Here is a 480,067-nt window from a genome sequence, read left to right on the forward strand (position 1 = left end):
GCATGAAAACATTTACAAAGCTCATTTGACCTAGGACAGCCATGTAAAAACTTTGCTAATATCTACAACATATCAGCTTTCCAACAGCATAGATATTACTTTTGAATACCCTTTGAAATATGAATATTTCATCTAAGCCTATGATGTAGAAATTAACAACATAAACCAGGAACATTAACGTTAGTACTATGGCACTGTTTGAACAGGAATCGCAGTCCCATCTATGGTGTCTATTTTCACCAAACTGTCATCTTGTAGAATGGAGACCATACAGAGGAGCCTTGAGTGGGCTAGGGGAGGCTGACCAATGCTAGGTGTGGTTGGGTTTACTGCAGGGGGAGGCTGATAAATGTTGGGTGTGGTTGGGTTTACTGTAGGAGGAGGCTGACCAATGTTGGGTGTGGTTGGGTTTACTGTAGGAGGAGGCTGATAAATGTTGGGTGTGGTTGGGTTTACTGTAGGGGGAGGCTGACCAATGTTGGGTGTGGTTGGGTTTACTGTTGTTTTTTTCACTCTTCCTTCTCCTGCTGCCCATTCTATTCGTTCTTGGTCAACATTTCTATTTATGTCTTGGCTTTAAATTCCAATATTATAAAAACATTACTTGGCCACAATTTGTGACAGTTACCCTAATTTAAAAGTGTTTTTGGAATGAGGGGGGTGGGCTGTGTCACAATACATTAAGTAGCCTAAACGCAGTGTATTATTGTTACAGCCAGTTCCGGTTACCGGGCTCCTCGGACTTGGAGAGGAGCTAGAGGTGCACCTTGTTATGCCATCACTCAAGAGCAACTGAAGTTTCTGATGTCCTGTGCTTTCAGTGTGTCTCAGATGGCAGATATTCTACGTGTCCCGATCGACAGTCAAACGCTGTCTAAGGTCAGTTGTTCTTGGGAGTAATGCTATAAACTACAGACTTTAGATGCATGGTTTCCAGTTGTTCTGGGGAGTAATGCTATAAACTACAGACTTTAGATGCATGGTTTCCAGTTGTTCTTGGGAGTAATGCTATAAACTACAGACTTTAGATGCATGGTTTCCAGTTGTTCTTGGGAGTAATGCTATAAACTACAGACTTTAGATGCATGGTTTCCAGTTGTTCTTGGGAGTAATGCTATAAACTACAGACTTTAGATGCATGGTTTCCAGTTGTTCTTGGAGTAATGCTATAAACTGCAGACTTTAGATGCATGGTTTCCAGTTGTTCTTGGGAGTAATGCTATAAACTACAGACTTTAGATGCATGGTTTCCAGTTGTTCTTGGGAGTAATGCTATAAACTACAGACTTTAGATGCATGGTTTCCAGTTGTTCTGGGGAGTAATGCTATAAACTACAGACTTTAGATGCATGGTTTCCAGTTGTTCTTGGGAGTAATGCTATAAACTACATACTTTAGATGCATGGTTTCCAGTTGTTCTTGGGAGTAATGCTATAAACTACAGACTTTAGATGCATGGTTTCCAGTTGTTCTTGGGAGTGATGCTATAAACTACAGACTTTAGATGCATGGTTTCCAGTTGTTCTTGGGAGTAATGCTATAAACTACAGACTTTAGATGCATGGTTTCCAGTTGTTCTTGGAGTAATGCTATAAACTACAGACTTTAGATGCATGGTTTCCAGTTGTTCTTGGGAGTAATGCTATAAACTACAGACTTTAGATGCATGGTTTCCAGTTGTTCTTGGGAGTAATGCTATAAACTACAGACTTTAGATGCATGGTTTCCAGTTGTTCTTGGGAGTAATGCTATAAACTACAGACTTTAGATGCATGGTTTCCAGTTGTTCTTGGGAGTAATGCTATAAACTACAGACTTTAGATGCATGGTTTCCAGTTGTTCTTGGGAGTAATGCTATAAACTACAGACTTTAGATGCATGGTTTCCAGTTGTTCTTGGGAGTAATGCTATAAACTACAGACCTTAGATGCATGGTTTCCAGTTGTTCTTGGGAGTAATGCTATAAACTACAGACTTTAGATGCATGGTTTCCAGTTGTTCTTGGGAGTAATGCTATAAACTACAGACTTTAGATGCATGGTTTCCAGTTGTTCTTGGGAGTAATGCTATAAACTACAGACTTTAGATGCATGGTTTCCAGTTGTTCTTGAGAGTAATGCTATAAACTATAGACCTTAGATGCATGGTTTCCAGTTGTGCTTGGGAGTAATGCTATAAACTACAAACTTTAGATGCATGGTTTCCAGTTGTTCTTGGGAGAAATGCTATAAACTACAGACTTTAGATGCATGGTTTCCAGTTGTTCTGGGGAGTAATGCTATAAACTACAGACTTCAGATGCATGGTTTCCAGTTGTTCTTGGGAGTAATGATATAAACTACAGACTTTAGATGCATGGTTTCCAGTTGTGCTTGGGAGTAATTCTATAAACTACAGACTTTAGATGCATGGTTTCCAGTTTCTTACTAATCAAACAATTTAGAATGACTACAATCAAGACATGACTTTAAAATGATTATGATGATATGCATTACCTCATCCCTGTCCATTGTTACTTTTTTTCCCCAGCCACTTCAATCTGTCACATGACCCGTTATATTCTGACATGTCAGACTTGGTTCTGGAGGAAAAGATTAAGGACTTGGTGGCTGGGAACGACAAACGTGGACCGGAGGCTGTTCGATCACAATTAAGGGCTCTGGGTGCAGAGACACAGAGTGAGGGACAGCATGTTTCGTGTTAACCCGAGGGTGGCTTCCCGCAGAGCCATGTCGCAGAGGCTGCATAGAAGGTCATGCCATGTTGCTGGACCAAACTCGTTATGGCACCTTGATGGAAACCACAAACTGATAAGGTAGATGTATCTTTGTGATAGACACAATTGTCTACATCACTGGTGAGAAGTTGTACATTGTAACATCTCAAATTGTTCATCAACAACTTGTTCATCAACAACTAACAGTTCAGTATGCAATGGCCCTTGATACCATATGTCACTCATGTGGATAATAATTGGTTTATTGTGTTTCTGCTACTTCTGTGATTGATAGAATATGTGCTTCGTGAAATTAACAAACATGCTTATATTGAGGACACACGGAGGCAAAAACAGTTGGGGCAAAGTATTTGTGCCTAAGTGGGAACAACAGGAGAGTCTGTCCTCTTGACCCATCAAGATAAACGTGGTTATTTTTCCAATTGAAGTAGATATTGTAATCGCACATCTTCCGCTGCAGGAAACAGTCTGGACCAAACCCTTGTTGTAGCCTTTAGAGGGCTAACGGAAGTACTTATAGTTGTGATCTGCGGTAGACTGTTCATTAACATTGTTCCACATTTAGGATGTTAATTTGTGCCACCACTCCCGGGTGGAGCAGTGGTCTAGGACACTGCATCGCAGTGCTAGCTGCGCCACCAGAGTCTCTGGGTTCGCGCCCAGGCTGGGCTGGGTTCGCGCCCATGGTTTTGTCGCAGCCGGCCGCAACCGGGAGGTCCGTGGGGCGACGCACAATTGGCATAGCGTCGTCCGGGTTAGGGAGGGTTTGGCCGGTAGGGATATCCTTGTCTCAGTATGTAAAATGTAATAAAATGTATGCACTCTACTGTAAGTCGCTCTGGATGAGAGCGTCTGCTAAATGACTAAAATGTAAATGTAATTTAATCTTTGGTCTGCTGCTTTGTTATATACTGCAGGAACCTGATGCAGCATTTAAGTGGTAAAGGAGGATGGTGATGTTTGTATATTTAATGTGTCTTCAGCTTTTGTATCAACCAGTGCTGTATTTTCTGATTGAAGTGGAGGACAGTCATACATGGTGGCATTGATGGGTACAGCCGTCTCGTTGTTTCTCCGTGCTTCCAGCAACAATCGCAGCAGTACTGTAATGGATTGCTTCGTGAATGCTCTCTCCAGATATGGCGTTCCCTCCAGTTAGGACGGACCACGTAGGAGAAAACAGCACTGTCTGCTTGTTGGATGTAATACATATTGAAAATATGATTTAAAAAATAGAGCTACATGCATCCTTAAAATGTCTTCTTGACCCACACATTGATTACATTCTATAGTGAGTGATGCATGAGGCTACATTTGTTTTCTGTAAATCATTTTCAGAACGCAATCACATTGTATGACAGCTTTATTGCTTTCTCCATGTTTTTGAAATGTATAAGCCTTTAAATGACCTTTTACAGACTACTTCTGTAAACGAGGCTACACTTGTGGCAGCACCTATTCCTGTGGCACCCCATCTTCTGCACCACTTCTTGTGGTCCCCCTCCACCTATACAACTTCCTGTACTCCTCTCCACCATTCCGAGGCTTATCGTCCACCTTCACCACACTCTTATGTTGATGTTGGTGATGACAATGAGTAAGTCATCCCTGTAAATAGTTGTTGTTTTTACAGATGAATTGTGGGAAGTATCTGAGCTTTGTTATTCTGAATGTCTCTTTTAGTGTTGACGTTCAAACACTGCTGAAGTTAATGAGATGCCAACCAAATTAACGTGATGAGGGACAACGTTTATGATTGTGCAATGAGAGGCTTTAAGAGAGCCCGCTTTAATCCGGAGGCAAAAATAGACATGGTTTTTAGGGATGCTGACGGAAAAGGGGCAGCTGGTGAGGGTGGTCCCTCAAGAGAATTTCTCCGGCTGCTAATGAGTGCCATCCATTCCTCTGCAATATTTGAGGGACCTGATTGGCAAAAATGCCTTTCTTGCAACTCTCAAGGTGAGTTACACTTTTACACCAACAAAGACACATTTGTTTATGGCAACATACATGACTATATAAGACAATTGATTTTTGTATGTAATGTGTCCTTTTTTTACTGTTTGTCTTCTGTGTGACAGCACTCTATGATGGCGTATACAAACAAGCAGGTGTGTCACATGATTGCTGTCTGTCTGGTACATGGGGGTGTAGAGACAATTTTTTTCAGAGAGGCTATACAGGCAAGTGTGTGGCCTACAACCTCCTGTGCCAGAACTGAAAGAAATTGCGGAATATGACTTCAGAGAGAAGTTGGAGAAGGTAACTAACTTTATACTGTGATGGATGTTATGTTACTGTTAGTTTGCACTAAGTTTGCAAAAAAATTGGGTTGTAGTTCATGAGAACTTTTCCACATGGATTTGGTTTATTTTTGTTGGCAGTCAATCTTTTTTAAGGGTAGTGATAATCCGTTTATTGTTTTGCTAATTTGTCCCAAAACATATTTCAATAAACAATCTAAGATCCAGTTAGCACAAACTGTTGACGAGGCACAGGAAGTGGTCATGTTGGGTCCAGTGCGATACATTCGCACATTGGAGAGGGATGCCCTGGTGGAGTCAGCCACAAAGTTCTACTTAGAAAGCAGGATACGGGATGCTCTTGAGTAGTGAGTTTCCATATATCTAAGGAATCTCAAGTTTAGTTCAATTCTTCAGGGCAAATTCATAGACTTCTTTTGACTTTATAGATTCAAAGAGGTCTCCTGCCTTACATGAATAGACACTCAAGCCTCTTCAGAGAGGTTTTCATCTACGCTGAGAAACCTCTTTTGGCCAAAGACATAGCTTCTCTCCTCAAAGCAGAGCGTTCCCCACCTGGTACCAATCAAAGAGCAATAGAGAGAAGAGTCATATGTTTCTGGAGGGACTGACTTCTGGAGGTGGAAGGTTAGATGCAAAACCATGATCATTGAAGTAACACAGCCCACGTCAGTAAAACTGTGGGACAGCATTTTATAGCCTTATTCTTCCATGGGCCCCCTAAGAATGTAATATATAAATTAAATCCCAAACTACTTTCACTTAGAGTATTGTGTTCTCCAACAAGTGTTATTTATGGACTTTAATGTCCCCCCTTTCCTTTTTTTCAGGGGGGAACACATACCCTTTAACCATGGAGAAGGTTTCATTTTCATTTTGGGGGGCTTGAGCATTCCGAGGCTGGGATTGCCAGCGGAGCAACAGCTACAGTTCTCTCTGCTACCGCACGGCAAGCACTACCGGAGCACCAAGTCTAGGTCCAAGAGGCTTCCAAACAGATTCTACCCCCAAGCCATAAAACTACTGAACATCTAATCAAATGGATACCCAGACTATTTGCTGCTACTCTATCTATGCATAGTCACTTTAATATCTCTACCTACGTGTATATATTAACTTGACTAACCGGTGCCCCCGCACATTCTCTGTACCAGTATCCCCTGTATATAGCCTCGCTATTGTTATTTTACTGATGCTCTTTAATTATTTACTTTTTTTTTTTTTTAAACTGCATTGTTGGTTAAGGGCTTGTAAGTAAGCATTTCACTGTTGTATTTGGCGCATGTGACAAATACGATTTGATTTAAATAATAATTTAAGGGGAATTATCCAAAATGTTTACTGCATGACCACCTAGTGAGTTCGGAATACTGCAGCCAATGTTAATTGATGTGTACCAAAATAATTGATATTATGAATGTTTCCGACAGGATTGTCCATCAGCAAAATAAAGTTGTGCAGTGAAAGTTTTCAAAAACCTTACAACCAACCAGAATCAATTGGACACAGTAATACATAACGCAGCTTTAATATTTAAATAAATGTATGATTTCTTAGAGTGGGTAAACTGAGCATTATGCAAAGTAGTTATGTCAAGTTAAAATATGTGCAATGTTACCATAAATAAATCTTACAGTAAATATGGACATTTCTTTTACATGTGTTATGGCAGTAAAAACAGACACCGTAGCTGGTACATTGGTCGTGGTGCAGCAAGTTTGAGGGTAGTGGAGAAGCACAAGTGGGACTTTGAGTGAAGTAACTGAGGGCAGAAAAGGATATCAGGGTGCCCAGGAACTTGAAGCTGCTGATCATCTCCATGTCAACTAGATGGGAGAATGGTCAAGTATCACCATCTACTTTGTTTTGTTTACGCTGAGACTGTTGTCCTATCACCATTATGTCAGGTCCCACAGCTCTTTCATGTACTCATGTGTACCATGGTAGTGTCTGGTCCATTCTGGGGATACACATTCTTATTATAATGTAAAAAAATCGAATTTGTTATTACAGGATTTCCACCCAGAGCCCTGAGTCTGCTAACCAGTTTGTGGGTCAGGATGGTGTTGAAAGCAGAGCTATAAAATAAAATGCACTCTGACGTATGTAAAAATGTATAATTGACATTTGTTGGGACAATAGGCAAACTGGAGTTGTACATTGTGCTACACTATCTGTTCCAGTTTTTTTATCGATATCGACTGGGCTGCAGTGGAGATGATAAGAAGCTTCGATATCATGGGGACCTAACTTCTAACGTCCTTTCCTGGTACACCTACAGACACTGCAGTCAAATGCCAACCAGCGGCTCTCCGTCCTACAGTGGCTGAATACATTTTGCCTGACGTCAAACATGAGTGACAGATTGAAGTGTCTGAAAAAATGTAAACAGAACCATAAGAGCAGATTCCTTTGTCATCTTTACTGGCACAGTTTAAACATTTCTAATTGTAGTCACTTTCAATTGATTCATTGACTCCAAGAACCATACTGTCACGCCCTGACCTGAGAGATCCTTTTTATTCTCTATGTTGGTTAGGTCAAGGTGTGACTAGGGTGGGCAATCTATGTGTTCTATTTCTTTGTTGGCCGGGTATGGTTCCCAATCAGAGACAGCTGTCTATCGTTGTCTCTGATTGGGGATCATACTTAGGCAGCCTGTTGTCCACCTTAGTTTGTGGGATCAACATTTTTTGGGGGGGGGGGGCACACGGGTTGGTCGGTGAAGCCGAGGGGCGAGTAAGAGAGCGAAGAGGAGTATTGGGATAGACTGAGCGAGGAGTATTGTGAGATAGTTGAGGGGGGTGATGAGGTAGAGTGGATGGTTTGGTGTCTGGAGCAAGAAAGTCACGGTGAGGAGCGTGGGACCAGTCAGGCACCATGTTTTGCGGAGATACGCAATGTGTCCCGCACTTGCCGGGCTAAAGTGAGCATCCAGCCAGAACGCGTTGTGCCAGCTCTACGCTCCAGACCTCCAGTGCGTCTCCACGGTCCAGTATATCCTGCGCCGGCTCTACGCACTGTGTCCCCAGCACTCCTTCACAGTCCAGTATGTCCTGTGCCTCCTCCCCGCACTCGCCCTGAGGTGCTTGTCATCAGCCTGGTGCCACCTGTACTGGCCCCACGCATTCGGCCTCCAGTGCGCCTCCCCAGTCCAGAGCTTCTGGCGACAGTATCATACTTAGGCAGGCTGTTTTCCACCTTAGTTTTTGGGATCTTGATTTTCTTAGTTGCTGTATAGCCTGCAGAACTTTATGTTCGTCTTGTATTTTGTTGGGTTTTGGTGTTCATTTTATATAAAAGTAAGATGTTCGGCTATCACGCTGCACCTTGGTCTCATTCCAACAACGGACGTAACACATAGATTGTTTGTAGTTCATAACATTGACACAACTGACAGGTGTTGCTTGACTGTAAATTGGGATACATGTTTTAATAACATTGGATATTTGATTGGGCTTAATGTTGCATACCTTGTCGTGTTGTGCATGCATGCCAACCAGGTGAGAATCACCTTAATGAATTGATACTTGATGTATCAGGTCTTCTCTGCTGCTTTATCAGCCTCCCCCTTGCTCACTCCAAGCTCCTCTTCATGGTTCCCTTCTGCAAGACACAATTGTGTGAAAATAAAGTGGAACGAATGGGAACCCTATTCATTTGAAGCAGTTCTGGGTATATGCCTGAAGGTATTTTAACATAAGCTTCGATGGAATATATTCAAAAAGTGAACGTGCACATTAAAGTCTACTCTGTTCGAAAGCTGACATGTAACGTTAGATGTTAGCAAAGGTATTACAAGGTTGTCACTTGCTTTGTGAGCTTTTCTGTGTCTTCATGCTAATCGCGAGCTAGCGTGGCTAACGCTATCATTTAAATGAAAGCCAGTCAGGCTGAAGAAGTTGCCTACCTTAAGTTGTTTTGCATAAATACAAGGCTTTGGGCTAAAAACGTAACTCAAAAACATGTCCTGCTTCAGTACTATCCGATAAGTCACATTTAGGTAGCTTGTCTTCCTTAAGTCAATGATACCGCAAAATAAAGACAATAGTCCAAAAATCAAGAACTACCAGGGTTTTGAGCATCTCCTTTGTCTAGTCTATGTATGCCTGGCCCTGCATGCAAGCAACAATCTTGCTAGTATGTAAGTTAATTTACCTTGATAGTATTAACACAGTCCAATGTGTTTCCGTGGCTGTTATAGTTTACATGTTTTTCAGCAGGGCTTTTAGTAAAACAGAAGACGGTGCCATTCACTGCATCTAGCAGTATGACCGGGCAAAGTTTGAGGCTAACTATATGATATAATATGGCCGGGGTTCGAGGCTACCGACGTTAGCTAAATTAGCTAGCAAAATATCTGACTTAGCTTATGCTAAGCACTGCTGATCCTGGTGCTAGATTAATGTTTGCTGAATTTTATAGCCAGTGACTGAGTAAATGGTCTGAATACTTATGTACATATTTCAGTTGTTTATTTTGGTATTGTGTGTATAAAAAATACAATTTATTCCATTTTAGGCTGTAATGTAACGATGTGGAAAAAGTCAAGGGGTCTGAATACTTTCCAAATATACCATATAACCACGGTGGCATTGTGCATTATTTATTGTGAGCTGCACAGTGAGGATATCTCTTAAATGTTGCGGTATGTAGAGCACCAAGCAAATTGACTTTTCACAACTCATATCCCGTCAACATTTCTGTCACGTATACTCCCTCTCCGGCCTCTAGGTCATCAGGCTGCTGATTATCCCACACACCTGTCACCATCGGCAAGCGCACCAGCGCCTCATGACACTCACCTGGACTCCATCACCTCCTTGATTATCTTCCCTATATCTGTCACTCCCCTTGGTTCTTTCCTCAGGTGTTATTGACTCTGTTTCCTGTCGGTGTGTTGTTTGTGTTTCGTGTTCATTGTTTTGTTGATTTAAACACTCACTCCCTGTACCTGTACTTGACTCTCAGCGCACTCGTTAGCATTTCACTGAATGACAATATGGTGATGACATATAGGAATAAACCAAAATCACTCCTGTTAAATAAATAACCTGCTTTTATATAGACCTTTGCATACCTTTCGTCAGTTAATATCACAAGTCAAGTCTTTGTTTCCAAAGGACCCATAGTTGAATCGGTTCAAACTTCTCCAGCTGCACAAACCTTCCTCGTGTGTAAAGTCATCACTCACAAGATGTTTCAAAGGGAGAAATAATAATACATACACATACATACATACATACTGTCAGGTGTATGTGTTGTTTTACTCCAAAGGTATTGCTAAAGAGCAATTCGAACAACACATCATTCATATCACACCACCGCATTGCAATGTGCCAATTCACTACTTTTTCACTTTGTATTCCGCCAATGCTGAGTGCAGTCAGTCTACAAAGAAACACACTCATAAAAAACTGACATTGGAGCAAAGAGAGACCAGCTACAAAAGGGGCTATGAAAATGTATTCCCTGAGTTGACTGCTTGTTAATGCCTATGTACTTTCTGGGGTGTTTGTGTTGAAATATTTGTGGGACAAGGAGTGCTGTCAAAAGAAAACTGGTGGTGGAGAGAACATGATTCTTCATGTGATTTGGAAAAAGTTCTCAGCCTAAATAGATGTTCCTCGTTTGGCTACAGACATTCCTGCTGACAGTGTAGGTCACTGTAGTATCTTTCTTATGGTGGGCTGTAGTTTTCCCTTTTTTTAAACATATAAAACATACATATACAGATGCACACAAACATCCACAACATCACTGCTGCCTAGACCCACCTGCTCACATCTCCAGGGCCCGCATCTCTCTACGCCACCTAGCCTCAAACTGCACCATCTTGTTTCTCTCTTTCAACATTTAGATAATAAAGCATTTGACCTTTCCATTGTGTTAACAATGGTTGATTTTCAGCTTAAGTAGACGTTTTTTCAAGATGATTGACGAGAAAAGTATTGTCCAACCCATCGGGTATCTCACCTCATATGCCATATCTTGAAATATACAGACAGATGGATTAAAAGTACATTTACATTGTAATACTTCTGACAGCCAAGTTTCTAACTCTGCCCATAACATTTGGACATTAGTTTCCCCATTGTGCTGTAAGTGTTAGAAAACGTATAAGGGCAAAAGGTTTTCCTAACCATGTGACCTGACCAGGAAAAACCCTGGCTGTAGCTATAACTATCAGAGACTTTTTCCAGAGGTTATTCAGGAACATTGTCCTCTGCTGTCTACCTTCTATTTTGCAGATGTGAAAATAAAAAAAGCACTATAAAGATGACAACATTCATTGAATTCCATATTACATTTTAGTTATCTTTTCATCAATCAATGTGCAGGCTGCCCCGTGTTGGCATACAGTTGTACTTTTTGATCATAGGTGTGCAATTCAGGTCACACGCATGGCTGCAGCTGGTGATAATTACCTGTGCTCAGTTCTTCATCTATCAGATACGATCAGCGTTGCCAATTTAGTGACTTTGTCGCTATATTTAGCGAGTATTCAGACCCCTCTAGCGACACATTTTTAAAAAAAATGCGACAAATCTAGCGACTTTTTCTGGTGTTATTGGAGACTCTGACGTGAAAGCACGTATCGTTCAATTGAAAAGTAGCCTTATCTAGCTGCAAAAGGAGTCACTTTACCAACATGAGAACGAACTAAAAGGGAGTTCTTGGTTTTATCCATTGAGTTACATCAAAGTAAATTGTGTGCAAAATTGGGATGTGGCCATTGGCATATATATTTAATTAAATAAAACAGCAAACACTGCTTGCACTCACTTTTCAGAATGCGTCCTTGGATTGGGATGGATAATAGGCATTCAGAAAAAGCCAGCAACGGGTAGGCCCAAGGGTTTATTAAGGTGCTAAATTAGTAGTCCTAGTGCAAAATTGTGTTTTGTTATGGCAAAGAAGGGTACAATCAAACTATAGGCCTATCATGCTGCGTTCTGTTCGTTCCTGATGTTGACATTTTAATTGTGAATAGGCTTACTTTCAAGATTTACACAAAACGGGGAAGGGCAGCAGAAATACGAGGTAAACAATGAACAAATCTCTACAAATATTCTATTTTCGAGAGCGCATCGTAAACCTGACATTTTCCTCGTATAGATTGACGGGTAGGCTATTTAAAATGACAATTTGTGAAGCGTGGAAATGTACGCAGTGACCCATTCCTAACAAAAGGGACATAATGGTAGCATTTACAGATGTTGATCATGGGAAATCTTTAAAAAGATCCATAATATGATTGCTTAGGAAAGGTCTACTTTATTGCCAGTTCTGGACTGTTTCTAAATGTTTATTTTACTATTTGTTTAGATTAGGCTATGGCTATAACTAAACAATATAGGCATAGACTACTTCATTGTCACAGTGCAATTCCTTTTTGGTGCTACACTTGTTCTATTGGACGCGTCATTTCTCCGAAGGGTGGCGTTTTACACCACTTTTGGCAGCTTTCCTGAAAACGAAGGTCCCCTTCACCAGTCGTATCAGCAATTCAGACTGCATGCAAATCAGAAGGGTGATTGTGAAAGAATCGAGAGAATCCTTTTCTCTCCCAGCCGGCAGCTTGGCTCGCACACGCAGTAGATGCATGAGTTCTGGCTGAAATTGGGCGCTTCGTGGTCAATAGGGAAATTAGAAGCATTATTGTAACCGAAATAGCGAGTAGGCTATTGTTGCAACATCAATTTGTAGGCTACTTTGCGTCGCAGAGATTTAATTTCGTCCGCAACTTTTTGTTATCCGTTTTCGTGACCATGGGTTCACAACAAACTCACTTGTACGGGTGGGCATTGATGATAGTCGCGGTTTTCTGTCAACGGGGTCATGAAAGTTGCCCGGAGAACGATTTGGAGAAAAGGGAAGAGGAGGCCAACGTGGTTTTGACTGGCACCGTTGAAGAAATCATGAACATGGACCCAGTGCACAATACATACTCTTGCAAGGTAAGTCTGACTGTACTGGCGTGAGTTGATAGATTTCTGTTGAATGAGGTTGCTGCTGTAACCGTTGGTTACAAAGTAACATAGTCGTGTTGAAAACGTTACAACGTATCACATGTTTGTTTAAGTATGGTAGGCTTACATGTAACTCCAAAGGGCACCTGTCAAATCAGAGCCAATACCAGCCCACTTTTCTTCCAATGTCATTTTGAATATTTTGTTCATTTGTGGTCATTCGAATCAATGCATCGGTTTTAGTAGGCCTACTCGTACATTCGCAACGCTTAAAATAAAGGCAATAGTTGAACAAATAAGTAACAAAATCGCCCCTTTTAATAAACGAGTTTTATTACGTATTTTAGGATAATAAACCCTTTTATACATACATAGGGAACACAAAGATTTGTATTCAAAGGGAAGGTCAATTGAGCTCTAATGATTGAAATACTTGAATTAGCTATACGGCGTTACATTTGCGGTTCTTCAGAAGACTTTCTTTATTTATAGGCATGAGGTAGTATTTGACAATTACCTTGTCACAGAGCACAACACTAAAGAACCATATCTTACGTGTTCCTTAAAGTTTTTACCATCTAACCATCAATTATACCGCTACTGGACGTACTGCCACCTAATAATCTCAAACATGCTGTGAACCACCTGCCAGTGCCCTTGACCGACCTCCTGCAAACTGCACCCATTTGTATAGTCAGTGGTTCATTTTGTGGTATGTTGAAAACGGTATGCATCTCTCTGGAAGCAATAAACACACTTTTTTTTGCAAACATAAAGATAAAAATACACAATGAATATTTTGCGATCTTGTGTTATCCCTAACTCCGCAGACACCACAGACACCACAGACGAGAGGCTGGAAGCAGCATGGGGTCAGCCACAAAGATATGCCCCTGCAGCAGGTTATGGGTTAAATGCCTTTGCTCTAGGGCACAATGGCAGTAGGTTGCACCTGAGATTCTGATGCCTTGGTTGCAAAATCATGTAGTAATGTGTACTGTTAACTGATAGATAAATACATATTCAAATGGGCGCGGGAAGAGCGTGATATGCTGCATAAGATTAAAAGGGCTGCAAACAAGATATTCCAATGTAGCCTAATTTTTAGCGATATACAGTAGCATATTCATACACCTGTGAAATCCATGACCGTAGTGCTCACAGAAGCCAATCCTGCAATTAACAATCTGCCACAAACCCCTCCGCATTGTCTATCGTTGAGAAATTCCTTTGGTCATTCATTGTAAAAGAAAAAAATGTTTTAAAGCAGTGGCAGTCGGCGCTCTGCAACCTGCTGTTAGGTCTATGGTTCCTTGGCTCATGATTTGGGATGTAGATAAGTTGTCCCATTTTGGGATCTGGACCACCAAATGAGAGAAGCCCATAAAGTGAAATGAGAACCTACCAATGCATATGCAAAATCTTCTGTTGGAAAATAAGGTTATGGTTTAGGAGATGTAGTCCAGGAAAGTAAGTCATTATTCAACCCTGTTACTCTCTGATGTATACAATTTGGCCCTTTTTTAAATTTGTATTACAGGAAGTGCTTTGGAGAATAAGTCCCTGCAATACCTTAGATTAGTCCTAGAGTCCAGGCTGAAATCTATTTGTTTGACTAAAATGATTGCAAAATACTTTTGCTATTAAATGTTTGCTTAAAGTTAGACTGCAAAATGACATCACAAACCATATGACAACGTTCCACTTGCAGACATCATATCCTGTTTATGATGCCATCTTGTTCAGTCTACCGTTAAAGTTACAGCCTCAATGAAGAGCTAAACCCCCACTGTCTTTCTCCATGGCCTTGGTAAAGGTGAGGGTATGGCGGTACCTGAAAGGAAAGACCATGGTCAATGGCGAGGTTCTTTTGGACGGTGGCAACAAGGTGATGATTGGTGGCTTTGGGGACCCTGAGGTCTGCGACAACCAGGTTGCCACTGGCGACACGCGCATTTTCTTTGTCAACCTGGCTCCGGAGTTCATGTGGCCAACGCACAAGAATGAGCTGATGCTCAACTCCAGCCTGATGAGGATTACCCTGCGTAACCTGGAGGAGGTGGAGCACTGTGTGGACGGTAAGCCGCCATTTTGTTGTCTCCTCTCTGTCTCAACAGGACTGTATGGAATAGACACCCCATCTCTAAGTGTCCCATCTAATATGGCTGCAAGTGCCAGCCAGATGAACTGAATGTGTTGTTGCTAAACCTCCACACATTAGCCCGAGAAGAGTCAATTTCCTGGAAATTGAAATACAGGTGTTTCTGGAGTGATTATTTTAAGGTTATTCTGACAGTTGTATTGGGCAGTCACATTGTAAAGCCAGGGATCACAATCCCTGCTCTCATGCATCACAAGTAGGTGGTGTCTGAAATGTCATAGCTGTAGGGTTACACCCATAACTCTGTTTCCCAGTACTCAGACAAATTGGGACACCTGAGTCATCTGAGCATGTTGGTTGTCATGGTGAATGTGGTGCGGCCTTTCACTGGTCTGTCAGCCCTCAAGGAGGTAGACAGTGTCCCCTTTGATGAACACCTTCAGAGACAGTAAATGACCTCCCTGAGGCTTGACCCCTGACCTTTGACCCTTGTCAGTGGGACGTTTTATGTAGTCAGGGGAGCTCCATAAGTCTTTTTACATAAAACCCGACGCTTTGAGTTATTTACTCTGGATGACATTTCTCACACTCTTTTAGCAGTTGACCGTTATGTTCACACCACTGTTAGTGGAAAAGCCTTGGTGCCATAAAGAGACAGCCTTTCTCATTTTATCTAAGCAGAGGCAGAGTCGGGAGCAGGTGGAAACTGAAGTGGAGAACGAATGAATAGATCAGATTGTCTGCACTAGAGAACATAGTTTGAGGAGCTTCCTGAGTTTGGGAGAAAAAAAGGACGCAAATAATCAATTTTAGCAAGCCGCAGCTGTAGATACCGGAAACGGCCCCACTGCAATAAGAGTTAATTGAAAAGGTTTGCCTCTTCTTGGTATTTTTTGTAGAGAACCCATTTGTCAGCCACTGTAAGAAGACCCATACCTGTGACTAATGAGTCCGTGACTATGCCCTTCTCTGACCTCTGTGCCATCAAGCTTGTTGCTGGTCAGCTGGTCAGCTGGTGCTTGACAATGCTGGTCAAAGTAAGACTCCACGGCCTTCATAAGAAGGCCTCAAATACCAGGGAAAACAGTCGGTGCATGACTCATTCGTGGTAGCAGGTGATTCCGATGGTCACAGCTTGCTTATAGTGTTTGGTTGTTTGGCACACACAAATTAATTTGCTTGTCTGTCTAAGCAAGAAACACTGTACTGCTAACCTTTTATTTTATTTTTTTACGTTTCATTTGACATTTTACCTTGTTTGCGAAGAGGGGAGTTTCTTCGCTCTAGCAACTACTATATCGATCTAGAATGTGTCCTTTTTTGTTGTGGGTGCCTTGTGTTTGAAGAGGTCCTTAGCATGGCCAGAGGAGCCCAATATGTCACATAACCGGCTAGAGGGCCTAGTGTTATGTATGCTACTGCAAAAAAATAAGAAATGTGTGGACTAGTGAAGAGGGAACATATGCTTTCGTGTCCTGTTTCAATGAAACATTATGAAACTTTTCAAGCGTTATTCAAGTTAACTTGCAATGTATTTGAAATTGTAATATATTGCATTGCTGTACACTTATTGCAGTGCACTGACTTGCTTGTGGGGCATAGTACTTATCCTGGCCTCTCGTGGTTAGATACAAATCCACATTAGTTTTTTTTTCGGGACCCATTTCAGCCAGGTGATTGGTTGGCATTCCTCTGAAGAATGAGCTCTGAGGCTTCAACGTTTTTAATTAAGATAGTCAATTTGGATCCCATCCTCTGTGAGCAGCCGACCACCCATCGAGAAGACTGGGGACGTTAGTACAGTCGGACAAGGCTCTACCTGCCGCTGCACTCAGTGTATCCTCTTTCTTCCCATTCTTGACATTTCCACAGCTAGGAGAGACCCAGGAATGCCTGGCGGAGCTAGGTGGGGAGGAAAGAGTCTTTGTGTAAGGGGAGAGAGGATGAGTGGAAAGAGCGAGGAAGAGACGGTGAGGAAGTTCTTTGTTCTAGTGTTGACTTGGAAAGCTGAGGATGTATGTTTTGCTTGGCATCTCATGGTCGGGAAGTGCTACTAAAGCTCCATGGTGTAGCTAGATGCCTGGAAGCATCATGTTTCGCACTCGCTCCGCAGCGCTTTAGTGCCGCAGCACGGGCCACTCCAAAACCTTACACAGGCTCATTCAAGAAATGCTTTTATCTCGCTAACAGCAGCCCCGCCCCCCAAAGGAGTGTTTACAAGACCTCTGTAAACACCCGGCGCTATTACAAACACAGCTCCATATTTGACCCGCTATCTCTGTTTACTGGGCCCTCAAAGGCAATTTAGAGACTGAATGAAGAAAATAGGGCAGAATGTACGCTACCGTTCAAAAGTTTGGGGTCACTTAGAAATGTTCTTGATTTTGAAAGAAAAGCACTTTTTTAGCATTAAAATAACAGCAAAATGATCAAAAATACAGTGTAGACATTGTTAATGTTGTAAATGACTATTGTAGCTTGAAACGGCAGAATTTGAATGGAATATCTACATAGGCGTACAGAGGCCCATTATCAGCAACCATCACTCCTGTGTTCCAATGGCATGTTGTGTTAGCTAATCCAAGTTTATCATTTTTAAAGGCTAACTGATTATTAGAAAACCCTTTTTCAATTATGTTAGCACAGCTGAAAACTGTTGTGCTGGTTAAAGAAGCAATACAACTGGTCTTCTTTAGACTAGTTGAGTATCTGGAGCATCAGCATTTGTGGGTTAGATTACAGAATCAAAATGGCCAGAAACAAAGAACTTTCTTCTGAAACTCATCAGTCTATTCTTGTTCTGAGAAATTAAGGCTATTCCATGGGAGAAATTGCCAAGAAACTGAAGATCTCATACAGGCTGTGTACTACTCCCTTCACAGAACAGAGCAAACTGGCTCTAACCAGAATAGAAAGAGGAGTGGGAGGCCCCGGTGCACAACTGAGCAAGAGGACAAGTACATTAGTGTGTCTAGTTTGAGAAACAGACGCCTCACAAGTCCTCAACTGGCCGCTTCATTAAATAGTACCGGTAAAACACCAGTCTCAACATCAACAGTGAAGAGGAGACTCCGGGATGCTGGCCTTCTAGGCAGAGTTGCAAAGAAAAAGCCATATCTCAGACTGGCCAATAAAAAGAAAAGATGAAGATGGGCAAAAGAAGACAGACACTGGACAGAGGAAGATTAGAAAAAGGTGTTATGGATAGACAAATCTAAGTTTTGAGGTGGTCGGATCACAAAAAAGAATGTGAGACGCAGAAAAAATGTGAAGATGCTGGAGGAGTGCTTGATGCCATCTGTCAAGCATGGTGGAGGCAATGTGATGGTCTGGGGGTGTGTTGATGGTGGTAAAGTGAGAGATTTGTACAGGGTAAAAGGGATCTTGAAGAAGGACGGCTATCACTCCATTTTGCAACGCCATGCCATACCCTGTGGACGGCACTTAATTGGAGCCAATTTTCTTCCTATAACAGGACAGTGACCCAAAGCACAGCTCCAAACTATGAAATAACTATTTAGGGAAGAAGCAGTCAGCTGGTATTCTGTCTGTGCTGGCCACTCCATTATAGTCACCGGATCTCAACCCAATTGAACTGTTGTGGGAACAGCTTGACCGTATGGTAAGTAAGAAGTGCCCATCAAGCCAATCCAACTTGTGGGAGTTACTTCAGGAAGCATGGGGTGAAATCTCTTCAGATTACCTCAACAAATTGACAACTAGAATGCCAAAGGTCTGCAAGGTTGTAATTGCTGCAAATGGAGGATTCTTTGACGAAAGCAAAGTTTGAAGGACACAATTATTATTTCAATTAAAAATCATTATTTTTAACCATGTCAACATCTTGACTATATTTCCTATTCATTTTTCAACTAATTTCATGTACGTTTTCATGGAAAACAAGAATTTCTCAGTGACCTCAAACTGTTGAACAGTCGTGTATGTATGTACAGTTGAAGTCGGATGTTTACATGCACCTTAGCCAAATACATTTAAACTCAGTTTTTCACAATTCCTGACATTTAATCCTTGTAAAAAAATCCCTGTCTTAGGTCAGTTAGGATCACCACTTTATTTTAAGAATGTGAAATGACAGAATAATAGTAGTGATTTATTTCAGCTTTTATTTCTTTCATCACATTCCCAGTGGGTCAGAAGTTTACATACACTCAATTAGTATTTGGTAGCATTGCCTTTAAATTGTTTGTTTAACTTGGGTCAAATGTTTCAGGTAGCCTTCCACAAGCTTCCCACAATACTTTGGGAGAATTTTGGCCCATTTTTCCTGACAGCTGGTGTAACTGAGTCAGGTTTGTAGGCCTCCTTGCTCACACACGCTTTTTCAGTTCTGCCCACAAATGTTCTGTAGGATTGAGGTCAGGGCTTTGTGATGGCCACTCCAATACCTTGACTTTGTTGTCCTTAAGCCATTTTGACACAACTTTGGAAGTATGCTTGGGGTCATTGTCCATTTGGAAGACCAATTTGCGACCAAGCTTTAACTTCCTGACTGATGTCTTGAGATGTTGCTTCAATGTATCCACATAATTGTCCTTCCACAATTGTCCTTCCTCATGATGCCATCTATTTTGTGAAGTGCACCAGTCCCTCCTGCAGCAAAGCATCCCCACAACATGATGCTGCCACCCCCGTTCTTCACGGTTGGGATGGTGTTCTTCGGCTTGCAGGCATCCCCCTTTATCCTCCAAACATAACAATGGTCATTATGGCCAAACAGTTCTACTTTTGTTTCATCAGATCAGAGGACATTTCTCCAAAAAGTATAATCTTTGTCCCCATGTGTAGTTGCAAACCGTAGTCTGGCTTTTTTATGGCGGTTTTGGAGCAGTGGCTTCTTCCTTGCTGAGCGGCCTTTCAGGTTACGTCGATATAGGACTCGTTTTACTGTGGATAAAGATAGTTTTGCACCTGTTTCCTCCAGCATCTTCACAAGGTCCTTTGCTGTTGTTCTGGGATTGATTTGCACATTTCGCACCAAAGTACGTTCATCTCTAGGAGACAGAACGTGTCTCCTTCCTGAGCGGTATGACGGCTGCGTGGTCCCATGGAGTTTATACTTGCCTACTATTGTTTGTACAGATGAACGTGGTACCTTCAGGCGTTTGGAAATTGCTCCCAAGGATGAACCAAACTTGTGGAGGTATACCATTTTTTTCTGAGGTCTTGGCTGATTTCTTTAGATTTGCCCCTGATGTCAAGCAAAGAGGCACTGAGTTTGAAGGTAGGCCTTGAAATAGATCCACAGGTACACCTCCAATTGACTCAAATGATGTCAATTAGCCTATCAGAAGCTTCTAAAGCCATGACATAATTTTTCTGGAATTTACCAAGCTGTTTATTAAATGCACAGTCAACTTAGTGTATGTAAACTTCTGACCCACTGGAATTGTGATACAGTGGAATATTCTGTCTGTAAACAATTGTTGGAAAAATTCCTTGTGTCATGCACAAAGTAGATGTCCTAACCGACTTGCCAAAACTATAGTTTGTAAAACAAGAATTTTGTGGAGTGGTTGAAAAATGAGTTTTCATGACTCCAACCTAAGTTTATGTACACTTCCGGCTTCAACTGTCTGTATGTATGCGCACCCATCTCATAATCCATTGCGGTGGCCAAGCATAAATATGCATTTAGTCTAGATCTGAAAATGTGGTCGGAGGGTGTGACACAATTTGCGGAGCCTCCAGAGGCATGAAGAGGCCAATAAAAGCTCCATTCTGCATCCCAAATTTTTTGCAACATTGAAGGTCCCCAATAACACAGTGGCCTTCATTTTTAAATGGAATAAGTTTGGAACCATCAAGACTCTTCCGCTTCCAGCCAAACTGAGCATTCGGTGAAGGGCCTTGGTCAGGGAAGTGACCAAGAACCCGATGGTCACTCTGACAGAGCTCCAGAGTTCCTCTGTGGAGATGGGAGAACTTTCCAGAAGGACAACCATCTTTGCCGCACTCCACCAATCAGGCCATTACAAAAGCACATGACAGCCTGCTTGGAGTTTGCCAAAAGGCACCTAAAGACTCAAATCATGAGAAACAAGATTTTCTGGTCTATTGAAACCAAGATTGAACTCTTTGGCCTGAGTGCCAAGCGTCACGTCTTGAGGAAACATGGCACCATCCCTATGGTGACGCTTGTTGGTGGTAGCAAAGTACAGAGACATCCTTGATGAAAACCTGCTCCAGAGCATCCGTATACAGCCAAGACAACGCAGGAGTGGCTTCGGGACAAGTCTCTGAATGTCCTTAAGTGGCCCAGCCAATGCCCGGACTTGAACATCCCTAGGGAAACCTGAAAATAGCTGTGCAGCGACGCTCCCCATGCAACCTGACAGCGTTTGAGAAGATCTGCAGAGAAGGATGAGAGAAACTCCCCAAATACAGGTGTGCCAAGCTTGTAGCATAATTTGTTTTCGCTTTGTCTTTATGGGGATTTGTGTGTAGATTGTTGAGGGGATTTTTTTTTAACAGATTTTAGAATAAGGCTGTTACGTAACAAAACGTGTTAAAGTCAAGGGTTCTGAATACTTTCTGAAGGCTGTGTATGTGTGTGCACACTGGACAAAAATATAAACGCAACATGGAAAAAGATGCAAGCAACATCGGCGAGTCTGGGCACTGATGGGTGAATTTATTTTGCAATGCAGCAGGCAACGACATGCAGAATTGATCCAATCCTCATCAGTTTGGGCAAGTCCAAGGATCTGGAAGTGTAAACCCCACCCACCGGGTGCAAATTAGTCATCCTCTCTTTTCCCAAGCGTGTCCGAAATTGCACAATCCTGTCCGACATCGCTCTACCACATCCACCTCCTGATGAGGACGTAACACCTTTGGCTGTATATAAAATAAGTGATTTTTTCTTTTCTCAGAATTGAAGGCTCCATCATACCGGATTAAATGTCTGTTATGTTTACCAAAAGTTCAGGAAACACTAGCGTTCAAGAACTCATGGTCGACCCGAAAAGAACACCATTGAGGTAAGCTTACTGTTAGAGTAAAATTAACTAACCTAGCTAGCCCACATTTGCTAACGTAACAAGCGGTGTTAGTTGATGCTAGCTAATCCTATACCTTGTGTTAGTTGATAAAGTTGTTCTTACCTAGCTAGCTAGCTTACTGTAGACTTAAGTTATTTATGTAACCCACTAGCTAGATCAATTAACATGGTAGTTTTTTCTCATTGTAATATTAAATGGTGGTCACAAACTCAAGTTGTTTATATCTTTAACATTAGGATCCTATACCTTAAGTATTTGGTGACGGTAGTTATCTAGCTAAGTAACTGTCTTTCTCTTTTCTTATTTCAGAGAAAGCATGTACACCATCTTAAGAAGTATGGAGAACTGACGGCAATCACACTGAAGAGAACATCCCCCAACGACTCCCTCCACCATCAAGCAGAACACATTAGCGAAGACAGTCTCAAAAATGTATCGAAGCGGTGGTGAAGTATGTGGGCTCCAACCATTCGCTGTTGTAGAACAAGAACTGTTAAGAGAGTTTGTCCAGGATCTGCAGCCTAACTCGAAGATCTTCAAGGCCCACACTACGCTCCAGGATTGATGAAGCTACCAAGGAAATGAAGGTGACTGAGGCCATGAGAGGAGTTGACCACACCACCACCACCAACTGATGGTCTGCAAGAAGACTGAGCTTCATTGGTGTTACAGCCCATTGGATAGACCCTGACAGTCTCAACAGATGCTCAGCAGCCCTGGCCTGTAAAAGGTTCAGAGGATTACACACCTTTGATGTGTTGGCAGGCGCCCTAAATCCATTCTGAGTTTGAAATCCGGGTTAAGATTGTGAGAACAGACAACGGCTATAATTTCTTAAACTTTCCGAGTTTTTGTAGAAGATGAAAACAACGAGACAGTAGAAGCAGTGGGTGGTGAAGCAGCAGCTCAGCCAGGACAGGAAGGGGAACAAGAGGAGAGTGAAGAAGTCGAATTTGTTGAGGTGGCAACGATCCTGAATGACGATGGTTTTGAGTACCAGCTGCCGAAGCACCAGCGCTGTGCTTGCCACCTACTCAACTTAGGATCTACAGTCGATGCCCTGAAAGCAACATCTGGTGAGGCTTACAAAAAAGTGTCCCGTTAAACATTTGGCAAGTGCCAAGCACTTTGGAACATGCGGAAGATCCACGCTTGCAGCCGAAACAGTTGAAGCGACCTCCAAGTGCCATGCCCGAATGCTACAAGGTGGAACTCCTGGTTCATGGCTGTAGAAATACTCCTGAGGATCTTCAAAGACAAAGGATAGGTGGCCGTCAGAGTTCTCTGCACAATGTAAGTAATGATTATGTATTTTGTCATAAGGTCTTGAATATTGTTTAAATCTGTTGCAGTGTTTCCTGACCCTTTGCTTGGGGACTAATGACTGTTTCACATGTTGTATTCATACACAATCATTAATCCATTTAGTCAACTACTCATCCAGCCATTGATTACTATAGTTAAATCAGGTTAGTGGTCCCATTTTTATAGGGTTAGGAAACAGTATTTTTTTTCAGATAAACTCAGCAAAAAAAGAAACGTCCCTTTTTCAGGACCCTGTCTTTCAAAGATAATTCTTAAAAATCCAAAATAACTTCACAGATCTTCATTGTAAAGGGTTTAAACACTTTTTCCCATGCTTGTTCAATGAAGCATGAGCAATTAGCTGAGCATCCACCTGTGGAACGGTCCTTCAGACACTAACCGCTTACAAACGGTAGGAAATTAAGGTCACAGTTATGAAAACTTAGGACACTAGGACAGCTCTACAGGGAGACAGGGTGGACAGCTGATCGTCCTCGCAGTGGCAGACCATGTGTAACAACACCTGCACAGGATCGGTACATCTGAACATCACACTTGCGGGACAGGTACAGGATGGCAACCACAACTGCCCGAGTTACACCAGGAACGCGCAATCCCTCCATCAGTGCTCAGACTGTCCGCAATAGGCTGAGAGAGGCTGGACTGAGGGCTTGTAGGCCTGTTGGTGAGGACCTGCCTTACAGACATCACCGGCAACAACGTCGCCTACAAACCCACCGTCGCTGGACCAGACAGGACTAGCAAAAAGTGCTCTTCACTGACGAGTCGCGGTTTTGTCTTACCAGGGTGATGGTCTGATTCGCGTTTATCGTCGAAGGAATGAACATTACACCGAGGCCCGTACTCTGGAGGGGATCGATTTGGAGGTGGAGGGTCTGTCATGGTCTGGGGCGGTGTGTCACAGCATCATCGGACTGAGCTTGTCATTGCAGGCAATCTCAACGCTGTGCGTTACAGGAAAGACATCCTCCTCCCTCATGTGGTACCCTTCCTGCAGGCTCATCCTGACATGACCCTCCAGCATGACAATGCCACCAGCAATGCTACTCGTTTTGTGTGTGATTTCCTGCAAGACAGGAATGTCAGTGTTCTGCCATGGCCAGCGAGAGCCCGGATCTCAATCCCATTGAGCACGTCTGGGACCTGTGGGATCGGAGGGGGAGGGCTAGGGCCATTCCCCCCAGAAATGTCCGGGAACTTGCAGGTGCCTTGGTGGAAGAGTGGAGTAACATCTCACAGCAAGAACTGACTGGCCAATCTGGTGCAGTCCATGAGGAGGAGATGCACTGCAGTACTTAATGCAGCTGGTGGCCACACCAGATACTGACTGTTACTTTTGATTTTGACCCCTGCCCCCCCCTCCCTTTGTTCAGGGACACATTATTCCATTTCTATTAGTCACATGTCTGTTGAACTTGTTCAATTTATGTCTCAATTGTTGAATGTTGTTATGTTCATACAAATATTTACACATGTTACCTTTGCTGAAAATAAACGCAGTTGACAGCGAGAGGACGTTTCTTTTCATGCCGAGTGTGTTTAATAAATATATATATATATTTATTTATTTATTATTATTATTCGTTTTTTTTCATAGGTTCAAACCAGCTGAACTCGCCTTCCTCACAGAGTTTGCTGCCACCATGAGCCCAGTCGCAAAGGCCATCAACATCCTGCAGGCTGAAACCAATGTCCAGATGGGGTGGCTACTTCCAGCTGATCACAAAACTGGACTGAATCAAGTTGTCCCTGAAGTATTGTAAGTCTCTGGTGGATGCGCTACAACTGGGACTGAAGAAGCACTTCAGCCACATGTTTCACAACCCTGAGCTGATAGCAGCTGCAATCCTTCTCCCCAAATTCAACAACGTGGACAAAGGATGACACCACCATCAGAATGGGTAAGACAACATGTGGTTAATGAACAGTATTTTATTCATAAACTGTGTATAGTGTACATTTTGACACCTCATAGATTTGAGAACTACCCATCTAACTGCAATCCTGACTTCGTGGTTCAGTCCAATGGGTAGCCTACTTAGCCCTGTTGCTTGGTTTATGTAGCTGGGGGATGGATTCATGTACGCTCATAACTGCATGATTTCTATTGTCGTCTTCCTTGTATTTCAGGAAAGGACTACATCAAGGACCTGGAAGAACCCTTGCTGCAGCTAGGTGATGGCACCAGTTAATCAGATGAGGACTTCTTCTTTGCCATGAAGACTTCTCAATCACAAGAAAGCTCCAAACAGCTGGACGGGTACCTGGCCTGTTCAGCTGATCATATGGAGTTGCTCAAGTCCTTCTTGGCAGTCTGTAAGCTGTCTCTGTGGCTGAACACACCCTTAGCTGCATAAGCTGCCTGTGAAAGGCTGTTCAGCATCGCAGGACTGGTTTTCAGCCCCAAGAAAGCAAGGCTGGATTCTAGAAACTTTGAAAACCAGCTGCTATAAATTCTTCAACTTCATGTAATGACATCTTAACACTAGCACGCCCAAGGACACGGGTGCCTTATTCGTTTTGTTAATTTATGTTTAAAATTCACACGTTCTAGGTGTCCTTGTTACAAAGGCATGACCTGACACACTGATTTCTAATACAGTTCCATCAGTGGTGATGTCCTCATATTCCTACAGTGAGATTGTGTTCGGTTCTGTACTTTTTATTTTTATGTTTAAGGTTCTATTATAGGATGTTTTTTCTAAAGTGACTGTGATTGTAAGTGCTTAAGTTTACTGGCTATATTACTTCATTATTAAGGCATAATTCCATTTTGTCTGTAAGAGATGTATTTTGAAGTGTTGTCTATTTGAGAATCAACATTCTTTAAAAAAAATCTAAACTTCCTGCATCCGTTAGAATGTTAACTTTAAGAAAAGCGCAAACCAAATAAAAGGGCAGGCTGTTTTGCTTTTTGGATTTACGGCTCTGACGTTTCATACTTTTACTTTTTGATACTTAAGTACATTTACCTTGCGGTTATTTAATATCAGGTACTTTAAAACTTTTATTCAAGTAGTATTCTATTGGGTGCATTTTACTTGAGTAATTATCCAGTAGGGTGTCTTTACTTTTACTCAAGTGTGGCATATGAAGAAGCTGATTAAACAGCATGGTCATTACACAGATGCACCTTGTGCTAGGGACAATAAAAGGCCACTAAAATGTGCAGTTTTTTCACAACACAATGCCACAGCTGTCTCAAGTTTTGAGAGAGCGTGCAATTGGCATGCTGACTGCAGGAACGTCAACTAGAGCTGTTGCCAGAGAATTTAATGTTAAATTCTCTACCAACATAGTTTTAGAGAATTTGGCAGTACGTCCAACCGGCCTCACAACCGCAGACCATGTGTAACCACGCCAGCCCAGTACCTCCACATCCGTCTTCACTTGCGGGATCGTCTGAGACAGTCACCCTGACAGCTGCCGAAACGGAGGAGTATATCTGTCTGTAATAAAGCCCTTTTGTGGGGAAAAACTAATTCTGATATGATACTTTGTTAGTTACGGACAATTTTATTTTTATATAAATATGGGCAAAAACAATAGTAGGCTGTCATTTTGCGAGCTGTAGTAGGGTATATTTTGCGAACGATATGATGGCCAGTTGGGCAGGCTGAGTGTAGGCCGACAAATTAGGCTCTGAGGATGAAAGGATAGCATTCTGTTAAGCTAATCGCCTTTACAACTGACCCTGTGTGCTTCTTATCAACGTTAAACAATAGGCTTTTGGTAAAAGTGGCTCTGGATTTGTAGCCTAAACCTATGCATCGACAATATGACAAGTCAGAACTGACACCTGAAGTATCCTAGGTTATTTGTTTCGGGCAAGAATAGGCATGTTCAAAGGATAAGTAAGAAAATTGACTTTTGCATATTGAATAACACTGAATAGAAGCAATTGGTGATTGTGGCCAAATGCGTGACCAGGGTTGCTCCTATGGGAGCAAGTGGAGCACTTCCTAGGCTTACCCGTCATCCAGCTAGGCTTCTTCATTTGTTCACGGAAGTGTATTATATAGGCTGCTAGACAATAATGCCCAAAGAAGCTGTATAGGGACCGTTCGTAATATGCCTATAGATGCTACGGAGGAATTTGGTAGAGACTCATTTCTACTTCAGTCTATAAATGTTATTTTTGCCCCTCGATCATCTCTGATAAACTGCAGCAGAGCCCGATTCTCGCCTGGGCTCTCAAGATCAAGTGCATCTATAATTTGTCTCAATCAAATGATCAGGCCTGGGCTATATGCTAGAAAGTGCAAGCTCGAGAAGCACGGGGCAAAGTAATAATTCCAGTATAGGCCTAGTTATAATTCCAATATTTTCCAATTAAGGTATCCTATAGATTTGAGGAGAAATCCTGCCACCTGTGTCCGTTCAGATAGCCTCTGTATCAGGCTTTTGTCCTATTTCTTTTGGGATGAAGCCTCTATATTGTTTTTACTTGTATATTGTGTATGATATTGTGCTTCCACCATTAGATCACCGAGTCCAAGAGACTGTAAAACAGAACACTGCTCATTTAAACACTAAGCACCAAATTAATTAGAAATTCTGATATTTGATCAGCCTTTGAGGCAATCTTTGACCATATTCACAAAGGTAGCCCACTTGCAGCCCATTAAAACAATGGTAGATGCCCGTTTGCGACCCATGTGTTTATCCATGCATGTGTGACTACAGGTGGTATGCCCAACTGGTTCCCAGAAAGTCCCTGACCAGAGAGCCCACTTACAGCCCATTTAAAAATGATTCAGGGCCCATTTAGGACCTATTTTGTAGCCCACATACCCATGCGTGACTGCAGGTGCGCCCAAATGGGTCCCGGAGATAGTCCATGACCATATTCACAACTGATACCCAATTTAGTTTATTAAAAAAAAATAGTAAAGGGCCCATTTGGGACCCATGTTGTTGCCCACATGGGTTTGTCTGTGTGTGACCCAAGTGGTTAATATGACTGGGTCACGATCATAATTCCTGAAAGAATAACACCAGATAGCCACTTACAGCCCATAAAAAAATTATCCAGGGCCCATGTGGGACCCATGATGTAGCCCAAGTGTGTGTTCCAATGTGTGACCCAGTTGGTATGCCCATATGAAACCAGATGTGGCCCACCTGGACATGTTGGCTGGGAATCTTGCAGAATGTGTAACGGATGTGTGGAGCGATGGGTAACGTTGCTTTGTGGGTGACTGTTGTTGATTTGTGCAGAGGGTCCCTGGTTCGCGCCCGGGTCGGGGCGAGGGGACGGACTAAAGTTAAACTGTTACAAATGCACAGACAGGCACTCGTTATACAGGCAGCATGCATGTTTGGTTTGAAAAAGTCACTGCAAAATATCAGAACATTCTGACCACACCTCTACAGAAATGTGATCACAGTTATGTAAACTACTGTGGCGAAATTCCAATAGTTGCACATTTTACATTAAATAAAGGGCGTTATTGTCACCTTAAATGGTGAATAGGTGTTTTCCAGGCAGGTTTTACAATGCTTGTTCACACGCGCACAGTTTTATGACAGGTCTGATTTATAAAGGGAAACATGCATATGTGTATTGTGTGTGCCAAGTTTATAAATCTCAATATTTTTGTACATGCGCAGTAGAGGTGTAACGGTTCACCAAAACCACCATTCGGTACGTATTGCAGTTTTGGGGTCACTTTTCGGTACAGCGGGAAAATTAAATCCCATTCACAATGTAGAACATTCACAATTTTCCTGGCATTGTCTATTGTGACAGGATTGTTATGTTGGGACTCAAGTTGCCACTCTGATGCTGTGTTTTGTAACCATGTGGGACGTGGGAATTTACCAGTTGTGAAGTTGTAAATACCAGTTTGGCTAATGGCCAATGAGCTGGATCAACCATAAACAAAAAATATAACTATCATGCTTGTAAACATAAACCACATTAAAACATTGCTTTTTATAAATGTTTTGTTGCATTTAACTTCTAATGGCTGCGGGGCAGTATTGAGTAGCTTGGATGAAAAGGTGCCCAGAGTAAACTGCCTGCTCCTCAATCCCAGTTGCTAATATATGCATATTATTTGTATATTTGGATGGAAAACACTCTGAAGTTTCTAAAACTCTTTGAATGATGTCTGTGAATATAACAGAACTCATATGGCAGGCAAAAACCTGAGAAAAAATCCAACCAGGAAGTGGGAAATCTGAGGTTTGTAGTTTTTCAACTCAACGCCTATCGAATACACAGTGGGATATGGGTAATTTTGCACTTCCTAAGGCTTCCACCAGATGTCAACAGTCTTTAGAGCCTTGTCTGATGCTTCTACTGTGAAGTGGGGCCGAATGAGAGGGGATTGAGCAAGGTCTACCATGACCTGACCATGCGCTGACCATGCGCTGCTCTGTTCTATCGCATTTCTGAAGACAAAGGAATTCTCCGGTTGGAACATTATTGAAGATTTATGTTAAAAACATCCTAAAGATTGATTCAATACATTGTTTGACATGTTTCTACGGACTGTAACAGAACTTTTTGACATTTCGTCTGCTTAAAGTGAATGCACTTCGTGACTTTGGATTTGTTCACCAAACGCGCTAACAAAGTAGCTATTTGGACATAAATGATGGACATTACCGAACAAATAAAACATTTATTGTCGAACTGGGATTCCTCGGAGTGCATTCTGATGAAGATCATCAAAGGTAAGTGAATATTTATGATGACTTCTGACTTCTGTTGACTGCACAATATGGCGGATATATTTTTGTCTTGATTGGGCTCTGAGCGCCGACCTCAGATTATTGCATGGTTTGCTTTTTCCGTAAAGCTTTTTTGAAATCTGACACAGCGGTTGCATTAAGGAGAAGTGGATCTAAAATTCCATGTATAACACTTGATCTTTGATCAATGTTTATTATGAGTATTTCTTGAAATTGATGTGGCTCTCTGCAAAATCACTGGATGTTTTTGGAACTACTGAACATAACGCGCCAATGTATACTGAGATTTTTTTATATAAATATTAACTTTACCAAACAAAACATACATATATTGTGTAACATGAAGTCCTATGAGTGTCATCTGATGAAGATCATCAAAGGTTAGTGATTCATTTTATCTCTTTCTGCTTTTTGTGACTCCTGTCTTTGGCTGGAAAATGGCTGTGTTTATCTGTGATTTGACGGTGACATAACATAATCATTTGTGGTGCTTTCGCTGTAAAGCCTTTTTGAAATCGGACACGGTGGGATTAACAACAAGATTACCTTTGAAATGGTATAAAATACTTGTATGTTTGAGGAATTTTAATTATGAAATTTCTGTTTAAATTTGGCGCCCTGCACTTTCACTGGCTGTTGTCATATCGATCCCGTTATCGGGATTGTAGCCATAAGAAGTTTTAACTGCCGTAAATGCTGTTATAAAGGCGATTTCCTTAGTAGGTGACGTCAGAGGTCACCATGTGGGAGAAGTGAGTGGTCAGGATGATAGAGGAGTTAGTAATTACCAGTTGGCGGGCCGTTCAAGTGGATTTTTCCCAGTCGTACACTGGCTGCGGTTCAAACTCCTAAAAGACACACCCTCGTCCACTTACCCTCGCCTTATGCCCTTGGGAAAATCCCTGTCACCATCTTGGAGGGCGGTCCGAATGATTAGCCAAGCAAGGGAAGTTTGCAACGTAAGCCCCTCAGCCCACGTTTTTAGTTGAGTTTGCGAATGTACAAATTATGTTCACCCCGGGGCCTGAAACTCCCCATCATTACATTCACAACGATTGTACATCCGCTAAGAAAAGTCTGACAAAACTTAACACCTCAACGTCAGTATATGGAGTCAACATACAAGTGTAAGTAAAAACGAATGTAAATAAGTTGTGCTGCTAATGCACATGACTGCACAAACACTTCTTGTAAAACTAATGATGTTTTTGTTTGGTTAGCTTCTGAAAATTATAGAAATAAAAAATGTTCCTTCAGAAGATCCAGCTATGCACGGTATTTAGTTAATTAATTTGCTAGCTATCATACAATATTAATAATTATATATTTAATGTACACTGCCGTTCAAAAGTTTGGGGTCACTTAGAAATGTCCTTGTTTTAGATTTTTTTGTTGTATATTAAAGTAACATCAAATTGATCAGAAATACAGTGTAGACATTGTTAATGTTGTAAATGACTATTGTAGCTGGAAACAGCTGATTTTTAATGGAATATCTACATAGGCATATAGAGGCCCATTATCAGCAGCCATCACTCCTGTGTTCTAATGGCACGTTGTGTTAGCTAATCCAAGTTTATCATTTTAAAATGCTAATTGATCATTAGAAAACCCTTTTGCAATTATGTTAGCACAGCTGAAAACTGTTGTTCAGATTAAAGAAGCAATAAAACTGTCCTTCTTTAGACTAGTTGAGTATCTGGAGCATCAGCATCTGTGGGTTCGATTACAGGCTCAAAATGGCCAGAAACAAAGAACTTTCTTCTCAAACTCGTCAGTCTATTCTTGTTCTGAGAAATGAATGCTATTCCATGTGAGGAATTGGCAAGAAACTGAAGATCTCGTACAAGGCTGTGTACTACTCCCTTCACAGAACAGCGTAAACTGGCTCATATCCACAGCTATAAACCAGACTGTAACATAGCCTACCTATCACTACCTATCACTCTTTCTTTGACCCGGTGCTTGAATGCAGAGGGGAGACAATGTGATGTTTCTTTGCATTTCCTTCTTGCTACTGGGTTTATGTCGTTGTAAATGTATCAACATATTTGAGGTGTTGACAGCTGCGTAGGCTATTTTCGTCGAGCGACATACTGTTAATGTTTTATCCACAACTCTGTCGATCGCCATTGTAATCTATGTGGAAGCCAAATGTTCCCAAGCTGGATATTTAAACGATGGAGGATCCTCTAGTTCTAATTCTGGTTTATCATCCCCACCACTCACCATCGTAAGTAACTAGTTCCCAGCTACGTCTCACAAAAGGACCGTTTGAAATGCGGCAATTAAGATATTAATTTTTATTACAATGTGTGCATAGGTTCTAGTTGTTTTAATGGAATAGCCTGAAATATTTTTTCAGGTCAGATTTATTCAAGAGGCATGGGCCTACAATGCAGCGTAGGCATAGCCTATAGGTCGAGTGTTTTTATGTTGTGCATATACTGTATATTTGTATTCATTTGGGTGTGCAGACTGAACCGAGGTCCCATTACCGAGCCGGGTACATGTACGTTTACACCCCGAGTTCGCAGACTTTTTTCCAGAAGTTACTCATGCTGAAAATTTGTGTGAAATTTACCCAACGATTATAAATGAGGCCCCAGGACCCGCTGTCTGATATCAGGTCTTTGGGGCTCCTGCTTTGTGGGAAGGAAGGCTCTTCCCTAGCTATCCCCCTGTCATCACCCCTCTTTCTGTCAAACTCATTGCCTGCATGTCTGCCTGTCTGTCACATAATACTGTATTTCTGTGTGTATCTCTTCTTGCCTGTCCATGTGTCTATCCACCTCGCAGCCCATCCGTCTGTCTGTTCTCCAGGCTTTCTTTAGAGCTCTAGCATCTACCCATCTACCCTCATCTCCATCCCATCTGTTCCTGGAGATCTGGGAGTAGAAGGGGACGCTTGCTTTTTCCCACACTCCGACTCCTCTGTATCAGAGCCCATAAAGAGGCCTTGCTTTGTCCACCTGTAATTAGGCTGGAGTCTGGGCCGTAAAGCTACCAGCCTACTAACCAGGTGCAACCTCCAGACCCAAGCCGTGCATGCTCAAAAACAAATGGGTTTGGCCTACTTTTATATCTCCCTATTTCTGATGTATCACAAGGAGATGTGTGTGTGACTTTGTTCAACTTTGTAGCTAACAATTGTTAAAAGGTAGGTAGTATAAACTTAACCACTAACATATGGATTTTATTTGGTATACCCATCAGAAGTCCCAATGCAAAGTTGCACCTAACTTTTCTATTTTTCTAGTTATTGCATTAAACCGATCAGAATTCCATGTCGGAAAATATTTTTCCGGGTTGTGCTGTAATATGGAGGACAAGGCTGGCCAGCCTATTGCCTATAATGTAAACTTAAACATTTTGTTATCTTACGAAGTGGGATTAAAATTGATTTAATTGTCTTTTTTGTGTCAAGTTGAATGTCTCCCAGTGTCTGTTGGAAAGCAGACTGAACCAGGTTTTCCTCTAGGATTTTGCCTGTGCTTAGCTCGAAAAAGAAAGTACCTAGTGCTTGCTAATGACAAGCATACCCATAACAGGATGCAGCCACCACCATGCTTGAAAATATGAAGTGGTACTCAGTGATGTGTTGGATTTGCCCCAAACATAACACTTTGTATTCAGGACATAAAGTACATTTCTATGCCACATTTTTTGCAGTTTTCCTTTTGTTCATTTATTGCTGTAAGGGAGTGCGTAACTGGTGGCAGGGAAGTCCGGCGCAAGAGAGCAAAACTGGGTAATCAACGGAGCAGTTTTATTCATAAAACCACCGGAAACCAGAACAACAAACAAATGGGTACAAAACCCGTCGCGCACCTGAGAAAACGTGCACATGCACTTACAATAAACAATTCCGCACAAAGACATGGGGGGAACAGAGGGTTAAATACACAACATGTAATGAGGGAATTGAGACCAGGTGTGTGCGAAGACAAGACAAAACAAAAGGAAAATGAAAAGTGGATCGATGATGGCTAGAAGACCGGTGACGCCGAGCGCCGCCCCAACAAGGAGAGGAACCGACTTCGGCGGAAGTCGTGACAATTGCAAACCGGATGCATGTTTTGGAATGTTTTATTCTGTACAGGCTTCCTTTTCACCCTGTCATTTAGGTTAGTATTATGGAGTAACTACAATGTTGTTGTTCCCTCCTCAGTTTTGTCCTATCACAGACATTAAACTCTGTAACCGTTTTCCTTCCTCTCCGGCAACTGAGTTAGGAAGGACGCCTGTATCTTTGTTGTGACTGGGTGTATTGATACACCATCCAAACCATTATTGAAGGAATGCTCAAAGGAATATTTTATAGTATGCTTTTTCCCCCCCACCCATCTACCAATAGGTGCCCTTCTTTGTGAGGCATTAGAAAACCTCCCTGGTCTTTATGGTTGAATCTGTGTTTAAAATTCACTGAGGAACCTTACAATTATCTGTATGTGTGTGTGGTACATAGATGGTGTAATCATTCAAATATCATGTTAACCACTATTATTCCACACAGAGTCCATGCAACCTTTTATGTCCATGCAACTTTGTATGTGTCAGGACCCGGTGCGAGAAACAGTCACTAATAATCGTCAGAACCCAGAAGATGAGGCAGACACAGCAGTACTAGAGATGGTGGTTTAATTAAAGAACAAAATCTTCAGGCAAAGAATCTAAATCCACAATGTCCAAACATAAAGCCAAGAAGCACAAAATGGATATCCTCCAAAATACAAAGAAACTCCAAAGTGGTAAAAACAGCAGGGAAAAACAAACCTCAAAAGACTACTCAAAAATACACAAGAACTAAACCAGAGAACCTCTGGAAAATCCAATAAGAGAATCATATGTTCAGAACAAGGCTTGGGCTGGGGCTGGGTGCTAACATACAAACACTGAGCAAGGAACTGAGGAACACACAGGGTTTAAATACTAACAAGGGAACGACACACAGGTGCAAACAATAATTAGAGCAAGGAAAAACAAAAGGTACAAAAAAGGTGCAATGGGGACATCTAGTGACCAAAACCTGAACAGTCCTGGCCAAAACCTGACAGTATGTCCATGCAAGTTATTGTGAAGCAAATACTCCTGTACTTATTTTACTCCTGCACTTATTTAGGCTTGCCATAACAAATGGTTTGAATACTTATTGATTGAAGACATTTCATCTTTTCATTCTTTATTAATTTGTATAAAAAAAATTGAATAACAAAATTCCACTTTGACATTATGGGGTGTTTGTGTGTAGCCAACTAGCTATTAGCCTAGCCAACCACCACGGTTATGGTCTGCAAGCTAGAGCCCAACTCCTGGACACCAGCTAGAACACAACTAACACAACACAACTTAAACCACAGATCAAAAGCAAAGAGAGAGATGAGACTTAGATTTATGGCTGGGTCCCATCCGATTGTAACTTTTTAAGAGTGCAGGCTGAGTTAGCTACCAAAGCGAGGCAGACGCTTCACCAGGCCGAGGGAGATTCGTGGAAATCCAGTAGCTATATAGGGAGAAAAAAATCCAAAATGGATCGATTCCAGATGTCAGTTAACTAGCACACTAGCACTAAGCCAAGGTGGAAAAAGTTGCAAAACTCCCGTAGCCTACTTTACAGAGAACATGCATAAAAGTTGAGATAACAAAAACTGACGAGGTACTATACAATTGGAGCAAGCAGGTATGATTTTCTCTTTCGTTTTGAGCCCACGGCAAGAAGGCACCTGAGCCTGCAGTGCTAATGAATTCTCACGAGATAACAGACACAAGTGCACCGTGGGAAGTTTCTAAGATATCCAGAAATAGATATGTAATAACCCCAAAACATAACTGTTTGTACTTATAGGTAACCAGACCGGGACTACAACAAAGTTACTAAGTGTTTGACCACACTGTGTTAATTGGTGAGTAAAAACTCATGCTTCCTATCCTTTAAAGTCCTCCCGTTGACGAGATGACTCATGACGTGTATAGGTCACACCCCATCGAGCAAGACTTCGATCGTAAATTGCGATGGAGCTGCACTCGAGAGTGTGTTGGCCAAGCACACATGTGCATGTGTGTATGTCTAGCACAGTATGTGCACACTGTGCAGCGGTATCATTTCTTAATAGGGGGAGTGTGATGACTAGGCCCTGAGATGGCACCCATCTATGGCGTTACAACAGCTTTCTCTGAGGCCTCAGGAATGTTCCTCCCTACATATTTTTCTCTCTCTCGCTTTCTCTCTCCCTCTTTATCCAGTTTGAGTGTGTGCCCACCCACTGGCCCCCCTGAGCCAAGAGATTTGGTTTGCTGCAGTAGTTGCCGATCCTGTTGTTTTTAGCCAATAATGCCAAGGAAGTGATGGCTTTCAGAGGAAAACAGATATCCGACTCAGGGCGTCTCAGTGACAAACACACACACTGGTTCTCTTTTAACAAATTACATTTTCATCTCTAAAATATGTCATAGCATAGGCTGTAGTTCTTAGGAAGTAAAGCACAGCTCATTGAAGATGAATGAGAACATAGCCACTTGTAGCACACAGTGCATTGATCACTTGAAGATGGAGCAACAGGCTTCTGTTTGCAGTCAACATGGTTCCATCAGTCACACAGACGGTCCACTGATGCACAGCACTTGACAGAGAGAAGAGGGAGTGAGGGTATGTGCGACAGAGGGAGGGAGAGAGTGTGACATAAAAAATGAGAGGGGGAGTAGAAAGTACAGAGGAGTGTGGGGGAAAGAACGAGAAACAGAGGGTTATATGGAAATAAGAGTGGGGAAAACATGAGGCGGTTAGAAAATTAGAGGGAACAAGAGTGAGCGAGGGGTGCAGCGGGGAGAAATTTGAAAGAAATGGAGAGAAAGAGAGGGGTGCAATTAGAAACGAGAGAGGGAAATGGCAGTGTAAATGCAGGGGGAATTGAGCAAGAGAAAAACAGGTGCAGCAGCGAGAATTGAGAAAGGGAAAGGGAGAGCGAGTGAGAAACTGAGGGCTGCAGTAGGGAGAATTTGAGAGTGAATCGGGCCAGCAACTCCCCTGCTTCGTGTTGGGCCCTTTATTATCCACGCTGAAATGAAGTCTTTTCAAGACCAGCCAGCAAGACGCTCCACTGCTCCTCCCGGGGTTACTAACTCTCCTCTCGAGTGGCTCTCTCCCAGTGTCCCCCTGTGTAGTGTGTTTCTGTAAAAAATCGAGTGTTATCTGATCTCTGCTGCTGTGTGTGCGTGTATGAGATACCTGCGTGTGCCTGTCTGCTTGTGTGCGTCACGTTTAGTCTCGGTTTCCAAAAAGTGATAAAAAAGCAGACAGAAGACCTCATCTTAATGTGGTGCGTGATCGTGTTGAACTGTAGCCCTCGTTCTCATTTTGTTGCTTTAGTTTCACTCCAGGAGTGTGGGAAGCCCAGCAAAACAACGACTGATTGAGTTCCACACCTGCAACAAGGCTCCTGGCATTTCTGCGGGGAAGTAGAATCTCTGAAAATGTTCGCCCGAAGGAAGAACTCATCAGACTAGCCTACTGCCGGCGGTGTACCCAAACCCACCCTTCATATCGATGCGTTCCTCCTCACTCATCATTCGCTAACTCCAAACCTGTCTCACTCTGGAGAACCTCGCCATAGACATTACTATATACCAATGTCAGCCATTTGGGGGTTGACACCATTTGACAGTTTCTATGGCACATTGAACTTCTCTACCCGCTTCCTGCATGCTCTGTGAAACTGCATGCTCTTTTTTACCCCTTGGACTAAGTGGATAAAAGCCTATTCTTGGAAAGCACTTGAAATAAGACAGATTGGATCGCTCTTCCCAAAAATACGAAGATCGAGTTTGGGATGTAGAGGGGGAATTTGGCTCCTCCATCAAATATTTAAACTATGTTTAATTTCAGTATTGAAAAAACTGAAGAACTAGAAGGCCCCATAGTTGAGTACGTAAAGGTTAGTACGTAAAAGTCCGAACGTGTGCCGCTCTGATGTCTTTGATTAAGGAAGAAAATGAAAATGTAATTAGTCTTTCATTGGCTGCCTGCAAATATTAGCAATTTGTTTTCCTGTCTGATGAACAAGGCCTGTCAAGCTGCATACCAGAAGGTCAAATAAACTGCACTACAATTCTAAACAACGTGGCCATATGTAAGAACATTACAAACAGTTCAAATGTGAACAATTTCCGCCGTCTCAAAATGCACATAAAAGCTAATTAAAGTCATCAATTTACTTGCACGTGATATAACGCCAAATTGTAGCTGGTCCCGTTAGATAACCTGGCACATGTTAACCTCATCAGATAAGTGACTGTTTCCCGGAACAAGTTCTGCATCAGCCAATTACAAATGTGAACAAACACTTTTCCATAAGAGCATCCTTAACAAAGTCGAGCACTCGTTATCATCCTACAGATGGCAGTATTGCAGTAATAGTGTCAGTTATTTTAAAGACGTTTATTGTGAGTCCGGACTCAGACCCACGTTGGCGAGCATCCACACTAGAGGAACGTCTATCGTTTATCAATCTACAGTACACCTGTCAATCAACTGTTCAATGCATCCTACTGCTGGAATACTATTTTAATAAGGCGGTAACACAAGACCATTCAGTGTGTTCATTGTCATAGTGACGACTAGTGTTGCAAGGTATAAAAACATGAAAAACAATGTGGTTTTCGAATTTTTGTTACTTTCAGTACTTCTGTCAAATGTGTCTCAAGGATCAACTCTTATCAGTGCAGCCAATGTCCCACTTGTTGCGCAAAAGCACCATACCTGCTCAACTTAGCCTGTACTGGGAGTCTGGGCAGCATCATGTTAGCTCCCCACTCATGCTGCACTGGAAGTCTGGGCAGCATCATGTTAGATCTCCACTCATGCTGCACTGGAAGTCTGGGCAGCATCATGTTAGCTCTCCACTTAGCCTGCACTGGAAGTCTGGGAAGCTTCATGTTAGCTCCCCACTTAGCCTGCACTGGAAGTCTGGGCAGCATCATGTTAGCTCTCCACTTAGCCTGCACTGGAAGTCTGGGCAGAATCATGTTAGCTCCCCACTTAGCCTGCACTGGAAGTCTGGGCAGCATCATGTTAGCTCTCCACTTAGCCTGCACTGGAAGTCTGGGAAGCTTCATGTTAGCTCCCCACTTAGCCTGCACTGGAAGTCTGGGCAGCATCATGTTAGCTCTCCACTTAGCCTGCACTGGAAGTCTGGGCAGAATCATGTTAGCTCCCCACTTAGCCTGCACTGGAAGTCTGGGCTGCATCATGTTAGCTCTCCACTTAGCCTGCACTGGAAGTCTGGGCAGCCTCATGTTCGCTCCCCACTTAGCCTGCACTGGAAGTCTGGGAAGCTTCATGTTCGCTCCCCACTTAGCCTGCACTGGAAGTCTGGGCAGCATCATGTTAGCTCTCCACTTAGCCTGCACTGGAAGTCTGGGCAGAATCATGTTAGCTCCCCACTTAGCCTGCACTGGAAGTCTGGGCAGCATCATGTTAGCTCTCCACTTAGCCTGCACTGGAAGTCTGGGAAGCTTCATGTTAGCTCCCCACTTAGCCTGCACTGGAAGTCTGGGCAGCATCATGTTAGCTCTCCACTTAGCCTGCACTGGAAGTCTGGGCAGAATCATGTTAGCTCCCCACTTAGCCTGCACTGGAAGTCTGGGCTGCATCATGTTAGCTCTCCACTTAGCCTGCACTGGAAGTCTGGGCAGCCTCATGTTCGCTCTCCACTTAGCCTGCACTGGAAGTCTGGGCAGCCTCATGTTCGCTCCCCACTTAGCCTGCACTGGAAGTCTGGGCAGCCTCATGTTCGCTCCCCACTCATGCTGCACAGAGGTTAACACACTTGAATAATGCGACATGGAATGTAGAAAGTTTGAAACAGTTAATTACTGCTTGCAAAACAATGTCCATACAGGCATAGAACACAGTATAATGCAAGAAGATACCGGTAGTTTCCAGCTTTGTAGGCACATTTTTCTTGCTAGCTTACAGCAATTCACTACCCTGGTACTTTGTCTGTGATAATATGCAAACCACAAAGCAAAATATGCTGATTTCAAAGCTGATTGCCACCACAACTTTGTTAACTTAAATCGGTTTCTATCAATTGCCTCAGCAAATTGACTCCGGTACACAGCAGGCGGGATGCAGGGGCGACACCGTGTGCTAACGACATCGTGTGCGAACTAGCTTTCTAGTTAGCTAGCAAGCGGTGTCACCCCCGCCTCCCACCTGCTGCTGTGTACCAGAGTCGTCCTTAGGACTAGCTGGCTAAGCTAGCACACAGTATTCTTTTCTCCCACCTGATGAACACCTGTCCTCGTCATCATTAACAGAACTGTGGGAAAATAGTGCCCGACAGGCTGGGGCGAAGAACACTACTGGTGTGTACTAGCTATAGCTAGCTACCGTTGTTCAGTGGGGTTTATCTGCGGGTTGGCATCCAACGTTATGGTGCATTACCGCCATCTACTGTACTGGAGCGCCCCTGCCTCCCACCTATGTACTGGATTTATAGATAACAAATGGACCAATAATATCAATGTAATATGTAAGTGTTGGTCCCATGTTTCATGAGCTGGAAAACAAACATCCCAGAAATGTTCCCTATGCACAAAAAAACGTATTTCTCTCAAATGTTTTGCACAAATGTGTTACATCCCTGTTAGTGAGCATTTGTTCTTTGGCAAGATAATCCATTCGTCTGCCAGGTGTGGCATATCAAGAAGCGGATTGAACAGCATGCTCATTACACAGGTGCACCTTGTGCTGGGGACAATAAAAGGCCACTCTAAAATGTGTAGTTCTGTCATACAACAAATTGACTGTTCAGTTCTCTACCATAAGCCGCCTCCTTTTTAGAGAATTTGGCAGTATGTCCAATCGGCTTCACAACCACAGACCATGTGTAACCACGCCAGCCCAGGACGACCACATATGGCTTCTTCACTTGCGGGATCGTCTGAGACCAGCCACCCGGACAGCTGATGAAACTGTGGGTTTGCACAACCAAAGAATTTCTGCACAAACTGTCAAACCACCTCGGGGAAGCTCATCTGTTTGCTCGTCGTCCTCACCAGGGTCTTGACCTGACTGCAGTTCAGCGTCGTAACCAACTTCAGTGGGCAAATGCTCACCTTCGATGGCCACTGGCACGCTGGAGAAGTGTCTATTCACGGATTAACCCAGGCAGATGGCAGTTTGCTGATGTCAACGTTGTGAACAGAGTGTGTTATGGTGGGGGTATACCAGTTCATCCATTGCCTGCATACTCACCAGACATGTCACCCATTGAGCATGTTTGGGATAGTCTGGATCGACTTGTACTTCAGCCTGTTCCAGTTCCCGCCAATATCCAGCAACTTCACACAGCCATTGAAGAGGAGTGGGACAACATTCCACAGGTCACAATCAACAGCCTGATCAACTCTATGCGAATGAGTTGTCGTGCTGCATGAGGCAAATGGTGGTCACACCAGATACTGACTGGTCTTCTGATCCACGCTCCTACCTTTTTTGAAGGTTATCTGTGACCAACAGATGCATATCTGTATTCCCAGAAATCCATAGATTATGGCCTAATTAATTAATTTAAATTGACTGATTTTCTTCTATGAACTGTAACTCAGAGATTGTTGCATGTTGCGCTTATATTTTTTTTCAGTGTATAAAGAGGGGTTCCTGCAGATTCAGGAACGCCCTGAATTCTGGGCTGCAGCTGCACCCTTCTCACTTTTATGCAAGTATGGTTGATCAGTGTTACGTTCCCCAGCAAGAACCGAAAATGTCGCTCAAACAGAAGGGGGAACTAACAGAGTCACTGACAACAAAATGAAACAGGTGGGGTTTTAGGAGGGGTTCTGAAAGACACTCATGGGGGTGTCCACTGAAAGTTTACTAGCAAAAACTGGGACCTAAGACACCTACAATGAGCCGACACTCAATTTGCCCAAAGAAGAGGCAAATGAATGATAAACGCACACCAAACTTAGACAGGAAGCAAACCAAAAAGTTGAGCAAAACGAAAATGGGGAAGATCAGACAAAGGAATGTTCTCTGAAGACAACTGTAGCCAGCACAGGTGAAAAACCTTCGGACTAACAAGATGGACAAGCCAGCACAGGTGTAACACATACTGAATAATGAGGTGACAACAATTGGTGCGCCCTACGTGCTAACGTGCTATACGTGCTAAAAATCCAACTTCAAAACATGAATGGAAAAACCTTAAACATCTTCCTTCTTAAGACAACAAATACACTATATATACAAAAGCATGTGGACAGCCCTTCAAATGAGTGGATTCGGCTATTTCAGCCACACCCGTTGCTGACTGGTGTATAAAATTGAGCACACAGCCATGCAATCTCCATAGACAAACATTGGCAGTAGAATGGCCTGTTGCAAGGCTTATGTGGAGGCAGCAGCTAGCCTCTTTGACCCTCTGTTTGAATGAAACTGAAGGGCCTGTGTGTTGTCATTTGGATGTGTGTGTACTTCTTTAAGACCTCATAGTGTCCATTCCCTACCTCTGTCTTCCCTGTGTCCCTCCCTCCCTCCCTCTCTGCATAGCCACGTCTTTTCAGATTGAACTGGCTGCCAGGATGCTCGCGGAATCTTGATCAGGGCAGATTTACATGGAGACAATGGATGAAGTTAAAGTGATTTCTCCTTGCTTTCTCTCCCTCTCCCAAGACTATTTGTCCCCCTCTGCCCCTCTTTCCCTCCCCTCCACCTTAGTCTTTTTGCCAGGATTCTCCCTCTTCTCTGCGCAATGGTGTCTATCGGAAAGGAACGATGAACAATTGGAGGCAGGATGGAGGAGAGCAGCTCCTCTACAGTGGAGTAGACTTCATCAGTACTCAAGAGGACAGGCCCCTTTTCTATACTCTGATATTAATGAACTCAACACACATAAATACACGCGCAAGGTTGTGAATACACACGCACACACACACAGAGCCATACACACACACACCAGCGTTACTTAAACAGGCTGTTAGGAGCAGGACCTGCCTTCTGCCACTCAGTTTGCCTGAGTATAGATAATCAGCCTATTTATGCATGGCATCACACCGGACATGATCATATGCATATGCAGGAGTTTAAATGCTGATACTCAATATCATAGTGCACTTGGCGTATACAGTGGGGAGAACAAGTATTTGATACACTGCCGATTTTGCAGGTTTTCCTACTTACAAAGCATGTAGAGGTCTGTAATTTTTATCATAGGTACACTTCAACTGTGAGAGACGGAATCTGAAACAAAAATCCAGAAAGTCACATTGTATGATTTTTAAGTAATTCATTTGCATTTTATGTCTCTATTACCAAATAGAGACATAAAAACGCTCTCTAAGGTCAGGGCGTGACAACCATCTCTTCCTGGTACGGTATAGAGCAGAAACATGAACTCATGTTCTCTGGAATGCTCTTTAGGTTTTATCACCCAAAGACATGGTAAATCTCCTTTGTCAGTGTTATCTCATAGAGGCCCATCCTCAGTAGAACACACACACAATAGTTAACAGAATATTCTATTCTGTCAAATAAAACAACCATTATAATGCAATACAAGCATTATAACAATCTTGCAATTTCCCTGACAGCACTCCTTAGCCGCAATATTATTAGAGTATGAACTTTATTTACTTTGTGTCAAGGAGTCATTTCCCTTGGTTTAGTAATAATAATAACCCAAACCTGTCACTTTGAGTACCGGAGATTGTATACCTAGCTATATCTCTTCACAGTTGTATAATTTCCTTGCTTGTGGTAGGCAGCCGGTATATTATTCCCCCCTACCTGTATGATGTGACAGTTAACACAGTAGACTAAGTTGTAAATCAATGGCCCACAGCCATCCGGTCCTTTCATATCAGCGCTCACAAAGGAAAGGAGACAAGGATATGAAGCCCATTATTGTGACACAGCCTTAGTTGACGCCCGGCCCTTTAATGTTAGCCCCGAGCCACCTGTCCTCCATCACTGCTGACAGTGTCACAAAGCCTTTGAGGGTCCAGTTCCGTGCTTTTCAGTGCACACCTAAGGTCCCAAACATAAGTTATTTTCTCCCCTTTTTCACTGGTGTGATCCAGGACACTGAACTGGGGGTGGTAGGGGGCTTAAAGAATAGTGCGATTTGGACTCTCCCATTTACCCTCGGGCCACCCTGGAGCAGAAACCTCAAGTTCAGGAAAGGAGAAAGAGAGGGGTGGGTAGCGTATAGCAGATTAAGGAGAGGGACCATGATGGCTCAGAAGAATCAGAGTATTGTTGCGTTCTGCTCATCAAAGCGTAAAATGGTACATGTATTCGTCTCCAAATACTTAAGTATATTTACAAAATAAAACACTCGACCTATAGGCTATGCCAACAGTGCGTTGTACGCCTATGCCTCTTGAGTAAAGCTGAGCTGAAAACAGAGCCTATAGAGCCTATGCCTATAGAGCCTATGCGCAGGTTGTAATCAATATAAAAATCTTAATTGGCACATTTCAAACTGTCCTTTGTGAGGCACAGCCAGGAACTTGTTCTGTATGATGGCGAGTGGTGGAGTCAAATGGGAGGATCCTCCATCATTGTTTAAATCTCCAGTTTGGGAACATTTCATTTTCCCACTAGATGCCAATGGATAGTGTGAATAAAACATTAACAGTATGTCACCACGCTCAATGAGAATATGTTGACACATTTACACCAATATCTCCCCAGTGAGCAAGAGGGAAACGCAAAGAAACAACACAACACTGTCTACCCTCTGCATTCAAGCAGCCATTGGCAGCTGATTCTGATCGGGCCAAAGAAATTCAAGAGTGATAGGTAGGCTATGTTTATATTTGTTTACAGTCTTTGGTTTATTATAGCTGTGGATATGCACCCATTGTCGTTCTTAAGAACAGGGGGTTTCAGTACCTTGTGAAAGTGCTCGAGCCACATTACGAATTTCGCTCTTGAAAGAATTTCAGAAAACAGTTAGTACTCACTCTATACAAGCAAGCCAAAGCCAAAGTTTTCAATGAATTGGCCAATGCACCCTGTGTTGCGTTTACTTAACAGTGACAGCCCCTCATCAGGCTAACCTACGTTGCCGGTAATAGGCTAGATGAGGAGTCGGCAACCTTTCTCATGTGGAATGCCAATTTATCTTACAATTTTGACGTATCTATGTGCCAGTTATGGTTTTCATATGCAAATATTTTTGGAACCGTCTGATTTTATTTATAATAATGTCTTCATGTCCCAATCATTGCCATGTGGTAAATCAAAATTCTATCCAAATAAATGATAAAAAGTTACTTCTATTGCCGACTATATAAAAATAGCCTACATAAAGCCAACAAATAAAAACATTGTAGCCTACAGGTAGCACATATGATAACAATAAATATCCAATAAATCACATTGGCTACGCATGGCCTGTCTGCAAAGAACAAAACATATCAACATGGGTCTGGCCTGACACTTGCACTAGCAAACTTGCAACATTATATAAAATATTCTGGTCTCTCAGTTTCCTGTGCCATTGAGCTCGACACAAAAAAATGTGGAATAAGTCAATGGGTATAAATAATTTCTGAGGGCAATATAGCTGACAAGGGCACTTGATTGAGCTGAGACTGGGCGAGATAAAAAGAAGAGAAAGAGGAACGACTGGGAGAGAGAGAGAACTGAGGAGGTGTCAAAGTGAACATACCAGGCAGACAGGAGGAGAATCTCTAATGGATGTAGCCATATTGGCAGGAGGCCATCACCTCAGGATGGGTCTGCACTCTGCTGGGAAGAGGGAACGTTGTTAATTATTCTGAAACCCAGGCCCGTCTAGAATGCCGAGAGGTTTGTCAAGGTCTTCCAGTTAGGCCTCAGATCATTGAGCCTTTGAAAGCACACCTATCTGCAATGAAATGTATGAATTTAATATTTCTGAATTCGAAAGCGCGTTGAACTTGGCTACTTTTGTGGATTTGTATCCGCACAGTATCAAGCATGCTACAAAGAGGCGGTGACAGCCAGTCGTACCACTTGTTCAACCTTGCCAGAATTGGCATTATGGTTGTTTGTGTTTTTTATTAACTTTGCACTGACAGAGTTTTTGTCTCCTTACTTTACTGAAGCTCGCCAGATGCCCTAGAGATTTCAAAGAACGGTTGTTATTTTCTGTTATTTTGCTGCAATGCTCAAGTTAACAATGAAACCTAACTAAGGCCATTTAGTAGAGTATTTGTGGCTGTGTTGACTTTTGGAGAAAAAAATAATTATTTCCCATTTCATGTTTTGTGTGTATGCCATCCCGTGTCAATGCACAGCTGGTCATGCTCTGGTGCTAATCTTGACATGAACGTATATCCCACAATCATATAATCTATCGTCCAGTGAGTTCTCTAACAACCTCCCTGTCGGAGGATACTTAGAGATAAGGTTTCTGGAGCCTCCCTAGGCCTAATAAATTTGAGCAGCGCCCTCACCCTTCACCGTTCGAAAGCATCTCTCGCTGTACCCGAATCAGAACTATAACATTTTATAAATTATCCAACCCAAATTCAGAATGACAGTCCTTAGTGCTTACTTTGAGCTTCTCAACTTAGCACACATCGTCCCGGGTAGAATGTTCATTTATAAACAGAACCTTTTGTTGCCGGTAATAACTCTTCTCATTACAGCCCCCCTTTGTCCCTGTTTTCCTGTCGCAAGTGGCCTGGTAATGAAGGATCAGTATCTCAATGAATACTTAGTCTAAACTGACTGCAGTGTGTAGACCAAACCCCCCCCCCCTCTCCCGGCACTTATCATTCTAGCGTGTCTTTTTCATATAGCGTTTACAGTTCGTCTTCCCAACGGCACGTGTAACTCTTGCTGTCCCATTTGATGTCCCTAGATAATGTCCCAATATCAATATCCTAATAGATTCATCCGTTTCTCCCACGTACTCGAGTCTCTCACCTGAGCCGTTATCTCTCTCCACGCTCAATTATTTTGAGGGGACAGCAAATTTACACTGTTATACAAGCTGTACACTCACTACTTTACATTGTAACAAAATGTCATTTCTTCAGTGTTGTCACATGAAAAGATATACTCAAATATTTACAAAATTGTGAGGGGTGTACTCACTTTTGTGATATACTGTACAAAGATGAACAAAACATGACGCTAATGATATTCTAAATGAACAGTAATCTGTTTGTTTCAGATGCTCGCCTGATAGCGTTTGGCTCCAATACAATTGTTTTTTGTTCTCTGCATGAATTTTGGGCTCAGGTTTAATTAGCGAAGGATACGGGAGGGAAGGATATGTAGGAAAAGTTCCCCATTACGTAGCCTTACCTTGCAACACAAAACAGACTTTTCTGCTTTAAGTCAGAATGAAACCACAGCTTGTTCCAAAACACAGGAGGTTCAGTTCGCTTCTCCCTAGAAAGCAATGTCCTTGACGTCTCTCATTTGAAAGATGTCAGACGGTACCAACTATGCAGACATGCACAGTTGGAGAAAGTGTATTTTCACATCCAATTCCTTTTTTTCATTTCCTTTTTTATTTTTTATAACTCAAACTGGCAAACCAATCAGAAGTTACGTGATGAAGGCAAATGTCTGTTTCATTGTGTCTGACATGAAGATTAGAGGCTTGGCGACACCGAGCACTTTCGGTATCCATCCCGACCTCATTTAATCGTTTAATGTGATGTGAAAGCTGTCAGGATTCTCACGCATGAAACCTGTCAGCGCCTTCATAATTGACACTGCCAACTTGGTTATTGTACCTGAGATTCCATTAGCGTAAAGCAGTTTTGATAGCAGCTATCGGATGATTTTCCCCTCTGTAATTTCTCACCTGCCCAAACCGAGTTGTCAGTGAGTGGATGAGAGTACCATAGTAGGATATCCTCTTAAACCTCACGTCCCCACAAACCAGCTCGTTTGCCCTAAAAACATCTAAGACGAAGGGCTGCTATTATCAGTAAAGAAAACAGGCCACACAGGGCCTATTCATTAGCCTTTAGACAGTGGTGGCCATCTACTGCCTCCTCTCCTGCTATTCCATCAGCACCTTAGCAACCGCATGAACAAAAAGCAGTGTGGTAGTCACTGCCAGTGAGTGTGTGTGGTACTGGTCGTAAAAGAAAGAAGAAAACAAACCACTCTGCAGCACGCTGGCTCGAGCAGGTTAAGGGTTTCTTCAGCGCCGGACCAGCCACTGGAATGCACTTGCAGTGGTTGTATGATGTGGATGTTGCATGCGTATTGGCAGGGTTTGTATACAGTAAGCCTTCTTACCATCTCACTGACGTATGAGGCTTGTTTGACCTTTGACTCAGTCTGTCAGTATGGTGTGTTTCCCGGGTGTGCTCTGCTCTGGAAGATGTCCGTAGCCTATCTTGGGAAAGCTCAATAGCATGAGTTGGTCTGGAGAATGGTGTGGTTAGTCAAGGACACACTCTGAAGAAGTTCCTAATAGGGGAATATTTGTTTCTCTTGCAGGTGACTTCTAGCGTGAATCAAAGAGAATGCAGCTGAGATAATTGACTTGCGATCCCTTTCTCTTCTGGCGACGGAGGGAATCAATGGAGCCTTATGCTTCAGGGCTCTCGACACAGTCGATGGCCTCCCACTACCTATGTACTCTAGAATAAGAGTTTAAAGCCTAGCGATTGGAAGTCCAGGAAGAGATGCTGCGATGGCTTGACTTGAGCCATGGGCTTCTCTTCTGTTCCCCAGATGAATAGGGCCTGTCACGCACGCAAATGGAGAGGACTTCCCCCGGCTGTAATTAGATCACAGCGGCTACTCACTGAGTAGAGAGAGAAAAGCCCATTGGGCTACTCACCGCAGAGGCCCCACAATGAATACATCAATGCCACTGTATCTCAGTGTGAGGAGAGGCGAGAAGAATGGAATGCTTTATTGGAAATGCTGTGGAGACCTGGGGAGGGGGGGAATAGAGGGGGACGAGGCTGGGTCAAATGGTTCCTTGGGGAGTCCTTAGCCACAGACATGCCATTGCAAGCGGCCTCGTCTCGGTAGGTGGTAGGTGTTTTTTTACTTAGTTTGGTTCATTTCTGTGGAATACAGACTCAGGAAACAGCCAGGCTCCCCCGGGGAGCATAAGAAGGAAAGTCCCCTCTGTCCTCTCTCGAACCTGTCCACCCGAACACCCCCACACTTTCAATTTGCCTGTTGTCTTTTTTGGGGGGGGTTTTGGCTTACGCAGTCTAGACAGTTCAGTGCATTTTCGAGTTGAAGAACGCCAACTACAGATACACATGCTTCTTAGAGCATCTCGAAGTCTAAATTAGATATAAAATCAGTTTGACAAGGTGAAAAAAAACTATTATTTGACTATTGATGAGAATTCTATTGTCCTCGTCAGGAGCTTTCGTCTCTGTACCACACATCTTAAGAATGCAATCCGCTAAGGCAATTCTCTCTACATCGGTTGGCTACATTGGTGACCAGGGTGGGATCCTTTTGATCCTTTTTTTTACTTTCCTTTTGCTCCTTTGCACCCCATTATTTCTATCTCTACTTTGCACATTCTTCCACTGCAAATCTACCATTCCAGTGTTTTACTTGCTATATTGTATTTACCTCACCACCATGGCCTTTTTTTGCCTTTACCTCCCTTATCTCACCTCATTTGCTCACATTGTATATAGACTTATTTTTTTCTACTGTATTATTGACTGTATGTTTGTTTTACTCCATGTGTAACTCTGTGTTGTTTTATGTGTCAAACTGCTTTGCTTTATCTTGGCCAGGTCGCAATTGTAAATGAGAACTTGTTCTCAACTTGCCTACCTGGTTAAATTCATTTTTTTTTTTTTTTTTAATACACCTATGGGGCCTGGGCACATGAATGCTCCTAGAGAGGGAGAGGCAGATGCTAAAGCATGCGCTGATGACAGTTCTACTGTCTCCATCAGAGGCTCAGGCTTTTGGCATAGATGGTAAAGCACTCATTTCAGGATGGCGACATTGTACGATTCTGCCCTCCAAGGCACTTCTATCTCTGTTTACTGTACATTGATTGGTAGGTTACACTACTGTACATTTTGATACTTCAAATGATGTACTTTGTTTGAGTGTATGCTGAATATAAAATATAAATGTAACATGTAAAGTGTTTGTCCCATGTTTCATGAGCTGCACTAAAAGATCCCAGAAATGTTCCATTCGCACAAAAAGCGTATTTCTCTGAAATGTTGTGTACACATTTGTTTACATCCCTGTTAGAGAGAATGTATCATTTGACAAAATAATCCATCCACCTGACAGGTGTGGCATTAAACAGCATGATCATTACAAAGGTGTACCTTGTGTTGGGGACAATAAAAGGCCACTCTAAAATGTGCAATCTTGTCACACAATGCCACAGAGCATGCAATTGGCATGCTGACTGCAGGAATGTCCACCAGAGCTGTTGCCAGATAATTTAATGTTCATGTAATTTACCATAAGCCACCTCCAACATCGTTTTAGAGAATTTGGCATTACGTCCAACCGGCCACACAACCACAGACCAAGTGTAACCACGCCAGCCTAGGACCTCCACATCCAGCTTCTTCACCTGCCGGATTCTCTGAGACCAGCCACCCGGACAGCTGATGAAACTGTGGGTTTGACCAACCGAAGAATATCTGCTCACACTGTTAAAAACCATCTCAGGGAAGCTAATCTGCGTGCTTGTTGTCCTCAACAGGGTCTTGAGCTGACTGCAGTTTGGCGCTGTAACCGACCTCAGTAGGCAAATGCTCACTTTCGATGGCCACTGGCAGGCTGAAAAAGTGTCTCTTCACGGATGAATCACAGTTTCAACTGTACCAGACAGATGGTGTCATGTTGGTAAGCAGTTTGCTGATGTCAACGTTGTGAACAGAGTGCCCAATGGTGGCGGTGGGGTTATGTTATGGGCAGGCATAAGCTATAGACAATGAACACAATTGCATTTCATCGATGGCAAATTGAATGCACAGAGATACCGTGATGAGATCCTGTTGTGCCATTCATCCACTGCTATCACCATGTTTCATGTTAATGCACGGCCCCATGTCGCAAAGATCTGTGCACAATCCTGAAAGCTGAAAATGTCCCAGGTCTTCCATGTTCTGCATACTCACCAGACATGTCACCCATTGAGCATGTTTGGGATGCTCTGGATCGTCGTGTACGACAGCGTGTTCCAGTTCCCGGCAATATCCAGCAACTTCACACAGCCATTGAAGAGGAGTGGGACAACATTTAACAGCCTGATCACCTCTATGCGAAGGAGATGTCAGGCTGATTGAGGCAAATGGTGGTCACACCAGATACACCAGATGCTTTTTTAAAAAGCTATTTGTGACCATTCGTGAAATTCATAGATTAGGGCCTAATGAATTTATTTCAATTGACTGATTTCCTTATTTGAACTATAACTCAGTCAAATATTTTAAATTGTTGTGTGTTGCGTGTTTATATTTTTGTTAATTTTTTGCAGGAATCGTACATTATGGAAAACATGCCTCATACTGTCATAGTTAGTAATAGAATAATGGATTGACAAGAATTTGGCACTGTCAAATTTTTGAGAGTTATGGACGGTGTCCCTAATTATGGTGGAATGAAGGTGGAACTCTAGATTTTGGAAACGTTTTGTCTGAGACAATTTAATCATTTCCATAAGTCAAGTGTAATTAGTGCTCTAACTGTAGATTTGAAATAGTGTTTTATTTACAGATAAAGGATTTGCTTTGATGATGCAGAACTGGAGAAGTGTCATCCCTCACAGGAGGATGAGAGAGGAATATTTATATAAAACCTGTTTTAGTTTCTGCATGATTCAGTTGAGTTTTTTCAAAAATTCTGTGGTTTTTCCAGTTTTCTGTTTTCCCCCCTAAAAATGTCAGGTTTTCACTCTCATAGTCACACTTTTAATAGAAAAACAACTAAATTGGATGTTGTAAGTCCACAACAATGCTTAAACCACATTAGGAGACCACTTGAGGTCTGTGAAAAATCTAAGACATTTAGATTTTTGGGTGTAGTTATTCCCCTTTTATTTCAAGTGTGCACCAGCCAGAGATCGTTGTTTGGTTCGCGATGTTTCAATAGCACTCGGGATTGCAGAGTTTGCTAAACAAATAGCCACTTGATGTAAATGATCATATAATTCTGCCAGGTAGGCATAAGCTACTTTGTAGTTAACGTTTAATTGTGAAGTCTTTTGGGAAAACCTTTCCATCTCCACCAGAGGAAGGTTATCATTAGCATCATCGTGCACCACACACACACACACACACACACACACACACACACACACACACAATTCAGGAGTTAAAATACTTAGCAAGTTGCATGGATTCACTCTGTGTGCAATAATAGTGTTTAAGATCATCATTTTTATGACTGCCTCATCTCTGTACCCCACACATACAATTATCTGTAAGTTCCCCCAGTCGAGCAGTGATTTTCAGACATAGATTCAACCACAAAGACCAGGTAGGTGTTCCAATGCAAAGAAGGGCACCTATTGGTAGATGGGTAAAAATGCCCTTTGAGCATGGTGAAGTTATTCATTATAGTTTGGATGGTGATAGGAGAAATACTAAGGATGGATCAACAGCATTGTAATTACTCGACAAAACAGAATCGAAATATTCCAAATAATCCACCCTGTTTGCAATAAGGCACTAAAGTAAAACGGAGGGTTTTTTAATAAAAAGAAACGGTGTAGCGCTAAGCACAGGCATAATCCTAGAGGAAAACCTGGCTCAGTCTGCTTTCCAACAGACACTGGGAGAATAATATAAAATGGTGGGGTGACAGGTTTGTTATCGTTGGAACTTCTGATTGCCGCTTAACAGCAGCTTTTTCAAAATAATTTCTCATAACCTTCAACACAAGTCCAAATATACACCTGAGTTGCTTACCAAGACGACATTGAATGTTCCTGAGTGGAATAGTTACAGTTTGACATAAATCGGCTTGAAAATCTATGGCCAGACTTGAAAATGGCTGTTTAGCAAACAAACTTGACAGATCTTGGAAGAATTTTTGAAAGAATGTGGAAATATTGTGCAAAGCTCTTAAACTTACCCAGAAAGACTCACAGCTGTAATCACTGCCAAAGGTGATTCTAATATGTGTTGAATCACGTGTTAGAATACTTATGTAAATTATATATTTCTGAATTAAATTTAAAATACATTTGCAAAAATGTGTAAAAACAAGTTTTCACTTTGTCTTTATGGTGTATTGTGTGTAGATGTGTAGGGCGCTGTCTTTCAGATGGGACGTTAAACGGCTGCCCTGACTCTCTGTGGTCGCTAAAGATCCCATGGCACGTATCGTAAGAGTAGGGGTGTTACCCCGGTGTCCTGGCTAAATTCCCAAGCTGTCCCTCATACCATCATGGCAACCTAATCATCCCCAGCTTACAATTGGCTCATTCATCCCGCCCCCCTCTCCCCTGTAACTATTCCCCAGGTCGTTACTGTAAATGAGGACGTGTTCTCAGTCAACTTACCTGATAAAATAACGGTAAAATAAACTCAAATAAAAGATGGGTGAGAGAAATGAATGTAATCCGTCTTGAAATCAGGCTGTAACACAACAAGTGGAAGGGGTATGAATACTTTCTGAAGTCACTTACTTCCTGAAGTCACAAACTGTTTCGACTGGAAAGCATATGGTAAGCTTTAGTTTGTGCTGAAAAACATATTGATTTCACTGACATTCGAACATACCCTCTTTCCGTTGTCAAGGATATCTAGCTTTTTCTCTTCCCGATTGGACAAATCTACTTTTATTGCTCAAATCCCCTTGGTTGTAGACTATGCTTTATCATCTTATTGTTATGGGTCACTGGCTAGGCTATTTGTTCGTTTCAATATTCCCCCTATCTAAACGTTTTAGGACAACCTTACGATTACTGCAGGTTAGTCTGATTCAACCTCAGTCGAGCTGTGGGAAAGTTTGTCCCTCGGCCGCCCCCCTCTCTGCCACTGCACCTTGCACTCATTTCCTAAACCTCCCGCTGATAAAGCCAGGGCTTGTTTGGCCCAGCTGGCAGTAAGATATGATGCTCATTAAGTAAGAGGGAGGGAGAGCGAAAAGGGAGGGAGTGAGACAGAGAGAGAGAGACTGGAAAGGGAGGAAACAGTAGGGTAGAGAGAAATGGAGAGGGTGAAGGGAGGAAGAGAGAGAGAGGAAAAAAAGGTGAGATAACAAAACCCTCATGGTGGAATCAGAGGGGATCTCACTCAGACCCATTACATTTACATTTACATTTAAGTCATTTAGCAGACGCTCTTATCCAGAGCGACTTACAAATTGGTGCATTCACCTTATGATATCCAGTGGAACAACCACTTTACAATAGTGCATCTAACTCTTTTAAGGGGGGGGAGGGGGGGGTTAGAAGGATTACTTTATCCTATCCTAGGTATTCCTTAAAGAGGTGGGGTTTCAGGTGTCTCCGGAAGGTGGTGATTGACTCCGCTGACCTGGCGTCGTGAGGGAGTTTGTTCCACCATTGGGGTGCCAGAGCAGCGAACAGTTTTGACTGGGCTGAGCGGGAACTGTACTTCCTCAGAGGTAGGGAGGCGAGCAGGCCAGAGGTGGATGAACGCAGTGCCCTTGTTTGGGTGTAGGGCCTGATCAGAGCCTGAAGGTACGGAGGTGCCGTTCCCCTCACAGCTCCGTAGGCAAGCACCATGGTCTTGTAGCGGATGCGAGCTTCAACTGGAAGCCAGTGGAGAGAGCGGAGGAGCGGGGTGACGTGAGAGAACTTGGGAAAGTTGAACACCAGACGGGCTGCGGCGTTCTGGATGAGTTGTAGGGGTTTAATGGCACAGGCAGGGAGCCCAGCCAACAGCGAGTTGCAGTAATCCAGACGGGAGATGACAAGTGCCTGGATTAGGACCTGCGCCGCTTCCTGCGTGAGGCAGGGTCGTACTCTGCGAATGTTGTAGAGCATGAACCTACAGGAACGGGTCACCGCCTTGATGTTAGTTGAGAACGACAGGGTGTTGTCCAGGATCACGCCAAGGTTCTTAGCACTCTGGGAGGAGGACACAATGGAGTTGTCAACCGTGATGGCGAGATCATGGAACGGGCAGTCCTTCCCCGGGAGGAAGAGCAGCTCCGTCTTGCCGAGGTTCAGCTTGAGGTGGTGATCCGTCATCCACACTGATATGTCTGCCAGACATGCAGAGATGCGATTCACCACCTGGTTATCAGAGGGGGGAAAGGAGAAGATTAATTGTGTGTCGTCTGCATAGCAATGATAGGAGAGACCATGTGAGGATATGACAGAGCCAAGTGACTTGGTGTATAGCGAGAATAGGAGAGGGCCTAGAACAGAGCCCTGGGGGACACCAGTGGTGAGAGCACGTGGTGCGGAGACAGATTCTCGCCACGCCACCTGGTAGGAGCGACCTGTCAGGTAGGACGCAATCCAAGCGTGGACCTTGCCGGAGATGCCCAGCTCGGAGAGGGTGGAGAGGAGGATCTGATGGTTCACAGTATCAAAGGCAGCCGATAGGTCTAGAAGGATGAGAGCAGAGGAGAGAGAGTTAGCTTTAGCAGTGCGGAGCGCCTCCGTGACACAGAGAAGAGCAGTCTCAGTTGAATGACTAGTCTTGAAACCTGACTGATTTGGATCAAGAAGGTCATTCTGAGAGAGATAGCAGGAGAGCTGGCCAAGGACGGCACGTTCAAGAGTTTTGGAGAGAAAAGAAAGAAGGGATACTGGTCTGTAGTTATTGACATCAGAGGGATCGAGTGTAGGTTTTTTCAGAAGGGGTGCAACTCTCGCTCTCTTGAAGACGGAAGGGACGTAGCCAGCGGTCAAGGATGAGTTGATGAGCGAGGTGAGGTAAGGGAGAAGGTCTCCGGAAATGGTCTGGAGAAGAGAGGAGGGGATAGGGTCAAGCGGGCAGGTTGTTGGGCGGCCGGCCGTCACAAGACGCGAGATTTCATCTGGAGAGAGAGGGGAGAAAGAGGTCAAAGCACAGGGTAGGGCAGTGTGAGCAGAACCAGCGGTGTCGTTTGACTTAGCAAACGAGGATCGGATGTCGTCGACCTTCTTTTCAAAATGGTTGACGAAGTCATCCGCAGAGAGGGAGGAGGGGGGAGGAGGGGGAGGAGGATTCAGGAGGGAGGAGAAGGTGGCAAAGAGCTTCCTAGGGTTAGAGGCAGATGCTTGGAATTTAGAGTGGTAGAAATTGGCTTTAGCAGCAGAGACAGAAGAGGAGAATGTAGAGAGGAGGGAGTGAAAGGATGCCAGGTCCGCAGGGAGGCGAGTTTTCCTCCATTTCCGCTCGGCTGCCCGGAGCCCTGTTCTGTGAGCTCGCAATGAGTCGTCGAGCCACGGAGCAGGAGGGGAGGACCGAGCCGGCCTGGAGGATAGGGGACATAGAGAGTCAAAGGATGCAGAAAGGGAGGAGAGGAGGGTTGAGGAGGCAGAATCAGGAGATAGGTTGGAGAAGGTTTGAGCAGAGGGAAGAGATGATAGGATGGAAGAGGAGAGAGTAGCGGGGGAGAGAGAGCGAAGGTTGGGACGGCGCGATACCATCCGAGTAGGGGCAGTGTGGGAAGTGTTGGATGAGAGCGAGAGGGAAAAGGATACAAGGTAGTGGTCGGAGACTTGGAGGGGAGTTGCAATGAGATTAGTGGAAGAACAGCATCTAGTAAAGATGAGGTCAAGCGTATTGCCTGCCTTGTGAGTAGGGGGGGAAGGTGAGAGGGTGAGGTCAAAAGAGGAGAGGAGTGGAAAGAAGGAGGCAGAGAGGAATGAGTCAAAGGTAGACGTGGGGAGATTAAAGTCACCCAGAACTGTGAGAGGTGAGCCATCCTCAGGAAAGGAACTTATCAGGGCGTCAAGCTCATTGATGAACTCTCCAAGGGAACCTGGAGGGCGATAAATGATAAGGATGTTAAGCTTGAAAGGGCTGGTAACTGTGACAGCATGGAATTCAAAGGAGGCGATAGACAGATGGGTCAGGGGAGAAAGAGAAAATGTCCACTTGGGAGAGATGAGGATCCCAGTGCCACCACCCCGCTGACCAGAAGCTCTCGGGGTGTGCGAGAACACGTGGGCAGACGAGGAGAGAGCAGTAGGAGTAGCAGTGTTATCATTGGTAATCCATGTTTCCGTCAGTGCCAAGAAGTCGAGGGACTGGAGGGAAGCATAGGCTGAGATGAACTCTGCCTTGTTGGCCGCAGATCGGCAGTTCCAGAGGCTGCCTGAGACCTGGAACTCCACGTGGGTCGTGCGCGCTGGTACCACCAGGTTAGAGTAGCAGCGGCCACGCGGTGTGAAGCGTTTGTATGGTCTATGCAGAGAGGAGAGAACAGGGATAGACAGACACATAGTTGACAGGCTACAGAAGAGGCTACGCTAATGCAAAGGAGATTGGAATGACAAGTGGACTACACGTCTCGAATGTTCAGAAAGTTTAAGCTTACGTTGCAAAAAATCTTATTGACTAAAATGATATAGTACTGCTGGCTGGTGAAATAGGCTAGCTAGCAGTGGCTGCGTTGTTGACTTTGTTTGAAAGTGTAGCTGGCTAGGTAACCTCGACAATTACTCTAGACTACACAATTATCTTGGATACAAAGACGGCTATGTAGCCAGCTAAGATCAAACAAATCAAACTGTTGTACTGTAATGAAATGAAATGTAATACTACCTGTGGAGCGAAGCGGAATGCAACTACTCGCTCCAACCCGGAAGTGCGTATCATAGAGGGAGAGGCAATAGAAGTGTTGTTTCTTGTATTATTGTCTTTTGTGTCTTTAGAGGACTGCTTCACCTTAATGTCCCCTTTCCCTTTTCTTCTGTCCTTATTTTGTCCCACTTTGTCCCTTCTTTGTCCCTTCTTCTCTTCTGCCAACTAGACACTCCTTGTTAGCTAGCTAGCTTCTTCCAGGAATGTCCCTAGCAACTGCCTAGCAACAGGTAAACAACTTAGCTAGCTAAGAAAACGGTAAATTTTATGAAAAATTGTTACTTTTTCAAAAGCCTTTCTTCTTTGTTAGCTGCTTGTTTGGTCTCCTATTCAGTTTGCAGTTTTCTTTTGATTTTTTTCGATGTACTTTACTCTAAAAAAACATTTAAATTTCAATATTTGTAGGAGCTCATCTTTTCAGCTGCTGCTGCTTAATTTGGAACTCCGGAACATTGAAACAGACCCCTGACCTGTTGACCTGTCAGTCACATTAGCTCCAGGAGATGTTGTAGTTGGCCAGCCAAATGAGAGGGTAAGGAGTTGTTTTTACATGGACTGTGCCACAAGTGTATGAGATTGAGATTCCAAGGTTTATGTTTATGATGAGAGTTGTGTGTGTCGTCTCTCTGAGGCAGCACACACGCACGTTTGTTTTACTATCATTGCGTGGACCAAACAACTGATTCCCATTCAAAGTCCTATTTTCCCTAAACCTTTAACCTAACCTTAACTTTTACCTCAAACCTAACCCCCAAAGTCTAAAAATAGCTTTTTTCCTTGTAGCGACCGAAGAAATGTAAAATGAAAAACACACACGTTAATAGGTAGGACACAATACACAGCTGGACACAGATACTGTACATTCAACACACCCGATGCAAATCACCATGCACTGAGGAGGATCACACGTCACAGTCAGGCCTGATGCATTCATAGTGGTGAGACTTAGTCTGGGACTCTTTAAAAGGCTGTCGGCTGTGGAAGGAAGCCTGTGCATCAGAGAGAGTGTCTTTATTAGTCAAGGATGAATACAAAGATGAAGTCTTTGAAGCCGGTTGGGTGTGTTGTAATGTGCTCGGTCAGTCTAACGTTCAGTTCAGGCCTGAACAAGTGTCCTTTTTCCTCGGCCGTAGTGCATTTAGTCATATCTGGGAGGACAAAATCTGGATTTAGATTTTTAGTCGACCCTACTAATAGTATTTAATTTGATTGGACGGGAGTAAACTCCCGAGTTCCTTCGCAATTACTCAATTGAAATAAATTGACTCCATCCATCAATTTAGTGATCACTCTCGCCCAGGGCTCCGAAGTGTGACCAATTTAGTCCCATATGTGACAATATATATATTGCTGTGCGAACTGCAGTTTTAATTTGGGAGCACCAATGCAATTGAATATATATATATATATATATATATATATATATATATATATATATATATATATATATATATATATATATATATATATATATGTGTGTATATACACACACACACACACACACACAGAGTATACAAAACATTAAGAACACCTGAGTTGTGTTCGAATACCCAAACTAACATACTGTATACTACATACTTAATGAGTATATACTATATATACTACATACTATTAGTTCATTTTAGTATCCTTTCAGTTGAGCGTACTAGCGCTACGCTTGTCTACCGGAAGTTGATGCTGTTGCTATTTTTTAATGTATTATTTAAGGTGGGGGATCAGCTCTAATATTGCAGATATATTGTACAGTTGAAGTCGGAAGTTTACATACACCTTAGCCAAATACATTTAAACTCAGTTTTTCACAATTCCTGACATTTAATCCAAGTAAATATTCCCTGTCTTAGGTCAGTTAGGGCAAAAACCAAAACGTGCCCCCCACGGGGTCCCCAGGAACGAGTTTTTTAAACGCTGATCTACAGGAACATTGTGTAGCAACATCACTGCCAAATGCTTTGGTAAGAGGAAGGCAATGTCGGTGTCTGTTATTTTCCCTGTATCGTCCCAGCTCTACTCGGCATTTTGAAAGCTGTAGTGTGTCGCTGTTTGCTCAACACACAAATGTTGAGGTAATGTTGAAATGATAACATATCTCGTTTTGAGAAGAGAGTCTCAGAAAGATCAAGGGCTTTTCACCCTTAGTGTGATAAGTGTAGCGTACTCTGACGCAATACAAACTACAGTATATGCCTACTGATAACGTTTATGAACTGCTAATTCAACCGCATGCGTGTTCAAACCATAGATTGCCAGATGAAACATGCATTGAGAACAGGGAACTAAATGCTGGCACGTGCACAGATGGGGATCTTCCTGTGCAGAGCACATGCCCCTTTGCCCTTCCTGTCTCAAGTGCCCTTTTCGGTAGAGGTATAAATTCCCAATTATGTTTATTTTTTTTGGTATTGGTATATACATTTTTTGTTATTGTTCTGAACCCACAACAAGTCGTCATTACATGTAACCGACCGCCTTGGTTTGGTCTTCTGTAGCAACATTTTTAATTGTGTTTTTTACATTGAATGAAAATAGAGACTCAGAGCTACAAAATGATACAGTTGAAGTCGGAAGTTTACATACACCTTAGCCAAATACATTTAAACTCAGTTTGTCACAGTTCCTGATATTTAACCCTAGTACAAATTCCCTGTCTTAGGTCAGTTAGGATCACCAATTTATTTTAAGAATGTGAATGTGAAATGTAAATAATAGTAGAGAGAATTATTTATTTCAGCTTTTATTTCACATTCCCAGTGGGTCAGAAGTTTACATAGACTCAATTAGTATTTGGTAGCATTGCCTTTAAATTGTTTAATTTATGTCAAAGGTTTCGGGAAGCCTTCCACAAGCTTACCTCAATAAATTGGATGAATTTTGGCCCATTCCTCCTGACAGAGCTGGTGTAACTGAGTCAGGTTTGTAGGCCTCCTTGCTCGCACACGCATTTTCTGTTCTGCCCCAAATTTTCTATAGGATTGAGGTCAGGGCTTTGTGATGACCACTCCAATACCTTGACTTTGTTGTCCTTAAGCCATTTTGCCACAACTTTGGAAGTATGCTTGGGGTCATTGTCCATTTGGAAGACCCATTTGCGACCAAGCTTTAACTTCCTGACTGATGTCTTGAGATGTTGCTTCAATATATCCACATAATTTTCCTACCTCATGATGCCATCTATTTTGTGAAGTGCACCAGCCCCTTCTGCAGCAAAGCACCCCCACAACATGATGCTGCCACCCCCGTGCTTCACAGTTGGGATGGTGTTCTTCGGCCTGCAAGCATCCTCCTTTTTCCTCCAAACATAACGATGGTCATTATGGCCAAACAGTTCTATTTTTGTTTCATCAGATCAGAGGACATTTCTCCAAAAAGTATGATCTTTGTCCCCATGTGCAGTTGCAAACCGTAGTCTGGCTGTTTTATGGCGGTTTTGGAGCCTGCGTGGTCCCATGGTGTTTATACTTGCGTACTATTGTTTGTACAGATGAACGTGGTACCTTCAGGCGTTTGGAAATTGCTCCCAAGGATGAACCAGACTTGTGGAGGTCTAAAATTTTTTGCTGAGGTCTTGGCTGATTTCTTTTGATTTTCCCACAATGTCAAGCAAAGAGGCACAGAGTTTGAAGGTAGGCCTTGAAATACATCCACGGGTACACCTCCAATTGACTCAACTGATGTCAATTAGCCTATCAGAAGCTTCTAAAGCCATGACATAATTTTCTGGATTTTTCCAAGCTTTTTAAAGGCACAGTCAACTTAGTGTATGTAAACTTCTGACAGAATGGAATTGTGATACAGTGAATGTCACGTTCTGACCTTAGTTCCTTTTTTATGTCTTTATTTTAGTTTGGTTAGAGAGTGAGTTGGGGTGGGCATTCTATGTTGTTTTTCTATGTTTTGTTCTATGGTTATATTTCTATGTGTTTGGCCTAGTATGGTTCCCAATCAGAGGCAGGTGTCAGTCGTTGTCTCTGATTGGGAGCCATATTTAGGTAGCCTGTTTTCCTTTGTGTTTTTTGGGTGGTTGTTTCCTGTGTCTGTGTTTTCACCATACGGGACTGTTTCGTTTTCGTTTTGTATCATTCACGTTGTTATTTTTGTATTCTTAGTGTTCAGTTATTAAATTGTATATGGACACTTACCACGCTGCGCTTTGGTCCTCACCTCATTCCAACGACAAGCGTTACAGTGAATGATAAGTGAAATAATCTGTTTGTAAACAGTTGTTGGAAAAATTCTTTCCTCTACAAAGTAGGTGTCTTAACCTACTTGCCAAAACTAAGACATTTGTGGAGTGGTTGAAAAATGAGTTTTAATGACTCCATCCTAAGTGTATTGTGGTGGCATATTTCTGCTTTACCAAATGAGGAGAGTTACAAACTTCACACACCAGTCAGAGTTATACTTAAACTGCATATTTTTTAATAAGAGCTTTTGCAGTAGCCTTTTTGACTTTCAATGATGTGTTATCTCTAATGAACCATTGAAAAAAGTACCAACAGAAAAGTACAAAGATCTTTTATAGCCAAGATACACCCCTCTCAACTTACACTGACGAACCACAGATCTTAGGAACAGTTCACAAAGGTTAAGATTTGTATGAAAGATATCTATAAAACATAGCAGACAGTTACTGCTGTGTCAACAGTTTTCATTGTAAAGACCAGTGTCTGGCCCTCCTACTCCAAACAGAAACCGTCTCTCCCTGGTACGGCATAGAACAGAACCATTAGCTCATGTTCTATGGAATGCTCTTTAGGTTTTATCACCCAAAGACATCGTAAATCTCCTCTGTCAGTGCTATCTCATAGAGGCCCATCCTCAGTGGAACACACACACAATACTCAATTCTGTCTAATAAAACAAACATTATAATGCAATACAAGCATTATAACATAATCTTGCAATTTTCCACGACAGTATGTAAACTTCCAACTTCAACTGTATATCATACACTGCATTTGAGGAATAATGGGAAAGTAATTCTGCTTTGAAAGGTGATAAACTTGTAATTCTACTTTTTGAGAAAATGAGAATGATCCTTGAGCTCTTTTGTCTATACCCATTCAGCATTGCTCACCCTCTTAAGCCAGTCCCACCCATCTCTTTGAGGATTCACATGTGAGGTCATGTGCTAACGGTCATGTAGTGTAGTAAAGATTAAGACTAAAAGTGGTAAAAGTAATAGCCTACAATAAGGAAAAACTCAAGGTAAACAAAGTTTCCACAAAAAAATATTTTTCTAAAATTAGATGACGTTTACCCAGACACACTTGTCTAAATTGATGGGTCATGTGAATGAAATGCTATAGCCACATCTTGCCAAGTGGAGGGTCTCTACAGAAGATGTAAATGGTACAGCCAAATGGTTACTTGCATAGTAGCAATATCAAAAATAGACTGTGTCAATGTAAAGAAAATAAGAATAAGTGTCAATGCCATTAGAGAAAGAACAAAATAATATACAGTATGTAGAAGAACAATACCAATAACCATATCATTGATACTGGTGATAGATGAGGTAGTTATCTGCATACAGTCAGTGGTAAAGTGTCTGAGCAGCAGGATTGAAAAATGTTTCATAGCAGCAACGTATGGCGTGTGTGTTAGGAGAGAGTCATGTGAATGTCCATAGAGGCACTGCAGATGGTGCTGATGACTGTGGGGAAAAATGGTGCTGGTGACTGGGAACTCTCCCCCAGTGATTAACTGGTCAGTCTGAACCACGCATGAACAAGGGAATATGTATTCGGAGAGCCTGTTTCTGTCCTGCCCTTGACTTTGGTGCAGGGCATGTGATGTCTATAGCCTCTTCGTCGCAAAACTCCCTGATTTTATCAAAAAGATAAGTTTGTCTAATTGTGTCCAGTCCAGGTGGTGCTTGTACAGGCAGATCATCTATGGGAGGAAATGCTGTCAGTGTTAGTAGCAGCTGAAACCTGATGATGCGGTTCAGACAACAATGCTTTCCATCCAACCCTGCTACAAGTAGGCCATATGATTCTGCTCGCTCTGGACTCCAGAGAAGTGACATGATATATCCCTAGTTGATATTGGCTGCTCGCATGACTGACTTCAGCTCCAAATGCAGGTGTCAAAAACAGTTTATTTCGGCCTTTCTTGCGTTTTGAAAATGCATACTTTTTTATGGCTGTATTGACAGGCTACATTTGCGCAGTGATTGTGTATAGCATGTTCGAGGGTCACATGTTTTGTACTACTTTGTGGTGGTTGTGGGCAAAAAGTTTGAAAACCACTGGGATACATGATAGTGGCAACAAATGGAGTTGGGTTGGATATACTGCAGTAATGGTAGGCTACAGTACTTCTTACAATCTTCTATTTTGACTGGAATTGTGTTGGTCATTGTTACTAAGTGCAGCATTTATTCCAGATCCAAATAGTTTGGCAAAATACTTTAATCATCAGATTGTGCTGTTTTCCCCCCTTCTTGTAGTAATTGCTCAGCGAGTCTGACCACTGTGGCAGGAATTTATTTTGGGTGGGGTGCCATTTTTTTTGTTTAAGTACAAAAGGTCTGTGCATGACCCTGACTAAATGTGTGTGCCTATCCAATAGAAGTGATCCATCTTAGTACAAACCAATTACCATTCATTTAACTAACTAAATAAGTATTGAGCTGTCAAATACAGGTGAACATGCCCTCAGTCAGTGGCACAGGCAGGCTTAGTGAATAAGGAAACCGTTTAGATCAAAACTACCATCTAGCCGACAGTATATGAAGACCCTAAGCTGAGACCAGAATCCAAACCAGTTCTGCTCCCTTGTCCATGCTTGTATATGCTGCCTTACCAGTTTTTGATAGAGCTGATCCAAAGTCAGTCTTCAACAACAGAACTGAATGTGGTGATCTCCTGTCTGAAACCCATCAGACACCTATTCCTCATGTGGCCGAGTCGACATGTCACCTCGGATTGATTTATGACCCCACTGATGGAGTCCCACTGTGAGCTAAGCAAATAACTTGGCCTTGTCACAGCAAACACTTACCCCGGGTTCCCACTGCCACCAACCCTGTATCATCCCTCTCTGCAGATGAAATGGGCAATCCGCAGTTGAAACAATAACAAAGCGGCCTCCCACCACTGTTACGTTAAAAGGCTAAGGGATGGGGCTGGGGAAATGTAACCACTCTAGTTTGAACCATGTTTTGAGGCTACAGTGTATGTTTTCATTTACTTTGTTTACAAGTCAATTTGCGATTCTGTTGGGGTACGACAGTTGAACTAAGTTAATGAGGCATTTCTAAGTTAAATTCTTCAATAATCAATGGGTACATATCATTAATTTCTAAGTCCAAAATGGATGTATAAGTCCAAATGTTCCAGGGAGATTCTGTTGACATGGCCATCCAGAAGATGCCAAGTGACGTCTGGGAGTTCCCGTGTTTTTCTAATTTGATTAGCCCAGCTGTTAAAAAAAAACGTCTTTCAATCAATATTTTATTAAGGACTTCCTGAGTTTGCAAATTTAAATTTAAATGTATGTTTAAATTTAAACATACATCCCCGTTCCGCTAGCGGAACCCCTCGCCAACAGCCAATGAAATTGCAGGGCGCCTGTCACAGTTCCAAAAGTGGTGATGAAGGAGTCAGGCGCAGAGAGCAGGGTAGTTCAGAAGCAAGTGGATTTAATATTCCAAAAATAACAGCGAGACGGCTACGCCACACACACAAGGGCGCGTCAAGTCACAGTCCAAAACAAACAGGACTAAATCTACTCGGAACAGACACCACAAGAAATAACGAAACACCACAAACAGAAAAACAAGCCCGCACAAAAGTCGGCGGGCCAACTGGGTTTAAATAGCTCACAATAAACCTAAACACAAAACAGGTGCAACAAATCAGACAAAGCTAAATGAAACAGAAAAGGGGATCGGTGGCAGCTAGTAGGCCGGAGACGACGAACGCCGAGCGCCGCCCGAACGGGAAGAGGCACCATCTTCGGCGGGATTCGTGACAGCGCCAAATACAATTCAACAGAAATCTCATAAATCAAATTTCTCAAACCTACAAGTATTAGGCACCATTTTAAAGATACAATTCTCGTTAATCCAGCCACAGTGTCCGATTTCAAAAAGGCTTTACAGCGAAAGCTCCACAAACGATTGTGTTAAGTCACCACCAAGTAACAGAAAAACCCAGCCATTTTCCCCGCCAAAGAGAGGAGTCACAAAAAGCACAAATAGAGATAAAATGAATCACTAACCTTTTGATGATCTTCATCAGGGTGACACTCATAGGACTTCATGTTACACAATACATGTATGTTTTGTTCGGTAAAGTTCATATTTATATCCAAAAATCTAATTTTACATTGGCGTGTTACGTTCAGTAGTTCCAAAACATGCAGTGAAACATGTAGAGAGCCACATGAATTTACAGAAATACTCATTATAAATGTTGATGAAAATACATGTGTTATACATGAAATATAGATAAACTTCTCCTTAATGCAACCGCTGTGTCAGATTTTTTTTTTAATTATGGAAAAAGCATAGTCTGAGTACGGCGCTCAGAGCCCAAACCAGCCAAAAGAAATATCCGCCTTGTTGCGCAGTCAACATTAGTCAAAAATAGCATTATAAATATTCACTTACCTTTGATGATCTTCATCAGGAATCGCAGTTCCACAATAAATGTTTCTTTTGTTCGATAATGTCCATCATTTATGTCCAAATAGCTGCTTTTGTTAGGGCGTTTGGTAAACAAATCCAAACGCCGTTCAGGTCCAGTCGGACGAAAAGTTCAAAAACTTATATTACAGGTCGAAGAAACTTGTCAAACTAAGTATAGAATCAATCTTTAGGATGTTTTTATCATAAATGTTCAATAGTGTTCCAACCGGGGAATTCCATTGTCTGTAGAAAAGCAATGGAACGAGAGCTACCTCTCATGTGAACGCGCCTGACTGAGAACGAGGCTGCTGCCAGACCCCTTACTCAAACATCTCTCATCCGGCCCCCCTTCACGGTAGAAGCCTGAAACAACGTTCTAAAGACGGTTGACATCTAGTGGAAGCCGTAGGAAGTCAAAATAACTGCAAAATAACCCATATCCCACTGTATTCGATAGGGGCTGAGTTCAAAAACTACAAACCTCAGATTTCCCACTTCCTGTTTGGATTCTTTTTCAGGTTTTTGCCTACCATATGAGTTCTGTTATACTCACAGACATCATTCAAACAGTTTTAGAAACTTCAGAGTGTTTTCTATCCAATACTAATAATATGCATATATTAGCATCTGGGACTGAGTATGAGGCAGTTTACTCTGGGCACGCTATTCATCCAAAAGTGAAAATGCTGCCCCCATCCCAAAGAAGTTAATACTTTGGTTCCCTTGTAGCTCTCTCTGTCTTTTAGCCCTTTTGAATCACCGTACGTGAAAGAAAACTTCCTAAATACTGTATTATTCTGTTTAGAAAGACATTGTTTGTGCTTTTCTTCAGTCTTTTTTCACAGGTGTGAGGTAGTGAATTAAAGTAAACACGCCTCCTGAGACCAACACTCAGTATTTATTGCACTGACCTAATAAGTGAAGGGTCACTTGTGTGTGCAGAGGGGAGGCATGTCGGGGGAGTGGTGTCGTGGTTAGGGGGCGACAGGTAGCCTAGCGCTTAGTGTGGGGCCAGGAACTTAAGGTTGCTGGTTCAAATACCCAACAAGGTGAAAAATATTTGTGCCCTTGAGCAAGACACTTAATCCAAATTGCTCCAGGGGCACCGTACTACTATGGCTGTAAAACAACACATTTCACTGCACCTATCCGGTGTATGTGACAATAAATCATATTCCATTTTTTTACTGTCAGTTTGGGTCATCTAGCTGCCTGCTGCTGGGTGTTGTAAAGAAGCCAAACAGTTGGAACACATGCCTCTCTGTTGGACGTAACTATGGCCGAAGACACCGGCAGACGTTTCTATTCTTCTCCAACGTCCCTTTAATTTAGTTCTACTTTCTTTTTTGATCTTTCTGAATGGGAAAGGCAGCTGGCGACGAGGGGACGATGAAGAGGGCGTTTGAAAAGGGGGTCAAATTTGAATGTGAAAAGGAATGCAAATGCCAGCTCAAACACAGATGGGGCTTGTATGACTGTGTGGTTGTCTGTTAAGTACCAAAATGTTCCCCCTTTCATTTGAGCCAGGCCCTCTGCACTCCATGGTTATAGGAAAACACTTCACCCTCTCAACGCCACCATTCATCAGCCAATCTCCTCCACAATCCAACGACTTGAAAACCACTCAGGACTGCATGGCTGATGGGGATTCAGTTGTCGTTTCATTCTGCGTTTGATCCATGATTGTGTACGAACGCTAATAAGAGCAAGGGGTGTTATCATGTCAATAGAGTTACGGGACAATCGAACTGATCTGTAGCATCTGAAAGGACTGCAGTCTGCCGAGTGCTGACTCTGCATTACATATACTGAAGGAGGCATGTTCTAGTCACTAAAATCGAGTGCGCCGTAACCCTCATCCCTTACCACTGTATCATGCTGGATCTTTTCTCAACCTAGCAACCCTACAGTTGAGCATTTCCACAATATGTTTAGCTACAATAACCCATGGTGATATTAATCAGTCAAAGTGCATTAAAGCTGATTGTGTTGAGTCTTAAAACGAAGAATGTCTCAGCCAATGGGGTCTGAGCAAAGTGAGAGGCCTATTCAGAAGTTGTGTGCGTGCGTGCTCTTGGCTTGTCCGGTCATCCTCCATTACAGATTCACCCGCAGCAGCTCCCAAGCCTCCGTCCTCGGCCGACATCCATAGAGCACCACCCTTAAAGCGAACCGAATGAAATTGTTGCACTGAATTGCCACATGCTTATTGCATTAAGTGTAATCGATAAATCCCTTTTGTGTGGTGGCACAACTCCCCGCTCCCTGAATCTCAATAAAGTAGAGTGCTCTCCTCGTAATGAAGACTGCTCGGGAACTTGATTACCTTTGGTGTGTTCGGAGCGAGGGGGCCATGCTCGGTAATCTCCCAGCACGGGCATGGGCCACGCCTTCACTTTTTAAAGGTGCGAGTCATAAAAAAAAGGCCCCCGTGTGTTTTCAGTCAAGTGACAACACAATAGCCATGACTGGCAGGTTTTATTCTTGTTATCTAATTGAGATCTATTCAAGTAGAATTTTTGAATTATTGAAAATGTCCATGTTTGAGTGCAATTGTGGTAGTCTTTGAAACTTTGAGCTGCGCAGTAAAGACAACCTTGAGATAAGGGAAAGGGGGATACCTAGTCAGTTGCACAACTGAGTGCATTCACCTGAAATGTGTCTTCCGCAATGAACCCAAGTCCTTTGAATCAGAGGAGATTTGAGCGACTGTTTAGAGGAAAAGTGATATTTTCCCAAGCAAAGCTTTGATATTTGGTGTTCACACCGAGTGTTCACATAGAGTTTCACCTTTGGGCTTCGGGACTTCTGGGCTTTGCTCTTTCACTCTATCTTTAAAGTGTCTTGGGCAGAAATTCCGCTCCTGAATCTCTACTTTACATGTTTGATTCATTGCAACTCTCTTTGCCATTAACCTTTAGACTTTTAAGGAGCTACAGAACTGCTTACCGTCATTCATTTGGATCAGCCTGTGTCAGATCGACTAGCTCAGATCCCTAGGGGATTGACCTAATAGCAAGATTACAGCAGCCGTCACTTTTATTCTGTTGCCAGCAACTGCGGAACAATTAAACCGCCGAAGAATGAAAGCATGCTTGCCCCAGTTACCCGATGAGCAGTTTCCCCCCGCAGTAGAGACTCAGGGACTCTGAGCTCACCGGCTACTCTCGTGCCCCAGACAAGATGGAGGAAGAGGGGTAAATGGAGAGGAGCAGTGTTATTATGTCTAGAAGTCTGCTGCCAATGCAGGCTTTCTCTGCATCAAGGCACCGTCTGGCTGATAGTGCAAGAGTCTCTCTCTCTCTCTCTCTCTCTCTCTCTCTCTCTCTCTCTCTCTCTCTCTCTCTCTCTCTCTCTCTCTGTTACTGGACTTTCATGTTGAACGGAATACTAATTTGTCATATTTTCATAATAAAGGTGAGCAGTCTCTCAGTCCATTATTAAATATGGCAAAAGGTGACCATTCCGACTCCTTGGTTATTAATGGTGATGGTGAAATGATAATCATGTCTCTCCACACAAAATACCTCAGTGCATGTCACTGAGCTGAAGGACGGCAGTCTAAGCAGGGCGATGTTTTCCCCACGTCCACAGTCCCTTCGTGCAGTATGAAGGAAGGTAAAGGTAGTTTCATGACACAATGCTAACTAGTGTTAGCGCAATGACTGGAAGTCTTCAGGTACAGTAGCATGTTCTTGGCTTGCGAAACTACCTCTCACTTCCTTCATACTGCACGCATAAGCATTTTCATTATTATTCTTATTTTATGGTCATTTAGCAGACGCTCTTATCCAGAGCGACTTATTTGTAAGTGCATACATTTTCATACTGGCCCCTGGTGGGAATTGAACCCACAGCCCTGGATTGCAAGTGCCATAGCTCTACCATCTACCTACTTACCCAGAATCTCGCAGTATACCTTTAGACCCTTTTCAGCTGCAAATACATATACATGAATGCAATATTCTTATACTTGGATTCTGGCTAAGGTAAAGCACATGACTTGATGTAGATGGTACCAGTACTGGAGAAAAGAGCAGGCACTATCGAAATCATTTACAACAATCTGTATGCATGTGTGCGTCTCTGCTGTGAAATGTGGAGACAGTCTTGTGCGGTGGAGCTTTTTCCACTGTGTCACGCTGACACAAAAGTGCTGTGCAATGGCAGGATGATAGGAGAACATACCCTGCCAGTGTCTTTCAGCTACTTTGGCTTGAGTCCACTGAAGACATTCTCTCACACAAAGTCTAGACACAACATTTTGCTTTGCATTATATTGTGTTGTCCTATGTAGCTCAGTTGTTAGAGCGTGGTGCTTGCAACTCCAGGATAGTCGGTTCGATTCCCGGGACCACCCGTATGTCAGTGTGTTAACGTGAAGTTTGAATGTTCCAGGTGAATTGTCCGATGTTGTCTTCTCTCTCCATCTCTTTCATCGGTGTGTCATAATGTTCCATGCTCTTTTCCCAAACCACATTTGCCGTACATCACCTCTGGGGCGCATCATCGGTAATGGATCAACTCATTTTACACTCCATCTCTCTCTCGGAGACTGGGCAGACATTTTCGATCAGCAGAAGAGACTTGTGAACGTAGCATTCACATACAGTGCATTCGGGAAAGTATTCAGACCCCTTGACCTTTTCCACATTTTGTTATGTTACAGCCTTATTATTGTTTTTTTCCTTGTCAAATGTGTTCCTCGTCAATCTACACACAATACCCCATAATGACAAAGCAAAAACAGTTTTTTTAGTGTTTTTTACAAATGTATTCAAAATAAAAAATGATCACATTTACATAAGTATTCAGACCCTTTACTCAGTACTTGTTGAAGCACCTTTAGCAGCGATTACAACCTCGAGTCTTCTTGGGTATGGTGCTACAAGCTTGGCACACCTGTATTTGGGGAGTTTCTCCCACTCTTCTTTGCAGATCCCCTCACGCTGTGTCAGGTTGGATGGGGAGCATCACTGCATAGCTATTTTCAGGTCTCTCCAGAGATGTTAGATCGGGTTCCCGAAGCCATTCCTGGGTTGTCTTGGCTGAGTGCTTGGAGTCGTTGTCCTGTTGGAAAATTAACCTTCACCACAAGTCTGAGGTCCTGAGCGCTCTGGGGCAGGTTTTCATCAAGGATCTCTCTGTACTTTGTTCCGTTCATATTTCCCTCGATCCTGACTAGTCTCCCAGTCCCTGCCGCTGAAAAACATCCCCACAGCATGATGCTGCCACCACCATGCTTCACCGTAGGATTGGTTCCAGGTTTCCTCCAGACATGACGCTTGGCATTCAGGCCAAAGAGTTCAATCAAAGTTTCATCAGACCAGAGTATCTTGTTTCTCATGGTCTGAGAGTCTTTAGGTGCTTTTTGGCAAAGTCCAAGCAGGCTGTCATGTTCCTTTTACTGAGAAGTGGCTTCTGTCTGGCCACTCTACCATAAAGGCGTGATTGGTGGAGTGCTGCAGAGATGGTTGTTCATCTGGAAGGTTCTCCCATCTACACAGAGGAACTCTGGAGCTCCTTCAGAGTGACCATCGGGTTCTTGGTCACCTCCCTGACCTAGGCCACTCTCCCCCGATTGCTCAGTTTGCCCGGGCGGCCAGCTTTAGGAAGAGTCTTGGTGGTTCCAAAATTCTTCCATTTAGGAATGATGGAGGCCACTGTGTTCTTGGGAAGCTTCAATGCTGCAGAAATGTTTTCGTGTTCTTCCCCAGATCTGTGCTTCAACCCAATCCTGTCGCTGAGCTCTACGGACAATTCCTTCGGCCTAACGGCTTGGTTTATGCTCTGTCAACTGTGGGACCTTATATAGACAGGTGTGTGCCTTTCCAAATAATGTCCAATCAATTGAATTTACCATTGGTGGTCTTCAAGTTGTAGAAACATGTCAAGGAATATCAATGGAAACCGGATGCACCTGAGCTTAATTTCGAGTCTCATAGCAAAGGGTCAGAATACTTATTTAAATAAAACATAATTTCTGTTTTTTTATTTGTAATACGTTTGCAAAAAATTCAAAAAAATTGTTTTTGCTTTGTCATTATGGGGTATTGTGTGTAGATTAAGTAAAATGTTTTATTTTAGGCTGTAACGTAACAAATACTTTCCGAATGCACTGTATACTAAAGAAAAATATAAACTCAGTGGAGGCTGCTGAGGGGAGGACGGCTCATAATAATGGCTGGAACGGAGCGAATGGAATGGCATCAAATGTATTTGATACTATTCCCGCTTCAGCCATTACCACAAGCCCATCCTCCCCAATTAAGGTGCCACCAACATCTTTTGACGCAACATGTAAGGTTTTGGTCCCATGTTTCATGAGCCGAAATAAAAGATCCCAGAAATGGTCCATACGCACAGCAAAGTTGTACAAAAATGTGTTTCGGTCCCAATTAGTGGGCATTTCTCATTTGCCAAGATAATCCATCCACCTGACAGTTGTGACGTATCAAGAAGCTGATTAAACAGCATGATTGTTACACAGGTGCACCTCGTGCTGGGGATAATGAAAGGACACTCTAAAATGTGCAGTTTTGTCACACAACACAATGCCACAGATGTCTGAAGCTTTGAGGGAGCGTATGTTTGCCATTCTGACTACAAGAATGTCCACCATATTATATGACCTAGAACTCATTAAAATTGTTGAAATTGCTGGGTTTATATTTTTGTTCAGTATTCATCTGAATATGATTCCTGGACTTTGATGGACAGTGAAGGGATTGCAGAGGAGGTGGAGCTAGTCAAGCATGGTGCACAAAGGCCACTATCTCACAGTCAATCACCAGCCACCATACACAGTGGCTAACCACATCTTTGTTTAAGTTTGACCATCCCAAGGGGCATCTTGTTTGCCATCAATGGCATATGTTCTTAAAGGGATGTTGGGATTAGAACAAGATGTCCCAGAACAATGCATGAGTCTCCCCAACATGAGAGCTCATTCTTTACATGCGAGTCTGGTTCAGGTATCACATGGGCTGGCCAACCATGGTTGGTAGCAAAATAGTAGCTACTGTTGCATCAACATGTTTTTACCATGACAGTTTACAATCCAGGGTTACTCTCTTCAATTTCCACATTATTCATTACAAGACGGTTGAGGTTTAGGGTTTAGTGAAGGATTTGTCCCCTTTTGGGTTTTTAAACATTTAGGATTTATTTCTTGCCATCCATTCTGAAACTGAGTGCAGCTCTTTAGGTGTAGCAGTGATTTCACTTGCTGTGGTAGTTGATGCATTATTATCAATTTCTTTCAGCCAATCATCAGTCATTTGTGTAAGTGCTGTACATGTTGAAAGCCCTTCCCTATGAGCGTGCTGAAAATGTGTTGTTCATTTGTTAGCTGTGAAATAGCATTGTATCTGGCGAAACACATTTTTTTCAAAAAGTTTACTACGGTTTGGTAACATTCTGATTGGTCGGCTGTTTGAGCCAGTAAAGGCTGCTTTGCTATTCTTGGGAAGCTGAATGACTTTTGCTTCCCTCCAAGCCTGAGGGTACACACTTTCCTGTAGGCTGCTATTGAAGAGATGGAAAATAGGAGTGGCAATATCGTCCACTATCATCCTCAGTCATTTTCCAACCAAGGTGTCAGACCCAGGTGGCTTGTCATTGTGGATAAACAACAATATGTTTTGCACCTCTTGCACACTCACTTTAGGGCAATTCCAGCATTATGGATGTGACGTTTGCACATAAAGGAGAAACAAAATGTCTCACAGAGATGACTTATCAAGCATAAATGAAAATGTTAATGTGTCTATTTGTAGAACCCTATAGGGAAAGTGTAGACACAAAATTACAAAGTTCTAAGTAATACCACAAAACTTGCTTTATGGATGTAACAGAAATGGACAGGCATTTTTCGGAGAATGGACACATCCGCAAAACTCTGAATTTCAAATTCTTCGGGTAAAATATTAATAGCCATTTTGAAAGCAAGGCTCGACTACACACAAAAACAACAATGATGAAAATATAAACATTTTATACACTTTAGAGAGGAAAATGTACTGTTATGGATGCGACATTTTCCGTTGTGGATGTGATGCTGTGCAAAATGAGTCTTTAGATATTAAAGATTTATTCACCAAACATCCTTAAAGAACCAAGACATCATCAGTATCTTGAATAGTTGCTGCGTAGGCTATCAAACTGCACTCATGGATCACGTATTAACCAACCATAAATGCACAAATGTGCAAAGAAAATATTTATTTTATTTGAAAATCTATATTTTCATTGTGAATTAGAGTGCTGCATACCTCAACAGTTATATAAATAATTGTACTTAAATAATAACACTAGAGAAAAATTTGGTTATGGATGTGACAGGGTCTCAAAACACACAGCAAATGTTGACACTGTACTCCATTTCAAATTTACAACATTTTTGTAGTTAAAGTCTAGATCATTAATGATGTTTCATTTAAAATATTAAATGTTACTATAAATCACTTACTGAGTAACATAATAAACATATGTTGACTCCATTGCTTCCCACAGTTGTGTCCAGTTGGCTAGATGTCCTTTGAGTGGTGAATCATTATTGATACACACGGGAAACTGTTGAGCGTGAAAAACCCAGCAGCGTTGCAGTTCTTGACACCTACTACCATGCCGCGTTCAGGGGCACTTAAATCTTTTGTCTTTTCTATTCACCCTCTGAATTGCACACAATACATGTCTCAATTGTCTTAATGCTTAAAAATCCTTCTTTAACTTGTCTCCTCCCCTTCATCTACACTGATTGAAGTGGATTTAACAGGTGACATCAATAAGGGATCATGGCTTTCACCTGGTCAGTGTATGTCATGGAAAGAGCAGGTGTTCTTAATGTTTTGTAGACTCAGTGTATACCTCAGACTCAGGGATTGATGCACACATTTCATTTCCTTGTTTATTTGAGCTAGCTGGACTCATTCCTCACTCATCCCTTATCATCTCGACTATATCTTGACATACAGTGCATTCGGAAAGTATTCAGACCCCTTCACTTTTTCCACATTTTGTTACATTACAGCCTTGTTCTAAAATGGATGAAAAAAATGTTCCCTGATCAATCTACACAAAATACCCCCATAATGACAAAGTGAAACAGCTTTTTAATTTCTGCAAATGTATAAAAAAGAAAAAACAGATACCTTATTTACATAAGTATTCAGACCCTTTGCAATGAGACTCAAAATTGAGCTCAGGTGCATCGTGTTTCCATTGATCATCCTTGAGATGTTTCTACAACTTGACTGGAGTCCACCTGTGGTAAATTCAATTTATTGGACATGATTTGGGAAGGCACACACCTGTCTATATAAGGTCACACATCTGACAGTGCATGTCAGAGCAAAAACCAAGCCATGAGGTCGAAGGAATTGTCCGTAGAGCGCCGAGACAGGATTGGGGAGAAGAGCCTTGGTCAGGGTGGTGACCAAGAACCCGATGGTCACTCTGATAGAGCTCTAAAGTTCCTCTGTGGAGATGGTTGTCCTTCTGGAAAATTCTCCCATCTGCAGCACTCCACCAATCAGGCCTTTATGGTATAGTGGGCAGACGGAAGCCACTCCTTAGTAAAAGGCACATGACAGCCCGCTTGGAGTTTGCTAAAAGGCATCTAAAAGACTCTCAGAACATGAGTAACAAGATTCTCTGGTCTGATGGTGAAGCATGGTGGTGGCAGCATCATGCTGTGGGGATGTTTTTCAGCGGCAGGGACTGGGAGACTAGTCAGGATCGAGGGAAAGATGAACGGCGCAAAGTACAGAGATCCTTGAGCGCTCAGGACCTCAGACTGGGGTGAAGGTTCACTTTCCAACAGGACAACGACCCTAAGCACAAAGCCAAGACAACGCAAGAGTGGCTTCGGGACAAGTCTCAATGTCCTTGAGGGGCCCAGCCAGAGCCCGGACTTGAACCCGATCGACAATAACCACACAACATTAAAAAACATGTGTAACTGTATGTAGATGTGTAAGGCAGGACCAAATATCACCCAATAAGAGCACAATTGACCTGCAAAGTTACCTATTAATCAGCTGCAAAAAGTTAAACTAGTACTCCCAGGAAAGGCAAGGCAGCGTTGCACCTCCACCAGCCCCACCAAATGGGCTTTTTCTTGGGCTTCGTCCTCAGAGGTAGAGGGCTTCTGTCCTGGTTATTGTCTTTGAAAGGTCGGGTATAGACTGATTCTACTCCGCCTCAGAACTGAATGTCTGCAAAAGGACCAGAATGCTAATGCTAGCTACGCAGCTCCCTTGTCCTTCTTTTTCTTATTGGTGTCATTTTTTTTTTTTATGTGCTTCATAGTACTGCAAACAGCAGATGCTTCTTGCTCATGTTTGACTTTGAACAGTTTTGAGGGGGCGAATGGAGACTTGAGGTTATTTTTTGTTGAGGCAGTTCAAGTGGATGCTAGCTAGTCTAACTCGGCATTTAAAGTGCCTCAGAGAAAGTGCTATATAGTTTCACAGCCAAGCACTGGAGGCTTTGTTCTGCTTAATAGGATATTAATGCCTCTACTTCTCTTAGTGGGCTGCAGAGCTTTTTAACTGTTTAAGACTCCAGACTGTCTTGTGTAACTGAAATGTGGCACCCGGTCGAACTGATGCATTATATGGAAATATTAACATTGATAGGTAGGCAAAAGTAAAGCAGTATTCGTTACCCCCACATAGTTCCAGATCCTGATATGTGTATCAAAGGTCAAGGGCATTGCGTTATGCTAGACTATGGCATCTCTGTATTACGAGGACCTTAAAAGCAGAAATAAATATGTTGACATGGCCCTTATATCAATCATCGAAGAGTCAATTAGAATTCTTGAAATATTACCGTGTTTTGAACAGTATGGAATATCACTACTCCTTTACCTTAGTCACGCCCATGTCACACTGCTATTACAAGCGAGACAAATACCTGCCATGTGCGGTCACGCTTCCTAAAAGAGCCATGAAAGTATGAGGTCCTCTCTCACTCAACGGAACGCTCATTTGTATGCAACTGATCGACTCTTTTTTTAGAGCAGCGGTTCATGTTCTCTTCATTTGTGAATCACCAGGTTGTGAGCCTGGGGTGCTGTGCACAATGCCACCGCTCTCTCTCCCTCCCTCCTTAATTCCAGTGGGAAAGGTGAAGGCCTTACTGGACCCCGACCTGACTGGGGGCCGCCACCTTTTGATGTGGCCCGTGTCACAAAGGGGCCCCACTTAGAGAGGGGAGGGGCGGTGGAGGGACCAGCACTGCGACCCAGAGAGAGGTGGGGCTGGGATTGGGGGGTGATTAAGCTGGAATGCCGATTTCATACTCTCCTAGATAATGAGATTAAGGACGTGCTGTCTGAGGCAGGAATTCCAGCTATCCCGTTTCCGCCCACAGGCCTCTGCTTTTCCCGACACAGAGACGAAGGGATAGGTGCAGCTCTCCCCCTCTCTCGTCTCTCTCACTCCCTCTTTTTTTTCTCCATCTGTGGAATGATAAGAGTAGGTTGGAGAGGTCTTACCTGCCCGGGCAAAATTACTGTTCATTTTTGGCTAGAGAAAGATAACTTATTAAGTTTATTTGAACAGGGTACAAAATACACATGAGAAAATATGTGTTGTACCATATTTATGTAACAGCTCATTTACTTCTGTAGTCCATACCCATGATATGCAAAACAAGCCCAAAAAATGGCACCTGCAAGTCCCTCGCAAAGGACGTTCTTTACAGAGATGTTGTTGACCTGAGTAATCCAATGTTAAGTTGGTGTGAACCAACAGGACCGCAGGACAATACATCCATGCTTGTATGACGGTCTGTGTGCATGCATTTGTGTCAAAACACTGAGTGTCTGCTTGTATAGCTGTGCAACAAACTCCAGAGGCCCCACACAACGCCATGCATCCCCCCGTGCCTCCTTCCCCAGTGCTGTTGCCTCGTGCAGGTATAACTGTTGGTGTGGTGGTATGGAGGGCAGGGGGTGGTAACTTGAGCCACAACGTGTGTCAGCCACACCAGCACCCTGCCCATTCACCCAGAATGACTGGCCTGGTTGAAACCAAACAGTCCCCATTGTCCTCGCGTCCCCTCCCCTCCCGTGGCTGCTTCCGCTGTGAACGAGGAGGCACCGGAACACACATTGTTTCCACTCCTCTTGAGGTGCATCTTACTGAGTTACTGAATGGTTGTCATTCCTCCTAAACATGGATAACTTGTGATGGAAGCCCGCGTTGCCCTTTCCCCATGCAGAGACATTAGCATGCATTTCTCTCCGCAGTTTGACAGGGACTTCAAAGCAGTGTGTGTGAGAAGCATACAGACATATACACACACACACACACACACACACACACACACACACACACACACACACACACACACACACACACACACACACAGGCAGGCAGCAAGGCAGAGATATCAGGCACGAATGGCAAAGCTTTTGGGTGGGAAAGACCTATAGAGAAGTAGAGGGGGTAAGGATGTGTAGACACATGTCCCATAGTGGTCCTGTGGTAATCTCCACTGCATTCCTCCCTCTCAGACACTCACTGCATTCCTCCCTCTCAGACACTCACTGCATTCCTCCCTCTCAGGCACTCACTGCATTCTTCCCTCTCAGACACTCACTTCATTCATCTCTCTTAGGCACTCACTGCATTCCTCCCTCTCAGGAACTCACTGCATTCCTCCCTCTCAGACAGTCACTGCATTCCTCCCTCTCAGGCACTCACTGCATTCCTCCCTCTCAGCCACTCACTGCATTCCTCCCTCTCAGACAGTCACTGCATTCCTCCCTCTCAGACAGTCACTGCATTCCTCCCTCTCAGGCACTCACTGCATTCCTCCCTCTCAGGCACTCACTGCATTCTTCCCTCTCAGGCACTCACTGCATTCTTCCCTCTCAGGCACTCACTGCATTCCTCCCTCTCAGACACTCACTTCATTCATCTCTCTCAGGCACTGACTGCATTCCTCCCTCTCAGGCACTCACTGCATTCCTCCCTCTCAGGCACTCACTGCATTCCTCCCTCTCAGGCACTCACTGCATTCCTCCCTCTCAGGCACTCACTGCATTCCTCCCTCTCAGGCACTCACTGCATTCCTCCCTCTCAGACACTCACTTCATTCATCTCTCTCAGGCACCCACTGCATTCCTCCCTCTCAGACACTCACTGCATTCCTCCCTCTCAGGCACTCACTGCATTCCTCCCTCTCAGACACTCACTGCATTCCCTCCCCTCGCAGAAAAAGGAAAGATTCTGCAGTGCAGGGGAAACAGGATGCCATCCGAAACGGATGTACTTTTTTTTTTGAGTTTTGGGACCGTGGCGCAAAAGTTATTGGCTTGTGGTGATTTTATTTTTCATCACAAACTGTTATTAATGAACATTAGTGTTGGTGTTCAGATTTGCATGAGTGCCCCATAAGAATAATTTACCCATAACAGTGGATAATCATTACATCCATATTTTTTGTCTTGTCTTACTTTCTCTCTCATTCTCTTTTCTTCTCTCCTTTCCCCCCCTTCCACTCACAGTTCCACACACTATTGTGCTCTGGTGTATCAGTCTCTATACAGAGGTAGACGGGACTGTACTACAAATCTTGCTTTGTCACTATGCAGCATGCTTAAGCTCTGTTCGCACGGGACTAGTATTACTATGGAACGTCGGTTATGTAATTATTACCCCAACATGTGCGTTTTTCCAGTGGCTGATTCGGACGGGATTAGTTTCCCAAACTGCCCCTGTAATTATATTGTAATGACCCGGCTGGGTCATAAAGGGAAAAGAGACGGACTCTAGGTGTGCAGGTCAGAACACAGGTTTATTCCTAAACTGGGCTATTGTTCAGGCCACAGCCCACGCCGCTAAATGCCGAACGTACACAATTTTACCATGTCGAGTTAAGGGTCACTCTCATAGGAACAGATCAAGGCCCCGAACAGAAAGAAAGAGAGATGAGACAGTAATCCCTATTTATGCATTTCCAAACCCCGCGGGATTACCCATCATACCCCCCCAACCTTTCCATCTGTCCTGACATATTTAACCCCTGCTAGTAGCCATGAGAACCATAACACACCCACAAACACAGAACACAATACCGGGTCGTTACATAGCCCCCCCCTTTCTAAACCCTAGCCCCTAGGGTTACACAACAAAATCCTTAAAACGACCCGGAGGTCGCATCAGTCTCTTGGGCCTCCCCGTGACTCTCACCGGTGAACCCCCAGAACACTCCTCTGCCCCAATGTCATTTCCAGCGCCCTCCGAAGAAGCAGCCTCCTCCCCAGGCTCAGGTTGCGCTAGAGTCTCCTCGTTAGACTGTTCCCGTGGGCTCATATCAGAGCCCTCACTCCCATTCCCTACCGTTTTCCTCCCTCTGTAGGGTGCCAATCGATCCCGGTGGACCACCACCTTCCTGCTCCGTGGGGGGACCTCCACCCGGTACGTCACCTCCCCCACTCTCTCTATCACCAGACACGGCCCCACCCATGCACTGTCCAGCTTTGGGCACCGCCCCTTCTTGCGCGTGGGGTTGTGAAGCCACACACATTCTCCCGCTCCAAAGTGCCTCCCCCTAGCGCGCGAGTCGTAGTGGCGCTTTTGGCGCACCCCTGCGTTCTCGAGTTGCTCTCTTGCGAAGGTGTGAGCCGCTTCTAACCGGTTCTGCAGACGACACACATAGTTCGGGCCAGGCAAAACCCCGTCGTCATTATCAGGAGGGTGGCCAAACGTCAGTTCAGCTGGGGTGCGCAACTCACGACCTAACATTAGTAGTGCTGGGGAGCACGCAGTCGATTCTTGAACAGCCGACCTACACGCCATAAGAATAAACGGTAAGTGGGTGTCCCAATCTCTCTGGTGTTTTGAGGTAACGGTGGCCAGCTGCTGTGCTAATGTTCTGTTAAATCTTTCCACCAGCCCATCACTCTGGGGGTGAAGCGGAGTAGTGCGCGTCTTCTCCGCGCCTAACCGTCTACACAACTCTGAGAACACCCGTGACTCGAAGTTTCTCCCCTGGTCGCTGTGAATAGACTGTGGCACCCCAAACCGACTGATTATTCCCCCCACCAACGCATCAGCTACTGTCTCTGCCTCCTGGTCTGGGAGAGCGTAAGCCTCCGGCCACTTGGTGAAGTAGTCCATAGCGGTTAGAATCCACCTGTTACCGCTGTCTGTGGTTGGAAACGGCCCTACTATGTCTACCCCCAGTCTCTCCATGGGCTCCCCTACTGGGAATTGTTGTAGGAGGGCGTGTGACTGACCTGGAGGTCCTTTTTTAGCAGCACACTCGTCGCACTGCCTACAAAAGTCCTCAACATCCCTCCTGTGCCTGGCCCAATAGAAGCCTTTACGCACGCGCTTTAACGTTTTGGAGACCCCAAAATGCCCTGCGCCTACTCCCCCATGAAGCTGCTGTAACACGCTCCCCTGCAGCCTTTTGGGCACCACTACCTGCCACGTAATTTCTCCAGTCGCTGGCTTTTTCCACCCCCTCTGGAGCACTCCCTCAGCCACTCTAAGGACTGTGAATTTAGCCCACAGTCCTTTGGTGACTGGTGATAGAGGGGCTACTTCCCCCCACGGCGGTCGTCTTCTCTCTTCCACCCACCGCAGCACAGGACGCAGCTCTGCGTCCTCCTCCTGGCGACGCCTCCACTCCCCAACGTCCACAGCCTCAAGCTCCCGGCACTCTGTCACACTCAGCTGACTCACCGTGGCGGTGACTCCCTCCTCCCTGCACAGTTCTCTCTCTCGCTCCACCCGTTTGGCGCAGTACCCACAGCCATCCTCAGCACACGGGCGGCGGGACAAGGCGTCTGCATTGCTGTGGCGAAGGCCGGCTCTGTGCTCCACCTGGAAGTCGTAGGGTTGCAATTACAGAGATCATATATCATCCTATAGTTCTTGACCAGGTTTGCACACACTGCAGCAGGGATTTTGGCCCACTCCTCCATACAGACCTCCCATAATGCTTTGTCATTATGGGGTATTGTGTGTAGATTTAAGCAATTTTTGAAAAAGGCTGTAACGTAACAAAATGTGGAAAAAGTCAAGTGGTCTGAATACTTTCCGAATGCACTGTAATTACATGACTTGAGCTCCCCCATTTAAAACGTATTATACACTCACCACGTAACTCGTTCCCCTTCTCACAGAATGGCTTCAGCAGATGGCCGCAACCCTTTGTTTTCAGACGGCTCTGATTTCACTCCATGCTTTATGTCTGCTCTCTACAGGCCTGTAAATATCGACCCACAGCCCGTCTGCACGCCTCTCCTGCGCCTCTTTTCCAGCTCTCCTCCACTAAAATAGAGGAAAACTGTGCTTTTTTTCCTGCCCCATTGATGTCTGCACACTCAGTCCATAAACTCATACCCTGTAAAACGTTGTTTGTTGTTGGCTTTGTTATTACAGCTCTGCCAGCAGCATACCACCCTGCATACCACTGCTGGCTTGCTTCTGAAGCTAAGCAGGGTTGGTCCTGGTCAGGCCCTGGATGGGAGACCAGATGCTGCTGGAAGTGGTGTTGGAGGGCCAGTAGGAGGCACTCTTTCCTCTGGTCTAAACAAAGATCCCAATGCCCCAGGGCAGTGATTGGGGACACTGCTCTGTGTAGGGTGCCGTCTTTCGGATGGGACGTTAAACGGGTGTCCTGACTCTCTGAGGTCATTAAAGATCCCATGGCACTTATCGTAAGAGTAGGGGTGTTAACCCCGGTGTCCTGGCTAAATTCCCAATCTGGCCCTCAACCATCACGGTCACCTAATAATCCCCAGTTTACAATTGGCTCATTCATCCCCTCCTCTCCCCTGTAACTATTCCCCAGGTCGTTGCTGCAAATGAGAAGGTGTTCTCAGTCAACTTACCTGGTAAAATAATGGATAAATAAAATAAAATCCCTGCCTGATTAGTTTGCTCATTTTGGACCAGCTTGAGTTTTACAGATGAGGAACTCCCACCTCTAACTTTTTAAATAGTGAGCCAACATGCTTTAAGCACTTTGATCTGCATGACTGATCAAAACTCATTTCGTGGCCATGTACGACTTCAACACCATCATCAAGTTTGCTGACGACAAGACGGTGGTAGGACTAATCACCGACGACGATGAGGCAGCTTATAGGGAGGAGGTCAACAACCTCTCCCTCAACGTCAGCAAGGCAAAAGAGCTGATCGTGGACTACAGGAAACAGGCTGTAGTGGTGCAGCTTGAGAGCCGCAAGTTCCTCGTGTCCACATCACTAAGGAATTAACACAGTTGTGAAGAAGGCACGACAACACCCATTCCCCATCAAGAGTATGAAATCATTTCGCATCGGCCCTCAGATCCTCAAAAACTTCTACACCATTGAGAGCATCTTGACTGGCTGCATCAATGCTTGGTACGGCAACAGCAAGGCTCCCAACCGCAAGGCGCTACAGGTGTTGAGTATGGCCCAGTAAATCCACACAGAACCTCTATACCAGGCAGTGTCAGAGGAAGGCCCAAACATTTTTCAAATACTCCAGCCACCCAAGCCATAGACTGTTTTCTCTGCTACCGCATGGCAAGAGTTGCCAGCGCCCCAAGTCTGGAACCAACAGGACCCTGAACAGCTTGTGCCCCCAAGTAATAAGACTGCTCAACAAGACTGATAATGAGCTACACTACATGACCAAAAGAATGTGGACACCTGCTCGTCGAACGTCTCATTCCAAAATGGGCAGTAATATGGAGTTGATCCCCCCTTTTCTGCTGTGACAGCCTGCACTCTTCTGGGAAGGCTTTCCACTAGATTGTGGAACATTGCTGCAGGGACTTTCTTCCATTCAGCCATGCCCATTAGTGAAGTTGCGCACTGATGTTGGGCGATTGGCCTGGCTCGCAGTCTGCATTCTAATTCATCCCAAAGGTGTTCAATGGGGTTGCGGTCAGGGCTACGTGCAGGCCAGTCAAGTTCTTCCACACCGATCTTGACAAACCATTTCTGTATGGACCTCGCTTTGTGCACGGGGGCATCATGCAGAAACAGGAAAGGGCCTTCCCCAAACTGTTGCCACAATGTTGGAAGCACAGAATAGTCTAGAATGTCATTGAATGCTGTAGCGTTAAGATTTCCCTTCACCGGAACTAAGTGGCCTAGCCTGAACCATGAAAAACAGCCCCGACCATTATTCCTCCTCCACCAAACTTTACAGTTGGCACTATGCATTCGGACAGGTAGCGTTTTCCTGGCATCTACGATTCGTGCGTCGGACTGCTAGATATTGAAGCGTGCTTCATCACTCTAGAGAACGCGTTTCCACTGCTCCAGAGTCCAATGGCGGCGCGCTTGACACCACACCAGCCTACTCTTGGCATTGCGCATGGTGATCTTAGGCTTGTGTGCGGCTGCTCGGCCATGGAAACCTTTTTCATTAAGCTCCCACCCAAACAGTTCTTGAGCTGACGTTGCTTCCACACGTTGCTTCCACACGTTGCTTGTGTGGCCTGCGAGCTGTGAGCTTGTGTGGCACTTCGTGGCTGAGCCATTTGTTCTTCTAGACTTTTCCATAATAACAGCACTTACAGTTGACCGGGGCAGCTATAGCAGGGCAGAAAATTGTGGCATCCTATGACTGTGCCATGTTGAAAGTCACTGAGATCTTCAGTAAGGCCATTTTACTGCCAATGTTTGTCTGTGTCGATTGCATGGCTGTGTTATCGATTTTATACACCTGTCAGCAACTCATTTGAAGGGGTGTCCACATACTTTTGTATATATAGTGTAGTTAAATGGCTACCTGGACTACCTACATTGACCCTTTTTTCACATTAACACTCTTGCACTGACTATGCACACACACACTGGACTCTACCCACACACTCATACGTACTAACACTGACATCCCAACACACACAACATTCACACACATGCATACTGACACCACACACAGACATTTTCACACTCAACATATAAGCTGCTGCTACTGTCTATTATCTATCCTGTTGCCTAGTCACTACCTACATATCTACCTACATTACCTTATACCCCTGCGCATCGACTCGGTGTTGGTACTCCCTGTATATACAGTTGAAGTCAGAAGTTTACATACACTTAGGTTGGAGTCAGTAAAACTTGTTTTTCAACCACTCCACAAATGTCTTGTTAACATACTATAGTTTTGGCAAGTTGGTTAGCACATCTACTTTGTGCATGACACAAGTAATGTTTCTAACAATTGTTTACAGACAGATTATTTCACTTATAATTCACTGTATCACAATTCCAGTGGGTCAGAAGTTTACATACACTAAGTTGACTGTGCTTTTAAACAGCTTGGAAAATTCCCTTCAATTATGTCTATGCTTTAGAAGCTTCTGATGGGCTAATTGACATTTGAGTCAATTTGAGGTGTACCTGTTGATGTATTTCAAGGCCTACCTTCAAACTCAGTGCCTCTTTGCTTGACATCATGGGACAATCCAAAGAAATCAGCCAAGACCTCAGAAAAAAAGATTGTAGACCTCCAAGTCTGGTTCATCCCTGGGAGCAATTTACAAACTTTAATCTGTACAAACAGTAGTATGCAAGTATAAACACCTTGGGACCACGCAGCCATCATACCGCTCAGGAAGGAGACGCGTTCTGTCTCCTAGAGATGAATGTACAATGGTGCGAAAAGTGCAAATCAATCCCAGAACAACAGCAAAGGACCTTGTGAAAATGCTGGAGGAAACAGGTACAAAAGTATCTATATCCACAGTAAAACGAGTCCTATATCGACATAATCTGAAAGGTCGCTCAGCAAGGAAGAAGCCACTGCTCCAAAACAGCCATAAAAAAAGCCAGACTACGGTTTGCAACTGCACATGGGGACAAAGATCGTACTTTTTGGAGAAATGTTCTCTGGTCTGATGAAACAAAAATAGAACTGTTTGGCCATTATGACCATCGTTATGTTTGGAGGAAAAAGGGGACACTTGCAAGCTGAAGAACACCATCCCAACCGTGAAGCATGGGGGTTGGCAGCATCATGTTGTGGGGGTGCTTTGCTGCAGGAGGGACTGGTGCACTTCACAAAATAGATGGCATCATGAGGCAAGAAAATTATGTGGATATATTGAAGCAACATCTCAAGACATCAGTCAGGAAGTTAAAGCTTGGTCGCAAATGGGTCTTCCAAATGGACAATGATCCCAAACATACTTCCAAAGTTGTGGCAAAATGGCTTAAGAACAACACAGTCAAGGTATTGGAGTGGCCATTACAAAGCCCTGAACTCAATCCTATATAAAACTCAGTTACACCAGCTCTGTCAGGAGGAATGGGCCAGAATTCACCCAACTTATTGTGGGAAGCTTGTGGAAGGCTAACCGAAACATTTGACCCAAGTTAAACAATGTAAAGGCAATGCTACCAAATACTAATTGAGTGTATGTTAACTTCTGACCAACTGGGAATGTGATGAAAGAAATAAAAGCTGAAATAAATCATTCTCTCTACTATTATTCTGACACAACGTTCTTACAAATGAAATGAAATCAAATGTATTTATAAAGCCCTTCAGCTGATATCTCAGTGCTGTACAGAAACCCAGCCTAATTCGCCAAACAGCAAGCAATGCAGGTGTAGAAGCACGGTGGCTAGGAAAAACTCCCTAGAAAGGCCAGAACCTAGGAAGAAACCTAGAGAGGAACCAGGCTATGAGGGGTGGCCAGTCCTCTTCTGGCTGTGCCGATAAAGTGGTGATCCTAACTGACCTAAGACATGGAATTCTTACTAGGATTAAATGTCAGAATGTATTTGGCTAAGGTGTATGTAAACTGTAGCCATGTTATTTTTACTCGTTATTGTTGTTTGTTATTCACTGTGTTTATTCCTTTTCGCTATTTCTAGGATTTTTTGTTGTTGTATCTTTATCTTTTCCCCCCAAAAATTGGGGACTTTTTCCTACCCAATTTCAAGATATCCAATTGGTAGTTAGTCTTGTCCCATCGCTGCTACTCCCCTATGGACTCGGGAGAGGCGAAGGTCGAGAGCCATGCGTCCTCCGAAACATGACCCTTCCAAGCCGCACTGCTTCTTGACACACTGCTCGCTTAACCCGGAAGCCAGCTGCACCAATGTGTCGGAGGAAACACCGTACACCTGGCGACCAAAGTCGGCGTGCAGGTGCCCGGCCCGCCACAAGGAGTTGCTAGAGCGCAGTGGGACAAGGACATCCCGGCCAGCCAAACCCTCCCCTATCCCGGAAGATGCTGGCCCAATTGTGCACCGCCTCATAGGTCTCCCGGTTGCGGCCGACTGTGACACAGCCTGGGATCTACGGCTGCCTTAGACCGCTGCCCCCTCGGGAGGCCGTATCTTTATCTTTGACTCGGCATTGTTGGAAAAGTTACCCGTAAGTAAGTATTTTATCTTCAGTCTTCACCTGTTGTTTACGAAGCATATGACAAATAAAATTAGATTTTGATTGATTTGATTTTTACATATAGAATCATGAGAATCGCAGTACCTACATGTAAGTATCGTGATAAATTCGCATGATTAGGCCACTGTCCATTCCCTAGTGGACACTTGGTCAAGATCTGCCATTTTGTTGTAGGAAGTTAAAATAATAGGAGAGTTGCATGTATGAAAACGTTGCTGATGCCCCCACCCCCCCATTATAATAGGTGCAAATGTATTGGACTACTGGAAATGATTATACACAAACAATAAGCAATGGCCCTGCAACCTTTGATGGCCAATATGATTTGGATGAAGGCAACTCCTCTCTAAAGTGCATACTTGGCCACTTTCTCTCTCGTCCTCCCCCTCTCTTCTCTCTCCTCTCTCTGTTTCTCTGTCTTTCTCTCTCCCACTTGCTCTTTTGCTGGCATTTCCTCTATATTTCACTCTCAGGGTGACTGTCTAGCGTGGGTTTTAAACCCAGCTGGATGTGGTGTGGGGGACAATTGCTGGCCACCCTCCTGCACATCTGCTGGTGGTTAGTGTAGCCGCCAGGAGCTAATGCATGTTAACAAGGCTGTGGTCGACAGCACCGTGCGGTCTAGTCTACTATATTTCTGCCATATTATATATAGCCTGGTCCCTGATCTGTTTGTTCTGTCTTGTCAACATTGATAGGATTAGGGTGCAGGGAATTTAGAAAAAGACTAAATGTTAAAAGAACATATAAGTGAGTTATTTCAGCTAAACTTCTGTTAGACAGCTCCATCTGGGATTGCTAGTGTTGGTTTTCTCTACAATGTGTTGGACTTTGACAGACAGGCCCTGATATAAGCCGAGTCACCATCCAACCTCTGTGTGAATGGCAAGATGCAATACGGTATTACTGTAGACGTTGGCTTTGTGCCGTTACACTAGATCACATGGTGCCGGCCTAGCCTTGCTGGCATGCCTGCTTCCACAATCACTGATCACACACACACACTGCACAATATCATTGACATAACATCCCTGTTCTCTGTACTTCAATATATGAACCAGCATGTTCGTTAGTTTAATTGCTGGTTGTAACATTTTAACATTCTGTGTGGATTTCAAAACCCTAGAGGCAATTTATTATGTGATTACACTTACATAATGATGATGAAGATGGTGATAATAATTTGTGAACTGACTTGTTAGTTCACTTAATAAAGTGGAATAAAATAATTGCCTCTATGAGCTCTGCTTTCATGATTTGAGGCTTCATGCTGATACGGCGAAAGCATACCTGTAACGTCCTGACCAGAGTTCTTATGTGTTTTGCTTGTTTAGTGTTGGTCAGGACGTGAGCTGGGTGGGAATTCTATGTTGTGTGTCTAGTTAGTCTGTTTCTGTGTCCAGCCTAATATGTTTCTCAATCAGAGACAGCTGTCAATCGTTGTCCCTGATTGAGAATCATATATAGGTGGCTTGTTTTGTGTTGGGGGATTGTGGGTGGTTGTTTCCTGTCTCTGTGTTTGTGTTCTGCAGCAGATAGGACTGTCTCGGCTTTCACGTTTGATATTATGTTATTTGTTAATGTTCATCGTTTATCGTCTTATTAAACATGTTGAACAATAACCGCGCTGCATTTTGGTCCTCTCCTTCATCCCAGGAAGAAAGCCGTTACAATACCATGCGATTATCTGAGAACAGCGCTCAGCAGACAAATCATTACAACCAGTAACTAGCCAAGTAGATGAGTTACAAAAGTCAGAAATAGTGAAAAGATTAATCACTTACCTTTGATGATCTTCATATGGTTGCACTCACAAGACTCCCATTTACTCAATAAATGTTCGTTTTGTTGGATAAAGTCCATGTTTATATACAAAAACCTCAGTTTTGTTCGCACGTTTTGTTCAGTAATCCACAGGCTCAAACGCAGTCACAACAGGCAGATGAAAAATCCAAATAGTATCCGTAAAGTTCGTAGAAACATGTCAAACGATGTTTATAATCAATCGTCATGTTGTTTTTAGTAATAATAATCAATAATATTTCAACCGGACAATGACTTTGTCAATATAAAAGGTAAACAAGAAAGGCTCGCTCTCGGTCGCGCATGAAACAGAGGAGCTCTGTCAGAGTGACCATCGGGTTCTTGGTCACCTCCCTGCCCAAGGCCTTTCTCCCCCGATTGCTCAGTTTGGCTGGGCGGCCAGCTCTAGGAAGAGTCTTGGTGGTTCCAAATATTTTTCATTTAAGAATGATGGAAGCCACTGTGTTTTTAGGGACATTCAATGCTGCAGAAATGTTTTGAAACCCATCCCCAGATCTGTGCCTCGACACAATCCTGTCTCGGATCTCTACGGACAATTACTTCTACCTCATGGCTTGGTTTTTGCTCTGACATGCGCTGTCAACTGTGGGACCTTATATAGAAAGGTTTGTGCCTTTCCAGATCGTGCCCAATCAATTGAAATTACCACAGGTGGACTCCAATCAAGTTGTAGAAACATTTCAAGGATGATCAATTGAAACAGAATGCACCTGAGCTCAATTTCGAGTCTCATAGCAAAGGATCTGAATACTTATGTAAATTTGCTAAAATGTCTAAAAAAGCTGTTTTAATTTTGTCATTATGGGATACTGTGTGTAGATTGATGAGTAAAAAATAGAATTCAATCAATTTTAGAATAAGGCTGTAATGTAACAACATGTGGAAAAAGGGAAGGGGTCTGAACATTTTTACATGAACTATATACGCTACCCTTATATTCTCAATCCTAATTATATAGGCCTACTGTATGTGTAAAACAGCCGAAGGGATAGAGCAACGACCCTTAAATAAAAACAAAAATGTCTGTGGGAGGGAAGGTTGGTTTTACAGGTTTACTCACTCTAGATTGTCAGTACTGCATGCCATCTTTGCTATCGTCAGGGTCGATTGTAAGTTGAACTTATGTATCCCTTCATGGGTAGTGTAGTGTAAGACAACGTTTTACTGGCAGTCATTATCGGCTATTAAAATGCATGCTCCTTTTTCTTCCTTTTTGCCGGAATATAATAGGATATAATAAGGACCACATTAAATATGTCTCTCTGCCTATAGGCAGCATGCATGTAATGGACATAAAGAACTGGTATTGCGATATTTACAGAAGGTATTTTTTCTTCATGTTTTCTCCTTTTTTCAAACAATTGGATCCAGTGAACTGAGCAGGCTGGGCTGACATGCGTATAGCCTTAAGTATGAGCATGAATCTGTAACATTGTGCTGTTATTATTTAGATTAATATTATCTGTTAATATTACATTTTTATGTTTTCCATGTTATTTGGTTAGTTCTCTCTTAAAAAGCATTCTCATAGACATGCAATAATAGACCAATGGGGCTTTGAATGTGTGAGTGAAGTGTGGCAATATTGAATTATGTTGTCATGAGACTGCCAATATTTCCTTCTAGCCTGCGCCTATTGGCGGCCAAAGGTTTGCCTTAGGACGCAAAGCTGCGTCAAGAGTCATGGAGATAGTTTGATGGTCTTAGTGACAACAGACCTCCTAGATAAGGGGGGGGGGGGGCTAGTGGGTGGAATATTATGACAGTTAAAGGTTTACATAGTTGCAGCTATAGTATGCTTAACAGTGCAAATAGTATGGTACAGCTACAGTTGAAGTCGAAAGTTTACATACACTTTAGCCAAATACATTTAAACTCAGTTTTTCACAATTCCTGACATTTAATCAAAGTAAAAATTCCCTGTCTTAGGTCAGTTAGGATCACCACTTTATTTTAAGAATGTGAAATGTCAGAATAATAGTAGAGAGAATGATTTATTTCAGCTTTTATTTCTTTCATCACATTCCCAGTGGGTCAGAAGTTTACATACACTCAATTAGTATTTGGTAGCATTGCCTTTAAATGGTTTAACTTGGGTCAAAAGTTTTTGGTAGCCTTCCACAAGCTTCCCCACAATAAGTTGTGTGAATTTTGGCCCATTCTTCCTGACAGAGCTGTTGTAACTGAGTCAGGTTTGTAGGCCTCCTTGCTCGCACACATTTTTTCAGTTTTGCCCACACATTTTCTATAGGATTGAGGTCAGGGCTTTGTGATGGCCACTCCAATATGTTGACTTTGTTGTCCTTAAGCCATTTTGACACAACTTTGGAAGTATGCTTGGGGTCATTGTCCATTTGGAAGACCCATTTGCGACCAAGCTTTAACTTCCTGACTGATGTCTTGAGATGTTGCTTCAATATATCCACATAAGTTTCCTGCCTCATGATGCCATCTATTTTGTGGAGTGCATCAGTCCCTCCTGCAGCAAAGCACCCCCACAACATGATGCTGCCACCCCCGTGCTTCACGGTTGGGATGGTGTTCATCGGCTTGCAAGCTTCCTCCTTTTTCTTAACGATTATGGCCAAACAGTTCTATTTTGTTTAATCAAACCAGAGGACATTTCTCCAAAAAGTACGATCTTTGTCCCCATGTGCAGTTGCAAACCGTAGTCTGGCTTTTTTTATGGCTGTTTTGGAGCAGTGGCTTCTTCCTTGCCAAGCGGCCTTTCAGGTTATGTCGATATAGGACTCGTTTTACTGTGGATATAGATACTTTTGTACCTGTTTCCTCCAGCATCTTCACAAAGTCCTTTGCTGTTGTTCTGGGATTGATTTGCAATTTTCGCACCAAAGTACGTTCATCTCTAGGAGACAGAACACGTCTCCTTCCTGAGCGGTATGATGGCTGCGTGGCCTATCAGAAGCTTTTAAAGCCATGACATAATTTTCTGGAATTTTCCAAGCTGTTTAAAGGCACAGTCAACTTAGTGTATGTAAACTTTTGACCCACTGGAATTGTGATACATTGAATTATAAGTGAAATATTCTGTCTGTAAACAATTGTTGGAAAAATTCCTTGTGTCATGCACAAAGTAGATGTCCTAACCGACTTGCCAAAACAAGTTAACAAAGAACTTGTGGAGTGGTTGAAAAATGAGTTTTAATGACTCCATCCTAAGTGTATGTAAATTTCCGACTTCAACTGTTTATGGATACTTAATCATCATGGTGATTTTTGATGGTAAGTTTGCAAACATTGGTTGTGGTAAGTGTAATTGAGTCGTGGGTATCATTATGGTAAGTGTCCCCGTCGACGTGGAAATTCCTCCTCCATGCTTCACGGTGGGAACCATACATGCGGACATCATCCGTTCACCTACTCTGCGTCTCACAAAAACACAGCGGTTGGAACCAAACATCTCAAATTTGGACTCATCAGACCAAAGGACAGATTTCCACCAGTCTAATGTCCATTGCTCATGTTTCTTGACCCAAGCAAGTCTCTTCTTCTTATGTGTCCTTCAGTAGTGGATTCTTTGCAGCAATTCGACCATGAAGGCCTGATTCACGCAGTCTCCTCTGAACAGTTTATGTTGATGTGTCTGTTACTTGAACTCTGTGAAGCATTTGTTTGGGCTGCATGTTCTGAGGCTGGTCACTCTAATGAACTTATCCTCTGCAGCAGTAACTCTGGGTCTTCCTTTCTTGTGGCGGTCCTCATGAGAGCCAGTTTCATCATAGCGCTTGATGGTTTTTGCGACTGCACTTGAAGAAACTTTCAAAGTTCTTGAAATTTTCCGAATTAACTGACCTTAATGTCTTAAAGTAATGATGGACTGTCGTTTCTCTTTGCTTTTTTGAGCTGTTCTTGCCGTAATATGGACTTGGTATTGTACCAAATAGGGCTATCTTCTGTATACCACCCCTACCTTGTCACAACACAACTGATTGGCTCAAACACATTAACTTTTAACAAGGTACACCTGTCCATTGAAATGCATTCCAGGTGACTACCTCATGAAGCTGGTTGAGAGAATGCCAATAGTGTGCAAAGCTGTCATCAAGGCAAAGGGTGGATACTTTGAAGAATCTAAAATCAAAAATATATTTTGATTTGTTTAACACTTTTTTGGTTACTACATGATTCCATGTGTTATTTCATAGTTGTGATGTCTTCACTATTAGTCTACAATGTAGAAAACAGTACAAATAAATAAAAACTGTTGAATGGAAGGTGTGTCCAAACTTTTGACTGGTACTGTATATATATACATACATACAAATTGTTGGGGGGAGGTTGATCTCGCCCGTGGGCCACCAGTTGCCCATCCCTGGTTTAGCCTATTTGAACTTTACTGGCGCCACGCGGTAAAGAACGGAGTCTCGCAATGCACATTATGGCAGCACACAAGTGACTTTCTGGGTAATTTGCCTATTCCAATTTGCTATAGCCTATTTCCATAAACATGTGATGCAGAACGCAAGAGAGGAATGTAGGCCAGACGGAACGGAGAATTCCACACCAAAGCAGAGCAAACATTTTCCAGACAGAAAATATTCTCTCATGGGATTCATAGCTTAAACCTATTAATTTTTTAATAAGGACAGTCAACTATCTTTTTTTTAGCTGTTTTTAAAAACTTTATTCCCTTCTCTCTCTATTCGATAGGCTATATAAATATGAAGCTTCGCCGTTTTATGCATGGCTTTCTCCTGATCAAATAATGAATGTATCAGAGTTCCATTTCAAAGTTATAATTGAATGCCCTAAAAACGTAAGGTAGCCAGGGGAATAATATTGAGAGAGAAAAAAACAAGATCAATATTCTACACCACATTTAGAATGACAAGTTCAATCAAGTGTAATTGTATTAAGAGAGAAAGGATCCATGCAGGCCAAGCAAATCGCTCTAAGCAAGGTAGAAAACCAAATGGCCAATAACATATCCTCGTTCCTCCTACTGGCCTATTATAAAAGCTTTAAGACAAGTTAAAGTTATGAACAGTTGCTTATTTCCCAAATATTCTAGCCTACGAAGATGTTGTTCTCAAGTTGTGGCTTTCAAATATAATAAGAATGGAAGTCTATAGCCTAGGCATAGGTTATTCTCAATCACAGCTTTATGACAGTTTGAACAAACAATGTTATTTATTTTTCTATTATTTAATAAGGCAAATAAACCAAATATTATCCACTTCTGAAGCCAGTAAACCGCTTCTATCCAGCTTCTATGTCACTAGAATAAGACATCCCGTCCCTCATCACTGCTCTCTCGCACACACACACACACACACACACACACACACACACACACACACACACAGACACAGACACAGACACAGACACACACACACACACACAGACACACACAGACACAGACACACACACAGCTCCATGCTGAAGCTCCTCCACCAGAAAGGGATATTAGAAAAGCCTTTTCCTCTGCCCAGGCTTTCAACTACGTTATCTTTCATCAAGATGTGTTGCATTCAATCTTATCACAATAAAAATTATTAAATAATTTTGGTTGGCCAATAGGGGGCAATATCTATGTATATCACAATGTTTTATGGGTACATCATCACGATAGGACAAAGGTTGACATCGCCCAACCATAGTGTCTTGGCCTTATGTGTTTTGTTTGAGAGAGTTGGTGGTGTGCCACGTGACTGTTTGTGTACTTGTGTGCGAATTAGTGTGTGTGTGGTCCTAGGCTGCATAATGAAGTCTTTTCCATCTTTGGGGAGAAGTGGATGCACTTCATTAACGTAGACGTCAATTACTTCATCACCCTCCCAGAGCAGAGCAGGAGAGAGAAAAGACACAACCTTCATTAACGCCAAGCTAAACTATAGCACATGCCACCCAGGATGAAGATTGATTGCAGCCTTTTCAGCTGTTTTATCTCGCTTAACACAAGGGAAACGGAGGGCTGAGCATTCTGTGTGTGTGTGTGTGTGTGTGTGTGTGTGTGTGTGTGTGTGTGTGTGTGTGTGTGTGTGTGTGTGTGTGTGTGTGTGTGTGTGTGTCACTTTCCTCTCCCTGGCCCAAGTGAGACAATGTAATCACTTTGTCCTGCCTGACGTTCATGGATATTTATGGGTTCTGAAGTGGTTCAGAATCAACTACTGTGACTGTGTCCCATTTTTTAAATGGCTGCAAAAGACTATTCTGGTGTTGAAAAATGCCCAGCTTGACTAATATGTTCCGCAAGAAAAAAGTAACAAATGAAATTGAGAGTTTGATGCTGAAAGTGCCGTGTCAAAGATTGAACATCATGTGCACAAAAAGTTGAAATAGTGTGCAAAATGGAATAATGCTGGGCTTGGACTTGAAGATTTAGAGTGATAGATTGGGCCGGCGCATATTAAACGCAGGGGGCCGACTGAGGACTGTTTGACGTCATTGCCGCCACCACGAAATGACTCATCACTTTATGGACGGACGGCCTGAGTGTTCTGAATGTTCCCCCAATGACTTTTTGACAAGGGCCGAATGTAACGTCTCACTTAAATGACTCAGCACATTCAAAGGCATGGTAATGCCTTTCACTCCAGGCTCATTAGTCTAGTCATGGTTTTGAACCCTGTAGAGAATGTGTCTGGGACTGGTAGGCCTATATTTTCACTAAAAAGATATCACTTATAAGGTTAGACGAGCATAGTATGTCTTGCAGAGAGAGCCATCCTCCATTAGCCTGAGCTCAAAAGTCCGAAACTTTTCAAAGGATGAAAGATGCTCAGCGTTGATAGATTTGCCGGGGGATAAAATATGCACGCGCACACACACACACACCCCTTCAGGCCACTGGGTACAGTGTGAAACCCCCTCCGACCTGCAGGCTGCCCATCTCTCAACAGTGCAGGAATCTAAGAAACGTAGGTGACTCTTATTTATTATTTAACATCAACAGTGGCTGAGCAGGGTGTGAATACACATGCGTGGGAGGGTTGGAGCCACCCGATGCACCCTTACAGCTCGTACCCTACCTTCGCCTGACCTCCATCACTCACCCAGGCAAACCCGCCAGTGGAGGCTCCTCAGGGGAAGCAAGGGACCCTATGACCCCCTCACCTCTTGTCAAAATGTGGATAATCCCACTCCCTCCCAGCACCCAAACACGGAGCTGTACTCATGCTATCTCTTCCACTATCTCTCTGCTGAGTTGTGGAATAATGACTCGTACTGGAGGGGGAGTCACAAGTTTTTAGGAGTTGTACATGCAAGACAATGTTGCTGAGTGAGAAATTGAGTGATATTTTTCAGTCATTCATTCTAGATGTAATATTCGTGTGAAGCTGCTTTTGTTTTGTTGCGTTAACTGTTATCGGAATCACCTGTAATTCCATAGAACAATCATATTTGACGAACTTGACGGAAAAGTGATTATGCCAAAATCCTCTGCGTACAATTGCGCTAATTTACTTTCATTGATTAAACTTGGGGGGTCCTTCTCAGCGCCCCTGTTTGCCATGGAACGATGAGGTATTTCATCTAGTCCCTGACACTAAATTAAACAAGGCAGTCTGGCTCGTAGAGGAAATGAGGAGTTCCACGCTATGAAATTGTGCCTATTGTTGAAAGGAGGCAGTTTGAGCGAAAGGATTCCTTTTAACATTTCCATCGTCTATTTCTATCATATAATTATGGGCCTGGGCGCCAGATATGCTAATGACGCTCAATACGAACCTCAATGGCGATCATCTTAGATTAAGCTTTAACCCCCCCACCCCTTCCCTGAAATGATAATAAATGGGACCTGCATGATATGAGGGGAAGGGGAGAGTCTTCATGGAGGCATTCAGTCTTCATGGTCCTCACTCCGTTTCTGACAACTGAACTGATGCCTCGGCGGTGAAGACAAGCAATTTTTGTTTCTCTTGGCGTCCTTTTAGCTATTGTCTTAGGAAGTTCACTGAGGACAATTTTAAAAAAGGGGGAAATAACCCTTCCTAACTGTCACGCCCTGACCGTAGAGAGCTTTTTATGTCTCTATTTTGGTTTGGTCAGAGTGTGATTTGGGTGGGCATTCTATGTTCCGTTTTCTATGATTTGTATTTCTGTGTGTTTGGCCGCGTGTGGTTCTCAATCAGAGGCAGCTGTCTATCGTTGTCTCTGATTGAGAACCATACTTAGGTTGCCTTTTCCCACCTGTATTTGTGGGTAGTTGTTTTCTGTTTTGTGTCTGCACCAGACAGAACTGTTTTCGTGTTGTTCCTATTTTTGGTTATTTTGTCTCAGTGTTCAGTTTTAATTTAAAAAAGCATGAACACTTACCACGCTGCGCTTTGGTCCACGCCTTCTTCAACAGTCGACCGTTACACTATCCAATTTCTTAGCTAGCCCCCCTATTTATTGAAGTGGCTAGAGAAAAAGGGGACAGAATGGTGTGTATACGCTTCACAGCTGGAAGCTGATGGACCCCCCCTGTCTATCACTGCTGACCTGGAGATTCCAAACAGACCCACGTATGTTTTAAACTTTTATATCCCTTTTGCTTCAGCGATACAAAAGGCCTCAGAATCGTAGGGTGGCTATTTGTTCCTGATTGAGAGGCCGTCTCTGTGTCTGTGTTTCTGAGAGGCAGAGAGTAGCAAACATTGTGGATCTTGTGGCTTCGAGTTTTTGCAAATGGGTGTGAAAAAATTGGACAGTTTTTGTTTCTTCAAACAGTGTCTGGCGCAAAATTGGGAATCGACAAGATTTAGAAATGTACATTTTGTAATTCAATTCCACCAACCAATCGCTTGCATTGGAAACACCTATCCTGCCTCAGCACGTGAAAATGGAGGCGGCAATTGAAAATTAAAAAAATTGAGAGTGGGGAGGGGTTCACATTTGTTCATCTCCTCGAAGGGGCACATTTACGGTATTGCCGGCTTAGTACACACAATGGCTAAAAAAAAACACAAAAAGCCCATCGGGCGTGTTGTACCAGACTGCTAACAAAATTAGCACAAGTAATAACGAATTTCCATGTAGGCTGCTAACTAAATATGGTAACGAGCGGAAATGAAAAAACCCCGATATCAAATCAATTTTTATTTGTCACATACACATGGTTAGCAGATGTTAATGCGAGTGTAGCGAAATGCTTGTGCTTCTAGCTCCGACCATGCAGTAATAACTAACAAGTAATCTAACAATTTCACAACAACTACCTTATACACACACAAGTGTAAAGGAATGAATAAGAATATGTACATAAAAATATGTGGATGAGCGATGGCCGAAGATGCAGTAGATGGTATAGAGTACAGTATATACATATGAGATGAGTAATGTAGTGTATGTAAACACTATATAAAGTGGCATTGTTTAAAGTGACTAGTGATAAATTTATTACATCAATTTTTAATTATTAAAGTATCTAGAAATTTGAGTCAGTATGTTGGCAGCAGCCACTCAATGTTAGTGGTGGCTGTTTAACAGTCTGATGGCCTTGAGATAGAAGCTGTTTTTCAGTCTCTCGGTCCCAGCTTTGATGCACCTGTACTGACCTCACCTTCTGGATGATAGCGGGGTGAACAGGCAGTGGCTCGGGTGGTTGTTGTCCTTGATGATCTTTATGGCCTTCCTGTGACATCAGGTGGTGTAGGTGTCCTGGAGGACAGGTAGTTTGCCCCCGGTGATGCGTTGTGCAGACCTCACTACCCTCTGGAGAGCCTTGCGGTTGTGGGCGGAGCAATTGCCAAAACCAGGCGGTGATACAGCCCAACAGGATGCTCTCGATTGTGAATATGTAGAAGTTTGTGTGTTTTTGGTGACAAGCCAAATTTCTTCAGCCTCCTGAGGTTGAAGAGGCGCTGCTGTGACCATTTCAGTTTGTCCATGATGTGTACGCCGAGGAACTTGAAACTTTCCACCTTCTCAACTGCTGTCCCGTCGATGTGGATAGGGAGGTGGTCCCTCTGCTGTTTCCTGAAGTCCACGATCATCTCCTTTGTTATGTTGACGTTGAGTGAGAGATTATTTTCCTGAAACCACACTCCGAGGGCCCTCCCCTCCTCCATATAGGCCGTCTCGTCATTGTTGGCGATCAAGCCTACTACTGTTGTGTCATCTGCAAACTTGATGATCGAGTTGGAGGTGTGCATGGCCATGCAGTCATGGGTGAACAGGGAGTAGGCTGAGCATGCACCTTTGTGGGGCCCCAGTGTTAAGGATCAGCGAAGTGGAGTTCTTGTTTCCTACTTTCACCACCTGAGGGCGGCCCGTCTGAAAGTGCAGGACCCAATCGCAGATTGCGGGGTTGAGACCCAGGGCCTCAAGCTTAATGATGAGCTTGGAGGGTACTACGGTGTTGAATGCTGAGCTATAGTCAATGAACTGCATTCTTACAGGTATTCCTCTTCTCCAGATGGGATAGGGCAGAGGGCAGTGTGATGGCGATTGCATCGTCTGTGGACCTATTGGGGCGGTAAGCAAAGTGCAGTGGGTCTAGGGTGACAGGTAAGGTGGAGGTGATATGATCCCTGACTGGTTGCCATCTTGAAGCATGTTGGGACAGCAGACTGGGATAGGGAGAGATTGAATATGTCCGTAAACACAACGTCTGGGCCGGCAGCCTTGCGAGGGTTAACACATTTAAATGTCTTACTCAGGTCAGCTACGGAGAAGAGGTGGGGGGGGGCAGTCCTTGGTCTTATCCTCAAAGCGAGCAAAGAAGGTGTTTAATTTGTCTGGAAGCAAGATGTCGGTGTTCATGATGTGGCTGGTTTTCTTTTTTTAGTCCTTGATTGCCTGTAGACCCTACCACATAAGTCTCATGTCTGAGCCGCTGAATTGCGACTCCACTTTTTCCCTGTACTTACGTTTCGCTTGTTTGATTGCCTTGCGGAGGGAATAACTACACTGTTTGTATTCGGCCATATTCCCGGTCATCTTTCCGTGGTTAAATGCGATGGTTCGCACATCCTTATAAACTCCCTCACTGAATCAGCGTATAAATCTATATTATTCTCTGAGGCTACCTGGAACATGTCCCAACCGCGTGATCAAAACAATCTTGAAGCATGGATTCCGATTGGTCAGACCAGCGTTGAATGGCCCTAGTCACGGGTTCATCCTGTTTGAGTTTCTGCCTATAGGAGGGGAGAAGCAAAATGGAGTCGTGGTCGGTTTTACCGGAAGGAGGGCGGGAGACGGCCTTGTATGCATCGTGAAAGTTAGAGTAGCAGTGATCCAGAGTTTGGCCAGCCCGGGTACTACAATCAATATGCTGATAGACTTTAGGTAGCCTTGTTTTAAAATTTGCTTTGTTAAAATCCCCAGCTACAATAAATGCAGCCTCCGGATATATGGTTTCCAGGTTGCATAGAGTCCAGTGGAGTTCCTTGAGGGTCGTTGTGGTGTCGGCCTGGGGGGGGATATACACCCCAGTGACAATAACCGACGAGAATTCTCTTGGAAGATAATACGGCTGCATTTGATTGTGTGGAATTCTAGGTCCGGTGAACGGGACTTGAGTTCCTGTATGTTGTTACAATTACACCATGAGTCGTTAATCATGAAACTTGGACCCCTACCTTTCTTCTTCCCTGAGAGATGTTTATTCCTGTCGGCGCAACGCACAAAGAATCCCGGTGGTTGTACCGACTCTGACAGCATGTCTCCAGATAACCATGTTTCCGTGAAACAGAGTATGTTCCAATCCCGGATGTCTCTCTGGAAAGCAACCCTAGCCCCAATTTTGTCTACCTTTTTATCTGGAGACTGGACATTAGCGAGTAAAATACTCGGATGCGATGGGTGGTGTGCGCACCTCCGAAGTCTGACCAGAAGGCCGCTCCGTCTACCTCTACTGTGGGGACGTTGTTTTGGGTCAGCCTCTGGAAACAATTAGAATACCTTGGGTGGTTCGAACAAAGGATCTGCTTCTGGAAAGTTGTATTGCTGGTCGTAGTGCTGGTAAGTCGCTCTGATATCCAATAGTTCTTCCCAGCTGTATGTAATAACACTTAAGATTTTCCTGCCTAACATTGTAAGAAATAATACATAAAAAACTAAATACTGCATAGTTTCCTATGGACGAGAAGCGAGGCGACCCTCTTTGTCGGCGCCATTCTTGATAACGACTTCACGGCATACACCTAGTTTCCTGACTCGGGTCTCATATTTTCTGGTAATTACAGTGCCTTCAAGTATTCATACCACTTGACTTATTCCATATTTTCGTGTGTTACAGCCTGAATTCAAAATTGATTCAATCATTTTTTTTCTCACCCATCTACACACAATACCCTATAATGACAAAGTGAAACATATATTTTTTTATTTTTTGCAAATGTATTGAAAATGAAATACAGAAATATCTCGTTTGCATACAGTACCAGTCAAAAGTTTGTACACACCTACTCATTCAAGGGATTTTCTTAACATCAAAACAATGAAATAACACATATGGTATCATGTAGTAACCAGAAAAGTGTAAAACAAATGAAAATATATTTGAGATTTGAGATTCTTCAAATAGCCACATTTTGCCTTGATGACAGCTTTGTACACTCATGGCATTCTCCCAACCATCTTCACCTGGAATGCTTTTGTAACAGTCTTGAAGGAGTTCCCACAATATGCTGAGCACTTGTTGGCTGCTTTTCCTTCACTCTGCGGTCCAACTCCTGGTGGGAACCACACATGCGGAGATTATCCATTCACCTACTCTGTGTCTCACAAAGACACGGTGATTTGAACCAAAAATCTCACATTTGGACTCATCAGACCAAAAGGACATAAACTCAGCAAAAAAAGAAACGTCCCTTTTTCAGGACACTGTCTTTCAAAGATAATTCGGAAAAATCTAATTAACTTCACAGATCTTCATTGTAAAGGGTTTAAACACTGTTTCCCATGTGTGTTCAATGAACCATAAACAATTAATGAACATGCACCTGTGGAACAGTCATTAAGACACTAACAGCTTACAGACGGTAGGCAATTAAGGTCACAGTTATGAAAACTTAGGACACTAAAGAGACCTTTCTTCTGACTCTGAAAAACACCAAAAGAAAGATTCCCAGGGACCCTGCTCATCTGCGTGAACGTGCCTTAGGCATGCTGCAAGGAGGCATGAGGACTGCAGATGTGGCCAGGGCAATAAATTGCAATGTCCGTACTGTGAGACGCCTAAGACAGCGCTACAGGGAGACAGGACGGACAGCTGATCGTCCTCGCAGTGGCAGACGACGTATAACAACACCTGCACAGGATCGGTACATCCGGACATCACACCTGCGAGATAGGTACAGGATGACAACAACTGCCCGACTTACACCAGGAATGCACAATCTCTCCATCAGTGCTCAGACTGTCCGCAATAGGCTGAGAGAGGCTGGACTCACCAGACATCACCGGCAACAACGTCGCCTATGGGCACAAACCCACAGTGGCTGGACCAGACAGGACTGGCAAAAAGTGCTCTTCACTGACAAGTCGCGGTTTTGTCTCACCAGGGGTGATGGTCAGATTTGCGTTTATCGTCGAACGAATGAGGGTTACACCGAGGCCTGAACTCTGGAGCGGGATTGATTTGGAGGTGGAGGGTCCGTCATGGTCTGGGACTGTGTGTCACAGCATCATCGGACTGAGCTTGTTGTCATTGCAGGCAATCTCAATGCTGTGCGTTACAGGGAAGATATCCTTTCCTGCAGGCTCATCCTAACATGACCCTCCAGCATGACAATGCCACCAGCCATACTACTCGTTCTGTGCGTGATTTCCTGCAAGACAGGAATGTCAGTGTTCTGCCATGGCCAGCGAAGAGCCCGGATCTCAATCCTTTTGAGCACGTCTGGGACCTGTGGGATCGGAGGGTGAGGGCTAGGGCAATTCCCCCCAGAAATGTCTGGGAACTTGCAGGTGCCTTGGTGGAAGAGTGGGGTAACATCTCACAGCAAGAACTGGCAAATCTGGTGCAGTCCATGAGGAGGAGATGCACTGCAGTACTTAATGCAGCTGGTGGCCACACCAGATACTGACTGTTACTTTTGGCTTTGCCATCTGAAGATCATAGAATGATCAATGCAGGTAAGTTATGCTCTGCTAACTTTCTTTACCAGCTACTATCCTCTTGCCTGAAAGGGGGATCGGTCACACATGAATGCCATCTTCATAATGGATTACAAGCACATGTCAGTGTTTCCGCTATATTCATTTAGCAGTGGTGGGCCGCCACTGCTAAATCGTGGCTGCCACTACAAAAAATATGATGTAAAAAACAACCAAGATCATCTTTTGAGAACTAACAACCACCAAAATAAAAACTGGTCAGGGAGAATCCAAAATGTAATGTCATGTGGCCCCCATTGATTTTGTTATGCTTGAGTCACTCAGCATAAGAACACGACATAAGCAGTGGCAAAATGTGTTCAAATGCAGGACACTAGCTTTAAAACTGTAAAAATGTACCCCCGCCCCATGACAAGATGTGTAGAATTGCAGAAAAAAAATATCTGTGGCCCTATGCTAACTTTACCTTTAAATACTTGGGGTAACACTGCATTTATTTAACCAGAATATTTTCCAGGAACAGAAAAAACAGTTTGGGTATTTTAGTTTGGCGTCATCTCGTAATAGCATAAAAAATATATATCTTAACAAGACAGTACAGTGATTTCCCAGGAAAGACATGACAAATTCTTCTGCCCTTCATTTCTCAATCATAACCCTAGCTCCATTATAGAAGAAATTGCCAGTTCCATCAAAGGTGGTCATGTGAGAGAGACTGTGTTTGAAAAGGCAGCGTAATAATTGTTCCTCTCTTTCTCCTTATAAAATGTTATCATTTTAAATGGGCCAGGGCCTAATTGAAAATTACCGTTAATGAGTGTGTGAAAGACCAATGCCTTCTCCACACACACAATCTGCCATTGAGTGCTGTGAAAAGATGGAGTGCCCCCTTCAGTCGAGCTATCGTCCCTGCTTTTTCCTAATGGGAATGAACATTTTTCAGCCTGGGAGAGTCAAGGAATGGACTAAAGGATGGAGGAAAGTCATGGGAGGGACAGGAGAAAGGGGGACCTGTGAGAGGAAAGTGTGTGTGTGTGTGTGTGTGTGCATGTGTGTAGCAATGCAATCTTAAAGGAAAACACAACCCTGTGTGTGTGTGTGTGTGTGTGTGTGTGTGTGTGTGTGTGTGTGTGTGTGTGTGTGTGTGTGTGTGTGTGTGTGTGTGTGTGTGTGTGTGTGTGTGTGTGTGTGTGTGTGTGTGTGTGTGTGTGTGTTGTTGTTCTCAAATGAGGCTCTCAGACCACGGGAACAACAGAGGTCAGGGTCGTGGAGGTGTGCTGTGTCTAACCAACCCTTCAGACCCTTCCAGAACCTCACACCTGCTGCCGCGTTTGTCCGGGGACCTCATTAGCCGTTCTCCCCAAACAACCAGATACAAAAAAACACATGGATGTTGGAATGCAACACGGGTACCTAGCAGAATGTACGTTGTCTTGGTATAGCTTTTATTCCTATTGGAGGAATGCAATTAGGATGGCAGTCAGCAATGACATAAACATTTGTGACATATAGGATGAGGATAAAGGATATATAGGGCCAGGATATCGGAATGATTCTCTATCGCACATTACTTTTGCCACTTTCTTATCTCTACATCCATGGCTGACATCATTTGTTCTTTTGAGGTATTTCCCCCCCTTTTTTGACCATTGTAGGCGTGTCTGGTCTCATAGAACACTGCTTTGTGTTCTTTTCACCTGCATGGGAAGATGGATCCCTCAAAGCCCAAGTCGAAGATTGATAAAACATTGTGGTATCAGCTGCATGGGTCTGTTGGGAAAAGGGATACCAAATCAGTTGCACAACTGAATGCATTCAACCGAATTGTGTCTTCTGCACTTAACCCAACGCCTCTGAATCAGAGAAGTGCGGGGGGCTGCCTTAATCGACGGCCATGTCATTGGCGCCTAGGGAGCAGTTGTTGTTGGGGGTTAACTAGGCCCATGTCATTTAGCTAGCCATGTCAAAGCAGTGCCATTACAAATGCACACGGGTGAAGATTGCATGCGTTTTGAAGAGTGGGAGACTGAGGGCCTACCGTGTTTCGGCCAGAGAAGCAAGATGGAAATGTAGAGAACAATGTCAAATCTCTCTTTCCTCCGCTCCAGCGATCACTCCATCTCTGGGCTGAAACTCCAATAACAGCTTTTTAATGTGACTTTCAAACACAAGAGAAAGCAATTTATTTGGCAGTATATATTTTTTTTTAATGTGAATCACTTTGCTCACTAGCCACAACACAGCTGAGCTTAGCCATTGTTCATGTATTGAGCTCTGCTTTCAGGGCAACAAGTGTCAGTCACAAGTGTTTGACCTTGATGGATTGCGAGCTTACAGAACAGGGCTGCAGGCAGCTGAGCGAAAATGAAAGAAAACTTAACATCCAGACGACCTATCATCCTTTCTCTACCTTCTCTGCCTCTGTATCTGCTGCTAAAGCTACTTCCTATCACTCTAAAATGCAAGCTTCAGCCTCTAACACTAGGAAACTATGTCCCTCCTTAATCCTCCAACCCCTCCCTTCTCCCTCTCTGCGGACGACTTTGTCAACCACTTTGAAAAGAGGTTTGATGACATCCGCTGCTCATTCACTAAGCCTATTATTGATATGATACCAGGCCAAGTATCACAAAAATCGGTGGCCTAGCATCCCCTTCGCGCTGTTTGTTCCTGGTTTCTAAGTGTTATGGACATGTGCTACACAAAAAACCTGCCACTGATATTCACACATATTGAATTTCACTTCACACTGTTCACTATATAATAAAATATTGCATCGAAGGACTAATTTGCTCATATTTGCAAAGTCCTACCTGTGATTCGGCTTTGGAAAGAATATACATGCATAATGGTCTTCATCTCATTGTGGCAGTAAGGGGAAAAGACCACATGGAACCTTCGACTATTCAGTTAACACAGACTCTCCCTCCCTTCCACACTCTCTCTGTCGCCCTCTCTCTCATAAACACACACACACACACACCACTCTCTCTCCCAAACATACACACACTACTCCCGACTTGAAAAACGTCAGACACCAAACAGAATGTAAGGAGCACCAGAAAGAGAGAGATTTCTGATATAGTTAGCTTATTTGAATCGTACCTTTGAAGCACATTTCATGAGTAACAGACCCTGTTCCTTTTTTCATGTGCCAATCAAATTTGCCTAGACCTACTGACAAGTTAGGTTGTTAGCTTGCTAGGTAACATAACAAACAACAACAAACAACAACGTAATTAGCGAACCGGGATTAGTTTAAAACGACCCACAACGTGGTTTGTGAAATTCTAAAACAATCTGTGCGGAATCCCGCAGGAAGAAATAAAGGTAGGCGCGGTTATCTTTGACCTTTTTGAGCCAGAGACAAGCCATTTTCCTTGCTGTAAAGCTGCATGCATGCCTGTAGCGAAGCTGGTTTTTCCTCTCTGACACTGCTGCGTGACAGCGAACTTGCAACGCCTATACTCAGATGGGCCTGTGCTCCTGGATGAAATTATATACAAGGTATCAACTTTGCTCGCTCTGTGCACTGCTTCAAAGTATCAAATGTAACAACAGAAGACGGATCAGGGTCTCCATCCCCGCTCGCCATCAAGGCTAAATTGTATTTACAAACTGACGGAGGAATAGATGTGCAGGAAGAGCAGACTGAGTGAAGCAGGTGAGTGATGGCTGGTAGGGAATGTGGCTGGCTGATCACACGTGATATGCGCGTGAAAGTGAAGTGGACATTATTGGACAGGTGCATACAGGAGACGAGTTGCTGTTGCTTAAACATTTTCCTGAACTTATAAACAACCGACTTTATACAATTTTTATAACCGGTGCCAGCAGTTCTTTAGATCGGTATGGCTGAAAATGTTGGTAGTGTCACAAGAAACGGTACTACGGTATTCTAAAATGTTGTTATCATAAGTATCATGATGTTTTGGTACCGTGATATTACTGTGGTGCCATGGTATGCCGTGCATTACTACAGCCTATTGAGTCCACTGATCCCACTCACACAGAACTACCCTACACCTTGACCTCTTTCTCTCCTCTCTCTCCAGATGAAATCCTGTGACTAGTGAAGTCCGGCCACCCGACAACCGACCCCATCCCCTCCTCCCTTCTCCCATTCCTCATCAGCTCATCCTTGACCACTGGCTGCCTCCCCTCTGACTTCAAAATGGCCCGAGCCGCTCCCCTCCTTAAGAAACCAATACTCGACTCCTCTGACGTCAAAAACTACATACCGGTATCCCTTCTTTCCTTTCTTTCAAAAACACTTGAGCTTGTCTCTGACCAACTCTCTCTCTATTTCTATCAGAACACTCTTGGACACTCTTGGATTGCATGCTACCTGGCAGGCCGCTCCTATCAGGTGACATGGAGAGGATCTGTGCCTGCACAACGTACTCTCACAACTGGTGTCCCTCAGGGCTCGGTTCTAGACCCTCTCCTCGTCTACCTATGCACCATGTCACTTGTCTCTGTCATATCCTCACATGGTCTCTCCAATCATTGCTATGCAGATGAGACGTGCTTCTACACCTGCATTGCTTGCTGTTTGGGATTTTAGACTGGGTTTCTGTACAGCACTTTGTGTAATCAGCTGATGTAAGAAGGGCTTTATAAATACATTTGATTGATGACACTCAACTACTTATCTCCTTCCGCCATTCTGACACCCAGGTTGTGACACGCATCTCTGCATGCTTGGCAGATATCTCACCTTGGATGTTGGCCCACCACCTCAAGCTCAATCTCGACAAGACAGAGCTGCTCTTCCTCCCGGGGAAGGCCAGCCCGCTCCAAAACCTCTCCATCAAGGTTGACAACCCCACCGTGTCCCCCTCCCAGAGTGCAAAGAACCTTAGCGTGACCTTGGACAACACCCTGACATTCTCTGCAAACATCAAAGCAGTGACTCGCTCCTTCAGGTTTATGCTCTACAACATCCATAGATTACGGCCGTCCTTCACACAGGAAGCAGTGCAGGTCCTAATCCAGGCGCTTGTCATCTCCCTTCTGGACTACTGCAACTCACTGTTGGCTGGGCTCCCTGCTTGTGCCATCAAACCCCTGCAACTTAACCAGAACACTGAAGCCTGCCCAGTGTTCAACCTTCTGAAGTTCTCTCATGTCACCCCGCTCCCCCGCGCACTCCATTGGCTTCCAGTCAAAGCTTGCATCCACTACAAGAACATGGTACTTGCCTACAGAACAGCAAGAGGAAGAGTAAATGCCCCTCCCTACTTTCAGGCAATGCTCAAACCCTACACTCCAACCCAAGCACTCCATTCTGCCACCTCTGGTCTTTTGGCCCTCCCACCCCTACTGGAGGGTACAGGAGGGTAGCTCAGCCCAGTTCCAAGCTCTTCTCTGTCCTGGCACACCAATGTAGGAACCAGCTTCCCCCTCAAGCTAGGACAGAAGAGTCCCTCCCTATCTTCTGAAAACATCTGAAACCCTCCTTCTTCAAAGAGTATCTTACTAGCTCTGACCTTGCTGATAGCTACTTTTTTGAGGAAAATATACTTAGTATGACTGTGATACGTGGCTGTCCTACCTAGCTATCTTAACTTCTCTAGGATAGGGGGCAGCATTTTCACGTTTGGATGAAAAGCATACCCAAATTCAACTACCAGCTACTCATCCCCAGAAGATAAGATATGCATATTATTAGTAGATGTGGATAGATAAACACTCTGAATTTTCTAAAACTGTTTGAATCATGTCTGTGAGTATATCAGAACTTATTTAGCAGGCGAAACCCCGAGGACAAACCATTCAGATATTATTTTTTTTTTAGGTCACTTTCTTTTCAATGGGAATCCAGATTTCTAATTGACCTTCTTGCAGTTCCTACCGCTTCCACTGGATGTCAACAGTCTTTAGAAATTGGTTGAGGTTTTTTCCTTTGTGTAATGAAGAAGTACGGCCATCTTGAACGAGGGTCACTTGAAGTGTACTGTTAGAGGCGCGTGACCAGAAAGCTAGCTACAGTTTGTTTTAATCCTGTATTGAACACAGATCATCCCGTCTTCAATTTTATCGATTATTTACGTTAAAAAAATCCTAAAGTTGTAGTATTACAAAAGTAGTTTGAAATGTTTTGGCAAAGTTTACAGGTACTTTTTGAGATATTTTGTAGTCACTTTGCACAAGTTGGAACCGGTGTTTTTCTGGATCACGCGCCAAATAAATGGACATTTTGGATATATATCGACGGAATTAATCTAACAAAAGGACCATTTGTGATGTTTATGGGACATATTGGAGTGCCAAAAACAGAAGCTCGTCAAAGGTAAGGCATGAATTATATTTTTATTTCTGCGTTTTGTGTCGCGCCTGCAGGGTTGAAATATGCTTCTCTCTCTTTGTTTACTATGGTGCTATCCTCAGATAATAGCATCGTTTGCTTTCGCCGAAAAGCCTATTTGAAATCTGACATGTTGGCTGGATTCACAACAAGTGTAGCTTTAATTTGGTGTATTGCATGTGTGATTTCATGAAAGTTCGATTTTTATAGTAATTTATTTGAATTTGGCGCTCTGCATTTTTACTGGCTTTTGGCCAAGTGGGACGTTAGTGTCCCACATATCCCAGAGAAGTTAAGATGAATACACTAACTGTAAGTCGCTCTGGATAAGAGATTTTGAAAAATGACTTAAATGTAACGGATCAATTTAGGCAATGGTCTTATCATTATTATCTAACCAGTAGGTTCCATCCAGGTTAAACTACCCTTTTCCAGGCCCAAAGAAGTAGCTTCAGTTTAATACAGTCTGAGTCATGTAATAGAACAACCCACTGCTGCAAGCAGAAGGCTAAATGTAATATGTTCTATGACCTTATAACGATTTAGTCATAACTTGGTTTTAGTTACTGTACAATGAAGGTTTTGTTCCTTAAAAAAAATGTAACCTTTATTTTACTAGGCAAGTCAGTTAAGAACAAATTCTTATTTACAGTGACGGCCTAACCCGGCCAAACACTCCCCTAACCCAGACGACGCTGGGCCCATTGTGCGCTACCCTATGGGACTCCCGATAACGTCTTGTTGTGATACAGCCCGGGATCTAACCCGGGTTTGTAGTGACACCTCTAGCACTGCGATGCAGTGCCGTAGACCGCTGCGCCACTCCCAAGGCTCTGTATCAGTCCGAGAGTATTACCAAACAATAGATGGCCTGTATACTAATCATGTAATTGCATTCATCACTACTTGTATTTGTATTGTTGAATGCACCGAGATGCCCGTTATTAATTAATAAACTACTAGCACACGGCTCAGACACCTATTCATACCCCACAAGACATGCCACCGGAGGTCTCTTCACAGTCCCCAAGTCCAGAATTCCACATCAAGTAACTCATGCAGGACTAAAATCAGATTTTTTTTTAAATGACAAAAAATACACCTTCTGGAACAGCGGGGACTGTGAAGATACACACAGGCACAGACACACGCACATGATAACATCCACACGTACACATGCATTTTGTGTTGTAGCTACTGTATGTGGTGATAGAGTAGTGGCCTGAGGGAGCACACTTAATGTGTTGTGAAATGCAACGTTTTAATTTGATATAAGTGCCTTCATTTTGCTGGACCCCAGGAAGAGAATGGGATCCATAATAAATACAAATACCATAAGAAACAACATCATTATTCTAGGACATGTTATATGGTCACAGGGAGTCAATGGCATAACATAGACACAGTGAAGGGCAATGAAGACGTGTGCCAGAACTACAATGACGACGTCCAATTTTATCACAAATGCCACTTGAAATGCCCCCAAGAATGTGTACAATAATTTTCAAAGCTTAATTTAATTTCTGATAAATCTTTCTCTGAAGTATTTCCAAGCCTTTAAAAACAGAGCCACTGTTTTATTTCCTCTACTAGTTGTGAGTACAGAGTTAAGGGTACGTAAATGGGGAGACTGGCTACTTTAGGTTTGGCAGCATGGCGTGGTTGTTCTCTCCTCTCCCCCTTGTTGTTTGACCTCCTCCTGTCAGGTCAGTGTGAGGCCCCCAGCCCTCCCATGAGCTTGGCCTTTGCAGTAGGTCAACAGGGAGCATCCATTTATCAGACCCTGGCTGCAACAGACAACATCCCAGCAGTGTGGCAAAGCTGAACCATTGTATGAACTAAGGCGCTTCCTGTGATTATCACGCTAACTCGCTAGCATCAAAAGTCAATAGCTAGCGTGCCATATACAGAGGTCTGTCTGTCCATAGGGGGGAGTGAGTTCACTGTGAGTTGAAAACCTCCACCGCTCTCTGATGTCAGTGACCTGTGTGTCTGTTTACATTCCATAGAATGGATAAGCCTGCAGTGCTGTGTAACCACCCAGGGACTATGCTGTCCGTGGAGGCTGTTCTGGGATCAGGTGTGTGTTTGAAATGCTAGGGGTCCCCTTGTAAGCGGACAGGGCTGGTGGAGATCCAATGTGTTCAATATGTGTCTTCTATGGCTTTCTTTTTATTTCTAGTCCTGGACGAACCTCATGTACAGAGGTCAGTAATGTGGCATGTGTTTTTTGAGTGTGTGTGTGTGTGTGTGTGTCAGGGTTTCCATTAGAAAAAACACTATTCCTTGTGTTTATGTTGTATATGCAAAACTTTAGAGCCTATTGTTTTACTGGTTTGAAGGCTTGAAGTTCTGGCTATCTTGTGTTAGGTTCTAATTCTCAGAGTAAAAAACTCTATTTGAAATTTCAAACTCTGATTTCTGAGAACAGTTCCATAACGCTGTGCAAACTATTGTTAGGTTCTAATTCCGAGTAAAAACTCACCGGACACTATGAAAGCTCAAACCAAGTTTATTCTTCCCAGAGGATCAATACAGCTGCATTAGACAAGGACATATTCACACAAGCACTGCTATTTAAACCTTTCTCCTAGGCTGAGTCCTCCTCCTACACATCTGAACAAACATTGTACCTTTATTGCTAGGCAGGACACTAAGTGATACGGGCCATAAACTTTTCCTTCTCCCTTAACGTGACCTGACCTGACCTCGACCCTCTTCATCGCTAATCCATGGCTCTCTCCCCTTATCAATGCCTGCCACGTGATCGCTTTCCCTACACTCAGTCCATTCCTAGCTTAATCATCACTAATCTCAGAGTAAGTTGTAAGTTAGTTGAAAAATGGCGCCGACAGAGATGGTCGCGTTCTTAGGAAACTATGCAGTATTTCATTTTTTTAATTATTTCTTACATTGTTAGCCCAGAAAATCTCAAGTGTTATTACATACAGCCGGGAATAACTATTGGATATAAGAGCAACGTCAATTTACCAACATTACGACCAGGAATACGACTTTCCCGAAGCGGATCCTCTGTTTGGACCACCACCCAGGACAATGGATCGGATCCCAGTAGGCGACCCAAAACAACAGCGCCGCAGAAGGGGCAGATGGAGCGGTCTTCTGGTCAGAAGAATTCTCTGCGATTATAATTCCAGCTGTGTACACCCCTCGAGCAGACACCTCGACGGCCCTGAAAGAACTTCATTGGACTCTATGTAAACTGGAAACCATATATCATGAGGCTGCATTTATTGTATATTCTATATCATTGCTAATCTAAATACCGCAATGCATACAAAGCCCTCCCTCGCCCTCCTTTCGGCAAATCTGACCACGACTCCATTTTGTTGCACCCAGCCTATAGACAGAAACTAAAACAGGAAACGCACGTGCTCAAGTCTGTTCAACACTGATCCAACCAATCGAATTCCACGCTTCAAGATTGCTTCATTCACGTGGACTGGGATATGTTCTGGATAGCCTCAGACAACAACATTGATGTATACGCTGATTCGGGGAGCGAGTTTATTAGCAAGTGCATCGGTGATGTTGTACACAGGGTGACTATTAAAACCTTCGCCAACCAAAAAACGTGGATTGATGGCAGCCTTCACACAAATCTGAAAGCGCAAACCACTGCTTTTAATCATGGCAAGGCGACCAGAAACATGACCGAATACAATCAGTGTAGCTATTCCCTCCACAAGACAATCAAACAAGCTAAGTGACAGTATAGAGACAAAGTAGATTCGCAATTCAACGGCTCAGACACGAGACGTATGTGGCAGTCAATCACGGATTACAAAAAGAAAACCAGCCCCGTCGCAGACATGGACATCTTGCTGCCAGACAAATTAAACAACTTCTTTGCTCACTTTGAGGACAATACAGTGCCACTGACACGGCCCGCTACCAAAACCTGCGGGCTCTCCTTCACTGCAGCCAACGTGAGTAAAACATTTAAACGCGTTAACCCTCGCAAGACTGCCGGCCCAGACGGCATCCCTAGTCGCATCCTCGGAGCATGCGCAGACCAGCTGGCTGGTGTGTTTACGGACATATTCAATCAATCCCTATCCCAGTCTGCTGTCACCACATGCTTCAAGAGGGCCACCATTGTTCCTGTTCCCAAGAAAGCTAAGGTAACTGAGCTAAATGACTATCGCCCCGTTGTGAAATTGTTAGAATACTTGTTAGATATTACTGCACGGTCGGAACTAGAAGCACAAGCATTTCGCTACACTCGCATTATCATCTGCTAACCATGTGTATGTGAGCAATAACATTTGATTTTATTTGATCCGTGGCTCTCTCCCCTTTTCAGTGCTGCCACATGCGATCGCTTCCCTTCACTCAACACATTCCAAGCTTAATTGCACCCACTATATACCTTCCTCCATACCTAACCATTCACTTCTGGTGTAGACCCTCTAAACCTAAGCACTCAATATTTCAATAGGATCCCTGATATAATGTAAATGGTATACATTACCCTCTCTCCACCAGTGACATGAATAAGTATATGTCATATTTTCAGAACCCAACACTTGTTATGACATGTATTATTTGAATTAGGCACACAGAATTATCCCCACGGAGGAGTGGCTTCTATAGAGGAACTTTGAATGTCTTTTAACTTCCCGAGAGTTGGCTCAAAGCTGCAATATGTAACTTTTTGGGTGACCCAACAAAATTCACAAAGAAATATGAGTTATAGAGCTGTCATTCTCATTGAAAGCAAGTCTAAGAAGCGGTAGATCTGTTCTATGTGTGCTATTTCTATGCTTCCTTTTCTTCAGTTTAGTTTTTGCATCTTTTACTTTCGGTCTTGTACACCAGCTTCAAACAATTGAAAATACAATATTTTTGGTTGTGGAAAATATATTTCACGGTTTATATGGTACAATGATTCTCTACACTATAGTTGCTTGTTTTGTCACATAAACTGAAATTAGGCAAACTATTAGAATTTTAGCAACCAGGAAAAGGCGGAGCAATTTCGGCATATTGCACCTTTAACTTTAGCCGGCTGACAAGCTTGTGTGTGCAGAGTGGCACCATAACTAAAAACACATCTTACCTTTTTTGTAGTTAATAAATCCAATGTGAAACATGTTAACTATAGTATCCTTTTACTAGCATTGAAAAAGTGAATCCATTCTTCTCTAATTAAAATTCCTAATTTATTTATCATGCCTACACGCGCACACACACTGGCAAAGATTTTCACCTGGCAGGCAGACACATTTCTGAGTGACAGAGTGAGGGCTATGCATAGGTGCTTTGTTGCATTTTTTTGTAGGACCATAAAAAAAAACTGTTTCTCATGCTTTTAAAATAATGTTACTAACTGGTTCCAATGCTTTAAAAAGAACAGTTCTGTTATGGAACAGTATAGATCACTTTCTTCCTGTTTTGATTTTGTTCCTCATCAAAATGATTTTCTGGTTTTCAGTTCTGTTCCCTGAACTGGTTCCAGCCCCTGGGTGTAAGTGTATATGTATTTCTGCGTGTCTGTGTGTGACTGTGTCTGTGTATGACTGTGTCTGTGTGTGCAAGATGAGAAAGCAGATGCTAACACCACCACCAACCCATATGACTAACATGGAGAGGGAGCATTGGGAGCAGCTTGAGGCTGGCTCTGGCTGTTGTTTATCAGGACGAGTCGGTACGGCACTCAGATGGACCAATCAGTCCCATCCTGTCACTCTGACTCATGTCAGCTGTCAATGTCACTCCACTTTGAAGCCGTCATAAGCATGATGCTGTTCATAAGCTTTTATGAACTGTTAAGAGAGAGCTGCATTGTAGCAAAGCAGCACCTGAAACACACAGCACAAATACAACCCTCTCATTGTCACTGCTCTGCTCTGCCCGGCTCATTTGCTTTATTGGGTCAAGTGTTTGGCTGTTTAGACTCCCTCTCAATTATAGTACCAACTCTTAACGCAAATTCTCTCTCTTAGCTCTTATTTGGAAGCCTTTGAGGTTTAATAGAGCACATCGATAGTATTTTTCTCCAGTCGATATCCAAGCCTGGCCAGTGAGCCTATGTAATCTAGGACCAAGCTATTCTGTGGGTCTATTGCCCTCTGATGGCAGCTAGCAGCACTGGTCTCCTCTGTAGCACAGCCAAACTGATCTGGGTTCAGCTTTTAGAATGGGAAAATGGTAATCCTAACCAGGTAATGTGTTTTTGATCATCTGGCATACAGACGGTAGCCAGTTCAGGTTGAGTCAGGTAGATAGTGGTCTCTAGTGACAGCCTTAACTGATTTGGTTCTGGGTACCCTGATTAGGTAGATGGATTGAACTATGCACAACAACCATGGCTTTGCTTTGTTGTTAATTAAAATTGCTTGCCTGGTTACAGACTTTGGGTAAACATGTTTGTTTTGTGTGGTGTTAGCTGGCTAAGAATGAGAAATGTGGGTTTCAACTCTGGTTGTTAACTATGTGTGTTGTACCTGGCTGCCTCTCAAGAAGTGTGGGGAAATCTTTGTGACGTGTATGCCGATGGGTACCATACATGCCACACAACCAGGTAGCCTAGTGGTTAGAGCGTTGGGCCAGTAACTGAAAGGTTGCTAGATCGAATCCCCGAGCTGACAAGTTAAAAATCTGTCGTTCTGTCCCTGAACAAGGCAGTTAACCAACTGTTCCTAGGCCATCATTGTAAATATGAATTTGTTCTTAACTGACTTGTCTGGTTAATAAAAAATACAAGGTTTTGATTAGTTGTTAATAAAAAAATGCTTGTCTGATTACACATTTTGGGTAAGCATGTTTGTTTTTGTGTGGCATTAGTTGGCTAAGAACGATGAATGTTGAGACTAGGTGTTTGGTGCTTGGCTGCGTCTCAGAAGTGGGGAGAAGCATTGTTGTGACCAGTGACATGTGGTGAGGTCTGAGGTCGTGCATGCGCTTTCTATTGTGCCCGCCCCGTTTCCCGTCTCACACACGCACGCACAAACACACACTCATAAACCAGATTTTTGCTACAGTGTTTATTGATATGACATGATCACAACGATAACCTTCAACCAACCACAACCAACCGTCAAACAGCAGCAGGTAGGGGCGCAACCATTAGGCACACATTCACAGGCCCTAATAGCTTGTGCCCCACGCAACTGCCCTGCACAAACAGGTGACTTTCAGCACCACAGACAGCGACCCAAATGCCAGTGAGTAGGTTGAACGTTACTAGACAGAGCTACACACACTATGCCTAGTAGTCAGCGCTACTGATTTGATATATATACTTAGGCAATAGACATGTAATGTATTAATAACAGACGGCGGTACTGTAAATAAACACTGGCACTTAACGTTTACTTGTGAACAAAGTCCATCCCTCTATCCTTCCGGGTTAAGTCTCTTGTTCTCGATGGGATGGAGACGATGCCAAGGGATGAGAGTAGTCCTTGATCGATCCAGTTCTGGCTGTGTATTTATCCATTTCAGCTCAGAAAATGTACTCTCAACGGATGCTGTTATGGCTGGTATAGTGAGGACCAGATGCAGTAACTTTGTCACCTTGGGGACAGTCTGTGTCAGGTCATTCTAGAACAAAAAGCTGTCCAGGTGATTTGTCTCATACCATTTGTGAACTTTACAATCCAACAAGATCAGCCTTAAGTCTAACGAAATCGAATTTTGGCATATTTTTGACAGACTTTTGTGACATTTTATTTATATTTTTTCAGTCCACTAAGCCAAGGAAATTAAGTTCACCAACGTGGTCAAACCTGGCTCTCATCTGAACATTGGTATTGTCCAATATGTTCTAGTCGATTTGTGCCCTCTCTACTCCGATCGTCAGTTTACTACGAGTTTTGCTTCCTGCCAAGCCCAGTTAATTGCATTTCTGCTCAAATCGCTCATGGAAACGATCAGTCTTGTCGCTACCGTTCCAGTGCTTTCATTGTGTCACTGATACGGGTACGGCAGAAACCCATATCCATCGCTTTGTTCTGCAGAACACGGAAGAGCGTGTCTGTGTCATTGAAAACATGAGCAAAAAGCAAACACGGTGGTGTTCTTTAAATGGGTTGATAACAGACATTTCTTTTCAGCAAATGCATTTCATAGTTCCACATAGTTGCCCCTGGGCCTGTTTGATGAGCTAAAACTCTCACCGTTGCCACGAAATGCCAACTCCTGTTTACCTAGGTAGCATGATGTACTGTAGCATTAATTAGCTAGGTCTTTCAAAATCTCACGGTTCTCTTTTACCTTCGCTTTGTGCATGCTGATGTTCAATCACCACTGTTAATTCAATGCCAGATCTCTCTGTGAACTGCCAAATATCTTAAGAGCTTTCTGGCTTTGGATGTGAGACACAGATTTCTCATGCTTGTTCGGTGCTATAGGCAAGTTGTTCACGTTGCAGTAACTGGCTCTTGTCCACACACTGTCTCTGGTGGAGAACAGCAGGCAGGGCAAGCAGTAGTCGGCTGTTAGCAGCACAGATACAGAGCCAGTCTTTCCATTGATACCACTTAGATTGAAGTGATCGTGTTATTTTCAGCCGCTTCCTTTGATTTGGGTCCCTCAACTCAGGTGTTGGTCTTCCGTCTCTTATCAGCCTCAGTTTCTCTAGAAAATACAACGTTTTAAACTGTTTGATGCAATATGTTAGCCATCCTGATCAGCTTACTTTAGCTACCAGTAAAACAAACGTAACCGCTAAAAGGCAGGAGACGACGTGTGTTGTCCATAGGCAGGAGCGAACTCTGCCTTTCCTTCTGCCTATCCCATAATTTTTTTCATGCCAATACGCATGCAAATTTATTATGATTGCAATTAAAATGAATGGGACACATTTGACACATGAAAGGCAGCGAGCTCTAGGCCTGCCTTTCGACGTCCGTTAGCTGGCAGTATACGGTAGAAACAGGCCAAGTCCTGTCAATGTCTTGCATTGAGTTTGGCTTTTGAAGGGCGGGAGAAAGGTACAAGGCTGACTTTCCCCTGGTCTCCTAGTGCATTTTGTATCAGATCACTGTACATTTGTCAAATACTAGTTCTCAAATCGATTTTCTCATGCAGAAAAAACATGAATAGGATAAAATTATTATTTATAAAATGTAAATTTGATTTATTTTTCATTACTGTTCTTTTTTCATTCATTTTCTGCCTACCCTGACCGCACGTCAATGGTCGTGACATCGGGTGTGCGTATGCGTGCAGGACCACTGCCAGGCCTTTGGATGCCCTCACCTGCCTTTGTCCTGCCCGATCTTGTTTGAATGAATCCCTTATACCCACACTGACTGTGTGTCTTGGTCTCCTTGCCTATTCCCTCTGCAGCAAGAAGCCGGCCGGCATTCTCACACCCTCCCATGACCACATGTTCATCTGCCCGTGTGAATACTACTGTGAATTGCTCACTTACTTGTCCCCGTCTATCTTGTTATTTCTTTCTCACTCATTCTCTCTGTTTGCTTGATAATCGGAGCCTCATGTCGAAGGTCTTTTCTTTCCTCAGGCGTGTGACTTAGAAGTCCATGGTCATCACGTCTGAAGGAGTTCTCTCCAATCCCTTTAAAGTGTGAAGATGTGGCAACAAAATATACACGCAACATGTAAGGTGTTGGTCGCATGTTACATGAGCTGAAGTAAAAGATCCCGGAAATGTTCCATACACACAAAAAGCTTATTTCTCTCATTGTGTGCACACATTTGTTTACATCCCTGCTAGTGAGCGTTTCTCCTTTGCCAAGATAATCAAATCACCTGACAGGTGTAGAATATCAAGAATCTGATTAAACACAATGGTCATTACACAGGTGCACCTTGTGCTGGGGCCACTCTAAAATGTACAGTATTCTCACACAACAAAATGTCACTGATATCAAACGTTTTGAGGGAGCCCACAATTGTCATTCTGACTGCAGTAATGTCCAACCGAGCTATTGCCAGAGAATGTAAGGTTAATTTCTCTACCATAAGCCGCCTCCAAATTCGTTTTTGAGAATTTGGCAGTACATCCAACCAGCCTCACAACCGCAGACCACGTGTATGGCGTTGTGTAGGCAAGCGCTTTGCTGATGTCAACGTTGTGAACAGAGTGCCCCATGGTAGAGGTGGGGTTATGGTATGATCAGGCGTAAGCTACGAACAACGAACACAATGCCATTTTATCAATGGGAATTTGAATGCACAGAGCTACTGTGACGAGTCCTGAGGCCCATTGCCCATCCTGAGGCCCATTGTCTGCCGCCGTCACCTTTCAGCTTGATAATGCACGGCCCCATGTCACAAGGATCTGTACACAATTCCTGGGAGCTGAAAATGTCCCATTACGCATGTTTGTGATGATCTGGATTGACAGGTACGACGGTGAGTTCCAGTTCTCGCCAATATCCAGCAACTCCGCACAGCCATTGAAGAGGAGTGGGACAACATTCCACAAGCCACAATCAACAGGCTGATCAACTCTATGTGAAGGAGAAGTGTCGCGCTGCATGAGGCAAATGGTGGTCACACCAGCTACTGACTGGTTTTCTGATCCACGCCCTACCTTTGTTTTAAGGTATTTGTGACTTAACAGATGCATACCTGTATTCTCATTCATGTGAAATCCATAGATTAGGGCCTAATGTATTTATTTTAATTGACTGATTTCCTTATATGAGCTGTAGTATGAGTAGTGTTTGAAATTGTTGCATTTATATTTTGTTCAGTATATTTTATTTGTTTGGTAATGTTTGTTGTTTTTGGTGAAACATGACTTGTGCACTACATAATACGTTTGCATACTAAGTAGTGTGCTTGTGTGGAACATCAGTGTCCTCCTTGTGACACTTCCATTGGAGTGGCAGCTTGCCTAAATTGCAAGGTGCTTTTCAAGACATCCACCAGAGGGAGTTGATGCATTGGCAGTGAAATGGACATGATCCTCTCCTCTACTCCTCTCCTCTAAGAGCCCCTAGTATCGATCTCTCCAATCCCTTTAAGGTGAGACCTAGAAAGCCCAAACCAAGACTAAATTTTTCCAGCGGCACGTTAAGTGGGGGGAGGGGGCATCTGGTGTGGTGTGTGTGTAGCAGCCCCCCTCTTCTCTGTCCTCCACACCCCAGATTAAGAGACCACCCCATTTTCGACCCAGAAAATACCACCCCCCTCCCCTCCGCTACCCTCCACACACACCACCCCATAGCCCTGTGGCCCTGTGCCCCCACCCCATCACCCCTTAATTGCACATATCTCCCCCATTTCCTCTCCATGACGTCTGACTGAGTCCCCTGGGAGAATAAGGTGAGGAGTCCATTTGCAGCTCTTGTCGGGGGGGGGAGGGGGGGGGGGGGGTTGAAGTCTGAAGTTTACATACACCTTAGCCAAATACATTTAAACTCAGTTTCACAATTCCTGACATTTAATCCGAGTAAAAATTCCCTGTCTTAGGTCAGTTAGGATCACCACTTTGTTTTAAGAATGTGAAATGTCAGAATAATAGTAGAGAGAATGATTTATTTCAGCTTTTATTTCTTTCATCACATTCCCAGTGGGTCAGAAGTTTACATACATTCAATTAGTAGTTGGTAGCATTGCCTTTAAATTGTTTAACTTGGGTTAAAAGTTTCGGGTAGCCTTCCACAAGCTTCCCACAATAAGTTGGGTGAATTTAGGCCCATTTCTCCAGACAGAGCTGCTGTAACTGAGTCAGGTTTGTAGGCATCCTTGCTCGCACACGCCTTTTCACTTCTGCCCACAAGTTTTCGATAGGATTGAGGTCAGGGCTTTGTGATGGCCACTTCAATACCTTGACTTTGTTGTCCTTAAGCCATTTTGCCACAACTTTGGAAGTATGCTTGGGATCATTGTCCATTTGGAAGACCCATTTGCGACCATGCTTTAACTTTCTCAAATCAAATTCAAATCAAATCAAAATGTATTTGTCACATACACATGGTTAGCAGATGTTAATGCGAGTGTAGTGAAATGCTTGTGCTTCTAGTTCCGACAATGCAGTAATAACCAACGAGTAATCTAACCTAACAATTTCACAACAGCTACCTTATACACACAAGTGTAAAGGGATGAAGAATATGTACATAGACATATGAATGAGTGATGGTACAGAACGGCATAGGCAAGATGCAGTAGTTGGTATCGAGTACAGTATGTACTTATGAGATGAGTAATGTAGGGTGTATAAACATTATATTAAGTGTCATTGTTTAAAGTGGCTAGTGATACATGTATTACATAAAGATGGCAAGATGCAGTAGGTGGTATAGAGTACAGTATATACATATGAGATGCGTAATGTAAGGTATGTCAACATTATATTAAGTGGCATTGTTTAAAGTGGCTAGTGATACATTTATTATATTTATGGCAGCAGCCACTCAATGTTAGTGGTGGCTGTTTAACAGTCTGATGGCCTTGAGATAGAAGCTGTTTTTCAGTCTCTCGGTCCCTGCTTTGATGCACCTGTACTGACCTCGCCTTCTGGATGATAGCGGGGTGAACAGGCAGTGGCTCGGGTGGTTGTTGTCCTTGATGATCTTTATGGCCTTCCTGTGACATCGGGTGGTGTAGGTGTTCTGGAGGGCAGGTAGTTTGCCCCCAGTGATGCGTTGTGCAGACCTCACTACCCTCTGGAGAGCCTTACGGTTGTGGGCGGAGCAGTTGCCTTACCAGGAGGTGATACAGCAGAATTTCTTCAGCCTCCTGAGACGCTGCTGCGCCTTCTTCACCATGCTGTCTGTGTGGGTGGACCAATTCAGTTTGTCCGTGATGTGTACGCCGAGGAACTTAAAACTTTCTACCCTCTCCACTACTGTCCCGTCGATGTGGATAGGGGGGTGCTCCCTCTGCTGTTTCCTGAAGTCCACGATCATCTCCTTTGTTTTTTTGACGTTGAGTGTGAGGTTATTTTACTGACACCACACTCCGAGGGCCCTCACCTCCTCCATGTAGGCCGTCTCGTTGTTGTTGGTAATCAAGCCTACCACTGTAGTGTCGTCTGCAAACTTGATGATTGAGTTGGAGGCGTGCATGACCACGCAGTCGTGGGTGAACAGGGAGTACAGGAGAGGGCTCAGAACGCACCCTTGTGGGGCCCCAGTGTTGAGGATCAGCGGGGTGGAGATATTGTTACCTAGCCTCAACACCTGGGGGCGGCCCGTCAGGAAGTCCAGTTGCACAGGGCGGGGTCACTATGGTGTTAAATGCTGAGCTGTAGTCGATGAACAGCATTCTCACATAGGTATTCCTCTTGTCCAGATGGGTTAGGGCAGTGTGCAGTGTGGTTGCGATTGCATCGTCAGTGGACCTATTGGGGCGGAAAGCAAATTGGAGTGGGTCTAGGGTGTCAAGTAGGGTGGAGGTGATATGGTCCTTGACTAGTCTCTCAAAGCACTTCATGATGACGGAAGTGAGTGCTACGGGGTGGTAGTCGTTAGGAAAAAGGGGGAGGCTTGCAAGCTGAAGAACACCATCCCAACCATGAAGCACGGGGGTGGCAGCATCATGTTGTGGGGGTGCTTTGCTGCAGGAGGGACGGGTGCACTTCACAAAATTAATAAGTTATATTTTTGTTTTATCAGACCAGAGGACATTTCTCCAAAAAGTACGATCTTTGTCCCCATTTGCAGTTACAAACCGTAGTCTGTTTTTTTTAATGGCGGTTTTGGAGCAGTGGCTTCTTCCTTGCTGAGTGGCCTTTCAGGTTCTGTCGATATAGGACTCGTTTTACTGGGGATATAGATACTTTTGTACCTGTTTCCTCCAGCATCTTCACAAGGTCCTTTGCTGTTGTTCTGTGATTGATTTGCACTTTTCACACTAAAGTACGTTCATCTCTAGGAGACAAAACGCGCCTCCTTCCTGAGTGGAATGACGGCTGCGTGGTCCCATGGTGTTTATACTTGCATACTATTGTTTGTACAGATGAACGTGGTACCTTAAGGTGTTTGGAAATTGCTCCCAAGGATGAACCAGACTTGTGGATGTCTACAATTTTTTTTCTGAGGTCTTGGCTGATTTCTTTTGATTTTCCTGTGATGTCAAGCAAAGAGGCACTGAGTTTAAAGGTGGGCCTTGAAATACATCCACAGGTACACCTCCAATTGACTCAAATGATGTCAATTAGCTTATCAGAAGCTTCTAAAGCCATGACATATTTTCTGGAATTTTCCAAGCTGTTTAAAGGCACAGTCAACTTAGTGTATGTAAACTTCTGAATCACTGGAATTGTGACACAGTGAACTATAAGTGAAATAATTTGTCTGTAAACAATTGTTGGAAAAATGACTTGTGTCATGCACAAAGTAATGTCCTAACCGACTTGCCAAAACTATAGTTTGTTTATAAGAAATTTGTGGAGTGGTTGAAAAACTAGTTTTAATGACTCCAACCTAAGTGTATGTAAACTTCCGACTTCAACTGTATGCGTGTCACTCAAGCCCCAGTTCGAGGTGACCCAGCTACAGTATCCCATTAGAAAATGAAGCCAGTTTGAAACCCCCTCCCTGTGTAGGCAAGGCCCTCTCAATGATTCACACACCACAAAATGCAGCTGTTCTTGCCTGCTTTTGGGCGTTATACTAATTGGAATGTAATAACAAGAGATACAGTTTTACCGCTATTTCAGAATGAAGCATCCGCCCCTAGCTACTGGAACATGAGAAGTGTCAGATGGACTTCCTTTTCAAGAACCATGTTGCATCCCACTCGATCTAGGTTCCATGGCACCAATTACCATCTTGACACATTTTTGGCTGTGGTGCCGAGTTCTTGCTAATGCCCGAGAGCGCCACGAGGCTTGTTTGTGACGACATTGCAGAGGAATAGATATGGAGCATATGGTCTTTATAACGAAGGCTTGAGCATGGACTACTTTCGCTCTAATGGAATTACGCAGCGTAACTCGAGTGGGAGGAAGCCTCTGGAAAACCATGAGAACACTGAGATCCTATGGGAAAAAGACTGTTTTGCCAACAACGTGTTGGCAGTATTTTATTGATGTCATGATGTCATAGACAATTGATTAAAGAGAAAATACACTGGCGGCACTGAGTTTCGTGCAAACACAAAACCAAACAATCAAACATAGAAGAAGTGGTGTAAAGTACTTCAGTAAAACTACTTTAAATGACTTCTTTAAGTCGTTTTTTGGGGTATTTGTACTTTACTATTTATATTTTTGACTACTTTTACTCCACTTCGTTCCTAAAGTAAAGTTTCCCTGACACCCAAACGTACTCGTTACATTTTGAATGCTTAGCAGGACAGGAAATGTATCCAAATCATACACTTCTCAAGAGAACATCCCTGGTCATCCCTACTGCCTCTGATCTGGAGGACTCACTAAACAGAGAGCATCCCTGGTCATCCCTACTGCCTCTGATCTGGAGGACTCACTAAACAGAGAACATCCCTGGTCATCCCTACTGCCTTTGATCTGGAGGACTCACTAAACAGAGAACATCCCTGGTCATCCTTACTGCCTCTGATCTGGAGGACTCACTAAACAGAGAGCATCCCTGGTCATCCCTACTGCCTCTGATCTGGAGGACTCACTAAACAGAGAGCATCCCTGGTCATCCCTACTGCCTCTGATCTGGAGGACTCACTAAACAGAGAACATCCCTGGTCATCCCTACTGCCTCTGATCTGGCGGACTCACTAAACACGAAATTGTGTTTGAGTGTTGGAGAGTGCCCCTGGCTATCCGTAAATTTAAAAAACACACGAAAATTGTGCCATCTGGTTGGCTTAATATAAGGGATAATAAATTATTTACTTTTGATACTTAAGTATATTTAAGCAATTACATTTACTTTTGATACTTAAGTATGTTTAAAACAAAATATATTTTTACTTCAACTCACATAGTATTTTACTGGGTGACTCACTTTTGCTTGAGTAATTTTCTATGAAGGTATCTTTACTTTTACTCAATTATGACAATTGGATACTTTTTCCACCACTGCGTATAAGAGGGGAAAGTATTGTTTTGTTTAAAAAAACGATTTCACTTGACTCATTAATGTCTTTGTGAGTAATTTGGAAATGGCTTGTGAAATCTTGAGTTATACATTTACATTTTCCATAAGTGTGTTCCTCCATTATTTTGCGAAATTAAGCATTAATCCATTGTAAGGCAAATTGAATAAATTGATTTGGGGATTTATTTAGCTATGTGCCTTATGAGGTAACTGTCCCCCATGGTAAGCCCATTCCAAAATAGATTATGGTGCTCTAATTATATATTTTCATACTGACTAAACCTTGAAACCAAGTGAACGTATTTTTTTTTTTACCCCCCCCCCCTTTCAATGTCATCTTCATTCTAATCCTTTTCCCTTTTCCTTTAATGGCAGTAAATGTAACAAGGAAACATTGTTATCGGGCTCTTTCTATTACTATGTATACTCTAGGCTAAACGATTGTGTACTCAAAGCAAAAATGTTCTCGCTCGCTTTCTGTTGGAATATTAAACAGGCTTCTGTTAAAAGAGACATTATTATGACTTCCTCGTCATGTAGAAGTTCGGGAAGAAGAGGAGTGAATAAAACAGAGAAGAATGGAACAAAAATCCATTTAGGGCCTATGGTGTTTAGATGGAGGGAGGCGGTTGGGTGAGAGAGATTGAGAAGGATGGAGGGAAATACTGCAAGGGGGCATGGGGATGGGGCGTAATTGGCACTTGTGTCTGTCTTGTCACATGCCTGTTTAATTGGCGTGCCGAGAGGTCAGTTTTAAAATGAGCAGGGATTTGTAGGGTGTGTGTGTGTGTGTGTGTGTGTGTGTGGTTTGTGCACATATTTGTGTGAGCTGTTTTTGGATGGTGGGTTTCACCAAGCCAAGCTTTGGTGTGTCTCTTGAGGACACCAGAGCATCAACTCATCAGCATAAAGCATTAAACATTTAGACTGACCTACAAAACATTGCAGCCGCTCACTCATCACTACAGATCTCTGCTTGCTTGCCTGACTTGCTTGAGGAGGAGTACCCCCTTTTCATAATTACCATCCACCCAAACACCCACGCCTCTTTGCAATTATCAGCTCCATTTCTCTTGTTTTCTGTGGGATAATGAAGATGGAACGATCCAACGTGGAGGGAAGGGGGTGTCATTCGCTACAATAGACAACATAATGCAATTTGGACATGTGACAAACCTTATGCTTGATGGTGTGCTTTAGCCACCTTAAATCCAACAATTTATCAATTCAAGCTCTTTGTTAACTTTTCTGTGGCAATGCTACTTGTTCAAGACTGGTACTCACACATCACAGAGTCATTGGCTTAACATTACTAGTTTATGGCCTTCAAGTTGTTGATTTTGCCAATTAATAGTTGAACAATGATTAAACACATACAAGATTCGTTTTTATTTAGGGAGTGTTGTCGATGGGGAAATGGCTACTGCTTTTAAAATACTTTATTTGTAAAATGTTCATTACAGAAAGTGCATTAGCATCATTCTCATGTCACGGTACTGCTTATATTATCTGACGCAAATGTCCTTTGTTAGAAATGAACAGCTAGCTGAGTGTGTGGCAAGGTGGTGTTGTGTCAATAGAGAGGGAGAGAGAAGGGGAGACAGACGGATGCTGTTTTTTCTCTCTTTGTCCATCATTCGGCCTGAATGTGTGACGGACGGGGTGATGAAAATTGATTTCCGAGTGAATTATTCGGGGGCCCTCAGCCTCTGAGAGACAATAACCTTTTACCAAAGTGCCACGGTCTCTTCTCTCTCCTAGGAATGCATCTTAATTTGTTCATTTCAATATGCCAGGCCCATTCTCGGGCCTCTTCCAGCTCCGCTGTCGGCAGAGCGGACCAGCTGTTACCTGTCTATTATAATTTAGCCGTCTGATCGATTAAATGGAGAATGATGAGTTGAGAGAAAGGGGAGGGGGACATAGAGCTATAATGACTAGAGTGAAGGGATTTATTTTTTTAGAAGTACCTGTCTGTTTAAATATTTTTCTCTGATTGATAGAATGGGGAATGATAAGTTAGGAGGGAAATATAGAACTACAATGACTAGAGTGAGGTGATGCATGTTTTCTCTATGTCACGCCCTGACCTTAGTTATCTTTGTTTTCTTTATTATTTTGGTTAGGTCAGTGTGTGACATGGGTGATATATGTGTTTTGTTCCTGTCTAGGGTTTTTTGTATGTCTATGGGTGTTTTCTAGTCTAGGTGTTATATACCTATGGTTGCCTAGATTGGTTCTCAATTAGAGGCAGCTGTTTATCGTTGTCTCTGATTGGGAACCATATTTAGGCAGCCATATTCCTTGGGTAGTTCGTGGGTTATTATCTATATGTAAGTTGCCTGTGTCTGCACTTGTCATTTATAGCTTCACGTTTGTTTTGTTGTTTTGTATTAGTCTGTTTAGTGTTTCTCTTCGTTTATTAAATAGAAGTATGTATTCGTATCAAGCTGCGCCTTGGTCCTCCTCTCTTCCAACATACGACGAACGTGACACTCTAGCTGTTCCTGTCTCTTACACTAACTGCCTGACCTACACCTAACTTGTTTTTTAAATGATATGAGCAAAAAATATATTATTTGGGACGGCAAGCCCGCAAAAAGAAATGGGCCTATTTATATAATGAGGGCTTAAATTATTCAATATTAAAGTAATTGAACCTCTCATGCTTCAGTCATTCAAAAAATACACTTAAATCCAAAATGGTTCTCGAGCAGATTAGGAAGAATGGCTCACCCTGTGTTCAAGAATGGCCTTTTTCCCTTTCATTCAGATTACGACCTCTCACTTTCGGATATTTGAAAATAGAAATAAACTCCAAAATATCGCTATTTTTAAAGCAAGTAATTTCAGTTTAATCCACCAGAAAAGACTGAACAAATATTATGTTTAAACTCAAATATACTAATTGATCATTTAAAAAAAATATATACAGTAAGCATCTTTGTAAATGATATAAATAGGACTGGTGGATTTATGTCATCAATGCATTTAACAAAAATATATGGAAATGTCTGCTCTGTCCAAAATTACAACCAACTGATTGCAGCATTACCGCAAAAATGGCAAGTGGAAGGGAGAGAAAGGAAGGAACTTGTCTGTCGGCCCTGTATTAAAGACCAAAATTAGTTAAAGAAAAATGTGATTCATAAAAAAGTATACCCGTTTAATTTAAGAACCCAAAAATGTACAGCTGCGCCATACTGTTTGCAAAATAGTTGGGAGGAGACTTCGATGTCCCGTTTCCATGGCACATGGTTTATGATCTGATACACAAAACGAAGCCGGATTCAAAAGTTTGAGTTTTCCGATTTAAATTATTATCCAAAATTCTTGCAACCAATAGAATATTTTAAGGGGGATAAAACCATCCCAGCTCTGCAGATTTTGCTGCGTAGAGACCGAATCATTAGGTCACTTGTTTTGGTACTGCCCATATGCAGCTTGTTTTTGGTCGCAGGTTCAGGATTGGCTGAAAAATTGCAACATTTACTTGGAACTAACTCTGCAAATAGAACTGCTGGGTGATTTGAAAAGTCATAGTCAATCGATCAATAATATACTACTCTTAGCATAGGTGTTTGTTTTTTATTTACAATCTGTAGAGACCATGAGAATAGAAAAGTTCAGGACTTTTGTCAAACATCACAGCACAGTGTAGAAATATATGACAGCTAGAAATCAGACCTGGATGGTCTTCAGAGATAGATGGGAGGGGTTGAGGGGAGCTGAAGACTGGGACTGGATGGTGTTCGGAGATAGATGGGAGGGGTTGGGGGTAGCTGAAGGATGGGACTGGATGGTCTTCAGAGATAGATGGGAGGGGTTGAGGGGAGCTGAAGGATGGGACTGGATGCTGTTCAGAGATAGATGGGAGGGTTTGGGGGGAGCTGAAGGATGGGACTGGATGGTGTTCGGAGATAGATGGGAGGGGTTGGGGGGAGCTGAAGGATGGGACTGGATGGTCTTCAGAGATAGATGGTAGGGGTTGAGGAGAGCTGAAGGCTGGGACTGGATTCTGTTCAGAGATAGATGGTAGGGGTTGAGGGGAGCTGAAGGATGGGACTGGATGGTCTTCAGAGATAGATGGTAGGGGTTGAGGAGAGCTGAAGGCTGGGACTGGATTCTGTTCAGAGATAGATGGTAGGGGTTGAGGGGAGCTGAAGGATGGGACTGGATGGTGTTCAGAGATAGATGGTAGAGGTTGAGGAGAGCTGAAGGCTGGGACTGGATTCTGTTCAGAGATAGATGGGAGGGGTTGAGGGGAGCTGAAGGATGGGACTGGATGGTGTTCAGAGATAGATGGTAGGGGTTGAGGAGAGCTGAAGGCTGGGACTGGATTCTGTTCAGAGATAGATGGGAGGGGTTGAGGAGAGCTGAAGGATGGGACTGGATGCTGTTCAGAGATAGATGGGAGGGGTTGAGGAGAGCTGAAGGATGGGACTGGATGGTCTTCAGAGATAGATGGTAGGGGTTGAGGAGAGCTGAAGGCTGGGACTGGATTCTGTTCAGAGATAGATGGGAGGGGTTGAGGGGAGCTGAAGGATGGGACTGGATGGTCTTCAGAGATAGATGGGAGGGGTTGAGGGGAGCTGAAGGATGGGACTGGATGGTCTTCAGAGATAGATGGGAGGGGTTGAGGGGAGCTGAAGGATGGGACTGGATGGTCTTCAGAGATAGATGGTAGGGGTTGAGGAGAGCTGAAGGCTGGGACTGGATGGTGTTCAGAGATAGATGGGAGGGGTTGACGAGAGCTGAAGGATGGGACTGGATGGTCTTCAGAGATAGATGGGAGGGGTTGAGGGGAGCTGAAGGATGGGACTGGATTCTGTTCAGAGATAGATGGGAGGGGTTGAGGGGAGCTGAAGGCTGGGACTGGATGGTGTTCAGAGATAGATGGGAGGGGTTGAGGGGAGCTGAAGGATGGGACTGGATGGTTTTCAGAGATAGATGGTAGGGGTTGAGGAGAGCTGAAGGCTGGGACTGGATTCTGTTCAGAGATAGATGGGAGGGGTTGAGGGGAGCTGAAGGCTGGGACTGGATTCTGTTCAGAGATAGATGGGAGGGGTTGAGGGGAGCTGAAGGCTGGGACTGGATTCTGTTCAGAGATAGATGGTAGGGGTTGAGGAGAGCTGAAGGCTGGGACTGGATTCTGTTCAGAGATAGATGGTAGGGGTTGAGGAGAGCTGAAGGCTGGGACTGGATTCTGTTCAGAGATAGATGGGAGGGGTTGAGGGGAGCTGAAGGCTGGGACTGGATGGTGTTCAGAGATAGATGGGAGGGGTTGAGGGGAGCTGAAGGCTGGGACTGGATTCTGTTCAGAGATAGATGGGAGGGGTTGAGGAGAGCTGAAGGCTGGGACTGGATTCTGTTCAGAGATAGATGGGAGGGGTTGAGGAGAGCTGAAGGCTGGGACTGGATTCTGTTCAGAGATAGATGGGAGGGGTTGAGGGGAGCTGAAGGCTGGGACTGGATTCTGTTCAGAGATAGATGGGAGGGGTTGAGGGGAGCTGAAGGCTGGGACTGGATGGTGTTCAGAGATAGATGGGAGGGGTTGAGGGGAGCTGAAGGCTGGGACTGGATGGTGTTCAGAGATAGATGGGAGGGGTTGAGGGGAGCTGAAGGCTGGGACTGGATTCTGTTCAGAGATAGATGGTAGGGGTTGAGGGGAGCTGAAGGATGGGACTGGATGGTGTTCAGAGATAGATGGGAGGGGTTGAGTGGAGCTGAAGGATGGGACTGGATGGTCTTCAGAGATAGATGGGAGGGGTTGAGGGGAGCTGAAGGATGGGACTGGATGCTGTTCAGAGATAGATGGGAGGGGTTGAGGGGAGCTGAAGGATGGGACTGGATGGTCTTCAGAGATAGATGGTAGGGGTTGAGGAGAGCTGAAGGCTGGGACTGGATTCTGTTCAGAGATAGATGGGAGGGGTTGAGGAGAGCTGAAGGCTGGGACTGGATTCTGTTCAGAGATAGATGGGAGGGGTTGAGGGGAGCTGAAGGCTCGGACTGGATTCTGTTCAGAGATAGATGGTAGGGGTTGAGGGGAGCTGAAGGATGGGACTGGATGGTGTTCAGAGATAGATGGGAGGGGTTGAGTGGAGCTGAAGGATGGGACTGGATGGTCTTCAGAGATAGATGGGAGGGGTTGAGGGGAGCTGAAGGATGGGACTGGATGCTGTTCAGAGATAGATGGGAGGGGTTGAGGGGAGCTGAAGGATGGGACTGGATGGTCTTCAGAGATAGATGGTAGGGGTTGAGGAGAGCTGAAGGCTGGGACTGGATTCTGTTCAGAGATAGATGGGAGGGGTTGAGGAGAGCTGAAGGCTGGGACTGGATGGTCTTCAGAGATAGATGGGAGGAGTTGAGGGGAGCTGAAGGATGGGACTGGATGGTCTTCAGAGATAGATGGGAGGGGTTGAGGGGAGCTGAAGGATGGGACTGGATGGTCTTCAGAGATAGATGGTAGGGGTTGAGGAAAGCTGAAGGCTGGGACTGGATGGTGTTCAGAGATAGATGGGAGGGGTTGAGGAGAGCTGAAGGCTGGGACTGGATGGTGTTCAGAGATAGATGGAAGGGGTTGAGGGGAGCTGAAGGCTGGGACTGGATTCTGTTCAGAGATAGATGGGAGGGGTTGAGGAGAGCTGAAGGCTGGGACTGGATTCTGTTCAGAGATAGATGGGAGGGGTTGAGGGGAGCTGAAGGCTGGGACTGGATGGTGTTCAGAGATAGATGGGAGGGGTTGAGGGGAGCTGAAGGCTGGGACTGGATTATGTTCAGAGATAGATGGGAGGGGTTGAGGGGAGCTGAAGGCTGGGACTGGATGGTGTTCAGAGATAGATGGGAGGGGTTGAGGGGAGCTGAAGGCTGGGACTGGATTCTGTTCAGAGATAGATGGGAGGGGTTGAGGAGAGCTGAAGGCTGGGACTGGATGGTGTTCAGAGATAGATGGTAGGGGTTGAGGGGAGCTGAAGGATGGGACTGGATGGTGTTCAGAGATAGATGGGAGGGGTTGAGGAGAGCTGAAAGGTGCGAATGAAAACAAACATAAGATAATGTAAAATATACTCTCCGTGAAATGTATGTATCAGCTGGAAGTGGAAGCGTAAGTATTGTTGTCCATTAGTTTACTCCAATTAGGGGAGGGGTGGTAGGGTTAGGGGAAAATAATAAAGAAGGAAAATCTATTTCAAAAATAGATATATTTAAAATGATATATTTACAATAAATATATATATGGGGGATTGGAAATGATGCAGACAATTACATTGATAGAAATTTAAAATAATAATAATATTAACACTGCCTGAATTAATAGAATGGAGAGTGTGAATCGCGAGAGAGTGACTAAAGAGTGAGGGGGTAAATGGTTGTTGTCCTTTCCTAGCTGTAGCCTACCTGACTGTCGGAATCTAACTGTCTAATCCAACCGATACAATGGTGAACGGTACGAAAATAGAAGGGATAAATAGTGGTTGTTCTTCTCGAGCTGTGTGATCAATCGATCGAATGGAGAAGGACGCGTGTGGTGGAAGGACGTAGAGCTAGATTGTCTAGAGAGTGGGAATAAGTGGTTGCTTTTGTTCTTCTAACATGGCATGGTGCCAAGAGCTAAAAGGATGGAGGTGCTATTTTATTGACCAAGCTGGGCAGACGGTGGATTGGCCCGACTGAGTCAACATATTGACCCAGTGGTTTGTGTGTGTACGGGCTGTACAGTGACAGACTGACTGAAATGGAGAATCAAGGTTATGTTTTGTATTGCAATGCTTTGAATCCTTCATCCTGCAATAAATTGGGATTGTCAAAGTACACTGCCTCCGTTGTTGATATGGCACATTGCAGATTGCAGTAGACACTCATAAATATTCAAGATTGATGCTCTCTACTATGTTTCTCTCCTGCAATTCCACTGTAGTCAATAGAACCCATTTTGACCATGGAACAGGCACTGACAATACAAATGCGTAGTCCCAGTGTCCTGTAATAAGATTCATTATTAACACAATAGCAGTGTCGAGTAATAAGCTAAATAGTTAGCATAACAGCAGTTTAATGCACTATTAAAACATTAGACTGTGCTTCTTGGCTCTAGCATTGCTAGCCTGCCTCACCTTTAAGAGCCAGTGAGAGCACTACTAGCTGCCTCAGCCCAGAGGACATGCAGGTTCTGGCTCTGGCCAACCTTGGTCCAGATGGGTCCAGGTGCAGAAGGTCCTGGATCATGTCCAGGGTGTAGCAGGAGGCCTGGCCAGAAGAGGGAGGACCTCTCCCCAGCATTAACAGCCCCCTCTGGCCCTGTCTCTGGAGCTAGCCCTGCCTGTCTGGCTGGCTGCTAGAGCGATGGGGATCTGACATGAACTCCCAGGCCTGCCAGCACTAGACACACAAGCACAAGATCATGCTCACACACCAAAAGGACAGACTCACAGGCTGATGCATGCACACACACGGACATGTGCACGCACACACTTGACGAAAAGACAGCTGGGGCTGATCGGTTATACTGCTCAATTTCTCTCTTTCACTCTCGTTCTCGAATTTTCTCATTCTTTCTCTTTCTGACCGGCTGGCTGTGGTACCACTTACACCAATACATTATTCACTCACTCTATCTTTGTAGGGCTCCCAAGTGGCACAGCGGTCTAAGGCACTTCATCTCAGTGCTTGAGGTGTCACTACAGACACCCTGGTTCGAATCCAGGCTGTATCACAACCGGCCGTGATTGGAAGTCCCATAGGGCGGGGCACAATTGGCCCAGCGTCGTCCGGGTCTGGCTGTCATTATAAATAATAATTTGTTCTTAACGGAATTTCCTCACCCCCACCCCTGAGTCCTTTTGTTTGGCTTTCCTCACCCCCACCCCTGAGTCCTTTTGTTTGGCTTTCCTCACCTCCACCCATGAGTCCTTTTGTTTGGCTTTCCTCAGCTCCACCCCTGAGTCCTTTTGTTTGGCTTTCCTCAGCTCCACCCCTGAGTCCTTTTGTTTGGCTTTCCTCACCTCCACCCCTGAGTCCTTTTGTTTGGCTTTCCTCACCCCCACCCCTGAGTCCTTTTGTTTGGCTTTCCTCAGCTCCACCCCTGAGTCCTTTTGTTTGGCTTTCCTCAGCTCCACCCCTGAGTCCTTTTGTTTGGCTTTCCTCAGCTCCACCCCTGAGTCCTTTTGTTTGGCTTTCCTCAGCTCCACCCCTGAGTCCTTTTGTTTGGCTTTCCTCACCCCCACCCCTGAGTCCTTTTGTTTGGCTTTCCTCACCCCCACCCCTGAGTCCTTTTGTTTGGCTTTCCTCAGCTCCACACTGCCTTCCCAGCTCCCTTATGTTTTTACATTTTTTGCTGTCTCCTTCTCATTCCCCTCTCTGTTTACCTTTTCATCTTAGTCCAGTCCCCTTCTCTCTGTCCTCTTCCTCCCTCCATCTCCACCTCTCCTCTCACCGCTCTCTGACAGAGGCAGCTAACGACCACACCAGCGCCACACACATGAAAAATTGCCTTTCTGACCTCCCACCACACTCTTTCTCTCCCTTGCTCCCTATATCGACTGCCCTGCTCTTTGCCTTCTCCATCCCTCTCTTTCTCTCTCTCTCTCTCTCTCTCTCTCTCCTGTCTCTGACTCCCCTTTCCCCCTGAGATCTGATTGCCTGCAGTTTGTTTGTGTGTGCGTCTCTGTGAACGTGTGTGCTTGCGCTTGTGTGTCTGTGTGTGTATATATGTGTTCCAAACCCCCTCCCACTCTCTCTGTTATAATAGAGAGCATTACTCAGAGACCAGACCTGTGGGAGCAAGTAACTGTAAGCCACAGGTCTACAACCCCCACCACCATCCACCTGGACCCCGCCCCACCCCCCCAAATGCCCCAGGTTGGCCACAACTGCCGGGGCGTAAAAACAGCAGTAGGTCTCCTAGCCGAGCCACCTCAGCAAGGTCATTCATCACACACTAATGAGCCCTGATGAACCTATTCCCTTCAACCGGGTCTATTTTTACCACCAGTCACTCCACTTGAAGGAGGGTGCCCCAGTTCCTCAATCACACATTACATCGCACACATCCAGACCATTTTCCAGCTGACTTGTGTACATGCCTCAGTCTGACACCATGAACGGTAATGAACAAGTAATGACAAACCCTTTTAAGGGTTCCAAGGTGGTCTACTTAAAGGGATGGTGACCAAGATCACATGAGTGAGCTTTGACACTGAAGTGAGCTGATGGGCCAGGGAACTCATGTGTTGCCTTGGAGAGGCCAGTCACATGATCAGGGTGGGTTTTCCTCCGGGGTCGTGAGGTTGGAGAGTGGTGGAGAGGGAGATTGCTAGGGTCATATAACAAAATCTGGATTTGATTGTCACCAGTGGGATTTCTAGGTGAAACTGGAGAGGAGGAATGGGGGGAGGGAAGGAACAGAGAAGCAAAGTAGGCTTTTGAGAAATGTGATTTCTCTCTACTTTGGATGCATAAGGCATTATCCACGGCCTCTGTGCCACGCCGGTGTTAAAATTGCTGCTAAGTTGTCATGCAGGAAATGTAGTGCACAAGAGAAAGAAGTGAAAGGGAATAGGTAAAGCCGACAGAATGCAAATGCCCGCAAGTGTTAGGATAGAGGGAGATGAATGACAGAGAAGAGGTGGCAGAGCTGTTTTCCTTTGTTTTGCTCGTAGAAATATGGTGACACTGACCCAGATGATCAAAAGCACCATGCAATTAATTGTGAGCCGTGCCAAGCGGCCTCCTTTGCGTTGGCTATAAATTAAATCTCACAAATTACCACATTTCTCGCCACGCCACAGTTTCTGCATGCTGTGTGTTACCGTAGCAACAGTGCAATAATTCAAACTGCTGCTACGTCGGATAGGGGCATGTGAATTTAGTAGGAGATAGAGAGGCCTGTAGGTTCTATCTGCTCTAGTTCTACGATTAGACAAGGATATGAGGTAGACAAGGATATGAGGGAGACTATCATAGTAAAGTAGTTGGACTAGTAGCATCACATTTGTTTGATATGTAGACTGTGTGCCGTGTGTGTGCACGCATGGTGACAGGTGGTGTGTGACTTCTGGTGTGTTGTGATTTTGTAGGTGTGTGTGATACATGTGCCTGGCTGAATGTGCAGCACTCTACTCTTTGCAAATGATTGATGCAGGCCTCAGTTTCAGCCTTTACCCGCTTCCCTAGCGAACCACTGGGCCCTTGTTGGCTTGTGTCACTTCTCTGGGCTGCCAGGTAGGATGTGGAATTTACATCATGACTACGACTATCCCCATTCCCCACTACAAGTCGTCTGTCTGTTTTAACTCCAGGCTTAAATACCCGCTCCAGGCTGCCACTGCCACTCGCGCTGCAGGCCTCTAACTACTCAACTGCCTCTGCCATCGTTTTGGTCGTCGTTGTTGTTCCTCATCATTTGCCTAGTTTATCGGTTTTTATATATTTTTTTTATAATGGATGAGCTCACTAGCCGTCGCCACGCCAAACTCACTGTCGAGTGTTAGCGTTTGTTTTCTTCTTCTCTCCCTCTGGGAGACAGACGAGTGAACAGCGGCGCGAAAGTGCGACGTCTCGTTCTCGCCATTGATTGAGTCGCGGCTGTCGTGGCGTGGGTGATGAAGACGGAGAGTGAGTAGTGGGGAAGATAATGTAATGACGTACAGTGCTTATTCCTCTCCCACCTCTCTCTACCCCCTACATCTCCCTTCACATGTGGTATAGGTCTTGGCGTACACCCAGGGGGAATTCTCAACAATCTGAAAGTGCCTGCATGGAGCGCCGAAGTCGATACACAGATTGTTTTTGTTATGTCTCGTCTTTTTCACATTGATGCAGTTCAGTGATGAAGCCTGGAATTGCTGTTCACAGAAAAAAAACCTCTGCAACTTGAATGTTGTTTACATCCTACAGGGAATTCTGCCAACTGTTTGAGATTTTTCATTTGCTGGTGACTGGAAGGCAAGCAGGAGCTGCTATTCAGATTCCCTGTATCTTCTATACCACAGTATAGCTGGCCAGGTTGTCAGTTATGAACCAGACCTGGGTTTAAATACATGGGTATTTGAGTATTTTCAAATACACAACCCAAAACAAGTACTTTTATTTGCCTATTTGAATGGTTATTTGTAACAACCAAACAACAAGATATTCCAATACTTATTTCAAATACTATTTTAACATACCTGGGTTAAATGCATGGAAGTGTATTTGAGTCAGTGTTTTTGAGTTTTTCAAAAATACTAGGAAGATGTGTGTAAAACCTATAAAAGCAGATGCTGAATATCCCTTTGAGCATGGTGAAGTTATTAATTAGGCTTTGGATGGTGTATCAAATCAAATCAAATTTATTCATATAGCCCTTCTTACATCAGCTGATATCTCAAAGTGCTGTATAGAAACCCAGCCTAAAACCCCAAACAGCAAGCAATGCAGGTGTAGAAGCACGGTGGCTAGGAAAAACTCCCTAGAAAGGCCAAAACCTAGGAAGAAATCTAGAGAGGAACCAGGCTATGAGGGGTGGCCAGTCCTCTTCTGGCTGTGCCGGGTGGAGACTATAACAGAACATGGCCAAGATGTTCAAATGTTCATAAATGACCAGCACGGTCAAATAATAATAACCACAGTAGTTGTCGAGGGTGCAACAAGTCAGCACCTCAGGAGTAAATGTCAGTTGGCTTTTCATAGCCGATCATTAAGAGTATCTCTACCGCTCCTGCTGTCTCTAGAGAGTTGAAAACAGCAGGTCTGGGACAAGGTAGTACGTCCGGTAAACAGGTCAGGGTTCCATAGCCGCAGGCAGAACAGTTGAAACTGGAGCAGCAGCATGGCCAGGTGGACTGGGGACAGCAAGGAGTCATCATGCCAGGTAGTCCTGAGGCATGGTCCTAGGGCTCAGGTCCTCCAAGAGAGAGAAAGAGAGAGATAATTAGAGAGAGCATACTTAAATTCACACAGGACACCAGATAAGACAGGAGAAGTACTCCAGATATAACAGACTGACCCTAGCCCCCCGACACATAAACTACTGCAGCATAAATACTGGAGGCTGAGACAGGAGGGGTCAGGAGACACTGTGGCCCCATCCGATGATACCCCCGGACAGAGCCAAACAGGCAGGATATAACCCCACCCACTCTGTCAAAGCACAGCCCCCACACCACTAGAGGGATATCTTCATATCTGGGTGTATCAATACACCCAGTCACTACAAAGATACAGGCGTCCTTCCTAACTCATTTGCCGGAGAGGAAGGAAACTGCTCAGGGATTTCACCATCAGGCCACTGGTGATTTTAAAACGGTTAGAGTTTAATGGTTGTGACATGAGAACTGAGGATGGATCAACAACATTGTAGTTCATCCACAATACTAACCTAAACGAGAGTGAAAATAAAGATGGCTGAACAGAATAAAAAAATTCCAAAACATCCTTTTTCAACAAGACACTAAAGTAATACTGCAAAGAAATGTGGCAAAGAAATTATCTTTTTGCCCTGAATAAAAAGCATTATGTTTGGGGCAAATCCAACACATTACTGAGTACCACGTAATATGTTCAAGCATGGTGAGGGCTGCATCATGTTATGGGTATGCTTGTCATCAGCAAGGACTAGTGAGTTTTTTTTAGGATAAAAAGAAACGGAATACAGCTAAACACAGGCAAAATCCTAGAGGAAAACCTGGTTGTCTTCTTTCCAGCAGACACTGGGAGACTAATTCACCTTTCAGCTGGACAATAACCTGAAACACAAGGCCAAATCTACACTGGAGTTGCTTACCAAGACAACATTAAATGTTCCTCAGTGGCCTAGTTACATCCTAGTTACATTTTTTACTTAAATCAGCTTGAAAATCTATGGCAAGACTTAAAATGTATGAAATTAAAAAATGACATAATTGACAAAAAATGTAAATTAAATCCATTTTAATACCACTTTGTAACACAACAATATGTGGAAAAAGGAGTGTGAATACTTTCTGAAGGCATTGCATTTGAAATTATATTTGAACCCAGGTCTGCTATGAACCCTAAATGAATGCCTGAGGAGTGGGTACACCCTTAGATAGGAGATCGACCAAGCACACTATCAATCGGTATGCCATTACATGTCATAATAGACTATGGAACCAGACATAACAATTATTTTTATTTTACCAGGTAAGTTGACTGAGAACACATTCTCATTTACAGCAACGACCTGGGGAATAGTTACAGGGGAGAGGAGGGGGGATGAATGAGCCAATTGGAAGCTGGGGGTGATTAGAAGGCCTTGATGGTATGAGGGCCAGATTGGGAATTTTGCCAGGACACCAGGGTTAACACCTCTATTCTTACGATAAATGCCATGGGACCTTTAGTGACCACAGAGAGTCAGGACACCCGTTTAATGTCCCATCCGAAAGAAGGCACCCTACACAGGGCAATGTCCCCAATCACTGCCCTGGGACATTGGGATTTATAATATTTTTGTATTAACCTAGAGGAAAGAGTGTCTCCTCCTGGGCTTCCAACACCACTTCCAGCAGCATCTGCTCTCCAATCCAGGGACCTACCAGGACCAAACCTGCTTAGCTTCAGTGGAAAGCCAGCAGTGAGATGCAGGGTGGTATGCTGCTGGCTTATTGAATAACCCCATGCATACATAACAATAACTGCCACATAGGCAAGTATAAAGACTCAAACATAGCTATATTATGGGGCCTTAAAAGTGGAAGAGTTCATCAAGGTTGAACACCGACCCTTGACTCTAGTAGGAAGTGTATTTTGTGTCCAAGCTTTAGAGAAATAGTGAGTCTCTTTGGTTACCGTGGCTCAATATAAGAGATGAGAGCAAAGGGGTTGTTGTGTGTCCTTAAAGGTCTTGGCTTTGATTGGATGGGGCAAGGCCTACAGCAAATATCAAGTGCTCCTCACAACAATCCCTCAGCACCTGTGCCCTGGCAGGGTGTCTCCAAGCATTAAGAAGTATATTCTTGAAACATCTGAGGCAAACAACCTCACCAGCAAGTTTTCCCGGCCCTGTCCACAAAATTTGGGCAATTTGTTTATACACCTTTTGGTATTTCAATGAAAGAGTGTGTGTGTCTGTGTGTGTGTGGTTGTCTGTAGAAGCTGCTTTGACAGACAGTTGGTGGGTTTCAAGGTTAGGAAGATATATTCCTGTCTTAGAGCTGTGTTCAGGCTGATTCACCCTCCGCCCGGCAACAGCTTGTCTCTGGGCTGATGACAGTAGCCTGTTTCCCGCTGTCTCCAGAACACCTGTGTCAATGAGACCCCGCGACCCCCTGGCTCAGTCTACTGCATTCACAACAGGATCCTTTCGCTCAATACTATTATGGCTCTTGCCAGAAGTTTCGCTTTGCCATTTCTGATTTATTCTACATTTCAAACATGACGATTATCCCAAACTCCCGTTCCACCTACAATGAAAGGCGTGGATGGAAATCTTCCCTTTCATATTGTGAACTTTGGCCATGAACAACTTTACCGGCACCTGATATCACCTTTCCTACGGGAACAGCTGAGCCGCTCGGGGAAGGTACACAGGAAACGCCGCAGCGCCGCTGAGACCGGTGTTAACTCCAACAGGCTGCTTGTTACCTTCATCCTGCTACTCTGTGGCGATGTACACCCCTGTCCTGGCCCAAACACCACAAAGCAAGCTAAACAACTCTGCCCGAACTGTGGTAAGACCGTAAGGAAGAATACAAAAGCGGTGGCTTGTGACATTTGTGATTTGTTTGTTCACATAAAGTGTGGAGCTCTCAACCCCTTGTCATATGGTGAAGCTGTAAAGTCTCAATGTAACATTTTGCTTGTTTGCAATGTATGCTGGGTAAATGCGGTGCCAAACATTGGGATGCTGGACACAAGCAGGGATGATGAGTGCAATCTAGATGAGATAGTCGATGTATCAGCAATGGGCACAGAAGATGACATGTTTGACTGTTTCAATCAGAGAGAACTTCATTTTATCCATGTGAACGCATGGAGGCTGCTGCCCGAAATTAGAGGAATTAAAACTCCTTGCTTCAAACAAACGGGCTGCAGTAGTTACTGAGACATGGGTCAATTGAGGACGATGAGGTTGAGCTACCGGGTTATAGCATTCGTAGAATTGACCGCAACCGAAACGGTGGCGGCGTATTTGTTTTTACTAGGAACGATGTGCATTTTAACCCTCGTTCAGATCTGAAAATGGATGGTCTTGAGGTTGCATGGGTGGAAATACTTCTTCCTAAATGTCGTCCTATACTTGTTGGTGTTTGCTATCGGCCTCCTAAGCACAATCATTTATATGATATACTTCAAATCAAATTGCTGTGATCACAATATATTTGCGAATAGAGAATGTATTCTGCTTGGCGATTTTAATACACATGTGCAGTTATCACCCAAGAAAAGTACACTCGTGAATGCCCTGTATAACTTTAATCAGATATTTGAACTGAAACAACTGATTGTTGAGCCAACCCGGGTGTGGACTTTGGATTTGATTATTGTATCAGATCAAGAGAACGTCTGTCAGTCAGGAGTCTTAAATATTGGTTTTAGTGATCATATGGTAACCTACTGTACCCGTAAGACATCCAAACTGCTACTAGAGACAGGAAATAAATACATGAAGGTACGGTCTATGAAACGATACTCAAAATAACTTTTTGTAGAGGTCCTTGGAATTTTGGATTAGTCTCACGTACTAAACTGTGACGATGTTGATCAAGCTTGGTATCTTTTTAAAGATCTGTTTCTGTCGGCACCCGACTCTCTGGCTCTGATGAAACAAATTTGAATCAAACAGCGGTCAGGGAAATGGATCACTTCCGAGATCTTAGACCTCATAAGGAAAAGGGATCGCTACCTGGCCAGATTCAGAAGGACAAATCTTCAACAAGATTATGACGGTTATATTAACTGTAGAAACCAGGCAAGATACAAAATGGATAAGGCCAAATACCAACATTATATAGACGCTGTTAATGACAACTTACATCAGCCTCGTAAACTGTGGAAAATGTTTAAAGACATTGGCTCAAAAACTCCTCATAAGGTAAAATCCTGTAGTATTGGCCTGGATATTGATGATGTTTTATGTTATGACCAGGCAAAGGCTGCAAATTATTTTAACCCATTTTTTACCACTATAGCCTCATCTCTGGTTAAGAAGTTACCCATCTGCTCTGGAGACTATGGCTAGCCTTTCATTTACAACTTTGACCAAAGCAAAGGTATCACACATTATCTCAAAACAGCCCGTGTGGTTCCACTCCACAAGAAGAGCAGTAAAACAAATGAAGGAAACTACAGGCCTGTGTCAATCCTCAGCACCTTATCCAAAGTTGAGAGATTAGTTTTAATCAACTTGAGGGACACCTTCTTGAGCAGAAACTCCTTTCTGAAATACATTCTGGCTTTAGAACAGCTCATTCCACTGATACTTGCCTTATCCACCTTTTTGACCACATCAAGCAGGAAAGTGAGAAGGGGAACTATACAGTTATGGTCATGTTCGACTTGCAGAAAGCTTTTGACACTGTGGACCAATGATATTATCCTGATGAAACTGAAATGCATGGGTCTAAATTATGTAGCAGTGAATTGGTTTAGGTCTTATCTGACCAACAGAACACAAGTATGTAATGTTGGTGATGTCAGAGGCCAAAGAAATATCCCGTGGAGTACCGCAGGGATCCATTTTAGGTTCTCTCTTATTTCATATATACGTTAATGATATGCCAGATACAGTAAAGTGGAAACTCCTGCTTTATACTGATGACTCAGCCATACTGGTATCAGGGAATGATACAGTTTACACAGAGGAGACCCTGAGTAAGGAATTGCAATTTGTTAGAGATTGGTTGTCTGATAAATTGTCACTACATTTGGGAAAAACTGAGTCGATTTTGTTTGGAACAAAATATAGATTGCTTAGGGCTGACAAGTTAACAGTAAACTGTGCAGGCAAGGAGATTGAATCTAAAACAAGTGTATCTTATCGTGGTGTGTCCCTAGATCAATCCCTTTCTGGAGACCTGATTGCTGCTAAAATACTTTCTAAAATGGCAAACAAATTGAAATGTTTATATCGTAACGCTAGATATTTTAACATTAAAGTTAAGAAACTGCTTGTCTCAACCTTGATTCAGTGTCATTTTGATTATGCCTGCTCTCCTTGGTATAGTGGGCTATCAAAAACGCTTAAAAAGAGAATGCAGGTCATGCAAAATAATGTTATCAGGTATATGCTGAATGTCCCCCCTAGGACCCACATACGGGTACAGGAGTTCCAGGAGGTGGGCTTGTTGCCTTTGGAGTCCAGAGTGGATCAACTTAAACTTAATCATATGTTTGACATCTTAAATTATCGTGCCCCAGCTTATATGAAAAAATACATTGATATGGTCTATAACCAACACAGTCACAATACCAGAGCTAGTGTTATGTCTTGTAAAATCCCAAGAGTAAACAGTACTGTGAGGAGCACGTTTTTCCATGCAGGCATTTGTCTATGGAATAGCGTTCCCTTGGAGATCATGCAAATAAACAGTACAAATTGCTTTAAAAAGCAGGCAAAGTTTTTCATTTGGACAAGGTTGTCTAAGTAAGAGAAATGACTCCACTGCCCCTTGCGCCCCCTACTGCTGGTCAGGTGTATTTATTTGAAGGATCGGTATGATGTGCAATTAATAGATTGTTTTAATGTGAAATGAATATGGTTGATTTTTAAGGTTAGGGAGAAGTGCAGTGAATAGTGCCACTTTTTAGGATGTCAATATAAATGAATGTATTTATGGTTGTTTGTAATTTTGTCTTGTCTTTGAATCATTACGTGTTAATTCGTTTTACCATCGAGGACCACTTTGAACATTTTGCGTTTTAATTAATACTTTCAAGCGATATCCTCTGGGTCCACATTGTGCATTTTGTTGTAAATATCTGTTGCCCGAAATAAATAAAATTCAACAGCAGACAGAGGGAGAAACGTCTCCACCGGACATGCTGTTGCTGCTGTAACACAGCACAGGGGAGACGATCTACTCTGACTTTTGTAACAAACACGTTTCTTCACAATGACGCCATATTGTCCGTCTTTACACTGTCTGCAAGGAACACGTTTCATTTCATCACCATGGTGCCATACTCTTCATCTTCTTCGTTTCAAAAATATATATTTTTTCTGCCAGCCCTGGCCTCATTTCCCAGTATCCTATTAAAAGGAATGCAATTATTTACGAAAACACGAAGCTGTCTTGCAAGAGAAGTTGAATGTGAGGCGTCTGATTAGGAATATAAATAATTTAGAGACATTTCTTCTTGGACGGCTTCTCAACTAACGGGATTACGTGCCAATTAAGATTCCCTCTCTGCCCTCTATCTAAGAGGATCTGACTTGATGGAGAATGAGCAGGGAGTAGAAGATAGAGAGAAATGGGTATTAGTTAGAGAGCCAGTTCATTACTGTAAATGCAAATGAAAGGGTCCCAGCATATGAAAGCTTGTCACTGTCAGCTTTGATAAGTAAAAAGTGGCTTGTGTGTGTGCATGCACGTGAAGAAGTGCACGTGAAGAAGTGCATGTGGAGAAGTGCACGTGAAGAAGTGCACGTGGAGAAGTGTACGTGCATGTAGACATTCCATACTGTTGTTAAAGTGCATTCAGAAAGTATTCAGACCCTTTACTCAGTACTTTGTTGAAGCACCTTTGGCAGCGATAACAGCCTCGAGTCTTCTTGGGTATGACGCTACAAGCTTGGCACACCTGTATTTGGGGAGTTTCCCCCAATCTTCTCTGCAGATCCTCTCAAGCGCTGTCAGGTTGCATGGGGAGCATTGCTGCACAGCTATTTTCAGGTCTCTCCAGAGATGTTCGATCGGGTTCAAGGACAGGCTCTGGTTGGGCCACTTTAGGACATTCAGAGACTTGTCCCGAAACCACTCCTGTGTTGTCTTGGCTGAGTGCTTAGGGTTGTTGTCCTGTTGGAAGGTGAACCTTCGCCCCAGTCTGAGGTCCTGAGCGCTCTGGAGCAGGTTTTCATCAAGGATCACTCTGTACTTTGTTCCATTCATCTTTCCCTCGATCCTGACTAGTCTCCTAGTCCCTGCCGCTGAAAAACATCTCCACAGCATGATGCTGCCACCACCATGCTTCACTGTAGGGATGGTGCCAGGTTTCCTCCAGAGGTGAAGCTTGGCATTCAGGCCAAAGAGTTCAATCTTGGTTTCATCAGCCCAGAGAATCTTGTTTCTCATGGTCTCAGAGTCCTTTAGGTGCCTTTTGGCAAACTCCAAGCGGGCTGTCAAATCAAATCATGTGCCTTTTACCTTTTACAGAGGAGTAGCTTCTGTCTGGCCACTCTACCATAAAGGCCTGATTGTTGGAGTGCTGCAGAGATGGCTGTCCTTCTCAAAGGTTCTCCCATCTCCACAGAGGAACTCTGGAGCTCTGTCAGCTCCCTGACCAAGGCCCTTCTCCCCCGATTGCTCACTCAGTTTGGCCACAATTTTTTCTGTCAAGCTTCTGTAGTCAACTCTTTTCTTTTTGTTTTGTTGACTGGCTCCTGTATGGTATGATAAATAGGTTCTGCCACATTTTTATTTAGTTCTGAGTGCACTCACAGAAATCAATTTCTCATGCTTTGGTCGGTAGGTTCCTCCTGTGTGTGGGGTTGGTAGATATCCCTCATGCCATTTGCACTGTTTGCTTTGGATGTTCACAATCTTACCAGCAGCCCTCTGACTTTTCAAGCTTTACTTTCATTTATCGTCGGGAGTGCAGCTCCTCGATGCCACTCTTCATCCCTTTGCAGTTCACAACCTCTAACCCTGACTGCTTGGTATCCATCCCATAGTAGGCTACTCTGACCTCAGGTCATTGTCAGGGGAAAAAGCTTTCAGGTGAACTACTGTGGCCATTCAGTGTCTCACACTGTCTGTTACCATGACACAACATCTGCAGTAACTACTCACCTATGTGCATCTGGTAACTTGACCAACATGCACTTCACATTAGTATCCATGGCATAGACTAGGGGTGCAAAGATCTTGCTGGTTTCGCTTGCCTTTTAGCTGGGAAACCAGGTGCATTCAGTCACCAGCCAATCAGTGGCAATCATTGATCAAGGAACAAGCAAACTAACGATAGCTAGCCGGGCAAGGGAACTGGAGGAGCCTGAATTGTGAAGTGCATCTCTGGCATAGACTGTGTAACTTCGCCCTAATGCTTCATAGTTGACAGATCGCTGCCTGGGCCAGAGACTGACACCTGAATCAACGCCCAGCTCCATCACTGTACCTCCGCATTGTCAGGGCTGTCAGAGCCAACAACAACTGCTCTCTCCGTGGATCACTGACGCCGTCTGTACCCTGACACACACCACCCCATCCTCCAGTGCCACACTTACATTCACGCTCCACATGCCCGCCACATGAAAGAGCATGAGGCTCCAACTAGCTCGGCGCTAGCTACAAAGCTCCCGCTGTTCTTTCCTATATTACCCTCCTCCCTTTTTTCTCTCTCTCTCTCTCTGTGCAAACCCATTTGGAATAATTTCTTCAAGGGCCATTAAGAGAAAAGTGCCTGGTATAAAAAAAAAAAATTATAAACAGGGCGAGGCAGCGAAGCAAACAGGGTATTAAACGCTCAGATCATTATTGTTAGCACTAATGGGGGGGGGGGGGGGGGGGGGTTGAGAAAGCACAGGGCTAATGAATGAATGGCTGCTGCTAGTTAGTTCTTCTCCATTAATGAAGTAGAGTAGCAGTGGTGGCAGGGATGCCTAGGGGGCAAGACATAGGCCCTGCTAAGCCTTCAGGGTACTGCCACAATGGGAGTTACGACCATAGGTGCCAAGAAATGCCATCTTGGAGGGGTCCGTTAAAAGAAATGTGGAGATGGGTGCTAATGGAAGAGGAGAAGGGGAGGGAGGTGATGACTGGATGCCTGTGCTGGTGGTGAGGAGTAGTAACTGAACTAGGATCAGCTACAGACAGCAGAATAGCATCCCATAGCAACAGTCCAGACAACAATACAGCTGTGCCAATAATGACCAGGGTCAGCTGTAGACAGCTGCTAAATTAGTCAAGAATGGCTATTAAAGCAGCAGAGCTTGACCTGGAACAGCTCCAGTTTCTTCTGCACCGAGTGGGCTGAGATCAGCCCTGGGCGTCACCGTCACGCTCGTTGATTGCAACTGGTGGGATGAACATGTCACTCACTCACTGTCCTGTGTGTGTCTAAGGCGTGAGTCATGGTGTAAATAAAAGACCACCCTGCTTTGGAACATTGGTACATCCCCGTTCCCACTTAGATTTCACTTTCGAACACTATCCCCAAACTCAACAATCTGTCTGTTCTGCTCGCTCTTCCTCTGTGACTCCTAAACCCAATGAAGGATAATGATGTTAGCCATGCACAGCTTCAATCCCTCCCGTATCCAAATTTGTAGACGGCAGCTTGGACACACCCTGTTGATTGGGAAGTCTGGGAATCTGCTGAACACCAGAACGCTGTAATTTATGGGGATTGGAGCTAATACTGAGGCGAGACAATTCGCTAATACTAATACTGAGGCGAGACAATTCGCTAATACTAATACTGAGGCGAGACAATTCGCTAATACTAATACTGAGGCGAGACAATTCGCTAATACTAATACTGAGGCGAGACAATTCGCTAATACTAATACTGAGGCGAGACAATTCGCTAATACTAATACTGAGGCGAGACAATTCGCTAATACTAATACTGAGGCGAGACAATTCGCTAATACTAATACTGAGGCGAGACAATTCGCTAATACTAATACTGAGGCGAGACAATTCGCTAATACTAATACTAGCGAGACAATTCGCTAATACTAATACTAGCGAGACAATTCGCACACCTGCTAGTGGAACTGGATAGGGCTTAATGTCTGGGTGCCTCCATGGGCTTGACGGAACGGCTGGATTCACAAGGCAATTTGACCATCTCAATTTAGCTCTTCCCCGCCTCCTTTTGGGTTATGGACAAAGCTAATTTCTCATCTATAATTCATGTCACATCAGACAGTGGTCTTCATGTCACAACTGCACACACAAACATTGAACACAAACAACCCTACCCTTTTTACCGTAATCGAAGTTGTTACTCGGGTCGGCGTGCAGCTGTTTCAAATGACCTTTAATCAATTCGCTCGAGACGTTGGTCGACTGGACGACCAGGACGTGCGCTCTACTGCTCTCACATGTACTCTGATCCGAATCTTTTCGTCACCAGTCACCCATGCAAATGGTGCATCTTGCCCTCCGAGAATACAGAGACATTACACAAGCTGCATGCTACATGCTAAATATTTGGCAGCGAGTCTCTAAGAGCTTTGCACTCCTGGATTGTGCAATATTTGCACATTTATTCATTTAAAAATGATTCAAGCTCTGTCAAGTGGGTTGTTGATTGATTTAAGTCAAAACTGTAACTAGGCCACTCAGGAACATTCAATGTCATCTTGGTAAGCAACCTTGTGTTTTAGGTTATTGTCCTGCTGAAAAGTGAACTTGTGTCCCAGTGTCTGTCGGAAAGCAGACTGAACCAGGTTTCCACTAGGATTTTGCCTGTCCTTAGCTCTATTTAGTTTATTTTTTATCATAAACTCCCTAGTCCTTGTCGATGACAAGCATACCCATAACATGATGCAGCCACCACCATGCTTGAAAATATGAAGTGTGGTACTGAGTGATGTGTTGTTGCATTTGCCCCAAACATAACGCTTTGTATTCAGCACATAGTTCATTTTTTTGCCATTTTTTGGCAGTTTTACTTTAGTGCCTTATTGCAAACAGGAGGCATGTTTTGGAATATTTTTTATCTGTACAGGCTTCCTGTACAATATTGTGGAGTAACTACAATGTTGTTGATCCATCCTCAGTTTTTCCTAACACAGCCATTAAACTCTGTAACTGTTTTAAAGTCACAATTGGCCTCATATTGAAATCCCTGAGAGGTTTCCTTCCTCTCCGGCAACAGAGTTAGGAAGAACGCCTTTATCATTGTAGTGAGTGGGTATATTGATACACCATCCAAAGTGTAATTAATAACTTCACCATGCTTAAAGGGATTTTCAGTGTCAGTTTTTTTTAGATTTACCCATCTACCAAAAGATAAGCTTCTTTGCAAGGCATTGAAAAACCTCCCTGGTCTTTTTCATTAAAAAAATGTAATTATAGTGAGTCCATGCAACTTATTATGTGACTTGTTGAGCACAATTTTACTCCTGAACTTATTTAGGCTGGCCATAACAAAGGGATTGAATACTTATTGACTCAAGACATTCAGCTTTTCATTTTAAATGAATTAGTCAACATTTTGAAAACATAATTCCACTTTGGCATTATGGGGTATTTATTGTGTGTAGGCCAGTGACAAAACATCTACATTTAATCCATTTTAAATTAGGGCTGTAAACACAACAAAATGTGAAGAAAGTCAAAGGGTGTCAATACTTTCTGAAGTCACTGTACCTCCTCTTGATTGGCCCATCATCATGTTAAAGATGGGGTCAGTCCAACTCCTTTGGCTCCTTAATGGAAATTGCCATTTCAAAGCACTCTGACAGCGATGTTAACCTTTCGCAATATCAGCGGCATTAAACATAGATCAGAGATGCGCTTCGATGTGAACTGAGGATTTTATTTGGGTCGTGTTGGCTCTACATTGTGTGGCTCAGAAGAGCAACAACTCAGTGGCGCCCTCTACTGAATGGATTCCACAGGGTACTGTAGATCAGTGTAGGAAGATCATTTGATTGCCACTTTCCGTACCACGTCCTAAGAGAGAGGGGGAGAGGGAGAAGAAAGAGAGAGATATAGAGGTCGTTTTTCTTTTTCCCAGTCCATCACTCAACCTTGATATGCAATGGAAGAGGGCTTAAGCAGACCTCTGGGCTGAAGTAACCTACCTGGCTGAGGTATCATGTTGGTCGTGAGGGCAGAGCTGACAGAGACCTGGGCGACCCTGTGTTCTCTGAGAGGTTACCTCCAGACTGCAGGACCAGAGCAGATCCTGTCTGTGTGTGTGAGTGTATATCAGAGAGAGACTGAAATAAATGTGTGTGTGTGTGTATATCAGAGAGAGACTGAAATAAATGCATAGTGTGTGTGTTTGAGAGAGAAATGTGAATGGTTAGTGTTTGTTTGTAGGTGTGGCACAATGAGATTGTTTGCTCATGCCTTTTTCTGTATTACTGCAGCTACTTTATGCATCAGTGTGCGTGTGTCTATGCATGTCCGCGTGTGTGTGCGCATTCATTCATGTCTATGTATTGTGTGTGTGTGTGTGTGTGTGTGTGTGTGTGTGTGTGTGTGTGTGTGCACGCGTTCATGTGTGAGGCATTGATCGGGTGAAAGAGAGTGAGTGAAAGAACATAAATATTTGATATATGCCGCCTTGCATCTGTATTGCTCGGATGATCACTTGCTATTGTGTTGGTGTAAGTAGATATTGATGTATGGTGGTGTTTCAAAACAAGACGGGACCGCCCCACGATTTTGACCTCATAAGTATCTGAACAGAAATGTAAATAGTTCTTTAAAAAAGCACATCAAATTACAGGCTATGGATTTAAGTGCAAATTTGTTCTCCTCAGATCAGTCGCCAGACCTGCGGAATATTCATTTGTCTGTTATTTATCATGGGGGAAAGGGGAACAAACACGTGGCACGTTGTCATGAAAGTGAGCGAGGCAAACAAAAATCAACAGTTTGAATATGTTTTTAATTGAATACGGGCTAATTCATGTGAAGCGTATAGGCGGGGTTCTACAAAGGCACATTGCCAGCAGATTGGAAGTGTGTTGGCCCAATTAACATTTGCAAATTGGACAATATTTGATTGACTTAAATGTATATTATTTGATTCCCCCTTGGTTTATTAATTCACGTCATTAAATGTTCGTTTTTTTATGTGTCAGAAACCTTTTAATTGATTTTGACTTTAGTGGGAGTTTCTATCTCATTCAAACGAGGGCGTTGACATCTTTGACACCAATCCCTTTTTTTTTCTTGCACTGTTGCTGCCCTCCACCCCAACAGGACTCAAGTATTCCCTGAAGCTTTTATTTCCCCTCATCTTTCCCCTTCTCCCTCCCCTCTTTGTTAGCGACAGACCCTCTTTTTCACTCCCCCTCTCATCGCCACGCTGTCTTTTCGTCAGAGCTGAGGCAGGCAGGGAGAAGCACTGCTCCGAATACTGACGGTGATCAGGAGACGACCAGACCGACTCAGCCGCTGTTGTAAAATGCACGAGGTGGACCAAGTGTCAGGCGCCACCGCTCGCCTTCTCTTCCTCTTTCGTCTCTCACTCTATCGCTCTCCTGCTCTGCTCTGGTTGTCTCTGTCTGCAGCTTGCTGGCTGGCTTCTCTCTCTCTCGCTCTTTGGCTGGGGCTTGGCTGGCCTGAGCTGCGAAGTGTATTGACACAGTAGACTACCTGCTGCCTGGGGATTGTGTGCGCTGTGAGTACTCTATGAATACGCGGAGCTCCAAGTTGTTGTTTTAGCTGCCAGTGAATGGCCTTGTCCCTCGGAGGAACAACTTGAAGGTGATCGTCAGCAGCAGGGTCCAGGACAAGCAACCGGGAGTAGCTTCTGGATGAGGAACAGACAAGAGGAATGGATGCTTGAGAAAAGACCGAGATTGAGCCAGCTTCTCCTCAATGAGCAGCTTCTCCTCAATGAAAAATGTGTGAATAAGCAACTGTTTTTCAGAAAAGTAGAAAACCAAGTGACACTCTCGGACAGAGGGAAGTAACAAGAGCCCCCCCCCCCCCTCCCCCACAATTTGTTTTTGGATGAATATGCCATTGGGTGGACACGAGGAAAGAAAGAGAAACACAGTCTTCATTGATTCTGTTCATTTCTTAAGTATTTTTCTCTCTTTTTATCTCTCTGTTTCTTTGTGCGTTTATTTTTCTTCAGTCAGTGTCGGCTGTGGCTTGTCACTTCTGTATAGCCGGTCTCTGGCGGAACAGCGCTAAGGAGAAGACGACTTGTGTAGTTTCCCTCCCAACTTCCCGCCACTCTCTACTTTTTTTCTGACCTGCTTTCTCCAGACTCCAGGGGTGGCCCCCAAATGCGAGTGGCAAGGGAGCCATATTGTTTTGAAACAAGGAAAGGGGGTATTGGGAAAAAATATCCCCTTTCACACTCCTGAGAGCATATGGTTTAGCGAGTGGTGGCCAGCTGCTTACTAGCCACCCGCTAATTACGCTAACGCAACAACAGGGGCAGCTCTGTGACAGGGGCAGCTCTGTGCTCGGAGGAGACAGTCGTGTTACTGCTGGCTTTATTTTGGTGCTGACTGGAGCTATACGGAACAATACGCTTGCGGGCACAAAGAATACAAAGAAGCAGTTGTTCTTGTTTTACTCGGAGCGTTTTGTAAGGAAAAGAAAAGGAGGCTGCTAATGAATGTCTTTACAGCTCCAGAGCTGCCGGAGCTCTAGCCCCAAGGCTCCCGGTTTATCAGCCACAGGAGACTGAAGGAAGATGCTCCCCGCCAAGTCACCAGGGGCCACTCTTGACGAATGCTGTGGCAGCGCAGTGGTGCCTGGTTCGTTTTGTCTTGAGGGCTGCCGGGAGACCAGTGGGAAGTGGAATTGTTGACCAAGGCGGTGAAGAGATCAAGGAGGCTCCTTACTGTGGAATTACTGTACTTTGAACTTTCAGGTGCACATACGTGTGGTTGGTTCACACATACACTTTCATACTGTATGTTTACTCACTCCCCACACATACAATCTGTCGTGATTCGCTTCCAGTGCTTGGATTAAAATGGAGGTAGTGTGGGCAGGTGGGGGGCTGTAGGAGCGGAGGCCCAGATCCGTCTGTCCTCTTCCCACAAATGGATGTTATTAGTTTCCAAAATTAGTTGCCTGGAAACCTCTAAAAGCTTCTGGCCGCGTCTTTCTGAAAGCAACTGCAACTCCCTCTCCATTTCGGAACACAGCTTGAGTGAGAGCTGAGTCTACCAGCCATTACCCAGCCTATCATTCTCTCCTCCTCTTCCCTCGTTTCGCGTGTCATTTTTATTCCGTGGTTCTTCTTCTCCCACCCCGTTACCCGTACCTCCCCGTTGGGGGGGGACTCTTGAAGTGGAGTATGACCAGCTGCCATTACCCCACGCCGCCCCCGGAGCGGGACAGGATGTACCAACACAAGGTGTCCCTGGTGGTGCGATACTTTATGATCCCCTGTAACATATGTCTCATCCTGCTGGCCACCTCCACGCTGGGCTTCGCCGTGCTGCTCTTCCTCAACAACTGTACGTCCATCAATAGTACTACTACTACACACACACACACACCCTGCTACAGTACAACGCACTCCCTCGGTCTCTCTGTAGCCAGCATGTGTTTGTGTGTCTTGGTCAATAGTGTGAAGGCTTTACGTGAGCGCATTTGCTTGCCAGATGTATATGTATACGTGGGGGAATGCTGAATGAGTATGCAAGCATGGGTTTTGGTACAAGAAAAGTAATGGGTCAGTAGGATGTCGCTTAATTGACATAGACTGTAAAACACCATAGAGTGTCTGAAGTCTATACCTCAAGATATGAAAGACTGGTCCACTTGACCTCTGCCGGTGCTATCTTAAAGGCTGAGGCTGAATGAAGTGTGTGTGTGGGGGGATATCTCAGTCAGCTTTCCTTCAACGCACAGCCCAAGGAGCCTTCCTTTTGAGTCCTTCCTCTCCCCCAAAGCCTTTGGCATTTACTTTGAACTGTGGGATACAGTAGCCAGATGAAATGACTTTGGACGAGAGAGAAAGCTCTTGGCATGGAGAATGTCCCCACTTGGAGTGGTTATCGGCCTAAATTGAAAATGGCCTGATGGTGAATAAGCTTCATTCTGTCCTTTTCCTGGTGGCTGGTAGATGAGCAGCAACATTACCATTAAGCAACACTAGAGTGACCTTTTGGAGAGCGAGTGCGTTCGCGGGTGACATATCGTCTGTAAGTTGTATAATGGGGACTATCTCTCTTCGAATTTACGCGTCATTGGTTTGTGTTTTGCCTGAATTACAGTTTTCAGTAAAGTCTTCAAAGCGTTATATCAATGAGTGTTAATTGGCAATGTGCAACGGGATTCGAATAGGAACACCCCAGTATCACTGGAGTCCCAATTTGTTTCCTGACACCCACATAGGTGTTCCACCACAGTACCTGATGTTTGCATCTTTCAGCACTGCTTTATTCAGCGTCATGTGCATTAGACATGCCAGGCTATTTCTGAGTACTAGAATCCTGTGTCAGTTGTGTTGTCTGAGCAAAGAGTTCAAGACTAATCAACACCCAGTCAAATACAGTTTAACGCTGGAGGCGTTTTAAACTGTCTAGAGTATAATTAAAATAGAATAATGCATTAGATCTTGATTAAAGGAGCAGTGCGGTTAAAAGTAATTTCCTGTTTTTTTGGGTTGATATTTCCATACTATGAGGTCCAAATAACACTCTGAAATTGTGAAAGAGCTGTTTGTAAAAAAAATAACTGGAGTTCCAACCTGTTCAGGTGTGATGGAGTTTTTGGCCCAGATCATGACATCACAATCTGATCAGAATTTTCTAACCAACGAACATTCATTGTTTATTTACATATGTATCCTCCTACTTTTAAACGGGTATGCGGAGTCTAGACGATCCTATACGTCAATCAATGCTGTGTATGTAAATATGTGATCATTTGTATCGACGCTCACACAATCAGACGGAGCATTTCAATGGCACAAGGAGGCTTAGGGTAAGAAATTAAAAAACAATATATTTTGAGTTATTTTCATGAAATAAATACACACAATTCAATTGCAGTTCAGAAAGTTTCTCATTGAAGAAAATTGGAATGTCAGTGTAATTCCTGAATTGACTGGAATTGAAATAGAAATGGTACTATTTGACTATAACAGTACATAACACAGGCATTATTGCAGCAGGAACATGTAGAAGACAATGAGCTAACGCACCGATTTGGAACGAAAAACCCGACATGGGGGTGGGATGGGATCCAATCTTTTTGGCTGTGTAGAGATTGACCTCTTCAATGGATATTTCATTCATCATATGCCTACTTGAGGTATTTCTTTTAAATGTATTCGTGAAAAGGGTAACTAGGATAATAATGAAACAAAACATGAATATGTTTCTTCATAAAATACCAATTATTATTGTTAATTCTGGTGAGCTCTATTGGACCTCTATTCACTCAGATACTCTATTAAAACCTGTTCGATAAACCCAAGCCAGAGGAGTATCATCTCTGCTTTTTTTTGGAGCAACTCAATTACTGTGGCTCACCCCATGGGAAAGTCCTTCAGTCTTCCCTTAACTAAAAAAACCTTTCTAACTCTCTCTCTCTCTTTTATCTCCTCCAGACAAACCTGTTCACTTCACACCAGCCCAGCCTCCTGACGGTAAGTCCTCTGGGAATTCTCTCACTAACATTACCCTACCTTCACCGGCTGATCACATCGTTTTGGCTCCCCTACCAATAATGACTTGACTTCTCTCTGGCTTTGAAGCGAGCTTCTTCGCCTCTCTGAAGGCTGATGCTTTCAGTTTGAACCACCGCCACCACCACCTTAGCATGGGAGACACGTCGCCGCTTCTGCTCTTTGATAACTTAATGTGTCTCTTACCTGCTAGACCAGAGTGTTTCCAGCCGCATGACTCAGTAATACTAGTAGTTCGTCCTTCTTCCCCATTCAGAACCTCACTCCTCTCCTCCCTTTAGCTGTTGCCAAATGTAGGCCAGGGACACACGGAGGTTCCAGTTGTTCCACTACGCCCAGTCCTGATATACGCCTCGCTTTCCGGCCTAATTCCACAGATGGGAATCTCTATGCAGGACTATTGTTTCAGTTGTTTGCTGGGCGTGCTACGAGAGCACGTAGCAAGCATTATTGGCAAATGGCGGATCTCCACACTCTTTAATTGGAGGGAAACAGCTGGTTTCTGGCTCGGTCATGAATTTAGGGTGGCAGGTAGCCTAGCAGTTAAGTGCATTGGGCCAGTAACCGAAAGGTCGCTGGTTCAAGTCCCCGAGCCGACTAGGTGATACATCTGTCTGTGCCATTGAGCAAGGCACCTAACCATAATTGCTCCTGTTAGTTGCTCTGGATAACTGATGTAAATGCAACAAACTCGTGAAACACTGTTTGGTAGTCCCTGGATTTTCTGACAGACATACAGACCAGTGGACTCCTGGTAGTGCTGAGATGTGTAGCTTTACACACAGTGTAGGGGCTACAAAGCCAACGGTTGGCTAATGATCCAAGCCTCTATCTACAGAAGCTGTGAATAAAAGCACTGCTGGGGGCTAGACAAATCTGTCCAATAATTGCTCAATCACTAACTTCATAGGCTGGCCATTGGCAAAAGCTGTTTGTGAGAAAGGGAGCTGTTGTGTTCAAATGTATCAATTTATAGCGGCTTTAGACAACAGATATGATTGTCTCGCTGAGCCGTGACAATTACTTTTGTCGATGTGAAATAGTGTCCGCGGTATACGGCTGCTGAGTAATTGAGCTTGATTGAAGCGTTTCTCAACTTTGCCTCACCTTAATACCTGGCGAGAGGAGAGAGATGTCTCCGGTTTTATTTTCCGGCTCCCTCAATCACAGCGAGATGCTCCAAAGGTCCAGTCACGCAGCATCGTGAACCGCCGCATATATTTGTTTACTTTATAATGACACACGAGATTGCTTCGACAAGTGATTTCGCTCTCGGGGAGAAGAGCTTCCGTGTCACCGAGCCAAGTTATAAGTATGTGCGGGTGAGAAACTGAGGGCAGTCAAGCGAGGCAATGCATCTTTCCCCCTCCCTCTGCATTTTCCCCTCAGAAAACGGTGGCTCTTATCGATTCGCCGCCGCGCTCATATGGAAGTTTTGGCTTGTCTGAAGGGCGCAGTTTGTTTCTGCACTAGTCAAGCTTAAAAGGCTCTGCTGCCAGCCTTAATTACATTTCCAATAGTTGTGCAGGCTCTCAGTCAGCGGCAAAGGGCTGTTTTTATGGAAACATAAAGGAGCAGCAGTAGCCGTCTGCGGTCTTCAGTTGGACACAGTGTCTGCGGGTCATTTAGTTTCTGGTGAGAATAGTGGGCCAATTAGAGATGGCCCTAATACACTAGCCACTCTCACATTACTTGCTGAATGTTGTCCCCTGGGGATATGGTGGTAGATGTTCCAGTTCCGAGGCTTGTATGTAGCTCCACCATTAGTCAAATCTGTTCTACAGAAGGGGGCCATTCCACTGAACTCAGTTCCCGAGGTCACACTCCCACATACTTAATTAACCAAAATCAGAGAGAAGATATTAAATAATTTTTTTAAATATCCTCTTCGTCTCTGAACGTGTTATTATGCAGACGATTTCTCCTAGTTAGTGAGGAGAGATGGAGAGGTGTTTTTTTTATTGGTAGATCAGAACTAGAAAGCCTATAGAAAGCCACTGAGGTTCTGCTGTCTTGGCATCGCAAGTCGAGAGCAGTTGCACAGTATTTGTGGTGCACACCACCTACAATTAGACGGCAGAACCTACCCAATAAATGAGTGCTAATCACCAGCCGAAAAGTGAGTCACAAAGCACCCTTTAATTAGTCTCTCTCTGCTGCAGCTCAAAGCGCCATTTTTTGCACTCAGTACACAATAATTACTGCCTGTCGTCTCCAGATAATAATAAGACAGTTGTGACAGAGATTTACCCAGCCACAGAGAGCAAAGTCTCAGTCCGTCGCTCGAGGTAGAACAACACGGGTTGGACTTTGGTGAATGGTCAGCTCTATTGCAGGCGCAACAAGGTCCAAAGAACAGGAAAAACAGGACTACAACAGTAGCCTCAAACCAGCTGTACAACAGAACCTAAAAACACACCCCAAAACTGAATGACATCAAACGAAACAATCCCGCACAAAACCCGGAAGAAATAGCGAGATTTAAATACCCCCCCTAATTAACCAAATAGAACACAGCTGACACACAAGACAGACATATCCAAAGAAAAGGAAAAAGGATCGGTGGCAGCTAGTAGACCGGCGACGACGACCGCCGTGCGCCGCCCGAACAGGGAGAGGAGCCACCTTCGGTGGAAGTCGTGCCAGTCCGATAGCCCAACAGGCACTGAAACGGCGACAGGTCCATGGAGGAGTGGCGAAGTGAATTCTGGGCCATCTCGGCCCATGGGACGAACCTCGCCCACTCTCCAGGCCGGTCCTGGCAATACGACCACAGAAACCTGCCCACATCCTGGTTCAGTCTCTCCACCTGCCCATTACTCTCGGGGTGAAAACCAGAGGTCAGGCTGATCGAGACCCCCAGACGCTCCATGAACGCCCTCCAAACCCGGGAAGTGAACTGGGGGCCCCGATCAGAAACTATGCCCTCAGGAACCTCGTAGTGCCGGAAGACGTGTGTAAACAGGGCCTCCGCAGTCTGTAGGGCCGTAGAGAGACCGGGCAAAGGGAGGAGACGGCAGGACTTAGAGAACCGATCCACAACGACCAGGATCGTAGGGTTCTCCTGTGACAGAGGAAGATCGGTAAGGAAGTCCACAGACAGGTGTGACCAAGGCCGCTGTGGAACGGGGAGGGGCTGTAACTTCCCTCTAGGCAGGTGTCTAGGAGCCTTACACTGGGCGCACACCGAACAGAAGGAAACATAAACCCTCACATCCTTAGCCATGGTGGGCCACCAGTACTTCCCCCTAAGAGCCCGCACCGTCCTATCGATCCCCAGATGACCAGAGGAGGGTAGCGTGTGGGCCCACCTGATCAATCTATCACGAACACCAAGCGGGACGTACCTCCGACCAGCTGGACACTGTGGTGGAGGAGGTTCTAACCGGGACGCCCGCTCAATGTCCGCGTCCACCTCCCATACCACCGGGGCCACCAGACAAGAGGCCGGAAGTATGGGGGTGGGATCGATGGACCGCTCCTCGGTATCATAGAGACGGGACAGTGCGTCGGCCTTAGCGTTACGGGAACCTGGTCTGTAAGAGATGGTGAAACGAAATCTGCTGAAAAACATCGCCCACCTTGCCTGACAAGGATTCAGTCTCCTTGCCGCCCGGATGTACTCCAGATTACGGTGGTCAGTCCAGATGAGAAAAGAGTGTTTCGCCCCCTAAAGCCAATGTCTCCACACCTTCAGAGCTTTTACCACAGCCAGCAACTCCCGGTCCCCCACATCATAGTTTTGCTCTGCCCGGACTGAGCTTCCTCGAAAAGAAAGTACAGGGGCGAAGCTTCGGGGGCGTGCCCGAGCGCTGTGATAGCACGGCTCCAACACCAGCCTCGGACGCGTCCACTTCCACTATGAATGCCAATGAGGGGTCCGGTTGCGCCAATACGGGAGCATCGGTAAACAACGCCTTCAGACGACCAAAAGCCACCTGCCCAAAGCCGCGAGTCGGCCAATTACGCACGGCCGCAATGCGGTCACACTCCATCACCACCCCAGATGTGGAAATGCGATACCCCAGGAAAGAGACGGCTTGTTTGGAGAACACACATTTCTCAGCCTTGACGTACAGGTCCTGCTCCAACAGTCGCCCAAGTACCTTGCGCACCAGAGACACATGCGCAGCGCGGCGGAATAGATCAGTATGTCATCGCTGTAAACCACCACACCCTGCCCGTGCAGGTTCCTGAGAATCTCGTCAACAAAGGATTGGAAGACGGCTGGAGCATTTTTCAACCAATATGGCATGACGAGGTACTCATAATGGCCAGATGTGGTACTAAACGCGGTCTTCCACTCATCTCCCTCCCGGATTCGCACCAAGTTATACGCGCTCCTGAGATCCAGTTTGGTGAAGAAGCGTGCTCCATGGAATGACTCCACCGCCGTGGCGATGAGAGGTAGCGGGTAACTGAACCCCACTGTAATGGAATTTAGACCTCTATAGTCAATGCACGGACACAGACCTCCCTCCTTCTTCTTCACAAAAAAAAACTCGAGGAGGCAGGTGACGTGGAGGGCCGAATGTACCCCTGTCCCAGAGATTCGGTGACATATGTCTCCATAGCCACCGTCTCCTCCTGTGACAGGGGATACACGTGACTCCTGGGAATTGCGGCGTTCACCTGGAGGTTTATCGCACAATCCCCTCGTCGATGAGGTGGTAATTGGGTCGCCCTCTTTTTACAGAAGGCGATTGCCAAATCGGCATATTCAGGGGGAATGCGCACGGTGGAGACTTGGTCTGGACTCTCCACCGTCGTCGCACCGATGGAAACTCCCAAACACCTACCTGAGCACTCCTCTGACCACCCCTTAAGAGCCCCCTGTTTCCACAAAATTTTAGGATTGTGTTAAGCCAACCAGGGAATTCCCAGCACCACTGGAAACGCAGGAGAATCAATGAGGAAGAGACTAATCCGCTCCTCATGACCCCCCAGCGTCACCATGTTCAGTGGAACCGTGGCCTCCCTGATCAGCCCTGACCCTAACGGCCGACTATCTAGGGCGTGCACGGGGAAGGGTTGATCCATCTGAACCAAGGGGATCCCTAACTTAAGCGCGAAACCGCGGTCCATAAAACTCCCCGCTGTGCATGAATCGACTAGCGCCTTATGCTGGGAATGGGGGGAAAACTCAGGAAAGGAAATCAACATATACATATGACCAACAGGGGGCTCTGGGTGAGCCGGGTGCTGACTCACCTGAGGTGTTCAAGCCATGCTCAGCCTGCCCGCTCGACTCCCAGATGAGCTCCTCCAGCACCGGTCAGCAGTGTGTCCTCTCTGACCACAACTGGTGCAGTAGGAGGCTCCTCCTCCGGTTGCCCTAGCAGCAGCACCCCCTAACTCCATGGGTGTTGGAATAGGAGCGCTGGGAGGTGGAACGAACAGGACCTGATCTGGACGCCCGCGAGCAACCAGCAAGTTGTCCAGCCTGATGGACATGGCGATTAGCTGGTCCAGAGTGAGGGTGGTGTCTCAACAGGCTAGCTCCCGGCGGACGTCCTCCCCCAGACTACACCTATAATGGTCCATCAGGGCCCTGTCATTCCACCCCGCGCCGGCGGCCAGAGTCCGGAACTCCAGCGCGAAATCCTGTGCGCTCCTCGTCTCCTGCCTTAGATGAAACAGCCGTTCCCCCGCCACTCTGCCCTCCGGTGGGTGATCGAACACAGCCCGGAAGCGGCGGGTGAACTCTGAGTAATGGTCCTTCGCCGAGTCTGGGCCCTCCCAGACCACGTTGGTCCACTCCAGGGCTTTACCCGAAAGGCAGGAGACTGTACAACAGAACCTAAAAACGCAACCCAAAACTGAATGACATCAAACGAAACAATCCCGCACAAAACCCGGAAGAAATAGCAAGATTTAAATACCCCCCTAATTAACCAAATAGAACACAGCTGACACACAAGACAGACATATCCAAAGAAAAGGGAAAAGGATCGGTGGCAGCTAGTAGACTGGTGACGATGACCGCCGAGCGCCGCCCGAACAGGGGGAGGAGCCACCTTCGGTGGAAGTCGTGACAGTCCGATTGCTATAATGGCTATTATATGGTGTTAATATGATTATGATATTACTATTATATTTGATATTATGGCTTTCAATCCAGTGACTCAAGCAAGAAGAGCACCAGGTGGTCGGGTACTGGCATTTGTCTCGCCACCTCTTGTCAGATTTAAGTAGAGTCAATGTACTCTCAAGTGAAGTGATGACCAACTGGTGACAGAGAGGTCTACTCTCCCTCAAAAAAAAATGTTTTATCTGGGCGAAATTGGGCCACAAAGACAAAAACAAGAAAACCAAATGGGAAACCTGAGCTACATACAGTCAGGATTCATCTAGCTAGCTGTCTCCCACACACCTCTCCTGGCAGTAATGAATACACCAGCTGTGAATCCTTCATTTTGGCGTTCGTCACCGAGAGTGTCCCCTGGAGGATACTCTGTACCAGCAGACATGGATGTTTGAATTGAAAAGTCATTTGATCGAGGACTGAGAGGGTTCCTGCAACGAAGGGGAAGGTGATTGTAGGCTTACTTACCCTCATCCCAGAACACTTCTGCCTCTCAAAAGATGTGACAAAACTTTCTCTGTAGCAGTTTAGAAAGATTCCCATCCCCTCCCCTCTCTCCACCAACTCCACTTCGATGAAAAACTGAGGAGAAAAAAAACGTTGAAGCTTTCCCTGTGTTCATGACAGTACGCCTCACTCAGAGAGGCATAGAGGCAGAATTCATTATTACAGTTGCCTATTTTACTTAAATCTTCTTGTGTCATAGATTTATCACAAAAGAGGCCACACATCAACCTCATCTTTTTGGGGGTGGGATACTGAGGATGGGGTCATATCAAGATATCTAAGGTAGCAGGACTATAAACGCTCCTCTATACCCCAGAGTATGATTTTGTTCAGTGAGAAACGAGATTGGCTCGTCATTCCTAGCCCTCGACGAGAAGCATCAGCGTGTTTTTTGCCTTGACGTTATCAGGACAACGTTTGTTGCCCTCCAAAAGTTAACAGACGCATCCACCCAAAACTGCACTCTGTACCTCTCTCCCCCGGAAAGTCTGTCTCTCTTCTGTACTTCTGTGGAGTCAGCAGACGCTTGCATAAGCATCTTTCCGTACACACGCAGAGCTCGACTGGAAGCGATTTTGGGCAACCAGGAGAAACAAATCAGGTGAGTTTTGACATCCCCCCCGTCATCAGCCATCAGACTCTCTGACAAGGCTCCCACTCAGCCTCACTGAGCAGAGGTGTGATGCGCCGCCGAGTATTGATTGGCGCTCTGAGAAAGGAGAGACAGAAAGATGTGGGTCAAAAGGAACATGCCTAGACTGGCAGGGTTTCACCGTTGAGCCGATTCGTTCCTGATTCCTTGGCCAACAGTAATTGTTGATACTGGCAGCCAGGGCATTTTGACATGCCCAGACATGTCGGCCCGATCAAGCTTGCCTTGCCCTCGCGAAACCACCACGAACAGCCAGTGTATGGAGGTGTTGTAGCATGTCAGAGAGTGGGTAGATCAACTCCTGACAATGATGGGGTTGAGTTTCTGGACAACAGACATCTAGCTTATCCCTGTCATACCTGAAGTCTGAAATACAGTCAGGTTCATAATTGTTGGCACCCTTGATAAAGATGAGCAAATCATACTGAGCTATATTTTCAAAGAAATGGGAAAATTGTATTATTTTATCCTGATACAGAGAAAGAGATTTTCAGTGGTATAAAGTACTACTTAAGTAGTTTTGGGGGTATCTGTACTTTACTATTTATATTTTTGGCAACTTTTACTTTTACTTAAATACATTCCTTAAGAAAATAATGTACTTTTTACTCCATACATTCTCCCTGACACCCAAAAGTACTCGTTACATTTTAACAGGGAAATGGTCCAATTCACACACTTATCGAGAGAACATTCCTGGTCATCCCTACTGCCTCTGATCTGGTGAACTCACTAAACTATGTCTGAGTGTTGGGAGTGTTCCCCTGGCTATCCGTCAATTTAAAAAATAAAATACAATTATGCTGTCTGGTTTGCTTAATATAAGGAACTTGAAATTATTTATACTTTTACTTTTGATATTAAGTGCATTTTAGCAATTCCATTTACTTTTGATACTTAAGAATATTTAAAACCAAATACTTAGTATTTTACTGGGTGACTTCACTTTTACTTGAGTCATTTTCTATGAATGTATCTTTACTTTTACTTAGTATGACAATTCAGTACTTTTTCCACCACTGGAGATTTTGTTGAACAAGTAATAAAATAATATGTGGGTCAAAATTATTAGCACCTCTATTTTCAATACTCCAGCACCATCCCCTTGCAAGGATAACAACACTGAGCCTTTTTCTTAGATCTTAGATCTTAGACCATTCCTCCATACAAAATCCTTCCAGATCCTTCATATACTTAGTCTGCTCTTGTGGACTGCCCTCTTCAGTTCAAACCACAGATATTCAATAGGGTCCAGAGACTGAGGTGACCATTGCAAAATGTGGATTCTGTGGTCAATTAGGTTGGGGTTATTGTCTTGCTGGAAGATCCACTTGCGGCCAAGTGTCAGCCTCCTGGCAGAGTCAACCAGGTTTTTGGCAAAAATGTCCTGGTATCCTACCGTAATTGCTGGACTATTAAGCGCACCTGAATATAAGCCGTACCCACTGAATTTTTTACAAATATGTATTTTGTACATAAATAAACCGCACATGTCTATAAGCCGCAAGTGCCTACCGGTATATTGAAACAAATGAACTTTACACAGCCTTTAAACGAAACACGGCTTGTAACAAAAATAAATAGGCTTCTAAACGAAACACGGCTTGTAACAAAAATAAATAGGCTTTAACGAAACACGGCTTGTAACAAAAATAAAAAATAAATAGCAGTAAACAGTAGCCTACCAAGAAAGTGAAACTTCATTGCGGTGGCGATTGTTATGGCTTTCAGTCGGATCTGCACAGTTCCAACGTCTTATCATCGACTCATTAAGGCCAAGCTCCCGTGCAGCAGCTCTATTTCCTTTTCCAACAGCCAGACCGATCGCCTTCAACTTGAAAGCTGCATCATATGCATTTCTCCGTGTCTTTGCCATGATGAGGGTGACAAAATGACTACCGTAATCAGAATGATGGCAAGTTTGAGCGCGCTCGATTTACGTCACATTATGTGACGGTGCTCAGTTTTTTGGCGGCATGAATCTTGTGAAAAAAAGAAAAAAAACATAAATTAGCCGCGTCATTGTATAAACCGCGAGGTTCATAGCGTGGGAAAAAAGTAGCGGCTTGTAGTCCGGAAATTACGGTACTTGGTAAAGTCCATGGTTCAATTAACCTCAACAAGGGCCCAAGGACCAGTGAAAGCAAAATAGCCCCATAACATCAAAGATCCACCACCGTATTTCACCATAGGTATGAATGGAGTACCTCATTTTCTGCATATGTTGTTCAATGCCAAACCCACCACTGGTGTGCATGGCTCAACAGCTCTATTTCAGGTCATCTGACCACAGCACCGGTTCCAATCCAAGCGCCAATGCCGTTTATCCCGGCGGTGCTATCTATGGTCAGATGAAATGAAAATAGAGCTCTCTGGCCAGGAGGCTGACACTTGGCAGCAATGTTCCAGCAAGACAATAACCTTGGGATGCAACGATTCACCGGTACTCATCGGTGCAGGTTCAAATGTTTAAGATATGGGTGCATCAGTCTGTGGGAGATCAAACCAATCCAAATTAAGAGTGCATCGGTCAGAAAACTGATTCAAACCTTATTAATCGGTTCACTAATGTTGTTTTACTCATTGTATTTTTTTCTGAAAATAACTCTTATCTGTTGACTGAATGAATGGGTCCTCTCCTTCAGTTCAGTAGTATATCAAACCTTTATGCATGTAACTGCCTATGACTGTCGGATAACTGTGCGCAAGACACAGATGCTCCCGCCAACCAGAGGTAGGCCTATCCCTGGTCTTGTAATATGCAGTTCATCTGGAACCTTCAGCATTCAGATGCTTGTAAAAATGGCTTTCACAATTTCAAATCATAGGATTTATTAGTTCAGTGACAACCAATGTAATTTCCTGGGTTATTGTTACTAAATGCACTGTAGAAAATTGTGTTTTTACCAGAGTTGTGTAGCCTACTAAAGTGGACCCAACTCGTATCCAAATGCTAATTGGGGTTTTCAATCATTCCGATTGGTCATTGTTACATGAACAAAGTCATTTCATAAAGGACAACAGTCATTTTGCATTCATTGCTTGGAGCAGTAGACGCTCTCTGTCAAATTCCAAATGGTCTAAACCATTTGCTTTCGAGACGGGTAAAATCCAAAACGGCATTATATTAATTGTCTAAATGCCGTGCTAATTTCTAGACATAAATATTGACATAGTACTAGCTCAAAACATTTTCAATCTGCAAAAATGAAATCAGTGGGTGATGATGAGTTCAGATAAGAAGTGGGGGGACAAAAACCATACATTTGTTCCACCCCTAATCTGATAGTGAGGTGGTAGATGCTCAGTCTGCCCAAACGCTCAGCTCAGGTGCCGAATCATTTCAAACCAAAAACATAGCGTTACTGTATCGAATCGTTAATGAAAGGAGAGATGCACATCCCTAGTTGAAGAGGGTAGTCCATAAGAGCAGACGAAGGATATCAAGGATCTGTAAAAAAGATTTATATAGGATCACTAAAATCACTCTCAACGTGTTCTCCAATCGCATAAAACATTTCAGAAAAAGGCTCAGTGTCGTATCCTCACAAGGTGAGGAGGTACTGAAAGGTATTGAAAACAGTGGTGTCAATCATTTTGAGCCCTATCTTTTTTATTACTTAAACAAAATCTCTTTCTCTGAGCAATTGTATTAGTATAAAATAATATTGAGCATACAATATATACTAAACAGAAATATAAATGCAACAAGCAACAATTTCAAAGATTTTACGGAGTTACAGTTCATTTGAGGAAATCAGTCAATTGAAATCAATTCATTAGGCCCTAATCTATGGATTTCACATGACTGGGAAAAATACAGTGCCTTCGGGAAAGTATTCAGACCTCTTGACTTTTTCCACATTTTGTTAGGCTACAGCCTTATTCTAAAATTGATTAAATTATAATTACATAAGTATTCAGACCCTTTACTCACTACTTTGTTGAAGCACCTTTGGTAGCTATTACAGCCTAGAGTCTTTCATGACGCTACAACACCTGCATTTTGAGGAGTTTCTCACATTCTTCTCTGCAGATCCTCTCAAGCTCTGTCAGGTTGGATTGAGAGTGTCGCTGCACAGCTGTTTTCAGGTCTCTCCAGTAGATGTTTGATCGGGTTCAATTCTGGGCTCTGGCTGGGCCACTCAAGGACATTCAAAGTCTTTTCCCGAAGACACTCCTGCATTGTCTTGGCTGTGTGCTTAGGGTCGTGGTCCTGTTGGAATGTGTACCTTCGCCCCAGTCTGAGGTCCTGAGAGCTCTGGAGCAGGTTTTCATCAAGGATCTCTCTGTACTTTGCTCCGTTCATCTTTGCCTCTATCCTGACTAGTATCCCAGTCCCAGAAAAACATCTCCACAGCAAGATGCTGCCACCACCATGCTTCACTGTATGGATGGTGCTAGGTTTCCTCCAGACGTGACGCTTGGCAAACAGGCCAAAGAGTTCAATCTTGGTTTCATCAGACCAGAGTATCTTGTTTCTCATGGTCTGAGAGTCTTTAGGTGCCTTTTGGCGAACTCCAAGTGGGCTGTCGTGTCCTTTTACTGAGGAGTGGCTTCCATCTGGTCACTCTACCATAAAGGCCTGATTGGTGGAGTGCTGAAGAGGTGGTTGTCCTTCTGGAAGGTTCTCTGATCTCCACAGAGGAACTCTGGAGCTCTGTCAGAGTGACCATCAGGTTCTTGGTCACCTCCTTGATCAAGGCCCTTCTCCCCTGATTGCGCAGTTTGGCTGGGCAGCCAGCTCTAGGAAGAGTCTTAGTGGTTCCAATCTTCTTCCATTTAATAATGATGGAGGCCACTGTGTTCTTGGGGACCTTCAATGCTGCAGACATTTTTGGGTACCCTTCCCCAGATCTGTGCCTCGACACCATCCTGTCTCGGAGCTCTACGGGCAATTCCTTCGACCTCATGGCTTGATTTTTGCTCTGACATGCACTGTCAACTGTGGGACCTTATATAGACAGGTGTGTGTCTTTCCAAATCATGTCCAATCATTGGACTCCAATCAAGTTGTAGACACATCTCAGGGATGATCAATGGAAACAGAATGCACCTGAGCTCAATTTCGAGTCTCATAGCAAAGGGTCTGAATAGTTATGTAAATAAGGTATTTCTGTTTTTTATTTTTATTAATTTTGCAAAACATTTAAAAAAAATCTGTTTTCACCTTGTCATTATGGGGTATTGTGTTTAGATTGCTGAGGATTTTATTTAATCAATTTCAGAATAAGGCTGCAACGTAACAAAATGTGGAAAAAGTCAAGGGGTCTGAATACTTTCCGAAGGCACTGTATGTCCATCAGGATTTCCTAGGTTTCCTTTCAGAGGATGTAGGGGCTTGCCAGATAGTGACACTAAATTGAGTCAGTGTAGCCTGCTGAATTGCTTCGGGGATAGAGACGTTTATTTGTCTCCCCAATTTGCATTTGTAGATTATCTGCAGATAAATTATGAAAACATTTGATGAAGAGGGTGAATCATCACTGCAGGAACAATAACTAGTGGAGAGTCTCATTCTGGTCCAAATGTGATAATTAGGACCCTCACAGAATCCAGGCATTACAACTGAATTTGACAATTTTCAAAAATGTATTGACCTTAGTTAGGGAATCAACTAAATGTATAAAAACATGTATTAATTAGCCAAAGTTTATCATAAGACATGAACACAATGCATCAGTGATTTGTATCTCCTGCAACTTTCCGAAGAGGCAATGAAAATGCCCCTGTCTGTGTGTGTGGTGTGCTTGTCTATCACTTTGTGTTAGCGTTAGCGATGATGCTAATGAAAACAGTCTTCTGGTAAATGGAAAGGCTTTCCCAAAAACATTCTCAATTAAATGTTATCCACAAAGTAGCCTATGCCAACCTGGAAGAATGATTATTTTCATCTATCCACTGGGTAATTGTTTTGCAAACTGTAGCATCACGTGTGCACTACAAAACCACTGTTAAACAACAGCCGCTTGCAAGGTGCACACTTGAATTAAAGAGTAACTACACCCAAAAATAAATAATTCTCCGATTTTTTTCCAGACCTCAAAAGTGGTCTCCTGATGTGGTTAAAGCGTTGTTGTGGACTTACAACATCCAAATGTGTAGTTTTTTTTTCTATTAAAAAATGAGATTTTGAGAGCAAGGACCTACAAAAACGGTGAAAAACTGTAACAAGGCAAAAGAAAACGGTGAAAACAGAATTTGGGAAAGAACAGAACGGAATCAGGCAAAAAATAAAACACATTTTATAATGATACCTACCTAATGATATTGTTTTATGAATTAAGCTCATGTAAAATCATAAAGAAATGTTGTACTTGGTTCCTTCAGAAAGTATTCACACCCCTTGACTTTGTCCATATTTTGTTGTTACAAAGTGGGATTTTTTGTCAACGATCTACACAAAATACTCTGTCAAAGTAGAAGAAAAATTCTAGCATTTGTAAAAGAAATAATATATGAAAAAGAAAACACTAATAATATAGTATCTGATTAGATAAATATTCAACCCCTGAGTCAATACGTGTCCAAATCAACTTTGGCAGCGATTACAGCTATGAGTCTTTCTGGGTAAGTCTCTAAGAGCTTTGCAGACCTGGATTGTACAATATTTGCACATTGTTCTTTTCCAAATTCTTCAAGCTCTGTCAAATTGGTTGTTGATCATTGCTAGACAGCCATTTTCAAGTCTTGCCATAGATTTTAAAGCTGATTTATGTCAAGACTGTAACTAATGACAAAACCGTACCTAGGCCACTCAGGAACTTTCAATGTCGTCTTGTCCTGCTGAAAGGTGAATTCTTCTCCCAGTGTCTGCTGGGAAGAAGACTGAAGCAGGTTTTCCTCTGTGCGTTGCTGTATTCCATTTGTTTTATTTTTTTTAAACTCCCTAGTCCTTGCCGATGACAAGCATACCCATAACATGATGCATCCACCACCATGCTTGAAAACATGAAGTGTGGTACTCAGTGATGTGTTTGCATTTGCCCCAAACATAACGCTTTGTATTCGGGACATAAGGTTAATTTATTTGCCACATTTTTGCAGTTTTACTTTAGCAAACAGGATGCATGTTTTGGAATATTTTATTATGTACAGGCTTCCTTCTTTTCACTATGTCATTTAGGTTAGTATTGTGGAGTAACTACAATGTTGTTGATCCATCCTCAGTTTTCTCCCATCACAGCCATTAAACTCTGGAACTGTTTCAAAGTCACCATTGGCCTCATGGTGAAATTCCTGTGCATTTTACTTCCTCTCCGGCAACAGGTTTAGGAAGGACGCCTTTATCTTTGTAGTTGTCACGTTCTGACCTTAGTTCCTTTGTTTTGTCTTTTGTTTTAGTATGGTCAGGGCGTGAGTTGGGTGGGTTGTCTATGTTAGTTTTTCTATGATTTTCTATTTCTGTGTTTGGCCTGATATGGTTCTCAATCAGAGGCAGCTGTCAATCGTTGTCCCTGATTGGGAACCATATTTAGGTAGCCTGTTTTCTGTTGGGTTTTGTGGGTGGTTATTTTCAGTCTTTGTGTGTCTGCACCAGATAGAACTGTTTCGGTTGTTTCTTTGTTGTTTTGTTATTCAGTGTTCAGTTTGGGTTATTATTAAATATCATGAACACTTACCACGCTGCACCTTGGTCCTCACCTTCTTCCACCGACAACAGCCGTTACAGAACCACCCACCAAAAAAGGACCAAGCAGCGTGGTATCGGAAAGCAGCGATCTCAGGACTCCTGGACATGGGAGGACGTTCTGGACGGCAAGGGAGTCTACACATGGGAGGAGATCCTGGCGGGAAGGGATCGCCTTCCATGGGAACAGGTGGAGGCAGCTAGGAGAGCAGAGGCAGCCGGAGAGAGGAACCAGCGGTATGTGGGAACACGGCTGGCGAGGAAGCCCGAGAGGCAGCCCCAAACATTTCTTGGGGGAGGCACACGGGGAGTGTGGCGAAGTCAGGTAGGAGACCTGCGCCAACTCCCCGTGCTTACCGTGGAGAGAGAGGGACCGGGCAGGCACCGTGTTACGCCGTGAGGCGCACGGTGTCCCCGGTGCGTGTGCATAGCCCGGTGCAGTACATTGCAGCGCCTCGTATCGGCCCGGGCTAGAGTGGGCATCGAGCCAGGTGCCATGAAGCCGGCTCAGCGCATCTGGTCTCCAGTGCGTCTCCTCGGGCCGGTGTACATGGTACCAGCCTTACGCATGGTGTCCCTGGTTCGCCAGCATAGCCCAGTGCGGGCTATTCCACCTCGACGCACTGGCCTGGCTACGGGGAGCATTCAACCAGGTAAGGTTGGGCAGGCTCGGTGCTCGAGACCTCCTGTGCGCCTTCACGGTCCGGTCTATCCGGTGCCACCTCCACGCACCAGCCCTCCTGTGGCAGCCCCTCGCACCAGCCCTCCGGTGCCGGCACCACGTACCAGGCCTCCAGTTCCAGCACCCCGCACTCGCCCTGAGGTGCGTGTTCCCAGCTCGGTTCCACCAGTTCCCAGCACCACGCACCTGGCCTACTGTGCGCCTCAGCAGGCCAGAGTCTCCCGTCTGTCCAGCGCCGCCCGTCTGTCCAGCGCCGCCTGAGCTGCCCGTCTGTCCAGCGCCGCCTGAGCCGCCCGTCTGTCCAGCGCAGCCTGAGCCGCCCGTCTGTCCAGCGCCGCCTGAGCCGCCCGTCTGTCCCGAGCCGCCTGAGCCGCCCGTCTGTCCCAAGCCGTCAGAGCCGCCCGTCTGTCCAGAGCCGCTAGAGCCGCCCGTCTGTCCTGAGCCGCTAGAGCCGCCCGTCTGTCCTGAGCCGCTAGAGCCGCCCGTCTGTCCTGAGCCGCTAGAGCCGCCCGTCTGTCCTGAGCCGCTAGAGCTGCCCCCCAGTCCTGAGCTGCCCCTCAGTCCGGAGCTGCCCCTCAGTCCAGATGCGTCCGTCAGTCCAGAGGCGTCCCTCAGTCCCGTGGGCCCATTTATTAGGGTTCCCAGGCCAAGGTCGCCGTTCCTAGGAGGCCACAGAAGCGGACTAAGACTATGGTGGAGTGGGGTCCACGTCCAGCGCCAGAGCCGCCACCACGGACAGGTGCCCACCCAGACCCTCCCCTATAGGTTCAGGTTTTGCGGCCGGAGTCCGCACCTTGGGGGGGGGGGGTACTGTCACGTTCTGACCTTAGTTCCTTTGTTTTGTCTTTTGTTTTAGTATGGTCAGGGCGTGAGTTGGGTGGGTTGTCTATGTTTAGTTTTTCTATGATTTTCTATTTCTGTGTTTGGCCTGATATGGTTCTCAATCAGAGGCAGCTGTCAATCGTTGTCCCTGATTGGGAACCATATTTAGGTAGCCTGTTTTCTGTTGGGTTTTGTGGGTGGTTATTTTCAGTCTTTGTGTGTCTGCACCAGATAGAACTGTTTCGGTTGTTTCTTTGTTGTTTTGTTATTCAGTGTTCAGTTTTGGTTATTATTAAATAGCATGAACACTTACCACGCTGCACCTTGGTCCTCACCTTCTTCCACCGACGACAGCCATTACAGTAGTGACTGGGTGTATTGATACACCATCCAAAGTGTAATTAATTAACTTCAACCCAGCATCTAAGGGCTATTCAATGACTTTAAAAAAAACTTTTTTACCCAGCTACCAATAGGTGCATTCTTTGCAAGGCATTGGAAAACCTCCTTTGTCTTTGTGGTTGAATCGATGTTTGAAATGAACTGCTCGACTGAGGGACCTTACAGTAATTGAATGTGTGGGGTACAGAGATCGTCTTTCAAAAAACATTTTAAACACCAAAGATTGAGTCCATGCAACTTATTATGTGACTTGTTTAAACACATTTTTCCTCCTGAACGTATTTAGGAGTACCACAACAAAGTACTTATTGACTGAAGACATTTCAGCTTTTCATTTATAATTACTTTGTCAACATTTCAAAAAATATAATTCCACTTTGACATTATGGGGTACTGTGTGTAGGCCAGTGACACAAATGTACATTTTATCAATTTAAAATTAAACCTGTAACACAACAAACTGTGGTAAAGTCAAGTGTTATGAATACTTTCTGAGGCACTGTTAGACTGCTGACATAACCCCTTTTCAAGATAATATGGGCGATTTACTTAATCTGTGTGCTGTTGGGGGTACTCGAGGATTGGAGTTGGGAACTACTGACCTCGACGATATCCAAAACAACTAGCAATACACCGAATTCATACATTTTCAGTCATTTAAAATATAAAGTCATGTCTTTCTACACAATACCACAACAAATGTTTCCAATCTGGGAGGTAAACTCTATAAAATATTCAATCATTTCACTGTGTAGTTCGGATGGAATCAAGGCAATATGATGTACCGGAGGCCAGCAAAATAGAGCTCCTCCTGCAAAATATTTCGAACCCTGGGAGGCAAAACCCCTCTGGCCTGGGGTTGCCTGGCTGGCTACTTTCTCTATTTGGGTGGCTACTTGTGTAAAACACTAGTCTGCTGGAGTAGTTATAGAGTGTGTGTACAGTATGTAGGGCCCTATAAAATCCGTGATGCATAGAACGCGGACGGATTCACAGAATCCAGACAATGAAATGGAATTCAACAATATTTAAAAAATATGCTGAACTTCGTAGGGAATCAACTAAATGTATTGAAAATGTATGAATTTGACTAAGTTTGTCATATGAATCACTGATGCATTGTTCATGGCTTATTTCCTGCAACTTTCTGAAGAGGCAAAGAGATTTCCCCTGTGCACTGGAATTTAAGGGTAACTACACTCAAAAATCAAACCCTTTTAACCTAACAACATCCTGTCAGTATTAACCGATATTACCTAGGGCCGCGACGATACCAGTATTGCAATATTTTTTCCATGCCAAAAATGGAAACACGAAGCACACCAAACTCTTTAGTCCTTTCAAAACCAGCTGTATGTAATATTGTGTGATATAGCTTGGGAAATACATAAATGTGACTCTGGATGACAACATAATGATGTTTGTTTCCAACATTTGGACTGTGTCACGGTCGTCGAAATAACATTCGGACCAAGGCGCAGCGTGATATGGGTTCCACATCTTTTTATTCGTGAAACGCACAAAAACAATAAAGAGCAAATTACACGTGAAGCTATGGAGTGCTCACAGGCAACTACACATCAACAAGATCCCACAAAAAAACAGTGGGGAAATGGCTGCCTAAATATGATTCCCAATCAGACGCTAAACAGCTGCCTCTGATTGGGAACCATACCAGGCCAACATAGAAATAAAACAACCTAGATTACCCACCCTAGTCACACCCCGGCCTAACCAAAATAGAGAATAAAAAGGCTCTCTATGGTCAGGGTGTAACAGGCTGTTTTCCTAAAGAAGTTAAATCCGCTACTTGTTTTGTTTCCTTGCCACAATACTAATGAGTATGTGATACTGGTATCGTCCCGGCCTTAATATTAGTTAGCTGTAGCCACTAGCACAAGATTTCTGGTATTAACTACATCTACAGTAACCAAGACATATTTTCAGACCACACATAGAGACAGAAACACGCATTCAGACAGACATCCGGCACACATGCAATGCTAATGTTTAAAATAAGTGTAAGTAGTGTACTTTTCCGATACTACAAAATGAAAACGGCTCGGTACTAAAATCTTGTTATTTCTGGTTCTTCTATCAAATGTGTGTTGAACTTATTAGAAAATCAATTAATTGATTTGCCCAAGTTTAGCCTAGCATAAGACATGAACAGAATGCATCAGTGATTCGCGGCTTTCTGAAAAGGCAACGGCACGGTAATGCCCCCGTCTGTGTGTACGGTGCTGCGTATCTCTATCACTAATGATAACCATCTTTGTGTAGATGGAAAGGCTTTACCAAAAACCGTCTTAATAAAAAGTTAACTATAAAGTAGCCTATGCCTACCTGGCAGAATCATGATTATTTGCATCAATCCAGTGGCCATTTTGTTTTCGCAAACTCCATCACGTGCACGACAGAAACACTGCTAAGCAAACAGTGCTAATTGCATGTCCACTTAAATTAACACTAATTTGATTTTTCCCAGACCTCAAAAGTGGTCCCCTGGTGTGGTTTAAAGATGGAATTCTCAGTAGGGGGAAAGAGCACCACTACCGCCCACCTACCGTTGTTAAGGTTTTTGTTGCCGAGCTGGGGAGCGTCACGCAGCATGGTAAACAATATTGCGGTACATATTGTGCTCATCTAATCGCGTGTGTAATGATGTTTGAGGGGAAATAAGTGTTCATTGTTTGCAGTAACTTCTTTGTTGTTGTAATATCGCAAATGAAAGATTCCAGCTTTAAGCAGTGTTGTGGAGTTATTTTTCTATTAAAAAGTGTGATTTTGAAAGCAAAAGAAAATAAACACAGACAATTCAAATCAAATCAATTTTGTCCTCCACGCTTTCTTGTATTTGCAGTTTAATTTTGGTTTCATGTAAAGTTTTGGTATTGAGCATCGCGATACTAAACCTTGTATCGGTATCAAAGTAAACATTCTGGTATCGTGACAAAACTAAACGTAAGCTCATGTTGCAATAGGCTCTACAACATACACACATAGAGAGAATGCTGAAGAACAAGGCCTCTGGTGTAAGGGGGTCTTGTTACACACATACACACCCATCCCACACATGTGCGGTGTATTATATTAACCATGAGGAATCCCTTGGTGTCTTGACAGGAGTGATCTCTTCCAGCTGTCTCTCTGAGCTCAATCTGCTCTCTCTAAGCACGTTTTAGCCTCGTCAGGACCCCGGCTTCCCTAAACCCTGCCTTGCTTGGGCGGAGCTACAACAGTGCGTGAGGACCGCCGGGAAATCAGCTATTTAAAAACGCATAAAAATATGTTCATGTATGCCATGTTTATGGTGACTTTAATTTGCAGACTGTCGGCCACACTTGATACACTAAACCTTTACCATAGCCTGTTGGTAGACAAGCCATAATGTCTCTTTTTTTAGTAGAGTGTTCAAGTGGAGGAGTTGTAATGCCTTCTTCAACTCGATTGGTCAGAAACCGTGACAAACATAACACGTGATGCAGCACCCTTTGTACGAGCTAATACTAAATTCTCCAGACCTTCAGAGGAATAACGTAATGTGGAGGTATGACTACACGAGACTAAGCACGTCTCAACAGACACACATACAGTGGGGCAAAAAATAATTTAGTCAGCCACCAATTGTGCAAGTTCTCCCACTTAAAAAGATGAGAGAGGCCTGTAATTTTCATCATAGGTACACTTCAACTATGACAGACAAAACGAGGAAAAAAAATCCAGAAAATCACATTGTAGGATTTTTAATGAATTTATTTGCAAATTATGGTGGAAAATAAGTATTTGGTCAATAACAAAAGTTTATCTCAATACTTTGTTATATACCCTTTGTTGGCAATGACAGTGTAACGGAACTCTAATTCCTCCTCCTCCTCGGACGAGGAGAGGAGAGAGGGATCGGAAGACCAATTTGCAGCGAGGTAGGATGACATAATGAATTTATTTACAAAACGAAACTAAACACACGAAGAAGACTTGAAAAAATACAAAACAACAAAACGACGTAGACTGACCTAAAACATGTGAACTTACATATAACGAAGAACGCACGAAACAGGTACAGACTACAAACCAACGCTACAGTCCCGTGTGGCACGAACATACATACAGACACAGGAGACAACCACCCACAAACAAACAGTGAGAACAACCTACCTTAATATGACTCTCAATCAGAGGAAACGTCAAACACCTGCCTCTGATTGAGAGCCATACCAGGCAACCCAAAACCAACATAGAAACAGAAAACATAGACTGCCCACCCAAAACTCACGCCCTGACCAATAAACACATACAAAACAAGAGAAAACAGGTCAGGAACGTGACATAACCCCCCCCTTAAGGTGCGAACTCCGGGCGCACCAGCACAAAGTCTAGGGGAGGGTCTGGGTGGGCATCTGACCACGGTGGTGGCTCAGGCTCCGGACGCTGTCCCCACACCACCATAGTCACTCCCAGCTTCTGTATCCCCCTCCCAATGACCACCCTCCAACTAAACCCACCTAAATGAAGGGGCAGCATCGGGATAAGGGGCAGCACCGGGATAAGGGGCAGCACCGGGATAAGGGGCAGCACCGGGCTGAGGGACGGCAGCTCCGGGCTGAGGGACGGCAGCTCCGGGCTGAGGGACGGCAGCTCCGGGCTGAGGGACGGCAGCTCCGGGCTGAGGGACTCTGGCAGGTCCTGGCTGGACGGCTCTGGCAGGTCCTGGCTGGACGGCTCTGGCAGGTCCTGGCTGGACGGCTCTGGCAGGTCCTGGCTGGACGGCTCTGGCAGGTCCTGGCTGGACGGCTCTGGCAGGTCCTGGCTGGACGGCTCTGGCAGGTCCTGGCTGGACGGCTCTGGCTGGTCCTGGCTGGACGGCTCTGGCTGGTCCTGGCTGGACGGCTCTGGCTGGTCCTGGCTGGACGGCTCTGGCAGGTCCTGGCTGGACGGCTCTGGCAGGTCCTGGCTGGACGGCTCTGGCTGGTCCTGGCTGGACGACGGCTCAGTCCAGACGAGCAGTTCATGCGGCGTTGGGCAGACGGGCAGTTCAGGCGCCGCTGGGCAGACTGGCAGACCTGTAGGGAGGAGACGGAGAGACAGCCTGGTGCGTGGTATAGGCACTGGCTTCGCTGGAGAGGAGGAAAGCTCTGACAGCGCTGGACAGGTGGGAGCAGCTGGAGAGAGAACCCGGAGAGACAGCCTGGTGCGGGGGGCTGCCACCGGTGGACTGGTACTTGGAGGTGGCACCGGGTATACCGGACCGTGAAGGAGGACACGTGCTCTTGAGCACCAAGCCTCCCCAACCTTACCCGGTTGAATGGTCCCCGTAGCCCTGCCAGTGCGGCGAGGTGGAATAACCCGCACTGGGCTATGCAGGCGAACCGGGGACACCACCTGTAAGGCTGGTGCCATGTACGCCGGCCCGAGGAGACGTACTGGAGGCCAGATACGTTGGGCCGGCTTCATGACATCCGGCTCGATGCCCAACCTAGCCCTCCCAGTGCGGCAAGGTGGAATAGCCTGCACTGGGCTAAGCACGCGTACTGGGGACACCGTGCGCTTTACCGCATAACACGGTGTCTGACCAGTACGACGCCCTCTCACTCCACGGTAAGCACGGGGAGTTGGCTCAGGTATCCTACCCGGCTTTGCCACACTCCTCGTGTGCCCCCCCCCAAGAAATTTTTGGGTCTGACTCTCGGGCTCCCAACCACGTCGCCGCGCTGCCTCCTCATACCAGCGCCTCTCTGCCTTCGCTGCCTCCAGCTCCGCCTTGGGACGGCGATATTCCCCTGGCTGAGCCCAGGGTCCTTTACCGTCCAGGATCTCCTCCCATGTCCATGAATCCTGGGATTTCTGCGGTTGCTGTCGCTGCCCTTTTCCCCGCTGCTTGGTTCTGGTAATTTGGTGGGTGGTTCTGTAACGGAACTCTAATTCCTCCTCCTCCTCGGACGAGGAGAGGAGAGAGGGATCGGAAGACCAATTTGCAGCGAGGTAGGATGACATAATGAATTTATTTACAAAACGAAACTAAACACACGAAGAAGACTTGAAAAAATACAAAACAACAAAACGACGTAGACTGACCTAAAACATGTGAACTTACATATAACGAAGAACGCACGAAACAGGTACAGACTACAAACCAACGCTACAGTCCCGTGTGGCACGAACATACATACAGACACAGGAGACAACCACCCACAAACAAACAGTGAGAACAACCTACCTTAATATGACTCTCAATCAGAGGAAACGTCAAACACCTGCCTCTGATTGAGAGCCATACCAGGCAACCCAAAACCAACATAGAAACAGAAAACATAGACTGCCCACCCAAAACTCACGCCCTGACCAATAAACACATACAAAACAAGAGAAAACAGGTCAGGAACGTGACAGACAGAGGTCAAACGTTTTCTGTAAGTCTTCACAAGGTTTTCACACACTGTTGCTGGTATTTTAGCCCATTCCTCCATGCAGATCTCCTCTAGAGCAGTGATGTTTTGGGGCTGTTGCTGGGCAACATGGACTTTCAACTCCCTCCAAAGATTTTCTATGGGGTTGAGATCTGGAGACTGGCTAGGTCACTCCAGGACCTTGAAATGCTTCTTATGAAGCCACTCCTTCGTTGCCCGGGCGGTGTGTTTGGGATCATTGTCATGCTGAAAGACCCAGCCACGTTTCATCTTCAATGCCCTTGCTGATGGAAGGAGGTTTTCACTCAAAATCTCACGATACATGGCCCCATTCATTCTGTCCTTTACACGGATCAGTCGTCCTGGTCCCTTTGCAGAAAAATATCCCCAAAGCATGATGTTTCCACCCCCATGCTTCACAGTAGGTATGGTGTTCTTTGGATGCAACTCAGCATTCTTTGTCCTCCAAACACTACGAGTTGAGTTTTTACCAAAAAGTTCTATTTTGGTTTCATCTGACCATATGACATTCTCCCAATCTTCTTCTGGATTATCCAAATGCTCTCTAGCAAACTTCAGACGGGCCTGGACATGTACTGGCTTAAGCAGGGGGACACGTCTGGCACTGCAGGATTTGAGTCCCTGGCGGCGTAGTGTGTTACTGATGGTAGGCTTTGTTACTTTGGTCCCAGCTCTCTGCAGGTCATTCACTATGTCCCCCCGTGTGGTTCTGGGATTTTTGCTCACCGTTCTTGTGATCATTTTGACCCCACGGGGTGAGATCTTGCGTGGAGCCCCAGATCGAGGGAGATTATCAGTGGTCTTGTATGTCTTCCATTTCCTAATAATTGCTCCCACAGTTGATTTCTTCAAACCAAGCTGCTTACCTATTGCAGATTCAGTCTTCCCAGCCTGGTGCATGTCTGCAATTTTGTTTCTGGTGTCCTTTGACAGCTCTTTGGTCTTGGCCATAGTGGAGTTTGGAGTGTGACTGTTTGAGGTTGTGGACAGGTGTCTTTTATACTGATAACAAGTTCAAACAGGTGCCATTAATACAGGTAACGAGTGGAGGACAGAGGAGCCTCTTAAAGAAGAAGTTACAGGTCTGTGAGAGCCAGAAATCTTGCTTGTTTGTAGGTGACCAAATACTTATTTTCCACCATAATTTGCAAATAAATTCATAAAAAATCCTACAATGTGATTTTCTGGATTTTTTTTCTCATTTTGTCTGTCATAGTTGAAGTGTACCTATGATGAAAATTACAGGCCTCTCTCATCTTTTTAAGTGAGAGAACTTGCACAATTGGTGGCTGACTAAATACTTTTTTGCCCCACTGTATATACGTATGTACACACACACACACACACACACACACACACACACACACACACACACACACACACACACACACACACACACACACACACAGCCACGGACCCTGGGGTCACTCTGACACTGACGACCCACTGAGTGTTTGTATGTATGTGAGCGTATTTGTGTGTGGAAAGTGAGGCAACCCAGGTTTAATCCCTGTCAATTAGTCATAGCTGAACTCCCTGCCCCCCTGAGGTGCACTGGGGGAGGGCGGGACAAACAGTGTGTCTGCAGGTCCTGAAATAACGAGCTGACCTGAGGGAGGCCTCCCAGCCGCTGTGTGTGTGTGCATGTTTTTCTGTTTGTGTGTGTATTTGTGTGTGCACGTTTGTCTCTGTGTGTGTGTGTTTGCGTTTGTGTGTTTTCTCGGACGCGTGTTTGCTCATATGCATGAGTGTGTGTTTGAGAGTGAAAGGGGGAGAGGGAGTGAGAGAAGCCAGATCAAAAATCGACAGTATACTATATTTACATGACTGGAGAAATAGTCAATGAGGACCGTTAACATCTTCCTTTATTTCACTGAGGAGCTCCTTCTCAAGTGGAGGGTGTCGGACATCCTCTATCATACCGGCTCTGTCAGTCAAACATTTATGACATACACTAAATATACAAAAGCATGTGGACCCCCCTTCAAATTAGTGGATTCAGTTATTTCAGCCACACCCGTTACTGACAGGGGTATAAAATCAAGCACACAGCCATGCAATCTCATAGACAAACATTGGCAGTAGAATGGCTTACTGAAGAGCTCAACTAAATGTATTGAAAATGTATGAATTTGCCGAAGTTTGTCATATGAACCACTGATGACTTTCAACGTAGGACCGTCTTAGGATGCCACCTTTCCAACAATTCAGTTCATCAGATTTCTCCCCTGCTAGAGCTGCCCTTGTCTACTGTAAGTGCTCTTATTGTGAAGTGGAAACATCTAGGAGCAAAAATGGCACAGCCGCGAAGTGGTAGGCCACACAAGCTCAAAGAATGGGACCGCCGGGTGCTGAAGTGCGTCGCGCGTAAAAATGGTCTGTCCTTGGTTGCAACACTCACTACGGAATCTGGAAGCAACATCAGCACAATAACTGTTTTCCATACCCGAGCAGCAGCACGCAAGCCTAAGATCACAGCATCGGCTTGAGCAGTGCAAAGCTCTTCGCCATTGGACTCTGGAGCAGTGGAAACGCGTCTGGCAGTCCAACGGACAAATCTGGGTTTGGCGGATACCATGAGAACGCTACCTGCCCCAATGCATAGTGCCGACTGTAAAGTTTGGTGGGGGAAGAATAATGGTCCGGGGCTGTTTTTCATGGTTCGGGCTAGGCCCGTTAGTTCCAGTGAAGGGAAATCTTAATGCAACAGCATACAATGACATTCTAGATGATTCTGTGCTTCCAACTTTGTTTGGGAAGGCCCTTTCCTGTTTCAACATGGCAATGCTTCCGTGCACAAAGCGAGGTCCATAAAGAAATGGTTTGTCGAGATTGGTGTGGAAGAACTTGGCCTGCACAGAGCCCTGACCTCAACCCCATAGAACACCTTTGAGATGAATTGGAACGCTGACTGCGAGCCAGGCCTAATCGCCCAACATCAGTGCCCGACCTCACTAATGCTCTTGTGGCTGAATGGAAGAAAGTCCCCGCAGCAATGTTCTAGTGGAAAGCTTTCCCAGAAGAGTGGAGGCTATTATATCAGCAAAGGGGGGGACCAAATCCATATTGATGTTTGACGAGCAGGTGTTCACATACTTTTGGTCATGTGGTGTACTTCCATATTCGCAGTACAATTGTGTCTATATTCACATGCCAGTGATGCAGTAATGAAATTGAAATTCCCCTCAACCCCTCGCTCGGCTGCTCCCCTTCCCTCTCACACTTCCCTTTTAATCTTCACATCTCTCCATCCTCCTCTCCTCTACCCCTCCCTTTCTCGTCATCTCCTATTCTCTACTGTGGCCCTCGGGGCTTGTCTGCCCTGGGCAGGGTTTAAAGGCCCAATGTAGCCGTTTTTATCTCAATATCAAATCATTTCTGGGTAACAATGAAGTACCTTACTGTTATTTTTAACAAATTAAATGGTGGTCAAAAATAAACAATAATAGGTTGTTAACAAAGAGCAGTTTTTCAAGAAAGAATTTAGGACTGTCTGGGAGGGATCTGAGTGAGGGATGAATTGGACGAGCTGTTATCTATTAACGTATTCCGCCTGGTGATGTCGCCAACTTCTCTTTACACATGTCTCTTAATAAAATGGCATTATCATTAAAAAAATGTCACTCTTATTCCAACCTCATAGTGTGGAAATGTATATAAAACACAGGAAAATCACTTTTTTTGACTGCACTGGGCCTTTTTTAAATTACAGTTTCACCGTAGGCAGATAGAGTTGTTGGGGGGAAATGGGCTGGATTCTAGTGCTGGTGGCTCTTCTACACTGGATAAAAGGGATCTTCCCTCACTCCTCTCATCTGTTTTCTTTCAGATCATTTTCTTTTCTTTTTATTTCCTCCTCTTGTGCCATAGATACGTGTAGATACACTTGATACAGTGCTTGCAAACTGCTTGGCAACAGTGCTCTGCAAAATGTCAATCCAACTGAGAGCAGTGAATAGTTAATCTAATCTGTGGCTATGGGAGTCAATATTACCATTGTGTTTGAATCTTGTAGACTATGGCTATGGCCTGACTGCTAATCTTTCCTAATATTTTGTTGGTTTCAACTTGTGTGACAGTTTAGGATGACAAACCCAAACATCTGAAGCAGGGACATTTTGTCGTTTCTCCTGTTCCAAGTGCTTCATGCCTTTTCAGGCATAAGTCGTTATGCAAATGTTGCACGTAGTCGTCAACTGGTTAATTGCTGTCAGCGTTGTTGTGCCGTCTCAATCATCTTCTCTTGTCGATTTACACCTGATTTACTTCCTACGCTTGTCAAAGCATATCATGATTTGACTATTTTGACAATAGCAGGCTCAAGTCTATTAAGCGTACACTAGTACTCTATTGTATTTCTAGACGATATCGTCCTCTCAAACCCATTTCAGCTCTCAAGCTGTTTCAAATGCCATGGAGGCTCCAGCACAAGCTCTGACGCAAAGCTTTGTCTTTGAAAGCCCGGAGGTCAATTGCCACAGGAAAGCAAGAGCTAAAAGCAGTGGGAAATGGCATGCTGGTAGACACACACACACACACACGCACATTTGCACCCTTACGAACGCATGCACACACCTAACCAGGATGTAGATTTGTGTGGCTTCCTGAGGCTCTGTGAGTTTTGTTACACTCATCACTTCATGCTGGTCCCCTTGCAAAAGATGATATATGATATGGAAGTGCCGCCTCGGTGAATGGCTTCTCAGCCAGCAGCACACAGACAGAAAATGAGAGCGACATGTCATAGATTAGAATCTGACCTCATTCCCTCTCCTTCCTCCAATTTCCCATTCGTCTCACAAACACCATCAAAGAGGCTAAGAATCTTTGCAACATCTAGTAACAAGCGTAGCACACCAATGTCACATGAAGAGAGCAAACGTTCATAAATGTTTACAGACCAGGGGTTATATAAGCGAACACTGCATGGGAAGCGTATGTACCGTATAAACCTCAAGCCTCCTGTGTGGTTCTGTGGTTGGAAGTGTTTCTCTACTCTCTAACCCTCTGCTATTCAAGTTTTAATGAGAGGACAAACCTATAGGCACACCACACACTCTCTCACCGCCAGCCTCCTAACCCCCATCTCACTCTTCTGCACACACTCATACACACACACACACATTCTCACGTGTAGATACATACACACACACACAGTAACTCGCTCTCACACACACACACACTTTCTCTCACATTCGCCCGACTCCCAGCATCAACCTAACGTAACACACCCACCGAAGAACAATCTGCTGTAACTCTAAACCCCCATTACAAAAGTCACACCAGCAGCACAGGGGGCACCTAAAATTGCCCCGAAGTGGCAATAATGGACCTTAAATTCCCTCCATGTTGATTTGTTAGCTGTTCATTTTTCACTGACACTAAGGCCACCGACGGAAGGACGAGCAGTGTGTAATGTAATGGACCTAGAGATGAGGTTTAGACGGGTTTAGGTGGTGGGCGTGTCAGGGGGTGTGGCCAGCCAGTCGGCTCCATGAAGCTGTGAGAAAAGGTTACAGTTGTAAACCAAATGATATAGTGCTAAATTCATTGTTTTGGGTATTTTACATTCTCCCTGACTGTCTAGCTTTTATTTTGGTGATTGTTAGTTCCCAAAGATGCATTTATTCCAAATATATATAGGTCCATTATCTTTTCTGCATACTTTATATCTGGTTTTAGTCGGCAGAAAAAAATGACAGAAATCTCTTGAGCCAGAGGGTTTGGGGTGAAGCAGTGTGAATGTAATGGTGGTGTTGATCAGAGTATTTATAGGAGAAGCAGTGAAAAATGTATCAATTATTGAAGCGTGTGTGTGTGTGTGTGTGTGTGTGTGTGTGTGTGTGTGTGCGTGTGTGTGTGTGTGTGTGTGTGTGTGTGTGTGTGTGTGTGTGTGTGTGTGTGTGTGTGTGTGTGTGTGTGTGTGTGTGTGTGCGTGCGTGCATGTGTGTATACACTAGAGGAGTTCTCGTTGAAGAGAGACGACTGGTACAAAGATTAATATAATAAAGAGATGGAAGAGGGAGAGAAGACTGGTACAAAGATGAATAATGAAGAGATGGAAGAGGGAGAGAAGACTGGTACAAAGATGAATAATAAAGAGATGGAAGAGAGAGAGGGAGAGAAGACTGGTACAAAGATGAATAATAAAGAGATGAGAGAGAGGGAGAGAAGACTGGTACAAAGATGAATAATAAAGAGATGGAAGAGAGAGAGGGAGAGAAGACTGGTACAAAGATGAATAATAAAGAGATGGAAGAGAGAGAGGGAGAGAAGACTGGTACAAAGATGAATAATAAAGAGATGGAAGAGAGAGAGGGAGAGAAGACTGGTACAAAGATGAATATAATAAAGAGATGGAAGAGGGAGAGGGAGAGAAGACTGGTACAAAGATGAATATAATAAAGAGATGGAAGAGAGAGAGGGAGAGAAGACTGGTACAAAGATGAATATAATAAAGAGATGGAAGAGAGAGAGGGAGAGAAGACTGGTACAAAGATGAATAATAAAGAGATGGAAGAGGGAGAGAAGACTGGTACAAAGATGAATAATAAAGAGATGGAAGAGAGAGAGGGAGAGAAGACTGGTACAAAGATGAATAATAAAGAGATGGAAGAGGGAGAGAAGACTGGTACAAAGATGAATAATAAAGAGATGGAAGAGAGAGAGGGAGAGAAGACTGGTACAAAGATGAATATAATAAAGAGATGGAAGAGGGAGAGAAGACTGGTGCAGTGTAGGTGTGCAGGAGATGGTCACTGACTTTTGTTTTTGTGGAGAGAAGTGCAGTGCAGGTGTGTCCCTGTACCAGTGGCTTATAATGACTGAGGCCAACATTTAATTGGAGAAAAGGTCTATCAAGGTATCTACCTATATATAGCTTAGCTGGCTTTATCCTTGTCTCAAATCTCATGAAAGAATTGAACAGGGCTTTTGACTTGAGACAGTAGCTAGGCCTAGATGGATATTCAGCCAATTTTATTAATATTATATGGGTTTTATATAGCGCTTTTCATGATGTCCATATTATTTGAAATCCTTAGTTGAAATAATAACAAAGCACACCCGCCTGTGTTTTGGTTTTAAAAAAGCTGAGGGATGGGATATAGCCACTCTAAAATGTAAGGCGAAAGCTATGTATACAATGACTGACCATCCATGATATAAAACTTCTAGTTTTAACCATTTGTTCAGGCTATACAGTGTTTGTTTACATTTACTTTTCTTTACTAACAGAGTATAAAAAAGCTTATATTTGGGGATCTGATGGGGTACAACAGTTGAACTAAGCTCGTGATGCATTTATAAGTTATATTCTTCTGGATATCATAAGGTGAATGCACCAATTTGTAAGTCGCTCTGGATAAGAGCGTCTGCTAAATGACTTAAATGTAAATGTAAATGTAAGAGTCAATGGGTATATATTATTAATTCATAAGTGTAAATATTGGATGTAGCAACTAAGGATTCTAGCTTTAAAACCTCTCTTGGGTACGTGAGACGTTAGCGTCCCACCTCTTCAACAGCCAGTGAAACTGCTGGGTGCCAAATTCAAATACAAAAATACTCATTATAAAAATTCAGAAAACAAAACATATTTTACATAGGTTTAAAGATTAACTTCTTGTGAATACAACCACGGTGTCAGATTTTTAAAATGCTTTACGGCGAAAGCATACCTTACGATTATTTGAGAACATAGCCCAGCAGACAAATCAGTCAGAAATAGAGATAAAATGAATCCCTTACCTTTGATGATCTTCATATGGTTGCACTCAGCAGACATTCATTTACTCAATAAATGTTCCTTTTGTTCGATAAAGTCTCTTTATATCCAAAAACCTCCTTTTTGTTCGCGCGTTTTCTTCAGTAATCCACAAGCTCAAACGCAGTCAAAACAGGCAGACAAAAAAATCCAAATTGTATCTGTAAAGTTCATAGAAACATGTCAAACGATGTTTATATTTAATCCCCAGGTTGTTTTTAGGCTAAATAATCAATCATATTTCAACCGGACAATAACGTCGTCAATATAAAAGGTAAACAAGAAAGGCACTCTCTCGGTCGAGGTCATGAAAAAGCTCTGTGACACTTTAGGGTCCACTCATTCAGACTGCTCTTACTTCCTAATTTTTCAGAATACAAGCCTGAAACAGTTTCTAAAGACTGTTGACATCTAGTGGAAGGCATAGGAACTGCAATTTGAGTCCTAAGTCAATAGATACTGTAATGGCATTGAATAGAAAACTACAAAACCCCCCAAAAAACTACTTCCTGAATGGATTTTTCTCAGGTTTTCGCCTGCCAAATCAGTTCTGTTATACACACAGACACTATTTTAACAGTTTTGGAAACTTTAGAGTGTTTTCTATCCAAATCTACCAGTTATATGCATATCATATCTTCTGGGCCCGAGAAGCAGGCAGTTTAATTTGGGCATGCCTTTCATCCAAAATTACGAATGCTGCCCCCTACCCTAGAGAAGTTTTAACGACATCCATGAAAACTGCATTGCGCAATATGGAAACTGTCAATAAATGTTCGCTAGTGTTAATAACATGCATTGACGTCAGTTGGCTATGTAAACATCATATAAACGCAACATGCAATAATTTCAATGATTTTACTGAGTTAAAGTTCATATAAGGAAATCAGTCAATTTAAATAAATTCAGTAGACCCTAATCTATGGATTTCACATGACTGGGCAGGGACGCCACCATGGGTGGGTCTGGGTGGGTATAGGCCCACCCACAAGGAAGCCAGGCCCAGCCAATCAGAATGAGCTTTTCCCCACAAAAGGGCATTATTACAGACAGAAATACTCCTGAGTTTCATCAGCTGTCCGGGTGGCTGGTCTCAGATAATCCCGCAGGTGAAGATGCCGGATGTGGAGGTCCTGGGCTGGTGTGGTTACACATGGTCTGCGATTGTGAGGCTGGTTGGATGTACTGCCAAATTCTCTAAAACAACATTGGAGTCGACATATGGTAGATAAATGAAAATTCAATTTTCTGAAAACTGCTCGTGGACATTCTTCCAATCAGCATGCCAATTGTATGCTCCCTTAACTTGAGACACATGTGACATTGTGTTGTATGAGAAAACAGCACATTGTAGAGTGGCCTTTTATTGTCCTCAGCACAAGGTGCACCTGTGTAATGCTCATGCTGTTTAATCAGCTTCTTGATATGCCACACCTGTCAGGTGGATTTGTGCACAACATTTGAGAAATAAGCTTTTTGTGCTTATGGAAAATTGCTGGGATCTTTCATTTCAGCTCATTAAACATGCGACAAACACTTTATATGTTGCGTTTATATTTTTGTTCAGTACAATTTAATTACCACTTATCTTCTAGCTGTCTATCTGTGTTGTAAGAATTTCTGACGCCCGTTTTCTCTTGTCACACTGCCTGTGTATTGTTTCTGGCACGGATGCGTGCACACACAGACACACACACATACGTCCAGACCATCGGGGTCCTGCCATCCCATTCATTCTAATGACAGCCTAAATGACGGTCGGATGTGGCCGCGCATAGTGCCCATGTCATTGTGCACCGTGTTAAACTTGCGGGCAGGTGGCCGCCCAGCTATTAGGTGTTACTTCACACGCTCACAAAGAACAGAGCCTGGGAACACGAGACTATTTAAAACAGTAATGACAGGTTAGAACGGTCTAATAGAACTGTTCCAATTCAATCTATTAGCGGTTAGCAAACGGGCATAAGGCTTGTTTTTCTTCGGAGACCAGAAAAGAGCTGGTAAGGTGGACATTCTTGTCTGTCTTGGACTACAGTGATGTTATTTATATGCAGATCTCAAGGAATACGCTTTAGGCACTTGATTCCGTGTGTCATGTGGCCCTTAGGTTTATTACTAACAATAAGCGTCTGACACACCACTGTGATCTCTATAGTGCTTTTATCAAGGCACAAGGCGAGACCCAGATGCAGACACCGGAGGTAGATGGTTGGAGTCTTACAATGTTTAATAATCCAAAGGGGTAGTCAAGAGAATGGTCGTGGACAGGCAAAAAGGTCAAAACCAGATCAGATTCCAGGAGGTACAGAGTGGCAGACAGGCTCGTGGTCAAGGCAGGCAGAAAGGTCAGGCAGGCGGGTACAGAATCCATAAACAGGCAAGGGTCAAAACCGGGAGGACTAGCAAAAGGAGAATAGCAAAAAGAAATACGGGGGGAAAAACACGCTGGTTGACTTGACTAAACATACAAGATGAACTGGCACAGAGAGACAGGAAACACAGGGATAAATACACTGGGGAAAATAAGCAACACCTGGAGGGGGTGGAGACAATCACAGGAACAGGTGAAACAGATCAGGGCGTGACAGCTTTGGCTGGTCTTCCTTGGCTCTACATAGGTTTAAACATTGGTATACTCTGATATACAAGGCCATTTTGGGAAACGGCCACTTTATCTCTGTCCTTCTTCGATAATGTCTGAAAATAAATACCAGTTACGATCTCATTCCTACTTACTTTTAATAGTTCCAAAAATCAGAATGGATCACCCCATAGCCTATACAGTTGTCTGTAACGCATTAGCTAAGTTAGCGCCGGCGCTAGTCCACTTCTGTAAACGCCATTGGTAGCAGTTACCGCTCGTCTATCTAATGCTCCCTGACGTTATCCCCAATGATACGTTAGCATAATATACTAGTGTAATCAGTCTTAGTTGCCTGTGATTTGGGCTAATGAGCGTAGCGTGCCGTGTGGAGAGGTGCGGGAGGTGTGATATCTGGAGAGCTTGTCAGTGAATCAGAGACAGTTTTCTGTGGCATGCCGCACCACTACAGCTCAGAGAAAGAGGGAAGAGGAGAGAGAGAGAGACGGAGAGAGGTAGTGAGAGCGAACGGGTTGGGGGAGAAGAAGAGGATGAGAAGATGGGAGGTGTAGAGATAGAGACTGAGGTAATGAAGATGGAGGTGACAGAGAAAGCAAGAGAGGAAGAGAGCGAGGGGGAGTGCGTAGGTGAGCGTGAGAGATCCGTCCAAGTAAGCAGAAGGAGGGAGACTGGCGTTTTGAAAAAATTATGTAATGCCCAGGGACTCTTCAGGGGAAGAGTTGAGAAAGATAATCAAAAGTTATTTTAAAAATAATTTTTTTTTTCTAGTGGGGGGGGGGGATGTTTTCCCACTATCTAATCTCTCGCCTCACACCTGTCTGTTGAGTTGAGACCACACAGATACACAGGAGGGAATTCTTCAGAGGGAAGACACACACACACACACAACACACATTGTCCCGGGGAGGATGTTGAATCAGCAGGTTTTTAGCTGTGTTCCAGGTTACTGCACACACCATTACACACACAGAGACCCCTGGGCGCCCTGTACTGTCTCACTACTACACCACAGACTGTTGTGCTCCCCCGCTGTGCAATGGGCCAGAGTTGCAGCTGAGCCTCTTAACACACATCAGCGGTCAGCAGCTCTGTTTGAAACGTACAACCATGTTGTCTCAACGCTGAGAAGCTAGCAGTGCTGCGTTTGGAGGTGTGCGTGTGAGCCTGTGCACGCATGCATTTGCAGTTGTGTGTCCCTGCATTTATAGACAGTAGCAGTCAAACGTTTGGACACACCTACTCATTCCAGGGTTTTTTTGTTTATTTTTACTATTTTCTACATTGTAGAATAATAGTGAAGACATCAAAAATATGAAATAACACATATGGAATCATGTAGTAACCAAAAAAGTGTTAAACAAATCAAAATATATTTAATATTTCAGAATCTTCAAAGTAGCCAACCTTTCCCTTGATGACAGCTTTGCACGCTCTTGGCATTCTCTCAACCAGCTTCACCTGGAATGCTTTTCCAACAGTCTTGAAGGAGTTCTCACATATGCTGAGCACTTGTTGGCTGCTTTTCCTTCAATCACTCTGCGGTTTAACTCATCTGAAACCATCTCAATTGAGTTGAGGTCAGGGGATTGTGGAGGCCAGGTCATCTTATGCAGCACCATCACTCTCCTTCTTGGTCAAAATAGCCCTTACACAGCCTGGAGGTGTGTTGGGTCATTGTCCTATTAAAAAACAAATGATAGTCCCACTAAGCGCAAACCAGATGGGATGACATGTCGCTGCAGGTAGCCATGCTGGTTAAGAATTCTAAATAAATCACAGACAGTGTCACCAGCAAAGCACCCCCGCAGCATCACACCTCCTCCTCCATGCTTCACGATGGGAACCACACATGCGGAGATCACCTGTTCACCTACTCTGCGTCTCACAAAGACACAGCGGTTGGAACCAAAAATCTCAATCTCAAAAAATCTCAAACACTGGTATAATGTCTGTTGCTCATGTTTCTTGGCCCAAGCAAGTCTCTTCTTATTATTGGTGTCCTTTAAAAGTGGTTTCTTTGAAGCAATTCGACCATGAAGGCCTGATTCACGCAGTCTCCTCTGAACAGTCACTGTGGAGATGTGTCTGTTATTTGGGCTGCAATTTCTGAGGCTGGTAAATCTAAAGAACTTAACCTCTACAGCAGAGGTAACTGGGTCTTCCTTTCCTGTGGCAATCCTCATGAAAGCCAGTTTCATCATAGAGCTTGATGGTTCTTTGCGACTGCACTTGAAGAAACTTTCAAAGTTCTTGAAATGTTCCTTATTGACTGACCATCATGTCTTAAAGTAATGATGGGCTGTCATTTCTCTTTGCTTATTTGAGATGTTCTTGCCATAATATGGACTTGGTCTTTTACCAAATAGGGCTATCTTCTGTATAAAACCCCTACCTTGTCACAACACAACTGATTGGCTCAAACGCATTAAGAGGGAAAGAAATTCCACAAATTAACTTTTAACAAGGCACACCTGTAATTGAAATGCATTCCATGTGACTACCTCATGAAGCTGGTTGATAGAATGCCAAGAGTGTGCAAAGCTGTCATCAAGGCAAAGTGTGGCTACTTTGAAGAATCTCAAATCTCAAATATATTTTGATTTGTTTAACACTTTTTTGGTTACTACATGACTCCATATGTGTTATTTCATAGATTTGACGTCTTCACTACTATTCTACAATGTAGAAAATAGTACAAAGTAAAGAAAAACCCTTGAATGAGTAGGTGTGTCCAAACATTTTCCTGGTACTGTATGTGTGTGTGTGTGTGTGTGTGTGTGTGTGTGTGTGTGTGTGTGTGTGTGTGTGTGTGTGTGTGTGTGTGTGTGTGTGTGTGTGTGTGTGTGTGTGTGTGTGTGTGTGTGTGTGTGTGTGTGTGTTTTTGGCACGACACTGAAAACCTCCCTCTGTGTACGCATGCACGGACACACACACACGGCCCCTTTATGCCCAAATCAGAACACACACACAGTCCTTATCATCTGTTCATTCCAAGCCATTGCAGAGCTGCTCCCTGCTTTATTTCAAATGAAGTGCTCAGTTAACGCAGAATGTAATGAGAAAGAAACAAGTCTCTCCCTCTCTTCCTCTCTCTGCCACTCAGAGGCATCGGCATGGAATGAGGGCACCTGCTAATTATGTTGTGGGCTGACTTCTCTTCCACTTGTCAAAGCGCAAGGCAAACCGTACTGTAGTGCACCTCTCCCGTGGGTGTGTGTATATGTGTCCTGTGAGGGTGTCCACGCTCCAAGTAACACCATTATCGTAATACCTCTTTGTGTTTGTGTGTTTTTTATTTTTTTTAAAGGTGATGTTTGCATGGCAGAGCACTCTGTTGTTGACAAGCCAAATGATCTCTCTCCCTCTTTCTCTCTCCTTGAAGGGGGAGGAAATTGCTTGTTTAACTGGTGTGTGTGTGGGTTTGGGGGGGGGGGGGTGGCTCCATCTGTTCCCTACACAGTGGAAAGCATGTCTGGGAGCGGGGGCGCTCCCATCCGCAGCTGCTCCAGAGCCCTCTACCACCCCACCACGGCCCTGCTAGAGCCGAGGGAGGGAGGGAGATGGAGGGACTGAGTAGACAGTGTGTGTGAAGGATAGCGAGAAAGGGAATAGAAAAGGGATAAAGAGGGATAGGGGTTTTGTGTTTGCATGAGAGAGAAAGATTGCTGGTCCCAAATCGCTCCCTACTCCTCCACTTTCCCCCTAAGCCCTTGATGTTAGCGTTTCTGAATGGTCTAGATAGGTTTCATCTTACAGATCTGCAAAACATTGAAGTGTAAGGGTCAAGGGGTGGGGTATAAATAGAATTGGGCCCAGCTGAAAGAAACTAGGCTGGGTCCCTGGGAACTAGTATGTGCTGCAAGGATAGCCTAGCTGTGCTAACTGGCAGTGTGGTAGTAATATGGTTTCAAGTGGCCGGCTGAGACAGAGAGGAACAAAGATCAGCTTTGATCAAAGCCACAGTGACGCGAAAACCTGGCCCTTTCTTCAATTATAGGCAAGGCTACAATGTTCCTTTTCTTACCTCTTACAGATATAGTAACATGTGCACACACACACATAGCACATAAATAATAACCCTCTCCCCCTACACTCACACACCCTCTACTTTAATAGTACACTTTAATGATATCATGGAAAATGGGCCATTCCACTCCCCAGTGCTACGGACCTTCAAAGGGCCCTTCATTAGTGAACAGGACACACAGAGCACAGTGAGTGTGTGGATCTAAGTAACCCCAGTGGATTGGATTAACCCAGTGGTGAACTGATGGGCAGGAGATTGGTGTCAAGGCCATTCTCACTACACTGGGCCCTGCAGATTGAAATTCCACCTCACCCCCGATCTTCTTCAGCCATTCACTCCCTTCCCCGTGGTAGGCTTGTGCTCTCCTCTCCTCTCACCGTAGCATTGGCCTCCAATGGGTTACACACATTTACTGTCTGACACACTCAGCCTCCCAGACCTCATCTTCATAGAAATGCTTGATAATATACAGTGCATTTGCTACGTTACAGCCTTATTCTAAAATTGATTAAATACTTGTTTTACTCATCAATCTACACCCAAAAAAAGCAAACACAGGTTTAGACATTTTTGCAAATTTATAAAAGATAAAACATAGAAATATCTTATTTACATAAGTATTCAGACCCTTTGCTATGAAACTCGAAATTGAGCTCAGGTGCATCCTGTTTCCATTGATCAACCTTGAGATGCATCTACAACTTGATTTGAGTCCACCTGTGATAAATTCAATTGATTGGACATGGTTTTGAAAGGTCCACAACTGTCTATATAAGGTCCCACAGTTGACAGTGCATGTCAGAGCAAAAACCAAGCCATGAGGTCGAAGGAATTGTCCGTAGAGCTCCGAGACAGGATTGTGTCGAGGCACAGATCTGGGGAACGGTACCAAAATATTTCTGCAGCATTGAAAGTCCCCAAGAACACAGTGGCCTCCATCATTCATAAATGGAAGAAGATTGCAACCACTAAGACTTTTCCTACAGCTGGCCGTTCGGCCAAACTGAGCAATCGGGGGAGAAGGGCCTTGGTAAAGGTAGGTGACCAAGAACCCGATGGTCACTCTGACAGAGCTCCAGAGTTCCTCTGTGGAGGTGGGAGAACCCCTCAGAAGGACAACCATCTCTGCAGCACTCCACCAATCACGCCTTTATGGTAGAGTGGCCAGATGGAAGCCACTCCTCAGTAAAAGGCACATGATAGCCCACTTGGAGTTTGCCAAAAGGCACCTAAAGACTCTCAGACCATGAGAAACAAGATTCTCTGGTCTGATGAAACCAAGATTGAATTATTTGGCCTGAATGCCAAGCGTCACGTCTGGAGGAAACCTGGCACTATCCATACGGTGAAGCATGGTGGTGGCAGACTAGCTAGGATTGAGGGAAAGATGAACAGAGCAAAGCACAGAGATTTCCTTCATGAAAACCTGCTCAGGACCACAGACTGGGCGAAGGTTCACCTTTACCTTCCACCTTCCAACAGGACAACAACTCTAAACACACAGCCAAGACAATGCAGGGGTGGCTCTGGGACTAGTCTCTGGATGTCCTTGAGTGGCCTAGCCAGAGCCTGGACTTGAAACCAATCGAACATCTTTAGAGAGACCTGAAAATAGTCATGTTTCGCTCCCCATCCAAGCTGACAGAGCTTGAGAGGAACATAACAGACATAACAAAATGTGGAAAAAGTCAAGGGGTCTGAATACTTTCTGAATGCACTGTAGATCTAAAGCTAAATGGATCCTCAATACTTCAATATGCACCACTATATGGATCCTCAATACTTCAATATGCACCACTATATGGATCCTCAATACTTCAATATGCACCACTATATGGATCCTCAATACTTCAATATGCACCACTAAATGGACCATCAATACTTCAATATGCACCACTATATGGATCCTCAGTACTTCAATATGCAACACTAAATGGATCCTCAATACTTCAATATGCAACACTAAATGGATCCTCAATACTTCAATATGCACCACTATATGGATCCTCAGTACTTCAATATGCAACACTAAATGGATCCTCAATACTTCAATATGCACCACTATATGGATCCTCAGTACTTCAATATGCAACACTAAATGGACCATCAATACTTCAATATGCACCACTATATGGATCCTCAGTACTTCAATATGCAACACTAAATGGATCCTCAATACTTCAATATGCACCACTATATGGATCCTCAGTACTTCAATATGCAACACTAAATGGATCCTCAATACTTCAATATGCACCACTATATGGATCCTCAATACTTCAATATGCACCACTATATGGATCCTCAGTACTTCAATATGCAACACTAAATGGATCCTCAATACTTCAATATGCAACACTATATGCATCCTCAGTACTTCAATATGCACCACTATATGGATCCTCAGTACTTCAATATGCAACACTAAATGGATCCTCAATACTTCAATATGCACCACTATATGGATCCTCAGTACTTCAATATGCAACACTAAATGGATCCTCAATACTTCAATATGCACCACTATATGGATCCTCAGTACTTCAATATGCACCACTATATGGATCCTCAGTACTTCAATATGCAACACTAAATGGATCCTCAATACTTCAATATGCACCACTATATGGATCCTCAGTACTTCAATATGCAACACTAAATGGACCATCAATACTTCAATATGCACCACTATATGGATCCTCAGTACTTCAATATGCAACACTAAATGGATCCTCAATACTTCAATATGCACCACTATATGGATCCTCAGTACTTCAATATGCAACACTAAATGGATCCTCAATACTTCAATATGCACCACTATATGGATCCTCAATACTTCAATATGCACCACTATATGGATCCTCAGTACTTCAATATGCAACACTAAATGGATCCTCAATACTTCAATATGCACCACTATATGGATCCTCAGTACTTCAATATGCAACACTAAATGGATCCTCAATACTTCAATATGCACCACTATATGGATCCTCAATACTTCAATATGCAACACTAAATGGATCCTCAATACTTCAATATGCACCACTATATGGATCCTCAATACTTCAATATGCAACACTAAATGGATCCTCAATACTTCAATATGCACCACTATATGGATCCTCAGTACTTCAATATGCAACACTAAATGGATCCTCAATACTTCAATATGCACCACTATATGGATCCTCAATACTTCAATATGCAACACTAAATGGATCCTCAATACTTCAATATGCACCACTATATGGATCCTCAATACTTCAATATGCAACACTAAATGGATCCTCAATACTTCAATATGCAACACTAAATGGATCCTCAGAAAACATGCTGTAGTTTGTTCTAGTAATCAATTAATATGTGATGAGAATGCTTTTCCTATGCAATTTTATATGCATCCTCAGAAATGGGCAGAAATGGAATGATAGGCCTTGATAGGACCATCTGGCCTGATGACTCCTTGCTGTCCCCAGTCCACCTGGTCGTGCTGCTGCTCCAGTTTCAACTGTTCTGCCTGCGGCTATGGAACCCTGACCTGTTCACCGGACGTGCTACCTGTCCCAGACCTGCTGTTTTCAACTCTCTAGAGACAGCAGGAGCGGTAAAGATACTCTGAATGATCGGCTATGAAAAGCCAACTGACATTTACTCCTGAGGTGCTGACCTGTTGCACCCTCTACAACCACTGTGATTATTATTATTTGACCCTGCTGGTCATCTATGAACATTTGAACATCTTGGCCCTGTTCTGTTATAATCTACACCCGGCACAGCCAGAAGAGGACTGGCCACCCCTCATAGCCTAGTTCCTCTCTAGGTTTCTTCCTAGGTTCCGGCCTTTCTAGGCAGTTTTTCCTAGCCACCGTGCTTCTACACCTGCATTGCTTGCTGTTTGGGGTTTTAGGCTGGGTTTCTGTACAGCACTTTGAGATATCAGCTGATGTAAGAAGGGCTTTATAAATACATTTGATTTGAAATTTGAATTTATATATAGGTCATCATAGTAATGCTATGTAAACCTTCATAGAAATTATTTCATATGAAATTCTTTCATATAAAATTCTAATTAGATACTCAGAAATGATTGAATATGCAGTTCTGCGTAGTTCCTCACAGAAATGTAACGCTCTAAGGATCATCATAGAATTGGTTTGATATGTAACGTGATCTGTGCATAGGTTGCGTGCCATGCATTCTTGTGTAGTGGTAGCAGTTCATTTTGGTTGCAGACACATGCCTCGTCATGTGGTCTGTCTCCTTATGAAGGAAATTTATGTGATGAATTTGTCTGGAATGTGCTGTATATTGATAAGTGTTTGTTCAATGTTTGTTGTCTCTGTGAATTTGCCTTTTGTCATGTATTTTTGTTGCAGTTAACCGCTGTTTGTGTGCACATGTTTGGCTGAGTGTGTGTATGGGTATGTATGTGTGTTTGCGGTTTGCAGTATTGTATTTCCCCCAATATGTGCGTCCATTCGTGGCCAACTACAGCAGCGTGCTTCATTCAGAATGGGCTAAGCGCTGCCAAAGAGGGCAAATTAAGACAAATGAAGAGAAGCACATATTTATCCACATTCCCCCAGAATCCCTGTCTCTTTTCCACTTTATCCTGGCAGGAAATATTACAAAGCCTCAACATTGAGGCGCGAGAGCATAATGAAAAGCACACAAGCGTGGAAAGCTTCGCCTACTTTTGTGTTGATGGCAATTAATTTTCTAGCGGCCGCGATCGCTAACGCTAGCCGCCGGTGCATGGGACACATCCTAGAAATGTGAATATATGTCCCCCATCCAACATCCATCCACTCTCCCACTCGCTGGCGTGTTCAACTGCGTCTTACGGCCCCATATTGCTGCTTGCTTTCCCCCCGGCTGAGAGGGAGTGAAGTTCAGAGTGATGGATAGGCAGCATGGGCTTGCTTTGATTCTTTGAAAATAACACAATCATATGCTACGTTCACCTCTCATGGTTATTAAGATACAGAGAGTGATGGAGAAGAGAAAGGGAGGGGGAAAAAGAGAGGGGGCGGCTTGACAGCCTCTAAATTGAGCTTGGCCGATCTGAAGTACCAGGCTCCTTCTGATGGGCTTTATTTGGTGCTTACTCCCTCTTCGGTGTGTGTGTGTGTGTGTGTGTGTGTGTGTGTGTGTGTGTGTGTGTGTGTGTGTGTGTGTGTGTGTGTGTGTGTGTGTGTGTGTGTGTGTGTGTGTGTGTGTGTGTGTGTGTGTGTGTGTGTGTGTGTGTCTGTCAGAGTGTGTCTCAGTATGTGTGTGTTACTCCTCTTTGGTTTTTCGGTGGCACGGGAGTGAACGAAGGAAGGGAAAGGAGGAAAGGGACGAAGGTTAGGTCGCATTTCACATTGACAGCCCTCTTTCTTTTCATCTCCCTCTCTTTTTCTCTCACCGCCTGGGAGAAGAGCCAGGGAGAGAGGGAAAGGGAGAGAGGGAAAGGGAGAGAGGGAAAGAGAAAATGAAGTGATTTGTGGAAGTATTGATCTCTGAGCCACGGTTATTGATTAGAGCGTGGAGAGAGATGGAGGGGATGGAGAGTGATGGAGAGCTCTGTCTGAAAGAGGAGCGAGGTGGGGGGCGCGCTGACTGTCTACTGGGCCCCAAGGGCTGCTTTATAGGGGACTCTTTATAGGGCACAAAATTAGGGCACTCACAGGTAGGGGGGAAGGTCAATTCTTATAGGGCAATTTTACTGACCTGCTTTTTTCTATTTCATTACCAAGAATTCATCTCTTCTTTCTGTTTGTGGTAAACTACCAGGGGAGGATAGAGGTTTGGCACTGTAAAATACCATTATCAAATCTCTCAAGTCATTTCAAATGGCAACATCTCACATCCAGCACCATTTTCACAGTCCTCTTTCTCAAACAAACTAAGTAAAAGCCAAAATGAAACAATACAAACAATACAAGGTTTAGCATCTTCCATCTTCAAACCACCTTAAAATTAGCCTTGTCTCACGATAGCTCTCATTCTGTTTCACTTCAAACAGAATGGTGAGTGTAGCAAGGCTACCTTAAAATTCCTCCTCTATCTAAAAATCATCCTTCTATCCTATTCTATCCCAATGGTGATAGGAAGAGCATGGAGAAGGTAGGACTTTTCTCCTTTTATCCAGTGAAACCATTTTTGCACTAGATAGAGCTATAGGCACACACACTCACTCACTCACTCACTCCCCCAGGTTCCTCATAGTACAGAGTAAAGCCATCTGCCACTGGCTTGGGCCTTCTCTAGGAAGGACCCCTGAAGTCCCTCACCACCCCCGTTGTAGAGCCAGCATGGAGAAGCAGTTTCCTCCTCCACCCTTGTCTTTGTTGGAAACTGAGGGGAGTTGCAGAGCCATGGTTTAGATGTTTTTGGAGATGGGAGAATGCCTTTGGTCCCCATACATTGACACACTGACTGAGAGGCAGATTCCTCCTCAGACTTTTCTCTTCAACATCCTCTCTCTCTCTCTTTTTTCATGTCACATAGAAAGCTTGATGATGAAACACTGGGGGAAGAGACGGAGAGAGAGATGGAGCGAGGGCACGAGAGCAAAATGGGAACTGTGGACCGAGAAAACGTTAAGGGATAACATTAGATTCCGCGAGGCTATGGATCTCACCGTGAAGCAAAAACCCTGAAGCAACACGGCAACGTGTGTTTGTGAAAAGACACACACCTGGGGGAGTTCTTTGGGAGGGCTTGGAAGTTACGTTCAGATGGTGAGAGGGAAAGAGAGAGCACTCCTCTCCGACAACTCGGTGGATGAGTTGAATAATTGAATCTCGCGTAGCAGTGTGAGCATGTGGAATGTGTGTGTAGCTGGCAGGCGCCGGTGATTTAGTCATGTATATTGCATCAAGTTGTCATCTTTCTAGAGCCGCGCTGCTCTCCACTTTCCTTTGTGCCGGAGATGAAGGGTGACAGGATACGGGTCACATCTCCATTATTTAAACTGGGGACCAGGGCCCGTCCATTCTGACTCTCACTCTCTCTCTCTCGCTCTCTGAGGTGTCCACGAAGAAGACGTCCTCCCAAATCCCACTCTTCCTTCCTCTCTTTCGCTCTCACTTACCTCTCTCTCTCACACATTCTCTCTTCCTCTCTCCAATTATATGCCCCTGTCTTTCTCTCCCTTATTGTTCAGTCTATCTCCCTTTTTCACTCTCGGTCTCCCTCTCTCCCACTGTTCTCTCTTTGTCTCACGGACACACAACGATGCAAAGTATCCCGGCAGCCTCATTTTGATGAAGAGTTATCACCGATGGGGTTTGATCCCTCTGATACTACACTGTACTTTGTCACCATGAGCATGACAGAACAGATGTCACCATATTTCAGGCCTGATTTACTGTACCATTTGTTTGCACCTGTTATTATCAAAAGGGATTGTAAGATTAAAGTGTAGAGTGAAAGGGTAAATACATTTAGTTAGATTTTTCTCAATTTGTATTCCCACTTGAACATAACGGGTGCAAAATTGTGTGCTGGTGCAATACGCAAGGTAAATTTGACCCCATGGAATATTGGTCATAACAGGTTTTTATGACTGCATATGACATCTTATGTCATGCTTATGACAGCCTTATGGGGGGGTTATGATTATAGAGTAGACTGTTGAAACACTGAGAGAAAACATGCCTGGGGATAATGCATGGTTCTGTTCAGGAGCAAGTTACATTTTACGCTCCTATTTATACTGAACAGAAATATAAACGCAACATGTAGTGTTGGTCCCATGTTTCATGAGATCAAATAAAGATCACAGAAATGTTCCATACACACAAAAAGCTTATTTCTCTTCAATTTTGTCCACAAATTTGTTCACATCCCTTTTAGTGAGCATTTCTCCTTTGCCAAGATAATCCATCCACCTGACAAGAAGCTGATTAAACAGCATGGTTATTACACAGGTGCACCTTGTGCTGGGGCAATAAAAGGCCATTGTAAAATGTGTTGTGTTTTGTCACACAACACAATGCCACAGTTGTTTCAAGTTTTGAGGGAGTGTGCAATTGGCATGCAGACTGCAGGAATGTCCACCAGAGCTGTTGCCAGAGAATTTAATGTTAATTTCTATACCATAAGCCACTTCCAACGTCGTTTTAGAGAATTTGGGAGTACGTCCAACCGGCCTCACAACCGCAGACCACGTGTAACCACGCCAGCCCAGTACCTCCACATCTGGCTTCTTCATCTCCGGCATCGCCTAAGACCAGCCACCCTGACAGCTGATGAAACTGAGGAGTATTTCTGTCTGCAATAAAGCCAGTAGGTTGCGTCAAATCTTTGAAATTGTAGCATGTTACGTTTATATTTTTTGTTCAGTATAGTTGTATTTTATTTATTCTGATTCTTTGCTTCATCTTTTCTCTCGCTCTTTCCCGGTCTCCCTTTAACCTCTCGCCATCTTCTCTTGCTCGCTGTCTTTATCTCGTTCGACTCTGTCCATCTGGTCTTGTGCACTCTCCGTCCTCTCTCCCTCCATCTCCCCGCCCTCTTTCTGTCTGGGTCTGGGAAACTGTGTGGGAGTGTTTGTTGTGCTGCGGTGTGTGTTTGTGTGATAAATTATAAGTTGATGCAGGTGTGAGCCAGGTCAGCAACCCCGGCACAGCTCAGGAAGCTCAATGAGCGGGAGGGGAATTGATTGACCTTTTATACTTGGAAATGAGAAAACACAAGCACACACACACACACACACACACACACACACACACACACACACACACACACACACACACACACACAATCTCAGTCCAGAAGGGGAATGAAAAAGGTAATAGACCTTGCTCGTTGAAATAATGCCGTAGAAAGGAAGGAAAGACAGTTTTTGAAAGGTATGAATGTCTGTTTCTTTCTTTTCTTCGTCGTGAGCAGATGTTTACGCACTCGCTATGCTTTTGTATGATCAATAATTGAGTGCATCAGTCCCCTGGGAGCTTGGAAGTAAAAGATCAATGGACGTTTTAGGCAGATGTATTCCACAGGCACAAAGACAATGTTGATCTGCATTTCTCCCGGATCTTCTGGTGCGTTGCTGTAAATAGTGTTATCGATGAGGCGACGGACCGACACACAACTTTGCCGTACTATGAATCAGTTGCCTACCTCTGAATGCATCGCTTTCAGCCCTTGACATAACATCTAGGCCCGGAGAAGATATTGCGTTTAACCTTAGCGTTTGTCAACAAAATTTGATTTTCAAAATGTCACGTGTGCTCCCTCTCCGGCCTCTAGGTCACCAGGCTGCTCGTTAGGGCGCACACCTGTCACCAGCGCTATGCGCATAATGACACTCACCTGGACTCCATCACCTCCTTGATTACCTGTCCTTTATATGTCACTCCCTTTGGTTCCTTCCCAGTCGTCATTGTTGCTGTTTCATGTCGGTGCGCTGATTGTGTTTCTTGTTTTGTTCATTTATTTATCAAATGTGTTCACTCCCTGAACTTGCTTCCTGACTCGCAGCGTACATCCTTACACAAAATTAGATTCTTCTAACCCAAAATTGACTCTAAGAGCGAGTGCTTAGGGGCCGCTCGGGTATTCACTGGCGGAACGGCAATAGAAAAAACAGCTTTTCCTAACTTAGTGTTTTCCTAATGACCAAAACCTGCGAGTGAGTCGTTCCCATTTTGAAACCAGATGAAGCAACCGGCGAGCAGAAATGCATTAGCGAAATTGGTCAGTTCTTTGTAAGAGCTACACCTGTTTCTCCTTTGTCATCGGTGTTAGTTTTCAAGGGGTCATTGTGCAGAGACAACCGTGCCACAATGGTCCTTGCCTGGACAAAAGCACAGAGAATGTGATTAATCGCATCGATCACACTTTGATGCATTTCGTAGCGACGTGGATCGGGCAACACTGCACCACAACTGAGGTGCGTTGGAAGGCAGCACAGTGCTCTCAGGGGACCAAAGAAGAGGGTCATCACAATGTGTCTGATAGATGTATCTACCTGACACCAAAAGATGTGTGGAACATCCGAAGCTCTCTAGCCTCTGACACCAGGCTTGATGAGAATGACAGCATCAGCGTCGACAGACTGGTCAAGTCTGACCTTCCAACAGGAGGTCATTATCTACCAACCCCTGTTCCACTCCGCCAAACAGACACAAATCATTGTACTGCAGAGGGAGCAACTTGCCAAAGATAGAAACGTAATGGTTTTCCTGGATGCAACCTACTAAATAATCACAGCTTATGGTTACACATTTTATGCATCAATCATTCAGCATCATGGGCATGGAATTCCTGTTTCTTACTTCATTGTATGCGAGGAGACTACAGATGTGCTGGAGGTGTGCTTGCAGAAGTTCAAACGGGCTATCCCAGGATTTTAAAAGAATCATGCATGTGACCAATATGAAGGAGATTGTGCATTTTAAACATTCTCAATGTAATTATGAATTGACCCCAAACCTGCTATTATTGATATAGTATGCATTTAGGCTATGCATTTAGGCTATGCACGGATGGATGGTCAAGAGAGACTGAGGCCATTTTGACAGGAATAATGTTGTCCAATCAGTGGTTGCCATGAAGAATTGGACAACAGTAAGATCACACAATATTCATAGCTTGTTTAAAGTTGTAGCATGTAGTTTTGCCCTTTGTTGCCCTCTTTGGCAAAACACTATACATTTTAACATAATACATTTTCTAATAGCGGCAAATCTGGAAACATACAAAAAGTACAAATGGTGTGTAACGGCTTTCGTCCTCTTCGTCTGAGGAGGTAGTAGGAAATATCGGACCAATGTGCAGCGTGGTACGTATCCATAATATATTTTAATAGAATGAATACAAAATATAAAAAAGAACAATAGATTCAAAATGAAAACCGAAACAGTCCCGAATGGTGAAAACACTGAAATGGAAACAACCACCCATAACACACAATGGAAAACAGGCTACCTAAATATGGCTCCCAATCAGAGACAACGATAAACAGCTGCCTCTGATTGGGAACCACACCAGGCCAAACACATAGAAAACAAACAACCTAGAAAAAAGAACATAGACTGCCCACCCCAACTCACGCACTGACCAACCTAACACAAAGACATAAAAAAGAAACTAAGGTCAGAACGTGACATGGTGCATAAAGTCCCATGCCTACTGGTCCTTTAACTCTAGAACCACTGGGCCTCGAGGGAGGGGGGCCTCGAGGGACCCCCCTTAAAGCTAATGAGCAGTCGTTCTGACTGAAACATTCTAACAGTGTAATTAATACATTTAATTTATGCTATCTCAAAAATAATCATTTGTTGTGTTTATGAAAGCCTCGGGTAACATTAGAATAAGATTTTTATTTCAAATTACACAATAGCATTTTCATTAGGTTGATACTGCTTGTTATACAGTACCAGTCAAAAGTTTGGACACACCTACTCATTCAAGGGTTTTTCTTTAGTTTTACTATTTTCTACATTGTAGAATAAGAGTTAAAACATCAAAACTATGAAATAACACATATGGAATCATGTAGTAACCAGAAAAGTGTTAAACAAATCAATAAATTAAATTAATTAAAATCTCTATATATATATAGAAAAATCCTGTAATGAGTAGTGTGTCCAAACTTTTGACTGGTACTGTTGTGTCGATATGAAAGCAGTCAAAAATAGTTAATTACTGTTTAATTGTGTGCGTTTTCACGCAATGGCATCAGATGGATTTAATTTATCCCTTGTCCTAACAGTTGACACAAATCTTCTTAATTTTCACTGCTTGACACACTTTGACATACCTTTATTTGGTTGCAGTGCTTAACAGTCTCCGGTTCTCTCCTTATTGTGTCCCCATTGTTTTGTCATTCTTCAGGGGAGGGAGGGAGCTCCCGTCCCACTTTGTTTATGCGGCCGACCAGGCTTGTTTTCTTTACAAGTAATTTGTTTGCCAATGACAGTCAAGTGACAATTGTCCATAGTGACATGTCTCCCCTTGCCAATGTAACATTCCAGAAGCCTCATCACCACATACTCTGACACTCGCTCGCCTGCTGCCCGATGTGGAGCTTTCCCCAAATATTGAAGGCCGTTTAGCATGTAAAATGTGCGCACACTCTCACTGTGTAGCCTACTCCAAGTGGGCCAGAGTGCAATAGAAGGGCCCACCCTGTTCTTCATTCACAACTGGTGATTACGTTCTCTTCGCTCATCAACTCACCCATTCACTCCCTTTCTCATACTTTACTTAATTTGTTGTACAGTATGTGTGAAATTAGTTTCTGTGTAGTGTAGGTTTAGGTTCAGTTTCGAAGTGATTACTAGCTGGGCACTGTACTTTCAACTGTTGGGAGAAGGAAGGGCAAAGAGGGAAAACCATTGAAAAATGACATGCCCTCCTAAAACTGTGTATAACTACAGTACAATTCTAACACCGACAGTATATAGACTTATTTAGGAAAATAAGCAGGAGGGCATGACTTTAATAATGGCAGAGTAATAAAAAAATACAAATAATGAGCAGTCAAAATGACCTAAATGTTTATTAGTGAACGATGATCACTGGATAAGCACTCAATAATTTATCACACTTGTAACGGCTTTCTAGCTCTTCCTCCTCCTCGGACGAGGAGAGGAGAGAGGGATCGGAAGACCAATGTGCAGCGAGGTATGATGACATAATGATTTATTTGACAAAACGACAAAACACGAAATAACACTTAGAAATACAAAATAACAAAACGAACTAAACAGACCTAAACTTACGAATTTACATGAAACGAAGAACACACGAACAGGAACAGACAAACCGAAACAGTCCCGTGTGGTAACATGTACTGACACGGAAGACAACCACCCACAACAAACAATGTGAAACAACCTACCTTAATATGACTCTCAATCAGAGGAAACGCCAAACATCTGCCTCTAATTGAGAGCCATACCAGGCAACCCATTAACCCAACATAGAAAACACATAACACCTGCCTCTAATTGAGAGCCATACCAGGCAACCCATTAACCCAACATAGAAAACACATAACATAGACTACCCACCCAAACTCAGGCCCTGACCAATTAAACACATACCAAACAACAGAAAACAGGTCAGGAACGTGACAGAACCCCCCCCTCAAGGTGCGAACTCCGGGCGCACCCCTACAACTCAAGGGGAGGGTCTGGGTGGGCATCTGTCCGCGGTGGCGGCTCCGGCGGTGGACGAGGACACCACTCCACCACTGTCTTTGTCCCTCTCCTTCGCGTCCTTTGAGTGGCGACCCTCGCCCCCGACCATGGTCCAGGAACCTTCACTAAGGCCCCTCCTACATAGAGGAGACAGCTCAGGACAGAGAGGTAGCTCAGGACAGAGAGGTAGCTCAGGACAGAGAGGTAGCTCAGGACAGAGAGGTAGCGCCGGACAGAGAGGTAGCTCCGGACAGAGAGGTAGCTCCGGACAGAGAGGTAGCTTAGGACAGAGGGACAACTCTGTACTAATGGCAGCTCCGGACTGAGTGGCAGCTCCGGACTGGGTGGCAGCTCCGGACTGGGTGGCAGCTCCGGACTGAGTGGCAGCTCCGGACTGAGTGGCAGCTCCGGACTGAGTGGCAGCTCCGGACTGAGTGGCAGCTCATGACTGGAGGGCAGCTCATGACTGGAGGGCAGCTCATGACTGGAGGGCAGCTCATGACTGGAGGGCAGCTCATGACTGGAGGGCAGCTCATAACTGGAGGGCAGCTCATGACTGGAGGGCAGCTCATGACTGGAGGGCAGCTCATGACTGAAGGGCAGCTCATGACTGAAGGGCAGCTCATGACTGTAGGGCAGCTCATGACTGTAGGGCAGCTCATGACTGTAGGGCAGCTCATGACTGTAGGGCAGCTCATGACTGGAGGGCAGCTCATGACTGAAGGGCAGCTCATGACTGGAGGGCAGCTCATGACTGTAGGGCAGCTCATGACTGTAGGGCAGCTCATGACTGTAGGGCAGCTCATGACTGAAGGGCAGCTCATGACTGTAGGGCAGCTCATGACTGTAGGGCAGCTCATGACTGTAGGGCAGCTCATGACTGTAGGGCAGCTCATGACTGGAGGGCAGCTCATGACTGAAGGGCAGCTCATGACTGGAGGGCAGCTCATGACTGTAGGGCAGCTCATGACTGAAGGGCAGCTCATGACTGTAGGGCAGCTCATGACTGTAGGGCAGCTCATGACTGTAGGGCAGCTCTTGACTGTCTGGCGGTTCTGGCAGCTCCTGACTGGCTGGCGGCTCTGGCAGCTCCTGACTGGCTGGCGGCTCTGGCAGCTCCTGACTGGCTGGCGGCTCTGGCAGCTCCTGACTGGCTGGCGGCTCTGGCAGCTCCTGACTGGCTGGCGGCTCTGGCAGCTCCTGACTGGCTGGCGGTTCTGGCAGCTCCTGACTGACGGACGGCTCTAGCGGCTCCTGACTGACGGACGGCTCTAATGGCTCGGGACAGACGGGCGGCTCTAATGGCTCGTGGCAGACGGATGGCTCAGACGGCGCTGGGCAGACGGATGGCTCAGACGGCGTTGGGCAGACGGATGGCTCAGGCGGCGTTGGGCAGACGGATGGCTCAGACGGCGTTGGGCAGACGGATGGCTCAGACGGTGCTGGGCAGACAGATGGCTCAGACGGTGCTGGGCAGACGAACAGTGCAGGCGGCGTTGGGCAGACAGCCGACTCTGACCTGCTGAGGCGCACAGTAGGCCTGGTGCGTGGTGCCGGAACTGGTGGTACCGGACTGGAGACACGCACCTCAAGGCTAGTGCGGGGAGCAGGAACAGGGCACACTGGACTCTCGATGCGCACTATAGGCCTGGTGCGTGGTACCGGAACTGGAGGTACCGGGTTGACGGCACGCACCTCAGGGCGAGTGCGGGGAGAAGGAACAGTGCGTACAGGGCTCTGGAGACGCACAGGAGGCTTGATGCGTGGTGCCGAAACTGGAGGCACTGAGCTTGAGACACGCACCACAGGGAGAGTGCGTGGAGGAGGAACAGGGCTCTGGAGACGCACTGGAAGCCTGGTGCGTGGTGTAGGCACTGGTGGTACTGAGCTGGGGCGGGAAGGTGGCGCCGGATATACCGGACCGTGCAGGCGTACTGGCTCCTTTGAGCACTGAGCCTGCCCAACCTTACCTGGTTGCATGCTCCCCGTAGCCCGTCCAGTGCGGGGAGGTGGAATAACCCGCACTGGGCTGTGTTGGCGAACCGGGGACACCATGCGTAAGGCTGGTGCCATGTACACCGGCCCGAGGAGACTTACTGGAGGCCAGATATGTTGAGCCGGCTTCATGGCACTTGGCTCAATGCTCACTCTAGCCCGGCTAGTGCGGGGAGGTGGAATAACCCGCACCGGGCTATGAACACGTACAGGAGACACCATGCGCTCTACTGCGTAACACGGTGTCTGCCCGTACTCTCGCTCTCCACGGTAAGCCCGGGAAGTTGGCGCAGGTCTCCTACCTGACTTCGCCACACTACCCTTTAGCCCCCCCCCAAGAAATTTTTGGGTTGTACTTGCGGGCTTCCAGCCTTGCTTCCGTGCTGCCTCCTCATATCGTCGCCTCTCCGCTTTAGATGCCTCCAGCTCCGCCTTGGGACGGCGACACTCCTCTGGCTCTGCCCAGGGTCCTTCTCCGTCCAGAATCTCTTCCCATGTCCAATCCTCCTTGACCCACTGCTGCTGTCGTTGCTGTCCGTTAACCCGCTGCTTGATCTGGGTTTGGTGGGTGGTTCTGTAACGGCTTTCTAGCTCTTCCTCCTCCTCGGATGAGGAGAGGAGAGAGGGATCGGAAGACCAATGTGCAGCGAGGTATGATGACATAATGATTTATTTGACAAAACGACGAAACACGAAATAACACTTAGAAATACAAAATAACAAAACGAACTAAACAGACCTAAACTTACGAATTTACATGAAACGAAGAACACACGAACAGGAACAGACAAACCGAAACAGTCCCGTGTGGTAACATGTACTGACACGGAAGACAACCACCCACAACAAACAATGTGAAACAACCTACCTTAATATGACTCTCAATCAGAGGAAACGCCAAACACCTGCCTCTAATTGAGAGCCATACCAGGCAACCCATTAACCCAACATAGAAAACACATAACATAGACTACCCACCCAAACTCACGCCCTGACCAATTAAACACATACCAAACAACAGAAAACAGGTCAGGAACGTGACAACACTGTTGACTGTTGTGGTGTCTTAGGGCTAGTAGGAGTCACTCTGTTCTGGTGTAAGGCAACAGCGCCGATCCAAACGGTGCTGTCCTTCGAATTAGATGTTACATTAAGATCTTGGGTGAATCAAGTGTCTTTCCTGGATTCCTTCCATCCTCTTATCTTCTTCTTAAAAGGCATTGGAGGATAAGATCTGAGGTCCCACCCTCTGGACCATGACCTCCAATGTGAGAACAGAAGAGGCAAGGAGAGAAGAGGGTGCAAGAAATGAAGGGAAATCTTTTGAGATTCACCTCTAGATTCGCTTTTGGCCCTAGTCCAATCAAAATTCAGCACATCCCCCTCCCTTCTCCCTCCGTTTGAACGAGCCCTCTGATGTTTCAATTGCGTTTCAGCAAGAGAGCCCTTCCTTGTTACCTAATAATCCTGTTTCCTAATTTGGTATACATGATTGCCTTTGGTAAATTTCTCCCTTTACATCCATACAGACAGACTACATGGACAAAACACAGCAGGGGGACATACATATGCCAGTTTCCGTGGTCAGAGAAGGAGGGCAGACACAATGTTTGTCAGGGTAAAACTAAGGAGAAAAGGACAAAGAAAATAGTATACCCTGCGTGTGTTTTTGAACACACACACCTTTTTGCACATACAAATGTGAGTGCAGGAATGTGGTAATGTACTGCACTTTGAATGGATAATGCCAGAGTGACTCGGCCTCTTTCATTTGTTCCCACCTTGTATGTAGTCAGACATATTATGGAGCTTTTCAGTTAACACACTGTCTGTACAAAATGTTTGTGGGCATAGTCGTTTGTGTCATGTATTATATGTAATTTGCTTCTTGATGAAATTGAAAGCTGCCAGCATCGTATGGTGTGAGACAGGAGTGCCCGACCCATCTACTGCAGAGCGACTGTACTTGTTGCATTCAGCGCACGTGACAAATAAACGTCGATTTGATTTGATACAGTGTGTGCAGGCTTTAACATCTGCTCTGCTAAAGTATGTACAGTACACACAGGATCGTTTTCGAACTGTACATCAAATGTCTGTGTTTATCGACGTACATGATTAATTAAACGATCTATTCCCTAAACCTGACTCATTAAAGACATCCGACAATTACAAAGCTCATTTCAGTTGATTTTGTCCTGTAATATGCTCTCGCTTTCTGTCATGTACTGGTCCAACACATTTCTGAAATGGCTGAGCAGATGTCCTCCCAGACCAATGATTGTGTTATTGTATATCACTTTTGAGTAAACAGTTAGTACTGTAGTGTATCACTATGTAATTATAGTGTTGTTCATTGCATTATCATACATGTACTTGCACTGTTGCACCCCAGCAGGCTTTCTATCTGGCTTGGCCCAAGGGACATGTATTTATTTAACTAGGCAGCTACTTTAAAATCTATAAATGTACTCGCCAACATCCCGATGTCCCTGCAGCTTCAGCTGAAACAAAACAACATTTAAAATGGTAAAGTGAACATAAATAATCATTATTGCAACCACCACAAAATACATGAATGGTGAGCTTCCCTGAATCCATCAAACTTTTATTTCACATTTCAGAGAAAATCCTGAACAATACCCTCTGTGATATTATTTGTTCTTTCTTTTCTGGTGAATAAAACTGAAATTGCAACCAACTTTCTATGGCTTGTTTTAAAAATAGCGATATTTTAAAGATGACTACATTTTCAAATAACCGAAAGTGAGAGGTTGTAATCTGAATAAAGGAAAAAAGGCCATTCTTGAACATAGGGTGAGACTTTCTTACTAATTTGCTAGAAAACCAGTTCAGATTTAAGTATAACTTTTGTATGACTGGTGCCTTCAGTGAGAGATCTAATGCATTAATATTTCATAATATCTGCCCTCCGAATTCAAATGTATTATATAAAAAGGCCCTTCATTTCCAAATAAAATGTAATATTTTTTGCTCATATACAGTTGAAGTCGGAAGTTAACATACACTTAGGTTGGAGTCATTAAAACTAGTTTTTCAACCACTCCACACATTTCTTGTTAACAAACTATAGTTTTGGCAAGTTGGTTAGGACATCTACTTTGTACATGACACAGGTAATTTTTCCAACAATTGTTTACAGACAGATTATTTCACTTATAATTCACTGTATCACAATTCCAGTGGGTCAGAAGTTTAAACAGAAGTTTAGCCTTTAAACAGCTTGGAAAATAAAAAAAAATGATGTCATGGCTTTAGACGCTTCTGATAGGCTAATTGACATAATTTGAGTCAATTGGAGGTGTACCTGTGGATGTATTTCAAGGCCTACCTTCAAACTCAGTGCCTCTTTGCTTGACATCATGGGAAAATCGAAAGAAATCAGCCAAGACCTCAGAAAAGAAATTGTAGACCTCCAAGTCTGGTTCATCCTTGTGAACAATTTCCAAACGCCTGAAGTTACCACGTTCATCTGTACAAACAATAGTACGCAAGTATAAACTCCATGGGACCACGCAGCCGTCATTCCACTCAGGAAGGAGACGCGTTCTGTCTCCTCGAGATGAACGTACTTTCGTGCAAAAAGTGCAAATCAATCCCAGAACAACAGCAAAGGACCTTGTGAAGATGCTGGAGGAAACGGGTACAAAAGTATTTATATCCACAGTAAAACGAGTCCTATATCGACATAACCTGAAAGGCCCCTCAGCAAGGAAGAAGCCACTGCTCCAAAACCGCCATAAAACAGCCAGACTACGGTTTGCAACTGCACATGGAGACAAAGATCATACTTTTTGGAGAAATGTCCTCTGGTCTGATGAAACAAAAATAGAACTGTTTGGCCATAATGACCATCGTCATGTTTGGAGGAAAAAGGGGGAGGCTTGCAAGCCGAAGAACATCATCCCAACCGTGAAGCACGGGGGTGGCAGCATCATAATGTGGGGGTTCTTTGCTGCAGGAGGGACTGGTGCACTTCACAAAATAGATGGCATCATGAGGTAGGAATTGTGATACAGTGAAATAATCTGTCTGGAAACAATTGTTTAAAAAAATTACGTGTGTCATGTACAAAGTAGATGTCCTAACCAACTTGCCAAAACTATAGTTTGTTAACAAAAAATGCGTGGAGTGGTTGAAAAACAAGTTTTAATGACTCCAACCTAAGTGTATGTAAACTTCCGACTTCAACTGTACCCCACTGTCACGCCCTGGCCATAGAGAGGCTTTTATTCTAGTTTCTTTATTTCTATGTTTTCTGTTTCTATGTTTTGGCCGGGTATGGCTCTCAATCAGGGACAGCTGTCTATCGTTGTCTCTGATTGGGAATCATACTTAGGCAGCCCTTTTTCCCACCTGTGATTGTGGGTAGTTGTCTGTGTTAGTGGCCTGTATAGCCCTAGTAAGCTTCACATTCGTTTTTGTTGTTTCTTGTTTTGTTGGCGACATTTATAATAAAGAGAAATGTACGCTCACCACGCTGCACCTTGGTCTGATCATTTCGACGAGCGTGACACACACAGAAATCGTGTGATGTTTACTAAATCGACCTTTTAGATTTAAAGTCTTGATACTCACCCATACAATTCCCCCCCCACCCCAATATTATGTGTATTGATTTTCAGATGGGCAAACCTACAAAAAAAGATTGCAGTTTTGAAACTGAAGTAAAAGTGCAGTCAATTGTGGTATTTTGGATGCAGTAATTGCAGAATAACTGCAGTTGAACTGCTGTTTTTATTTTGGACGCAGTATTTGCAGTATACTGCAGTTATACTGAACTGTGACTGAAATCTTTTTTCGTAAGAGACAGTTGACTAGATATCACACAGTCCCACTGTTGCAGTCCCATAGTTTCATCCCACAGAGAGAAAAAATAACAGTATGAAGATGAAGTAATCATCCAACAGATAGTGGAAGTATACAATACTAACTCTGAGGTAAACACATTGGTTTTTATTAACAATATGACTTAATTGCGAACTGTCTAGCATCCTCTAACATCTAAGCAGTTCCTAGAGTTGTCTTTCTTGTAATTTCTGTCAAAACTGTCATACCTAACTATCCCATATCAGTCCACACACCCCTCTCTCACCAGTGAGAGCATGACATCATGTATTATGGATGATCTCTCCCAAAAACAGAGTGAGCATTACAAGGACAAGGCATTTTCTTCCATTAAAGTCACAAACTGGACATGCTCTCTCTCTCAAATGGGATGTTCTCCAGTGGGTAGAAAGAAATCCACCAGCATGTAATTTAAAGGTCCAACTCTAGCTCCTAAACCTAATCTAACCCTAGCACTAATTCCAACCCTAGCACTAATTCCAACCCTAGCACTAATTCCAACCTGAGCACTAATTCCAACCCTAGCACTAATTCCAACCCTAGCACTAATTCCAACCTGAGCACTAATTCCAACCTGAGCACTAATTCCAACCCTAGCACTAATTCCAACCCTAGCACTAATTCCAACCCTAGCACTAATTCCAACCCTAGCACTAATTCCAACCCTAGCACTAATTCCAACCCTAGCACTAATTCCAACCCTAGCACTAATTCCAACCTGAGCACTAATTCCAACCCTAGCACTAATTCCAACCCTAGCACTAATTCCAACCTGAGCACTAATTCCAACCCTAGCACTAATTCCAACCCTAGCACTAATTCCAACCTGAGCACTAATTCCAACCCGAGCACTAATTCCAACCCGAGCACTAATTCCAATCTGAGCACTAATTCTAACCCGAGCACTAATTCTAACTTTAACCATAAAACCCCTAGAAATAGCATTTGACCTTGTGGGGACCAAGAAAAATGTCCCAGTTGGTCAATTTTTGTTTGTTTACTATTCTTGTGGGGACTTCACAAGTATAGTTAAACACATCCACACACATACACAATACACACACATGCCTGTGGGGTGATCTGACAGCTAAAAGTAACCATATAGCCATTGTTCACAGGCACTAGAGGAGAGAGGAGCATTGAAGGAGTCTTGACATGGTTTTCACATTACTGACCATGTGCTGTCAAACTCCATAGTTGCACCGCTCATACTGCCCCCCCCCCCCCCCCCCCCCCCACACACACGCTCTCTCTTTCTTTTCTTCCCCCTTCAACCAAAGAAAGACTAGCTCAGGTATCTGTCAGGCTCCAGTTCCTCAGGAGGTCTCACATTGAGAACAGATGCCCTCGCCTGTCCTCTCTCACTGTAACACAGACACACACATTCACCTGTCAATGGAGAGGGGGTAGAGAAAGAGATCTGGAAGCCTAAGACAGATGCTGGAACAGATGCTGCCCTCTCCTTACACACACACACACACACACACACACACACACACACACACACACACACACACACACACACACACACACACACACACACACACAACAGAGCTCTGTGTTAATATATGTGTGTGTGTGTGCATACATGAGTGTGTAGTGTACATGTGTGCGCCTGTGTGTGTGTGTGTGTGTGTGTTCAACAGCAAGTGAGAGCGAGACAGACAGCTGCAAGGCTAGTCCAAGTGAACATGCCCCCTCGCGTTTAGCACTGGCCTGGGAACCAGTGATAAGACGTAGCTGGGGGGGATCTGTGGAGGGGGGGGACTGAATAGGAGAGCGGGGGGCATCCGAAGGGGCCGCAATGGCCATCAAAAGCTCCGAACCAAGGAGACTCTTAAGATCAGGGCCCTCCTAAGCTCAGCCAGGAAGGAATATGCTTTGTCCTCAGTCAGTCTCACTGATTTCTATTCAAATCCACTACCTGTGAGAGTTACCTTCTATTTTCGTCAGCTTTAGTGTAGTGGTATGGATGTGTGGCCACTGGCCAGATAAATGATGCTCAAGGTACCAAGCTGACATCTATATTACAGGGGTCAATAAAGATGTAGGTTTTTGGTGGATATTGTATGTAGCTCCTGTATTTGGAGTTGTAACGAAGCTGTTTAACCCATGGATATATCGAGTAAACTAGTCGTTAACTCTGTTTTTTGTCAAGCGTCAACTGTTATGTAGCTAAGGCCCTTTAACTTTCAGTAAATTCTTTGAAGTGTTTTTGAACGGTCTGAAAGTTGTACTCCCGTTGGCCATTGGGACATTTCCTCCCTCGCAAATAACATACTGCATTGCTCTTTTTCTCTATCTCTGTCAAATCAAACATTCAAATCAATTCTAACCTGATTAGTTTTTATTTCTCCTCAGATTGCAGAGGAATGCTATGCGGCTTCGGGTCAGTATGTGAACGTGATGCGGCTGACCCCTCCAAGACAGAGTGTGTCTGCAAGAAGATGGTGTGTCCGTCGGTTGTGGCGCCTGTGTGTGGCTCGGACTCCTCGACCTACTCCAATGAGTGTGAGCTGGAGAAGGCCCAGTGCAACACGCAGCGGCGCATCAAGGTGCTGCGCAAAGGACCCTGCGGTGAGTCTTGCTAGCTAGCACGTCATGCTAGATACAGTGCCTTCAGAAAGTATTCACACCCCTTGACTTTTTCCCGCATAAAATGGTGTTAGAGCTTGAATTTAAAAGTGATACAGTTAGATTTTGTGTCACTGGCCTACACACAATACCACATAATGTGGAATCATGTTAAAATTATTTTAGTCATTTATTTTAGTAAGTACCAGGGAGGTTTTCCATTGCCTCACAAAGAAAGGCACCTATTGGTCGATGGGTAAAAATTAACAGACGTTGAATGTCTCTATGAGCATGGTGAAGTTACTAATTACACTACGGATGTTGTATCAACACACCCAGTCACTACAAAGATACAGGCGTCCTTCCTAACTCAGTTGCCGGAGATGAAGGAAACCGCTCAGGGATTTTACCATGAGGCCAATGCTGACTAAAACAGTGATAGGAGACAACTGAGGATGGATCAACAACATTGTAGTTACTCCTTAATGCTAACCTAAATGACAGTGAAGAGAAGGACTCATGTACAGAAAAAAATATTCCAAAACATGCATCTTGTTTGCAATAAGGCACTAAAGTAAAACTGCAAAAAAATTGGCAAAGAAATGTACTTTAAGTCCTGAATACAAAGCATTATGTTTGGGGAAAATTCAACACAGCTGTAACGCACTTAAGGCGTAGTGGGTGCGGAGTCAGGCGCAGGAAGCAGAAGGTACAGAACAATGTTTTATTCCGACACAGAGGAAAAATGTTCACGCCAATACCGGGCGCACATACAAGATCGGCCCAAAACCAGGACCCAAACAGTCCGGAGGAAAAACAAAGGGAAACGCACTACCACAAACATACACAGAGGAAAAATAAGCCCGCACAAAGAGCAGGCGGGCCTTACCGGCTTAAATAGCCCAACTAAAAACCTAAACAAGAAACGGGTGTAACCAATAAGACAAAACCAACAGAAAAGGGAAAAGGGATCAGCGGCAGCTAGTAGACCGACGACCGCCGAGCGCCGCCCGAACAGGAAGAGGAGCCACCTTCGGTGGGAGTCGTGACAACAGCACGTCACTGAGTACCACTCTTAATATTTTCAAGCCTGGTGGTACAGTAGCTGCATTTGCAAGGACTAGAGAGTTTTTCAGGATAAAAATAAACAGAATAGAGCTAAGCACAGGCAAAATCCTAGTGGAAACCTGGTTCAGTCTGCTTTCCAATAGACACCGGGAGTCAAATGCACCTTTCAGCAGGACAATAATCTAAAATACAAGGCCAAATATACACTGGAGTTGCTTACCAAGACGACACTGAATGTTCCTGAGTGGCCTAGTTAGTTTGAAAAGCAACAAAAAGCAATGATCAACAACCAACTTGACAGAGCTTGAATATTATACAATCCAGGTGGGCAAAGCTCTTTGAGACTTAACCAGAAAGACTCACAGCTTTAATCGCTGGCAAAGGGATTCTAGCATGTATTAACTCAAGGGTGTGTATACTGATGTAAACATTTAATTTTTAATACATTTGCAAACGTTACTAAAAACATATTTTGATGTTGACATGACGGCGTATTGTGTGTAGATGGGTAATCCATTTTGAATTCAGTGTGTCACACAACAACATGTGTAATAAGTCAAGGGGTATGAATACTTTCTGAAGGCACTGTGCTATTCAGTCTGTTTCAGTCCATTGGCATCCCGTTAGCTACTACTGGTCAGTGTTGTGTACTGACATGAAGTGTTGTATTTACAGTGCGGTGAGATCAGCTAACTAGCGTTACGCTAGCTACTGTTCAGTCTGTTTCAGTCAGTTTTGTCTACTACTACTGTACCGGTCCCTTATGTATAGAGAGTTCTAGCTAGCGTTATGGTACTATTCAGTCTGTTTCCGTCAGTGTTGTGCTGTGTAGAGCTGTACCCTGATGTATTGTATAGTTTCTCAGCGGGCATCACGCTAGCTACTATTGAGTCCATTGCAGTCTTTTGTGCTCTTTCATACCTTCAGAATGAGTCCTGCTAGCATTACGCTACAGTACAGTGGCATGTTCTGTACCTCTGCGAGTAAAGAAGCTGTTATGTCATCACATAGATACAGTATTATGACAGGATTTAAAGAAACGTGCCATAAGCCTATTAGAAATGCCAGTATGTGTTTGAAATGGCGTGTCTTCTATCACAAGTTATACCAGCCACCAGATGACAAAACACCTCGACGCACGCTGTGTCTGTCTACCACGGTCCAGAGCCAACATATAATAACAGCAGTCTCCAATGAAGCCTATTTGGCTCATCGTAACCACCACTAGTTAGCATAGCAGCACCAGCCACTCCACCAGATGTTTGCAGGGCTGAAAGCACAAAGCAATATGCTACAATGGGCTTTGTGTCGTGTTTTTTTTCTTCTATGCTTTCGCTACAGTGCTAATCCATCAGCTGATTGCTGTGCTGGCTAATAGCAGGGCCTGTGTGACTAAAGGGCTTGCCAGATAGAGGGAAGGAAGCAGGAACAGAAAGACAGAGCGAGAAAGAGAGGAAGGGAGACAGAGAGAGGGAGGGAGGGAATGGGGAGAGAGGGATGGAGCGAGGGGGAGGGAAGGGAGACAGAGAGAGGGAGGGAGCGAGGGGGAGGGAAGGGAGAGAAAGAGGGAGGGAGGGAATGGGGAGAGAGGGATGGAAGGGGAGAGAGAGAGAGGGAGGGAGGGATGTTGGGAGGAGAGGGGGAGGGAAGGGAGAGAGACAGGGAGAGAAACAGAGAACTGATAAAGAAAGACAGATGGATAAAGAGAAAGGGAGAGAGAGAGCGGGAGGTAATTACATCAGCTAGAGGAACAGGCCATATACAGCCATCAAAAGGCCCATAATTATCCAGACTTACCCGCTGGGAGCACAGTGGAGTTCTGGGTAAAGGGCGATGGTGGCTTGTGGGGCGCAACTTCCTCCTGATGAACAAGGTCTGCATCGGGAGATTTAGTGACTATGCTGCTATTCACAAAAATAAGAAAAGCTGCTTCTGTATTGATTATGACAAGTGAGGACTACGGTGTACAGGGCCCATATCCACAAAGTGTCTCAGAGTAGGAGTGCTGATCTTCAACAGTGAAGAGGCGACTCCGGGATGCAGAGTTGCAAAGAAACAGCCATATCTCAGACTGGCCAATAAAAAGAAAAGATTAAGATGGGCAAAAGAACACAGGCACTGGACAGAGGAATTCTGCCTAGAAGGCCAGCATCCCGGAGTCGCCTCTTCACTGTTGACGTTGAGACTGGTGTTTTGCTGGTACTATTTAATGAAGCTGCCAGTTGAGGACTTGTGAGGCATCGGTTTCTCAAACTAGACACTCTAATGTACTTGTCCTCTTGCTCAGTGCACCGGGGCCTCCCACTCCTATTTCTATTCTGGTTAGGGCCGGTTTGCGCTGTTTTGTGAAGGGATTAGTACACAGCATTGTACGAGATCTTCAGTTTCTTGGCAATTTCTCGCATGGAATAGCCTTCATTTCTTAGAACAAGAATAGACCGATGAGTTTCCGAAGAAAGTTCTTTGTTTCTGGCCATTTTGAGCCTGTAATCGAACCCACAAATGCTGATGCTCCAGATACTCAACTAGTCTAAAGAAGACCAGTTTTATTGCTTCTTTAACGAGCACAACAGTTTTCAGCTGTGCTAACATAATTACAAAAGGGTTTTCTAATGATCAATTAGCCTTTTAAAATGATAAACTTGGATTAGCTAACTCAACGTGCCATTGGAACACAGGAGTGATGGTTGCTGATAATGGGCCTCTGTACGCCTATGTAGATATTCCATAAACAATCAGCCGTTTCCAGCTACAATAGTCATTTACAACATTAACAATGTCTACACTGTATTTTTGATCAATTTGAAGTTATTTTTATGGGCAAAAAAATGTGTTGCTCTTTCAAAAACAAGGACATCTCTAACATTTCTAACCCCAAACTTTTGAACGGTAGCGTACGTTAACGACTCAATCAGTCATTAATAAGTCATTGTGTACACAAGGCATTAGGAGCCACTTAAGATACTTAGCGGTGATTTGATTTTGAATGCAGAGCGTATATGTACACAGTAATTGGTAATATGAGGCTTTCAAGGATTAATAAAGTGTATTCATTTGTGGGGGGAAATCATACAATACAGAGCTATGTAGCTACTCAGTCTGATTTATCCAATGCTCTTATCTAGAGTCCCTTCAAGATGCATTGAAAGTCTACAATGAGAGATGCTGGACAGCAGTATTGTTCCCGAATGACAAACACTGTAATTCTGTATAAAAAAAAGAGTTCCATTTGACAGTTTCACACTGAGAAAAAATAGCAAGCTAGAAGATGAGAAGCAGAGAGAAGGGCGCAGCGGGTCAGGGGAAACTGGATGACAGGTTCTTATTCTCTTTCTCCATCCAATATATTTTGTCAGCACAGAAGGTCCAGGCAGCTCACACTGGCTGGTATTATGTTGTTGTCTGGGATGGTGGAGAGATCTGCTGGAGGGAGGGAGTGAAGAGAGAATGTTTTAGAAGTATATTAACCGGGTACTTTAGGTCCTGGATGCTGATTGGCTGAATAGCCGTGGAATATCAGACATAATAAACTGGGTGGTTCGAGCCCTGATTGCTGATTGGCTGAAAGCCGTGGTATATCAGACCATATACCATGGGTATGACAAAACATTTATTTTTACTACTTTAATTATGTTGGTAACCAGTTTATAATAGCAATAAGGCACCTCGGGGGTTTGTGGTATATGGCCAATATACCACGGCTAAGGGCTGTATCCAGGTACTCCGCTTTGCGTCCTGCTTAAGAACAGCCTTTGGCCGTGGCAATTTGGCCATATACCACACTTCCAATTCAATTTGTCACATGCTTCGTAAACAACAGCTATAGACTAACAGTGAAATTCTTTCTTACGCCCCCCCACCCCCCAAAAAAACAACAACAGAAATAGCCTGAAAATAATAACACAATATACATGGGGTACCAGTACCGAGTAGAGTAGATGTGCAGGGGTACGAGGTAGTTGAGGTAGATATAGGTAGGGATAAAGTGACTAGGTAGATAGATAATTAACAGTAACAGTTGCGTATGTGATGAGTCAAGAGACCAATGCAAAAAGGGCCAAATATATATAACCATATATTTTTTTCTCATTACATGTTGATGGCCCTCCCATTTGAATGGGCAAGGCATGGATAATGTAATACCATATTAAAGCAGTATTCAAGTTGTATTGTACTGCGCTGTAAGATAACGGCCTGGATCGTGCCTCTGGCCACTCCAGATACCAAGTCAATGTATGGCCACTACATCTGAACAGTTTAGTGGGTGTTTGTACTCGAATAATATTCTGCACATAACTCAGCCAGCACTGGCCTTCATGGACATCCCAGCCTAAGCAGCTCTTTTCATTAATTCCCTCTTTATAAAATGGGTAATTTGGGAGCGAAGCCACATTTCTATGGGTTAGTTCACTGGTCCAGCGTGCTGATAATGGCCTGATATCATTTGAATTAAAAACACAGGGTGCTCTGCTTTGTTTAAATCTATTTAAATGGCCCTCAAGTCTGAGAACTGCCGTTTTTTTAGGGAAGAACAGAGAGAAAAGCGATAGAGAGAAGAGGGGGGAGGGGACAGAAGGCAGCCGGCACTTAACCAGGGTAACGGTTCAGCAGAACATGAAGAGAAATTGGGGGCAGTGTGTGTTTGAGAGGCGGCCGGGAGAGCTCGAGCTGTGTTAGCTCTCCTAATATTGAACTTGGAGCCGACAGAGAGAGACGGGTAAACACTCGATCTCCCAACCTATGCGGAGTGCTGCGGTGGGGAGGAGATGGAATCCCAGCGAGCGCCCGTGCCTCAGAATTTACTTTGTAGCGCCCAGATCGATGGGGAGATCAATTTTGTGTGTGTGTGTATGTTGTGTGTGTGTGTGTGTGTAGAGTGGCCCTGGAGCATGCCCTGCCTCACGCACCGTTGATAGACTAGACTCACTCTCATTCTTTTCTCTCCCTCTCCTCTTTCACATCCGCACTGTATTTCCTTCGACCTCTCCCCTATTTCCATCACCATTCTCTCTATCCTTCCTCTTTCTCTTTTCCTCTCCCCCCCCCCCTTCTCCCCTTCACTGTATATGTATCTCTCCATCTCCTACCATTCTCTCTCTCTCGCACTAACCAGGTTTCCATCCAACCTTTTAATGTGAGTAAAGTACATGTTGGATAAAAAAATGTCACAACAGGCCTGATGGAAGCAGCACTAAACTTTCCAAATGTTGACAAACAAAATACTCGAGACAAAGTGGGATCTTTTTGTGACTGTAAAATTCATAATAGGATAAATAGTGGTGGAAATGCCTTTATAAATATTGATATAGCAACTCTCATACCATGTAAACGTGTGTGGTCCTCCCACTATGACTCAGGAAATGAGTTTATTAGGTTACAGATAAAGTAAGGTGTGATGAACTTCACTGCGTGGTCAAAGTCAGCTCAAAGCTCTTTTCCAATAAATGTTGAGGGTCTTATTCTGGTTCCAGGATGATTGATGCTTGGCTGCCATTTGACAACGAAAATAGTCTCGCTCTTATCTATAGATGGGTTAGCTGACAACATCACGAAAACGATGTGCACGCTTAAATAGGGCAGAAGTTGTTGTGATTCTGGATGGCTCGATAGCTTCCAACACATGACAAGAAACTGTCATGTGGGGAATCGTAAGTGACTCGTTTCAGGTAGTTTCATCATGTCTTGTTTTGAGGTGTTTTGACTGATGTCATGTCAATGCTCAAATATATACTGAACAAAAATATAAACTCTACATGTAAAGTGTTGGTCCCATGTTTCATCAGCTGAAATAAAAGATCCCAGATGCACAAAAAGCTTATTTCTCTCAAATTTGTGCACAAATTTGTTTACATCCCTGTTAGTGAGCATTTCTCTTTTGCCAAGATTATCCATCCACCTGACAGGTGTGACATATCAAGAACCTGATTTTTATTAGACACATGAAAACTTAAGCGATAAAAGTACCTTTTATGTTCACTACCTCATTACACACAGCTTTTTATCTGCAACAAGTCAGTTTGGTGGAGAAACACCACTGCCGGAAAGATTTGCATATTTTCTTTATGCAGATTTGAGAATATTCATCTGAAAATCTGTCCCCAATTGAATGGAAACCTAGCTATTGCTGCTATGTTTTCTCCCGCCCCTCTCCCGTCTCCCTCCTTCCCCTCTTCCCTTCCCCTCCTCTCCCTCCGTTCCCTCTCTCCCTCTGTCTCTCTGTGGGTAACTGGAGGACAACATGCCTGACTGGCTGTTTGAAAGGCATCCCTGTCTTATCTCTCCAGCGCCAACAGACACCACTTCACTTCCTCCAGCGATGAAGAAAGTCTGCCTCAGTACTCTGTGTGTCTGACTCTGGCTGTACCTCACTTCTCTTTCCTAACCCACCTCCTTAACCCACCTCCTCAATCTCACTCCGCAGTTGGTATAACCAAGGCAGTCAGTCCAAAGGGAACTCTGTCTGTCCATCTGTCTGTCTGCCCGTCTGTCTGCCTGTTTGTTGGCTTTCCTGTGGTTATGTCTTTGCTGCAGTCGAACTGAGGAAGCAACATAGTGTTAAATGTGTTAATGTGGAAATCAATTTGTTTTGTTTCCCTCTTATTGACTGTTAAAACCATGCTCTTCAATACCAAGGAAACGGTTGGTTTGCTTCTCTTTGGGTCTGTCTGGCGCCTTTGACAGGAATTGAATTGCAAAGTAAAGCTGGATACTGTATTTTTGGTTCAAGCAAACTGGTGGCACCCACTTCCTAAGTCTGGTTCCGAATGGGAGACCATGTAAATCTCAGTTAACCACTCTCCAACCTGTAATAGAAGCTTGAAGAGGAGCTACAGTCCCCACAGTGGACAATTACCTCAGAATCAATACAGAATGTTCCCTTTCATGGTCTTCCATAGAAGACAAATCACAAAGACATTCCAAGAAAAAGAAGCAGATCGTACGGATGTTATTTGAAGCTGTAGTCTGTAGGGTAGTTGTTTTTTTCTCTACCAGCCTTATATGGAGCAAAGCATTCCCAGACACCTAATCCCTGATACTTTGCCCCCAGGCCCAGTTGTAGGGGCGGACTACAACTCAAAGCCGCCAGTTTTTCTCTGACTGCACTTTTGTGATGGCCGGTGCTAGTTAGGATGTAGTTAAGATGTCAGTGGCATAGAAAGTCTGATGTATCCCTGGCCGTCTTATTGAGCTCTGGGAAGAAGCCTCGGACTCCAAAGCCCCTGGGCCGAAGGAGAGGCAAGAGGAACTTGAAACGAAAGCGAACTTCCTCCGCCTTTTGCCGTCCCTTCATTCCTCCCTCTCCCCTCCATCCCTCTCCCCTCCTCACTCCCATTAGCCGACAGATTGTTGTTTACTCAGGCAGCGTGCATGCGCTCCCCCTGGCGACAGAGTTATGGACGCGTTGGTCCACCAGACTTAGCGCATTTGGGCGGAAGTGTCTGGGAATGGGTTTAGTCGAACTCGAACCACACTCATCAGCCAGCTTCCCCCTATACAGACGGCTTTGTCAAACTAGGGACTCTAGTCTCTCTCCTAAAAACATCTGTCTGGCAGAATGGCCATTAACACTAGAAAAGCCGGGCCTCAAGGAACCCCCTTTGAGCCAATGAGTCATTTTTAAATAGTCAAATACATTTCATAGATGTTATTGGGAAATAACCCTTTGGCTGTGTTTTATAAGGGTCTGGGTAACATCAGAATACTGAAATACAGAATGCTGCTGCCACGTGCTTACGGGCAGAGTGCATGGAACGGTGGTTATTCTTGGAAAAAGTTATATTTTGAAATAGTGCTCATCTCTAAAATGTTTAGTTATTTGGTAAGGGTTTTGGAAACTTCAGAATCTGCTCCAATATAGAAATCAAAACATCTTACCGCCTATGTAGGAGGCTTTTAAAAAGTCACTTTTTGGCATTCCGGGAAAATAATGACATGTCTTCTTAAAACTGCTCGTAACACATTCTGTTTGTGAAATGGAAATTATAACAACATTAGGTATGTGTGTTAAATAAACGTATTTAGGAAAAGACAAAGACGGAGGGGCGCATGACTTTAAAAATGGCAGCGATATTAGACATTTTAATTCATGATTCAAAATGACTCACTCAGCTCTTCTAGTGTGAATGGCCAGTTTTTTCTTGGTCATTTTTGTAATATCTTGATATTTAAATGGAAATAGCAATGTGGTGGAATAAAGGAACAGATGACACTTGACTGATATTGGCTATCCACAGTTTCTGTCATATCGATACGTTCAACTGTCGATTTTGGATTCTCGCTCTCTTGTCTCTTGTCTCTCTCTCTTAATTGGGTGTTAGTGATCTCTGTGAAGTGTCATTTAGCCATTTTAACTGGCTGCTGGCCCCATCAGTAGGGTCTCAGCTCTGCTGCCCTACTGTAGCAGCTGTAATGTGATCCACTGACTGATTCAAATCAAATCAAATTGTATTAGTCACATGTGCCGAATACAACAGGTGTAGACCTTACAGTGAAATGCTTACTTACGAGCCCCTAACCCCTAACAATGCAGTTAAAAAAGATACGGATAAGAAATAAAAGTAACAAGTAATTAATTTAAAGAGCTTAAAGAGCAACAGTAAAATACCAATAGCGAGACTATATACAGGGGTGTACCGGTACAGAGTCAATGTGCTGGGGCACAGGTTAGTTGAGGTAATATGTACATGCAGGTAGAGTTATTAAAGTGACTATGCATAGATGATAACAACAGAGAATAGCAGCGGTGTAAAAGAGGGCAGGGGGGAATGCAAATAGGCTGGGTAGCCATTTGATTAGGTCTTATGGCCTTATGAGTCTTATGGCTTGGGGGTAGAAGCTGTTTAGAAGCCTCTTGGACCTCTTGGCGCTCAGGTACCGCTTGCCTTGCGTTAGCAGAGAGAACAGTCTATGACTAGGGTGGCTGGAGTCTTTGACAATTCTTCGGGCCTGGTATAGAGGTCCTGGATGGCAGGAAGCTTGGCCCCAGTGATGTACTGGGCCGTTCGCACTACCCTCTGTAGTGCCTTGCGGTTGGAGGCCGAGCAGTTGCCATACCAGGCATTGATGCAACCAGTCAGGATGCTCTCAATGGTGCAGCTGTAGAACCATTTGAGGATCTGATGACCCATGCCAAATCTTTTCAGTCTCCTGAGGGGAATAGGTTTTGTCGTGTCCTCTTCACGACTGTCTTGGTGACCATAATCCACTCTCAGGATGATTGCTGATGCCTTCTCATTCTCTATGTCTTTTTGTCTTTGTATGCCTCTATTTTGTGAAGAAGTCACTTTTCCTTTATCGTAATAGTTATTCTCCTCTATGACCATGTATTTTCAATGTATTCAATGGCAGTTCTTACTTTTGCCACAAGGGGCACTGTGCCGATTTCCCTATGCACTAACTAAACAAACATACTCACAAACAGACACAGACACACACAACCCAATTCACCCCCACCCAACACAGAGAATCCCACTCGTCCTAGCGGATTCCAGATGATAACAGCAGTGTGTTGAATTTGATTGCCTCCCTCGCCTCCTTCTCCCGCTCATCCTGTAGTACTGAGCCTTGAGATCCTTTCTCTCTTTCTCCCGTCACCTCGAGAGGACCTGGGTTTGATGAATGCACTAACTGGATAAGAGTGTCTGCTAAATGACTAGAATGTAACTGTAGATAACAGATTATGGCGCCGGCTCACACATTAAAAAGCACACCACGCACACACACACAATGACAAACAGAAGCTTGGTTTGACACATTTTTTATTTATTATTTATAATTATTAGTAGTAATCCACTGACGTTGGTTAATGTTTTGCCCTTTATGCCAAGCGAAAAACAAGATCAGATATGGAAGGATAAGCTGGGAGTCAATGGAACATTTTATATCAGTGAGGAAACCAAAATGGTGACAAACAATCCCTTTTGTTTGTGGCTCCAGTTGGGTGTGAAAATGCTTGTCTGGGAGTGTGTGTGGACGTGGAGATAAAGTGGGATCAGTAAACTGCCTATAATTAGTAGCCCATCATCATCTACTATGCAATGCTTATGGATTAGGCTTGATTGAACGGAAAATGGGCACAGGTAATGATGGTAACTCATCCTCACCTCTTTCTATATGGTATCTCTCTGTCTCCCTCTTTCTCTCTCTCTTCCCCTTTCCTGCTCGTGAGATGTGGAAGTGGGAAGTTTACATACACCTTAGCCAAATACATTTAAACTCAGTTTTTCACAATTCCTGACATTTAACGTGTCACGATCGTCATAATAAGCAGACCAAGGCGCAGCGTGAGAGACATACATCTTCTTTTTATTGGACGAAGACGTAACACGAAATACTCTTACAAAACTAACATAACAATAAACGACCTTGAAGCTATAAACGAAAGTGCACACACAAGCTACTAACGTTAAACATAGACAATTTCCCACAAACACCTAAAGCCTATGGCTGCCTTAAATATGGCTCCCAATCAGAGACAACAATAAACAGCTGTCTCTGATTGAGAACCAAATCAGGCAACCATAGACTTTCCTAAACACCTACACTGAACACAACCCCATACATACTACAAAACCCCCTAAACAATACACACTCCCTAAACTAGACAAAAACACACAAACATCCCATGTCACACCCTGACCTACCTAAACTAATAAAGAAAATCAATCTAACAAAGGCCAGAGTGTGACAGTACCCCCCCCCCCCCAAAGGTGCGGACTCCGACCGCAAAACCTGACACAGAAGGGGAGGGTCCGGGTGGGCCTTCCTATGGCGGCGGCTCGGGTGCGGGACGTGGACCCCCCTCCACCATAGTCACTACCCACTTTGGTGGCGCCTCTGGAATGGCGAGTCCCGGACTGAATACCATCCCAGAGGGCGCCACTGGACGGAGGGGCAGCTCCGGACTGAGGGGCGGATCCTGGCTGGCTGGCTCTGGCGGATCCTGGCTGGCTGGCTCTGGCGGATCCTGGCTGGCTGACGGCTCTGGCGGATCCTGGCTGGCTGACGGCTCTGGCGGATCCTGGCTGGCTGACGGCTCTGGCGGATCCTGGCTGGCTGACGGCTCTGGCTGCTCATGGCTGGCTGACGGCTCTGGCTGCTCATGGCTGGCTGACGGCTCTGGCTGCTCATGGCTGGCTGACGGCTCTGGCTGCTCATGGCTGGCTGACGGCTCTGGCTGCTCATGGCTGGCTGACGGCTCTGGCTGCTCATGGCTGGCTGACGGCTCTGGCTGCTCATGGCTGGCTGACGGCTCTGGCTGCTCATGGCTGGCTGGCGGCTCTGGCTGGTCCTGGCTGGCTGGCGGCTCTGGCAGATCCTGGCTGACTGGCGGCTCTGGCAGATCCTGGCTGACTGGCGGCTCTGGCAGATCCTGGCTGACTGGCGGCTCTGGCAGATCCTGGCTGACTGGCGGCTCTGGCAGAACCTGGCTGACTGGCGGCTCTGGAGGATCCTGGCTGGTTGGCGGCTGGCGGATCCTGGCTGACTGGTGGCTCTAGCGGCTCCTGACTGACGAACGGCTCGGGACAGACGGGCGGCTCTAATGGCTCGGGACAGACGGATGGCTCAGATGGCGCTGGGCAGACGGATGGCTCAGATGGCGCTGGGCAGACGGATGGCTCAGATGGCGCTGGGCAGACGGATGGCTCAGATGGCGCTGGGCAGACGGATGGCTCAGATGGCGCTGGGCAGACGGATGGCTCAGATGGCGCTGGGCAGACGGATGGCTCAGATGGCGTTGGGCAGACGGATGGCTCAGATGGCGTTGGGCAGGCAGGCGGCTCAGATGGCGCTGGGCAGACGAGCAGTGCAGGCGGCGTTGGACAGACAGCCGACTCTGACCTGCTGAGGCGCACAGTAGGCCTGGTGCGTGGTGCCAGAACTGGTGGTACCGGACTGGAGACACGCACCTCAAGGCTAGTGCGGGGAGCAGGAACAGGGCACACTGAGTTCTCGAGGCGCACTATAGGCCTGGTGCGTGGTACCGGGACTGGTGGTACCGGGCTGAGGGCACGCACCTCAGGGCGAGTGCGGGGAGAAGGATCAGTGCGTACAGGGCTCTGGAGACGCACATGAGGCTTGGTGCGTGGTGCCGGAACTGGTGGTACCGGGCTGGGGACACGCACCTGAAGGCTAGTGCGGGGAGAAGGAACAGGGCATACTGGACCCTGGAGACGCACATTAGGCCTAGTGCGTGGTGCCGGCACTGGTGGTACCGGGCTGGGGACACGCATCTCAGGGCTAGTGCGGGGAGCAGCAACAGGACGCACAGGACTCTGGAGGCGCACAGGAGGCTTGGTGCGTGGTGTAGGCACTGGTGGTAATGGGCTGGAGACACGCACCTCAAGGCTAGTGCGGGGAGCAGGAACAGTGCGTACAGGGCTCTGGAGACGCACATTAGACCTAGTGCGTGGTGCCGGAACTGGTGGTACCCGGCTGGAGACCCTAGGGCGAGTGCGTGGAGGAGGAACAGGGCTCTGGAGACACACTGGAAGCCTGGTGCGTGTAGCCGGCATCAAATCTTCCGGAACTTTAACACAAGTTTCAGGCTGAGTACGAGGAACTGACACAGGTGGCATCGGACAGCTAACACGCTCCTCAGGGAGAATGCATTGCATACTCTGCCAAACCAACAGCTCTCTCTCTTCACTCTCCTCCAATTTCGTCAACAACTCCTTGAATGTCTCATAATCTCCCCTTCGTTCACTCTCCTCCAATCTGTCCAATAACTCCTTGACAATCTCAGACTCACCCCTCAACTTCGCCGACTGCTCCAAGTGCCCCCCCCTAAGAATTTTTTTGGGCTGTTTCTCGGGCTTCCTACCGTGTCGCCGTGCTGCCTCCATCTCTGCCTTGGGGCGGTGATATTCCCCCTGGCTGTGCCCAGGGTCTTCTCCCGTCTAGGATTTCCTCCCACGTCCAGGAGTCTTGACATCGCTGCTGCTGCTTTTTACCACGCTGCTTGGTCCTGGTTTGGTGGGTAATTCTGTCACGATCGTCATAATAAGCGGACCAAGGCGCAGCGTGAGAGACATACATCTTCCTTTTATTGGACGAAGACGTAACACTCTTACAAAACTAACAAAACAATAAACGATCGTGAAGCTATAAACGAAAGTGCACACACAAGCTACTAACGTTAAAAATAAACAATTTCGCCACAAACACCTAAAAAGCCTATGGCTGCCTTAAATATGGCTCCCAATCAGAGACAACAATAAACAGCTGTCTCTGATTGAGAACCAAATCAGGCAACCATAGACTTTCCTAAACACCTACACTGAACACAACCCCATACATACTACAAAACCCCCTAAACAATACACACACCCTAAACTAGACAAAAACACACAAACATCCCATGTCACACCCTGACCTACCTAAACTAATAAAGAAAACCAATCTAACAAAGGCCAGAGTGTGACATAACGCTAGTAAAAATTCCCTGTCTTAGGTCAGTTAGGATCACCAGTATATTTTAAGAATGTGAAATGTCAGAATAATAGTAGAGAGAATGATTTATTTAATTTTTTTTCATCACATTCCTAGTGGGTTAGAAGTTTACATACACTCAATTAGTATTTGGTAGCATTGCCTTTAAAATGTTTAACTTGGGCCAAACATTTTGGGTAGCCTTCCTCAAGCTTCCCACAATAAGTTGGGTGAATTTTGGCCCATTCCTCCTGACAGAGCTGGTGTAACTGAGTCAGGTTTAGTGGCCTCCTTTCTAGCACATGCTTTTTCAGTTCTGCCCACAAATTTTCTATAGGCTTGAGGTCAGGACTTTGTGATGGCCACTCCAATACCTTGATTTTGTTGTCCTTAAGCCATTTTGCCACAACTTTTGAAGTATGCTTGGGATCATTGTCCATTTGGAAGACCCATTTGCGACCAAGCTTTAACTTCCTGACTGATGTCTTGAGATGTTGCTTCAATATATCCACATCATTTTCCTACCTCATGATGCCATCTATTTTGTGAAGTGCACCAGCCCCTCCTGCAGCAAAGCACCCACACAACATGATGCTGCCACCCCCTTGCTTCACGGTTGGGATGGTGTTCTTCGGCTTGCAAGCCACCCCCTTTTTCCTCTAAACATAACGATGGTCATTATGGCCAAACAGTTATATTTTTGTTCCATCAGACTAGAGGATATTTCTCCAAAAAGTGCGATCTTTGTCCCCATGTGCAGCTTTTTTATGGCGGGTTTGTAGCAGTGGCTTCTTCCTTGCTGAGCATATTTTCATGTTATGTCGATATTGGACTTGTTTTACTATGGATATAGATACTTTTGTACCTGTTTCCTCCAGCATCTTCACAAGGTCCTTTGCTGTTGTTCTGGTACCTTCCGGCGTTTGGAAATTGCTCCCAACGATGAACCAGACTTGTGGATGTCTACAATTTTTTTCTGAGGTCTTGGCTGATTTCTTTTGATTTTACCATGATGTCAAGCAAAGAGGCACTGAGTTTGAAGGTAGGCCTTGAAATACATCCACAGGTACACCTCCAACCTCCAAATGATGTCAATTAGCCTAATAGAAGCTTCTAATGCCATGACATCATTTTCTGGAATTTTCCAAGCTGTTTAAAGGCACAGTTAAAACTTCTTGCCACTAGGGGGGTGCCATTTCGACATAGCACAAATTCGTATCCAAATTAAACTGCCTCGTACTCAATTCTTGCTCGTACAATATGCATATTATTATTACTATTGGATAGAAAACACTCTCTAGTTTCTAAAACCGTTTGAATTATGTCTGTAAGTGAAACAGAACTAGACTTAGAGCAATTCTCCTATGAGGATTTGAAAATGGTGAAATCTGCTTGCTGTTCCCAGACCTGTGGATAACCCTGACTGTCTTCTATTGGTTGAGATGCACTGCATACGCCTTCCCCTGGTTGTTAGCGAATAGGGAGTCTTGAAATGGCGTCTCTACGTAGTTCCCAAAGTCTATAAATTGATTGGGAACGAGGTGGCTGATTCTTTTCACCTTCGCTCGGGCGCATTGAGGAGCTGGGGACGTTCTTTTGAAACCATCGGTTATACATCTCAGACATTTCCGGCTGTGTTTTTATTCGATATAGGTGTTGAAGACATCGTAATGTTGTTATTTTGAACCGAATTATATCAGTTTATGTCAGTATATTGCGATTTTCGGTTATTTATTTTCTTGGCGCTGTAGAAAGTTGGGTAGCTCTCTCTCTCAAGCTAATGTTTACTGCTAATTGCAAAGTGGAAGACGACATAATACAACCTAGCAACGATTCTTTTGGACAAAGGACACCTTTTCCCAAGATTCTGATGGAAGCTCGGCAAATAGTAAGCAATTTTTAATGTATTAATTCGTATTTATGTTGACAAATGGCAAATAATTATTCCGCCATGTTTTTCGGTGCATCTCGCTTTAGCGCACGCTGTATGCTTGAAGTAACGTTAATTTTAAAATTGTAACCCAGCGATTGCATTAAGAACTAATTTGTCTTTCAATTGCTGTCCAACCTGTATTTTTTTAGTCAAGTTTATTATTAGTTATGGATTAGATTAGGTTCCTCTCCAAGATGGCGCCCGACAGATTGCTTGAAGTTTTGGCCACTAATCACGTTGTATAACCACGAATTGTGCCGCTAAATATGCACATTTTCGAACAAACTCTATATGCATTGTGTAATATGATGTTACAGGACTGTCATCTGAAGAATTCTGAGAAGGTTAGTGAAAAAATTATTTTGGTGGTTTATACGTTATAGCTATTTTTGCCTTGAATCAATGCTGTTGTAATGTTCGCTATTGTGCTAAGCTAATATAACGCTATATTGTGTTTTCGCTGTAAAACACTTAGAAAATCTGAAATATTGTCTTGATTCACAAGATCTGTGTCTTTCATCTGCTGCATGCTGTGTATTTTTAAGAAATGTTTTATGATGAGTAATTAGCTAATACACGATGGTCTCTGTAGTTATTCTAGTCATTTTAGTGAGAGTTGTGATGGGGGCTGCAATTGTAAACTATGATTTATACCTGAAATATGCACATTTTTCTAACAAAACCTATGCTATACAATAAATATGTTATCAGACTGTCATCTGATGAGGTTGTTTCTTGGTTAGTGGCTATTTATATCTTTATTTGGTCGAATTTGTGATAGCTACTGATGCAGTAAGAAAATGGTGGAGTATGGGAGTGGTGTCTTTTGCTATCGTGGTTAGCTAATAGATTTACATATTTTGTCTTCCCTGTAAAACATTTTAAAAATCAGAAATTATGGCTTTATTCACAAGATGTGTATCTTTCATTTGGTGTCTTGGACTTGTGATTTCATGAACATTTTATTATATGATATCCCTGTGGCTTTAGGCTAGGCTATGCTAGTCAGCTTTTGTGATGGGGGGGATCCCGGATCCGGGTTTGGGAGGTGTTAGAGGTTATTAACTTAGTGTATGTAAATGTTTGACCCACTGGAATTGTGGTACAGTGAATTATAAGTGAAATAAACTGTAAACAATTGTTGGAAAAACTACTTGTCATGCACAAAGTAGATGTCCTAACCGACTTGCCAAAACTATAATTTGTTAACAAGAAATTTGTGGAGTGGTTGAAAAACAAGGTTTAATGACTCCAACCTAAGTGTATGTACACTTCCGACTTCAACTCTATATAGCAATTGGAGGATACCACATTTTCTTCCGACCACCCATTTATGGGAGAGTGTCTCTCTCTGTACTCTTTGCTGCCTCAATACGCTCCCTCTCATTTACCCTCTCTCATTTCTTCCTCCCTCTCTCTCTCTCTCGAGCTGTGTTTCATCCTACCCTCTCCCCATCGTCCTCAGAGTAATCTCATGTTCTCCCTGCCCCCCCCCCCCCCCCCCCCCGTCTCCATCAGGTTAATACTGTGTGCAGAGCCTTCAGAAAGTATTCATATCCCTTGACTTATTCCACATTTTGCTGGGTTACAACCTGAATTCAAAATGGATTCAATCCATTTTTGTTGTGTTACTTTCGGTGCTTCACAGATCAAGCCGGTCTATATCAGGGCAGATGACGCCATATTATAGTGAGCACGGCGCCTGCTCCACTTACACATTGCTAGCCTGCACTGGGAGAAGGGTGCATCATGTTAGCTCCCCACTCATGATGCACAGAAGCTAACACACTTGAATAATGCGACACGGCATGTACAGGAATTTTAGAAACATTACGGTTTGCAAAACGGTTTGCAAAACAATGACAATACATTGGAACACTTTACAATGCAGGAATGTACCGGTAGCTTTGAGCTATTGTCGGCTAACTTTTCTTGCTAGCTGACAGCTAAAGCTCACATCCATTCACTACCCGAGTACTTTGTTTGTAATAATATGTAAACCATACTTTTTGTAGTTGATTTCAAAGATGATTACCACCCAGGGCCTCCCGGGTTGCACAGTGGTCTAAGGCACTGCATCACAGTGCTAGCTGTGCCACCAGAGACTCTGGATTTGAGCCCAGGCTCTGTCGCAGCCGGCCGTGACCTGGAGGCCCATGGGGCGGTGCACAATTGGCCCAGCGTCGTCCGGGTTAGGGAGGGTTTGGCCGGCAGGGATATCCTTGTCTCATCGCGCACTAGCGACTCCTGTGGCGTCTAGCGACTCCTGTGGTGTTTCCTCCGACACATTGGTGTGGCTGGCTTCCGGGTTGGATGCGCGCTGTGTTAAGAAGCAGTGCGGCTTGGTTGGGTTGTGTTTCGGAGGATGCATGGCTCTCGACCTTCGCCTCTCCCGAGTCTGTATTGTTGCAGCGATGAGACAAGAATGTAACTACTAACAATTGGATACCACGAAATTGGGGAGAAAAAGGGGGTACATTTTTTTATATTTTTTATAAAAGATGATTGCCGCCCAAAAAGTTAATCATTCACTTATTTGGTCTCTCCCACATCTCTCCCAAACATGATCTATTGCCTCAGCAAACTGACTGTGCTCCAACTGGCCACCCCGCTCCTGCCTTGATGTCATTACTGGTTAAAGAGACAGCGCACATTTAAAAAAAAAAAAAAAAGCTACTTCTATCCAAATGTTGTTGATCAGTACAATAAATTAAGTCCCAAACGGAAGGGAAATAGATTGTCATCTGTAGCCCCATGAAATTAGCCAAAAAAAGCTCAATAATTCGATGCATTCACACACTGCTATTGAATAGGCTATCACCTGTATTGTGCGTAGGCCTATGCGACATCTTTATTTACCCAGTTTATTAATAGAGATTTACAATTCAAATAAATTATCATCATTGTTATGTACTTGGATTTGTAAAAACAATTGATACATGGATCTATGAAAATATGTTCATTTGCCATTCTGTGACTTTGGCTAATATGCCTTATTTGTTTTGCTGTGGTATCGTTTTGTGAAACTAAACCTGGTATCGAAGTTAACATTTTAGTATCCTGACAATACTACCGTCAGTATAGGAACTCGGGCTTCCTGTTTGTTTTTCACACTGGAATGTATCAACGGGCTCATTTGTTGTGCTCCGCTATCTCCTCGCTCCCCTCCTCCGTCTGGCGTGCGGCTCGCAGAACGAAGTGGCTTATGAAAACTACAGCTGAGATATTGAATTATTTTCATGTTGAAAAGGCAGTACGGGGGCTGAAGTGTTTAGATTTAAGAAGGTTATCTGTTGTGTGTGTGTGTGTGACAGAGTTATTAGCCTTTTAATATGACTTTTAGCGTGTGTGTACATGCAAAAAAAAAACAGCTGACACATTAAGAGAAATCCAGACATTTAAATCCTGTTAAAGCTGGACTCCTTAATAGGTGAAACTGACACTTCTGTTTGGAATATTACATTAACAACAAAAATTCAGCAAAAAGTTTTTGCATGCGTGATAGAAAATGTGCTGCACTTTTTTTTTCTCGCTGCTGGACGCTCCTCACCTCAGTTTCATCAACAAAATAAAAACAATAACAAAGGCTCTGGGGGCGAACAGTGGCACTGTTTCCCCTAATGCGGATTCAATCTTTAAAGGAGCACCCCCCACATACTCCCCTCCCTCCCCAGCGCTTAGATGTTGGCCAATCACAAATATCACTACATACATGGTGGCTCTTTTGTCAACAGGCAGGAGAAAAATGTCCAAACCCCTGGCCCTTGAGTGCATCCAGGAGTCCTTCTCTGTAGTGTGAGGTTTTTGTGGCCGATTTTCCAGACTCAAAAGCATGTAAGCGAGAGAGACAGCTGCAGTCAAATAAGGTCTTTGAAGAACTACATCAAATGGGAAAATCATCTCCCAGCTATTGGGCTGACAGCGGCAGCGGAGTGGAGCGGCGGCACATGGACAACGTGAGGGCAACATAGAGGGGCGGCGAGGGGCGATGCTTTGTGTGTTGTCTGTGGTAGGGTGGCCAAGTGGATGCTGGGGAGGAGGGGCTTTTTATTCATTGTCTGCATCCCTTGCTCTCTGCTCTCTCATCTTTCTCCCTCTTTCTCTAGCTCAGGGTCTTAAACCTTTTCTTGTCCAGGGACACTCTCCAAGGCAAACCGGCGACCCAGGGACCCCCATCATACGTTATTAAAAAAATACAAATAAACTTGTCTTGTCTTCAGGTGAATGATAATGGAAAGGAGAAAAAACGAATCAACATTTTAATGCCCGGCACCACAGGCTAAAATGACATTTTTGCATATACTTATCAATTTAGTCCCTAAAAGTACAAATTTGAATGTCAAAATGTTGATGAAAATGTATATTTTTGTTCGTTTATCATGCTACCATCGTCAACAGTTCATGAATTATAACTACTTTAAAATGATCATGCATCCATAATTTCAAAGGTCACTACATTGAATCACTCGTCATGTTAAAGCACATTTCATAGATAAGATTTCACACCAGCCTCCCGGGTGGCGCAGTGGTCTAGGGCACTGCATCGCAGTGCTAGCTGCGCCACCAGAGTCTCTGGGTTCGCGCCCAGGCTCTGTCGCAGCCGGCCGCAACCGGGAGGTCTGTGGGGCGACGCACAATTGGCATAGCGTCGTCCGGGTTAGGGAGGGTTTGGCCGGTAGGGATATCCTTGTCTCAGTATGTAAAATGTAATTAAAAAATGTATGCACTCTACTGTAAGTCGCTCTGGATAAGAGCATCTGCTAAATGACTAAAAAAAAATAATAATAATAATGTTACAAACTCCACCAAATGGAGTAACTTACTTTTGAAAAGATGGTGATTGGGTCTAAATAGGCGTTTGGTAGTTTAAATTCAGGGTGCTGTAAAACTTAAATTAAACACATTCTCAAATAGCTGTCTGTCGCTTTTGATAAATTATCTAAATGATTTAGGTGAATTGTTTACGAGTGAACTTCCCGTGAGTAGCATAAAGATTGTGACAAATAAGATAAAGGAGATCTCTATTGCACTCCACACTGCCCTCTCCCACCTGGACAAGAGGAACACCTACACTACCAGTCAGAAGTTAGACACACCTAATCATTCCAGAGTTTTTCTTTATGTTTCGAAACTTCCTTTCCTGTGGCGGTCCTCATGAGAGCCAGTTTCATCATAGCGATTGATGGTTTTTGCGACTGCACATGAAAAAACGTTCAAAGTTCATGAAATTTCCCACATTGACTGACCTTCATGTCTTAAAAGAATGATGGACTGTCATTTCTCCTTGCTTATTTGAGCTGTTCTCGCCATAATATGGACTTGGTCCTATTACCAAATAGGGCTATCTTCTGTATAAAACCCCTACCTTGTCACAACACAACTGATTGGCCCAAACGCATTAAGAAGGAAAGCAATTTCACAAATTAACTTTTAACAAGGCACACATGTTACTTCAAATGCATTCCAAGTGACTACGCCACGAAGCTGGTTGAGAGAATGCCAAGAGTGTGCAAAGCTGTCATCAAGGCAAAGGGTGGCTACTTTGAAGAATCTCAAATATAAAATATAATTTGATTTGTTTAACACTTTTATGGTTAATACATTATTCCATGTGTTATTTCATAGTTTTGATGTCTTCACTATTATTCCGCAATGTAGAAAATAGTATAAAATAATAAAGAAAAACCCTTGAATGAGTAGGTGTGAATGATTCACTTTTGACTGATACTGTATGTTTATACAGTACCATTTTATTACCCAAAAATATATTTGTGTCCACATTTAACTGGTGAAAGTTGATTCTGATATGATTAAGGGGAAAATATTTGGGTGTGGTGCTTTATTTTGACCTCCCGTCATTATAATTGGAAGAGGAAGTCTAACAGCCTATTAGCTAGAGCGTTAACTCCAAACACTTTTAAAAACAATTTTTAAACAAAGGTTAGCCATGTGTTGGGTAAAAATGAATGTCCAAATCAAGAAAGCTTACCAGCAGCCAGCGGCATTTGCCTCACTGGTAACCTAATTGCGGGTGCTTTTTCAAAGCCTTTGTCAGATACCTCAGTGAGTATAATTGTCTCCAGTGAGTGTAATTTCCTTTATATTAGGATTTGATAAATCATTAGAAAGAAGATAGTCTCCTCTTTTCTGCAGTAGGTATGTAATTCAAAATATGTTCATTATTTTGGGATATTCATAAAAACATTGAAGTAAAAAAATATTTATATTCATATATATAATTTTTTTTGCAGACCCCGGTTGAATACCCCTGCTCTAGCTCCCCACCTGCTGAGGGTTGTACACGGAACAAAAATATAAACGCAACGTGCAACAATTTCAACATTTTTAACGAGTTACAGTTCATATAAGGAAATCAGTCAATTTAAATACTGTCACATTTCTGACCTGTTTTCCTTGTTTTTGTATGTGTTTAGTTGGTCAGGGCGTGAGTTGGGGTGGGCATTCTATGTTATGTGTTTCTATGTTGGGTTAAATGTGTTGCCTGATATGGTTCTCAATTAGGGGCAGGTGTTTGACGTTTCCTCTGATTGAGAACCATATTAAGGTAGGCTGTTCTCACTGTTTGTTTGTGGGTGATTGTTCCTGTGTCTGTGTCTGTCGCACCACACGGGACTGTTTCGTGTTCGTTCGTTCGTTCGTTCGTTCGTTCGTTCGTTCGTTTGGTTAGTCTGTTCCTGTTCTTCGTGTTATATTGTAAGTTCTCAAGTTCAGGTCTGTCTACGTCGTTTTGTTGTTTTGTAATTTTTCAAAGTGTTTTTTCGTGTTCGTCTTGTCTTTAAATAAATTCATTCATGTATTCATCTACCGCTGCGTTTTGGTCCGATCCCTACTCCTTCTCCTCATCCGAGGAGGAGGAGGAATTAGACAGCCGTTACAAATACATTAATTAGACCCTGATCTATGGATTTCACATGACTGTGAATACAGATATGCATCTGTTGGTCACAGATACCTTTAAAAAAAAGGTAGGGGCGTGGATCAGAAAACCAGTCAGTATCTGGTGTGACCACCATTTGGCTCATGCAGCACAACACATCTTCACATAGAATTGATCAGGCTGTTGATTGTGGAATGTTGTCCCACTCCTCTTCAATGTCTGTGTGAAGTTGCTGGATATTGGAGGGAATTGGAACACACTGTCATACATGTCGATCGGTCAACTGGGACATTTTCTGCTTCCAGGAACTGTGTACAGATCCTTTCGACATGGGGCTGTGCATTATCATGCTGAAACATTAAGTGATGGCGATGGATGAATGGCGCGACTATGAGCCTCTGGATCTCGTCACGGTATCTCTGTGCAGTGAAATTGACATCGATAAAATGCAATTGTGTTCGCTGTCCGTAGCTTAAGCCTGCCCATACCATAACCCCACTGCCACCATGGGGCGCACTGTTCACAACGTTAACATCAGAAAGCTGCTCGCCCGCATGGTGCCCACAACGCAAGAATCTGCCCGGTATAGTTGAAACTGGGATTCATCTGTGAAGAGCACACTTCTCCAGCATGTCAGTGGACATTGAAGCTGAGCATTTGCAGTTTGAAGTTGGTAACAACGCCAAACTGCTGTTAGTGTCAAAATCCTGGTGAGAACGACGAGCACTCAGATGAACTTCCCTGAGATGGTTTCTGACACAGTTTTCACAACCGGCTGGTCTCAGACGATCCCGCAGGTGAAGAAGCCTGACGTGAAGGTCCTGGGCTGGTGTGGTTACACGTGATCTACGGTTGTGAGGCCGGTTGGACGTACTGCAAAATTCTCTAAAATGACATTGGAGGCGGCGTTCACTTCTATGAACATTCACTTCTATGAACATTCACTTCTATGAACATTCACTTCTATTGCAACAGCTCTGGCGAACATTCCTGCAGTCAGCATGCCAATTATACGCTCCCTCAAAACTTGAGACATCTGTGGCTGTCAGAACGGTGGGTGTAGCTGGTGTATGCAGTCAGGCGCAGGAGAGCAGAGAATTGGGAGCAACGTAACTTTACTCAGAATAATGAATGGTGCAAGGTAAAACAATACACTTGCCCAAACACAAACACACGAACATCAACTTTTACGCACGGGCAAGAAACAGCACCCGTCGAAATAACCAGTCACCAACATACCGAACAATGACCTAAAACAATCCCGCAAAACACCATGGGGAAAACAGAGGGTTAAATACATGAACAATAATTAGGGGGATGAAAAACAGGTGTGTAGAAACAAAGACAAAACAAATGGAAAATGAAAAGTGGATCGGCGATGGCTAGTAGACCGGCGACGCCGACCGCCGAGTGCCGCCCGAACAAGGAGAGGAACCGACTTCGGCTGAAGTTGTGACAGTGGCATTGTGTTGTGACAAAACTACACATTTTAGAGTTGCGTTTTATTGTCCCAAGCACTATGTACACCTGTGTAATGATCATGCTGTTTAACCAGCTTCTTGATATGTCAGACCTGTCAGGTGGATGGATAAGCTCAAATTTGTTCCCAAAATTTGAGCGAAATGCGTATGGACAATTTCTGTGATCTTTTATTTCAGCTCAAGAAACATGTGACCAAAACTTTACATCTTGTTTCATATTTTTGTTCAGGTGTATATAGCGATTAGAGGACTCTGCCCAATCCCCCTGTCACGCCCTGACCTTAGTTATCTGTTTTTCTATATATTTTGGTTAGGTCAGGGTGTGACTAGGGTGGGTACGCTAGTTTTGTATGTCTAGGGTTTTTGTATGTCTAGGGTTTTTGTATGTCTAGGGTTTTTGTATGTCTAGGGGTATTGTATGTCTAGGGGTTTTGTATGTCTATGTTGGCCTGATATGGTTCCCAATCAGAGACAGCTGTTTATCGTTGTCTCTGATTGGCGATCATATTTAGGTAGCCATTTGCCTCGTTTGTGTTGTGGGATCTTGTCTACATTGAGTTGCCTGAGTGCACACCTGTAGCGTCACGTTTCGTTTGGTTGTTTGTTGTTTTGTTAGGTGAGTTTCAGTTGATTAAAATGATGTGGAACTCTACTCACGCTGTGCCTTGGTCTCATCTTTATGACGAACGCGACACCCCCTCCCCTGTGGAGCGATTTCAGTGCCAACAGAAATTGTATTTGAATTCTATCATTTTGAATTTTTATTAGGATATTGAATTTAATATTGTTTTTATTTGTGATTCACAAATGTTGTCATGGAATTCCTGAATGTGTATGAAGCATTAATAAACCCAGTGCAAAACACTGGATCACAAGGAGAAAACAGACAGACTGCCTGCCTCACTGCCTGGGAGATCACTCAAACCCTCCTCCTTGCTTTGTTCACCATCCTCTCCTCGATGCTGTATATTCTATTCTCTGTAATGGTTTTTGTAGTGCAGGGTCGTGTCCTCCAACTCCCCACTACTACTACCATGTCTTCTTCTTCAGCTAAAGTGAATGTTTCAGCATTGCAGTATTCCTCTAATTCTCTACCTCTATACCGCTTGTTATTATCCCAAGCCTAACCTGGCTTGTGTCTACCACTTCAGCACCACCAGAGAGATGAGCTCATTGGCAGTGAGGAGCATTCTAATTTAGGAGGTAGCCATGTGACTGTTCATCCTCCTACTTCTCCAGCCTTTCAAATGATAGTAATGATAGTAATGAGAAAATACAGGCAGGAAGTCTCTGAAGTTTTTTGGGTCGGCGCGTTCTGCTTGTTACGCCAGTCGCATTCGCCCAGGCAATTTGCCTCCTTGTCTGAGTCTGAGAGGAAAGGCTTATCGCTGCAGTTGCGAGGGGCGATGCTCCGTAACTGGACAAGCCCCTTAACATTCAAATCAAAACGACCCCCCTCTGTTCTTTCTCGCCCTTCTTTCCTTGCCTGTCAAGGCACCTGCGAAGGCGACAGAAAAAAATGTGAATGTGATGGTATATTCAATAAGGATGAAGGGAATGGAAAGCAAACCAATGTAAATCCTTAACTACAGTTGCTAGTGGTTTCAATGGGTTTCAGTGGCCGTGTCCAAAATATGGCTTGCCTATTACTTACTTAAACTGCATACTGTGTACAGTCGTGGCCAAAAGTTTTGAGAATGACACAAATTAATTTTCACACAATCTGCTGCCTCAGTTTGTATGATGGCAATTTGCATATACTCCAGAATGTTATTAAGAGTGATCAGATGAATTGCAATTAATTGCAAAGTCCCTCTTTGCCATGTAAATGAACTGAATCCCCAAAAAAACATTTCCACTGCATTTCAGCCCTGCCACAAAAGGACCAGCTGACATGTCAGTGATTCTCTCGTTAACCAAGGTGTGAGTGTTGACGAGGACAAGGCTGGAGATCACTCTGTGATGCTGATTGAGTTCGAATAACAGACTGGCAGCTTCAAAAGAAGGGTGGTGCTTGGAATCATTGTTCTTCCTCTGTCAACCATGGTTACCTGCAAGGAAACACATGCCGTCATCATTGCTTTGCACAAAAAGGGCTTCACAGGCAAGGATATTGCTGCCAGTAAGATTGCACTTAAATCAACCATTTATCAGATCATCAAGAACTTCAAGGAGAGCGGTTCAATTGTTGTGAAGAAGGCTTCAGGGCGCCCAAGAAAGTCCAGCAAGCACCAGGACCGTTTCCTAAAGTTGATTCAGCTGCATATCTACCTCAATAACCTTGTACTCCTGCACATCGACTCTGTACTGGTACTCTGTGTATATCACCAAGTTATCCTTACTCATTGTGTATTTTTTACTAATTGTATTATTACGTGTTTTACTTTTCTATTATGTCTCTATTTTCTGTATGTCTGCATTGTTGGAAGTAAGCATTTCACTGTTCTTCAACACATATGCTCTACAAAGCATGTGACAAATAACATTTTATTTCATTTGAAATGTAGGCTACCGCGTTACTAACGTTAGCTATAGCTAGTGGCAGTGAATAGTGCAGTGGCCACATGACTTACTCGACCTTTTGTTGCGGCATTTCTCCTGCCGTGGTCGCCACTTAATTAAATGCCTGATTGTCATCAGACCCAGCAACCGTTTGAACACAAGCCCTAGGATAATGTTAAATATTAAGTTGTCGCTCAACAGCAAGCAAGTAATCCTGTAGCTAATGTTACTTTTCAAACAGTTACAGGTTCTCGTACTATTAAAGCACATACACTATATATACAAAAGTATGTGGACACCCCTTCAAATTAGTGGATTCGGCTATTTCAGACACACCCGTTGCTGACAGATGTATAAAATCGAGCACACCGCCATGCAATCTCCATAGACAAACATCGGCAGTAGAATGGGCTTACTGAAGAGCTCAGTGACTTTCAACTTGACACTGTCATAGGATGCCACCTTTCCAGCAAGTCAGTTCGTCAACTTTCTGCCCAGCTAGAGCTGCCCCGGTCAACTGTAAGTGCTGTTATTGTGAAGTGGAAATGTCTAGGTGCAATAACGGCTCAGCCGCGAAGTGGTACGCCACACAAGCTCACAGAAGTGCGTGTAGAAATTGTCTGTCCTCGGTTGCAATACTCATTACAGAGATCACTATGCGCAATGCCAAGCACCATCTGGCAGTCCGACGGATGAATCTGGGTTTGGCGGATGCCAGGAGAACGATACCTGCCCCAATGCATAGTGCCAACTGTAAAGTTTAATGGAGGACGAATAATGGTCTGGGGCTGTTTTTCATGGTTCGGGCTAGGCCCCTTAGCTCCAGTGAAGGGGAATCTTAACGTTACATCATACAATGACATTCTAGGCAATTCTGTGCTTCCAACTTTGTGGAAACAGTTTGGGGAAGGACCTTTCCTGTTTCAGCATGACAATGCCCCCGTGCACAAAGCGAGATCTGTACAGAAATGGTTTGTCAAGATTAGTGTGGAAGAACTTGACAGGCCTGCACATAGCCCTGACCTCAACCCCATTGAACACCTTTCTGATGAATTGGAACGCTGACTGCGAGCCAAGCCTAATCGCCCAACATCAGTACCCGACCTCACTAATGCTCTTGTGGCTGAATGGAAGAAAGTCCCCGCAGGAATGTTCCAACATCTTGTCGAAAGCCTTCCCAGAAGACTGGAGGCTGTTATAGCAGCAAAGGTGGGACCAACTCAATATTGGCCCATGATTTCGGAATGAGATGTTCGATGAGCAGGTGTCCACATACTGTTTGTCATGTGATGTAGCTAGCTAGCTAAAGGCATGGCAGGCAGCAGGCTGCAGATTTGTTTTCAAAGATGTAACGTTACGATGAAATAGTCATGATCATTTTAAGAAGAACAAAAATTACTTATATTTCAACACCACCACAGAAGTGGTGCTATTCGCCAAGTTGTTGGGTTGTTTACTTGAAGAGATCTAAAGTTAGCTATCAAGTTAGCTATCAAAACTAGCAGCCCTTCTCTTCCAATGCATTGTGACTGTGAAATTCCCCAAAATTGTGCTGCGAATTCTACGAAATGAAAAGCTGAAATACGTATAGCAAATAGAAAATGCACATACTATTTTCACATACTGATGTGTCATGAGCGATTACGTTGCTTCCCGCTATTCTTTTTGTATTCGGTAGCACATCCCCATATCTAATTGATCAGCTGTTGTCAAAGCCGAAATGAGTATGACAAGCGACCATTTATAGTATACTATCTTTTTCGAAATGTCACATACTTTCTTTTTTTCTTCTTACTCAAACAGCCTACTATTTAGGACGCAAGTGTATTCGGGCATGGACAACGTGTCTGACATGTTTCAATTGTGAACATGGTTTAGAGTCCGTTGTAGTCATAGAGGTGTGTGTCTATGCTGAATTTGTATTCATGATCTGTACATGAATGCCTAAATACAGCCAAACCCCTCTGAATTGTACTGACCTTTTGGTTTGCTGTGCTTTCTCTTTTCCTTGCAGTCAATGAATCATTCCACAACTAGATTAACCATGTTTTATTTTTAGCTTTTAGTAATGTGGCTAGTCTTTCTGAGGCTAGAGCAATGCGGAGATTGATCCCATGTGCTGGGTTAATGGTGCACTGCTATGGGCCTGCATCTACCTTTACTCATTTTCAGGGTGGTAACAGATTCTCTGAGCGGAGTTGAGTGGTTGGAAATCCCGCTCATCACTCCTGGATCATGTCCTTACTCTGCTAAAAACCACTTCATGCTCACGGGAAAAAGAAACTCCCGCTCCAAATTCGCTCCATTCATTAAATCACAATTTAACCAACAGCAATTAATTTTTGTGACTACCTGGACCTACCAATTGATTTTTAAGTATTAAAACCAAACCATATGGAATTTAATGAAAAATATTTGAATAAACATGAAAAGGTGAATGGGATATACATTTTAAAATAAATTATAAAAATAGTTTATTTATTTACTGTCCTATCCTGATGAAATGGTCCCCAACCCTATTCCCTAGACACCCACCTGAGAGACCCATACACTAAGGAGAAGTCCTTATATTTTCTATGGGTCTACTGTAAGTAGCCTATACGCAGCCAAATCAGAAAGATGAATGTGGTCAGAGACCTACTAAAGCAGCACCACCCCTTCAAGACTCTGAGCCTGCATGGCAGGGTTGGTCCTACAAAGCCAAATCCCCCTGATGGGAGAGCATAATATTCAAGTAAATTCTCAAAGCTGCTAATGAGAACCTTGATGACCTTGTACCCAGCCGGTGGGGATTCCGGTGGGGTGCCCCCACCCAGGTAGTGGCAGTGCTGGCAACACTAGCTGCACTAACACTAGCTGCAGTCACACTCTGGTGGCACAAAATAATCAAAGGTCTGACTGCACAGAGATGCTTAGGGAAATGGTCACAACGGGGGACCAGCATGTGTGTGTTTCAGGGGAAGGGGGTGAACCTGATCTCCATCACCTAGGACTTGACAATTTGCTAAATGTTGCATGCCTTCTCAAACAGCTGCAACTGTATATGCGTTAGTAAATCATGTCCTTTCTTGAGTTGGGCTCTGGGATGGAACAACTGTTGAACATCTGAGCTTATGATTGTTTGTGGGGGAAAGGGGTTGTGTGTGTGTGTGTGTGTGTGTGTGTGTGTGTGTGTGTGTGTGTGTGTGTGTGTGTGTGTGTGTGTGTGTGTGTGTGTGTGTGTGTGTAACCCACATCTGTTGCTAGGGGGTAATGATGTAAGGGACAATATAAAGGGACAATATAAAGGGACAATAGAAACGTCCATTTTTCAGAAACCTGTCTTTCAAAGATAATTCGTAAAAATCCAAATAACTTCACAGCTCTTCATTGTAAAGGGTTTAAACACTTTTCCCCATGCGTGTTCAATGAACCATAAACAATTAATGAACATGCACCTGTGGAACGGTCGTTAAGACACTAACAGAAGGCCAGCATCCCGGAGTTGCCTCTTCAATGTTGACGTTGAGACTGGTGTTTTGCCAGTACTATTTAATGAAGCTGCCAGTTGAGGACTTGTGAGGCATCTGTTTCTCAAACTAGACACTATAATGTACTTGTCCTCTTGCTCAGTTGTGCACTGGGGCCTCCCACTCCTTTTTATATTCTGGTTAGGGCCAGTTTGCCCTGTTCTGTGAAGGGAGTAGTACACAGCTGTACAAGATCTTCAGTTTCTTGGCAATTTCTCGCATGGAATAGCATTCATTTCTCAGAACAAGAATAGACTGACGAGTTTCAGAGGAAAGTTGTTTGTTTCTGGCCATTTTGAGCCTGTAATCGAACCCACATATGCTGATGCTCCAAATACTCAACTAGCCTAAAGATGACCAGTTTTATTGCTTCTTTATTGAGCACAACAGTTTTCAGCTGTGCTAACATAATTGCAAAAGGGTTTTCTAATGATCAATTAGTCTTTTAAAATGATCAACTTGGATTAGCTAACACAATGTGCCATTGGAACACATGAGTGACGGTTGCTGATAATGGGCCTCTGTACGCCTATGTAGATATTCCATTAAAAAATCAGCCGTTTCCAGCTACAATAGTCATTTACAACATTAACAATGTCTACACTGTATTTCTGATCAATTTGATGTTATTTTAATGAACAAAAATGTGCTTTTCTTTCAAAAACAAGGACATCTCTAAGTGACCCCAAACTTTTGGACGGTAGTGTATATTATAATTGATCAACCCTACAAGCAAACCAAGACTCTATTATTATGGTGGCAGATTATAATAATATCAATATAAATATAAATACTGTTTTAAATACCTCTATGGACCATAAAGGAAATCACACTACAAACTATCACGCACATGCACTTGAGGAAATCACGAATGACATGGATATATTGGAACTAGTGGATATATGGAGACTTAAATATCCTGACCTAGTGAGATATACATGGCGGAGGCTTAATCAAGATAGTCGTCTTGACTACTTTCTTATGTCATTCTGTCTGGAACCAAAAGTTTAAAAAGTGTTGATAGGGGACAGAATATGGTTGGACCATCAAATAATTGCCCATATATATTACTCTTACAGAATGTCCACATGCGCGAGGATATTGGACATTTAATCAAAGCCAATGTTGGAGAATCTCATATAAAATGGGATAAAGTTGTTTTATACATTTTTTTCTTGTAAGTATGCCTAAAGGTTTTTTGGCAAAATAACCAAATCAAAACGGAAAGCTCCTTGAATGTGGGAATATGCCAGGCCTATTGGGCCAAAATCTATTATGGCCTCTGCTCCGCTCACATACTCTGGTTGGTAATACCTGTCACCAGTTGGCCAGCTCCATTTGCAGTATCACATCGAATTCGAACTGAAACAAAGACACATTCGTTAGCGACACCACTCCGCCGTGTCTAGAAACAATTTGAAGACGAGAGAGGTAGAAAGAGAACAAAAGATTTCAAGATGTGAGGGATATGTGAGAGACTTTGATCCGACGGCACAGGAAAAAAAGCACTCTTCTTCCCTCTCCCAGATCCTAGACTCTCATTAAGGCGACGAGAGTCGACCCCCAAGATCCACCGGAAGAAGTAGAGCACAGTCTTCTGAGACAAACATCGCCTGAAGTAGAGGAATAAGACTTTCTTTAATTGGAGATAGGGGGGGATAAAACAAGAAAGGGTACGCTGAAGGTTTGTGGATTACTATATCGTAGCATCCGTCCCTGAAGTGAAATTCATGGACAAAGCATTGCAACAAAATAGGGATATTGCACACGGATATACATTATTCCAAAAGTGGCAGTGCATACGGAATGAGAGTCTCGGCGCTTGTCAGAGGAACCCCACTTCCCTGGTGCATAGAGGGTGTTTGTTTTAATGCCTGTCATAAATATGTATCGGGGGTCTTCATCTGATGACGCTACTTTGTCGAGAATATGAGATACCAAAATAGACGTCCGCTAAATTAGAAGTTCCACCCACTCACATCGGCAGAATGAGTCACTCCGGAGTGGCAGTGGTGTTTATTAAGTCGCTGGAAACAAAGTTCTCTATAGGGAAATACTGCTTTCTTCTTTTCAGAAAAGTACACATTCAGGGGCTCCCCTCAGCTGCCAGAAGAAGAGCACGCTAAAGCATAGCAATTCAGATTGTATTGTGAATGCAAAATCTCCTTCAATTGGCCGACAGCAAATTAATGCAAATTGTTTGTACAGCCAGCCATCTATGACCGTCTGGGAATCCTTAGTCAGGGCTGTCATGTAATTCTTCAGCCCAGAGTAACCCATCCACTGCACTTTTTCCATCTGCACACAAATAGGCTGACACGCTGTTGTGAAAAGGTAGCATGTGTACATTTTGTATTTAAACCTCTATGGAACTTGCTTACATTGTTGTGTTACTTATGGTAGACACTGTAGCTCCCTGGCCTTCTTGAATTCTCCAAAGTGTTTTCAATGGATCTTCAACCAATGTTTCAGTCAATAAAAGACCACCGGGGTTGACATGATGATGGCTAATTGTGATAGTAGAGTCAAGTGTTCCTGCATAACCCATACACAACACTCCCCCCACCCTCAAGCACACACATACACACACACATTTTGTTCTATCCTCATGGGGACCTAAAATTAACTTCAATTCAAAATCCTATTTTCCCTAAACCTAAACCTAACCCTTCCCATAACCCTAACTTTAACCCGCAACCCTAAACCTAACTCATAACCCTAGCCTTTGTCCTCATCGGGATGTGATAAATGTCCCTACGAGGGAGAGTTTTCCTTGTTTAACTATCCTTACGGGGACTTTTGGGGATTTTAGGTCCGCACAAAGGTAGAAGAACCACCCCCCCCCCCCCACACACACACACACACAAATCCTAATACCTACAGTACCTCTGTCTTCTCCCTCCCTGCAGCCCTGGAGGACCCGTGCAGTGAGGTGACCTGCAGCTACGGCAGCACCTGCATCCAGTCATCGGACTCCTTGTCGGCCAAGTGCATGTGCCCGCTGAGCTGCGACGGTAAGCCCGAGCAGGTGGTGTGTGGCAGTGACGGCCAAGACTACCGCAACGAGTGCGAGCTCTACAAGCAAGCCTGCCACACCCAGAAGAACTTCCGACTGCAGCACCAGGGATACTGCAGTGAGTCCCCTCATATACTTCTCATCTACCCTCCCTCCCTCTCCCTCCTTTCTTTTGTTCTTTCTTTCTTTTTTGCTTCTTTTTTTCTTTCGCTCTCTCTTCACATCCCTCTGGAGTTTCATTGTCTTCTATCTCTCTGACATCATGTGACTGGTTTTCAAATTCATAGCTTTTTTTTCTTCATGCAAACTCTTCCAGCTGTGTGGATTATTCACTGTTGACAAACAAAGCCACTTGTTTTTAGAGCTGGCCAGTTCGAGAGTTGTTTTGTGTCACCCGCTGTTTGTTTTGGTCGTTTTCTCCTGAGGACGTCTGACTTTGAGACATTCGCGCCGAGCGAAAGAGCCAGATAGAGCTAACCAGACAAACTAGCGTCCCAAAAGTGAGACCCTGAGAGACTACAGAATGGAAGGGAGATGGAGTCTCAGGCCCCCAGAGGACGGCTCGAATATATATCCATTCCAAGCCGGTGAGACCAGGCTCCATGTTGCCTTACCCCCAGGGGGGAGGCCTGGGACCTCAGGAGAGCTGGCCCGGTGGGCCCCTAAATCTTCCTGAGCGCTTCTGTCCAAGCTTTGGCTGTCTCAACTGGCTCGCCAGCGTCAGACAAATGGTGATGCTTTATATATACAGCTGGGGCTAGGCTAGCCAGCACCTCCACGGTCTGTCTGTATGTCTAATTGCCTCTTGGAAGCCGTGCTGGTGTGTTAATGGGAGGTAATGGTTTTTGCAAATGGGATAATAGCTGGGCTTGTGTTGCATCATTGCATTTCTGGTGTCAGGTATTTTTGCAAAAAAAAATCAGTTGGTAATGGTCCCACACTTTATATCCTCCTGTGTTAGCGATTCCATTGTGCTAATATACACAATCCCTACAATAACTGACCTTGGCAATGTGTTGCTGGCATTGGCCCTGTTGTTGTCCTGCCTGCCCAGCCCGGGCTGTGGAAGTCAAGCTACCATTGTCACGTTTGTGTTCCTGTTGTCGCTCTTTGTTTCTCGAGCCAGGGCCTTTTCTCTCCCTTTCTCTCTCTCTGTCCTTTTGGTCTCATCCTCCACGGTGGTGTTTCGAATGACTTGCTCGCAGCTTGGCAGTGTTTTAATGCGGCGCAGAGGTACATAAATCCTTTTTGTCCCCTTGCTCTATACAATTCCGTGTAGAGAGATGAGACGAAGTTGAGCAGGCAAACAGCTCCTATTTCAATAAGCATCTCCCCAGTTCCATTATGATTACAGTTGATATGGCCACCAGCGCCAGCTGCCAGCCTGTCGTCCTCTTAGATCCATGGGCTTCTTGGATTTCCACTTTGCCTTTCCAGGGCAGCCCATATTGATAGCGGGCCTATCTCCAGCATATCACTGGTGATGGATAACCATGTCCTACCACTAACCTCTCTCTTTCTCTCCCCTGTTCATAGACCCCTGCAAAGACAGCGAGAACAGTCTGAACGTGGCATGCCGGGTGGAGCCACGTACCCGCCAGCCCCTGACCTTTGCCCCTCCGGAGTCCTGCCCACCCGTCAATGAGCCACTGTGCGCCAGCGACAGCCAGACGTACGAGAGCGAGTGCCATATGACGAGGACGGGCATGCAGAAGGGCATTGACCTCAGGAAGATCCACCCGGGCCGCTGCAAGAAACAAGGTGTGCCAGCACGTTCATGCACGCACACATGAACCGCACTGCCATGACCGATAGATAACTTACCAAGTTCTTTACGGGCTGTGTTGTGTTACATGCATGACACCAGATGGTTTGCTTGATAAAAGCTCACAAAGGCTTATCTGGGCTATCTGCACTGTCAGGTTTACTGCACAGTCAGGTTACAGTAGATCAAATCCAATTGTATTTGTCACGTGCCAAATACAACAGGTGTAGTAGACCTTACAGTGAAATGTTTACTTACAATTCCTTAACCAACAATGCAATTTTAAGAAAAATAAATGTTAAGAAAGTATTTACTAAAATAAACTGTAAAAAATGTTTTTTTTAAATGAAGGAGCAACAATAGAATATCATTAGTGAGGCTTTATACAGGGGGTACCAGTACAAAGTCAATGTGTGGGGGCACCGGTTATCGTCTAGGTAGCCATTTGATTAGCTGTTCAGGAGTCTTATGGCTTGGGTGTAGAAGCTGTTAAGCCTTTTGGACCTAGACTTGGCGCTCCGGTACCACTTGCCATGCGGTAGCAAGGAGAACAGTCTATGACTAGGCTGGCTGGAGTCTTTACCAATTTTTAGGGCTTTCCTCTGACACCGCCTGGTATAGAGGTCCTGGATGGCAGGAAGCTTGGTTCCAGTGACGTACTAGGCCGTACGCACTACCCTCTGCAGTGACTTGCGGTCGAAGGCCGAGCAGTTGCCATACCAGGCGGTGATGCAACTAGACATGATGCTCTTAATTGTGCGGCTGTTAAACATTTTGAGGATCTGAGGACCCATGCCAAATATTTTCAGTTTCCTGAGGGGGAATAGTCATTGTCGTGACCTTTTTCACGACTATCTTGCTGTGTTTGGACTATGATAGTTTGTTGGTGAAGTGGATACCAAGGAACTTGAAGCTCTCAACCTGCTCCACTACAGGCCCGTCGATGAAAATGGAGTTGTGCTCTGTTCTCCTTTTCCTGTAGTCCACAATCATCTCCTTTGTCTTGATCACGTTTAGGGAGAGGTTGTTATCCTGGTACCACACTGCCAGGTCTCTGACCTCCTCCCTATAGGCTGTCTCATCGTTGTCAGTGATCAGGCCTATTACTGATGTGTCGTCAGCAAACTTAATGATGGTGTTGGAGTCGTGCTTGGCCATACAGTCATGGGTGAACAGGGAGTACAGGAGCGGACTGAGCACACACCCCTGAGGGGCCCCCGTGTTGAGGATCAGCGTGGCAGATGTGTTGTTACCTACCCTCACCACCTGGGAGGTGGCTCATCAGGAATGTCCAGGATCCAGTTGCAGAGGGAGGTGTTTAGTCCCAGGGTCCTTAGCTTAGTAATGAGCTTTGTGAGCATTATGGTGTTGAACGCTGAGCTGTAGTCAACGAATAGTATTCTCACGTATGTGTTCCTTTTGTCCAGGTGGGAAAGAGCAGCGTGGAGTGCAATAGAGATTGCATCATCTGTGGATCTGTTGGGGCGGTATGCAAATTGAAGTGGGTCTAAGGTTTCTGGGATAATGGTGTTGATGTGAGCCATGACCAGCCTTCAAAGCACTTCATGGCTACAGACGTGAGTGCTACGGGTCGGTAGTCATTTTGGCAGGTTAGCCTGGTGTTCTTGGGTACAGGAACTACGGTGGTCTGCTTGAAACATGTTGGTATTACAGACTTGGTCAGGGACAGGTTGAACATGTGAAGACACTTGCCAGTTGGTCAGTGCATGCTCAAAGTACACGTCCTGGTAATCTGTCTGGCCCTGCGGCCTTGTGAATGTTGACCTGTTTAAAGCTCTTACTCACATCGGCTACGGAGAGTGTGATCACACAGTCGTCCGGAACAGCTGATGCTCTCATGCATGCTTCAGTGTTGCTTTCCTTAAAGCGAGCATAGAGGTTATTTAGCTCGTCTGGTATGCTCGTGTCACTGTGCTTCCTTTTGTAGTCCGTAATAGTTTGCAAGCCCTGCGACATCCGACGAGCATCGGAGCCGGTGTAGTACGATTCAATCTTAGTCCTGTATTGACGCTTGCCTGTTTGATGGTTTGTCGGATGGCATAGCGGGATTTCTTATAAACATCTGGGTTAGTGTCTCGCTCCTTGAAAGCGGCAGCTCTACCCTTTAGCTCAGTGCAGATGTTGCCTGTAATCTATGGCTTCTGGCTGGGGGTACGTACCGTCACTGTGGGGATGATGTCATCAATGCACTTATTGATGAAGCCAGTGACTGATGTGGTATACTCCTCAATGCCATCTGAATGATCCCGGAACATATTCCAGTCTGTGCTAGCAAAACACTCCTGTAGCTTAGAATCTGCATCATCTGTCCACTTCCTTATTGAGCGAGTCACTGGTACTTCCTGCTTTAGTTTTTGCTTGTAAGCAGGAACAAGGAGGATAGAGTTATGGTCAGATTTGCCAAATGGAGGGCGAGGGAGAGCTTTGTACGCATCTCTGTGTGTGGAGTAAAGATGGTATCAAGTGTTTTCCCCTCTGGTTGCACATGTGACATGTTGGTAGAAATGAGGTAAAATTGATTTAAGTTTGCCTGCATTAAAGTCCCTGGCCACTAGGAGCACCACCTCTGGCGATGAGCATTTCCTTGTTTGCTTATGGCCTTATACAGCTCGTTGAGAGCCGTCTTAGTGCCAGCATCGGTTTGTGGTGGTAAATAGACAGGTAAATAGTGTGGTCTACAGCTTATCATGAGATACTCTACCTCTGGCCAGCAAAACCTTGAGTCTTCCTTAATTTTAGATTTCATGCACCAGCTGTTCTTTACAAATAGACACAGACCGCCACCACTTGTCTTACAGGAGGCAGCTGTTCTGTCTTGCTGATGGACCGAAAACCCAGCCAACTGTATGTTATCCATGTCGTCGTTAAGCCATGACTCGGTGAAACATAAGATATTACAGTTTTTTATGTCCCGTTGGTAGGATAGTCTTGATCGGAGCTCATCCATTTTATTATCCAATGATTGCACATTGGCTAATAGGACCAATGGTAAAGGCAGATTACACACTCGCTGTCGGATCCTTACAAGGCGATCTCCATCTCTTCTTCATGTGAATGACAGGGATTTGGACCTTGTCGATTGTCTGAACTAAATCCTTTGCGTCCGACTCGTTAAAGAAAGAATCTTCATCCAGTTCGAGGTGAGTAATCACTGTCCTGATATCCAGAAGCTCTTTTCGGTCGTAAGAGACGGTGGCAGAAACATTATGTACAAAATAAATGACAAATAACTCCAAAAAAAACACACAATAGCACAATTGGTTAGGAGCCCGTAAAACGTCAGCCATCTCCTCCGGCGCCATCATCATCATAGATGATACCGATCTGAAGAAATCCAATGTTCCTGTTGTGTGATAGGGGCTTCAGTGGACCACCACCACGGCTGTAGCTTTTCTGCTCTCACCTCATCTCCACACATCTGAGACTCCCCATAGAGTTAAAGACCAAATGCTCATGGTGTGATGCACTCTACTACAGACAACTGTGGTTTTGTGCTTCAAATAATTCTCAGTTTCTGCCCTGCAACACACCGACTCTCTTTTGTTAGCAATATTTTGTAGTCAAGCTTGAGTACAGATAAAGACCGCTATTATGTGGATACATATGGGACTTCCAACTTCTCAGTAGAAGCCTTAGCACTGTGTGTTCCCGTGAATTTATTTAGTTCTCGATCAAGTTAACAAGAACCCATTCTCTGTCTGTCTTTTACTGAAGTGAAATGGATAGGCATAATAGTTTTTTGTTTTCTAAAAAGAAAATGTATTTCAACAGTCATTTCATTTGAAATGTAGATCAATGACATCATATAGTACGTCCCTCTTATGTTCGACTCCCAGAGAATGCAGCTCCGTAATTAGGTTCCAGCATAGCATGACCACTTTACAGGAAAGAGAAAGAGAGGAATGGCTCCAAATTGAATTCATGTACACATTTGATCCAGTGATAGAGAACATAATGAATTTGAAGCTCTGAAGGTGCCTCAACCTACTCTAAGATTGCCTCGATTCGTCTACTGATTTTCTGCATCACATTTCAAGTCACATTTTATTTTAAGTCCACTATCACAACGTCTCAACATGCTTTACAGAGGACAATTAAACATTAAAAACAAGAAACAACAATGTCCCTCGTCCATTTTGCAGAGATGTGCAAGGTGGAGTGCAAGTTCAATGGCGTGTGCCAGGTGGAACGTCTAGGCGTGCGCTGCTCCTGCGAGCCTATCCAGTGCGACGGGACCTACAAGCCGCTGTGCGGCAAAGACGGACGCAGCTACGTCAACGACTGTGAGCGGCGACGGGCCGAGTGCCTGGCTAAAGCCCACATCCCCGTCAAGCAGCAAGGCCCGTGTGGTGAGTCAGGTCCTCTAGGGGAGAAGCCTCTGGTCTTTCTCTCTCTGTCTCCCTCTGGTTGGCTCCTCCTGTCCTGTGTAAGTACTGTATGTGTGTTTGTTCTGTCTGTCTCTTGACTTGTCTGTGGTGGGAGGGGAGGTGAAAAAGCGAAAAGACAATAAGTTACCATGACCACCACGTTTCCATTCATCCCCCATCTACCTCATGCCCGTCACGCTCCGCCATCACGTGACACATGAAACACAACAGCCTTCATGTTTCGTTCATGTCCTCCTACCTTCCCGGTAGTGCCAGTCTTCCACTTCAATGGTTTCTCTCTCTCTCTCTTCACAACACAAATTTGTGTCTCGCCTGTCTGTCTCCGTCTGTCTCTTTTCTGTCTGTGTGGCTTCCTTTTTCAACAGGTATTCTTTCTATTTCAGTGCCTCTGTCTGTCTGTCGGGACACACCCCTCACTTCAGCAGGGGAGAGTTCAACCTTTGACCTCTGATGGACACTGACCACTTGGGGGGTCAGAGACTCTCCTCCAATTGGACTAAACAGGGGTGGTTGTCTTTCTCCTTTCTCTTCCTCTTTCTCTTTTCTCTTTCTTTTTATTTTCCCTTTCTCGCTCCCTCTCACTCTCTCTCTCTCGATAACGGAGTAGTACGTTCTCTCTCCCAACACTCCAAGCTGTCGCTCTTGTCTCTCCTCTGTGCACCCTCCTTGCAGCCCTACTGTGTCTGCGGGAGGAAGAAAGCATCCGTCCGTGAGGTTGGGGAGCTCCTCTTCTTCCCAGTGCTGTGTTTTGTTGTGTTAACCCCTTTCCCATCTCCCAACCCCCTTTTCCCTCAACCCTCAGCCTATGATGGTTCCCTGCTACCCTAGCATGGTAGACTGCATGTAGACCCTCCCCCCTGCCCTATGCCCAACCTCTCCCTTGCCACCCAGGCACTGACTTTAGTTATGCCCAATGCCTATAAGTGCCTGCTGACTAGGTCTCTCAACTTCATATAATCAATTGACTAGGGGTGTTTGTAGATGTAGAATTAGATCAGCGGTGGGCAAACTATACCGCTGTGAAGGCCATCTGGCACAGATGCAGGCTTTTGCTCCTGCCAAGCAGTAACACACGCGATTCAGCAAATCAAAGCCTTGATCGAAAACTACGATGAGTTGATTTTGTAGAATCGTGGGTGTGTTACTGCTTGGCCAGAGTAAAAACCTGCACCCACAGTGGTTCTCACAGGGTATAGATAGTCTACCCCTGATGTAGAGTGTCTGCATTCGATAGACGAGCTAAATGTGGGGCCACAGTCGTTCTGTTGCAAAACTCCTCTCTAGTTCTCCTCAGACAGATATCTCTATCTCACTCCGGTTGGTTATCTGAATACTAAGTTGTACTCGGCGGGGTGACGTTGAAGCATGGCTTCGCAGTATCATGGTGCAACTCATTAGCATAGTTTTTTTCTCATCTCTTCCCCTGTCTTTTTGTCACGCATAAATTAACATGTGAAATGTCTGCCGTGCTTATGTTTTTTTATTTATTATTTAATTATTTCTGACAAAGTAAACGGTCACCATTCTTTTCGGCGTATTTTAGCCCGGTGGCGAGTTACAGTACGTTTTTCAACGCGTTTCTATTGACATTTGCATATTTGCTTGACGACGTGATGACGTGATGAGTTAGGAGATAAATCTCCTTTCAGATTTAATTCAACATCAAAAGGAGAGGAGTGAGGTGCCGGGGCTGTTGGTTTAGTTGTGGGGGGAGTATGTGTGAGAGGGTGTGTGTGTGTATGTTTGGGTGTGTGTGTGTGTGTGTGTGTGTGTGTGTGTGTGTGTGTGTGTGTGTGTGTGTGTGTGTGTGTGTGTGTGTGTGTGTGTGTGTGTGTGTGTGTGTGTGTGTGTGTGTGTGTGTGTGTGCAGCTGTTTTGTATGTGACGGTGTCTGTGTCTAAATGGCCTCCTTGTCACGAAGCGATCAATAGCACAATCAGAGGACAGGTTACAGTTACAGCTGTGCCACGTGGCAGGCAGCAGAGGACACGCTATCTCTCATCACTGTGACCGTGGCAGCCATTGTCTCACACCGTACTTCCATCCTAACCACAACACACACACTCCACAAAGGAGCTTGAGTCATCCTTACTGGGCCAAACCACATGCCACCTCTGGGAACCACAGTCCCCTGCTAACTTCAATGGCAGTCTAAAACATACTTCAAATCACTTACTGTACATCAGAACTGTATAGTGATCGCAAGCACACACACACACAGTGCAGAAGAGAGGGTCCCTGCTGTCCTTTTTCATCTATAGTCCTCCCATCCAGCTGCTGTTCTGGCGTTCATGGTGTGTGTACAGTCTTCTACATGCACCCCAATAAGCCTGAAGTGGTTCAGTCTCCATCGTCTGCTGAATGGAACTGGCCAGCCTTTTGTCACTTCCCGAGAGCTCTAAGAGCGTCGACCGTGGGATGGATGGAGAGCGAAAAACTGGGACGATGGGGTGCCATGGCTGTCGCTAGCCCAAACCCACACACACTCCTCTCTTATTGGGCGTGAGATGGCGCTAGTTTATCGATCAGTCACGCCACAAGCCATATGGAGGGCTGAAAATATTTCCATGTATGACACCTAATCGTGAGTGTGGTGACAACCCCCCTAATGTGACTGTCATCCGCCCTTTCACTCTTTGTATCCCTCAAGGGCCACTTGTCCCCTATGGGGGGGGCCACAAACGTCCCTAATAATACTGGACACAACCAATGTTCCCTCTAAGCTGCTTGTGCTGCAACGTTCAAGCCCGAGACCGTTGCGCTGCTCCCCTGGGACTGCTGCGCAAAGCGCAGAAGAAATATCAGCCCACGGAGAGAAGCACCAGATTGAACTTAACTCAAGTTTGTTGAGTTTTTCCTGTTAGTTAACACTATCAATGTTTCCCTTTTAATGTGGCAATTGTGATCGAATCAACACAATAGTTGCCACTTTCAATGTAGCATACCAAAACAAACTACTCAGACCGGTGCGGCATAACCAATCACAGCTGCAGTAGGCCTATATGCAAATAGACCATTGCCATATATGGATCTGTGCCATTTACTTAGAACTGGACTGTGTTTACAGCTGTGGTCATGAGTAGATGCGTTTGTTTTGAGATCAAAGCAAGAGCTGCATGTAACCACGTGTTCGTTTTGTTTATATTATTTTGCTGGTTAGTGAGTTATTAGCACAGTGATAGATCATTTGTAGTCAGCAATAGTGGAGTGATTGCTTCCTACAAGAGCACAAAACGTCTACGTTTCTAGACATCTTTGAAAAGCTAGTCAGGTAAAGAGCTTTTTTTTTGTCTTAAAGGGGCAGTGTTGTATTTTGAGACAGGCTTGAATAAGCTAAGTAGCAGAGGGTAGCATCATTTGTCTGATTCTCTGTAGTAATGGTATGGGAATAATAATGCATTTTATTTTGTAAAGCGGTTTCTTGCACCAAACGACCCAACAACATTTTCAGTCACCTCCTTGTCTGAAGGACAAGTGGATAAACAGGTTAATGTCAAGCCCTGCATGTTTTTTTTCAAAAGTCTCATGGAATGTAGGTCTACATTGAACACCACACATTGGCTGCTACTGTAGGCTGAATGATGTAACAGCTCTTTCCATGTTAACTTGTTATGGGATGTATTATCTCCATTGTTTTTGATGGTAGGCAACTCTGGTAGGCCTACATTATGATCACATAGCCACAGTAGCCTACTTGACCACTGTTAAAACTGTAACTTAAAGCGGGTACAGCCTCAGTGTTCACAGTAAACGTGCGCTGGGAGTTGCAAAACATTTCCACAACGTTCAAGACCTGAAATTTGGTCAGTGCCACAAAAAATTTGAGGAGCATTGGACACAACCATCTTACAAGCTGAAAAAGACAATGCGGCCCTGTTTTGATTTATAAGCCCATATGGTCTTCCACAGGAACGTGTTCGAGGTCAGTCTCTCATGAGACAGCCACTTTAAAGATGAATGGCGGTGGATTGTGAGTGGCCAGGTCATAGCGCTCCCCAGGTGCTCAGATGAAAAAAGTCCAAGGGGCTTAAGATGTGTCTGCCTTAACCCAGAGCGCTCAAAGAAAGCTTTTACTGCTGCGAGACAGGGACACATTAGATGGTACAGCGGATCACAGACAGACACACAGACAGACAGTGAAGTACTTAGTCAGATGGTTAGATAATTGGTTTGAATACCATTTGAGAGCGGTGCAATATTGTCTCATTGTTTGTGTGTGTGTATGTGTACATGCGTATGTGTGTGTGTGTGTGTGCACATTCACACACGCACCTCCTCCCGGAGGTTAACGGAGAATCACTCAGCCAGAGAGACATTGTCATTGACAAAGAGCTTCGGCGAAGGAGGAGAACTGGGGAGAAAAGTGCGCCTACGGTGACACCCTGTATGACTGTAAGTCGCTTTGGATAAAGAAGTGTCTGCTAAATGGCATATACACAAGCCTCTCCGGTGAATATTTATCATTTGCATGTTTATTTGATTAGCATCTCTGCCATGCGACAACACTAGTCGCTGGCTGTGATTATGCTCATCAACAATAATAGGCTGAGTAGCTATTAAACCCAGCGAGGACCTCCAGTGATGTTTGGTAATGAATCTAATTAGTGTAGTTGCTCTGGGAGTCAGGTTGACGGTATGGCAGGGGTACTAGGGATTATATTTAACGTGGCCCATAGCGGACTGAAGTGTGTGTGTGTGTGTGTGTGGTGATGAGGGTGTGTGTGTGTGTTTCAGTAGTGGCAGAGTTGCAGCAGTCACCAGGCCTTATGGGTATAGCAGGGTTCTGCTTTGGTGAGCCACCCCTCCCCTTACCCTGTCTGTTGCACCCCTCCCTCCCTCCCTCCCTCCCTCCCTCCCTCCCTCCCTCCCTCCCTCCCTCCCTCCCTCCCTCCCTCCCTCCTCTTCCTCTCTCACAATGTATGTGTTGTGTGCCTTCTGTGTGGACCACCATGCCAATGATGCCCATCTGCTGTTTGGTGGCCTGCTTTACCTTCCTTCCTCTCCTCCACCTCTCCTCTCTCCTCTGTACATATACACGTCATGAGATGGAGGAGCTCATCTTTGTACAGTGGTTCTTCCTTTAAAAGTTACGAGCTTATGCTGCAACAGTTAGTGGTAGATGGTGGCATTCTGTCATTATACCACACTATCACAAGGGGGAGTTAGAACCCTGATCTATTGGTAGTCTAAACTGTGGCACAAATTTACTTTTCGTAAATGAATGGAGGTGTTTTCTTCTCTGGCACTAGAGTCCAGAATCAGGCAACCACAACAAACAACTGTTGGTGGTCCTGGAGTTAAGAGATAATTTGGATAAATTCAATGGGGGAATTTCACTTCACATGTGGACTGGCGATTTTCCAAAAATAGGCACGGTGGGCTTTTGGTATCTCTCCCTCTAAAAACAGAAATAAATCATTCCAAATAACAAACTGCCTTTATTTACAAATTAGTAAGAATGTTTCACCCCAATTTCAAGAATGGCCTTTTTCCCTTTATTCAGATTATAACCGCTGACTTTCGGTTATTTGAAAACGAAATCATCTCCAAAATATTGTTATTTTTTAATTAAACAAGCCATAGAAAGTTTCAGTTTAAACCACCAGAAAATACAGAACAAATAATACAACAAATATTGTGGTTAAACTCAAATGTACTAATTGATAAAAATGTATCAATTGGAACCTTTATCAAGTGGAAGGGGGGAAAAGTAAGGAACTTGTCTGTCGGAAAATTGTGATAAATAAAAATATATACCAGTTTCATTTAAGGATCAGAAAATTGACAGCTGTGCCATGTAGATTGCAATATAGTTGGGAAGAGATTTTCGATGTACCGATTCCATGGCACATGGTTTATGAATTCACACGCAATGAATGGGAATACTATAGGAATAGTATACTATGGGAATAAATATCACTGATTGGCAGAAATATTGGAATAAAGTAGGCTAATGAAGGCAACACATTGTTCCTTACTGGAACACCAAAAGTCATCCAATTGTTATGATAGGATTTGGAGCAATAGCCAACCTGCGTGTGGTCAACTATTTCAGAACCGTTTCGCGCTGCTCTGAGACAAGCATGCGGACTGGTCTTGATAAATCAATGAGATTTTTATTTTCACTGAATCTCCGTTTGGGTATTGGTTAGACTACAATTAGGGTGTGGAAATGTTAGGATAATTTAGCTTTTCACTCGCTGTCACTTAGTAGCCTACTCCCAACCAGTCACATTGTACAGCGCCATATTTTCCTTACGGAAATCCTGAGGGTTACGTTTTTCGTTTTTCTTGGAATAGAATGGCAACAATGGCTGACACTTCAATAACGTGCCATAGTATCTGCGGCAGCCAGCAAGCTGTGCTACAGTATGACAACTTTTAAAGGAAGAACCATTGTATGTGTTCCCTCATTGTTGTCTTTCTCTGTCCTCATTTACTTTCGCTTTTTCTATATTTCTATATTTCCCTTTTTATTTTCCCCTCTTCTCCCACCCCCCTCTCTCTCACCCTCTGTTTCGCTGTATTTCACTTCATCTGTGTTCCCTATGTTGTCTGGTAGAAGATAAAGCGTGTTTGGGGTTTTAAAAAGCAAGTGGAGGACTAAGGTGTTTGGTTTTATCCCCTTGCAGCCATTACTCTGTGATAAGTGCTCCGTAGCAGGGAAACAGGGCCCGCGGGCCTTCCTTTCACTCTATGCTAATATTTATCCTTTTCTCTCCCGTTCTGGCACCTGTTTTAATATGTTCCATAAATGTTTTCACTGCTAGCGAGACACGGGTGGCAGCCCACCCCCCCTCCTTGCAGCACCGACAAAACTGAGTAATGACGCTTCCCATTGGCTGCTTCTCTACAATGGTGGCACTGACACCCGCCTCTCCCTCACCCGATTGGCTACTGACAGCATGGGGAGAGCTTTTCTCTGATTCTTATCATGACATTGGGAGTAATCCTGAATTGGACCAGGGAGCAAGGAAGATTCCAATCTACATATGCATGAGTAGGGAGATGCTCTACCGCAAAAATATAATCTCCCTGCTTTTACATCCATATGTACAGTGTTGAACCGTATATATTACCCACGCAAACACGGCTAAGAACATGACACTCCATCTCTCCTGGCTTATATACAGAACGCCTGCCGAGTGCATTCAGCTCGCCTCTAAATCTTGACTAATGTGACAGTTTAGTGAGAGAAGGGAAGAGGCAACGCCCCTCTTGGGGAGAGACGGGCAGCGGAACATTTGACGTTGTGAGGGGGGGGTATACAGGTAGCAGAACGTTTGTCAGTGGGTAGGCCAGCGGCAATTATGGTTCTCTAAGCAATCCATGGTGCTGCATACTGCATACTAGCAGCACCCCAGAAGCCCATTTCATCTGACAAGAGTTGTAATCCCCCTGGTTTTAATCTCGGGGATGGCAACTATAAAATATCAGACTAATTAAAAGCAAAAGGAAAGCAGGGGAGCGAAGGGAGGGAGCATGGCCTAGACTGGTGGGAGAAGGGTACAAAGCGGAGGCAGAATTCAGACTCCCAAGTCGCCACTTCTGAGACAGAAACATTGTCCTTTCGTAGAGAAGCCACTGGGGTTTCTTTACTTCAGCTAGGAGCAGAATTATTGATCAGAGGAGAGTTACTCATCTCTAAGACCACTCCTGCGGCGATGCACTCACTTACAGCCATCTCTCCACAGCACACCTTTTTCACTCACTTCTTTGATTACGTTTGTGGCACCCTGGATCTTACACACACACCATTGTCTTGTCTCTTTCATCTGAGAAACACAGAGGGAACATTAAATAGTATGTGTGCATTTGATGCTTGTATGCGTGTGTGTGTGTATGTGACTGACTACTGCAGCCTCCCAGTATATGTCCCGCTCTACTGAGGCATATGACTGCGAAAGCTCCAGTCCTTGAACAGCACATCCACCACTACCATCACTACCCAGGCCTCCGGGATGGCAGGCTGCTGTTTCCAAGTCTCCCTCACTGTTTCTGAAGGAGAAAAGGCGCTTTCAGTTCCTTAAGATTATTTTTCCCGACTGAGAATATGTAAGCCATCTCAATTACCAAAGCCGGGTATAAGGGCTGCTGGACATTTCTCAAAGTCTCTAATCTTACACTCTCTCTGCTCACTAAGATTATTTCACCGAGAACTGTGGGAGTTTTGCTTCTTCTATTTAATAAATCTGGAAGAAAAAATGTGCCTCCAGAAGGATTGAGCATTAAAGAATAAAGAGCTTTTTTGATTCTTTTCATCTTATTTTTTGGTGTAGAAACAAAGAGAACCAGGGACAAAAGCGTTATCTGAGGCTGCAGTTGCATGTTACGGAGCCGGGCTTTGGGAAATGGGTCGGTGAATCCATTTGAAGGCCATGAGTGTGTGTGTGGATTGCCCTCTGTTTCCAGCGCTACATACACACAGTGAGAAAAGAAATATCAGGCAGAATAGCTTTTTCTGAAGCCTGGCAAAATTAGGCACAGTTCCACTACTTACATATTTACATGCCAATTTCGCAGCTCTTTCAAACCACCGGCGTTCCCACAACACAGAAATCAATAGCAGTGTTCCACTGCTTAAGCCGCAACATTCCAATTACAAAAACTGAGAGCCTTGTCTCCTCGCTCATCCTTGCACATGATCTGTTTAGATTTGTTCAATTATGGTCGCCGGTGGGCAATGCTCCTCCTCACACCAGTATCAGCCAGGCCCTTATCTTGTTGTTTTGCTGTTCTCTTTTTCTTCAAGTGCCGAATCAAGGTTGGCTTTCTTGTCCTGTGAAGAGACACGATCACACTGACGACAGCCTAACAGCCTGAACGTTTGTTCTGCACCTGTTGAAATAAAGAAATAAGCATAGGATAACTTAGAAACGTTCTTTGTTGTGTCGGGGCCCTCTACATTGCAGCCAAACTACACCCCAACATGGACACAATGGTGAGCTGGCAAGCCACCACAATCCTGAGATTTTAGACATGATGCTATCAAACTGCTACATAGGGCCTCTCTCCCTAACAGTTCGAGATGACGTCACTGGTATTCCATGGGCGAGATAGCGCCCACATAGGTAAATTGCCTTCTGCTATCTGTTGATGATTGTACCAAGAGCGCAAGGCTGAGGCTCAGGGGAGGGGAATATTAAGAGTATTAAATGCACCTGTGCTTTCAAAATGAAACGGCAGTGATTCCTTAAACGGAGCGCCTGTCAAGATGCTAGTCTAATCCCATAATAATCCGGGTAATGACAGCACTCCCTCGCGCTCGCTGGGAAGCCGCGGATCAAATGCATCCTCGCATCCTCTTTCCCTGGCTTATAATCTTTCTCCCTAACGGCCGACATGCCGCGTTATGCCCCCACCCACAAGACATGCCAATGAGCCTCCCTCGCAGGGCTTCGACACTCTGCATAATTCTCCTGTCCGCTTGGCTAGACGAGGACATACAGTACGTCACAGTCTCCTGAGGCCTTGGGGTTTCAACTGTCAATCCGTTCCACCCACCCATTCAAGAGAATGAGCAATCTGCTGATAATTCAATTTTAATGCCAACTCTTGATACATGTCCCAAACAAAACCGGCCTTCGAGTCAGAAACTCAGTTCCCTTAACCCAGGTATTAGAAAACATTGTACCATGAAACTTTTTCAAACCGTCAATAAGGCTAAAATGCTCTGGGACCCTCGTTCCAAGCCTAGAGGAATATTTGGAGGTCATCTGAATATTTATAGCGTTATTTCTAAGATTGAACAGGTAGAACATTTATTGAGCGACTCTAATATAGATTTTTTTCTGTTTCTCTGCGATATGGCTGAAGAAATCTTCTCATATTTCTGCCTTTAATGTCCCTGGATATTCCATATTCAGGAGGGACAGGGGAGAGGGCAGAGGGGGTGGATTGCTTATGTACATGAAAGATAACTTTAAATGCAATCGTATCATATGGAAACATGCCAATGACATTGAATGTATGGGGCTGAATGTCTTCCTCTCCCCTCATATGTCTCCCACTATTATTGGATTATATCGACCACCAACATCTATCTCGTTTTATGACCATCTAAATGCCATGCTTAAAGAGTGTGATCATAAGAAGGAGTTCATCTTCATGGGTGATTTCAATATAAACTGGGGAAACAAAACTTGCAGGAAAAAACTCACAGATTATTTCAACCTGACTCAAATAATACAAGGTCCAACCAGAGTAACACAGTCATCCCAGACTCAAATTGATCTGGTGTTTACTAACAGACCTGACCGAATAACTAAGTCCATTAACTTACTAACTGGCATATCTGGAAGTATGCTTGGGGTCATTGTCCATTTGGAAGACCCATTTGCGACCAAGCTTTAGCGTCCTGACTGATCTTGAGATCTTGAGATGTTGCTTCAATATATCCACATCATTTTCCCCCCTCATAATGCCATCTATTTTGTGAAGTGCACCAGGCTGACCACAATGTTACATTGGTGGTTAGAAAGCTCACTAAAAAGACATTTAAATGTGCAACAATACTAAAAAATCCTGAAAATTGAGCAGAGTAACTACGATGCAGCTGTAAGTCAAATTGACTGGTCTGATCTGTTAAAGCTTGGTCGCAAACGGGTCTTCCAAATGGACGATGACCCCAAGCATACTTCCAAAGTTGTTGCAAAATGGCTTAAGGCCAACAAAGTCAAGGTATTGGAGTGGCCATCACAAAGTCCTGACCTCAATCCTATAGAACATTTGTGGGCAAAACTGAGAAAGCATGTGCGAGCAAGGAGGCCTACAAACCTGACTCAGTTACACCAGCTCTGTCAGGAGGAATAGGCCAAAATTAACCCAACTTATTGTGGGAAGCTTGTGGAAGGCTACCCAAAACGTTCGACCCAAGTTAAACAATTTAAAGGCAAATACTACCAAATACTAATTGAGTGTATGTAAACTTGTGACCCACTGGGAATGTGATGAAAGAAATAAAAGCTGAAATAAATCATTCTCTCTACTATTATTCTGACATTTCACATTCTTAAAATAAAGTGGTGATCCTAACTGACCTAAGACAGGGAATCTTTACTAGGATTAAATGTCAGGAATTGTGAAAAACTGAATTTAAATGTATTTGGCTATGTGTATGTAAACTTCCAACTTCAACTGTATATGACCTTTTCTTCCTCTGGAGGCTGCCAAATTATATATGCATGCTATGATTTTCTCACATCTGAGATATTGCCTCACATGCTGGTCACAAGCAGGAGCTACTATTCTGAAACCAATTGAATCACTCAACAAACAAAAACGTATGATTTTTGATAACAAACCAAACAGTTACCACCATTGTCATATCATTTACAAACATAATGTATTTGGTCTGTATAGCTTTAAGCAGTATGTAAACTCAGCAAAAAAGAAACATCCCTTTTTCAGGACCCTGTCTTTCAATGATAATTTGTAAAAATCCAAATAACTTCACAGATCTTCATTGTAAAGGGTTTAAACACTGTTTCCCATGCTTGTTCAATGAACCATAAACGATTAATGAACTGGCACCTGTGGAACAGTAATTAAGACACTAACAGCTTACAGACGGTAGGCAATTAAGGTCACAGTTATGAAAACTTCGGATACTAAAGAGGCCTTTCTACTGACTCTGAAAAACACCAAAAGAAAGATGCCCAGGGTCCCATCTCATCTGCGTGAACGTGCCTTAGGCATGCTGCAAGGAGGCATGAGGACTGCAGATGTGGCCAGGGCAATAAATTGCAATGCCCGTACTGTGAGACGCCTAAGACAGCACTACAAGGAGACAAGATGGACAGCTGATCCTCCTCGCAGTGGCAGACCACGTGTAACAACATGTGCACAGGATCGGTACATTCGAACATCACACCTGCGGGACAGGTACAGGATGGCAACAACAACTGCCCGAGTTACACCATGAACGCACAATCCCTCCATCAGTGCTCAGACTGTCCGCAATAGGCGTCCGGAATAGGCTGAGAGAGGCTGGACTGAGGGCTTGTAGGCCTGTTGTAAGGCAGGTCCTCACCAGACATCACCGGCAACAACGTCGCCTATGGGCACAAACCTTGGCTGAGAAGCAACCAGACATATGAATAGTCTCAGGATACGTTACTGTTGGCAAGACACAGGATTGATGGTAGCGCTCACCTTGTCTTCTCCGGACAAGCTTTTTTCCGGATGCCCCAAACAATCGGAAAGGGGATTCATCAGAGAAAATGACTTTCCCCCAGTCCTCAGCAGTCCAATCCCTGTACCTTTTGCAGAATATCAGTCTGTCCCTGATGTTTATCCTGGAGAGAAGTGGCTTCTTGGCTGCCCGTCTTGACACCAGGCCATCCTCCAAAAGTCTTCGCCTCACTGTGCGTGCAGATGCACTCACACCTGCCTGCTGCCATTCCTGAGCAAGCTCTGTACTGGTGGTGCCCCGATCCCGCAGCTGAATCAACTTTAGGAAACGGTCCTGGCGCTTGCTGGACTTTCTTGGGCGCCCTGAAGCCTTCTTCACAACAATTAAACCGCTCTCCTTGAAGTTCTTGATGATCCGATAAATGGTTGATTTAGGTGCAATCTCACTGGCAGCAATATCCTTGCCTGTGAAGCCCTTTTTGTGCAAAGCAATGATGACGGCACGTGTTTCCTTGCAGATAACCATGGTTGACAGAGGAAGAACAATGATTCCAAGCACCACCCTCCTTTTGAAGCTTCCAGTCTGTTATTCGAACTCAATCAGCATGACAGACTAATCTCCAGCCTTGTCCTCGTCAACACTCACACCTGTGTTATCGAGAGAATCACTGATATGATGTCAGCTGGTCCTTTTGTGGCAGGGCTGGAATGCAGTGGAAAAGTTTTTGGGGATTTCAGTTAATTTGCATGGCAAAGAGGGACTTTGCAATTAATTGCAATTCATCTGATCACTCTGCATAACATTCTGGAGTATATGCAAATTGACATCATACAAACTGAGGCAGCAGACTGAAAATTAACATTTGTGTCATTCTCAAAACTTTTGGCCACGACTGTACAAGTGTCTGGAACTCTATTGAAGGGATGCAGCACCATTCTTTCACAATAAATTCAATCATTTGGTGTTTTGTTGATGGTGGTGGAAAACTCTCTCCGGGCACTGCTCCAGAATCTCCCATAAGTGTTCGATTGGGTTGAGATCTGGTGACTGAGACGGCCATTGCATATGGTTTGCATCGTTGTCATTCTCATCAAACCATTAAGTGACCACTCATGCTTTGTGGCTGGGGCATTGTCATCCTGGTAGCCAAAATAGTGGCCTGAAATCATATTTATACATGACCCTTAGCATGATCGGATGCTTATTACTTAATTTACTTAGGAACCACACCTGTGTGGAGGCATCCCTCATTTTGTCAAGTTTTTCCATTATTTTGGCAGTGACCTGTACATCTAACCTCAACAACAATTTTGATGAAGAATTGATTGGGGGGTTGAAGAAGGAAAAGGAGGCAATGATGATGAAACAACATTAGCTGGATCACTTCAGATCACATTGTCGTCTACATGTTTCTTCCTCGTTCTTCCCGATCCTGACCCACTTCCCAACTCGCCTGGCAGTGGCAGAACCGGCACCACACGGAACGCCATCCCACTCCTCCCCTCAGAAGCCCAGGCAGTCTCTTTGCTAACCCCCAATTTAATGAAGTTATAGGTTGTGTCACATCCGGCCATGATTGGGAGTCCCATAGGGCGGCGCACAATTGGCCCACTGTCGTCCGAGTTTGGCCAGGGTAGGCCGTTATTAGAAATAAGAATTTGTTCTTAACGGACATGCCTGGTTAAATAAAGGTTAAATGTAAAAAATTGTAGTGGAGCGGCCGGAGAAGAGAGTGGCATGAATACACCTTCTCTCTGATGTTCTCCCTCTTCTTCATATTTGTCTCTGCCCAGGAGCTGGGCATTATTAAGCAGAGAGCTCTCTTTTTTTTCTTTTTTTTTTCTTCTATCCACGTAGCGATAGCTCGCTATTAAGCAGAGAGCTCTCTTTTTTTCTTCCCTCCCTCTTCTATCCACGTAGCGATAGCTCTCCTTCTCTCTCTCTCTCTCTCTCTCTCTCTCTCTCTCTCTCTATCTATCTATCAGTGAGATGCAAATGGCCTCATTTGAAGAACGGCATGCTTGGAAACATAAATTAATCAGTGCCTGTTTACTTCCCCATAAATAGAAAAAGACAGTTATTTCCTACCGTTTCTTGCCAATTTTCTATCCGTGCCACAAGTCTATGGTTTTTACCCATGTACCTTAGGGTGTGGGTTTCTCATACAGAGTGGTCAGTCACCTGTAATTGGCTCTTACAATGTGCTCAGACATCTCTGATTGGCTCATACAGAGAGGTCAGTCACCTCTGATTGGCTCATACAGAGGTGTCTGCCACCTGTGATTGGCTCATACAGAGGGGACAGGGCCAATGAGATTACCTGGAGGGAGTTGATTTATACAGGTAGTATCAATCAAGTACTATGGATGAGAGTCTGGTACATGTTCAGACTTGACCATAGGTTTGTGCAGGTACAAAAAAAAAGGGGGGGGGGGGGGGGATTAGCAGTACTTTCACATTGACCCGCCAACCCCCTTTTTTCAAACCTCCTGATCCTCCATCAACCTCTACTCTCTTTTTAACCTATGCCGAGTACCCCACTCTTCCTGCCTTTAGCCCCCGCCCCCCCATTTTCAGCCCCTAACCCCTCAATTCCCATCCTTCTCCCTCAACCTTTCTCACCGCTCCCTCACCCCCATCAATGCTAACCCCAATTGTCTCCCATCTCAGATCTGCACGCGCCCAGCCCGTGCCTGGCAAAGGCCTGCGAGTTTGGCGCTGTGTGTGTGGTGAAGAACGACAAGCCCGTATGTGAGTGCCCCGAAGCCTGCATCCAGACACCCGACCCAGTGTGCGGCAGTGACGGCCACAGCTACGGCAGCCAGTGCGAGATGAGGGCCTCGGGCTGCGCCCTGCAGAGGGAGATCCACATCCAGCACCGAGGGCCCTGCGGTGAGTACCAGACTATACTATGCCGGACCATGTAACCTGACCAGGAAACAGGAATAACTCTGGGCCCTAGGGTATAAGGTCATGTGATGTGGTCAGGGAAAAACTCCTGGTTTTAAAGGGATACTTTGGGATTTTGGTAATGAGGCCCTCTATCTACTTCCCCAGAGTCAGATGAACTTGTGGATTTGTTGTCTCTGTTGGAAGGAAGTTGCTAACTAGCTTTAGTGTAATGACTGGAAGTCTATGGGTATCTGCTAAAGCCTGCAATTTCCCTATTATTGACCTTTCTTGTTGCAGATGCAATCTACTTCCAGTGGGAACAGCCATGCTCCTACTGTTTAAATGGTGACTGAGTCATGAGTCTTTGTCTGCTCTCGAGCACCGGGGTAAAAATATCCTGGCTTCCGCAAGCACTCATTTCGTTGCCTGTCTTCTTTTTCTTCCCTAAAGTCTGGTTAGTCCGCTTGTTAAATCATCACCCGTTTGTCGAAGTAAGCTGTGATTCAATGAGAAATTAACAGGCACCGCATCGATTATATGCAACGCAGGACACGCTAGATAAACTAGTAATATCATCAACCATCTGTAGTTAAGTAGTGATTATGTTAAGATTGATTGTTTTTTATAAGATAAGTTTAATGCTAGCTAGCAACTTACCATGGCTTCTTGCTGCCCTCGCGTAACAGGTAGTCAGCCTGCCACGCAGGCTCCTCGTGGAGTGCAATGTAAGGCAGGTGGTTAGAGCGTTGGACTAGTAACCGGAAGGTTGCAAAAATGAATCCCCGAGCTGACAGGGTAAAAATCTGTAATTCTGCCCCTGAACAAGGCAGTTAACCCACCGTTCCTAGGCCGTCATTGAAAATAAGAATGTGTTGGAAAAAAAAAATCCATGTCCAAAAATACCCATTACCGATTGTTATGAAAACTTGAAATCGGCCCTAATTAATCGGCCATTCCGATTAATTGGTCGACCCCTAGTCTGAATACTTGCCGTAGGCACTGTGAACTCATTGATATGACCCTGGGAGAACTGCAAACTGTTCTTCAGGTCCTGGACACCTCTGGTCAGATCGTCCATTATTTTATTAGTTGACTACTCCAGTATTTGGACACAACACTTGAAGCTATGTTCTTGTTGTTGTAACTGCTTGTATAACTCTTTTTGCTCGTTTAAAAGATCCTTCACCTGTGATATAGAGACACCGTTGTCCCCAACGGTACTTCCATCGCCTTTGGTCTTTGTCTTGCTAGTAACGTAGGCTACGCTGTTCCTCCTCACAGTTCCAGACAGGGCAGGTTGCAGGGCAGATGGAAACAGCAACAAAGAACAGTGATTCAAACAGTCACACTTCCGGGGCAATCCGTGGTCCTATCTGCAAGGGCTGTGGGCTGTGTACAAGCTGCTAAGGAAACCTGGCTAGCGTGACAGCTAGCTAATGTTAGTTAGAAGCTAGGCTAGCGTCTGTGCCAATAAGGGAACAATGAGCTACTAATAATACAGAGTAATAGAGATGCCTGAGGCCATTTATCAGCCATTAACACAGACTGCCAATAACTTAACCACTGTTAGTCCCCGTGTACAGTTACATCTGCCACCACCAGCACACAGAGAGAGATTACATTTGCCTGGCTTGGCTTACGCTAGCTCTCCGCTTGCTCTACCCCCTGTTTCAACTCGAGTTTCATGTTTAATCCATTGCAGTGTTGTTGGCAGGGGGGCCAATGTGACTCCACTATTATTTCCTCCCTTCCAAATTGGAATCTATGTTCAATGGGAAATGGAGCAAAAGGAATGTTTGAGCCGGGTGGGCAAACTCAACTGTGTTCATGCTGGCAGCGTTAGGTAGACAGGTCTCGTCGTGGCGCCGCCGGGGGGTAATGAATAGTCTTCATTTAAAAAGGCGAGGAAGAAGCGGGCCTCGCCATGTTTGTGTAATACAGAACACACACACACACACACACACACACACACACACACACACACACACACACACACACACACACACACACACACACACACACACACACACACACACACACACACACACACACACAAAGCACTATGGATGGCAGTGAGTCCACACAGAAACAGGAGTCAGCGAAACAGGGCAATAAAAGTGGCAGGCAGGAAGGCAGGCAGTGCTTGGCGAGGCCTGCTCAAGGAATGATGATGGTGATCTGGTTTATTCTGGGCTGTTTGCACTGCTTTACACAAGCCTCTTCAAACTCCATTGAGTCATCACCTCCCTCTGTCTCCACTATTATCTGGCTTAATTATCACGGCCTGTTCATATCACTGGCATACTGGGGGGGGGGGCCTTTATAGGGGATGGGAAGTGTGTGTGTTTGCTTTTGTCTCACGTGGGTTTGAATGCAGAGACAACCTGTGTGTGTGTGTGTGTGTGTGTGTGTGTGTGTGTGTGTGTGTGTGTGTGTGTGTGTGTGTGTGTGTGTGTGCGTGCGTGCGTGCGTGCGTGCGTGCGTGCGTGCGTGCGTGCGTGCGTGCGTGCGTGCGTGCGTGCGTGCGTGCGTGCGTGCGTGCGTGCGTGCGTGCGTGCGTGCGTGCGTGCGTGCGTGCGTGCGTGCGTGCGTGCGTGCGTGCGTGCGTGCGTGCGTGCGTGCGTGCGTGCGTGCGTGCGTGCGTGCGTGCGTGCGTGCGTGCGTGCGTGCGTGCGTGCGTGCGTGCGTGCGGCATATATGCGTGTGTGGCCTATATGCATGGTCATAATTCGATTTTTCTTTTAAAAAAAGATTGAAAAATTGTGCTAGGGGAAATAGTTATCTTTACTGCTCCGGTGCCGTCCGATAGTGAGAAGTTACATCTTTTATTATTCTGTTGTATTTCCTCCTCCTGAGTGGCGGGTGACCTTGTGTATCTGGCTGGCTGGAAGAGGCAGAGACACGCATGCTAAAAGACCACAGAAGGATATCAGTCGCTCCGAAAGGCACTTTCTATATATAGATGAGAGGAGAGAGAAGTCATTTAGAACAGAAAAAAACGTGTGTTTCACAGTTGCTGCAAACAAGACGTACTTTACTAGTTGGCAATTGTAGATCATATAATATGAGAATATAAGCAGGCAACAGAGCGGGAGAGACATGAGAGGAGTGGGGAGGTAGTGAAGTTAAAAGAGGAGAGGAGGGACAGAGTAATAGTAATAGAGCAGGGCACTGGGAGGTCGGCTGGGGACTATTTTATCGGCTGGGCCATTTTAGAGCCCTTCACGAAACAAACGTCTCTCTTTCTCTTCATGTTAAAGAACTGCCCCTCCCTGCATCCCTGGTTGTAGCTTGTGTCTCTCGGACTATTATTACTGGTCTGAGAGGATGTGTAACGTTCTGAGGCTGGAGAGGCTCTTTACCTTTTATTTCCCCCACCGTCTGGCTCTCTATCCATCACTCCAAACGTCTGTGTCCTCAAGGCCACTTTTTACAACCTCCCCTCCCCCCGTCAGACACGTCGCCCCACCGCGTTAATGCTGTTAGTGCTAGCTAGCAAGGCCCTATCTATACAGCCAATAAGGCAGTCCGGTTTGGTCCGGCTAGCTGGATGTGTCCTGATCAGCCGACACCAACGACCGGCAGCACTGGCTGGAACAGAGGGAACGAGACAGAGCCAGAGGAGGGAGATAAAGAAGGGAGGCCTTTTTTGGGACATGGGCCCTGATAAAGGACGACACTCGCCGTGATTTATAGCCCTTGGGTCCGGCGCGCCGGTGTCACAGTGATGCATTCTCCATCACCGCTGGCTGCCACCTCAACCACATTTTATTTTTTGGGCGCCTGCATTTATATTTTAATCTGGGGGCCTCTTGACATGACCCAGATCATCCACTGAAACGTGTGCAAAGTCTGCAGGCCATCTGGGGGCCTCTTGACCAGCCTTTCGAAGGGGGTAAAAACATGGCATCATGGTAACATCACGGTTGTGGTTCTATCTGTCCCCTCTCTCTTTCTCTTACTCACTAACTCACTCACTAAATTCCCTGACACACATACATACACACACACATTATCTTTATCTCCTCATGTTACCCATACTGGTCTTATGTACTCCCTCAGACCTTAACTCTCTCCTACCTGTCTCCCTCCAGACGAGGTGTGTGCCAACTGTTCATTCGGGGCGATCTGCGACGGGCAGTCGGGCAGCTGTGTATGCCCGCAGGAGTGTGTGGAGTCCCACCAACCGGTGTGCGGCAGCGACGGCTCCACCTACGACAGCGAGTGTGAGCTCAATGTGCGCGCCTGTACCAAGCAGCTTGACCTGCGTGTGCTCGCCCAGGGAGAATGCAGTGAGTAATGCTTCCACCAAGTGTGTGTGCTGCGTCTGTGTGCCTGTATGTTCCTACCAGCAGTGTGGTTGTACAAATATACTATATAAACGCAACATGCAACAATTTCAAAGATTTTACTGAGTTACAGTTCACATCAGGAAATCAGTCAATTGAAATAAATCAATTTGGCCCTAATCTATGGATTGGAAACACAGATACTGTTGGTAACAGATCCCTTTTTTTAGGTAGGGTCGTGGATAAGAAAACCAGTCAGTATCTGGTGTGACCACCATTTGCCTCATGCAGCGCGACACATCTCCTTCGCATAGAGTTGATCAGGCTGTTGATTGTGGAATGTTGTCCCACTCCTCTTCAATGGCTGTGTGAAGTTACTGGATATTGGCGGGAACTGGAAAGTGCTGTCGTACACGTCGATCTAGAGCATCTCAAACATGCTCAATGGGTGACGTGTCTGGTGAGTATGCAGGCAATGGAAGAACTGGGACATTTTCAGCTTACAGGAATTGTGTACAGATCCTTGCGTCATGGGTCTGTGCATTATCATGCTGAAACATGAGATGATGGCGGCAGATGAATGGCACGCCAATGGGCCTCAGGATTTTGTCACGGTATCTCTGTGCATTCAAATTGATAAAATGCAATTGTGTTCATTGTCTGTAACTTATGCCTGCCCATACCATAACCCCACTGCCACCATGGGGCACTCTGTTCACAACGTTTACATCAGCAAACCGCTCGCCCACACGACACCATACATGTGGTCGGCAGTTGTGAGGCCGGTAGGACGGAATGCCAAATTCTCTAAAACGACGTTGGAGGCGGCTTATGGTAGACACATGAACATTAAATTATCTGGCAACAGCTCTAGTGGACATACCCGCAGTCAGGATGCCAAATGCATGCTCCCTCGAAACTTGAGACATCTATAGCATTGTGTTGTGTGACATTTTAGAGTGGCCTTTTATTGTCCCCAGCACAAGGAGCACCTGTGTAATGATCATGCTGTTTAATCTGCTTCTAGATATGCCACACCTGTCAGGTGGATGGATTATCTTGGCAAAGGAGAAATGTTCACTAATAGGGATGGAAAAAAATGTGTGCAAAACATTTGAGAGAAATAAGCTTTTTGTGCATATGGAACATTTCTGTGATCTTTTATTTCAGCTCATGAAACACGGGACCAAAACTTTACATGTTGCGTTTATATTTCTGTTCAGTGTTTATGTCTTATTAAATTAATGTACCTGTATCTCTGTATTTTAGCAAGCATATTCTTTCTTCATGATTCCACTGCATAGTCACCTACAACCCTTTGTATGTGCGTTTACAGAGACGTGCGGCAGCGCTGTGTGTGCCTGGGGGGCCCAATGCATACAGAACAAGTGCGAGTGCACGCAGTGCCAGGGCCAGGCTTTTTCGCCTGTGTGTGGCAGCGACGGCATGACCTACGACAACACTTGCGAGCTGGGCTTGGCATCCTGCGTCCTCAAGAAGAAGATCGAGGTGGCCAAGCTCGGCAGCTGCGAAGAAGGTAGGCATTAGGAAAAATAAACTGTTTTTAATCATATTTCTTTCCATTGACTTTTGTCATTGTCCACTTTGTTTTGGTAGCTACTGTTGATAGCTGGTGATGTTGATCAATCCCTATTGATACTGTAAGTATCTCCCATTGTCAGGAAAAAACAAAACTTGTGGTCACTACTGATCGGGAAGAGAAAATGGAAACTATGAGACAGAGAGTGCTTTTTAAACATGACTTACTTCAGAAGTAGCAGCCTAGTTCACAATGTAAATCCTTTGTGGAGCTGCTCTCCTCTGTCCTACTAGCACTGTTCCAGAGGGTCTAGTGCTCCCCTCTGTGACAATCAGCTCTCTCTCGGTTTCTTTGTCACCGTATGGTTGTCATGCAGACAACGTCAGCGATAGTCCCTTGTGGCCAGACGTAGTCACCGTCACCGAGACTATCGGCATCGTCTGAGGAAGTGTGAACGCGGAGCAGGTTTCACTTGCCAGAAATGATGAGAGATATGGAGAAGGGGAAAATAGACAGGGAGACAATTGAGAGATGGTGAGTTGGAAAGAGGGGGAGATAGAGATATAAGGATGGGTAGAGAAAGAACTAGATGGAGGGACTGAGAGATGGACAGAGGGAGGAAGGGGGTAAATGGGTGAGAGTAGTCTGTCCTGGGTTTTTTCTCTCTCTCACTGAGCCATTATCTACTCTACTGTATACGGGCAGCTCTGCTCGCCAGCTGGTTGTGGTCGATTTAAAATAATCTCATTGACTGAATTGAGTAACATTTTGTATGTGTAGCAGAAAGAAATGTGCCATGATACACAGACACTGCACATATAGTACACACGTGCGCACACACACACACTGCCCCATATCGTCATTATAATCACAAGCAGCACCTATACTATATACACACACATTCAGAGACACACACACACACACACTGCCCCATAGCATCATTATATGCACAAGCAGCACCTATACTATATACACACACACACACACTCAGACACACACACACACACACACTCAGACACACACACACACTGCCCCATATCGTTTTTCCATGCCTTGTCACCGTTCCTCTTGCCCCTGGAATAGATAACTAACCCACAACCGTCCTTTCAACTAGAAGCCAGGGCTTTGTAGCTTAGTACCGGCAGAATTTTCCAACTCCGGCGAATTGAATGAGTGATTTATTTGTTTATTTAGACCCAACTTAAAAATCGTATTCATTAGTCACAAGGAGAAATGGAAGTGTTTTCTCCCCATTTTATTTAGTGGTAATGAAAAATGACAGTGTCCCCACTGTTGGCTGTACGGGGGAATTTATCACCTGTTTAATTTCACACTCGACTAGGCCCGGGCTCAGCTTCATTGTCGACACTGACAAAGTGGCAAGTTAGCATAGTGCATCACCTTGGGGTCCCGGCCCATTTTAATTGAATACACATTTACTAAACAGGATTATGGGTGAGGATATCACACGGTGATGCACTATCCACCCACCAATATGGAGTGAAAAAGAGAAAAGAGCTCATCAAAAGAAGATCAGGGGCTTTATCCTCCTTCGCAGCATCCATCCATAACCAGCGCTTGTATCTATCTATCCAGCCTAGAAACTTTACCTTTTTCTTTCTCTCTCTCTTCTCCCTGCTACTCCATCCTTCTTTATGTAGCGGGGGTTTATTTGGATTCACATCCTTCAGCAGCAGTCTGTCTGAGGGGCTGACAAATGGTGCGAAAACAAACACAAGTCCGGAGCAACAAGCCACCAGCGTGTCTGGACTGACCAAGGCCACACTGTTTTCGATTCCCCCTAATACACTTCAAAACACACACACAGACGTATGACGTAGTGGGGGGAAGTCTATATAGTTACATACAGTGGTGGAAAAAGTACACAATTGTCAAAATTGAGTCAAAGTTAAGATACCTTCAAAGAAAATTACTCAAGTAAAAGTAGAAGAGACCCAGTAAAAGTCTAAAAGTTTTTGGTTTTAAATATCAAAAGTAAATGTAACTGCTAAAACATACTTACAGTTGAAGTCGGAAGTTTACATACACTTAGGTTGGAGTCATTAAAACTTGTTAGTTTTGGCAAGTCAGTTAGGACATCTACTTTGTGCATGACACAAGTAATTTTTCCAACAATTGTTTACAGACAGATTATTTCACTGTATCACAATTCCAGTGGGTCAGAAGTTTACATACACTAAGTTGACTGCATTTAAACAGCTTGGTAAATTCCAGAAAATTATGTCATGGCTTCAGAGGTTTCTGATAGGCTAATTGACATCATTTGAGTCAATTGGAGGTGTACCTGTGGATGTATTTCAAGGCCTACCTTCAAACTCAGTGCCTCTTTGCTTGACATCATGGAAAATCAAAAGAAATCAGCCAAGACCTCAGAAAAAAATTGTAGACCTCCACAAGTCTGGTTTATCCTTGGGAGCAATTTCCAAATGCCTTAAGGTGCACGTTCATCTGTACAAACAATAGTACGCAAGTATAAACACCATGTGACCACACAGCAACCATACCGCTCAGGAAGGAGACACGTTCTGTCTCCTAGAATGGAATGTACTTTGGTGCGAAAAGTGCAAATCAATCCCAGAACAACAGCAAAGGACCTTGTGAAGATGCTAGAGGAAACAGGTACAAAAGTATCTATATCCACAGTAAAACGAGTCCTATATCAACATAACCTGAAATGCCGCTCAGCAAGGAAGAAGCCATTGCTCCAAAACCGTCATAAAAAAGCCAGACTATGGTTTGCAACTGCACATGGGAACAAAGATCGTACTTTTTGGAGAAATGTCCTCTGGTCTGATGAAACAAAAATAGAACAGTTTGGCCACAATGACGATCGGTATGTTTGGAGGAAAAAGGGGAAGGCTTGCAAGCCGAAGAACACCATCCCAACCTGGAAGCACGGGGGTGGCAGCATCATGTTGTGGGGGGGCTTTGCTGCAGGAGGGACTGGTGCACTTCATAAAATAGATGGCTACATGAGGAAGGAAAATTATGTGGATATATTGAAGCAACATTTCAAGACATCAGTCAGGAAGTTAAAGCTTGGTCACACATGGGTCTTCCAAATAGACAATGACCTCAAGCATTCTTCCAAAGTTGTGGCAAAATGGCTCAAGGACAACAAAATCAAGGTATTGGAGTGGCCATCACAAAGCCCTGGCCTCAATCCTATAGAAAAGTTGTGGGCAGAACTGAAATAGCATGTGCGAGCAAGGAGGCCTACAAACCTGACTCAGTTACACCAGCTCTGTCAGGAGGAATGGGACAAAATTCACCCAACTTATTGTGGGAAGCTTGTGGAAGGCTACCCGAAACGTTTGACCCAAGTTAACTTCTTGCGACTACAGGGGGTGCTGTTCCGAATTAGCATTTTGTCGTCTCCAAATTAAACTGCCTAGTACTCAATTCTTGCTCGTACAATATGCATATTATTAATTCTATTGGATAGAAAACACTTTCTAGTTTCATACAAAGTTGGAATGATGTCTGTGGGTGACCCAGAACTCTTTCTACAGCGAAATCCATGACAGACAGTGAAAGGTCTGAGAGCGAAGCTCTGATTTCAGATCAGTTTTAAAAGTCTGTGTCTATCCTATGGAACGACACGAACTGCACCCGCCTTCCCCTGGATGTCAGTAACCAATGAGAAGTGGAATGGGCCTTCTGCGTAGCTCTCAGAGGTTATAAAGGACCAAGGAGTGAGGGTAGCCCCCCTTTCGACGCTCGCCTTTACGCAGGAAGACACCTCCGGATGCCATTTTCAAAGGCTCGGTTATCAACGTAAAATGTATCCGTCTGTAATTTAATTCGATATAGGACTTAGAAACATCATAAGGTAGTTAATTTAAACCGTTTTATAGCAATTTATATCCGTTTAGTGCGATTTTGATGCATTTCTATGTGAAGCACCGGGCACATTTCGGGGTCCCGGTCGAACGTTAGCGGGCATTTAGACGGACAAAGGACATCTTTCGACCAAAAGAAGATTAAACCCAAGAAAGAATACATTGCCCAAGAATCTGATGGAAGAACAGCTCAAAGTAAGCAATATTTAATATGATAAATCGTTGTTCTGTCGAAATATTTTAAACGCATATTTCGCCATTTTGTTTGGTATCGCGTCACTTGGCGAACCCTGTATTGAAAAGTAAGGATAATTTTAAAAATGTAAGTCAGCGGTTGCATTAAGAACTAATTTGTCTTTCGATTCCTGTCAACCCTGTATTTTTTAGTCAAGTATATGATTAGCTTTCAATTAAACTAGATCACTCTGATAGATGACGTCAGACATATTGAGGCTTGATTTCCTAGTATTTTTATTGTGTAACCACGGTTTTGTATGGCTAAATATGCACCTTTTCGAACAAACTGTATATGTATGTTGTAAAATGATGTTACAGGAGTGTCATCGGAAGAATTCTGAGAAGGTTAGTGAAAAAATTAATATATTTTGGCGATGATAACGTTATAGCTCCCTTTGCCTTGAATTCATGCTCTACTAACGTTTGTACATGTGGTATGCTAACTTATCGATTTATTGTGTTTTCGCTGAAAAACGCTTAGAAAATCTGAAATATGGTCTGAAATCACAAGAACTGTGTCTTTCCATTGCTATGCTTTGTCTATTTTTATGAAATGTTTTATGATGAGTAAATTGGTCATACACGTTGCTCTATCTAGTAATTCTAGTCGATTTGTGATGGTCGGTGCAATTGTAAACTGTGATTTCTACCTGAAATATGCACTTTTTTCTAACAACACCTATCCTATACCATAAATATGTTATCAGACTGTCATCTGATGAGTTTTTTTCTTGGTTTGTTGCTATCAATATCTTAGTTTAGCCGAATTGGTGATAGCTAGTGGTGGAGAGAGAAAATGGTGGACAAAGAAAGATGGTGTATTTTGCTAACGTGGTTAGCTAATAGATTTACATATTGTGTCTTCCCTGTAAAACATTTTAAAAAACAGAAATGATGGGTTTATTCACAAGATCTGTATCTTTCATCTGGTGTCTTGGACTTGTGATTTAATGATATTTAGATGCTACTATTTACTTGTGAAGCTATGCTAGCGATGCTAATCAGTGTGGGGGGGGTGGGGGGTGATCCCGGATACGGGGTTGATACTCGTGAAAGGTTAAACAATTTAAAGGCAATGCTACCAAATACTAATTAAGTGTGTGTAAACTTCTGACCCACTGGGAATGTGATGAAGGAAATAAAAGCTTAAATAAATCATTCTCTCTACTATTATTCTGACATTTCACATTCTTAAAATAAAGTGGTGATCCTAACTGACCTAAGACAGGGAAGTTTTACTAGGATTAAATGTCAGGAATTGTGAAAACCTGAGTTTAAATGTATTTGGCTAAGGTGTATGTAAACTTCCAACTTCAACTGTAAGTATCAAAAGTGAAAGTTTTAATCATTTAAAGCTCCTTATATAAAGCAAACCAGACAGCACCATTTTTAAAATGTATTTACGGATAGCAAGGGGCACGTTCCAACACTCAGACATAATATACGAATGAAGCATGGGGTTAGGGAGTCCGCTAGATCAGAGACAGTAGGGATGACCAGGGATGTTCTCTTGATAAGTGTTTGAATTAGACTATTTTCCTGTCCTGCTAAGCATTCAAAAACATTACTTTTGGGTGTCAGGGAAAATGTATGGAGTAATAAGTACATAATTTTCTTTAGGAATGTAGTGAAGTAAAAGTAAAAGTAATCAAAAATATAAATAGTAAAGTTGAGAACAGATACCCCCCAAAAAATGCTTAAGTAGTACTTTCAAGTATTTTTACACCACTGGTTACATATCGGGATATTACTTTTATAAATTATTTTTCTCCCCAATTGGTAGTTACAGCCTTGTCTCATCGCTGCAACTCCCATACGGACTTGGGAGAGGCGAAGGTCGAGAGCCGTGCGTCCTCCAAAACACAACCAAGCCAAGCCGCACTGCTTCTTGACACAACGCCCGCTTAACTCAGAAGCCAGCCGCACCAATGTGTCAGAGGAAACACTGTACACCTGGTGACCGTGTCAGCGTGGATTGCGCCCAGCATGCCACAGGAGTCACTAATGCGTGATGGGACAAGAACATCCCTGCCGGCCAAACCCTCCCCTAACCCGGACGACGCTAGGCCAATTGTGCACCGCCCCATGGTTTTCCCAGTCACGGCTGGCTGCGACAGAGCCTCGACTCGAACCAGGATCTCTAGTGGCACAACTGCGATGCAGTGCCTTAGACCACTGCTCCACTCGGGAGGCCCTGGATATTACTTTTGACGATATACTATATAATTTTGACAATATCGCAATATCTTTGAGCTAGTTGGCTGTAACTGACCCAAAACTGCAGTATTTTTACTTTATAGCTTGTTCTCCATCTTATTTTTGGTCATAGACTGTTCTCTCTGCTACCACACGGCAAGCGGTACCGGAGCGCCAAGTCTAGGTCCAAGAGGCTTCTAAACAGCATCTACCCCCTAGCTATAAGACTACTGAACATCTAATTAAATGGCTACCCAGACTACTTACTGTCAAGGTTGTGCGCTGGTGGAGAAGTCAGGTGCAGGTTAGCAGAGAGTTGTGAACAGGCGCACACTTTATTTAGGCAGAGGCAAATAAAACAGGCAGACGCCACTGCGTCAAAACCTCCAGCCAAAGGTAAAAAGTGCAAGGTGCGAAACAGTCACAAAAATAAGCAAATGTTTAACAATTAAACATCCTTCGTGAAATACCACGGAATACAGGGGAAAAACTAGCCTGGCGCGTAACACGAAACACGTAACAAAAACAATTCCACACAAAGACATGGGGGGGGGGGGGACAGAGGAATAAATACATGCAGTATGATTAGGGAATGTAAACCAGGTGTGCAGGGAACAAGACAAAATAAATGGAAAAATGGAGTAGCGATGGCTAGAAAGCCGGTGACGTCGACCGCCGAATGCCGCCCGAACAAGGAGAGTAGCCGACTTCGGCGGAAGTCGTGACACTTACATTGCCCCCCCTTTTACGCTGCTGCTATTCTCTGAATTATCTACGCATGAGTCACTTTAATAACTCTACACACATGTAAATATTACCTCAATTACATCGACTAACCGGTGCCACCGCACATGGACTCTGTACCGGTTACTTTATTTTTTTTTTGGGGGGGGGGGTATATTTCTTAAAACTGCATTGTTGGTTAAGGGCTTGTAAGTAAGCAGTTCACTGTAAGGTCTACCTGTTGTATTCGGCACATGTGACAAATAACATTTGATTTGATTTGACAATTTTCAAGCACTTCTATTTCCATGACTGATCAAAACTCGTTTTCTCATGGCTCTCTCTTGTCCCTCTGCAGCAGACATGGTGAGCAACATGTTTGGAACATCGAATCGCAAAAAAACAAAAAACAAGTGACAGATGAAAAATGGTCATGTTGACATTAACACGGGTCATGATATTGGTACTGTTTTTTTTTTACAGACAGGCGTGTTTCCTGTCCCTGATATTGATAGTACTGAGGTGACTCAGGCCATGTTCTTCAGAAGGTCACACCCCTTTCTCTACTTTACTTCCCATAATCCACCCTTATATCCTGTCTTCTTCTTCCCTCTAGTCATCACCTCATCCTATTAGTAAATCACCCATTACTTCCTCTATTGCTTCTACAGTTTTTATTTGCTCAGCCAATTCCCAGCTCTTCTTTAATAAAATAAAATGTATTTTCTCCTCTCTCCACCGTAGTGTATTTGCTCATCTTAATGGCTAAATGGATTCTGGTTATGACATGATTGAGTAAAAGGAGCAGGCAGACACGGGTGCTGGGAGAATAGCTGATGCAGACATCTTCCCTGCTAATTAAAAGGTTCATAGGCAGTGCGGGTGGCAGCCACATCAAAGACCAACAGCTAATTACTGCCCCCCTCCTTCGTTTAACTCCCTCCCTCTCTTCACTTTTGTTTATTCCATTTCTTAGGTTTTATTTTTATATCTTTATATTCCTTGAGTCAGGGGTGCATGAGCAGAATATGAATCGGGTTGTGAAGGCTCTCTCGGCGCACTCCCACATTTCCCTTCTCATGGGGAGTTTGCATAAATGGCCTCAGGTGGCCAGGCAGGCCGGGGCCTTGTTTATTTTACAGCTGCTCTGGGGTCAGTTGACTCATGCATTTGCATGGGAACCCGTCATTATGGCCTATCACTGTCCCGGATCAGATAGCGTGTGGGCTCATCGTATGGTGCTGACAGACATTTAGCAATGCAATATCGCATTAAGCTTTAGAAGACTCACAAAATGGCCTCTTATATAGTGGTATCAAATCCATTTTACAATCCTTTTTTATCATCCCCATTCATCAAAATCAACACAGTCACAATGATAGCGAATCCTAATAAAGTGAATCCTCTTCCATTCTATCGACCCCTCGAGCCTGTCGGAGTCCATTGCTGATGACCCATATCAGGCTGAGGAGACGGACTGCTGCTCCTCTTGTCCGGGCACCGCTCGCTACAGAGTGACCTGCCCCATAATCCATTTAAGAAGATGAGTTATGCTAATTGGCACTTCCACGACTACACTATTGATTTACCCATTAGGGCCAGTGGGGACCTTGCTACAGCACCTCGTCAATACAGATGGGAGTGATTCAGACGGTCAAAAGAAGCATCTGGGCTTCCTAGTACTTTACATCTGGTTTTAAGTGTTGTACAATATTGCATTATAACTGGTCTGGAGGATATCAAAAGGAAAACTTGCATCATAGATCAATAGATGTTTCCCCATTCTTGTAACATCTTCCTCTGTCTGCCTGTGGAGTATCGCCCTCTCTCTCTCTATCTTGGTTTTTCTCCCTTTCTTTGTCTTGCTCTCTCTCTTCCCCATTCCTTCATTTCCCACAGGAGTCTTGTAAGCGTAGCTGGTGTCAATTGTCAGAATATCAAAAGAAGGACCCTCCCATTCTACAGGGCTGAACTCCCTCCCATTTTGTTTGCATTAAATAAAACATTGTGGTCATGTCAAGCCCTGACCATAGAGCGCCCTTGGGGTTCTCTATGGTGCAATAGGTCAGAGCGTGACTAGGGGGTGTTCTAGTCTTGAATTTCTATGTTGGTGTGAGTATGGTTCCCAATTGGAGGAAGCTGATGATCGTTGCCTCTAATTGGGGATCATACTTAGTGTGGTCCTTTTCCCACCTGCGTTTGTGGGATATTGTTTTGTTTTGGTGCTATGTGCGCTACGAACTGCACGGTCGTTTATTCTTTGTTGTTTGAAGGTTCACTTTAATAAATATGTGGAACTCTACTCACGCTGCGCCTTGGTCCGCTCATTATGTATACGACGAACGTGACAGGTCAGTCTGGATCTGTCCACACTTGTTCCCCCCCCTCTTATATCTTGTGTTCTTCACTGTGTACAGAAAGTATGCCATTAGAAAGTATTCATACCCCTTCACTTATTACACATTTTGTGTTACAGCCTGAATTCAAAATAGATTAAATAGATGTTTTCACTCACCCATCTACTCACAGTATCCTATGACAAAACGAAAACATGTATTTAGACATTTTATCGAATTTATTGAACATGAAATACAGAAATATCTAATTTACATAAGTATTCACACCCCTGAGTCAGTACTTTGTAGAAGTGCATTTGGCAGCGATTACAGCAGAGTCTTTCTGGGTAAGTCTCGATGAGCTTTCCACACCTGGATTGTACAACATTTGCCCATTCTTTTTTTCATAATTAGCTCTATCAAATTGGCCATTGGTAGACAATCATTTTCAGGTCTTTTCATACATTTTCAGGTAGATGTAAGTCACCTGTAGGTAGCCTAGTTGTTAGAGCCTTGGACTAGTAACTGAAAGGTTGCAAGATCAAATCCCAGAGCTGGTAAAAATATGTCATTCTGCCCTTGAACAAGGCAGTTAACCCACTGTTCCTAGGACGTCATTGAAAATAAGAATTTGTTCTTAACTGACTTGCCTAGTTAAATAAAGGTTAAATAATAAAAACTGTAACTCGGCCACACAGGAACATTCACTGTCTTCTTTGTAAGCAACTCCAGTGTAGATTTGGACTTGTGTTTTAGGTTATTGTCCTGATGAAAGGGGAATTCATAATGGTGGAAAGCAGACTGATTCCTCTAGGATTTTGCCTGTGATTATCTCCATTCCATTTGTGTTTTACCTTTAAAAGACTCCCCAGTTGTCACGCCTTGATCATAGAGAGCTTTTATTCTCTATGTTGGTTAGGTCGGGGTGTGACTAGGGTGGGTCATCTAGGGGATTATTTTTCTTTGTTGGCCAGGTATGGTTCCCAATCAGAGACAGCTGTTTGTCATTGTCTCTGATTGGGGATCATATTTAGGCAGCCATTTCCCCTTTGTGCTTTGTGGGATCTTGACTATGGATAGTTACCTATTAGCACTATTGTTAGCTTCACGGTTCGTTTTGTTTGTTTATTGTTTTCTTTTCTTTTGAGTTTCACATAGTAATAAAAGATGTGGAACCCAGATCACGCTGCGCTATGGTCCAGTTATTATAACGATCGTGACACCAGTCCTTAACAATTACAAGGATATCCATAACATGATGCAGCCACCACTATGCTTGAAGATATGGAGAGTGGACCTCAGTAAGCTGTTGTATTGGATTTGCCCCAAACATAACCCTTTGTATTGAATTACTTTGCCACATGTTTTGCAGTATTACTTTAGTGCCTTGTTAAAAACAGGATGCATGTTTTGGAATATGTTTTATTCTGTACAGGTTTCCTTCTTTTCACTCTGTCAATTAGGTCATTATTGTGGAGTATCAACAATGTTGTTGATCCATCCTCAGTTTTCTCCTATCACAGCCAAAGTCACCATTTGAAATCCCTGAGCAGTTTCTTTCCTCTCCGGCAACTGAGCTAGGAAGGACGCCTGTGTCTTTGTAGTGACTGGGTGTATTGATAAACCATCCAAAGTGTAATTATACATGCTCAAAGGGCAAAGTGTAATTATACCATGCTCAAAGGGCTATTCAATGTCTCCTTGTTTTTATACCCATCTACCAACAGGTGCCCTTCTTTGCGAGGCAGTGGAAAACCTTGTAAATACAAAAAGCATCTAAATTACTTTTCTCTGAAGTCTGGAGAAAAGGCGTATTTTTCGTTTTTTAAACAACTTATTGACCGACATCGGTTCAATTATTTGAATTCCATTTCGTTCTGTTTTATTCGGTGACCTCAATGCACACATCGCACTGCAGTTTCTCTTGAGATAAATCAGATCATATGCAGATCATATGCAAGAACAAGAGGGGATACATAGAGCAGTTTCTTTGAGGTATCTCCACCTGAAAATACATGAGCTAAGTGATTAATAGTTTGTATTCAGCAGTCATAAAAGTATGCCATGTTTATTTCGATAAACTACTAAAATAGTGATTTTGTCAGACAGCGTAGGCAGCAGCTCTGTTGGGCTGAAATGATGACTTGGAATGAATTAATGTCATCAAATAAAACAAATGTAATATACACAATAACTAAAATATATTATTAAAGTAATGTGAGTAAATTATGGTTAATAAGTGATCAGCAGTCACTAGCATTATGGGACTTTTATTCATTGTTTTAGTCTGTGTTACAGCACTATGCATAATGCATAGTGCATTTCATGTAAAAAATAAAAAAAAAGATTGAAATTAAAAAATATGAATAATACTTTTTTTTTATCATCGAACCGAAACGGACCTCAAAAAGCACTAACCGTTCAGCACTACTGGAGTGGATTGATAATTGGATCTTACAGAACACTGTGCAATTAGTGGCTTCCTCATATCAGGAAATCTGTGTCCATGAAACAGGCTCTGGCATTGATTCCCCCTCGCAGGGATGCAAGTGCTAATATTTTCCTCCTCCCTCTATCTTCAACTTTAATTGAAATGTAAAGGATGCCTCACTGGTGGCGCAGCAATGTTGTGCCTAATTTATTTAGTCAATTGCTGGTCCTCTCCATGGTTGGTCATTATCTTGTACTTCCAGCAGCGCCTTTGGTTCAATCTCAGTGCCAACGTGAAGAAAATTCCAACATCAAAAGGTGGCGTGATCTGAATACATAAACACTCTGCCAATAACTTTTTTTTGGGGGGGGGAGACAAAGATGGAAGGCATTTTTACTGATGTATCAAAAGGTTAGGGTTTCTTAAAATGTGTATCTGTGCTGGGCTGTTAATAACCACTTCAGTTTTTTCTCTGTGTGTTGTCTTTGCAGAGTGTGGTTCAGGAGGGTCGGCCTCAGGTGTTGAGAGCTGCGAACAGGATAGGTGTCGTACGTTTGGAGGCTCGTGGGACGAGGACACAGAGGATGACCGCTGTGTCTGTGACTTCGACTGCAGTCGCGTGACTCGCAACCTGGTAAGCCTTAACCTCCATAACTTAGCTTTCCCAACAACAGCCCTCTACGTGGGTTTTACTTAAATAGTGGTGGTTTTCATTTCACGCAAGCCTATGTAATTCCTAGGTAATGAATGCATGACATCTGACATTTACATTCAGTTAATAATAGTGCAATTTAATTTTCATATTGAGATTGAACTTGTCGCATGGTTTGAAAATGAACTATGTACATAAAGTCCTTTGGAATGAAATTGCTATCAAACGCTGCTATGTTCCAGCATTCATATGCGTATGACTACAATTCTCCTCAGGTGTGTGGCTCAGATGGGAAGACCTACAGCAACGAGTGTGAGATGAAGAAGGCCAGTTGCGAAAGGCAAGGGCATCTGCTGATCCAGAATCAGGGACCCTGCACAGGTGAGCTGCCTGGACATCCCACCATAAATGATCTAAGATCAGCCAGAGTAAGAATCCATCTCGTACAGAGGATTCACACAGCTTACTACTTTGTCATAAAGCAACGCCCAGAAATCCTGTTGTATTTTCTGAATAGCACTTTGGTGGTAACATATCCAACACAGTGTCAACGCTGGCCAGTGAGTGCTTCATTTCCCAGATTCAACGTGCCTACATATGGCTCAACGTGCACGTGGCTACGAAAGGCTCAACATGAAGAAGCTCCTATTTCTCTAGAGACATCCACCACAGGTGCTAGGCAGTTCAGAAGTGAACACTAGTTATACTCGAGTCTCTGCCTTGGCAGTGCAAAGCACAAGCTTTAACTGAAGAGGCAGTATAGAGACTTTTCTGTAGCAGGCCAGAGTGAAGCCAAAGGCACATGAAAGATTCTGTATGATCACTGCAGCCTGTTTGATTCCTAGCTGTCCTAGAAAAAGAGGGGGGGAGCAAACGAAAGGTAGAGAAGAGAGCGACACGCTCGGATTTCACACTCGCATCCCTGTAGAGTTGTCAAGGCTAAGCTGGCTTTTTGGCCACTTTCTGTCACGCTTCTCCACCATCTGCGGATAATCAATCCCTTTTCTTGTGGAGTGCTATTGGTGCGCGAGCTCTGGGTCCTCTTCTTCTCCCAAAAAGCTCAGATCAATGGGAATCTCAGTGGGCCCTTCTTCATTAGCTATACATGGAGGGACTTGTCTTTGACCACGGTTTGACCTCCAAGCCTTCAAACTCACTCAAGAAAGCTCCTGATGGCTTTCACAAACTAGACAAAACAAAACAGGGATTGACCTCAACACGATCTTGTTGTTTTTTACCGTCCTATGTTGTTTATAAACAACGTATGTGTTGTCGTCTCTGGGAGTTCTTTGATCTATGACAGCTGTCTCTGAAGAACTTTCAAGCTGTCCTATTTTGCATTTTCTATCAGATAACCAGGTCAGTGATTCCAGTCTTCATGAGGTCTAAAAAGATCCTGTGCTATATACCGTTGCTACGTGCAGAGGCACTCAATTCTCTCCGAGGAGACATGCAAAGGCTACCTGTACAGAGCCGTGGCAGCAGCAGACCTTGAGATAGAGAGAGTAATACTCTCACATCAGAGAGAGCTGCATTATGCCAGACAATGGCCACTGAAGAGGAAAACCCTCGAAGGGTTGAAGAACATATGAAATTAAAAGTTCTCCCTTGCCCTAATAGGCTCAGTACAGATAGTAGCAGGAGCACTGAAAAGTGGCAAGTTAATGAACTGTGTCCAAAGCCCATCACTGGAGTGGGAAAGCACTGAGAAAGAGAGAGAGCAAGTCATCACCATTAGGCTTCGGCTCATATCCACACCAGTAAGAGTGTGATTTATGGGCCGGTATCTGCAGCCTACAAACTCAAAATGAGAAACACAAGAGAGGAAGAAAGAAATAGAGAGTGGAGGCCATTTTGATCCAAGGTCTGGAAAGAGTTTGAGTGATAAGATAATATATTGCCTTGTAGCCGTTGAACCACCCCCTTGCCTCCCTCTTTTCCCTCCATCCTTCCATCTCGCTCTCTCGTTTCCCTTATACACAAGTCTCTGTTGGGTAACACACATTTGTTTAGGGGGTGTTGTATGCGGTTTTCTTTTTCAAGCTGTCACGTCGGCTTGGAATTTGGCACACGCACAGACAAAACAACTACACACATACGCTCACAGATTGGCCCAGTCCATCACATTCAGCCACAGACCTGTTGTTTTCTGCTTCTGAAAGCTTGTAGAGATGTTGTGTCGCATGCTGCAATTTCACAGGAGAACAAATGAAGAGAATAGGCCTCCTAGGATGTGGCAAATGTCAGCTGTTCCACTAGGAACACCATTGTTTGTTTTTAGGTAATGGCATAATTTCTCCCTGATTTTGAGCCATTGTCAGGATTGGGAAAGTAGAATTGTTATCTAGAAGCCAGATGCCAACTTTTCACCTCTGGCCCTCGAGGTGAACCTCATTGTTCGCTAGAAGTTGCATGTTGTTCTGAGATTGTGTCTTCTAATTCCTTTTAAAAGAGCCTTCACCGTCACTCCAAAAAGTTTGTTTTATCTTTTCTTCTCTCCCTCTTTTGTTCCATCCTCGTTCCCATCTCATCTGCGATTTCAGCCACCTCTCCGCCGGAGCTGACAGCGCCACAACGCTGCATTCAGTCAGTCTACGGCTGTTGCCGCGACAACAAGACGGCGGCCCTTGGTGTGGGACTCGCTGGATGTGCCAGTAAGTGTGCCAACCTCTTACTCTTACCTTATCTGACCTCTCACCTATGACCACTTGTATTATATCCATCACAATGGTATTCACTTATTGATGAGATGCACACAAACAGCCTAGCATACATTTTCTGGAAAGGAAAACCTGCATATAAAGTGATATCTGAAGGTCTACGTATAGGGCCGGTTTCCAGGACACAGATTCCAGGACAAAGACACACTGGACTAAAAGCTCTTTCAGTGCTGCTGAGGGGAGGACGGCTCATAATAATGGCTGGAATGGAGTATTTGGAATGGTATCAAACACGTGTTTGATACCATTCACACCATTGCAGCCATTAAACTCCATTCCAGCCATTATTATGAGCCGTCCTCCCCTCAACAGCCTCTACTGCTTTCAGTTGAGATATGCAATTGAATCCCGGACTAAGCTTGATCAGTTTCTGGGAAACCGTCCTTTAGTGGTCCATCTGATCCCCCTCTGGCGTTGACTCAGACTGGAGAGTTGTTGTTTTGATGTTGTAGATGTGTAAATTGATCTCATTAATGCAATCATCCATTCGGTCCTATCCTTATTGTGTCCCCAGGTACGTGCCAGTGTAACCCGTATGGCTCCTACAAGGGGACGTGTGACCCGGCCAGCGGCCAGTGCTCCTGCAAGCCCGGCGTCGGGGGACAGAAGTGTGACCGCTGCGATCCAGGCTTCTGGAACTTCCGCGGCATCGTCACAGAGAACTTGAGCGGCTGCACACGTAAGAGACCTCCTCCTACTTCGCTGCTTTCTGTTTTCTTCACATTGACTGTCCTGGTGTAGGGAACAGAAGAGTTTTGGTCCTGTGCACTGCTTCATTTGTAAATCGGGAGGTGCCGGAACAATAAGTGAGCACGAGAGGAGGGTGACCTGGGTAGCTCTGATGTACCTTTATAATAAAGCATTGCATGCATAGCATCACATTTGCATAGTGGGTTTGAGCAGTAGAGTATAGGCACTTACAGAAGTTGCACACATGGGGAAAACTTTTAGTAGCCTAGGGTCCAGGAAAAATATTGCTTTTTATAAATGCATGTCATGCAACTCTGCACCATTTTACATGACTGGAGACTTTTGCAGTATCTTTAATACTGCACAAATGATCTAAATGACACTGAGAATCTGAGATCAATAAAAAATGACCTTGTCTTGAAACCATCAATAGCCTAGGTGTGTGGTGAAACACATATTGTAGGTTTGTCACGTTCCTGACCGGTTTTCTGTTATTTTGTATGTGTTTGACGGTCAGGGCGTGAGTTTGGGTGGGTAGTCTATGTTATGTGTTTCTATGTTGGTTAAAGGGTGACCTGATATGGCTCTCAATTAGAGGCAGGTGGTTTTCATTTCCTCTAATTGAGAGCCATATTAAGGTAGGTGTTTTCACATTGATTGTTGTGGGTGGTTGTCTCCTGTGTCAGTGTCTGTGTATGTTACGCCACACGGGACTGTTTTCGGTTTTGTTTGTTTGTTCGTTTTATGTAGTCATTTTTCCTGTTCATGCGTTCTTCGTGTTTCATGTAAGTTCGTCGTCCAGGTCTGTCTACTCCGTTTTGTTATTTTGTTAGTTATTCAAGTTAGTTCGTTTTTTGTCTTGTTCAATAAATATCATGTCAAGTTACCACGCTGCGTATTGGTCATCTGATCCGTCTCGCCTCTCCTCGTCCGAGGAGGAGGAAGAGCTAGAGAACCGTTACAGAACCACCCACCGAACCAGAACCAAGCAGCGTGAGTTCGAGCAGTGGCCTACGAAACAGGAATCCTGGACATGGGAAGAAGTATTGGAGGGAAAAGGACACTGGGCTCATATTGGGGAATATCGCCGCGCTCGTGAGGAGATGGAAGCAGCGAGAGCCCAGGAGCGGTGGTATGAGGAGGCAGCAAGGAGACGTGGCTGGAAGCCGGAGAATCAAGCTCAAGACCGGAGTTATGAAGGTACGCGGCTAGCACGGAAGCCCGTGAAGAAACCCCAAAAATGTCTTGGGGGGGGGCTAAGAGGTAGTGGGCCAAGGGCAGGTAGGAGACCTGCGCCCACTTCTCAGGCTAACCGTGGAGAGCGGGAGTACGGGCAGACACCGTGTTACGCAGTAGAGCGCACGGTGTCTCCTGTACGTGTGCATAGCCCGGTGCGGGTTATTCCACCTCCCCGCACTGGTAGGGCTAGATTGAGCGTTGAGCCAGATGTCATGAAGCCGGCCCTACATATCTGGCCACCAGTACGTCTCCTCGGGCCGGCTTACATGGCACCAGCCTTACGCATGGTGTCCCCGGTTCGCCTACATAGCCCGGTGCGGGTTATTCCACCTCCCCGCACTGGTCGGGCGACGGGGAGCATTCAGCCAGGTAAGGTTGGGCAGGCTCAATGCTCAAGGGAGCCAGTACGCCTGCACGGTCCGGTATTTCCGGCGCCACCTCCCCGCCCCAGCCCAGTACCACCAGTGCCTACACCACGCACCAGGCTTCCTGTGCGTCTCCAGAGCCCTGTTCCTCCTCCACGCACTCTCCCTATGGTGCGTGTCTCCAGCCCAGTGCCTCCAGTTCCGGCACCACGCACTAAGCCACCTGTGCGTCTCCAGAGCCCTGTACGCACTGTTCCTTCTCCCCGCACTCGCCCTGAGGTGCGTGCCCTTAGCCCGGTACCACCAGTGCCGGTACCACGCACCAGGCCTATAGTGCGCTTCGAGAGGTCAGTGTGCCCTGTCCCTGCTCCCCGCACTAGCCTGAAGGTGCGTGTCCTTAGCCCGGTGCCTCCAGTTCCGGCACCACGCACCAGGCCTACAGTGCGCCTCATCCGGCCAGAGCCATCCGTCTCCCCAGCGCCATCTGAGCCATCCGTCTCCCCAGCGCCATCTGAGCCATCCGTCTCCCCAGCGCCATCTGAGCCATCCGTCTCCCCAGCGCTATCTGAGCCATCCGTCTGCCCAGTGCCGTCTGAGCCATCCGTCTGTCCCGAGCCATTAGAGCCGCCCATCTGTCCCGAGCCGTCAGAGCCGTTAGTCAGTCAGGAGCCGCTAGAGCCATTCGTCAGTCAGGATCTGCCAGAGCCGCCAACCAGACAGGATCTGCCAGAGCCGCCAATCAGACAGGATCTGCCAGAGCCGCCAACCAGACAGGATCTGCCAGAGCCGCCAACCAGACAGGATCTGCCAGAGCCGCCAACCAGACAGGATCTGCCAGAGCCGCCAACCAGACAGGATCTGCCAGAGCCGCCAACCAGCCATGAGCGTCCAGAGCCGTCAGCCAGCCATGAGCGTCCAGAGCCGTCAGCCAGCCATGAGCGTCCAGAGCCGTCAGCTAGCCATGAGCGTCCAGAGCCGTCAGCCAGCCATGAGCGTCCAGAGCCGTCAGCCAGCCATGAGCGTCCAGAGCCGTCAGCCAGCCATGAGCGTCCAGAGCCGTCAGCCAGCCATGAGCGTCCAGAGCCGTCAGCCAGCCATGAGCGTCCAGAGCCGTCAGCCAGCCATGAGCGTCCAGAGCCGTCAGCCAGCCATGAGCGTCCAGAGCCGTCAGCCAGTCATGAGCTGCCCCTCAGCCCAGAGCGGTCATTTATCCAGAACTGCCCCTCAGTCCAGAGCTGTCTCTCTGTCCGGAGCTGCCCTTCAGTCCGGAGTTGCCCCTCTATCCTGAGCTACCTCTCTATCCTGACCTACCTCTCTGTCCTGAGCTATATCTCTGTCCTGAGCTATATCTCTGTCCTGAGCTACCTTATCCCGGGGCTGCCCCTTGTCCCGGTGCTGCCCCTTATCTTAAAGTTACCAGTTAAATTAAGTGGGTGTAAGATGAGGGTGGTCATTCTAAGGGGGAGACGTAAGCTGGGATTGACTATGGTGGGGTGGGGACCTCGCCCAGAGCCTGAGCCACCACCGTGGTCAGACGCCCACCCAGACCCTCCCCTAGACTTTTGGTGGTGCGTTCGGAGTACGCACCTTGAGGGGGGGGTTATGTCACATTCCTGACCAGTTTTCTGTTATTTTGTATGTGTTTGACGGTCAGGGCGTGAGTTTGGGTGGGTAGTCTATGTTATGTGTTTCTATGTTGGTTAAAGGGTGACCTGGTATGGCTCTCAATTAGAGGCAGGTGGTTTTCATTTCCTCTAATTGAGAGCCATATTAAGGTAGGTGTTTTCACATTGATTGTTGTGGGTGGTTGTCTCCTGTGTCAGTGTCTGTGTATGTTACGCCACAAGGGACTGTTTTCGGTTTTGTTTGTTCGTTCGTTTTATGTAGTCATTTTTCCTGTTCATGCGTTCTTCGTGTTTCATGTAAGTTCGTCGTCCAGGTCTGTCTACTCCGTTTTGTTATTTTGTTAGTTATTCAAGTTAGTTCGTTTTTTGTCTTGTTCAATAAATATCATGTCAAGTTACCACGCTGCGTATTGGTCATCTGATCCGTCTCGCCTCTCCTCGTCCGAGGAGGAGGAAGAGCTAGAGAACCGTTACAAGGTTGCAATATGAGGAGGAAATGATCATTCTAAAAATGCTTTCCGGTTTCACTGACTCGCCCAATGATGCGCAGCGCACTCGCCGGTGATGGCCGATGCGTTCATGCCAGAAGCCTATCTGTCGCTTGTTTAACTTTGTAAAAAACACTATTTGGACGTTGATCAAATATTTTGGTAGCCTACAGCACAGTCTTCTCTTTTCAGCAGGAGCCATTTGCTTTCCAACCTGTGTTTTCCTGTGATTATATTTGAAATAAAGGCCTGTTTTGTCTGCATTATGTTCACTGACAGATTTGCTGCGCGTTCCCGACTGTAGGCTATGCTTTGTTATTGGGCTACACACAATCCACAGCTATTTTTTTCAGAAGCTATTGATAAATTATAGGCCTTCTCATGGTGTAGTAGGCTACTCTGAATGATTTGTTTGTTGTATTTGTTTCTGAACAGACAGTAGTAATTCTATAACTATGGCAAATGTATTTCAAATGGTCAGAGGTGCTGCGGCACCTACAGCACCCTGGTTATGATTCTATCAGGAAATAAATGATGAAGTGCAACTCTGAAGAGATGAGAGTTGCAGGCTCATGTCTATCAGAGCAGAGAGAGGGAGAGAGATCATAGAAAGTGAATCTCATTCTAGTTCTGTGAGAGATACAGGCGCACTTGTCACACAGCCACGCGCTGGTCTCAAACATACACTGAACAAAAAATATTAACCCAACATGTAAAGTGTTGGTCCCGTGTTGTTTCCCAGAAATGTTCCACATGCACAAAAAACGTATTTCTCTCATTTGTGCTACATCCCTGTTAGTGAGAATTCTCATTTGCCAAGATAATCCATCAACCTGACTGGTATGGCATATCAAGAAGCTGATTAAACAGCATGATCATTACACAGCCACCCAGACAGTTGATAAAACTGTGGGTTTGCACAACCGAAGAAACAACCAAACTGTCAGAAACCATCTCAGGGAAGCTAATCTGCGTGCTCGTCGTCCTCACCAGGGTCTTGACCTGACTGCAGTTTGGCGTCGTAACCGACTTCAGTCGGCAAATGCTTACCTTCGATGACCACTGGCACTCTGGACTAGTGTCACGGATGAATCCTGGTTTCAACTGTTCCAGGCAGATGGTAGACAGCGTGTATGGTGTCGTGTGGGGGAACGGTCAACGCTGTGTCAACGTTGTGTACAGAGTGCCACATGGTGGGGTTATGGTATGGGCAGGCAAAAGCTGCGGACAACAAAAACAATTTGAATGCACAGAGATACCATGACGAGATTCTGAGACCCATTGTCATGCCATTCGTCCGCCGCCATCACCTCGTCTTTCAGTATGATAATGCACGGCCCCATGTCGCGTTATCGCGTTATGTTGCTCCAGTTTCAACGGTTCTGCCTGCGGCTATGGAACCCTGACCTGTTTACCGGACGTGCTACCTTGTCCCAGACCTGCTATTTTCAACTCTCTAGAGACAGCAGGAGCGGTAGAGATACTCTGAATGATCGGCTATGAAAAGCCAACTGACATTTACTCCTGAGGTGCTGACCTGTTGCACCCTCTACAACCACTGTGATTATTATTAATTGACCCTGCTGGTCATCTATGAACATTTGAACATCTTGGCCATGTTCTGTGATAATCTCCACCCGGCACAGCCAGAAGAGGACTGGCCACCCCTCATAGCCTGGTTCCTCTCTAGGTTTCTTCCTAGGTTTTGGCATTTCTAGGGAGTTTTTCCTAGCCAACGTGCTTCTACACCTGCATTGCTTGCTGTTTGGGGTTTTAGGCTGGGTTTCTGTACAGCACTTTGTGACATCTGCTGATGTAAGAAGGGCTTTATAAATACATTTGATTAATTGACTGTATATGTGACCAACATATGCATATCTGTATTCCCAGTCATGTGAAATCCATAGGTTAGGGCCTAATGAATTTATTTAAATTGACTGATTTCCTTATATGAACTGTAACTAAGTACATGTTTTTTTTTACCCGGTTCTCTTCCCTATTGGTAGTTACAGTCTTGTCCCATCACTGAAACGGGGGAGCCGAAGGTCAAGAGCCGTGCGTCCTCCGAAACACAACCCAACCAAGTCGCACTGCTTCTTGACACAATGCCCACAACCCAGAAGCCAGTCGCACTAATGTGTTGGAGGAAACACCATGCACCTGGCGACCGTGTCAGTGTCGCCACAGGAGTCGTTAGTAGTCGTTAGTGCATGATGGGACAAGAACATCCCTGCCGGCCAAACCCTCCCCTAACTCGGACGACGCTGGGCCAATTGTGCGCCTCCCTATGGGTCTCCCGGTCGTGGCTGGCTGCAACAGAGCCTGGACTCGAACCCAGAATCTCTAGTGGCACAGCTAGCACTGCGATGCAGTGACTTAGACCACTGCTCCACTCGGGAAGCCTCTTCAGTAAATGTTTTGAAATTGTTCCATGTTGTGTTTATATTTTGGTTCAGTGTTGGTTGCAGTGTTGCGCAAACCATAAGCCGGAATCAACTCTTAGAATATTGAGGAAACGCTTTTATCAAAATGTTTATATTGCAAAAAGTTACAATTATTTTTCGAACCACGAAAGGTACCGGATCTGGCCAAATAGGATCCGTAATGAAACAGTCCAAAACGGTGAGGTGCCGGATCCTCTTCCGGCAGGATCCAGCTCAAATGAAGCAACGTTCCTGTGTAGTAGAGTTACAAGACAATGGCGCTTGTAATTCAAGGATCATTGGCTCCCGCTGCGGCCAGCAATACATAAATGTATGCATGCCCTTCTGTAAGACGCTTTGGATAAAAGCTGCTTCCTAATGGCATATATTAAATGTTATATTAGTTAAGTGTAGCACGTGGCTGTAAAGAGATTAAGTTGAAAAATGAATGCTTATTGTTGCAGCCAAGGAGGTCATAGGAAGAAAAAGAAGAAAAATGACTAGATTTACATAATATAACCTCTTGAAAGAAAAAAAACAGAGACCCAAGAATCAGAGCTTTGTCAAAGCTGTCACACAATTGCACTTGACATTGACTCAAGTCCTTTGTGTGGCTGTGTGTCCATAATCCTTTTTGAATACTATCCTACTTGTGAAAAGAGTTATTGGCAGTACAGTAGAAGACCCGCTGAGCTATTTAGTCCACAGCAGGAGCTTTTATCCGTCTCCGCTGTAGCCTGACCTGTGGGGTTTACCCATTGACACGCAAACAGTACACACATCAGTACAGAGTTCAGCAGGGGGGGAAACATTGATTCCAGGAACATGATGGGGTTTGATGGGGTTTATGTTGTTCCTTGGGGCCTGGAGGCTCTCTGTGATCTTATTGGCCCATCTACCCTCTTGCCTCAGGACTCTGGCTGGCCTCTGCCTGAACTATCCCTGACTCCAGTCCCCGACACCGAGGCGCTGAGATTTACATCAACCTAGGGGTCACTTCTGAGGCGGCCTGAGTGTGTGTGTGTGTGAGGGGCTAGTTTCTATGACATAGATTAAGTCTAGTTCCGAACTGAAAAGGCCAATAGGAAATCTTAAAGAGTTTTAGGGAAAGAGTTAAGCTGGATAATCAATATTCTTTATCTTGCATTGTGGTGAACAGGTGGATTGTTATTCACTGTATGTCATTAAGTACCACTTACCCTTTTGTTTCCATCTCTCTCCCTGTCTCTCTTCCTCCATTCCCTCCTTCTCCCTATTTATATCTCCCTTCCTCTCTTTCTTTCTCTCCCTCGGTGTTCCAGCGTGTAGCTGCGACGCGGTGGGCTCGGTGAGGGACGACTGCGAGCAGATGTCAGGCCTGTGCTCCTGCAAGACTGGAGTGAAGGGCATGAAATGCAACGTGTGCCCCGACGGGAGTAAGATGGGCAGGAGCGGCTGCGACACAGGTACGGGGAGCCCCTGCTGACTGACGTGCGCCACCTGTTAACTCACCGCGCCACCGACAGAGCAACCCCTCGGCTCTCGTCTCGTCCCTGTAACTCCAGAAGCGAATTCATGAACTCAATGGCTTTTTCTCTAAGCCACCTGTTTTATCAGCGTTAAGAAGTAGCAGAAACTGAAGCGGCTGCAGTACAATAAAAATCGAATCAAATTGTATTAGTCACATGCGCCGAATACAACCTTACAGTGAAATGCTTACTTATGAGCCCTTAGCCAACAATGCAGTAAGAATGTTTTTTTTTACAAATAAATAAATAAAACGAACAAGTAATTAAAAAGCAGCAGTAAAATAACAATAGCGAGACTATTTACAGGGGGGTACCGGTACAGAGTCAATGTGTGGGGGTTAGTCGAGGTAATTGACGTAATATGTATATGTAGGTAGAGTTATTAAAGTGACTATGCATAGATGATAACAACAGAGAGTAGCAGCGGTGTAAAATAGGGAGGGGGGAGGCAATGCAAATAATCTTGGTCGCCATTTGATTAGATGTTCAGGAGTCTTATGGCTTGGGGGTAGAAGCTGTTTAGAAACCTCTTGGACCTAGACTTGGCGCTCCGGTACCACTTGCCGTACGGTAGCAGAGAGAACAGTCTATGACTACGGTGGCTGGAGTCTTTGACAACAATGGCTGTTGTTGTAGCTGTAAAACAAATCAGAATGGGAAATATCAGTTTATTAAGTACACAACCCCATTCACAAAAATGGTTTGCTCCTACAGACGTTGAGTCCAGTGCTCTGGATCCAGTACCTCAGAAACATCTGTCCTCCTGGGCTTTTCACGCACGACAGTGCGTTTTTTGTTTATTTTTTTAGCCCTTTTTCTCCCAAATTTCATGGTATCCAGTGGGTAGTTACAGTCTTGTCCCAGCGCTGCAACTCCCGTACGGACTCAGGAGAGGCGAAGGTCGAGAGCAGTGCATCCTCCGAAACACAACCCAGCCAAGCTGCACTGCTTCTTGACACAATGCCCGCTTAACACGGAAGCCAGCCGCACCAATGTGTCAGAGGAAACACCGTACACCTGGCGACTGTGTCAGCGTGCATTGCGCCCGGCCCGCCACAGGAGTCGCTAGTGCGCGATGGGACAAGAACATCCTTGCCCGCCAAACCCTCCCCTAATCCGGACGATGCTGGGCCAATTGTGCGCTGCCCTATGGGTCTCCCGGTCGCGGACGGCTGCGACAGATCCTGGACTCGAACCAGGATCTCTAGTGGCACAGCTAGCACTGCGATGCAGTGCCTTATACCACTGCGCCACTCGGGAGGCCCCAGTGTCTAGGGTTTACAGAAAATGGTAGGACAAACAAAAAAACATCCAGTCAGCGGCAGTCCTGTGGGTGAAAACGGCTCGTTGATGAGAGAGGTAGAAGAAGAATGGCAAGAATCGTGCAAGCTAACAGGCAGGTCACAAACAGGCAAATAACAGCGCAGTACAACAGTGGTGTGCAGAACAGCATCTCGGAACGCACAACTCGTCGGTCCTTGTCACGGATGGGCTATAATGCAGCAGAGGGTTCCACTCCTTGAATGCCACACTTTGTAGAATACATTCCCCAAATAATTCAAGCTGTTCTGGAATCAAAGGGGAGTCCGACTTGGTACTAGATGGGTGTACCTAATACAATAGTTGGGAAATGTATCCAGTATCCATTAACCTCTAATTCCTCCCAATCCCGGATCCGGGAGCACCCCCATCAGTAAAAAAGATGACTAGCATAGCCTAGCATAGCGTCACAAGTAAATACTAGCATCTAAATATCATTAAATCACAAGTCCAAGACACCAGATGAAAGATACACATCTTGTGAATCCAGCCATCATTTCTGATTTTTAAAATGTTTTACAGGGAAGACACAATATGTAAATCTATTAGCTAACCACGTTAGCAAAAGACACCACTTTTTTTACTCCACCATTTTTTTCCTGCATAGGTAGCTATCACAAATTCGACCAAATAAAGATATAAATAGCCACTAACCAAGAAACAACTACATCAGATGACAGTCTGATAACATATTTATTGTATAGCATATGTTTTGTTAGAAAAATGTGCATATTTCAGGTATAAATCATAGTTTACCATTGCAGCCACCATCACAACTCTCACCAAAGCGACTAGAATAACTACAGAGAGCAACGTGAATTACCTAAATACTCATCATAAAACATTTCTGAAAAATACACAGCGTACAGCAAATGAAAGACAAAGATCTTGTGAATCCAGCCAATATTTCAGATTTTTTAAGTGTTTTACAGCGAAAACACAATATAGCATTATATTAGCTTACCACAATAGCAAACCACACAACAGCATTGATTCAAGCCAAAAATAGCGATAACGTATAACCCAGCAAAAGATATTAATTTTTTCACTGACCTGCTCAGAATTCTTCAGATGACAGTCCTATAACATCATATTACACAATACATATAGAGTTTGTTCGAAAATGTGCATATTTAGCGGCACAATCGTGGTTATACAATGAGAAAAGTAGCCAAGCTGCCAACAAAATGTCGGGAGAAATCTTGGGAGAGGCACCTATTCTAATCGATAACTAATCATAAACTTGACTAAAAAATACAGGTTGGACAGCAAATGAAAGATACATTAGTTCTTAATGCAATCGCTGTCACATTTTTAAAATTAACGTTACTACGACATACAGCGTGCGTTAAAGCGAGACCGCACGGAAATTAATGGCGGATTATGCATTTTAAATTTTTCAACAGAACAACGAATTAACAGCATAAATAGTTCTTACTTTTTGATGTGCTTCCATCAGAATCTTGGGAAAGTTGTCCTTTGTCCAAAAGAATCATTGCTCGGTTGTAGAATCTAGTCTTCAACGTTGCAATTAGCAGTAAACATTAGCCATGTGGGCCAGACATCACCAACTACCTAGAACGCAACACTAATAAATATCCGAAAATCGCAATATACTGACATAAACTGATATAACTCGGTTTAAAATAACAACCTTATGATGTCTTTAACAGCTATATCGAATAAAAACAGAGCCGGATATATCTAAGAGCTATAACCGGAGCTTTCTACTACGACATGCCAAGGTCCTTCCTGCGTCAGAGCGAAGTGAACAAAGGCCGGACCCTTCGTTCCCAAGCTATTTATAACCTCTCAGATCTGCCTAGAGACTCCATTTCAAATCTCACTATTCGCTGACATCCAGGGGAAGGCGTATGCAGTGCATCTCAACCAATAGAAGACAGGCAAATTAATAAACTGACCTGGAAACAGCTTGCAGAATTCTGCATTCTCACATCCTCATAGGAAAAATGCTCTAACTCGAGTTCTGTTTTACTCACAGATATAATTCAAACGGTTTTAGAAACTAGAGAGTGTTTTCTATCCAATAGTAATAATAATATGCATATTGTACGAGCAAGAATTGAGTACGAGGCAGTTTAATTTGGGAACGAAATTATTACAAAGTGCAAACAGCACCCCCTATTGAGAAGAAGTTAATTTAGCCCTCCATTCTAATGTCTTGATGAATGGCAACCTAACCTAATGAATACACACAACTCCAGTTGATGAGAGGGGAAGTTAAGCTCCCGCTGTGTTATCCGGGCACTGTCTCGTTAAGACCCACCGTCAGCTATTGACAGGAAGTCAAGTGCTGAATGAAGTCAATAGTCCCAGCACAAAGTCGGGTGGAGTGGGGTGGGGGGGGGGGGGGGGGGCAGCACTTGAAAGCCGAGAGGAGGCTCTCTGCACCACAGTAAGGTCAGCGCAGTGAGGAGAGCCCACACTTGATGCCTCAGGGGCTCATGGCAATGATTCGTAGCCCCTGTTGTTACTGCTGATGCAACCCAGTGGTTGCGTCAAACAGGTTCCTTGGTCAAAGTACCAGTGATCAAATCAAATCAAATCAAAGTTAATTTGTCACATGCACCGAATACAACAGACCTTACAGTGAAATGCTTACTTACAGGCTCTAACCAATAGTGCCAAAAAGGTGTTAGGTGAACAATAGGTAAGTAAAGAAATAAAACAACAGTAAAAAGACAGGCTATATACAGTAGCTATAAAATTAGCGAGGCCGGTTAGTCTGGCTGACTGAGGTAGTATATACATGCAGACATGGTTAAAGTGACTGCATATATGATGAACAGAGAGTAGCAGTAGCGTAAAAGAGGGGTTGGCGGGTGGTGGGTGGAGGGACACAATGCAGATAGCCCGGTTAGCCAATGTGCGGGAGCACTGGTTGGTCGGCCCAATTGAGGTAGTATGTACATGAATGTGTAGTTGAAGTGACTATGCATATATGATAAACAGAGAGTAGCAGCAGCGTAAAAAGAGAGGTTGGGGGGGGCACACAATGCAAATAGTCCGGGTAGCCATTTGATTACCTGTTCAGGAGTCTTATGGCTTGGGGATAAAAACTGTTGAGAAGCCTTTTTGTCCTAGACTTGGCACTCCGGTAACGCTTGCCATGCGGTAGTAGAGAGAACAGTCTATGACTGGGGTGGCTGGGGTATTTGACAATTTTTAGGGCCTTCCTCTGACACCGCCTGGTGTAGAGGTCCTGGATTGCAGGCAGCTTAGCCCCAGTGACGTACTGGGCCGTACGCACTACCCGCTGCTTTGCGGTCACAGGCCGAGCAATTGCTGTACCAGGCAGTGATGCAACCAGTCAGGATGCTCTCGATGTTGCAGCTGTAGAACCTTTTGAGGATCTCAGGACCCATGCCAAATCTTTTTAGTTTCCTGAGGGGGAATAGGCTTTGTCGTGCCCTCTTCATGACTGTCTTGGTGTGTTTGGACCATTCTAGTTTGTTGTTGATGTGCACACCGAGGAACTTGAAGCTTTCAACCTGCTCCACTACAGCCCCGTCGATGAGAATGGGGGCGTCCTCGGTCCTCCTTTTCCTGTAGTCCACAATCATCCCCTTAGTCTTGGCTACGTTGAGGGATAGGTTGTTATTCTGGCACCACACGGCCAGGTCTCTGACCTCCTCCCTATAGGCTGTCTCGTCATTGTCGGTGATCAGGGCTACCACTGTTGTGTCGTCTGCAAACTTAATGATGGTGTTGGAGTCGTGCCTGGCCATGCAGTCGTGGGTGAACAGGGAGTACAGGAGCGGACTGAGCACGCACCCCTGTGGCGCTCCAGTGTTGAGGATCAGTGTGGCAGATTTGTTGCTACCTACCCTCACCACCTGGGGGGCGGCCCGTCAGGAAGTCCAGGATCCAGTTGCAGAGGGAGGTGTTTAGTCCCAGGATCCTTAGCTTAGTGATGAGCTTTGAGGGTACTATGGTGTTGAACGCTGAGCTGTAGTCAATCAATAGCATTCTCACATAAGTGTTCCTTTTGTACAGGTGGTAAAGGGCAGTGTGGAGTGCAATAGAGATGGCATCATCTGTGGATTTGTTTGGGCGGTATGCAAATTGGAGTGGGTCTCGGGTTTCTGGGATAATGGTGTTGATGTGAGCCATTACCAACCTTTCAAAGCACTTCATGGCTACGGACGTGAGTGCTACGGGTCTATAGTCATTTAGTCAGGTTGCCTTTGTGTTATTGGGCACAGGGACTATGGTGGCCTGCTTGAAACATGTTGGTATTACAGCCTCAATCAGGGACATGTTGAAAATGTCAGTGAAGTCAACTGCCAGTTGGTCAGCACATGCCCGGAGCACACGTCCTGGTAATCTGTCTGGCCCCGCAGTCTTGTGTATGTTGACCTGTTTAAAGGTCTTACTCACGTCAGCTACGGAGAGCGTGATCACACAGTCATCCGGAACAGCTGATGCTCTCATGCATGCCTCAGGGTTGCTTGCCTCGATCGAACATAGAAGTGATTTAGCTCGTCTGGTAGGCTCGTGTCACTGGGCAGCTCGCAGCTGTGCTTCCCTTTGTAGTCTGTAATAGTTTGCAAGCCTTGCCACATAAGACGAGCGTCGGAGCCGGTGTAGTATGATTCAATCTTAGCCCTGTATTGACGCCTTGCCTGTATGATGGTTTGTCTCAGGGCATAGCAGGATTTCTTGTAAGCTTCCGGGTTAGAGTCCCACACCTTGAAAGCAGCAGCTCTACACTTTAGCTCAGTGCGAATGTTGCCTGTAATCCATGGCTTCTGGTTGGGGTATGTACATACAGTCACTGTGGGGACGACGTCCTCGATGCACTTATTGATAAAGCCAGTGACTGTTGTGGTGTACTCCTCAATGCCATCGGAAGAATCCCGGATCATGTTCCAGTCTGTGATAGCAAAACAGTCCTGTAGTTTAGCATCTGCTTCATCTGACCAATTTTTTATAGACCGAGTCAATGTTGATAGAAATTTGGTATAACTGATTTAAGTTTCCCTGCATTAAAGTCTCCAGCCACTAGGAGCGCCACCTCTGGGTGAGTGGTTTCCTGTTTGCTTATTTCCTTATACAGCTGACTGAGTGCGGTCTTAGTGCCAGCATCTGTCTGTGGTGGCAAATAAACACCCACAAAAAGTATAGCTGAAAACTCTTTAGGCAAGTAGTGTGGCCTGCAATTTATCACAATATACTCTACTTCAGGCGAACAAAATCTAGAGACTTCCTTAGATTTCGTGCACCAGCTGTTGTTTACAAATATGCACAGACCGCCCCCCTCGTCTTACCGGAGTGTGCTGTTCTATCTTGCCGGTGCAGCGTATATCCCGCAAGCTGTATATCCATGTCGTCATTCAGCCACGATTCCGTGAAACATAGGATATTAAAGTTTTTGATGTCCCGTTGGTAGGATATTCGTGATCGTACCTCGTCTCATTTATTGTCCAATGATTGCACGTTGGCGAGTAATATTGACGGTAACGGCAGCTTTCCCAGTCGCCTTCGCCGGGTCCTGACCAGGCATCCGGCTCTTTGTCCTCTGTACCTGCGTTGCTTCCTCTTGCAAATAACGGGATGTCGGTCCTGTGGGGGTGTTTGGAGAATGTCTTGTGTGTCGTCTTTGTAGCAGAAATAATCTTTGTCTAATCCGAGGTGAGTGATCGCTGTCCTGATATCCAGAAGCTCTGTTTTGCCGTAAGATATGGTTGCAGAAACATTATGTACAAAATAAGTTACAAATAACTTTTTTTTTAAAACACATAATAGCACAATTGGTTGGGCGCCCGTAAAACTGCTGCCATTTCTTCCCGGCGCCATTTTAACGATCAGTGCTGTGTAGGCGCCTGACCCATAAAACTTGACGGAATGAGATCAAATCCTTTTTTTTTATTGATTTGAAAAGAGTCCACATATTTACTTTATACTAAAGACTCATCATTAATATAATCGCGTATGGAAAGCATAACAATATTTCATCTGCATAACCTACTCATGTTTCTATACGGTGAACTCCAAGGAACAGTGACAAATGTTGTGTTGTTTTGGCGCTGTACTCCAGCACTGAATTTGAAATGATACAATGACTGTGTGAATAATGATGAGTGAGAAAGTTACAGACACAGAAATATCATGCCCCCAAGACATGCTAATTTTTCAGAGGGGAGTTTAGCATTTTTGGGGAGGGTATGATATTTGTGCATATGTAACTTTCTCACTCATCATTATTGTAGATTCATTCAGGATTATCCGTAATCATGGTAGCATCCACATTAATGTAGAAGCGTTTAGAAACATATTCTATTCTTATTTACAATAAAAGTGACTCCAAATTGACACAATACATCATTAATTTGTATTTGGCACAAAATAATCTGAAACCCAGCCAAAACAAACTGCATCCAATAAATGTGTCGAGTCACAAGCTTGATGTGGTCATTACGTGCTATGAATATTGGACCAAATACTTTTTTATACTACTTTAATAAACATATAACTGAATTTGCCCCAATACTTTTGGTCCTCTGAAATTGGGGAACTATGTACAAAAAGTGCTGTAATTGCTAATGAAAATACCCTCAAATTAAAGCTGACAGTCTGCACCTTAACCTCATAGTCATTGTATCACTTAAAATCCAAAGGGCTGAAGTACAGAGCCAAAACAACAACAATTGTCATTGTCACATGACTTGTGGACCTCCCTGTGTGTGGAAGTGGTACTACGCATATACATTATTATGGTGATTATCAACTAGGGTTCAGAGCAGTTAAAAGTACCAAGCTCACATGCTAATTTCAGCATCATGATTTGGACTAGGAATGCACATTCATATGATGGACAGTGATGGTATCCATTGACCCATGAGTGGATTTTAACCCCTTCATTCCCATCCCAGGTGCTGATGCCCCAACCTCATGTAATGAGCTGGACTGCAAGTTTGGCGCGTCTTGTGTTGAGGTCAATGGTCAAGCGCACTGTGAATGCCCCTCGCCCGACTGTGACGAGAAGAACAAGACCAAGGTGGGCCTTTACATGATCCTCTCTATGTCAGAAATTCATCACAGAATCCAGAACACTTTATCTGGAACTACTGAGCTTGTGATCGGCCTAAAGTGGTCGGTAGTAAACAGGCATAGAGTTAACAAGTTGTGATCCTAGCCTGTTTCTATTTATTTTTTTTCTGAGCAGGTGTGTGGCTCTGATGGGGTGACCTACGCTGACCAGTGCCAGCTGAGCACCATTGCCTGTAGACGGGACAAGCACATCAGAGTGGAACACTTTGGCCAGTGCACAGGTGAGCCCCGTTTGTCCTCCATACATCATACTAGGGGATGTCCATCCCCTGTTGTCAGGCCCATATCAAAAGATAATGAGTAACGCCACAGGCGTTGGAAAGACCAACTGTCCTCTCTCTCTCCTTGTCAAAGCCAAGAGACTAGGGTATGGGTTGTGTCCTCTTTGTGGTTGGTGCAGTATTGCTTCACTGTGTCTTTCACCGAGGTTTGTCTTTGGATAGCCTCCATGGCTATACTTTAATGTATACAAATTTTACTTTACACATTACTGTAGTAAACAGTTTTTGAGACCGACTGTACCAGATATCGTCAAGTGTTTTTGTATTTTAGTGTATTCTGGCTCTATATGTGCCAAGAATTTGCAGTAAAGCACAAGTTTTCTTGTGGAAATAACGACCGGCTGGCGTGTCGTCAACATACCTGTGAGCGCACACAACGACAGCTGAGGCTCTGTACCATCGTCCTCCCTGCTTCGGATGGCTGACGGAGAGGAGCGAGGAAGAGGGAAAATAATTTCTTGGGAGAGAAATGAGGCCCAAGATGCTCCCCTGGAGATAGAGAAACTACCGTTTGGCTGCAGCCTGAGCCACTGAATCGCCCATAAAGGGTTGACATTTTACTGTTTGATTCCCTGCACCCCTGTGCGGATTAGGGAGGTTTAGCTCCCAAATTCTCTTCCCCTTCGCAGCTTTTAGCCGGATGAGTGCACCATTGTTCAGCTATCAGAGGGGAGATTGGCGAGATGCTTGAGGATGGGGGGAAGAGTAAGCCTTCTGATACCTGGTTTGGAATAGAGGTTGTGGGTAGAGGTCTTCACGGTTCAAAAAAGTTGGACCCATTTCTGAAATGGATCCGTGGCGTTCCCACCTGACCGATATGCATAATTTCATATTTTTTGTTAAAAAAGGAGAACTGTTCCAAATGGACCCAGGGATAGTCAGACCCGTTCCAAAAAGGCCAGTAGAAATACGAACCTCAATGGACCCGTGCTGGTTTGGATCCGAGAGACCCGTTCAGATCCGAGAATAGAAAGACAGAGTGAAAGAAACCTCAATAAACGCACGATAGGCTATTGGCCAAATGATCCATAGTTACGTTTCCTTAAAAACGGTGTGAAACAAATTACAACTTTATTGTCCACCTCATGGTTCAGCTGTCGGAGATTTGAGCACTAAATGCATCAGGGCATTGCATGCATCTAGACAGGCCTAAAGGCCTAGGTGTCCACTGTATGATATTAATATATATGTATATACATATATACATATATACACATATATATATATATACATATATATATATATATATATATATATATATATATATATATATATATATATATATACACACCCACAGTGTGTACAGTGTATTCGGAAAGTATTCAGACCCCTTGACTTTTTCCACATTTTGTACAGTACAGCCTTATTCTAAAATTAATTAAATTGTTTTTTCCCTCATCAATCTACACACAATACCCCATAATGACAAAGCAAAAACAGGTTTTTAGAAATGTTTGCAAATGTATTAAAAATAAAAAACTGAAATCACATTATATAAGTATTCAGACCCTTTACTGTTGAAGTACCTTTGGCAGCGATTACAGCCTCGAGTCTTCTTGGACAGCTATTTTCAGGTCTCTCCAGAGATGTTAGATTGGGTTCAAGTCCGGGCTTTCGCTGGGCCACTCAGAAAAATTCCAAACATTAGCGACAGTTGTGGGATGTGACGGATCTCAAATCAGTACGACCACTAGCATCAACAAAAACGTTTTTACACAATGTGGCTGACGAACCAGATCAGAACGTTTAGCTTCAAATGTTGATCAACTATTAGGCTATTTCTTCACATTATAAGCGTAGCAATGCACACATAGTAGTAGGCTATCAGCGCGAATGTTCCATTAGCGGGAAAACACTATTATCAAAAATGCAATTATGCTTTATTATAAAGGTGCATTTTTATGTTGAAATGGGTCTTCCCCAAACTTGAAACTCACGCGCTGCTTTATGTATGCCAGTTAGATTCTACACCCCTTGTAAAGCGGATTAATGTGCTTAATTTTAAGAAGTTATTTGGCCACTTTAGTTGTGAATCAAAACCTTATCAGTGTGAGACTATGATTTTTAAAAAGGCAACAACTAAAAATGCATTATTTCTTGCCTGACGCTGGGCATCATTCACATGTGATAATATATCATTCACATGTGATAGGCTAATATTGTCACCCATCAGACTATTATTGTTTTAATCTTGTCTTTGCATATACTAAATAATATACAGTACCAGTCAAAGTTTGGTCACACCTACTTATTCCAGGGTTTTTCTTTATTTTTTAATATTTTCTACATTGTAGAATAATAGTGAAGAAATCAAAACTATGAAATAACACACATGGAATTATTTAGTAACCAAAAAAGTGTTAAACAAATCAAAATATACTTGAGATTCTTCAAAGTAGCCACCCTTTGCCTTGATGACAGCTTTGCACACTCTTGGCATTCTCTCAACCAGCTTCATGAGGTAGTCACCTGGAATGCATTTCAATTAAGAGGTGTGCCTTTGTTAAAAGTTCATTTGTGGAATTTCTTTCCTTCTTAATGCGTTTGAGCCAATCAGTTGTGTTGTGACATGGTAGGGGTGGTATACAGAAAATAGCCCTATTTGGTAAAAGATCAAGTCCAAATTATGGCAAGAACAGCTCAAATAAGCAAAGAGAAACGATAGTCCATCATTACTTTAAAGACATAAAGGTCAGTCAATACGGAAAATGTCAGGAACTTTTAAAGTTTCTTCAAGTGCAGTCGCAAAAACCATCAATCGCTATGATGAAACTGGATCTCATGAGGACCGCCACAGGAAAGGAAAGCCCAGGGTTACCTCTGCTGCAGAGGATAAGTTCATTAGAGTAACCAGCCTCAGAAATTGATGCCCAAATCAATGCTTCATAGTTTAAGTAACAGACAAAGGCCTTCATGGTCGAATTGCTGCGAATAAACCACTACTAAAGGACACCAATAGAAGAAGAGACTTGCTTGGGCCAAGAATCACGAGCAATTGACATTAGAGAGGTGAAAATCTGTCCTTTTGGGCTGATGAGTCCAAATGTGAGATTTTTGGTTCCAACCGCCATGTCTTTGTGAGACGCAGAGTAGGTGAACTGATGAGCTCCGCATGTGTGTTTCCCACCGTGAAGCATGGAGGTGTGATGGTGTGGTGTATTAGTGCTTTGCTGGTGACACTGTCTGTGATTTATTTAGAATTCAAGGCACACTTAACCAGCATGGCTACCACAGCATTCTGCAGCAATACGCCATCCCATCTGGTTTGCGCTTAGTGGGACTACCATTTGTTTTTCGGATCCCGGGTCGGATCTCAGAATTTAGGGTCTGTTGAACCCGTGAAGACATCTGGTGGGTACCTTCCTTTTCCCTGCTGATCTTGGTGCAGTTTGTCAGGCCTGAAGTAGGTGCAATGCTTTGAAGGCACCACCTCAACCCCTAACCAAGGCTTCTGAAATAGTGCTGTGTGGCGGCCTCATACATGCAGGCACACAGGAGCAGGGGTGCAACTTTCACTGGGGACATTCTGAAATAGCATTTATTTTTGTCCCCCCGTTCTATCATAGGAATATGATACAAAACGAGGCAACGGTGGGCTTTAGGACCATGCGGACGCCTCCGAGTGGTCAGGTAGGCTGTTTGGAGTGTAAATAATAATTATATTATATAACTCCATTATATCTTAAACCAGTTGCGTCCCTGCACAGGAGTAAGAGTAATTTGCTCTATGAGACGCCGACAGCACCTTGATCTGGTGATTAGCGATCTGACGCCGTCGGTTACCAATGAAATTCACTCCAGACTCATTCTTTGTTGCCTGGCGATGGAGACATGAGTATTATGTAAGTCCTTGCCTAGTGAGGGGCTTCATTCGGAGGGAGAAAGAGTTCTCTCTCGCTCGCTTTCTTTGAGCCCAAGCGGGAAGCCAGACGAACACAACTTGTCACAGCAGTTCGTTTAATTTCTTCCCCCAGATGCAGTCACGCCGTAGGTAGCGGGCTCCTCAGCCGCCCCCAGGTTGGAGGTTAGATCGAGCTCATTTCACGTGTGATTGGGTGCGAATTAGCATTCAAACATCCTCGCCCTGCCACCGCTCCTCACCTTCCGCTGATCTGATGCAGCTCTTAATATAAATTACAGAATCAACTTCAATGCTAATAACTAGCGCAGAACCACTACTGAAGGCCTGTGCCCTTTCACACTGAAGCAAGTTCTGCAGAAACTACATCAAATGGCTACTACTGTGAACTTGTGATCTAACCCATCTCTCCGCCCATGCTAAGGGACAAGCACTTTGAGTCTCCTCGACACAACACAGCATTTCTGCTTCTGGCTATGTGGCCCTTACTAAGAGCTAGATGAAGCAAACCATGGGAAAAACCTGTGAAAGTGTGTGAGGTACAAGCCACTAAAGGGGGGTATTTGAATGAAAGAGGAACTTCTGGCATCGATCGTGTCCAGACATTAGCCATTGGCCTGGTTCTCCCATATGTTGTCATCACCTGTAGGTTTGACGCAAATTGGCAGTGAACACTAGCATATGACATCATCAGTTTTCTGCCTTAATGTCTTTTGTCTTTTATGCCTCTCACTCCATCCTCATACTTTCCCTGAACACTTTAAAAAAAAACTTGTTCATCTTATGTCCTCCGTCCCTCTTTTCATGTCTCTCTCTTTCGTGCTCTCTTTCTCCCCCTGCTTGTTTTTCTTCCTCTCTTCCATTTTCTCTTTCCCTTTTTTCTGTCGACTTTCATATATCTGATTCCTCCTCCCCACTGAGCATGGCAGACATGGCAAACAATCTTAATAACCGCCTTTCAAAGATGACTACACAGCCCAGACAAGTGAAGATGACAATGATTTCTCTCCCCGCCCGCCTGTCGATATAACCGCCTGCCTCTCGGGAAAAAAAAAGCAAATGGAGCGTTAAACCTGATTAAGGAAAGCTTCCACTGAACTGACTGCGCTGCCAGTTGTCTATCCTTCCCTTTCTTTCTATATCTGTTTTTTATTTTATTTTACCCCTCTTCGAGCGTTCGCCGCCGAAGGACTCCCGGCCATAACCCAGCACCTGAGTAACAGGTGTAGCCAAGAGGAAGAGCAAAGGATACCACCGCCTCGCACACGGCGATATCAATTGATAGATGCACTCTTGGGCTAAGCCGACATACTGTATCTGCAGGCTGGCTCCTCTGCCTCCCCTCCTCTGGAGCCTGGCAGGATGGGAGATAGTGGGGTGCCTGCCTGGCTGATAACATCCAGCGCCTCATCAAGGTATCACATTTCACACCTCACGGCGTAATTGCCTACCAAATAGGAGATTATTAGTGTGCAATTAAATCCTACACATAATGTTAGCCGAATTCCAATGAGATGGAAATTATATACCGTAGGAGGTTTTTATTTTGCCCTGCACACACAACGGCTGGGGTAAAGTAGGAGGTATTAAGTGAAGCCTGGCTGGTTTGCCGCCATCCTAGCAGCTACACTTACAAAGTGTCTCCCTTCCCTCCAGCTCTTGACTCGCTTCTTTCCCTCAGGAGTTTTTCTCCTATTTCATCGGTTTTATCCGATACATTTTTGTCTTTGTACCAAGGCATTGCATGGGTAATGCTGGTTTCTGCTGAAAGAAAAGCGGGTCCCTCTCTCTGGCGACGGCAAGGAAAGGATTTCTGAGAGTGTTTGGATGGCGTGTGTGACTGTGCTGACAAGGCTGCCTTTCGCGGCGGAGTTGACGGATAGTTGTGCGGCTGTGAGTCTGGAGTCTTTGAAGCCGGAGTTAAACCCTGCTTTTTCTGCCCCATTTATATCAATCATTCATCACCAGAGGCTTTGACTGTCTGTGATTAAAGCTCCGCTACAGGAGGGCAACATTTCAATATGTATATATAATTCATACCCACAGACACACACCAACACCGGCACATATACACACAGACACATTGAACAAACACACATGCCTCACAAACACACACACACACACCAGTGCAACTGCAGTGCAGTTTAACCCTATATAGGGCACATGATTCTTCTCTGTACACAGACTGCAGTGCAGTTGAACTCAACAGTATGCCATCCTTTGGCATACTTCAGTGTAAGATGTTCTAATTTTCATGGTGTGTTTTGCTTCGTAAGTCATAAGGGGTTAAAAGATTTCATCCAGGTTTTCCATTCCTATGTGCATAGGTTTTCAATTATATTTTAGATGTATATTTCATATGGCAATGAGTCTGGCCTCTGTTCTTGTGTGTCGGTCAGTATTGGGTGCTCAGGTGCCTGACGTGACCAGAACACGAAAGACAACCATAAGGGGTACAGCAGTAGTATGAGGTAAAGGTGTACAAACGAAATAGGGAGAAGAAAATTAAAAAAAGATTTTCATCTTTGCTTACCCATTCATCCATTCCTTGCTTCCTCTCCTTCTCCCTTCCCTCCCCATGCAGAAAGCATCACCGAGCCGGCCAGCCGACCCACCCCTTACCCCCCCACCCCCCTCGCAAAAGCCACCACCCCCTCCCACGTCAGGCTTACGTCGCCGCGCCATGGCACATCATACTCTCCCTGGGAGGATGATGAAACCGAGGGGCCACTAGCCTCATTCGTGGAGGCCCTGCCGCCCCCCATGCCCACTGAGAGACCGCTCACCACCAACCACCCCGTCATCACCCCCCACCACCCACCTCACTCCACCACCCCTCGCCTACCCAGCCACACCAGCCCTGGCTCCTCCCCTACAGCCTTCGAGGACTCAGGGAGCGGTGAGCCCAGCGGAGACGACCAGATGGAGGAGGTGGAAGAGAGTAGCGGCGTCGGAGTCCTGGAGGCGAGCGGAGAGGAGCCAGTTGGTAAATCAAAGCTATTTCACTTCATAACCCATAATTCTGCTCCACAGGGGGTCAAGGGTCAGAGGTCAGGGGAGGGTTGAATTACAGATGGGGGTTTGAAATAATTTCACTATTTGAATAGTGTCATTCATCTATAGCTAGCTAGTCTAATTGAGGCCACATTCTGCACTTTCTCCCCAACCCAATTCAGATAAAACAGGCTACCTCTTGGTTGCTCGTTATAGCCTACTCCTTGTCATTTCGCTAACTTTTTAAATTCCGTAATTTTATTCCATCTGCATTGCATTAGTGAACTCTCACTCCCCTTGCTACACATTGAGCCTATTTGATTGGCCTACTAGTGGTGTGTATTCATGGATGCCAAGGGAAGCCAAGCTTTCCCAAAAAAAGTACCAAGGGGAAAAAACATACAAAATAATGTTTCTTTCGTCTCTCTGTGTTTCATAAATTTCCTTCAAAAAGCAAGAGGCTGAATGTATCTCACTGAAGAAAGCATCCGAGTGAACGAAACAGTGCGTCTCTGTCACAGAATCTATCTGATGCTGTCTGGTCAAAAAGAGTATGACATTGTTGCCGCCCATAGCATTGAATGCAAGGGAAGCCAGCGAGCATTTGTCTTCCCTTGATAAAAAATATATAAAATAATAGCCCATCAGTGCTGAGTGAGCTCAGCTGTAGATGGCTCTGGCGCACACAAAAAAAGTGTCAAGGGAAGCCAGTTTTGGATTTCGCTTCAGACCCATCACATCACATCAGAAGTCAAACATCATTGACAGAAAGAAACTTAAATTGTTGCATCTCTTTGTGTCATTGTCCTCCGGTGGCTAGCTAGCTAAATTAGCCGTGGATGGAGATATGGATTTGGACTTGTTTTACTTCATTCTCCGTACTTATCAAATTTATTTGGTCACATACACGTGATTAACAGATGTTATTGCGAGTGTAGTGAAATGCTTGTGCTTCTACCAATGATTATAACGGCGATTCTGATCCACACTTTCCAAATGGTCTTCAGTACAACTCCCGCAGCCACACAAAGTATTTTCCTTTTCGTCCTGACAAATGTTGAAGCTCCTGAACACCAACAGCTGAGTACAATGTTAAAGATAATGATATAGGGTCCATAAATTCATACATTGTGCCCCTGGTCTGAGAGGATGGAAGTTCAACAGGCTAATGTTAACCAGCTGGCCTGCAACAGTGTTGCCCATGAAAGGAAGTAGGAACGCTAGCTAACGCTAACGAATTTTAGCCAGGTAGCCTAGGACAACAAAAACTAAAAGCGTGTACTGTATGCCAGAGTCATAGACCGTTTAGGCAACATGAAAGAGGAGGACGGCATTGGCGTTTCTCTACAAGTAGGCTGAGTCAACATGTTTTTTTTCCCCCCCAATTGCACGCACGCACAGACACACACACGAAGTAATCAGTACCATGGACAGCCACATCATATTTAACTTACGTTGATTGGACTACATCGTTTTTGGTATCTTTTAGTTGTCATTGTATTACACTAAGCATAGATGATTAGATGTTGGAATACTGGAGGACGCGCCTGTTTTCTTTGTAACTTGCGGTAAGTCTCCGTAGTTCTAAATCAGTAGTTGTTTAGTAGTCCAACAATGTTGGAAACTTGCTTGACCATGCTGTACGTCACGTAACTGTTTGTTACATGCAATATGTTTTGTGGACTTCGCCGATTTGCTCTCCGGTTTTGTAATGAAATAAATGTCTTCTTATTGTCTCGGCCTTAGGCCTATACAGTATATCACGGTGTCAAGGCATATGAACTAACAGGTTATAGAGCAAACAACTCAATTATCACAACACATAGGAAGTAATAGGGCTTTATTTTTTCTGGCTTCCCCCATGCACATCCCTAGGTTGAATATGGGCCTCTGAACTGACTCAAGGTTTGATACGTCATTGCTACATCATACACCATTTGTGACTCACCGCCTAGATTCGGTCTTATGTAACAACATTTGAAATTGGGCTTTTTACATTGGTAAAAAGTAGAGACTCAGAGCTACGAAATGGTATATCATACACTGCATTTTTGAGGAACAATGGGAAAGTAATTCTGCTTTGAAAGTTGATACACTTTTGAGAAAAAGGCCTTTGACGGTTTTGGTGCCTACTGGAGAGCTCTCCTTTGTCTACACCCATTCAGCATTGTTCACACCCTCTTAAGCCAGCCCCACCCATCTCTTTAAGGATTCACATGTGAGGTCCTGTGCTAAACAGTGAGTAGTGTAGTAAAGATTAAGACTAAAAGTGGTAATAGCCTACAATAACGAAAAATTCCAGGTAAACAGAAAGTGTCCAGATGTAAAGAAACCTTAATAGAAAATGAATGAAGTAAACGTCACCCTGTAAAATACTACTTGAGTAAAAGTCTAAAAGTATTTGAAGTTTTAAAAATACTTAATAAGTATCAAAAGTAAATGGAATTGCTAAAATGTGCTTAAGTATCAAAAGTAAAAGTATAAATCATTTCAAATTCCTTAAACCAGACGGCCCAATTTCCTTAATTTTTTTTCATTGACGGATAACCAGGGGCACACTCCAACACTCAGACATAATTTACAAACGAAGCATTTGTGTTTAGTGAGTCTATGGGGTATGTCACAAAGTCATGTTACGACCACACATAGCAAAATATTTATATATAAAATGAATATTGATAAGTCTTGCAAAGTAGATGGGTCTCTACGGAAGATGTAAACGGTACAGCCAAATGGCTACTAGCATAGTAGCAATATCAGAAATAGATAGTGTCAATATAAATAAAATAATATACAGTATGTACAAGAACAATATCAATAACGATATCAGTGATAGACGAGGTAGTTATATGCATACAATCAGGGAAAAAGTGGCTGAGCAGCAGGATAAAAAAATAAATAGTAGCAGCAACGTATGGCGTGTGTGTTAGGAGAGAGTCATTTGAATAGAAGCACTGCAGATAGTGCTGATGACTGGTCCGTCCGAACCACGCATGAACAAGGGAATCTATATTCGGAGAGCCTGTTTCTGTCCTGCCCTTGATTTTGGTGCAGGGCATGTGATGTCCATAGCCTCTTTGTTTCAAAACTCCCTGATCTTCTCAAAAAGATACGTTTGTCTAGCTGTGTCCAGTCCAGGTGGTGCTTGTACAGGCAGACCATCTATGGGAGGAAGGATGTCAGCGTTGTGCAGCAGCTGAAACCTAATCCCGACTGAGTCTGAACGCTCCTTGGTGACAACAACACCAGGCTTCAGAGCATCGAGCTGTAAAACAGGAAATAACAAGAAGAATTGAAGATATTAAACCTTGCACAACATCAATTCACCTCCCAAGTTTAGATAAGAATAATAACCTCATACAATGCAATGAAAATGATATTCACCTGAAGTGCTAGTACTGCTTGAACTGTGGCAGCGGCCTGAAGTACGGAGTCAGGTGTTGTTGCCAGCCATATCTTTCCACCTGCACCGTACCATCCTCCAGTCCAACCAGCTGTGGGATGTTGACCCCTGTCACAGTACTGTCCTTCACAACACCAGCAATCTCAGACAAAGTGTTCACTCCGGTCTTTCTGAAGTGCTGCATGATGATCCCGAAGCACCAGTCGGGGGCGAACTTGGTGTGGCCTGTGATCAGGAAGGGAAAGTCCAGACTGTGGTGGAGCTTGTGCATGGTCCGCCAGGCACAGTGGCAGAGCACAAACTTAACAGCTTCTGGCAGATTGGCAGATCTGAAGACCTGATAGTTGTTCCTCTGGCACTGCCAGCACAGGTCTGCCCTGGGCTTAGTGCTTGAGATGTGGGGCAGCAATTTTCCCCACAGATTCCTGAAGGAAGACAGCCCGACTACACGTACCTCTGGAAAATACAGAAATAATGTGAGATGAATAAAAGTAGTGCCAATCATGTTGGAGGTCAATTAAATAATCAAAATGTGTTTATGCTTTACATGCCAAGTGTTGTCATCGATTCCTTGTAGAGATGCCACACTGCTGCTTTTGTCACATGGGAGGGCAGCAGCTTTCCACCAAAGTGTTTGTGTCCTGGGTAGCGTCCTGGTAACACTACTGCATTATCCTCTGGGTGGAGTCCTGGTTATACTATTGCATTATCCTCTGTGTAGTTGTTGATGAAGTTCACCACTCGCTGCAAGTCCTCATGCTTCAGGTGTAATCTGTGCTTGCTTGGGCCAGCTCTCTTTTTGATTGGAGGCATTAGACCATTCTCTTTGTATGACTGGTGGAGGAGATGCAGGCGTGTTCTACTGATGCTGAAGACAAATTACAGATACTAATGTTACGCACACTTCATACACGTAAGTTAATGTTAGCTAGCAAGCCACCCATCTCACCTCCACGAACATTAGCTAGCTAACAGCAAGCTTTAACTTGGGTTCTTTTGTTTAGACATGTAACGTTAACGTTAGCCAGCTAGCAAAATAATTCACTAAAATCCCAATCCATAGAGTAACGTTAGTAAGCCAGCCTTCGAACTCAAGCTGTCTAGCTAACAGCAAGCTTTAACTAGCAATACAAACCGATTGTCATAGCTAGCTAAAGTGAACCAAATATGTTCAATGTTAGCTAGCAAGCCAGCCATCTAAACTCCGCTAGCGTTAGCTAGCTAACAGAAAGCTTTAACTTGGGGTCTTTTGTTTAGACATGTAACATTAACTAGCTAGCTAGCTAGCTAAACAATTTACTTAAATCCCAATTGTCATAGCTAGCTAAAGTTAACCAAACAGGTTTAATGTTAGCTAGCATTTGGATTAAACTGATAATAATGACATGTATAACATGACATGATGTTATACATGTCATGATCTGATGTTATGTCACCACAACAGAGGTGTGTTTTCAAAGTGTCCTTTGCATTCAGTTTAATCCAAATGTTAAGCAGAGAAATACAAGAATGTATTCCAAACGAAGACTGTTGTCACAGTATCCTCCACTCTGTCAAAATAAGAAGCTATTTTCATATTTGAAGCATTTCTCTCCCCACGTAACAGATTTTGTAGAAATGGAAAACAGAAAGGTGATGAGATTATTGGCTTATGTTGGGGGGTTGTTTCAAGGCTGAGTTGATAGCTTGATAAGAATTTCTCTTACCTTGCCATTGCAGCATAGTGATACGAAACACAACTCTCACTCTACACAGTAAAATCCCTCCACGGCATTCTGGCCTTATAGCTAAACCACTCCACCAAGCACCACACTCCAGAGACCTGTAGACTAACCCTTTTCAATCAGCTTTTTTTTTACCATTCCAAAGCTCTGTGACCCAACAGCTTGCTTTGACACTCCTGAATTGATGGAACACGAGCCTCAGCGCTTCCTCTGACGCTTTTCCCTCTCGCAGATTTATTCTCTTGTCACCAGCGGACCGGAGCGCTGGCTGACGCCTGGCGCACATGGCCTGTCTGCCAAGGAGACCTGGGTCTCCTCCGTGTCTGTGTGTCTAGTTGTATGTGTATGTAAACAGGGGGATGGTTGTGGTTGGGTGGATCTGTGTTTGCCTCCCAATGGAGCAATACATAGTCCCTGAGCCGTAGTACACCTCCCTACCCCCCCATCCTCCCAACTCAATCGCTGTGGTCCGTAAATCCATGTGCCAACAGATGCCCTGTAGACGCCAACACTCCCCTCCATCCCTCCCTCCCTTCCTTCCAATCCCTGACCTAGAGTTTTCTCCACAGACTCCTGTCCTAGCGGCGGGTGTTTCACTCACAGGGCGACGACAGAGAGTCCTTGAAGAGACAACCGTCCCCCTTTGACGTCTTAACGACTTATTCAGCAAGCCACGGTTGTTTGCTCTACGATCATTTTTAATCATAGGGTGACCGTTAAGCTGCTCCACAGAGGAACCTATCCCCGTAAGAGAGAAACGGGTGCAGGCCATTCCCTGGTGTACTGTGAGAGTAGCCACTTTACCCCATTGGAGATGAGGTCAGGGTACTCCTAGATTTATAGCAAAGGCAATGTTCTCTGGGACAAAGTGTTTGGAGATTGCCATCTGCCAATCAGTGGAAATTTGCAGATAGCAATCGCCCAATCAGTGGAAGAGATTAGCTGTTTCCGTGGTTATTTATCAACCCTCATCACAAAGTACTTAGTGCCATTATAACGGTATGTAGCCCATTATGTAGCTACTACAGTATGGCTCTCATAATGGAGATGAGTTCCAGATGCAGCTCTCCGAGGTTGGGGTTAAGAAGGTATTATGAAGCATTAAAATGCGCTATAAAGCATTATGAATCTCTTCCTCTCTCACCCCTAGTTCCCTAGGCTGTGGCCACCACCGCCAGATTTAAGATGTGTTACAAGTGTTATGAATCATTATGAAGCGTTATGAGGTGTTATGAAGCACTATGAACCCTCCTCTCTTTCCCCTAGACCCAACAGCCGCAGCCACCACCATCCCCACAGTGGAGGACCGCTCGTCATGTGACAACACTCCCTTCGGCTGTTGTCCTGATGGCAAGACGGCTTCCAGCAGCCCTGAGGGAGCCAACTGCCCCTGTAAGTACCCCACAACCCCCCTCTCCTGTTCCCCTCCTATACTTACCACCTCACCTCTCTTCAACCCCTTTAGGAGGCACACTTGAAATTGAAGAGGACTTTTGGATATGAAACAATGTGCTCATATAAAATCTAGAGCTGTGTTACTTCTTTCTCATCACACCAACATTACCAGTCGCTACCGTCCGTGAAATGAAATCACACCAACATTACCAGTCGCTACCGTCCGTGAAATTAAATCACACCAACATTACCCGTCGCTACCGTCCGTGAAATTAAATCACACCAACATTACCAGTCGCTACCGTCCATGAAATGAAATCACACCAACATTACCCGTCGCTACCGTCCATGAAATGAAATCACACCAACATTACCAGTCGCTACCGTCCATGAAATGAAATCACACCAACATTACCAGTCGCTACCGTCCATGAAATGAAATCACACCAACATTACCAGTCGCTACCGTCCATGAAATGAAATCACACCAACATTACCAGTCGCTACCGTCCATGACATGAAATCACACCAACATTACCAGTCGCTACCGTCCATGAAATGAAATCACACCAACATTACCAGTCGCTACCGTCCATGAAATGAAATCACACCAACATTACCAGTTGCTACCGTCCATAAAATGAAATCACACCAACATTACCAGTCGCTACCGTCCATGACATGAAATCACACCAACATTACCAGTCTCTACCGTCCGTCAAATGAAATCACACCAACATTACCTGTCGCTACCGTCAATGAAATGAAATCACACCAACATTACCAGTCACTACCGTCCATGAAATGAAATCACACCAACATTACCAGTCGCTACCGTCCATGACATGAAATCACACCAACATTACCAGTCGCTACCGTCCATGACATGAAATCACACCAACATTACCAGTCTCTACCGTCCGTGAAATGAAATCACACCAACATTACCAGTCGCTACCGTCCATGAAATAAAATCACACCAACATTACCAGTCACTACCGTCCATGAAATGAAATCACACCAACATTATCAGTCGCTCCCGTCCATGAAATGAAATCACACCAACATTAACAGTTGCTACCGTCCATGACATGAAATCACACCAACATTACCAGTCGCTACCGTCCGTCAAATGAAATCACACCAACATTACCAGTCGCTACCATCCGTTACATCAAATCACACCAACATTACCAGTCGCTACCGTCCGTTACATCAAATCACACCAACATTACCAGTCGCTACCGCCCATGAAATGAAATCACACCAACATTACCAGTTGCTACCGTCCATTAGCACTACAATACTATTAGCACTACAATACAGTCCCGGTACATCTGCAGCAACGACGAAATGCACAAACATCCGTTTGTTAGCAGTGGCGAGGCGCTAACGATGTCACACCCACCCTTTGTCGATCGATAGCTCATTCTGCCAAAGAGTTACCGATTTATAGAGTGTATCGCTCCTTAATCAATACGCCAGACCTATTTCTACTCCTGAGAAAGGCTGATATCACACTCATTAGGATGGAACTGACAAGCCCATGGTTTCCGGCAAGGTGTAATATCTATCAGCGGAGCGTCTTGCTTTATTTTCCTCCTGTATTGATGGTGTAAGTGATCTCTCTGAGGAGAGGAGCTAACCGCTATTTGCTAACTCCTAGCGAAAAAAGGCGTAGTTAACTTTAGATCGCCTTATAAACGGTCATCAGAAGGTGTGGACAATTTTTATTGGTGTGCAAATGAACATTTTGATCATGTTTGTGTTCCTTTAACCGTCCGAATCCCCACAGTAAGTGCAAACATTTTTATGCATCCTCGTAGTCGCAAGATTTGTTTTTTCTGTCTAGCCCAGATATGCATCAGTGGGAGTGATTTGAATTACTCTGACTTTGTTGCCACGTCATTGAAACATCTGAAAAGTGTAATATCAGTTACAGTATATGTATCATGCGCATCATTTCCCATTTAAAAAACAATTTTCTGTTGTCAGAAATTAGAAAGTGACGTACCATTTGAAAGCTACAGCCATTGTCTTTCCGGAAATCAAACTATCTCACTTGTTTACAATAGGAAAAGTGAATGGGAAAAGAAGTTTGCAGTTTCCTCACCTGTCTGTGTCTTATTTCAACAACAATAAACATGATAACTTAAAAGCCCTGATTCCTATAGTCATTTAAAGATGTCAGGCTTGGAAATCTGTTCAGCCATTTTGGCACGGTGACTACCTAAACCAGAGGCAACTGGTTTCAAGTTGCCAAGAGACATCATGTGCTCATGTGATCTCCTATTGCCACCTAGTGGACAAACTGGGAATCAGACGAGATATATTTACGTCAATGGTAGAGACGGTAGAGACTTCAGCTTTCTCCTCATTTATTTTTATTTAACCTTTATTTTAACGAGGCAAGTCAGTTAAGAACAAATTCTTATTTACAATGACGGCCTAGGAACAGTGGGTTAACTGCCTTGTTCAGGGGCAGAACGACAGATTTTTACCTTGTCAGCTAGGGGATTCGATCTTGCAACCTTTCGGTTACTGGCCCAACACTCTAACCACTAGGCTACCTGCCGCCCCCCTGCTGCTTATATGTATATCATTCCAGTAAGATTAAAAACTATTCCTGTAATACGAAAAATTACGTTGCACAAGTCCTGTCTATGTTCCAATGGGAATTTGTGCATGTTTAGAGCGACACCATTAGGTAAAAGATCTGACTTATTTTTTCTTCATAAAAAACAACCTTTTGGAACAATAATTGTTTACATATTTAATGTTAAACCTAGACATTGAAGTCTCTCAATTGTGACCCGCCCCACACACACACATATGTTTTATCTGCTGTATCTAAGGCTCTGTAATAGTCACATTGTTTCTGATCCCCCTTTATCATCCCCCTTTATCATAATCCCACAGTCCTTACCTTTCTAACAGTACTAAGCATGTGTTTGTAGGACTTATAGTTTTGAAATGAAATCTACTTCATGAGGGTAGTATACAATATTATTGTATTTACAAAATGCCACCAGAGGGCGTCAGAGTATGTTAATACTAAGAACAAAGCTTCTGTCCACTTTCCCAATGCAACTTGCGAGTGGCAAGTTAACCTCAGACAAGGCCTTTTAAGTTTCACAGTTCAACGTTATCTGATAATCCCCCATCCCTCTCTTTGTCCATCACGGCTGCTGCTCGTCGGAAAAATGACCTCCTCTCTTTTGTCTTCTACAAAAATGATCTGATCTATTGCTCTCCTCTCCTCTTTTTTTCTGCTCTCCATCCAAACCTTCCCCATTTGTTCCTATTTAATAGCTGCCCCATCAGATTTGAATCGATGTGTGTCGGGCGGAGACAACGGCAAAAAAAAAGTCCTTATCATGCAATTTTAACCAGCCTATGTCAGTCACCGGTTTGGCGGCATTAGGAGACAATTACGGCTATCTTCCATGATAATCATACAAGTGCTCTTCACTTTTTTTCCAGGCGAGCTCCAAGCAGGGCACCATGATTGATTTGGCCAATTTGTTCAGCTGATTATGAGCCGCAGCATGAAACCTCAGCATCAGCGCCTCTCCTCATCTCCTCTCCAGCCCCCTTTCTCTCCTGCTTTCTGCCTTATTTCACTCTTCTCTTTCACGATGTCTTGAGTCTCGCTGCCATTGTGTTGCCGGAACAATAGCAAGAGGCCATTGGGGGTTGAAGGATTTTGAACAGGGAAATGGGGATGTTTAAGGGCAAGGTGGGGGACTGTCTTTGCCAAAGCTGGAGACTTCTGGAAAATGTTCTTAATTTTTGCTATGCGTGTTGTCTTGTCTGTCCCTCTCTGCTAGTCTTTGTAATATGTGTGTCAACATTTCCTGTCTGTCTAACGGATCTCTCTCTACTCAGTCCTCCATGCCTCTGCCAAGTTTTGGGACAAGTCTCAGTCTGGTAAACTCCATTACTCCACCCCCTGCCCTTCTGCTCTTCCTCTTCCCTTCTTCTTTCATTCCTCCTTCATATCCCACAATCCACTCTTTCCACTTCCGCTGCAGCCAATCAAAGGCTCCGCCCCCTCAACTCCGCAGCCACACCCACCATAAAAAACAACCACACTAACCCCCCCCCCTCCCACGTACACACTCCATCACTAACCCCAGACTGGCACTACCCCACCCAAACGGTCACTGTCTGAAGCTGAGGGCGGGTAGTTGAGGGCACCGCATGCCTCACAGGTACAGAAAGTAAACGTTTATAACTTGTGTGTGACACCATTTCCTCTCAGCCACCATGCGGTTCAGCGGCTTCCTGCACTTGGACCAGGTGGAGGGCCAGGAGGTCTTCTACACCCCTGAGATGGAGGATCCTAAGTCTGAGCTGTTTGGCGAGACGGCCAGGAGCATCGAGAGTGCTGTGAGTAGCAACCCCCCTACACACAGAACTAGCTGCCATAGTCAGTGGTTCAACAACAGTCTGTCGAACAAGTGTGGGTTGTCAAAGTTAATGCTCGCTCTTAAACGGGGACATTGCATGTGTGTGGGCGCACGCACACGTGCGCTTCTCGCCAGCTGTTGAAATGGTGTCACTGGCCCCCGTCGATGCCTAATCTACCACCTCGCGACACTCAGTGTGTGACTGTGTCACACCAGCTGTGGCCCTAGATAACAAAACCATCCCTCTAGCCCCTTGTGTGTGTTTGTCTGCTAGAGACTGTGTGTGGATATCACCTGAGGTTAAAACTAGAGAGGGGGAGAAGTGGCCGTGTTTCTGGTTCAGTGTGGCCGTGTGGGGGTTGTTGAGAGACCTGGTTTGTGTCTGGGCACACTCAGATTGGTTTTGCTCTGCTACCTGCAGTCCCGCCCTCTACCCAGCAGGGGTACTCGAGGAGTATGTGCAGAGACGTAAACATACAGTATGCTAGTATAGAAAATTGAATATAGTGTAGTGGGAGTGATGTCGTTCACCCCATACAAATAATTTGGAGTGAACAGAGGAGGAACAGGAGAATAACCCCATTGTGTGTGCTTCAAAATCTCTCGAGATGAGTGGTCAGCAGGAGTTAGCTCTATGGTTGAAAATAAACAAAGGTCAGAGGTCAGGTACTTGGTACAGTACCTTATTTCTCCCTCAAGGTATCAACTTGAGCCAACAGAGTGAGATCCACAATGGACGTTATGCTCTGTTTAGTAGGGAAGCAAGAAACCATGTGGATTACATACAGTTTATTTACTTCCTGACAGTGACTTCGACTTCATTTGGGCACCGAAAGCACACGCCCGCATTGTGAATCAGAAGCTAAACCAATTAGCAGCCAGCGTGTGCCATGCTAACCTGACATTTACCTCTGCCTCAGGAAAAAAACATGTTCATATAATTATACCCCTAGCTGCAGCTAAATGTCAATGTGTGCACCCAGACCAGGCCCAATGTGGTTCTACACAGTAGAAGACCTATTCACTGACATAGGCTGTGTCCCAAATGGCATAGGGGCCCTGGTCAAAAGTAGTGCACTATATAGGGAACAAGGTGCCATTTTGGATGCAGACATAGTCTTCCCCCATTCTTCCGGGAAATGAGTTCACCGCACTCAAATTGGATGAGCCACCGCACAGAGCTCATTACCTCGCTCATTCATCATCCTGGTTGTATTCATTATGCACGAAACGGAACAAAACGGACTGAAACGGAGAGGGACTACCTAAACTTGTCCAAGCGTGTTTTCTGTTGCAAAATATTTGGCTATGGTGTGTACTAAAGAATGTGTTTCTCCTCCCTGGCTCAGCTGAATGAGTTGTTCCGTAAATCAGAGGTGCAGAAGGACTTCATGAGCGTCCAAGTCCGCAGCCTGGCGCCCAGCAACTCCATCCTGGCCTTCGTCGAGGCCCACTTCGACCCAGGTAAAAAACGATTTGATAAAAAGTCACGATGAACACACTCTGGGCCTGTTTCCCAGACACAGATTAAAAAGCATGTTCAATGGAGATTGTTCTTTGAAAGTGCTTCTTCTTCCAAGAAACCAGCCCTTACTGTATGGTATATAGTATGGCAAATGTACTGTTATGGCTAGTGTCGCACATTCATTAAACACATAAACATGTTTCTAAATGCCAATGTCAGCACAAGGCTACGGCAAGTGTGTCACTGCACTGGCATTATTGTTCAGAAAGTCATTCCGTTTTACAAAACACACCAGACCGTGGCTATGCTATTTTCATTGTTATTCTCTTTTTCAGACGTGGGATGTATTTGTTATTTGTAAGAGTCAACAGGGAAAAACTAACAAAACAACACCAACAACAATGAAATCCTCTCAGTGAGCTTGGTGGCGTCGTCTTTCAGAACTGGGCTCATTTCAGCCACAGAGTACTGTTAAGCATTGTTCGCACTGCAGGCCTTAATGCTCAAATCAGTTCTGTTTTGGAATACTGATTGTCCAAACAGCAAGTTACAAGTGACCAATTTGGATATGTGTGCGTTCAGACAACAGTCATTTGCTGACGTGGCTACGCTAGTTGTCATTGTAACGACGGGTGTGTGCGCAGTAGTGTAGGCTGATTAGTGGTTGTGCTTGTGCTTCCTATCACTCCTAAGTTATTTAACAACCAATTGTTGTCACCTTAGCTTTTTGGCTAGGCACAGCAGTCAACTACAGTCGTGGCCAAAGGTTTTGAGAATGACACAAATATACATTTTCACAAAGTCTGCAGTTTGTATGATGGCAATTTGCATATAATCCAGAATGTTATGAAGAGTGATCAGATGAATTGCAATTAATTGCAAAGTCCCTCTTTGCCATGCAAATGAACTGAATCCCCAAAAACATTTCCACTGCATTTTAGCCCTGCCACTTCGTGTCAGTGATTCTCTTGTTAACACAGGTGTGAGTGTTGACGAGGACAAGGCTGGAGATCACTGTCATGCTGATTGAGTTTGAATAACAGACTCGAAGCTTCAAAATGAGGGTGGTGCTTGGAATCATTGTTCTTCCTCTGTCAACCATGGTTACCTGCAAGGAAACACGTGCCGTCATCATTGCTTTGCACAAAAAGGGCTTCACAGGCAAGGATATTGCTGCCAGTAAGATTGAACCTAAATCAACCAAGACTTTTGGAGGATGGCCTGGTGTCAAGAAGGGCAGCAAAGAAACCACTTCTCTCCAGGAAAAACATCAGGGACAGACTGATATTCTGCAAAATGTACAGCGATTGGACTGCTGAGGACTGGGGTAAAGTCATTTTCTCTGATGAACCCCCTTTCCGATTGTTTGGGGCATCTGGAAAAAAGCTTGTCCGGAGAAGACAAGGTGAGCGCTACCATCAGTCCTGTGTCATGCACAGTAAAGCATCCTGAGACCATTCATGTGTGGGGTTGCTTCTCAGCCAAGGGGGTGGGCTCATTCACAATTTTGCCTAAGAACACAGCCATGAATAAAGAATGGTACCAACACATCCTCCGAGAGCAACTTCTCCCAACCATCCAGGAACAGTTTGGTGACGAACAATGCCTTTTCCAGCATGATGGAGCACCTTGCCATAAGGCAAAAGTGATAACTAAGTGGCTCGGCGAACAAAACATCGATATTTTGGGTCCATGGCCAGGAAACTCCCCAGACCTTAATCCCATTGAGAACATGGTCAATCCTCAAAAGGCGGGTGGACAAACAAAATCCCACAAATTCTGACAAACTCCAAGCATTGATTATACAAGAATGGGCTGCCTTCAGTCAGGATGTGGCCCAGAAGGCAATTGACAGCATGCCAGGACAGATTGCAGAGGTCTTGAAAAAGAAGGGTCAACACTGCAAATATTGACTCTTTGCATCAACTTCATGTAATTGTCAATAAAAGCCTTTGACACTTATGAAATGCTTGTAATTATACTTCAGTATTCCATAGTAACACCTGACAAAAATATTTAAAGACACTGAAGCAGCAAACTTTGTGAAAATTAATATTTGTGTCATTCTCAAAAGTTTTGGCCACGACTCCACACTACATGGCCAAAATTTGTGGATTCGGCTATTTCAGCCACACTTTGCAACAGGTGTATAAAATCGAGCACACAGAAATGCAATCTCCATAGACAAACATTCGTAGTAGAATGGTCTTACTGAAGAGCTCAGTGACTTTCAACATGGCACCGTCATATGATGCCACCTTTCCAACCAGAACTGCCCCGGTCAACTGTAAGTGTTGTTATCGTGAAATGGAAACGTCTAGGAGCAACAGCTGCTCAGCCGTGAAGTGGTAGGTCACACAAGCTCAAAGAACCGGACCGCCGAGTGCTGAAGCGTGTAGCACGTAAAAATCCAATGTCCTCGGTTGCAATACTAACTACGGAGTTCCAAACTGCCTCTGGTAGCAACATCAGCACAATATCTGTTTGTCGGGAATTTCTTGAAATGGGTTTCCTTGGCCAAGCAGGCTAAGATCACCATGCGCAATGCCAAGCGTCGGCTGGAGTTGTGTAAAGTTTTCCGCCATTGGACTCTGGAGCAGTGGAAACGCGTTCTCTGGAGTGATGAATCAATCTACACCATCTGGCAGTCCGACGGACGAATCTGGGTTAGGCGGATGCCAGGAGAACGCTACCTGCCCCAATGCATAGTGCCAACTGTAAAGTTTGGTGGAGGAGGAATAGTGGTCTGGGGCTGTTTTTCATGGTTCAAGCTAGGCCCCTTAGTTCCGGTGGAGTGAAATCTTAACACTACAGCATACAATGACATTCTAGACGATTCTGTGCTTCCAGCTTTGTGGCAACAGTTTGGGGAAGGCCCTTTCCTGTTTCAGCATGACAATGCCCCCGTGCACAAAGCGAGGTCCATACAGAAATGGTTTGTTGAGATCGGTATGGAAGAACTTGACTGGCCTGCACAGAGCCCTGACCTCAACCCCATCGAACACCTTTGAGATGAATTGGAACGCAGAGTGCGAGCCAGGCCTAATCGCCCAACATCAGTGCCTGACCTCACTAATGCTCGTAGTTGAATGGACCAGTCCCCGCAGCAATGTTCCAACATCTAGTGGAAAGCCTTCCCAGAAGAGTGGAGGCTGTTATAGCAGCAAAGGGGGGCACCAACTTTGAATTAATGCCCTTGATTTTGGAATGAGATGTTTGACGAGCATGTCAATATACTTTTGGCCATGTAGTGTAGCTAGCTAGTGTAGCTAGCTAACGAGTTAGCAACCACATGTTCTTACCTAACTGTCAACAGAGTAGCTATCAAGCAACAAAATATGCCAAATAAGTATTAAAACCACTTGAGGGCAAGTAAATCAGATTTTATCATTCAGATACAAGTCGCATGGACAGGAATCAGATTTGCATCCGACTTCGAACCACCTACGAAGGTGGTTTGAAATGTTCCTTGAAATATCCGATTCCATGTGCTTTTTAGCTGTTCAGACTGCAGGAAAAATAGATTAGAATCGGATATTCCCAAAAATTGGATTTGAAGGCTTTAGTGCCTCTCACCTATTGGATTAAAGCTCCAAAAACCTTTGCCCTTCTCCACGCCTCTCCTCTTTTTACTGGCTCTGCTCAGTGTCTTTTACATCCGCAATTAACAATTAACAATTAACGCGGCCATAAAGGAACCCATCTCTAATTGCCGTCTGTGGAAAATGTTATGAGAAAGGTTCCTCTGAACCTTACTGAAACTTTGTTGGATGGTAGGAGAACGACTGGTCCCCTTGGGTGTCGTTGTCTCGTAGCAAGCGGCCTCAATCGCTCTCGTAAATATTTACTGTCATGGGATGGAGGGAGGGGAGTAACTTTCCTAATTTCCTGCCGTTTCACAACATTGCTTCTCTGCCTTCTAGTTCAGTTTCTCTCAAACTTCTCCTCTGGGACCAAATGTTTCATAGTTCTGTGGTAGCCCTGGAACAGCATCCCTAATTTAACTAGTCAATGGCTTTATAATTAGTTGACAAGTTGAATCAGGTTTGCTAGCTCTGGGAGAGATAAAATACGTAGAAGTACATGGAACAGCTGTCCTAGTTGAGTGGTGTCCTCTGGGTTGTTGTGAATGTCTTTGTCCTCCATGTTGTCCCACAGAGACCAGGCTCACGGTGCAGGACATTGAAGGAGCCCTGGTCAAGCAGCTGAAAGCAGCCAAGGAGACAGCCATTGTGGTGAAGAAGCCAGAGGAGGAGAATATTCGCTTCAACAACTATGGTAGGACACACCCAGGGGATTGGCTTGCGTTGTTTACATGTAATAACAAACATGAAGCATGAGAGGACATGAAACGTTCTTAGGAAGGACGATGTAAGCGTGATTAGAAATGTTTTGGTTCTTGTATGTCAAAGTCCAAGACTGACACGCTCCTTGACATTTGCTCTCTCTCTCTGAATCTCCCTCTCTCCATCTGTCTACCAGGCCTGTTCTCCCGCCCCTACTTCACCACCACTACCACAGCTACCGCCACCACCCCCACTGCCAGCACCACCCTGCCGCCCCCCAACTCCCCTTTCATCACACGCCGTCCCCTGGGCACCACCCTGCCGCCCCCCAACTCCCCTTTCATCACACGCCGTCCCCTGGGCACCACACGCCGTCCCTATACCAGCCGCCGGACCACCGCCGCCCCTTCTACCATGGCCCCCACTCCCACCACTACTATCACCCTCCTCCACAGGACCAGCCCTGTGCCCCACTACACCAAGGCCCAGCGGCCCTGCGACTCCCACCCCTGCCGCCACGGCGGCACCTGCGATGACGACGGCGCCGATTTCACCTGCATCTGCCCCGCCGGAAGAGGGGGCGCCGTCTGCGAGAAATGTGAGTGGAGCACCCTCGCCCTCCTCCTTGACCGACACACACAAACAAACACAAACCCTAGGTTCCATCTCTGAACTTTGAAAGGGAGATGGAAATGATCACAATCCTAGAAGAGAACAGTAGGTTCCTATTTAAGTATTGATGTCCTGAAATGACAGTGCTGAACTGACCCCTACCTTGCATCAAAGACGATGCCCAAACCCATACAGCTTACCTTCCAGTCTATTTAACTGAATAGATATCCAACCTCTATCAAAGCTGCTACAGCGCTAGGTAAATAACCAACGAGGTTATCAACCACTGCCTACTCTACGAGTCAACACTAAAGTAAACTGATATCAAATCAGTGTCTGCTGCGCCGAGCGCCAAAATCAAGTGTTGAGTGCTGTCAGAGCAATCTCAAGAGCTCTTTTCCCCTTTGTTTCTCACACTCGGTGGTTTCTGATAAGAAATTACCTCACGCAGCTGCGTCTTACAATAATTTACACTAATTGCTTTGATCGGGATTAACTGGTGGAAATGTGTGTTTGAGTCAGAGTGTGTGTGAGTGACAGCCCCATAGCCTCCCTCAAATCAATTAAATCATTAGACAAGATGATTTCATCAGCCTACATTCTCCCAAGACAAAGGAAGGCGGACAGAGAAACAGACGGCTCAGGAGTTTGTTGAGTTTGGAGAACAAAGATGATAATATAATGTTAGAGTGAGAGAAACAAGTGTGTACGCAGTGGAGGGATACAGCCGAGGTGAGGATTTACAGATTTACTCCCGTGTACACCTGTGTCACGGCTGGGGTCTGCCCCTATATATAGACACACATTCTCTTTAATTTTCTCGGCAGACGTCCGAAATGGTTTGAGGTACAGTCTCGCTTGGATGAGAGGGTATTTGGCCACTATATCGTCCTGCGTTGTGGGGTGGATGGACAGGCCGGTGGGGCGCTATCCTTTGTTCTCCAGGTTTATGAAGGGGGTTCGTTGCCTGCGGCCAGCTCAATGGCGAGCTGGGATCTGGATGTGGTTTTGGCAGCTTTGGCAAAGCCGCCTTTCGAACAGTTGGAGTCTGCCTCCCTGAAACACCTCTCTATGAAGGTGGCTTTCTTGTTAGCGATTACTTCCATGAAGAGGGTGGGTGAGCTCCATGCTCTTTCATTAAGTTCTGAGTGTACCGGATGGACCACGGGGGGAGGACTATAATCTCTCCGTACCAACCCCTCATTCCTCCCGAAGGTTCTGCTTACGACCCCCTGGCAGTGGCAGGGAAGTCTGGGCCTCCCTCCGGCATGCTGTGCCCTGTACCCTCTGGCACTGGCTGCCTATGTGGAGTGGACACGGTCAGTGAGAACAACAGACCAGCTCTTTGTCTGCTATGATGAGAGAGTCCTGGGGGCTGGGCTATCAAAGCAGAGGGTCTCTCACTGGATCGTGGACACTATTACGACAGCATACCTCTTGAAGGCCAGTGCTGGGATCTGTGGTGGCACATTCAACACGAGGTGTGGCTGCGTCCTGGGCTCTACTGAGAAGAGTGCCCCTCGCTGATATCTGTGCTGTGGCCAGCTGGGCTTCCTCTTGCACTTTTGCTAGGTACTATCGGGTAAATGTGGCATCTCCCTCTGCGGTTGGTTCAGCAGTCCTGGGCGTTGCCTCCCCTTCTGGGGACTGTGCCAGGACCTCCCTTCCACATTGACGGACCCTGCGTCTCGGTCCCGCGCTGGGACTTTGCCACTGCCTGGCCAGGTCCCTCTAGCATCGACTTATTTGGTACGGGTATACCAATATACTGGAGTGATCAGTGCTAGAGAACGTGTGTCGTGATCATGGGGTCTATATATAGGGGCGGACCCCAGCCGTGACACAGGAGTATATCTGTAAATCCTTACCTCGGATGTATCCCTCCGCCGCGGAGTGATACCAATATATTGAAGTGATCCATATAGCTCACATAACCATGGTTACATACGTACACTTAGTTTTGTGTGTGTGCGCTCATGTGTGCATTCGTGTCAAAACTCCAAGTATAAAATCGAAAACACATCATCAAGCTGTCCTTTTCTACCTGACGAGACACACCAGCACAGGTAATCTCTTTTAACACATCTGTCTGTTGAGCTTACTGTATGACCTACCTAGCTAGGCTAGGCTATATTACCTTAACTAGGCTCTTGTCTCCAACTGTACGAACAACAATTTACAGACACACACAAACAATGACTACATCTCCTTGCTCACAACCCCCATCCCTAGTGCCTGCATTATTGTTTGCCACTTGGCCTTAAATTATACCAATTTATTTTTCTTGTCGCCAATGTTACTTCAATAATAAATCATTAGATTTTTCCATTGTGTCAATGATGGCGGATTGATTGACTTCCAAGTTTTTAGTATATGTTTTTTTCAAGATGAGTGATGAGAAGAGAATCGTCCAACCCATTGGGTATCTCACTACACCCCCATATGCTATATCTTGAAATATACAGACAGCGGATTAGAAGTAAGTTTACATTGTAATACTTCTGACAGCCCACTTTGTAGTTTCGCCCACAACCTCCGGACTTTATAGTATTCCCAGAAAGCATGGATTACGAAGTCGTTATTAGTTTTACATAGTTTGACATGACTCAAGAAGAATTAGAATGAGTGAATTTTAATACATTAGTTTATACTGGATTAAACGTACATGTTTGTTAACTGTAATTGCGTTAGTTATGGTCCAACTTCCCTTCCATGTTGTGCCAACATCAGTTCTTGGTTCAAACATTTTTTCTAAGAGATTGTCAGTTGGATAGGCTCTTTGCAAGGTTATGTATATCTTAACTATCATATGGACATCCTTTTCTGACTCAAATAAGATTCCCTCAAGGTTGCTCTGATGTACAAAATATTTTAACTCAACATTTTGTGATATATAACTTTTAAATTGCATGTATTTGAAACTATCTTTATTGGTCAGTTCAAAATTACTTTTTAATTCTGTTACGGAAATACATTTATTTCCTGTTACCAAGTTATTTACGGTTTCTATGCCTTTAGTGTTCCAATTTATCTGTGAATTCTGAAAAGCTTTCCAAGGATTGTACCATAAGGTTGTGTTTGTAGGGAGTGATATTGGTTCTTGTAGAATACGTTTCATTTTCTTCCATATTGTTATAGTGTTCTTTACTATGAAGTTAATGTACTTAGCTTTGTCCTTTGAAAATAGACATGTAAAAATATTCTGGGGATGAGCATATTCTCTGGATGAGCAAAGACGTGGGTAGCGAGTTGATACAATTTCAAGTCTGGAAGGTTAAAACCACCTCAGACTTAGGAAGATGTAAAACTTTCCTTTTTATTTTATGAATTTTATTAGCTCAATTTTTTTTTTAAGAATGTCATCGGTGGGATAATTGGTATTACCAAAAATAAATACCCCTCTCTTCTTCCCAGTGATCACATACTTCATCCCGTCATTCGGGGGTAAGTCCTATCTGGCCTTCGACACCATGCGGGCCTATCACACGGTCCGCATCGCCATGGAGTTCAGGGTGGCCGAGATGACGGGCATCCTGCTCTTCAACGGCCAGGACGGCAAGAAGGACTTCCTGTCTCTCACCCTGGTCAATGGCAAGGTGGAGCTCAAGTGAGTGCACAGGTGGAGGTGATAAAACAGGAAGTGACAAAACAGGAAGAGGTTCAGTTGTGTCAAAGGGCATTGTTAGCAAGCTGTAGATCAGGGTGTCAAACATACGGCCCGTGGAGGTATCCAATCCGGCCTGCGAGTGGTTTGAGTATGACATATACACTAATAATCACATATACACGACATGATCAAAAGTATGTGGACACTTGGTTGTTGAACATCTAATTCCAAAATCATGGGCATTCATATGGAGTTGGTCCCCCCTTTGCTGCTATAACAGCCTCCACTCTTCTGGGAAGGCTTTCCACTAGATGTTGGAACATTGCTGCAGGGACTTGCTTCCATTCAGCCACAAGAGCATTAGTGAGGTCAGGCACTGATGTTGGGCGATTTGGTCTGGCTCGCAGTTGACGTTCCCATTCTTCCCAAAGGTGTTCGATGGGTTTGAGGTCAGGGCTCTTGGCATTGCACATGGTGATCTTAGGCTTGTGTGGGGGTGCTCGGCCATGGAAACCCATTTCATGAAGCTCCCGACGAACAGTTATTGTGCTGACGTTGCTTCCAGAGGCAGGTTGGAACTCAGTAGTGAGTGTTGCAACCGAGGACAGACCATTTTTACGCGCTACGTGCTTCAGCACTCAGCGGTCCTGTTCTGTGAGCTTTTGTGGCTTACCACTTAGCGGCTGAGCCGTTGTTGCTCCTAGACGTTTCCACTTCACAATAACAGCACTTACAGTTGACCGGGGCAGCTCTTGCAGGGCAGAAAGTTGATGAACTGACAACCACATTGAAAGTCACGGAGCTCTTCAGGCCATTCTACTGCCAATGTTTGTGTATGGAGATTGCATGGCTGTGTGCTCGATTTTATACAGATGTCAGCAACGGGTGTGGCTGAAATAGCCGAATCCACTAATTTGAAGGGGTGTGCCAGTCCAGTTTCGACCCACCTACTCATTCAAGGGATTTTCTTAATTTTCTACTATTTTACACATTGTATAATAATAGTGAAGACATAAAAACTATGAAATAACACATCTGAAATCATGTAGTAACCAAAAAAAGTTAAACAAATCAAAATATGTTTTAGATTTTAGATTCTTCAAAGTAGCCACCCTTTGCCTTGATGACAGCTTTGCACACTCTTGGCATTCTCTCAACCAGCTTCACCTGGAATGCTTTTCCAACAGTCTTGAAGGAGTTTCCACATATGCAAGCACTTTTTGGCTGCTTTTCCTTCACACTGCGGTCCAACTCATCCCAAACCATCTCAATTGGTATGAGGTCGGGGGATTGTGGAGGCCAGGTCATCTGATGCTGCACTCCATCACTCTCCTTCTTGGTCAAATAGCCTTTACACAGCTTGGAGATGTGTTTTGGGGTCATTGTTCTGTTGAAAAACAAATGATAGTACCACTAAGCGCAACCCAGATGGGATGGCGTGTCGCTGCTGAATGCTGTGGTAGCCATGCTGGTTAAGTGAATTCTAAATAAATCACAGACAGTGTCACCAGCAAAGCACCCCAACACCATTACACCTCCTCCTCCATGCTTCACGGTGGGAACCACACATGCGGAGATCATCCCTTCACCTACTATGCGTCTCACAAAGACACGGCGGTTGGAACCAAAAATCTCAAATTTGGACTCATCAGACCAAATTACAGATTTCCACCAGTCTAATGTTTATTGCTTGTGTTTCTTGGCCCAAACAAGTCTCTTCTTCTTATTGGTGTCCTTTAGGAGTGGTTTCTTTGCAGCAATTCGACCATGAAGGCCTGATTCATGCAGTCTCCTCCGAACAGTTGATGTTGAGATGTGTCTGTTGCTTGAACTCTGAAGCATTTATTTGGACTGCAATCTGAGGTGCGGTTAACTCTAATGAACTTAACCTCTGCAGCAGAGGTAACTCTGGGTCTTCCTTACCTGTGGCGGTCCTCATGAGAGGCAGTTTCATCATAGCGCTTGATGGTTTTTGCGACTGCACTTGAAGAAACTTTCAAAGTTCTTGACACTTTCTGGATTGACTGACCTTCATGTCTTAAGTAATGATGGACTGTCATTTCCTGTTGCCTATTTGAGCTGTTCTTGCCATAATATGGACTTGGTCTTTTACCAAATAGGGCTATCTTCTGTATACCACCCCTACTTTGACACAACACAAGTGATTGGCTCAAACACATTAAGAAGGAAAGAAATTCCACAAATTAACTTTTAACAAAGGCTCACCTGTTCATTGAGATGCATTCCAGGTGACCTCAGGGCGGCAGGGTAGCCTAGTGGTTAGAGCGTTGGGCTAGTAACCGAAAGGTTGCATGTTCCCGAGCTGACAAGGTACAAATCTGTTATTCTGCCCCTGAACAAGGCAGTTCCATGTTACCATGTTCCTAGGCCGTCATTGAAAATAAGAATTTGTTCTTAACTGACTTGCCTAGTTAAATAAAGGTAAGTTAAATAAAAAATGAAGCTGAGAGAATACCAAGAGTGTGCAAAGCTGTCATCAAGGGGGAAGAGTAGCTACTTTAAAGTATCTCAAATCTCAAATATATTTTGTTTTGTTTAACACTTTTTTGGTTACTACATGATTCCATATGTGTTATTTTATAGTTTTGATTTCTTCACTATTATTCTACAATGTACAAAATATTAAAAATAAAGAAAAACCCAGGAATGAGTAAGTGTGTTCTAAAACGTTTGACTGGTACTGTGTATATATATATAAACTCAATATACTTTAAAATGACTCAAATCAAATTGAAACTGTGTAGAAAATATTATGGACCTACATTCTAACAGTAGCTCTATAAAAATCACATTAGAGTTGAGGGCAATTGATTATGAGAAATATAATACCATCAATTCTCAACCAAGTTTTCCTTAGGTACATGTAGGGCAGTTAATCAGGAGTAGCTGGTGCACCATAGACCTCTAAACTGCTTCCTTAAAAAATATTTATATACTGAAAAACAAATGCAGTATGGGCCAGTTTCCTGTATCCAGATTAAGCCTATTCCTGGATTAAAAAATCTTCTTTCAATGCAGATACTCCATTGAACATATTATATAAAGATGATGGTTTGATTCCCACCCCTAGGTTCAACACCGGCTCGGGCACAGGCACACTGGTCAGTAAAGTCCAGGTGAAGCAGGGTCGCTGGTACCAGCTGGTGGTGACGAGGAACCGACGCAATGCCGTGCTGAGCGTGGATGACGAGCTCCACATCGAGGGCGCCAGCCCCCCCGGCACCGACGGCCTCAACCTGGACACCCACCTCTTCATCGGAGGGGTGCCCGAGGACATGATGACAGAGTAAGGCCTCACATGAAGATGGCATTAGTATGGTTGTATATTAGCAATATATAATTAGTCATGTATTAGTGTATATAGAGAAAAGGAGATTGATGGGGAAAGGAGTTGTTGAGTTCTATAAAAACAGTATGGAACTCTCCGGTACCATATTGGTTTATTGAGATGCATACACAGTGAGCATTAGCAGAGCTGCAGGTATTGCTTTTTTCATATTATTTGTTTGTTTTTTCTGTCTAGCACCTGTGTTTCATTTTTCCTATTTTTCACTAAGTTGATTTGAATAACTATTGAATGGCTGATGGTATATTATCATTCACTCTCTTTCTCTCTCTTGCTCTCTCTGTCTCTCTCACTCCATGTCTCTCTTGCTTTCAACCCCTCTCTCTCTCTCCCTCTCCTCTCTCTCTCTCTCTCCCCCTCCCGCTCTCTCCATCCCCTTCTCTCTTAGTGTGAAGGAGAGGACCTCCACCGGTACAGGTCTTGTTGGCTGTGTTCGCACGCTGGACGTCAACAACCTGGTGTACAACCTGCAGGAGAAGGGTGGCAACGTGCTCTACGGCACCGGCGTAGGCGAGTGCGGCAACAACCCGTGCCAGCCTAACCCCTGTAAGAACAGTGCCTCCTGCCAGGTCAAGGAGGCTGAGATGTTCCACTGCAAGTGCATCAACAGCTACTCCGGTCAGCCAAACACTTTTTCTTTCTAACAACAGGGTCGTAGTCATTAGGCACCAAACAGCTGAAAGTGGTCCGCAACATCAAGGGACTACCTGGACTTGTCCATTGAGAAACGCCATTGCAACACATTTCAAAATGTTTTTTGTTGCATGCCCTAATGAACATGACCCAGACCTCAGTTCTTGGCACCGTAGATTTGAGTTCACAAATAGTATTTGTTTTTGTTTATTTGAATAATTAAACTGCACTTGATTGAGCTTGCCTGGCACAGTTAAACCCACAGTAGAAGTCTTCATGGATCCACCTGTACCTGAATACCCGAGACCAGGTCCGGGACCCGAGCAAGTCCGGATACAGAATTCTAAATAATGTCACAGGTCTGGGTCGGATCTGATATAATTTGTCACGGGTCTTGGGTATATGTAATTGTAACTGACTTGTTTGGAAGGACCCGTACAGATCTGAACGTGACTGCTGCAGTAGAGAGAGAGAGAGAAATATCTTCTTATTTATGTTGCTGCTCTTGCTTTTCACTTGTGTGGACCTTGGCGTGTGGAGCTTGTGGTTGGCCAGTCAATGCTGCAATAGGCTACAGACATAGAGCCTCTCTCCATGTGTGGCAAAAGTTAGGAGCTATCTAATCAATGGAAGATGGAATTTAAAGTTAAAGGAGAGGGATAGGCTTCAACGACCAAGAGGCAACAGGAAGGCTGCATCTTAACATTCTGAATTGGAGTTGTTGTTATTTGTAACTCTAGGATGAGAAAGCGCATGCACTGCAACCTCAGTTAGCCTAGCTAGCTAACATTAGCTCTCTTAATTAGCTTCTCCCGGTTTGATGCAGTCAAGACGGGTACCACGTGCTCATATTTGATGATAAATAGCCTAGCTATGGCAGCTATTAGTCTACTATAGCGCGAGTCGGCTTGGTTGGTTGCTCTCTCTCACTCCTCCCTCCCTCCTCACCTTGTCACTCGCTCACAGTATGGCCCCTCTCTTCCTCTTGCACTTTATCAGCTCCGGTTAATAAAGGAACTTATAGAAATACTTTTTTGCTGCTTCGCCCCACTCGGATCGGATCTGGACCCGACCTGTACGGAAAGATTCTAGTTGTCTTCGGGTCTGTTCGAAACGGGTCTCTAGATTACATTGTTTATTTATGCATATCGGGTCTGGGTGGGAAAGCCCCAGGTCCATTTCGGAACGGCTCCAACTTTTTGGACCCGTGATTACCTCTACCCCACCGTGCACTCCTCATTGGGCTCAATCAGCTGCTCAAAAGTATTTGAAAGCAAGCCAATACTATTTGAACCAATGTCTGAGGAATACACCGCAGTCAGGATTTAGCCATTTGAAAAGCTCACAGCACGTTGCCTCTGTCTTGCTTAAGACTTGTCTGGGATTAGGTGTAGTGCAGTAAAGGAACCCACTGAAGACTATAACCAAATGCTCCCCATCGGCTGGCCTTTACACATCTCTCCTCCTTTACAAGTGGTCACAGTCCAAGTGCAGTGTCAGGGGCAGAGTGAGTGTTATTTAAGATACACCTCAAAGAGGTAGGGCTTCAGATGTTTTCGTAAGATGGGCAGGGACTCCGCTGTCCTGACTTTGGAGGGAAGCTGGTTCCGCCATTGGGGTCCAGGACTGAGAAGAGCTTTGGGGGGTGGGAGGGCCAAGAGACCAGAAGTGGCAGAATGCAGTGCTCGGGTTGGGATGTAGGGTTTTAGCATAGCCTAATGCACGAAGGGGCAGTTCCCCTTGCTGCTCCATAGACAAGCACCAGGGTCTTGAAGATGATGCGAGCTTCGACTGGAAGTGTGTGGAGTGTGCAGAGGAGCGGTGTGACATGGGAGAACTTAGGAAGGTTGAACACAAGGCGGGCTGCGGCATTATGGATAAGTTGCAGGGGTTTGATGGCACAGGCGGGGAGCCCAGCCAACAGAGAGTTGCATTAGTCTAGACAGGAGATGACAAGTGCCTGGATTCGGACCTGCACCACTACCTGTGTGAGGAAGGGTTGTACTCTTCAAAGCAGTGACTGCATGAGCAAGTCACTGCTTTGATGTTTGCAGAGAACGACAGTGTCTTGTCCAGGGCCAGGCCAAGGTTCTTTGCACTCTGGGAGGAGGGCACCATGGAGTTGTCAACCATGATGGAGATGTCTTGGAGCGGGCAGGCCTTCCCCGGGAGGATGAGTAGCTCCGTTTTGTCGAGGTTGAGCTTGAGATGGTGGGCCGATATCCAAGCTGAGATGTCTGCCAGGCATGCGTGTCGCCACCTGTGCATCAGAAGGGTGGATGGAGAAGAGTAGTTGAGTGGCATCCGCATAGCAATGATAGAAGACACAATGTGAAGATATGACAGAGCCAAGTGACTTGGTGTAAAGAGAAAAGAGGAGAGGTCCTAGAACCGAGCCCTGGGGGACACCAGTAGTGAGAGCACGTGGTGCAGACACAGTCGACCTGTCAGGTAGGATGCAATCCAAGGGTTTGCAGATCCTTAGACACCCAACCCTGAGAAGGTGACGAGGAGGATCTGATGGTTGGCAGTGTTGAAGGCAGCAGATAGATCTAGGAGGATGAAAACAGAGGAGAGCGAGTCCGCTTTAGCAGAGCGGAGAGCGTCTGTGACACAGAGGAGAGCGGTCTCAGTTGAATGAGCCGCCTTGAAGCCTGACTGGTTAGGGTCAAGAAGATAGTTCTGAGAGAGATAACGAGAGAGTTGGTCAGAGACAAGAGGGAGATGGAGTACGAGGTAGGGAGAGAGACGAGAGAAAGAGTGTGTGTGTGTGTGCGTGCGAGAGAGAGTGAGTAACAGGAGAAATTGATGAGAAAGAGTGTAATAGAACTCAGCGGGTTAATTACAGCATTCTCCTCGCCTCAGGCAGCTCTGGCTACTTAAATAATGACGGCTGAATTTGGATGCGTCCCTGCTAGCGTAGGGCAAAGCCAATTTAGCCATCCGGGAGACATTTCAGCCACCTCTCCCATAGCCAGGAACCGTCTCCATACCCATGACTGCAAAACAGCAAGACAGGGTGCCTGGGTCTTTCCTTAATCTTTCTAAATCCTATTAGAGAAGGACCTCTATTACTGAGGAAATCATGGAATGAAGGGAAAATGGTCTGAAAGGCCTAGGTTGTATTAATTAGGGCATACCGTAGCAAAACGGTTTGCAATAGAAAATGAAAAAGTTTCTTAGAGTACAACTTAATTGTCCATATGTTACAGAAAACAGCAGTAATTTGTCTTCTGCCCCGTTCTTGTCTTATTGGACAAGTTCAGGTAGTCCCTCCCTTTTTGTCATTTATTTCCCTTTTTGGTGCCTAATGAATACAACCCTGGTTTTTAGAAGAGAAGATGGTTTAAAGATTCTGTGGTTTGAGTTCTAACTTGGGGTTGTTGTTTTTTTGTTGGTGATGGTGAAATATAGGTCCGACGTGCGCCGACACCCACAATCCATGCGAGCCTAACAGATGCCACCCATCGTCCCAGTGTCAGGTGCAACCAGAGGGAGGGTATAAGTGTGAGTGTCCCATGGGCCGCGAGGGACGCCATTGCGAGCAAGGTACTGGCACCTCTTTTTAAAGAATTTAAATCCCCACTGCTTAACCTTTTGTGTCTGTGTTTGAGAGAGAGTGAGCATGTATCTGAGATATAAACTCAGCAAAAAAAGAAACGTCCTCTCACTGTCAACTGCGTTTATTTTCAGCAAACTTAACATGTGTAAATATTTGTATGAACATGACAAGATTCAACAACTGAGACATAAACTGAACAAGTTCCACAGACATGTGACTAACAGAAATTGAATAATGTGTCCCTGAACAAAGGGGGGGGGGGGGGGGGGGGGTCAAAATCAAAGTAACAGTCAGTATCTGGTGTGACCACCAGCTGCATTAAGTACTGCAGTGCATCTCCTCCTCATGGACTCCACCAGATTTGTCAGTTCTTGCTGTGAGATGTTACCCCACTCTTCCACCAAGGAACCTGCACGTTCTCAGACATTTCTGGGGGGAAATGGCCCTAGCCCTCACCCTCCAATCCAACAGGTCCCAGACATTCTCAATGGGATTGAGAATTATTTTATTTTTTTCACCTTTATTTAACCAGGTAGGCCAGTTGAAAACAAGTTCTCATCTACAACTGCGACCTGGCCAAGATAAAGCAAAGCAGTGCGACACAAACAACAACACAGAGTTACACATGGAATAAACAAATGTACAGTCAATAACACAATAGAAAAAATGTATATACAGTGTGTGCAAATGAGGTAAGATTAGGGAGGTAAGTCAATAAAAAGGCCGTAGTGGCGAAGTAATTACAATTTAGCAATTAAACACTGGAATGGTAGATGTGCAGAAGATGAATGTGCAAGTAGAGATACTGGGGTGCAAAGGAGCAAAAAAAATGATTTAGTTGGATGGGCTATTTACAGATGCGCTATGTACAGGTGCAATGATCTGTGAGCTGCTCTGACAGCTGATGCTTCAAGTTAGTAAGGGAGATATGAGTCTCCAGCTTCAGTGATTTTGCAATTCGTTCCAGTCATTGGCAGCAGAGAACTGGAAGGAAAGGCGACCAAAGGAGGAATTGGCTTTGGGGTGACCAGTGAAATATACCTCCTGGAGCGCGTGCTACGGGTGGGTAGCATGATGACCAGTGAGCTGAGATAAGGTGGGGCTTTACCTAGCAAAGACTTATAGATGACCTGGAGCCAGTGGGTTTGGCGACGAATATGAAGCGAGGGCCAGCCAACGAGAGCATACAGGTCGCAGTGGTAGGTAGTATATCGGGCTTTGGTGACAAAAACGGATCTGGGCTCTTTGCTGGCTATGGCAGAACACTGTCGTTCCTGTCTTGCAGGAAATCACACACAGCACGAGCAGTATGGCTGGTGTCATTGTCATGCTGGAGGGTCATGTCAGGATGAGCCTACAGGAAAGGTACCACATGAGGGAGGAGGATGACTTCCCTGTAACGCACAGTGTTGAGATTGCCTGCAATGACAACAAGCTCAGTCCGGTGATGCTGTGACACACTGCCCCAGACCATGACTGACCCTCCACGTCCAAATCGATCCCGCTCCAGTGTACAGGCCTCAGAGTAAGCTCATTCCTTCGACGATAAATGCGAATCCGACCAACACCCCTGGTGAGACAAAACCACGACTCGTCAGTGAAGAGCACTTTTTGCCAGTCCTGTCTGGTCCAGCGACGGTGGGTTTGTGCCCATAGGCGACGTTGTTGCCGGTGATGTCTGGTGAGGACCTGCCTTACAACAGGCCTACAAGTCCTCAGTCCAGCCTCTCTCAGCTTATTGCGGACAGTCAGCACTGATGGAGGGATTGTGCATTCCTGGTGTAACTCAGGCAGTTGTTGTTGCCATTCTGTACCTGTCCCACAGGTGTGATGTTCAGATGTACCGATCCTGTGCAGGTGTTGTTCCAGATGGTCTGCCACTGCGAGGACGATCAGCTGTCCGTCCTGTCTCCCTGTAGCGCTCTCTTAGGTGTCTTACAGTACGGACATTGCAATTTATTGCCCTGGCCACATCTGCAGTCCTCATGCCTCCTTGCAGCATGCCTAAGGCACGTTCACGCAGATGAGCAGGGACCCTGGGTATCTTTCTTTGTTGGTGTTTTTCAGAGTCAGTAGAAAGGCCTCTTTAGTGTCCTAAGTTTTCATAACTGTGACCTTAATTGCCTACCTTCTGTAAGCTGTTAGTGTCTTAACGACCGTTCCACAGGTGCATGTTCATTAATTGTTTATGGTTCATTGAACAAGCATGGGAAACAGTGTTTAAACCCTTTTCAATGAAGATCTGTGAAGTTATTTGGATTTTTAGGAATTATCTTTGAAGGACATGGTCCTGAAAAAGGGGCGTTTCTTTTTTTGCTGAGTTTATAAAGCATGTCAGTACAGTATGTACATCAGTCTGTGTTTGACTTCAGTATTTATATGTCGTATCATCGCTACTTAAACTACAAACATTTGATTTAAAAAATAAAACACCAAGCTTATCATCCTACCTCAATGATCCAGTCAGGATTCAGTGTGGAAGATCTCCCACATTTTAAATGTTCCCTCTTTCCCCTTCCGCTCTTTTCTTCTCCGTGTCGTGCTGCTCCATTTTTCCATCTTGATTCGGGAGAGAGATTAAATGCAGAGAGACAGGCCGCGCCTCCAGGGTGTCTGGCGCACAGCGGAGCGCTGCGATTGGCCTATCAGGCTGTTAGCGCAACGGCTTCGTTTGTTACAGATCCTTTCCGTAGACATTCTCCATCTCTCACATGCTCCCCTTTCCACAGGTGTTGTGTTCAAACGCTTTCGCCTCCACTTAGCTCCTAGGGGAAGAAGCATGGGCCACGGCTGGGGAGGAGACCCTAATGTACCGGAGCTGCGTTTGAAGTTTATCATTAGCTCTTTTGTCGATGTGTTTGCAACTGGTTTTCATTCACCTCTCATTGAAATTCTCATGGATGTTTTCAGAATATAAAGGCTTGAGAATATTTGACTCAATGTATAACAATGAAGGTTGGTGTTCAAAAGTTTAAAAAAAATTAATTAGTACGTAGGCACACAGGCAAAGACAAACGTGCACAGTCTCGTTCATGCACTCGCACACGCGCGCTTTCCTAACCTGACTGGGTCGACTAACACCTGAGGAGAACCGCCTCTCGCCTCACCGTAAGTCCCAGTTAGCAGGTGATTTAAAATCAATTGGGGTGAACTGAAAATCATTGTGAGGGAAAGAGCATCTCACACTCTGAGGGCTTCAATTAAATCAATGAGATGACTAATGACATCAATCCTCCCATGATGATTAATGAAGAAGTCACTCAGCCTGAGTGTCTGGCCGACACAGGATCTGGATCACGTAACAGAACCATCATTCAGCTTAACCTTTACCGAACCTCAATCCCGGATCCGGGATCACCCCCCACCCCCCCCACACTGATTAGCATAGCTAGCATAGCGTCACAATTAAATAGTAGCATCTAAATATCATTAAATCACAAGTCCAAGACACCAGATGAAAGATACAGATCTTGTGAATAACCCCATCATTTCTGTTTTTTAAAATGTTTTACAGGGAAGACACAATATGTAAATCTATTAGCTAACCACGTTAGCAAAATACACCATTTTTCCTTTGTCCACCATTTTCTCTCTCCACCAGTAGCTATCACCAATTCGGCTAAACTAAGATATTGATAAACACTAACCAAGAAAAAACCTCCTCAGATGACAGTCTGATAACATATTTATGGTATAGGATAGGTTTTGTTAGAAAAAAGTGCATATTTCAGGTAGAAATCACAGTTTACAATTGCACCCACAGTCACAACTGGACTAGAATTACTAGAGAGAGCAACGTGTATGACCAATTTACTCATCATAAAACATTTCATAAAAATAGACAAAGCATAGCAATGGAAAGACACAGATCTTGTGATTTCAGACAATATTTCAGATTTTCTAAGCGTTTTACAGCGAAAACACAATAAATCGATAAGTTAGCATACCACATTTGCAAACAATACTAGAGCATCAATTCAAGCCAGAGAGCGATAACGTAATCATCGCCAAAAGATATTAATTTTTTCACTAACCTTCTCAGAATTCTTCCGTTGACACTCCTGTAACATCATATTACAACATACATATATTGTTTGTTCGAAAATGTGCATATTTAGCCATAAAAAAACGTGGTTATACAATGAAGATGGTAGCAAAACCAGCATGGAAAAGTCGGTCGCCATCTTTCAGAGTGATCTAGTTTAATCAATAGCTAATCATATACTTGACTAAAAAATACAGGGTTGACAGGAATCGAAAGACAAATTAGTTCTTAATGCAATCGCTGATTTACATTTCTAAAATTATCCTTACTGTGCAATACAGGGTTCGCCAAGCGAAGGGATAGAAAACAAGATGGCGAAATATGCGTTTAAAATATTTCGACAGAACAACGATTTATCATATTAAATATTACTTACTATGAGGTGATTTTCCATCAGATTCTTGGGCAATGTATTCTTTCTTGGTTCTAATCTTCTTTTGGTCGAAAGATGTCCTTTGTCCGTCGAAATGCCCGCTAACGTTCGACCGGGACCCCGAAACGTGCCCGGTGCTTCACATAGAAATGCATCAAAATCGCACTAAACGGATATAAATTGCTATAAAACGGTTTAAATTAACTACCTTATGATGTTTCTAACTCCTATATCGAATTAAATTACAGACGGATACATTTCACGTTGATAACCGAGCCTCTGAAAATGGCATCCGGAGGTCCCTTCCTGCGTAAGGGCGAGCGTCGAAAGGGGGGCTACTCTCACTCCTTGGTCTTTTATAACCTCTGAGAGCTACCTAGAAGGCCCATTCCACTTCTCATTGGTTACTGACATCCAGGGGAAGGCGGGTGCAGTTCGTGTCGTTCCATAGGATAGACAGAGACCTTAAAAACTGATCTGAAACCAGAGCTTCGCTCTCAGACCTTTCACTGTCTGTCATGGATTTCGCTGTAGAAAGAGTTCTGGGTCACCCACAGACATAATTCCAACTTTGTATGAAACTAGAAAGTGTTTTCTATCCAATAGAATTAATAATATGCATATTGTACGAGCAAGAATTGAGTACTAGGCAGTTTAATTTGGAGACGACAAAATGCTAATTCGGAACAGCACCCCCTGTAGTCGCAAGAATTAATTAAGGGCTGTACTGGGAACATTTAAAGACAGGATCTCTCAGATAAAAATACATCATTCAGTGGCGTATGCTTTAAAGTCTGTACTGGGAACAGTTAAGGCAGGATCTCTCAGATCAGATAAGAAGACCTCATTCAGCTTGTGTATGCTTTAAAGTCTGTACTGGGAACAGTTAAAGACAGATGGTGTCGCCAACCGCCTACTCGAAGGAAGCCCTTGGTAGACATAGTTATACTCACTAATACTAAGTACAAGAGTGTTTTTCCATAGTACTTGGCTGCTGTCCCCAATGCAACTACATAGAGTTGCTTCGCTGGAACTCGTGTGAGATTTTAGATTCCAACTGTCCATCTCCCTTTACCTTGTCACTCACTTATCTGAGTCCCTGTACTGTATGGCAGAAACATAGCCAGTCCTTTAAACCATAAGTGCAATTCTCCGCTCAAATTTGCTTGTGACAAGTTGTGTGTGTGTGCATTCAGCTAAAGAAACCGAAATCTTCTCCTGGTCCACTGGCTGAGTTCCGAGGTTGCTCTTTCCTTTCCTTATTATGACAGCTGCTTTGACGGCACACTTCCTTGTTGTGTCTGCAGCAGTGCTCCTATTGTCCTCTCCGTCATTAGCCGTTTCCTACACAATGGCTAATTAGCTTTCTCATCTCCGTCTGCCTCCCCTCCCCGACTCAGTTAGCTAATCCCGACTAATTAGCAAAGAAAAGAGCCTTGCAGCCCCAAACTGTCTGTGTGTGAGTGTGTGTGTGTCTGTGTGGGTGGGTGAAGACTAGGCCACCATTGTTATACAAAATGGACCGCCTGGGTGGGTAGCACTGACTTCAGCCAATGTGCCCCTGACAGACTGCATAAGCCTTCTTACTGTCATAAGCATGCACAGTGCTATCGTAAGGATGACATAATGCCTGTTGTAATGCATTCCATTTGCGTTTCATCTTCAGTGTCGGACAAGAAAGGGGCCTACATGCCGTCCTTTAGTGGCGACTCTTACCTGGAGCTGAAGGGATTGCACACCTACGGTCACGCTCTCCAGTAAGTCAAATGCAAATTCCACTACACACAGACATGCAGACACACACGTATACTCACACACGACACCATGTGTGTCCACGAAGACACCGTCACTGATATTTGAGTGTATTCCGGTGCTGTATCGTAAAGGCATATTGATCTCCAGGAGTAGGTACACAGGAGCTGTGACTTGCTGTGATGGCAGATAGATACTTAAGCTGTGCCTCCAGCAGGACAGTCTGGTGATGAATTGGATATCGTTAAATGGAACTGAACAGATAATTGTCCTCCTGCTTAGAAATACTATTCCATAGAAATATCATGAATGAAATGTTTATGTTGTCCTCGATGGTGGGAATTATTTTCAGTCTTGTGTAGGTTACACGAAAGATCACACAAGTACAGCTATCGTCACATGCAACATTGTTACATGATGTAAAGACCAGATGGACATAACAGTAGACAGACAGGCATGGTAGACAAGTGTTTAACTTCTAGTTCCTCCCAAACCCGGATCCGGGAGCACCCCCATCAGTAAAAAAGCTGACTAGCATAGCCTAGCATAGCGTCACAAGTAAATACTAGCATCTAAATATCATTAAATCACAAGTCCAAGACACCAGATGAAAGATACACATCTTGTGAATCCAGCCATCATTTCTGATTTTTAAAATGTTTTACAGGGAAGACACAATATGTAAATCTATTAGCTAACCACGTTAGCAAAAGACACCACTTTTTTTACTCCACCATTTTTTTCCTGCATAGGTAGCTATCACAAATTCGACCAAATAAAGATATAAATAGCCACTAACCAAGAAACAACTTCATCAGATGACAGTCTGATAACATATTTATTGTATAGCATATGTTTTGTTAGAAAAATGTGCATATTTCAGGTATAAATCATAGTTTACCATTGCAGCCACCATCACAACTCTCACCAAAGCGACTAGAATAACTACAGAGAGCAACGTGAATTACCTAAATACTCATCATAAAACATTTCTGAAAAATACACAGCGTACAGCAAATGAAAGACAAAGATCTTGTGAATCCAGCCAATATTTCAGATTCTTTAAGTGTTTTACAGCGAAAACACAATATAGCATTATATTAGCTTACCACAATAGCCAGAAACACAAGCCATTTACCAGCAGCAAAGGTTAGCGATCGTAACAAACAAGCAAAAGATATATAATTTTTGTTATAATTTTTGACTAACCTTCATAAACTTCTTCAGATGACAGTCCTGTAACATCATATTACACAATGCATATAGGGTTTGTTCGAAAATGTGCATATGTAGCGGCACAAATCGTGGTTATACAATGTGATTAGTAGCCAAACTTCAAGCAATCTGTCCGGCGCCATCTTGGAGAGGCACCTAATCTAATCGATAACTAATCATAAACTTGACTAAAAAATACAGGTTGGACAGCAAATGAAAGATACATTAGTTCTTAATGCAACCGCTGTGTTAGATTTTTAAAATTAACGTTACTACTACATACAGCGTGCGCTAAAGCGAGACCGCACCGAAATTCATGGCGGAATTATTGTTTAAAATTTTTCTACATAAATACGAATTAACAGCATAAAGACTTCTTACTATTTGATGAGCTTCCATCAGAATCTTGGGCAAGGTGTCCTTTCTCCAGAACAATCGTCTTTTGGTTGAAAGATGTCCTCTTCTCCTGTAGAATTAGCAGCTAACGCTAGCTATGTGCCGGAGAGGTGTCCAACTCGCGATAGCGCGTGACAAAGAAATTCCAGAAAATCGCAATAAACTGATATAAACTGCCTTAAGTCGGTTTAAATTAACTACCTTATGAAGTTTTTAAGACAAAAATCAAATTAAATCAGAGCCGGAGATATAGAACTGCTAAAACGAAAGCTTTTCAGGACGCCATGGTGATGTCCCTCCTGCGTCAGGCCCCCCGTTGAAAAGGTCGGACCTTCCGTTCCAAGAGCTTTTATAGTGCCCCAGATGGTGCAATCCACTCCATTCAAATTCTCACCGCTTACTGACATCTAGAGGAAGGCGTATGCAGTGCATGTAGCCCCATAGCTTAAATGGGAATTTATAAACTGACCCTAGAACAGAGACCTCGATTTCAGAAATCTCACTTCCTGACAGGAAGTGTGCTGCAGAATGAGTTCTGTTTCACTCAGAGATATAATTCAAACTGTTTTAGAAACTAGAGAGTGTTTTCTATCCAATAGTAATAATAATATGCATATTGTACGAGCAAGAATTGAGTACGAGGCAGTTTAATTTGGGAACGAAATTATTACAAAGTCCAAACAGCACCCCCTATTGAGAAGAAGTTTTAAGGGATAGGCGTCCCGTCAACGGGACAGTTGTAAATCACCCAGCGCCTTGGGTCACGATTGCGGATTTTAGAGAAACAAATGTCGGTACATATAAGTGTGTTATATCGGCTGAAAGCTTACTTTTAAAAAAATATAACTGCACTGTCCAATTTACAGTAGCTATTACTGCGAAAAAATACAATGCTATTGTTTGAGGAGAGTTCCTAACAACAATATACTTTTTTCACCGCGATAGGTTTGATAAATTCACCTCTGAAGGTGAAATGTGTACTTACATTCTGAAATCTTTGATTTATCATCCAAAGGGTCTCAGAGATAACATGAAGTGTTGTTTTGTTAGATAAAATCCTGTTTCATATCCTAAAAAGGTCCATATAGCACGCATGATCCATTTTGTATTTTCACTCGTTCAATTTGCAAAGAAAGGAATCTGTGAAAATCTCATCTTTAATGTTATTTCAACCAGTCAAATCACGTTCGTATGTATTCCTCGGAGATTCTAGAACGTAACCAGACTTCACAATATCATTAGGGGTGTAGCATATCCTATAGGACACCATATTTGGTCAGAGAGCGATGCCTTCATGGCACGCCGATGACGCGGGCGGTCTTCACTTGAACGACTCTAACTTTGTCAAATAAGCACCAATCGGGGTCAAACAAAGCTAGCTAGATGGCCAATGAGCTGGGATTTACGGGAGTATCGGAAACCCTGTATCTGTCATAAAATGTAGCTACTGACCTTGTATGACAGCATGCCTTTTCATTTTGCACAGAAATTATATGAATATTCAGAGTTATGAAGTTATGAAAACTGGTTGTTTTGCAAATGTTGAACATAATATGGCTACTAATACTGGAAAAGCTAAATCAAAGTCCAAGAATACAGATGTGACGATATTCTTGCAGAAAAATGTAATATGATTGCAGATGTCTCCCTCGATTTGCCCAAATATACCTGGGGACACACTAAAAGTCTTGTAGTTCACTCATACTACATGTTATCCATCCACTTTGCACATACACTGCTGCCATCTTGTGGACACCACCGGAAGTACAAGCAGAGTGATGGCTGGAACTGGGACGTTTCTGTTGCATTTCAAAGATGGTGGTAGAAAAATATATATATATTTTCTTTGTATTTTCTTCTACCAGATATATTGTGTTTTATTCTCCTACATTCAATTCACATTTCCACAATCTTCAAAGTGTTTCCTTTCAAATGGTACCAAGAATATGCATATCCTTGCTTCAGGTCCTGAGCTACAGGCACTTAGATTTGGGTATGTCATTTAGGCGAAAATTGAAAAAAAGGGGGGCTATCCCGAAGAAGTTTTAATACCAGGTCTGGCCTCCATTCCACGATGGTGTTTGTTTACCATTGCTGTTGGTCTTCTGTCTGTTTGTTTACTGCTGTTTTTTATGTTTAGTCTGGCGCTTGTTTACTATTGTTGTATGTTTTTTTGTCTGTGCCTGGTGGTTTACTCATGTTTGTGTTTTGTCTGCAGCCAAAAGGTCAGCATGACGGTGGTGCTCATGGCTAACGAATCCAACGGCATGATATTCTACAATGGCCAGAAGACCGACGGCAAAGGGGACTTCATCTCCCTCTCCCTCAACGACGGCATCCTGGAGTTTCGCTACGACCTGGGCAAGGGCCCAGCCGTCATCAGGTGGGCACCACACTAGAACCCCATAGTGACTCTAGACTGAAACCCCATAGAGACTCTAGTCTGAAACCCCATAGTGACTCTAGTCTGAAACCCCATAGTGACTAGTCTGAAACCCCATAGTGACTCTAGTCTGAAACCCCATAGTGACTCTAGACTGAAACCCCATAGAGACTCTAGTCTGAAACCCCATAGTGACTCTAGTCTGAAACCCCATAGTGACTCTAGTCTGAAACCCCATAGTGACTAGTCTGAAACCCCATAGTGACTAGTCTGAAACCCCATAGTGACTCTAGACTGAAACCCCATAGAGACTCTAGTCTGAAACCCCATAGTGACTCTAGTCTGAAACCCCATAGTGACTCTAGTCTGAAACCCCATAGTGACTCTAGACTGAAACCCCATAGAGACTCTAGTCTGAAACCCCATAGTGACTAGTCTGAAACCCCATAGTGACTAGTCTGAAACCCCATAGTGACTCTAGTCTGAAACCCCATAGTGACTCTAGACTGAAACCCCATAGTGACTCTAGTCTGAAACCCCATAGTGACTCTAGTCTGAAACCCCATAGTGACTAGTCTGAAACCCCATAGTGACTCTAGTCTGAAACCCCATAGTGACTCTAGACTGAAACCCCATAGAGACTCTAGTCTGAAACCCCATAGTGACTCTAGTCTGAAACCCCATAGTGACTCTAGTCTGAAACCCCATAGTGACTCTAGACTGAAACCCCATAGTGACTCTAGACTGAAACCCCATAGTGACTCTAGTCTGAAACCCCATAGTGACTCTAGTCTGAAACCCCATAGTGACTCTAGTCTGAAACCCCATAGTGACTCTAGACTGAAACCCCATAGTGACTCTAGACTGAAACCCCATAGTGACTAATCTAGATCCCTATGTTGACTTTAGTTTAGAACCCCATAGTGATTCTAGTCTAGAAACAAATAGTGATTCTAGTCTAGAAACAAATAGTGACTCTAGTCTAGAACCCCATAGCAACTAATCTAGAACCCCATAGTGTTGCAGGTCTTAAACCGCATAGCAACTAATCTTCTAGCCCATAGCAACTCTAGTCCAGATCCCCATAACGACTCTTATCTAGAACTCCATAGCTACTCTAGTCTAGAACCCCGTAGCAACTCTAGTCTAGACACCTATTTATTTTCATTTTACCTTTATTTAACTAGGCAAGTCAGTTAAGAACGAATTCTTATTTTCAATGACGGCCTAGGAGTCCTTGTTAACTGGGTTATTGTTGTCTCTTGATTTTGGATTGTACTTGTGTGTGTTGCTTTGAGACGTCCCTGACCTCTTGGCTCGTTTGTCTGCTCCTCTCATGCAGGAGTAAAGATAAGATCAAGATGGGCGTGTGGAACACAGTGAATCTGGAGAGGGCCAGTCGCAAGGGAGAGATCAACATAAACGGAAAGGACCCAGTCAGGGGAGAGTCGCCGGTGAGACAGAGAGAGCTAGCATGCTAGGCTAATCATGATTATCATGATTTATGATTAGCCTAGCTATTAGCATGCAAGGCAAACTGGATATGAATATACTCTGCATAGCTGCTAGCATGCTAGGCTAATCATGATTGTCCTGATTTATGATTAGCCTAGCTATTAGCATGCAAGGCAAACTGGATATGAATATACTCTGCATAGCTGCTAGCATGCAAGGCTAATCATGATTATCATGATTTATGATTAGCCTAGCTATTAGCATGCAGGGCAAACTGGATATGAATATACTCTGCATAGCTGCTAGCATGCAAGGCTAATCATGATTATCATGATTTATGATTAGCCTAGCTATTAGCATGCAGGGCAAACTGGATATGAATATACTCTGCATAGCTGCTAGCATGCAAGGCTAATCATGATTATCATGATTTATGATTAGCCTAGCTATTAGCATGCAAGGCAATATCCAGCTTTGCTTATGCTTAGCCTGCGCTACTGTGTGTGTGTGTGTACATGCGTGTCACTGTAGCACCACATCCTTGGCCATGCATACAGGCCCTTATCAATGGAGCTGTTCAACTCAGTGCACTCTTTACTCCGAGTGCACTGATGATAACACACCAGACAAAACGCTTACCTAGTTGAGGTCGTCCATAAGGCCATACACGTTACCAGGGTTGTGTTTGAAAACACATTCCACTCTATTCTGATAGCTCGTCAAGGTAAGAAATAGTACGCTGGAGACATAAAGGGCACGTTTGACAGGCAGTCTCTGATTTGGAAATGTCTTATTTCCCTCCTTTTTAGAATCCGTTTTATCTGCCATCTTTGCATCTGCTGAAAGGCCGGTACAGAAGTATGATCTTGTTCTTATTTGCTGCAGTCACGAAAAACATCCTCCATGGCCTGAGTGGTATATACCCATTAGTATGACTTTACTTATTCCTTTTAGCTCCTAGTGAAGCAAAGATCCCCAATAGTGCAGCCCATTAATATGTACATGCAAGTTTCATTGTCACATGCACAAGTACAGTTATTATCATTATTACATTATTTTAACCCATGCTCTTAAACTCTAGGGAGGTAGATATGTAGATGGAGAGATGGGAAAAATAAAGACTGATAATCAAGCAATAAACCAGGTACATGGGCCTAAGTGAGAGCAATCTAATAGCCAGATACAGTATGTCTGCAAGTCATCCAATTATATTAAACAGAGTAATTTGTGATTAGGAACATGTACACCCGCATGCAAGTCAACTCCAAAGCCACCGCCTCCAGAATGCATGCTGTCACTTTTTCCTCTTTTCTTTTTGTCTTCCTGTCCTCCGTAAAGTAATTGTGTTTCCCTACTGCAAAGGAGGCAGAAAATCGTATTAAAAGACGAGAACAGGGAGAGGGTGAGAAAGATAGGGGTGAGTGGAGGCCAGTGATGGAGGAGCTCAATGCATAGAGGCCCCATGCAGGATATAGTTGGCAGCTAATTTTCTCCTACTCCTGCATTTACAATGAAGATGGGAGCCAGGAAGTCCCACTGCACTCAGAGAGCCTAGCATCTTTGATATAGATACCTTATATAAAGTTATTAATTTATACCTGGGATGGGAATTTCTGTGATTCAGGACATCTAAAAACAGAATATTTCAGTCAAATCCAGAAGGAGATTTTAAAAAGACAATTTCACGTCAAATCCATGCATGCTTTTTCTCACAAACAGAAATAACACTGTCTGCATTGGCTGGCAAATGGTGGATCCAAATTATGTTTGAGCCACAGCTGCAACTTCCTTAAGCACAATTATTGTTTCTCATTTATTTTTAGTGGCAGCCTTTCTGTCTTGTCCATGACCTTCAGGCTTCACAGTTTGTGTTGTGTTATGCGGTTTTATGTTGGTCCGGGGTGTGCATTTGAGTGTGTGTGTTGCCTGTTTCTCCACACACCACCGTCCATTGATCTCGCTCTTCTGATAACCTTTTTCCCCTCCCGTGTTCTTTTCTCTTACTGTGTGCTGTCTGGAAACTAAGAAATCACGCAAGGTAATAAGACAAGTCCCATCCACCTCCTTTGACATATTTCATATCGCCACTTTCAGCTCCAATTTCAGTTCGCCACTTCTCACCCCCATGCTCCACCATACGACAGTTATTAGACTATAGAACTGACAGGGGAAAAGGGTCTGTATTTAGTACTAGCATTTCATACACTGTACCAAAGTAGAGACATTTGTTAAAGAACTAGGTTTGGCTTTCACCTCAGTCCGTCTGCTGTGGAGGCGGAAGGAGGAAGTGAGGGAAGTTATCTTTCTGGCCGCCATTATTCCTCGCAACAATGAAACTTCTTAAGGCGCTTTCTCACCAAGTCCGTTATTTTCATCTGAATAATTTCAACAACAAAAAATGTATAAGAGCGTGTCTTGTTTATGACACCGTTCCCACCAATTGTGAGATACTGTACTGCCGCAATCCGTCACTTATTTATTCGGAACAGGTTCTATTTTTGTGTCTTTTAACATGTGAAAATAAGCTGTTGACCGATAGTAATTGTTATCTGGGACAGTGGCAGTCAGGCGGTGCACTGACAGGTCGGTGGGTTCATTGTGTGAACGAAATAATGATTTCATTAATTTCTCTCTGCCTGTTTTTTACATTTGCAATGCTTCAGTGGAGCACGGTACCAATTTAGCCAAATTGCTACACATCACTCTCGCCATTCAAACTTCCCCGCAAATTCAATGCCAACGATTTAGCCGATTTTCTAGCCATTCAGCAAGTAAGGGGATCATCAATGCTTCTCTCCTTGAATAGGCCTAGGCCTATAAGTACATTTTTTGTTGTTGCTTGAAATACATTTCAAACTGTATCGTTGGTCAATATCTAAATATAGAGGCTACTTGTTCAAGAGCTAGAGAGAGGGGGAAGAGTTGCCAGTGGAGATGTGTGAATTGCGCGAGGAGTGAAGAAGGAGATATGCAAGTTAAGTTAGTTAATATATGAATGCATAATTCGAATAGCCTATACATTAGGCTATGTATTATATGCCTGCTAAAGTGAATCTAGGTGATCATCTGCCAGAGTTTATCTTTTTCAATAAGTGGTTGCACAGATTTAGATAAAGCACTCAAATGTAAAATGTAGTGTTAACATAACCACCCGTTGCTTCACAAAAATGTATCAACGGGTGATCGTTAGGCTATGGATAAGTTGTATGCATGTGTTTCTATTTTCTAATGGTTGTCAATTACATCTTCATATACCCTAAATCACAGTTGTCTCTATCTCCCACTTAAAACTTTCCTCGTCAATTTACGCGATAGGCTACATTGATTTAGCATTATCCTATAGACTCGTTTTTGATATCCTACAGAAGTGATTTGAAGCTAAGGCAAGGTTATTGCAGTAATACGTTTTTGGGGAAGGAGAAACGTGATTTGCTTATGTCTGAGTGAGATGCGCTTCAGGCGACTTTGATTGATGGGTCCTTTTAGGTGGGCGGGTGTGCGTGTATGAGTTCGCTAATTTTCTATGCTTAGCCTGTCTAGGCTTAATCTCTTTAATCCAACAGAAAGAACATTTAAGTCAGCAAGTGTCATGATGTACAGCATATGTGCGAGGAACGACGACAGGTTCCAGTTTTGCATCTCCTCCACTTATTGAATGAAACGTAGCCATTCTCCATTCATGATCAATCCTATAGGATGAATAGCCTATCCTAATATTTTCAGTAGCATATTATTTTTCCAGTAGCCTAGTATATGATTTGCTTCTCATTAAATGTGTCTCTCTAGCCACTTTGAACAAGTAATTGCCTTTGAAAATGACCTCAGCAGCGTTGGTGATGTTATGCAAATTCTTCGGACTGGTTTAGTCCGTCAAAATCGGAATCTGTATTTTTGGGGGAATTGGGATGAAAAGATCGCAACGCAGTTGATGAGAAAAGGCTGCGTGGGCGGAGATATCTCACCGGCTCTGTGTGGCAGTCGAGAGCGAGAAGAAGATCAAGGAGAGAAGAATGAGAAAGGGAGTGAGGTGCCAAGCAAGGCTGTTCTTTTGTCATCAACATTCTCTTCTCGAAAGAGAAACAAAATGTTCTACATCAACTCACTTACTCACTTGATCACTCACTCACTTGATCACTCACTCACTTGATCACTCACTTACTTACTCAATCACTCACCCATAACAGCACTGGCATTACCAACAACACCCATGCCATTAGATATACTGGTCTGTTACCAGAGTTAGAGTATCTCATTCCAATTCACTCCTCTTCAGGAATCTAATATGACCTTTCAAATTGATAGAAGCCATGTTTATTATACGATGGCCAAAGTACAACTTCATAATAATGGACTGGATGTATATATCCAAATGGTTTTACAATGTAACTGGGAGAATTGCATGTCAACTTGTATCGAATACAGGTTGAGTTGATCCCAACCCGTTACTCTTCACTTGATCATTGCCTTCAGCTAAAGTGGGCACTTAGTCCTTCCCACAAGAGGCAGCCATAGCTGGACTGTAGGTGACCCAACTGACTGGGCTCTCGGAGTCCACTCCAGGTGCACCACACAGCCGTGCGGTTAGCGAACCCCCACTGGCCTCCACCCTCCAGCTCCCATCTCAAATAGAAGTACAATCCCATGCCAGCTCTCAAACACAACCGATGTTTACTTGGCAACTTCCATCATTTTTTACACCAATTACCTCATCTTTTCCCTCTAGTAATTACTGGCCTACATAAAAAGAAATATCCGCAATTCCTCCCGAAGAGGGGGCCTGTACTTTCTCTTTCGTAATTGAAGCCAATTCCCCTGCGGGTTGCTGGATGAACCTGATTTCATGGTCCTCCACCACACAAATTAACAGCCAATTATAGGCTGCTGCTCGCTCGGCGCCGGAAAGGTCTTCAGTACAACCAGTCATTCATTAGAGAGACTTTCATAAAAATAACGGCATCCATATCGTCACTCCAGCCGCACCAGCTGACTTTCTATTGTAGCCCTTTCTTGTGTTTTGTACCAGATAACAAATAATTGACTGCTTGGCGAGTTGCACAGAAATCAATATTTTATCAAGTGTATTGATGTGGAAAAGGTGGTAGCACAGTTAGTGAATTGTCCTGCATGCACTATATAGATATATCTTTCAAAGGAGAAATATTTTTCGCTGGGGCAGCTATTAGTCTCATTGTGCTACTGTATGGCTCAAAAACTAAAAAACGAGTCTCATTTGAATCAAAACAGAAGCGATTGATCAGGTGTGGTTATAGTCCCTGTGGTAGGGTTCTAGACCATGTGGTAGGGTTCTAGTCCCTGTTATTCTAGAGTTCTAGTCTGGTAGGGTTCTAGTCCCTGTTATGGTAGGGTTATAGTCCTTGTGGTAGGGTTCCATACCCTGTTATTATAGGGTTCTAACACTTGTGTCCTATCTCCAGAACCAACACACCGCTCTCAACCTGAAGGAGTCTCTGTTCGTGGGTGGTGCTCCTGATTTCAGCCGGCTAGCGAGGGCCGCCTCGCTCAAAGATGGCTTCAAGGGGGCCATTCAGAAGGTGAATATCCTGTCCCCACACACACTATTCATACAAAAGCAGATATTTTTTGCCAGACACCCTGTTCAAAAGGTTGTGCAAAAGTTTCTATACATTTTACCAATTATCAACAACTATAAATGATTTCATTTAAAATAGGTAGGTTTTTGACATCTGTTAACTGTGACACAATGTTGAATCCACCTTAGACATGGATACATATATTTTGACACGATTTAGTGATGGACAATAACTATCATCTGCCTAAACATGATGATCTTCACAGTGACCCCAACTATTGTAAGGTCAGCTGTGTCTGAGTGTTGTTTTAGTGTTGTAGGGTGAGAACTGTGCTGACACAGAACGAAATACAACACAGTCAAATCTGTATCTACACTACCGTTCAAAAGTTTGGGGTCACTTACAAATTACCTTGTTTTTGAAAGAAAAGCACATTTTTTTTGTATGTTAAAATAACAAATTTTAATCAAATTGATCAGAAATACAGTGTAGACATTGTTAATGTTGTAAATGACTATTGTAGCTGGAAACGGCTGATTTTTTTTATGGAATATCTACATAGGCGTACAGAGGCCCATTATCAGCAACCATCACTCCTGTGTTCCAATGGCACGTTGTGTTAGCTAATCCAAGTTTATCATTTTAAAAGGCTAATTGATCATTAGAAATCCCCTTTGCAATTATGTTAGCACAGCTGAAAACTGTAGTCCTGGTTAAAGAAGCAATAGACTAGTTGAGCATCTGGCGCGTCAGCATTTGTGGGTTCGATTACAGCCTCAAAATGGCCAGAAACAAAGAACTTTTTTCTGAAACTCGTCAGTCTATTCTTGTTCTGAGAAATTAAGGCTATTCCATGTGAAAAATTGTCACGAGACTGAAGACCTCGTACAAGGCTGTGTACTACTCCCTTCACAGAACAGCACAAACTGGCTCTAACCAGAATAGAAATAGGAGTGGGAGGCCAAGTACATTAGAGTGTCTAGTTTGAGAAACAGATGTCTCACAAGTCCTCAACTGGCAGCTTCATTAAAAAGTACCCGCAAAACACCAGTCTCAACGTCAACAGTGAAGAGGCGACTCCGGGATGCTGGCCATCTAGGCAGAATTCCTCTGTCCAGTGTCTGTGTTCTTGCCCATCTTAATCTTTTCTTTTTATTGGCCAGTCTGAGATATGGCTTTTTCTTTGCAAACTCTGCCTAGAAGGCCAGCATCCCGGAGTCGCCTCTTCACTGTTGACGTTGAGACTGGTGTTCTTGAAATGTGCTTATTGACTGACCTTCATGTCTTAAAGTAATGATGGACTGTCATTTCTCGTTGCTTATTTGAGCTGTTCTTGCCATAATATGGACTTGGTCTTTTACCAAATAGGGCTATCTTCTGTATACCCCCTACCTTGTCACAACACAACTGATTGGCTCAAATGCATTAAGAAGGGAAAAAAATCAGACAAATTAACTTTTAACAAGGCACATCTGTTCATTGAAATGCATTCCAGGTGACTACATCATGAAGCTGGTTGAGAGAATACCAAGAGTGTGCAAAGCTGTCATCAAGGCAAAGGGTGGCTACTTTGAAGAATCTCAAATATAAAATATATTTTCATTTGTTTAACACTTTTTTCGTTACTACATGATTCCATATGTGTTATTTTATAGTTTTGATGTCTTCACTTATTCTACAATGTAGAAAATAGTAAAAATAAAGATAAACCCATGAATGAGTAGGTGTGTCCAAACTTTTGACTGGTACTGTATGTACAGTGCATTCGGAAAGTATTCAGATTACTTTACTTTTTCCACATTTTGTTACGTTCCAGCCTTATTCTAAAATTGATTAAATAAAAATGTTCCTCATCATTCTACACACAATAACCCATAATGACAAAGCGAAAACTGGTTTTTAGCCATTTTTGCACATTAATAAAAAAAAAATGATATACCTTATTTACATAACAATTCAGACCATTTGCTATGAGACTCGAAATGGAGCTCAGGTGCATCCTGTTTCCATTGATCATCCTTGAGATGTTTCTCCAACTTGATTGGAGTCCAACTGTGGTAAATTAAATTGGTTTGGACATGGAAAGGCACACACCTATCTATTTAAGGTCCCACCATTGACAGTGCATGCCAGAACAAAACCCAAGCCGTGAGGTCGAAGGAATTGTCCGTAAAACTCCGAGACAGGATTGTGTTGAGGGACAGATCTAGGGAAGGGAACCAAAAAAGGTCTGCAGTATTGAAGGTCCCCAAGAACACAGTGGCCTCCATCATTCTTAAATGGAAGAAGTTTGGAACCACCAAGACTTTTCCTAGAGCTGGTCACCCGTTCAAACTGAGCAATCGTTCGAGAAGGGCCTTGGTCAGGGAGGTGACCAAGAAACTGATGGTCACTGAAACAGCTCTAGAGAGATGGGAGAACCTTCCAGAAGGACAACCATCTCTGCAGCACTCCGCCATTCAGGCCTTTATAATAAAATTGCCAGATGGAAGCCACTACTCAGTAAAAGGCACATGACAGCCCGCTTGGAGTTTACCAAAAGGCACCTAAAGACTCTCATACCATGAGAAGCAAGATAATCTGGTCTGATGAAACCCAGATTAAACTCTTTGGCTGGAATGCAAAGCATCACGTTTGGAGGAAACCAGGCACCGCTCATCACCTGACCAATACCATCCCAACAGTGAAGCATGGTGGTGGCAGAATCATGCAGTGGGGATGTTTTTCCACGGCAGGGAGAGGGAGACTAGTCAGGATCGAGGGAAAGATGAACAGCGCAAAGTACAGAGATCCTTAATGGAAACCTACTCCAGACCTCTCAGGACTTCAGACTGTGGTGAAGGTTCACCTTCCAACAGGACAACAACCCTAAGAGCACAACCAAGACAATGCAGGAGTGGCTTCGGGACAAGTCTCTGAATGTCCAGTGTCGCAGCCAGAGCCAGGACTTGAGACTTGAAAATAGCTGTGCAGCGACGCTCTCCATCCAACCTGACAGAACTTGAGAAGATCTGCAGAGAAGTGTGAGAAACCCCACAAATACAGTTGTGGCAAGCTTGTAGCACCATACCCAAGAAGACCTGAGGCTGTAATCGCTGCCAAAGGTGATTCAACAAAGTACTGACTAAAGGGTCTGAGTACTTCAGTTTTTTATTTTTAATACATTTGCTGAAAATAAACTGTTTTTGCTTTGTCATTATGGGGTATTGTGTGTAGATTCATGTAACGTAACAAAATGTGGAAAAAGTCAAGGGGTCTGAATACTTTCCGAATGCCCTGTATGTCAGATGTATCTTCGATGTAAGTTGTTTGGCTAGGATACCAATATAGTCCTGACCATGTCACTTGACCAGGAAAGACTCTGAACCGAGAGGATTTCCAGGTCAGGTAGGTCATGTGGTCAGGAAAAACTCAGGACCCTATATGTATGTCATGTATGTCCTATGTAGGCTACACACTGCACTATAACAGGTCTAAGTCCCCTCTCCTCCTCTCTATCCCGCCTCAGATCACCCTGATGGGCACTCCCATCCTGCGGCAGGAGAACGCATTGCACTCCAGTGACGTGGCCATGTTTAAGGGCCACCCGTGCAGCTGGGAGCACTGCCACAACGGGGGTCTCTGCAACCCCATGCTTGAGAGCTACGAGTGTGTGTGCCCCCACGGCTTCACGGGCACAGCCTGTCAGAACAGTGAGTGAACAAAGAATTCAATGCAACGTTTCTGTTGGTGTAGTATTGATGTCACGCTGGTCTTACAATGTTTCCATTTGAAGGTTAGAGTAACCCCTCTGTTTCATCATTCTCACCAGTTTGCACACGTTAAACACACACTAACTACACACACGTATACTTTACCAAACACATCCACTTTGGCCGTATGCCCTACTGTCCCTTTTTTACTTTAATTAAAACCATAAGCGCATGAACGCTCATCCCAACTCATCACCATCCTCTGCCTTGACTCCAATTAAAGGAGCCATGTTTCCTATTGATTCATGTGATCTCATCCAATGTTCCTCCTCCTCTTCCTCGCAGCCATCTTGGAGAAGTCCGCGGGGGAGACGGAGTCCATTGTTTTTGACGGCCGGACATTTATCGAGTACCACAACGCCGTCACCAAGAGGTAATCTAATCAAATCAATCACATTTTATTGGTCACATACACATGGTTAGCAGATGTTATTGCGAGTGTAGCAAAATGCTTGTGCTTCTAGTTCCGAAAGTGCAGGAATATCTAACAAGTAATTCCACAACAAATATCTAATACAAACGAATCTAAGTAAGGAATGGAATAAGAATATATAAATGTATGGATGAGCAATGTCAGAGCGGCATAGGCTAAGATGCAATAGATAGTATAGAATACAGTATATACATATGAGATGAGTAATGCAAGATATGTAAACATTATTAAAGTGGCATTATTAAGGTGACTAGTGTTCCATTTATTAAAGTGGCCAATGATTTCAAGTCTGTGTGTAGGCAGCAGCCGCTATGTGCTAGTGATGGCTATTTAACAGTCTGATGGCCTTGAGATAGAAGCTGTTTTTCAGTCTCTCGGTCCCAGCTTTGATGCACCTGTACTGACCTCGCCTTCTGGATGGTAGCGGGGTGAACAGGCAGTGGCTCAGGTGGTTGTTGTCCTTGATGATCTTTTTGGCCTTCCTGTGACAACGGGTGCTGTAGGTGTCCTGGAGGGCAGTTTGCCCCCGGTGATGCGTTGTGCAGACCGCACTACCCTCTGGAGAGCCCTGCGGTTGTGGGCGGTACAGTTGCCGTACCAGGCGGCGATACAGCCTCACAGGATGCTCTCAATTGTGCCTCTGTAAAAGTTTGTGAGGGTTTTAGGTGACAAGCCACATTTCTTCAGCCTCTTGAGGTTGAAGAGGCACGCTATTGCGCCTTCTTCACCACACTGTGTGTGGGTGGACCATTTCAGTTTGTCAGTGATATGTACACCGAGGAACTTTAAACTTACCACCTTCTCCACTGCTGTCCTGTCGATATTTATAGGGGGGTGCTCCCTCTGCTGTTTCCTTTGTTTTGTTGACGCTAAGTGAGAGATTATTTGTCTGACACCACACTCCGAGAGTCCTCACCTCCTCCCTGTTGTCAGGAAGTCCAGGACCCAATTGCACAGGGTGGGGTTGAGACTAGAGGTTGACCGATTAATCGGAATGGCCGATTAATTAGGGCCGAATTAAAGTTTTCATAACAATCGGTAATCGGCATTATGGACGATTATATTGCATTCCACGGGGAGACTGCGTGGCAGGCTGACCAGCTGTTACGCGAGTGCAGGTAGCGAGGAGCCATGGTAAGTTGCTAGCTAGCATTAAACTTATCTTATAAAAAAACGATCAATCTTAACATAATCACTAGTTTAACTACACATGGTTGATGATATTACTAGTTTAACTAGCTTGTCCTGTGTTGCATATAATCAATGTGGTGCCTGAAATTGTCACTTCTCTTGCGTTCAGTGTAAGCAGACTCGGGGTTATGCAGCAGTTTGGGTCACCTGGCTCATTGCGAACTGTGTGAAGACCATTTCTTCCTAACAAAGACCGTAATTAATTTGCCAGAATTTTACATAATTATGACATAACATTGAAGGTTGTGCAATGTAACAGCAATATGTATTTATTTATTGGAAAATCTGAAATCGATGCACTCTTCTAGGGGCTGCCTATTAAAGTCCTTGATATTTATTAGTTTAGATGCACTTCATACGTCTTCCACTAGATGTCGACAAGCAGTGAGAGAAGAAATTGAGTGTGTAACTTGATCTGGACTCGAATCATAGCTCTTGGCATGACGTGTCACCAGTTTCCTGTTTTCTGGAGAGCGCGAGGAGGGACCTGGATTTGCCTTCTGATAAGCTGCCATTATGGACGACTAATATCTCCGGCTTTGATTTTATTTGATACATGTGACAATATCATCGTAAAGTATGTTTTTTCAATATAGTTTAATCAGATTATTGAAATTTTTTCGGGAGTTTTGCCGTGTTCCGTTCTCTTCCGTTTGTTGACATGGAGAGATTCGCGCCACTTGGCAAGTGTGCTTGCTAAATCGAGAGGGAAAAAGGCCGTTCTAAATCCAAACAACGATTGTTCCCGACAAAGGACCCCTTGTACAACATTCTGATGAAAGATCAGCAAAAGTAGGACCCATTTTATGATGCTATTTCATATATCTGTCGAACATGTTGTGCTAGTCGTTTGCGCCCAGCTTTTGGGTACTCTCTCGCTATACCTAAGCTGGATGTCGTAATGAAGTTATTTTTAGAATTCTAACACGGCGATTGCATTAAGAACTAGTGTATCTATCATTTCCTATACAACATGTATTTTTTAGTTATGTTTATGAATAGTCATTTGGTCAGAATATGTGTGTCAGAAAAAGTGTCAGAAAAATATCCGGACGTTGTGGGAAAAAGATGCTACGTTAGCACAATGTATAACCACTGATTTCAGCTCTAAATATGCACATTTTCGAACAAAACATAAGTGTATGTATAACCTGATGTTATAGGACTGTCATCTGATGAAGCTTATCAAGGTTAGTCAAAAATTATATATCTTTTGCTGGTTTGTTACGATCGCTAACTTTTACTACTGGGGAATGGCTTGTGTTTATGGCTATTTTGGTAAGCTAATATAACGCTATATTGTGTTTTCGCTGTAAAACACTTAAGAAATCGGAAATATTGGCTGGAATCACAAGATGCCTGTCTTTCATTTGCTGTACACCATGTATTTTTCAGAAATGTTTTATGATGAGTATTTAGGTATTTGACGTTGGTGTCTGTAATTATTATGGCTGCTTTCGGTGCAATTTCTGATTGTAGCTGCAATGTAAACTATGATTTATACCTGAAATATGCTAATTTTTCGAACAAAACATAGATTTATTGAATAACATGTTATAAGACTGTCATCTGATGAAGTTGTTTGTTGGTTAGTTTGGTTGGTTCTTGGTTAGTTAGGTTGGCTTTGTGCATGCTACCTGTGCTGTGAAAAATGTCTGTCCTTTTTTGTATTTGGTGGTGAGCTAACATAAATATACGAGCTGTTTTCGCTGTAAAACATTTTAAAAATTGGACATGTTGGCTGGATTCACAAGATGTGTACCTTTCATTTGCTGTATTGGACTTGTTAATGTGTGAAAGTTAAATATTTCAAAAATATATATTTTGAATTTCGCGCTCTGCCTTTTCAGTGGAATGTGGGAGGAGTTCCGCTGGCGGAACGCCAGAGTCAGACAGGTTCTTAACTGGGAATATTGAAGACTCATGTTAAAAGGAACTACCAGCTTTCATATGTTCTCATGTTCTGAGCAAGGAACTTAAACGTTAGCTTTTTAACATGGCACATATTGCACTTTTACTTTCTTCTCCAACACTGTTTTTGCATTATTTAAACCAAATTGAATATGTTTCATTATTTATTTGAGACTAAATTGATTTTATTTATGTATTATATTAAGTTTAAATAAGTGTTCATTGTTCATTCAGTGTTGTTGCAATTGTCATTATTACAAATATATTTACAAAAATCGGCCGATTTGTCGATATCGGCTTTCTTTGGTCCTCCAATAATCGGTATCGGCGTCGAAAAATCATAATCGGTCGACCTCTAGTTGAGACCCAGGGCCTCAAGCTTAATGATGAGCTTGGAGGGTACTATGGTGTTGAATGCTGAGCTATAGTCAATGAACAGCATTCTTACAGGTATTCCTCTTCTCCAGATGGGATAATTGCATTGTCTGTGGACCTATTGAGGCGGTAAGCAAATTGAATTGGGTCTAGTGTGACAGGTAGGGTGGAGGTGATATGATCCTTGACTAGTCTCAAAGCACTTCATGATGACAGAAGTGAGTGCTACGGGACAATAGTCATTTAGTTAAGTTACCTTTACATTATTGGGTACAGGCTGGCAGCCTTGCGAGGGTTAACACATTTAAATGTCTTACTCACGTCGGCCACGGAGAAGGAGAGCCCACAGTCCTTGGTAGCGTTGGTGGCACTGTATTATCCTCGAAGCGGGCAAAGGAGGCGTTTAGCTTGTCTGAAAGCAATACGTCAGTCTCCCATGCTAACGCTAACCGTGGCTGGTTTTCTTTTTGTAAGGGAGAGGCCATCTTGTCCTTAGATGCTAATGGCCTTCAATGCTAATGGTAATTGGTTTAAGTGAATTGGTCTCCCATGCTAACCGGTAGTAGAGAAATGGTTAATGGCCTCCTCATTCATATTCCACTGCAGTAAGTGGTGGTGACAGGGTTGATTATTCCAGGCCCGTTAAAGGCTTCAGAAGTGAGCCCGGCGTTAGCTGATAGCTCGACCACTTCCCCTGCGCTGTTTCACTGGTTTCGACTGAATTTAGCTAATTAACGGATTGGCTAGCAATTACGGCAATGCCCCGAGCGCCCCTCTTGCTTGCTGTACACCACAGTGGACTGAGCCGACACACACAGACACACACACACACCTCTAATTTGACACACACACCATGCATTTCACAACAACCATAGCAGCCCTCTCTATACTTGGTTAAAATGTTATTTAATTTAAGCTTCTTTTAGAAATACACAATGTGCGACTGTGTCCCCTCAAAATAGCAGTCCTAAAGTGTCGATTTCCATTTAAACACACACTAGCTATACCAGGAAAAGCTGGATGATGTAAGTGTAAATGGTTTCAATACAAGGTGTGAAAGAGAGAAAAACATATCCTGCCTTCCAGGCTACCGCTGATGCATTCTATCCTCTTCCATCCATCTACGTCTTCCACACGCCCGCAGGTTGGCATTCATTACATGTTTGTGATGATGAACCTGAAAAGACATGGGACAAAAGACTAACCATCAAGATCCGTTACAAGTCTTCCCAAAACACAACACTCGAGGGTGTGAAAATGGAGAAACAGACCGTGAATTTGAATGTGTGGTCTTATGAACTCACACACACACACACACACACACACACAATGAAACTATAAGAGACAATTGTAGGATATGTCTGTATCCTCTCTGTTGTCCTGGTTGAGCCTGTCAGATGTATGTGCTGCCGTCCGTCTGTCTGTCCACTTCTTTCTCTTGTCTGTCTGTCTCATGAGTGTTCCTTGTCTGTCTTTGCTGATGCGCTCAAGCCAACTGACCAATGACATTCCAGAGTAAGTAGACTTAAAGAGATGCAGAACCTTCACAGGTTCAGTCAAACTAACCCAACTCTAAATACATTACGATAGTTAGCACAAAGTAATAGATTTATTTATTTATTTATCCTATATCATCTTCATCATCTTCACCTGTGCAGATAGCTATCATGTGTATTCTGTTTAAATAGGCCTACAGGACATTCAGACTCCATGCCCATCGTTTGATTTTGTCCGGGCTTTAATCTTTTCTCATTAAAATGGCTCATCATAGTCCAGTCTAAATGAACGCATGACTGCATGTGTACCAGATGCATTGTGTTCAAGCTCATAGCAAAGAGTTAAAGAAGGTGCTATATTGTACGCATGGTTTCGCCAGAACCAGAAAAATGCACCTTAAATTGGATGGTTTTAACCGTCATGTTGAAATGAAAGCGACCCCGTCTTAACCCTTTACACTCATACCCATCTACGGGTTGAAAATGGCAGATTTTGGCACTAATAAGTGCCTAAATTGGAACGCAGTGGTAAAATGCTGTAAATTACGTCAGAGTTCTGCACTTCACAGCGCTGTATGGGTTTTGTGCCTGACAGCCATTATGAACTTGAGCACCGCAAGCTTCAATAAAGTGCTCCCATCCCTGTCGCTAATTGGGCAACTTTTGCAAATTTGTAGTTGTCTGAGTGAGGAAAATGCTGTAAATTAAGAGGACTCGATGTGCTTTGAAAGATGAGACACTGAGGATTATAATAAATACCACTTTGATGTCATACAAGCAAGCCAAACACCTGTGAGTCAAAATGTGCACTATGCATTGCCATAAAACTCATGTCATCTACAGTGTCAACGTTTATGATCACGATGTTTGATGTACAGTTACAAGATGGCATGGCGTCATACCCTAGGTTGTTCTGAACAGAATGAACCTATATTTGTCTATTTGTCTCTAAAAAATTGCTGCGTACTCACCTCACGCGTTACTTCTTTCTATGCGCACCACAATTACGATTACAATTACAATTGTTTCTCTGAATTACCCTGTGAAAGCCTAACACTGTAAGATCATATTTTATGACTTAACTAGTTAAGTTAGCAATAGAACAAGCTGTCAGATGCCCACCTGACCCAGTATTCAGACCCCTTCCCTTTTACCACATTTTGTTACGTTACAACCTTATTCGAAAATTGATTAAATATTTTTTTCCCTCAGCAATCTACACACAATACCCCATAATGACAAAGCACCAACAGGTTTTTTGACATTTTTGCAAATGTATAAAAATACAAAACTGAAATACCTTATTTACAGAAGTATTCAGACCCTTTGCAATGAGACCCGAAATTGAGCTCAGGTGCATCCTGTTTCCATTGATCATCCTTGAGATGTTTCAACAACTTGATTTGGAGTCCACCTGTGGTAAATTCAATTGATTGGACATGGTTTGGAAAGGCACACACCTGTCTATATAAGGTCACACAGTTGACATTGCATGTCAGAGCCAAAACCAAGCCATGAGGTCAAAGGAATTGTCCGTAGAGCTCCGAGACAGTATTGTGTTGAGGCACAGATCTGGGGAAGGGTAAAAAAAAAAATTTTTGCAGCATTGAAGGTCCCCAAGAACACAGTGGCCTCCATCATTCTTAAATAGAATAACTTTGGAACCACAAAGACTCTTTCTAGAACTGGACATCCGACCAAACTGAGCAATCGGGGGAGAATGGCCTTGGTCAGGGAGGTGACCAAGTAACCAATGGTCACTCTGACAGTGTTCCTCTTTGGAGATGGGAGAACCTTCTAGAAGGACAACCATCTCTGCAGCACCCCACCAATCAGGCCTTTATGGTAGAGTGGCCAGACGGAAGCCACTCACTCCTCAGTGAAAGGCACATGACAGTCCGCTTGGAGTTTGCCAAAAAGCACCTAAAGGACTCTCAGACCATGAGAAACAAGAATCTCTGGTCTGATGAAACCAAGATTAAACTCTTTGGCCTGAATGTCAAGCGTCACATCTGGAGGAAACTTGGCACCATCCCTACTGCGAAGCAAGGTGTTGGCAGCGTAATGCTGTGGGGATGTTTTTCAGCAGCAGGGACTGGGAGACTAGTCAGGATCGAGTACAGAGAGATCAGAGAGATCCTTGATGAAAATCTGCTCCAGAGCGTTCACCTTCCAACAGGACAATGACCCTAAGCACACAGCCAAGACAATGCTTCGGGACAAGTCTCTGAATGTCTTTGAGTGGTTCAGCCAGAGCCGGTCTTGATCCCGATCGAACATCTCTGGAGAGACCTGAAAATAGCTGTGCAGCAATACTCCCCATCCAACCTGACAGCTTGAGAGGATCTGTAGAGAAGCATGGGAGAAACTCCCCAAATACAGATGTGCCAAGCTTGTAGCGTCATACCCAAGAAGTCTGTAACCGCTACCAAAAGTGCTTCAACGAAGTGCTGAGTAAAGTACAATAATTTCAAAAAACCTGTTTTTGCTTGAAGGGTATTTTGTGTAAATTGATGAGGGGAAAACACAATTTAATTCCGTTTAGATCAAGGCTGTAACGTACAGTTGAAGTCAGAAGTTTACATACACCTTAGCCAAATACATTTCAACTCAGTTTTTCACAATTCCTGACATTTAATCCTAGTAACAATTCCCTGTCTTTGGTCAGGTAGGATCACCACTTTATTTTAAGACTGAAATGTCAGAATAATTGTAGAGAGAATTATTTATTTCAGCTTTTTTTTCTTTTTTTTCTTTTTCTAAGAAACATGTCAATTTATCCATGTCCATATAGGCCAATTCCCACAAGTGTAAAGGGTTAACTGCAAGGTAGTGTACAAAGAAATTCCCCCTTCCTCAGTTTTGTTGCATCAGTTATTTTACTGCCTCCTCCAGGGCAACACTTAGATCTTACTTTGTTGTTAGTTTACTTTTTGCTGGCATTAGCTTGGTAAGTAACCTCTTAAAAGATTTGATTAAAAAACTAAACGGGGAAGTTGGTTTTAGGTTGAATTATGCCAAGCTTATTCACCAGAGAATTCGATATCCACATTTAAGCCCCTGTCATTCACACTTAATTCAATCTCTAACTGCAATTATGAATATTTATTGAGTTGGATGCGGAGAAAAAGGAAGGCTGACATGTTAAGGAGTTGTCTCATGTTTTTAAAATTATTTTCCAAAATGTAACGGCTGTTGTCGGAATGAGACCAAAGCACAGCGTGGAAAGTCTTCATGATTTAATGTTCAAAAAACAATCAAACAAAATGACAAAAGGTGAAAACGAAAGGGCACAGTTCTGTCAGGAAAAAACACTAAACAGAAAACAACATCCCACAAAACCCAAACGGAAAATGACAACTTATATATGATACCCAATCAGAGACATCGATAGACAGCTGCCTCTGATTGGGAACCACACTAACATAGAAATAAGGAAACTAGAATGCCCACCCTAGTCACACCCTGACCTAACCAAAATAGAGAATAAAAACCTCTCTATGGCCAGGGCGTGACAGTACCCCCCCCCCCCAAAGGTGCGGACTCCGGCCGCAAAACCTGACTCTAAAGGGGAGGGTCCGGGTGGGCATCCATTCACGGCGGCGGCTCCGGTGCGGGATGTAGACCCACCTCCGCCCGCAGATCCCTGCGCTTTGGTGGCAGCCCTGGTGCATGGACCTTCACTGGAGGAACCGGGCCGCAGATCATTGCCGGAGGAACCAGACCACCGATCATCGCCGGAGGCTCCGGACCGGGGACCGTCGCCGGAGGCTCCGGACCGGGGACCGTCGCTGGAGGCTCCGGACCGGGGACCGTCGCTGGAGGCTCCGGGCCATGAATCGTCGCTGGAGGTTCCGGGCCATGGATCGTCGCTGGAGGCTTCGTACGTGGAGCCGGAACAGGTCTCACCGGACTGAGACGTACTGGAAGCCTGGTACGTGGAGCTGCCACAACGCATCCTGGCTGGATACCCACTTTAGCTCGGTGAGTGTGGAGAGCTGGCCCAGGACGCACTGGGCTATGAAGGCGCACTGGAGGCATAGTGTGTAGAGTCGGTGCAGGATATACTGGGCCGTGGATGCGCACTGGAGGTCTGAAGCGTAGACCTTGCACAACGCGTCCTGGCTGAATACCACCTGTAGCATGGCAAGTGCGGGGAGCTGGAACAGGCCGCACTGGGTTGTGCTGGCGAACTGGGGATACCGTGCGTAGAGCTGGCGCAGGATATCCTGGGCCGAAGAGACGCACGCACCGGAGACCAGGAGCGCTGAGCCGGCACAATCCGTCCTGGCTGAATGCCCACTCTAGCACGGCACTGCGGGAAGCTGGAACAGAGCGCACCGGGCTGTGAATGCGCACTGGAGACACCGTGCGCATCACCGCATAACACGGTGCCTGACCGGTCACACGCTCCCCGCGGTAAGCACGGGGAGTTGGCTCAGGTCTAAACCCTGACTCCGCCAAATCCCCCGTGTGCCCCCCCCCCCAAAAAAAATTTGGGAGCTGCCTCTCGGGCTTCCGTTGTTGTCTCAACTCCTCGTAGCGTTGCCGTTCTGCTCTCGCTGCTTCTATCTCCTCCTTCGGATGGCGATATCCCCGGCCTGCCTCCAGTGTACTTTCCCGTCTAGGATTTCCTCCCAGGTCCAGTCCTCCTGACCACGCTGCTTGCTCCTGACCTAACCAAAATAGAGATTAAAAACCTCTCTATGGCCAGGGCGAGACAAAGAAAGACTTCAAATCGAGGCGTCTTTGAGACCAGCCCTAACTATGTGGCAGCGGGTATCAATATCCGTTAGGACAGCATTTCCCAAATTAAAATGATCAAAGCTTTATGATTAGTTGATTATTTGAATCAGCTTTGTCGTGCTATGCAAAAAAATAAACGTGCACCCCTTGGAGTTTGGGCAACCCTGCGTTAGTGATAATCATGGTCCTTCGAGCCGGACTGGCCAGAGGAGCTTTAATAGTTGTCACTTCCTGTAAGAGCGAGGGGCGCGAATATGGTCCAAACCAGAGCCAGCCCAATCTCTCCGAGCGAGTGTCATCGATTCAACATGATCTGGTGTTTAACAGAGATTCATAAATGAACTAAGTAATTGATCAATTCATTCCTCAGAGGAATGTTATAGCAATGTTATTACAACACACAGACCAGAGCTGTATCACCCTGGGCTAATGATGCTGTTACTATTTACTGTAGCCTAGATCGGTCTTCATTCCCCTTCTGAAAGCTTGGGTCAATTTCCTCACGCCCCATTATTGGAGCAACCAATCATATAGGGCCCTGTCTCTGGTAATACAATATTTGACCCCATTTTTGTCGATTTCCCAATTTTTCTCATTTGGTGCTTCCTTCACTCAAGGAAGTTGATAATGGCCACCACACACACAGCACTGTCATCAGACTCAGTAATGGTAGTGGAAAATGTTATTATCCCCAAAATAAAAATGGTTTAGCGAATAAATCATAAAATCATTACATTGTTGCCCAGCTCTCCCCTTAAGAGTCCCAGTGGTGGTGTGGTTGTGGTCCTGAGGACCTCATTGTGTTGCTTTGCTGCTCCTGGACCAGGATTACAGTGGGGCTACAGTGTCTCTGATCAAATCAAATTGTATTGGTCGCATACACGTTTAGCAGATGTTATTGTGGGTGTAGCAAAATGCTTGTGTTCCTAGCTCCAACAGTTCAGTAGTATCTAACAATGCACAACAGTACACAGAAATCTAAAAGTAAAATAAGAAAATTAAGAAACACAATAAATATTTGGACGAGCAATGTCGGAGTCCGGAGTATATAAAAACTAAAATATCACATCTCCAGAATTCCACTTTTCCTGGCACCACTCCACCAGGGCCAGCTCCTCCCTGTAGTCCGTCTCGTCTTTTCTGGTAATCAGGCCTACCACTTTTGTGTCGCCTGCAAACTTGATTGTTGAGTTGGAGGCGTGCGTGGCCACGCAGTCATGGGTAAACAGGGAGCACAGAATGGTGCTGAGGACGCACCTTTGTGGGGCCCCTGTGTTGAGGTTCAGCGTAGTGGAGGTGTTGTTGCCTACCTTCACCACCTGGGGGGGCGGCCTGTCAGGAAGTCCAGGATCCAGTTGCACAGGGCGGGGTTCAGACCCAGGACCCCGAGCTTAATGATAAGCTTGGAGGATACTATGGTGTTGAAGGATGAGCTGTAGTCAATTATCAGTATTCTTACATACATTAGGTAAGAGGGGATTGGGCAGTGTGTAGTGCGATGGCATCATCCGTGAAGCTATTGGGGCAGTATGTAAATTGTAGTGGGTCTAGGCTGTCGGTGAAGGTGATATCATCCTTGACTAGTCTCTCAAAGCACTTTATGATGACAGAAGTGAGTGCTATGGGGCGATAGTCATTTAGTTCAGTTACCTTCGCTTTTTTGGGTACAGGAGCAATGGTGGACATCTTGAAGCAAGTGGGGATAGCAGACTGAGATAGGAAGAGATTGAATATGTCCGTAAACACTCCAGCTAGCAGGTCTGCGCATGCTCTAAGGATGCTGCTTGGGATGCCGTCTGGGCCGGCAGCCTTTCAAGGGTTAACATGCTGTCCGCGATGTGGCTGGTTTTCTCTTTATAATCCGTGATTGTATGGAGTCCCTGCCACATACATGTCATGTCTGAGCCGTTGTATTGCAACTCCACTTTGTCTCTGTACTGACGTTTTGCGTGTTTGATTGTCTTACAGAGGACATAGCTGGACTGTTTATACCCTACCATATTCCCAGTCACCTTGCTGTGGTTAAATGCAGTGGTCACAGTGGGAACAACATCCCCGATACACTTCTTGATTAACTCAGTCACTGTGTCTTGGTCAGACCAGCATTGAATAAACCTTAGGACAGGTATTTCCTGTTTCTGCTTATGGGGAGGGAGGAGCAAAATGGAGTTGTGATCTGATTTGCCGAAGGGAGGTGTGGGGAGAGCCTTGTAGCCACCCTGGAAGGGAGAGTAACAATGGTCGAGTTTTTGAATCGCGAGTACTGCAAGCAATGTGTTGATAGAACTTCGGTAGTGTTTTCCTCAGATTTGTTTTATTAAAGTTCCCAGCTATGATAAATGTCCCCCATGATATGCAGTTTCCAGTTTGCACAAGGTCCAGTGTAGTTCCTTGAGAGCTGTCGTGTATCGGCTAGAGGGGGAATATACACGGCTGTGACGATAACCGAAGAAAATGCTCTGAGGTAATGCGGTCGGCATTTGATTGTGAGGTATTCTAGGTCGGGTGAACAAAAGGACTTGAGTTCCTGTATGTTCCCACAATCACACCATGAGTAGTTAATCATGAAACATACACCTCTGCCTTTCTTCTTCCCGGAGAGTTCTTTATTCCTGTCTGCACGATGTACTGAGAACCCAGCTGGCTGTATGGACGGGAACTGTATATCCAGAGAGAGCCATGATTCTGTGATCACAGCTCCAGAGCCAAACTCATAATGTGTTCTATTTCCTGTGTTCATACTACCTAGGATGTAGTAATGCATTGGCTAGTATGCTAGTGTATACCATGGAAGGTAGCTAGACATGTTTTCCCATCTCTCGGGCAACAACTTACTCTGTTTAACACATCTCCTTGATCACTGAGGCACTTGTCTATGCTGGACGATGCTGTACAATACGTCACCCTGTAAGGTTCCTCGTGGGTCCTCCTTCCACCTCCCTTCTTCCGCTTATTGCATGCCCTTCCATTCTCTCCCCTGCTCCCTTAAAGTCCTGAGTCACTGGAGAACCCGTCGGAACAGAGGTGAGTGTCCTGGAGCCAGCGCTGTCCAACCAGTCGCTAGCATGCTGCCTCCCCATACTTCTGCACCCCACCCCGACACAACCACCTGCAGGTCGCAGCCTATCTTCTCGCTACTCAAGGGTCAGAAAGTGCGCCATAGAAACAGTATTGGAGAGCCACACTTCAATACTCTCGGCCCCATTTAGAGAAGTATAATAGGGCCACACTACTCTGTACACTGGGCCCCTGTTAGGAGAATTAAGTTCTCATGTTCTTTAACCAATTAAATTAAATTACTCAGTCTGCTATATCAGGATTTGTAGGATACTGATAGAAATAAAAACAGAGGCCCAGTCTACAATAGTCAAATGTTTATTTACGGGAACGTTCCCCTTATCATTTCCGGTACATTGGTCTATATACCTCACATTTCGTCATAAACGTTCCTCCTCCTCTCAGATACAATGGCAACATAGTTCACAAGTCTTCTTCTCATACATTGTCCGCCACCTGTTAAACAATCTACTACAAGCCCAAGGTCTCTCCCCTCCCTGGGTGGAGAGACTTCCATCCCTGTTATCAGTTTCACAGTGGTCACAAGTTGTCTGCCACAGTTCCTTGCCTACCAACAGTCCCTCTTTCTTATGGACAAACATTCTTCATCAGACAGGATATAATTCTGTTAGTTATAATTCTACGTTAAATGTATACATCATTTAGTCATTATTCATAAAATTCCCATAACAGCCCCATAGAGAAATTATTGGAGGGCCAGACTTCTCTATATACTGGGACACGTATAGAGACAGTATTATAGGGCTCAACTTATTTATTTGTTTATCTGGATCCCCATAAGCTGTTGTAATCGCACCCGAAGACAGCATAGTTCAGTCCCCAATCACATCCAGCCCTAGCAGCCAAACGAGCCATCCAGCCTTGCAATCTCTATGCAATGTTTTCCTTACAAGTTTAGCAATAAGGAATAAAAGAAGCATAGAAGACGCTACTCCATAATATTGATTTATTAATCAAATCCAGTAAGTATACTGCCTTGTTTCACATAAAATTCTTAATTCAATTCAATTCAAACTTTGTCCCTTCTTTGTGGAAATGTATTATGCAGCCAGGAGTCCAAGACTAGTCAGTATAGTATAAATACAGTATAATATATCCTTAGTCTGAGGACCTTATTATTTCTGAAAATCCATCCTGTTGAGGATTTATTGAAACTCATACCCAGGCTGTTGCACACAGAAGTCTGGTGCGTAGCACTAAGGCTTTGTCTAAAATGGCAACTATTTCCTATATATCGGGGCCCCCATAGGTCTCTGTTCAAAAGTAGTGTACTTTCTAGTGAATGGGGTGCAATTTTAGACACAGCATGTGATTTATTTGGGGCCCTGGGTACTGTGGGGTTAAGGCAAGGGGAAAGGAGTCCAAATATTGTATGTGTTTTGCTACTGACCGTTTGTGTCAAAAGGATTTCTATGACTCTAAATTCATTAGTCATTCTGTTTTGTGCATTTGTGCTTCAGTGAATTGAATTGGTGTTTTTTTAGAAAGATTAGTTATGCTTCAGAAAATCTCAAATCCAAATGTAGAAACGTTGCACTCCTTCCTCTCTGCTGGGTCGAATACTAAACATGCGTCAAGGTCGGTTGGCCATACCTGAACAGAAACTAAATGAAAAGCCTTCAAGTAATTATTCCGTTTAAACAATCCGTTCAGTCTCTTCACCACCGTTAGCTCAATCAGCAGTAGCACCATTTTTGGCCGGCCCGATGAGAGGATCAAATCAAACTTTATTTAAAGTGGACCGATTTATACGTAGTCAAGAGTCATTTTCTCTTTTCTTCCTTTTCTCCTCTCCTCCTGCCCTTTGTGGATAACCCCCTGTGCTCCCATAAGACTCTGTCTGTTTGCTGAGCAGACTTGTGTCGTGTACATGTCATGTCTGTCTTGTGTGATCTGTGTTTTGTGTTGTGTGCTCTCTGTTCTGTGTGCTTTGCCTGTTTGTCTTTTTTTTCTTTTTTTACGATCCTTTTCAAAACTATGAAAGTAGTTGAACCTTGTCGACTTCACAGTACATTACAGAGATTCCGATTAGTGACACACACACCACACACACAAACACATACACCAAAACAAAGGTATGATTCTCTTGATATCCATCTCTTGAAGGGAACAATGGTGAATAAAGGAGCTGTTTAAAAATAGCATCCCTTCAGGAGTCTTTTTGTTTGAGGTCTGTACCAAATGGAGCTGTGTGTGTGTGTGTGTGTGCGTGTGTGTGTGCATGTGTGCGTACATGGATGTGTGCTTGTGTGTATGTATGCCTTTGTGTGTAGGGGGGCATGCATGGACGTGTGTGTGCGCGTATGTGTGTGAGCGTGTGCAAACCACCACACCAGCTCCAGTTAGGCTCTGAGCAGCAGCCCCACTCTCACAGAGTAGAGACAGCTGTGGCAGTGACATGCAGCGCTCCCCATAGGAAGGCCCAGGATGTCCCAGTCTCCACCCCTCTCCCCAGCTCCCTGACTCCCCCGTAGCACTGGCACTCCAGAGACTGAGATCAAACAGCACATTAGACAGCTTGCGCCGAACCCGCCAGCATCCTGCCTCAGTCCCCCGCCTCCACCACCACCTAACAGGAAGAACAGAGGTGAGCTACTGCACAGTTAGCCAAGGAGAGAGAGAGCGAGAGAGAGATACAGGACAAAGTGTAAACATCGTCGCTGTCTTTATGCAATCTTCCTTCCACTGTCATCTTCTCTGCCTCATAAGGTTTCTCACATGACCCACTCAAGTGCTTTCAGATCAGTTGTCATGAAGGAAGCTAGACAAGAAATTAGGAAGCCAGTGAAGTGTATTAGGACACAGCCATCACTGGTTACCATTTAGAATCCAGCCCGTCACTATCAACCTGGAATCACCTCTCTGGGGTTCATACGTACAAGCAACACAGCCGGTATGCAAACGTGGACTACTTCCCAGTTCACAATCACCTCACTTACTCTGCTCTTCAATAACATAAGTCATTCTAATCTCCTCCTCCCTCCCCCTGCCCTGCAGTGAGAAGGCCCTGCTGGTGAACAAATTTGAGCTGAGCATCAAGACGGAGGCCACACAGGGCCTGGTGCTGTGGAGCGGAAAGGGCGTGGAGCGCTCTGACTATATCGCCCTGGCCATTGTGGATGGCCGCGTGCAGATGACCTATGACCTGGGATCCAAGCCTGTGGTGCTTCGCTCGACGGTGCGCGTCAACACTAACAGTTGGATCTGCATTAAGGCCAGCAGGTAAGGCGATGGCGAACGTGACATTGAACAGGAGCAAATCCTGACTTCAACTTGACTAACTTTTGATTTAGGTGGAAGTTAGGATTTAGCCCTAAGTGAATATTTATATTAGTGATCATTTTATGATAGAAAAGGACCAAACAGTGGAAAGGAAGTCATGAAATGTTCATCGTAGTGTTCGGCATACAGAGTGTGTTGTTTTCATATTTGCCTTCAATTTCACTCAGCTTGTAAGCAAACCGACAATCTAGCTTTGGGTTAGCTTTCATGCCACAGCATTTAAACGCGGGGTTATGAATGCTATCTGACATATCTCCAAACCCGCGTCATCCTTCCACATAGTGAAGACTTGATACCTTTAAAACCATGGAGGTTGGTCACATTTCAGCTCATTGGGAATGACAGCGATGCCTCCAACAAACTGTTGGGTGACTGTCTGCATCTGAAATGGCACCCTATTCCCTATACAATGGACTACTTTTGACGATGGCTCATACAGGCTCTGGTGAAACGTAGTGCAAAATATAGGGAATAGGGTGCCATTTTGGACGCACCCACTCTCTCCCCCTTCGCTCAATCAACTGCTAAGCACATAGTCATCAGACTTGATTTCTCTCAATTTTTACTACAAGCCAGTTGAAGTGAAATTGAGGACAATACCCAGACAGGCTGTAAACAACTCCCTCTTTCTCATCTCTCCCTCTACCTTCCACCTTTCTGCCTCTCTCCCTCCCCACCCCCCTCTCTCAGAGCACTTAGGGACGGATCTCTCCAGGTGGGCAACGAGGCAGCAGTCACGGGATCGTCGCCCCTGGCAGCCACTCAGCTGGACACAGACGGAGCTCTCTGGTTGGGTAGGTGGACTAATAAGCCTGCAACAGGTCTTAGGGTTAACACACAGTGAAACAGACACACGGAGGCAGACACAGATGTACAAACATACACACACCCAGATGGGAATGCACACATGCAGACACACGATAGACAGACAGACAGACAAATCAAATAAATGTTTATTTGTCACATGCGCCACATACAACAGGTGTAGACCTTACAGTGAAATGCTTACTTACAAGCCCTTAACTTCTTTGAAATAGGGGGCAGCATTTTCACTTTTGGATGAATTGCGTGCCCATAGTGAACTGCCTCCTACTCTGTCCCAGATGCTAATATATGCATATTATTACTATTGGATATAAAACACTCTGACGTTTCTAAAACTGTTTGAATGATGTCTGTGAGTATAACAGAACTCATATGGCAGGCAAAAACCTGAGAAAAAATCCAAACAGGAAGTGAGAATTCTGAGACTGGTCAACGTTCAACTCATCGCCTATTCAATTCCCTGTAAGATATGGATCTGTTTGCACTTCCTGCGCCTTCCACTAGATGTCAACAGTCTGTAGAACGTGGAATGAAGCCTCTAGTGTGATGTGGGGCCGGATGGGAGGTGAATGAGTCATTGGTCTGGCAGAATGCCAGGTCCTGGTCATGCGCTTTCCTCATGATATCACCTTGCGTTCCATAACTTCTACAGACACGAAGGAATGCTCCAGTTGGAACGTTATTGGATATATATGATAACAACATCCTGAAGATTGATTCTCTACTTAGTTTGACCAGTTTATTCGACCTGTTATATAACTTTTTGAAGTTCTCATCCGAGTTCGCCTGCATCTGCGCGAGCGTTTGGACATGTGCACTAAACATGCTAGCAAAAGTAGCTACTTAGACATAAGTAATGGACATTATCGAACAAAACAACGATTTATTGTGGAACTAGGATTCCTGGGAGTGCATTCTGATGAAGATGATCAAAGGTAAGGGAATGTTTATGATGTAATTTCGTATTTATGTTGACTCCAACATGGCGGAGAAATGTTGTTATTTTTGAGCGCCGTCTCAGATTATTGCATGGTGTGCTTTTTACATAAAGTTTTTTTTAAATCTGACACAGCGGTTGCATTAAGAACAAGTGTATCTTTAATTCTATGTAAAACATGTATCTTTCATCAAAGTTTATGATGAGTATTTCTGTTAATTGACGTGGCTCTCTGCAATTTCTCCGGATATTTTGGAGGCATTTCTGAACATGGCGCCAATGTAAACCGAGATTTGTGGATATAAATATGCACATTATCGAACAAAACATAAATGTATTGTGTAACATGTTGTCCTATGAGTGTCATCTGATGAAGATCATCAAAGGTTAGTGATTCATTTTATCTCTATTTCTGCTTTTTGTGACTACTATCTTTTGCTCGGAAAATGGCTGTGTTTTTCTGTGGCTATGTACTGAGCTAACATAATCGTTTGGTGTGCTTTCGCCGTAAATCCTTTTTGAAATCAGACATGTTGGCTGGATTCACAACATGTGTAGCTTTAATTTGGTGTCTTTCATGTGTGATTTCATGAAATATAGATTTTTATAGTAATATATTTGAATTTGGCGCGCTACATTTTTTCTGGCTTTTGACCAAGTGGGACGCTACCGTCCCACATATCCCAGAGAAGTTAACCAACAATGCAGTTTTAAGGAAACGAAGTGTTAAGTAAAAAATAGATACAGTTGAAGTCGAAAGTTTACATAAACTTAGGTTGGAGTCATTAAAACTCGTTTTTCAACCACTCCACAAATTTCTTGTTAACCTCTCTGGGATATGTGGGACGGTAGCATCCCACTTGGCCAAAAGCCAGAAAAAATGTAGCGCGCCAAACACTGCCCAAACACACTATACCAGGCGGTGTCAGAGGAAGGCCCTAAAAATGTTCAAGGTTCTACAGTCAATCACGGATTACAAAAAGAAACCAGCCCCGTCGCGGACCAGGATGTCTTGCTCCCAGACAGACTAAACAACTTCTTTGCTCGCTTTGAGGAAAATACAGTGCCACTGACACAGCCCGCTACCAAAACCTGCGGACTCTTCCACTGCAGCCGATGTGAGTAAAACATTTAAACATGTTAATGCTCGCAAGGCGGACATATTCAATCAATCCTTATCCCAGTCTGCTGTTCCCACATGCTTCAAGAGGGCCACCATTGTTCCTGTTCCCAAGAAAGCTAAGGAAACTGAGCTAAACGACTACCGCCCCGTAGCACTCACTTCCGTCATCGTGAAGTGCTTTGAGAAACTAGTCAAGGACCATATCATCTCCACCCTACCTGGCACCCTAGACCCACTCCAATTTGCTTACCGCCCCAATAGGTCCACAGACGATGCAATCTCAACCACACTGCACACTGCCCTAACCCATCTGGACAAGAGGAATACCTATGTGAGAATGCTGTTCATCGACTACAGCTCAGCATTTAACACCATAGTACCCTCCAAACTCATCATCAAGCTCGAGACCCTGGGTCTCGACCCCGCCCTGTGCAACTGGGTGGTACTGGACTTCCTGACGGGCCGCCCCCAGGTGGTGAGGGTAGGTAACAACATCTCCACCCCGCTGATCCTCAACACTGGGGTCCCACAAGGGTGCGTTCTGAGCCCTCTCCTGTACTCCCTGTTCACCCACGACTGCGTGGCCATGCACGCCTCCAACTCAATCATCAAGTTTGCAGACAACACTACAGTGGTAGGCTTGATTACCAACTACGACGAGACGGCCTACAGGGAGGAGGTGAGGGCCCTCGGAGTGTGGTGTCAGGAAAAGAACCTCACACTCAACGTCAACAAAACAAAGGAGATGATCGTGGACTTCAGGAAACAGCAGAGGGAGCACCCTCCTATCCACATCGACGGGACAGTAGTGGAGAGGGTAGAAAGTTTTAAGTTCCTCGGCGTACACATCACGGACAAACTGAATTGGTCCACCCACACAGACAGCGTTGTGAAGAAGGCGCAGCAGCGCCTCTTCAACCTCAGGAGGCTGAAGAAATTCGGCTTGTCACCAAAAGCACTCACAAACTTTTACAGATGCACAATCGAGAGCATCCTGTCGGGCTGTATCACCGCCTGGTACGGCATCTGCTCCGCCCACAACCGTAAGGCTCTCCAGAGGGTGGTGAGGTCTGCACAACGCATCACCGGGGGCAAACTACCAGCCCTCCAGGACACCTACACCACCCGATGTCACAGGAAGGCCATAAAGATCATCAAGGACAACAACCACCCGAGCCACTGCCTGTTCACCCCGCTACCATCCAGAAGGCGAGGTCAGTACAGGTGCATCAAAGCAGGGACCAAGAGACTGAAACAGCTTCTATCTCAAGGCCATCAGACTGTTAAACAGCCACCACTAACATTGAGTGGCTGCTGCCATAAATATAATAAATGTATCACTAGCCACTTTAAACAATGCACTTAATATAATGTTTACATACCCTACATTACGCATCTCATATGTATATACTGTACTCGATACCACCTACTACATCTTGCCATCTTTATGTAATACATGTATCACTAGCCACTTTAAACAATGCCACTTAATGTAATGTTTACATACCCTACATTACTCATCTCATATGTATATACTGTACTCTATACCACCTACTACATCTTGCCATCTTTATGTAATACATGTATCACTAGCCACTTTAAACAATGCCACTTAATATAATTGTAACGGTCGTCCTCCTCCTCTTCAGAAGAAGAGGAGGAGTAGGGATTGGACCAAAGCGCAGCGTGATAGTTTGACATATACATGTTTATTAAAGTAAAGACGAAAACCGAAAACACTTCAACAAACTACAAAATATCAAACGAACGTAGACAGACCTGAACTATGAGAACTTACATATACACGAAGAACGCATGAACAGGTACAGACGACACAAACGAACGAATAAACGAAACAGTCCCGTGTGGTGCACAGACACGGAAGACAACCACCCACAAACAAACAGTGTGAACAGCCTACCTTTATATGGTTCTCAATCAGAGGAAACGTCAAACACCTGTCCCTGATTGAGAACCATATAAGGCTAATTACCAATGACCAAAACATAGAAACACAAAACATAGAATGCCCACCCCAACTCACGCCCTGACCAACTAAACACATACAAAAATAACAGAAAACAGGTCAGGAACGTGACAATAATGTTTACATACCCTACATTACTCATCTCATATGTATATACTGTACTCGATACCAGCTACTGCATCTTGCCGATGCCGTTCTGTACCATCACTCATTCATATATCTTTATGTACATATTCTTCATCCCTTTACACTTGTGTGTATAAGGTAGCTGTTGTGGAATTGTTAGGTTAGATTACTCGTTGGTTATTACTGCATTGTCGGAACTAGAAGCGCAAGCATTTTGCTACACTCGCATTAGCATCTGCTAACCATGTGTATGTGACAAATAACATTTGATTTGATTTAAAGGACATGGACTAGTGACCGAGGTACTGTTGAGCAACGTATCGGGTTAACCTGAAATCTGACGCACATAGTACATTTCTGTCTGTAACAATGGTAGAAGTGTGCCAGGAATGAGGAATGCGCTCAGTATGCATTGCAATGGATGTGAGAGAAACTCGCTGGCATGAAAAGAATTGGTCAGAAATGTAAGATGACTGTCTGGAAAGAGTGTCCAACTCTATTCCGGTATTGATTTGAGAAATGAAAAGCAATCTGACGAAAGTCAAAAGTTTTCTTTTCTCTGGAATTTGAAACGACCGAAGAAGCCTGTTATCTTTTTGAGTTCCATTTGACCTGAACTTCGCTCAGCGAAATGGCTTTTGAAGTAGCACACGCTGAAAGATAGAATATTCTGGGGAAATGGCGCTGGTAGAATTTTTTTTCCCTTGAAATGCATTAGGTCGTGTAAGGTGTTGGGAAGGTGTGTGTGGGTGTTTTGAGTTAGGAGAGCCAGCAGGTAGAAGAACACATGACACACACACATAATCCCTCTCTTTCTCACACGCACGCGCGCACACACACATAATCCCTCTCTTTCTCACACACGCGTGCGCGCACACACACACACACACACACACACACACACACACACACACACCGCTGCGGATCCAAACAGGTGCCGAGCACGCCCCACAGCTAGAATACATTATCCTTTCAGCAGGCCTCACATCAAGCAGCTCCTCGCTTTCAAATCTTCCTCTTTCACTGCTCATCATTAATTAATCTTTTACTCGCATAAAATTAGCCCTGTCGATCCCCGATTCAGAGGCACGCAATTCGATTAGAGGGGACAGAGAGAAGGGGGGAAAGAGCTTGACAGAATGGCCAACTCGGCGCAGCAGATTTAACAGGGACAAAAGCAGGAGAGGGAAGAGAGAGGGAATAAGTGGAAAATTGTGTCTTTGAGAGGGAAAGAGATATAGACAAAGAGTGTGTGAAAGTGTTTGATAGAGAATGAGAGACAGAAAACGAGAGAGAAAGATAAATCCAGGGGAATTATCAGAAGACGGGCTCCCCTTGGAGTGAATGAGAGAGGTGATTTCTAGTGACTGTACTGCTAGAGCAGGCCTCCAGAAAGGACCACCTGTTTGATATGCAGTTCGTTCCTGTTCACCAGAGCTACATGTCTCTTTCTCATCATCTACTGCCAGTGTCAACATCACACAGTACTTTACAGCAGTTTGTTATCCTTTGTGGCAGGACACAGGCTGCTTTGTGGGAGATGCAAGGATGTGACCTCAATCTGTGGGAGTGTGGGGGTGCATGCATTTGTTGTGTGTCTGGCCATGCACCTCAGACACTGTGTTCTAAATCGCCCTCTTTCTCTTCCCCTCTTTTCCTCCCCCTCTCTTTCCCTCCCCCTCTCTTTCCCTCCCTCTCACTTTCCCTCTCTCGTTCTCTGTCTCCAGGTGGCTTGAAGGAGTTGATGGTGGCCCCCAGGCTGCCTAAGGCTTACAGCACGGGCTTCGTTGGCTGTGTAAAGAACGTGGTGGTGGACGGCATGGAGCTTCACCTGGTGGAGGACGCCCTCAATAGCCCCAAAATATTACACTGTTCCGCCGCTGAGGCCAAAAAATAGCCTGGCTAAACCACCCCCTTCATAAACTACATGTCTAATGCTGTAATTAAGTTCTATTTTTGTATAATTGTCATCGCTTTTTATATTGGAAAAAAATAATACATTGTTTTAATTTGTTTTATTTTGTTTTTATATACTGTATTTTTTTTTTTTTTATCTACGCCTCCCGTTCGTTCATTATCCCCTCCTGAAATGCCGGTGTAAATACCTTGCGTATATGCGTACATTTGTGTGGCGTCGCAAGACAAGGCGAAAGTTGTATTAATTGTATTTGTTATTTTCAAACAAACGCGAACAAAACCTCCCTATCGCTCATGACTTGAACACTGGTGAACCACATTGGTCCTCTCTATTATTGCCTTGTCTTGGTGTCATATCAGTCACTACCACCCAACACAGCCTATAGACATAACCCTAACTCTACATACAAACATTCCCGTGTGAGGCAAATGCAGTAGAGACATACTGCAGTCACCTGTGTCATGTTCATTAGAGCACACTGTTACAAAACGTTTTACAACATTTTGCAACGAAAACAAGCGTGTCTTATTGGTGCCTCATGAACACAACTCTGGTATCATAGAACCCTCTGCTTGCCCCTGATAGGACACAAGTGTATTCCATATTAGTTAAGAATGAGTTTCGCCTGATCAAACTCCTCATACAGCGCAAGTGCTCTGTTGGCTCTGAATCAATGACTGAGTCTCCTTTTTGAACAAAGACAAAGTGCCCTGCATTCCAGAACAACTTACATATCATAATTTCAGAACATCAATCAAGAAATGTAATAATAATTTACGTCAATAAATGTAATAAATATAGAGTATATAAATACCTGAGACTGTGAATATGTAAGATTGGTTCTCTTCTCATGTATTGTGCTTCTCATGTATTGTGCATATTCTGTTTTACAATCGGTAAAGCTAACAATGACCACTAGTTGCATGCAGTTTCTGCCGTGTTGATTTTGTTTTGTTTTTGCTCCGCGAATGTCTTTTCATTTTCTGAGGCGAACGTGACAGCGGTCAAGTGGATTATTTTACTCTCACCTGATTTCACTGAGCTTGTAGAACTATTTCATTTGGCTGGGTTCTTTTTTGAAAATGGTGTAACAGAACAAGTTGTTGTTTTTACCAGAACTGGCCTGATGGAGGAGCTGTAAGATAAGGCTAAATAGAGGACACAGCTAGAGGAAGAGGAGAGATATCATACCAGGTGGGCAATGGGACCCTTCAATGCTCAGTCATGGAATGTTCAGTCATCAATGAAATCCTTCAATCTTTCAAACTTCAGAGTAAAAAATGTTTCTCAAATTGAAATGAAAACTGGTTTATACTCTTGCATTAAAGTAGAGTGGTCCATCTCTTTTTTTACCTTTATTTATTTAACTAGGCAAGTCAGTTAAGAACAAATTCTTATTTTCAATGACGGCCAAGGAACAGTGGGTTAACTGCCTTGTTCAGGGGCAGAACGACAGATTTGAACCTTTTGCTGTTGGAAAGGGGATAATGTGATAAGTTGGGATATTGGGCAGCAAAATTTAAAGAAAGAAAACTGCATAATAATTGCATAATTGAAAATAAACATACTAATACATGGGTTTGTATTAAGATGAATTCTGTAACATCCAAAAACTGCAATGACTGACATAAACCCACTCTGTTTTGATATAGAAGATACTTGACAATATTGTTCACGTCATATTTTCCCCTTCTGAAACAAACATTCATTGATGACTGAACATTCCATGACTGAGCATTGAAGGGTCCCATTGCCCACCTGGTATGATATCTCTCCTCTTCCTCTAACCACCATTTTGTACGTGTAAATTTAGCATTGTGCAAAACTGTGGAGGTTATGTTTTTAGTACTATACACTGGAACCAAGAAGCCTGACTTGTCTATTCACGACACACAATAATTATGTTCCCCATGTCAATGGGGAAGGAAAGGGGAGGGGAAGAGCATTGAAGCATATGGCTTTTGAGTCAAATCAAGGACTAGTTTCCAAAGCTAAGACCAGTAACCGTGTGTGCATATGTATGGTCTACACCACTGCATTTCTATGTTGTATTACTGTTGAATTGGACCTATTCCAGTAGTTGTGGAATATGTCCTGTGTTATTGACACTCAGAAGTGACACTGGCTCAAGAGTTAGACGGGCACAATCTAATGGCGGGGTAGTTGAAACTGTCTATGAATTGCCTTAAAACAGGTCAACGGCTTACCAGTTGACAAAGTCATTGTCCATACTGTTCTGTGCTCTTATTTTAGCCAGCATACTAGCCTCATCCCCATCGTGTAAATTAATATATAATAATTATATTCATAATAATGCTCATTACAAGTCATCGGAGAGCCTAAAAAATGTCTGCCTCTGGCTTTTACAGAAAATATACTATTTACTGTTTGAATCTATTTTCTGTTCCTTATTTATGTCTTCATGTGGATTCCCCTATCGACTGGCCTCTAAACTGCTGTTTGATTGGGACGCTCCTGAAGGGCCGTGCACCGAGTAAGAGTGGCATGACCTGACCGTTACTAACTTTATTACCTTTGTCTTTTGTTCCTACCACCATGAAATAAAATGTCAAACAGACCTGCCTCTGTCGCCTGTCTCCGTGGAATCCATCTCCTTCCGTCAAAACAACATCAGGATTACTTAACGCCTTCATAAGCAAAACACCTTCATAAGCAATGCATAACGGCATTATAAGCACTAGCTAAACATTGATTGACGCTTACTGTACACGGTATGTCAATAACAACATGTTTTACTCGTGCTTATTAAAGTGTTACTGATTCCTAACCAACCTTATGTAGTTTTACTCTTGGATGGTTGAATTATATAAATATACATTTGTGCAGAATGAACTGCGGCCTTTACAATTCAAGCCATAGCTGGATAAGAGCTTGTGTAGGAGGGCACACATTCCAACATACGAGTACCTCCACAGATAACTATGAGTTCAGGACTAATGTAAAGTTGGAATGTCAACATGTGCGAAAATTAGATGGACAGGCAGGCAGCAATGCCATTCTCATTATTATTCTGAGTTCAACTCATGTGGGCTTTTGGACTGGCATCAGAGTGTAAAGCCTCCAGCCAGCTAAGCACATTTCAAGATTTGTTATTTTTAACAGTGAATACATTATTAAATTATTATCTTTACAAAGGTCAAAGGAGATTTATGAATTATGCAACAATGCCGGGCCTTCAGTAGATATCCTGAGCAGCAGAGGAGAGGCGGCTAGCCTGGAGATGTGTGGGGGAAAAAAGCAATTTCATCCATGAGCCTTTCTCCTGACATAACTGCAAAAATAAAAACTCACTGTGTTTGATTTCTGCGGTCCAATGTGAAGTAATGATGAAATTATCCGAGCTCGGATAAGAGGGCTCTTTTCTCTTTGGGAGGGGGGATTTCTAGCTAGGCCAGGGTTGGCTGCAATAAAGGCTCTATTTTTCTGGCTGTAACAAGGACCTAGCTGTCCTGCTATCAGACTCTCTCTATCCCTTTTGTTTATTTTTCTGGGACTTTATTTTGGACCAGAGGACTCTTGAGTCTCAGGTTGAAAATATCAGCCTGGAACCAATCACATCGGGACAGAGAGAGAGGAGAGAGGTCTTGGCCTGGTTCTATGGGACCGTTCTACGCTGCTGAACACTGAGCTTCAGTCGGCATACACAGTCACCCCATCCCATGGGCTCTTTTATCATGACGACAGCCGACTGTTTACCCAAACCAAACAGAGCATGATTGTAATGGTTCCAGCAACTAGGGTGGACGCTTAACCAGGCCGGCCAGCTTAAAGCAGCTTGGTTTGGCTCGGATCGATTCGGCTCAGTAGTGTGAAAAGCCTTACGTTTCCTAATTCATTTAGAGTATCCCATTACACCAACTAATGGTCTGGATCTGGATGAATCATTTGTCTGTCTTGCACCTCTCGTTCTCCGCCACCAAGCACCTTTCTGTCAATGGCAACCTGGATGTCACATAGCAATAAATCTGCTAATTCCATTTTAGTGGATCTATCAGTTAAACTATGAGTGAGGGAAGGACAGTGGAAATGGGTAAAGGAAACCATTTCAAAGTATTTGGACCCAGCCTTGCTCTGCACAACAGTGTCCTCTCTATACATGCTCAACATTCTGTTAGTAAACTCAACCTCAAACATTTCCACGGCATATTCAAATCAAATGTATTTATATAGCCCTTCTTACATCAGCTGATATCTCAAAGTGCTGTACAGAAACCCAGCCTAAAACCCCAACAGCAAGCAATGCAGGTGTAGAAGCACGGTGGCTAGGAAAAACTCCCTAGAAAAGTCAGAACCTAGGAAGAAACCTAGAGAGGAACCAGGCTATGAGGGGTGGCCAGTCCTCTTCTGGCTGTGCCGAGTGGAGATTATAACAGAACATGGCCAAGATGTTCAAATGTTCATAGATGACCAGCAGGGTCAAATAATAATAATCACAGTGGTTGTCCAGGGTGCAACAGGTCAGCACCTCAGAAGTAAATCATTCAGAGTATCTCTACCGCTCCTGCTGTCTCTAGAGAGTTGAAAACAGCAGGTCTGGGACAGGCAGCACGTCCGGTGAACAGGTCAGGGTTCCATAGCCGCAGGCAGAACAGTTGAAACTGGAGCAGCAGCACGGCCAGGTGGACTTGGGACAGCAAGGAGTTATCAGGCCAGGTAGTCCTGAGGCACAGTGAAAATGGAACAAACCGTTATCCATGGCTCTCAAGTTATCTACTTTGGCTTTAAGACCAGTCCCTAGAATTCCCTAAAAGAGCAATGACATATCAATTACATTTGAATTCAACAGAATTCACTCTGTGTTGTGTTACTGGTATCTGTTAATGAGGCTATCATACAGAACTACAAATGCCTGTCTCAAGCTTTACGTCACTCACCAAGCCATGATGATCTGGATGAGTCTGTCGAATCAAGGCAAGGGTAAGAATCTCTGGATTAAAGAGCTGAATTATCTGTTAGCTAAATTTAGTAATGAATAAATTGCCTACATTTATTTAAATTCACATTTCTGTGTCACGTTCCTGACCTTATTTCCTTTATTTTGTCTTTGTTTAGTATGGTCAGGGCGTGAGTTGGGGTGGGCATTCTATGTTATGTGTTTCTATGTTGGGTTCAAATGTATTAGCCTGATATGGTTCTCAATTAGGGGCAGGTGTTTTACGTTTCCTCTGATTGAGAACCATATTAAGGTAGGCTGTTCTCACTGTTTGTTTGTGGGTGATTGTTCCTGTGTCAGTGTTTGTACCACACGGAACTGTTTCGTTTCGTTCGTTCGTGTGTTCCGTCCTGTTCGTGCGTTCATGTGTTTTGTTCTCAAGTTCAGGTCTGTTCACGTCGTTTATTTGTTTTGTATTTTGTCAAGTGTGTTGTTTTCGTCTTCGTTGCTTTATTAAAAGATTATGTCTTCTCAATACGCTGCATTTTGGTCCGATCCTTGCTCCTCCTCAGACGAGGAGGAAAACGACCGTTACATTCTGTGAACTGTCTCGGGCAAGTTTTTAATTTACTGTACATAATACATGTTATTAAGCCAGCTAGCTCATGGTTAGCTAGTTAACAATATTAGTCTGGCTAGATGGCTACATTAGCTGTCTGTCTAGCCATTTAAATGCATGAAAAATGAGTTTAGCTTTCTTTGGCTTTTATAAACCAACAAGGTAGCTCGCTAGTTAACTAGTTTGCTAACTTAGATGGGGAACTAGGCGTTCTTGATAATGTTTGTATCTGTGGGTGAGGGGTGGGTAGCCTACTTCAAGTATTACTTGTACAGTAGCTACCCTAGTATTATTTTGGTTTTGCCTTTTGAGAGGTTTCGGAGATGAACTGATTAGCATCCTCTCTTGAGTCAACAGTGTGCTTGCTTTACTGTGTTTGCTGTTGCCCTCTTTTTGTTATTTTTTAAACAAAAACTAAGTTAGCCAAAATAGTGAGCCAACATAGTGATCCAACATGTTTTTAGCACTTATTTCCCTGACTGATCAAAATTCATTTTCTCATGTACTCTCTTGTCTCTCTGCAGCAGACAAATACTGAGCAATATGTTTGGAATGTCAAACCGCAATAAAATCACAGTATCGAATCGCAATACATACAGAATTGTGAGAATCAGGCCTCCTGAGTGGCGCAGCGGTCTACGGCACTGCATCGCAGTCCTAGCTGCGTCACTACAGATCCTGGTTCGATCCCAGGCTGTGTCGCAGCCGGCTGCGACCGGGAGACACAATTGGCCCAGAGTCATCCGGGTTGGGGGAGGGTTGGGCTGGCCGGGTTGTCCTTCTCCCATTGCGCTCAAGCGACTCCTGTGGCGGTCCGGGCACAATGCACGCTGACATGGTCGCCAGGTGTACGGTGTTTCTTCCAACACATTGGAGCATCTGGCTTCAGGGTTAAGCGAGCATTGTGTCAAGAAGCAGTGCGGCTTGGCGGGGTAGTGTTTCGGATAATGCACGGCTCTCGAACTTCGTCTCTCCCGAGTCCGTATGGGAGTTGCAGCGATGGGACAAGACTGTAACTACCAATTGGACATCACGAAATTGGTGAGAAAAAGGGGTAAAACAATTACATTGAAACAAAATATATAAATACAATTTTGAAAAAAAAGGTTAGTGAGAATCGCAATACAGTGGTAAGAAAAAGTATGTGAACCCTTTGGAATTATCTGAATTTCTGCATAAATTGGTCATAAAATTAGATCTGATCTTCTTTTAAGTCAAAACAACAGACAAACACAGTGTGCTTAAACGAATAACACACAAATTATTGTATTTTTCTTGTCTATATTGAATACATCATTTAAACATTCACAGTGTAGGTTGGAAAAAGTATGTGAACCCCTAAGCTAATGACTTCTCCAAAAGCTAATTGTCAGTCAGCTAACCTGGAGTACAATCATTGAGACGAGATTGGAGATGTTGGTTAGAGCTGCCCTGCCCTATAAAAAACACTCACAAAATTTGAGTTTGCTATTCACAAGAAGTATTGCCTGATGTGAACCATGCCTCGACCAAAAGAGATCTCAGAAGACCCAAGATTAAGAATTGTTGACTTGGATAAAGCTGAAAAGGGTTGCAAAGTATCTCTAAAAGCCTTGATGTTCATCAGTCCACGGTAAGACAAATTGTCTATAAATGGAGAAAGTTCAGCACTGTTGCTACTGTCCCTAGGAGTGGCCGTCCTGCAAAGATGATTGCAAGAGCACAGTGCAGAATGCTCAATGAGGTTAAGAAGAATCCTAGAGTGTCAGCTAAAGACTTAAAGAAATCTCCGGGATATGCTATCATCTCTGTTGCTGAGTATACGATATGTAAAACACTTAACAAGAATAGATTTCATGGGAGGACACCACGGAAGAAGCCACTGCTGTCAACAAAAAACACTGCTGTACGTCTGAAGTTCGCAAAAGAGCATCTGGATGTTCCACGAAGCTACTGGCAAAATATTCTGTGGACAAATTAAAGTTGAGTTGTTTGGAAGGAACACACAACACTATGTGTGGAGAAAAAAAGGCACAACACACCAACATCAAAACCTCATCCCAACTGTAAAGTATGGTGAAGGGATCATCATGGTTTGGAGCCGCTTTGCTGCCTCAGGGCCTGGACAGCTTGCTATCGTCGACGGAAAAATGAATTCCCAAGTTTATCAAGACAATTTGCAGGAGAAGGTAAGGCTATCTGTCTGCCAATTGAAGATCAACAGAAGTTGGGTGATGCAACAGGACAACGACCCAAAACACAGAAGTAAATCAACAACAGAATGGCTTCAACAGAAGAAAATAGGCCTTCTGAAGTGACCCAGTCAGAGTCCTGACCTCAACCTGATTGAGATGCAGTGACATGACCTCAAGAGAGCGGTTCACACCAGACAACCCAAGAATATTGCTGAACTGAAACAGTCTTGTAAAGACTGAAACAGTCTTGTAAAGAGGAATGATCCACAATTCCTCCTAAACATTGTGCCGGTCTAATCCGCAACTACAGAAAACGTTTGGTTGAGGTTATTGCTGTCAAAGGAGGGTTAACCAGTTATTAAAACCAAGGGTTCACATACTTTTCCCACCGTGCACTGTGAATGTTTACACGTGTGTTCAATAAAGACATGAAAATGTATAATTGTTTGTGTGTTATTAGTTTAAGCAGACTGTATTGTTGTGACTTAGATGAAGATCAGATCAAATGTTTTGACAAATTTATGCAGAAGTCCAGGTAATTCCAAAGGGTTCACATACTTTTTCTTGCCACTGTACATATCGTATCGCTATCTAAGTATCTTGATAATATCGTATCGTGAGATCCCTGGAAATTCCCAGCCCTAGTAGGCAAGGTTATGAAACCTTATTTAGTCGTACATGCTATGGTGGGTTTTAAATTAGTTGGTATTCACATTTGTTTTTGAGTTAGAATTACTGTCATATTATTGATACCAAACTGCAAACCTTATTTGCACCTTCTCTATTCCAGAACCAACGGGTGTGCCTGAGTCTTATTACCTCTCAACTAGATAAACAGTTGCAACCTGGAACACTTTTCTCATGCTTTGGTCTGTTTGGCAGGAAGTCCTGATGAGCAGGAGTCCGTGAAAGGTTTTGTCCCAGCCCAGCTCTAACACTTGATCAACATAATCCATTGACCATAACATTGACCATAATCAACATAACAAATTACGGCAATAGGCTATGGTTTGTAATCAGGAGCTAGGCTGGAACAAAAGCTTATACACACTCCTGCCATTCAGATCTGTAGCTGCCACTCTTTTAAGTAATTCTGTACAATGGTTTACATACCGCATGCTCCACTCTCAAGTTGAAGTTGAACATGTTGACTGATGCAAAGGCTGCTAAGAAGAACGGAGCAGGTGTGGACCAGAAGACTGCAGCCAAGGCAGCGCTGGTCCACACCTGCCTTGTCTGTCGGGTGTGTAGTATTGGTTGGTACTGTATGTGCCATTAGGTTCCTTTCCATTTGTAAGCTATTGTACTGGCCTTTGTGGTATAGTCTTTCGTATGTGTAGAACATAAAATGGGGTGCTGGAGTGTGTAGAAGGTTGTATTGCTTTGTTCATCATTCGTGTAATTTTTTTTTATTCAATCTAAGCCACAGATTAACTTCCTCCATTTTGTACTTGACCTTTATAGACGCAGACCCAAAGACATTCAAACAGCACTTTGAGAGCAAACATCCCAAGTCTCCAATGGTCCCAGTACTGGTTGATGTACAGTGACCACACACACTCAAATGGACCTACAGCTGGGGTAGGATTCTTCCATCATTCACACACAGTAGACATAGTGTAAACCACCATGTTATCAACAACATGCTGACCTCAATGATTACGTTGTATTGTGTATGGTTCAATCTGTGGAAATGCTGTGATCACTCATCGTCTTTATGCTGTGATTCACAGACACTAGATGACCACGATTTGAATGACGTCGAGGGACACACACTGAGACCCCTAGTATGACTGGACATGGGCCGGATATTTGTGACAACAGCATAAAAGGGGTGCAGAAGCACTCCAGCACCCCATTTTATGTTTATGTTAATTTCATGGCCAACCATCTCTCCAGCTACCCCTTATTCCACACTTTGCCTGTTACATCTCATGGTCCCTCAACTTCGGACACTTTGGAACTCTCCATCTCATCTCTATAAACCCACCCTACCTTCACCTATTTTCCCTATGCTGCTTCCTTCTTCTCCTGATTTGATAACATCTAGACTCTGTAACACGTTTAAAAGGCGCTTACACACTGCGAGGAAATCAACATACCATGTGTAGTGACCAGTGGTCCCGGTTGTTGTCAGCTCGAATGTTGTCATTAAAACATTGCTTGATTGGTTGACAAGATTAACTTTTCTCATTAGTCAACCATTTGCAGTGGGCGTTCTAGACTCCAGCTAATTTCATCTTTTGGCGCCTCATGCGCCAAGCCAGCGGTGCCGCTCATGGGAGCGAGCACCACAAACCAGTGTTATGCTGTCCTCCTTTTGGGGTTCAGACTGAATGCAGGGGTAAATGTGCTGCTCACAATTGACAGCAGCAACATGGACCTGTTGTCTCGAGATATTGCTCGCCTGAGGTCGAATACCTCATGATAAACTGTAGACCACACTAGACCACACTATCTACTAAGAGAGATCTCATCTATATTATTCGTAGCCGTCTATTCACCGCCACAAACCGATGATGGCACTAAGACGGCTCTCAACAAGCTATATAAGGCCATAAGCAAACAAGGAAATTCTCATCCAGAGGCGGTGCTCCTTGTGCCCGGGGACTTGCAGGCAAACTTAAATCCATTTTACCTAATTTCTACCAACATGTTACATGTGCAACCAGAGGGAAAAAAACTCTAGACCACCTATACTCCAGACAGAGAGATGCATAAAAAGCTCTCCCTCGCCCTCCATTTGGCAAATCTGACCATAATTCTATCCTCCTAATTCCTGCTTACAAGCAAAAACTAAAGCAGGACGTACCAGTCACTCGCTCAATACGGAAGTGGTCAGATGACGCAGATGCTACGCTACAGGACTGTTTGGCTAGCACAGACTGGAATATGTTCCGGGATTCATCCAATGGCATTGAGGAGTATACCACCTCAGTCACCGGCTTCATCAATAAGTGCATCGACGACATCGTCCCCACAGTGACAATACGTACATTTCCCAACCAGAAGCCATGGATTACAGGCAACATCCGCACCGAGCTAAAGGCTAGAGCTGCCGCTTTCATGGAGCGGGACAATAATCCGGAAGCTTATAAGAAACCCTGCTTTGCCCTCAGACGAAACATCAAACAGGCAAAGTGTCAATACAGGACTAAGATTGAATCCTACTACATTGGCTCTGATGCTCATTGGATGTGGCAGGGCTTGAAAAATATTACAGACTACAAAGGGAACCCCGGCCGCAAGCTGCCCAGTGATGCAAGCCTAACAGACGAGCTAAATGACTTTTATGCTTGCTTCGATGCAAGCAACACTGAAGCATGCATGAGAGCAACAGCTGCTCCGGACGACTGTGTGATCACGCTCTCTGTGCTGATGTGAGCAAGACCTTTAAACAGGTCAACATTCAAAAAGCTGTGTGGCCAGACGGATTACCAGGACGTGTACTCAAAGTATGGGAAGACCAACTGGCACGAGTCTTCAATGACATTTTCAACCTCTCCTTGACTGATTCTACATGCTTCAAACAGACTACCATAGTCCCTGTGCCCAAGAAAGCAAAGGTAACCTGCCTAAATGACTACCGCCCTGTAGCACTCACGTCGGTAGCCATGATGTGCTTTGAAAGGCTGGTCAGGTGCATTCTTGTCAAATAAATACGCTTATTTATTCTTGATTATGGATACTGCAATTAGTTCATTTGGCTTTGAATCTGCGACAAAACATGTCAAAGGTTAGTGCATTATGACACTATGAATTGAAATAGATTTCACCTCATTCATATAGTTGGCAGACATTATAAAGGATTAAATATAGACCTCCACCGGCTGAAGCAGAAGAGGATGTGGTAAAATAAGGGCATGTTGCTAATATCATCTAGGTAGGTAGGTAGCTAGCTAGCGTCTTTGCAAAAAACTAGCCTAGTATTCATGGACCATTGTGAATATCTGACTGCTACTACGAGAGTATTCTGTACAAGACACAAGACCAAATGCATAAATATGACAACAAATATTAGTTAAATAAAATATGGAACAGTAAATGAAAATGGGAGCGTGCAATTGGAATGCTGCCTGCAGGAATGTCCACCAGAGCTGTTGCCAGAAAATGGAATGTTAATTTCTCTACCATATGCCGCCTCCAACGTCATTTTAGAGAATTTGTCAGTACGTCCAACCGGCCTCACAACCGCAGACCACATGTAACCACACCAGCCCAGGACCTCCACACCTGCTTCATCACCTGCGGGATCATCTAAGGGGGTGCTGAGGAGTATTTCTGTCAGTAATAAAGCCATTTTGTGGGGAAAAACTCATTCTGATTTGCTAGGCCTGGCTCCCCAGTGGGTGGGTGTATGCTCTCCTAGACCCACCCATGGCTGTGCCCCTGCCCAGTCATGTGAAATCCATAGATTATGGCCTAATTTATGTATTTAAATTGACTGATTTCCTTTTATGAACTGTAACTCGGTAAAATCTTTAAAAATGTTGCATGTTGCGTTTATATTTGTGTTCAGCATATATCAGTGCAAAGCAAATCCATAGATGAGAGAAAGCCCTGTGGCTTCAGACAATTGCATAACCCCATTCCCCAGCAGATTAACCTCTGTTGATAACCACACAGCCTGGTGACGTCAATGCTGCTGCAGCCATGGAAGCTCTGACTGAGATGCCTTTCGCTCTGACTGAGGAGCCCTCTCTCTCAATTCAATTCAATTCAAGGGGCTTTATTGGCATGGGAAACATATGATAACATTGCCAAAGCAAGTGAAGTGGATAATATATATACATTACAAATGTCATTATGTATATATACAGTGTTGTAGTGATGTGCAAATGGTTAAAGTACACAAGGGAAAATAAATAAACATAAATATAGGTTGTATTTACAATGGTGATGTTCTTTACTGGTTGCCCTTTTCTTGTGGAAACAGGTCACACATCTTGCTGCTGTGATGGCACACTGTGGTATTTCACCCAGTAGATATGGGAGTTTATCAAAATCAGGTTTGTTTTCGAATTCTTTATGGATCTGTGTAATTTAAGGGAAATACAGTATGTGTCTCTAATATGGTCATACATTGGGCAGGAGGTTAGGAAGTGCAGCTCAGTTTCCACCTCATTTTGTGGGCAGTGTGCACATAGCCTGTCTTCTCTTGAGAGCCAGGTCTGCCTACGGCGGCCTTTCTCAATAGCAAGGCTATGCTCACTTCATCTGTACATAGTCAAAGCTTTCCTTAAGTTTGGGTCAGTCACAGTGGTCAGGTATTCTGCCACTGTGTACTCTCTGTTTAGGGCAAAATAGCATTCTAGTTTGCTCTGTTTTTTTGTTAATCCTTTCCAATGTGTCAAGTAATTATCTTTTTGTTTTCTCATGATTTGGTTGGGTCTAATTGTGTTGCTGTCCTGGGGCTCTGTGGTGTCTGTTTGTGTTTGTGAACTCTCTCTCTCTCTTTCTCCATTTCTACAGTATCTCTCTCTCCCTGCCTCTCAATTCAATTCAATTCAAGGGGCTTTATTGGCATGGGAAACATATGTTAACATTGCCAAAGCAAGTGAAGTAGATAATATACAAAAGTGAAATAAACAATAAAAATGAACAGTAAACATTCAACTCTCTCACCCCTGTGTTTTTTTCTTGGCCTCTCTCTTGGTCTCTTCCCTCTCTCCCCTTTCTCTCTCTACATCTGTCTATCTTATTTTTTCTCCCTCTGTTTCTGTGCTTCTCTCCCTCTCTCTCTCTCTCTGAAACCTACAACGTGCATTCATGCCATTGTAAAATGTAGTGGACAGAGGCAGGCAGAAGATTTAAATAGATTTGCCATTATCCTTGCATTGTTGCTATTAATAACTCGAAAGGGAGTTCGTGGAGGGCTATTTTCTTATCAAGACGTGTGTAATCATGCATTTCAATACGAAAATTGGCAGCATTTAGGATACAGTTTGTTATTTCAACTAGTTACCTTCTCATGAACAGCACTGATATGATGTGAGGTCCCATAAGTAGGTCATGATTGAGATGATATAAAATTCTCTTTAATTTGCTTGCCCTCCCCTTTTGGTTTTAGAGGCTATATAATATTGAATTCGATTATATAATACAGGCAAATGTTTGATAGGCAATAGACTAGGCCTCTACACGCATGCACCAGACACAAGCGCACGCTCCTTCAGTCTGTTCTTCATTGTTCTGCTATTCCACCTGTAAGCGATCTGACATGAACCAAGTGGATATTATGGACACAGTATAAAAAAAAATATTTTTTAAATACACACTTTAGTCTTTGTGTAAGCCACACCGACCCGTAGTAGAATGAGTATCCCTGACTGTGGGCTTTGGAGGCGGTATTGTCTTTGGAGTTGAACATTGTTCTACAAACGCTCTCCCCGGTGCATGCTCTCCAACACGGACACCGCGAAGCCCTAAAGGGAAGGCTTGCTTTATTAGACTTTCCCTTCTCATTCGACGACACCTTTCTAAGACTGCTATGACGTCTCGCAGGTAAGACCGGCTTTATCGAAACCAATGGAACGAACCGGGAATAGTCCTTTCACCCATTATAACAGCGTATCACGACTTATTACGGGATATGCTGTGTTGGACTTGCAGGTTGACGTTTTGACCCATTAAAACGCACAAAGCCCACAATGGTTGCTTCAGTTTGTGGTATTGTTTTTGTCGGCATCTTGTATTTGGTATGACACAAGTTATTGACTGTAAGTTCAGAGTTACAATAACTTTGTCATAGACAGTTAGGTTATAGGCTAGTTTACGCTTGTAAGGCTATGGGACATGGCACAACTCCTGTGCCGTTGAATATAGATTGATATAAAGCGACAACTGTTCATTTGAAAACCATGATGGTCTTATTTGCTATAGCACACTAGTTCTCTCTCTCTGCTGCGAAGGAAACCAGCAGGAGTTGAGCTATGATATCAAGGTCCACGGTGTGGCTTTTGCAGAATGCAAGCTCTGTATTTGTAGTTGGAATGCAACATACTTGTTCAAATGTAGGTTGAATTGAGCTGGCTATTTGTTCTATTTAGAAACAATAGGATTGGCCACAAATGAATTACACTTTGGTTTGGTTACATCAGAAATACGTGTTGCATTTTTACCTCAATGTGGTGAAAACCTGTTAGATCAAACATTTGAATGATTTGTAAACCTAAAAGAAGTAACCACTATTAACTATTTGGGAGGCTACTGTAGACTAGCATACATTACTGTCTTGGTCGACACGTGGTTGTTTTACAAAGTACTATGATGTTTGAGAAACTTAATTAATTAGTCTTCACATTTAGATGTGATATTATTGTTGAACCATTAGAGCACAGCATACTGTTTGGAATTTACAGATAGGCCTTGATTTAAATTAGGATGTTTGGTATGTTTGTTCAGTGAGGTATTTAATTCACTGACTTTTTGTAATCTGAACAGGACTGGTCAATATTACACATTTACAATTAAGTTATCAACTGAAGTGTGTCCCCCTCATATCAGTAGGAAATAAGATCGTTTTCACCCAGTAAATAAGTCCTTTTCAAATGTAGCCCAGTGTCAGTCTCATAAAACTATAGTAAAATAATCAGAATGGGGTTTAGGTAGGCCTATGCTATCCATGACTTGTTTTAGGCAGGCATAACCGCCACAAAAAATTGTTGCTCAACCGCAAATTGTTCAATTACAACTGCAGTTTGTAATTGAGTTCAGCAAAGGCTATTGATTGCCATTTCAATCAATACATGTATTTTTATGTACTAGTTCAAACCACCATACATATTATGCTTTTCTGGTAAGTGTGTAAGTGTAATCCTACCTTTCCAGCTGTATACTGTAGTTATGTAAACACTTTTTTGACATGTAGTCTAAGGGTGGGCAGCTGCAATTACCTGCAAGTGGGGATAAGCCTACAGTACACAAAATAACATCAAAATTGACCGTGTCAGCAATCTAAGAGTTGACAGTGTGCACAGACACCCCTATATGAGTACGCTCTAAATGAGAGCGATGCATCACATCAAAGTCTCCAAACGGGATTACCACTGTAGAAGCAAAGCTGTGCGAACTAATTCATGGATGTTAGCTAACAACAATGTCGTTTAGCAATGCGGTCCAAAGACATTTATTTCTGTTTCTTGAGAGCAAAGGGGTGTAATTCATCCATGTGGCAGTTTGGCAAAAATAACAGCTTTTTAAACAGCTTTCATTAATACTGCCTGGATCTGGCGTTAGTCTCTGTGCATCACAACGGACATGTTTTGAAATAAACATCTTGGCTCGTTCCCCGAGAACTTTCTAGCATGTCTTTTTAGGTTCTCAGTGAGTTTGTGTCGAGCCTTTACTATGGACAAACGATAACCTACACGTAGTTTCATGCTTGGGAGACATTATGATAATATGACGTTGGTAGGCGAAACAGTAGTAGTATTGAATTGGAGTTTGTTGATTATAGGGTTGTCACGATACCAGTATCACAATACTATGAAACTTGTATTTTCCATGGCAACGAAAGGAAAACATAAAGCAGTCCAATTGCTTTAGTCCTTAATAGCTTGGCAAATAAGAAAATGTGACACTCAATCAATTAAGTGTGCTCCATGTTTTGTTTTAATGCCATGATATTTCTGAGTATCACAATGCTGGTATCGTGACAACCTAGTTGGTTAGTGGGTGTTTGTTTCCATCCTTTGTCATCTGTTCTGTTTAGTCTGTGGTTCAGTACTTCCTGCTCCTGTGAGCCACAGGGGAACAGTTTCTGCCACTTTCATCTGAACAATAGTCTGGGTGCCATCTTGGAAAGACCGTCTGCTTCTGAATTTACCATATAGCAGTCGTACATTTGAGTCCGTCAGTTTTTACTTCAGATCAACCAATAACTAATAGTTAGTGTGTTTTGCCTTTTATCATCAAATGCAAAGTACTTCATAGCTATTAGTGACAGTTCAATGAAGGGCGTCGTTTTGAGTAAGGCGCATGCAAAACTTTCTAAAATCGGTGCTGTACATAATGCTGCTCCGACAACCGTTTCGACAACTGTGTGTTCTTCTTTCATCATTCAGTAACACATTACTGGAGGTTGGCTTGCACATTGCCACAATAACACTGTAATAAGCTTGACATGATGCCTATCACAATGGAGTTGCATGTGTCATACCAATTTTACATTGTTAGCTAAAGCAGGAGTTCTCATAACCTATAACGTTTTGCCGGTCCATCCTGGTGAAGTTCAAATAAAACGATTCCAAGTTTTCCCAGCATTGGAAATCTCTTTTGGCTCTTTTGTTTGTGGAACGAGCCTCGTCTTTCACTGAAACTGATTGAAACTGTGGAAAACAGTGAGTCATACGGGGTCGATAAGCACTCAGGAAAACAACAGGCCAATGTGGAGATGTAAGATAGCCCATCCAAAATTTCCAGGAATTCACAATAAGAGCTGTTATAGCCATACTATAATTACCAATGCAATCAAATCCTTTCATCTTCCCTCCAGCTGTGTTTGATTTAGGTTATCCCATTTTGATATCATTTCCAGCACCTGTTTGATGCATAACCACAGCACTCTCAAATGTATCCGCCAGTTTGTAATTTTGTTGGTTGGTTTGCTCTAGGATATTTTGGGATTTATGACATATGTTTCTTCTGTTATTTGTAGCTGTATGATTCATAAACGAATGCTATTTTTATTTTTTTATTCTTGGACTTTCCACATGGGTGTGTGTGGAGATAAAGGCAACACGTTCAGATCAAAGTTACAGCTACTGGCTAATGAATATGTCACGCCCTGACCATAGATTGCTTTGTATGTTTCTATGTTTTGTTTGGTCAGGGTGTGATGTGGGTGGGCATTCTATGTTGTATGTCTAGGTTGTCTTTTTCTATGTGTTTGGCCTAGTATGGTTCTCAATCAGAGGCAGGCGTCAGTCGTTGTCTCTGATTGGGAGCCATATTTAGGTAGCCTGTTTTTCATTGTGTTTTGTGGGTGATTGTATTTTCTGTTCTGGTTTTTGTTTACACCGTACAGGAGTGTTCGTTTGTCGTTGTATTGTTTTTGTTCGGTGTTCAATTTTGCGTATTAAACAATATGGACACTTACCACGCTGCGCATTGTTCCTCCTCTTCTCATTCCAACGACGAGCGTTACAGAATAACTGATGCTATTTAAAGGGGTAGCTCACAAGCTTGAAGTATGAAAATGTCTGATAAACTTTGATTTGGGTTAACTATCCCTTTAAATGTGCACATTTCTGGCTCTATAATTTTTCACCAATTTAAACTACCATAACATGCATTTCAGCTACCAGTTGCTAAAGTCACATTTTGAAGAGGATATACAAGCTTTATCAGTTTTTCATACCTGCTTTCTTCTAAATTATGATTGATCAACATCTTGCTTCAAAAATATTGCATTGATAATGCTAATTGTTCTTATGTTATCCAAGGTTCGGGAAGTTAGGTTTTTCCATCATCAAATGAATCAAGACAGCGCAACACTCTCAAAATGGGTTAAATATCACAGACAATGTGTAATGGTCAGGTTATATTAAACCGCCAATGCTACACTCCTTGTCTGACCACAGTTGAACCTGTAGCTCCATGTAACCAGAGTAGCACGGCTTGCTCTCTCTTCAAACGGTGTGCATAGCCTGTGCTCATGCAATTTAAATGGATTGCCCATTAAGTCTAAAAGCCCTCTTACCCAGATGTTCAATATCATTGCACACAAAAAGGCAGAATAGTTAGCCATCCCCTCAAAACAGAGGGGGCTAGTCCATATGCATACCTTCATATACGCATTTCATGTGCAACTTGAAAGCGCTAAGTTAGCTGCTAACCGCTAGCTGACTACATAGTGATGTGGGGCATCTAGCCGCTGAGGGTGGGTTTGCACTGCAGGTAAATACCGCAGGATCATCAGCTGTTCAAAAAATACCAGTAACATGACCAAAATCCACACCCCGGGGCTTGTCTGTGACCGATATAGCCCTAACGGAGCTTTAATGCAGCGTTGGGGGCACTAAGTATATCACCTTTTTGTCACCAGGCCTAGCCAGTGCTTTAAATAGCCCAGGCTGTACTGATCTTGAGACATTATGTAAGAGGATAGAGAGCCGGTGTGCTGTATGCAAATGGGGCCTCTGTTTCCCCTGTCTGTCTGTGCAAGCTAGCACTGTGCTCTGTGCTGTGTTCGCCCGCTGAGCCATGGCTTTTTGACTGTGTTGCTCTCCCTTCCATCTGTCGCTCTACAGTTTGCTCTCACCCTCTCTGTATGTCTCTATGTCTTATACCAGTCTCTCATTGACAGTTTCGCATCAGGCACATTGAGAAACACTGGTTCTGGCGCAGTGACTCTGGATTTTGTGCTCAAAACTATTCTCTCTCTCTCGCTCTCTCTTTCGGCCAGTGCTCCATGCCTGATACGGGGAATTGAAGGGCCTGGTAGTTGTCAAAGGAAATTCTTGGAAAGCCCTGCGTCACTCCTGCGGTCGTGTTCTGTGAGGATATAAAGAGAGATGAGGATGATATTTGTAGCACGAGGACACCACAGAAAGGGCCTACTTCAGGTACTTGTCGAATTCATAGTACAGTAAGTCAAGTGGTCTTAATATGTTAAATATGTTCATAAACAAAATGACAAACAAGGGTCTCCATTTTGGTGGGGCACATCTGTTCAAGCTGATCTATTTGCAAAAGGGATTTCTCAGTGAGAGATGTGGCTAGCATGGACACTACCAGTTAATCATTAAACTCTGCACAAAGAAAAAGAGAAAAGGCAAACACATTGGCCCCAGACTTACACAATAACCAGACAATTCAAAGTTTGACAAAAAAATCCCATTCTGGTATCCATTCTTACCACCAGGTATAATTCCTTGTAACTTGTTATAAGCATGAATGAGCCTTTGCAATGTCTTAGAACAATGCTTATAATATGTTATGTCTCTCCATGCGCCAATGAAAGGCCTTAGAGGAGCCTGCAGGCTTCATGTCTTGTCACGTTCGTTGTAAGGAGGAGACCAAGGCACAGTGCGATATGCATACATTCTTCTTTTAATGAAGAAAAACCACTAAACAAAGTAACAAAGTAACAAAATGAACGTGAAGCTATATAAAAACGAGTGCTGACAGGCAACTACACATAGACAAGAACCCACAAAACCAAAAGGGAAAATGGCAACCTAATAAATAGGATCCCCAATCAGAAACAACGATAAACAGCTGCCTCTGATTGGGAACCAATTCAGGCCACCATAGACATACAATATGCCTAGACTAACAAACACCCCTAGACATACAAAAACCCTAGACAATACAAAAACAAGCATACCCACCCACGTCACACCCTGACCTGACCAAAATAATAAAGAAAACATAGATAACTAAGGTCAGGGCATGACATGTCTTGAGGGTGTACTTGTTAACCATTAGCGTCTTCATGGCAGATTGAATAGGACCCCTGGGACTGGATCAGGCATAAGCAGGAAGCTTACGAGGGGAAACTCTTAATAAGCTGGCCTGGCCTCATGGTTTCACATCTGGGCACATGCTGCTAGTGACATGAGCTTTCTGGGATAAAGTCTGCAAGTTTCTTCACTTCAGTGTGACTTATATACTTAATGTACAGTATCTTCTTTACATTTGGACAAGTAAATGGCATAGCTGAGCATTGAAAGCTGAGGGTATCTTTATGTTAGAATTTAAAACGTTTGGTTTTGTCCTGGTCATGTTTGTCTTTGCTCATCCACCATGTCTTGGTTGACATGCAGTAGCAATTGCTTATTCCTTTCAAACTTATATAGTCATGTATCTTGCAATGCTGAAAGAGAATGCAAAAGAGAGTACAATCATTGGCATGTCTAATTTCAGGCATTAATCATGTACCTGATCTGATTCATTTCGAGATCATTTTGAAATAGTTTCCATTTGTTTCACTGTTCACTATTTCACTATTTCAGATATCATTTTTGTGATGAAATTGCATTTAATACTGTGTTGCAATGTAATACTTTTTTCCCCCATCAGCATCATTCGGAAATGCCGGAACTAAGGTGTTGGACCTAACTCATGTAGGCCAGCTACTATCGGCTACTATATCCAATAGTACTTTATGTACAACATTATCTCCCACATAACAGCAACATAAACTCCAATATGCTACTAGAGAACATACAGAGAGACCTAGCATAGTTTTCTATGTTGTACATCCTTACTAGGCTCGGTGGTCAGTAATGTCCTACTGCGCATGTAGACTGGGCCTTTCTGTCGGCCTTGCTTTGGGACCTGGCAACCACTATCCTTCAAGGAAGGAAGGCAAATCTAATCAAATCTAATTTTATTTGTCACATACACATGGTTAGCAGATGTTAATGCGAGTGTAGCGAAATGCTTGTGCTTCTAGTTCCGACAATGCAGTAATAACCAACGAGTAATCTAACCTAACAATTCCACAAGTACTACCTTATACACACAAGTGTAAAGGGATAAATAATATGTACATAAAGATATAGTAGGAGTTGGAGTCTTTGGTTGCCATGTCGACGGTGCCGCATCATGTAAGTCCCGAGGGACAGCCTGATAGCCGCTCCGAAGCCGATAGGAGCGCCTGTCTCGTGCTATCAGGGCCGCTCGCACTCATCCAAATCCCAGATTAAACGCCCCCGCCTCTCTCGCTCCAACCCACAGCGGCATCACTCCTACAAGTCCCTGCCCTTCCCCCTCATTCCTCCCTCCCTTCACCTCCTTGTGTAACCGTGTAGGGGCTGGATTACTAAACTCTGGGGGAACTGAATCATGGGGCTCTGACCAGCTCCAATCAGAATGGTGAGGTCGGGGAAAAAACCTTCCTGGCATTAAAATGTATTTTTTTTCACCCACATGCATTGGGTCAGTAAATTGCTGTTGTTGTGTTTCTCGTGCAACGCATTAGGTCAAGTTAGTCTCACACTTCAATGGTTGATAGTTCATGACTTTGTCATCTGGCTGGAGTGGACTGGGTAGTGCTGGGTGGGTGTGCTTGTGGGCGGACATTTGGTGTTAGGGATTCTTGAGGGGATTGACCCTGCTGAACTGCCAAGTGTGTGGGGACAGACCTGGGCAGTGTGATCCCTCCCAGGCCAGGGAGAGAGAGAGAAAGAGGGGGAAGGATGATGTGCAGTAATTGGTGAGCAGTGCTATTTGTTCCATTGAGGGGGTCAGGGGTCGAACAGGGGGTGACCTCCTGTCTGATCTTCATTAGCAGGCAGGCAGGTGTGTGTCTGTGTGTGCGTGTGCACGTGTGTGCGTGCGTGCATTTGTTTGTTAGTGTGTGTTTAGTGTTGAGGTGAGGGTTGCAGACTAGACAGACTAGAACCAAAAACAGAAAGTGATACTGACCGCTCTCTGTTGTCCTTTGACCTGCATTCGGCACAACGGTATTTTGCTTGTGTTTAAGTGTCGGGCACTTTGTCGGGTGTTTGTTCCAATTTCAAAGCAAACAAAACAAAGCTCTTTGAACATTGTTGCATGTGTAGTGCTAATATATGATTCACTAAAACTGTTGTATAAGCTGTGCATAAAAGATGCAAGTAATTTTGTTTGCTGGTTGTTATTATAGAACAATGGTGAACAGTTTCAAAGACTGAATGGTCTGAGTGGGCTGCCATTGTTTCATCAGATGACATGAGTAAAAGCAGTGCTGGTGTGGCTTAAAAAACAGCTTGTCTGGGATTACAATAGTAACACATGGCATTCTTTTCCGATTGGTAGAGAAATGTTTTTCCATGGCCCGTGAAAACAACAATATTAAATCTAATCTGCACCCCAGTCAACAACCCAAGGTCTACAGTAGTCTACGGGACCCCGGTCAACACAACAATAAAACCCATGAGACTGTGTATTCAAGATGGCAGCACCACAGAATGCCATATATGTCCATAGAACGTTGCTCATAACCATAGCGCAAGTAACAACTGGTGGCAGCGGTGGCGTTTGGAGGATATACAGTGAGCTCCAAAAGTAATGGGACAGTGGCAATTGTTTTGTTGCACTTTGGATATTAAATGATACAATGACTGAGGTTAAGGTGCAGACTGTCAGCTTTAATTTGAGGATATTCTCATCCATATTGGGTAAACCTATTAGAAATTACAGCACTTTTTGTACATAGTCCCCCCATTTTAGGGGACCAAAATTATTGGGACAAATTCACTTATGTGTATTAAAGTAGTAAAAAGTTAAGTATTTGGTCCCATATTCATAGCACACAATGACTACATTAAGCTTGTGACAAATTTGTTGGACGCATTTGCTGTTTGTTTTGGCTGTGGTTCAGATTATTTTGTGCCCAATAGAAATGAATGGTAAATAATGTATTGTGTCATTGTCACAAGTCGGTGCCTCTCCTTGTTCGGGTGGCGTTCGGCGGTCGGCGTCACCGGTCTTCTAGCCATCGCCGATCCACTTTTAATTTTCCATTTGTTTTGTCTTGTTTTCCCACACACCTGGTTTTCATTTCCCTCATTAATTGTTGTGTATTTAACCCTCTGTTCCCCCCATGTCTTTGTGTGGAATTGTTTGTTGTAAGTGCTTGTGCACATGTTTACTGGTGCGCGTCGGGTTTTGTACCCATGTTGGTTATTTCTGTATGCCGTTGGTTTTGCAATTAAACTGCTCCGGCTATTACCTAGTTCTGCTCTCCTGCGTCTGACTTCCTTGCCACCAGTTACGCACCCCTTACAGTCATTTTGGAGTCACTTTTATTGTAAATAAGAATATAATATGTTCCTAAACACTTTTACATTAATGTGGATGCTACCATGATTACGAAAAATCCTGAATGAATAGTAAATAACGATGAGTGAGAAAGTTAGACGCACAAGAAGAATTTTGTCCACAAATGTACCCACATTTCTATTATACCGTACCAGTCAAAAGTTTGCACACACCTACTCATTCAAGGTTTTTCTTTATTTTTTCTATTTTCTACATTGTAGAATAACATCAAGACATCACAACTATGAAATAACACACATGGACTCATGTAGTAACCAAAAAAGTGTTAAACAAATATTTTAAACAAATATATATTTTATATTCTTCAAAGTAGCCACCCTTTGCCTTGATGACAACTTTGCACACTCTTGGCATTCTCTCAACCAGCTTCCTGAGGTAGTCACCTGGAATGCATCTCAATTAACAGGTGTGCTTTGTTAATTTGTGGAATTTCTTCTTAATGCGTTTGGGCCAATGGGTTGTGTTGTGACAAGGTAGGGATAGTATACAGATGATAGCCCTATTTGGTAAAAGACCAAGTCCATATTATGGCATATTATTAACAGCTCAAATAAGCAAAGAGAAATGACAGTCCATCATTACTTTAAGATTGCCCACCCTAGTCACACCCTGACCTAACCAAATAGAGAATTAAAAGGATCTCTAAGGTCAGGGCGTGACACTCCTGTTATTATTTAGGATGTGTGTAAAAACTCTGTGTAAGCTATCGGCATTTAAGTAATTTTTCAGTAACAATTGCTTGTTTTTCATTTCGTTAAATTGAAAAACAAGCTCTTATACTTTGCTACCCTTACCCTAATATAATGAAAGCTGGTTCAACAGCAATGCATCTGGTGTCTTTCTTATCCTGGCCATGAATTAGCCAAGGAGTCAATCCATATCAATGAATCAATCAAATGTATTTATAAAGCCCTTCTTAGATCAGCTGATGTCACAAAGTGCTGTACAGAAACCCAGCCTAAAACCCCAAACAGCAAGAAATGCAGGTGTAGAAGCACGGTGGCTATGAAAAACTCCCTAGAAAGGCCAGAACCTAGGAAGAAACCTAAAGAGGAACCAGGCGCTGAGGGGTGGCCAGTCCTCTTCTGACTGTGCCGGGTGGAGATTATAACAGAACATGGCCAAGATGTTCATAGATGACCAGCAGGGTCAAATAATAATAATCACAGTGGTTGTAGAGGGTGCAACAGGTCAGCACCTCAGGAGTAAATGTCAGTTGGCTTTTCATAGCCGATCATTCAGAGTATCTCTATCGCTCTTGCTGTCTCTAGATAGTTGAAAACAGCAGGTCTGGGACAGGTCAGGGTTCCATAGCCGTAGGCAGAACAGTTGAAACTGGAGCAGCAGCACGACCAGGTGGACTGGGGACAGCAAGGAGTCATCAGGCCAGGTAGTCCTGAAGCATGGTCCAGGTCCTCCAAGAGAAAGAAAGAAAGAGAGATAGAGAAAAAGTGAATTAGAGAGAGCATACTTAAATTCACACAGGACACCGGATAAGACAGGAGAAATACTCCAGATATAACAGTCTGTCAACAATCCAAACATATTGAGCAAACACTGCATGTATTTTTTTTTACTGTTGCTATCACTTGGGGGTTGATGACAATACAAAACAAAGACCGTCAATAACCAATGGAACTTGAGACAAACGTATGCAGTATTAAGCCATGAAACTCCTTGATTGGCCAGTGAGTGGCCAAGCCCTCGTCACACCTACGACTTGTTTATTCATCAAAACCCAGCCCATTCACACTACCACCAGCTATTGTGCTCATAATAATGGCTGTGAAAATAACCTAAATTTTTGTGACACACCGCTGGTCCTATGGCGCTACCGCCAACTCTTAGATTTACCATGGCGTTAGGTTTGTTAAAGTAGAGCCCAATGTATTGTACTGGTGGCAGCTGTGTAGATGTAATTCCTCTTATCTCCTGACGGACTGTTTTTGAATCAGGTGGATCCTGCAGTGACCCCTATTCTACAATACATCAGGCGTGTTTCTGGATCTCTACACATGCAAAAAAATCTACTTTGGCAAATGTTCCTTTCATTGCTGTATATCCCAGTCTATTGTTAATGACAGAGCATGGGCCTTTGATGATGCAGAGCCTTGTTCAATTCCCCCCCTGTCATGTATTTGTGTCTAATCCCTTGTTGAATGCCAGTTGTAATCTGTTACAATTTGCTGCTGCTGTTTGTAAAGTTCCTCGTAATCTCCTGGGCTTGGAATGAGAAATAAGCCTGGTACCCGGCTGGATAAGGGGGTCAGGTGCAATCTGGGCCAGTGTCGCTCCCCAGATGTCTGAGGCTTTGCATGGCTTTGGCCCTGTCTGTTCCCTCTTCCATCAGCTCCACTACTGTCTACTGTTGTCTTCTCTTGCTCTCTCTCTTTCTCTGTTTCTCCCTCTCTCTCACGTCAATCTGCTTTGTGAATGACGAGCCGCCACTATAGCCTGATTCATCCTGATCTGAGTGTCATTGCACCGGAGGTCCGGAGCGAAGGCACAGGACAACGTCCCGCCATTCCAAGGACTTAGTTTACTCTGTTGACATTGTGGGGACTTTATCAATTTAGATGTTTGCCCAGCAGTTGAGCTCAAGCTCCCCAAGAGTCCGGTTAAATTGGATCCACAGTTTTGCCATCAAACAGAAATATGAAAGGATGTGCGTTTCACGGCTGCTTGAAGACTGTACGAAAGTTTCACAAGGCTTGTAAGTAGAGCTAGTGTTAACATGCCTGTTGATCTCCTTAGTTTATTAATAGTAATTTTAAGATGGAAAAAAAACATGCTATTTTTTTCTGTCACTGGTCATGGGTTTTTCTCCTAAATATAAACATGAGCAGCTCCCACCCAGCCCAGTCTAAGATCTTCTCTGTCCTGGTACCCCAATGGTGGAATCAGCTTCACCCTGAAACTAAGACAGCAGAGTCCCTGCCCATCTACCCAAAAACATTTGAAACCCCTCATCGTATATAATCCCACAGCAACCCCTCACCCCTTCCCTTGCCTTTTGTGAACTAGCACTTGACTTTTTTCTCCTCTGTCAGCACTGACTGCTGATACCTATTAAAAATATACTGTAAGTCTCTCTGGATAAGAGTGTCTGCTAAATGACTAAAATGTACATGAAAATACCCAAATACTCACTTTTGTGCCTTGGCATAGAGGCCTGATCTGGCAAAGATTGTGTGTGTGGAGTTTAATAGAATGATATCTTATTGTTGCATTTACTCCATGATTCTTTGTGAAGCCTGGGGGAGGCGATATTTTGCTGTGGAAATGCATGTGCTATGTGACTCACTGATTCTATCAATGTCAGTGTCAAAGAGTATAATTTTCCCCCCGAACCAAATTCCCCATTTATCTCTGATATTTCCTCAAAAGAAAGAATCCCCTACAGTGTTGGAAACAGTGAATTGGAAACAGCAGTGTTGGTCGGTGCCGATTAGAAAGAACAATAATTGTTTTATGAGCAGGACCTTTTACAGCATAATATGAGCTCAATGTAACATCGATAGGTTTAGGCTACTACATGATTCTCAAATGTTCCCTATACCCATCACAACCTAGCCTAAGAAGGAAAGTTGACAAGATAGTTGCGCAGGTCGAGTAACCAAGGTGACAGACAGTGAGACATTCAATTACGCCTTGCACACTCTTGCCTGCATCTAGCGTGTAATCATTAGTCCGAACAGTTGCAAACGAGAGTTTCTGTTGGACAAATTCAGGTACGTTTGTCCTCGTTTCGTTCTGTTTGCTTCCGTTTAAGAAACGTTTTAACAGAATCGGCAGAATGAATACACCCCTGATCACCCGCAAACACTTTCATAGCGGCCACATTTCACCTTTATTTAACCAGGTTGGCTAGTTGGGAACAAGTTCTCATTTGCAACTGCGACCTGGCCAAGATAAAGCAAAGCAGTGTGACACAAACAACAACACAGAGTTACACATGGAATAAACAAATGTAGAGTCAATAACACAATAGAAAAAAAGAAAGTCTATATACAGTGTGTGCAAATGGCATGAGGAGGTAAGGCAATAAATAGGCCATAGTAGCGAAGTAATTACAATTTAGCAAATTAACACTGGAGTGATAGATGTGCAGATGATGATGTGCAAGTAGACATACTGGTGTGCAAAAGAGCAGAAAAGTAAATAGGTATACAATGATCACTTTGCTCATTGTATAATTCCTTATCGCATCTACACACATTATCCCTTTTCCCTTCGCTTGTGGACTTCAGTGCGCAACACAACAGCTGTTTGTGACCAGGCGAAAAAAAACATTCTCAGCCAAACCTTCATACCATAACCGCTAACCGCTACAGACAGCCTACATCGTTGTCACCATATTAGCTAACGTCATAGTCAACATAGCTACTAGAACTAACGCATTAGTAAACCCGCTACAATCATGCAGTACAGTGTACAGTAGAGCAAGCAGTTTAGCATTTGCCCCGGTCAGGGGCGCCGTATGGGGGGTGGAGTTAGGACGATTCTAAGGGCCCGTGACTGACAGGGGCCCTAAAAAATTATTAGAACATTAGGTTAAAAAAATTTAATATTAAATTATTAACCTGTCATCATTAATATAATATTTTATTTACAATGTACTAATAAAACAAATATTATTTTTTTTCTTGTTTTTGGCAAAAAGTAAACATCCAGCCTCTGAATTTCCCATGCCCCCCCTATTTACATGAAATGGTTCGGTCCTGCCCCCAAACCAGGCGCGAACGGTACTTGAATTGCGAGTGAGGAGTGCCGGTGGAGCATCATGTCTCAGCTTCCTAAAGAAAAAGCTAGCTTCCAAAAACGAAAAGAAAGACAGGAGAGAGAAAAGAAAGGGTGACAATATGTCACCCAATTTTAAACAAAGGAAGGTGGGTGTAGTCCGTGAGTGGTGGAAATTAACCTGTTAGCTTAGTCCATAGTGAAATAGGCTACTTTTGCTCCCCTAACATTAGTTACATAGAATTTTTTGTGAAGATATTTCACTCCCTTTTAGCCGACATTTAATCAATGCAGGCAAACTTTTAGCAAGCCAATACTAAATCAGTTGTCCCTGCTCCTGCCTGGTGCCAGGCCCAACAGATGCAGCTTCAGGCTCAGCCCTGTCTCCCCATCCCCATACCCCTGAACCAGCCCTACTCCCAACTGAAGAAGAAGATGAGCAGCATTGTGTTGAATGACATGTCAGTTTGAATAAATGCAGGTACTGCAATGCATTGAGGACAGGAATGTGATTCTCCAGTCAGGAAAAATCTCACTTGACACAGAGGCAGCCAATATCAGAGCCTTAAAGGAAGAGATGCAGGCTCTTAGAGATGGATGAGAGTCTCTCCTGTCTGAGGCAACACTGATTGCAACGCAAATGGATGTTGCACCTCAATTTAGCAAGGAACACAGCCACCAGAGGAATAGGAAGAGATTCAATGATGAGACCCCTCAAGAGGAGACAGCTCAGGACAGTGCAGCAACAGTGTTTCTGAGCACAGTGTTTTTTACTGCTATGGACAACATCATAAGTGACTTGAACACTAGGTTCCACACAACTGCAAAAATTGTAGAATAATTTTCTGCTGTTTTGAAATTTGGGCAGATTAGTGAGGATAAAGTCCCTTCGTGTGCCAACCACTGATCATGAAGTATTCCAGAGATCTTACACCTGAGTTTCAAAATGAAGTAAGACACCTGAACACTGTATATGCTGCCACTTTCCCCCCTAACTTGTCCCCTCTTGGTCACCTGAATGCAATTTGTAAGATGCAGCTGCAAAGCATTTTTGGAGAAGTGTGCATTGCTTTACGTATATTTTGCACACTGCCTGTGACTGTTGCTGGTGGCGAGAGAGCTTTCAGTAAGCTAAAACTGATAAACTATTTGAGATCCACTATGTCCCAGGACAGGCTTTGCAGTCTTGCCATGCTGTGCATTGAAAGTCAGTTCGCTAGAAAGCTGGACTTCAAAGACTTGATCAGTGACTTTGCTAGCAAGAAGGCTCGGCGCTGGGCTCATGGTGAATAAGGCTGAGCAAGGGCCAGTGATAACTGTTAAATGGCATGGCTATGGATATTGGATCACTACACACATGATGCCCACAGGCTGAGAACAAGACTGAGAACAGACTGAGAACAAGATATATCTCAAAGTAATGACTCGATTGCCATAACATTTGTTGTGCACAATCAAGACTCCAAGTAAAAGAAACCTATTGATTTGGTGACCACTTGACCTTTCCTCTAGCGCCACCATCAGGCCTTTTCATTTCCATTTGGTTTTCCATTTCTACTTTTACAGCTGATTATTTTCTAGTTGGTATGTATACTAAAAGTTCAAAAATCTGCTTCTGATTTTATTATTTTGTTTGTTATATCATTCTATAGATGATAATGTTCATTTATTTTAATTGAAGAGGTTAATGTATATTTAAGGTGGTTAACTAGTCCAACGCTCTAACCACTTGTGGAAAGGGACCCTGCGAATCGAATAGGTCATAGATTAGACCCAGAGTACTTCAGCATATTAACCTCATAATTATGAAAAATATATACGTTATGGTGAGGAAAAAAAGAATTAATGTTGGCTTTTTATACATAACCACAAAACTTGTTTTTGTTGGAAGTTCTCAGACCTCTATTGATCTTTTGATATCACGAGGAGTCATAATCCCCCATATTTATTTATTATTTTATTTTTTATGAAAGAATAGTTAAGATATATGGAGAGAGGGAGATAGCGATAGAAGGGCACATACCAGAGCCATCATTTGCAATTATGCTTGTGGTGTATTTCTGTACATTTTCTTGTTGGACAATGTAGCATCCAAATGTGTAATTGTTGATGGTGAACAATATGGTTATCCAAATGTGAGCTGGGTGGAGTACATTGTTTTACTCTCTGTTTGGTTATATAACACAGGAAGTAAGCATTTGCCAGTTATCTTAAGTTCTGTGAACGTTGGTGTCCTGAGTGGTATACTACGAAGTAAACGAGATCAACTCAGGCTTTTATAAAGCCAGGTCAGCTTCACATTGCAGATCAGGCTTCAACTGTACTATGATGGTGGATACTGCTCGTCCGCCTGCCCCCAACTCTAGTAGGCTTGTAACTGCGCATGCATGTTGCACATGGCTAGTCGAATGCCAGACTCTTCATTGAGACAATGCTGAAACATCAATCCATGGCCGAGTCAGTGCCACATTTTCATTTGTGCTGAAATCAAAATGAAAAAAAAGTTGTTGCAAATTCAGCCGGCTGTGGTCTGAAATAGACTTTTAGAAGTGCTCATGACTTATCATTTATGCCGTCTTTGGTGTACTTATCAATGCACAAGCACCTTTTTCCCACTCCTATCGCTCCTTCTATCTGTGGAACAGCTTGTTGCGTTGTGGCCATAGGCATACAATCCATAGTTTTGGAACCTCTAACCCTGGCAATTTGACTGTTGAACTCATGGGTACACTAGCCATGGCTGCCAGTCTTAAAGGAGATATCCCTATTTTTCTCTCACATCGTGGAAGCTTGGCTTATTACAACACCAGTTAGGCTATTTTCTAACAAACAACTCCAACAACTGCAAGGAGATGCCTACAGACAGAGAGAGGAAGTGTTGCGGTCAGGGACCAGACCTCTGTGTAAGCCAGCTGCCACATTTCACCGATTACTGCCTAGACAACGGATATTTACGTTTGCGCAGGCGGTATAGTGTTGACGTGTTGGCAGTGGCTGATGCAGCAGAGGCTGGAGATGACGCCCGGGGAGTACCGGCATGCTGCCTACACACAGTTTGTGATGTGGCAGCATGGTGCCCTTGGTGCAGGAAACCCGAGTTGTCATGCCCAGTTGCTGTGTTTGGAGAATCAGGGACACGTTCCCTGATCCCCATTCACAGTACACTGGGTTCCACCCTGGGCGCTAGGATTCTCAAAGCGTTTGGCATGATGACATACTAGCGTTATGCCCAAAGAGTGTCCGTTGCCAGTCACTTATTGGCATGACATTAGTATGGCATCATGTCACTTGCTGTGAACAGAACACAACCTCTCCCTCAGTTTGCGTTCTCCACACACAAACACCTGCCAGGTGCATCTTCAGGACATCAAGGACCTTCTTACTGGGCACACCATGTCATATCAAAGATTCTAAAGGTTGTTCGTTTATTTATCACCAAAAGTGTCATCACTGCACTTTCTCCCGGCACAACAAAGTTTAAATGGGAAAATGTCCAGAGGAGTTTAACTGGGATATAAAAACACATAACTACCCAAGACAAATGAACTCAAAGACATATTTAAAGTGGTAATCAGCTAGTCGTCCATGACCCCCAGGCTTCCCCCCGCTTCTTGTGTTGTTTTTATTTACACAATCTATGGTTGTGTGAGAGTGGGAGAGCGCATAGATGCGAGAGAGAGTGCCTGGGCATGAGGGAGCGTGCATGAGCGTGCGTGAGAGAGCTAGAATGTAAACAGCAGAGTAGTCAGCTGCTAGCTAAGATAAACAGGTGTGGTAGCAGGTAGAGTTGCAAAGGGTTGGAAACTTTCCAGCAAAGTTCTAGAATTTTACAGAAAATGTTCCATGTTAAGAATTTTGCTTAAATTCATCAAAAAGGTTAGCTTATAACAGTGAACCTTTTTTTGTGGGATACACAAGGCAATTCTAGGTCTTGTGGCATATTTTGGTTAAACTATCTCCAATTCAATGGAATTGCAACCCTCTGCATGCACAGTGCACTCTTCCATCACATGTACGGCAGATTCTCAAGATCTTGCACACCAGTGAGATGCTAGTGAGCCCACACTACTACACTGTCTGAGCCAAGGACTACATTCTTTCTGTTAAGTTTTGATTACAATACTGGGTGGGGTGAATATATTTAATATGACACGCAGTGGCTTGCGAAAGAATTCACCCCCCTTCACATTTTTCCTATTTTGTTGCCTTACAACCTGGAATTAAAATGGATTTTTGGAGGGTTTGTATCATTTGATTTACGCAACATGCCTACCACTTTGAAGATAAAAAATATTTTTATTGTGAATCAAACAAGAATTAAGACAACAAACTGAAAACTTCAGCGTGCATAAACTATTCAACCCCCCAAAGCCAATACTTTGTAGAGCCACCTTTTGCAGCAATTACAGCTGCAAGTCTCTTGGGGTATGTCTCTATAAGCTTGGCATATCTAGCCACTGGGATTTTTGCCCATTCTTCAGGGCAAAACTGCTCCAGCTCCTTCAAGTTGGATGGGTTCCGCTGGTGTACAGCAATCTTTAAGTCATACCACAGATTCTTAATTGGATTGAGGTCTGGGCATTGACTAGGCCATTCCAAGACATGTAAATGTTTCCCCTTAAACCACTCGAGTGTTGCTTTAGCAGTATGCTTAGGGTCATTGTCCTGCTGGAAGGTGAACCTCCGTCCCAGTCTCAAATCTCTTGAAGACTGAAACAGATTTCCCTCAAGAATTTCCCTGTATTTAGCGCCATCCATCATTCCTTCAATTCTGACCAGTTTCCCAGTCCCTGCCGATGAAAATATCCCCACAGCATGATGCTGCCACCACCATGCTTCACTGTAGGGATGGTGCCAGGTTCTCTCTAGACGTGATGCTTGGTATTAAGGCCAAAAATTTCAATCTTGGTTTCATCAGACCAGAGAATCTTGTTTCTCATCGTCTGAGAGTCTTTTAGGTGCCTTTTAGCAAACTCCAATTGGGATGTCATGTACCTTTTACTGAGGAGTGGCTTCCGTCTGGCCACTCTACCATAAAGGCCTGATTGGTGGAGTGCCGCAGAGATGGTTGTCCATCTGGAATGTTCTCCCATTTCCACAGCTGAACTCTAGAGCTCTATCAGAGTGACCATCAGGTTCTTGGTCACCTCCCTGACCAAGGCCATTCTCCCCCGATTGCTCAGTTTGACCAGACGGTCAGCTCTAGGAAGAGACAATATACCACGGCTATGGATACAGCCCTTAGCCGTGGTAAATTGGCCATATACCACAAACCCCTGAGGTGCCTTATTGTTATTATAAACTGGTTACCAACGTTATTAGAGCAGTACAGATGTAGCATGAGATGCAAATGTTTTGTCATACCCGTGGTATACGGTCTGATATACCATGGCTGTCAACCAATCAGCATTCAGGGTTTTAACTACACAGTTTATAATATATATATATATATATCAGTTGAAGTCGGAAGTTTACATACACTTAGGTTACATACACTTAGGTTGGAGTCATTAAAACTTGTTTTTCAACCATTCCACACATTTCTTGTTAACAAACTATAGTTTTGGCAAGTCGGTTAGGACATCTACTTTCTTTCATACATTTGCAAAAAAAATCTAAACGTATTTTTGCTTTTCCATTATGGGGTATTGTGTGTAGATTGATGAGAAAAAAACAACAATTTAATACATTTTAGAATAAGGCTGTACCGTAACAAAATGTGGAAAACGTCAATACTTTCCAAATTTACTGTATAATGGTAAATTATAAATACAAACAACAAAAGTAAATACACTAGCACATCACAAATATTAAGAACAATCTTCCACACTATTCATTCGGTAATTGACCTCATCATCATTTACTTCTATGGTCTCTTCGGAGATGCTCATATTCATCAGGATAAATAGAAGTGATAGAACATAACAAAAAAGTAGATTCACTGAATAAGATCTGTACAACATTGCAATACACAATAGGGTGATAATGTCTGGGAATAGTTAACGGAAAAAACCTTGTTGCCTGTTTTCGCCATTTGTTGCCTCCATGGTGCTCCCATCTAGTTCAACAACTCCAGGCTCCTTCAGAAACTCATCCCCCCTTTAGAAAAAGACAGTTGGTTATACTCCAAGCATATAGTATCTTCATTACTGGCAAACATTTTGAATAGTAGAGAGGGAGACATGACAGTACCAGAGAGATAAACCTACATAGGCCACTCAAAGAAGGCAGGCTCAAAGAGAGGTAAACCTACACACAGGCCACTCAAAGAAGGCAGGCTCAAAGAGAGGTAAACCTACACACAGGCCACTCAAAGAAGGCAGGCTCAAAGAGAGATACACCTACACACAGGCCACTCAAAGAGGGCAGGCTCAAAGAGTGGTACACCTACACACAGGCCACTCAAAGAAGGCAGGCTCAAAGAGAGATACACCTACACACAGGCCACTCAAAGAAGGCAGGCTCAAAGAGTGATACACCTACACACAGGCCACTCAAAGAAGGCAGGCTCAAAGAGAGGTAAACCTACACACAGGCCACTCAAAGAAGGCAGGCTCAAAGAGAGGTAAACCTACACACAGGCCACTCAAAGAAGGCAGGCTCAAAGAGAGGTAAACCTACACACAGGCCACTCAAAGAAGGCAGGCTCAAAGAGAGGTAAACCTACACACAGGCCACTCAAAGAAGGCAGGCTCAAAGAGAGATACACCTACACACAGGCCACTCAAAGAAGGCAGGCTCAAAGAGAGGTAAACCTACACACAGGCCACTCAAAGAAGGCAGGCTCAAAGAGAGGTACACAGAAACCATAAATGATGTACACAAAGTTCACACTGCCCATAATTGAAAGGAATAGGAAAAAGGTACCTAGCTATTCTCTTATTGAAATTAAGCATGTGTTCTTAGCTATCTGACAGTGTGGTGCTGGATGCCACTCCAATGCTTGATGGGGGGGGGGGGGGGGGGGGTACTGTCACGCCCTGACCATAGTAAGCTGTTTATTCTCTGTATTGGTTGGGGCGTGATAGTGGTGGGTCATCTAGGTGTTTTGTATTTCTATAGTGGCCTGATATGGTTCCCAATCAGGGGCAGCTGTTTATCATTGTCTCTGATTGGGGATCATATTTAGGTAGCCATTTCCCCTTTGGTTATTCGTGGGATCTTGTCTACAGTTAGTTGCCTGTGTGCACACCAGTAGCTGCACGTTTCAGCTGTGCTTTATTGTCTTAGTTTGGTTGCGTATATTTTGCACGACGAAGCTTTTCGTTCGTTGTGTTGTTTATTGTTTTTTTTTTGCTGGTTCACATTTATATGAAGTATGATGAACCCAAATCACGCTGTGCCTTGGTCTACCCTTAACGACGAACGTGAGAGCAACCAGTGCTGGGCTGGACCCTTACAAAAAAATCGACATAATGCTCTTTTAACTTGAATGGTAACTGCCATCTATGGGTTAAATGTCTATGGTTGGTTGCGGCTGTCAGTTTGCATTTTGCAAATTTCAAAATACAATTGTGTGAAAAATGTACAATTTGGAAAACAAATGCTGTCATCACTAATTGTGTAATACGTATTTTAACAAATGTACACAAACATTTGATTAATAAAATATTGAATCAGTCATCTTCCTCAAATGACACAATTAACAAGAGCATGACAATCTTTGCAAGAGGAAGCGAGTCTGATTTTATTGGTCCTTAACCCACATCTCAGACACTTATTTCAAGATAAATGGAGTTAACCTGCCCCAGAGCAGGCTAAAAGGTGAGCCACATTCGTTGACCAAAGTGACTTAGCTAACTACTCAAACCTCATTTGTAGTTTTGGCCTCTGCTCTCCAGTGTGTTTCTTACTAGTGTCACCATACTGAATCTTTTACTGGGAAATAATGATTGATGAGTGAGTTTAAAGGTATGTTTATCAATCAACTCCTGGAGGGGGCCTCTGTTACTTTTTAGCCCGGCAGTAACACACCTGATTCTACTGGTTGATCATTTGAATCGGCTACATTGAGAAACACTGTTTCTGGCGCAGTGACTCTGGATTTGGTGTTTGTGCTCAACTATTCTCTCTCTCTGTTCTACCAGGTGGTTCCACCCCAACATCACCGGCATCGAGGCAGAGCAGCTCCTCTTGACCCGGGGGGTCCATGGCAGTTTCCTAGCCCGGCCGAGCAAGAGCAACCCGGGAGATTTTACTCTCTCTATCAGGTAGGGGCCTCCATGTTCCCAGCTAACAAATGTTGGTTCCAATAACAATCTGGTTAAGTTATTTGTCAAATAACCAAAGGAGAACATTTTAGGTAATGTTACGTGAATGTTCTGTGTTAACATGGTTCTCTGCTAGTGCTTTAGCCCACCGCTTTAGCCTAGCTCTTTATCCTAGCGTTAGCGGCCTATGCTCCACAACATTACCCCTGGTGTAAAGTAAATAATTCAGAGCAAATTGTCTCGTGAGTCAAGCCTCAAGAAATGGGAAATGATCGCTTCCCAGTAAGCAAGCTAGCGAGAGAGCAAAAGCCTTGCCTTTGGGTGAACAGTCACAGCTTGTGGGAGTTCAAGCTTGAAATATGCCTAGTTTGTTATTCTCCCACGTTTCTACGAAGTGGAAAATGTTTGTTTCCCTCCTCGGTTGAAAAGAAAGCGAGAACTGGTCGTAAGTAGCCTTTCACAAGAATTCACTTACGCCACTGACCCCATGTATGAAATCATCAGGTCTAACCCTGTCCCATGACATTACATTTCACTGAATTATGAACAGGGAGCTCTGTAGTTGGAGAGCTGAATACAAAAGAGTTTCTCTGGTAAACAGCAGGCCTCTGTGATTTCCTGTAGCGCCAGGATAGAGAGGGCCTCTGCGTTGGCAACGGAAGCTTTTAAGAGGCTTATCAGTCAGACGAGCTCATGGCAAAGGTCCAGCATCGTCCTTTAGCTCGCTCTCTTTAGCAGAGGTTGGCTTGAGTAGCGAGGGAGAGAGGAGTGTGTGTGTGTGTGTGTGTGTGTGAGAGAGAGGGGGGAGTGTATGTAGGGTAGAGGGAAAGGGGGATACTTAGTCAGTTGTACAAATGAATGCATTCAACTGAAATGTGTCTTCTGCATTTAACCCAACCCTTCTGAATCAGAGAGGTGCGGGGGGCTGCCTTAATCGACATCCACGCCTTCGGCGCCCGGGGAACAGTGGGTTAACTGTCTTGCTCAGGGGCAGAAGACAGATTTTTACCTTGTCAGCTCGGGGATTCGATCTAGCAACCTTTCGGTTACTGGCCCAACGCTCTCACCAGAGAGGGGTGAGAAAGAATGAAGGTTGTTAGGCTGGTAACAGGCCAGGCCAGTCCAGGCAGTAGCTCTTAATAACGTTAAGGCCGGGGGCCCATGTCGAGGTCTGACCCTGCATGCCCCTGGTGTTATGTGGCTTTGTGGTGACTGAGGGCTGCCTAACTGCCTGTGTGTGTTTGCGTTCACCAGGCTAAATGACATGTATTTGTTGTTCTTCAGACCACAGGCCCTGTGGCTAGACTCTAGCGCAGGCTAACAGCACCCCTCCCTCACCCCCACTCCACCACCTTCCTGTGGGCTGTGTGATTTATGCCCCCCCATGGTACGGTGAGGTTAGTTTGGACTAGCTTGGTGGGGGGAAGGGGGAAATAGTTAGAATAGTGCTATCTAGAGCATTGGCAGCTTTATTTTGTGTCTGCACTGTTTTGCTGTTGAAAGTAGGCTACGTACCAACATGAATGCAACAGAGTTTATTTATTTGCTTACGGTGAGAAATACAAAAAGCTTATTCAGCTTTCATGAGCTGATGAGAGTTATGCTTTACATTTACTCACTTACACTTTTCTTTGCGACTATTCAGCTATGTCTTGCCTATTCACTAAGGACCCAATTCCGACCCGAGTTCAGCATGCGTAAATGGAACGTAATGAAATGTTTATGCATTTTTCTCTGAGTATTCTGACCTTGAACTTAAGCAATGGAAAAGCTATTCACCTGATATTCATTTTGGGTGGCGATCGAATAAATGAAGGTATTGGACCCTAAGCTTGCCAGGGTTCAGTGTGACCAAGCTAACTGTCTCTTACTTCTATGCTCACACATACTCCTCCCACATCACAGACACTCTCTAGCATTCTCTCACACACACTCATGCCACACACACTCTCTCAATCGTATATACTCACAATCTCATATCTCATATCTCACACACACACACACACACACACACACACACACACACACACACACACACACACACACACACACACACACACACACACACACACACACACACACACACACACACACACACACACACACACACACACTCATATAAACTCATATAAACTCACATGCACTCTCTCACACACACTCAACGAGAGAGTGATTACCAAGTCATTAGTGTTTCTTCTTACCAGCATGTTATTAGGGGGGTCCAGCTTGACTCTCCTTTTAATGGACGCCCTGGTACTCCAATGGGCTGTTATCTCATTCTCCCTGCTTTTCCCTCCGCTTATCTCTCCCTTTCCTGGCCTGGGCAGGGGGCTGGATGGCAGCGGAAGGATGGGGGTGGTGGTGGAGGGGGAGGTGTTAAACATTTTCTGCTATGATAACTAGTATCAAGAATGGTCCACCACCTAAAGGACATCCAGCCAACTTGACAGAAGGGGTGCATGCAAATCAATGTTAGGAAGGTGTTTCTAAGGTTTAGTATACTCTGTGTATGTAATTCTCAGATCAAAAGAAATGCCTTTGTTTTTCATTGTTTTCTTTCAGTAAAAAATGTTTTGGGAACATAGGCCACAACTTTTGTTCTTGTGGTGTATGTTCTAGTATCATGTTGTGTTTTTATACATCTCTATGCTCTTAATCAGAGGAGAAGTTTAGAGGGCATTAGCTGTGGACTGTGGATGGATTTTCTCCCCGTATTACGTAATGCCATTGCCTCCATTCATTTCCATTAGACATATTTCCATTGCAGTCGGGCTATTTATAGATTCAATCAATTAAATGCATTGGCCAAATTGACCTAATAGAATGTTGATTCATCTCATTTTGATAAGTGGATTGAGTTCTCACTGGATACTATGTAACAGAGACGTGGCCATGGTGGTTTAGTGGTTAGTGACTCTGCCCTCAGCACTCGCATATACTGACGTCTACATGTGTTCGAATCTGTCCAAAGGCCTGTTTGATACACACGTTTTGGAACTAGAGAGAGATTTGAAGCCAGTAGAAAAAAAAGGAAAGGGGGGAAGAGGGACTAAATAGTGTCATTGTGTGTTCCTCCTTCTCGAACCACGGGTGGGCTGCTGAAGATTGATGATGACCTAATGTTGCTCCAGATACAATAGAACAGGTGCAGCGGCCTCCATTCTTGTAGTCAGAAGGGCTTGTAGGTAGACAGATCCTTCACACACACACACACACACTTGTTTCACTATCCTTGTGGGGACCAAACAATTGATTCCCATGCAAAATCATGTTTTCCCTAACCCCTAATTCTAAACCTTAACCTAACCCTTTTTCTTGTGGGGACTGTTCTTGTACCAGAAGCCCTCACATATGCATTGGTCTTTCGAAGGCCAAACCCACTGCTGGTGTACGTGGCCAAAGACCTCTATGACCATAGCACCGGTTCCAATCCAAGTGCCAATGCCATTTAGCAAACTCCAGGTGGTGCTATTGTCAGATGACATGAAAATAGAGGTCAGAGGTCACGCACCCCAGCAGTGGGTTTGGCCTTCGAAAGAATAATGCGTATTATTCAGAAATACCTCATCCCTACTGTAAAACATAGTGTTAGATCTTTGATGTTATGGGGCTATTTTGCTTCCCTTGTTAAGATCAACAGCATCATGAACTTTACCAAGTACCAGGATATGTTTAGTGAAAAACCTGGTTGACTCTGCTAGGAAACTGAAGCTTGGCCCCAAGTGGATCTTCCAGCAAGACAATAACCCCAAGCACATGTCAAAATCCACAAAGAAATAGTTTAATTGACCACAAAATCAACATTTTGCAATTGCCACCTCAGACTCCTGACTTGAACCCCATTGAAAACCTGTGGTTTGAAGAGGACAGTCCATAAACTCAGAGGAAGGATATCAAGGATCTGGAAATATTCTGTATGGAGCAATGTTCTATGATCCCTCCCAACCTGTTCTCCAATATCAGCACTTTTTTTTTTAGAAAAGGCTCAGTGTTGTCCAGGGTGCATTTGAGCTCTATATTTGTATTTATTTTATGCAGTCTTTTTGCTCATCTTTATCAAGGCATCTGAAAATTCCTGACGCCACTGTATGTCCCAAAAGCAATATTCACATAACTCTGTACAACAGCATTACTTGGTTTTGCCATTGTCAAAAGCAGCTTAATGAATGCTGTATGGCACAATGATTGTGTGCTATGTCTCCAAGTCTGCAAGAGACCCATCCCATCCGCAGAGTAAAATCTAGATGGATGTTTGTCTCAATGCAACGTCATTAATTGTGTTAAACTCCCACAAACAGCATGGTGCGCACACACACACACACACACACACACACACACACACACACACACACACACACACACACACACACACACACACACACACACACACACACACACACACACACACACACACACACACACACACACACACACACACACACACAGTGCAGCCGCCACGGGCCATTAGTAGCCACAGACAGGGAGGCATACTGCTCCACTCAAACATTCATAACACAATTACAGGGAAGGAGAGAATGCAGGTTTATAGGAGAGAAAGATGGATGAGAGGGAGGGAAGGAGAGAATGCAGGTTTATAGGAGAGAAAGATGGATGAGAGGGAGGGAAGGAGAGAATGCAGGTTTATAGGAGAGAAAGATGGATGAGCGGGAGGGAAGGAGAGAATGCAGGTTTATAGGAGAGAAAGATGGATGAGCGGGAGGGAAGGAGAGAATGCAGGTTTATAGGAGAGAAAGATGGATGAGCGGGAGGGAAGGAGAGAATGCAGGTTTATAGGAGAGAAAGATGGATGAGAGGGAGGGAAGGAGAGAATGCAGGTTTATAGGAGAGAAAGATGGATGAGCGGGAGGGAAGGAGAGAATGCAGGTTTATAGGAGAGAAAGATGGATGAGAGGGAGGGAGGGAAGGAGAGAATGCAGGTTTATAGGATAGAAAGATGGATGAGAGGGGGGAAGGAGAGAATGCAGGTTTATAGGATAGAAAGATGGATGAGAGGGAGGGAAGGAGAGAATGCAGGTTTATAGGAGAGAAAGATGGATGAGAGGGAGGGAATGGGATTTGTTCCACTTTATATGATCGTTACTTGATCATCAATTTGCAGAGAGAGGGCTAGCTAATTGCATTAAAGCTAGATATCAGATAGCATAATGTGCAGTTCTGTCACTTTTCTAACTTCCTGAGTTAGATTGCTAGCAACAGTATGATCTTTTTTGTAAAAGTGTGTGGAGTGGGAGTTGTGGTGTGCTGCAGGCTCAAAAACCGACTTGTAAATGTGTAGGTGTACTAAGACAAAGTGCATGTTTGTGCATTGGTTTGGCCTTTTGCTGCAGACAAATATTGCTCTGAAATGTTCACTGGAAATGGAAAAAGAAAGTACTGTCTTCAACTAGGCCTCATTTTTCACTTCTTGTTTCCGTGCTGATAAGACTGTTTCGTGTTTAGAATGCTATGTGTGTGTGACATTGTTTCTCTTTGTGGCTGTGTATTTTGAAAAGTGGCAGACTGTTTTTTGGACCTTATCTGTGCTCCCTAGCCACCTGCATTTAGTGAAAGCCAGTTGCTCTCAAATACGAACTCAAAATCAACAAGGCATTCTAAAGGAATAGTCTTGTCTGATAAGGTTTTTCTTACGAGGAAAACAGTCTTATTTGCACATAGACTTGATGAACAAACAGTTTCCTCCTGTGCAGAAATGATTGGGTATTCACGGTTTCCCGCGGACCACTTCAACCTGTTATTTTCATGTGGGTGTTCGTGGTGTTTTCTCTTAATCTGTTCAGGCACGCGCAGACACGTACATGAACACAAACACTCTGGGCGTATCCGAAATCTGGCTTTACTACTCACTTAACCTTTTACTGCAGTGGGCTAAATCAGGGTCACACAGAATGTTTCTTGGTTGTCTTAAACAAATCTACTTTGAAACAAAAGTATACACCTCACACACGTGGCGTTGGTCTAGAAAACACCTGTACCATGTCAGATATAGAGTTGAAATCAAATGTTATTTGTCACCTGCGCCGAATACAAGCTCTAACCAACAAGGCAGTTAAAAAAATAAAAATACCCAAAACATATCAAGTAACAAATAGTTAAAGAGCAGCAGTAAAATAACAATGGTGAGGCTATATACAAGGGGGTACTGGTACAGAGTCAATGTGTGGGGACACTGGTTAGTTGAGGTAATACGTATATGTAGGTAGAGATATTAAAGTGACTATGCATAGATGACGACTGAGAGTAGCAGCAGTGTAAAAGATGGGGGGGGGGGGGGGGGGGCAATGCAAATAGTCTGAGTGGCCATTTGATTGGGGGTAGAAGCTGTTTAGAAGCCTTTTGGACCTAGACTTGGCACTCCGGTACCGCTTGCCATGCGGTAGCAGAGAGAACAGTCTATGACTAGGGTGGCTGGAGTCTTTGACAATTTTTAGGGCCATCCTGTGACACTGCCTGGTGTAGAGGTCCTGGATGGCAGGAAGCTCGGCCCCGGTGATGTACTGGGCCATACGCACTACCCTCTGTTGTGCCTTGCGGTCGGAAGCTGAGCAGTTGCCATTCCAGGAAGGGATGCAACCAGTCAGAATGCTCTCGATGGTGCAGCTGTAGAACCTTTTGAGTATCTGAGGAACCATGCCAAATATTCTCCTGATGGAGAATAGGCTTTGCCGTGCCCTCTTCACAACTGTCTTGGTGTGCTTGGACCATGTTTGTTTGTTGGTGATGTGGACACCAAGGAACTTGAAGCTCTCAACCTGCTCCACTACAACCCCGGCGATGAGAATGGGGGCGTGCTCGGTCCTTCTTTTCCTGTAGTCCACAATCATCTCCTTTGTCTTGATCACGTTGAAGGAGAGGTTGTTGTCCTGGCACCACACGGACAGGTCTCTGACCTCCTCCCCATAGGCTGGCTCGTCGTTGTCTGTGATCAGGCCTACCACTGTTGTGTCATCTGCAAACGTAATGATGGTGTTGGAGTCGTGCCTGGCCGTGCAGTCATGAGTGAACAGGGAGTACAGGAGGGGACTGAGCACGCACCCCTGAGGGGCCCCCGTGTTGAAGATCAGCATGGCGGATGTGTTGTTGCCTACCCTTACCACCTGGGGACGGCCCATCAGGAAGTCCAGGATCAATTTGCAGAGGGAGGTGTTTAGTCCCAGGGTCTTTAGCTTAGTGATGAGCTTTGAGGGCACTATGGTATTGAACACTGAGTTGTCGTCAATGAATAGCATTCTCACATAGGTGTTCCTTTTGTCCAGGTGGGAAAGGGCAGTGTGGAGTGCAATAGAGATCATTATCTGTTAGGGTTGTATGCAAATTGGAGTGGGTCTAAGGTTTCTGGGATAATGGTGTTGATGTGAGCCATGACCAGCCTTTCAAAGTACTTCATGGCTACAGATGTGAGTGCGACAGGTCGGTAGTCATTTAGGCAGGTTACCTTTGTGTTCTTGGGCACAGGGACTATGGTGGTCTGCTTGAAACATGTTGGTATTACAGACTCAGACAGGGAGAGGTTGACAATGTTAGTGAAGACACTTGCCAGTTGGTCAGCCCATGCTCAGAGTACACGTCCTGGTAATCTGTCTGGCCCTGCGGCCTTGTGAACCTGTTTAAAGGTCTTACTCACATCGGTTGCGGAGAGCGTGATCACACAGTCGTCCGGAACAGCTCTCATGAGCTTGCATCCCAATTTTGCACTTTATATACAGTACCAGTCAAAGGTTTGGAAACACCTACTCATCCCAGGGTTTTTCTTTATATTTACTGTATAATAGTGAAGACTTAAACAATGAAATCATCTAGTAACCCAAAAAGTGTTAACAAATCAAAATATATTTGAGATTTTTTTAAATAGTCACCGTTTGCCTTGACGGCTTTGCACACTCTTGGCATTCTCACAACCAGCTCCATGAGGTAGTCATCTGGAATGCATTTCAATTAACAGGTGTGCCTTGTTAAAAGTTAATTTGTGGAATTTCTTTCCTTAATGCATTTGAGCCAATCAGTTGTGTTGTGACAAGATAAGGGTGGTATACAGAAGATAGCCCTGTTTGGTCATTTCAAGAACAGTACTAGCATCATAAATGACAGCCCAAATAAATGCTTCAGAGTTCAAGTAACAGACACATCGCAACATCAACTGTTCTGAGGAGATTGTTTGAATCGGGCCTTCTTGGTCAAATTGCTGCAAAGAAACCACTACTACAGGACCGCAATAAGAAGAGACTTGCTTTGGCCAGGAAACACGAGCAATGAACATTAGACCGGTGTAAATCTGTCCTTTTGGTCTAATGTCCAAATTTGAGATTTTTGGTTCCAACCTCCTTTGTGAGACGCGGAGGTGAATGGAAAATCTCTGCATGTGTGGTTCCCACCATGAAGCAAGGAGGAGGTGTGATTGTGCTATGCTGGTGATGCTGTCGGTGATTTTTTTTTAAAATAATTTATTTACACTTAACCAGCATGGCTACCACAGCATTCTGCAGCGATACACCATCCCTTCTGGTAAGCGCTTAGTCCCACTATCATTTGTTTTTCAACAGGACAATTATTTATTTATTTAACTAGGCAAGTCAGTTAAGAACAAATTCTTATTTTCAATGACAGCCTAGGAACAGTGGGCAGAACTACAGATTTTTTGCTTGTCATCTCAGGGATTCGATCTTGCAACCTTTCGGTTACTAGTCCAACGCTCTAACCACTAGGCTATGCCCAACACACCTCCAGGCTGTGTAAGGGCAATTTGACTAATAAGGAGAGTGATGGAGTGCTGCATCAGATGACCTGGTCTACACAATCACCCGACCTCAACCCAATTGAGATGAGTTGAACCGCAGAGTGAAGGAAAAGCAGCCAACAAGTGCTCAGCACATGTGGGAGCTCCTTCAGAACTGTTGGAAAAGCATTCCTCATGAAGCTGGTTGAGAGAATACCTAGAGTGTGTAAAGCTGTCATCAAGGCAAAGGGAGGCTACTTTGAAGAATCTCAAATATAATATATATTTGGTTTTGTTTAACTTTTTTTGGTTTTGTTTACTACATGATTCCATATGTGTTATTTCATAGTTTTGATATCTTCTCTATAATTCTACATTGTCTAAAATAGTAAAAATAAAGAAAAGCCCTTGAATGAGTGGGTGTGTCCAAACTTCTGACTAGTACTGTACGTCACATAAGTCTGAAATATAACAAAACCGTTTGACAAAGAAACAAACACTGGATTTTCAGACGGTTTTTGGAAATAATGTTGATTTAATTATAAAACTAAAAATATTAATAACATTCCACCCATGAAGCCACTAGAGGGCGATTTGGGCATTTGACTGCAGGATAGGCGTAAAAACAAATACAGTAAGCATCAAATATCAGGATACTAGGCTCATCCTACTGAGAATGCCTCATCTAATGCACAATTGCGTTGATTCCCGCCATTTGTTCATTTTGGTACAGCGTGTCCCCTCAGCTGATTATCAGCTGTTGTCAAACACACATCGGTTTCCAAAGAAGATTATTTTCCTCAGTAGTGTGCAATGAAGTCGACTCGATGAAAAGCGAAATTAGTATGACATCCTGGCATTTAAAGCATACAACATTTCAGAAATGTTACATACTATAAAACAGGATTTTTTCCCCGCATACACAATGCCTACTATTTAAAACGCAAGTCCTGGTATTCTCTCTGTGTGTGTGTGCCATACCCACACATACTTTTTTCATACACGAATGACACACACTGCTGCGGTTCCAAATAGATGCTGAGCACGACCTGTGGCTAGAATACATTATCCTTTCGGCAGGACTCACATCACACAGAGAGAACAGGGGTACCCTATTAACCTAACCTCTGCTACATGCTGCAGGGTGCACCTGTTACATAATATATAGTGACCAACCACTCTCCTCTGTGTGTGTCAGGCGGAACAATGAGGTCACTCACATTAAGATCCAGAACTCAGGGGACTACTACGACCTGTATGGAGGGGAGAAGTTTGCCACGCTAGCAGAGCTGGTGCAGTACTACACAGAGCAGCACGACCTCCTCAGAGAGAGGAACGGAGACGTCATCGAGCTCAAGTACCCACTCAACTGTAAGGACCCCACCTCCGAGAGGTACGTACACACACGCACGCACAGGCACATGCATGCACACACATGGCTGCAAACACACACACAAATGAAGACAACCACAGACACAGCATTTACAATAAAATGCACACACACACACACACAGACCCTGTTATAATCTTCAAACATATCTGTGCTGGCATTTCTGTCTCTACACATTGTAACGTACAGTGTATCAGTTTGTGTCTAGTTCCAAAAACAACGTGTGATCCCTGTTGAGGATGGTTTCTCCATGAAACACCAGCTGAGCGCTCTTGCCGGAACCTCCAACACATTTACATGTGCAAGCTCTCATACAGAGAAACACACAAACACACACAATTCAGATTTCTTTGTAAACACCATCACGTGCAAACTCACACATTCAGAAACACCCACATTTTTCAATTTCTTATGTAAACAATTACTCGTAAAAGGCAGGGTTGGGGTGATTTCCATTTCCCAATTCTTCATTGCTTTTTAATAGTATTAGTATTTTCAAACATAATAGTCATAAATTGTCTACCGATCTACACTAGGTGGTACCACGGGCACCTCTCTGGGCGCGACGCTGAGAAGCTGCTCATGGACAAGGGCAAGCCTGGCAGTTTCCTGGTACGGGAGAGCCAGAGCAAACCAGGTGACTTTGTGCTCTCTGTCCTCACCAACGAGGAGAAGCACGAGAACGTAGACCGCAAGACCAAGGTCACCCATGTCATGATTCGCTACCAGGTAAGACCAGCTAGGGCCTTTACATATACAGTGGGGTCTGAAATGATTGACATTCTTAAATAAAGATGAGCAAAAAAAATAACTGTGTATATAATAAATAATTCAACTACTGAGCTATATTGTATGCTCAACATTTTTTGAAGTTCTACTATTGTATACTAATACAATTGCTCAGAGAAATAGATTTTGTTTAACAAGTAATACTTTTTTTCTCAAAGGTAGGGGTCAAAATTATTGACACCCCTGTTTCAATACCTTTCAATAACCTCACAATGTGAGGATAACAGCACTGAGCCTTTTTCTAAAATGTTTTATGAGTTGTACACATTCGGAGGTATTTTAGACCATTCCTCCATACAGAATCCTTCCAGATCCTTGATGTCCTTCATATGCACTTATGGATTGCCCTCTTCAATTCAAACCACAGGTGACTGAGATGGCCATTGCAAAAACAAATATATTTTGTGGCCAATTAACAATTTCTTTGTTTATTTTGATGTGTGCTTGGGGTTATTGTCTTGCTGGAAGATCCCCTTGTGGCCAAGCTTCAGCTTCCTGGCAGAGTCAACCAGGTTTTTGGCTAAATGTTCTGGTACTGGGTAAAGTTCATGATGCCGTTGACCTTAACAAGAGCCCCAGGACCAGTGGATGGAAATTGCCCCATAACATTAAAGATCCACCGCCTTATTTTACAGTAGTTGGCCGCTCACACCAGTGGTGGGTTTGGCGTCGAAATGAGAATGCATGAGCAGAAAATAACACCATATGGTGGTGGATCTTAGATGTTAGGATAATTAACGTAGCAGGTTAGAAGAATTAGGTTAAAGTTAAAAAGAGGGTTAGGGTTAGCGAAAATGCTCCCCGATGCGACTCAAACATGCAACTTTTGACATCAATTTGACATTAGCTGCATCCCTTCTAGCCATGACCAGCTAGTAAGGACTAGCATGCTTGTAGGGCTAGCAAGCTAGCAGGCAGGCTAGTGTCTATCCGGCTAGATAGCAGGGATGGCAGGCTGGGATAGCAGGCTTGTAGGCAAGCTAACTGTCCGGCTAGAAGGGCAAACAAACAACATTCGTTTTTGTGTGTTTCCAGCAGGATGGGAAGTATGACGTAGGCGGAGGAGAGAGGTTTGACACGCTGGCTGACCTGGTGGATCACTACAAGAAGAACCCCATGGTGGAGAAGAGTGGAATTGTTGTTCACCTCAAACAGGTGAGAGACTGAACCAGTGCATTCACACAGCCGCACATGAAACAATGTTGTACTGCCATTAATACATCATACAACAAGTATAGGTGAGCTGCAAATTCTATATTAGTAATATAATTTAATGTGAAGGGTGGATCATATGATAATCCATGGTTTGCTCTTCCCTTTCCCAACGGAAGCCCTTCAATGCCACCAGGATAAATGCAGCCAACATTGAGAACAGGGTGAAGGAACTAAACAAAGTGGCAGACAACTCAGAGAAGCCCAAACAGGGATTCTGGGAAGAGTTTGAGGTACGAGAGTGGTGGTATCATCATCACCGCCAGTGTATTTAAATGATTGTAAATCACACCTCATATTCCAAAACATGAAAGTCCAGATTATTTTATTTTTTTATTTCACCTTTATTTAACCAGGTAGGCTAGTTGAGAACAAGTTCTCATTTACAACTGCAACCTGGCCAAGATAAAGCAAAGCAGTGCGAAACAAACAACACAGTTACACATAGAATAAACAAACATACAGTCAATAACACAATAGAAAAGTCTATATACAGTGTGTGCAAATGTAGTAAGATTAGGGAGGTAAGGCAATAAATAGGCCATAGTGGCGAAATAATTGTAATTTAGCAATTAAACACTGGAGTGATAGATGTGCAGAAGATGAATGTGCAAGCAGAGATACTGGGGTGCAAAGGAGAAGAAAAAAAAAAGAACAATATGGGTGAGGTAGATGAGGTAGTTGGGTGGACTATTTACAGATGGGCTATGTACAGGTGCAATGATCGGTAAGCTGCTCTGACAGCTGATGCTTAAAGTTAGTGAGGGAGATATAAGTCTCCAGCTTCAGTGATTTTCGCAATTCGTTCCAGTCATTGGCAGCAGAAAACTGGAAGGAAAGGCAGCCAAAGGAGGAGTTGGCTTTGGGGATGACCAGTGAAATATACCTGCTGGAGCTCGTGCTACGGGTGGGTGCTGCTATGGTGACCAGTGAGCTGAGATAAGGCGGGGCTTTACCTAGCAAAGACTTATAGATGACTTGGAGCCAGTGGGTCTGGCGACGAATATGAAACGAGGGCCAGCCAACGAGAGCATACCGTTCGCAGTGATGGGTAGTATATGGGGCTTTGGTGACAAAACGGATGACACTGTGATAGACTGCATCCAATTTGCTGAGTAGATTGTTGGAGGCTATTTTGTAAATGACTTCTCCGAAGTCAAGGATCGGTAGGATGGTCAGTTTTACAAGGGTGTGTTTGGCAGCATGGGTGAAGGATGCTTTGTTGCTAAATAGGAAGCCGATTCTAGATTTCAATTTGGATTGGAGATGCTTAATGTGAGTCTGGAAGGAGAGTTTACAGTCTAACCAGACACCTAGGTATATGTAGTTGTCCACATATTCTAAGTCAGAACCATCCAGAGTAGTGATGCTAGACGGGCGGGAGGGTGCGGGCAGCGATCGGTTGAAGAGCATGCATTTAGTTTTGCTAGCATTTAAGAGCAGTTGGAGGTCATGGAAGGAGTGTTGTATGGCATTGAAGCTCGTCTGGAGCTAGTATGTACATCCAGTATGTTCATGAGGCATTTCCTGATGGACAACACACAGCACATTGTTGTTAACTCTAAGATGGACACCACTGTCATAGTCTGGTTATGGGCCCTGATCAAAGGTATCTTGGCACATATGGTGCCATTTGGGATAACTGGGTCTAAGGGATTTTTTATGGCTCAGATTACACTCTTCACTCCAAAATGACTTCCTAGGCTTTGGTCAAAAGTATTGCACTAGATTGCCAATAGGGAATGCCACTGACTTTTTTGTGTCTTCTTTCTCTTACCTTGTTCTCTTTTCTCTTCCTCCAGGTGCTACAGCAGCAGGAGTGTAAGCTCCTCTACCCTAGGAAAGAAGGGCAAAGAGCAGAGAACAAGAGTAAAAACAGATACAAGAACATCCTCCCTTGTGAGTGAGATATCGACCTGAACCTCCTGTCTACAAAACCTCCCTGTGTGTGTGTGACCAATGACCCTAATCCCGGTCTATCTGTGTTCCAGTTGACACCACACGGGTGGAGATCAGGGAAGCAGACACAGATGTGCCTGGCTCCGACTACATCAACGCCAACTACATCAGAGTGAGTTCTGGAAACAACCTGGAGATGAAGAACCAAGAATGTAGTTATGCACTTCATAGCTGAGTGGAATAATTGCACTTAGGGGCGAATCCTAACTTCCATTTAAATCAAGTGTTCCCTTAATCTCCCATTGACATCAATTTTCGACTGTTACACTAGTGTATACACCCTTATGTTATACTTGGGAAATTGTTTCAATAGCTAGGGCTGACAGTGAGGACTTGTGAAGAACAGAATCAACAACCTCTGCATAATCAAAACAGTTGCTTTGTGAGAAGGTGTTAAAGTTCACAGTTAGCTATTTTTATGTAAATGAAAGCTGAAAAGTACCAGTGGCCTGGCTTTGACCCCAAGCGAGAGCCGGTCCGCCGGAGCCTTGGCCCAGTATAACACGGGTGCCGGCCCGAGTAGAGAAGTGAACATTTGGCTTGAATTTGATTTGCCCCTTACGCTTACAGTGCCTTCAGAAAGTATTCATACCCCTTGACTTATTCCACATTTTGTTGTATTACAGCCTGAATTCAAAATGTATTAAATATTTTTATTTTCTCACCCACAATACCCCATAATGACAAAGTGAAAACAGGTTTTTATTTAAAAAAATCAAATGTATTGAATGAAATACATAAATATCTAATTTACATAAGTATTTGCACCTCTGAGTCAATACTTTGTAGAAGCACCTTTGGTGGCGATTACAGCTTTGAGTTGTCTTGGGTAGGTCTATCAGCTTTGCACATCTGGATTTAGGGATGTTCTTCCTTACAGATTTTCTCAAGCTCTGTTAAATTGGATGGGGAGTGGCGGTGAACAACAATCTTCAAGTCTTTCCACAGACTTTCAATGGGATTCAAGTCTGGGCTTTAGCTGGGCCACTCAAGAACTTTCACATTCTTGTTCTGAAGCCATTCCATCGTTGCTTTGGCTGTATGCTTGGGGTCATTGTCCTGTTGTAACAGCCCCAGTCGGTTTGCACTCTGAAGCAGGTTCTCATCAAGGATTTGTCTGTATTTGGCACCATTCATTGTTCCCTCTATACTTACCAGTCTCCCAGTTCCTGCTGCTGAAAAGCATCCTATCCCTATAGCATGATGCTAGGCACCACCATACTTCACGGTAGGGATGGTGTTAGATGGGTAGTGAGCTATGTCTGGTTTTCTCCAGACATAGCGCTTTGCATTCAGGCCAAAGAGTTACATTTTTGTCTCATCAGACCACAGGATCTTTTGCCTTATGCTCTGTCTTTTCACATGCCTTTTTGCAAGCTCCAGGCGTGCTGTCATGTGCCTTTTTAGCAAGAGTGGCTTCCGTCTGGCCACTCTCCCATCAAGCCCAGATTGGTGAAGTGCTGTATAGACTGTTGTCCGTCTGGCATGTTCTCCCAGATAAGTTATATGTTCAGCCAAAGAACTCTGTAGGTCTGTCAGTGGTCATGGGGTTTTTGGTCACCTCGTGACAAGGACCTTCTTGCCCGGTTGCTCTGTTTGGTCAGACGGCCAGCTCTAGGCAGAGTCTTGGTAGTACCAAATGTTTTCCATTTCCCATTGATGGAGACCACTGTGGTCTTGTATAGTGTGTGTGGAAAGTTAAATTTTTTTATACCCTTCCCCAGATATACAGTACCAGTCAAAAGTTTGGACACACCTACTGATTCCAGGGTTTTACTTTATTTGTACTATTTTCTACATTGTAGAATAATAGTGAAGACATCAAAACTATGAAATAACACATGGAATCATGTAGTAACCAAAGTGTTAAACAAATCAAAATATATTTTAGATTATTCAAAGTAGCCACCCTTTGCCTTGATGACAGCTTTGCATTCTCTCAACCAGCTTCATGAGGCAGTCACCTGGAATGCATTTCAATTAACAGGTTGCCTTGTTAAAAGTTAATTTGTGGAATTTTTTAACTTAATGCATTTGAGACAATCAGTTGTGTTGTGACAAGGTAGGGGTGGTATACAGAAGATAGGTATTTGGTAAAAGACTAAGTCCATATTATGGCAAGAACAGCTCAAATAAGCAAAGAGAAACAACAGGCTGTTACTTTAAGACATGAAGGTCAGTCAATCCGGAACATTTCAACAACTTTGATTTTTTTCCCCCAAGTTCAGTCGCAAAAACAATCAGTGCTATGATGAAACTGCCTCTCATGAGGACCTTCACGGGAAAAGAAGACACAGAGTTACCTCTGCTGCAGAGGATAAGTTCATTGGAGTTACCAGCCTCAGAAATTGCAGCCCAAATAAATGCTTCACAGAGTTCAAGTAACATACACATCTCAAAATCAACTGTTCAGAGCAGACAGAGGCCTGTGTGAATCAGGCCTTTATGGTCAAATTGCTGCAAAGAAACTACTACTAAAGGACACCAATATGAAGAAGAGACTTGCTTGGGCCAAGAAACACACGCAATGGACATTAGACCAGTGGAAATCTGTCCTTTGGTCTGATGAGTCCAAATTTGAGATGTTTGGTTCCAACCGCTGTGTCTTTGAGACGCAGAGTAGGTGAACGGATGATCTCTGCATGTGTGGTACCCACCGTGAAGCATGGAGGAGGTGTGATGGTGTGGGGGTGCTTTGCTGGTGACACTGTCTGTGATTTTATTTAGAAGTCAAGGCACACTTAACCAGCATGGCAACCACAGCATTCTGCAGTGATACGTCATCCCATCTGAGTTGAGCTTAGTGGGACTATCATTTGTTTTTCAACAGGACAATGACCCAACACACCTCCAGGCTGTGTAAGGGCTATTTTACCAATAATGAGAGTGATGGAGTGCTGCATCAGATAACCTGGCCTCCCCAATCCCCCGACCTCAACGGAGATGGTTTGGGATGATTTGGACCGCAGAGTGAAGGAAAAGCAGCCAACAAGTGCTCAGCATATGTGGGAACTCCTTCAATACTGTTGGAAAAACATTCCAGTTGAGGCTGATTGAGAGAATGCCAAGAGTGTGCAAAGCTGTCAATGCAAAGGTTGGCTACTTTGAAGAATCTCAAATATAAAATACATTTGGTTTTGTTTAACACTTTTTTTGGGTCACTACATGATTCCATGTGTTATTTTATAGCTTTGATGTCTCCAGTATTATTCTATAATGTAGAAAATAGTACAAATAAAGTAAATCCTTGAATGAGTAGGTGTGTCCAAGCTTTTGACTGGTATTGTGTGCCTCAACACAATTCTCTCAGAGCTCTACGAAGAGTTCCTTGCACTTCATGGTATAATGTCTGCTCTGACATGCACTGTCAACTGTGGGACCTTATAGAGATAGGTGTTACTTTTTAAATCCTGTCCAAACAATTGAATTGGCCACAGGTGGACTCCAATCAAGTTGTAGTGACATCTCAAGGATGATCAAAGGAAATTGGATGCACCTGAGCTCAATTTGGAGTGTCATAGCAAAGGTTGTGAATACTTACTGTAATTGTGTACCCCACAATGTCTCTAGTGATGGACCGACCCGTACATATTGTCACAGTTAGGCCCCAAAGTTTTGGCCTGTTCCCATACTGTAGCCTATGTGCTGTCGTAGCCAAATCTTCTATGTTTGGCATGAAAATGAACTAACACAGTGAGGAGTTGGTTAAAGCACAAACAGACTGAACCTCCACCAGGTTACCAATGTTCATCTGTTCCTCATGAATGAAGACATGAAATTAATGAAGTGCTGTATGTTTCTCTCGCCCAGAGTATGCATGAAGAGGGCCGCCACGTGGAGGAGGGCAAGGTGTTCATCGCCACCCAGGGCTGCCTTCAGAACACGGTGGTGGACTTCTGGAAGATGGTCTATCAGGAAAACACACACGTCATTGTCATGACCACCAAGGAGATGGAGAGAGGACGGGTGAGGGCATAGAAGTAGAATTACTGGGTCCAAATGTAACGGATGTGAAATGGCTAGCTAGTTAGCGGGTACGCGCTAGTAGCATTTCAATCAGTTACGTCACTGGGTGGGTATAATTTGTGGAACGTTCCAACAGGAATCCGTTCCAAAAACTCCGTAAATATCAAGGTTGCCAACAAAAAACGCATACAGTCGTATAACAGTAGAATGACATACCGGGTAGGGAGTGAGCTCTGTAATTACGTTTTTAACTCACCACGTTTATTCGGAAAAATGTCTCTTCGTTCTGCTAGCCTCCATCATTTCTCGTTCGTTGGTTTAGTTATTATTTCCGGTGTTCCTGCATTTGCCGGTGAACTCTGTTGCGCCTCAATTAGGGAATCGCTGTGGTTGAAATGTAACTAATGACCGCTAGTCCCAGTATTTTTTTAGCTAGGTGTCTTGTACACAATTGTTACCGATGATACTGTATATACCTACTCTTACTACAGAAACATGCATTTTGCCAAGTTCTCTCTGTGTTAATCCTGTTTCCCAAATATAGCAGGTAACTTGTGTCTGTCGATGTTGTTGAGTTCATCTTGCCTAGTTAAATAAAGATTAAATAAATTAGAACATTTAAAATATATACTTTGACCTATTTCAGGTAACCCCAAGATGCTTGATTCACTACAGCTGCTTTTGAATAACTTTCCAGTCGTTTTTGCTTTACATTCCGACTTTTGAACGTCTGTTTATTGGACATATATATTAGTGTGTAATAAAAAAGAGCAACTTATGTAAAGCATCCTATCTGTTTTAAGGTTATAGTGTGTGTGTATATGTGTGTGTAGTGTAGGTCCTCTTGATGTCCACTAGGTGTCAGCACAGCTTCAATAATGTCACACCAGGTTCACAACATGTTTTCATGTGTCACAAATCAAATTGTATTTGTCACATGCGCCGAATACTACATGTGTAGACCTTGCAGTGAAATGCTGAAATTAAGCCCTTAACCAACAATTTAGTTGTAAGAAAAATAAGAAATAAAAGTAACAAATAATTAAAGATCAGCAGTAAAATAAAAACAGCGAGCCTATATACATGGGGTACCGGTACAGAGTCAATGTGTCGGGGCACCTGTTAGTCGAGGTAATTGAGGTGTTCCTTTCAAGTCCAGTGGTGTAAATTACTTAACAAAAATGTATTTAAACTACTCCACTACATTCCGTTTATATCTGTTTTTTTTTGTATCTGTACTTTTACTCTTTCTGTTTCTTTACAACATTATATTTTACTTCACCACATTTCTAAAGAAAATAATATTTTTTTTACTCCATACAGTTTCCCTGGCACCCAAAAGTACTTTTTGCATTTTGAATGCTAAGCCGGACAGGAAAATGGTCCAATTCACACACTTATCAAGAGAACATCCCTACTGCCTCTGATCTAGCAGACTCACTAAACACATGCTTCGTTTGTAAATTATGTCTGAGTGTTCCCATGGCTATTTCTTAAATAAAAATACAAGAGAATTGTGCTGTCTGGTTGGCTTAATATATGGAAGGTCAAATCATTTATACTTTTACCACTGATACTTAAGTATCTTTTAGCAATGACATTTACTTAGTATTTTACTGGGTGACTTTTAGTTGAGACATTTTCTATTAACATATCTTTACTTTTACTCAAGTATGACAATTGGGTACTTTTTCAACCACTGTTCAAGACGTTTAGCACCCAATATCCAACATTCACTTGGTGGCTTGAAGTAGGAGTGCTGAACTAGGATCTGTTTAGCATTTGTGAGTAGAATGAATAACATTACTTTGACGGGGGGTGGGGGGTAGTGATTCCAGTTCAGCACTCTTAGCCTGAGACATTTCATAAATGCGTACAGAGGAGCACTTTTTTACAATCAGCTTTGCCTAGATCATTCTGACTCAGTTGTCTCTGGAATAAGATTATATGGACAGGGGTGGGTTTGATCATAGATCAGCACTCCTACTCAACACCAGTTGCTGTACCCTAACATTTTATAATCCAATTTCCCTTGCTGTCTATGTCCTTCCGGAACCCCACCTCAACATTGTTCTGTCAAGGCAACAAAAGCAAGTTGGCATGCTCTTGAAAGGAATTTAACTCACAACCTCTCCTTTGGGAATTCACCACCATAACTACTACTACAACTATTTTTAAACTATCTTAACATGTGGCTTTCTTCAGGGGGACCAAAACTAGGAACACCTTTGAATGGTCTACAAAGAATGGCCCCAGGTAAAAGTTGGCTTTTGCAGAGTATGGTTGTATTGTTACTCCACAGCATAGTATGTTATCACAACTCTATTGAAATTACATTTGAAACAAGGTGTCACTTCATTCTTGCTATTTGATGGGAACTAGCCCCTTTTCCCCTACATACCTCTTGTTTGCTCTTTCAGGCCCACAAAGGCAACACGAAAGAAGTTGCTACATTAACTGTTTCTCTGGGATTTGAACTCTCAAACTCTGGCTTGGGGAGCATCCACCATGGTTCGGGAAGCAGACGTCATAACCACTACTCTAGCAGACAGACATAGACTAAATATTAAGGGGTACATGAAAATGCACACATCAAAGACAACATTTCAGAGGTTGGAGAATGGCGTGGGGGCTTGTACTTCTTGGGTCCACCAACCGTTCCTCAATCTTCTTCTGATGATTACAAACATAGATTACGAATCTTCAAAACCTACACTATAGGATGGATGTGTTTAGGAACGGGGGACGAAATTCAAAAGGGACGTGTTTCCAATTACCAGCAAATAAACCCTAGAAATGTTATTTAAAAATCTTAATATTGGAACTTTGTCACTTCATTTGCCTACTACTGTCTATAAGCTATCATGACATGTGGGTTTTTTCTTGGGGACAAGGTATCGGAACGCTTTTGAATGGTCTACAAAGCATGCCCCCAGGTCAAAGTTGGCTTTTTGCAGACATTGTTACTCCACGACATAGTATGTTATCACAACTCTATTAAAAGGACATTCTATACAAGGTGTCACTTCAGTCCTTCTATTTGATGGGAAATAGCCCCTACCCCCCTACACACCTCAAGTTAGCTCTTTCATGCCAACAAAAGGTAACATCAGAAATGTCTCTCTAAAAATTGCTCTCCTCAGATTTGAACTCTCAATCTCTGGTTTGGGGAGCAAACACCATAACCACTACTCTACCAGACAGACAGAGAATACATGTTAAGGGCTACTTCAAAATGCACACATCAAAGACAACATTTCAGAGGTTGGAGAATGGCGTGGGGGCTTGTACTTCTTGGGTCCACCAACCGTTCCTCAATCTTCTTCTGATGATTACAAACATAGATTACGAATCTTCAAAACCTACACTATAGGATGGATGTGTTTAGGAACGGGGGACGAAATTCAAAAGGGACGTATTTCCAATTACCAGCAAATAGACCCTAGAAATGTTATTCCAAAATCTTAATATTGGAACTTTGACCCTTCATTTGCCTACTACTGTCTATAAGCTATCATGACATGTGGGTTTTTTCTTGGGGACAAGGTATCGGAACGCTTTTGAATGGTCTACAAAGCATGCCCCCAGGTCAAAGTTGGCTTTTTGCAGACATTGTTACTCCACGACATAGTATGTTATCACAACTCTATTAAAAGGACATTCTATACAAGGTGTCACTTCAGTCCTTCTATTTGATGGGAAATAGCCCCTACCCCCCTACACACCTCAAGTTAGCTCTTTCATGCCAACAAAAGGCAACATCAGAAATGGCTCTCTAAAAATTGCTCTCCTCAGATTTGAACTCTCAATCGCTGGTTTGGGGAGCAAACACCATAACCACTACTCTACCAGACAGACAGAGAATACATGTTAAGGGCTACTTCAAAATGCACACATCAAAGACAACATTTCAGAGGTTGGAGAATGGCGTGGGGGCTTGTACTTCTTGGGTCCACCAACCGTTCCTCAATCTTCTTCTGATGATTACAAACATAGATTATGAATCTTCAAAACCTACACTATAGGATGGATGTGTTTAGGAACGGGGGACGAAATTCAAAAGGGACGTGTTTCCAATTACCAGCAAATAAACCCTAGAAATGTTATTTAAAAATCTTAATATTGGAACTTTGTCACTTCATTTGCCTACTACTGTCTATAAGCTATCATGACATGTGGGTTTTTTCTTGGGGACAAGGTATCGGAACGCTTTTGAATGGTCTACAAAGCATGCCCCCAGGTCAAAGTTGGCTTTTTGCAGACATTGTTACTCCACGACATAGTATGTTATCACAACTCTATTAAAAGGACATTCTATACAAGGTGTCACTTCAGTCCTTCTATTTGATGGGAAATAGCCCCTACCCCCCTACACACCTCAAGTTAGCTCTTTCATGCCAACAAAAGGCAACATCAGAAATGTCTCTCTAAAAATTGCTCTCCTCAGATTTGAACTCTCAATCTCTGGTTTGGGGAGCAAACACCATAACCACTACTCTACCAGACAGACAGAGAATACATGTTAAGGGCTACTTCAAAATGCACACATCAAAGACAACATTTCAGAGGTTGGAGAATGGCGTGGGGGCTTGTACTTCTTGGGTCCACCAACCGTTCCTCAATCTTCTTCTGATGATTACAAACATAGATTACGAATCTTCAAAACCTACACTATAGGATGGATGTGTTTAGGAACGGGGGACGAAATTCAAAAGGGACGTATTTCCAATTACCAGCAAATAGACCCTAGAAATGTTATTCCAAAATCTTAATATTGGAACTTTGACCCTTCATTTGCCTACTACTGTCTATAAGCTATCATGACATGTGGGTTTTTTCTTGGGGACAAGGTATCGGAACGCTTTTGAATGGTCTACAAAGCATGCCCCCAGGTCAAAGTTGGCTTTTTGCAGACATTGTTACTCCACGACATAGTATGTTATCACAACTCTATTAAAAGGACATTCTATACAAGGTGTCACTTCAGTCCTTCTATTTGATGGGAAATAGCCCCTACCCCCCTACACACCTCAAGTTAGCTCTTTCATGCCAACAAAAGGCAACATCAGAAATGGCTCTCTAAAAATTGCTCTCCTCAGATTTGAACTCTCAATCGCTGGTTTGGGGAGCAAACACCATAACCACTACTCTACCAGACAGACAGAGAATACATGTTAAGGGCTACTTCAAAATGCACACATCAAAGACAACATTTCAGAGGTTGGAGAATGGCGTGGGGGCTTGTACTTCTTGGGTCCACCAACCGTTCCTCAATCTTCTTCTGATGATTACAAACATAGATTATGAATCTTCAAAACCTACACTATAGGATGGATGTGTTTAGGAACGGGGGACGAAATTCAAAAGGGACGTGTTTCCAATTACCAGCAAATAAACCCTAGAAATGTTATTTAAAAATCTTAATATTGGAACTTTGTCACTTCATTTGCCTACTACTGTCTATAAGCTATCATGACATGTGGGTTTTTTCTTGGGGACAAGGTATCGGAACGCTTTTGAATGGTCTACAAAGCATGCCCCCAGGTCAAAGTTGGCTTTTTGCAGACATTGTTACTCCACGACATAGTATGTTATCACAACTCTATTAAAAGGACATTCTATACAAGGTGTCACTTCAGTCCTTCTATTTGATGGGAAATAGCCCCTACCCCCCTACACACCTCAAGTTAGCTCTTTCATGCCAACAAAAGGCAACATCAGAAATGGCTCTCTAAAAATTGCTCTCCTCAGATTTGAACTCTCAATCTCTGGTTTGGGGAGCAAACACCATAACCACTACTCTACCAGACAGACAGAGAATACATGTTAAGGGCTACTTCAAAATGCACACATCAAAGACAACATTTCAGAGGTTGGAGAATGGCGTGGGGGCTTGTACTTCTTGGGTCCACCAACCGTTCCTCAATCTTCTTCTGATGATTACAAACATAGATTACGAATCTTCAAAACCTACACTATAGGATGGATGTGTTTAGGAACGGGGGACGAAATTCAAAAGGGACGTATTTCCAATTACCAGCAAATAGACCCTAGAAATGTTATTCCAAAATCTTAATATTGGAACTTTGACCCTTCATTTGCCTACTACTGTCTATAAGCTATCATGACATGTGGGTTTTTTCTTGGGGACAAGGTATCGGAACGCTTTTGAATGGTCTACAAAGCATGCCCCCAGGTCAAAGTTGGCTTTTTGCAGACATTGTTACTCCACGACATAGTATGTTATCACAACTCTATTAAAAGGACATTCTATACAAGGTGTCACTTCAGTCCTTCTATTTGATGGGAAATAGCCCCTACCCCCCTACACACCTCAAGTTAGCTCTTTCATGCCAACAAAAGGCAACATCAGAAATGGCTCTCTAAAAATTGCTCTCCTCAGATTTGAACTCTCAATCGCTGGTTTGGGGAGCAAACACCATAACCACTACTCTACCAGACAGACAGAGAATACATGTTAAGGGCTACTTCAAAATGCACACATCAAAGACAACATTTCAGAGGTTGGAGAATGGCGTGGGGGCTTGTACTTCTTGGGTCCACCAACCGTTCCTCAATCTTCTTCTGATGATTACAAACATAGATTATGAATCTTCAAAACCTACACTATAGGATGGATGTGTTTAGGAACGGGGGACGAAATTCAAAAGGGACGTGTTTCCAATTACCAGCAAATAAACCCTAGAAATGTTATTTAAAAATCTTAATATTGGAACTTTGTCACTTCATTTGCCTACTACTGTCTATAAGCTATCATGACATGTGGGTTTTTTCTTGGGGACAAGGTATCGGAACGCTTTTGAATGGTCTACAAAGCATGCCCCCAGGTCAAAGTTGGCTTTTTGCAGACATTGTTACTCCACGACATAGTATGTTATCACAACTCTATTAAAAGGACATTCTATACAAGGTGTCACTTCAGTCCTTCTATTTGATGGGAAATAGCCCCTACCCCCCTACACACCTCAAGTTAGCTCTTTCATGCCAACAAAAGGCAACATCAGAAATGTCTCTCTAAAAATTGCTCTCCTCAGATTTGAACTCTCAATCTCTGGTTTGGGGAGCAAACACCATAACCACTACTCTACCAGACAGACAGAGAATACATGTTAAGGGCTACTTCAAAATGCACACATCAAAGACAACATTTCAGAGGTTGGAGAATGGCGTGGGGGCTTGTACTTCTTGGGTCCACCAACCGTTCCTCAATCTTCTTCTGATGATTACAAACATAGATTACGAATCTTCAAAACCTACACTATAGGATGGATGTGTTTAGGAACGGGGGACGAAATTCAAAAGGGACGTATTTCCAATTACCAGCAAATAGACCCTAGAAATGTTATTCCAAAATCTTAATATTGGAACTTTGACCCTTCATTTGCCTACTACTGTCTATAAGCTATCATGACATGTGGGTTTTTTCTTGGGGACAAGGTATCGGAACGCTTTTGAATGGTCTACAAAGCATGCCCCCAGGTCAAAGTTGGCTTTTTGCAGACATTGTTACTCCACGACATAGTATGTTATCACAACTCTATTAAAAGGACATTCTATACAAGGTGTCACTTCAGTCCTTCTATTTGATGGGAAATAGCCCCTACCCCCCTACACACCTCAAGTTAGCTCTTTCATGCCAACAAAAGGCAACATCAGAAATGGCTCTCTAAAAATTGCTCTCCTCAGATTTGAACTCTCAATCGCTGGTTTGGGGAGCAAACACCATAACCACTACTCTACCAGACAGACAGAGAATACATGTTAAGGGCTACTTCAAAATGCACACATCAAAGACAACATTTCAGAGGTTGGAGAATGGCGTGGGGGCTTGTACTTCTTGGGTCCACCAACCGTTCCTCAATCTTCTTCTGATGATTACAAACATAGATTATGAATCTTCAAAACCTACACTATAGGATGGATGTGTTTAGGAACGGGGGACGAAATTCAAAAGGGACGTGTTTCCAATTACCAGCAAATAAACCCTAGAAATGTTATTTAAAAATCTTAATATTGGAACTTTGTCACTTCATTTGCCTACTACTGTCTATAAGCTATCATGACATGTGGGTTTTTTCTTGGGGACAAGGTATCGGAACGCTTTTGAATGGTCTACAAAGCATGCCCCCAGGTCAAAGTTGGCTTTTTGCAGACAAGGTTTGTATCAAATGCAAATGAAGGTTTATTGTTACTCCATGACATAATCTGATACCACAACACTATTGAAATGACATTCTTTACAATGTGACTTGAGTCTTTCACTATTTTTTAGCCCTTCCTCTGACACCGCCTAGTATATACAGTAGGTCCTGGATGGCAGGAAGCTTCTACCCAGTGATGTACTCGGACATAAGCAATCAAATTTTATTCATAAATCCCTTACAACATCAGCCTATGTCACAAAGTGATATACAGAAACCCAGCCTAAAACCCCAAAACAGCAAGCAATGCAGATGCACGGTGGCTAGGTAAAACTCCCTAGAAAGGCAGGAACCTAGGAAGTAACCTTGAGAGGAACCAGACTCTGAGGGGTGGCCAGTCCTCTTCTGGCTGTGCCGGGTGGAGATTATAACAGAACATGGCCAGTCCTCTTCTGGCTGTGCCGGGTGGAGATTATAACAGAACATGGCCAAACGTTAATAGATTACCAGCAGGCTCAAATGATAATATTCACAGTGGTTCTAGAGGGTGAAACAGGTCAGCACCTCAAGAGTAAATGTCAGGTCCGGGATAAGGTAGCACGTCCGGTGAACACGTCAGGGTTCCATAGCCGCAGGCAGAACAGTTTAAACTGGAGCAGCAGCACGACCAGGTGGACTGGGGACAGTGTGATCAGGCCAGGTAGTCCTGAGGCATGGTCCCAGGGCTCAGGTCCTCCGGGATAGAAGGGAGAGGGAGAGAGTGAATTAGAGGGAGCATACTTAAATTCACACAGGACACCAGATAAGACAGGATAAATACTCCAGGTATAACTGACTGACCCTAACCCCCCTACACAATCTATTGCAACGTAAATACTGGGGCCTGAGACAGAAGTGATCGGGAGACACTGTGGCCCCGTCCGACGATACACCCTCAGTAGCGCCTTACGGTCCGATGCCGGGCAGTTTCCATACCAGGCGGTGATGCAACCGGTCAGGATGCTCTTGATGGTGCAGGGGTATATTTGAGGATCTGGGGACCCATGTTTTCAGTTTCCTGAGGGGGGAAAGGTGTTTTCATGCCCTCTTCACAACTGTGTTGGTTTGTTTTGACTATGATAGTTCGTTGGGGATGTGGACACCAAGGAACCTGAAATTCTCAACTTCAGGCCTGTCCATGTTAATGGGGTCATATTCTGCCCTCCTTTTCCTATAGTCCACTATCAGCTCCTTTTGTCTTGCTCACGTTGAGGGAGAGGTTGTTGTCCTTGCACCACACTGCCAGGTCTCTTACCTCCTCCCTATAGGCTGTCTCATCGTTTTCGGTGATCATGCCTAACACTGTTGTCATCTGCAAACGTAATAGTGTTGGAGTTGTGCTTTGCCATGCAGTCATGGGTGAACAGGGAGTACAGGAAGGGACTAAGCACTCACCCCTGAGTGGCCCTAGTGTTGACGATCAGCGTGCCAGATGTGTTGTTGCCTACCCTTACCAACTGGGGGCTGCCCGTCAGGAAGTCCAGGATCCAGTTGCAGAGAGAGGTGTTGAGTACCAGGGTCCTTTGCTTAGTGATCAGCATTGTTGGCACTATGGTGTTGAATGTTGAGCTGTAGTCAATCAACAGCATTCTCAGAGGTTATCCTTTTGTCCAGATGTGAAAGGGTAGTGTGGAGTACAATAGAGATTGCATCATCTGTGGATCTGTTGGGGTAGTATGGCAATTGGAGTGGGTCTAGGGTTTCCGGCATGATTGCTTTATGTTAGCCATTACTAGCCTTTCAAAGGACTTCATGGCTACCAATGTGAGTGCTACGATGCGGTAGTTATTTAGGCAAGTTACCTTTGCTTTCTTCGGCACAGGGACTATGGTGGTCTGTTTGAAACATGCAGGTATTACAGACTCGGTCAGGGAGAGGTGGAAAATGTCAGTGAAGACACTTGCCTGGTAATCAGTCTGGCCCCGCCTCTTTGGGAATGTTTACTTGTTTTAAGGTCTTGCGCACATCGCCTATGGAGAGCGTGATCAGACATTCTTCCGGAGCAGCTGGTGCTCACATGCATGCTTCAGTGTTGCTTTGCTCGAAGCGAGCATAAAAGGCTTTTAGCTCATCTGGTAGGCTCTCATCACTGAGCAGCTTGTGGCTGGATTTCCCTTTGTAGTCATGAATATTTTTCAAGCCCTTCCACATCCAACAAGCATCACAGCCGGTGTAGTAGGATTCAATCTTAGTCCTGTATTTACGCTTCAGGAGGTGTCTCTGACTTTTCTTGAATGGGCCAGCCAAAACCCTGACTTGAACCCAATCTAACATCTCTGGAGAGACCTGAAAATAGCTGTGCAGCAACGTTCTCCATCGAAATTGACAGAGCTTGAGGATCTACAGAGAAGAATGGGAGAAATTCCCCAAATACAGGTGTGGCAAGCTTGTAGCATCAGACACAAGGCTGTAATCACTGCCAAAGCTGTTTCAACAAAGTATTGAGTAAAGGGTCTGAATACCTATGTAAATTTAATCACATTTTGATTTAATAAATTTGAAATAATTTCTTAATGTCACACCCTGATCTGTTTCACCTTTCTTGTGATTGTCTCCATCCCCTCCAGGTGTCACTTATTATCCCTAGTGTATATATATATTGTCTTGTATGCATTTCAAGGCAACCAGCATTTTCCCTTACTCCTGCTTCTATTCTCTTTTGCTAGTCCTCACGTTTTCTGGACTCCGTACCCGCCTGCCTGCCCTTACCTCAAGCCTGCCTGCCACTCTGTACCTCCTGGACTCTGAACTGGTTGACATTTTGCCTTTCCACGACCATTCTCTTGCCTAGCGCTTTTGGATTGTTTAATAAATATCAAGACTCAAACCATCTCTCTCCCATGTCTGCATCTAGGTCTCGCCTTGCTCTTATACTAAACCTGCTTTTGCTTTTACATTGTTTGCTATTGTGTGTATATTGGTGAGAAAACCAATGTCATCAATTGTAGAAGGCTGTAACGTAAATAAATGTCAAACAAGTCAAGGGGTCTGAATACTTCCCGAAGCACAGTAAAAATATATAAGTCACCTTGTACCAAATATTTTTTTTACCATATAGTTAAATTCAGAAATGGTAGGTTGAGACTAATACAGTCAGGATAGTATAACTTATCCCATCATCCAACACAGTCTCACATTCAATTCGTGCATATATGTACAAAATGTATTTCAGCAGATTTCGTGCGTTTTTGTGCTTTTTCGTCTGGCTTAATTCGTGAGAAAAGACACGAATTGATGTGCTTCTTAATTCGTGCGAAAAGACACAAATTTAACCAGTAGGCTACACAAGCCTTTGCAACAACCATATAGACGCGATAATTAGTATTTCATTTTTGTTCTTCTTAATGGCTGATTCAACGTCATGAATATACAGAAATGTTGTCTTTGTTTAACCATGTTTTAAAATGTGTCGTTGTATGCCTATATGTACTGTTTTAGACTTGCTGAACAGAATTTGAGAAAAGACGCACATTTACGTGCGACTTAATTCGTGGGAAATATTGTTTTATTAATGCCAATGCTGTTTTCTGTGCTTGAATTCGCTTAATACTTTGGATATGGGTGCACTTGTAATCAGAACGCCTTTTCGTCATGTAGGCAACCATACACGATTTTCTTCATAACCCATTTAATATTTCGTGGAGCCTAAATTACACCATTTTCTTCATAATGCATGTATTACATGTTAATGTAAAATAATGAATTATGTTGACTTACACTTATGGCCTTTCCATACCTTAAGGGAACATTTTAGCACTCGCCATATGGTTAGTGAGAAACGCCACATTGCAAATGTACGGTCCCTTACTAGACGACCTGCAAGGTTTCTAAAATTCGCGGACGGCGTCGGGCCGTGCGCGGGGGAGAGATCTTTCAGGAAGTCATCAAACGAAATCTCTCGGACGTTCGGTTTCCGTTTTATAAAAATAACAAATTTTGGTCATTTTTCCGCAGTCTCGGAAATTCCCACCAGAGGGAAAATAAATAATATTGCAAATGCACAAGCACATTGCAAATGCATGTGGCCTTTTCTCCGAAACTGAAAATATTTCGAAGACGTAATGGACAGTTGGCCCCGAACAAGATGGCGTCGAGGCCTCAACACTTTTTGAGTTATGGCCATTTTTCTGGGATTAAAGGTCAAAAACGCAGTAGGGTGCTAATTTGACCGCTTCACGTCAAAGTACATAAGCATACGGTGTCAGGAAAAAAAGAACCAGACATTTATCTATCGTAATTTAAGAGAAATCGTACATCGACAAATTGGTAATGTTCACAAAAAGGAGTAAAAAAAAAAAAGTTACAGATCCAGTTGCAGTGTGTTCAGACGAACATTTTTTAAGTGGGTCTCGAAGCTCTGCCAGAATTCTGTGATTTTATGTGATTTTATGAAATAACACACACTCATTTAACCCTCTGTAAATAAGTCAGTTCTTAACATAAAGACTTAAAACTCAATATTATATAAGAGCCTACCCCAAGGAGGATATGTGTTAACTTTCAGCTTCCTATGTCAACCGGAAGTACCTTCAAATGGTGCCATAGGGTCAGTTTCGAAGGGTTAAAAAGGTCAGATCTGCCTCCCGGGTGGCGCAGTGGTCTAGGGCACTGCATTGCAGTACTAGCTGCGCCACCAGAGTCTCTGGGTTCGCGCCCGGGCTCTGCCGCAGCCGGCTGCGACTGGGAGGTCTGTGGGGCGACGCACAATTGGCCTAGTGTCGTCCGGGTTAGGGAGGGTTTGGCCGGTAGGGATACCCTTGTCTCATCGCGCTCCGGCGACTCCTGTGGCGGGCCGGGCGCAGTGCGCGCTAGCCAAGGGGGCCAGGTGCACAGTGTTTCCTCCGACACATTGGTGAGGCTGGCTTCTGGTTTGGAGGCGCGCTGTGTTAAGAAGCAGTGCGGCTTGGTTGGGTTGTGCTTCGGAGGACGCGTGGCTTTCAACCTTCGTCTCTCCTGAGCCCATACGGGAGTTGTAGCGATGAGACAAGATAGTAATTACTAGCGATTGGATACCATGAAGAAAAGGGGATAAAAGGATGGAGTGAAAAAGTATGGTGCTTAAAGACACATGCCGTGCCGAGTTCAACGAGATGCCCCGCTTGACCGTAGCTCGCTCGGTCTGAGTGCAGCGACAGGGACAAGAAGAAGGACCCTTTGACCTCAATTTCATATTGTTTTGCTTTGGGGAGACAGAGAGAGAACCGTTAAGGTTAGAAGCACAATTTGACCTCAGGAACGTTCCTAAGGTCCTCCCGATCTGTGCAAGCCCAACATTGACCGTGTGGCATTAACCCTTAACAGTTAAAAGAAGGTGTTTACATCAAACAGTTTACAATGACATGTCTCCCCATAGGAATACATTGCCTGCTCCCCTAAATTCAACCTGAAACCTATGTGGGTTAATAATGCCTTATGAACCTGTCTTCGATGACAATTCATCAGGCCACTATGAGGTCTACCTGTGTCGATTCTAAGCTTCCTGGAGCAACCGGAAGTGGTTAAATCACCCTAAAAGTGTTTGCCATACCCAACCTGCAGTTTGTGATATATAGTGCATTCAACCCTGTGTAAATCAGTCAGTTCTTAACGTATAGACTTAAAACTCAGGATTCTGTAAAAGCATACCCCGATCAGGATATGTATTTACTTATAGCTTCCTGTGCCAACCGGAAGTGCCTTAAAATGTGGTCATAGGTGCTGTTCCGAAGGTTTAAAAAAGTCAGATCTTTCCAAAACTTTAAATATGTGAATCGGTCAACCCTCATGAATTGTAAATCAGTAATTTCTCTAAACAGATGTCAAAGAAAAGCTCTCTCACACACACACACACACACATGATGGAGTGAAAAAGTATGGTGCTTAAAGACACACAGAGCCTTAAATGCTTTTAGGGGGGATCCAGACTTCCATACCCGCTCTGGGAGCGCTATACTACCGCCCCAAATCAATGGGTGCTGGCCTGAGTGATTTATGGAGGTTTTCAAAAAATATTCTATGTTTTTTCTTCTGGAAAATATTTTATGTTTTTTCTTCTCGAGTCAATGGCCTGAGTGATTTATGGAGGTTTTCAAAAAATATTCTAAGTCCCAAACTTTTCGTGCACCTGGTATTTTTTTTTGGTTACCAGGCGTCATTTTTCAAAACGGTTGAAATTGCTTTTAGGGGGCATCCAGAGTGTCACATGACCGGATAAGGTAACTATTCTTGTTCTTCTTGTAACTTTCCGGTAGGCTAGAAGCTTTCCGGTGTTTTGCTGCTCGACACAGGTCGACTCAGGTATTGCACTTGATTTATCGTTATCGTAACCGTAGGTGCAGCCAAGTGGAAATATGAAAGCTTTCTAGCTATTTCGCACTGACGGTAATTTGAACACAAGAACGTTTCTAGTGAAAAGGTGCTTACACTCAGAGCCATGTATTTACACTCAGCCACCCTAGCCTTATTACGGGTTAACGTTTTGGTAATTTTGGTTGGCCAACAAAATGTAAGACTACAATGACTGCATACGTTTCCCCAAATGTTATACAGCAAGGCTGCCATTGTATTTTCAGTTACATTCTGGTCAATAAAAATGGTTTACACGTTTATTTTTTTAAAAATACATGGAACTACAACAGAATAAAACACCATTAACCATCATGCATTGCTTACATTCATTCTATACTGAAAAGTCTGTTCAGAAAAATCGAAAACAGTACATATAGGCATAAAACCACAATGTTTTAATAGGGATTAAAAAAAGACAATATATATATATATAACCTCTTATGGTTATATGGTTAAAAAAAAAAATATATATATATATTCATAACGTAAAATAAATAAATACAGGCGATCGTGTCTATGGTTGTTGCAACGGCTTGTGTGTCGCCTACTGGTTAAATTAGTGTCTTTTCGCACGAATTAAGTAGCACAGAAATTAGTGTATTTTCAAACGAATTGAACCACCCCAAAAATGCACAAAAACGCACGAAATCTGCTGAAATACATTATGTACATATATGCGCGAATTGAATGTGAGGCTGGGCTGCATCATCATCAAGACATTTAGTACAGTCTTCCAATACATTAATCATGAGTCAATTACTTTATACCATTATGGTAATTAAGGCTTTTTAATGCCACTGATGGTAAACAACAACTTTGTGTCCAAATTCCTTTTCATCAATATAATGGTTAACGTTCTCTGTAGAAGTTGCAGAAAGGAAAATACCTACTGTAGCTATGTAGGCTTCCTGCTGGCTACCAATTGTCACAACAACAAAAAAACATAGCTTGTTTTTTTAAATCGAAATTAAACTAGCATGTGCAAAATTATCAGGTGTGAAGGTAAGACCCAGATGCAGACCATGTCGAAGAAACAATAGTTTAATACTCAAACAGGGGCAAGCAATAGTAACTTAAGTTAACTCTACCTACATGAACATACTACCTCAACTAACCGGTGCCCCCGCACATTGACTCTGTACCGGCACCCCCCTGTATATATTGTTATTTTTTAATGCTGCTCTTTAATTACTTGTTACTTTTATCTATTATTCTTATGTATTTTTTTTTAACTGCACAGTTGGTTAGGGGCCGTAAGTAAGCATTTCACTGTAAGGTCTATCTATACCTGTTGTATTCAGCGCATGTGACTAATACAATTTGATTTGACAGTACAAGGCAGGCAGCGGTCAGTAACCAGAGGTGTGGCAACGGTACCGGACGGCAGGCAGGCTCAGGTTTTGGGTCAGGTTTTGGGTAGGCAGAGGTCAGAAACAGGAGACAAAGAACTGTGACATATGAGTTTAACTCTGGAAACATTAATGGTGGGATATATACGAAGAGTACGGAGCAACAGAAGATGAACAGCAGAGGACCTAATAATCTTGGAGATGGGAAATGGGCCAATAACCTGGGGGGAGAGTTTGGGAGATCCACCCGGAGTGGCAGATCCCGGTTGGACAACCATACCTTCTGCCCTAGCCGATACTGGGGAGCTGGGGTCCGATAGCGATCCTCTTGTCTTCGATACCTTGAGGGGGTATTGAGGGCCAATCGGGCTCTCCTCCAGGTAAAACTACAGCTGCGGACAAACCTCTCGGCAGAAGGTATGCCAACTTCTTCATCCTGCTCGGGGAAGAGCGGAGGCTGATACCCCAGGACACACTTGAACGGAGATAGGCCCGTGGCAGAGCAGGGTAGGGTGTTGAGGGCGTACTCGACCCACAACAGCTGCTGGCTCCAGGTGGTGGGGTTGGCCGAGACCAGGCAGTGCAGAGTAGTCTCTAGATCCTGGTTTGCTCGCTCCGACTTGCCATTGGACTGGGGGTGGAACACAGAGGACAGGCTGGCCAACGACACAATGAGGGCACAGAATGCCTTCCAGACCCGGGATGAGAACTGAGGCCTCCGGTCAAAGACCAGGTCCACCGGCAGTCCATGGATCCGGAAGACGTGCTACACCATGGGCTGGCCCGTCTCCTTGGCCAAGGGGAGTTTGGGGAGAGGAATGAAGTGTGCGGCTTTAGAAAACCGGTCGACCAGTCAGGATGGCAGTGTTGCCCTCAGACGGGAGGGTGGGGGGGGGGGGACCCGTGACAAAATCCAGGGATATGTTGGACCAGGGGTTGTGGGGGTGACAGGCTAGCCTGGAGGAATTGGCCCACTCAAGACCGCGGAGCGGAAAGCGTTAGACACGAACATCTGGTTCTTGACCCCCCCCAGGTTTTGGCTAGGACCTGTTCCCCTATACCCCAGCTGAGTGGCGTCGCCAGGCAAGAGGTAGGAAGGGTTGTCTTGGGCTCCGGGGTGGTAGCAGTGGGGTTATAGCGGTGAGAAAAAACATTCGGCTTGACGTTCTTAGGCCGGTAGAAGGGGGAAAAGTTGAACTGGGTAAACAGCCCCCATTTCGCTTGCCTGGAGTTGAGGCGATTGGCGGAGTGGAGATACTATAGATTTTTGTGGTCTGTACACACAATGAACAGATGCTCCGCCCCTTCAAGCCAGTGCCTCCATTGCCATAATTCCTCTGTGGCGTTGAGGCGGTGGGAGAATGCGGTGCAGGGATGCAACTTCCAATCCAGGGCAGAACGTTGCGACAGAACAGTCCCCACTCCGAAGCATTAGCATCCACCACAAACTGACAGGAAGGGTCCGGATCAACCAAGATCAGAGCTGTTGTGAAGCGCTATTTCAGGTCCCGGAATGCCCGGTCAGCGGCCGGCAAGGATGCTGTAATCCCAGATAAAGTGGCGATAAAAGTTGGATAAACACCAGGAGGTGTTGGTGGAGTGGTGGAGCGATGGAAATCGCTCCAGAAGGCGCTGGAGATCCTGCCGGACATGGAGCATGGAGCATGCAACAGCAAAATGAATTCATCAAACAGTGTGCTTAAGCATCAGACAAGCTCAGTGCATATTTAGTGAGTTTCTTCAAACACATAGGGTGTGTGTCTATATATGGAAAAATACATTTTAACATTTAGACCAATCGATTGGTGGAAAGAACAGGAAGACTAAGTCAACCCAGATTTTTTCCCGTTGGGGACATCCCTAAAATATACCATCTACTGAAGTTGTAAATCATTTACACCTCTGGACAATATATAGATTTGACACAGTATCAACCCAATAGTAGCCTTGGTGTGCAGGTTTTCAATTGTGGCAGGGTGGGCATATCCATTGTAAGGCAGGATTCTCCATGTGTCGATGGTAAATGCTGATGGATACCCCAGCACAGGAGGTGTGGTACCAACTGGAGCATGTGGAGCATTCCATCTGTGAAAGTACAAGTCAATTAGGCCATTGATTCCATCATATGATGTCACAGCTGAAAGGATAGCTCAGCAATCCACGATTTGGTTTGTTTAACTAACCACTGCCATTCAATTCTAGATGAAATCATTGACCGACAATCCATTCAAGAGATGATGGAGCCATTAATGTGGCGAAGAGGGGAAATTGACAGTTAGGTGAAGAAATTACAATTAGCATTTGTTGGCAGTGACTTGTTAAAAAAAATTGAAGTCTGCTTTAAATGTAATAAAACGTTTAAATGAGTGAAATTACTTATCCATCCCTTTAAGGTTATGAACATATATTTACTACAAAACTCAACACCCCCTTAGACCACAGTAAAAGAAAGACCACAGCAATTGCTGTGTACAATGATTCTCACCCAGTCTCCCCCCTCATCTGTTGCACAGAAACTGCAGTAGAGTTTCCTGTCAAGTTCTGAAAGAAAAAAGGAAACATGTCAGCTATATCACATATTGCCTTAGGATAATATACTATATACAGTTATTGCCAAATATATGGCCACCCTTACAATTTTCTGAAATAAATTAGTTATTTCTTCTAAAAGATACAAAAATGTTTACGTGGATTTGAGAAGTTTAGTTGGCCTTTGCCTCTTTCAGCAGTGGGGTCTTTGTTTACCAACAACCAAATAATTTACAAGAAAATGACAACCTCCCTACAATCAAACATGGGGAGGTTATGTTAGGTTATAGACTAATGAGGAATTATAATGTATTCGGTCAGCTACTTTGACATCCATGTAGGCTGAAACTACAACAAAATGTTGCCAAGCTCAAACATGTCAGGTAAAACAATAGTGCTATCCAACATTATTAATAGTCTATTAAAGTGGGGCCAGGACAATGTAGCAACAGTAAATTAGATAATGCAGCAGTGACTTGGTCTTGGCTGCTGGCCTCAATCACCTTATTTCCCATCACACGGTACTGACACAAGGAGCAGTGTATGATGTAGACTAGGCTACAAGTCTTCAACTTTACATTGTCCGATTGTAAAAAAGTGATAGACAATCTCACCTTTGTCCAGGATCTCTTTGGCCACCTCCATTCTGGCACCACCGATGTTAACATGCATTGGGACAGTTGGGTCACGTAGTGCCTTCTCCCTCTGCATTAACTCTCTGGCCATCTAGGTAGTACATAAAGGACAGACAATGGGATAAATATGTCTACCTTCTATAGGGCCATTGGGAATTATAAGATCGTGTGAAAGCAGGCCTCCAACTGCCTTGTCATCCTAACAATAAATCATCTGATTCATTGTGTTAATCTTACACTTTGGAAAACCTTTGTTGCTGTAATCATGAAATCAAGGCAGCACACTGGTGATGATTTGATGATATTACACCAACATTTAATTTAGTGTTTGTCACATAGCAACCAAGTTCTCTATTGACCTGGGTCATATTCATTAGTGGACACCATAGCACATTGGTTAGCAACAGAAAAAAACTGTTTCTTCTTGAACACATGCACATGGTTCCCTTCCCATTTCAGACCATTTTCTTAGGCATGCACATGACAGGTGGGAAATTTATACTAACTTGTTATGCTAATCTAATCCTTTCAATGGAATGACTTTGGCTAAACCCTCAAAGATCTGTTAATGTGAACATTGGGTGCATTTGCTTTTGAACCACTTTTGGGTGGCCTACCATTAAGGGTTATGCACAGATTTCTAAGATAACAAATTTGCCTACTGATTTATCCTGGGAACTATTTAGCATATGAACTCACCAGCAGCACATAAACTCCACAATTGTAGCCGTCGCTCTGCTTGGTGTGTGGTATTGTTGTCGCCTGCCAGGGAACATTGCTGAAAACAGATTCTGTCCCAGTTCTGCGGGTTCGTTCGTCAAACCAGTATCTGTTTGGGGAGGAAAACATGAATTGTTTGTACATAGCCCATGACATTCTCTCACTGTTATACTTCCAAAAACATTCATACACCTGCATAACACATGAATGGCTGCTCATGAATGAAAATGGGATGCCTTAACTGAAATCAATAATGCTTTATAATTGTGTTCATACCATACAACATTCATAACATGAACACATAGGCTAATTAAGTCAATATGCAACCGGACCATAAATGTTAAAGTAGTCTCAACATGGACAGCTCAATTTAACTTGTATGGCGGATATTGGAGAAATGGTCAAACAATAGTTTTGCCTGACCATACAATAGATGTACTCAGTGGTGGAATAGTACTGGGGTGGAGAAATCAGAATTAGCTAAGTAACATAGATAATTAAGATGCCTTATCTGCAGAACATGCTTATATAATTGAACTGTTGAACTCGTCATTAGAATATCTTCTTTCCGACTTTGGTGTTGGCAGCTGCACTGCCTCCATCATATGGGCCTCAGTCACCTTTGGCCCAGAGAGGGGAGAAGTCAGGCTTGTCTTTCACATGTCCCCATTGCAATGCAGAATATCAGCAAGGAATATGGCAAAGGAGGTAAGAAGGAAACATTGCTTCCATATATGAACATTGCATCCTTCACTCATGCTGCCAAACATACCCTTGTAACACTCACCATCCTACCGATCCTCGACTTTGGCGATGTCATTTACAAAATAGCCTCCAACACTCTACTCAACAAATAGGATATAGTCAATCACCGTGCCATCTGTTTTATCACCAACGCCCCATATACTACCCACCACTGCGACCTGTATACCCTTGTTGGCTGGCCCTCGCATCATACTCGTCGCCAGACCCACTGGCTCCAGGTCATCTAAAAGTCTCTGCTAGGTAAAGCCCCGCCTTATCTCAGCTCACTGGTCACCATAGCAGCACCCACAGCACGCACTCCAGCAGGTAAATCTCACTGGTCACTCCCAAAGCCACTTATTCCTTTGGCCGCGTTTCCTTCCAGTTCTCTGCTGCCAATGACTGGAACGTACTGCAAAAAAAAATCACTGATGCTGGAGACTCTTATCTCCCTCACTAACTTTAAGCACCAGCTGTCAGAGCAGCTCACAGATCACTGCACCTGTACATAGCCCATCCCCATACTGTATTTATTTATCTTGCTCCTTTGCACCCCAGTATCTCTACTTGCACATCTACTATTCCAGTGTTAAATTGCTGTATTGTAATTACTTTGCCACCATGGCCTATTTATTGCCTTACCTCCCTTATCCTACCTCATTTGCACACTGTATATAGACTTTTTCTACAGTATGTTTTTTTATTCCATGTGTAACTGTTGTTTTATGTGTGGAACTGCTTTGATTTCTCTTGGCCAGGTCGCAGTTGCAAAACTTCTCAGCTAGCATACCTGGTTAAATAAAGGTAAAATAAATACAATTATTAAAATGATCTTTTTACCATCTTAATCTTTTATTTTTATTGGCCTTTCTGAGATATGGCATTTTCTTTCCAACTCTGCCTAGGCCAGCATCCCGGAGTCCCCTCTTCACTGTTGAGACTGGTGTTTTGCGGGTACTATTTAATGAAGCTGCAAGCTGAGGACTTGTGAGGCGTCTAGTGTCTAGTTTGAGAAACAATGTACTTGTCCTCTTGCTCAGTTGTGCACCGGGGCCTCCCACTCCTCTTTCTATTCTGGTTAGAGACAGTTTGCGCTGTTCTGCGAAGGGAGTAGTACACAGCGTTGGACGAGATCTTCAGTTTGTCAATTTTTCGCATGGAATAGCCTTCATTTCTCAGAACAAGTATAGACTGAGGAGTTTCTGTAGAAAGTGCTTTGTTTCTGGCCATTTTCTACCTGTAATCGAACCCACAAAGGCTAATGCTCCTGATACTCAACTAGTCTAAAGGAGGACAGTTTTATAGCTTCTTTAATCAAATAGCCTTTTAAAATTATAAACTTGTATTAGGTAACACAAAGTGCCATTGGAACACAGGAGTGATGGTTGCTGATAAAGAGCCTCTGTAGATATTTCATACAAAATCTGCTGTTTCCAAAAGTTATTTACAACATTAACAATGTATTTCTGATAAATGTTATTTTAAATGGACAATTATTTTCTTTAAAAAACAATGACATTTATGTGACCCCAAACTTTGGAACGGTAGTGTAGTTTAAGTATAACTCACACTTGTGTGATAAGTGTGTCTCTCCTCATTTGATAGTATTTAGAATTTCCACCACAGTATCCAATTGTCATATTTGAGTAAAAGTAAAGAACTTCATATAAAATGACTGAAGTAAAAGTGAAAGTCACCCAGTAAAATACCACTTGAGTAAAAGTCGAAAAGTGTTTGGTTTTAAATGTACTTAAGTATCAAAGGCAAATTTAATTGGTCAAATATACTTAAAAAACGGAAAAGTTCAAGGATAAATCATTTCGATTTCCTTATGTCAGCAAACCAGAAGGCAAGATTTTCTAGTTTGTTTGAATTTACAGAGCAAGAAGCACACGCCAACACTCAGACATAATTTACAAACACAGCATGTGTGTAGTGAGTCCGCCAGATCAGAGGCAGTAGGGATGTTTGAATGGGACAATTTATGTCCTGCTAAGCATTCAAAATGTAACGAGTAGTTTTGGTGTCAGGGAAAATGTATGGAGTAAAAACGACATATCTTTAGGAATGTAGTAAAGTAAAAGGGGTAAAAAAAATATCAATATCAATAGCAATGTAAAGTACAGATACCCCTAAAACTATTTTTACACCACTAGATTGACCATACCTGATGTGCTTCACCAGGTTCTCACTCATATGGCTCTCTGTGTTAGGGGAACCAGTAGGGTCCAGGACAATGGCAGAGTGGGTCCTGCGATTGACATACTAAACAAACACAAGCGGTAATTCCAAGTCAGTATATCAAAATGGCCTCAAACATAACATATTCAAGAATAGTACTGTGTAATCTCTAACTAAAATGGTAAATCTTGTGGAGCTTACCAAGAGTATCCAGTGGTAGTTTCCCACGTTGCAAACTCCAATCAAGCAACTGTGCTGCTCCAGACTGGTCTACAGGAATAGGAGTGAAGATACATTTATACGATGTGGCAGGCAATATTTTGTCAGGAAGGTGGCAGTACTCCCTACATTGACCAGTCTAGCCTCTTATTTAGAAACATGACACAAAAGCAACTCTGCGGACATGCCTTTACCTTTGACAAGGTGTTCTTGCGCATCGCCACCTTATCCCCATGCAGGATTATCCCTGCCACAAAGTGATCCACAATAAAAACGTCCCCCTCCACTTGAAGGTCAACCCTCTTCAGTTGGAGGTAGAAGTCAATTACCTAAAGCAGAATGGCATATGGTTGGTCAAAGTTAACATGATGCCCAGGCAATAGTCAGCTCAGGCAACAAATCTAATTGTACTTTATACCAACTGCACGCATGGAAATTTCATACAATTCAACCATAACATGTGGGGGACCTTAACATACCTCCCCACTAAGCCACTCATTGGGCTTCAACGTCAGGAAGTCATGGAGGTGCAGGATGGCAACGGATCCCTCCAACAAAATCCTTGCGGTTGCCCTGTCCACTCCATCCGACGACATTGCCCACAGTTGCTTCACCTATACAAACAGATTTTGGCCTTCAAAAATGGGGTCCAAACTGCCTGACTGTACAGATGCAATCAACATGCAGTAGGAAAACATGCAGAATATAACAAAAACAGTCCCATTCCACTTACTCTATTCTCCAATTTGTCATCCCTGCTGGGGTGTTTCTCAGACAGAGACTGTTGGAATTGGTCACCCTATTGAATAATGGTTACAGTTCAGTTTGGGACAGATCTGCATTTTGTGTTCACGGATATACATTAAACCCATGAGGATCACATGGCTTAGTAAAATGGTTACCATTTTAACATACCCAAATAAGAAATGTAACTAAATAGCAACACATAAGACCGACCTGTTGATGAACTGTCGATTGCTCTTCCTGGTGTTTGGTGCCCGTCTGGACATGCTCCTTGGTGGCACACTTATGGCCAGAGCGTTTTGCGGCCAGATGCCTTGTCCTCAGCTTAATTGGCATAGGACTGTCCACACTTCCGCCAATGGCCAGTACAGCTGCCAGTCGGTGGACACACCTCTGGGCACTGTCAGATGCAGAGCAGGAGCACGTCTCCGTTGGCAACAGAGTAACCACATGCTGCTTGTCGGAGAAGCCCTGGTAGAGGAACGATTTGGTGCTTGGCACCAGGAGGATTCGTCCTTTTGCCACAATCATCCTGGCTAAGGCCTCCGCTCCAGTTTCTGCCATGACAACCTCGTCCTGTGCCACACAGAACTGGATGCCTTCGGCAAAAGATACCATGTCTTCCTCTGACATGTGGTAGGGGAAACTGGTGGTGGGCATTCGCCTGGAAAATTGCTCATGGCACTCAGGGGTCAGGTGGAAATTCCCTAGATTACAGTAGGCCCGCAGCACCTCCCTCAAGGCATTGGTTTGAAGTTGGTAGAGTAGATAAACCAATTTATCTACTCTGACCTTCTTCCATCCAACCAATGCCTTGAGGACAGCATTGAAGCTCTCTGAGCAGTTGTTAGTAATTCCATCTGACTGGATGCCCAAGCTGTTGAGCACATATTGTGCGCTCTTGTCCATGGCATCAGAGAGCGACTGATCGAAATAAGCCTTGAAATCAGGGCTCCAGTGAAGGCACACACTCTCCAGTGTGCATTCGTATTCACTCCTTGTTTTTGTTGCCAAGAGCTCTTTGATGGCCTGCTGGTAATCGGCCACAGCTTCAGCACCCTCTGACCCCATCTTGTGCTTCACATTGTTGGAGATGTGGTTCCAGCAATTAACAATCCTGGCTTGCGGCAGCACAGACTGGATTGCTCCTTCAATAGCCGCCTCACGGTCTGTGCAGAAGATTGCTGTGGATAGTTGGGGAAGGAGTGAAAGGATGGTGCGAAAGAACTGTTTGTGGTTTTCCATGTGCCGGGTGGTGTGAATGAGGAATGCCAGGGGAAGGATAGGTGCCTCTTGAAATGCAACATGACGGAAAACAAGGGGTGAAACATAAAAATTCCCCAGGTCAAAAGTGGTGTCATAGTGAAAAATGTGTGCTCCTTGGTGTTTGCTTTTAATAACTGCCTTGGCCTCTTCAACCATTTCTGGTGCTGCCACCACCAGAAGGGTTGCGGGTCTAGTCTCCATATGGGTGATAAATCCGGGGAGAATGTCACCCATCATATGTGTCGCCACCAACTCGTTCCGGTCCAAAACAGTGACATCCCTTGCTCGACGAATTGTGTTTTTCACTTGTGCCAAGTTGCGAGGTTGGTAGACTGGCATGAATGAAGCATTTGGGGGTGGTGGTGGGTTATTGGTCATGTCTGAGTATACTTTACCAGGTGTTTCAGTCTTTCGCCGGCATATTTCATCCATAATTGAGGTAGCCGATCGGATGAAATCCCTTGCTTGCTGCTGTTGGCTGTTGCCGTGGGGGTGGGGGACATTGGAGGGTGCCTCCTCACCAAAGTAGTGAATTAGCACAGGAGAATCAGGCTGGTGAAGCAACTCATACTCCCTTTTTTTGAACCCTGGTGCTTCCTTTCCTGCATAGTACCGCACCCTTAGTTTTGGTAAACGGCGAGGAAGGCTGTGGGATCCCTTCTGAATCCATCTTTTTTGGTCCGCCTTCCAGTCCTCACATGACAAGGAACTACCTGCAAACAGAAAAATGTCTCCAGGCTTGGGGTGGAGTGGTGGAAGGTGGGATACCTTAGCAGGATCAACCGTTTCAATCATTTCAGCTGCTTGTGCTGGTGTTAAAGGCAGCTGCCGCGTGGTGTATACTTGCTGTGGTAGTGATTGGAAGACCTGGGGTGGTGATGGGGCAATCTGGGAGACGGAGTGGGCTTGTGCATTGGCCAACCTTCCCTTACTCCATACGTCGTAGAGTTGACGGCGATAGCTGAGGGTGTTAGACCTTTCCAGTTCAATTACTATCACAGAAAATATTCCATTTTCCTGATGGTAGCTCGCTGCTGTAACTTCCTCTGGTGAGAGGCCTAGCCTTTCAACAACTGAGGCAATGTCATCAAAAGTTGGGGCCCTCTTTCTCTTTGGCATTCTGACAAGGAAAATGACATTGGTATAACTATTGATATAAAGACAGTTAACTAACTATATGGAATGTTATATGGAAAAATATCCCTAGTGCTTCAAATAGTTTACCAAGCCAGACTGGAGTACATTCAGAATGAAATTGAGACCCGTTACATTCTACATAAATTACATCATTTTTATTTAAAATCTGCATGCAGAATTTGACATTAAAGGTAAAGGATTTAAAGTGAATTCTATCATTTGATCAAATTAACCATATCCCCCCTGTAATCAGTGATCATTTCTAAATACATGACTTGCCAAATCATGTCTAATCAATGATTACTTCCAGGGAGGATGGAATTCCACTATCATTCATAACCAGTGGGCTGCAGGTATAAGGGACATAAGCAGTAGCTAGGGGACCACCTATCATTATTATTAGGATGTATTAACTAAAGAATTCAGTCACTTACTATTGTATTAGAATAGTAAAATACACAAGGTGAAATTGAGATTTGGTTATGAATCAGCAGTTGGTTATCTAATAAAAGGTGAAATTGAGATTTGGTTATGAATCAGCAGTTGGTTATCAAATAAAAATTTGTAACATACACAGTAATACCTAACAAAATGTTTGTTTGTAGCTCCCACAATGCAGCAATACCTAACAATAGAAAACACAATCTTAAAAAAGTATATAAGAAATATCATAACAAGTTGTGTAAGTCACTGAGTCACATGTCAGCTACAAACATTTAGATAGGTAAGTTAGTCTAGCCAGTTAAACTTCTAGTAATAATGCCCCAATACGGATTTTGTTAAGTCACTCTCACTCAGATATGGTTAACAAACATAAGTCTTGGTAAATGTGTAAAATTTAAGGAAATTCCCTGCAATACTGCTCCATGGCAAAATGAGTGTAATTGCATGAAATGTTTTATAAATGTTTATTTCTCTCCACAGTCAGGGAGGGGCCTAAAATGTTTTGCCAGTGAGGTGGGGGCGCACCCCAACAAAATCTCAGTTAGGGCCCCCAAAAGGCATGTTAAGATCCAAATGAACATCAGAACATAAACAGAGGGGGACCTGGGACTTCATCCACAAATCATCTCAGAGTCAGTGTTGATCTAGGACGTGTCTCATCTTATTCTTGTTGTAAACTGCAAAACTGATCCGAGAGGAACACTTCTACTCTGACACAGTTGATACGTAAGGCCCCAGGTTAGATTGAATGTTGACACTTGACCCCTGGGGATGAGTGGGGTTATATGGGTATCAAACTTCATGCTAATGAATTTACCTGGAGTTGGAGTGATGAGTTATTGCTGACGCGGATGACGCAGAGGCTCAAGTGTTTCCACTGTACGAGATATCTGTGGAATGGTACAGACAGTATACAGGTCAGAGGTGAAAAGTATATTATATGCAAATAAGACGATTGGGATGTTGAGCTGACAATAGTGGCTTGCTCAATCTTTACATATATCCCTCCTTTCTTCCTTCCTAAAAGTAATCACTGATTATAAATAACTACAAGGGTTAAACCCATGTAGTGCAGCACTTGGTTTGACCTGCCCAATCCTGTCTAAGCAGTGATAGCTTTATTGAGGGAGGAAGGAGTTGGGCAGTAATTAGTACCAAATATCTCAGTTCTCCCAAAGTGCACCCATTAAATTCTCAGCATGTAGAGGAAATATGGTTCAAAGTCATTTTAGGCCATGCATGTGCAAATCTAAATGCTTTTACACATATGGCAAATGATATTATGTGCGCCCTTCAGGAGAAGTGAGTGTTTGATGTCATTAAACTGAATTGAAATCATGATCATTAGTTATTTGTTACACAGACATCCTACCAAAATATGTACAAATATTTACAGGCCACTCAAAACGACAAATGAATAAAGACTACAAACGAAATGCTTCACCCACATATTAAACATATTCAACGTATGTCTACATGAACAACTAGTGATATTGAGATAATATATGCTATTTCAGTTGTCATTGATTGGCATTTCCCCTCATCCCAATTCACATGTTATGTCTACATCGTGTACAACCATTCCATCTAACTGCATAATAGGCCTGCCAACATTGGACAAGTGCCGGAGAAAAAACAGTCACATGCTAGATCAAACAGTGAAACACCAAAGTTTGTCGGGATGTCATCTAGAATGTGGAAATTTAAGGCCATATGCAAGGGGTCAAAGGTCACAATTGGCCAGAATGGGAAGTATCATCAATAACCAGACACTGGATGCATTATTAGTATATTTATTTACCACAAATTGTCAGATATAGTTTTAGTAGTTCATGAATGTCTTTGTACAGGAAAGTTGTGGTTAGCTAATGGGCCACTTTCAACAAAAAGGAGAAAAGAAAGGTTTGTTTTTTGTATAAAAGCTAAAAATTACTAAATGTTTTCTGATAGGGTATCCTACATCAAAGGAGAATTGTCCTTAGTGGTGCTGCAGACCACCAAAATGTACATTTCCATAACTGTACAGGCAAAAGATTATTAGGGTAATTCATGCATGTTTGTCTGATAAAGCATTCAGTCATTCTGGTAAATTAAAGGGTATTTCACCTGCATGTGTTACATTCTGGGCCTAAAGATAAGAAATTGGACCGTTGACCCATTGATCATTCTAAAATCCAGATGACCTCCACCCATATGGTGTTCATCACCCTATCATTTCATATAGCATGGATGACTGACTGCAAAAATTAAGGGAAATGACACTGAAATATAATTTGGTGAAATGTTTTCATTACACTACTTTTGAAATGTGAAGAAAAGTCTTACATTTTAGATTGGAAGGTCACATCCTTTCACTTCAATTAGATGGCATGTGTATGTTAAAATTATATTTACAGGATTTTTGGCATGTCATGTGTAAAATGTAATGCTATAACAAATAAATCTTACCAGTCACAACGGTGTCAATGAATTGTTGGAGTCACGTTCCAGATTGCAGATGATTTTTAAGGCAAATGGAGACTGATTAGATTAACCTTGATTTATAAATAACTACTTAATATTATTTGTAGCTCAGTAATTCACTCACAGTTCACCCTTGATCGATCACAGTCTTTATGCTCTAGAACACAGCAAAGGAGTCAATCTATGATTTCAAGCACTTATAACGAGCACCTAGACTACACACACCTGTGTAGCATTGACTGCACTTCTTCTTGCACTAATGTGTGGTCAATTAGACATTAATGACAAGAAATGACTAGACACCTTGTAAATACTTGACTTAACCATTGTGTATTCTTAACATTCTGTTTACTCCCCTTGTTCCAAGGGTCAAAAATTACCCGCATTCACTGAACCACTCAAATAAAGCAATAAAGTCCAAATCTATTTTGAATGAATAAACAACCTGTCATTCATCACAAACTTTGTGAATATCTGGGGTTTCCAGAAAAACTGTATTTAGTCAGTGGACACCACTTGTTTTTATTACAACACACCTGTCATTATTGTTTTCTTTACTAAAGTAGAGGTTTATTATTATTATTATTATTAAGGTATTGCAAAGGTATAAACAATTTTTTTTTCAAGAGAGAGCACTTGTGTAGCCTAAGACAGTAGCAGAAATGTGCAGAAAGTAGTTTTGAAATAATTTTATTGAAGGGAACAATAACAGTCTTGAGCTTTTTTGAAAAAATTGTGATATATTCTGATATACAAGTACAATGAGGAAGTCTTCTCTAGTCTTCTCCCATTTTTTTTTTACCATTGTCCTCACCTGCAAGGTGTATAAACAACAAGAATAAATAAGAATAAAATAAGATAATAGATACAAAACAAAAATGTGATGACCATAAATCAATCAACTCTAATTAGCACATGTAGGACAGTATGCAAGTGTGTGTGCGTGGACTTTGCAGATGTATTTCTCACATGTGCAGCACATAGCATTTGTTTTACAGCTGTTCTTTGGGGGGCAGAATTGGCATCTCCTCCTCTTGCCTGCCCCATCTGCAGCCTCAGGTGGATCAGGACAAGATTCAGCCCCCTAAACAGCTTTTTCAAGCACTGCAGAGGCTGCTGTGAGGTGGAGGCGCTCCCTTCTTTGAATGTGTGGGGTTATAAGTGCCTTTCCCAGCTGCTCCAAGAACACCTTCATGTTGTTCATTTTATCAGGTATCCAGGTATGGTTGATCTTGTTCAATATCCCGAAGGCATTGTATGAGGAAACATCAATGATGTTTTGGAAGATGACCAGGGGCCAGCGGTCAGTCATCCTCCCGCAGCTGTAAGTTCCAATCACCTTGTCCAGGTTGTCCACGCCTCCTTTGTTGTGGTTGTAGTCCAGGATGATGGCTGGCTTCCTGTCCTCACGATCACTGATCTCAGCCGTTTTGTGCAGTCTCCTCAGGAGGACCACATTCTTGTTCCTCTTTGGCAGTGCGTATCTGGTAGCAGGGAAGTATCTGGTAGCAGGGAAGTATCTGGTAGCAGGGAAGTCAGACGCAGGAGAGCAGAACTCGGTAATAGCCAGAGCAGTTTAATAAAAAAACGTAACGGCATTAAAATTAACAAAGACATATGGGTAATATAACCCGTGGTGCACCAGAACACAAGTGCACAAGCACTTACAATAAACAATTACCGACAAGGACATGGGGGATACAGAGGGTTTTAAATACAACATGTAATTTGGGAATAAAAACCAGGTGTGTGTAAAACAAGACAAAACAAATGGAACATGAAAAATGGATCGGCGATGGCTATAAGAACGGTGACGTCGACCGCTGAACACCACCCGAACAAGGAGAGGCACCGACTTCGGCAGAAGTCGTGACAGTGGTGGTAAGGGTGAAGGCAAACTTTGATGAGAAGGCCTCTCCCCCCTTGTTGCGTGGAGTGCAGGGGGGAGCTAAGGCTTGTTCTTTCTAACTGTGCCAACCATGGTAATCTTCCTCTTCAGGAGCTGCTGGCTGAGTTCATAAGAGGTAAAGAAATTGTAACACGTGACATTGTGCCCCCTCAGTCCATCTGTCACATCAAGCACAAGCCGCATCCCCTGGTTCTTCTCCGGGCCTCCACTGGTCAGCTTCCCTTTGTAGACTCGACCCCGCCCTGTGCAACTGGGTACTGGACTTCCTGATGGGCCGCACCCAGGTGGTGAGGGTAGGTAACAACATCTCCACTCCGCTGATCCTCAACACTGGGGCCCCGCAAGGGTGCGTTCTGAGCCCTCTCCTGTACTCCCTGTTCACCCATGACTGCGTGGCCATGCACGCCTCCAACTCAATCATCAAGTTTGCAGACGACACTACAGTGGTAGGCTTGATTACCAACAACGACGAGCCTACAGGGAGGAGGTGAGGGCCCTCGGAGTGTGGTGTCAGGAAAATAACCTCACACTCAACGTGAACAAAACAAAGGAGATGATCGTGGACTTCAGGAAACAGCAGAGGGAGCACCCCCCTATCCACATCGACGGGACAGTAGTGGAGAGGGTAGTAAGTTTTAAGTTCCTCGGCGTACACATCACGGACAAACTGAATTGGTCCACCCACACAGACAGTGTGGTGAAGAAGGCGCAGCAGCGCCTCTTCAACCTCAGGAGGCTGAAGAAAATCGGCTTGTCACCAAAAGCACTCACAAACTTTTACAGATGCACAATCGAGAGCATCCTGTCGGGCTGTATCACCGCTTGGTACGGCAACTGCTCCGCCCACAACCGTAAGGCTCTCCAGAGGGTAGTGAGGTCTGCACAACGCATCACCGGGGGCAAACTACCTGCCCTCCAGGACACCTACACCACCCGATGTCACAGGAAGGCCATAAAGATCATCAAGAACAACAACCACCCGAGCCACTGCTTGTTCACCCCGCTATCATCCAGAAGGCGAGGTCAGTAGAGGTGCATCAAAGCAGGGACCGAGAGACTGAAAAACAGCTTCTATCTCAAGGCCATCAGACCGTTAAACAGCCACCACTAACATTGAGTGGCTGCTGCCAACATACTGACTCAACTCCAGCCACTTTAAGAATGTAAAAAATAATGAAAAAATGTATCACTAGCCACTTTAAACAATGCCACTTCATATAATTTTACATACCCTACATTACTCATCTCATATGTATATACTGTACTCTATACCATCTACTACATCTTGCCATCTTGATGTAATACATGTATCACTAGGCACTTTAAACAATGCCACTTTTATATGTTTACATACCCTACATTACTCATCTCATATGTATATACTGTATTCTATACCATCTACTGCATCTTGCCTATGCCGTTCGGCCATCGCTCATCCATATATTTTTATGTACATATTCTTCATTCCTTTACACTTGTGTGTATAAGGTAGTTGTTGTGAAATTGTTAGGTTAGATTACTCGTTGGTTATTACAGCATTGTCTGAACTACAAGCACAAGCATTTCGCTACACTCGCATTAACATCTGCATGTGACAAATTAAAATGGATTTGATATAATTTGATTTGGAATTGATTTGATCTTCCAAGCGTAGCTGGATTGTGCGTAACAGGCCACCCATATCATGATGCAATACTTTGCTGTCTTGCTCGTCATATACTGCCGAAAAGGACAGCAACCTTTTGACAAAAGAAATCAGTAATTATTATCAGCATCACAGAAAACAATCACATAAATCAATGATATTATAGCAATACATAATACAATTAACAGTGAAAATCACTTACGTTACAGATATGAAAATACAAATGTACCTCTGAATGGAACCAGTTGCTCATCCACTGTTACTTCAGGCCCAGGGTTGTAGAGGTATGGCAGACGCTTCTCACCCACTTCTCCCAGACCTCTCTTCTTGCCGCCAGATTGTCTCTCACACGTCTTGCAAGTCTTGACTCACGGTTATCAAATCGTACTATTCTTGAGAAATTGTGAAAAACATTCAGTGGCATCGTGACACGGACAATCGCCCTTCCACTCTCTGCATCCTAAATGCTGCCATCCTGCCCTGGTTGTCATATGGTGACAAGGACCATGTTATTTTGCTGTTTAAAAAAAAAAAAAGATCTCTTTCACCTTTGGGGATTTCTTCTTCATCTGAAGATGATGCATTGTACTCTGGGTTGTATTATTCCCCATCTTCTTCTTCAGATACCTCTTCCTCTTCTAAATCATCGTTCTCTTGTTCCTCCTGGACAATTGAAAAAAACAGATCTACGACCTGTTGGGGACTGAAACGTGAACTCATGGCTTCAGCCAAGAGAGAACTGGGGGGACTGTCATCTGCAGCACCTTTATAGCCTCTGACTGCATTCCCCACAACTAAACAATGGATGGTTTTGTTGCAGACCAATAGATTGAGTCCATTTTGTCTGAAATAGCTTTTATTTTGTCTGTGACTCATGTGTGGGGTTGTGGAGGGGAGATGTTGCAAATTAACCAGAAAGTTATAGTTTTGTCGGAATCAGTAGCACACATAATCTCTATTTCTCCTTGTGTGTCTGTCTGTGTGTGTGCGTGTGAGAGAGAGAGAGTCTTTGGGGTTTTGTGTTGTGTGAATGATTGTATAAATGCCGTGTAAAAAAATGACCTTAAGACAATCTTTGTACCCTGGTGGTGTACAGTTTTAATGGGAATATCAACAAAGGCGATGTTTCACTTTTTCTAATGTTGGGGTCACTCTAGGAAAAGTAATCAAATATCAGGTTGAAAAAATATTATTTTGAGGGTTTTCTCTGCTGATGAACACAGTGGTGGGTAATTTTATACTCTTAAGACATCACAAGGGTTAAGAGGCAGGGATGGGGTGAATTCCATTTCACTCATCAATTCAGGAAGTACAATGAAATTCCAATTGCCAACCTCTTGAATGCTTTCAAAAAGGATGTTTTTTTTAATAGGATTTGGAATTTGGTTTATTTTCTGAATTGGATGGAGTCACTGGCTTACTGGTGCTCTTTCATGCCGTCCCTAGGAGGAATGCGTCACTTGAGTGGGTTGAGTCACTGACGTGATTTTCCTGTCTGGGTTGGTGCCCCCCCTTGGGTTGTGCCGTGGCAGAGATCTTTGTGGGCTTTACTCTGCCTTGTCTCAGGATGGTAAGTTGGTGGTTGAAGATATCCCTCTAGTGGTGTGGGGGCTGTGCTTTGGCAAAGTGGGTGGGGTTATATCCTTCCTGTTTGGCCCTGTCCGGGGGTATCATCGGATGGGGCCACAGTGTCTCCTGACCCCTCCTGTCTCAGCCTCCAGTATTTATGCTGCAGTAGTTTATGTGTCGGGGGGCTAGGGTCAGTTTGTTATATCTGGAGTACTTCTCCTGTCTTGTCCTGTGTGTCCTGTGTGAATTTAAGTATGCTCTCTCTAATTCTCTCTTTCTCTCTTTCTTTCTCTCTCTCGGAGGACCTGAGCCCTATGACCATGCCTCAGGACTACCTGGCATAATGACTCCTTGCTGTCCCCAGTCCACCTGGCCGTGCTTCTGCTCCAGTTTCAACTGTTCTGCCTGAGGCTATGGAACCCTGACCTGTTCACCGGACGTGCTACCTGTCCCAGACTTGCTGTTTTCAACTCTCTAGAGACCGCAGGAGCGGTAGAGATACTCTTAATGATCGGCCATGAAAAGCCAACTGACATTTACTCCTGAGGTGCTGACTTGCTGCACCCTCGACAACTACTGTGATTATAATTATTTGACCATGCTGGTCATTTATGAACATTTGAACATCTTGGCCATGTTCTGTTATAATCTCCACCCGGCACAGCCAGAAGAGGACTGGCCACCCCTCATAGCCTGGTTCCTCTCCAGGTTTCTTCCTAGGTTTGAACTTTCTAGGGAGTTTTTCCTAGCCACCGTGCTTCTACACCTGCATTGCTTGCTGTTTGGGGTTTTAGGCTGGGTTTCTGTACAGCACTTTGAGATATCAGCTGATGTAAGAAGTGCTATATAAATACATTTGATTTGATTTGATTTAAAATGGTATTGAACGCAACCTGGCAAAAATATAATCCTTGTCTGCAAAAGCCAACTTTGACCTGGGGGCATGCTTTGTAGACCATTCAAAGGCGTTCCGATACCTTGTCCCCAAGACAAAACCCACATGTTATGATAGCTTATAGACAGTAGTATGCAAATTTATGGACAAAGTTCCAATATTAAGATTTTGGAATAACATTTCTAGGGTTTATTTGCTGGTAATTGGAAACACGTCCCTTTCGAATTTCGTCCCCCATTCCTAAACACATCCATCCTATAGTGTAGGTTTTGAAGATTCATAATCTATGCTTGTAGTCATCAGAAGAAGATTGAGGAACGGTTGGTGGACCCAAGAAGTACAAGCCCCCACGCCATTCTCCAACCTCTGAAATGTTGTCTTTGATGTGTACATTTTGAAGTAGCCCTTAACATGTATTCTCTGTCTGTCTGGTAGAGTAGTGGTTATGGTGTTTGCTCCCCAAACCAGAGCTTGAGAGGTCAAATCCAGGGAGAGCAATTTTTAGACAGCCATTTTTGATGTTGCCTTTTGTGGGCATGAAAGAGCTAACTTGAGGTGTGTAGGGGGGTAGAGGGTAGTTCCCATCAAATAGCAAGAAATGAAGTGACACCTTGTGTAGAATGTCCTTTAATAGAGTTGTGATAACATATTATGTCGTGGAGTAACAATATAATCCTTGTCTGCAAAAGCCAACTTTGACCTGGGGGCATGCTTTGTAGACCATTCAAAGGCGTTCCGATACCTTGTCCCCAAGACAAAACCCACATGTTATGATAGCTTATAGACAGTAGTATGCAAATTTATGGACAAAGTTCCAATATTAAGATTTTGGAATAACATTTCTAGGGTTTATTTGCTGGTAATTGGAAACACGTCCCTTTCGAATTTCGTCCCCCATTCCTAAACACATCCATCCTATAGTGTAGGTTTTGAAGATTCATAATCTATGCTTGTAGTCATCAGAAGAAGATTGAGGAACGGTTGGTGGACCCAAGAAGTACAAGCCCCCACGCCATTCTCCAACCTCTGAAATGTTGTCTTTGATGTGTACATTTTGAAGTAGCCCTTAACATGTATTCTCTGTCTGTCTGGTAGAGTAGTGGTTATGGTGTTTGCTCCCCAAACCAGAGCTTGAGAGGTCAAATCCAGGGAGAGCAATTTTTAGACAGCCATTTTTGATGTTGCCTTTGTGGGCATGAAGAGCTAACTTGAGGTGTGTAGGGGGTGGTAGAGGGTAGTTCCCATCAAATAGCAAGAAATGAAGTGACACCTTGTGTAGAATGTCCTTTAATAGAGTTGTGATAACATATTATGTCGTG

General features: G+C 43.9%; 2 protein-coding genes across 3 annotated transcripts in view; both read left to right on the plus strand.

Annotated features, from left to right (window-relative positions):
• The first annotated feature begins 12,631 nt into the window (after positions 1 to 12,631).
• Positions 12,632 to 389,360, plus strand: LOC120060868 (agrin-like). Its single transcript, XM_039010276.1, has 36 exons — positions 12,632 to 12,962; positions 14,791 to 15,052; positions 156,345 to 156,383; positions 216,395 to 216,610; positions 250,339 to 250,563; positions 251,982 to 252,208; positions 256,376 to 256,580; positions 271,422 to 271,643; positions 275,738 to 275,935; positions 277,269 to 277,469; positions 289,750 to 289,892; positions 290,186 to 290,291; positions 292,454 to 292,564; positions 293,145 to 293,309; positions 300,762 to 300,905; positions 309,185 to 309,309; positions 309,478 to 309,583; positions 316,087 to 316,488; positions 322,890 to 323,015; positions 327,283 to 327,410; positions 328,780 to 328,894; positions 333,054 to 333,173; positions 333,378 to 333,779; positions 337,208 to 337,400; positions 340,492 to 340,707; positions 341,156 to 341,385; positions 344,815 to 344,949; positions 351,047 to 351,137; positions 354,962 to 355,126; positions 356,469 to 356,580; positions 362,017 to 362,133; positions 365,642 to 365,825; positions 366,171 to 366,258; positions 382,113 to 382,337; positions 383,088 to 383,191; positions 389,123 to 389,360. Exons 1-36 carry the CDS (start codon positions 12,774 to 12,776, stop codon positions 389,290 to 389,292), a joined length of 6,207 nt encoding a protein of 2,068 aa, XP_038866204.1. The 5' UTR covers positions 12,632 to 12,773; the 3' UTR covers positions 389,293 to 389,360.
• Positions 389,361 to 403,157: 13,797 nt separating this feature from the next.
• The window catches only part of LOC120060938 (tyrosine-protein phosphatase non-receptor type 11-like), a 119,330-nt gene continuing 42,420 nt past the window's right edge, over positions 403,158 to 480,067 (plus strand). Inside the window, exons 1-9 of one of the 2 annotated variants that reach the window (XM_039010380.1) lie at positions 403,158 to 403,504; positions 425,602 to 425,724; positions 435,654 to 435,848; positions 436,382 to 436,574; positions 437,670 to 437,789; positions 437,966 to 438,079; positions 439,649 to 439,745; positions 439,838 to 439,917; positions 443,616 to 443,771. In XM_039010380.1, coding sequence (XP_038866308.1) covers positions 403,491 to 403,504; positions 425,602 to 425,724; positions 435,654 to 435,848; positions 436,382 to 436,574; positions 437,670 to 437,789; positions 437,966 to 438,079; positions 439,649 to 439,745; positions 439,838 to 439,917; positions 443,616 to 443,771 — 1,092 coding nt within the window. In that variant the 5' untranslated portion in view covers positions 403,158 to 403,490. The remainder of the gene's footprint in view (positions 403,505 to 425,601; positions 425,725 to 435,653; positions 435,849 to 436,381; positions 436,575 to 437,669; positions 437,790 to 437,965; positions 438,080 to 439,648; positions 439,746 to 439,837; positions 439,918 to 443,615; positions 443,772 to 480,067) is intronic. The other variant, XM_039010381.1, reaches the window with a different exon arrangement.

Source organism: Salvelinus namaycush, chromosome 16 (genome assembly GCF_016432855.1).
Source record: "Salvelinus namaycush isolate Seneca chromosome 16, SaNama_1.0, whole genome shotgun sequence".
NCBI classification, from domain to species: Eukaryota; Metazoa; Chordata; class Actinopteri; order Salmoniformes; family Salmonidae; genus Salvelinus; species Salvelinus namaycush.

What these genes read in the sequence shown, in the direction of transcription:
- LOC120060868 (XM_039010276.1), top strand. Translation starts at nt 12,774, where the DNA reads ATGGGTTCACAACAAACTCACTTGTACGGGTGGGCATTGATGATAGTC. An exon ending in ACAATACATACTCTTGCAAG is followed by an intron (nt 12,963 to 14,790) that starts GTAAGTCTGACT and finishes GCCTTGGTAAAG; the next exon opens with GTGAGGGTATGGCGGTACCT. An exon ending in ATCTGCATTAAGGCCAGCAG is followed by an intron (nt 382,338 to 383,087) that starts GTAAGGCGATGG and finishes CCCCTCTCTCAG; the next exon opens with AGCACTTAGGGACGGATCTC.